Source organism: Heptranchias perlo, chromosome 7 (assembly GCF_035084215.1).
Source record: "Heptranchias perlo isolate sHepPer1 chromosome 7, sHepPer1.hap1, whole genome shotgun sequence".
Lineage (NCBI taxonomy): Eukaryota > Metazoa > Chordata > Chondrichthyes > Hexanchiformes > Hexanchidae > Heptranchias > Heptranchias perlo.
In genome coordinates this window covers 8,120,667-8,687,177 of record NC_090331.1, presented here as the reverse complement: position 1 = coordinate 8,687,177, position 566,511 = coordinate 8,120,667, and the positions used below count along the sequence as shown (strand labels likewise).

At 45.9% G+C, this 566,511-nt stretch overlaps 3 protein-coding genes across 7 annotated transcripts; all 3 read right to left on the bottom strand.

Moving 5' to 3' along the window:
- Positions 1-7,997: 7,997 nt before the first annotated feature.
- LOC137323504 (indian hedgehog protein-like) lies at positions 7,998-62,226 on the bottom strand. The gene is made up of 3 exons (XM_067987031.1): positions 61,851-62,226; positions 19,440-19,701; positions 7,998-13,020 (listed from the first exon to the last, which is right to left on the bottom strand). Exons 1-3 carry the CDS (start codon positions 62,154-62,156, stop codon positions 12,347-12,349), a joined length of 1,242 nt encoding a protein of 413 aa, XP_067843132.1. The 5' UTR covers positions 62,157-62,226; the 3' UTR covers positions 7,998-12,346.
- A 37,044-nt stretch (positions 62,227-99,270) lies between these two features.
- nhej1 (nonhomologous end-joining factor 1) lies at positions 99,271-360,919 on the bottom strand. The gene is made up of 8 exons (XM_067987030.1): positions 360,859-360,919; positions 352,847-353,110; positions 339,290-339,502; positions 323,618-323,756; positions 303,429-303,487; positions 109,875-109,989; positions 105,289-105,407; positions 99,271-101,427 (listed from the first exon to the last, which is right to left on the bottom strand). The coding sequence occupies exons 2-8, from the start codon at positions 353,030-353,032 to the stop codon at positions 101,332-101,334; spliced, it is 927 nt and encodes a 308-aa protein (XP_067843131.1). The 5' UTR covers positions 353,033-353,110; positions 360,859-360,919; the 3' UTR covers positions 99,271-101,331.
- A 10,249-nt stretch (positions 360,920-371,168) lies between these two features.
- cfap65 (cilia and flagella associated protein 65) lies at positions 371,169-527,247 on the bottom strand. Of its 5 annotated transcripts, none has more exons than XM_067987025.1 (35): positions 527,166-527,247; positions 513,877-513,954; positions 510,806-510,993; positions 507,030-507,132; positions 502,574-502,740; positions 499,274-499,470; positions 498,299-498,444; positions 493,522-493,744; positions 490,145-490,410; positions 487,018-487,254; positions 483,649-484,008; positions 481,365-481,502; positions 476,359-476,604; positions 474,006-474,230; positions 469,625-469,783; positions 467,493-467,658; positions 465,961-466,089; positions 459,855-460,077; positions 458,738-458,866; positions 450,716-450,892; positions 448,577-448,643; positions 442,457-442,567; positions 441,022-441,213; positions 435,400-435,558; positions 431,987-432,130; positions 427,632-427,748; positions 422,953-423,090; positions 415,879-415,953; positions 405,040-405,233; positions 403,305-403,457; positions 399,807-400,166; positions 395,968-396,102; positions 391,233-391,304; positions 375,940-375,990; positions 371,169-371,692 (listed from the first exon to the last, which is right to left on the bottom strand). In XM_067987025.1, the coding sequence occupies exons 2-35, from the start codon at positions 513,943-513,945 to the stop codon at positions 371,527-371,529; spliced, it is 5,682 nt and encodes a 1,893-aa protein (XP_067843126.1). In that variant the 5' UTR covers positions 513,946-513,954; positions 527,166-527,247; the 3' UTR covers positions 371,169-371,526. The 5 variants fall into 5 exon arrangements, with proteins under 5 accessions (XP_067843126.1, XP_067843127.1, XP_067843128.1 ...); XM_067987028.1 differs by lacking the exon at positions 375,940-375,990 and adding an exon at positions 389,677-389,770 and having other exon boundaries at positions 371,603-371,692; XM_067987026.1 differs by lacking the exon at positions 375,940-375,990.
- Between the last annotated feature and the right edge of the window lie 39,264 nt (positions 527,248-566,511).

Sequence of the window (566,511 nt, the reverse complement as noted above, 5' to 3'; positions counted from 1 at the left end):
GGGGTGAGAGTCGCAGGGGCGGGGGGGGGGGGGGGAGGGGGGGGGTTGTGCGGTGGCGAAGGAGGAAGATGGGAAGGGGGCGTGTGGGGAGAGGGTCTGACCTATAAACCTGCTCGTCGAGCAAGCCCCCAATTTACGCGGGAGGCTGCGGTTTAGTAAAACGTGTCTCGGTGTCTCAAAGAATAAAGAAACTCTGGAAGGTTTTCACATCACCGGTTCGTAGTTTCAAGAATTCCTTGGGGGGGTGGGGGGGCGGAGGGATTTAGTAATTTATTTTTGCTGACAGTTTATCTGCCCCCATCCTTCCACCCCCACCCCATGGTGCTGACTCTTACCAGGGATCTTGCTTAACCGAGTGAGCCCAGAATACTGAATGTGGACAGATGTCAGACCCTGGTTGGCATCACAGCCCGACCTGATCTCCAACCTCGCGTCCGCCTGCCTGCACTTTGCCGCAGGAACTGTTGGATAGCAATCAGGACCGATCATTTCTCCCCCTCCCTGGAGAAACTTCTTTACCCAGAGAGTGGTGAGAATGTGGAACTCGCTGCCCACAAGGAGTAGTTGAGGCGAATAGCAGAGATGCATTTAAGGGGAAGCTGGATAAACACATCAAGGAGAAAGGAATAGAAGGATATGCTGATAGGGTGAGATGAAGTAGGGAGGGAGGAGGCTCGTGTGGAGCATAAACACCGGCCGAGTGGCCTGTTTCTGTGCTATACATCGCGTTACATCGAGTCTACAGCACTGAAACAGGCCATTCGGCCCAACTGGTCCATGCCGGCGTTTATGCCCCACACGCACAATGTTAGGACTGGTAACGGTATAGGGCTGAATCCCTGATTGGGAGGGAACAGGTGGGGTCCCAACGAGGAAGCGGTGCCCACAGTGGGGGCTCCGGTCGGGAAATCACTGACCCTCCGCCCTCATCCCACCTCCCCACCCCCCCCCCAACCAAATTCCATTTAAATGGGTGGAAACTCAGGGTCCACGGATTCCCAACTCGAAGCTCGCTGTGGGTCTCACTCCTCGCCGAAATCGGGGAATTGGCCCTTTTAACTCTGTTGCAGTCCCACCAACATGTGCGCACAATGCAGTTCGTTTTAGGGGGTGGGGGGGGGGGGGGTTAATGGATGTATTAAAGAGGGTCCGTGGGGTGAGCTGTCTGAGTGACTGGGAGTGCGTGCCGGGGATTCAGGCGTGCTGCTGATTACCGACCCATGAGCTTTTCTCGCTGCGGGGAGCTCTATGCCTGAAATGCTAACTTTATGACACAAGGGGCTGGCGGGGGGGGGGTGGGGGGGGGCAACACCAGAGACTAAACCCATGTGACCTTCATCACGTGATGTCACGAGCAAGTGATGAGATTTGCAACATGAACGAAAGAACAACTTGCATTTATATTAGCGTCTTTCATGACCTCAGGCCTCCCAATGCGCCTTGCAGCCAATGAAGTATTTTTGAAGTGCAGTCACTGTTGTAATGTAGGAAACGCAGCAGCCAATTTGCGCACAGCAAGGTCCCACAAACAGCAATGTGATAATGAGCAGATAATCTGTTTTTTAAGGGATAAATATTGGCCAGAACACAGGGAAGAACTCCCCTACTCTTCTACCATTAGTGGCCATGGGATCTTTTATGTCCACCTGAGCAGGCAGATAGAGCCTCAATTTAAGAGCATCTCATCCGAAAGACGGCACCTCCAACAGTGCAGCACTCCCTCAGTACTGCACTGGGAGTGGTCAGCCTGGATTATGTGCTCAAGTCTCTGGAGTGGGTCTTGAACCCACGACTTTCTGACATCAGAGGTGAGAGTGCGACCCACTGAGCCACAGCTGATAATTTGAAGCCGAGCTCCATGGAAAAAAATACAGCCACTGTTAAGGGGGCCAATCTTGAAGCAAACTGTTCCCTAAATTTACTGGGCTGCCAGCGAACTGCACACCACAGCGAGACACCATGGTACTTGTTTCAATGCAGATTTCGCCGTCCGGTCATGTCTTTTGGTGGGAGTCTTCTCCATAAATATCCTGGAACATAATCTGGTCAGCAAAGGCCCAGCTTAACGGCAGCTGTAAATCATCGATACTGCAGCAAGCAGGCTCCCAATGCTGCCTTTGGTAACACATTAACAAAACAACAAATTGCATTTATATAGAGCAATTAACATAGTAAAACTTCCCAAGGCGCTTCACAGGACCGATCATCAAACAAAATTTGACACCGAGCCACATAAGGAGATATTGGGACAGCCGACCAAAAGCTCGGTCAAAGAGGTAGGTTTTAAGGAGCGTCTTAAAGGAGGAGAGAGAGGTAGCGAGTCCGAAAGGCTTAGGGAGGGAATTCCAGAGCTTAGGGCCCAGGCCGCTGAAGGCACGGCCGCCAATGGTGGAGCGATTAAAATAGGGGTTGCGCAAGAGGCCAGAACTGGAGGAGCGCAGAGATCTCGGAGGTTTGTAGGGTTGGAGGAGGTTACAGAGATAGGGAGGGGCGAGGTCATGGAGGGATTTGAAACCAACAATGAGAATTTTAAAATCGAGGCGTTGCTGGACCCGGAGCCAATGTAGGTCAGCGAGCACAAGGGTGATGGGTGAACGGGACTTGGTGTGAGTCAGGAGACGGGCAGCAGAGTTTTGGATGAGCTCAAGTTTACAGAGAATGGAAGATAGAAGGCCAGCCGGCCAGGAGATTGTTGGAATAGTCGAGTCTAGAGGTAAAAAAGGCATGGATAAGGGTTTCACAGCAGATGGGCTGAGGCAGGGGCGGAGACGGGTGATGTTAAGGAGGGGGAAGTAGGTGGTCTCGGTGATGGAGAGGATGTGTAGTCGGAAGCTCATCTCGAGGTCAAATAGGACGCCAAGGTTGTGAACGGTCTGCTTCAGTCTCAGACAGTGGCCAGGGAGAGGGATGGAGTCGGTGGCGAGGGAACGGAGTTTGTGGCGGGGACCGAAGACAGTGGCTTCAGTCTTCCCAATATTTAGTTGGAGGAAATATCTGCTCATCCAATACTGGATGTCGGACAAGCAGCGTGACAAATCAGAGACGGTGGAGGGGTCGAGGGAGGTGGTGGTGAGGTAGAGCTGGGTGTCGTCAGTGTACGTGTGGCACCTGACGTGTTTTCGGATGACGTCACCGAGGGGCAGCGTGTAGATGAGAAATAGGAGGGGGCCAAGGATAGGATAGGGTGGAAATAGGATAGGGGGCCAACTGAGGTGGTGAGGTGAGATGGTGGGTTTACCCAGAATGAGTACGGTTTAAAGTTAAATAATGTTAAATGGACCCCCGGCCCCCACCCCACTCCTCCTCCGATAAGGCACTAAATTACAACAGCTCTCCCCGCGGGATAGGGAGAAGGAAAGAAACAGGCAGAATTCCCTCACTCCAAACATCGGGCAGTGGCTGTCGATGTGTGTGGACATCTGGTGAGGGGCAGCAGCAGGTTTGCCTGTGATGCCCTTGCACACTTAAATGTGAAACAGCTGGATGGTAGTCACCGTCTAGACTCAATCTTGAGTGGGGTGGGGGGGCCTACCTGCCCCCCCCCACCCCGTGGAACTGAGCTGCAGCAGCAGAAGTCGGCATAATCGGGGAGGAGGGGAGAACATTAAGGAGAGAGGGAGTGGGGGAATAATTAAAACAGCCCCATCACCACAAGAGGGGATATCTGAAAGAAAGAAAGACTTGCATTTATATAGCGGTTTTCACGACCTCAGGATGCCTCAAAGTGCTTTAAAACCAGTGAAGTACTTTTTGAAGTGCAGTCACTGTTGTAATGTCACACTGCTTGTCTGACATTCAGTACTGGATGAGCAGAAATTTCCTCCAATTAAACATTGGGAAGACCGAAGCCGTTGTTTTCAGTCCCCGCCACAAACTCCGTTCCCTCGCCACCGACTCCATCCCTCTCCCTGGCCACTGTCTGAGGCCGAACCAGACCGTTCACAACCTGGGCGTCCTATTTGACCCTGAGATGAGCTTCCAACCACATATCTGCTCCATCACCAAGACCACCTACTTCCCCCTCCGTAACATCACCCGTCTCCGCCCCTGCCTCAGCTCATCTGCTGCTGAAACCCTCATCCATGCCTTTGTTACCTCCAGACTCGACTATTTCAATGCTCTCCTGACCGGCCTCCCATCTTGCACCCTCCATAAACTTGAGCTTATCCAAAAACTCTGCTGCCCGTATCCTAACTCACACCAAGTCCCGTTCACCCATCACCCCCTGTGCTCGCTGACCTACATTGGCTCCCGGTCCGGCAATGCCTCGATTTTAAAATTCTCATCCTTGTTTTCAAATCCCTCCATGGCCTCGCCCCTCCCTATCTCTCTAACCTTCTCCAGCCCTACAACCTTCCGCGATCTCTGCGTGCCCCCAATTCTGACCTCGCCCCTCCCTATTTCACCGCTCCACCATTGGCGACCGTGCCTTCACCCACCTCTTTGACCAAGCTTTTAGTCACCTGTCCGAATATCTTTATGTGGTCTGGTGTCAATTTTTGAACGATTGCGCTCCTGTGAAGCGCCTTGGGATGTTTTACTGTGTCAAAGGCGCAGTATAAATGCACGTTGTCGTTGTCTGATTAAGGAGCAAGGTTCTCTGTGTGGGGGAGGGAAGGCCGTGAGATCTACCAGTGCTTCCAGTGCATTGATGGAGACAGCCCAGTGATGAATGGCAGCTGGCACCACTGGGAGACACTGGTACAGTAATTGGCATTTCCAACCCACTGTGCCATGGTGCTTTGACCAAGATCTTGCCTGTCTCTTATCACCCATCCCCAGTAGCCCTGAGAAGGTGGCGGTGGGCCTTCCTTGAACCGCTGCAGTCCTTCTTAAAATCATAGAAACTTACAGCACAGAAGGAGGCCATTCGGCCCATTGTGCCTGTGCCGGTTCTTTGAGACAGCTATCCAATGAGTCCCAAGTCCACCCCCACCCCCCTCCCGCCCTGTTCTTTCCCCATAGCCCTGCAAATTTTTCCTTTTGCAAGTTACTATTGAGTCTGCTTCCACCGCCCTTCCAGGCAGCGCATTCCATATCGTAACAACGGGCTGCATAAAAAAAATTCTCATCTCCTCTCTGGTTCAATTGCCAATTATCTTAAGTCTGTGTCCTTTGGTTACCGACCCTCCTGCCAGTGGAAAACGGTTGTGGTGATGGTACTCCCGCAATGGAGTTAAACGCGGACCATTGCAGGATATTGACACAGCGACGATGAAGGATCGGCCGATATATGTCCAAGTCAGGATAGTGCGTGACTTGGGAGGCAATGGCGTTGCCATGGCATTGCTGCCCTTGTCCTTCTTGGTGGTAGATATTGCGGGGGAGGGAGGTGCTGTTGAAGTAACCTTACTGAGTTGCTGCTGTGCATTCTCTAAATCATGTTGAGTAGATTCAAGACTGAGATCGATGGATATTTGGACATTAGGGGAACCAAGGGGTATGGAGATCGGGCGGGAAAGTGGAGTTGAGGTCGAAGATCAGCCATTATCTTATTAAATGGCGGGGCATGCTCGAGGGGTCTTATGGCCCACTCCTGCTCCCATATCTTATGTTCTTATGTACACAGCAGCCGCAGTGCATCGGTGATGGGACAGGTTAGATATTAAGTTCAAATGATATCTCGGGTGGTGGGTGCGTGCAGGGCAGGGGAGGGGGGAGAGGAAGCTGGGCACAAGGGCTAGCAAAGGCGACACCACTTTGCAACAGTGAGAAAGAGGGAGTCGCCCATGAGAGAAGCTGCGGTTCACCAGCTGCATTCACAGAGGCCCAGGGCAGTCAGTCACTTGCTTACATTTTGAGCAACAACATTGCCTTTAACGTAGAAAAGGCCCTTCACAGAGGCGTAAGGAATAAAATGGTGAGCCTAAGGAAGAGATGTTAGGTGAGGAGACCAAGGGTATGATGTTGGGGGTTGGGCGGGGGGGGGAAAGAGAAACTTCAAAATAAATGTAACAGGGGTTTGAGCCCCTTTGATGGTGTGGTACTGACCTACATACACCAGGAGGGGCCTGGGTTTGCTTCTGGTCTTCTCTGGTGGTGGGGGTGGGGTTGAGGGGGTCCAATAAGTGCCTCCAGTGACCCCCGGGGTAGGGAGGAGAATAATCAGTTACGTCTCCCCCTCCTGTCGTCCGTCCATTGACTCAGCTGTGATGCCCCCACCGGTTCAATGTCTTGGCAACTCTCACTGCCCGGTGACGCCCAAAAAGAATTAACCAATTTGCCGAGCTATTGGAAGCAAGCAGGAGTCACCATCTTCCGGACAGGAGGGGGGAGAAAGTTAGGAACTTTCACCATATAGTTTTACAAATTGCACATTATCAACGTGGGTTATTTGGCCAAGTTACGTTGAAGAAATAAATACAATGCAATAATTGTGAATGGGTGAAGCAAGCTTTGCTCCAGGGAGTGGTCAGAGCACAAAGGTGTATGAAAACATTAGACTGTAGGAACAAGAACAGGCCAGGGAGGGCCACTGAAGTACAAATAAAGAACTTGCATTTATATAGTGCCTTTCACAAGTTCAGGACGTCCCAAAGCTCTTTACAGTCAATGAAGTGCTTTTTTTGAAGTGTAGTTGTTGTGATGTAGCAAACACGGCAGCCAATTTGCGCACAGCAAGATCCCACAAAATAATGACCAGATCATCTGTTTTCCTTAATGACATTGGTTGAGGGATAAATATTGGCCCAGGACACGGGGGAGAACTCCCCTGCTCTTCTTCCAAATAGTCCCATGGGATCTTTTACGTCCACCTCATACGGGGCCTCAGTTTAACATCTCATCCTAAAGACGGCACCTCCGACAGTGCTGCACTCCCTTAGTAATTGGCAACTGGGAGTATCAGCCTGGATTTTGTGCTCAAGTCTCTGGAGTGGGGACTTACAATCAGGTGAGCCTTGAGCCTACCTGCTCTTGTGCACGGATCGCTCTAGGCCGCCGACTCTCAGCCTTGAGAAGAGGTGAATCAGAGGAGGCCTTCTGGAGGTGTCTAAAATACTAAGATAAGTCTGGAGAACTATTTTAAGTTATAGCACAAAAGTAAGAATCAAGGGGACTACCTGATAAAAGGCAAGTTCAGGAGTTCCTGGGCTAGAGGAGCAAAGGGATCTTGGAGTACAGATACACAACTCACTAAAAGTAGCAAAAAAAGTTAATAAGGTCATAAACAAGGAAGCCAATCACTGGGGTTCATTTCTAGAGGGATAGAATTGAAAAGCAGGGAAGTTATGTTAAACTTGTATAGAACCTTGGTTAGACCACATTAGAAATGTGAACAGTTCTAGTCTCCATATTATAAAAAGGATATAGAGGCACTGGAGAAGGTGCAAAAGAAGATTCACAAGGATGATACCAGAACTGAGATGATATATTTATCAGGAAAGGCTGAACAGGCTGGGGCTCTTTTTTCTAAAAAAGAGAAGGCTGAGGGGTGACCTGATAGAGGCCTTTAAGAGAGCCCAAAACTAGAGGCCATAAATATAAGATAGTCACCAATAAATCCAATAAGGAATTCAGGAGAAACTTCTTCACCCAGGGAGTGGTTAGAATGTGGAACTCGCTACCACAAGGAGTGGTTGAGGCGAATAATATAAATACATTTAAGGGGAAGCTAGATAATCACGAGGGACAAAGGAATAGAAGGATATGCTGATAGGGTTAGATGAAGTAGGGTGGGAGGAGGCTCGTGTGGAGCATAAACACCGGCATAGACCAGTTGGGCCGAATGGCCTGTTTCTGTGCTGTAAATTCTATGTAATTCTAAGTAAAGACTGATGTCGGGAAACTCTTCTTTACAAAGTGCGATCTGTACCTGGAATAGTCTGATGATTAGGATAGTGGAGGCGACAAGACTGGAATCATTAAAGGGACAGTTGGATGCTGCGATGGGGACACCATAGGCTACCAATGAAGTCTAGGCCGAATGGCCTCCACCAAAAATCATCTGTTTCTTACCTTTGTGAAAGTTTTAAATTCAGAGCACAAGACAGGGCCTGTCACTGATCAGGTATTAATTTTAATTAATTAAATAGAAAAAAAAAGTACACTTGCAAGATTAGGGTAAGTCACAGGAGATTCCAGAATGACATCGGAGGTTAAGATAAAAATATCTCTGTTCTCGAAAATCTTTTAAATTAAAACTTTACAGACTGATAGCATTTCTATATATAATATAATAAAATTCATATCGACAGCCAACTTTTACAATTCTATATTACAATTCACAAGTACAAAAATAAATCTTATGAGTAACACACAAGGGCTGTTGTGTAAATTTACACACTGAATACAACCATTGCAATCGAGGGAAATATACATATATATTCTTTCTAAAATCAAATAAAATCACAGAATTTTTTGGGGGGAATAGATTAGCTTTAGCATGGAGAGGGGTATATCTGTAAATAGAGACTTTTAATCTAACCAAAATATATATATATATATTTAGATTTAATTTTCTAAAGGTGCCTGAGGCACACACTGCTGTGCCGGGGGAGGGGCCGAGGTGCAGTGGTATTTGGAGGGAGGGGGGGGCCAGTCCCGCGTTCAGTCCCGCGCTCAGTCGCACTTCCAGTCGCGCGTTCAGTCACGCGTTGAGTCCCGCGTTCAGTCACGCATTCGATCCCACGTTCAGTCCCGCGTGCCGCCAATGCGCTGATTTTGCCCGTGGGGGGCGGGCGATAAGCAGACCGAGGGGTCTCCGCGGGGAGGGGATGGGAGGGCGCATCCTCCTTTGGACACTGTCAGGTGCTACTTCTCGTAGCTGGCTCAGAGTGGCACTGGCAGAGGACAGAGGAAGGACGTTGCATGGCCAACAACAAGCGAGAAACAAAACGAAAATGGCGAGATTCCCCTTTTGCCTAACCTTCCCCAATCAGCGTGGCAATTCAGAGTACTTGTGCTGGTTACACAGGGACAAACCGTCCGCTGAATTGCCCCATGACCCTCGATGTTACAAAGGAAGATACCTGTCCCCCTTCCCGATGCCTCTGCATCACCTCCTATTGCTCTGTTTTATGCTGGTTACAGGCAGCCATTGTTCATGTAGAGCTGTTCCTCCTGTGACATCATGACGTTCCTCCCAATGACATCATTAATCTGCCCACAATCCACTGCACCACCATTCATGATGTCACAGGAGGAGAGATCCCGCACAAAATGGCTACTTCCAGGCGAATTCGTTCTGAAGCGTGACACAGAAATCAATTTGCATTTATATAGCGCCTTTTCAGTCCATTCCAAAGCATGTTGTAACCAATGCATTGATTTTGCAGCGTAGTCACTGTCGTTATATAGGCAAACGTAGCAGTCAATTTGTGCAAGGGCCCACAGATAGCAAGTTGTTTTTGGTGTGGTGTTGGTTGAGGGAAGAATATTAGCCAGCTCACTGGGACTCCCTGCTTTGTTTTTTTTAAATAATGCCAAGAGGATCTTTTACGCCCACCTGAATGGGAAGACGGGGCCTCGGTTTAACACTTGATTCAAAAGACGGCACCTCCGACAGTGCAGCACTCCCTCAGTATGGCATGGAAGTGTCAGCCTGGATTATGTCAGGGAGTGGGGAGTGAACTTACAACCTTCTGACTCAGAGTGCGACCACTGAGCTAAGGGTACAGGTATCTCCCTTAGGGTTGTGAGGCAACCATCCTTTTAAGAAATCTGTACAGTGTTAGAATCATCACTGTGTATCAGGCCCAGGGAAACATATTCTGACTTCATCAACCATTTAGAAGTGAATGAGATTGTGGCAGAGCCTGGCGTTTGTGTGTGGAATAAATGGAAGAACATTTAAATACTTATCAGGGCAACAAAATACCTCACTGAACACAGCCAGCAAAATATTTAGAAGGTCACTCTGCCGTATAAAGAAAATTCAGTGAGCAACCTGTTGTACGCCATGAATGGACGTGCAATGGAATCCTGTAAGGGTCAGTATCGTAGCAGAATTGGACGTATCAGAGGGTCAGGCGCTGAACATTCTCATTATAATCAATAACTTTTGTTTTTAACATTTGATATTTCATTGTGCTTTTTTTTTCTGGCCTGGAAAAATTGGGTGTTGACCTTCCCATGATCCATGGGTTTCCCAGCATGCCTGAGGTTTCTGGAGGATGGTTTATAAAACCCTGAAGGAAAGAGAGACTGTTGCATTTAAATGGGGCCTTGTCTCATCCTCCAGACGTCCCAGCCAATGGAATTAAAGTAGTAAACAGCCCGAGGCCTTTCGACAAAGGAGATAGAACATGGACAGCGAGTATGAGGGGTAGAGAAGAGTTTGGGGGAGGGGGGTTTCGAAAAGGCTTTTGAAGGTGGGGAGCGAGGTCACAAGGTTAGCGGGGCTTAGGGATAGCGTTCTAGAGTGGTGCCAAAGATGGCTGATTCTAACTAGACTTTATCCAGCCCAGGTTTAGCCATTCACCCGACTGAAGTGTAAAACTCTGAAGGGACCAAACCAATTCCCATTCCTGTAGAATTCCTGATCTGGGTTTTCCAATTCAGAAGCCTGAAGCGAGACTGGAGATTTATTTCCTCCTTCCCCCCACCCCCAATAGGACGGCAAACACGTGGAACAGGCCACGGAAAAGTAGCTCATCCTGGGCCAATTGTTGCTGTTGAGAAAGGAAATGGACCAGAAAGTGTTTAGAAGGGATGTGAGGGGATATATGTTTGATTCAGCGGGGGAGCTAGGAAGAGGTTATAAGAACATAAGAACATAAGAAATAGGAGCAGGAGTAGGCCAATCGGCCCTTCGAGCCTGCTCCGCCATTTAATAAGATCATGGCTGATCTGATCCTAACCTCAAATCTAAATTCATGTCCAATTTCCTGCCCGCTCCCCGTAACTAAGATGTTGGGTGGGGGAAGGCAGTCCATAATTGAGATAATTGAGATAATCGTGCACAGAATGGGAGGGAAGAGGCTCAATTGAAGAAAGGACCTTTTTCTTCCTTGAAGCTTTTCTTAATGTCTACTGTCAGCCTTTAGTAGGGTCGCCAACCTTTCAGGATTGTCCAGGAGTCTCCAGGAATTGAAGATTAATCTCCAGGACACCGCTGCGAGCAAAAAAAAAAACCAGGAGAAAAATCACAGGGGCATTAAAAAAAATTGCATTTTGTTTCATTTTCTCTGAACACTTCTGTTTATTACTTATTGGAGATAGTAGGGGGGGGTGGGGAGTGGGAAGGCTGTTTGACTGGGGGGCGGGGTGATTGGAAGCAGGAGGTCGTGTGATGAAACCTCCAGGAATGCGTCCAAACAGAGTTGGCGACTCCCCAGCCTTCAGATAGAGGATCAGCCATGATCATACCGAATGGCGGAGCAGGCTCGAAGGGCCGAATGGCCGACTGCTCCTATTTTCTATGTTTCTACGTCACCCTGCAGAGGTTTTGCCAGGAATGTCCAGAAAGCTGTAAAATGTAAACCAGGCACCAAGATTCTGATTTCTCGTTTTCTATCCTTCACATTTACTTCAGCATTCGATGGTGTGGAGACACTGGTTATAGTCAGATTTTAAATGAATTTGAATCAGCAGCAAAAGCAAACAAGAGAAATCAAGCTGTGAACCTCTACCCAGCCTCCATTTGGAGGTGATAACCCGACTAAAGGCTTCTCCCTGCAACAGCAGTTTTTTTTTCTGATATACATACATCTATTATATTAATAATCTTACATCTTACGCACACCTGCTGTCAATCTTTTCTCCCCATTATAAATTCCTATGTCCACATTTATTGGCGAAACTGCCTGTAGCGTCACCACTGGCTGGAGGGTTGCAATTGCAGCGTGACGTGTCTCCAGAGGCAGCTCCCCTTTCTAAATTAGGACGTAGCGCCTTATAACAGAAATACAAAAAAAAAACACGAGCGCAGAATGCGTTGCTTCAAAACGGAGACTGAGATTACGTCTGCACATCCCCGTCCGATTATATCCCGCTTATTTAACCCCGCTTCGCCTAAAGATGACACTTTAAGTCTTGACTCCTTCTAATTTTCAATACAAAAAGGAACGGGCCAGTGTAATTAGTCAGGGGTGCGAGAACACGCAAGAATCTGCTTTTTGGCAGATTCCAACTTTGGAAAAGTCCCGCGTCCTCCCCGTTTTTAACGGAGGGCCAACAGGGCTCCGTGTCTGACTCCACAGAGAAGTGACGTCTCCGATCCTTTAGCCTTCGTCCCTTTGCGCCGATTGGTGTCCTCGGGGCCTGTAGAAGCAGAGGGCGCACAACCGCGCGGCTGCGTGATCCACCCGGTCACGCCGCCCACGCTCATACGCACCCGGAGATCTGTGCGTGCCCACGGTCGCTCTCAGTAAAGACCTCAGTTTCCCCCCCTTCCCGACTGCCCGCGTCAGCCCTGTGCCACTCCCCACGGGTGGAAATACTCGGGGTTGAGGAGGAGCCTGCCCAGTCGGTACAGGAGCCAGGAGTACCAGTGAATCCCCTCTTGGCGCGCTGGCGGGCTCCCTCCGTGCCCGCCGCAGATCGAGGTCAGCCTGTAGCAGAGCCGGAAGGGGGCGAAGGCCAGCTGCGCCAGGCTGTGCCCCTCTATCGCCGCGAAGCAGGAGGCCAGCACTCCGTTCACCACCAGCGTGCCGTGCTGGGTTAAGGGGGCGTAGGCTCCCGCCTCCGTCTGCAGAGAGACTCCGGTCACCCGCGCGGGCCGCTGGCCTGAACTGCCCGCTGCGTACACGTACTGTCCAACTCTCACGTTGCTGGCGAAGGTGGGCCTGAACTGCCCAAAGTCCGAGGTGAAGTTGTCTGCCACAAACACCAGGTGGGCAGCGGTCAGGAGCAGCCTCCGAGGCGGATCCAGGGTCTCGAGCACCTGGAATATCTTGACCCTGCCGGGGTCCTGGTCCAGGAATGTCATGAAGACGCTGAAGGTGATGTCCCCCTCGTTGTCCACAGTCTGTACTCGGTCACCGGGCTGGAGGTCAGACACCCTCTTCCTCCTCCCGTCTTCCATCAGCACACTGGCGTTGCCAGGGAAACAGCCGCCCGTCTTTGCTGCCATGGAATGATCTGGAAAAAGGACGCATCAGACGGTAAACCGTTGGGAAAAATAAACACAGGGCGCCGTCTTGTGCTGGAAGGAATTCCTGCTTCAAGTGTGAGAAAGACAGAGTCACAGAAATGGCAGAGAAAGGAGAGACGGAAAGACTAAAAAAAAGAGACCGGAAGACTAAATAAGAGATAGGAGAGACAGAGAAGCAGAGAAAAAGAAAGAAAGTGAGAGACAGAGTGTGACAGAAAGAAACTGCAGGAGAGACAGAGAAAGGGAAAGTACATAGGAGAAATCATAGAATTGTACAGCACAGAAGGAGGCTATTCGGCCCATTGTGCCTGTGCTGGCTCTTTGAAAGAACTATCCAATTAGCCCCACTTCCCCCACTCTTTCCCCATCGACCTGCAAATTTTTCCCCTTTAAGTATTTATCCAATTTCCTTTTGAAAGTTACTATTGAATCTGCTTCCACCGCCCTTTCAGGCAGCGCATTCCAGATCACAACAACTCACTGTGTAAAAAAATGTTTCCTCATCTCCCCTCTGGTTCTTTTGCTAATTATCTTAAATCTGTGTCCTCTGGTTACCGACCCTCCTGCCAGTGGAAACATTTTCTCCTTATCTACTCTATCAAAACTGCTCATAATTTTGAACACCTCTATTAAATCTCCCCTTAACCTTCTCTGCTCTAAGGACAATCCCAGCTTCTCCAGTCTCTCCACATAACTGTAGTCTTTCAACCCTGGTATCATTCTAGTAAATCTCCTCTGCTCTCTCTCCAAGGCCTTGACATCCTTCCTAAAGTGTGGTGCCCAGAATTAGACACAATACTCCGGCTGAGGCCTAACCAGTGTTTTATAAAGGTTTAGCACAACTTCCTTACTTTTGTACTTAATGCCTCTATTTATAAAGCCAAGGATCCCAAATGATTATCAGCCTTCTCAATTTGTCCTGCCACTGTCAAAGATTTGTGTGAGATAGAAGAGAGTGAGAGAATGAAAGAGAGTCAGATGGAGAAAGGATGAGTATGTGAGAGATAGTCCATCAGAGATAGAGACACTGTCTCCCTCTCTCTCTTTCTCCCTTCTTTTCAGCATCTGTCAATCTCTCGCTCTCCTTTCCCTCATTATCCTTGTAACTCTCGCTCTTGTGTCTCTCGTCTCACCCTCTTTGTCTCTCTCCCTTTCCTCCTCTGTCACTCTCTCCTTTTATTCACTGTCTTTCTCTCTCTTCCTTTCCCTCACTATCTCTGCCTCTCTTGCTCTCGCTGTCTTTATTTCCATCACTCCACTTTCTTCACTGTTCCTCTCTCTCTATATCCCCTTTCCCTCACTGTCTCTTTCTGTCTCTCTCTCTTGTTCAGTCTCTGTTTCAGTCTCTCCCCCTTTTCCTCACTGTTTCTGTCTCTCTTTCCCTCACTGTCTGTCTCTGTCTTTCCCTCACTGTTTCTTTCTCTCTCTTTCCTTCGCTGTCTCTCTCTCTTTCCCGCATTGTCTCCGTCTCTCTCTTTCCCTCGCTGTCTCTGTCTCTCTCTTTCCCTCGCTGTCTCTGTCTCTCTTTCCCTCGCTTTCTCTGTCTCTCTCTTTCCCTCGCTGTCTCCGTCTCTCTCTTTCCCTCACTGTCTGTGTCTCTCTTTCCCTCACTGTTTCTTTCTCTCCCTTTCCCTCACTGTCTGTCTCTCTTTCCCTCACTGTCAGTCTCTCTCTTTCCCTCGCTGTCTGTCTCTCTGTTTCCCTCACTGTCTCTGTCTCTCTTTCCCTCACTGTCTGTGTCTCTCTTTCCCTCGCTGTCTCTGTCTCTCTCTTTCCCTCGCTGTCTCTGTCTCTCTCTTTCCCTCGCTGTCTGTCTCTCTCTTTCCCTCGCTGTCTCTGTCTCTCTCTTTCCCTCGCTGTCTCTGTCTCTCTCTTTCCCTCGCTGTCTGTCTCTCTCTTTCCCTCACTGTCTCTGTCTCTCTCTTTCCTTCATTGTCTCTGTCTCTCTCTTTCCCTCACTGTTTCTTTCTCTTCCTTTCCCTCGCTGTCTGTCTCTCTCTTTCCCTCACTGTTTCTGTCTCTCTCTTTCCCTCGCTGTCTCTGTCTCTCTCTTTCCCTCACTGTTTCTTTCTCTCCCTTTCCCTCGTTGTCTCTCTCTCATTGTTTTTTTCTCTGTCTGTCCCTCAGTGTTTCCGCGTCAGCCTCTCCCTCTAACCCTCACTGTCTCTGACTCAGTTCCTTTCTGTTCGTCATCTCTCTCTCTTTCTATTTCACATTTACTTTATTTATTAATTTAAATAGGATCAGAACCAAATCAAAGTTTGCCCGGTGAATAATTCCCAGATATTCTGTTTGTTCAAGTTAAGAGCAAACAGCGAAACCATGACGACAGATACGTGCCAGGCGATTCTACTGCCACTCCCAGGCACAATCCCAACACATTTTCCACTGAAGCCAGCCACCCATCATCTGCCTCCAGCTAAATAGCCCAGGACAACATGCAGTGCAACATGCTAGGCAACATACAGGGCAACATCAATCAGATGTACCCCATTATAGAGACTAGCAGCCCCTGCGTATATTATAGAGAATAGCAGCCCCTGTGTATATCATAGAGAATAGCAGCCCCTGTGTATATCATAGAGAATAGCAGCCCCTGTGTATATTATGCAGAATAGCAGCTCCTGTGTATATTATAGGGAATAGCAGCCCCTGTGTATATTATACAGAATAGCAGCTCCTGTGTATATTATAAGGAACAGCAGCCCCTTTGTATATTATAGGGAATAGTAGCTCCTATGTATATTATACAGAATAGCAGCTCCTGTGTATATTATAGGGAATAGCAGCCCCTGTGTATATTATAGGGACTAGCAGCCCCTGTGTATATCGTAGGGAATAGCAGCTCCTATGTATATTATAGGGAATAGCAGCCCCTGTGTATATTATAGGGACTAGCAGCCCCTGTGTATATCGTAGGGAATAGCAGCCCCTGTGTATATTATAGGGACTAGCAGCCCCTGTGTATATCGTAGGGAATAGCAGCCCCTGTGTATATTATAGGGAATAGCAGCCCCTGTGCATATTATACAGAATAGCAGACTCTGTGTATATTATGCAGAATAGCAGCTCCTGTGTATATTATAGGGAATAGCAGCCCCTTTGTATATTATAGGGAACAGCAGCTCCTGTGTATATTATAGGGAATAGCAGCCCCTGTGTATATTATACAGAATAGCAGCTCCTGTGTATATTATAAGGAACAGCAGCCCCTTTGTATATTATAGGGAATAGTAGCTCCTATGTATATTATAGAGAATAGCAGCCCCTGTGTCTATCATAGGGACTAGCAGCCCCTGTGTATATCGTAGGGACCAGCAGCCCCTGTGTATATCATAGGGACCAGCAGCCCCTGTGTATATCGTAGGGAATAGCAGCCCCTGTGTATATTATAGGGAATAGCAGCCCCTGTGTATATCGTAGGGAATAGCAGCCCCTGTGTAGCATTAAACGCTAACGGCTTAGTAGAATATCGTTCCAGTTAATGATCAATTGTTGAACGTTGATATTCAGGAATGAAATCACGCTCTTTAAATCAATAACATAGTTTTCCTACGCTGCAATTTATCATTCTTAGGTTCGAGTCCCAAATTTCCTCCATTCACCCCTCCCAGCCTTGCCTTAGTTGCTCGGACGGCCCCCCGCTCTGACTGGGGCTGAGAGGAGTGTCTAGTGACCTACTCTCCCTGGCTTATGGCGGTGCTGCGAGGCGCATAAGAGGGACTTGGTAATGACACCCACTAAGACTTCCCTCTGCGACACAGGTAAGTTTAGAGAAATTCAAGCACACAATAGAAAGGAATTATTGAATTAACCAGGCCAGGAATGTACATTTACAGAAGTGTACGGCAGAAATTGAAGTTGCATGTGAGGCCTTGGGATTTAGATCCAATATAAGGCTCAACGGAATGAGTTTGCCTCTGCCCATCTGCCCCATCAGAGTTGCTTATCTGATACCGCGTCAGATTTATCACATAAAATTACATAGAATGTACAGCACAAAAACAGGCCATTCGGCCCAACTGCTCCATGCCGGTCTTTATGCTCCACACGAGCCTCCTCCCACCCCTCTTCATCTCACCCTATCAGCGTATCCTTCTATTCCTTTCTCCCTCATCTGTTTATCTAGTTTATCTTTTTTGCACCTTCTCCAATGCTTCTATATCCTTTGATACTCCAAGTGTGGTCTAACCAAGGCTCTATACAAGGTTAACATAACTTCTCTGCTTTTCAATTCTATCCCTCGAGAAATGAACCCCAGTGCTTGGTTTGTTTTTTTAAGACCTTATTAACCTGCTACGTTTGTGTATCTGTACCCCCAGATCCCTCTGCTCCTCTACCCCATTTAGACTCTTATTTTCCAAGCAGTATGTGGCCTCTTTATTCCTCCTACCAAAATGCACCACCTCACACTTATTCATTTTGGTGGGAAGAATAGAAAAACAGAATATTTTTTAAATGGTGAGAAACTATTAAGTGTTGGTCTTCAGAGAGATTTGGATGTCCTTGTCCACGAAACACAGAAAGTTAACATGCAGGTACAGCAAGCAATTAGGAAGGCAAATGGTACGTTGGCCTTTATTGCAAGGGGGTTGGAGTACAAGAGTAAGGAAGTCTTGCTACAATTGTACAGGGCTTTGATGAGACCTCACCTTGAGCACTGTGTAGCTTTGGTCTCCTTACCTAAGGAAGGATATACTTGCCTTGGAGGCAGTGCAACAAAGGTTCACTAGATTGATTCCTGGGATGAGAGGGTTGTCCTATGAGGAGAGATTGAGAAGAGTGGTCCTATATTCTCTGGAGTTTAGAAGAATGAGAAGTGATCTCATTGAAATGTATAAAATTCTTAGAGGGCTTGACAGGGTAGATGTGGAGAGGCTGTTTTCCCTAGCTGGAGAGTCTAGAACTAGGGGGCATAGTCTCAAGGGGTGGGCGATTTAGGACTGAGACGAGGAGGAATTTCTTCACTCAGAGGGTTGTGGATCTTTGGAATTCTCTGCCCCAGAGGGTTGTGGATGCTCAGTCGTTGAGTATATTCAAGACTGAGATAGATAGATTTTTGGACTCTAAGGGAATCAAGGGATAGGGGGATCGGGCGGGAAAGTGGAGTTGAGGTAGAAGATCAGCCATGATCTTATTGAATGGCGGAGCAGGCTCGAGGGGTCGTATGACCTACTCCTGCTCCGATTTCTTATATTCTTATGTTATCTATATCCATCTCACACTTATCTATACCCAGCACAGGACACAGGAAGAGAAGGGAAAAGAGGAGTAATATCTTCCTCGGCCTGCCTTCCCTCACCTGATGGTGGCTGATGCAGGCTGGCATTGGTGGAGTCTTGGCTGCCGCTGGCCTACCCAGTTTGAAAGAACTTACATTTATATAGTGCCTTTCATGACCTCAGGATTTCCCAAAGTGCTTCACAGCCAATGAAGTACTTTTGCAATGTAATCACTGTTGTAGCAGCCAATTTGCGCACAGCAAGCTCCCAAAAAACAGCAATGTGATAACGGCCAGATAATATTTTTTTTTTGTTAGCGATGTTGGCTGAGGACACCAAGAAGAACTCCCCTGTTCTTCTTCAAAATAGTGCCGTGGGATCTTTTACGTCCACCCAAGAGGGCAGACGGGGCCTCGGTTTAACGTCTCATCCGAAAGACCGCCACCCCCCCCCACCACCGTCTCCAATATTCTTGTAACTAATAAACGAAAGAAAATGAAAAGAAACGCACACATGGTTTATTTTCAGGCCCCTATGATTTCTCTCCCGAGAGTGTTCCAGGAGTTTAATCTTTAACTTTGGGAGGGTTGGATGCCCTGTTCTCCCACTTTCTCGCCACAACTTCAGCGGAGAAATCAACGGCAACCCTGGGGACATGAGGCAAACGGCCATTCGTAGCTGTTTACGCCGTTTTACCAGGGAGTTGCACCGAGCTTCCTCGGCAAGAGATCGGGGAAAACGCCCGCCAACATTCCATGGGCATAAATGTATCTCGTCCACTTGCCTGCTGCCTTAGGGGTTATAATGAGTGAAGTGTTCAGGTGTATTTGGATGAAAGTATTCAATATTTATCTCTCAGCCAACATCACTAAAAACAGATGATCTGGTCATTTATCACACTGCTGTTTGTGGGATCTTGCTGTGCGCAAATTGGCTGCCGCGTTTCCTACATTACAACAGTGACTGCACTTCAAAAGTACTTGATTGGCCGTAAAGCGCTTTGGGACGTCCTGAGGTGGTGAATAAATTCAAGTTCTTTCTTTATATGGAGTTGGAGAGATGGGAGGGCAGTTACCAGGCTGGTTTGACTGCTGTATGAAGGATTCTGACCATGGGAGAAATTATCAGCTATGATAGTTAGAAGCCTGGCGCAATAAATATTGAATTGCTGTAAACTCCTTTACCTGATTTGACTGAGCAGTGGATATGAGCCTTGGACTCGTAATAGACCCAGTCAAATCCTGCTTCCACTGCCAGGCGAGCCAGCATTCCGTACTTGGAGCGATCGCGGTCTGAGGTGGTGATATCCACAGCTCGTCCCTCGTAGTGCAAGGATTCCACAGAGTGGTGCCCATCCTCATCCCAGCCTTCCGTCACTCTCAGTCTCACTCCCGGCCACTGGTTCATGACGGAGATGGCCAGAGCGTTCAGCTTATCTTTACAGCGCTGGAAAAGGAAGAAAGGAAGTTATTGGGTGGGGCCCACTGTCCAACACTTCCCCCCACCCCCCCATTCTATGAAGGCTGCTCATTGGGGAGTTGGTCATTGTTTCGGGGTCAGAATGAGCTCATCATAGACATATACACGTCTCAGTGACATCATCATGGGCATATACACATCACAGTGACATCATCATGGTCCTATACACATCACAGTGACATCATCATGGACATATACATGTCACAGAGATATCATCTCAGACATATACACATCAAAGTGGCATCATCTCAGACATATACACGTCACAGTGACATCATCTCAGACATATACACGTCACAGTGACATCATCATGGACATATACACATCATACTGACATCATCAGAGACATGCAGCATGCGTCACAGTGACATCATCCGAGACACGCAGCACACATTACAGTGACATCATCAAGAGACATGCAGCATACATCACAGTGACATCATCTGAGACAGGCAACACATGTCACAGTGACATCATCAGGGACCCACAGCACATCACAGTCACATCATCGGGAACACGCAGCACATCACAGTGACATCATCAGGGATACGTGGCACATCACAGTGACATCATCAGGGAACACGCAGCACATCACAGTGACATCATCAGGGATACGCGGCACATCACAGTGACATCATCAGAGACACATAGCACATCACAGTGACATCATCTAAGGCACACAGCACGTCACAGTGATATCATCAGAGACATGCAACATGTCACAGTGATGTCATCAGAGACACGCAACACGTCACAGTGATGTCATCAGAGACACGCGGCACGTCACAGTGACAAGTTCAGGGACACACAGCACGTAACGGTGACCTCATCAGAGACACATAACAAACGCCACAGTGACATCATCAGAGACACATACCACATCACAGTGACATCATCAGAGACACGCAGCACATCACAATGACATCATCAGGGACACGCAGCACATCACAGTGACATTATCAGTGACACACAGCACACGTCACAGTGACATCATCAGATACACACAGCACACGTCACAGTGACATGCAGGGTCTGTTATTCTCCATAATATACACAGGGCCTGCTAGTCCCTATATTATACACAGGGGCTGCTATTCCTTATAATATACACAGGGGCTGCAGTTCCTATTAGATATACAGGCCTAGGAATTCATTGAAGCCACACCCGTTTTACTGGATTAAGCATCCAATATTCTACACAGCATGTGCACTGCCCGCCATATTGGTAAAAGCTTCAGTGTAGGTGTCCAGGACCTGCGCCTGAAACAGGCGATAGGCCTTTTGCATGTGGAAATAGTGGGCCTCACACCTTCCTGAAATTCTGCAGCCCTTAATGAAGCTGGCGCCAGATCTGCTGTGTTTAGAATAACCATGTCCTTAAAGGGAAGGAATTCCATAGCTTGGGGCCTAGGCTGCTGAAGGCATGGCTACCAATACTGGGGTAAAGGGAGTGAGGTCTGCACAAAGGTTAGAGTCAAAGGAACAGAGTTTGGGATGGTTGAAGGTTACTGGGAATGCCAGCTTAGAATTTGTGCTCAAGTCTCTGGAGTGTAGACTTGAACCCACAACCGTCTGACCGAGGCCAGAGTGATACCGCACTGAACCACTCAGTCCCCGCAATGTTTAACGGAAGGAAATTGCGGCTCATCCAAGACGGGACGTGCACCGGAGACACTCAGTGTCTCGGGGCTGAATCGTGAAGAATGGTGTTTGGACATGGCAGTCGCCAGGAGGGGTGGCAGGTGATTCACACCTACGCAAGTGGTAATCACTCCAGTGATGGGATTTTCCAGATGCGGTCACATTATACCTAGAGAGCTGCGATTAAACAAAGCAGGAAAGGAGCTCTTCAGTTGTCGTAATCATCGATAGCGTGCCTTGGGACCCACCTGCCAAATGGTGCATTTAATTGAGCAGTAATGAACAATTCCCAGATATGAGTGCATACCTTTTGAGTTTACCATTGCTAATAGGTTACCAGAGCAGTTACATTTTGAACAGCAAATATGTGTTCATGGATCTCAGCGCTGCACTTAGCCAATTAGACCCATCCCACCTGAATACCGACAATCTAATTCATATTATTTTCTGCAAAGATTGCTCTGATAGCTCTTGTTCTCACAGATTAGCAGATCAAAAAAAAGGGGCCGCAGAGCATAAGAGCTTGGCCCGCAGGTCATATTTGAAGTCAGCTGCTCCGGGGAGCCAGCTGATGGCTGTTACGCTAAGATTTGATAGCTGTGTTTACGCTGGTAGTGCTGTACATTGGGTGTGGAAGTCCTGGTACAATTGCAGTCCAGTTTGGCTGTTTTGCCTCAAGGAGTTCGCCAAGTCGCTGAGTCATCCCATGTCAACGGCAATTTAACAAGTGGAGCTAAAGCAATGCCCCCGAAACGAAGGCACTTTACACATTGAAACAATCCAGTCCAGAATCATAGAATCATAGAAATTTACGGCACAGAAGGAGGCCATCGTGTGTGTGCCAGCTGATAAAGAGCTACCCAGCCTAATCCCACTTTCCAGCTCTTGGTCCGTAGCCCTGTAGGTTACGGCACTTCAAGTGCACATCCAAGTACTTATTAAATGTGATGAGGGTTTCTGCCTCTACCACCCTTTCAGGCAGTGAGTTCCAGACCCCCATCACCCTCTGGGTGAAAATATTTTTCCTCAGCTCCCCTCTAATCCTTCTACCAATTACTTTAAATCTATTCCCCCTGGTTATTGACCCCTCTGCTAAGTGAATTAGGTCCTTCCTATCCACTCTATCTGGGCCCCTCATAATTTTATACACCTCAATTAAATCTCCCCTCAGCCTCCTCTGTTCCAAAGTAAACAACCCCAGCCTCTCCAATCTTTCCACATAGCTAAAATTCTCCAGTCCTGGCAACATCCTCGTAAATCTCCTCTGTACCCTCTCTAGTGCAATCACATCTTTCCTGTAATGTGGTGACCAGAACTGTACGCAGTACTCAAGCTGTGGCCTAACCAATGTTTTATACAGTTCCAGCATAACCTCCTTGCTCTTATATTGTATGCCTCGGCTAATAAAGGAAAGTATCCCGTATGCCTTCTTAACCACCTTATCTACCTCTCCTGCTACCTTCAGGAATCCAGACATGCACTCCAAGGTCCCTCTCTTCCTCTACACCTCTCAGTATCCTCCCATTTATTGTATATTCCCTTGCCTTGTTTGCCCTCCCCACTTCTCTGGATTGAATTCCATTTGCCACTGTTCTGCCCACCTGACCAATCCATTGATATCTTCCTCACTATCTACCACACAGACAATTTTTGTATCATCTGCAAACTTCTTAATCATGCCCCCTACATTTAAGTCTAAATCATTGATATATACCACCAAAAGGCAATCCAAGGAAAACTAAATACACTGAAGGATTGGAGGTTGAGCGATAATAAACGGAAGGATTACAGATGAAAATGTGAACATAATTAAGGATGGAAAGAACGACTCACATTTATATAGTGCCTTTTATGACCTCAGGACGTCTCAAAGTGCTTTACAGCCAATTATGTACTTTTTGAAGTGTAGTCACTGTTGTAATGTAGGAAATGCAACAGCTAATTTGCACATAGCGAGCTCCCACAAAAAGCAATGAGATAATGACCAGATAATCGGCTTTAATGATACTGGTTGACTGATAAACATTAGGCACGACATCGTGGAGAACTCCCCTACTCTTGTTTGAAATAGTGCCATAAAATCTTTTACAACTACCTGAGAGGGCCTCAGTCTCATCCGAAAGACGGCATCTCCAACAGTGCAGCACTCCCTCAGTATTGCACTGGGAATGTCAGCCCACATCTTGTGCTCGAGTCACAGGAGTGCGACTATGAACCCACAACCTTCTAACTTCAGAGGTGAGAGTGCAGCTCACTGAGCCACAGCTGACATGTAGGGATAGACACATGCAAGGATCAGAGATGGAGAGATAGATAAATGCCAGGAAGTATTTCTTTTCACAGAGGTCGCTTGAGTTGGTTAAGATCGTGCTGTTGCCTCTGGAGGGCAGTGGATCAGGATTAAATAGTGAATGTGGGAGGATTAGTAGCTAGCCTGAGGTTTTGCTTAGTGACCTTGCTCATTGAGTCCAGCCAATGATAGGCGTAGATTCTATGTAGTCTGTGGATGGAGCGGACTTGATGGGCAGAATGGCCATCTCCCGTTCCATGTTTTATATATGTTAATAAAATGGACCAGAGTGCACAAAAGAATGCAGTCACTCACAAGCGCACACCTAGAAGTGATAGGATGAACAGCGCCCTTGGTTTTTCACTGCCCTTATCTTGATAATGTGATAATGAAGTTGGATAAGGAATTAAAACATTGACAATAACTTTGTAGACTTTCCTCAACTTGGCAAGCTCCCTTGAACACCTGTGTCTGCTATCACTTAAATTCCGCATAGCACAGATATAATAGGCATTGTAAAAAAGTTCCTTGACATAATGTGTTTCTACAAAACTTTAACCAATATGGACTGAGACACTGACACCTTTTTAAAGTCATTAGCCTCGTGCTTACTACTTGAAACCTGAATCATCTCGCTCCAGTTTTATTATTACTGCCTTGTTGTTTTATATATGATGTGGAGATGCCGGTGATGGACTGGGGTTGACAATTGTAAACAATTTTACAACACCAAGTTATAGTCCAGCAATTTTATTTTAAATTCACAAGCTTTCGGAGATTTTCTCCTTCCTCAGGCAAATGTTTTGCCTGAGGAAAAAACATTTGCCTGAGGAAGGAGAAAATCTCCGAAAGCTTGTGAATTTAAAATAAAATTGCTGGACTATAACTTGGTGTTGTAAAATTGTTTACAATAGTTTTATATATGATCACACCTCGGTCAGCCAACCCCTCTTTATTATAGATCTGCCTGCGACGCCTCAGAGGGTGAGTTCCTGCACAGAAGGGAGGAAAGATGGAACTGGCCAACTCACCTGGGAAAGGTATTGTGAGGGGCCGGGAGGAGGGAGGGTGTCAAACCACTTTGAAGTTTAACAATAATGGCTGTCAGTCTATATTGTGTGAAAGAAATCAATGGGGGAATGTGCAAGAACAACCATTATGGTGGGTAGCTTTCTCTCGACCTTCCCTACTGCAATAATAACTTGCATTTATATAACGCCTTTAATGTAGTAAGAAGTCCCAAGGTGCTTCACAGCAGTGATTATCAAACAAAATTTGACACCGAGCCACATAAAGAGATATTAGGACAGGTGACCAAAAGCTTGGTCAAAGAGGTTTTAAGGAGTGTCTTAAAGGAGGAGAGAGAGGTGGAGAGGCAGAAAGGTTTAGGGAAGGAATTCCAGAGATTAGGGCCGAGGCAGCTGAAAACACGGCCGCCAATGGTGGAGCGATGGAAATCGGGGATGTGCAAGAGGCCAGAATTGGAGGAGCGCAGAGATCTCGGAGGGTTGTAGGGCTGGAGGAGGTTATAGAATTACGTGTAACTCAGTGCATTACAAAACACGGGAAAGAACTTGTGTCTCACCACTCCCTGGCACCCCTTAGCCTCACCTTTAAGCAGAACCACCTCTCTAACCTCCAATTTCTCCTTCCCTCTTTCCATCACAACCTTTCTTGTCCCTCTCTGTTTTCTCAGGATTATTATGGTCACTGCCTTGAACTTTTCTCTATTGTTCATCCTAAACTTTTAAAATATATATATCTATATATATAGAGAGAGAGAGAAAGAGAGAGAGAGAGAGAGCAAGAATTGGGAGAACTCCCTGTTCTTCTTCTATATGCTCACCTGAACAAGTAGATAACAAGGCAATTCAGAGGAGCGTTATCAAACAAAATTTGACACCGAGCCATATAAGGAGGTATTAGGACAGGTGATCAAAAGCTTGGTCAAAGAGGTAGGTTTTAAGGAGGGTCTTAAAGGAAGAGAGAGAGTTGGAGAGGCGGAGAGGTTTAGCAGGAGTGTTCCTTTACTCCTGCAATCTATAGAGTTTTAAAACACAAGCAGTGGAAACACGGTCTCCTGATTTATAACCTCTCACTCTCACCGACACCATCTTTCTTGCCCTACTCTTTTCCATCATGGTGATGACCTGCACTATGGACCTTAACTCTTCACAGAGCTTTCTCAATTTTAAAAAAACACCTGCGCTTTCCACACTCTCATTCTTTGGCCTCAACTGATAGACGTTATCTTCTATGATCTGTGGCCACTGGTATCTGGAGTAAGATCGGCTGAGTGAAGCATTGAATGTACTATGCCATCTGCTATCTGATGGCTATTACCAGCAAGTCAAAGCAATATATGGCTCCCAACCCAGCAACCCCAAAGAACATTTAATGATTTTTTTTGTTACCAAGGGATTTTAGCACTTGTAGGAGGGAGAGGAGGAATGAACTACATTCCTATTCCAAACACTAGATGCCAATACCAGTCCTCCCTGCTCATGTATGCCACATCCCGCTGCAGTGTAACTCCCTCAACCCCAATAATGTGTCTTACTATTAGCCTCAGAGTGGCACCCCCTTCTCGCACCAGTGTGACATTTTTCCAACTTCCCGAACCAGGAACGCTGTATCATCACTCAATGAGACTGCGAGTTAGTGTCAAGTTATGAGCAGTTTTGTACTCTTGCACATTGTCCCCTAGCAACTGGTTTGAGACTGCCCAAACTCATTTCATATAGGTCCCTTGAGGCCAACATACAGATCAGACCATTCTGCCATCAGTCTGGGCTGGATTTAAACAAAAATGCCTCTTCCTGCAGTTACCAGGTTTCGTGACTTAGTTACTATGACGATAGCTAAAAAAAAAATCAGTGACTCGAAGCAGCTTAATAAAAAGAAAGAGCTTGCATTTATATAGTGCCTTTCACGACCTCAGGATGTCCCAAAGCGCTTCACAGCCAATGAAGTACTTTTTGAAGTGCAGTCACTATTGTAATGTAGGGGAACACGGCAGACAATTTGCACACAGCAAGATCCCACAAACAGCAATGTGATAATGACCAGATAATGTTTTTTCAGTAATGTTGGTTGAGGGATAAATATTGGCCAGGTCACCGGGGAGAACCCCCCTACAGGACATAACAGGGCATCTCCTGTGGCCACGTTTAACCCATCCTTGTGTCCTTGGAATGAGGTGAGACCTTGGGCGTGCGGCTAACTGGGAACTGAAAATCTCGCACTCAGCGTTTGCCCAATGCTGACAGCTCCGCATCCAACAATACCCTCAAGTCTCCCTCTCCACCACCGCCTTGCACTTAAATACATACGCAATGTTACAGAAGCCAAAGGAAGCTGGCCAGGATTTAAAAAGCCCATTACCGCTTGCAACATCCACTGCAAGACTTGCCCTGATCTGTAATTTGCTGTCCTTATAAAATATGCATAATGTTATAAATATTTGATTTGAAAAGTACAAAATGTTTTCTGCCCGATGACTTCATGTTGCATTTCTGGAACAGGACGAGTTCCAGAGGACGAGAGTCACTCGTCAACCTAGAAATTTGTGGGCGCAACATTAGCAGGAATACTCAACATGTCCAAGTGACATTCTTTTGCTTCCTGTTCTAACGAAGGTATTGCTCCATTAACACAGCGGACGAAGCAATGTCGCACATATGCATTAGGTGTTAATTTTGTACATGGTTTAGTTTTAGGCTCAGCTGTACCTACGGCCACGTTGCCCGGGTAACAGATCATGGGCTTGCCGGCCCGGAGCTGCTCCCGCTTCGTCAACGTTACTACACCGCGAGCGCAGCAGAATACCCCATTTTACCGCCTAAACTGGTCTCCCCCACCACCCCCCACCAACTTCCGGCATCTAGTGCTTGGAATAGGAATGTAGTTCATTCCTCCTCTCCCCCCGCTACAAGTACTAAAATCCCTTGGTAACAAAATTTCATTAAATATTCCTTGGGGTTGCTGGGTTGGGAGCCATATATTGCATTTGACTTGCTAGTAAAAGCCATCAGATAGCAAATGGCATTGTACGTTCAATGCTTCACTCAGCCGATCTTATTCCAGATACCAGTGGCCACGGATCACTGAAGACGACGTCTTATCATTTGGGAAGAGATGTAAAATGGTCTGCCTACTGGCCATCGCCTCTCTCACACTATGGTGCAAAGTCGAGATCTGTCTCACTATCTCTTAGATTCGGTGCACCGGGTACCGTGAGTGGGTAACAGAGAATAGCAAGTATGCAGCACACGATTTTCCGCCTATCAAAATCAAAGGACAGAAAATCAGGTGCAGCCCACTCTTCCAATTTTCCGATACGCGATCGTGACGGGTGAAACTAGAGATGGGCAATAAATGTAGCCCTGCCAGCGTCCCCCGCAACCCGAGAACAAATAAGAAAACACATCACCATAGCCAAGGACTTGGAGCATTCGGTCTTATGTGTCTTCTCTCTCTATCACTTACATACCGTGTCTAGGGTTGCCAACTCTGATCGAATGTATTCCTGGAGGTTTCATCACATGACGTCCTGCCTCTAACTGCCCCGCCTCCCCACACTCCCGCCATTGGTCGCCCAACATGTCCATCCTCGTGGCGCACCGCCTTCCCACGGCCAATTGGAAAGCAAACAGACTCTTCGTCACCCGACTAGATGATTCTTGACTGTCAGTCAAACAGCCCTTTCTCCCATCTCCAATAATAAACAGAAATGTTGAAAGAAAATGAAAAAAACCACAATTTTTAAAAAATTCCCCGATGATTTTTCTCCCGGGTTTTGCTCGCAGTGCTGTCCTGGAGATTAATCTTCAGTTCCTGGAGACTCCAGGGCAATCCTGGAGGGGTTGGCAACCTTAACTGTGTCTCTCTCTATCGATCTGGGTTTTTTTTGCACACCCTCCCCTCTTCTCTGTCCGTAAATAAACAGTCCTCTAGAAAATAATATTTCTGTCAAAACTCCCTTATCAAAAGCTCCAAAGTTCATGCTGTGTCTTGTTTTTGAAGTTTTCGCATGAAAATCTCGTCATTACTGTTCCTTTCCCATTGTTCCTCAGGCTTCCCAACATTATGTGCAGGGACCAGTACTGATGCATGTCGGGAGCTTTCCCGGTGCTCAGACTGCAGCATGCTGGGAATTGTAGGCACTGGTGCTTGCTGGGAGAAGTGTTGACTCTTCAGCTTGTCACAGTGACAGATCCAGGAAGGCTAAGATCTCAAGCCTCAGAATCTCAGAGAGGCATCGGCTTCCGATGAGAAACAATAAACGCTTTTTAAAGAGAGGTTGATATCGTATATTAAAAAAAAGTTTACCTGGTTCATTGCTGTTTGTGGGACCTTGCTCTGCGCAAATTGGCTGCCGCGTTTCCTACCTTACAACGGTGACTACACTTCAAAAGTACTTCAAGTACTTCAGACGTATGGGAACAACACCACCTGCACGTTCCCCTCCAAGTCACACACCATCCTGGCTTGGAAATATATCGCCGTTCCCTCATCGTCGCTGGGTCAAAATCCTGGAACTCCCTTCCTAACAGCACTGTGGGAGAACCTTCACCACACGGACTGCAGCGGTTCAAGAAGGCGGCTCACCACCACCTTCTCAAGGGCAATTAGGGATGGGCAATAAATGCTGGCCTCGCCAGTGACGCCCACATCCCACGAATGAATAAAAGAAAATTGGCTGTAAAGAGCTTTGGGACGTCCAGAGGTCGTGAAAGGTGCTATATAAATGCATGACTTTCTATTCTTTCTTAATTCTTTTCTTGTAAATGTTGTATTTTTTATGTCTAAATTATATTACAACCATTTTTCTTCCAGTAGCACTCTTAGCAACATTGGACAGCAGGATCAATAGGTGTGCCTGTTAGTCCTTCGTGTCACAACATTGCTAAGACATTAATAACGGCCGATATCTATTTCCCTTATTTGCATATAGGAACATAGGAACAGGAGTAGGCCATTCAGCCCCTCGTGCCTGCTCCGCCATTTGATAAGATCATGGCTGATCTGTGATCTAACTCCATATACCTGCTTTTAGCCCATATCCCTTAATACCTTTGGTTGCCAAAAAGCTATCTATCTCAGATTTAAATTTTGCAATTGAGCTAGTATCAATTGCCGTTTGCGGAAGAGAGTTCCAAACTTCTACCACCCTTTGTGTGTAGAAATGTTTTCTAATCTCATTCCTATAAACAACTTGGAAATATATCACCGTTCCTTCATCGTCACTGGGTCAAAATCCTGGAACTCCCTTCCTAACAGCACTGTGGGAGAACCTTCACCACACGGACTGCCGCGCTTCAAGAAGGCGGCTCACCACCACCTTCTCAAGGGCAATTAGGGATGGGCAATAAATGCCGGCCTCGCCAGCGACGCCCACATCCCATAAACAAATAAAAAAAATATTATTATGATACATTATTGTGTCAGCCATGGCTCAGTGGGTAGCACTCTCGCCTCTGAGTCAGGAACGAGCTGCCAGAGGCAGTAGTAGAGGCGGGTACAATTTTGTCTTTTAAAAAGCATTTGGACAGTTACATGGGTAAGATGGGTATAGAGGGATATGGGCCAAGTGCAGGAAATTGGGACTAGCTTAGTGGTATAAACTGGGCGACATGGACATGTTGGGCCGAAGGGCCTGTTTCCATGTTGTAACTTCTATGATTCTATGATTCTATGATTGTGAGTTCAAGCCCCAGACTTGAGCCATATAATCCTGGCTGACATTCAAGTGCAGTACTGAAGTGCCGTCTTTCAGAGTGAGACATTAAACTGAGGCCCCGTCTGCCCTCTCAGGTGGATGTAAAAAATCCCCAGAGCACTATTTCAAAGAAGATCTGGGAAGGTGTCCTGGGCCAATATTTTTCCCTCAACCAACGTCACTAAAAAACAGATTATCTGGTTGTTATCAGAAGTTTCACGATGAATGGGATATTCAGTTTGCTGCTGTGAAATGTGATGAGAAGTCACTTTGCCTTTTGTGCACAAAGTCGTTTGTTTGCTGAGAATAAGGTGGATAATTTGAAGAAAGATTTCAAACATTCGCATGCTGAATTTGACAGAAAATTCCCAATCGGTTGGCACAAAAAAAAGTGCATGAAATTTCTCGACCGAAATCAACACTCAATCAGCAGGAGAAAAAAAACGGTCTGAAACAATTTCCCTCATCTTTGAAACTTGTAATTTTGTCCAGTTACATAACTGCTTGGATTCCAGTATGGAAAAAGGGACCGTTTTCTGATGGGGAGCTGGTGAAAGAGATTATGGTGATGGGTGTGGATACTTCTATTGGAGAACTATGAGCTGAAAATCAGAAACGATATAGTATCGAATTTACAGCACAGAAACAGGCCATTCGGCCCAATTAGTCTATGCCGGATTTTGTGCTCCACACGAGCCTCCTCCCACTCTACTCCATCACACCCTATCAGCATATCCTTCTATTAATTTCTCCCTCGTGGACTTATCTAGCTTCCCCTTAAATGCATCTACGCTATCCTGGAGAAAAATCGAGAGCTGCAATCGAGTCGTCAGAAAGTTTGTTGTCATTTGCTGGATCTGTCTGGTGGCATCGAATCGCGGCTGAAAGCTGAGCTGAAAGGCTCTCTTGTATTTTCACTTGCACTGGAACGAGTCCTGCAACATTCGCGGCAATGCCCAGTTAGCGCTCTGGGTACGATTTGTTAAGCGAGGCCTTGAGCTGAGGGGACGAGCTGTTGGCGTTTACGGGACTGAAAGGCCACACACGTGAGGTTCTGACATTTTGGCTGCCGCCAAACTTGCCGTCGACAGGGCTGGTGCTGAACCGGGACGATCCGGTCTCGGTCACCGAAACTCTGGCTTCCTTACACTGCTGAAAAGACGTCCGAGTGAGATCGGGAGCACACCTCAATCGCTTGATCTCCCCTCACGGTGTAATTTGCCAAGACGGTCTTTGCGTCGTACGTTTGAAACTGTTGTAAACATCGTCAATTTTATCCGATCCAATGCGCTGAACCGTCGGCAGTCTGTCGAGCTGATGCAACGGGAACGATGACCCTTGTTCACAAGTCATGGACTTAGCGAAGTGGCCCTGGCTGAGCCGGCGGAACAGGCTCGAGGGGCTGAATGTCCCACTCCTGTGTTCCTAGGTTGGGAAAGGTTTGCCAAACTGCTGCAACCGACCAGAGACTTTCTTGATGCAGAAATGCAAACTGGACCATTTTTTTTTCGCCAATCGAGAGCAAAGTTTGGAAGTGCGACTTGTCCTGGCTCGCTGATATCGACAGTCACCTGAATTAACTGAATGTGACACTTCGGGGAAAAGGGAAGTTGGCTTGCGACCTCATTCGCTACGTGACGGAATTTCAGGCCAAGCTGGAACTGTTCATTCGGCAAATAGGAACATAGGACTAGCAGTAGGCCATTCAGCCCCTCGAGCCTATTCCGCCAGTCAATTAAATCATGGCTGATCTGTATCTCAACTCCATTTACCTGCCTTGGTTCTGTAACCCCTAATACCCTTACCCAACATAAATCTATCGATCTCAGTTTTGAAATTATCAATTGACTCCCCGCCTCAACAGCTTTTTGGGGGGGAGAGTTCCAGATTTCCACATCCTGAACAGTCTTGCTCTAATTTTAAGGTTACGCCCCCTTGTTCTGGACTCTCCCACCAGAGGAAATAGTTTCTCTCTATCTACCCGATTGAATCCTTTAATCATCTTAAACACCTCAATTAGATCACCCCTTAATCTTCTATACTCGAGGGAATACAAGCCTAGTCTATGCAACCTGTCCTCATAATTTAATCCTTTTAGCCCCGGTATCATTCTGGTGAATCTCCACTGCACCCCCTCCAAGGCCAATATATCCGTCCTGAGGTGCAATGCCCAGGTCTGAATGCAGTCCCCAGACGGAGTCTGACCAGACCTTTAGATGGAAGAGCAAGACTTAACTCATGCCCCAAATTTATAGCGATATGTGGTTGAGCCTGATTTTGAGAGCGGTTACAATGCCGCCTGGCTTTGAAACTTGCTGGAAACATTCAAGAAGAGATTTGCCGGTCTTGTATGGTTTCAGTCCGGCCTTTCAGTTCATTCCACTTTAACATCGGGGGGAACTCACGGAAACTAGTTGGACCTGCTCCGTGCGGACAGACGTGGACTGGGGATGGATCCGCTGACGCTGCAAAGCCGAAACCGACTCTGTGCTGAGAATGGGGCAAAAAGCCCTGATTGAGGACCTAGATCCAGTCTCGAGAAGTTGCTGTCGAAAAGCTGCGTTTCATGTTCGGCCCAACTTGGTCGCGCGAGTCAGCATCCCTCAGCAATCCCTCCGATGAGATCAAAGTCCTGCTCGCGACAGCGGGACAAAAATCCAGAAGCTGCACCGAGATGTTTGGTGTCTGATAAACACATGGCCAGAATTCCAAACTTTGGTGAAAGAGAAAGACTGCAAAGTGTGGCACTGAATGGTGGTCGGTGTTTGTTAAGTAAATATACACGTGTGAAGTACATTTACCTGGATTGTGTGTGAGGCATTTTCTACCAAAATTAGTGCAAGTGGCTAAAATGGTGTCACTGTAGCCACGCCTGTGGCTAGTCAGCGATTTCTAATGGATAACACTGAAGTAGACTTTGCTCGCTGACCCACATTGGCTCTCGGTCCGGCAATGCCTCGATTTTAAAATTATCATCCTTGTGTTCAAATCCCCCCCATGGCCTCGCCCCCTCCCTATCTCTGTAACCTCCTCCAGCCCTACAACCCTCCTAGATCTGTGCACTCCTCCAATTCTGGCCTTTTGCCCATCCTCGATTTCCATCGCTCCATCATTGGCGGCCGTGCCTTCAGCCGCCTAGGCCCTAAGTTTTGGAATTCCCTCCCTAAATCTCTCTCCTCCTTTCAGTCGCTCCTTAAAACCTACCTCTTTGACCAAGCTTTTGATCATCTGTCCTAATATCTCCTTATGTGGCTTGGTGTCAAATTTTGTCCGATTACACTCCTGTGAAGTGCTTTGGGATGTTATACTACGTTAAAGGTGCTGTATAAATGCAAGTTGTTGTTATTTTTTGCAGACACGACCCTCAAAGACTTGTCCTTGTGATCTCCTTAGTCTCTGCCTTTAAAGGAGCTCTAATTGCAAGGTTATGTCCCCTTGTTACATGCAAAATGTTCTGTCTTTACAGGTCTGACTGGCCTACTGTATGTTTCCAGCATTTTCTGTTCTTATTTCAAGTTTCCAGCATTTGCAAGTTTTTCTTGCTCTCTCTTTTTAATCTCCTGTATTACCCCATGCAGCTGCGAAACTATAAAAATTACATACATTTAGAAAGGGCCCACATGCAGGGGAATAACTACTGAAAAGCTCATGAGAACGAGAGATTCAATATTCTGAGAAAAAAGGTGAGCTCGTTCTCAGCTTTAATACATCGGTGCGCTAGACAAGTTCAGAACACAACTTCCTCCAGTGTTACCTTCCTGCTCTTCCTGTCTCCTTATCCCTTTATTTTATCACCTGCCAGTGCCCTTCCTTCTCCACCCAGCAGACAGGATGCTTTGGTACTGAAGGAATGGCACACAACATTTTGGCCGTCAATGGCACTCCGAAATGAAACGGCCTGATTTCTGAAGCCTTACTGCATCAGACACCCACTGTGGTTCAGTGGTAGCACTCTTGTCTCTGAGTATATTAAAGGTTGTGGGTTTAAGTCTCACTCCAGGAGTTGTAAACTATAATCCAGTACAATATTGAGGGAGTGCTGTGTTGTCTTTCAGAGGAGATGTTAAACCAAGGCCTCAGATCCTATGGCACTATCTTGAAGAAGAGCAAGGATATTCTCCCTGGTGTCCTGGCTAATATTTATCCCTCAATCACTAAAACAGATTATCTGGTCATTTATCCCATTGCTGTTTGTAGGACCTTGCTGTGTGCAAATCGGCTGCCGTGTTTCCTACATTACAACAGTGACCACACTTCAAAAGTACTTATATTGGCTGTAAAGCGCTTTGGGAAGTTGTGAAAGGCGCTATATAAATGCAAGTTCTTTCTTTTCTCTTGCCAGCTGCAAAGGAGCCTTCACTGAATACTCAACCTGCAGGGCCAGATTCCCTCCCTTGTAGCTATGGTGATCACGAATATCCAGCCTCCAACAAGCCTAGACTAGGAATAGGTGCACCAGTTAAAGTAAACGCAGAGAGTATAGAGATTGAGGGTCCTGGTTTTGAGGATCATTTCCTTCGGGCCACTTATGAGAATATAAAATGCTGACCTCGCCATGGAAATCTTTAAGATGGGTCTGTAATTGTCCCACATGGGATTGTTGTCAACGTTTTTTTTTATTCGTTCATGGGATGTGGGCGTCGCTGGCAAGGTCAGCATTTATTGCCCATCCCTAATTGCCCTTGAGAAGGTGGTGGTGAGCCGCCTTCTTGAACCGCTGCAGTCCGTGTGGTGAAGGTTCTCCCACAGTGCTGTTAGGAAGGGAGTTCCAGGATTTTGACCCAGCGACGATGAAGGAATGGCGATATATTTCCAAGTCGGGATGGTGTGTGACTTGGAGGGGAACGTGCAGGTGGTGTTGTTCCCATGTGCCTGCTGCCCTTGTCCTTCTAGGTGGTAGAGGTCGCGGGTTTGGGAGGTGCTGTCAAAGAAGCCTTGGTGAGTTGCTGCAGTGCATCTTGTGGATGGTACACACTGCAGCCACAGTGCGCCGGTGGTGAAGGGAGTGAATGTTTAGGGTGGTGGTTGGGGTGCCAATCAAGCGGGCTGCTTTGTCCTGGATGGTGTCGAGCTTCTTGAGTGTTGTTGGAGCTGCACTCATCCAGGCAAGTGGACAGTATTCCATCACACTCCTGACTTGTGCCTTGTAGATGGTGGAAAGGCTTTGGTGAGTCAGGAGGCGAGTCACTTGCCACAGAATACCCAGCCTCTGACCTGCTCTTGTAGCCACAGTATTTATGTGGCTGGTCCAGTTAAGTTTCTGGTCAATGGTGACCCCCAGGATGTTGATAGTGGGGGATTCAGCGATGGTAATGCCGTTGAATGTCATGGGGAGGTGGTTAAACTCTCTCTTGTTGGAGATGGTAATTGCCTGGCACTTGTCTGACATGAATGTTACTTGCCACTTATCAGCCCAAGCTTGGATGTTGTCCAGGTCTTGCTGCATGCGGGCACGGACTGCTTCATTGTCTGAGGGTTTGCGAATGGAACTGAACACTGTGCAGTCATCAGCGAACATCCCCATTTCTGACCTTAAGATGGAGGGAAGGTCATTCATGAAGCAGCTGAAGATGGTTGGGCCGAGGACACTGCCCTGAGGAACTCCTGCAACAATGTCCCGGGGCGGAGATGATTGGCCTCCAACAACTAGAGTTTTCCCTCTGATTCCCATTGACTTCAATCTTTATGTCAGCCATTTATTTATTGAATCTCCCCCAACAAAGACCAACCACACTTGACTGACAGTCATAGTATCATATTAGGTCCAGCACAGAAGGTGGCCATTCGTCCCATTGTGTCTGTGCCAGCTCTTTGAAAGAGCTATACAATTAGTCTCATTCTCCTGCTTTTTCCCCTAGCCCTGTAAATTTTTTCCCTTCAAGTATTAATCTAATTCCCTTTTGAAAGCTATTATTGAATCTGCTTCCACCATTCTTTCGGGCGGTGCATTCCAGATCACAACAACTCGCCGCGTGAAAAAATGTTTCCTCAGGTTGCCTCTGGTTCTTTTGCCGATCACCTTAAATCTGTGTCCTCTGGTTATCGACCCTTCTACCACTGGAAACAGTTTTTCCTTATTTACTCTGTCAAAACTGTTCATGATTTTGAACACCTCTATCAAATCTCCCTCTATTCTAAGGAGAACAACCCCATCTTCTTCAGTTTCTCCACATAACTGAAGTCTCTCATTCTTGGTACCAGGCTAGTAAATCTCTTCTGCACCCTCTCTAAGACCTTGACATCCTTCCTAAAGTGTGGTGGCCAGAATACTCTAACTGAGGCCTAACCAGGCCTAACTGTGTACAGTTTTGGTCTCCTTATCTAAGGAAGGATATACTTGCCTTAGAGGGGATGCAACGAAGGTTCACTAGAAGGTTCGTGGCATGAGAGGGTTGTCCTATGAGGAGAGGTTGAGTAGAATGGGCCTATACCCTCTGGAGTTTAGAAGAATGAGAGGTGATCTCATTGGAACAGGTAAGATTCTGAGGGGGCTTGACAGGGTAGATGCTGAGAGGTTGTTTCCCTTGGCTGGAGAGTCTAGAACTAGGAGGCATAGTCTCAGGATAACGGGTTTGTCATTTGAGATGAGGAGGAATTTTTTCACTTAGATGGTTGTGAATCTTTGGAATTCTCTACCCAGAGGGTCCTGATGAATTGAGTGACTCAGTCAGTTCTTGACGTGATGGTTGGTTTGAGTTTCCCATCTGCAAATCCTCCCCTTCTAATTCCCTGCTCAGTTGAATATGTTCAAGGCTGAGATCGATAGATTTTTGGACTCTGGGGGAATCAAGGGATACGGGGATCAGGCGGGAAAGTGGAGTTGAGGTCAGCCATGATCTTATTGAATGTTGGAGCAGGCTCGAGGAGCCGTATGGCCTACTCCTGCTCCTATTTCTTATGTTCTTTGTAAAGGTTGAGATTGGAATGCGGAACTTTCTGTTCGAGTGTCTGGTTCTCTATAGACCACAGCTATGCATACTCCACAGCCCTGTTCAGAAACACTTGCCTTTCTCTTCCAATCTTACACAGGCAACCATCTGCCCCAAGACCTAAGACAGCTTCCCGCCCTGAGACCTGTCCCAATGCCACTATGATCTACCTGAGAGAGACAGAGAGGTGGGGCAAAGGTGATTTTCATGCCGAATCTCCTTCCTTCCTCACAGGAAGATACTCAATATCCAGTTGGCACCTTCTCGTCCTCTTGGAAATGTCAGCCAGAGATTGTCATGTAGGGAATCACACACAAAGGCATCCCTGTATCCTGACTGCGTTCAAACCAAGATTGATCAAATCATCTTCTGCTCACTGTCCCCTTGATCTCGAAGCTCTGGGGCTCCACCACCTCTTCTCTTCCTCCTCCTACCAGCCTTTTTTAAAGTCAAGCTTAGTGTCAGCTAAATACGACTCCTCGATTTATCTCACTCTTTCTACTCCTCTTTTCAACCCTGGTCTTATAACGCTGGGGCCCAAGTACAACAGCAAGAACTTGCACGTACAGAGTGCATTTAATGTAGTAGAACGTCCCAGGGCGCTTCATCTGAAGGGGAGGGGGGTGGAATTCGGACACTGAAGGGGGACTTGGAGCGACTGAATGCATGGTGGAAGAGGTCGGTTTTGAGAAAGGTTTTGAAGGTGACGAGAGATGTGGTAAGGCAGAGTGGTTTAGGGAGAGGATTCTCGGGGTGTCAGCTTCCCTTCCCTGAAGGAGATCAGTGAACCAGTTGGGCTGTTACAATTCAGAAACGTTCAGAAGAATGAGAGGTGATCTTATCGAAACGTATAAAATTATTAGAGAGCTTGACAGGGTAGATGCTGAGAGGCTGTTTCCCCTGGCTGGAGAGTCATAGTCTCAAGATAAGGGGTCGGACATTTAGGACCGAGATGAGGAAACATTTCTTCATTCAGAGGGCTGTGAATCCTTGGAATTCTCCACCCCAGAGGGCCGTGGATCATAGAATCATAGAAATTTACGGCAAACAAGGAGGCCATTTGGCCCATCGTGTCTGTGCCGGCCGAAAAAGAACTACCATGACTAATCCCACTTTCCAGCACTTGGTGCTGAGCCTTGTAGGTTACGGCACTTCAAGTGCATATCCAAGTACTTTTTAAATGAGTCGAGGGTTTCTGCCTCTACCACCCTTTCAGGCAGTGAGTTCCAAACCCCCACCACCCTCTGGATGAAAATATTTCTCCTCAGCTCCCCCCTAATCCTTCTTAGTCATTGAGTATATTCAAGACTGAGATTGATAGATTCTTGGACTCTAAGGGAATCAAGGGATATGGGGATCGGCCAGGAAAGTGGAGCTGAGGTTGAAGATCAGCCATGATCTGATTGAATGGCGGAGCAGGCTCGAGGGGCAGTATGGCCTACTCCTGCTCCTATTTCTTATGTTCTTGGTTATTTCTCTGGTGCCAGCTCACATAGTACCAGATTCACTGGATTTCATAATATTCCATGGTGAGCTTTGAACCACAACCTCTGGGTTACTAGTCCAGCTGGGCCTCTCCCCACCCTCCCTCCCTCCCCTATAGTGCCATTTCCCTCTCCGAACTAAAATATTCATTTGGGAACTTGGGATGCAGAGATGCCCATTTCAGACTCAACCTGCCCGTTGGTTTATTAATAAACGTGTGAAGAGTTTGAAAGGAGAAACCTTATCTCAGGTGGACTTTAATCAAAGAGTTTCTGCTTGAAACTCTGTACGACAGCCCATAGCCAATGAGAGCAGTGAGTACTCACTCCACATCTCAGCAGCATGGAATATTTTTTTTAATCCTCCCAATTGTATCCCTCCCTCTTCCCTCCACCCAGGGTTTCTAACCCTCCAGGATTGTCCTGGAGTCTCCAAGAATTAAAGATTAATCTTCAAGACACCGCTGCGAGCAAAACCTGGGAGAAAAATCATCGGGGCATTAAAAAAAAATTGTGCTTTCTTTTCCCATTTTCGTTAAACACTTCTACAAATTAATTATAACATTATACCAAAAGATGTGATTGCACCAGAGAGGGTACAGAGAAGATTTACGAGGATGTTTCCAGGGACTGGAGAATTTTAGCTATGTGGAAAGATTGGATAGGTTGGGGTTGTTTTCTTTGGAACAGAGGAGGCGAGGGGAGATTTAATTGAGGTGTATAAAATTACGAGGAGCCTGGATATAGTGGATAGGAAGGACCTATTTCCCTTAGCAGAGGGGCCAGTGATTGTTAGAAGGATTAGAGGGGAGCTGAGGATAAGTTTTTTCACCCAGAGGGTGGTGGTGGTCTGGAACTCACTGCCTGAAAGGGCGGTAGAGGCAGAAACCCTCAACTCATTTAAAAAGTTCTTGGACGTGCACTTGAAGTGCCTCAACCAATAAGGCTACGGACCAAGTGTTGGAAGGTGGGATTAAGCTGGATAGCTCTTTTTCGGCCGGCACAGACACAATGGGCCGAATGGCCTCCTTCTGTGCCCTGTGCCGTAACTTTCTATGATTCTATGATTTTCTAATATTGGAGATGGGAGAAAAGGCTATTTGACCAGGCAGGGCAATTGGAGGCGGGAGGTCATGTGATGAAATCTCTAGGAATACGTCCAACTAGAGTTGGCAATCTTAGATGACACATGGTCAGACTTCTCGTGGTTATATGAAAACACGATTAGATGTCACATGGCCATATCTCATGTGGTCAGAATGTCGTGTGATCTAATCTCCAGGAATGCCTCCAACACCTTCATGCGGCAACTAGGGATGGGTAATAGATACAACCTTGTCAGTGCCAAAAAAACACTACATACAACTGATTTATTTGTACTTCTTTCAATTTAGTACACTGTATTCGCTGCTCACGATGCGGTCTCCTCTACAATGGGGAGACCAAATGCAGATTGGGTGATCGCTTTGCCGAACACCTCCGCTCAGTCCGCAAGCGTGACCCTGAGCTCCCGGTCACTTGCCATTTTAATTCCCCTTCCCACTCCTACTCTGACCTCTCTGTCCTCGTCCTCTTACATTGTTCCAATGAAGCTCAATGGAAGCTCGAGGAACAGCACCTCATATTTCGATTAGGCACTTTACAACCTTCCGGACTCAACATTGATTTCAATAACCTCAGACCATAATCACTGCTCTTACTTTCTCAGACAGCAGGTGTTGGTAATGGTTCTGCTGTTGCCATTTACAGCTCCTCTAGACCCATCTTTTGTTTCGTTGCTTGTCCCATTACCACCCTCCTGGCCTTGCACCATCATCCCCTTTGTCATTTAATCACTCCTGCCCTCCACCCTATCACAGACCTTCCCATTTTGTTCCTTCCTCCTCTCCCGTCCCCTCCCCTTTCCCTTGTTCTGTAAAAATCTTCACCTCTTCCTGCTCTGACGAGAGGTCATCGACTTAAGACGTTAACTCCGTTTCTCTCTCTCCACAGATGCTGCCTGGCCTGCCGAGGATTTCCAGCGCTTTCTGTTTTTATTACATTACAATTGTGGACAGCTACAAAGATGCTGCCGTGGCCATGAAAGGGTTAACAAGGTTGTAAGCCCATCCCCCCCCCTCCCCCTGCCCCCGATCATCACAATAAAACTCTTTCTGATTAGGAGTGTAAAGAATTCCTTGATGGTGTTGATGATAGCGATGCAATTTACAGCTGGCCTTTGATGTCGGGGCTGGCACTAACCCAGTTAAGGGAGAGACTGATAAGGCCTGAGCACGGCTAATTCGCCACTTGTACTTTAGCCAGGTCTGACGTGGAGCGCATTCCGACCACGTTAATTGAGGAACAAAATCCAATTAAGGTCAAAGCTTCTCATCCAAGCTCTTTCAAGGTGAGCAATGGACGGCCTATGCTACTGAAGCTTGTGTGTACTCTTCCAGCGCATGTACTCGGAACATAGGAACACAAGGAGGCCATTCAGCCCCTCAGGCCTGCTCCACCTTTCAATTAGATCATGGATGATCTGTGACCTCGGTCCGTATCCCTTGATACCCTTACCCAACAAAAATCTATCGCTCTCAGCCTTGAGAGGCTCCAACTGTTCCCCAGCATCCACCGCCTTTTAGGGGCAGAGAATTTCAGATTTCCACCACCCTTTGTGCGAAAAAGTGCTTCCTGATTTCGCTCCTGAATGGCCCAGCTCTAATTTTAAGATTATGTCCCCTCGTTCTTGATTTCCCCCACCAGAGGAAATTGTTTCTCTGTATCTACCCTATTGAATCCCTTTGTCATTTTAAACACCTTGATCAGATCACCCCTCAATCTTCTATAGTCAAGGGAATACAAGCCAAGTCTATGCAACCTGTCCTCATAATTTAGCCCTCTAATCCCCGGTATCATTCTGGTGAATCTGCGCTGCACCCCCTCCAAGGCCAATATGAGGTGCGATGTCCAGAACTGAATGCATGTACTGTAATGCGATGTGTGTACTTGTGCCAGGCAAATACTACTGCAAGTATACTCTATCTACCACCTACCGTACACACAAAAAATATATGATCCAAGTGCCAATTTCCATATATAAAATCTTACAATAAATATGCTTAATGCCTTAAATACAGGATTGTATTTTCCAACTGGGGCAGTTCCCCTACGAATGTTTAACATATTCATACGCACAAGTAGGATTCACTTGCCAATGTCAAAAAAAAGCACACAGAGGAATTTAGTATGAGCCATTCATAACCGGGCCAACACCAGGCAGAAAATAGACTCAATAGATAGAAAATAGCTCTAAAACTACCAGCAGATCCAGAGAAATGACAGTTTGCCTGGGCTGGACAGTTTGCCAAGTTTATAACAACAACAACTTGCATTTATACGGCACCTTTGACGTAGTAAAACGCCCCAAGGCGCTTCACAGGAGTGATTATCGTACAAAAACTTGACACTGAGCCACATAAGGAGACAGTAGGACAGGTGACCTAAAGCTTGGTCACAGAGGTATGTTTTAAGGAACGTCCTAAAGGAGGAGAGAGAGGTTGAAAGGCTCTACACTGATGTTACAGTAGTGGCAGGAGAATATTTCTGGAGCGATATTAACTCTACATTACAAACATGAACATTTGTAACACAATATCAATACTTCAATTCTGCTCGACTGTTCCTTCTCCTGCCCCCCCCCTCCCCATCCTCTGCTCTTTTCTATTCCCTCTTTGGCGTATTTATATTTTATTCCCTTTTAACTGAATCTACACTCGCCTTAGCTTATTACCTTACAAAAGAATTGTATTTTTCAAACTCTTTAATTGCCTCTCTACTTCCATTGATCATTTTGGTGGTGGGTGCAACTTTTAAAAAAAAAAGTAGGGTTTGATTGGCTAAAATCAGTCTTCAAAGATGACCTGATAGAGGTCTTTAAGATTATGAAAGGATTTGATAGGGTAGACGTGGAGAAAATGTTTCCACCTGCAGGGGAGGCCAGAACTTGGGGCCATAAATATAAGACAGTCACTAATAAATCCAATAGGGAATTCAGGAGAGACTTCTTTACCCAGAGAGTGGTTGGAATGTGGAACTCGTTACCACAAGGAGTGGTTGAGGTGAATAGCACAGATGCATTTAAGGGGAAGCTCGATATACACATGAGGGAGAAAGGAATAGAAGGATATGCTGATAGGGTTAGTAAGGAGGGAGGAGGCTCGTGTGCATCATCAACACGGGAATGGACCTGTTGGGCCGAATGGCCTGTTTCTCTGCTGTAAATTCTATATAATTGTATGTAAAGGCTTGTTTTCTACCCATTCAAAAGCCAGAGCATGGTCACATCACCCAGTTCAATCTCTGACGTGTTGTTGCGCATTGAAACAGGAAAGTGACTGTCAGTCAATGATGATACTAATGGGCAATCCACGGAGGAACAACATGCCTGGATTAGTAAATGGGCCTATGGCACCCGAATGGTTAACACCCTTCTTGCGAATGTCTCCTTGGGGCGGCAGCACTGTCTCCAAGTCTAGTCGCTTGCACGTTAAATGCATGTCTTTGCTGAAATGATCTGGGGTTGTTTTTTGTTTAGGCTGAGGTCTCGGAATCGACGATTAAACGAAACAGTAGCTCAAAGGTTTATCTAAATGGGTTATTTTTAGTCGCAGTTCATGGAAATCCTAACACGAGCGCTATGTTTCTTGGCAAGCACTTACTGGGATTCGGGAGCACCAGGGCTCAAAGCGGATTAAGATACACCTCTTTCATTGAGCAGGTGCCTACTGCAGTGGTGTGCTCTTACAGATAGATGCTTGAACAATCCTTTTCTGGCTTCTTCCTTTGTTGCAACTTTACATGACTTTCTCTTTCATCACTGCAACTATGGGCATTACTCCGCTTTGCTTTCCTCTCGTGTTCCTTCTATTTGCCACATTACAAGTGTTAGCTGTGGCTCAGTGGTAGCACCCTCGTCTCTGAGTCAGATAGGATGTGGGTTCATAGTCCCACTCTAGATACTTCAGCACAAAATCTAGACTGATGCTCCGGTGCAGTACTGAGGGAGTGCTGCACTGTCAGAGGTGCCGTCTTTCAGGTGAGACATTAAACCCAGGCCCTGTCTGCCCTCTCAGGTGGATGTAAAAGATCCCATGGCACTATTCAAGGAAGAGTAGGGGAGTTCTCCTTGGTGTCCTGACCAATATTTGTCCCTCAACCAACATCACTAAAAAGAGATGATTTAGTCTTTTATCTAATTGCTGTTTGTGGGACCTTGCTGTGCGCAAATTGGCTGCTGCGTTTCCTACATTCCAACAGTGACTGTACTTAATTGGATGTAAAGTATTTTGGGATGTCCTGCGGTCACGAAAGAATCATAGAATCATAGATTGGTTACAGCACAGACGGCGGCCATTCGGTCCATCGAGCCCTCTTTACGAGAGTAATCCAGTTGGTCCCATTCCCCCACTCTTTCCCCGTAGCCCTGCAAATCATTTCCCTTCAAGTATTTATCCAATTCCCTTTTGAAAGCCTCGATTGAATCTGCTTCCACCGCCCTTTCAGGCAGCGCATTCCAGATCATAACAACTCGCTGCGTAAAAAAGTTTTTTCTCACGTCCCTTTGGTTCTTTTGCCAATCACCTTAAATCTGTGTCATCTGGTTCTTGACCCTTCCGCCAATGGGAACAGTTTCTCTTTATTTACTTTATCTAAACCCTTCATGATTTTGAACACTTCTTTCAAATCCCCTCTTAACCTTTTCCGCTGGAAGGAGAACAACCCCAGCTTCTCCAGTCTATCCACGTAACTGAAGTCCCTCATCCCTGGAACCATTCTAGTAAATCTTTTCTGCACCCTCTCTAAGACCTTCACATCCTTCCTAAAGTGCGGTGCCCAGAACTGGACACAATACTCCAGCTGTGGCCGAACCAGTGTTTTATAAAGGCTCAGCATAACTTCCTTGCTTTTGTACTCTATGCTTCTATTTATAAAACCCAGGATCCCGTATGATTTTTTAACCGCTTTCTCAATCTGTCCTGCCACCTTCAGTGATTTGTGCGCGTATATCCCCAGGTCTCTCTGTTCCTGCACCCCCTTTAGAATTGTACCATTTATTTTATATTGCACCTCGTCGTTTTTCCTACCAAAATGAATCACTTTGCACTTCTCTGCGTTAAATTTCATCTGCCACGTGTCCGCCCACTCCACCAGCCTGTCTAGATCCTCTTGAAGTCTAACACTATCCTCCTCACTGTTTACTACACTCCAGTCTGAAAATCAACTGCTCACCACTACTCTCTGTTTCCTGACACTTAGCCAATTTCGTATCCATGCTGTCACTGCCCCATTTATTCCATGGGCTTCAATTTTGATGACAAGCCTATTATGCGGCACTTTATCAAACGGCTTTTGAAAGTCCATCTACACCACATCAACTGCATTGCCCTCATCGACCCTCTCTGTTACCTCATCAAAAAACTCAATCAAGTTAGTTAAACACGATTTGCCTTTAACAAATTCGTGCTGACTTTCCTTTATTAATCCACACTTGTGCAAGTGACTATTAATTCTGTCCTGGGTTATCGTTTCTAAAAGTTTCCCCACCACCGAGGTTAAGCTGACTGGCCTGTAGTTGCCGGGTTTATCCTTTTGAACAAGGGTGTAACATTTGCAATATTCTCTCCTTAATCTCTTCTCACCACTTCTCTCAATTCCCTCTCACCGTGCCCCTCAATCCCCTCTCACCGTGCCCCTCAATCCCCTCTCACCGTGCCCCTCAATCCCCTCTCACCGTGCCCCTCAATCCCCTCTCACTGTGCCCCTCAATCCCCTCTCACCGTGCCCCTCAATCCCCTCTCACCGTGCCCCTCAATCGCCTCTTACCGTGCCCCTCAATCCCCTCTCACACCGCCCCTCAATCCCCTCTCACCACGCCCCTCAATCTCCTCTCACACCGCCCCTCAATCCCCTTCCACCATGCCCCTCAATCCCCTCTCACCGTGCCCCTCAATCCCCTCTCACCGTGTCCCTCAATCCCCTCTCACCGTGCCCCTCAATCCCCTCTCACCGGCCCCTCAATCCCCTCTCACCGGTCCCTCAATCCCCTCACACCGTGCCCCTCAATCCCCTCCCACCGTGCCCCTCAATCCCCTCTCACCGTGCCCCTCAATGCCCTCTCACCGTGCCCCTCAATCCCCTCTCACCGTGCCCCTCAATCCCTACTTTCTGCGGAAACATGTCTGATGATCTCCTGAACATATTCACATTCTCCACTTCAATTACCAGGTTGCCTATTTATTCCCCACATCTATTACCTGTTGGGTGAAAAGATTCTGCCCAACCTTGCTCCCAACTTCCACATTTTTTAACTTGTATCCCGTTCTATTTGAACCCTTTACCACAAGGGTCAATTTGCCTCAATCAATTCTGTCAAATCCCATTGCAATCTTCACTTGCTGTGGTATTCATGGCAATTAGCCTAGTCTCTGACTTATACGTGTCAGGGATGTCACAAACCTCACCGAGGGCAGTGGGTCCCGAGTGTGCTGACAGAGTAAAAGGCCTCTGAGTGATACAACAGCTCACGCAGATGCAGCTGGACAGAGACTCCCTTCATTCAAAAACATATAAGCACTGTGAACTTTAGCCGAGACTTTCAATTCTTTCTGCTCTGATGGTATGTATTTGCTCCCTCTGTTTCCTGTCGGCTTTGTCTACCTACGTCACACAGCTACCCAACGAGCTCTCTGCCAGCGTCACTCTACCGGTTCGTGGTGTAGTACCATTCACTCTTACTGAGGAGTTGGCACAAATTGGCTGCTGCGTTTCGTAAAGAAAGAAAGACTTGCCTTCATATAGCGCCTTTCACAACCTCAGGACGTCCCAAAGTGCTTTACAGCCAATCAAGTCATTTTTGAAGTGCAGTCACTGTTGTAATGTAGGGGATCACAACTTCAAAAAAGTACTTAATTGGCTGTAAAGCACTTTGGGAAGTCCTGAGGTCGTGAAAGGCACTTTATGAAGGCAAGTTCTTTCTTTTTTGGACATACTTACACGGACTAATGGATATCTTACAGTGAGATACAAGCCTCTGTTCTGCACCACATCTTTAATCTAATTTCGCAGTGCTGAGTGACTATCAGCTGTCATGTAATAAACAGCATGTAAATATTATCATTCGAATAGTAATATGTGCACAGAGATACTGGGGCAGAAACCTGAGGTTACATTGAAAAATTTCAGATTATTCATACCAGACTGCCCTCAGTGTCGCACCGTGACGTACAATATATAAACCATCAGAACCGGTCAATTAGATTCCAGCCTGTAACTCACTCCCAGGTATCCATTATTCTATATATAAGCCGTCCGAACCCCTCGATTAGATTCCAGCCTGTAACTCACTCCCGGGTATCCGAAAACTCTATTTTTCAGGCATATAGTTATCACTCCTTTGAGCAGTAATATTTCTTTCACTCATGTACTCCTGTCATTCTGCTGTCTCTCGTAAAAACTCTGCTAATCACACCTGACGTTTTGATCAGTCTAAAGTATCTCAAGGCACCGTATCTCTGTAAATCCATTATTAGAATTGCTAAACTAAACTTTATATATGTGTCAACTACTCCCTCACCAGAGCTGTATCTTGTCAGTTGTTTGAATCCTCTTTTCTACCCCTCTTTTGATGCTGGCTCTCCTCCAACTTGTGCAAAAAAGATTTACAAGGACGATACCAGAACTGAGAGGTTCAAGTTATTCGGAAAGACTGAACAGGCTGGAGCTCTTTTCTCTAGAAAAGAGAAGACTGAGGGTTGACCTGATAGAGGTCTTTAAAATTATGAAGGGGTTCAATAGGGTAGACGTAGAGAAAGTGTTTCCACTTGTGGGGGGAGTTCAAAACTAGGGGCCATAAATATAAGATAGTCACTAACAAATCTGATAGGGGATTCAGGAGAAACTTCTTTACCCAGAAAGTGGTGAGAATGTGGAACTCGCTACCATAAGGAATTGTTGAGGCGAATAGCATAGATGCATTTAAGGGGAAGCTAGATAAACACATGGGGGAGAAAGGAATAGAAGGATATGCTGACTGGATTGTATCTGTGCTGTAAAATTCTATGTAATTTTAATCTCCACGATCTTGGTAAAGAATCTCCCTCTATTACACCACTCTATCTGCCAGCGCTGACAGATCTACCACTTGGCGTGGTAGCGGAGGGCTGCCTGCAACCATTGATGGGTATGGGAATGTAGTGGTTATGTTACTGAATTGGTAATCCAGAGTGCCTGGACTAATAATCCAGTCCATGAACATGAGTGCAAATCCCACCATGAGCAGTTTGAGAATTTGAATTCAGTTTTAAAAAATGTGGAAATAGAAAGCAGCCACTGGTAAAAGTGAACATGAAGCTGTCAGATTGTAAACTGGTTCACTAATGTCCCCTGGGGAAGGAGACCTGCCGTCTTTACCCAGTCTGGGCCTATGCTTGATTCCAGTCCTACTCCAACGTGGTTGACTCTTCACTGCCCTCTGAAAAGGCCTAGCGTGCTACTCACTTGTACCAAACCGCGACTCAGGGGCAACTAGGGATGGGCAATAAATGCCGGCCTTGCCAGCGACGCCCACATTCTGAGAATAAATTTTAAAATTACTTAGAACTGTACTCTTGCATAACTCAGTACGACGGATTTTTGTTGGGTAAGATAGAAAGAAAGACTTGCATTTATATAGCGTCTTTCACGACCTCATGACATTCCAAAGCGCACTGTTGTAATGTAGGAAAGTGCAGTCATCGTTGTAATGTAGGTAGGGATATCGAGGTGATATGGAACAGAGAAGGGGAAAAGGAGTTGAGGTGTGGATCAGCCATGAACTAATTGAATGGTGGAACAAACTCGAGGGGCTGAATGGCCTACTCCCGTTCCTACGTTCCAATGCATAGGAATGCTCATTGTGCTGTGTAAGATTACTTTGTTCAACATTTTTACTGAGGCATGAACACCTCCGTTCAAATACTGAGTACGGTAGTTTCAAACCAACATGTTAAGCACTTGCACACTAAAACCACACAGCATAATTCTATATTTTTTTTGTTAATGACATTGCTGTAGATTTTATAATACAACAAGGGCGGGGAAATTATAATTGGAGTATTCCCATCTCAGGATTTAGATCCCTGTTAAGCAACCATGTTTTACTTTTGAGACATTGCCTGAACTCCTCAACTTAATTGTTGAGTTGGAGGAATCATAGAATCATAGAATAATACAGCACAGAAGGAGGCCATTCGGCCCATCATGCCTGTGCTGGAGCTTTGAAAGAGCTATCAAATTAGTCCCTTCCTCCCCCCACTCTTTCCCCATAGCACTGCAAGTTTTTCCCTTCAGGTATTTATCCAATTCCCTTTTGAAAGTTATTATTAAATCTGCTTCCACCGCCCTTTCAGGCAGTGCATTCCAGATCATAATGAATCGCTGTGTAAAAAAATTTCTCCTCATCTCATCTCTGGTTCTTTTGCCAATTACTTTAAATCTGTGTCCTTTGGCTACTGACCCGTCTGCCACTGGAAACAGTTTCTCCTTATTTACTCTATCAAAACCGTTCATAATTTTGAACACCTCTATTAAATCTCCCCTCAACCTTCTCTGGTTTAAGGAGAACAACCCCAGCTTCTCCAGTCTCTCCACATAACTGAAGTCCCTCATCCCTGGTACCATTCCAGTAAATCTCTTCTGCACCCTCTCCAAGGCCTTGACGTCCTTCCTGAAATGTGGTACCCAGAATTGGACACAACACTCCAGCCGAGGCCTAACCAGTGTTTTATAAAGATTTAGCATAACTTCCTTGCAATTGCAAAAAGAGCACAGCCAAAGAGTGAGAGCCTAACCCTAACCCTAACCCTAATGCAGTTGGCAGCACTTCTCTGGTCTAAGGAGGAAGCGGATGTTCTCACACTGATAATTCCATTAAAAGCTCCTACACCTTAAATAGAGCCCTTTCACCTGCTGTATGGAGGCTGGGAGAGCTCCATCTCCTAACAATGTCTTTTGATTTTTTTTTTTCCCCACTGGATGGTGGGCGAAGGAATAAGGGGACGGAGATGAAGTGCAGCTTGGCTGATATCCTGCAGTCAGGGAAGGTTATGATTGGAGGTCCAGAAACACAGGTCTGCTGTGGACCAACGGTGAAAGGAAGACTGGTCCCCAGGTTGCATCATGGTCACCACTGCTATAAGATGTCCTGGTAATTTGCTACCAATTAACACTAAAGAAAGAAGGAACTTGCATTTATATCGCAACTTCAGGACTTCCCAAAGTGCTTTACATCAAATTAAGTACTTTTGAAGTGTAGTCACTGCTATAACATAGGAAACGCGGCAGCCTCCTTGCGCACAGCAAGATCCCACAAACACCAATGAAATAAATGACCAAATCATCTGTTTTAGGGACAAATATTGGCCAGGATGCTGGGGAGAACTCCCCTGCTCTTCTTCGAGAAACACCATGGGATCATCGACCACCACCTGAGAGTGCAGACAGGGCTTCAGTGTGTAACAACTCATCCGAAAGATGGCACCTGTGACAGTGCAGCATTCCTTCGGTATAACACTAAAACATCAGCTCAGATCATGTGCTTAAGATTCCGAAGCAGGACTTAAACCCACGACCTGTCTAACTCAGAGAGGAGAGTGCTACCCATTGAGCCAAAGCTGACACTCAATTACAATGTCAAATGAACAGATGATATTTAGCATCATCCAATTTTTTTGTAACCATTTACCTATGTCATAGCATCCCTGGCATCGCCTCATTATATAATGGATGTGGGAAGCTGTACATCACAAAAACAATCTATATACCGTATTTTATAAACAATAATAAATATCTGGCAGTGAGTTTAGGACAGTAATTGAATCTTGAAGGTTCCGCTGATGTTTAAAAGCCGGTCGAGCTTAGCTTTTGCGGTACATGAGATCATTGGAAGTCCCGATCGAATTACTAGCTTGCAGCTTCTGCCAAACATCTTCTGTTCTATATATAAGTTCTCACAGAAAGCTTCTCATCAACACAACATCCTCTCGCACTTCCTTCAACCTTTTCTTCTCTGTAAACATCTCGGGATTTCGAATAACGTCGGAGAGAAGCAGATAACCAACCCCCACCAACCCCCCCACACACTCCCCCCATATGTGGGGGTGAGGGGGCCTCGTCTAACCCCTCTGTCACACACTTCTGGACAGGATACAAGAAAACGGCTTGTTGCCTGACAAGTGATCCTTCTCTCACCTCTAGCCTGTAATCTTCTCTCTGCATTATGACCTTTCTTTTCTCTCTTGATCTTAATCGGAATTGATTGTAACGCGAACTTCCCTCTCTTATTCGTGCCTGAGCTCCAAATGCACGATCCAACACATGCTTCCTCCCCCCTGCGTCCTCGATGTGTTGGAATCAAGACTCGTTGCACAGTCTGCTACTCTTAACTCACTCTTTCTCACAATCTCGACACTGTGGAACACTTTATCTCCTAGAGTCTACAAGGGCTTTTAAACCCCAAGCCTGATCTCATCTTTGCACTATTTCTTGATTTATATTGTCCTCTTCCTTTCAACCTTGGTGGTGTCCTGCACTATGAACCTTGACCCTTCACCTAGAGAACTGCATCGGTCTGTGTCCCAACACCAGGATCTGGTGCACGAGCCACTTACATTAGACCCCAATCATTGTAACGCTAATCTGGAGTAATTGATGAGCACTAATTTACAAGTCCCTACTTTCACAGTATGTTTGGATAACAACAACGTGCATTTATATAGCGCATTTAGTGTAGTAAAACGTCCCAAAGCGCTTCACAGGAGTGTAATCAGCCAACAAGAAGTAGATCGGTGACCAAAAGTTTGGTCAAAGTTTAAAGGAGGGTCTTAAAGATGAGAGAGAGGTAGAGAAGCGGAAAGGTTTAGGGAGGGAATTCCAGAGCTCAGGGCCTGAACACATGGTCGCCAATGGTGAATGAAGGAAGTGGGGGATGGGGCCAGAGTTAGAGGAACACAGAGATCTCGGAGGGTTGTAGGGCTGGAGGAGGTTACAGAGATAGGGATGGGGCGAGGCCATGGAGGGATTTGAACACAAGGATGAGAATTCTAAAATGGAGCCGTTCAAAGCCAGTGATAGTCACTAACTATTTGACAAGGGCTCACAATGTCTTTGTCGAGGGCCAATCTCACTTACCACAGTGGAATTTTTAGCCATGCCAGATGGAGACCAGGCAGTTCCCCACGGGCAGAGAAAGAAAATAAAACTACTGGACCAATGGTTATATTAAGAGGTTCTATTTCAATAAGGCCTTTTAATATCCCTCCCTAAATCTCTCCACCTCTCTCTCCTCCTGTAAGACGCTCCTTAAAACCTACCTTTTTGACCGAGCTTTTGGTCACCTCGGTGTCAAGTTTTGTTTGATAACGGTCCTGTGAAGTGCTTTGGGATGTTTTACTATGTTAAAGGCGCTGTATCAATGCAAGTTGTCGTTGTTATGGAATCACGGGTAACCCTGCCTCGTAATAGCATCCTCATGCTTTCTTCTGCTGGAGATCCAGTCAACAGAGTGGGGACATAATTGAATCCTGCCTTAGTTAACTTCCCATAGCTGGGAGGGGGTGAGTGAAGACTCAGCGGAACAAATGCAGAAAATCTACTGAAGCTCACATGAGAATGGGAGGTGGTCTGCAAGTAGACCCAGATGAATCATGAGTTAGTACTGTTATAATGCATTGATTTGACTTCTTGGTGGAATTGGAGTGCATTAAAGAGAAACAGCCTGGCACCCCGTATCCATGGAGACCTTGTCCTCCATAGTTGCTGCAATGCCACCTCAGTAGGAAATGAGGTCTTTCAATGACTCTGAGTCAGAAGGTCATTTGTTCAAGTCCCACTCCAGAGACTTGAGCGCATAATCTAGGCTGACACTCGCAGTGTAGTACTGAGGGAGTGCTGCACTGTCGGAGGTGCTGTCTTTCGGATGATACATTAAACTTGGCTCCGTCTGCCCTCTCAGGTGGATGTAAAAGATCCTATGGTTCTATTTCTATGAAGTGCAGGGGAGTTCTCCCTGGTGTCCTGGCCAATATTTGTCCCTCAACCAACATCATCTAAAAAACAGATTATTTGGTCATAATCATATTGCTGTTTGGGGGACCTTGCTGTACATAAATTGGTTGCCCTGTTTCCTACATTACAACAGTGAATACACTTCAAAAGTACGTAATTGACTGTAAAGCGCTTTGGAGCGTCCTGAGGTTATGAAATGTGCTTTATCAATGCAAGTCTTTGCTTTCCTCTCTTTCTTTCCAATGGCTCGGCCTCCAACTCCGAGGAGATTGTGACAGCCCAGATTGAGGCTCCCTCCACTTTCTCTTCATTTGAGGAATGCATCTGAGTTCCGCTTAAAGGTGGCTCATAAATTTGATTTGCCAGAACTACGCACGTGCAATCACCATTCTACCACTATGTGGCATGCCCCACGTTGGAAGCTCTGCCCCATACTCACCATCTTTTTTTAAAAGAAATAGATTGCCCAGGTCCAACTAATGGATAATCTTATAACTCTGCAAAACATTAAGGTCACATGAAAGATGGAGTCTCACCAACCCAGGCCCTTTTAAAGAGCGAGTTCTGCCATCAGAGCCCCCTTTAAAGAGGGAGCCTCAACATCGTGATCGCTTTTAAAGAGGGAGTACCTCCTTCAGAATCTCTTCATAGAGGGAGTCTCACCATCAGACTTTTCACCATCAGAACCCCCTTTTCAAGAGGGAGTCACGCTAATGAGACCCCTGTTAGAGAGGAAGTTTCATTATAAAGGCCCCATTTAAAGAGTGAGTCATACTATCAGAATGATGTCAGGAAGCACTTCTTCGCACAAAGGGTAGTGGAAATCTGGAACTCTCTCCCCCAAAAAGTTGGGGGTCAATTGAAAATTTCAAAACTGAGATTGGTAGATTTTGGTTAGCCAAGGGTATTAAGGGTTACGGAACCAATGCGGGTAGATGGAGTTAAGATACAGATCGGCCATGGTCTAACTGAACGGCGGAACAGGCTCGAGGGGCCTACTCCTGTTCCTATGCTCCTATGACCCATATCAAAACGTCAGATAGTTAACGAGGACTCTAGTCAGCGAGAGTTATAACTTCCCCTACAGGAGTTCTGTCTCCATTAGGGAAATCATTGGATCTGAAGCCTCCACAGCAACTCTCTCACATCAGGGAGTTGACCCTGAATCAGCACAAAGCTTTTTTTCAGTTCTCGTTGCATGTTAATCATTTTTGCGATACCAATCAATAATGTCTCCACTCGGCCAATAGTACCAGCGTGCACTCGCCTCACCCCATTCGCTAACATGGTGGATGGAATGTCTTATAAAGCTCTTCCTTGGCTCAATCAGTGTCCCACAGGCATACAGACCTGAAAGACCACCAGGTTCGAATCCCGGGCCTGTGCCTGAGTTACATGATCTCAGCCAGAGCAATAGCAGGGGCTACAGTTGGTCTCAGTGCCTCTGCTTCTGATTGCTATCCAGTGACTCCTGCTAGAGAGTATGGGGGAGGGGTGAAATTAGATTTGGACGGTGGCGCAAAACAGGCAGTCGACAGCCCGGCAATGAAAACGGAAATCGGGCGGGGTGTAAAACGGGCCGCCGATTCGTAATCGCCCGTCCTGCGCTACTGCCCCAGACCAATGTCACCCCCTACCTGCGTCCGTGGTCGCTGGTTGGGAACAGCATCAAACTGTGATGCCCCTCACAGTAGAACTGCCCCCAATTCAGCAACCATATGGTCAGCATAGTGCCACACTCGTCGGGAATTAGGGGCTGAGAAGCGATGCTGGGGCAGAGTCAAACTGGCCTCTTCAAAGTCGAGGCAGCTTCGCTCTGCACATAGCCAAGCCTGGAATCATCCTAGTCCCCAATACCAATACCACTAAGGTTAATGTGCACAGAATTAATTGGACAAACTGGCCGGAAGGAGTTACAGAGCCTGACAGTATAAAAGAGCACGCATTAACCCACACACTCAATTCGTTCATCTCACTCACACTTTCAAGCACATTAACTTTTCATCGCCAATTTCCCCCCAATGATATAACCAATTTACAGTGGCGTAGGCAGGATTTGTTTCATCGGCTGGTTATGAGTTTGCCAGACCAAACAAAACTACTTCCAACAGTCTATTTTACAGATAGGAATTTCAAAATAAGGTTCAAATAGAAGCATTATTACTTCCATTAATCTAACAATTCAAATAAAGTGTGTGAAAAGAAAAAAACAGTCTTGTCGGGCGAAATCTCTACATCACGGGAGTCCAAGTGCCGGTTATGTTTTTTTAATTCATTCTGGTGACACAGGCGTCACTAGCAAGACCAGGATTTCTTGCCCATCCCTAGTTGCCCCTCGAGAAGGCGGTGGTGGGCTTTCTTCTTGAACCGCTGCAGTCCGTGTGGTGAAGGTACTCCCATAATGTTGTTAGGCAGAGAGTGCCAGGATTTTGACCCAGCGACCATGAACCCCCAGGATGGTGATGGTGGGGGATTCAACAATGGTAATGTCATTGAATGTCAAAAGGAGGTGGTTAGACTCTCTCTTGTTGGAGATGGTCATTGCCTGGCACTTGTCCGGCGCGAATGTTACTTGCCACTTATCAGCCCAAGCCTGGATGTTGTCCAGGTCTTGCTGCATGCAAGACCTGGACAACATCCTTGGACCTCGGACTGCTTCATGATCTGGGGAATTGCGACTGGAGCTGAACACTGTACAATCATCAGCAGACAGCCATGTGTCGCTAGTCTATCAATAACTTCACTGCATAATCCGTTTAGAACTTTTAGAAGCGCAAGACCAAATAATCAGTTTTAACTGGTCGGATTGAGGAACTAAGTAACTCTGGAGGAACATTGGTTGTTTCTGTGTTCTATCAAGTGATCAACGTCATGTTCTCTCTCAAAAGAAGGAGTGGCTCAATAAATAAAATCATAGAAATTGTGAGGGCTGTTTGAACACCCTGAACACCCTTCCTCCCTATTGCACTGCCCATTTAAGCAAAAAATATTGCAACAAAAATCAGCAGGAAAAGAAGAATGTTAAAGATAATTTTTTGTAACTTTGTTTTTTTTTAAAGGAAGGTCCTTTCTAAGACTTGCATAAACAGGGAATTTTTCTGCACTGCTGTCATGCAACACGTCAACAAGTGACTTGAGAAAAATGTTTCCTTGTATATCGCCCCTTCCATTTCTAAAGCTCAAGGTCCACCTCCAGCATAGAATGATATGGCACAGAAGGAGGCCATTCAGCCCACTGTGCCTGTGCCGGCTCTTTTAAAGAGCTATCCAATTAGTCCCATTCCCCCTGCTCTTTCCCCATAGCCCTGCAATTTTTTCCTTTCCAAGTATTTATCCAATTCCCTTTTGAAAGTTACTATTGAATCTACTTCCACCGCCCTTTCAGGCAGTGCATTACAGATCATCACAACTCACTGTGCAAAAATATTTCTCCTCATCTCCCCTCTGGTTCTTTTGCCAATTATCTTAAATCTGTGTCCTCTCTGGTTATGACCCTCCTGCCGCTGGAAACAGTTTCTCCTTATTTACTCTATCAAAACCCTTCATGATTTTGAACATTATTAAACCTCCCCTTAACCTTCTCTGCTCTACTTATCTTCTTAAAATCTTACAATTGTTACAATCCTACTTAAAGCTATATGATCCTAAGTTCTGATAGAAATCGTTTCCACATTTATTTGCTTAAAAGTTATCAGTTACAAAGAAAAGTATCCCCAATAAATAATACATGGAACTATTGAAGTTTACAGCACAGAAGGAGGCCATTCAGCCCATCATCCCTGTACCAACGCTTTGCTAGAGCATCCAAAGCTAACCCCACTGCCCCACTCTCTTCCCATAGCCCTGTATCAATCCAAAATTAATCCACTGTCCCACTGTCTCCCTATAGCCCTGTACCTTTCTCTGCTTCAAACATTTATCCAGTTTTCCCTTAAAGATACAATGGTCTCTGCCTCAATCATTTCCTGTAGTAAAGCATCACTTGCTCCAACAACCTAACTGCCCTCCTCACTCTCTTAGTGATGATTTTAAATTGATGACCCCTTGTCACTGACTCCTCAACCAAAGGAAACAGTCGTTTCTTATTCACTGTATCAAAACCCTTCATAACTTTAAAAAACGCAAATAATTCTCCTCTTACTCCAGTGCGAATTGATCCAGTATGTCATCTCTCCTCATAACTATAGTTTCCTATCCCTGGTATCATGCTGATGAATCTATTCTGTACACTTTCTATGACTCTAGTGTCTTTTCTATAATGGGGTGCTCAAAACTGCACATGGCACTCTAACCGTGGCCTAACAATTACCCTGTATAAGTTTATCATTATCTCTACTCGAGTTCACTTGCACCTAGGTGTCAGCCGGGGCTCAGTGGGAGCACATCTTGCCTCCTGTGTCAGAAGGTTGTGGGTTCAAGTCATACTCCAGAACATTAGCACAGTATTGAGGGAGTGTTGTACTGTCGAAGGTGTTATCTCTCAGATAGACACTAAATCAAGGCTTTGAGTGAACGCAAAAGCTTGGTCAAAGAGGTAGGTTTTAAGGAGGGTCTTAAAGGAAGAGTAGTCGGAGAGGTTTAGGGAGGGAATTCCAGAGCTTTAGGACCTAGACGGCTGAAGGCGCGGCCGCTGATAATATTGCACAGTTTTTTCCCGGTGTCCTGGCAAATATTTATCCCTCAACATCACTAAAAAAAACAGATTATCTGGACATTATCACATTGCTGTTTGCGGGCCCTTGCTGTGCACAAATTGGCTGCCACATTTCCAACATTACAACAGTGAATACACTTAAAAAAGTACTTCATTGGCTGTAAAGCGCATTGGGACGTCGTTACATAGTGTTACATAAATGCAAGTTCTTTCTATAAAACAAATGATTGTGGGTTATTTCTTCCCCTTCAATTTTCTCCCCATCTCTCTTGAAGGTGCTAGCTCATGTTGGGGTACAGCACACACTTACCACCACCCCCTTCCAGGTCATTCTGAATGTGTGAGCCCAGACAATGAGTATCAGCAGGCTACGTCACTGCGGAAGGCATCATAGCCAAGGCTACTTCTGTCCTCAGCCGCTGAACACATCCACACTTCTCAGTAGGGTCATTGGATAGCAATGAGGAGGAACCCTGACTGATTTTATTCCCAGTGTGGCCCACTTTTGCCACTTTGGCTGAGATCAGCAAATCCAGCACAGACCCAGTGATCAAACCTGGGACCTTGCTGGTCTGTATGGCTTAATTCTACACTGGGCAATGTATGTACCAACTGAACCATTGGGAAGTGCGTGTGTAATGCATTGTTCATCCTCCCATCATTCACCATGTCTGTTCTGATTTGCACTGCAATTCACAAATGACAAACCAGCACATGTTTAAACAGTCAAATCTGCACAGGTCAGAAATGGTAATGAAGACATAGCTTAGCCCCAATGTCAAATGTGACTCCGTTGGTAGCACTCTTCCCTCTTGAGTCAGATAGTCATGGGTTCAAGTCCCACTCCAGAGACTTGTACACATAATCCAAGCTGATACTCCCAGTGCAGTACTGAGGGTGTGCTACACTGTCAGAGGTGCTGTCTCTTGGATGAGACATTAAACTGTGGTCCTATCTGCCCTGTCAGGTGGATGTAAAAGATCCCACAGCATTATTTCAAAGAAGAGTAGGGGAGTTCTCCCCAGTGTCCTGGCCAATATTTATCCCTCAACCAACATAACTAAAACAGATTATCTGATCATTCTCACGTTGCTGTTTGTGGGACCTTGCTGTACGCAAATTGGCTACTGTGTTTCCTACATCACAACAGTGACTACACTTCAAAAAGTACTTTATTGGCTGTAAAGTGCTTTGGGGCGTCACGAAAGGCGTGATATAAATGTAAATTCTTTCTTTTAAGTTTTTATGTCTCCATTGATAAAAAAGAAATGAGAGCAGAGCCAGCAGGCACTAAATCACCGACGCCACGATAGACAACAGCATCTCTTAATGTTTTCTGCTGATAGAAGGGAGGAGGAATAAGCGCTATAAAAATAAACAAACATTATAGAGTCATAATCAAGTTTTAAAACAAACCAATGATTTACACCAGGCTGAGGTCCTAGCATAGACAGCTCCATCATGCTCACCACCATTTACGTTGCCTCAGACGTTCCAGCCTGCAAATTATACTGTGCAATATTATCAGCGGCCGTGCCTTCAGCCGTCTAGGTCCTAAGCTCTGGAATTCCCTCCCTAAACCTCTCCGCCTCTCTACTTCTCTCTTCCTTTAAGACCCTCCTTAAAACCTACCTCTTTGACCAAGCTTTTGGTCACCTGTCCTAATAACTCCTGCTTTGGCTCGGTGTCAAATTTTTGTCTGATTTACGCTCCTGTGAAGCGCCTTGGGATGTTTTACTACGTTAAAGGTGCTGTTGTTGTTGTTATCGTACAGACGCTTAATGCACTTGCATTGAATTCCACCGTCTGAGAATTCAATGAAGCTGTTAACCCATTAAAATTAAACCACTTGGCACCTCCACTAAAATAGTCGACAGACAAATTTGATGGAAACCCATTCGATGTTTGTATGATAATGTTTCCAGGTTGATACATTCTCCAGTCCAGTACTTTGCAATACTTTCGTTTTTGGGGGGGTAGGTTTCTGGAAGCAGGGAAGGGGGAAGAAGAGGCATTCCTTTTGTTAGGTACAAAAAGCTACAGAAATGGTGGGGGCTGACGTTACGCCTACTCCCTCCACCACCGGCGCACAGTGGCTGCAGTGTGTACCATCTACAGGATGCACTGCAGCAACTCGCCTAGGCTTCTTCGACAGCACCTCCCAAACCCGCGACCTCCACCACCTAGAAGGACAAGGGCAGCAAGTTCTCCTCCAAGTCACACACCGTCCCGACTTGGACATATATCGGCCGTTCCTTCATGGTCGCTGGGTCAAAATCCTGGAACTCTCTGCCTAACAGCACTGTGGGAGAACCTTCACCACATGGACTTCAGCGGTTCAAGAAGAAAGCCAACCGCCATCTTCTCAAGAGCAACTTGGAATGGGCAATAAATGCCGGCCATGCCAGAAATGTCCGTATCCTGAAAATTAATTTTTAAAAACTAGTGGGTGTCCCTTGGAGTTGCTCAGGATGAGCTGGAGGATACAATGTTTTATAACAAGAGTGCTATAGTATATGATACAGAATGTAATGTATAATAGAACGAGTATTCAGAAATGTAACTGAAATCTTGAACTAACTGAGCAATATTGTGTGAAATCTGAGCCAATAATGATTTTCTGTGAAGGACAATGTTTTGCAAGGCACACACTAGGAACAGAACTTTTATACATATGAAACACACACACAGACATACAACCAGACACAATACTAACACACGTCTACACAAACACACTCACACTGACACAAACACACACACCTACATACACATCTACACAAACACATCCACATACAACGCAAACACACACACCAGACACAACACAAACATACACATTTATACAAATGCAAACCCACATTTATGCAAACGCAGACACAGACACATTCATTTTCATGTCAGTTCTGGCTATATCTTTAAAAACACAGATCGAGAACTCCAGGCTTTTCCTGCCGCTTTAAGTTGTGATGCTCCGATAAAGAGAGACCCTCACCCCACCCGCCCCCACCTTGATCCGAGCTCTAAATTTAAACGCTTAACCCTGAACTCCGGGCCGATTCTCTAACAACAGCTCCTGGTTCACTGTACAAAGGTTATTGTCAGTTTATCACAGAGAGGAGTGGAAATAGACCCTGCCCTTAAAAACAGCGCACAGACCCGACGTTTCCGTTTCATTTCAGGGAAAATAAAAAAAAAGACAGCGCGTTCTTGTTTTGGAATAACCCAATGCACGCTTAAACAAATTTCCTGTGATATAAATAACATTTTTTCTTTTTAAAAAAAATACACACCGCTTTGGAGTGGAAATATTGAATGATTGGGATCATTTTTTGGAGGCTGGTTCAGACGCCTCTGAGAGAAATTGCATGACTTTTAAAAGATTATATATATATAGAGAGAGAGAGAGGAATGATATTTCTCTCTCCCTTAATCGCGGTGCAAACTCCGATGTTCAACTGAAGCATGTTTGAGCTTTCTTTCTCTCTAACTGATCTGTAAAGGTTCACCTGGTTCAGGGAGATTTGCAGAGCAAAGTGCAAGCGGTGTTTGCAAGGAGCTGGGTAAACAGAGGAGCCGAAACAGTGTCCCCCCGAGGAGAATTGATTAGTGTTTTAAAATATAGTTTTTTTTAAAAGTCACTTTAAAAAACAACTTCTTCACCCAGAGAGTGGTAAGAATGTGGAACTCGCTACCACATGGAGTGGTTGAGGTGAATAGCATTTAAAGGGAAACTAGACAAGTACAGGAGGGAGAAAGGAATAGGAGGATATGAGCTGATAGGGTGAGATGAAGAGGGGAGGGAAGAGGCTCCTGTGGAGCATAAACACCGGCATGGACCTGTTGGGCCGAATGGCCTGTTTCTGTGCTGTGAAATTCTGTCATTCTGTGTAAAAAGAGGAAGGAATAATGCAACTTTTTTTTTTACCCAAGGAGGGACACCACGAGTCAGGCAATTGTCAAACACCTCCCCATTGCCCTTTAAAAAAAAAATTCTAAGTTGATGTTTCCCTTTCAGGCACGGGATTTTAAGGTAATTTGCAAAAGAACCAGAGGGGAGATGAGATTTTTTTTTTTAAAAATCAGCCAGTTATTATGATCTGGAACGCGCTGCCTGAAAGGAAGCAGATTCAATCGTAACTTTCAAAAGGGAATTGGATAAATACTTGAAGGGGAAAAAAATTTTCAGGGCTATGGGGGAAAGAGGGACTAATTGGATAGCACTTTCAAAGAGCCAGCACAGGCACGATGGGCCGAACGGCCTCCTTCTGTGCTGTATCATTCTGGGATGCAGTCCCCCCTGAGATGTTTTCTCTCTTACCTGAGTCATGAGCCTGTCCGCACCCGATTTCTCCTCGTCTTTGAATATGATGTCGGGGTTGTAATTCGGGATCAGGTCCTTGAACCGCGACGCGTTCCGGTTGATCTTGCTCTCCGACTTGCCGCTGGCTCCCAGCGTCTTCTCGGCCACATTGGGGATGAACTGCTTGTAGGAGAGCGGGGTGAGCTTTCGGTTGTGCCTCCTCCTGCTGCCGTAGCCTCTCCCCGGCCCGCAACCCATCGCCGCCGGGCAGAGGAGCAGAGCGCAGCCAGTCCCCACCACCATCAGTAGCCGCCAGAGTCTCATCGTACGCGGACCCCCACGGGGGTCACTTTCGGATCAGGGAGAACTGAAAGGCTCCCAGCTGCGACCCCCCCCCCTCCCCTGACCCAGGGGGTATCTGTTAACACCCCCACCTCCACCGCCCCCCCCCACCCCCCTCCCTACCCTCCCACCCCAACCCCTCCAAGAGAAGCGATCAGCCTCGGCTTCCGGGGTCGCCAAAGCTCCCCATCCAGTGCGCAAAAAAAAAAGCTCTCCGCGTCCCCGGGAGCGCACCGAGAGAGGAGCCCCCTCCTCGACCGGCTTCAAACGCCTGCGATTCCGATCCCCCAGCCCGAGATCACAGCTCCAGGCGCCACCGAGTCCCTTCCAGTCGGTGCATGGAGGCGCCAAAGTCCCACAGGGGGGAGATCCCGATGGGGCAAGAGGAGCGAGGTGGGACAGTATGTCCTGCCTTGTGAGAGAGAGAGAGGAATAGAGAGGTAGGGATAAAGAGTAAAGAGATAGAGAGGCAGGGATAGAGAGAGAGAGGGGGGGGGATAGAGAGATTTAAGGATAGGGAGAGGCAGAGGTAGAGAGGGATAGAGAGAGGCAGGAATAGAGGTGAAGAAGGATAGAGAGAGGTAGGAATAGAGAGATAGAGATATGCAGGGATAGAGAGATTTAGGGATAGAGCGAGGCAGGGGTAGAGAGGTACAGAATGATAGAGAGAGGCAGGGATAGAGAGGTACAGAGGGATATATACAGCGAGGCAGGGATAGAGAGGTACAGAGAGGCAGGGATAGAGAGGTACAGAGAATTCAGGACCAGACCCCGAAAGAGAGATCAGAGACACAGGGAGATGCACAGATAGAGCCAGAAACAAGGCAGATGCGAGAGCTGCAGCACGGACACCGGTCAGTGAGATTCGCTGATGGGAAATACACCAGACAGAAACTGGCAGATACAACCGGTGAGAAATAAAGACAGCAACTGGCCGGATACAGAAAGAAACTGAGGTGAAACGATCAGACAGGAGGGAGCAGAGAGAGAACAATTTACAGGTGAGAAAGTGACAGAAACTGCTTGAAATAGAAAAAAAAAACACACGAGAGAGAGAAATACAGGCAGCAAAGACAACTAGAAAGTGAGAAATGACAAATGCACAGACAGAAACTGGGAAATATACAGAGAGAGCGAGGGAGAGATAAGTAGTGGGAAAGACAACTTGAAAACGAGAGGAGGAGAAAGCGGTGGAAATCGAGCAGGACAGCCGGAGATGAGGAGACACGCCAGGGATCAGAGGCAAGCCACGGGGCAGGCGGCGATCGGCAGGAGATATGAGCCGCCTGTCCCCCAGGACAAGGCGGAGAGAAGCAGCAGCAGGAGCGGGATCTCCGACGTGAGCCTCTTGAATGTCTCCGGCGCTCAGAGCCCGTGCAAACCAAGCTCCCTGAGATCCGGCTCCGCCGAGACCGCACCCTCTTCTCCAACCGCGCCCCTGACCACTCGCTCACCCACTCCCACTCTCCCCCCCCCCCCCCTTCTCCTTCCCCTTCCCCTCCCTCCCCGCCCTGGCACAGAGGGAGGGTGGGCTTTACCCTCAGCCCCCATCCCGCAGCAGACGTCCAGATCCCCCTCCCCTCCTCCTCCTCCCCTCTACCCCACCTCTCCTCTCCCCTCCCCTTCCAACTAAAGTCACACCTGCCCCTCTCCTGCCTCCGTGTCCCGGCTCCACACTCCCCTGGACCAGCGGTGTGTGTCACAGGTAGTAAGAAGCCTGCCGGTCTCTGGCCCCTTGCAATATCCACCCTTTAATCCCAAACCTCCCAATTGTTTCAACTAGTTTTGGGGATTAATTGCAGCAGTTCGACCCTCGGCAGCTCGTCCTCCTCCTATCCCCCCCAACTCCCCCACCCACCCAAACACTGAGGGAATCCACTCCACTGCTGTCTGTTCCCCTGCGACCCCCCCCCCCCCCCCCCCACCACCAACTTAGGTCTCTGACCCTTTTCCTCACTGATCCGTCAGTGTCAACATCAATTTTCTGTTGGAATATGTACAGACTTGGAGTCAAATGGGCTGCACTGTCACCCCTCAACTGGAGACTGCCTGTCCAGTACTGGACTGTCAGACACTGTCCCTCAGTCTGGAGATTGTCAGACACTGCCCCTCAGTCTGGAGACTGTCAGACACTGCCCCTCAGTCTGGAGACTGTCAGACACTGGCCCTCAATCTGGAGACTGTAAGGCACTGGCCCTCAGTCTGGAGACTGTAAGGCACTGGTCCTCAGTCTGGAGACTGTAAGGCACTGTCCCTCAGTCTGGAGACTGTAAGGCACTGGCCCTCAGTCTGGAGACTGTAAGGCACTGGTCCTCAGTCTGGAGACTGTAAGGCACTGTCCCTCAGTCTGGAGACTGTAAGGCACTGTCCCTCAATCTGGAGACTGTAAGGCACTGGCCCTCAGTTTGGAGACTGTAAGGCACTGTCCCTCAATCTGGAGACTGTAAGGCACTGGCCCTCATTCTGGAGACTTTAAGGCACTGGCCCTCAGTCTGGAGACTGTAAGGCACTGGCCCTCAGTCTGGAGACCTTCCAGCACTGGACTATCAGACACTACCCCTCAGTCTGGAGACTGTGCAGTACTGGATTGTCAGACACTGCCCCTCAGTTTGGAAACTCTCTTTCTAGTACTAGGCTGTCAGACATTGTCCTCTCAGTCTGGAGACTGTCAGACGCTGCCCCTCTGTCTAGAGACCAGGATTCTCTGGGATGGTTAATGAATCACCCAAGTTAGGAAGTATTAGGTCCCAACTCTATACACTCTACTCCTCTTAATTCATTTCTTTTCAGCACTAAGTTCCCACTTTGCTGAGTTATTTACTTTGATGAATTCAAATGCTTCTCTAATTCATTATTTTTTAGTGCAAGGACTTTGAATTATCAGGAGTAGACTGCACAGCAGATAGGGCTTACAAAGGGGTAGGATCCATCCCAGATTTAGGCACTGCCTCTTCGAGGTAGTCCGGCCAGTGCACTGTAAAACCCTTAGCATAACCTGTGTAGTCTTGCAGTCATCGTTCTGGCTAAATATTCCAATATTCTAACAGATTTTTTATGACACATTGAGATTTACTGTTACTATTGTGTTAATCCGGGTCTTTTATATTGGTTGCAGAGCTCTCTGATTGCCTGGGTATTGGGACACAACATTAAAGATCGACTGCAGTCTATGAAGGTGCTAATTTCACCCCGATAGTTCTTTCTAAAATCATAGAATCGTGCAGCACAGAAGGAGGCCATTCGGCCCATCGTGCCTGTGCCGGCTCTTTGAAAGAGCTATCCAATTAGTCCCACTCTCCCTGCTCTTTCCCCAGAGCCCTGCAAATTTTTCCTTTTCAAGTATTTATCCAATTCCCTTTTGAAAGTTATTATTGAATCTGCTTCCACCGCCCTTTCAGGCAGTGCATTCCAGATCATAACAACTCACTGCATAAAAAAAGTTCTCATCTCTCTTCTGGTTCTTTTGCCAATTACCTTAAATCTGTGTCCTTTGGTTACCGACCCAGTGGAAACAGTTTCTTCTTATTTACTCTATCAAAACCCCTCATAATTTTGAACACCTTTAATGAATCTCCCCTTAACCTTCTCTGCTCTAAGGAGAACAACCCCAGCTTCTCCAGTCTCTCCACATAACTGAAGTCTCTCATTCCTGATACTGTTCTAGTAAATCTCCTCTGCACCCTCTCTAAGGCCTTGGCGTCCCTCCTAAAGTGTGGTGCCCAGAACTGAACACAATACTCCTCCTGAGGCCTAAGCAGTGATTTATAAAGGTTTAGCATAACTTCCTTGCTTTTGTACTCTATGCCTCTATTTATAAAGCCAAGGATCCAGTGTGCCTTTTTAACAGCGTTATCAGCTTGTCCTGCCAACTTCAAAGATTTGTGTATGTGCACCCCCAGATCTCTCTGTTCCTGCATCCCCTTTAAAATCGTACATGTCATCTCACTGGACTAATCTGAGTATTGCACTGTATCCTATTATGTCTTTCTCCCTTTTTTTCTATCCTGCGGGTGTGGGCTCATGAGGGCGTCTATATCTGGCGCAGGTGGCCGCTCTTCAAGTGAAAGCCTAAATAATCAGTGTGGGCGGATCCTTGTCAGTGAAGCAGATTTCATCCGGTCCTCACCCAATGCCGATGCGCTGAGACGTTCCACCAGGGATTACTGATCAGGTGCTGGGACTCTGGCTGATGACGTTTCCCTTTACCTCTCTAGCCCAGGGACACTGAGGCCAATTGTAGATGCTCACACCACTGCGCAGGCTGAGATCAGTTAATCGAGTAGCTGTGGAGCCCAGGACCTTCCTGGTATGTATGGCTCAGCATCACATCGCCAAGTGCACTACCCCAAAGGGCCACCAGGCAGCCCCTCAATATATATGTATTCAAAGGGGATTGTAATCATTAATTGGATGAGAGGTGAGACAAGAGGACCCAGTCCTACAACCCTCCGAGATCTCTGTAACCTCCTCCAGCCCAAAACCCTCCGAGATCTCTGTAACCTCCTCCAGCCCAAAACCCTCCGAGATCTCTGTAACCTCCTCCAGCCCAAAACCCTCCGAGATCTCTGTAACCTCCTCCAGCCCAAAACCCTCCGAGATCTCTGTAACCTCCTCCAGCCCAAAACCCTCCGAGATCTCTGTAACCTCCTCCAGCCCAAAACCCTCCGAGATCTCTGTAACCTCCTCCAGCCCAAAACCCTCTGAGATCTCTGTAACCTCCTCCAGCCCAAAACCCTCCGAGATCTCTGTAACCTCCTCCAGCCCTACAACCCTCTGAGATCCCTGCGCTCCTCCAATTCAGACCTCTTGCGCATCCCCGATTTCCTTCGCCCCACTGTTGGCGGCCGTGCCTTTAGCCTTTAGGTCTAGGCGCTAAGCTCTGGAATTCCCTCTCTAAACCTCTCCGCCTCTCTCTCTCTCTCTCTCTTTTAAAACGCTCCTTAAAACCTACCTCTTTGACCAAGCTTTTGGTCACCTGTCCCAATATCTCTTCATGCGGCTCGGTGTCAAATTTTTGTATGATAATCGCTCCTATGAAGCGCCTTTACTGTGTTAAAGGTGCCATGTAAATGCAAGTAGTTGTTGTTGAGGATTCTTCAAAAGCATCCCTCTGTGGGAACCACAGCCCTCCCCCAGTATATATGTGTGTGCATGTGTGTGTGTGTGTGGCTGTAGTCTTTACACTGCCCCTCTTCAACATCTATACTTGAGTTCACAAAGCTAAAATTCTGATTTAAAGTCTTCAAACAGGTGCTCCATACCGTATGGAGCCCACCAACGATTAAGAAAACGCTTTGGGTATAAACAAACGGAGAGTAATTCCCAGAGTGTTGTTTAGTTTTAAGGGGAGGAGGACACATATATACGATGTCTAATCTTGCACGTCCTCTCCCTGGAGAGCTGCAGTGCTTGATTTTCTTTTTCACACTCACTCCATCAGTTCCACCGACCTCCTGGACACACGCACACACACACACTTAACAGGCAAATATCAAACAGCATCGATGGGCAACTTGGCCCAGTTAACAGCATTCAACCCACTGGCTCAGGTGGTTATGGGTCCAGGCCAGGACTTGAGCAGGTAAATTAGGCAGACGATTCACTGTCGGGTAAACCGAAGGCCTCGTCTGCCTGTTCAGGGGGATGCTACAGATCCCATGCCACTTCTCGAAGAGCAGGGAGCTCTCCTGATGTCCTGGCCAATATTCATCCCTCACTCTAATACCACAAAAAGCAGATATTTTTTAAAATGTATTCGTTCTCGGGATGTGGCATCGCTGGCAAGGCCGGCATTTATTGCCCACCCCTAGTTGCCCTTGAGAAGGTGGCAGTGGGCCTTCTCCTTGAACCACTGGTACAACTGAATAGTTTGCTAGGCCACTTTGGAGTCTGGAGACTGGAGCCAAATATAGGCCAGACTGGGTAAGGACGGCAGGTTTCATTCCCTAAAGAACATTAGTGAACCAGTTGGGTTTTTACAACAATCCATGGTCACTTTTACTGATACCAATTTTTTTTAAAACTGAACTCAAACTGCTATGGTGGGATTTGAACTCATATTTTCTAGATTATTAGTCCAGGCCTCTAGTACAACCAGCCCCATAACATAACCGCTACACTACCGTCTTAATTAGTCATTTAACTCATGGCAATCAGTGGGATCTTGCTGGCGCAGAATGGCTTGCTGCCTTTGTCTTCCTGATCCATATATCTGAGTGAGACAATGAAACCAATTGGGAAAGTCTACCTCAGCACGATGGCCAGTGCAGTGAGATTCTGTTTGGACCCCGCCCCCGCCCCCGACAGACCCCCTGAAGAGAGGAAGACGTTGGTGCTCCCAGAGCCAGTGACACCCACCCTTCTGCTGCCTTCTCACCGCACAGCTCGGAGCAACATCCTGGGCACACTGCTGCTCTTCAAGACCCTGTAAACAGGAACAGCAAACATGGATTCAACTCGATCTGACTTAAAGCTGGGACGGTTTGTAAAGAGGGGGGGGGGGGGGGGGAAATCACAGCCCCATAATCCCCCCACATCATAGGGAGAGAGAGAACTCCTCAGTCCCACACTCTGCACATTACATCGGCACTGTCCCATCTCTGCATCTTCAACAAGCAAACAGATCAGATTGGAGGGAAAGAATGAGGCTGGATTCAGCAGATTATTGGGGTAAAACCTTCTCTTACATTAGAAGTGGAATTATAACAGTATGAACACTTAATTGGACCCAGATACATTCTCTCTGGGGTTGTGTCTCCCATTTCTATCTGTCACTTTCTATTAATTCTCTCCGTTTCAATCCTTTAATTTCCTTTTTGTCTCTAACTATTTTTTTTTTACAATCGCCTTTTCATTCTCAGCTCTTTCCTCCCGCCCCCGCCTGTTCCTCTCTTTTTAATTTGTCTCGCTAATTTTTCTTTCTATCTGTCCCGTCTTCTGTTCCGACCTCGTCCCTTCCTCTGTTGTCGCTGGCCCTGTCCTTCAGAAGCCGTCCAGCCTTGTGTCTTTCTATCAACCGATGGGAGTTTTTCACAGTGTGAGATAGTGCCGCAGCAGTTAACCTTTGCCATCTATCCCATAAAATGCGTGGGGAGAGCAGCACAGCGAGGCTCCAATCCAAAAAAAAACCATCGCTACAGTATAAAGCATGGCAAAGAACTCTCAGGTGCTGGACGAAGTCGGCCCCTTATTGTAAGAGTGCCTTAGTGTGTGAAAAGAACTTGCATTTATATAACACCTTGCACAACCTCAGGATGTCCCAAAATGCTTTACAGCCAATGGAGTACTTTTGAAGTGTAGTCACTGTTGTGATGTAGGGAAATGCGGCAGCCAATTTGCGCACAGCAAGATCCCACAAACAGAAATGTGTTAAAAAAGACCAGATAATCTATTCTTTTTTAACAATGTTGGTTGAGGGATAAATATTGGTCAGGACACCGGGGAGAATTCCCCCTGCTCTTCTTCGAAATAGTGCTGTGGGATCTCTTACATCCACCTGAGAGGACAGACAGGGCCTCGGTTTAGCGTCTCATCAGAATCAAGATATCCATTTGTAATCTGTACCAGTGGGAAACCATCGACCTGAAACATTAACTCTTGTTTCTCTCTCCACTGAGCTGCTGAGTGCTTCCAGCATTTTTTGGTTTTGTTTCAGATTTCCAGCATCTGCAGTATTTTTGCCTGTGAGAAACCAATAGTGGTGACAAGGAGGCTTCACATTATCCTGGTTAAATTCACGTCTCCTGCATCCCTTTTTCCAACAGATTTGAATCTTTCCCAAAAGGATGTTTTTTTGAAAAAGTCCAAATTGTGCGTTAGATTCCCATTACATCTGAAACCCAAAGCTCTTTGCCCAATCACCAAGAGTTTTCTGTTTTTTAAGGAGTCGGGGGGGGGGGAAGGGTTGCAATCGCACAGTGTGATCGGAACATTCCAGAACGCAGCGAGATGTTATGATCTGGAATGCACTACCTGAAAGAGTGGTGGAAGTAGATTCAATAGTAACTTTCAAAAGGGAAATTGGATATATACTTGAAAAGGAAAAATTTTGCAGGGCTATGAGGAAAGAGCAGGGGGAGTGGGACTAATTGGATAGCTCTTTCGAAGAGCCGGCACAGGCATGATGGGCCGAATGGTCTCCTTCTGTGCTGTATGACTCTATGAACCATTAGAATCTGGGAATGGCCCGTTGTCTAACTGAATGCGCCACATCAGCGTAAACCCATTGGATGGGATCGTGCAATACGATCCCCGAAGAAACCAGTTAAAAATCCAGGAATTCCAGGATCTAATCAGACTTTATCCGGAGGATGAACAAGACAGAGTTACCGTGAGGCAGTTCAAAGTGGAGAGCTCGATGGTTGAAGTACCTGAGTTTTAAAATGGTTCTATCAATAGCAACAGTAATTCATAATGTTTTCAACTCTGCACTTCTGGTCCAAATGTGGCAGATTATAATGTTGTATTTTGGTGTGTTTTACAGACATCAAGATGCAAAGTACAATGTCACAGGCTCTGCCCCATTTGATTTATCATTTGTATTACATTGGCACATACAGTAAATGTTTAAAGTGATAACATACCTTGTAACTGGTACCTGCAGTTTACACTCGTCGTTAAGAATTAGATCTGTGTAAAATCCCTATAAACCAACACCAGTGTCAGACGTGTGTGCTGTGGGCTCGGTGGGTAGACCCTCTCACCTCTGAGTTAGAAGGTTGTGGGTTCTAGTCCCACTCCAGAGACTTAAGCACAAAATCTATGCTGACACTCTCAGTGCAAGTACTGTGCTGTCTTTTGGATGAGATGTTAAACTGAGGCCCCGTCTGCCCTCTTAGGTGGATGTAAAAGATCCCCTGCCACTATTCGAAGAAGAGCAGCAGAGTTCTCCCCCAGTATCATTTATCACTAAAACAGATTATCATTTATATCAATGCTGTTTGTGGGACCTTGCTGTGGGCAAATTGGCTGTTGTGTTTCCTTCATTACAACAGTGACTACATTTCAAAAAGTACCGCATTGGCTGTAAAGCACTTTGGGATGTCCTGAGGTTGTGAATGACGCTATGTAAATGAAAGTCTTTCTTAGTCGTTCCCAGCTCCTTCATAAGTGAGATGAGGAAAGAGCATCTGTTTTCTTCGGGGGAGCTGTTAGAAACAATACTACCTTAATTTCTGTCTTGAATAAACATTTATGCAAAAAAAACCCAGAATCAATCAATGCAAACCAGTGACTCTGGTCATAAATTATCCTCATCCTTGTTAAATTCGTTATACTAGAGTGTGTCAGTAGGTGGCACTAAATCTTTCCCCAGGTCAAACACATGCTTAAAGGTCCTTTTAAAAACAGAGAGAGGTGTTGGGAATGGGACTCCCTGCAGTGACCTGCTCTCTCCTATTAAAGGACAAACTCTAGGCTTTAAATAACTTTTATTTAATGCACAGAACACCCCAGTATAAGTTAGGTGTGTAATTTCACTGAGCTAACTGCAGTTATATGCATCCAAAATAAATAAAATAAATCTTCTGGGTCAGTGCGGTTAACAAGGGCGAGCTGCAGGCTCCAAGCAGCTTGCATTTAATACACACACAAAAAAAAAAATCTCAGCCACTATTTAGTGTTCAGCAACTATATCATTTTGTCCAAGCACGAAAGGGCAGAGCTGGGTCACAGTGCAGGGTCCGGCATAGCCAAGCCTCTGACGCCTTTCGTTGCTGCTCATTATCCCCAACCCCTTGGTCCACCACTCCAATACTGGAGGAAGTCTCGACATTTCTGGTCTTGCTTATAGGCCTTGGCTCAGTGGGCAGCACTCTCACTGCCAAGTCCTAGAGGGTTTGTGGGTTTGAGCCCCACTCCAAAGACTTGAGTGTGTAATCCAGGCTGGTGCTTCAGTGCAGTACTGAGGGAACGCTGCAGTGTCGTTCGGATGAGACGTTAAACCAAGGCCCTGTCTGCCCTGGATGTTAAAGGTTCCACGGAACTATTTGAAGAAGAGCAGGGGAGTTCTTCTCCTCCTCCCCACCCAGTGTCCTAGCAGAGAGCACAAGAAGCATGGTAATATATGCAAGGGTGGTGTCTGTGACTGCATCCCAAGGACTCAGAGGCAGGAGGCTGATTTTTCCCTTCCTAGCCCGCCCAGGGGTACCCACCTCTATTTTGGCTGCGAGCAGGTAACACAGCACAGAAAAGAGACCCAGTCTTGGGGCTCCCTGATCAGCTAGGGACAATATCACACCACATGGTGTAGTAGTCCATTGAGTCATTGACAAAAAGCCATTCTAATGAAATCTGGATATGTACGTACTTGATTTCACAGGTGATTCAGTCAGAGTAGCTATTTTTTCATGATTCTCACCAGTCCAAGTACCCAACATCCACTTTGCAGATGGCTCCACTCTTAGTTCTTCACCCATGGAAGGTTCTTGACCTCTCCATGTCCTTTGACCTCACGTGGAACTCCCACACCCGCTTCAATGCTCCTCCAAGAAGCTCTGCTTCCTTGTTTTAGTCAAACATGTCGTTTCCCCTCGACAACTCTTAAATTCTCAATAAATGTCAAGCCCATCTAAGACTTGAGTAGTGCCTGTATCTGAGCAGGTTCTTCGAGCACCTCTCACACTCCTGGGGAGGATACAAGAAAAGCTTGTCGTCTGATATGCAATTTTTCTCTCCTAATTGCAACCCCATTTCTGTATTTTATCAATACCACTAAGGGCATTGTTCATGCCTAAGCTCCAAGTGCATCATCCTACATACTCATCCTCCTCCGTGCATCCTCAGTGTCAAGACCAAGGCTCTTCACACTTTCTCCTGCTCTAACTCATTCTATCCCAAGACCTCAAAATTGTGGAAGTCCTTATCTAGGAAGATAGGAACAGCAGTAGGCCATTCAGCCCCTCGGGCCCTGTTCCACCATTCAGATAAATCATGGCTGATCTGTACCTCAACCCCATTTACCCACCTTTGCTCCATATCCCTCGATACTCTGGGCTTTATCAATAGAGGCATAGAGTACAAAAGCAAAGGAGTTTTGCTAAATCTTCATAAAACACTGGTTAGGCCTCAGCTGGAGTATTGTGTTCAATTCTGGGCACCACACTTTGAAAGGATGTCAAGGCCTTAAAAAAGGAGATTTACTAGAATGGTACCAGGGATGAGAGACTTCAGTTATGCGGAGAGACTGGAGAAGCTGGGATTGTTCTCCTTAGAACAGAGAAGGTTAAGGGGAGATTTGATAGAGGTGTTCAAAATCATGAACGGTTTTGATAGAGTAAATAAGGAGAAACTGTTTCCAGTGGCAGAAGGTTTGTTAACCAGAGGACACAGATATAAGGTGATCGGCAAAAGAGCCAGAGACGACATGAAGAAAAATATTTTTACACAACGAGTTGTAATGATCTGGAATGCACTACCTGACAGGGTGGTGGAAGCAGATTCAATAGGGAATTAGATAAATATGTGAAGGGGAAAGATTTACAGGCATATAGGGAAAGAGCAGGGGAATGGGACTAATTGGATAGCTCCTTCAAAGAGCAGGCACAGGCATGATGGGCCGAATGGCCTCCTCCTGTGCTGTACCTACAATGATACTATGATACCCCTTACCCAACAAAAATCTATCGATCTCAGTCTTGAGACCCCCAGCATCCATAGCCTTTTTGGGGAAGAGAGTTCCAGATTTCCACTACCCTTTGTGTGTTTTCTGATTTCTCTCCTGAATGGCTTGGCTCTAATCTTAAGATTACGCCTCCTTTTGTTCTGGATTCCCGTAAATCAATCCAACTACAACCTTTTAAATCCCAAGTTTGGCTACTTCCTGGTTTCCTTCTCTTTTAATCTTTTCCCCTCTTGCTGGTGTCGCGCACTTGGATCTTCAACTAGGTTTCTCGACAAATAAAAAAGCACAGTTACATCTGTCGTCAGCCTTGGCTCAGTGGGTAGCACTCTCGCCTTCTGAGTTAGAAGGTTATGGGTTCCAAGCCCCACTCCAGAGACTTGAGCACTAATCCAGGCCGACACTCCCAGTGCCAGTACTGAGGGAGTGCTGCACTGCTGGAGGTGCCGTCTTTCGGATGAGGCATTGAATTGAGGCCCTCTCAGGTGGAAGTAAAAGATTTTATAGCAGTATTTCGAAGAAGAGCTGGGGAGTTATTTATGGTGTCCTGGGCCAATATATATCCCTCAACCAACATCACTAAAAGCAGATTATCTGGTCATTATCATACTGCTTGTGGGACCTTGCTGTGAGCATATTGGTTGCCGTGTTTTCTACATTACAGTGACTACACTTTAAAAGTACCTCATTGGCTGAGAAACAATTTGGGACGTCCTGAGGTTGTGTGAGGTGCTGTATAAATGCAAGTTCTTTTACCAATAGCCAAAGGCTGCTATTGGCCCACCACATGCAGTGCACAGCTGTTACCATGTAGGTAAGGACCATCGGCCTACCAACTATTATTCGGACTTCGATGACCATGAGTTATTCAGAGGTCACCAAAGTGAACAGCCTTAATTAACAACTTGCATTTATATCATGGGACAGGTAGCAGAATGGATAGCAAGTAGCCTACAAATCAGAAAACAGAGAGTAGGGGGTTAAGGGTAGCTACTGAGACTGGCAAAACGTGGGAAGTGGTGTTCCACAGGAATTGGTGCTGGGACCGCTGCTGTTCACAATTTACATTAACGATTGGATTCAGGAATCAGAAGTAAAATTTCAAAATTTGCGGACAACACCAAATTGTGGGGTGTAGTTAATACAAAGGAAGGATGTGTCAAAATGCAAGAAGGCATTAATAAACTTGCAGAATGGGCAGGTAATTGGCAAATGAATTTCAATATAGATAAGTGTGAGGCAGTGCATTTTGGTAGGAAGAATAAGGAGGCCACACACTGCTTGGATAATAAGAGTCCAAATGGGATAGAGGAGCAAAGGGATCTGGGGGTACAGATACACAAATCACTAAAAGTGGCAACGCAGGTCAATAAGGCCATAAAAAAGGCAAATCAAGCACTGGGGTTCATTTCTAAAGGGATAGAATTGAAAAGCAAAGAAGTTATGCTGAACTTGTATAGAACCTTGGTTAGACCACACTTGGAGTACTGAGCACAATTCCGGTCTCCATATTATAGAAAGGATATAGAGGCGGTGGAGAGGGTGCAAAAAAGATTCACAAGGATGACACCAGAACTGAGAGGATATCCTTATCAGGATAGGCTGATTGGCTGGGGCTCTTTTCTCCAGAAAAGAGAAGGCTGAGGGGGTGACCTGATAGAGGTCTTTAAGATTATGAAAGGGTTTGATCGGGTAGACATAGAGAAAATGTTTCCACTTGTGGGGGACTCTAAAACTATAGGTCATCAATATGAGATAGTCACTAATTAATCCAATAGGGAATTCAGGAGAAACTTCTTGACTCAGAGAGTGGTTAGAATGCGGAACCCACTACCACATGGAGTAGTTGAGGTAAATAGCATAGATGCATTTAAGGGGTATCTAGGTAAGCACGTGAGGGAGAAAGGAATAGAAGGGTATCCTGATAGGGTTAGATGAAATAGGGCAGGAGCAGGCTTGTGTGGAGCATAAACGTCGACATAGACCAGTTGAGCCGAATGGACTGTTTCTGTGCTGTAGTTTCGACGTAACTCGATGTAGCATTCTTCATGTTAAAGGATGACCCTAAGTGTTTAACATCTCACACTCGTAAACTAAGCACAGACTGCAATGAATGTAGTAAAACCTCATTATCAAGTGCTTACAGTGCCTAGGCTATTATTTCTTCTGAGCATGGGGCTTATTAACAGTGTCAGCCGTGGTTTAGTGGGCAGCACTCTCGCCTCTGAGTCAGTAAGTTGTGGGTTCCAGTCCCACTCCAGGGACTTTCAGCACATAATCTAGGCTGACACGTAACTGCAATGATGGGGGAACGCTGCACTGTCGGAGGTGCCGTCTGTCGGATGAGACGTTAAACCGAGGCCCCGTCTGCCCTCTCGGGTTGTCATAAAAGATCCCAAGGCACGATCTCGAAGAAGAGCAGGGGACTTCTCCCCGGTGGTCTGGCCAATATTCATTCCTCAACCAACATCACTAAAAAGAACAGATCATCTGGTCATTATTGCAAGGGGATTTGAGTACAGGAGCAAGGATGTCTTACTGCAGTTATACAGGTCCTTGGTGAGACCACACCTGGAGTATTGTGTGCAGTTTTGGTCTCCTTACCTAAGAAAGGATATACTTGCCATAGAGGGAATGCAGCGAAGGTTCACCAGACTGATTCCTGGGATGGCGGGACTGTCGTATGAGGAGAGATTGGGTCGACTCAGCCTGTATTCACTCGAGTTTAGAAGAATGAGAGGGGATCTTATTGAAACGTATAAAATTCTGACAGGGCTAGACAGACTGGATGCAGGGAGGATGTTTCCCCTGGCTGGGGGATCCAGAATGAGGGGTCACAGTCTCAGAATACAGGGTAGGACATTTAGGACTGAGATGAGGAGAAATTTCTTCACTCAGAGGGTGGTGAACCTGTGGAATTCTCTACCACAGAAGGCTGTGGAGGCCAAGTCACTGAATATATTTAAGAAGGAGCTAGATAGATTTCTAGACACAAAAGGCATCAAGGGTTATGGGGAGAGAGCGGGAATATGGTATTGAGATAGAGGATCAGCCATGATCATATTGAATGGCGGAGCAGGCTCGAAGGGCCGAATGGCCTATTCCTGCTTCTATTTTCTATGTTTCTATGATCTCATTGCTCTTTGTGGGACTTTGCTGAGTGCAAATTGACTGCTGTGTTTCCTAATTAACAACAGTGATTACACTGCAAAAGTACCTCATTGGCTGCAAAGCGCTTTGGGACGTCCTGAGATCATGGAAGGCGCTATATAAATGCAAGTTCTTTCCTTTCCTTCTTTCCAATGACTCAGCCCTCAACTCCGAGGAGATTGTAACAGCCCAGATTGAGGCTCCCTCCAATTTCCCTTCATCTGAGCAACGCATCTGACTCCACAAAAAATTTTCACTGTCCTTCTGTTTAATTTTTTCAACGTGCTGTCTTTTTTTTTTCCAAATGGGGCATTTTTCTTTTTGATTTAATCTCTTTGCATTACAGCTGAATCTGCCTCAACCATCCTACGACATAATAACTATCGCCTCACGAGGAATGCATGAAGCATCACTTAGACTGGGGCTTCTTTTACTGTCAAAAGCTGCGTGTGAGCAGGTTTCACCCTGCTGCCGTCTCTCTCTTCTATAAATGTAAGGAATCTTACAACACCAGGTTATAGTCCAACAGTTTTATTTGAAAATCACAAGCTTTCGGAGCTTACCTCCTTCGTCAGATGACGAAGGAGGTAAGCTCCGAAAGCTTGTGATTTTCAAATAAAACTGTTGGACTATAACCTGGTGTTGTAAGATTCCTTACATTTGTCCACCCCAGTCCATCACCGGCATCTCCACATCATCTCTCTTCTACAGTCAACACATTTTTTTAAATGACAAGGTGAAAAAGTCAATTAAAAACTCTAAAAATAATAAAAGAAAGAACAAACTCGCATTTATACAGCACCTTTCACGACCTCAGGTCGGCCCAAAACGCTTTACAGCCAATGAAGTACTTTTGAAGCGTAGTCACTGTCGTAATGTAGGAAACGCGGCAGACGATTTGCGCACAGCAAGCTCCCACAAACAGCAATGACCAGATGATCTGTTTTTAGTGATACTGATAGGGGTAAATATTGCCCAGGATATTGGGGAGAACTCCCCTGCTCTTCTTCAAAGTAGTGCCATGGGATCTTTTACGTCCACCTGAGAGAGCAGACGGGGCTTCAGTTTAATGTCTGATCCGAAAGATGGGGAAGCGGGAATTCCCAGCCGCTGTGAGTCTCTGCCGCCACCCCCTCTGACATGGGGCGTGGGACCAAGTTTTGGGTGAATGGAGGTTCTGCCCCAGAAGTGACCCACCAGCATATCTAGACCCCGGCATATTTCTCGAACCTTCCGCTGAACTCCCATTGGAGTTACAGCGGGAATTCGCCAGGAAGCCCGTGGATTTCCGGATCCTGAGTCGTCAAGAACGAATGAGAATTCCTGCTGTCTTTCCGATTGGTTGCTGCTAAGTGCATGCCCAGTAATACTGAGTAGTTAGCTCCAGCCAATCAGATAATGGGAACTAAAATCAAAACAGGAGGCGATACATTAATGATGCTGACACTGCAGCCCGTCTGAAAGGGGCAAAGGTGAACTTTCTCACCCAGACTGCAGCTCTTGATTCAATACGCACTGCACTGCAAGGTATGTGCTTCTACTAAGACAGACCCTCTCTGACCCTTTTTGTTTCTTTACTCTCGAAACAGAGTAATGGTAAACAGTTGTTTTTCAGATTGGAGGGAGATATACAGTGGTGTTCCCCAGGGGTCGGTGCTAGGACCACTGCTTTTTTTGATATATGTAAAGAATCTTACAACACCAGGTTATAGTCCAACAATTTTATTTGAAAATCACAAGCTTTCGGAGGCTTTCTCCTTCGTCAGGTGAATGTGGAAATCCTCGAACCTTTCGCATTTATATTCAGAGAACAATACCTGGTGATTACAGATAATCTTTCCAACTGCCCGTTGTCAAGGCAATCAAAGTGTTCAGACAGAGAGGTGTTACCTACAGGACCACCGAATATACAAACGGCCAGAACACAAAACAGAGGGAGAGAGGGAGAAACATCTGAAAGGAAGAGAAAGACAGAAAATGACCCGTTGTATTAAAAACAGACAACTTTTATTCGCTGGTGGGGTTACGTGTAGCGTGACATGAACCCAAGATCCCGGTTGAGGCCGTCCTCATGGGTACGGAACTTGGCTATCAATTTCTGCTCGATGATTTTGCGTTGTCGTGTGTCTCGAAGGCCGCCTTGGGGAACGCTTACCCGAAGGTCGGTGGCTGAATGTCCTTGACTGCTGAAGTGTTCCCCGACTGGGAGGGAACCCTCTTGTCTGGCGGTTGTTGCGCGGTGTCCGTTCATCCGTTGTCGCAGCGTCTGCATGGTCTCGCCAAAGTACCATGCTCCGGGGCATCCTTTCCTGCAACGTATGAGGTAGACAACGTTGGCCGAGTCACAGGAGTATATATATTAATGACTTGGACTTGGGTGCACAGGGCACAATTTCAAAATTTGCAGATGACACAAAATTTGGAAGTGTAGTGAACTGTGAGGAGGATAGTGATAGACTTCGAGGGGATATAGACAGGCTTTTTTTTTATTCGTTCATGGGATGTGGGCGTTGCTGGCGAGGCTGGCATTTATTGCCCATCCCTAATTGCCCTTGAGAAGGTGGTGGTGAGCCGCCTTCTTGAACCACTGCAGTCCGTGTGGTGAAGGTTCTCCCACAGTGCTGTTAGGAAGGGAGTTCCAGGATTTTGACCCAGCAACGATGAAGGAACGGCAATATATTTCCAAGTCGGGATGGCGTGTGACTTGGAGGGGAACGTGCAGGTGGTGTTGTTCCCATGTGCCTGCTGCTCTTGTCCTTCTAGGTGGTAGAGGTCGCAGGTTTGGGAGGTGCTGTCGAAGAAGCCTTAGCGAGTTGCTGCAGTGCAGCCTGTGGATGGTACACACTGCAGCCACAGTGCGCCGGTGGTGAAGGGAGTGAATGTTTAGGGTGGTGGATGCGGTGCCAATCAAGTGGGCTGCTTTGTCCTGGATGGTGTCGAGCTTCTTGAGTGTTATTGGTGCTGCAGTCATCCAGGCAAGTGGAGAGTATTCCATCACACTCCTGACTTGTGCTTTGCAGATGGTGGAAAGGCTTTGGGGAGTCAGGAGGTGAGTCACTCGCCACAGAATACCCAGCCTTTGACCTGCTTTTGTAGCCACAGTATTTATATGGCTGGTCCAGTTAAGTTTCTGGTCAATGGTGACCCCCAGGATGTTGATGGTGGGGGATTCAGCGATGGTAATGCCATTGAATGTCAAGGGGAGGTGGTTAGACTCTCTCTTGTTGGAGATGGTCATTGCCTGGCACTTGTGTTATGCGAATGTTACTTGTCACTTATCAGCCCAAGCCTGGATGTTGTCCAAGTCTTGCTGCATGTGGGCACGGACTGCCCCATTATCTGAGGGGTTGTGAATGGAACTGAACACTGTGCAATCATCAGTGAACATCCCCATTTCTGACCTTATGATGGAGGGAAGGTCATTGATTAAGCAGCTGACGATGGTTGGGCCAAGGACACTGCCCTGAGGAACTTCTGCAGCAATGCCCTGGGGCTGAGATGATTGGCCTCCAACAACCACTACCATCTTCCTTTGTGCTAGGTATGACTCCAGCCACTGGAGAGTTTTCCCCCTCATTCCCATTGACTTCAATTTTACTAGGGCTCCTTGGTGCCACACTCGGTCAAATGCTGCCTTGATGTCAAGGGCAGTCACTCTCACCTCACCTCTGGAATTCAGCTCTTTTGTCCATGTTTGGACCAAGGCTGTAATGAGGTCTGGAGCTGAGTGGTCCTGGTGGAACCCAAACTGAGCATCGGTGAGCAGGTTATCGGTGAGTAAGTGCCGCTTGATAGCACTGTCGACGACACCTTCCATCACTTTGCTGATGATTGAGAGTAGACTGATGGGGCGGTAATTGGCCGGATTGGATTTGTCCTGCTTTTTGTGGACAGGACATACCTGGGCAATTTTCCACATTGTCGGGTAGATGCCAATGTTGTAGCTGTACTGGAACAGCTTGGCTAGAGGCACAGCTAGTTCTGGAGCACAAGACTTCAGCACTACAGCCGGGATGTTGTCGGGGCCCATAGCCTTTGCTGTATCCAGTGCACTCAGCCGTTTCTTGATATCACGTGGAGTGAATCGAATTGGCTGAAGACTGGCTTCTGTGATGGTGGGGATATCGGGAGGAGGCCGAGATGGATCATCCACTTGGCACTTCTGGCTGAAGATGGTCGCAAACGCTTCGGCCTTGTCTTTTGCACTCACGTGTTGGACTCCGCCATCATAGAGAATGGGGATGTTTGCAGAGCCTCCTCCTCCCGTTAGTTGTTTAATTGTCCACCACCATTCACGACTGGATGTGGCAGGACTGCAGAACTTTGATCTGATCCGTTGGTAGTGGAATCGCTTAGCTCTGTTTATGGCATGTTGCTTCCGCTGTTTAGCATGCAAGTAGTCCTGAGATGTAGCTTCACCAGGTTGGCACCTCATTTTTAGGTACGCCTGGTGCTGCTCCTGGCATGCTCTTCTACACTCCTCATTGAACCAGGGTTGATCCCTTGGCTTGTTGGTAATGGTAGAGTGAGGAATATGCTGGGCCATGAGGTTACAGATTGTGCTGGAATACAATTCTGCTGCTGCTGATGGCCCACAGCGCCTCATGGATGCCCAGTTTTGAGCTGCTAGATTGGTTCTGAATCTATCCCATTTAGCACGGTGGTAGTGCCACACAACATGTTGGATGGTGTCCTCAGTGCGAAGATGGGACTTCGTCTCCATGAGGACAGTGCGGTGGTCATTCCTACCAATACATAGACAGGCTGGTGGCATGGGCAGACACATGGCCAATGAAATTTAACACAGAGAAGTGCGAAGTGTTACATTTTGGCAGGAAGAATGAGGCGAGGCAATATAAACAAAATGGTACAATTCTAAAGGGGGTGCAGGAACAGAGAGACCTTCGGGTATATGTGCACAAATCTTTGAAGGTGGCAGGACAGATTGAGAAAGCGGTTAAAAAAGCACATGTGATCCTGGGCTTTATTAATAGAGATATAGAGTACAAAAGCAAGGAAGTTATGCTGAACGTTTGTAAAACACTAGTTTGGCCACAACTGGAGTATTGTGTCCAATTTTGGGCACCGTACTTTAGGAAGCATGTGAAGGCCTTAGAGAGGGTGCAGAAAAGATTTACTTGAATCCCAGGGATGAGGGACTTCAGTTACATGGATAGACTGGAGAAGCTGGGGTTGTTTTCCTTGGAACAATGGCGGTTGAGAAGAGATTTGATAGCAGTGTTCAAAATCATGAAGGGTTTAGATAAAGTAAATAAAGAGAAACTGTTCCCATTGGCGGAAGGGTCGAGAACCAGAGGACACAAATTGAAGGTGATTGGCAAAAGAACCAAAAGCGACATGAAAAAAATCTTTTTTACGCAGCGAGTTATTATGATCTGGAATGCGCTGCCTGAAAGGGTGGTGGAAGCAGATTCAATCATGGCTTTCAAAAGGGAATTGGATAAATACTTGAAGGCAAAAATTTGCAGGGATATGGGGAAAGAGCGGGGGAATGGGACTAACTGGATTGCTCTTACAAAGAGCTGGCACGGGCTCGATGGGCCGAATGGCCTCCTTCTGTACTGTAACCATTCTATGATTCTATGACTGGCAATAAAGTACTTTTGAAGTGTAGTCACTGTTGTAATGTAGGGAAACGCGGCAGCCAATTTATACACTGCAAGGTCCCACAAACAGCAATGAGATAATGACCAGATCATCTGTTTTTTTAGTGATGTTGGTTGAGGGATAAATATTGGCCCAGGACACCATAAATAATTCCCCAGTTCTTCTTTGAAATTGTACCATGGGATCTTTTGCGTGCACCTGAGAGGGCAAATGGTGTCTCAGTTTAACGTCTCATCCGAAAGACGGCACCTCCGACAGGGCAACACTCCCTCAGTACTGGCACTGGAGCGACAGCCTGGATTATGTGCTCTGGACTGGGACTGGAGTGGAAATACTTAAGAAACATTGAAAAAACATTACCTTTACACTCCGGTGAGCAGGAGACCAGAGCTCTGCTTGGTATCCAGTGGGATACTCGTGTCTGACGGGAGTAGCCCCCGCCATCGCATCTATCCGATTGGGGGGTTGTGAGCCAGGCTAACGACCTGGCCATGTAAAAAAAAAAGGGACTTTGTTACAGAATTGGGTTGCTTCAACTGCCGTTAGGCACGGAACGGAAGAGGAAGAAGTTTCACCTTTCATGCGTCAAGTTCAAGTCCACTCCCTATAATTCCCAGCACCAAGCAATGTGTTCTCAATGCTAAGGATGGCTGTCGGCAAGTGAGACAACTGAACTCCAGTCCCAGGCTGGGAGTCCATGCTGCTCCAAGATGTACGCAATGTCTGCATTCCACTGCCAATACCCCAACCTAATCATTGCACACCACTACAGCATTTCTCTGTGACAGTGAACACAAACAGAATGTTGTGACGTCTTAAACAAGGCACATTGGTTAGCTATTGATAAAACACAGCACACAGACAGAGGTCCTGTAGTGACTTAACATTTCCAGGACTCACGCAACCAACGGACACAATAATTTTGTAGCTTAAAAAAAAAATGGTGTTATCTAGTTAGTTCCACTTGTTTAAATATTGCATCAGACTCTTGCCTCAGACCTGTGTGGTATCCTCCATTACTCTGAAATATGTTTTTTTAAATTAAAAGCATTTTTACTATTATTAACGGACATTGGATATCGCTCCACCGTAGGCGGCCGTGCCTCCAGCTGTCTAGGCCCTAAGCTCTGGAATTCCCTCCCTAAAGCTCTCCGCTTCTCTCTCTCCTTCTTTAAGACGCTCCTCCAAACCTACCTCTTTGACCGAGCTTTTGGTCACCTGTCCTAATATCTCCTCATGTGGCTCGGTGTCAAATTTTGTGTGAGGCGCCTTGGGACGTTTTACTACGCGAAAGGTGCTGTATAAATGCAAGTTGTTGTTGACAGGAGCTGGGAGCAGCGCTGCAGGAAGAACCTGGGAGCAGTTCTTTGAGCCAGCATGAGCCGACAGGGAATGGGAAAGAAAAGCGGGAGAAGAAGGAAGTGCACCAACTTGAACTGGGGGTGGAGTGGGGGAGGGGGGGGAAGAGTGGAAGAAAGGTACTAGTTCAACTGGGTTGGAGAAGCAGCAATGCCAGTGTGACCTGGGCGGGTCGGAAAAGCAAGTGTCTCTGTGTAAGGATAGGGAGTTGGATGGGGTACAGTGTCTCTGTGAACTGGGTCTGGATGGGGGAAGGTAGAGTGCCTTGAGAACTGGGGTGGTGAAGGGGAGGTAATCTTTGAGTAAATGACTGTCTGATTGGTCTTATTTTAAAATAAATTAAAAATCTATTTGTTGTGAAGTGCTTGGGTTAACCAATCATTTGTAACGTTAAAATTCACATTTCTTCCGGGGGAGCTTGTCTCTGGACACCTCCTTTCCCCCTTAGAAACGAGCCACCAATTTGGCCTTCAATATTTAGATTTCAAACTTCCAAGTGAAACAATGCCGTGTATACTGGCTGTTTAAAGGATGTAACTATTTCTTTTCACATACCAAGGCTGGTCTTGAATTGTCAGCTTTTTTGGCAACTGTGTCGGTTTTCTTGAAGGTGTCAGTCAGTTTTCTAGCTTGACAATTGTGTCCCATTAAAGCAGAGAGCCTACAGTTTAGATTTAACCTTTTATTGGATGGGTTTCTTATTTATGCATTCGTTCTGTGGGTAGTGGGCGACACGGGAAAGGCCGGCAAATTATTGCCCGTCCCTAGTTGCCTGGGAAAGAGGTGATGGGCCTTCTTCTTCAGTAGTAATTGTTTGAACAAGTGAGTGATTTACTCGGCCACTTCAGGGGAAAAAAAATAAAGAACTTGCATTTGTATAGCACCTTTCACAACGTCAGGACGTCCTAAAGTGATTTACAGCCAATGAAGTACTGTTTTGAAGCGTAGTCACTGTTGTAATGTAGGGACAGCATCCAGTCAACCACATAGTGTGGGACTGGAGTCACATGGAGACCAGGCCAGGAAGGGGAGTGCATGTTCCCTTATCCAAAGGACGTTAGTGAACCAGCTGGGTTTTAACAAAAGTCCGATAGCTTCATGGTCACTTTTACTTACGCCAGCTTTTAAAAAAAAAACTGAATTCAAATCCTCAAATTGCCATGGTGGGATTTGAACTTACGTTAGAATCATACAGCACAGAAGGAGGCCATTCAGCCCATCGTGCCTGTGCCGGCTCTTTGGAAGAGCTATCCAATTAGTCCCACTCCCCCCTGCTCTTTCCCCATAGCCCTGCAAATCTTTCCTTTTTGAGCCAGCACGGGCTCAATGGGCCGAATGGGCTCCTTCTATGCTGTAATCATTCTATGATATGTATTTATCTAATTCTCTTTTGAAAGTTACTATTGAATCTGCTTCCACCGCCCTTTCAAGGCAGTGCGTTCCAGATCACAACAATTCACTGCGTTAAAAAAGTCTCCTCATCTCGCCTCTGGTTCTTATGCCAATTATCTCAAATCTGTGTCCCCTGGTTACCAACCCTTCTGCCAGTGGAAACAGTTTCTCCTTATTTACTCTTTCAAAAACTCCTCATTTCTATACAGAGCCTTGGTTAGACCGCACTTGGAGTACTGTGTTCGGTTCTGGGCACCGGATCAGATTTACTAGAATGATACCTGGACTCCAAGGGTTAAATTACGAGGAGAGATTACACAAACTAGGGATGTATTCCCTGGAATTTAGAAGATTACGAGGTGATCTGATCGAAGTTTTCAAGATATTAAGGGGAACTGATAGGATAGACAGAGAGAAACTATTTCCACTGGTCGGGGCGTCTAGAACTAGGGGACGTAGTCCAAAAATTGGAGCCAGGACTTTCAGGAGTGAAGCTAGGAAACACTTCAAATCGCAAAGGGTGGTAGAAGTTTGGAACTCTCTTCTGAAAATGGCAGTTGATGCTAGCTCAATTGTTAATTTAAAATCTGAGACTGATTGATTTTTGTTAACTAAAGGTATTAAGGGATATGGGGCTAAGGTGGGTATATGGAGTTAGGTCACAGATCAAGGGGCTAAATGACCTACTCCTGTTCCTATGTTCCTCTGGATTATTGGTCCAACAACATAACTCCTACACTACGATTAGTGCTGGCAGCTCGCCTGCTCTATTTATAAGAGGCACGTCCACGAAAATTGATCATGCCTCCCGCCAGCTTTATCCCATCTACCTAATACAAAAACGATCCCACTGAACTAGTTTCACAACTTATCATGGTGGGATTTGAATTCTGGGCTGCTAGGCCAGTGCCATAACCACTAAGTTACCGTGCCCATCTATGTGTTTTTGGTCCATCTAATTGGCCTGGGCATTAAAATTTGAATCAATAACCAGGTGTTACATAGAATGTGCTGCGCAAAAACAGGCCATTCGGCCCAACTGATCTATACCAGTGTCTATGCTCCACATGAGTCTCCTCCCACCCTTCTTCATGTAACCCTATCAGCATTCTATTCCTGTCTCCCTAATGTGTTTATCTAGCCTCACCTTCAATGCAACTATGCTATCCGCCTCAACTACTTCTTGTGGCAGTGAGTTTCACATTCTAACCATTCTTCGGGTAAAGAAGTTTCTCCTGAATTCCCTATTGGATTTATTAGTGACTGTCATATTTATGACCCCTGGTTCTGGTCTCCCCCACAAGTGGAAACATCTTCTCTACGTCTACCCTATCAAATCCTTTCATAATCTTAAAGACCTCGATCAGGTCACCCCTCAGGCTTCTCTTTTCTAGAAAAAAAGAGCCCCAGCCTGTTCATCCTTTCCTGGTAGTTATAACCTCTCAGTTCTGGTAAGGGTGCGTTGGCCAGGTTAAGGCTCATCAGGGTATGATGGCAGATCTGATCCTTTCTTATTAGTCATTTATCATTTTGTGATTTTTTTTTTATTGCTTATCACAGATGAGGATAACAGGACGATAATACTTCATCCTTGCACACGCAGTGCCACTATCGAGGGCTCTCCCAGGACAGGCCTAGCACAGGTTAGATGCCTTGTTCCAACAGTCTCCCCCAGCACAAGCTCAGAAGAGCATCCCTATGGTGCCAGTTCCATTTCCCACACCAATCACCCTTATGGGCTTCTTCAAGAAAGAATGTGGAACTCGCTACCACAAGGATTAGTTGAGGCATTTAAGGGGAAGATAGATAGGTACATGAGGGAGAAAGGAATAGGAGGTTATGCTGATAGGGTGAGATGAAGTAGAGAGGGAGGAGGCTCGTGTGGAGCATAAACACCAGCATTGACCAGTCAGGACGAATGGCCTGTTTCTGTGCTGTACATTCTATGTAATGTAATGCCAAATTATGGGTAGTTTTGTACTGTGGACTTGAGCTCACTGGGAGCCGGGTTGAGATTGCTCTAAACTCATTTCATATAACAACCTTACGGTTGGCAGGGAGATTTTCATCCCATCAATTGTGCCAGATAAGGCATGTCATATCAAGTCCAGAGTGAAAATAGTCCTAACAAGCCTGCTCCATCCAGAGTCCATGCGTGTTTATTTTCTCATGGACATCCCCACCACCTCCCCCAACAATTGACTCCTCATTCTAAGGAACAAGTCTAAGAAGCTCCAACACAGGATCAGGCCATTGGGCTCAGCCAGTCCGTGTGGGTATTTACCCTCCAAACGAGCACTAAGAGAGGTGAAAGAGCAGTTTTGAAGTCCCTTATCCTCTTTCTTTGCGCTATGTAATAATAAAAGGCCATTTGGCCCATTATGCTCTCCTACCAAGGATTGTGCCCCTCACATTTAAGGAAAAAAAATCTCCATAAACATTCCATGACCTTTAAAGATTATCAATCTGAAATCTAGAATACTTATCTGTCCTCACATCTCTGCCATTCAACTTTGATCTTCTGCTTTCCACATACGTCCCACTGAGTGTTTGATCATCTCAATCCACGCCTATCCCAAAACGGGGAATCGCTGTGCACGAGATGTGAGGAAGTTGCATACAATTTACATCTGTATAGCATCCGTGGTGCAGGAAACATCCCAACGTGCTTCACAGAGGGACATAAATAAATAAATAATAGGGATAAAGGGAAGGACGTTGGGAGAGGGATGACCGGACATTTGGTATCAGATGGGTTTTGAGAATGTTTTTAAAGATGACAAGAGAAATAGAGAAAGAACTTGCATTTATATAACAGCCTTCCACAACCTCAGGATGTCCCAAAGTGATTTAAAGCCAATGAAGTATTTTTGAAGTGTAGTCACTGTTGTAATTTAGGAAATGTGGCAGCCAATTTGCACACAGCAAGGTCCCACAAACAGCAATGTGATTATGACCAGATAATCTGTTTCTAGTGATGTTGGATGAGGGATAAATATTGGCCCAGGACACCGGGGAGAACTCCGCTGCACTTCCTTGAAACATGCCATTGGATCTTTTACGTCCACCTAAGAGGGCAGACGGGCCTCAGATTAACATCTCATCCGAAAGACAGCACCTCCGACAGTGCAGCACGCTTTCAGTGTTGTACTGGAGTGTCAGCCTAGATTTTATATTCATGTCTCTTGGAGTTGGATTTGAACCCACAACCTTCTGAGCCAGAAGCAAGAGTGCTGCCCACTGAGCCACAGCTGATCACTTGAGAGGAGAGGCTTAGGGAATTCTAGAGAGTAGGGCTGAAGTTGAAGGCACTGCCACCATTGGTGGGTCAATGGGGAAGGGGGTGCGCATAACAGGCCAGAATCACAGGACCAAAGAGTGTAGGAGGGAATACAAGGCTGGAGGAGGTTGCAGATGTAGAACGGGATTTGAGGAGAGCACGAGGATTTATGATTCAACACAGGGGCTGATGGGTGATTTAGTGCAGGACAGGATACGGACAGCTGAGTTTTGGACTGGTCAGAGTTCATGGAAGGTGGAGGATGGGAGGCTGGCAAGGAGAAGTTGGGCTTAGAAGTGACAAAAATGTAGATAAGTGTTTTAGCAGCAGTGGGGCTGCGGTGGATGTTACTGAGGTGGAAACAAAAGAGCGGGGGAATGGGACTAACTGGATTGCTCTTACAAAGACCCGGCACGGGCTCGATGGGCCGAATGGCCTCCTTCCGTGCTGTAACGATTCTATGATTCTATAAATGGTCTTGGTGATGGATAGGATGTGGGTTGAACAAAATGCCATGGTCTTGTGTGGCTCAGCCTGACAGATGGGCCTGGGGTTTGACAACGGGGTCGTAAACAATGGGGGTGAATTCCCTCAGGGCTGCTCCCGCTCTGTCGCTGTAACTTTCGGCTCTGGTCTTCACGGTGTCCAGCTGGAGGAAATGTTGCCTCATTCATGACTTGATGTTGGGACGGCAGTGATGACAGCTCAGAGGTGGTCATGGGGTCACGGGAAGTGGTGGAAAAGGAAGAGCTGGGTGTCATGAGCATACAGACAGAAGCTGACTCCGTGCCTTAGGATGATGTTACTGAGGGGGAACCAGGTGGACGAGGAAGAGGAGGGGGGACAAAGGAGAGACAATTGGAGGATTGACTTTGCGGTAAGAGAAGGCATTGCTGATGATGCGCTGGCTGCATTCAGGCGGGTGGGAACGGAACCGCATGAGGGAAATGCCACAGATTTTGGACAATGGAGGAGAGGCAATGGGGGAGGCCGGCAAGATTTACTGAATCAAAAGTTGAGGAGAGGCTGAGGAGGACAGCAACAATAACTTCCATTTATACAGCGCCTTTAACGTAGTAAAACGTCCCAAGGCGCTTCACAGGAGTGTAATCACACAAAATTGACACTGAGCCACACAAGGAGATATTAGGACAGGTGACCAAAAGCTTGGTCAAAGAGGTAGGTTTTAAGGAGCGTCTTAAAGGAGGTAGAAAGGCGGAGAGGTTTAGGGAGGGAATTCCAGAGCTTAGGGCCGAGACAGCTGAAGGCACGGCCGCCAATGGTGGGGCGAAGGAAATCGGGGATGCGCAAGAGGCCAGAATTGGAGGAGCGCAGAGATCTCGGAGGGTTGTAGGGCTGGAGGAGGTTACAGAGATAGGGAGGGGGCGAGGCCGTGGAGGGATTTGAAAACAAGGATGAGAATTTGAAATTCGAGGCGTTGCCGGACCGGGAGCCAATGTAGGTCAGCGAGCACAAAGGGTGATGGGTGAACGTGACTTGGCACGAGTTAAGATACGGATAGCAGAGTTTTGGATGAGCTCAAGTTTAAGGAGGACAAGGAGGAATAAGGCACTAAGGTCACATCGCAGATGGACACCATTAGTAACTTTGGCCATCACAGTGTCAGTACCGCAAGGCGGAAGCTGGAGCTAAACGGTTTTACACAGGAAGAGATAGGTATGAAGCTGGGAGACGATGAAGTATAAAGCTATGCGACTTGGTGGGAAGGACTGTGAGAGAAAGGTCAACTGCATTCATTAAGCATCAGGAAGACTCGGTACAGTATCCTGGATCCAATTCCATTGCTTTTGTCAGACCCCCATTTAACAGTTGCCTGTAAATCACCTCAGTTCGTAGGATGCACCCTCATATATTTGGAACGTATTAAAAGAAGCAAGATAGGGTGGCTTGTTCACCAGATTTTACTGTACTTGGGGTAATTTAAAGGTTGAAAAAGTACAGTATCATTTCACTGTAGGCCTTTGATGCAATGCTTTTTATGGCTACATCCCTAATACAGAAGCCATATACAACAAGCTCTCTTGACATTTTTTTTGCATGAAAAGGCAGTGTTATGTAGAGGCTCCACAGCTTCGAATTTCTTATGAAAAGGTTACTGTTTTTTTCATTCAGTCATTAAGTCGTCTGCTTCGATTTTACTTTCACACAGTGAGTGGGGAGGAAGGCTGGAGACGGAATTTTTCTTAATTCTGTCTCTTTCCAACCGTCACCCCACGACTCTCTTCCCTCACCTGGAGGCGGAGCTGTGGTTCCTTACTCGAGATGTCATTGGTCGCGTGTGAATCTAGACACGGAGGGGGTGAAATTCATCTCGGGCAATGGCGCAGAACGAGCGATGGCGCGTTGGACGCCCGTTTTACACCCTGCCCGATTTCCTTTCCCGTTGACTTGCCAGGCGGAGTGTTAAACCAACTGCCGATGTGCTATTGCCCATTTTGCGCTACTCCCCATGACATAGGGATATGAAGGCGGCCATTCAGCCCCTCGAGCATGTTCCGCCATTCAATTAGAGCATGGCTGATCTGTATCTTAACTCCACCTACCAGCCTTGGTTCCATAAACCTTATTACCCTTGCCTAAAAAAAAATCTATTAATCTCAGTTTTGAAATTTTCAATTGACCCCCGGCCTCAACAACTTTTTGGGGGAGAGAGTTCCAGATTTCCACTCCCCTTTGTGTGAAGAAGTGCTTCCTGACATCACCCCTGAACGGCCTAGCTCTAATTTTAAGGTTATGCCCCCTTGCTCTGGACTCCCCCCACCAGAGGAAATAGTTTCTCTCTATCGACCCTATCAATTCCTTTAATCATCTTAAACACCTTATTTAGATCACCCCTTAATCTTCTATACTCGAGGGAATACAAGCCCAGTGTCTGCAACCTATCCTCGTAATTTAACCCGTTTAGCCCCGGTATCATTCTGATGACAAATTTTGCCCTCCCCACCCCGTGAGTGCCAGCTGAACAGTTGACTGTGCGGGGGCATTGCAATACGAGGCCAATGCTATTCTCAGCAGATGTCACAGATATGACCTTTAGCAATGGGGAAGGGGTCATTGTAGGCAGGAGAGGGAACCTTGGATGACTTTTCCCTTCTCCCCCTCCTCCCCCCCTCCCCCCCCCCTCCCCCCCCCCTCCCCCCCCCCTCCCCCCTCCCCCTCTCCCTCTCCTCTCCCCCCCCCACTCCCCCCTCCCCCAAACCCAAACCCAAATAATTATGGCACCCATATTACAGGCCCATCTGAGATCAGTTAACTTAGCATGAATGGGGGAGGGGGTCAAACTGGGGATTTTTGCAGCATCATTACAAACCCCCCCCAAGTGCTTCACAGCCAAAAAATTACTTTTGAAGTGAATGTTAAGTAGGTAAATGCTGCAGCCAATTTGGACATAGCAATTTGCACACAGTAATGAGATAAATGGCCAATTAATCTGTTTTGGCAATTGAGGAATAATCACCGTGCAACACAGTGGGAGAAGTCCACAGCTCTTCTTTAAATAGTGCCATGGGATCTTTTACACCCACCTGAGCAGGAGGACGGGGCCTTAAGTTCAACATCTCAACCGGAAGGTAGCACTTCTAGCGATGCAGCACTCCCTCAGTGCTGCGCCCAGATTAAGTACTCAAGTCCTGGACTGAGTCTAGAACCCACGACCTTCCAACTTGGAGATGAGAGTGCTACATACTGAGCCAAGCTGACACTTTCACTTGGCGCATTTCACCTGTGCGGAAATAGTTTTCTCTCCCTCAGTGTGAACTCAGTGACGTTCACATAAAAATAAATTATCTTGAGGGTTCTGAACAGGCTAAAGCCCACATGTTTCTGTGACAACATGACCCAAATCCACCTAACCGGTGTGCTCTCTTAACCCTTGACCTCGGAGACGGGAGGGTTACCAAATTTTTTTTTAAAGAAAGATAGATTTCAGGTCAAAATCTAGTTGAACTTAAATGAATGTTAAATGTCCATGAAGGGATTAGAAACTGGATTGAAATCTCATTTTCCAAAGGTGAAGAGTGGGGACAATTAACCAGTGGCCCCTGGTGTTGCATCAATAGTCCTTGAAGTAATGATTTTGTTTCTTTATCATGCGACTCACTGATTAGAATACATGAATGGAAAGGATTTTCTTTAACATTTTTTGCTGCAGAGCGAAGTCTCATTACATCGGAATAAGTAGTCCCCTTTGGCTGTTACTGAGTCTCCAAAAGTTCTGAGACTTATCACAATCTCGTGAAAAGTTACTGATAAGTTTAGAGATAGCAATCTTCCTTTTGAACCGTGGTTTGTATTGGATGAGGCCAGTGATACTGCAGTCTACTCTCGGCTCCAGTGAGGTGTGTGTGTGTGTGTGTGTGCGTGCGTGCGTGTGTGCGTGCGTGCGTGCGTGCCAGATTCTCCTACCTCTTTTCTCCTCTTCTCTTGTGTATCCTCACCTTAGTAGGGTGCAGCTCCAAAAGCATCTCCATGGGCCAACCTGATCTACACTCCATTCATGCACTGTTGGAAAAGACTCCACCTCCCCTATCCCCACCTTGCTCTGATGACCTGGCCAAAACTCGGGCCTCTGGAGGAAAAGTCTGAGAGCCGACGACGGGTCAAGTCATTGCGTTGCCAAGTCTAACTCAGGCCTTCCAATTCAGTGGCCAACAGTCCAGATATTGTTCCTCTAAAATACAAAGATGACAGTTTTGTTACTATCAGTTAGAAAGGAAGAACTTCCATTTATATAGCGTCTTTAACAACCTCAGGATGTCCCAAAGCGCTTCACAGCACTGAGGTACTTTTGAAGCGTGGGAACTGTTGTAATGTAGGGAGACCCGGCAGCCAAATTGCACACAGCAAGCTCCCGCAAACAGCAATGAGCTAACGACCAGATAATCTGTTTGAGTGATAAATATTGGTCAGGACACAGGGGAGAATGCCCCTGCTTTTCTTCGAAATAGTGCCATGGGATCTTTTACATCCACCTGAGACGGCAGACAGGGCCTCAGTTTAACGTCTCATCTGAAAGACAGCACAACACTCCCTCAGTACTGCACTGGGAGTGTCAGCCTAGATTTTCTGCTCAAGTCTCTGGAGTGGGCTTAGAACCCACAACCTTCTGACCCAGAGGTGACAGTGATACCCACTGAACCACGACCGACACCACCAGTTAGCCATAGCCAGGCTGACCATTGACACCACATTGCCTTACCTTCAAGCTCTTCCCTTTGCCAGCTGCCCTAGCTGTGTGCCTGTTCTAACCCTTCCATTCAGGGCACACAGTCGCAACTGCTCAGCTTTGGCCTTCCATACTTTTCCAGTTGGAGCCCATTCCATCACCTTGTAAGGTCACTGATCTTCAGCCACATACACGCTGCCCATTTCAGCCTCTTCACTCTATCATGCTCTGTTAATGTGCATAAGCTGCTCCTCAGTACTTCAGTGTTAATCATTTTGTCCTCTCAGCTGACCTTTGGCATTGTCCTCTGCTTGCTCTGTGCTTTTGCCAAGGTCCAGCACTGTTAACTGGACACTTGGTTCATACACCCTCCATTTCACATCTCATTAATATAAAATGCTGAATTGTAAAACAGAAGTATTTAGCATCCCCACCTGTGATGTCTTGGGCAAATTGTCGAACTCAAACAGAGGGATAGTGTCAGAGGTCACCAGAGAACATTTCTCCATTTGCAAAATGCTTTGCAAAGGAACAGGCCATTCAGCCCCTCGAACCTGCTCTGCCATTCCATTTGGGTTCCGCCAGGGACCACTCGGCTCCAGACCTCATTACAGCCTTGGTCCAAACATGGACAAAAGAGCTGAATTCCAGAGATGAGGTGACAGTGACTGCCCTTGACATCAAGGCGGCATTTGTCCAAGTGTGGCACCAAGGAGCTCTAGTAAAATTGAAGTCAATGGGAATCAAGGGGAAAACTCTCCAGTGGCTGGAGTCATACCTAGCACAAAGGAAGATGCTAGTGGTTGTTGAAGGCCAATCATCTCAGCCCCAGGGCATTGCTGCAGGAGTTCCTCAAAACAGTGTCCTAGGCCCAACCATCTTCAGCTGCTTGATCAATGACCTTCCCTCCATCATAAGGTCAGAAATGGGGATGTTCGCTGATGATTGCACAGTGTTCAGCTCCATTCGCAACTCCTCAAATAATGAAGCAGTCTGAGCCCGCATGCAGCAAGACCTGGACAACATCCAGGCTTGGGCTGATAAGTGGCAAGTAACATTCGCGCCAGACAAGTGCCAGGCAATTACCATCTCCAACAAGAGAGAGTCTAACCACCTCCCCTTGACATTCAACGGCATTACCATCACCGAATCCCACAGCATCAACATCCTGGGGGTCACCATTGACCAGAAACTTAACTGGACCAGCCATATGAATGCTGTGGCTACAAGAGCAGGTCAGAGGCTGGGTATTCTGTGGCGAGTGACTCACCTCCTGTCTCTCCAAAGCCTTTCCACCATCTACAAGGCACAAGTCAGGAGAGTGATGGAATACTCTCCACTTGCCTGGATGGGTGCAGCTCCAACAACACTCAAGAAGCTCGACACCATCCAGGACAAAGCAGCCCGCTTGATTGGCATCCCATCCACCACCCTAAACATTCACTTCCTTCACCCCCAGCGCACCGTGGCTGCAGTGTGTACCATCCACAGGATGCACTGCAGCAACTCACCAAGGCTTCTTTGACAGCACCTCCCAAACCCGCGACCTCTACCACCTAGAAGGACAAGAGCAGCAGGTACATTGGAACACCACCACCTGCACGTTCCCCTCCAAGTCACACACCATCCCGATTTGGAAATATATCGCCGTTCCTTCATCGTCGCTGGATCAAAATCCTGGAACTCCCTTCCTAACAGCACTGTGGGAGAACCTCCACCACACGGACTGCAGCGGTTCAAGAAGGCAGCTCACCACCACCTTCTCAAGGGCAATTAAGGATGGGCAATAAATGCCGGCCTCGCCAGAAATGCCCACATCCCATGAACGCATAAAAAAAAATATCATGTCTGATCTGTAGCTAAACTTCATTTACCCGCCTTGGCTCCATATCCCTTGATACCTTTACCCAACAAAAATCTATCGATCTCTGACTTGAAAGCTCCAATTGACCCCCAGCATCCACAGCCTTTTTGGGGGGGAGAGTTTCAGATTCCTACTACCCTTATATGAAAAAATGCTTCCTGATTTCCCTCCTAAATGGCCTAGCTCTAATTTTAAAGATTATGCCCTCTCGTTCTATGTATCTACTCTATCGAATCTTTTCAACATCTTAAACACCTCGATCAGATCACCCCTCAATCTTCTATACTCAAGGGAATACAAGCCAAGTTTATGCATCTTATCCTCATAATTTAACCCTCTAAGTCCCGGTATCATTCTGGTGAATCTGCGCTGTATCGCCTCCAAGGCCAATATATCCTTCCTGAGGTGCGGTGCCTAAAACTGACTCCAGATGGGGTCTGACCAAGGCTCGATACCTTGTCAACTGTGTCAATCGTGGCTCAGTGGTAGCATTCTCGCCTCTGAATCAGAAGGTTGTGGGTTCAAGCCCCCCTCCAGAAATTTAAGCACATAATCTAAGCTGACACTTCAGTGCAGTACTGTTGGATGAGATGCTAAATTTGAGGCCCATGTCTACCCTCTCGTGTGGATGTAAAAGATGCCATGACGCTATTTCGAAGAAGAGCTGGGAACGCTGTATGCAAATTGGCTGCTACAATTCCTATATTACAACAGTGACTACACTTCAAAAATACCTTACTGGCTGTGAAGTGTTTTGGGACGTCCTGAGGTCATGAAAGGTGTGTTATAAATGCAAGTTCTTTCTTTTCTTTCTGTTCAAGGCTCTATATTTTCTTTGCAGAAACTATAGCTTATTTTTGTTGCCTTATTTCCCCCTCCCGCCAAAAAGCGCTGACTCTTCTTTGGATACAATTCCACAGGTGCCAGCAGGCCTCCGCTACCTTGCCCGAGTGGACATTCTTCGTGCCTGCAGGCCTTAAGAGTAAGGCCGGGGATTTCCTCGGAGCTGCTACAGCTCCTCCGTGGGAACAATTGCCGGACTTGCGACGGAAACGCCCGGTTCACATGTGCAATCGGGGTCTCCGCCACGCTGCCAGGGGAGTTATGGCAGCGAAGCGGGAGCAACTCAGAGGAAACTCCCGGTCTAACTTTCCGACCGGGGAGGGGGTGACAGAAAGAGAGAGAGAGAGAGAGAGATGGGGAGAGAAGCACAGGTGAGCCTGATCCTATCTTGCACCACATTCACCTCCGCACTTTCCAGCAGGGATCGACTTGGGTACTGATCAGGAGTGGGAATTCTGACTGACTTTTATTCATCTCTCCTCCTTCTTCCAAGTCCATGACACTGGAACAAACTCAAGTGTTCCCGCCACTGACCTAAGCACAGACATTGAAGGCGAGACCGTCAGAATCTACATGGCCCGGTACCATACTGTATAAAGCCATTGGGAAGAGTCCAAAACTAACATGATAACACAGCTCATCTGTTAGAACAGAAATAACAGGCTGCTGCATTCATAGAAATGAAAGAGTCCCTGGAGGGCTAGGTGGAACAGCGTGTTAATACCTCTGGGACTGAATCCAATTTAGACAACATGGAGTGGGGATGTCCATCTCCTCCCTTTAACAGCTGAAGCGTCCTCTGCCTCCTCAGCGCGGATGGTCTCCAATTCCCAGTGGAACCCCCCCTTGCTTCTCGCAGTAATTGGTACTAATTGGGCAAACGCCTGTCGGATAAACCACAGAGATTATAGCAAGCTGTTGTGGTAGGGGTGGGTGGGTGATCTGCTGAGCTGTGACGCCGGGAGGCCAGACAGAGAGGCGACTCTGACCTGCGACTTCAGGTGCTCTTATTACAAAAAAACAAGTGGCACCCTGCCCTGTTCTCCTGCCACTGGCTGTGCCAGGAAATGAGGCCCCCACCACCCTCCCCACCCCCCAAGCTTACCTTGTTTTGACAGCTCTTGTCCATGGGTTCTGTGAGCACGGCCAGATTTGCCTGCTCACCTTCGGCTGGGTGCCTGATGGACAACAATACCGGGGTGGAGGAGGAGGGAAATGTAAAATTTTTGGGTGGGGGGGGGTGTGGGGGAAAGAGAACATAGCGTTCCGAAGTTGATATGTGATCACTCCCCTCGAATTCGGAAGCGCAAAGTTAAAGCGCCAAAAGGCTTTCTTTTTGGCACGGGCAAACGGAAAGTTAAAAATAAATAAACACACGTACCTAAACAAAAGGGACCAGCGTTTTCAGAAGTAACAGAAATATTCAAACAACTTTATTTTAGATATTCGGGTTTTTAAAAAGTAAAGGAAACACTTGTTTTAATAAAAGAAATACGGTAGAAGTACTTAAACAGCGCTGCAACAGCAGGATCTTTTCGGGCTGCGACAGTCTCTAAAATGGGAATCCGACATCGTTGCTAGGCAAAGGAGGAGAGCCTGGAAGATTCACAAGTTCCATCTTGATAACAGACACGTGCCAGCTTAAAGAGGTGAGGAAAAAGGAGGAGTGGGGGGGGGGGAAATCCCGGTAAAATATAGAGACAGTTGTGCACGGAGTGGTAGTTAATTCATTTTAAAAGCAAAATGGAATGAGTTCGAACTTCACGCAAGCTTTTTTTGAAGCCACAATCAGCATCCAGTATGTTTTTTTTTAAAAGTATAAAATCAGCCCTGTGCAAAATAAACCAAAACCGGCTGCTTGCCAAATTTATACCATCTGTTGTCCTCAATTTGGCAATCTTGCAGACCCTTTAATTAATTAGACAAAGTAGTTACTATTGCTGGTACACTGGTAATTTGCAACTATTTAATTTTACATTGGAGTAATGACTGCTGAACCTATAAATTTTGTCGTCTAACCGGATCAGAAATAAAGAAAGGAGGAGGAGGTGGGGGGGTGGAATTTGCTAATGCAAAAATAGTGATTATGGGGCTATGAAATTAAAAGGGGCCTGCAACTTCCGAACCAGGAGTTTAAGAAGTAACATTATTTTTTAAAAAAACAATTACAAAATCCTCACATCAGGGCACAATTCTAAAAGGGGTAAAGGAACGGAGAGATCTGGGGGTATATTTACACATATTGTTGAAGGTGGCAGGGCAGGTTGAGAAAGTGGTTAAAAAAGCATATGGGATCCTGGGCTTTAGAAATAGAGGCATAGAGTACAAAAGTATGGAAGTCATGATGAACCTTTATAAAATACTGGTCCGGCCACAACTGGAGTATTGTGTCCAATTCTGGGCTCCGCACTTTAGAAAAGATGTGAAGGCCTTAGAGAGGGTGCAGAGGAGATTTACGAGAATGATTCCAGGAATGAGGGACTTTAGTTACGTGGATAGACTGGAGAAGCTGGGGTTGATCTCCTTGGAACAGAGATGGTTGCGAGGAGATTTGATAGAGGTATTCAAAATCATGAAGGGTCGACAAATGTAAGGAATCTTACAACACCAGGTTATAGTCCAACTGTTTTATTTAAAAATCACAAGCTATCGGAGGCTTTCTCCTTCGTCAGGTGAGCGAGTTAACACTCGCTCACCTGACGAAGGAGAAAGCCTCCGAAAGCTTGTGATTTTTAAATAAAACAGTTGGACTATAACCTGGTGTTGTAAGATTCCTTACATTTGTCAACCCGTCCATCACCGGCATCTCCACATCATGAAGGGTCTAGACAGAGTAGATAGAGAGAAACTGTTTGCATTGGCGGAAGAGTCAAGAACCAGAGGGTACAGATTTAAGGAGATTGGCAAAAGAACCAAAGGTGATATGAGGAAAAACTTTTTTACACAGCGAGTGGTTGGGATCTGGAATGCACGGCCTGAGGGGGAGGTGGAGGCAGATTCAATCATGGCCTTCAAAAGGGAACTGGGTAAGTATGTGAAAGGAAAAAAGTTGCAGGGCTACCTGGATAGGGCAGGGGAGTGGGACTAGCTGGATTGTTCTTGCACGGACTTGATGGGCCGAATGGCCTCCTTCCATGATAGAACCTTTCTATAATTCTGTGATTAATATGCCTGACAAGTTCTTGAAGTACCTTCTGTTGCTTAACAGTATATCTGGTCACCACTCCCTGACCAAAGTTGTATGTCGCTGATATGAAAAAAAATTCTTAAAAAAGTAATAAAAGGTTCTATAGCCGACACTTTTAAAAAAAAATAAAAGTAACTTTACATTGTTACAGTGCATCTGGGGAAGGGATGAAACAACACTGTTGGGGGGGGGGGGGGAAGAGAAAGAAAGAGACACACAGCTGGGAACAGGAGGGAGGAGGCGAGAGAGGGAGAGAAACAAAAGGAATACAAAAGCAAGGAGCAAGAGAAAGAGATTGAAACGGTGAAGGGTGCGAGAGAGACAGAGAAATGAAGAAGAAGGAAAGAAATGATGAAGGGAAAGAGACATAAATAAAAGGTAGAGCGAGAAGTAAGGAAAAAACAGTAACGAAAGACATGAGAGAAATGAGACATAAACAAGAAAGAGACTGAGATGAAAGACTGATGGAAATGAGATTAGAGAAATGAATGAGAGGATGAGGAGAGAGAGAAATAAACGATAAATGAGAGACCAAAATGGGAGAGTGAAATTACAGATAAATAATAAACAGAAAAATAAGAGAAAGGAATGAGAATGAGGCAGAGAAAGGAATGAAGGAGAAATAAGAATGAGAAAGGGAAGGAGAAAGAGAAAGGAATAACGGAGGGAAATAGAATGAGAAAGAGAAATGAGAAAGAAAGAAAAAGTGATGGAGAGGAATGAGGGAGAGGGACAGAGAACTGAAAGACAAGCAAAAATAAAGCCAAAGGAGGGATAGAGACAGACACAAGACAGACAGGTACTCAGACAGATTCTGTTTGATATCATGGAAAAGGTTACTGCTAACAAAATTACAGGTTAATTAATTACTTGCATTTAGTTCACACCCTGAAGGGCTGGGAAACTGCAGGGGAATGTTCAGTGACCTGCTTTCTGGGTCATTTTTGCTGGGGTTTCATCTTGAGCACAACCTTGAAGAAGAAAACTGAGCCAGTCAGCAGGTCTGCCTCAGTCATATAGCACAGGGACACAGAAACATAATCGGCATCCAATTCCCTACCCCTCAACCCCTCCTCTAAGTAGCCTACATTGTTTTATCATTCTGCTATCACACATTTTAAGGTTGATTCCTGCTTCTGTGTTGATATTATTTCAATAAGTTAAAAATAAAATCATCTGTCGACTTTGTGCTCGTTAGAAACGATCGCCAGGGCAACCATCGTCATGCAAGCGATCCCTTCAGTTGACGGAACGGAGTCGTGCAACCCCGCAGTCTGGTAAACTCTACACAGAGCTTGGCTCCTCCTCCACTTAAAGGGACGCTGCTGTGGATCTCTCGCAGGGGCTCAGCTCTTGGAGCAGCAGAGTGCGGGACTGCTCCAGGGCATCGGTTTAAGATGCCATTACGTCGGGAACCTCGGAGAGTTCCATGAAGTACATGCTGCAGCGTGAACTGTCGTAATTCTTTCATCCTTTTAACAGTGGATTTTAAATAAACTTTGATGTAAAGAGGTAAGAAACTTTTTGGTGCCATGACACATACGATGATGCTACTGAACCACCGATCAGGCCACTGTGTGCATCTACTTATACAATGGGGGTGGGTGGGGAACAGTGCCTCTCTTTGCTTAAAAACATTATCGGTTTTAAAATCAACTAAAAATTCCTCTGCCTTTCTTTTTCTTCTGCTTCACGGTGCAATGATCTGAATTGCCGGGAGCTGCTGAAGTGCGAAGCCTATGGAGTGCCTAGAAGAAAGAAAGTACTTGCATTTATATAGCATCTTTCAAGACCTCAGGACATCCCAAAGTGCTTTACAGCCAAACATAATGGGGGAGAGAAAAGATTAACAACAAGCCTATAATTATTATATTTTCGTGATGTTATTTCATTATTTTCTCCTCTTCGTCGCCCAGTGCCATTGTGGGCAGGCAATCCCATCTCAGACCTTTATTGGCGGCACTCCACGAACGTGCAGTCCATGAGGAGCAGTTCTGGGGTGAGTCTTGTTCCCTGTCTGGAAGCAAAGGGCCTTCTCTCCACAATGCTCCAATGACAGCAGGGCTGAGATAGGGAACTTACCACGCGGCAAATGGCAGGTACAGATCCTTGTCCTCCCACCCCTGCTCGATGGCACAGCTTTTGTCGGAGACTGACCTATTGTGCTAGCACAATCCGCTGAAATTAAAGAAAGATCTCGCATTTTATAGCGCCTTTCACCACCACGGGATGTCCCAAAGCGTTTCACAGACAATTAAATACTTTTTTTTTTGAAGTGTAGTTACTGTTGTAATGTAGGAAGTGCGACAGCCAAATTGCGCACAGCAAGGTTCCACGAATAGCAATGAGATCATGACCAGATAATCTGTTTTAAGTGACGTTGATTGAAGAATAATTATTGGCCACGACACCCATGGAGAACTCCTCATGTTCTTCGGAACCTTTTACGTCCCCCAGAAAGGGCAGATGGTGCCTCGGTTTAGCGTCTCATTCAAAAGACGGCACCTCTGACAGTGCAGCACTTCCTCAGTACTGCACTGAGAGTGTCAGCCTGGATTTTGTGCTCAAGTCTCTGGAGTGGGGCTTGAAAGTAAACCTACATACAGCAGTGCAAAAACAGTCAGGGGGCCATGTGACGGAGTACAATGTGGACACTACACTGAATCTCATCTTAAAGGGAAAGTGCAACCCAGCAGCATAGCATGTTGCTACACCATCATATATGCACTATTGTTCTGAAACATAGATACACAAATTACCATGAAGACAATGTTCCGCACAAGCTGAGAGGTTTGGGGAATTTCTTTTCTTCGTAGAGGGCGTTAGGACATGGAATGTCCTACCAGAAGCAATGGAGAAAGCAGAATCCATTATAGAATCATAGAAAGTTACGGCACAGAAGGAGGCCATTCGGCCCATCGTGTCCTTGCCGGCCGAAAAAGAGCTATCCAGCTTAATCCCACTTTCCAGCACTTGGTCCGTAGCCCTGTAGGTTACGGCACTTCAAGTGCACATCGAAGTACTTTTTAAATGAGTTGAAGGTTTCTGCCTCTACCACCCTTTCAGGCAGTGAGTTCCAGACCCCCAACACCCTCTGGGTGAAAAAATTTCTCGTCAGCTCCCCTCTAATCCTTCGACCAATTACTTTAATCTATGCGTTTGATGTAGTCTACATGGATTTTAGCAAGGCTTTTGATAAGGTCCCACATGGTCCCTCTGCTAAGGGAAATAGGTCCTCCCTATCCACTCTATCTCGTCCTGTCATGATTTTATATACCTCAATTAAATCTCCCCTCATCCTCCTTTGTTCCAAGGAAAACAACCCCAGCCTATCCAATCTTTCCTCATAGCTAAAATTCTCCAGCCGTGACAACATCCTCGTAAATCTCCTCTGTACCCTCTCTAGTGCAATCACATTTTTCCTGTAACGTGGTGACCAGAACTGTACGCCGAACTCATGCTGTGGCCTAACCAATGTTTTATACAGTTCTAGCATAACCTCCCTGCTCTTATATTCTATGCCTTGGCTAATAAAGGAAAGTATCCCGTATGCCTTTTTAACCACCTTATCTACCTGTCCTGCTACCTTCAGGGATCTGTAGACATGCACTCCAAGGTCCCTCTGTTCCTCTACACCTCTCAGTATCCTCCCATTTATTGTGTATTCCCTTGCCTTGTTTGCCCTCCCCAAATGCATTACTTCACACTTCTCTGGGTGGAATTCCATTTGTCACTTTTCTGCCCACCTGACCAGTCCATTGATATCTTCCTGCAGTCTACAGCTTTCTTCCTCTCTATCAACCACACGGCCAAGTTTTGTATCATCTGCAAACTTCTTAATCAAGTCCCCCACATTCAAGTCCAAATCATTAATATATACCACAAAAAGCAAGGTACCTAGTACTGAGCCTTGCGGGACCCCACTGTAAACAGCCTTCCAGTCGCAAAAACACCCGTCAACCATTACCCTTTGCTTCCTGCCATTGAGCCAATTTTGGATCCAACTAGCCATTTTCCCTTGGATCCCATGGGCTTTTACTTTTTTGACCAGTCTACCATGTGGGACCTTATCAAAAGCCTTGCTAAAATCCATGTAGACTACATCAAACGCATTACCCTCATCAACCCTCCTTGTTACCTGCTCAAAAAATTCAATCAAGTTAGTCAGACACGACCGTCCCTTAACAAATTCATACTGACTGTCCTTGATTAACCCGTGCCTTTCCAAATGACGATTGTGCTGTCCCTCAGAATCAATTCCAATAATTTGCTCACCACCGAGGTTAGACTGATTGGCCTATAATTACTTGGTCTATCTCTTTCTCCCTTTTTAAACAACAGTACAACGTTAGCAGTCCATTAATCCTCCGGCACCACACGTGAAGCCAGGGAGGATTGGAAAATGATGGTCAGAGCCTCCGCTATTTCCTCCCTTGCTTCTTTTAACAGCCTGGGATACATTTAATCCGGGCCTGGCGATTTATCTACTTTCAAAGATGCTAATCCCTTAATACTTTCTCTCTCACTATGTTTATCCCATCCAATATTTCACACTCCTCCTCCTCAACTACAATCTCTGCACTGTTCCCCTCTTTTGTGAAGACAGACGCAAAGTATTCATTAAGAACCATACCCACATCGGTTACCCTTTTGGTCTCTAATAGGCCCTACTCTTTCCTTAGTTATCCTCTTACTCTTTATGTATTTATAAAACATTTTTGGGTTTTCCTTAATTTTACTTGCCAGTATTTTTTCATGCCCTCCCTTTGCTTTCCTAATTTCCTTTTTAATTTCACCTCTGCACTTTCTATACTCCTCTAGGCTTTCTGCAATATTGAGCTCTTGGTGTCTGACATAAGCTTCCCTTTTTTGCCTTATCTTACTCTGTATTCTCCTTGTCATCCAGGGGGCTCTAGATTTGGCAGTCCCACCCTTTTCCTTTGTGAGAACATGTTTACTCTGAACCCCTTGAATCTCCCCCTTGAATGGCTCCTACTGCTTTGACACTTTGATTTACCTTCAAGTAGCTGTTTCCTTCAATAGCTTTTAAAAGGGAAGCCGATAAATATTTGAAAAACAAAATTTAAAAGGATGTGAGGAAAGGCCAAAGGAATCCGACAGGCTCAGGCACAATGGGCCGAATGGCCTGCTCCTGTGCTGTAAAATTCTATGAGGGGCCTGATTGGATCGGCCAATCTCATTTTCATTCCAAATCTTTTCCCTATTTAGTGATATTCAAACAGGAGAAGGCCATTCGACCCTTTTTTGGTTGATCTCAACCCATTATCCTACCAAATCCCTCAACCCTCTTCTTTCTCCACAAATTTACTGTGCTGCCTGTTGCATCAATTGAACCCCTTTTACCGCAGGGTGAAATTGGCTAGAAGTGTTAATTATTAAATTCCATTATTTCTTGCTTGATCTGAATTTATCAGTTGTTGGGTCTCAAGTCCCCCAGTACTGGGACCATTCCTGTGAATCCTCTTCAAAGCGCCAACGTAAAGGTAGGTTGCCCAAAACTGCACATAACGTGCTTCGCCATTGGTTACATTAAGTTAACCTCGTCCCAAAGGATAAATAACCAGCTAGTCCCAAAGATATTCACCTACCTGTTTTTTAACATCTGAGTTCTCTGCAGGAGTTGGTGTGACCTCTTCTTTTGTTTCAGCTGAAGCTACATTGTGCACTTCCTCGAGTCCAGGCTGAGGATTTCTACTGTCCCCTTCTCCTGAAAATACCAAAATATGGTGCATTGGGATGGGGTTCAGAAAAGCATTTGGCAACCTCGAGAGCAAGGCATAGCCAGCTGCTCATCCCTTGAGGAAAATAAACCACTGAATAAAGCACAACTGTCACATCTCAACTTTGTGTATGTGTCTTAGTGTCAGCGACAGAGGATAAGGATATGAGATTGACACACTTTCTGATCAGTAGTCCCAATTTTCTAAATTGAAGACGACGTTGGTAATTGTGACTTTGTGCGATGGTGCTAGTGAATCGGCAGCCTGTTTTACATCTCTCCCGATTCTGACTTCAATAGTAATAAAACTCGGGAGAAAAAATTTTCTTTTACAAATAAAAATTCACTATCGCCCGTTTTACATCATTGCACAAAGCCAAAATGACATGCTATGTGTCTTGAAACCATGTACAGCTAAGCCTTCGTTCAGTTCAAACACCCCAACTCAAAGGGGCCAGTATGGTGGAATACTAACATATGGTGTTGCACACAACTTGGGTTCATATCTGCCATTCCCCCATTCTGCTGTTTTCTCCATCACAGCTACACTGCTATGGGGAAAGCAGTTACTCCCCCCCCACGGAGAGGAAATGGGGAAAAAAAGAGGGGGATAATAAATCTCAGGCTCTTGGAAGCCTGACAGCAACAAGGTTAGTTAATGGGGTTGTATTCTCTAGAGTTTCAAAGGTTAAGGGGTGATCTGATCGAAGTTTGTAAGATATTAAGGGGAACGGATAGGGTGGATAGAGAGAAACTATTTCCGCTGGTTGGGGATTTTAGGAGTAGGGGGCACAGTCTAAAAATTAGAGCCAGACCTTTCAGGAGCGAGATTAGAAAACATTTCTACACACAAAGGGTGGTAGAAGTTTGGAACTCTCTTCCGCAAACAGCAATTGATACTAGCTCAATTGCTAAATTTAAATCTGAGATTGATAGCTTTTTGGCAATCAAAGGTATTAAGGAATATGGGCCAAAGGCAGGTATATGGAGCTAGATCACAGATCAGCCATGATCTTATCAAATGGCGGAGCAGGCACGAGGGGCTGAATGGCCTACTCCTGTTCCTATGTTCCTATGTCATCCGAATTTAAGAGATTGCCATATATCCATTAATTTTACAATGTATATTGCATAGATCTTGGGTGGAGGAGTTTGTTCCAGGTTAGATTCTTTGGCCTCTGATGGGTATCAGTACATGCTATCCAGCAGCACCCTCGAGAGCCAATTTTCCTGTGTTGTGGTGTTGGCAGGGAGCCTCACCCGTCGGGAGCTCGTATTTTTACTTCTTTACCTGGAGAGTGGTGAGAATGTGGGACTCTCTACCAAAAGGAGTAGTTAAGGCGACTAGCATCGATGCACTTAAGGGGAAGCTAGATAAGCACATGAGGAAGAAAGGAATAGAAGGTTGTGCTGATAGGTTTAGATGAAGAGGGGAGGGAGAAGGCTCACGTGGAGCATAAATGCCGGCATAGAGCAGTTGGGCCGAATGGCCTGTTTCTGTGCTGTAAATTCTATGTAATCCTATGCACCGGATGTTTGGGGGCACATGCTATGTGCAATGTTCTATTACTGTAAATGGTCAGAAAATCGTGGCACATGGCTGAATTTCCAATGCGTTCTGCTGGTGGGCAAGGTTCCGCACCGGTAGAAAATTACCCTTCATGTCTCATTAATTCATGACAGTAATCACACAGATCTTATATTGTGACAACACTGTTGTAAAAGGACACCAAAACAGTCTCAAAACACACACACATACTCCAACTACCGTGTGCGTTAAATCTACAAATGATCCACCACAATACTTTTATATTCCACGCATATTATTTGGTTCTACTGATATACATCCAGGAATCCTTAATCCAAACGGAACTATGTGACGTGTTTTGCTTACAGTAACAAGGCTGTTAACCATTATGCAATATAAAGTGTGATTTATTAAGGAGAGGCTAATTGCCGGCTGTCACCATATCATTATCTCACTCTCCAAGGACAACAGGTATCGATGAGGCTCGCCTCTGATCAAAATACAGAAACTCTGAAGTTTACTTTCCTCTTTAGTCAACTGGGACTCGAGCACGGGGCCAGCTTCCGCATGTACGCCGACGTCACCCAATTCTTCCTCGCCATCACTGCAAGCCTGGTGCTCTACTATCTCACTGGCTGCCCGACATCTAATCTTGAATGAGTGGTAACTTGTCACAGTTTACTGTTAGTAAAACTGAAACCGTCCTTGTTCTGCTCTTGGCAGCACCTACGTGCCTCCGACTCCATCAACCTCCCCGAGTGTTTGCTCTGGCTGAGCCTAGGAATGTTCAGCCTCGGCGTTCCCTCTGACTGCGAGCTGGGCTTCTTATGCCGCATCTACTCCATTGCTAAGACCGCCCCCTTTCATCTTCCGAACAATACCCCTTACGGCCCTAACTCACCCCTTTCGTTACTGAGCTCTGATTCCTGGCTTCATCATCACAAGAACTGATTAAGCAAATACCTTTCTCACTTACCTCCCCCAGTTTTCTTAATGGGCTCTAATTCACAATTCTCTACAATTGTCTTCCTCTATTCTCTCACCCTTTTGATTCCTATATATTCCATTTACACTTAGAAGTGACTTCAATAGAAAGCATGCCATCCAGAGTACTTCTGTAATTTAAATGAATGAAAGGGAGGGAAAGGGATGGAAAGAGAGAGAGAAAGTAAAAGAGGGAGGGAGGGAAAGGAAGGAAGGGAGGGAAAGGAAGTCAGTGAGGGAAAGAAGGAAGGAAAGAAGGAAGGAAACTAACTTGCATTTATAACGGTGGCTTTCAAATCAGGATGTCGCAAAGCACCACAACCAGTCAATTTTGAAGTGTAGTTACCATTGTTATGTAGGAAAAAGTTGCAGCCAATTTGCACACAAGGTCCCACAAACAGCAATAAGATGAATGGCCAGCTAATCTGTTTTCATAAAGCTAGTTGAGGGATAAACACTGGCTAGGACACTGGGAAAACTCCATGCTCTTCTTCGAATAGTCTCGTGGGATCTTTTAGGTCCACAGTCCAAGTATCTTCAGTTGCTTCATCAATGACCTTCTCTGCGTCATAAGGCCAGGAGTGAAACTGTTAGTTGACGATTCTACAGTGTTCATATTCATTCACAACTCCTCTGATCATGAGCAGCCCATGCCAGCCTATAGTGGGACCCGGCTTGGACTGACCAGTGGTAGGTAACATGGGCGCCACATAAGCGTGACCATCTCCAAAATGGAAAGAGGCCCAGCCATCTCCCCCAGGCCTTCAATGGCTCCCATTTTTGCTAATAATCTCTGGTGTGGCACCTTATCAAATGTCTTCTGGAAGTCCATACAGACAACATCCGTAGACCTCCACCCTTATCCACCATGCTTGTGACCCCATCAAAAAATTCAACTGGATTAGTCAGACATAACCTACTCTTCACCAATTCATACTGACTCTCTTCGATCCAATTATGTGCTCAAATCTTGTAGTGGGGCGAGAGTGCCCACACTTCAAGTTGACACTCAGGCGAGAGAACCTAAAGGACTCTGGAGGCACAGAACACCACCTTGTGGGTTTTGGTTTGCTTTCAGGGAAGCTAATCATTGCAGCCAGCAAACCGAAATGACCACATGAGGTTTTAACATTGCTGCAGACACATTTTGGTAACATTGTAATTTCAAACAACTAGAATCATTGTTGCCCAGTTGCCATTGGGATGAAAAGGGATAAATCTGAAGGAGCAGCAGCTAATGCAGATTGCAGAAACACTTCAAGGAGAAGTAGTATGTCATGATGCCACATAAGGCCTCAAAATGTCTCCTTCCAGATCTCCTCAAACTAGCAGTTCTGATCTATGCAAATCCCTCCATGGCCTCGCTCCTCTCTACCTCTGTAGCCTCCTCCAACTGTACAACCCTCCGAGATCTCTGCATTCCTCCAACTCTGGCCTCTTGTCCATCCCCCATTCCCTTCACCTTGCTTCCATCATTGGCGGCCGTGCCTTCATCTGCCTGGGCCCTAAGCTCTGGAATTCCCTCCCTAAACCTCTCCACCCTTCTACCTTTCTCTCCGCCTTTAAGGTGCTCCTTAAAACCTACCTCTTTGACCAAGCTGTTGGTCACCCGTCCTAATGTCTCCTTCTTTGGTTCGATGTCAATATTTGTCTGACTACACTCCTGTGAAGAGCCTTGGGAGGTTTTATTACGTTAAAAGTGCTATATAAATGCAAGTTGTTGTTGTAGTAAGAGACAACTGAGAGTCATCAGTAACAGTATAAATATTGCTCTTTATAACAATTAGTATGAGGTGGGGGGGGTGAAGAAACTCAGTATAATTCACCTTCGCTTTAACTGTCCACATTTGCCAGTCCCACTCAACTGACACATAAGAACAAATCACTAGTACAATCAATGGTCATTACTTGAATCACACAATACACACATAGCATGCACCTACCTGAGTCATGTTTTCTTTTCCGATTTGCCTTGGCTGCTGTTATTGTGGTGTAGAGACGTTGGAGCTCAGTGTTAAACACTCTTCCGTCTTGCATGTTAATAACCTCAGGCAGACTCTGCAACAAAAGAGGTCACAAAGTGACATATTAGAGTGTAGTGTCATTCCAATGCACACTCAGTCCAAACAGCCGAGCTCACCAGGCCCAGCTACAATTGGTGCGCATTGTTACGTGGCAGCCAATTTGCACACAGCAAGGCCCCACAAATAGCAGTGAGATTAAATGACCAGATAATCTGCTTTTAGTGATATCGGTTGAAGGATAAATATTGGCCAGGAACCGGGGACAACTCCCCTGCTCTTCTTCGAAATAGTGCCATAGGATCTTTTACGTCCACCTGAGAAGGCAGACGGGGCCTCAGTTTAATGTCTCATCCGAAAGACGGCACCTCCGACAGTGCAGCACTCCCTCAGCACTGCACCAGAATGTGGGCCTACATTTTGTACTCACGTCTCTAGAGTGAGACTTGAACCCACGACCTTCTGACTCAGAGGTGAGAGTGCCACCCACTGAGGTTGTGGGTTCAAGTCCCACTCCAGAGACTTGACGACAAAATCTTAGCTGACACTTCAGTGCAGCACTGAGGGAGCGTCGTTCGGATACGTCGTTAAATCTTGGCTCAGTTTGCTCTCTCAGGATGAGGAAGAGGCTACAAAGGCTCAAGTGCAGCGTATGAAGGCACGGGTCCAGAAAGGTCATTGTGACACCCCCACCCCCGCCGACCAACCCACCCCAGCCCCCTCCCACCCGCTAGGGCTGGTCCCAAAAATATCATACAACACTCTATCTCTTAGACCCTTCAATTGTTTTTTTTGACTCAAAAAGATATCCAGCTCTCTCTTGAATTTGTCGAGGATAGCATGCCGGAAATCCCAAGAAAACTAATATTGAATCGGGGACAGGGACTCAATAAAATTAACATAAGTAAAGCAACAGTAACGAAGAAAATAATATCACTAAAGAGTGACAAATCCCCAGGACCAGATGGTTTCCATCCCAGGGTTTTAAAGGAAGTAGGTGAGCACATTACAGATGCCCTAACTATAATCTTTCAAAGTTCTCTAGATTCAGGAACTGTCCCTCTAGATTGCAAAATTGCACATGTCACTCTGCTTTTTAAGAAAGGAGAGAGAGGGAAACCGGGGAATTATAGACCAGTTAGCCTAACATCTGTTGTGGGGAAAAAGATGGAGTCTATAATTAAAGATAGGGTGACTGAACACCTCGAGAATTTTCAGTTAATCAGAGAGAGCCAGCATGGGTTTGTGAAAGGTAGGTCATGCCTAACAAACCTGATTGAATTTTTTGAAGAGGTGACTAAAGTAGTGGACAGGGGAATGTCAATGGATGTTATTTATATGGACTTCCAGAAGGCATTTGATAAGGTCCCACATAAGAGACTGTTAGCTAAGATAGAAGCCCATGGAATCGAGGGAAAAGTACGGACTTGGTTAAGAAATTGGCTGAGCGAAAGGCGACAGAGAGTAGGGATAATGGGTAAGTATTCACATTGGCAGGATGTGACTAGTGGAGTCCTGCAGGGATCTGTCTTGGGGCCTCAATTATTCACAATATTTATTAATAACTTAGATGAAGGCATAGAAAGTCTCATGTCTAAGTTTGCCAATAACACAAAGATTGGTGGCATTGTAAGCAGTGTAGATGAAAACATAAAATTACAAAGCGATATTGATAGATTAGGTGAATGGGCAAAACTGTGGCAAATGGAATTCAATGCAGACAAATGTGAGGTCATCCACTTTGGATCAAAAAAGGATAGAACAGGGTACTTTCTAAATGGTAAAAAGTTAAAAACAGTGGATGTCCAAAGGGACTTAGGGGTTCAGGTACACAGATCATTGAAGTGTCATGAACAGGTGCAGAAAATAATCAATAAGGCTAATGGAATGCTGGCCTTTATATCTAGAGGACTCGAGTACAAGGGGGCAGAAGTTATGCTGCAGCTATACAAAACCCTGGTTAGACCGCACCTGGAGTACTGTGAGCAGTTCTGGGCACCGCACCTTCGGAAGGACATACTGGCCTTGGAGGGAGTGCAGCGTAGGTTTACTAGAATGATACCCGGACTTCAAGGGTTAAGTTACGAGGAGAGATTACACAAATTGGGGTTGTATTCTCTAGAGTTTAGAAGGTTAAGGGGTGATCTGATCGAAGTTTATAAGATATTAAGGGGAACAGATAGGGTGGATAGAGAGAAACTATTTCCGCTGGTTGGGGATTCTAGGAGTAGGGGGCACAGTCTAAAAATTAGAGCCAGACCTTTCAGGAGTGAGATTAGAAAACATTTCTGCACACAAAGGGTGGTAGAAGTTTGGAACTCTCTTCTGCAAACGGCAATTGATACTAGCTCAATTGCTAACATTAAATGTGAGATAGATAGTTTTTTGGCAACCAAAGGTATTAAGGGATATGGGCCAAAGGCAGGTATATGGAGCTAGATCACAGATCAGCCATGATCTTATCAACTGGTGGAGCTGAATGGCCTACTCCTGTTCCTATTATACACCAACTCAGCCGGCGCGGACACGATGGGCCGAATGGCCTCCTTCTGTGCTGTGAATTTTCTATGATTCTATACATCCAGCGTCTCCCTGCACAGTTTGCTCCACGACATTCACCAGCCACTGCACGCAATAGTTAAATCTCTAACAAAAGCAAAATACTGCGGATGCTGGAAATCTGAAATAAACAGTGTTTCCAGCATTTTCTGTTCATATTTCAGATTTCCAGCATCCGCAGTATTTTGCTTTTGTTAGAGATTTAACTATTGCGCGCAGTGGCTGGTGAATGTCGTGGAGCAGAACTTCTTCAAGGTGGGGCATTCCAGGAAGAGGAGCGGCCGTGAGTTAAACACTGAAACAAAAACAAAATACTGCGGATGCTGGAAATCTGAAATATGAACAGAAAATGCTGGAAACACTGTTTATTTCAGATTTCCAGCATCCGCAGTATTTTGCTTTTGTTTCAGTGTTTAACTCACTGCCGTTCCTCTTCCAGGAATGCCCCACCTTGAAGAAGTTCTGCTCTTCTCTCTGATGAGATTTCTATTTTGTCTCTTTTACTTTGTTAAATCCCCAACTTCTTCCAGTTCTGATGAAAGGTCATCGACCTGAAATGTTAACTCTGTTTCTCTCTCCACAGATGCTGCCTGACTTCGCTGAGTGTTTCCAGCATTTTCTGTTTTTATTATAGTTAAATCTACAAACTGTCGAACTTTCCTCTTCTCAGCCAGACTCATAAATATATAAATATAGAGAGAGAAAGGAAGACGGAGGAAGGGGGTTGGACACTAGCATGGAGAAAGGGATTAAGCTACTGATGACATATCTTATGCTACCGAGGTCCCCTCTGCCTGTTCGAGTGGATGGAAAAGATCCCACAACACTATTTGAAGATAAGCAGGTGAGTTAAGCTGGTGCCCGGGTCAACATTTATCCCTCAACCAACACAGATTATCTGGTCACTGACCTCAAATGTTGATTGTGGGATCTTGCTGTGCACAAATTGGCCGCCGCGTTTCACTACATTTAAACAGTGACTATTCCTCAAAAATAATTAATTGGCTGTGAAGCGCTTTGGGATGTTCTGAGGTTGTAAAAGGCTTTGTATAAATGCAAGTCTGTTCCTTGTCCATTCATTTCTTTGAACGTCACGTGTCTCTGGGCTGGAATGAGTTAACTTATCTCCAGCTCTATCGCAGCAACCCAGGTGCACAGTAAAAAAAAAAAAATAATCAATACAATCCTCGGTAAACAGCAGGATTTTCTTTGCAGATAAGGTGGCAAAGGTTCACCTTAATTAGCTCTAATGCTCACTCTCACACCCTGAGCGCAAGGAGCAAAGTGTAGGAGATAGCACGGACATTTTATATACTCAGCAGTCCCCTTATAGAACACATGCACAGCTAACCATTTCATTGCTAGGCCTGCAGGACAGAGTCTGGGTACAGCTCCATTTGCCCAGCAGAAGGTCCTACATTTGGGGAAAGATGCAATTAAGTTTAAGAGGAAGGTGATTTCCAGACCTGGGAATGCTGGCATTCATCCATTGATAACAGATACCGTAGTGCGATATCAGTGAAATGATTTCACCTTGAGGTTCTGGTGATGGTTATAAAATGCTTGAGCTTCATTCTCACGATGCCATCTGAACCCCTCGATAAAATTCCAGCCTGTAACTCACTCCCGGGCAATGATTATTCTACATATAAACCATCTGAACCCCTCGATTAGATTCCAGCTTGTAACTCACTCTTGTGTATCCATTATTCTACATATAAACCGTCCGAACCCCTCGATTAGATTTGAGCCTGTAACTCACTCCCAAGTATCCACTATTCTATATATAAACCACCCGAACCCCTCGTTTAGATTCCAGCCTGTAACTCACTCCCAGGTATCCATTATTCTATATGAATCTCTCAGAGGTCAGCAGAGGCTGTATTTTTTAAATGTTGTTGGTCCCAGGAGATAGATCGAGACGACGAAGTGAAGGCTGTCTCTTATATGTGCTTCTGTCCTGCACAGTTATTTTGTGGCATGTCTTGACTCCCAAGGGTCTCAAGAAGTTGTGAATTGACAACTTGGCATGCAAAATTCGTCACCTAAAAAGTGAACTTCATACTGGATGTGCATAATGCAAAAACTGTCCATCCCTATATACCCTTCCTCCTCTTTGCATCCTCAGTGCATTAAAAATCCAGATTCACTGCATTAGATCATTCTTTCCCAGGATCTCAAAACCATGGAACTCCTCAACTCCCACAATCTGTCCTTTCTCCTACAATCTACAGATTTTTAGATTCAAGTTTGACACCTTGCACACCTATATTGAAGATTTGGGGGGAGTGGAGAGGGGGAAGAGCGAAGGCATTACAGATCCAAATGGGTCATCGTGCCCCATATTTCGGATGAGAAGTTAAACCGAGGCCCCATCTGCCCTCTCAGGTGGACATAAAAGATCCCATGGCCACTATTTCGAAAAAGAGCAGGGGAGTGTCCTGGCCAATATTTATCCCTCAACCAACACCTAATTATCTGGTCATTTTCACATTGCTATTTGTGGGATCTCGCTGTGCGGCCACATTTCCTACATTACAACAGTGACTACACTTCAAAAAAAGTACTTCATTGGCTAAAAAGGGCTTTGGAACGTCCTGAGGTCTATACATAATCTTATGTACAGACTGCCTTGGAGTGTCACCAACAGAAGTAATGGCTGTCAATGGACTGCTTAGCAGTGCGCTGTAATTCAAAGCACTCAGATGTTAACTGGGGTGTGTCGCTGTGCTCAGCAGCTTGTCGTTACTGTGCGGTTTGTGCAGCAATCATGTATGCGTGGCTTGGTTCATGTAATGTGCCCCCGGGTAACTTTATCAGCAGGGACATCAGGAAATTCCACTCCCTCCTCCCCATGGCAGTCAGGTGTGCTTCATCGGGTTTTGCGCAGTGAAGTTTATCGTAGGGGTGGGAGAGATGGTTGTCACTTGACTCCGTGCTCAACCCACTGGACTATCAGATGGAGAGACGTACTTCGAAAAAAGGAAAACCATACTCTCTCCTAGAGGTACGGACTCTTGCTGGGATAGGGGGTCCCCGCGGTTACCTCACTCAAGTGACCAATCTTCATGTGTGAATCGGGACAAATGTAAGGATTTGCACAACACCAGGTTATGGTCCAACAGTTTTATTTTAAATCACAAGCTTTCGGAGCTTTCCTCCTTCGTCAGGTGACTCAGCTGACGAAGGAGGTAAGCTCCGAAAGCTTGTGATTTAAAATAAAACTGTTGGACTATAACCTGATGTTGTGCAAGTCCTTACATTTGTCCACCCCAGTCCATCACCGGCATCTCCACATCATGAATCGGGACAGTGAGCGTTGGGAGGACGTTCTGCCATGGAAGATATCAATGCCAAGCTTGATCTTGCCCTCACCATCAACATCAGATGTGCGCTAACCCACAGGGGGAGGGAGGGTCACTGTATAATGATGAGGAACTGAAACTCTGACTAATTTTTTCCCCTCCTTAAATAAAAAAGACTCAGGACCTCACAAAGCGCATCACAGCCAATGAAGTAAAGAAAGAAAGAATTTGCATTTATAAAACCCCTTTCACGACTTCAGGACATCCCAAAGCGTTTTACAGCCAATGGAATACTTTTGAAGTGTAGTCACTGTTGTAATGTAGGAAATCATCCAGAAGCACTGAGGCCAGTTCTAGCCCCAAGCTCTGATCAGCTAATTTGGCATAGACTGTGACTGAATGTGGGATCTTTCCAGTCTGCACGGCTCAGTATTGCATTGTTGGGTGCTCTCCACATTCAATGGAATGTGTTAATTATTTAGTAATCCTGACAGCAGTAAGAGTCAAAGAGATCAGGTTCACTTAGGGCCCAGTGGGTATGCCCAAAAGCCTGTTGTTGCTGTAAGATGCACAGCCCAGAAGGTCCTAGGTTTGTTTCCCCAGTTTGTGCTTGTTTCACTGATCTCTGGTAAGGTGAGGAACTCTCGTCCTACAATTGACCTCTCTGTCCACTTCGCCCGGGACAGTAAGAAAAAAAAAATCAGCCAGGAGCTTCCTACTCCTGATTGCTACGCACTGACTCTTGCTAGAAGCTGCAGTTCTGGGGACAGTAACAGGCTCAATTGTGATGCCCTCCATGGTCAGACAGCCTGCTGGCACCCACTGTCTAGGCTCGCACAACAAGAGGGCGGCCGGTGCCTGCGTAACTGTTCTTCCCAGTAAGAATAAGAGCCTTCTGAAGAGGAAGACATTTGTGATACTTTTTTTAAAAAAGGAACTCAAACAGATTAGCTAACATGAAACTAGAGACTAACTTGTATAACACACCGTCAATGAATGCCGCCCGCTTTGAGACAATTAACTCCCGACAGCCACAATCTGACCTTGGACCCTCCTGTGATTTATAGCGAGGTTCTACGTCTATCCACTAATCCAGGGAAGGATGATTTCTGAAAGCGCATCACAGATCAACCTCCCATCACACGCCATGGGTCAGATCAAAATAATAAACCCAATGGCCCCAACTTCACAGCTGATAAGAACTGCTGACACCCGCTATATACTGTAATGTACCCTGAGCAGAGACTTTTCCAGTCAAAGTAGAAATTTGTTCGTAATAATCCAGCAGGGATAACTAGGGCAAGTAACTGACAACAACAACTTGCATTTATACAGCACCTTTAACTTAGTAAAATGTCTCAAAGTGCTTCACAGGAGCGGTTATCAAACAAAATTTGACACCGAGCCACATAAGGAGGTACCAGGACAGGTAACCAAAAGCTTGGTCAAAGAGGTAGGTTTTAAGGAGCATCTTAAAGGAGGAGAGAGAGGTAGAGAAGCGGAGAGGTTTAGGGAGGGAATTCCAGAGTTTAGGGTCTAGATGGCTGAAGGCAGTGCAGCAAATGGTGGAGTGATGGAAATCGGGGATACGCAAAAGGCCAGAATTGGAGAAGCGCAGAGATCTCGGAGGGTTGTAGGGCTGGAGGAGGTTACAGAGATAGGGAGGGGCGAGGCCACGGAGGGATTTGAAAACAAGGATGAGAATTTTAAAATCAAGGCTTTGCCGGACCGGGAGCCAATGTAGGTCAGCGAGCACAGGGGATGATGGATGAACGGGACTTGGTATGAGCCAGGATACGGGCAGCAGAGTTTTGGATGAGCTCAAGTTTATGGAGGGTGCAAGGTGGGAGGCCGGCCAGGAGAGCATTGGAATAGTCGAGACTAGTCTCGAGGTAACAAATGCCAAAAACAGACCACGGCACAAATGCCAAAATTGATAGGCGTTGGCACGCAGAATTGAGAAACGCCCGCTGACAGGTTCGGGAAATTCCACCATCTCTGAGAAGGAGCGTCAGACTGACTGCTTGGTCAGTAACTCCTTATTTACCAAAAGACTCACTTCTGAAAGGGCCCATGATAATTCAGCAAACAAGTGGTGAAATTTTCTCTTTTGAGCGACACAGTTTTCCGTAAAAGCACGCATTGAAAATGCCAATTTCTGGATCGCATTCACTCCGAGGCTGGGAAGAGTAAATGTCTGTCTTCAGTTCAGGGGGTTTCTAAACTAGCTAGGTATAAGAGGCCGCTCGCTCTTCACTGCATTACAAACTGGAAGATAGATACTCAAGTCTTGTAGGAATACAGTTGGTCAATAAAACAAAATTGCCTTTGAAGGCTGGGGGTCAATGGGTTTAAAAGGTGTACACATAGCTTGATGGATGGAGATGTAACTTCTGTGGTGTTGCACTGATTGTGAATTGGAAAGAATAGAAAGACTCGCATTGATACACCATCTTTCATAATCTCAGGATGTCCCAAAGCGCTTTACAGCCAATGAAGTATTTTTGAAGTGCAGTCACTGTTGTGATATAGGAAACATGGCTGACAATTTGCGCACAGCAAGTTCCCACAAACAGCAATGAGATAATGACCAGATAAACCTCAATTTAACGTCTCATCTGAAAGACGGCACCCCTGACAATGCAGCACTCCCTAGTACTGCACTGGAGTGTCAGCCTAGATTTAGATTTCACATCTCTGGAGTGGGATTTGAACCCACAACCATCTAACTCAGAGGTGAGAATGCTACCCACTGAGCCACGGCTGATGCAGAGATCTGCATTCCATGATGATCCTGCAATTGATGAATCGATTGTTATTGTCCTGGCCAGTATTTATCCCTCAACCAACATCACTAAAAACAGATTATCTGCTCATTATCTCATTAATGTTTGTGGGATCTTGCTGTGTGCAAGTTGGCTGCCGCGTTTCCTACATTATAACAGCGACTACACTTCAAAAGTACCTCGCTGGTTGTAAAGCGCTTTGGGACGTCATGAAAGGTGCTATAGAAATGCAAATTCTTTGTTTTCTTTCTTTTAGCCCTGACATCATAATATTGGGGAAAAGCACACTTATTGGTTTGATAGTTAATTCAAAACCGATGGGAGATGTAATCCTCATGAGTTGTGTTTAAACTTCAAAGCAAGGACATCCTTATAATCTAAGAGCTCTTGTTGAGAACTCTTATTACGCTGAACCTTATTCTGTGCAGGTGTCAACAGAGGCTTGTACCACATAATCTTTCGTACTTTACCATTAAAGATTGCTTCCTAGAATTTGCTGAGGGGAGTTGCAAGAATTTTGGACTCTACCTACTTAAATAGTTGACCCTGTTTGTATATAGTGTAAATTTGACTATTGTGTTCTATATTTTCGTGCCTGTATTTATTATTTTATCTGTAAATAAATCTGGACAGTAGTTTTAGCCTGGAAGCTGCGATTTGGTGATGTGGCCTGTTTCCACCCATTGAAGTGACAGGTGAACATGGTGGGCATCTAACATATTCGGGGTTAATTATAAAACTTGGGCTGCTCAAATTCACACGTTGCAGAGATTAAAACATAGGTTTCAATTCATTAGAGATTCAGTCTGCTTATAGGCACTGTAGTTTGGATGTAAAGAAGAGAAGGGTGTTGGGAAATAGCCCGAACTATAACAGAGGGCAGTCCAGTTACCAGTTGCTGTGAACCGTCTGCCATCCATTTCATGATGTGATCACACCATGCCTAATTAAGCTGCTCCGATGATGCATACATCTAGCCAATGTAATGCTTTTTCCCTTCCAATTCAATGTCCCTGTCAACAACTAATCAGGTTAAATATCGGGGGTTAGAGGGTTAAGTATTGAGGACAGGATGAATACACTTGGCTTCTATTCCCTTGAGTTTAGAAGATTGAGGGGTGATCTGATCTAGGTGTTTAAAATGATAAAAGGATTTGATAAGGTAGATAAGGAGAAACCATTTCCTCTGGTGGGGGAATCAAGAACAAGGGTTTGTAATCTTAAAATTAGAGCTAGGCCGTTCAAGTGCGAAATCAGGAAGCACTTTTTCACACAAAGGGTGGTGGAAATTTGGAACTTGTTCCCCAAAAGGCTGTGGATGCTGGGACAATTGGAGCTTTCAAGACTGAGCTCGACAGATTTTTGTTCGGTCAGTGTATCGAGGGATATGGAGCAAAGGCAGGTCAACAGGAGTTGAGGTGCAGATCAGCCATGATCTAATTGAATGGCAGCGCAGGCTCAAGGGGCTGAATGGCCTACTCCTGTTCCTATGTTCCTTCCGATTAGGAATGGGACCCTTGCACCAGTAATCATGCGACAGGCAGTGTTTGAAGATGGATGACAGCAGCAGCATCGACAGGAACAGGAATACATTTGTTCCTGGGATGTGTGTGACACTCGCAAGGGCAGTATTTATTGCCATGCTCTGTGGGAGTCAACAACATAGTGTGGAGCTGGAGTGACAATGAGACCAGACCAGGGAGGGGAGCCAGGATCCCTGCTCTTGACCATTACCCAGTGACTGCTGCTGGACACTGGGGGTGAGAACAGGATCGGGCTTGGCTCTGATGCCTCTCCTCCCAATTGTAATAGCCTTCTGACACTCAATGTCTGGACTCACGTAGAAAGGATGGTCACGTGGGCTAGCAGGGGAATGCCTTTGGCTTAGTGGTTAACATTGCCGCCTCTGAGTTAGAAGGTACAGGGTTTGATCCCAGCTCCAGACTGTCACGGCAAGGAGAGCTCCGGATTGACATGCAGTGGAATATTAGTACCCGGCGTGTGTGGATAACTCCATCCCCCCCCCCCCACCTCATCATATGGGTTGCTGGAACCCATAAAACCCTTCCACCGTTTATGACTAATCATCCTATTGGCTGGTATAAAGATGGTTATGGCCATGGAAGGAGCGTTCACATCGCAGACTGTTAACGAGCCTGCGAATCCTCCCACTACTTCACACTATTCTTCAAGGGAAGAGTGCGAAGATACGAAAACAACTTGGGCTACTGGTGCCTGTGGAAGAATATGCCCGGGGACAGTAGAGGAGAATCGTATCTGAAAATTCGGATAGATGCTGGATAGTTTGTTTTTGAGAGAGAAAAGTGATTGAGGGATATAGTATGGGAATATATTTTTTGAATTTAGGGAATGGCCTGATTGATTGCAATGTTCTCCGACTGCCCTTTACATTACTAGCTTCCTAAACCCAGCGTTAAACACTGCCTTCTGGAGATAAGGGAAGAAAATCAGAAGAGTAAAAAAGTAGTGGAACGGTACAAGAGGCAGACCTACTGTATGGAGTGTCCTTATCTGTGCTTGTGGCAAGCTGGGGACGTCACTCCATCTCAGGACAATCACAAGGCTCTATGCACTTTAATGTAGTGTCATTTTAAAGGGGAGGTACATCTTATGTAATAGCAGTAACACAAGCGGCCGGCAATCTGCCAAATTAAATGCATTAATTTTATCACTTGATGAACTCCCAGTGATTAAGTCCCAATCAATGCTTCAGTGTGCACATTGTGTATCTGTGAGGTGGAGCTATTCTTGCCCGATGTGATGCGCAGCCAGAATAAACTGAAAGGAAATGGTATGAAACTGCCTCTTCTATTCTACTCCCTGGGGAGGCAGAGGAAGGTATAATTGGCCTCAATTGCCAGTGAATGCTGCCGGAATAGTACATGCGTGCCAATATTGGCTGAGGAAAGGATCAGGTTCAGCTGTGAGGCCCTTGCAGTCGAATAGCCCACCAGTCAATTACTGCCTTGCCTTGCCGCAAGAGCAGCAGCCACCTAGGGGGGGGAAGTTACTGGATGTGCTACAATGGTGCCCTGTCAAGGAGTGTGCACTTTCACAGGGGGAATAGAGAGGGGGGAAGAAATTTGGGGAGGGTCTACCAGAAGGTGACCACAGCATGAACGATGGCCTGTCAAAGTCTTACCTGCTGACGTCACCTCGTCATCTTGATTGATGACCCAGACAAAAATTATTCACTCTTTTTGAGGTGAGTGGGGTTGAACTTCTGTACTTACCAACAGCAACTTGCATTTATACAGCGCCTTTAACTTAGTAAAACGTCCCAAGGCGCTTCACAGGAGCGATTATCAAACAAGATTTGACACCAAGCCATATAAGGCGATATTAGGAAAGCTTCGTCAAGGAGGTAGGTTTTCAGGAACATCTTAAAGGAGGAGAGAGAGGTGGAGAGGTTTGGGGGGGGGGAATTACAGAGTTTAGGGTCTAGGCAGCCGAAGGCACAGCCACCAATGGTGGGGCGAGGGGCGAGGCCAGGGAGGGATTTGAAAAGGATGAGAATTTTAAAATGTTAACTTAAGTTAACTATACCAATGGTAGGCATTGAGGCACTTTCCAATCACTACGCAGTTAATGCCCCACAATCTCCTCTTAAAGGGCAGGCTAAATCTATTTTTTTCTCATTCTCTTGAGCTCAATTCTTCTCTTCCTCCATTAATCATCACAAAAAAACTTAACAGAACACTGCTGCTTTATTACACACTGTATGTGTAACAGATGATCAAAACCTGAAGGGTTAAACTGGAATCTCCTGGTTGGTAAATACGCCACTTCACATGGCACTGATCCATACCGGCCAGGGAGGCCTCAAACTCGATCCCTGGTCTAAGCTGAATTTGAGGCATTAGATGTACTGCAATTAGCCTAAATGCACTTGGGCTGGGGGGACAATAAAACGGGGTTCCCTCCCTGATTGATATCCAATAATCTCTGCTTGAAAGTGTACGCGCGTTGCAGGCAGGTGGTGACAGGACCATGCTTGGCTGCGATGGCTCCCAATTGTTGAAAAGCCTGCCGACAGTCACTCTCTAAGCTCACACACGAAGAATGGCCGTGTGAATGAAGTACTACAGGCCCTAAACACCATATCCCTGCTAGAAGTCAATGCGAAAATGAAGAGAAGGGGAAAAAATAGCATAAAGGAGCAACATATTTTTTAAACTACAGATTTAAAGAGATAGAAAAGAAGGCTGGAAAATGTATCTTGTTTTTTAAAAAAAATGCACACAAAACAAGACAGCCAGAAAATTGGAGAAACAAGTCTCTCTGGGGCACTGAGTAATGGAGAGATTTTTAGGCCTGTTTGCAGCAGGTAAAAGTACTAAAGAGTGCTCCTTTATCACCAAGATTAAGGCCTTAGAGGAGAAGCAGAAGAGATTTACTAGAATGGTACCAGGAATGAGGGACTTCAGTTACGTGGAGAGACTGGAGAAGCTGCTGTTCTCCAGTCTCCAGAGCAGAAAAGCTCAGGAGGAGATTTAATAGAGGTGTTCAAAATCATGGTGGGTTTTGATGAAGTAAATAAGGAGAAACTGTTTCCATTGGCAGGAGGGTCAGTAACCAGAGGACACAGATTTAAGCTAATTGGCAAAATAGCCAGGGGGGAGATGAGGAGAATTTTTTTTTACTCAACGAGTTGTTATGATCTGGAATGCGCTGCCTGAAAGGACGATAGAAGCAAATTCAATAGAAACTTTCAAAAGGGAATTGGATAAATACTTGAAGAGGAAAAATGTGCAGGGCTATTGGGGAAGAGCAGGGGTGTGGGACTAATTGGATTGCTTTTCCAAAGAGCTGGCACAGGCACATAGGCCGAATGGCCTCCTTCTGTGCTGTATCATTTTATGATTCTATAATGGTGAAAGTGAAGGAGACAAACCATACGGCAGACACATTCTGGATTGCTCTTTAGTAAGGGGAATCCTTAGAACAAAGAAGGGGAGATTTGATCGAGGTGTTCAAAATCATGAAGGGTTTTGGTAGAGTAAATAAGCAGAAACTGTTTTCAGTGACAGAAGGGTCGGTAACCAGAGGACTCAGATTTAAGGTGACTGACAAAAGAACCAGAGGCGACATGAGGAAACATTTTTCGATGCAGCAAGTTGTAATGATCTGGAATGCACTGCCTAGAAAGGTGGTGGAAACAGATTAAATAGTAACTTTCAAAAGGGAATTAGATAAAAACTTGAAGGGAAAAAATTTACAGGGCTATGGGGAAGGAGCGGGGGAGTGGGACTAATTGGATAACTCTCTCAATGAGCTGGCACTGGCACGATGGGTTGAATGGCCTCCTATGCTATATCTACTATGATAACAAGGAGACATGATTGTAGAATTCGAGCTAAGCCAGTTAAAAGCGAATCCTGGAAAGAATTCTTCATGCAAAGAGAAAGCCATAGAAGGAAAATTAAAAGGGAGACGGATACTTACCTGGGATGGAAGGGTGACGGGTACTTACCTGGGATGGAAAGGTGACGGGTACTTATCTGGGATGGAAGGGTATTAAGGAATACGGGGTAAAGGCAGCTGGTTAAAAAGGCACAGCTGCATTGACTAACAAAAATGCAGGAGCAGACCCGATGAGACGAATGTTTCCACGTTGAGTGCTTTCTTTTTCTCTCCGTGAGAAGGTCAGGAGGAGTCTCTTTCTGATACTCGGAGGGGAGAGGGGGATAAGTTCAAGTTCACAGAGATCACAGAATGGAATAGCAATGAGACGCGGCAGAATCGTTTCACAGCCCGTCGCTCCCAGGAGACTATTTCTGAACCTCGAAGGGAAAAAGGTCAAGAAACATGACCCTGGCAATTACTGGCACATCAGCTTGAGTTTTACATTGGGGAAATGTTCAAGTTGATCACCAATTAAATCATCCGGGCACTTTTAAACAAGAGCGGGGACAATGATTACCATAGAACGCCAGGGAGAAACTTCAGAGCTTTAAAGCTTCACCTGTCGTTCTTTCCCCACCGCGCACACATAGGAGAGTGAGTGGATTGGGTTGGGATCATGACAGTGTGGATTATCCATGGTCTGTGGAAGAAGCAGGGTAAGTGAGATTATTTCATTTTATACTATTGGTCCCTCGTTGCCATAGAACCATATACGTTTATAGCACTGGAGGAGGCCATTCGGCCCATCGTGTCTGCTCTTTGCTAGAGCAGTCCCACAACTAATCCCATTGCCCAGCGTTCTCTCCCTGTATCTCTGAATCATCTTCTGCTTCAAATATTTATTCAATTTTCCCTTGAAAGATGCAATGGTCTCTGTCTCAGCCACTCCTTGTGACAAAGCATTCCATGCTCCAACAAACCCTCTGCATTAAAAAAAAATCTCCTAATTTCTTTGCTCACTCTCTTAGCGGCAAATTTTAAATTGATGACTCCTTGTCACTGACTCCCCAACTGGAGGAAATAGTCTTTCCCTCAAAAAACATCTCAAAATATTTCACATACAATGAGTTACTTTGAAGTGCGGGGACTGTAGCAGCCATTTTGTGCACGGTCAGGTCACACAAACAACCAATGAATCTGTTTTTGGTGAAGGGAGAATGTTGACTGAGCACTCCATGCTCAAATAACATTTTCTTCAAATAGATCCTTAATATTCACACGAACCAAAGCGACAGACGGGGCTGGACTTTAATGCCTCATCCCAAGGGGGCTGCGGAGGCTCAGTCATTGAGCAAAACAGAGATCGATAGATTTCTAGATATTAAAGGCATCAAGGGATATGGGGATAGTGCAGGAAAATGGCGTTGAGGTAGAAGATCAGCCTTGATCTTGTTGAATGGCGGAGCAGGCTCGAGGGGCTGGATGGCCTACTCCTGCTCCTATTTCTTATGTTCTTATGTTCAAGGATGTCACCTCTGACAATGCAGCACTCCACCCCATTACTGCACTGAAGCGGCCCAATTGAGGTGTTTAAGATGATGAAAGGATTTCCTCTGGTGGGAGAGTCCAGAACAAGGGGGCATAACCTTAAAATTAAAGCTCGGCTGTTCAGGGGGTGATGTCAGGAAGCAGTTCTTCATACAAAGGGTAGTGGAAATCTGAAACATTCTCCCCCAATGAGGCTGAGGGTCAATTGAAAATTTCAAAACTGAGATCGATAGAATTTTGTTGGGTGAGGGGCATTAAGGGTTACAGAACCAAGGCAGGTAGATGGAGTTGAGATACAGATCAGCCATGATCTGATTGAACGGCGGAATAGGCTCGAGGGGCTGAGTGGCCTACCCCTGTTCCTATGTATCAGACTAAGTTTTGTGCTCAAGTCTCTGGAGTGGGGCTTGAGCCCACGACCTTCTGACTCAGAGCTGAGAGCGTTACTAACTGTGCCAACTGCCTCTCTATCTTAAATTAATACAAAAAATATCATTTATGTGGAATTTTCAAAAGCCGCTAATCCATAACACATTTAGAAAGTATAACTCGTTGATTTCTGTGTTGGAAAACTAACTTTTGATATATAATATTGGAAGTGCCTTGGCTTACATTTGTTGGAAAATAGACTTTTCTGATGGATAAGTTGGAACAAAGGAAGTTGACATGCCTCCTGGCACTGTCTGTGATCATGATGGTCCAAATTTCCACTGTGGAGGTCAATACCAGGAATGAGCACTTCACCCACTTTATACCACCACCAATCAAACTCCTGGGCTGCTGTCAATTAAACAGACAACAAAGAGCTATTCCAACAATGTGGTGAGACAGGGGCTGATGCTGCTACAGCTTTCATGTCAGCCGTGGCTCACTGGTAGCACTCTCGCTTATGAGTCAGAAAGTTGTGGGTTCAAGTCACGCTCCAGAGAATTGAGCACAGAATCTAGGCCGACACACCCAGTGCCAGTACTGAGGGAGTGCTGCACTGTCGGAGGTGCCGTCTTTCGGATGAGATGGTAAACCAAGGCCCCGTCTGCCCTCTCAGGTGGAAGTTGAAGATCCCACGGCGTTGTTTCGAGGAGGAGCAGGGTGAGTTCTCCCCGGTGTCCTGGCCAATATTTATCCCTCAACCAACACCTAAAACAGGTGATCTGGTCGTTATTGGTTGTGGGATCTTGCTGTGCGCAAATTGGCTGCCGCGTTTCCTACATTACAACACTTCACAAGTACTTCATTGGTTGTGAAGCGCTTTGGGACGTCCCGAGGCCATGAAAGTCCTTTCTTTCCGATCTTGTCTGTAACACTTAGGAGGGATGGGTAAAGAGCTATCGTACGGACCTGAGCTGGATGCTTGCCACAAAAGGCAGAGGGGAAAAAGGTACGGGTGAGGCAACCTGGGCTATTCCCTCACAAGTTCATATAAATTAGCATTGGCGAGGCCTGGAGAACATACGAAACAGGAGCAGGAGCACCTTTACGGCCCCTTGAGCCTGCTTTGGAATTCAATGAGATCATGACTGATCTTCTACCTCAACTCCACTTTCCCGCCCTATCCCCATATCACCTGATTCCCCTCGAGTCCAAAAATCTATCGCTCTCAGTCTTGAATATACTCAATGACTCAGCATCAACAGCCCTCTGGGGTAGAGAATTCCAAAGATTCACAACCCTCTGAATGAAGAAATTTTTCCTCATCTCGGTCCTAAATTGACGACCCCTTATCTTGAGACTATGACCCCTAGTTCTAGACTCTCCAGCCTCTTACCATCTACCCTGTCAAGCTCTCTAAGAATTTTATAGGTTTCAATGAGATCACCTCTCATTCTTCTGAATTCCAGAGAATATAGGCCCATTCTACTCAACCTCTCCTCATAGGACAACCCTCTCATTTCAGGAATCAACCCCCTCCAAGGCAAGTATATCCTTCCTTAGATAAGAAGTTCAAAACTGAACACAGTACAGAGACAGTTGTGGAGTACCATAGAAAAGATATAGCACAGAAGGGGGCCATTCGGCCCATCATGTCCGCGCCGGCTCGAAGAACAACCAGCTGCCCATTCTGATCCCACCTTCCAGCACCTGGTCCGTAGCCCTGCAGCTTACAGCACTTTAGGTGCAGGTCCAGATACTTTTTAAAAGAGTTGAGGGTCCCTGCCTCTACCACCAATTCGGGCAGCGAATTCCGTACATCCACCACCCTCTGGGTAAAAAAGTTTTTCCTCATGTTCCCTCTAATCCTTCCGCCAATCAGCTTAAATCTATGTCCTCTAGTTCTTGAACTCTCCGCTAGGGGAATCAGGTACTTCCTGTCTACTCTATCTGGGCCCCTCATAATTTTGTACACCTCAATCAATTTTGCTTGCTGTAAGCGTTGGACGGTTTAAAAGGGAAATGCTGCGGCCACCAAGTAGAGGGGATCTCCCACTATTCTCATCCAAGGTCCATATACTTGCACTTTGCGGCGGGAGGACTGCACAGGCCTGGCAACGACCTCATTGCGTCTGGCAGCTGAGATACCATCCGCTGCAAGTTTGAGAGGACCACAGAGGAATAATTGGCATTGGGTGGGGTGGGGGGAGGGGGGAGCGAAATAAATGGGCATCTGGAGATGAGGAACATCCTCAGAGGGAGTGTATATATTTTTGCTTTTATTTCTACAGGACACCTGTAGAACAGCAGCAAGTCATTCCGATTTGCAGCCTGCATATTTATTGGTTTGGGGGGGGTGTATTGAGAAACAGTAAAGTGAAGATGGGGAAGAGAGAAAAAAAACACCCAAAAAATAAAAATGTGGTTCACTATCCTTTAAAAGATGTTGGAAGTGGACAGTGCCAGGGAAACAGGGCAGTGAGAGGGTTAAAGGACTGGAAATTGGCGTCACAGTGTATACATGACCAGTCACCTGGAATGTGGAGTATGTTTCTCGATCAGAGCTGTCTGCTTCCACTAGGGATGCCACGTTCTTGTGACACCAGGTTACACGATGCCTTGGTGCATTCCGGGGCTAACGCAACCGCTCGTCACACGAGCCAGTGGGAAAAGGGGGCTGATCCCGAGATCACGTTGTACATCCCACTTAAGGGTCATCCGAAGTACCACGGAAGGGTCAAAGTGCATGTGAGAAATTGTCGCGGTCCTGTTAATCGCACGCGCATGTGTGCAATGTGTCGCCAAAGTGATGAGGTGGTTCTGAGAAATGTGGTTAGGTGCTCTATGTAAATGCTAGTCTTCCATTCCTTCCTAGGAATAGAATCAAGAATCAAGGCTGAAATCTTTAAGAAACTGCAATCAATTAGAGAGAAAGAACTTGAATTTATAGAACGTCTTTCACGATCTCAGGATGTCCCAAAGCCGACAGGGTATTTCTGAAGTGTAGTCACTGCTGTAATGTAGGATTATTAATAAGAGCTTAACAAAGCATTTCCTCCGCAATCAAATGTTTAAGTAAATTACTGACACTGTGATACCAGGGTCTCTGCCTTAGCCCTACCAAAATGGGCAGGGGTTGAGGACGGGGAGAGAAGAGGGACGTAAGTGAAGTATTCTTCTACGGGAAGGGAGGGACAACAAAGAGGGTGCATGACCCTTCCCGCCTCCTTTTAGTTGAAGAAAAACTTGCATTTATATAGCGTCTTTCATGACCTCAGGACGTCCGAAAGCACTTTACAATGAAGTACTTTTCAAGTGCAGTCACTGTTGTAAGGTAAGAAACGCAGCAGCCAATTTGTGCACAGCAAGGTCCCACAAGCAGCAATGTGATAATGACCAGATAATCTGTTTTAGTGATGTTGGTTGAGGGATAAATATTGACCCAGGGTGCCGGGGAGAATTCCCCTGCTCTTCTTCAAAATAGTGCCTTGAGATCATTTACCTGGGAGGGCAGACGGGGCCTCAGTTTAACGTCTCCTCTGAAAGACGGCACATCAGACAGTGCAGAGCTCCTTCAGTACTGCACTGGGAGTGTCAGCCTGGATTTTGTGCTCAAGTCTCTGGAGTGGGACTTGAACCCACAACCACAGTGCTGAGCCATGGCTGACAAGGTATGCAGTGGCACTGACAAAGCCTGGGAGCTGATCTTCTTCTTCCTGTTCTCTTAACCAAGAAAGCGGTGCATGATGTAGCGATGCCAGAAGGGAAAAGGTGGAAAATGTAAATTGCAAGGTATGGAATTGCTGAGTTAGCTGATCTCAGGTACAGCCTGAAGCCCTAGTCTTAATGTCTCTGCACTAGGGAGGAGGAAATCATAGAAAGTTCCTGCTCCTGATCGCTAGCCAGTATCCTCTGTTGTATCCTTCTTAATAATAGTCCCACTTTTATTATAAGTGTAGTTGCATCCTTTTTTAAAGCTTGCGTAGATGGGATCGGGCTCAGTTGTGATCATAGACTCTTGCCCCAGTTGAATAGCAACTTGACACTCACTATTAGGGCTCATGTGGGAATAATGGATGCTTAGACACAATACTAGATGGCAAGCGACACTCATAGAACTGTAACCCACTGAGGAGTCAATGGGTTTGATTTTGGTCTTTACTGCTGGGCTGTTAAGCATCCCCCCCGGGCAGGGAGTGGAAAGGAAAATCTGACCAGATTGATTGCTTGCCCCTTGCAGAACCCGCTGGATTTTTAGTTCCTTAATTTCAACGGAAAGAAAAGCAGGCGGGTTCTGTTATGGACGCACAACATGCCAGGTGTTCTATTCTGTGCTCCCCACCGGTGGTGAAGACCAAAGTTCATCCTATTGCCTTCAGAAGAGGAAAAGGGAGGGGAGAAAATAGAAGGACTGAATTCAGTATTACAGAACTACTACATAAAGTATAAGAGATAGATGACTTGCTGGCAAAAAGAGAGACGTACATTTACACAGTGCTTTGCCCAGTCTCTCAGGACATTCCAAAGCACCTTATGTACAATGAATGACTTTGAAGTGCAGTCACTGCTGATACGTAGGTGAACGCAACAGGCATTTTGTGCACAGCAAGGTCCCACAAAAGCAATGAGCTGAATTACCAGTTGTTCCATCTTGGGTGATGTGTTGAGGGAACAATGTTGGCCAGGATGGGAGAAGTCTTTGCTCTTCTTCTTGACTTATATAAAGGAGATTAACAGCATACTACGTGATTGGGACCATTCAAGGAATCAAAGTTGGATTCTAATATTATATATAAATATATATATATACATAAAATATTAGACTCCATCTATTTAATGGTCCCAATCATTTACGGTGCTGTTAAATCTCCCTTACATAAATCATCTGTCATGGTTGCACCTTGGCATTACCAGCCAAATGCTATATTGCTCATTCTTCCCAATTATGAATAATGTAAACGGCAAAAGGAGGCATGGACATGGCAGAATCCATTAGGTGCCCCCATACAAACTGTTTATCACAATTGTTTATCATCTGTTGCTAAACCAATTTTGCATCCGATGAGCTAATTTGCCATTAATTCCACGAGCAGTAGTCTCCTTTAAATACCTCACATACAGACCTTCATCAAATGGCCTCTGAAAATCCAAGTAGATAATAAGCACTGGATAGCCCTCATCTGCAAATTCAGTTTTGCCCTCAGAGAATTCCAGTGGATTTCTGAGGCATGACCCACTGCTTCTAAAACCATGCCGACTCCTTCTTATGGCCTCTATGCTCTTTAGATGAACCCTGTTAGGGTCCATAAAATGCTCCCGAGCGTTTCTCCACGATTAACGTCAAACTAACTAGTCTATAATTCCACAATTAATGTCTCATTCTTTTTTTCAATATTGTGATTACATTAGGTGCAGTCCCCTCCTCAGGCACAGCTCTTAAAGAACTCCTAAGGAAATTACAGGGTGCCTTTTATTTGGTTTATGTATCTTTTGGTCCTGAACCCCTCAATTAGATTCCAGTCTAACTTACTCCCAGGTATCCATTATTCTATATATAAACCACATGAACTCCTGGAATAGATTCCAGCCTGTAACTCACTCCCAGGTATTTGTTATTCTATATATAGACACAATATACTTCACAGAATTACTGTTGTTCTCAGCAATATCCACAGCAGTGAAAATAAAATGAATACAAAACAAGTGGAAATATCACTCGCTGCTGCACACATCATAGAGCCGTGTCACCCTGATCCGACCAACATCAGAATCTAAAGAATACCAGCAGGACAGTACCTGGAGCCTCATCACCGTGGAAATCACCAACTGCGTTGCTCTTACAATGGAAACCACCAACTGCGTTGCTCTTACAATGGAAATCACCAACTGCGTTGCTCTTACAATGGAAATCACCAACTGCGTTGCTCTTACAATGGAAATCACCAATTGCCTTCCTCTTACAATGGAAATCACCAATTGCATTTCTCTTACAATGGAAATCACCAACTGCGTTGCTCTTACAATGGAAATCACCAATTGCATTGCTCTGAAAATGGAAATCACCAATTGCGTTGCTCTTACAATGGAAATCACCAACTGTGTTACTCTTACAATAGAAATCACCAATTGCGTTGCTCTTACAATGGAAATCACCAACTGCGTTCCTTACAATGGAAATCACAACTGTGTTACTCTTACAATGGAAATCACCAACTGCGTTCCTTACAATGGAAATCACCAATTGCGTTGCTCTTACAATGGAAATCACCAACTGCGTTCCTTACAATGGAAATCACAACTGTGTTACTCTTACAATGGAAATCACCAACTGCGTTCCTTACAATGGAAATCACCAACTGCATTGCTCTTACAATGGAAATCACCAACTGCGTTCCTTACAATGGAAATCACAACTGTGTTACTCTTACAATGGAAATCACCAACTGCGTTGCTCTTACAATGGAAATCACCAACTGCATTGCTCTTACAATGGAAATCACCAACTGCGTTCCTTACAATGGAAATCACCAACTGCATTGCTCTTACAATGGAAATCACCAACTGCGTTGCTCTTACAATGGAAATCACCAACTGTGTTGCTCTAAAAATGGAAATCACAACTGCATTGCTCTTACAATGGAAATCACCAACTGTGTTGCTCTAAAAATGGAAATCACAACTGCATTGCTCTTACAATGGAAATCACCAACTGCGTTCCTTACAATGGAAATCACCAACTGCATTGCTCTTACAATGGAAATCACCAACTGTGTTGCTCTAAAAATGGAAATCACCAATTGCGTTGCTCTTACAATGGAAATCACCAATTGCGTTGCCCTTACAATGGAAATCACCAATTGCGTTCCTCTTACAATGGAAATCACCAATTGTGTTCCTCTTACAATGGAAATCACCAATTGTGTTCCTCTTACAATGGAAATCACCAATTGCGTTGTTCTTAAAACTGAAATCACCAATTGCTCTTAAAATGATTAACATTTCATTTTTGAAGCATTTAAAAATCATTTTACATGACCCGTTTCCTGATTTATGTAGATATAATGGACAGCAAATAGCAGCCCACAGGGGTTCGTTACCTCAATCATTCACGCACGAGAAGCACCTGGCAATTCAAAGTGCGGCCGACGCGCTCATCAGTTATACTTGTGGAACACTTGTAGGCCCTCAGAGGGCAAGGATGAGGGAGATTGATGGCATTCAGAGGGTTCTCAACCAATTAGGCGGATAGGGCAAGGCGTGGCAGATGGAGTTCAATGCAGATAAAAGTAAACGATAGGTGCACACAAAAAAAAGGATCCAATTTTAAGATAGGCCAGTGGAAATTGTTCTGGGGTTCAACATGTCTCTCCTCGACAGGTGGCACCATTAAAATGTCAGGGAAGGGCAGTTCATCCAAACTAGTTTCAAACAAAGCAGATTCTGAAAGAAGCGATTCAAATATAAACTCCAATCGAAGCAGTACGGTCAACAACTTGTATTTATATAGTGCGTATCATGCGAAAATGCATCCCAAGATACTTCGTAGAGGAGTGAGGGAACAAGTTGGGGGAAATACACTATGAAGGGATGTCCATTAGCAAAGGTAGGAAATGAAGAAGATTTGCTTATTGATTACAAAAGAAAGAATTTGCATTTGTATAGCACCTTTCACATCCTCGGGACGTCCCAAAGTGCTTCACAGCCAATGAAGTACTTTTTGCAGTGTAGTCACTGTTGTAATGTAGGAAACACGGCAGCTAATTTGCACACAGCAAGGACCCACAAACAGCAATGTGATAATGACCAGATCATCTGTTTTTTTAGTGATGTTAGTTGAAGGACAAATATTGGCCAGGGTATCGAGGAGAACTCCACTGCTCTTGGAAATAGTGCCGTGAAATCTTTTACGATTACTGATCACTCACTGAAATTATTCAGCCAATTCAGAGCTGTTATCAACGAGGCTGATCATAAGGCTGAATGCATCTCAAGGGCATTTCACTACAAGTCAAAACAAGCTGATAACGAAATCGCATTTTGCATACTGCTTGCAATTTTGTTGGTACCCTACCTTCAAAAGGACATAGCTGCTCAGAGAAAAGAGCTTGAATGATTCAAGGGTTTAGGGTCCAGGGTTATGAACAGAGCTTCCAAAGAACTGATTTTCTTTTTAACTGGACAAAAGAAAACCAAGAGGGAACAAGTAGTGATCAAAATTCAGTTAGATTTAGCATAGTTATTGAAAAGGACAGAGATAGAACAGGAGTAAAAGTTCTAAATTGGGGAAAGGCCAATTTCACAAAACTGAGAAGTGATTTAGCAAGAGTGGACCGGAAACAGGTACTTGAAGGTAAATCAGTGTCAGAGCAGTGGGAGGCATTCAAGGGGGAGATTCAAGGGGTTCAGAGTAAACATGTTCCCACAAAGAAAAAGGGTGGGACTGCCAAATCTAGAGCCCCCTGAATGACAAGGAGCACACAGGGTAAGATAAGGCAAAAAAGGGAAGCTCATGTCAGACACCAAGAGCCCAATACTGCAGAAAGCCTAGAGGAGTATAGAAAGTGCAGAGGTGAAATTAAAAAAGAAATTAGGAAAGCAAAGCGAGGGCATGAAAAAATACTGGCAAGTAAAATTAAGGAAAACCCAAAAATGTTTTATAAATATATAAAGAGCAAGAGGATAACTAAGGAAAGAGTAGGGCCTAAAATCCTGGAACTCCCGACCTAACAGCACTGTGGGAGAACCTTCACCAAACGGACTGCAGCGGTTCAAGAAGGCGGCTCACCACCATCTTCTCAAGGGCAATTAGGGATGGGCAATAAATGCTGGCCTTGCCAGCGACGCCCACATCCCATGAACGAATAAAAAAAAAGTTAGAGACCAGAGAGGTAACCTATGCTTGGAGGTGGAAGATGTGGGTATGGTTCTTAATGAATACTCTGTGTCTGTCTTCACAAATGAGGGGGATGATGCAGAGATTGTAGTTAAGGAGGAGGAGTGTGAAATACTGAATGGGATAAACATAGTGAGAGAGAAAGTATTAATCAAGGACAGTCAGCATGGATTTGTTAAGGGAAGGTCGTGTCTGACTAACTTGATTGAATTTTTTGAGCAGGTAACAAGGAGGGTCGATGAGGGTAATGCGTTTGATGTAGTCTACATGGATTTCAGCAAGGCTTTTGACAAGGTCCCACATGGCAGACTGGTCAAAAAAGTAAAAGCCCATGGGATCCAAGGGAAAGTAGCAAGTTGGATCCAAAATTGGCTCAGTGGCAGGAAGCAAAGGGTAATGGTTGATGGGTGTTTTTGAGAGTGGAAGGCTGTTTCCAGCGGGGTCCCGCAAGGCTCAGTACTAGGTCCCTTGCTTTTTGCGGTACATATTAATAATTTGGACTTGAATGTGGAGGGCTTGATCAAGAGTTTGCAGATGATACAAAAACTGGCCGTATGGTTGATTGTGAGGAGGAAAGTTGTAGACTGCAGGAAGATATCAATGGACAGGTCAGGTGGACAGAAAAGTAACAAATGGAATTCAATCCAGAGAAATGTGAAGTAATGCATTTGGGGAGGGCAAACAAGGCAAGGGAATGCACAATAAATGGGAGGATACTGAGAGGTGTAGAGGAACAAAGGAACCTTGGTGTGCATGTCCACAGATCCCTGAAGGTAGCAAGACAGGTAGATAAGGTGGTTGAAAAGGCATACGGGATACTTTGTTTTATTAGTCGAGGCACAGGATATAAGGGCAGGGAGGTTATGTTAGAACTGTATAAAACATTGGTTAGGCCACAGCTTGAGTACTGCGTACAGTTCTGGTCACCATATTACAGGAAAAATGTGATTGCACTAGAAAGGGTACAGAGGAGATTTACGAGGATGTTGCCAGAGCTGGAGAATTTTAGCTATTAGAAAAGATTGGATAGGCTGGGGTTGTTTTCTTTGGAACAAAGGAGGCTGAGGGGAGATTTAATTGAGGTATATAAAATTATGACCAGGGGGCATAGATTTATGGTGCAGACACGATGGGCCGAATGGCCTCCTTCTGCCGTAATTTTCTATAATTTTATGAACACCTGGTTTTTAAAAACGCTGAGAGGAAAGGATTATACAGATGCAAGCGGGCTACTTCACTTGCACCCTGAGTGCAGAACTTGAGGACATGAGTATAACATTAAAATGTCCAAGAGAAGACTTGAGATTAGAAAGGAATTTCCTTCTAGTGGAAAGATGGTTTAACAATGACACACTTATACCATGAAGGGGATTTGTTGCTTTGTGTTATGACTGGTTATTCCAGCTAGCATTTCCAGATAGCACTGGAAAATATCATTGTAAATTATTAGTGCTCTTTTCGAAATAACACTAAATGCCAACTTGTTGCCCCTTTGGTCATTCTTGTTTACGTGCATTCTCACTTTGGCAGATTATAATGAACTAGAAAGAACAGCAGATTCTGATCACATCAGCATGCAAAGTGCTTCCAAATGTGTTGAGTCAGGAGAGTAGGAACTGTTCAGTTTTGTGATAAATCCCATCAGTACTAATCCCACCTTGTATTGCTTTTGAACCGTCAGCTAGGAATTCCTTTATTGATTAAAAACTTTTCAAGAGCTGAGAAGCTTGTGGAATGCGTTTCTCAGCTAGAGGCTACTCCGCACGTTGGGGCAGGGGACAACAAAGACCAATTTGAGCCCAAATGGGGTAGAGGTGCTAAGGGATCTGGGGGTACAGATACACAAATTACTAAAAGTAGCGACGCACATTAATAAGGCCATAAAAATGCAAACCAAGCACTGGGGTTCATTTCTAGAAGGACAGAATTGAAAAGCAGAGAAGTTATGTTAAACCTGTATGGAACATTGGTTAGACTACACTTGGAGTACAGTGCACAGTTCTGGTCTCCATATTATATAGAAGCACCTGAGATTTACAAGTTTGATACCAGAACTGAGAGGTTATAACTATCAGGAAAGATTGAAGAGGTTGGGGCTCTTTTCTCCAGAAAAGAGAAGGCTGAGGGGCGACCTGATAGAGGTCTTTTAAGATTATGAAAGGGCTTGATGGGGTAAATGAGGAGAAGATGTTTCCACTTGTGGGGGAGACCAAAATTAGGGATCCACAAATATAAGATAGTCACTAATAAATCCAATAGGGATTCAGGATAAACTTCTTTACCCAGAGTGGATCACTTTGGGACCAGTGATCATAATTCCATTAGTTTTAAGATAGCTAAGAGAATGATAGGTCTGGCCCAAAAGTTAAAATTCTAAATTGGGGAAAGGCCAATTTTGATGGTATTAGACAGGAACTTTCAGAAGTTGATTAGGAGAGTCTGTTGGCAGGCAAAGGGACGTCTGGTAATGGGAGGCTTTCAAAAGTGTGTTAACCAGGGTTCAGGGTAAGCACATTCCTTATAAAGTGAAGGGCAAGGCTATAGAAGTCGGGAACCTTGGATGACTCGGGAGATTGAGGCCCTAGTCAAAAAGAAGAAGGAGGCATATGACATGCATAGGCAGCTGGGATCAAGTGGATCCCTTGAAGAGTATAGAGATTGCCGGAGTAGAGTTAAGAGAGAAATCAGGAGGGCAAAAAGGGGACATGAGATTGCTTTGGCAGATAAGGCAAAGGAGAATCCAAAGAGCTTCTACAAATACATAAAGGGCAAAAGAGTAGGGCCTCTTAAGGATCAACAAGGTCATCTATGTGCGGAACCACAAGAGATGGGTGAGATCCTGAATGAATATTTCACATCGGTATTTACGGTTGAGAAAGGCATGGATGTTAGGGAACTTGGGGAAATAAATAGTGATGTCTTGAGGAGTGTACATATTACAGAGAGGGAGGTGCTGGAAGTCTTAACGCGCATCAAGGTAGATAAATCTCCGGGACCTGATGAAATGTATCCCAGGACGTTATGGGAGGTTAGGGAGGAAATTGCGGGTCCCCTAGCAGAGATATTTCAATCATCGACAGCTACAGGTGAGGTGCCTGAAGATTGGAGGGTAGCAAACGATGTGCCTTTGTTTAAGAAGGGTGGCAGGGAAAAGCCTGGGAACTACAGACCGGTGAGCCTGACATCTGTGGTGGGTATGTTGTTAGAGGGTATTCTGAGGGACAGGATCTACAGGCATTTGGAGAGGCAGGGACTAATTAGGAACAGTCAGCATGGTTTTGTGAGAGGAAAATCATGTCTCACGAATTTGATTGAGTTTTTTGAAGGGGTAACCAAGAAGATAGATGAGGGCTGTGCAGTAGACGTGGTCTACATGGACTTTAGCAAAGCCTTTGACAAGGTACCGCATGGTAGGTTGTTACATAAGGTTAAATCTCACGGGATCCAAGGTGAGGTAGCCAATTGGATACAAAATTGGATTGACGACAGAAGACAGAGGGTGGTTGTAGAGGGTTGTTTTTCAAACTGGAGGCCTGTGACCAGCGGTGTGCCTCAGGGATCGGTGCTGGGTCCGCTGTTATTTGTCATTTATATTAATGATTTGGATGAGAATTTAGGAGGCATGGTTAGTAAGTTTGCAGATGACACCAAGATTTGTGGCATTGTGGACAGTGAAGAATGTTATCCAGGATTGCAACGGGATCTTGATAAATTAGGCCAGTGGGCTGATGAATGGCAGATGGAGTTTAATTTAAATAAATGTGAGGTGATGCATTTTGGTAGATCGAATCGGGCCAGGACCTACTCCGTTAATGGTAGGGCATTGGGGAGAGTTATAGAACAAAGAGATCTAGGAGTACAGGTTCATAGCTCCTTGAAAGTGGAGTCACAGGTGGATAGGGTGGTGAAGAAGGCATTCAGCATGCTTGGTTTCATTGGTCAGAACATTGAATACAGGAGTTGGGATGGCTTGTTGAAGTTGTACAAGACATTAGTAAGGCCACACTTGGAGTACTGTGTACAGTTCTGGTTACCCTATTATAGAAAGGATATTATTAAACTAGAAAGAGTGCAGAAAAGATTTACTAGGATGCTACCGGGACTTGATGGTTTGACTTATAGGGAGAGGTTGGATAGACTGAGACTTTTTTCCCTGGAGAGTAGGAGGTTTAGGGGTGATCTTATCGAAGTCTATAAAATAATGAGGGGCATAGATAAGGTAGATAGTCAAAATCTTTTCCCAAAGGTAGGGGAGTCTATAACGAGGGGGCATAGATTTAAGGTGAGAGGGGAGAGATACAAAAGGGTCCAGAGGGGCAATTTTTTCACTCAAAGGGTGGTGAGTGTCTGGAACGAGCTGCCAGAGGCAGTAGTAGAGACAGGTACAATTTTGTCTTTTAAAAAGCATTTGGACAGTTACAAGGGTAAGATGGGTATAGAGGGATATGGGCCAAGTGCAGGCAATTGGGACTAGCTTAGTGGTATAAACTGGGCGACATGGACATGTTGGGCCGAAGGGCCTGTTTCCATGTTGTAAACTTCTGTGATTCTATTCTATTCTATAATGTGGAACTCGCTACCACATGGAGTGGTTGAGGTGAATTAGTATAGATACATTTAAGGGGAAGCTAGATAAATGCACGAGGGGGACAGGAATAGAAGGATATGCTGATAGGGTTAGATGGAGAGGGGTGGGAGGAGGCTCGTGTGGAACATAAATACGGGCATGGATCAATTGGACCGAATGGCCTGTTTCTGTCCTGTAAATTCTATGTAAGTATTCTGGAGGGAGAGGACTCCTCTTGTCTATGAACTCTAATTTTCTTCACTTGGATCTGTGCCAGGATACAAGAGAGGCAATGGCATGTGTTCACCAAATGTAAAAACTCGGCAACTTGGTGGCCCTGTTTCAGACTGTAATCCAGCAAGACTACCTGCGAGTTTGACCACGTAGGGCCATTGCAGCAGAGACCACAAGTCCTACGGCCTCTTCATAACACCGAGGTCTAGATCCCAACTGCACTGCTGTGTGGAGGTAAAATGGGGACCAATGATGTTCTCTGCAGCCCCCCCTGTCGTGGGCTTTCTGGGGGAGGCGGGCGATCAATAAAAGTCTTTCCACAGACATGTTAATAATAAGAGGATAGTCAACGTAAGGACAGGACTGCAAATAAATGAAGGAGACAAACTTGTAGTGGAGGCTGACGGACTGTCAGAGATACTAAATAAGTACTTTGCAGCAGTTGTCACAGAGGAATTGTACACTGAAATTGTAGAACCACCAGAGGTGGTGTGGAGCTGTTAGTGGGGGTTATTATTCAAAGAGCGATGGGGTTGAATAATTACACAGCACAGAAATAGGCCATTCGGCCCAACTGCTCTGGCCGTTTTTTGTGCTCCACACGAGCCTCCTCCCTCCCTACCCTTTAACTCACCCTATCAGCATATCCTTCTATTCCTTTCTCCCTCATGTACTTACCTAGTTTCCCTTTAAAGGCATCTATGCTATTCCCCTCAACTACTCCATGTGGTAGCAAGTTGCACATCCTCACCACTCTCTGGGTAAAGAAGTTTCTCCTGAGTTCTTTATTGGACTCATCAGCGACTATCTTATATTTATGACCCTCGTTCTGGTCTCCCCCACAAGCGGAAACATCTTCTTTTCGTAGGCTAGGCAAATCGCCAGGATCTGGTTGTTCACATCTGAGGGCATAAAATAGTGGAGGCTTTGACTATAATTTTCTGAAATTTTGTAGAGATGTGTGATTCGTTTCTGTAAAAAGACACTTTTAGATGAGAAAGGGATTCCATTAAATAAACTTTGTTCTTAAAACAGTTTGTAATCAATAAATAAAAAGATTTTCCAGTAATTCCTGTTCCCTCTGGTTCTGAAGCCAGGAAACGTAGTCTTACTTCATTGGTTAATACAGTCCTTGGCATGGCATGAACTTGGGAGAACCAGGGGCAGTCAGCATGGTTTTCCAAAGGGCGGGTTTTGCTTGACTAACCTTATAGAATTCTTTGAAGAAATAAGAGAGACGATAGATAAAGGAGATGCAGTGGATGTGGGTTAGATGTATTTTCAAAAACATTTGATTCAGTACCACATAAAAGATTTATGACAGAGATAATGACAAATGGAATTAAAGGGAATATGACCACAAGATGGTTAGACGGCAGGAAGCAAAAGGTCAGGGTAAAAGGAAGCTTCTTGGACTGGGATGCAGTGGTGAGCCGTGATGCACAGGGATCTAAGTTGAGGCCATTCTTATTAACTATTTACAGAAATGATCTGGACGTAGAAATTGAGAGGGAATGATATCGAAATTTAATCTTGATGTCAAATTGAGTGGCATGGCAAATGCGACAAAGACTGTGAAACATTGCAGGAGGACGTAGCCAGGATGGACAGATAGGTGGCAAATGCAGTCAAGTGCGAAGTAATACATTTTGGAAGTAAGAATAGGGAAAGGGAATGCTCCTTTCTAAAAGTAGCAGGGGAGCAGAGGGATCTTGATGTGCAGGTACGCAGGCTATTAAAGGTGGAACTGTAAGTAGATAAAGCCATTGAGAAAAAGCATCCTTGGCTTTGCATCTAAAGGCATAGAACACAAAAGCAAGGAGATAACAATGAGCTTGCAGAAGATCTTAATTAGGCTGCTGTTGAAATGTTGTGTATCGTTTTGGGCAACCCATTATATGAAGGATATAAAAGCAATGGAAAGATTCACTGGCACGTTATCAGGGATAGGGGTTATAGTTATGGAGAGAGATTGAGAAGTTGGGTCTCTTTCAGAAGTACGACTTGAGGAGGGCCAGACAGGAGATTCAGAACAACAACAACTACTTGCATTTATATAGCGCCTTTAACGTAGTAAAACGTCCCAAGGCACCGAGCCACGTAAGGAGATATTAGGACAAGTGACCGAAAGCTTGGTCAAAGGGGTAGGTTTTAAGGAGCGTCTTAAAGGAAGAGAGACATGTAAAGAGGCGGTGAATTTTAGGGAGGGGATTCCAGAGCTTAGGGTCTAGGCAGCTGAAGGCACAGCCACCAATGGTGGAGCGATTAAAATCGGGGATGCGCAAGAGGCCAGAATTGGAGGAGCGCAGAGATCTTGGAGGATCGTAGGGCTGGAGGAGGTTACAGAGATAGGGAGGGACGAGACCCTGGAGTGGTTTGGAATCAAGGATGAGAATTTTAAAATCAAGGCGTTGCTGGACCGGAAGCCAATGTAGGTCAGCGAGCAGAGGAGGTGATGGGTGAACGGGACTTGGTGAGAGTTAGGATACAGGCAGCAGAGTTTTAGGTGAGCTCATGTTTACGGAGGGTGGAAGATGGGAGGCCAGACAGGAGAACATTGGAATAGTCAAGTCTAGAGGTAACAAAAGCATGGATGAGAATTTCAGCAGAAGATGAGCTGAGGCAGTGGCAGAGATGGGCAATGTTATGGACATGGAAATAGGTGGCCATGGTGATGGAGCGGACATGGGGTCGGAAACTCACCTTAGGGTCAAACAGGATGCCAAAGTTGCGAATGGTCTGGTTCAGCCTCAGACAGTGGCTAGGGAGAGGGATGGAGTCGGTGATCGGGAAACGGAGTTTGTGGCGGGGAGCGAAGACAACGGCTTCAGTCTTCCCAATATTTAGTTGAAGAAAATTTCTGCTCATCCGATACTGGATATCGGACAAACAGCACAACAAATCAGAGGCACTGGAGGGGTCAAGTGGGGTTGTATTCTCTAGAGTTTAGAAGTTTTGGGGTGATCTGATCGAAGATATTAAGGGGAATAGATAGGGTGGATAGAGAGAAACTATTTCCGCTGGTTGGGGATTCTAGGAGTAGGGGGCACAGTCTAAAAAGTAGAGCCAGACATTTCAAGAGTGAGATTAGAAAACATTTCTACACACAAAGGGTGGTAGAAGTTTGGAACTCTCTTCTGCAAATGGCAATTGATGCTAGCTCAATTGCTAAATTTAAATGTGAGATAGATAGCTTTTTGGCAACCAAAGGTATTAAGGGATATGGGCCAAAGGCAGGTATATGAAGTTAGATCACAGATCAGCCATGATCTTATCAAATGGCGGAGCAGGCTCGAGGGGCTGAATGGCCTACTCCTATTCCTATATTCCTATTTTCCTAGGAGATGGTGTGGCGATTCAGAGAAGGAAAGATGACCAGTGGAACCACATTCAGGGCGGGAGAGGAAATCAGCAACAAAAGAAAAAGGAAGACCTGCATTTATGTAGTGCCTCAGGACATCCCAAAGCGTTATACAGCCATTGAAGTACAGTCACTGTTGTAACGTAGGAAACGCAGCAGCCAATTTGCGCACAGCAAGGTCCCACACACAGCAATGTGATAATGACCAGATAATCTGTCCCAATGATGTTGGGTGAGGGATAAATATTGGCCAGAACTCCCCTGCTCTTATTTGAAATAGTGCCATGGGATCTTTCTCGTCCACCCGAGAGGGCAGATGGGGCCTCGGTTTGATATCTCATCGTAAAGATGGCATCTCCAACCGTGCAGCACTCCCTCAGTACTGCACTGGGAGTGTCGGCCTGGAGCAGGCTGGAGGGGCCGATTGGCCTACTCCTGCTCCTATTTCTTATGTTCCTATGTGCTCAAGTCTCTGGAGCGGGGCTTGAACCCACAACCTTCTGACTCAGAGGCCAGAGTGCTATCCACTGAGCCACGGCTGACACCAATGTCACATGACCTGTGAGGCGCCTTTCAGCGAGTCCTCCATCCTCGGCTGGTTCCTTCAGCAGATCAGCCTCCTGTTTTCAGAGGCCAGGTGGGAGGTTAGTCTGAGAAACAGCGCAGGGGTTTGTCAGGAGGGTGCGGGCAGGCCACTCAGTGGCTTGCTACTGCACAGCGGAGCTAACAAAGCAGGGTTAAACCAACATAAACAGGGAAGCATTTCTGCAGCGGAGACCTGTACGTGACATCATGAATAATGTGAGGAATAATTGATTTTTAACGGTAATTAATCAATCACGAGTTTTGTTTGCCTATAGAGAGGAATGTCATGTGAATTCCTGCCTGTGGATCCCTCCTTCTTAAATGACCTTTAAAAGACTTCAAGTGCTTGGACAAGCTGGGCGTAGGGAGCAAAAACCTGTCCCTGTTCATGTGGTCATGTTTATCAAGCAGCCTCTTCTGACAGTCCAAATACCACAGTACCTGCTCAAGCCAGGGTGGAGAATGCAAAGGCCTTATCCTTCATACCACAGTCACTCAGGGGTGACCAGAGCTGCAGGAGGAGGATTTAAAGGCGTGCGTCTCTTTTGTACCATTCACGTATCAGACCTGGGACGAGTTCAAACATCTTTTGAACGCACTGACAGACAATGCAGTCCCTGCTGGGAAGAATGTGCTCTTTGATTATGCTGCTGTCCGCTGACAAAAGCTGCATCTATCCAGCATCTGTCCCTCACCCCAACCAGGGATGGAAACCAAAAGATTGCTCTAAATTGTGTAGCTAGAACTAAGCTTGATTTCTCTCCCTATTCACTCACTCCAGTCATACGCCATATCCCCTCAACTAAAGGGTGGGCAAATGACCCTATCCAAACTCTGAAATTGGCCCCCAAAAGATCTGGAGAGCCCCCGAGCGGAAAAGAAGGGGCAAAATAATGGTGGAGCATTTTCTTTCTTTATTATTATTGATAAATTTAGGTGAAGGACCAGAGCCCAGGGTGCACACCACCAAGATTAAAGACAGTAGGAGGGAAAGGAAGCAAGTTTTGCCAAACTTTTAAATCACTGGTTAGGATTCAGCTGGATCAATTCCGGGCACCACACTTTAGGAAGGATGTCAAGGCCTTAAGAGAGGGTGCAGAGGAGATTTACTAGAATGGTTCCAGGAATGAGAGACTTCAGAAATGTGGAGCTGATCCAGTACAGCTACAACATTGGCATCTAGCCGACAATGTGGAAAAGGTCAGAAATGGGATTGTTCGCTGACGATTGCACAGTGTTCAGTTCCATTCGCAACCCCTCAGATAATGAAGCAGTCCGTGCCCGCATGCAGCAAGACCTGGACAACATCCAGGCTTGGGCTGATAAGTGGCAAGTAACATTCACGCCAGACAAGTGCCAGGCAATGACCATCTCCAACAAGAGAGAGCCTAACCACCTCTCCTTGACATTCAACGGCATTACCATTGCCAAATCCCCCACCAGCAACATCCTGGGGGTCACCATTGACCAGAAATTTAACTGGACCAACCACATAACTACTGTAGCTACAACAGCAGGTCAGAGACTGGGTATTCTGCGGTATGTCCTGTCCACAAAAAGCAGGACAAATCCAATCCGGCCAATTACCGTCCCATCAGTCTACTCTCAATCATCAGCAGAGTGATAGAAGGTGTCGTCGGTAGTGCTATCAAGCGGCACTTACTCACCAATAACCCGCTCACCGATGCTCAGTTTGAGTTCCGCCAGGACCACTCGGCTCCAGACCACATTACAGCCTTGGTCCAAACATGGACAAAAGAGCTGAATTCCAGAGGTGAGGTGAGAGTGACTGTCCTTGATATCAAGGTAGCATTTGACTGAGTGTGGCATCAATGAATCCTAGTAAAATTGAAGTCAATCAGAATCAGGGTGAAAACTCTCCAGTGGCTGGAGTCATACCTAGCACAAAGGAAGATGGTAGTGGTTGTTGGAGACCAACCATCTCAGCCCCAGGACATCGCTGCAAGAGTTCCTCAGAACAGTGTCCTAGGCCCAACCATCTTCAGCTGCTTCAACAATGACCTTCCCTCCATCATAAGGTCAGAAATGGGGATGTTCGCTGATGATTGCACAGTGTTCAGTTCCATTCACAACCCCTCAGATAATGAAGCAGTCCGTGCCCGCATGCAGCAAGACCTGGACAACATCCAGGCTTGGGCTGATAAGTGGCAAGTAACATTCGCGCCAGACAAGTGCCAGGCAATGACCATCTCCAACAAGAGAGAGCCTAACCACCTCTCCTTGACATTCAACGGCATTACCATTGCCAAATCCCCCACCAGCAACATCCTGGGGGTCACCATTGACCAGAAATTTAACTGGACCAACCACATAACTACTGTAGCTACAACAGCAGGTCAGAGACTGGGTATTCTGCGGTATGTCCTGTCCACAAAAAGCAGGACAAATCCAATCCGGCCAATTACCGTCCCATCAGTCTACTCTCAATCATCAGCAGAGTGATAGAAGGTGTCGTCGGTAGTGCTATCAAGCGGCACTTACTCACCAATAACCCGCTCACCGATGCTCAGTTTGAGTTCCGCCAGGACCACTCGGCTCCAGACCACATTACAGCCTTGGTCCAAACATGGACAAAAGAGCTGAATTCCAGAGGTGAGGTGAGAGTGACTGTCCTTGATATCAAGGTAGCATTTGACTGAGTGTGGCATCAATGAATCCTAGTAAAATTGAAGTCAATCAGAATCAGGGTGAAAACTCTCCAGTGGCTGGAGTCATACCTAGCACAAAGGAAGATGGTAGTGGTTGTTGGAGACCAACCATCTCAGCCCCAGGACATCGCTGCAAGAGTTCCTCAGAACAGTGTCCTAGGCCCAACCATCTTCAGCTGCTTCAACAATGACCTTCCCTCCATCATAAGGTCAGAAATGGGGATGTTCGCTGATGATTGCACAGTGTTCAGTTCCATTCACAACCCCTCAGATAATGAAGCAGTCCGTGCCCGCATGCAGCAAGACCTGGACAACATCCAGGCTTGGGCTGATAAGTGGCAAGTAACATTCGCGCCAGACAAGTGCCAGGCAATGACCATCTCCAACAAGAGAGAGCCTAACCACCTCTCCTTGACATTCAACGGGCATTACCATTGCCAAATCCCCCACCAGCATCATCCTGGGGGTCACCATTGACCAGAAATTTAACTGGACCAACCACATAACTACTGTAGCTACAACAGCAGGTCAGAGACTGGGTATTCTGCGGCGAGTGACTCACCTCCTGACTCCCCAGAGCCTTTCCATCATCTACAAGGCACAAGTCAGGAGTGTGATGGAATACTCTCCACTTGCCTGGATGAGTGCAGCTCCAACAACACTCGAGAAGCTCGACACCATCCAGGACAAAACAGTCTGCTTGATTGGCACCCCATCCACTACCTTAAACAGTCACTCCTTCCACCACTGGCGCATCATGGCTGCAGTGTGTACCATCCACAAGATGCACTGCAGCAACTCACCAAAGCTTCTTCGGCAGCACCTCCCAAACCTGCGACCTCTACCACCTAGAAGGACAAGGGCAGCAGGCCCATGGGAATAACACCACCTGCACGTTCCTCTCCAAGTTACACATCATCCTGTTTTGGAAATATATCGCCGTTCCTTCATCGTCGCTGGGTCAAAATCCTAGAACTCCCTTCCTAACAGCACTGTGGGAGAACCTTCACCACACGGACTGCAGCGGTTCAAGAAGGTGGCTCACCACCACCTTCTCAAGGGCAATTAGGGATGGGCAATAAATGCTGGCCTTGCCGGTGATGCCCACATCCCATGAATGTATTAAAAAAAAGGCTGGAGAAGCTGGGGTTGTTCTCCTTCGAGCAGAGAAGGTGAAAGGGAGATTTAATAGAGGTATTGAAAATTGTGACGGCATTTGATAGAGTAAATAAGGAGAAACTGTTTCCACTGGCAGGAGGGTCGGTAACCAGAGAACACAGATTTAAAATAATTGACAAAAAAAGGCGGGAGATGAGGAGAATTTTTTTTACGCAGCGAGTTGTTATGATCCAGAATGCACTGCCTGAAAGGGTGATGGAAGCAGATTCAATTGTAACTTTCAAAAGAAAATCGGATAATTACTTGAAAAGGAAAAATTTACAGGGCTATGGGGAAACAGCAGGGAGTGGGACTAATTGGATAGCTCTTTCAAAGAGCCGGCACAGGCACGATGGGTCGAATGGCCTTCTTCTGTGCTGTATGATTCTATGATAATATGGGATAAATCTAGAAAAAGTGGTTAAGTAACACCAATCTTGGGTTTTAAAAGCTTGTAGATCATAAGAAGGGAACACTGAGAGAGGTATGGAGTCCCACAGTCTTTAGTTAGAGTAGGATATTGTGTGATCTGTTTTGATTTCAATATGATGAGGATGATATTGTGGGATGTTTTTGGAGCTCGTGAGAATGAGAGGAGAGTTCAGAGGACGATATTGATATGTGGCTAACTGGGAATCCAGATGTGGCTAATTGCGTTTCTGATTGGAAATTAAAAAATGAGTGACAGATACCTTCGTTGGGCCTGTGATCTCAATACTCATATTCACTTGGCATTAGCATGTAGAAACATAGGAAACATTGAAAACAGGAGCAGGAGTAGGCCATTCAGCCCTTCGGGCCTGCTCCGCCATTCAAAATGATCATGGCTGATCGTCTAACTCAGTACCCTGTTCCCGCTTGTTTCCCCATATCCCTTTAGGATTAAGAAATATATCTATCTCCTTCTTGAATACATCTAATGACTTGGCCTCCACTGCCTTCTGTGGTAGAGAATTCCACAGGTTCACCACCCTCTGAGTGAAGAAATTTCTCCTCATCTCGGTTCTAAATGGCATACCCCGTATCCTGAGACTCTGACCCCTGGTTCTGGACTCCCCAGCCATCGGGAACATCCTCCCTGCATCTAGTCTGTAGTCCTGTTAGAATTTTATATGTTTTGATGAGATCACCTCTCATTCTTCTACACACTAGTGAATATAGGCCTAGTCAACCCAATCTCTCCTCATACATCAGTCCTGCCATCCCAGGAATCAGTTTGGTAAACCTTCGTTGCACTCCATCCATGGCAAGGACATCCTTCCTCAGATAAGGAGACCAAAACTGCACACAATACTCCAGATGTGGTCTCACCAAGGCCCTGTATAACTGCAGTAAGACATCCCTGCTCCTGTACTCAAGTCCTCTTGCAATGAAGGCCAACATACCATTCGCCTTCCTAACTGCATGCTGCACCTGAATGCTTGCTTTCAGCGATTGATGTACAAGAACACCCAGGTCTCGTTGCACCTCCCCTTTTCCCAATCTATCACCATTCAGATAATAATCTGCCTTTCTGTTTTTACAGCCAAAGTGGATAACCTCACATTCATCCATGTTATACTGCATCTGCCATGTTCTTGCCCACTCACCCAGCTTGGCTAAATCACATTGGAGCCTCTTTGCATCCTCCTCACAGCTCACATTCCACCCCAGCTTTGTGTCATCTGCAAACTTGGAAATGTTACATTTAGTTCCCTCATCCAAATCACTGATATATATTGTGAATAGCTGGGGCCCAATCACTGATCCCTGCGGTACCCCACTAGTCACTGCCTGTCACCTGGAAAAAGACCCGTTTATTCCTACTCTCTGTTTCCTGTCTATCAACCAATTCTCAATCCATGCCTGTATATTCCCCCCAATCCCATCTGCTTTAATTTTGCACACTAACCTCTTGTGTGGGACCTTATCAAAAGCCTTGTGAAAATCCAAATACACCACATCCACTGGTTCTCCCCTATCTATTCTACTAGTTACATCCTCAAAAAACTCCACCAAATTTGTTAAGCATGATTTCCCTTTCATAAACTCATGCTGACTTTGTTCAATCCCGTTAATGCCCTCCAAGTGTTCTGTTATCACATCTTTTATAATAGACTCTAGCATTTTCCCCACTACTGTTTGGCTAACTGGTCTGTAATTCCCTGATTTTTCTCTCGCTCCTTTTTTAAATAGTGGGGTTACATTTGCCACCCTCCAATCTGTAGGAACTGTTCCAGAGTCTATACAATTTTGGAAGATGATCACCAATGCATCCACTATCTCCAGGGCCACTTCCTTTAGTACTCTGGGATGTAGATTATCAGGCCCTGGGGATTTGTCAGCCTTTAGCCCCATTAATTTCCCTAGCATTTTTTTACTAATACTGGTTTCCTTCAGTTCCTCCCTCTCACTCGACCCTTGGTTCCCTAACATTTCTGGCAGGTTATTTGTGTCCTCCATTGTAAAGACAGAACAAAAGTATTTGTTTAATTGTTCTGCCATTTCTTTGTTCCCCATTGTAATTTCCCCCATTTCTGACTGTAGGGACCTACATTTGTCTTCACTAATCTTTTTCTCATATTTATAGAAGCTTTTACAGTCAGTTTTTATGTTCCCTGCTAGTTTACTCTCATACTCTATTTTTCCCCTCTTAATCAATCTCTTTGTCCTCCTTTGCTGAATTCGGAACTGCTCCCAATCCTCTGGCTTGCTGCTTTTTCTGGCAATTTTATATGCCTCCTCTTTGGATCTAATGCTATCCCTAATTTCTTTTGTAAACCATGGTTGAGCCACCTTTCCTGTTTTATTTTTGCCCCAGACAGGAATGAATAATTGTTGTAATTCCTGCACACATTCTTTAAATATTAACCATTGCCTATCCACCGTCATCCCTTTTAGTAAAGTTCCCCAATCTATCATAGCCAACTCGCACCTCATACTTTCATAATTTCCTTTATTTAGATTCAGGACCCTAGTTTCGGATTCAACTACTTCACTCTCCATCTTAATGAGTAATTCTATCATGTTATGGTCACTCTTCCCTAAGGGACCCCGCACAAGATTGTTAATTAATCCTTTCTCATTGCACAATACCCAGTCTAGGATCGCATGTTCTCGAGTTGGTCCCTCAACGTATTGGTCTAGAAAACCATCATGTACACACTCCAGGAATTCCTCCCCCACAGTATTATTGCTAATTTGTGAACTTTAACCTTTTTGTTGGTAAAAATGGTAAGAGGAAAAGCAGAGCGCGAGAGTGTTTTTCCTTTATATCCTTGATTACTGATGTTTGTTGAGTAAATACACACATGAAGTGCATTTACCTGTAATTATAACCAGTTAATCTGTTTCTGGTGGTGTTGGGCAAGGGATCAATGTGGGTCCTTACATTGAGAGAACTTATTGCTCTTGTTTGAACAACAACAACAACTTGTATTTATACAGCGCCTTTAACATAGAAAAATGTCCTAAGGCACTTCACAGAGGAATAAACAGACAAAAGCAAGTCAAAGAAGGAGGCATTAGCAGGGGGAATGTAAACCTGGTCAAACAGGTGTGTTTTAAGGTGGGGCTTAAAGAAGAATGAGATGAAGCGACAGAGGGGTTTCAGGAGTGGATCCCAGAGTGTGGGGCCTCGGCTGTTAGGGACGGTGGCTAATGTTGGGTTGAAGGGAGGGAGGGATGCACAGGAAGCCAGATTCGGAGGGACCCAAACTTCTGGGGGGAATGGGGGGTTGTAGAACTGGAGGAGGTGGTGAGGTCATGAAAGGAATTAAACATAAGGATGAGAATTTTAAATTGGAGGTGTTGGGGGACCAGGTGAGTCAGCAAGAACAAGGATGATGGGTGAGTGGGACTTGGTGCGGGATAGGGTATGGGCAGCAGAGTTTTGGTTGTGCTGAAGTTTACAGAGCTTGGAGGAATAGTGCCATGGGATCTTTTGGGTTAGTTTGTTAGTTTGTCACTACCTGGAAGACAATAACAGACTAATCTTTGCCATGAGGAAAATCTCTAGCTTGTCAAGGTAGCAATCGATATCATGACAACCTTTTTTGCATAACTAACTATTCATATCTTTTATAAGTTGGACAATATCCAAAGATAGTTTCATAAAAAAGACTTGCATTTATATAGCGCCTTTCACAACCTCAGGACGTCCCAAAGCGCTTTACAGCCAATGAAGTCCTTTTGAAGTGTAGTCACTGATGTAATGTAGGAAATGCGGCAGCCAATTTGTGCACAGCAAGCTCCCACAAACAGCAATGTAATAATGACCAGATAATGTGTTTTTTTAAAATGACGTTGGATGAGGGATAAACACTGGCCAGCACATCATAAGAACTCCTCAGCTCTTCTTCAAAATAGTGGCTTGGGATCTTTTACTTCTGCCTGAGAGGGCAGACAGGGCCTCAGTTTAACATCATACATTCAAAACGTTCTCTCCCCATGGGGTGAAAATGACACCCTATACCGTATAACAAATCAGTTACAAATTACTAACTACTGTGTGACAGTAATTTAACCTTTACCCTCATAAATTCCGACATCCCAACCTGTCCTCATTTATCTTATACAACAACAACTTGCATTTATATAGCGCCTATAACGTAGTAAAATGTACCAAGGCATTTCACAGGAGCATCATCAGATATAATGTGACATCCAGCCATGTAAGGAGATATTAGGACAGGAGGTCAAAAACTTGATCATAGAGGAAGGTTTTAAGGAACGTCTTAAAGAAGGAGAGAATTGGAGAGGGAATTCCAATGGTGGAGCGAAGGAAATCTGGGATTCTGACCTCTGGGAAAGAGGTCAGAATTGGAACAACAGAGATCTTGCAGCAGTACGGATTTCAGCTTTCGGAATACAGCATAGAGACTTTCAGAACTTTAAAAACATTACGTACTTTAGGAACAGTAACAAGAAATTTTTAAATATATTTTTAGTGCAGTCAATTATTGATATAACATGCATAGAATCCATTATCGTCACATCGCTTAAAGAAATCGGACTCCTTAAATGGTGCTGGCGGCAGAATCAGTAATGCTGCAAATCTACCAGTCCGGCAATAAAAAAACAAAGCAAAAAAGGACAAAAAAAAAGGGAAAAACCCACTGACAGACATCAGCAAGCAGAGAGGAAAGAGTGAGGAAGCAAGCAAGCAGGGAGAAAGTGAGCAAAAAGTGAGGGAGCGAATAAGCGGGGAGAAAGCAAAGAGGTTGCGAGGAAAGCAAGCAGAGGGGAGAGAACAAACAAGCAGTGGAAGCGAGCAGAGAGAGAGAGAGAGAGAGAAAAGGAATGAAGCAAAGAGCCAGAGAATGCGGAGAAAATAAAAGCAGAGCCCTAGGGGTGGAGGTTGGGCGGAGAGGGGTAAGAAGCAGGTGACAAAAAAGCAGCAAGAATTAAAGTGATAGTTTGACCACGTAACAGATTTTCCCCGTGTGAAGGTAAGTGACAGTATACCGAGAAAAGTATAGAAACAGCGTCAATCGGGTACAGGAAGATTAACTAGGAAAAATGAAGATGATTAAATATAAAATGCACAGGGTAAGTGAGGATGGACTGTAAAGCTGCTACAGCTATTCCAACAAGAAGAACCTATAAAAGAATGAATGTACGGTACACTGGGTTTAAAGCGTCTCATGATCAGCATGGCCGCCCCCATCAGATGGTGTGGTTTGGCATGCACTTTGACCAGGAACACATTATTCTCTTCACAATAACAACATCAACTTGCATTTATATAGCGCCTTTAACGTAGTAAAAACATTCCAAGGCACTTCACAAGAGTGATTATCAGACAAAAATTTGACGCCCAGCCACATAAAGAGATATTGGGACAGGTGACCAAAAGCTTGCTCTGAGATATAGGTTTCAAGCAGCGTCTTGAAGGAGGAGAGAGAGGCGGAGAGATTTAGGGCCTGGGCAGCTGAAGGCATGGCCGCCAATGGCGGAGCGATGAAAAGCGGGGATGAGCAAGAGGCCAAAATTGGAGGATAACAGAGATTGCGAAGGGTTGTGGGGCTGAAGGAGGTTAGAGAGATAGGGAGGGGCGAGGGATTTGAAAACAAGGATGAGAATTTTAAAACCACGAGATATAAAACTACCCCAGACTTCACAAGACTGCGGTGGCAAACTCTGGACCCTACACAAATTTACAAGAAAGGATGTACACTGTCCCTATCAAGTTGGAAGTGAGTAATGGGCCGCAACACAATCTCAGGCTTTAAGATGTCTACACGAGCTTTTCTCATTCCACTTCCTGGGTTAGGGCAATGGCGCTCATAATATTGCCTCGGGTAATTTGCGGACTTCCTCATCACGCCCAGTCCATGCCAGACTTGCTGCTCCTTGTGCCTCTGAGATGTTGGCTGAACTGGGATTCAATACTGTACCCCTCTCACGTGTTCCCTCTGACATGTGGTGTCAGCCTTGGCTCAGTGGGTAGCACTCTGGCCTCTGAGTCAGAAGGTTGTGGGTTCAAGTTCCACTCGAGACTTGAGCACATAATCCAGGCTGACACTCCAATGCAGCACCGAGGGAGTGCTACACTGTCGTCTTTCGGATGAGATGTTAAACCGAGGCCCTGTCTGCCCTTTCAGGTGTATGTAAAAGATCGCATGGTACTATTTCGAAGAAGAGCAGGGGAGTTCTCCCCAGTGTCCTGGCCAATATTTAGCCCTCAACCAACATCACTAAAACAGACTATCTGGTCATTATCTCATTTGTGGGAGCTTGCTGTGCACAAATTGGCTGCCACATATCTTACATGACAACAGTGACTATACTTTAAAAGTACTTCATGGGCTGTGATCTTTGGAATTCTCTACCCTGGAGGGCTGTAGATGCTCAGTCGTTGAGTATATTCAAGGCTGAGATCGATAGATTTTTGGACTCTAAGGGAATCAAGGGATATGGGGATTGCGCAGGAAAGTGGAGTTGAGGTCGAAGATCAGCCATGATCTCATTGAATGGTGGAGCAGGTTCGATAGGCCGTATGGCCCACTACTGCTCCTATTTCTTATGTTCTTAGATAAAGCGCTTTGGGACGTCCTGAGGTCGTGAAAGACACTATATAAATGTAAGTCATTCTTTATACGAGTTGTACCACACACAAACCCAGCTGTTCATATATGCGTAGTGAGCTAAAATACATATACTTCTTAAATTTAAAAAATGTTTTATACCCTTCTGTTTTCACAAAAGGTTAAAGGGTTTTGATAGAGTAAATAAGGAGAAACTGGTAGAGGTCTTCAAGATTATGAAGGGTTATGATAAGGTAAACAGTGATGAATTGTTCCTACTGGTCAGCAAGATGGTAACAGGAGGGCACAAATTTTAGATAAAGAATTAGAAGGGATGTCCAGAACAATTTCTTTACACAGAGGAACTGAAATTCTTTAATCTGAAATTCTCTGCCACAAACCATAGTGAGGTAGTGTTAGCATATAATCATACAGAACAGAAGGAGGCCATTCGGCCCATCATGCCTGTGTGGGCTTTTGAAAGAGCTATCAAATTAGTCCCACTCCCCCTGCTTTTTCCCCAAAGCCCTGCAAATTATTTCCCCTTCAAGTATTTATCTAATTCCCTTTTGAAAGTTATTATTGAATCTGCTTCCAACATCCTTTCAGGCAGCGCATTCCAGATCATAACAACTCGCTGCGTAAAAAAAATTCTCCTTATGTCGCTTCTGGCTTTTTTGCCAATTGCCTTAAATCTGTGTCCTCTGGTTACCGACCCTCCTGCCAGTGGAAACAGTTTCTCCTTATTTACTATATCAAAACCCTTCATGATTTTGAACACCTCTATCAAATTTCCTCTTAACCTTCTTTGCTCTAAGGAAAACAGTCCCAGCTTCTCTAGCCTCTCCACATTAACTGAAGTCCCTCATCCCTGGTACCATTCTGGCAAATCTCCTCTGCACCCTCTCCAAAGCCTTGGGAGTTCATAAATTCTTTTGAATGGGCATTAGTTGCTAGAAAAAGAGGAATGTTGAAGGGGATGGGGAGCAAGCAGGTCATTGAATTTTTTTAAAAATCCCCATTCTCGGGAGGCGGGCGAAAAAAACAAGCTCGGTCTCAGATCCGGCCCACAGTTGACGGGAAAAGGTTCAGAGGCTGCACAGCGTACACGGGGGACAGGCACTTGAGTTTAGAGCACGTTGAAATATCAGCAACGAGGAGATCAGAATTTCTAAAGTTTGAATGTCATCTCGGCAAGACATAACATCGATCGTCCACTTTTTGTTGTACACAGCGCCCCAAGTCGCAGCGAGTACTCCGGTACTGGGCCATGACAGATCAGCAAGTGCCTGGTTCAATCCCCCCCCCCCCCCCCCCCCCCCCGGTCAGTGCTGAATCCGTGGACCTCAGCTGCGGTGCTACAGTTGACCCAAGTATCCCTGAACTATGAAAAAGTGGAAATAACAGTCAGACTTCCCGTTCCTGGCCCCTGCCGGTAAGTATGACTGTGTGGCCGTCAGGTGAGGACTGGATCGCACTTGATTTGTGGTTCCCCAGTATGTTTGAATATGAAGAAAGGAAGAACTTGCATTTATATAGCGCCTTTCATGACCTCAGGGCGTCCCAAAGTGCTTTACAGCCAATGAGGTGCTTTTGAAGTGTAGTCACTGTTGTAATGTAGGAAACGTGGCAGCCAATTTGCACACAGCAAGGTCCCACAAACACCAATGAGACAAATGACCAGTTAATCTGTTTTTTTAAGCCATGTTGGTTGAGAGATAAATATTGGCCAGGACACCAGGGAGAACTCCGCTGCTCTTGTTCAAAATAGTGCAGTGGGATCTTTTACGGCCACCTGAGAGGGCAGACGTGGCCTCAGTTTAAGGTTTCAAGACGGCATCTTCAACAGTGCGGCACTCCCTCAGTACTGCACTGGGAGTTGTCAGCCTAGATTATGTGTTCAAATCTCTGGAGTGGGACTTGAACCCACAACTTTCTGACTCAAGAGGCGAGAGTGCTACTATCTGAGGCGAGAGGACTAACAACTGAGCCACGAATGCCCTGCTTCCACTCAATACCCAGGCTCATGGAAGAATGGCTACTGGAAAGAGGTAATGGGCTGCTGTCCCCCGACGTACCATCATCTCATCAAAAGTCAGCGTTTTCAGCAGGGAAAAAGTGCAGAAAAAAATAATGGTAGGAAAGTGCTACTGTGGGCCAGACAGGGTTAATTTTTCCCTGGCCTTCGCTCTCAGTAAGTGGAGACTACATGACAAACTCAGACTGAAACAGTGTATGCGACAAATGCACAGACAGAGACCAGGAGGCTAATCCCTTCCCTTCAGGGCTGGCGGGGTGGTGGGGGGGGGGGGGGGGGCCTCGCTCACAGATCTGATGCTGATGGATTTCTCCAGACGCACGGACCTCGGTGCTGGACTCACTGGGGTAAAATGAATAGCGAGCAGGTGGAAGAGTGCGCACAAATGAAACAAAAGCACTGCACGGGCCTGCGCCCTTCTGAACGTTAACCCCATCCCCGTTCAGGAGCGTCTCAGAACTGGCTTCATGCCAACTCTCCTCCTCTCCCACCTCCCACTCCCCCCTGCTCGTCCCACTCGAAGGGGTTGTTCAATGGCTCTGTCTAATTCAATCCCAAGGGTTAAATTATGAGGCCAGGTTGCATACACTGGGCATGTATTCCCCTTGAGTATAGAAGATTGAGGGGTGATCTAATTGAGGTGTTTAAGATGATTAAAGGATTTGATAGGGTAGACGGAGAGAAACTATTTCCTCTGGTCGGTGGAATCCAGAACAAGGGGGTATAACCTTAAAATTAGAGCTCGGCCTTTCAGGGGTGATGTCAGGAAACACTTCTTCACACAAAGGGGAGTGGAAATCTGGAACTCTCTCCCCCAAAAAGGTGTTGAGGCTGAGGGTCAATTGAAAATTTCAGAACGGAGATGGATAGGTTTTTGTTGAGTAAGGGTATTAAGGGTTACAGAACCAAGGCGGGCAAATGGAGTTAAGATGTGATCTAATTGAATGGTGATACAGGCTCGGGGGGCTGAATGGCCTTCTCCTGTCCCTATGCTCGCCACATCACCTTGCTCATCCCTCCCATCAGGAGATTTGACTGGCATTCTCCACTCCCCAATGCCTTCAACATGGTGCGTTCTCCACCTCTCGCTGGCATGATTGGATGCCCACATCGTCTAACTTGGAGGGTTCATTCCTCCCCCATCCACCATCTTTCTGGGAGATTGTATCGTCACCACAATCGTCCCCCTCACAACTCTGCAATCTGCCTCCTTGCCAATTAAAAAAGAACTTGCATTTATATAGCGCCTTTCACGACCTCAGGATGTCCTAAAGCACTTTAGAAGCAATGAAGTACTTTTTGAAGTGTAGTCACTGTTGTAATGTAGGAAACACGGCAACCAATTTGCACACAGCAAGGTCCCACAAACAGCAATGCAGTAATGACCAGATAATGTTTTTTTAAAGTGATGTTGGTTGAGGGATAAATATTGGCCAGGACACCGGGGAGAACTCCCTTGTTCTAGTTCCAGTAGTGCCATGGGATCTTTAACATCCACCTGAGAGGGCAGACGGGACCTCGGTTTGACATTTCATCGGAAAGACGGCACCTCCGACAGTGCAGCACTCCCTCAGTACTGCAATGGGAGCGTCAGCTTACATTTTGTGCTCAAGTCTCTGGAGGGGGACTTGAGCTCACCACATAATGACTCAGAGGCAAGAGTGCTACACACTGAGCCACAGCTGACACCCAAGGAAGATGATATGGAAGGTGCCAAATATTATCCCCTGGTTATAGTTTAATCCAGGTCAGTGCTGATTTCTGATTCTGGTAAGTACAATTCTGAAGTTTCAGGCCACTTAAACAATTTTTTTTTTTGATGGGGGTGACAGATGAGGTAACACAGCTGAGTTTAACCCTGCTCTCAATCAACACGCACATGTAGGTCACTGGATAGTTCTCAGGAATGGGAACTCCATCTCAGTTTCGCACTCTCCAACCCAGGGCAGTGACATTATCCCAGCTGAGGAGCCAGGATATTAGAAAAACCTGGAATGAGTCCACTCCCTTCGCAGTCCACACAGGAGTGTCTCAGTCACAGACTCCCACTCCCCACCTCCATCCACTCACCTGCTCAGGATCTCTGGTACCTTGGCCAACATTAATCCATTAACCAATACCACCAAGGTTAACTAGTAATTTAGTCCATTGCTGTTTGTGGGATCTTGCTGTGTGTAAATTGGCTTTTGTGCTTGCCTACAAAACAACAGTGACTACATTTCAAAAGTAATTCCTTGGGCTGTGAAATGCTTTGGGATGTCTTCAGGACATGAAATTTGCTATATAAATGAAAGTTCTCCCTTGCTTCTCTGTACTTTCTTCCCAATTCCCAAGTGAATCACAGATCAGTTTGGGTATAGTAGTGTAGCATTTATGGTGCTGCACCAGCAGCCCAGAGGTCGTCAGTTCAAATCCCATTGTGGCAAGTTAAGAAACTGAATTTAGAAAATCTGGTAATTTGTGGGCTGGCACCAGAAAATGGCCATAAAAGTTGCCAGATTGTTGTAAAAATCCAACTGGCTCACTAAAGCCCTTCAGAGAAGGGAACTTGCCACCTCTATCTACATGACTCTTTCTGACCTCTGAAGTGGCCAAGGCAGTCGCTCGGTTGCTAACACAATTGTTTCAAGAAGGCAGGCCACCATCACCTTCTCCAGGCAATCAGGGATGGGCAAAAATACAGCCTTGCCCACGTCTTGTTAACAAATAAATTTTATAAAATGATAACTCAGCATAGGCCAGCAATTGGACCTGTGACCTTCCTGACAGGGATATCTCAACAGTGCATTGACCAGCGGAGCCATCAGAGAGCTGCTCCAACCACATTTTAAGAAAACCAATATGCGGAAGCTCTCCAAGTTGGATTTGGTTTTCACACTTCTTGTGCCAGTACCTTCCAATTCCCAGGTCAGCCATTAGGAACATAGGAACAGGAGTAGGCCATTCATCCACTCGAGCCCTTTCCGCCATTCAATTAGATCAGGGATGATCTGTATCTTAACTCCTTCTACTCACCTTGGTTCTGTAAACCTTGCCTAACAAAAATCTATCAATCTCAGTTTTGACATTTTCAAGTGACCCTCAGCCTCAACAGCTTTTTGGCGGAAGAGAGTTCCAGATTTCAACTCATCCCTTCCCATGTGCAACTGAACAACCCCTTTGAGCCGGACGAGCAGGCCGGGGTAGGGGAGGGGGGGGATGGAGAAAGGAGGCAAGAGGCAATTAGTGTGGATGAATGACAAATGGTAGGTAGCTTTGTTCATTGAGAACCGTGATGAGGTCGTTACAACTCATTTCACTCAGGACTCCAGGGAGAACCAAGCTAGCCAGACTGACTAGGTGTCTGGCTGTCTAGGTAAAAGGAAAGTGTTCTAGCCCAAAATGACACCCGGTCCTATCAACTGAAGCTTAATGTGTGCTCACCGACCTACAATGGCTCCCGGTTCCGGAACGCCTCCATTTTAAAATTCTCATCCTTGTTTTCAAATCCTTCCCTGGCCTCGCTCCTCCCTATCTCTGTAACCTCCTCCAGCCCTACAACCCTCAGAGATCTCTTCGCTCCTCCAATTCTTGCCTCTTGTGCATTCCCGATTTTAATCACTTCATCATTGGCGGCCGTGCCTTCAGCTGCCTAGGCCCTAAGCTCTGGAGTTCCCTCCATAAACCTCTCCACCTTTCTATCTCTCTCTCTCCTCCTTTAAGACGCTCCTTAAAACCTACTTCTTTGACCAAGCTTTTGGTCACCTGTCCTAATATCTCCTTATGTGGCTCGGTGTCAAATTTTGTTTGATAATCGCTCCTCTGAAGCGCCTTGCGACGTTTTACTACGTTAAAGGTGTTATATAAGTGCAAGTTGTTGTTATTGTTAAGTCACAGCCAACTATTTGTCCAACGCTGTCTTTAGCAGCACATTACAGTGATGGTGTTTAAATATCCTTTTCCCATTAACAAGGGAGTCATAAACAATGTCTTATCTTAAGAGGTCTTAACGCATCCAATTGTGTGGGAGTGACAGTAGGAAAGCCTCAGAAAAAGTACTGACCCTGTGCACGTGCTGAGTCAGCTAATTGTAACACTCTTTTACGTGAGTGAGTGGCACTGACTGCAGACACGGTATTCTGTAATACAAAGCAGATGGATTCTGGACACCCCATTAATGACCCAGAAGTTGTCCTCAGGCTTTCACTTAAACCTAAAGCTGCAGACCTAGATTTACATAAGATCATAAGAAATAGGAGCAGGAGTAGGCCAATCGGCCCCTCGAGCCTGCTCCGCCATTCAATAAGATCATGGCTGATCTGATCCTAACCTCAAATCTAAATTCATGTCCAATTTCCTGCCCTCTCCCCGTAACCCCTAATTCCCTTTACTTCTAGGAAACTGTCTATTTCTGTTTTAAATTTATTTAATGATGTAGCTTCCACAGCTTCCTGGGGCAGCAAATTCCACAGACCTACTACCCTCTGAGTGAAGAAGTTTCTCCTCATCTCAGTTTTGAAAGAGCAGCCCCTTATTCTAAGATTATGCCCCCTAGTTCTAGTTTCACCCATCCTTGGGAACATCCTTACCGCATCCACCCGATCAAGCCCCTTCACAATCTTATATGTTTCAATAAGATCGCCTCTCATTCTTCTGAACTCCAATGAGTAGAGTCCCAATCTACTCAACCTCTCCTCATATGTCCACCCCCTCATCCCCGGGATTAACCGAGTGAACCTTCTTTGTACTGCCTCGAGAGCAAGTATGTCTTTTCTTAAGTATGGAGACCAAAACTGTATGCAGTATTCCAGGTGCGGTCTCACCAATACCTTATATAACTGCAGCAATACGTCCCTGTTTTTATATTCTATCCCCCTAGCAATAAAAGCCAACATTCCGTTGGCCTTCTTGATCACCTGCTGCACCTGCAAACTAACTTTTTGATTTTCTTGCAGTAGGACCCCCAGATCCCCTTGTACTGCAGTACTTTCCAGTTACTTGCCATTAAGATAATAACTTGCTCTCCGATTTTTCCTGCCAAAGTGCATAACCTCACACAATTTCCCACCTCCTCAACTCTTCTTTTACTGGTGGGAGTTGCTGGTCTCTGGCGAGGCTTAACAGCACCAGGAAGAGTAAATGGGCAGCAAATGGACAGCAAATGGATGTTGGGCGCCTGTCTCTACCTGATTGCTACTCTCCCGGGACCCATCCAGACAAGGTATAAGTGGGCTTTTAGTCTAGGTGGTGATGGGGGTGCCACAATTGGTATCCAGGATGAGAGGTGGGAAACTGGCCAAGATTTCTGCTCCTGATCAGTGTCGAGTGACCCTCCCACCCTCCCACGCACGCGAGGGCATCGGGTGAGGGCAAGGCCAGGCTCAGCTGTGATTGACCTTGCTCCCTCTCACTGCCTCAGCCCACTCGTGACGAATGGCCACTTAAGCTAACAACAGTCTGTCACAAGAGGAAAGAGAACGGGGGATAATAACTTAGAATCACAGAACCTCACAGCACAGAAGACCATTTGGCCTATCGTGCCTGTGCCAGAACCTCCCAATAGAAATTTTATTTTCCACCGCACGACGATGAAAATTGATGTCTTTTTGAGCCAATAACTTGCAATTCACAAAAAGCAAAAAAAAACACACATACACTGTCAAAAAATACTGTGAAAATAAAAACATGTTCCCAATTATACAGAAAATTGTTACCAGGTTAATATTTTTTTTATATAATGCAAAGACTTTCCTTCGTCGAGCTGAATGACGGGTCGAGAGACTACACAACGTTAAATTTATATTTTTAAACAAGCTGACTTGACTGTGGTGGCCAGCGCACTCCTGAGCACAGGATCCACCCTTAGTCAAACAGGCACTGTGTAAAGACGATACCAGAACCTGAATGGAGGCCATTTTTCCGATGATTGACCAGACCAGAATAACATTGATGCGATCAATGAAAGAAAGGGAGAGGGGAAAAATGAAAACCCTCCCATTTCAGCAGTAAAGAGCCAGCCGCAGACTGCACTGGGGTTGGGGTTGGTCTGCTGTGGACACGTGGAAGACTGCTGGATGGGACGTGAGAGAGAGAGGGAGAGAGAGAGAGAGAGACAGCACAACAGAAAGAGAGAGAAAGTGCACTTGAAGTGCCATAACCTACAGGGCTACGGACCAAGTGCTGAAAATTGGATTAAGCTGGATAGCTCTTTTTTGGCCAGCACGGACATGATGGGCCGAATGGCCTCCTCCTGTGCCGTAAAATTCTATGAAACCAAATGAAAGGATTGTTAACACCAGGCTTATTTAGTTTATCTGTATCAATACACTTTTGATGGATCCACCCTTAGTCCTACTTCATCTGACCTTATGCTTTGCCTCACTATCTCTTCTCAGCTCACTCAATCTCCTGCATTGCTAAAGAAAGACTTTGCATTTATATAGCGCCTTTCATGACCTCGGGACGTCCCAAAGCGTTTTACAGCCAATGATGTAATTCTGAACTGTACTCACTGTTGTGTGCAAATTGGCTGCCGTGTTTCCTGCATTAGAACAGTGACTACGCTTCAAAAGTACTTCAGTGGTTATGGTGATCTTTGGGATGTCCTGAGACCTTGAAAGGTGCGATATAAATACAAGTTCTTTCTCAGGATCTCAAAACTGTGGAGCTCTCTACCTCCCTCAGTCATCCCTTCTTCTCACAATCTACAGACTTTTAATATGCAAGCTTGATGGTACCTTATCACTAGTTTTCCTAGTATTGCTGTTTGTGGGTCCTTGCTGTGAGCAAATTGGCTGCCGTGTTTCCTACACTCACAACGGTGACTACACTTTAAAAATACTTCACTGGCTGAAAAGCGTTTTGGGACGTCCTGAGGTTGTGAAAGGCGCTACATAAATGCAAGTCTTTCTTTCTTAATTTATCACCTCATGAAGTTGCTTCTGCTACAACCACAATCAATACTCCACCTAGTGTTATATAGCTCAAAATGCTGTCTCGAGACACAACACAAGTTAAGTAGGACAAAAATCCCTAATTGTACCGTTGCGTGTTTTTCACAGTTCGAAAGGGCATAGTATGAATGTACATTCTCACCACCATCATGACAAGTTACTGAAATAGTAAAGCCTTGGCTCATGCGTAGCACTCTCTCTCGCCTCTGAGTCAGAAGGTTGTGGGTTCAATCCCACTCCAGAGACTTGAGCACATAATCCAGGCTGACACTCCTAGTGAAGTACTGAGGGAGTGCTGCACTGTCAGAGGTGCCGTCTTTTGGATGAGACGTTAAACCAAGGCTCTGTCTGCTCTCTCAGATGGACGTAAGTGATCCCATGGCACTATTTGAAGAAGAGCTGGGGTGGTTAACTAGTGCTGTGGGGGAAGGTTTAAACTAATTTGGCAGGGTGAGGGACACCAGAACGTAGGAGCAGAGAGGAGAGACAAGGTGCGTAGAAAACTAGGAGGGACAAAGAGCAACAGAACAAAGAATAGAGTAGAAAGTGCAGGAATTAAATGGAGGAAAAAAGCAAAGCCGACTAGCACGGTGTTGGAATGCATGTGTGTTAACGCGAGGAGTGTTACAAATAAGATTGACGAGCTACAGGCACAAGTTGTCACATGGGGTTATGATAAGTGACTATAACGGAGTCCTGGCTTAAACATGGGCAGGAATGGGAACTAAACATTCCTGGTTACAATGTATCCAGGAAGGATAGGGAAGGAAAAAAGAAAGGAGGGGAGGTGGCAGTATTGATCAAGGATAATATGACAGTACCATAGAGGGACGATATACTAGAGGGTTCAAAGGTTGAATCTATTGGTTAGAGTTATTAAAACAGAAAAGGAGCTGTTAAATTGCTGGGTGTTTACTACAGACCCCCAAATGGTGAGAAGGAGATGGATGAGCAAATCTATAGACAAATTTCAGAGAAATGTAGTAATAATAGTAGGGAATTTTACTCACCCTAATATAGACTGGGTAAAAAACAGAGTAAAGGGCAAAGAGGGTGAAGAATTCGTAAAATGTGCACAGGAGAACTTTCTTAATCAGTATGTTTCTAGACCAACGAGGAAGGAAGCAGTGCTGGATTTAGTTCTGGGGAATGAAGTAGGGCAAGTGGAGTGTGTTTCAGTGGGAGAACATCTGGGTAATAGTGATCATAATATAATTAGGTTTAAAGTAGCTACAAGAAGGGACAAAGAAAAATCAACGGTGAAAATACCCAACTGGATGAGAGCCAATTTCAGTGATTTGAGAAGGGATCTAGCACAGGTGGACGGGAAACAAAGACTGGCCAAGAAAACAGTAAATGAGCAATGGCAGGCCTTCAAGGTGCAGATAGTTCGGGTACAAACCCAGCATATTCCCATAAGGAGGAAAGACAGGGCACCCAAAGTTAGGGCTCCCTGGATGAGAAAGGAAACAGAGGTTAAAATAAAACAGAACAAGGTTTATGACAAATGTCAGGTACAGAATACAACAGAAAACCAGGCAGAATAAAGAAAGTGCAGGGTGAAATTGAAGAAGGATACAAGAAGGATAAAAGGGAACCCAAAAATCTTTAATAAACATATAAAAAGTATAAGGAGAGTTAAAGAAATGGTGGGGCCAATTAGGGATTAAAAAAAGGAAATTTTCTTGTGGAGGCAGAGGGCATGATTGAGGTACTGAATGAGGATTTTACATCTGTCTTCACAAAAGAGGATGAACTTAATGTTGCAGTAGAGGAGGGGGGAGTAGAGATATTGAATAGGATAAAAATAGATAGAAAGGAGGTGCTAAATAGGTTGGCATCACTCAAAATTAACGAGTCACCCGGTCCAGGTGGGAAGCATCCTAGGTTGCTGAGGGAAGCAAGGGTGGAGATAACAGAAGCTCTGACCACAATCTTTCAATCCTCCTTGTATATGGGAGTGGTGCCAGAGGACTGGAGGATTGCAAATGTTATACCCCGATCAAAAAAGGGGAGAGGGATAAATCTGGTAACTACAGGCCAGTCAGTCTAACGTCAGTGGTGGGAAAATTATGAGAGAACATTGTCGAGGACAAAATTAATTCTCAACTGGAGAAGCATGGGTTAATAAGGGACAGCCAGCATGGATTTGTTGAAGGCAAATTGTGACTGACTAACCTGAGTGAGTTCTTTGATGAAGTAACAGAGAGGGTTGATGAAGGTGGTGTAGATGTTGTATAAATGGACTTTAAAAAGGCACTTGATAAAGTACCACATAACAGATTTACTTTGAAAATAGAAACACATGAGATTAAAGGGACAGTGGTAACTTGGGTACGTAATTGGTTAAGGGACAGGAGGCAGAGAGTAGTGGTGAACGGATGTTTTTCTGACTGGAGAGAAGTTTGCAGTGGGGTCCCCCAGAGGTCGGTATGAGGACCATTGCTTCTCTTGTTGTATATAAGTGACCTGGACTTCGGTATAGGGAGTACAATTTTGAAGTTTGCGGATGATACAAAACTTGGAAATGCAGTAAATAGTGAGGAGGATAGTAGCAGACTTCAAGAGCACTTAGACAGACTGGTGAAACGGACAGACACATGGCAAATGCAATTTAATGCGGATAAGTGTGAAGTGATGCACTTTGGAAGGAACAACATGGAGAGGCAATATAATCTAAATGGTACTATTTTCAGGGGGGTGGAAGAGCAGGAGGACCTGGGGTGCATATTCTCAAATCTTTGAAGGTGTTTGGGCAAGTTGATAAGGCGGTTAAGACAGTGTATGAGATACTTGGCTTTGTAAAAGGGGTATTGAATATAAAAAAACAAGGAAGTCATGTTAAACCTTTACAAATCACTGGTTGGGCCTCAGCAGGAGCATTGTATACAATTCTGGGCACCACACTTTAGGAAGGATGTCAAGGCCTTGGAGAGGTCACAGAGGTGGTATACCAGGATGATTCCAGGGATGAGCGACTTTAGTTATGTGGAGAGATTGGAGAAGCTGGAATTGTTCTCCTTAGAGGTTAAGGGGAGACCTAACAGAGGTATTCAAAATTATGAGGGTTTTTTATAGAGTATGTAAGGAGAAACCTTTTCCTCTGGCAAGTGGGTCGGTAGCCTAAGGTCAAAGATTTAAAATAATTGGCAAATGAACTAGAGGGGAATTAAGGAGAAATTTTGTTCACGCAGAGGGTTGTTAAGATCTGAAAAGCACTACCTGAAAGAGCGATGGAAGGAAATTCCATAGGAACTTTCAAAAGGCAATTGGACATGTACTTGAGGAGGACTAATTTGCAGGGTTATGGGGAAAAAGCTGGGATGTGGGACTAAATTGGACAGCTCTTTCAAAGAGCCAGCACAGGCACAGCGGGCTGAATGGCCTCCTTCAGTGCTGTAAGCTTCTATGATTCTACGATTCTATGCTAGATTGTTGGATCTTGCTGTGCACAAAATTGCTACCATGTCTGCCCAATGTAACAACAGCTACTGAGCAATGTGATAAGGCATTATGCAAATGCAGGTCTTTCTGTTTACATTTGTGTCATCTGCAAATTTTGAAATTGTGCCCTGTACACCTAAGTCCAAGTCATTAATATATATCAAGAAAAGCAGAGGTCCCAGCACTGACGTCTGGGGAACACCACTGTAAACCTCCCTCCAGTCTGAAAAACAACCGTTCACCACTACTCTCAGTTTCCTGTCATTTAGCCAATTCTGTATCCATGTTGCTACTGCCCCCTTTATTCCATGGGCCGCAATCTTGATGATAAGCCTACCGTGCGGCACTTTATCAAACAGCTTTTGAAAGTCCATATACACCACATCAACTGCATTGCCCTCATCTAACCTCTCTGTTACCTCATCAAAAAACTCTATCAGGTTAGTTAAACACGATTTGCCTTTAACAAATCTGTGCTGGCTTTCCCTAATCAATCCACACTCGTCCAAGTGACTGTTAATTCTGTCCCGGATTATCGTTTCTAAAAGTTTCCCCACCACCAAGGTTAAACTGACCGGCCTGTAGTTACTGGGTTTATCCTTAAACCCTTTTTTTGAAAAAGGGTGTAACATTTGCAATTCTCCAGTCCTCTGGCACCATCCCCATATCTATGGATGCTTGGAAGATTATGGCCAGTACCTCCCCAATTTCCACCCTTACTTCCCTCAGCAACCTAGGATGCATCCCATCCGGACCGGGTGATTTATCTACTTTAAGTACAGCTAGCCTTTCCAGTACCTCTTCTTTATCAATTTTTAGCCCATCCAGTATCTCAACTACATCTTCCTTTGAGACTCAGACTCTGACAGCATCTTCTTCCTTGGTAAAGACAGATGCAAAGTACACATTTAGTACCTCAGCCATGCCCTCTGCTTCCATATGTAGATCTCCTTTGTGGTCCCTAATACGCCCCACCCCTCCTCTCACTACCCGTTACATGCCTGTAGAAGACTTTTGCATTCCCTTTTATGTTGGCCGCCAGTCTATTCTCATACTCTCTCTTTGCCCCCCTAATTTCCTTTTTCACTTCCCTTTAGCTGTACTTATAAAGTGTACACTTCAAAAGTACTTCATTGGCTGTAAGGCACTTTGGGATGCCCTGAGTTCGTGAAAGGCGCTATATAAATGCAAGTCTTTGTTTCTTGAAGAGATGGAAAGAAGGTGGAAAGTGAAAGAATAGCTGAAGGGTAGGAAAAGCTTTCCCATTGCAACAGTGTAATTTGAAAACCGAAAATAAGGTTGCAATATTGAGAGAGAGAACCCAAACCGTAAAAAGTATATGATGGGAATTGTCATTTAAATTTAGAAACAAGAAAAACAAGATGACTACTAGTGACGTAGGATCACCGCAGGCAAATGTAGGAACATGGGAACAGAAGGCCATTTAGTCCCTCATGCCTATTCCACCATTCAATTAGATCTGGACCACAATTCCATTTATCCATCTTTGCTCCATATCCTTTGCTACCCTTACCAAACAAAAATCTATCGATCGCAGTCTTGAGATCCCCAGCATCTACAGCCCTTTTGAGAGAGAGAGTTCCAGATTTCCACTACCCTTTGTGTGAAAAGGTGCTTCTTGATTTCACTCCTGAATGGCCTCGCTCTAATTTTAAGGTTATGCCCTCTTGTTCTAGTTTTCCCACCAGAGGAAATAGTTTATCTGTATCTACCCTATTGAATCCTTTTATAATTACAAACACCTCAATTAGATCATCCCTCAATCTTCTAAACTCAAGGGAATACAAGCCAAGTTTATGCAACCTGTCCTCATAATTTAAACCTTCAAATCTCGTTTTCATCTTTAAGTACCTCCATGGCCTCACCCCACCCTATCTGTGCAACCTTCTCCAGCCCTGTATCTCCGCACCCAAACAGTAATGTACCTCTGACTGGGGTCTTCTGTGCAATTCACCTCCCTTTGACCCATCATTAGTGGCAAAGCCTTCAGCTGCCCATATCCTGCTCTCGAGAATTCTCTCCCTAAACCCTTCCAACTCCCTCTCCCCCTCTCAAAAACCTCCTCAAAACCCAACTGACAGTGTCAGCCGTTGCTCAGTTGGTAGCACTCTCGCCTCTGAGTCATAAGGGTTCAAGCCCCACTCCAGAGACTTGAGCACAAAATCCAGGCTGACACTCCCAGTGCAGTACTAAGAGAGTGCTGCACTTTCGGAGGTGCCGTCTTTAAGATGAGATGTTAAATCGAGGCTCCGTCTGCCCTCTCAGGTGGACGTAAAAGATTCCACGACACTAGTTCGAAGAAGAGCAGCAGAGTTCTCCCCAGTGGCCTGGGCCAATATTTATCCTTCAACCGACATCAATGAAACAGATTATCTGGGCATTACCACATTGATGTTTGCGGGATCTTGCTGTGAGCAAATTGGCTGCCATGTTTCTTACATTACAACAGTGACTACACCTCAAAAAATACTTCATAAGTTGTAAAGTGCTTTGGGATGTCCTGAGGATGTGAAAGGCCCGATATAAATGCAAATCGTTCATTTCTAAGTCTCTGAACAAGCCTTCAATCAACCTTGCTGATCTCTCCAGTTCTCTGTGCGCCCTTTTCTGAAGCACCTAGTGATATTTCTTTTAAGTTAAAGACGGTGTGTTGTCGTTTAGATTTATTCGCAAAGCTCAGCTAGGATCAGAGGTTGTTCACACTGCAATGCCACTTCACCTCACACCAGTATCGCTGATAATGCAGCAACTGGATGAGACGTTAAAACGAGGCTCTGACTGCCCCCTCAGGTGGACGTAAAAGATCCCACAGCCACTATTTTGAAGAAGAGCAGGGGAGTTCTCGCCGATGTCCTGGTTAATATTTATCCCTCAACCAACATCACTGGAAAACAGGTTATCCGCTCATTATCACATTGCTGTCTGTGGGACCTTGCTGTGTGCAAATTGGCTGCTGTGTTTCCTGCGTTACAACAGTGGCTACACTTCAAAAAGTACTTCATTGGCTGTAAAGCGCTTTGGGGCGTCCTGAGGTCATGAAAGGTGCAAAGCTTTCTTCTTTCTTTCACTGGCCGCTGTTCAAAGCTGTAAAGGTTTAAAAAACATTTACATTCTGCTAACTGGAAGGCTCCTGTTCGGAATGAGTTCAGCAGTCTCCATGCAGCTTCTAGTGGACATAAGCCTACAACACAAAATACGCCTGATTTGGCACCAGATTAGCAAACTCACTCAGAGCAGCCACAAGATGGCTGTTGTGAGAAGTGTCCGAGTTGAGGTGGAGGCAAATTGTTGGGGTAGAGGGAAATTTAATCTGGCACATTAGAGGGAGTTGTACTCTGCAGCTAACCACGTTACACCTGGCCTGGGAGCACTTAATGCTGACACTGGGAGCCCCAAAAATACCAGGGGCTAGAGAGGCAGTTTTGTGATGCTATTCATGGTCATTTTCTGCTGCTAGCCCCTCAAATTATCAGATTTATTGAATTTAATTCCACAACTTGCCATGGCTGGATTTGAACGCGCAACCTCTGGATTACTAATCTGGTACCACAGCCACCGGGCTACCCCCCACCCACTTCTGCCCCCTCGAAAAAGTCCACAGAATTCCCAGCTCTGGGTGCCCAAAATGGAAAGTGCCCTGTTGCCTAGCACCACTTTGCTGAGCGCACATTTTACAAAAATATAAGTTTTGCACTGCTTCTGAAATGCACCGAGACCGTGTTCAGAGGTGGGAGGCTTTCAACCCATCAGCCTTGGCTGGATTCGGGTCCAGATCGCAGAGGTGAAAGGGCAGTGGCCATCATCAAATTAAGCCATAAATCCCCAGAGCAGTTTATAACCATTGCCTGAGTCTGGAGAGTTTATAGTCTTGAAATCATGTCTTGGTATCAGTTATTGATTATAACACATAGGGCTTTATTTGGGGAATTATTTCTTTTCATTCCCATTTTGAGGTTGATTTTAACCAGTCATAGTCGTCAATCCAGTACGGCTTTGACACCCAATGGAACAGATGTTTTACAGGTTCGCATCAATCCAAGATTGGTACTGAAACTGGCTGACAAGTCATTGAGAGATAATAATGAGATAGTATTGCATTTATACGGCACCCATCGAGTCCCTCAGAAACGTCTCAAAACACTTCACACACAATGAATTACTTTTGAAATGCAGTCAGTGTTGTTATGTAGGCAAATTCAACAGCCATTTTGTGCACAGTAACATCCCAGAAAAAGGCAATGCAATGTTTGACCACAGTTAACGCGCTTTTGGTAGTACTGGTTGAGCGAAGAATGATGGCCAGGACAATGGGAGAACTATTTCTATGTATCTCCTGTCCTTTGATTAGTACCACAAAATCTTTAACATCCACATGAACAGGCAAACGGGGGTCACAGTTTAACGTCTCCTCCAAAGGGCAGTGCCTACAACAATGTAGCACTCCCTCAGTACTGCACTGCGGGGTCAGGCTAGATTATGAGCATGAGCCTTGGAATCGGTGGCAGCTTGGCTCAGTTGGTGACACTCACCTTTAAGTCAGAGGATTCAAGCCCCACTACACAACTTGAGCACAGAACCTACCCTACATAACAACAGTGACTGCACTTCAGAAGTAAACTACTGATTGCAAAACACTTTGGGACATCCTGAAGACTTGAAACACTCCACCATTACTAACAAGCCAGGGGATCAACCCTGGTTCAATGAGGAGTGTAGAAGAGCATGCCAGGAGCAGCACCAGGCGTACCGAAAAATGAGGTGCCAACCTGGTGAAGCTACAACTCAGGACTACATGCATGCTAAACAGCAGAAGCAACATGCTATAGACAGAGCTAAGCACAACCAACGGATCAGATCAAAGCTCTGCAGTCCTGCCACATCCAGTTGTGAATAGTGGTGGACAATTAAACAACAAACGGGAGGAGGAAGCTCTGTAAACATCCCCATCCTCAATGATGGCGGAGTCCAGTACGTGAGTGCAAAAGACAAGGCTGAAGCGTTTGCAACCATCTTCAGCCAGAAGTGCCGAGTGGATGATCCATCTCGGCCTCCTCCAGATATCCCCACCATCACAGAAGCCAGTCTTCAGCCAATTCGATTCACTCCACGTGATATCAAGAAACGGCTGAGTGCACTGGATACAGCAAAGGCTATGGGCCCCGACAACATCCCGGCTGAAGTACTGAAGACTTGTGCTCCAGAACTAGCTGCGCCTCTAGCCAAGCTGTTCCAGTACAGCTACAACACTGGCATCCACCCGACAATGTGGAAAATTGCCCAGGTATGTCCTGTCCACGAAATGGAGGACAAATCCAATCTGGCCATTACCGCCCCATCAGTCTACTCTCAATCATCAGCAAAGTGTAAACACCAGGTTATAGTCCAACAGTTTTATTTGAAAATCACAAGCTTTCGGAGCTTTCGTCCTTCGTCACGTGTGTGAAGGTTTCCATCAAAGCACCGCATATATAGTCACAGAACAATGCCTGGTGATTACAGATAATCTTTCCAACTGCCCGTTATCACACCTCTGCATGGATGGTGTTCAGACAGGGGAACATTACACCTAAGACCACTGAATACGCAAGCGGTCAGATTACAAAGACAGAGAGAGTGAGAGAGAGTGAGAGAGAGAGAGAGAGAGAGAGAGAGAGAGAGAGAGAGAGAGCGACAGACAAAGAATGGCCAGTTGTAGTAAAAACAGATAACTTATTTTTCCCCCCCTGGTGGGGTTACGTGTAGCGTGACATGAACCCAAGATTCCGGTTGAGGCCGTCCTCATGGGTGCGGAACTTGGCTATCAATTTCTGCTCGATTTTGCGTTGTCGTGTGTCTCGAAGGCCGCCTTGGAGAACGCTTACCCGAAGATCGGTGGCTGAATGTCCTTGACTGCTGAAGTGTTCCCCGACTGGGAGGGAACCCTCCTGTCTGGCAATTGTTGCGCCGTGTCCGTTCATCCGTTGTCGCAGTGTCTGCATGGTCTCGCCAATGTACCATGCTCCGGGGCATCCTTTCCTGCAACGTATGAGGTAGACAACGTTGGCCGAGTCACAGGAGTATGAACCATGTACCTGGTGGGGTGGTGTCCTCTCGTGTGATGGTGGTATCTGTGTCGATGATCTGGCATGTCTTGCAGAGGTTGCCGTGGCAGGGTTGTGTGGTGTCGTGGACGCTGTTCTCCTGAGAGCTGGGTAATTTGCTGCGAACAATGGTCTGTTTGAGGTTGGGTGGCTGTTTGAAGGCGAGTAGTGGAGGCGTGGGGATGGCCTTAGCGAGGTGTTCGTCGTCATCGATGACATGTTGAAGGCTGCAGAGAACATGGCATAGTTTCTCCGCTCCGGGGAAGTACTGGACGATGAAGGGTACTCTGTTGGTTGTGTCCCGTGCTTGTCTTCTGAGGAGGTCGATGCGATTTTTCGCTGTGGCCCGTCGGAACTGTCGATCGACGAGTCGAGCGTCATATCCCGTTCTTACGAGGGTGTCTTTCAGCGTCTGTAGGTGTCCATCGCGTTCCTCCTCGTCAGAGCAGATCCTGTGTATTCGCAGGGCCTGTCCATGGGGGATGGCCTCTTTGACGTGGTTAGGGTGGAAGCTGGAAAAGTGGAGCATCGTGAGGTTGTCTGTAATCACCAGGCATTGTTCTTTGACTATATATGCGGTGCTTTGATGGAAACCTTCACACACCTGACGAAGGACGAAAGCTCCGAAAGCTTGTGATTTTCAAATAAAACTGTTGGACTATAACCTGGTGTTGTAAGATTCCTTACATTTGTCCACCCCAGTCCATCACCGGCATCTCCACATCATCAGCAAAGTGATGAAAGGTGTTGTCGGCAGTGCTATCAAGCGGCACTTACTCACCAATAACCTGCTCACCGATGCTCAGTTTTGAGTTCTGCCAGGACCACTCGGCTCCAGACCTCATTACAGCCTTGGTCCAAACATGGTCAAAAGAGCTGAATTTCAGAGGTGAGGTGAGAGTGACTGCCTTTGACATCAAGACAGCATTTGACCGAGTGTGGCACCAAGGAGCCCTACTAAAATTGAAGACAATAGGAATCAGGGGGAAAACTCTCCAGTGGCTGGAGTCATACCTAGCACAAAGGAATATGGTAGTGGTTGTTGGAGGCCAAACATCTCAGCCCCAGGACATCGCTGCAGGAGTTCCTCAGGGCAGTGTCCTAGGCCCAACCATCAATCACCTTCCCTCCATTCATAAGGTCAGAAATGGGGATGTTCGCTGATGATTGCACAGTGTTCAGTTCCATTCGCAACCCCTCAAATAATGAAGCAGTCTGAGCCCACATGCAGCAAGACCTGGACAACATCCAGGCTTGGATTGAGAACTGGCAAGTAACATTTGTGCCAGACAAGTGCCAGGCAATGACCATCTCCAACAAGAGAGAGTCTAACCACCTCCCCTTGACATTCAAAGGCATTACCATCGCCGAATCCCCCAACATCAACATCCTGGGGGTCACCATTGACCAGAAACTTAACTGGACCAGCCATATAAATACTGTGGCTGGGTATTCTGCAGCGAGTGACTCACCTCCTGACTCACCAAAGCCTTTCCACCATCTACAAGGCACAAGTCAGGAGTGTGATGGAATACTCTCCACTTGCCTGGATGAGTGCAGCTCCAACAACACTCAAGAAGCTCGACACCATCCAGGACAAAGCAGCCCACTTGACTGGCACCCCATCCACCACCCTAAACATTCACTCCCTTCACCACCGGCGCACAGTGGCTGCAGTGTGTATCATCCACAGGATGACCTGCAGCAACTCACCAAGGCTTCTCCGACAGCACCTCCCAAACCCGCGACCTCTACCACCTAGAAGGACAAGAGCAGCAGGCACATGGGAACAACACCACCTGCACGTTCCCCTCCAAGTCACACACCATCCCGACTAGGAAATATATCGCCGTTCCTTCATTGTCGCTGGGTCAAAATCCTGGAACTCCCTTCCTAACAGTACTGTGGGAGAACCTTCACCACACGGACTGCAGCGGTTCAAGAAGGCGGCTCACCACCACCTTCTCAAGGGCAATTAGGGATGGGCAATAAATGCTGGCCTCGCCAGCGACGCCCACATCCCATGAACGAATAAAAAAAAAAGATAAAAACAAGTTATTTCTTTCTCGGGCTCCAACTCTGATTCAGAGGGAAAATTTCCAAGCAAATGAAAATTCTGTGAAGTTTCTCACTGATCCCCGAAAGTAGTCCAACAGAAACTCCAGGTCATCAACAACCTGCATTATTCAATGCTGACTACTTTGCATTCAACAGATGTTAGCCTCGAAAATCTGCAGGCCGTTCTGGTGCAATCCCGGCCTAAGTTTATTGGGTGTGCAGTGATAGGCCCGCTGCCAGTTTCCTGTGGGTCCTCCGTCTGCCCCAAGTGCGGTGCCCTACATCAAAGGAGGACGCGGACAAAGCAGGGAGTCGCCTCTGCTCTGGCCTGGGGTCTGCCAGTTGCCCGGTACGCCGATGGATGTGAAGCAAAATAGCGTGCCAGCTATCTGGGTGAATCAGCCCCTTGTGGGTGATGCGCAAAGTCCAAAGTTACTTCATGCTGGTGGCACCAGCACAGCACCAATGGTTGACCAGTGCCGCTCCTCAACCCTCACCGCCCCCCCGCCCGCGGTGTGCCCATAGTGACCAGTTCTATTTGAATGAGAGAACCTCCCCCTGACCCAGATACTTCGCTGGGGGGAGCAGTGGAGGTTCCTAGTGGGCGGATCTCAGCACGTATTCCCGGATCGAGGGCCCACAGATCTTCAGGGCTAATAGTCCTATAGTCCCAACAGAGTTATGGCATTTTGCAGAGTATTAGATCATCTATATCTGTACTTTCCTACTTCCGATCTCATTGTTAAGTAGGCAATTATCCAACTCTCACTTCAATCTTCAATTGCACTCCTTAAAGGTGCCCTGTTCTGTGTCAAGAGTAAACTATTACCAATATTGGCGGCCTTGCATTAACTTAACTTAACTTAGCTGTTCCCATCATTACAACCACATTCTTTTAGGCCGAGATTTTAAGCTAACATCTTGATTTTTCCATGTCCTCATTAAAATTTCCACAAACCATACACCCTCCCAGGTCAAGGAGCTGGATTTGGAGGCCTCTTTGCTCAATGATTCCCCACAAAGAAAGCAAATTTAGCTGGGGCAGAAGAAGGGGTGTGGGCATCGCTGGCAAGGTTGGGATTTATTGCCTGTCGCTAGTTGCCCTTGAGATGGTGGTGATCTACTGGTCTCGGCATATTTGAGTTAGAGCGGGGGAAAATCATGATCACCCTCCCGTTTGTCGCCCAGCTGGAAAGTGCGCACAGGCGGCCGAGGTTAGCATTGAGCTCAGCTGTGACACTCGTGTAGTGGAATAGCTGCAGGTACTCGTCAGCTAGGCCCAGACATAAGGAATGTCCACTGGGGTCAATCACCAGAAGGTGGTTGCCACCCACTGAGCTGCCTTGTTCACCCAGCAGAAGTCAGCATCCTCAGGAACTGAGGGGAGAAACTAGGAAAATATAAATGGAACGCACAACCTGAGACCTCCTTCCCTGCTTTCTTATGAGACGCACCCAGCCACCTCCAAACTGCCGGCTGGATAGCAGCAATGATGGTGGTCTAGCAGCCCGTCATCCACCTCTCCTCTTGTTGGGTCTGGTGCTTTGTTGTTATTATTCATTCTCAGGTTATAGGCGTCGCTGGCAAGGCCGGCATTTATTGCCCAACCCTAATTGCCCTTGAGAAAGTGGTGGTGAGCCGCCTTCTTGAACCGCTGCAGTCCGTGTGCGGTGAAGGTTCTCCCGCAGTGCTGTTAGGTAGGGAGTTCCAGGATTTTAACGCAGCGACGATGAAGGAACGGCGACATACATCCAAGATGAAGGGTAGTCGACCCGCAACGTTAACTCTGTTTCTCTCTCCACAGATGCTGCCTGACTTGCTGAGTATTTCCAGCATTTTCTGTTCTTATTTCAGATTTCCAGCAGCCGCAGTATTTTGCTTTTGATTTATGTCCAAATCAGGATGGTGGAAGGGAACGTGCAGGTGGTGTTGTTCCCATCCACCTGCTGCCCTTGTCCTTCCAGGTGGTGGAGGTCACGGGTTTGGGAGGTGCTGTCGAAGGTGGTGGTAGGTGGTGGAGAGGCCTTGGGGAGTCAGGAGATGAGTCACTCACAGCAGAATACCCAGCCTGGCATGGCAATAGCAAGGAGTGTGGAAAAAACTAAACAAAAGAACTCTTAGAAACAACTGTCATAAAAGGGATGAGTTCAAACATGTCCAACATGATCTCATAGTACAATGTGGTTTAAAAAAATGATTTTACATTATCTTCCAATTTATGAATTGTTTATAAATTGAGGAACAAGCCTAACCAGCTGATTTATAACCAATAATTAAATAGCACAATACAGGTCACTGCAGTCCTTGTAACACAGACTGCAATTTACATCATTGTTATTATTCAAAGATTGTTAAATCTCAACCTTTTACGAGAAATCTTGCAATTGACATTCAGTTTTGTTTTGTAAGTGCTATCGTGGACACAATCCAGGTTATTTATCCAAACAAACACTTCCCTCGGACATCCCACCCCCACTCCCCCACACACCCTGACGTCAAGGACGTGAAAGGAAGTCGATCTACATGGGCTCATCTGCCATTGTCTCCCCACGTTGAAAATGGAAACGCATCTTATAATCTCTTGTCGAAAAAAAACGGAGACTAAAAGAAAGAATGGAATTTATACCTTATCCCATCTCTCAGCATGTCCCAAAGTGCTTCACATGCAACAAATTACTTTCAAGTGTAGTCACTGTTGTTGTGTAAGTGAATGGTGCAGTCCCTATTGTTCTGTAGGTGAATGGTGAAGTCACTATTGTTCTGTACGTGAATGGTGCAGTCATTGTTGTTCTGTAGGTGAATGGTGCAGTCATTGTTGTTCAGTAGGTGAATGGTGCAGTCATTGTTGTTCAGTCGGTGAATGGTGCAGTCATTGTTGTTCTGTAGGTGAATGGTGCAGACACTGTTGTTCTGTAGGTGAATGGTGCAGTCACAGTTATTTGTAGGTGAAAGCAGCAGTCATTTTGCACACATCAAGATTCCACAAACAGAAATGTGATGAATAACGAGTTAATCTGTTTTTAGTGATATTGTTCACATCGTTCACCTGACGAAGGAGGAAGCCTCCGAAAGCTTGTGAATTTAAAATAAAATTGCTGGACTATAACTTGGTGTTGTAAAATTGTTTACAATTTAGTGATATTGGTTGAGGGAAAGGATGCTGTCCGCGGGGCACCAGGAGATCTCCCTGCTCCTCTTGAATAGTGCCATGGGATCTTTGACATCCAACTAGCAGGCAGTTTAACTTTGCATCCCAAGGATGGCACCTCTAGCAGTGCAGCACTCCCTACATACTGCAATGAAGTCTAGATTCTGTCCTCAAGTCCTGGAGTGGGATTTGAACCGTACCATCTTACACTTGTCGAAGGTGTAGAGGAGATTTACTAGAATGGTACCAGGGATGAGGGACTTCAGTTATGTGGAGAGACTGGAGAAGCTGGGACTGTTCACCTTAGAGTAGAGAAGGTTAAGGGGAAATTTAATGGAGGTGTTCAAAATTATGTAGGTTTTGATAAGAGTAAATAAAGAGAAACTGTTTCCAGTGGTAGGAGGATCAATAACCAGAGGACATAGATTGAAGATAATTGACAAAAGAACCAGAGGGGAAATGAGAATATTTTTTTGGCAGCGACTTGTGGACTGCGCTGCCTGAAAGGGTGATGGAAGCAGATTCAACGGTAACTTTCAAAAGCGAATTAGATATATATTTGAAAAGGAAGAAAATTGCAGGACTATGGGAAAAGAGCAGGGGGAGTGGGAGTAATTGGATAGCTCTTTCAAAGGGCCGGCAAAGGCATGACGGGCCGAATGGCCTCCTTCTGAGCTGTATGACTCAGAAGCTAGAGTGCTACCAACTGGGCCAAGTGGAGACTCGTAAAATCTCTGTCCCCTCCCCTTTTGCCGGTACCCCGGAACCAGGCATCAACCGAGAATTAGGAGATGCTTGTGCAGACAATCTATTCTTGTACTACTGAACTGCCTCTCTTAGCCAGCTATCAGGAGATGTATGAGAGAGACCCTTTTGATTTCCTCCTACTCCCCATGAGGACTTGCTTGGGAACCCTTCGCTCACCGCTTCTGCACTTTAAAAGCCATTAAACAGCTCCATCAGTAATTTCTGGGCTATAGCATTATATTTGTAGTACAATGTAGGTTATATTTATGAATGACAGCAGGTCCATTTTACAGAACAATGGGGTGGAGTTCCCGCTCATTATATCAGAGCAACCTAGGTGGAATTGGCTGAACCAGCGTAAAAGATCGGGGAATTTTAAACGTAAGTGAGTTATGCCCAAAAGCACTTACGTTCCTGTTTTCTACGATCTTTTACGCTGGTTCAAGATTCAATTTGTCCGAATCAGGCCACACCCCCAGGTCGAAATTGCGAGATTCCTCCGATTCCGTTGGTTGGGGAAGGCTCTTCAAATTGGGCTCATTTTCTGAGGTGCACAGGCACTTGTGGGCACGTTTCAAAAGTTTTTTCATGTCAAAATATATTTAATTTACTAAGAAACTGACTAGCATACACCAATGAAACTATTAAATGGCTCAGTATAGTTTCTTTTAAGTCATTTTCAGTGATTTTAAATCAGATTACTCACAGGTGAAGGACTGGACAACCTTATTAAAAATACTTATTTTTGGTGGTAAACCCATGTTCAGCTGTATTAATAAAGCTGAACCAGGTCACCACTCTTAAACACATCAAGGAACACTTTTTAATGGAAAGTAAAAAAAAAAGCAAACGATTACGTTCTATTACGCCGCCCGATTGCGCTGGTTCATGGAAGATTTTACGTTTGTGATTATGCAAATGGATTTTAGCGGAAACTTGAACCCAAAGCGGAAACTCCACGATTTTGTAGTCCAATTGGAATCAGAAGGTGAACTTAGACCGCATGCATTCGAACCTTTACGGAGATTGAACCTGAATAATATGCTGGCAACAAAATAATAAAGATATTTAGAGTGGCCTCATTTTAAAGTTTTTTCTCATCTTAAAGTATCACTTCTCTCAACCATTCACCGTTCTTTGACCCAGAGGCGCAGGTGATCAGCCCAGGTTAACGTAAGAGAAACCCAAGACAATGTAGCATTCCTGTAGCACTGCACAGTAGTGTCAACCTAGATTCTAAGAGGTCTCTGCCTCATCCATTTAATCTCCTGAGGGAATATTCTACTTATCAAGCCTCCTGATCCACAAAGGCAATCAGAAAAACTTGAGATGTTTAATTGATTCTCATATTTCTGCTATTCAACTCTGCACTGTTGCTCTCCAAAGTATGGGGCCAAGACGGCTCAAAAGGGGGCCAGAGTCAGAAGAGCAAAAGGTGCGCGTTGGCATATAGAGCCGACGAAAATTATAGTGTCAGCCGTGGCCCAGTGAGTAGCACTCTCACCCCCTGCGTCAGAAGGTCGTGGGTTCATGTCCCACTCCAGAGACTTGAGCACAAAACCTTGGCTGGCACTCTGAGGGAGTGCTGCACTGTCGGAGGTTGAGACATTAAACTGAGGCCTCAGGTGGACGTAAACTAAACTAAAAATCTCTGCTCCCGTAGCAGAGCAGTGGAAGAATCATTAACACTCCATGGAGTACTTGAGTTAAGTCCTACTCCAGTATCATCACTGTTCTTGCCAAAGTCCACTGGCTTCTTGTCTCTCAAAGCACTGAATTCAAAATCCCTGCCCTCATCTGTGAGGCTTTCCCTACCTCTAGAAAAAAAGAACGTGCATTTCTTTAGCGCCTTTCACGACCATAGGATGTCCCAAAGTGCTTTTCAGCCTATGAAGCATTATTGACTTGTAGTCACTGTTGTAATGTAGGAAACGCAGCAGCTAATTTGCACACAGCAAGGTCCCACAAACAGCAATGAGATAATGATCACATAATCTGTTGTAGTGATGTTGGTTGATAGATAAATATTGGGGATAACTCCCTTGCTCGTCTTCGAAATAGTGCCATGGGATCTTTTACGTCCACGTGAGAGGACAGATGGGGCCTCAGTTTAATGTCTCAACCTCCGACAGTGCAGCACTCCCTCAGAGTGCCAGCCAAGATTTTGTGCTCAAGTCTCTGGAGTGGGACATGAACCCACGACCTTCTGACGCAGGGGGTGAGAGTGCTACTCACTGGGCCACGGCTGACACTATAATTTTCGTCGGCTCCATATGCCAACGCGCACCTTTTGCTCTTCTGACTCTGGCCCCCCTTTGAGCCGTCTTGGCCCCATACTTTGGAATGCTCTCCTTAAACCCTTCCGCCTTGCGACCTCTCTCCCCTCCTTCAAGCCTCCTCCAAACTTTGGTCACCTATCACAGATGGGTACACTAACCTCAGATAAACTTCAACGAGGTGCCAGAGGCCATAATGTTCCCCCATAAGGTTCCCCCATCATGCCCTCGATGTATCCAGAGAGAACCTCTCTGGATACATCGAGGGCATCCTGAAACCCATCGTACAGGGAACCCCCAGCTTCTGTCGCGACACTACAGACTTCCTACAAAAACTCAGTACCCACGGACCAGTTGAACCAGGAACACTTCTCACCACGATGGACGTCTCGGCACTATACACCAGTATCCCCCACGATGACGGCATCGCTGCGACAGCATCAATACTCAACACCAACAACAGCCAATCTCCGGAAGCCATCCTACAACTCATCCGCTTCATCCTGGATCACAATGTCTTCACCTTCGATAACCAGTTCTTTACCCAAACACACGGAACAGCCATGGGGACCAAATTCGCACCCCAATACGCCAACATTTTCATGCACAAGTTCGAGCAGGACTTCTTCACTGCACAAGACCTCCAACCAACACTATACACCAGATACATCGACGACATTTTCTTTCTATGGACCCACGGCAAGGAATCACTAAAGAGACTACACGATAACATCAACAAGTTCCATCCCACCATCAAGCTCACCATGGACTACTCCTCAGAATCAGTTTCTTTCTTGGACACACGAATCTCCATCAAAGACGGGCACCTCAGCACCTCACTCTACCGCAAGCCCACGGACAACCTCACGATGCTCCACTTTTCCAGCTTCCACCCTAACCACGTCAAAGAGGCCATCCCCTATGGACAGGCCCTGCGAATACACAGGGTCTGCTCAGACGAGGAGGAACGCGATGGACACCTACAGACGCTGAAAGACGCCCTAGTAAGAACGGGATATGACGCTCGACTCATCGATCGACAGTTCCGACGGGCCACAGCAAAAAATCGCATAGACCTCCTCAGGAGACTAACACGGGACGCAACCAACAGAGTACCCTTTGTCGTCCAGTACTTCCCCGGAGCGGAGAAACTACGCCATGTTCTCCGCAGCCTTCAACATGTCATCAATGAGGACAAACACCTCGCTATGGCCATCCCCACACCTCCACTACTCGCCTTTAAACAGCCACCCAACCTCAAACAGACCATCGTTCGCAGCAAACTACCTAGCTTTCAAGAGAACAGCGTCCACGACGCCACACAACCCTGCCACGGTAACCTCTGCAAGACATGCCAGATCATCGACACAGATACCACCATCACACGAGAGGACACCACCCACCAGGTGCATGGTTCATACTCCTGTGACTCGGCCAACGTTGTCTACCTCATACGTTGCAGGAAAGGATGCCCCAGAGCATGGTACATTGGCGAGACCATGCAGACGCTGCGACAACGGATGAACGGACACCGCGCAACAATCGCCAAACAGGAGGGTTCCCTCCCAGTCGGGGAACACTTCAGCAGTCATGGACTTTCATCCACCGACCTTCGGGTAAGCGTACTCCAAGGCGGCCTTCGAGACACACGACAACGCAAAATCGTCGAGCAGAAATTGATAGCCAAGTTCCGCACCCATGAGGACGGCCTCAACCGGGATCTTGGGTTCATGTCACGCTACACGTTACCCCACCAGCGAACAAATGTTATCTGTTTTTAATATAATGGGTCATTTGCTGGCTCTCTCTGCCTTCCGGATGTTTCTGCCTCTCTCTGTTTTTTTTCTCTGTTTTTTTTCCCTGTTTGTTTTTTTGTTGAATGTGTATTCGGGGGTTCTGCAGGTGACACCTCTCTGTCTGAACACGGTGATTGCCTTGGCAACGGGCAGTTGCAGGGGCAGTCTGTAAACACCATGTATTGTTCTATATGTATAAATGCGTAGGCTTCAAGGAGCTCTTGAAACATTTGCCTGAGGAAGGAGGAAATCTCCGAAAGCTTGTGAATTTAAAATAAAATTGCTGGACTATAACTTGGTGTTGTAAAATTGTTTACAAAAGGCACAGGAGAGCATTACGCCACTAAAAGCACTTCCACCACAGCAGAGCAACAGGTCTGCGCATCGCCCCGTTCCCAGCTGAATAAACCACATAAACCAAGGCAACTAAGAACGGGCAATAAATGCGGCCTTGCCAATGTCACCCACATAGTCAGACTGCCCTTCATGTTCAACCAACAAGCACCACCCGCTATGCTGGAATGCCGGTTCCAATCCCCTCAATTGCCCAATTATTACCTCAGTAACTGACAGGAAATGTATAGGGTGTCAGTTAGCGGCTCACTGAGTAGCACTCTCGTCTCTGAGTCAGGAGGTTGTGGGTTCATGTCCACTTGAGAAACACAAGCACATAACCCAGGCCGACATTCCAGTGCAGTACTGAGGCAGCGCTTCACTGTCAGACGTGCCGTCCTTCGGATGAGACGTTAAACCGAGGCCCCATCAGCCCTCTTGGTTGGATGTAAAAGATCCCATGGCACTATTTCGAAGAACAGTAGGGGAGTTCTCCCTGTTGTCCTGGCCGATATTTATCCCTCAACCAACACCACTAAAAACAAATTATCTGGTCATTATCCCATTGCTGTTTGTGGGAGCTTGCTGTGCGCAAATTGGCTGGGACGGCCTGAGGTCGTGAAAGGTGCTATATAAATGCAAATTCTTTCTTTCTTCTTTCTTCATAGACCTATCATCAAATAGGATACTTATGCAAACCCACAACCAAACAACATGTAACAGACCAGAAATTCCTGGGTTTGATTTCCAGACTGAGGTTAGTTAGCTATTCACAGCCAAGGTGGCAGTAAGGTCATTACTACTGACCTCAGCACCCTTAATCTGCGTAGATAAGAGGTGGTGAGTTGGGAGGCCATCCAAGCTTTGAGCTGCTGATCGAACACCCTGCTGGAAAGTGCACGTGAATTTTGATTGAAGCCCGCATGGGGCTCAGCTGTGAAGTCCCCTGGGTCGAATGACATGTCAAAATCCACTGTCTAGGCAATACAATAGTGCCTACACTTCGAATTTACCTGACGAAGGAGGAAGCCTCCGAAAGCTTGTAGATTTCAAATAAAAATTGTTGGACTATAACTTGGTGTTGTAAAATTGTTTACACTTCGAAAGTATTTCATTGGCTTTGCGACGACCTGAGGTTGTGAAAGATGTTATATAAATGCAAGTTCTTTCTTTGGACTCGCATATGAAGAAAGCATGTGGAACCATATCTCCACAGGAGTGAAATCCTTCAACAATAACAACAATTTGCATTATATAGTGCCATTAACATAGTAAAACGTCCCAAGGCACTTCACAGGAGAGTTACCAAACAAAATTTGACACCGAGCCACATAAGGAGTATTAGAACAGGTGACCAAAAGTTTGGTCAAAGAGGTAGGTTTTAAGGAGCGTCTTAAAGCAGCCGAGAGAGGCGGAGAGGTTCAGGGAGAGAATTCCAGAGCTTAAGACCTAGGCGGCTGAAGGCACGGCCGCCAATAGTGGAGCGATAAAAAATCAGGGGTGCGCAAGCGGCTAGAATTGGAGGAGCGCAGAGATCTCGGAGGGTTGTAGGGCTGGAGGAGGTTACAGAGATAGGGAGGGTCAAGGCCATGGATGGATTTGAAAACAAGAGAAAGACAAGAAACCAAAAGAACAAACTTGCATTTATATAGTGCCTTTCACGTCTTCGGGACAACCAAAGCGTTTCACAGCCAATTAATTACTTTGGAAGTGCAGTTACTGTTGCTATGTGGGCAAAACATGGTAGCCAATTTACAAGAGGTGAATGACCAGTTACATGAACAAGAAGGAATAAATCTGACAAGAGACATTTGTTATTCAATGCCATAGCTAATAGATACCCAATTATTTGGTCACTCTAGTAGTTGATTAAATATTGCATTCGATAACATCTGTACATAACAGTTAATGCCACACAAACGTCTGGAAAGTTGCACCCACAATTCAGACTTCGATTAAACAAAAAGAAAGGAGCAATAGTATTGTTGAGAATGTTCATTGATTGGGGGAGTTACGAATAATTAAACAATGCACCTTTCACAGTAAACAACTTTTCTGATCAAAGTACAAAAGCCAAACCTTGTTTTGAAAAAAAAATGAATCACTTATCACAGTAGTTGGGCCAGTTGCTGATAAGATAACTAAGATCAAAGGGAACTGCAGTTCTACCAGTTGTCTGCCACCTCACCCTACCCCCTCACACTCATTTGAGATGAGTCGATAAATCACTCGCTATTACTTGGAATTACATAGAATTTACACCATAAAAACAGGCCATTCGGCCCAACTGGTCTATGCTCCACACAAGCCTCCTTCCACCCTTCTTCATCTAACTCTATCAACATAACCATCTACTTCTTTCTCTCTCATGTGTTTATCTAGCTTCCCCTTAAATGCATTTATGTTATTTGCCTCAACCACTCCAGTGGTAGAGAGCTCGACATTCTAATCAAACTCCAGGTAAAGAAGTTTCTCCTGAATTCCTTATTAGACTTTTATGGACTATCTTATATTTATGGCCCTAAGTTCTGGTCTCCCCCACAAGTGGAAACATCTTCTCTACCTCTACCCTATCAAAACCTTTCATAATCTTAAGGTCTATCAGGTCACCCCTTAGCCTTTGCTTTTCCAGAGAAAAGAGCCCCAGCCTGTTCAGTCTTTCCTGATAGTTATAACTTCTCAGTTCTGGTATCATCTTTGAATATTTTTTGCACCTTCTCCAGTGCCTCCATATCCTTTTTCTAATATAGAGACCAGAACTATTCACAGTACTCCGAGTGTGGTCTAACCAAGGTTCTACACAAGTTTAACATAACGTCTCTGCTTTTCAATTCTGTCCCCCTAGAAATTAATCCAAGTGCTTGGTTTGCCTTTTTTTAAAAAAAAAATGGCCTTGTTAACCTGCATTGCTACTTTTCAGTAATGTGTGTATCTGTACCCCCAGATCCCTTTGCTCCTCTACCCCATTGATCTCTGTTGTCCCCGGCCCCATCGTGCGGAGCAGCCATTAATCAAGACTAGTGTGAGGTCGTGTTGACTTTGTCTCAGGGTATAGAGAGGGAACTGCGGAGAGGAACTTCCCGAATCAAGCGCTTTCCTCCACAGATTTTCAGCGACTCTCCCTGTCGCGTGGCAACAGAATCCTGTGTCCACAATTACATCACCATATTTGATGGAAAAACAAAAGTAGCTAATCATTTATCTCCCCTCCCTTTTCCTTCAATAATGAAAGATTCTTTTTTCTCCTCTAGGTCAGGTGTGCAGCTGGGAGGGTGAGTCGCCACCAATAATGGATTTCGAAATCTCTTTGGAGTTCCGGGATCAGCGTTTGGAATGGGGAAGAATGTTGATCAGCATTCCTGTGATCATTGATAAGCTTCTTAAATATGTAACTGGTTGGCCCTCTTCCAGCTCCGAGACCTGACAGTGCATCTTCTCTATGCTGACTGCCCCTAGGCAGGAGAAGTGACTTTCTTTTCCCTGTCAACTAGTTGGGGGAATGAGAGAGTCCTTTACAACCCCCTTCGCCATCCCCAGTTCAAAGTGAATTTTAAAGCAGTGGTTTTTGACATTGGAAAATTGGTTTCAAAATCTATTATAGAGAGGTAGAGTGATGCTGGTCTCGTTCCAATGGTTGGTGAGAACTCCAAGTGAAGTTGGGGATGAGGAATCTTTACAGCCACATTGGTACAGAGCTTTGCTGCTGAGTTATCAGAGACTTGAGCACATAATCTGGGCTGGCACTTCAATGTAATACTGAGGGAATGTTGCACTGTCAGAGGCGCTGCCTTTCAAATTAGATGTTAAACCAAGGTCCTGCCTGCTCTCCCAGGTGAACGTAAAGGATCCCATGGGACTATTTCGAAGAAGAGCAGGGGTGTACGTCCTGGCCAATATTAATCCTTCAACCAACATGTAAAAGAAATGATCTGGTCATTCACCTCGTTACTGTTTGTAGGGCCTTGCTGTGCACAGATTGGCTGCCACATTTCCCTATATTACAACTTAGGAACATAGGAACAGGAGAAGGCCATTCAGCCCCTCGTGCCTGCTCCGCCATTTGATAAGATCATGGCTGATCTGTGATCTATCTCCACATACCTGCCTTTGGCCCATATCCCTTAATTCCTTTGGTTGCCAAAAAGCTGTCTATCTCAGATTTAAACTTCAAAAAGAAAAGTACTTAATTGACTGTAAAGCACTTTGGGATATCCTGAGGTTGTGAAAGGCACAATAGAAATGCAAGTTCTTTCTTTTCTTTATCAGAAATTTTTGTTTCCATTAATCTGAGTTGGAGCATTTCAGAAATACAATGCCCTGTGGCACAGTTTACCGGTGGATGTGGCAAGTATGGTCACGCCACAGTCCTTCAAGAAGGGACTCAGCAAAATCCTGAGGGAGGACGACATTGAGGTGTGTGAATTAATTAAGTTCACCTTGTGGATGAAATTGGGCAAGGGTTATTTTTTCACCTCCCCCAGCAGTTCACATAATTGGTGGTTGGGGAGGGCATTGCATGAGGATGCCCCATCTAGTGGATAGCGTGAGCATTAATGGGTCTGACACATTTTCACCTACCCGTCTCATCTGTTTGTAGTTTGTTATTTGTAAGAGGGGTGCAACTTTTCAGTTCTTGAAATAAAGGGACAAAGAAGCAGCGTCGGTAGCAGAAGATCATCAGAAATACTGTCGAGTGAAATCTCAGCTGCAGATTTCACAGGCGTCAGTATCAAATGTGCACATGGATAGTTTGTAATGTATGCTGGAGAGAGGCAACAGCAACAACTTGCATTTATATAGCGCCTTTAACGTAGTAAAATGTCCCAAGGCGCTTCACGGGAGCGTTACCAGACATAGGAACATAGGACATAATTTGACACTGAGCAACATCAGGAGGTATTAGGACGGGTGACCAAAAGCTTGGTCAAAGAGGTGGGTTTTCAGGAGCGTCTAAAAGAAGGAGAGAGAGGTGGAGAGGTTTAGGGAGGGAAGTCCAGAGCTTCAGTCCTCCCTATCGCTGTAACCTCCTCCAGCCCTACAACCCTCCGAGATCTCTGCGCTCCTAAAAATTCTGATCTCTTGCACATCCCCGATTTTCGTCGCTCCACCGTTGGCGGCCGTGCCTTCAGCTGCCTCCACTCGCAACCTTCAAAGCTGCACTCGCACCAGCCCTATCTACCCAACGGTGTCAACTGCACATCAATCTGTCCCAGCGGGTGTCCAAATACTCAAATCGTGTAGCGTGACCTAACAACTAGTTTCTAAAATCATAACTTAGGTTGGCAGAACAGTGAGATATGGTAACATGGACACTGCATTTTCAGTTATACGTTCTAGGTAATCATAGAAAAAAAAAACAACAGACGACTTGGGCCTTCAAACTGTGATATCAGCACTTAAGGCAGGTTCTGAACTCAACGTTACCGACTCTATTCATTTGTCCATGTGGTACTGAATGAGGCGATACCAGGCTGGAAGACAGAGGTGCTTGTAACATCATTAAAGAATGGGGTAGGCTCCCCCCCCCCGCACCATTCCGAGCGTGGTCGTCAGGGCGTGCCAGCCAGCGGAGTGCTTGTGCGAGCGGGAGCCCCAGTCCAGATGACATAGAATGTTCAGCACAGAAGCAGGCCATTCGGCCCAACAGGTCCATGCTCCACACGAGCCTCCTCCTCTTCATCTCACCCTATCAGCATATCCTTCAATTCCTTTCCCCCTCATGAACCTATCTGGCTTCCCCTTAAACCAATCCATGCTATTCGCCTCAACTACTCCCTGTGGTGAGGAGTTCCGCATTCTAACCACTCTCTGGGTAAAGAGGTTTCTTCTGAAGCCGCCACAATATCCGGCGACCTAGCTTGCCTCTGGCCCAGAAGGTAGGTAGGTCCGTGGGGGAAGAGGGTCCAATTTTTGGGGCGGGGTGGGAGGGGGGGAAAGAGAGTAGCATCGGCTCAGGCTTGTTTTGTGGAGCCCTGCTGCTCCCAGTCCTACAAAAATACAGTTATATGCAACTTTGTTTTTGACTGGACTGGACTGCCTCATCTTACTCTTCTGCCAACTTAAATTATGATTTTACAAATTAGCACTACTCCACCTCACAAACATAGGAACAGGAGCAGGCCATTCAGCCCCTCGAGCCTGATCCACCGTTCAATTAGATCATGGCTGATCTGTATCTTAACTCCGTTTACCCGTATTGGTTCCTTAACCCCCAAAATCTAAGATTTGATTATTTGGAGATAAGCTGGAGCAGACTGATGTTTAACTTAACACTTTTGGGTCAACAGGGCTGGTGTGAATGTAGTATTAAAATTTGTATATTAAAAAGAGCCTACCCCACTTAAGCGGGTGCTCTGGTCGCCCAGTGATGGGACCCCGGGGGGGGGGGGAAATTGCGGCAGCCACGACACTGGGAATGGGGCGCTAGGTCATTCCCCACCATTTTCAGGATGTACAGCCCCGTTTCCGGGGGGGGGGGGGGGGGAGCGCCTCAAAATCTCCCCCAAAAGGCTCCATGTTATTCTTTATGCCACAGGCAAGTGGGTGGGAGGCAGCAATTTTATTCCATTCTTGGTAAGCAGTGGGTTCTCGTACCCGAATCGTGTAGTCTAAACTGAAGTGATGCTTGGTTTTATTTCATTGCTCAATAAAGGAGAAGAGGAGACCTGGTATATATTTTTCACGAGATATCATATTCTGCATATATCATATCAAACCTTGTACAGATTATAGACAATGTAGGACCTGTGTATATTATAGAGAATAGCAGCCCCTGTACATATATTATAAAGAATAGCAGACCCTATGTGTATTATAGGATATAGCAGACAGTATATATTATAGGATATAGCAGACTGTGAATATATTACAGAGACTAGCAGACCTTGTATATATATTATAGGATACAGCAGACTATAGATATAGAGATCCTGTCCACTGTACAGTACCGACAGAAAATCATCAAAGCAACTGGTGAGATGAACGAGGTATGAAAGCACAGAATTAAAGTTATGCTGTAGGACCAGTTAGCCACTCTCCTCTTTACCCTTGGTGATCAATCACCTGAGATGGGAGCCTCTTCACTGGATATGAAGGTTATCTGTATGTTTATTGACAGACGGAACCAGAACACAATAGCAAGGAGAGGAAATAACTTGGAAAAATCAGTGCGCCATTCACAGAGTCACGAACCGCTTCAGTGTGAAGGTGACACACTTGATACAACAGAAGGTAGGAAGCAGAATTTTAACTGTTGAGCATCTGAGAGATCCCTGTGGGTCCAAAGCAACCTCGTCCCTTCTTAAATATAATTAGCGCCACCTTCCGTTATTAAAGTTGCTAAAATCAGTTCAATGTACTGCATGAAACAAATCATCTTTACTCACTGAACCATCACAAGCTTGAGGGAAATGACTTGGTTGAATTTGAGTCTGCTAAACATGATAAGAACATAAGAAATAGGAGCAGGAGTAGGCCATACAGCCCCTCGAGCCTGCTCCGCCATTCAACAAGATCATGGCTGATCTTCGACCTCAACTCCACTTCCCAACCCCCCGATCCCCATATCCCTTGATTCCCATAGAGTCCAAAAATCTATCAATCTCAATCTCAATCTTGAATATGCTCAACGACACAGCATCCACAGCCCTCTGGGGTAGAGAATTCCAAAGATTCACAACCCTCTGAGTGAAGAAATTCCTCCTCATCTCAGTCCTAAATGGCCGACCCCTTATCCAGAGACTATGCCCCCTAGTTCTAGACGCTCCAGCCATGGGAACAACTGCTCAGCATCTATCAGCACGATGCGGTATTAGCCCAGAAGTTGCTGTAGCTGGTCAACAAATGGCACCCGCCATTAGTTAGACTTGCCCTTGCCCGTTTAATCTCCATGATATTTTGCGCTGCAAGTTGCTGGGAGATGGAGAAGAGGAGACCTCTACAGGGCATCTGGGACTTGAGTGAACAGGGCAAGCAACTGTGTATCTCCATAATCAATCAGATTGAAGAATTGAGAAATTTACAGCACAAGGACTGAGAAGGAAGTGTAAGTTTGAGTGGGTGAATTCAATGCCAAAACAGATACAGAAAAAAATAATACAGAGAGGGAAAGAAAGATTGGATTGAGAGAGAGAGAAAAAGAGAGACAGAAAGAACATTTAAAAAAAAATTTTGATTTTGATTTAAAAAAGATCAACAACGATTAAAAGCTGAAGGAGTGAGACTCCACACTTGTAATGGTTAATTTTCAGTGCCAGAGCGATTGTTTAGCAGTAATTAACATTTATCACGTCATTAAAACGGTACTTAGACTGAAATGGACAAGCCCTAACATTCTGTGGCGAGTTTAGATCTTATCTACCACACAAATACAGCAACTTCACGCCGTTCAATGCATTTCAATGGTGAGTCAGACAGGGAGATGCCCTATTCGCAAAGAAAATAGCAGAGCGGCGCATTTCGGACATCAACTTCTGGATTTCCGCGTTTATAACTGTGCATCTGCTTCGCCTGAAGTCGCTGTGTGATTTGCGCATTAATTACAATGAGTGGCGTTAGCCTTACTGTTATTTTGACAGCTAATTCTGCGCCAGTATGTCACTTTAGAAGGGTCATCTGCAACGTTACTATGTCATTTGCATCAGCAATCACGTCCATCGCAAAAAATGGAATCATTTTTCAAAAGAACATGTTAAGAAATTAACATTGCCTAAGGCGCTGAAAGTTCTCCAAAACTCTCCACCAACTCGCCCCCTCCACCCCTTCATAAATTTTCTCACCTCATCTCACTACTAGAAAAAGTCTTGAACCACAATCTCTGGTCTCTTGGCCTGCCATTTTGTGTGGGATGGACCGGGGAGGGCGGGTGGGGGATTCCCATAAGGACCAATTTTTTTGGGTTGAAACGAGCAGGTTGGTCAATGCGATCATATGTCCTTCCACTTGCTGTTTAAATTGGTCAATGGTGGTAGTGGTTTGAGTGGGCGGGCAGGCCGACCGAACTAACGCATTGAACAGTATTCCACCGTGCAAATAATGTTCCTCCATTTTCTATTTTATCACAATTGGATGGCACCCTTGCTTCCATTCCAAAATAACATAATTTACCAAACTGTATATGTACATTGCTGACCTTAAAAGTTATTAGACACATGGTGGAAGAGGCTTTCTCTGGCAAAGTGTGTTGCTTGCTTTCAGGACATTAGCGACTTGTTCTCTTATCAACACAAGGTTAAATCAAAATTAGAACTGCACGTGTGCAATAGATTGCTCAAACTTGCATTAAACCGTTCTTTCCCTGTGTTGAAATAAAGTGTGACATGCAATCTTATCAGAGTATAAATATTAGTAAGTTGCATTTGTAGGGTGCCTTTAGGAACATAGGGATTGCTAGGCAAAAAAAGACCAAGGTTCATCTAGTTCACCTTCTAGCATCTGGGTAGTCGCCTCTCAACCTTCTCATTTCCAGTGAAAACTTGCCTAATTTACATAACTGCTCCTCATAATCCAATCCCTCCATTCCGTCAATCATTCTGGTTGCTCTCCTCTGTAAACTTTCAATGTCCTTTTTGTACTGTGGTGACCAGAACTGTACACGGTACTCTGAGTGAGGCAGGAACAATGATTTATAAAGTGGCAGGATTACCTCACTATTTTGGCTCAATATTGACTTTTTAATATAAACTTGCATTTATATAGCGCCTTTAATGTAGTAAAACGTCCTAAGGCACTTCACAGCACCGTTATCAGACAAAATTTGACACCAAGCCACATAAGGAGATATTAGGACAGGTGACTCAAAAGCTTGATCAAAGATAGTGGGTTTTAAGGTCGTCTTAAAGGAGGAGAGAGAGGCGGAGATGTGAAGAGGTTTAGGGAGGGAATTCTAGAGCCTATGGCCTAAACAGCTGAAAACACGGTCGCAAATTGTTTAGATTAATTATTTTCAAATTAGCCTTTGTCACGAGGTAGCCTTTTCTGAAGTTCTCACTAAATCCAGTAGGTCTGGGCACAGTAAGTGAAAACCTATCCAAAATTTACAGTACAGAAACAGGCAATTTGGCCCAACTAATCTATGCCGGTGTTTATGCTCCACATGAGCCTAGTCCCACCCTTCTTCATCTAACCCTATCAACATAACAGTCTATTCCTTTCCCTCTCATGTGCTTATCTAGCTTCCCCTTAAGTGCATCTATGCTAGTCGCCTCAACTACTCCTTGCAGTAGCGAGTTCCACAATCTCACCACTCTCTGGGTAAAGATGTTACTCCTGAGTTCCTTATTGGATTTATTAGCGACTATCTTATATTTATGATCCCTAGTTTTGTTCTCCCCCCACAAGTGGCAACATCTTCTCTACGTCTACCCTATTAAACCCATTCATAATTTTTAAAAGGCCTCTATTAGGTCACCCCTCAGCCTTCTTGTTTCTAGAGAAAAGAGCCCCCAGTCTTTCCTGATAGTTATAACTTCTCAGTTCTGGTTATCATCCTTGTAAACCTAAGTAGAAATTCACTTAAAAAAAAAGTTTGGTACAAATAAATAGACAGAACAAACTGCTGCTGGTGTGACCGTCATATTCAGTTATGATGAAAGATCCACACCTGAAATGACGACCTGCCTATTCTCTTTACAGATGTTGACAGCCCGGCTGTGTACTTGCAGTGCCACTCAGGCATTTAATTTGTAGGGTTTTTTTCTTCTTTAAAGTGAGGTATCAATCACAGGTCCACCAGATTGGATTGGGGAGGGGGTTCCTTGGACACGTCAAGCATGGTATTCAGCAGAGCAGAGAAAGAGATTACACTAAAGCCTCGGGACTAGATATTTCACGCATGTCAGAGGTACCAGATTAACCTCTCGGCCTTTGGCGACTGGATAGTTCCAGTGTCGCCTTACTGAAGTGATCCGCACATAACGGGGGTTCCGTCCGCCCAATGAATCAAAGCTGGTGACTCAAAGCCGGTGTTGGCAGAAATTACCCGCGGAACAGAAAGACGGAGAGACAGCAAAAAAAAAAGGCAGAAAGAAAAGAGAAAAAAAAAGCAAAAGAGAAAGAGACAGAGAGAAAACAAAAAGAGAGAGAGAGAAAAAGAGTGAGCGAGCGAGAGATATAACAAGAGAAGAGTTCAGCCTGCGGTGACAGTAAGCGCAGCACAAAGAACGTGACCCTTTCTCTGCAAGGCTAGGGACAAGGAACCAGGAGGATAAGGTTACCAAGTGACATTGGCACCTGCTCTCCATAAAACATCTTACATCATTGACATGAGATCCAGGGATAGAGTGGAAATCCTGAACGGTATAAACACAAATTAAACCTGAACAAGCTCTAAAACCCTCACTGAACTCCATCTCACCCCTTTCCAGACCCTTCTCCTGTGTCTCTCTGCTTCTTTGCTCCAGTGGGCCTCCCTTTGTGCACCTCCCCGATAGCTGTGGATCCTTGCTGGGTCACAGTTCCACAGATTGTGGGAGCCCTTGGATTCCACACCCGAACATCATGTGCGAGTTTAGACAGCGGACGCTGGTAGGCAAAGACTATTGAGTCGGCCCTCAACCGACATCACACACATGCACTCCCCTACTGGCGTGCAAGGACAGCAAGTTCGAGTGGGAAACGTTGGCTGATCCCACCCCATCTCTAATCCAGAAATTCTGAGGCTAATTCAATATAGAGCCTTGGTCAGACTCCATCTGGAGTACTGAGTTCAGTTCTGGCATGGCACCTCAGGAAGGATATACTGGCCTTGGAGGGGGTACAGCGCAGATTCACCAGAATGATACCGGGGCTTAGAGGGTTAAATTATGAGGTCAGATTGCATAAACTTGGCTTGTATTCTCTTGAGTATGGAAGATTGAAGGGTGATCTGATCGAGGTGGTTAAAATGTTAAAAGGATTCAATAGGGTAGATACAGAGAAACTATTTCCTCTGGTGGGGGAAATCAAAAACCATAATCTTAAAGTTAGAGCTAGGCCATTTAGGAGGCAAATCAGGAAGCAGTTTTTCACACAAAGGATAGTGAAAATATGCAACTTTCTCCTCTAAAAGGCTGTGGATGCTGGGGGACAATTGGAGCTTTCATGGCTGAGATTGATAGATTTTTGTTAGGTGTGAGTATCAAGGGATATGGTGTAAAGGCAAGTAAATAGAGCTAAGATACTGATCAGACATAATCTAATTGAATGGCGGAACAGGCTCAAGGGGCTGAATGGCCTACTCCTGTTCCTACGTTCGTAATCGTAGCATCTGAACTTGGATGAGATCGGCCACCTCAGCAGCCTGGGGATCAAACCCTGGACGTTATTGCTGCATCTGTGTCACATATTTATGACATTCCCTGGAAGAGAGAGACAGACTGGAGTGGGTAGCGTGGCGGGTTTCTGTGCCCCTTCCCAATGGCCCTTTATAACCAGTCAGAAGAAAGGGCACAAGGGGCAACTCCTGGATAACTTTCCCCTCTGAACTCCTCTCTCTCCCTTGGGGTGGGGAGGGGAACAAGCCCTGGCTTCCATTCAGGCTCCTCTCTCCCCAACCAAAAGTACAGTGGTGGAGATCGGCATACTGTTGCTCATTTTCTGACCTGTCAAGATCTCAATGATCCTGCCAGCAGGTTAATATTGCGCTGGATGACTAGGGCCGTGTGTAGGCCATTCAGCTCCTCGAGCCTGTTCCGTCATTCAATTAGATCGTGGCTGATCAGTATCTTAACTCCATCTGCCCGCCTTGGTTCCGTAACCCTTGATACCCTTGCCTAACAAAAACCTACAAATCTGCGTTTTGAAATTTTCAATTGACCCCCTAGCCTCAACAGCTTTTTGGGGGAGAATTTTCCAGATTTCCACCACCCTTTGTGCGAAGAAGTTCTTCCTGACATCACCCCTGAACGGCCTAGCTCTAAATTTACGGTTATGCCTCCTTGTTCTGGACTCCTCCCACTAGAGGAAATAGTTTCTCTCCATCTACCCTATCAAAACCTTTAATCATCTTAAACACCTTAATTAGATCACCCTTTAATCTTCTATACTTGAGGGAATACAAGCCCAGTCTATGCAACCTGTCCTCGTAATTTAACCCTTTCAGCCCCAGTTTTGCTAACCATATACCGCCGCTGAACCAGAAAGTGCAGGAAACGCACAACAGATCTGAGTTCTGACTGAAGGGCTTCCGCCCGAAACGTTAACCTAACTTTTCTGATTTCAGATGCTGTCGTTATGGCTGAGACCCTTCATCTGAACTCAAACTTGCTGTGTATTTCCAGCACTCTTTAGTTTCAATTTCAGATTTCTGACATTTAACACGGTTTCTGTTCCCCTTCCTTTTGCTCAATGCCTCTGAGGGAGTCCAGTCTCTAAAAATTTAAACAATCAAATAAATAAAGTGAATCAAAATTTGGGTCATGTGGAAGTGAGAAAGCTCTGGTAAGACTTGGCGAAGAGGTCATATGTCAACAGGGTTAAACCAGAAACTTTTGGGAATCACCAACGAGCAAAATTTTCTGTGAGTTACACTGGAGATGATATGTCCTCTGCAGTCCACCAACAATACTTTTCAAGGATTTTTTTAAACGCCAATATCCAATAAAGAAAGACTTACATTTATATAACGCCTTTCACAACCTCAGGATGTCCCAAAGCATTTTACAGCCGACAAAGTACTTTTGAAGTGTAGTCACATGTTGTAAAGTAGGAAACGTGGTAGCCAATTTGCACACAGCAAGGACCCACAAACAGCAAAGAGATAATCTGTATTTAGTGATGTTGGTTGAAAGATAAATATTGGCAAGGCACTGGGGAGAACGCCTCTCGTCCAATTAAGAGGGCAGATGGGGCCCATGGTTTAACGTCTCATCCGAGAAATGGCACCTCCGATAGTGCAGTGCTCCTTTAGGGATATACTGGGAGCGTCAGCCTGGAATATGGGCTCAAGTCTCTGGAGTGGGACTTGAACCCACAACCTTCTGACTCAGAGGCAAGAGTGCTACCCACTGAGCCACAGCTGACACCTACAATGGATGAAACATGATAATCGTGCTTCCATTTAGCAAAGATGACTTGCTGCTCAAGGACAAATGTGAAACATGCACCAGATGCACAAAGTCTATAATACTGCAGTATGGGTTACGGAGCACATGATTATTACCTTATTGGTTGTGCTGTACGATATTACGTATTGATATAGAGGAGTGTTATGACCCGATGAATCTGGGTATCCAACTGGAGTACTGTGTCCAGGTCTGGGCACCGTACTTTTGGAGATGAGGAGAGGTTGCAGAAGAGATTTACTAGAATGATTCCAGGGATGAGGGACCTCAGTTACGCGGATGGACTGGAGAAGCTGGGGTTGTTCTCCTTAGAGCAGAGAACTGTGAGAGGAGATTTGATAGAGGTATTCAAAATCATGAAAGATCTAGACTGAGTAGATAGAGAGAAACTGTTCCCATTGGCGGAAGGATCAAGAGCCAGAGGACAGAGATTTAAGGTGATTGGCAAAAGAACCAAAGGCGACATGAGGAAAAACTTTTTTACACAGTGATTGGTTATGATCTAGAATGCCCTGCCCGAGGGGATGGTGGAGGCAGATTCAATCGTAGCTTTCAAAAGGGAACTGGATAAGTACTTGATGGGAAAAAATTTGCAGGGACAGGGCAGGGGAGTGGGACTAGCTGGATTGCTCTTGCAGATGGGCCAAATGGCCTCCTTCTGTGCTGTAACCATTCTATGATTCTATGAATCGTTTTGTTTCCGTCAGGTGACACTCTTAAAACCTTAATTCGGTGTCACACGGTGACAGTGGCAAGGAACATTGGCACAGTACAACCTCCAGTGGAAAAGCTCACAGAGGAGAACACTGGATATTGTTGTAGGGCTGTCAGAAGGATAAGATCGGACCGGTCCCAAAATCTGCCAGTGACTGCTCCCCAATCACTCCGCAGTGCCTCCTGCTGGAAGGGCGTGTGTGGACATTAGGCGAGATCAGGGTCGGGTTAGCTGTGAGGCCAGCCCCTCCACAATATACTAGCCCAACGAAACGGTTTAGCCACTTTTCTTCACACAAAGGGTAGTGGAAATCTGGAAAACTCTCCCACTAAAAGCTGTTGAGGCTGGGGGTCAGTTGAAAATTTCAAAACTGAGATTGATAGATTTTTGTTGGGCAAGGGTATTAAGGGTTATGGAACCAAGGCGGGTAAATGGAGTTAAGATACAGATCTGCCATGATCTAATTGAACGGCGGAACAGGCTCAAGTGGCTGAATGGCTTACACCTGTTCCTATGTTTTAAAAAAAAAAGCAGTGCGCAGAGGAATTTCGGTATTCGGGCGCACTGAAAAGATGGGGTGCCTGTGGAAAATGTACCCCGGTCTGAGTCCGCGCCCTCAGGATAGGAGGGGGACGTTACGGGAGAAACAAACGGAATACATTTCAGGAGAGCAGCAGCGAGTTTCACATTCCCACGATGTTGAGGAGTGGGGTTGCTGGCAGGGTAAGCTCTACAAGTGATTCATGTTAAGTTGTAAACTTCTGTGATACATCCACTGTAATCAGCTCTAATTAAACACACACGTACAATGTAATTAAAAAGAAACACAAGAGGAAAAAGAGTCAGACCCGCAATTAAGCGTGAATCAGAGATGGAAGGCAAGCTGCCACCACAAGGCAAAATATCAGAAGAATGTGACAACACTACGATGACTGACGACATAGTTTAAACCCAACAACCTGGTTGCCATGTGATGAAGACTCCACAGTCAGTCCTATGACAGGAGGGCATTCTCACTCTAACTATCGCCCGACGGCAGGTTTGCAAAGAGTCTCTGCCACCCTAACAGCAGCACTTCAACACGTGGTAGTACTCCTCACCTCCGAGTCTAGACGGTTGTGGGTTCCAGCCCCGCTTGAGCGCAGAAATCTAGGCTGACACTCCACTGCAGTTCTGAGGGAGTGCTGCACTGTCGGAGGTGCGGTCTTTCGGATGAGACATTAAACCGAGGCCCCTCTCTGCCCTCTCAGGTGGATGTAAAAGATCCCATGGTATTAATTTGAAGACGAGCAAGGGAGTTCTCCCCGGTGTCCTGGTTGATATTTATCCCTCAACCAACATCACTAAAACAGACTTTCCGGTCATTATCACATTATCGTTTGTGGGACCTTGCAGTGCACAAATTGGCTGCTGAGTTTCCTACATTACGACAGTGACTACACTTCAAAAAATACTTCATTGGCTGTAAAGCACTTTGGGACGTTCTGAAGTCGTGACAGGCGCTATATAAATGCAAGTCTTCAGGACAGAAAAAAGGGCAAAAATATAAAGGGACGCGATAGCAAATCGGGCTAGGTCCCTGTAAGGCTTTCAATTCTAGCCCGGAGTGCTGGAGAGAGCCAGCATTTGAAGGCAAGATACCTGTAAAGGCCGGGAGAGGAAGAATCCAGACTCACATTAGAGGGGCTTCTCTACAGAATTATGAACGGGTTAGTAGTGAGTAATCAGGCTGTAACCTAATTGCGGGGTTCAGCTGACATCACAAAACCACAAGAGTGAAGTCTGAGTGCTCTACGGACATTATCTGAACCTGAAGATTAAATTAAAGCCTTTTACTTGGTCTCTATCCTCTATTATTTTTATATGCTGAAGTATGAAAAGCTGTAATTTAATCGAGGGGAATGGGGGGGGGTTGGGGAGTTAGATGATGTCCATAAAACATACAAGCTTCGTTCTTGTGGCTTATGACGTCATGTGAACTCTGTGATCCAATTGCAGCCTGATCACTTGCATTTTGCCATCTATAATTTTTTTTAATGTATAATATAAACCATGGATGGCCTCAACTCATAATGACTACAGTGCTCCTGACAGTTAGACATATGGAGCAAACTTTCATCCCGATGGCTCAGTTGGTAAGTGCAGCATCCAGTGCATTAGTGAACCACATAGATGAGGAGTGGATGCAGTGGCCACTTAGCTAGAGATGGGGAGAATCTACCAGGGTCCCAGGTCCTGTTCACTAACAACAACAACTTTCATTTATATAGCGCCTTTAACCTTGTAAAACGTCCCAAGGCGCTTCACAGGAGTGTTACCAGACAGAAATTGACATTGAGCCACATAAAGAGATATTAGGACAGGCGACCATTAGCTTGGTCAAAGAGGTAGGTTTTAAGGAGCATCTTACAGGAGGAGAGAGAGGTAGAAAGGCGGAGAGGTTTAGGGAGGGAATTCCAGAGCTTTGGACCTAGGCAGCTGAAGGTACGGCCGCCAAAGCTGGGGCGATGAAAATCGGGGATGCGCACGAGGTCCTAATTGGAGGAGCGCAGCCATCTCGGAGGGTTGTAGGGCTGGAGGAGGTAACAGAGATAGGGAGGGGCAAGGCCATGGAGGGATTTGAAAACAAGGATGCAAATCTTAAAATCGAGGTGTTGCCGGACCGGGAGTCAGTGTAGGTCACAGGGGGTGATGGATGAACGTCAGGTGGGGACAGGATCGAATTAACGTTGATATCCCCATAATCGAATATCCTGCTGCGATTCACTATCTAGACTTACAAATGAAGAATGACTACAGCCAGGACAACAGACAGCGGCCAGTGCACATGGCTTACTGGAGTAAAGCACATTAATTGCAAGACTCACCGTTACATTAACCAACTGGTTTGATAGTCAACGCAAGCTCCGTTCCACTCTCCAACCGTTCAGCTCCACTCTAATTTTTAACAGTACCAGTGATTGGAGCAGATCAGTCAGTCACTGCACCAACTGCTGGTTTCCTTCATCATTAGGAACATAGGAACAGGAGTAGGTCATTCAGCCCCTCGAGCCTGTTACATCGAAACTACAGCACAGAAACAGGAAATTCAGCCCAATTGGTCGATGCTGGTGTTTATGCTCCACAAGAGCCTCCTCCCTCTTCATCTAACCCCATCAGCATAACCTTCTACTCCTTTCTCCCTCATGTGCTTATCCAGCTTCCCCTTAAATGCATCTACGCTATTTGCCTCAACTACTCCTTGTTCCACATTCTCACCACTTTTGGGTAAAGAAGTTGCTCCTGAATTTCCTATTGGATTTATTAGCGACTATTTTATATTTATGACCTCTTGTTTTGAACATCCCCACAAGTGGAAACATCTTCTCTATGTCTATGCTATCAAACCCTTTCATTATCTTAAAGACCTCTATCAGGTCACCCCTCAGCCTTCTCTTTTCTAGAGAAAAGAGCCCCAGCCTGTTCAGCCTTTTCTTTTAAATATATCCTCTCAGTTCTGGTATCATCCTTGTGAATCTTTTTTGCACCCTCTCCTATATCCTTTCTATAATATGGAGACTGGAACTATTCACAGTACTCCGTGTGGTCTAACTAAGGTTCTATACAAGTTTAACATAACTTCTCTGCTTTTCAATTCTATCCCCCTAGAAGTGAACCCCAGTGTTTGATTTGCCTTTTCTATGGTCTTATGAACCTGCATCGCTACTTTTGGTGATTTGTGTATCCGCCATTCAATTAGATCATGGCTGATCTGCAGCTCAATTCCATTTACCCGCCTTTGCTCCATAACTCTTGACTAACAAAAATCCATCAATCTCAGTTTTGAAATTTTCAACTGACTCAACAGTTTTTGGAGGAAGAGAGTTCCAGATTTCCACTACTCTTTGTGTGAAGAAGTGCTTCCCGACATCACCTCTGAAAGGCCTCGCTCTAATTTTAAGGTCATGCCCCCCTTGTTCTGGGCTTCCCCACCAGAGGAAATAGTTTCTCTCTATCCACCCTATCAAATCCTCTAATCATCTTAAACACCTCAATTAGATGACCCCTTAATCTTCTATACTCAAGGGGAATACCAGCCTAGTGTATGCAACCTGTCCTCATAATTTATCCTTTTTAGGGTTCCACTGGCAGGAGGGTTGATATCCAGATGATTAGGCGGATGAAGAGAAGTGGGGCACCAGCATTTTAGAAAAACATGCCTGATTGAAATGAAAGTGCTGCTGAATGGGGAAAGTGAGTGGAGAAAGGGTTTAACCAACATCAAGACTCAGGTGGTGTCCATGGTAACTCCAAAGCTTTGGTACTCAAGGGTTGGGTCAAATGAAGCCCTACTGTATGGTCGCTGCTCATCAGAACTTCCTCATTGGGTCCAAATACCCCATCCAACACATTCTTCCTCTTCCTCATATCCTGACTTTGTTGAAATCGAGGGCTGCTCCTTCTCCTGCTCTAACTCATACTTTCCCAAAACCTCAAAACTATAGAACTCCTTACATCACCCTTCTTCCTATAACCGTACTCCTATAGGCAAGGAAGTTATGCTAAACCTTTATATGTTACTGGTTAGGCCTCAGCTGGAGTATTGTGTCTAATTCTGGGCACCACACTTTAGGAAGGATGTCGAGGCCTTGGAGCGGGTGCAGAGGAGATTTACTGGAATGGTTCCAGGGATGAGGGACTTCAGTTATGTGGAGAGACTGGAGAAGCTTGGATTGTTCTCCTTAGAGCAGAGAAGGTTAAGAGGAGACTTAATAGAGGTGTTCACAAATTATGAGGGGTTTTGACAGAACAGATAGGGAGAAACCGTTTCCACTGGCAGGAGGATCAAAGAACCAGGGTTGGGAAGGGGGAGATGAGGAGAATTTTTTTATGTAGCAAGTTGTTATGCGCTGCCTGAAAGGGCGGTGGAAGCAGATTCAATAGTAACTTTCGAAAGGGAATTGGATAAATACGAAAAGGAAAAAACTTGCAGGGCTAATGGGGAAAGAGCAGGGGAAGGAGATGACTAATTTTTTAGCTCTTTCAAAGAGCCGGCACAGATATGATGGGGCCGAATGGCCTCCTTCCGTGCTGTAAGAATCTATGATTCTAACCTGCGAGCTTTTTAATACTCAAGCTTGGCTTAGTGTCATCCGATTACAACTCCTCGATTTGGTTTGTCTGCTTCCTTACTCCTTTCAGTCTTGGTGGTGATTTGCCTATAGGGTCTCTCGATAGTAAAAAAAAAAGCTCTCTGGTGCCAACACTGCGGACTTCCTTTGTTGAGTTTCAGAGTGCAGCAATTTTTTAGTGGTTCCTTGCAACACATGAGAGCTTTGGAATAGTCAAGTCTGGAGGTAACAAAATGAAGGAAGGCAGACTGATATAAGTACTGCAGATTGGTTTTGAGGTAAGGAACTGGGGAAAGGTTCAAATGCAGGATCCTCGTAAGTGCCGGAAGTACTCCTTTAAATCAGAAAACATAAAACTCTTCCTACAGATTTTGTACATCTGTTTTTCTATCACAGAACAGCTGTAATGATGATTTAAATATTTTAATTATAAAGCAGGATTATAGAGTTACAGTCAAGCTGCACATCAACAAACTATTATTACAAAGTGCTCACTATAATAAACTTTTTCCCAGCTTAAATTTTTTTTTTAAAAAAGGGGAGAAATAATGCAGGGTCATGACAAAGTTATATTTCACGCTGTATAGACCATACCTCACAGTTTAATTTAGACTTCTCCAATTTGCAGGTGAATTTCAATCCCGTTTCACGATCCCGATTTTGAAGTGCCAGGCAACGACCATCTCCAACAAGAGAGAGTCTAACCACCTTCCCTTGACATTCAACGGCATTACCATCGCCGAATCCCCCACCATCAACATCCTGGGGGTCACCATTGACCAGAAACTTAATTGGACCAACGACATAAATACTGTGGCTACAAGAGCAGGTCAGAGGCTGGGTATTCTGTGGCGAGTAACTCACCTCCTGACTCCCCAAAGCCTTTCCACCATCTACAAGGCACAAGTCAGGAGTGTGATGGAATACTTTCCACCTGGATGAGTGCATCTCCAACAACACTCAAGAAGCTCAACACCGTCCAGGACAAAGCAGCCCGCTTAATTGGCACCCCATCCACCACCCTAAACATTCACTCCCTTCACCACCAGCGCACAGTGGCTGCAGTATGTACCATCCACAGAATGCACTGCAGCAACTCGCCAAGGCTTCTTCGACAACACCTCCCAAACCTGCGACCTCTACCACCTAGAAGGACAAGGGCAGCATGTTTCCCTCCAAGTCACACACCACCCTGACTTGGAAATATATCGTCGTTCCTTCATCGTTGCCGGGTCAAAATCCTAGACCTCCCTACCTGACAGCACTGTGGGAGAACCTTCACCACACGGACTGCAGCGGTTCAAGAAGGCGGATCAACACCACCTTCTCAAGTGCAATTAGGGATGGGCAATAAATGCTGGCCTCGCCAGAGACGCCTACATCCCATGAACAAATTTTTAAAAATGGGCATTCCCAAATGTGTTCCACATGTAAAACGGGGTTTCCCCAAGACTTCTCTTGGGAGTTGATGGATCAAACTAAACAGTAAGATGTCTCAAAGCAGTCTACACACAGTGAATCGCTTTGAATTGCAGTCATTTGTTTTATGCTGGCAAGCTCAGTCGCCACTATGGGCACAGCGAGATCCCACAAACAACAGCGAGATAAACGGCCGGTTAAAGTGGTTTTTGGTGATGTCAGTTGAGGGAGGAATGTTGGCCTGGACACCAGCAGGACTCCCTGCTCTTCAAATTGTGCTGGAAGATCTTTGTCGTCCACCATAACCAACAGAACAGGAATCCGAAGGTTGGCACCTCTGACAATGCAGCACCTCCCTCGGTACAGCACTAAAGTGTCAGCCTACATTATGTGCTCAAGTCCTGGAATCAAAAATAACTTCAACTTGCACTTATATAGCACCTTTAACATAAAAAAAAGTCCCAAGGCGCTTCGCAGGAGCGTAATCAGACAAAACTGACACCGAGTCAAAGAAGGCCATAACAGGACAGGTGACCAAAAGTTTGGTCAAAGAGATAGGTTTTAAGGAGCGTCTTAAAGTAGGAGAGAGAGGCGGAGAGGTTTAGGGCACAGCTTAGGGCCGAGACAGCTGAAGGCACGGCCGCCAACAGTGGGGCGAAGGAAGTGGGGGAATGTACAAGTCACGAGGATTGGAGGAATACAGAGCTTTCGAAGGTTTGTAGGACTCACAGAAATAGGAAGGGTGAGACCATGGAAGAATTTGAACATGAGGATGACAATTTTAATATTGAGGCATCGGTGGACCGGGAGTCAGTGGTGGTCAGGAAGCACAGGGGTAATGGGTGAAAGGGAGTGAACTGAAAAGGAAAATTTGCAGAGCGGAGGAGTGGGAATAATTGGATAGTTCAAAGATGGGCCGAATGGTCTCCTTCTGTGCTGTGCAGAAGTGGGCCTTCTGCCCCACTTCCGACGAAGTTACAGTGGCAGGAGGTCTGAGGAAATTCAGGACAAGTGTCCATTCACTGTGATCTTTAGGGCCTGTGTCCCTAATTTTCATGTTTTGGCGGTTTAAAGACAGGATACAGATACAAAGCACCATAAAGCTACACCACACATTGAGTTACCAATCTTAGCCATGACCAGCAAGGAGATGGAGGCAGCAAGGAGAGTTCAAATGCTTCTCAAGGGAGAAGGAATTTTAATTTAGCAGGAAAGTCAATGTGGGACACTCTGGTGCTGTTCCCAACAAGGAGTCACCTGTGGCTCAGTGGGTAGCACTCTCGCCTCTGAGTCAGAAGCTTGTGGGTTCAAGTCCCACTCCAGAGACTTGAGCCCATAATCTAGACTGACACTCCAGTACAGTACATAGGAACAGGAGTAAGCCATTCAGCCCCTCGAGCCTGTTCCACCATTCAACGAGATCATGACTGATCTGTATTCCAGCTCCATATCCCTTAATGCCCTTGGCTAGCATCTACTGCTTTTGTGCAAGAGAGCTCCACACTTCCACCCACCCTTTGCATGAAGAAGTGTTTTCTTACTTTTCTCGTGAATGGCCTGGCTCTGATTTTAAGGTTATGTCCCTTTGTCCTAGACTCACCTACCAGCAGAAAAAGTTTACTCGATCTACCCTGTCAATTCCTTTCAAAATCCTAAAAAGCTCAATCAAATCACCCCTTAATCTACGGTATTTCAGGGAATACAAGCCTAGTTTATGTAATCTCTCCTCATAATCTAACCCTCGGAGCCCTGGTAACATTCTGGTGAATCTGCGCTGCACTCCTTCCAAGGCCAATATATCCTTTCTAAGGTGCGGTGCCCAGAACTGTACACAGTGCTCCAGATGTGGTCCAACCAGGGCTTTGTACAGCTGTAGCAAAACTTCCTCTCCTTTATATTCTAGCTCTCGTTATAAAGGCTAACATTCCGTTAGCCTTTCTGATTATTTTTTGTACTTGACTACTATATTTTAGTGATCTGTGTACATGGACCTCTAAATCTTTTTGGACCTCCACTGTTCCGAGCTTTTCACCGTTTAAAAAATACTCGGATTGATCCTTTTTTAGTCCAAAATGGATGACCTCACACTTACCTGCATTGAAATCAATCTGCCACAGTTTTGCCCACTCACTTAATCTATCAATGTCTCTTTGTAATTTTATGCTCCCGTCTACACTACTTAATATGCCACCAATCTTTGTGTCATCGGAAAACTTGGATATACGGCTCTCTATTGTGTTATTCAAGTCATTAATAAATAGAGTGAATAGTTGAGGCCCCAGCACAGACCCTTGTGGGATACCACTGGTCACTTCCTTCCAATTTGAGTACATACTCATTATCCCTACTTTCCGTCTTCTACCGCCTAACCAATCTCTTAACCAGGTCAATAATTTGCCTTCAATTCCATGAGCTTTAATTTTAGCTAACAGTCTCTTATGTGGAGCCTTATCGAATGCCTTCTGGAGGTCCATATAAACTACATCCATAGACATTCCCCTCTCTACCAGTTTAGTTACTTCCTCAAAAAATTCAATTAGGTTCGTTAGACATGACCTACCCTTTACAAAATCCATGTTGGCTCTCCCTAATCAGCTCAAATTTCCCTAAGTGCTCAGTCACTCTGTCTTTAATTAGAGATTCCAGTAATTTCCCTACAACAGAAGTTAGACTAACAGGTCTATAATTTCCTGGTTTATCTCTCTCACCCTTCTTAAATAACGGAGCTTTATTTGCAATTTTCCAATCCAAAGGGACAATTCCTGAATCGCGAGAGCTTTGGAAGATGATGGCTAAAGCAGCTGCAATTTCCTCACCTACTTCCTTTAAAACCTTGGGGCGGAGACCATCAGGTCCTGGGGATTTGTCAGTCTTTAGTGCCATTATTTTTTCTAATACTGTTATCTTGCTTATGGTAACTTTAGAAAGTTCCAGTCCTTGATTCATTGTTAGTTTCCCTGGAATGTCAGGTATATTATCCTCTTCCCCTACTGTGAAGACTGACACAAAGTAATTATTCAACATCTATTGAGGGAGTGCCGTACTGTTGGAGGTGCCGACTTTCGGGCAAGACGTTAAACTGAAGCCCCGTCCACCGCCTCTCAGGTGGGCCTAAAAGATCCCATGATATTATTTCAAAGAAGAGCAGGGTTGTTCTCCTCGGTGTCCTGGACAATATTTATCCCTCAATCAACATCACTAAAAACAGATTATCATGCAATCACACAATCCCAGGGCAGGTACAGCACGATTTAGATACAGAGTAGAATCATAGAATGGTACAGCACATAAGGCCCATCGTGCCTGTGCCAGCTCTTTGAAAGAGCTATCAAATTAGTCACACTCCCTGCTTTTTCCCCATAGCCCGGCAAATGTTTCCACTTCAATAATCTCATTGCATCAGGTCAAACATGGGCAAGGAAACTTCCTGCTGATTACCACCTTCCGCCCTCCCACAGCTGACGAATCAGTCCTCCTCCATGTTGAACACCACTTAGAGGAAGTACTGAGGGTAGCAAGGGCACAGAATGTACTCTGGGTGGGGGACTTCAATGACCATCACCAAGAGTGGCTCGGTAGCACCACTACTGCTGGCAGAGTCCTGAAGGGCACAGCTGCCAGACTGGGCCTGCGGCAGGTGGTGAGCGAACCAACACGAGGGAAAAACTTACTTGACCTCGTCCTCATCAATCTACCTGTCGCAGATGCATCTGTCCATGACAGTATTGGTAGGAGTGACCACCACACAGTCCTCGTGGAGACGAGGTCCCGTCTTCGCACTGAGGACGCCATCCAACGTGTTGTGTGGCACCACCACCATGCTAAATGGGATAGATTCAGAACAGATCTAGCAGCTCAAAACTGGGCATCAATGAGGTGCTGTGGGCCATCAGCAGCAGCAGAATTGTATTCCAACACAATCTGTAACCTCATGGCCTGGCATATTCCTCACTCTACCATTACCAAAAGCCAGGGGATCAAACCTGGTTCAAAAAGGAGTGTAGAAGAGCATGCCAGGACCAGCACCAGGTGTACCGAAAAATGAGGTGCCAACCTGGTGAAGCTACAACTCAGGACTACATGCATGCTAAACAGCGGAAGCAACATGCTATAGACAGAGCTAAGCGATTCCACAACCAACGGATCAGATCAAAGCTCTGCAGTCCTGCCACATCCAGTCGTGAATGGTGGTGGACAATTAAACAACTAACGGGAGGAGGAGGCTCTGTAAACATCCCCATCCTCAATGATGGCGGAGTCCAGCACGTGAGTGCAAAAGACAAGGCTGAAGCGTTTGCAACCATCTTCAGCCAGAAGTGCCGAGTGGATGATCCATCTCGGCCTCCTCCCGATATCCCCACCATCACAGAAGCCAGTCTTCAGCCAATTCGATTCACTCCACGTGATATCAAGAAACGGCTGAGTGCACTGGATACAGCAAAGGCTATGGGCCCCGACAACATCCCAGCTGTAGTGCTGAAGACTTGTGCTCCAGAACTAGCTGCGCCTCTAGCCAAGCTTTCCAGTACAGCTACAACACTGGCATCTACCCGACAATGTGGAAAATTGCCCAGGTATGTCCTGTCCACAAAAAGCAGGACAAATCCAATCCGGCCAATTACCGCCCCATCAGTCTACTCTCAATCATCAGCCAAGTGATGGAAGGTGTCGTCGACAGTGCTATCAAGCGGCACTTACTCACCAATAACCTGCTCACCGATGCTCGGTTTGGGTTCCGCCAGGACCACTCGGCTCCAGACCTCATTACAGCCTTGGTCCAAACATGGACAAAAGAGCTGAATTCCAGAGGTGAGGTGAAAGTGACTGCCCTTGACATCAAGGCAGCACTTGACCGAGTGTGGCACCAAGGAGCCCTAGTAAAATGGGAATCAGGGGGAAAACTCTCCAGTGGCTGGAGTCATACCTAGCACAAAGGAAGATGCTAGTGATTGTTGGAGGCCAATCATCTCAACCCCAGGACATTGCTGCAGGAGTTCCTCAGGGCAGTGTCCTAGGCCCAACCATCTTCATCTGCTTCATCAATGACCTTCCCTCCGTCATAAGGTCAGAAATGGGGATGTTCGCTGATGATTGCACAGTGTTCGGTTCCATTCGCAACCCCTCAAATAATGAAGCAGTCCGAGCCCGCATGCAGCATGACCTGGACAACATCCAGGCTTGGGCTGATAAGTGGCAAGTAACATACGCGCCAGACAAGTGCCAGGCAATGACCATCTCCAACAAGAGAGAGTCTAACCACCTCCCCATGACATTCAACTGCATTACCATCGCCGAATCACCCACCATCAACATCCTGGGGGTCACCATTGACCAGAAACTTAACTGGACCAGCCATATAAATACTGTGGCTACAAGAGCAGGTCAGAGGCTGGGTATTCTGCGGCGAGTGACTCACCTCCTGACTCACCAAAGCCTTTCCACCATCTACAAGGCACAAGTCAGGAGTGTGATGGAATACTCTTCACTTGCCTGGATGAGTGCAGCTCCAACAACACTCAAGAAGCTCGACACCATCCAGGACAAAGCAGTCCGCTTGATTGGCACCCCATCCACCACCCTAAACATTCACTCCCTTCACCACCGACGCACAGTGGATGCAGTGTGTACCATCCACAGGATGCACTGCAGCAACTCGCCAAGGCTTCTTCCGCAGCACCTCCCAAATCCATGACCTCTACCACCTAGAAGGACAAGAGCAGCAGGCACATGGGAACAACACCACCTGCACGTTTCCTTCCAAATTACACACCATCCTGACTTGGAAATATATCGCCGTTCCTTCATCGTCGCTGGGTCAAAATCCTGGAACTCCCTTCCTAACAACATTGTGGGAGAACCTTCACCACACGGACTGCAGCAGTTTAAGAAGGCGGCTCACCACCACCTTCTCAAGGGCAATTAGGGATGGGCAATAAATGCTGGCCTCGCCAGCGACGCCCACATCCCATGAACGAATTAAAAAAAAGTATTTATCCAATTCCCTTTTGAAAGTTATTATTGAATCAGCTTCCACCAGCCTTTCAGGCAGCGCATTCCAGATCATAACAACTCGCTACATAAACATTTTTCTCCTCTTGTTGGTTCTGGTTCTTTTGCCAATTACCTTAAATCTGTGTCCTCTGGTTATCAACCCTTCTGCCACTGGAAACAGTTTGTCCTTAATTACTCTATCAAAATCCTTCATGATTTTGAACACCTCTATTAAATCTGCCCTTAATTAACCTTCTCTGCTCTAAGGGGAACAACCCGAGATTCTCTAGTCTTTCCGTGTAACTGAAGTCTTTCATCCCTTGTACCATTCTAGTAAATCTACTCTCCAAAACCTTGACATGTTTCCTAAAAGTGTAGTGCCCAGAATTGGACATAATACTCCAGATGGGGCCTAACCAGTGTTTTATAATTCCATGCTTTTGTATTCTATCTCTCTATTTATAAAGCCAAGGATCCCGTATGACTTTTTCACAGCCTTCTCAATTGTCCTGCCACCTCCAAAGACTTGTGTACGTACACCCCCAGGTCTCTCTATTCCTGCACCCTTTTTAAAATTGTACCATTTAGTTTATATTGCCTCGCCTCATTTCGCCTATGAATCATTTCACACTTCGCTGCGTTAAATTTCATCTGCCATGTGTCTGCCCATTTCACCAGTCTATGTGCTCCTGAAGTCTGTTACTATCCTCCTCACTGTTTACTACATTTCCGAGTTTCGTGTCATCTGCAAACTTTGAAATGATGCCCTCTATACCCAAGTCCAGGTCATGAATATATATCAAAAAGAGCAGTGGTCCCAACATCGACCCCTGGGGGACAGCCCTGCACCCTTCCCTCCAGTCTGAAAAACAACTGTTCACCACTACTCTCTGCTTTTTGTCCCTATGCCAATTTTGTATCCACACAGCAACTGCCCCTTTAATCCCACGGGCTTCAATTTTGCTAACAAATCTATTATGTGGTACTTTATCAAATGTCTTTTGAATGTCCACATACACAACATCAACCACACTACCCTCATCAACCCTCTCCATTACTTCATCAAAGAACTCAATCAAGTTAGTCAAACACGATTTGTCTTTAACAAATCCATGCTGACTTTCATTTATTAGCCCATACTTTTCCAAGTGCCAATTAATTTTGTCCCGGATTAATGTCTCTAAAAGCTTTGCCATCACCGACATTAGGTTGACTGGCCTGTAATTGTCGGGTTTATCCCTCTCTCCTTTTTTGAACAGGGGTGTAACATTTGCAATCCTCCAGTCCTCTGGCACCATCGCCATATCTAAGGAGGATTGGAAGATTGTGGCCAGAGCCTCCGCTATCTCCACCCGTACTTCCCTCAGTAACCTAGGATACATCCCATCTGGACCAGGTGACTTTTCTACTTTGAGTATTGCCAATCTTTTAATCACCTCCTCTTTATCTATTTTTAGCCTATCCAATTTCTCTACTACCTCCTCTTTCACTGTGACATTGGCAGCATCCACTTCTTTATCTGGTCATTATCCCATTGCTGTTTGTGGGACCTTGCTGTGCATGTACTGGCTGCTGCGTTTCCATCCATTAAAACAGTAACTAAACTTCACAACTACTTCACTGGCTGTAAAGTGCTTTGGGACGTCCTGAGGTCATGAAAGGCGCTATATAAATGCAAAAAGTCTTTCTTTCTTTCTAAGTGTCTCAAGCATAGCAAGGCCAGGGGCTTGCCAAAAGGCTGCCAGCCTCATAGGTGACAGGTAGTGCATGTTAGACCAGTATAACTTAAAACAATAATAAAAATAATTGAGGGCAGGAACAGAAACCAACAGCTACAAAATAGCAGGGGATTGGGGTGGGGGGGTTGCGGGTGAGCTAGTGGGTTGTGTTTGGTTGGAACATTTTCCTTTCATCTCTGGGACCTGGGTTTCAATTCAGCGTGGGCTGACACCCCCCCGCCCCACACTCTGCTGACCATATGGATCCTATGTGAAATGAGTTTGGTCGGTCTCAACCCAGTTCCCTGTGGACGAGTGAATAGCGCAAAACCTGTCTCTAGTTGGGCACTAATTAGCATTAAAGACTGGATAGGCTGGGGCTCTTTTCTCTAGAAAAGAGAAGACTGAGGGATGACCTGACAGAGGTCTTTAAAATTAGGAAGGGGTTCGATACAATAGACTTAAAGAAGATTGTGGATGGGACCAAATCTAGGGGGCCATAAATATAAGATAGTCACTAATAAATCCAATAGGGAATTCAGGAGAAACTTCTTTACTCAGAGTGGTTAAAAGGCGGAACTTGCTACCACATGGAGTCATTGAGGTGAATAGCATGGATGCATTCAAGGGGAATCAAGATGAGTACATGAGGGAGAAAGGAATAGAAGGATATGCTGATAGGGAGAGATGAAGTAGAGAGGGAGGAGGCTTATGTGGAGCATAAACACCGGCATCGACCAGTTGGGCTGAATGGCCAGTTTCTGTGCTGTAAATTCTATGTATTTCTATGTAAAAACTGCCAATCTCGCTCAGAGGTGCTGCAAGGATATCGATCAGCCATGAGCTAATTAAATGGCGGGAACAGGCTCAACGGGCTGAATAGCCTACTCCTGTTCCTGTGTCGGCTGGCATGGGAAATGACAAAATGTTACACTCTTCTGACAGTGGGATCAAGGTATCGCAAATTGGCTGCCACATTTCCCCCTTGACAACAGTGACAGCACTTCAAAAGTGCTTCATTGGCTGTAAGGCGCTTTGGGACGTCCTGAGGTCATGAAAGGTGCTGTATAAATGCAAGTTTATTATTTTATGTTGTTCAGGCAAAGCAGAGGCAGCTTTAGTCTGCTGTCCTACACTTGACCTGCAAGTGCTTGACGTTGACACTGGGAGGCAAGTGTTTGTTTCCTCATCACTTAACTTAATGTCTGCCGACCAATGCATGTGGCTTTTCCGTTGCAATTGCATGGTGTACAGAATAGCTGCTGCACACATTACGACTGTTAAGAGACAGAAATTTGCCTCAGCGGAAAACAGAAGAAAGCCCGATTTTGTTTTCTTGGGCAAATTAACGACCCAAATAATTACATCGCGGCTTCGTGCCGGGAGTTATCTCCACCGCCTCTGATTTGTCACGCTGCGGAGAACAACTTTGTCAGTACTGCATGAGCAGAAATTTCCTCCAATTAAATGTTGGGAAGACCGAAGCTGTTGTCTTCAGTCCCCATCACAAACTCCATTCCCTAGCCTCCCATCCCTCTCCCTGGCCATTGTCTGAGGCTGAACCAGACTGTTCGCAACGTTGGCAGCTGATTTGACCCTGAGCTGAGCTTTCGACCTCATGTCCTCTCCATCACCAAGACCGCCTACTTCCACCTCCGTAAAATCACCCATCTCCACCCAACTGCTGCTGAAACCCTCTATCCATGCCTTTGTTACCTCTACACTTGTCTATTCCAATGCTCTCCTGGCTGGCCTCCCATCTTCCAACCTCCGTAAACTTGAGCTCATCCAAAACTCTGGATTCTCAACCTTGCGTTCAAATCCCTCCATGGCTTTACTACATTAAAGGCGCTACATTACTGTTGTGCACGCCAGCATCCGATTTTCTGACACAGTATCTGAGAATTTCGATGGGCTGTTAACTACCGAGGGAATGTGTGTGTGTGTATGTGTGTGTGTGTGTGTGTGAGAGATGACGAGGTAAATTTCAAACCCTGAAACTTTTAGGTCAGGGTTGGGGAGGGGTTGGAGGGAGGAAGGAGCAGTAATGGCACACGGTTTAAGTACAGTACAGGATCACTGAGCCATGAGAGAAAAAAACCCAGCCTGGCAACAGCACAAGGTGAACAGCAAGCACAGGGCTGCCCATTCACACTCTATTAGATTGCAAACCTGCTGCTGCTGCTCAAGATACAAAGACACGTTTGTTTCACTGATACCCCCCTTCCAATGGGGAATAGCAGGTAATCTGCCGTCAGCTACGCTTTTAAAATGAATATTCAAGAGTGGAATTAAGCTCATGTACGTCTTAATTTTTTTTTGGTGGTGGTGGGTGGGGGGGGGGGGGGTGGCGGGGGGCACGATCAAAGAGGTGGGAAGAAAATTAGTTTGATTCATTGACTCATCGAGACAGACCCGAGGTCAGGTGAGCATCTTGGCACTTTTACTGCATAAACTCCTGAGAGTCGGGATTTATCAGTGATGTTCTTATTTCAACGCTGTTATAATTGTGGCTCGGTGGGATTTTCCAGTGGCCTGGTTTCAGCAGGGCGGGGAACACCTTTTTTTTTTCCTTTTCGCTCTTTGGAGTGTGTGAAGTCAGTCTTTGGCCTGTGCGGAGTACAGAAGGTTTCACAAATTGCCCAGTGCTTATGTAACACGACACAAGTCAGCTGTTTTCCTAAAGCATTCCTGTTACTACTGCTCTAACCTCGCAGTCTCCCCCCCGTCCCCCACCTCAGAACTAGAGAGGGATCCAACGAGTATAAAAATAACCTCGAAGCCACCTCAACCGTACATTGTGTAATATACGTTCCGACTCTCACACCCCAATCGAATTAAATAAAATCAGGTAACTAAATGGGTCAGGGCGGATATTTAGGATCACTGAGGTACTGGTGGAAGGAAGCATACGTGGGCCCTCTCCTGTCATTTCTGTGGCTCAAATTAATGCTTGGTGTTTAGTACAGACCATACTGCACCCTAGCAACAGGGTGGGATGCCGTGTCAAAGGGCAGCAGGTTGCAGGTCGGAGCTCGAGAGTTCTTCTCCCCACCCCTGCCTGCTCCCTCCCCACAGATATGTATGCATTTGGGCAGTCACAATATTGTTTTTTTTTAAATTAAAATAAATGAATAAACTTAGGTAAAGGGCCAAAGCTCATAATACAGGCCATGACCTTAGATCGAGGAGAGTATCAGTGAAGACAAGTTGCTCAGAATTAGTGACTGGTGATGCCGACCGTGGGTTCAAATAAAGAAAAGGCATCAGGACGCCCCAAAGTGCTTCACAGCCACAAAGAGCAATGTGACAATGACCAGATAATCTGCTTTTTTTTTTAAAAGTGATGTCAGTTGAGGGATAAATATTGTCCAGAACATCGGGGAGAATTCCCCTGCTCTACTTTGAAATGGGAACTTTTACGTCCGCCTGAGAGGGCAGAAGGGGCCTCGGTTTAAAGTCTCATCCGAAAGACGGCACCTCCGATAGTGCGGCACTCCCTCAGTACTGCACTGAAACGTTAGCCTAGATTTTGTGCTCAAGTCTTTGGAGTGGGACTTGAACATTGAATACAGAAATACACAGAAGTCACAACACGGAAACAGGCCATTTGGCCCAACTGGTCCTTGTTGGCGTTTATTCTCCACGCAAACAAATACACCTAAGCATATTTACCCACCCTGTTTCCAAAGCTCTTCATCCAGTTTTCCTTCATCCACCTCTCCAATCTAATCTTGGATGTTGATATAGCTTCTGCCTCAACCACTAACCTGGAAGTGAATTCTACAGCCTCACAACTCTGTGTAAAGGCGTTTCTCCTGACCACTGTTCTAAGTCTCTTTCATTTAATCTTGTATCTACGGCTCCTCATTCTTGAACCCTCAACTACTGGACACAGTCTGCTTCTATCAACCCTGTCCCATCCTTTCATCATCTTACACACTTCGCCCCGTAATCTGTGTTGTTCTAACAAAGAAAGCTCCAATTTTTCTTCATATTTGCATTTCCTCATACTAGGCAGCCTCCTACTGAATCTAAAGCCTCAATATCCTTCCTATAGTGTGGAGCCCTCCTTTAGCTGATGAATCAGTACTCCTCCATGTTGAGCACGACTTGGAGGAAGCACTGAGGGTAGCAAGGGCACAGAATGTACTCAGGGTGGGGGACATCAATGTCCATCACCAAGAGTGGCTCGGTAGCATCACTACTGACCGAGCTGGCTGAGTCCTGAAGGGCATGGCTGCCAGACTGGGCCTGCGGCAGGTGGTGAGAGAACCAACAAGAGAGAAAAACCTACTTGACCTCATCCTTACCAATCTACCGATTGCAGATGCATCTGTTCAGTATTGGTAGGAGTGACCACTGCACAGTCCTTGTGGAGACGAAGTCTCATCTTCACAATGAAGACAACGTCCATCGTGTTGTGTGGCACTACCACTGTGCTAAATGAGATAGATTCAGAACAGATCTAGCATCTCAACACTGGACATCCATGAGGCGCTGTGGGCCATCAGCAACAGCAGAAGAATTGTATTCCAACACAATCTGTAAACCTCACGGCCCGGCATATTCCTCACTATACCATCATCATCTAGCCAGGGGATCAACCCTGGTTCAATGAGGAGTGTAGAGGAGCATGCCAGGAGCAGCACCAGGTGTACCTAAAAATGAGGTGCCAACCTGGTGAGGCTACAACACAGGACTACATGCATGCTAAACAGCAGAAGCAGCATGCTATAGACAGAGCTAAGCTACCCCTCAACCAACAGATCAGATGAAAGCTCTACAGTCATGCCACATCCAGTCATGAATGGTGGTGGACAACTAAACAACTAACTGGAGGAGGAGGCTCCGTGAACATCCCCATCCTCAATGATGGCGGAGCCCAGCACGTGAATGCAAAAAACAAGCCTGAAGCGTTTGCAACCATCTTAAGCCAGAAGTGGATGAGCCATCTCGACCTCCTCCCGAAATCCCCACCATCACAGAAGCCAGTCTTCAGCCAATTCAATTCACTCCATGTGATATCAAGAAACGGCTGAGTGCACTGGATACAGCAAAGGCTATTGGCCCCGACAACATCCCGGCTGTAATGCTGAAGACTTGTGCTCCAGGATTAGCCGTGCCTCTAGCCAAGCCGTTCCAGTACAGCTACTACACTGGCATCTACACGACAATGTGGAAAATTGCCCAGGTATGTCCTGTCCACAAAAAATAGGACATATCCAATCCGGCCAATTATCGCCCCAATGTCTACTCTCAATCATCAGCAAAGTGATGGAAGGTGTCGTCGACAGTGCTATCAAGCGGCACTTACTCACCAATAACCTGTTTATTGGTGCTCAGTTTGGGTTCCGCCAGGACCACTCGGCTCCAGATCTCATTACAGCCTTGGTCCAAACATGAACAAAAGAGCTGAATTCCTGAGGTGAGATGAGAGTGACTGCCCTTGATATCAAGGCAGCATTTGACTGAATATGGCACCAAGGAGCCCTAGTAAAATTGAAGTCAATGGGAATCAGGGGGAAAACTCTCCAGTGGCTGGAGTCATACCGAGCACAAAGGAAGATGGCAGTGGTTGTTGGAGGCCAATCATCTCAGCACCAGGGCATTGCTGCAGGAGTTCCTCAGGGCAGTATCCTAGGCCCAACTATCTTCAGCTGCTTCATCAATGACCTTCCCTCCATCATAAGGTCAGAAGTGGGGATGGTCGCTGATGATTGCACAGTGTTCAGTTCCATTCGCAACCCCTCAGATAATGAAGCAGTCATGCAGCAAGACCTGGACAACATCCAAGCTTCAAGCTTGGGCTGATAAGTGGCAAGTAACATTCAGGCCACACAAGTGCCAGGCATTTACCATCTCCAACAAGAGAGAGTCTAACTACCTCCTCTTGACATTCAATGGCATTACCATCGCCGAATCCCCCACCATCAACATCCTGAGGCGGGGCCGGGGGGGGGGGGGCACGATTGGCCAGAAACCTAACTGGACCAGCCATATAAATACTGTGGCTACAAGAGCAGGTCAGAGGCTGGATATTCTGCGGCGAGTGACTCACCCCCTGACTCACCAAAGCCTTTCCACCATCTACATTGCACAATTCAGGAGTGTGATGGAATATTCTCCAATTGCCTGGATGAGTGCAGCTCCAACAAAACTCAAGAAGCTCGACACCATCCAGGACAAAGCAGCCCGCTTGACTGGCACTCCATCCACCACCTTAAACATTCACTCCCTCCAACACCAACGCACTGTGGCTGCAGTGTGTACCATCCACAGGATGCACTGCAGCAACTCGCCAAGGCTTCTTCAACAGCACCTCCCAAACCCGTGATCTCTACCACCTAGAACGACAAGGGCTGCAAGCACGTTGGAACACCACCACCTGCACATTCCACTCCAAGTCACACACCATCCTGACTTGGAAATACATTACTGTTTCTTCATCGTTGCTGGGTCAAAATCCTGGAACTCCCTACCTAACAGCACTGTGGGAGTACCTTCACCACATGGACTGCAACAGTTCAGGAAGGCAGCTCACCACCACCTTCTCAAGGGCAATTAGGGATGGGCAATAAAAGCTGGTCTTGCCAGCAACGCCCACATCCCATGAATGAATTTTTAAAAAAAGCTCAGAACTGCACACGCACTCTAACTCAGGTCTTACTAAGGCTTTAAGTAGGTTCATCACTATCTCTTGGCTTTTACATTCTTGTAAAACGTAGAATTCCATTAGCTTTTTGTAGGGCCATATCAACCATTAAAGGTGCTGCCTTTAATGTTCTGTGAACCTGAATCCCCAAATCCCTCTGCTCTTGCACAGCATCGAGCTTACTTCCATTCAGAGTACACTGAAACCTGTAAATTACGGACACCTGAGGGACTGGCATCAGCTGTCCTTTCTTTGCAGGTGTCCTTTTTTTCAAAACGGTCATTATATGTACTGTGAAAATTTTCAGTAGAATGGGGAGTTCTTTACCCAGCGCCAGAGAAACCACTCTATCCCTGGGATAGAGCCGTGCAAGCATTCAATCCCAGGGACAGAGCCGTGCAAGCATTCAATCCCAGAGATAGAGCCGTGCAAGCATTCAATCCCAGAGATACAGTCGTGCAAACATTCAATCCCAGAGATACAGTCGTGCAAGCATTCAATCCCAGAGATAGAGCCGCGCAAGCATTCAATCCCTGGGACAGAGCCGTGTAAACATTCAATCCCAGAGATAGAGCCGTGTAAACATTCAATCCCAGAGATACAGCCGTGCAAACATTCAATCCCTGGAACAGAGCCGTGCAAGCATTCAATCCCAGAGATAGAGCCGTGTAAACATTCAATCCCAGAGATACAGTCGTGCAAACATTCAATCCCTGGGACAGAGCCGTGCAAGCATTCAATCCCAGAGATAGAGCCGTGCAAACATTCAATCCCAGAGATACAGCCGTGCAAACATTCAATCCCAGAGATAGAGCCGTGCAAGCATTCAATCCCAGAGATAGAGCCGTGCAAGCATTCTATCCCAGAGATAGAGCCAGGTAAACATTCAATCCCAGGGATAGAGCCACGTAAACATTCAATCCCAGGGACAGAGCCGTGCAAACATTCTATCCCAGGGATAGAGCCAGGTAAACATTCAATCCCAGGGATAGAGCCGTTTCTCTGCCACTATGCACGCTGTGCAAAGAGTCCCCATTCCACAAAAAGCCGCTTCTTTCACAAAGCTCGCTGCCACCTCGCGCTATACCTCACGAGAATTTGAACATAAGAAGTAGGGGCAGGAGTAGGCCATCCGGCCGCTCGAGCCTGCTCCGCCATTCAACAAGATCATGGCTGATCTTCTACCTCAATGCCATTTTCCTGCACTATCCCCATATCCCTTGATGCCGTTTATTATCGAGAAATCTATAAACCTCTGTTTTGAATGTACTCAATGACTGAGCCTCCACAGCCCTCTGGGGTAGAGAATTCCAAAGATTCACCACCCTCAGAGTGAAGAAATTTCTCCTCATCTCAGTCTTAAATGGCCACCCCCTTATTCTGAGACTGTGACCTTTGGTTCTAGACTCCCCAGCCAAGGGGAAATATCCTCCCTGCATCTACCCTGTCAAGCCCTGTAAGAATTTTGTATGTTTCAATGAGATCACCTCTCATTCTTCTAAACTCTAGAGAATACAGGCCTAGTCTACTCAATCTCTCTTCATACAACAATCCCACCATCCCAGGGATCAGTCTGGTGAACCTTCGTTGCACTCCCTCTATGGCAAGTATATCCTTTCTTAGGTACAATACTCCAGGTGCGGTCTCAGCAAGGCCCTATATAATTGCAGTAAGACATCTTTACTCCTGCACTCAAATCCTCTTGTGATAAAGGCCAACATACCATTTGCCTTCCTAACTGCTTGCTGCACCTGCATGTTAGCTTTCAGTGACTCACGTACAAGGACACCCAGGTTCAGAGTTCAGAAGAATGAGAGGCGATCTTATTGAAACATATAAGATTGTGAAGGGGCTTAATCGAGTTGATGCGGTAAGGATGTTCCCAAGGATGGGTGAAACTAGAACTAGGGGGCATAATCTTAGAATAAGGGGCTGCTCTTTCAAAACTGAGATGAGGAGAAACTTCTTCACTCAGAGGGTAGTAGGTCTGTGGAATTTGCTGCCCCAGAAAGCTGTGGAAGCTACATCATTAAATAAATTTAAAACAGAAATAGACAGTTTCCTAGAAGTAAAGGGAATTAGGGGTTACGGGGAGCGGGCAGGAAATTGGACATGAATTTAGATTTGAGGTTAGGATCAGATCAGCCATGATCTTATTGAATGGCGGAGCAGGCTCGAGGGGCCGATTGGCCTACTCCTGCTCCTATTTCTTATGTCCCTTTGAACATCAACATTTCCCAACCTCTCACCATTTAAAAAATACTCTGCATTTCTGTTTTTCCGACCAAAGTGGATAACTTCACATTTTTCCACATTATAATCCATCTGCCATGTTCTTGGGTGCAGAAAGGAAGCAAGCTGCAAGGGGATCCCGACTCAGTGAAAGTTCCAGAAACAGCAGCCTTGTGACAGGCTGTGTCCCATGTTTTAAGTTGTAAAAGGGCTTGGTGCATTGAAGACTGATGATAGTTCGTAATTTGCGAGTGTCCGTGGTTTCAGAGTGCCTCTTGTATATTTTACCACGTAAGTTATGTGGGTCTCGCAACAAGTGTCTGTTTTTTGCAGGCATCCGTTTTTTGGAATTTCCGTTGATACAGGTTTCACTGTACGCTGTTATTTTTAACCAAAATTCATCACCACACACTTACTGACATTGAATTCCATCTGCCACTATTTAGCCTATTCCCCCATCGTATCAATATCCCCTTGCAGCTTCCTTTGGTTTTCTAAGGAATTAACTGTACCTCCTATTTTGGTATCATCTGCAAATGTCCGTCTTAGGCCGATGTCCAAATTATTGATATAAACAGTGAACAGAAGTGGCCCCTGAACAGAACCCTGTGGGACACTACGACCCACTTCCAACCACTTTGAAAAACTGCCCTTAACTCCTACTCTCTATTTTCTCCCTTCTAACCATTTTCAATCCAGTTTGCTATCCTTCCCTAATTCCATACCCCTTAGTCTTCTCTAGTAATCTCCGGTGTGGTACTTTGCCAAATGCTTTCCTAAAGTCCATGTACACTGCATCCACTGCATTTCCCCCATCTACCACGTCTGATAGCGCCTCAAAAAAATCTGAAAGGTTTGTCAAGCACAATCGTCCCTTTTGAAATCCGTGCTGGCTACTTCTAACTATTTTCTCTTTATTTAGATATGTGGCAATTTCATCCTTAATTAAAGACTCTAAAATTTTTCCTACCACAGATGTTAAACTAACTAGCCTGTAATTACCTGGATTAGCTGTGTCTCCTTTTTTTAATAATGGGTACTACATTGGCCACTCTCCAGTCCTCCGACACACATCTACATTCAGTAGAGCCCTGAAACATAATTTCCAGGGCCTCAGCAATTTTCTCCCTCAAGATCCTAGGATGTATCCCTTCGGGCCTTGACGCTTTGTCCAACTAACTCATCCAAAATTTTCCTTTCATCCATCATAATATCACTCATCTCGTTCTCAACCTTCTTTAGGATTCCCATCCTCTCTGATAACCCCCTCTTTGGTAAAGACCAATGCAAGGGTACTTATTAAATACTTGCACCATTTTTTGATCATCATTCATAAATTGACAATCCATACCTCTCAGGGACTCCACCTTGCTTTTAACAATTGTCTTTTCACTGATACACTTGTAAAATACTTTACTGCTTTTTTTGATGTATTTTGACATGTATTTCCTCATGCTCTCAGCTTTCCTAATTCCGTTCTTAACCACTTTTCTTATGTATCTCATATTCTCCTTCAGTTTTCTTCATCATTATTATTCGTGTCTTTCTCATAGACCCTCTTCAATTTTAATTGCTTTCTAACCTCTTTATTTATCAACGGCATCCTAAAACTACAAGTAGTTTCCTTCTTGTTTAGTTAGAAAATCTTCCCCAGATATAGAAGAAAGACGTGCATTTATATAGCACCTTTCATGGCCTCCCAAAGTGCTTTACAGCCAATGAAGCACCTTTGAAATGTAGTCACTGTTGTAATGTAGGAAATGCGGCAGCCAATTTGCACACAAACTGCATCGCCCAGATAATCTGTTTTAGTGATGTTGGTTGAGGAATAAATATTGGCCCAGGACACCGGGGAGAACTCCCCTGCTCTTCTTCAAAATAGTGCCATGGGATCTTTTACATCCACCTGAAGAGGGAGATGGGGCCTCAGTTTAACATCTTTCCAAAAGATGGAGTGCCAGCCTGGAGTATGTGCTCAATTAATACGCTTGTCAGCAAAACTGAAGTCCATGGAATAAAAGTGGCAGTGGCAGCACGGATACAGAATTGGCTAAGTGACAGGAAAGAGACAGTAGTGGTGAACGGCTGTTTTTCGGATTGGAGGAAGGTGTGGGAGGAAGGGGAACAGTGGTGTTCCCCCAATTTCAAAATTTGCAGATGACACAAAACTTGGAAGTGTTGTAAACAGTAAGGAGGACAGTGATAAACTTCAAGAGGACATAGACATGCTGGTGGAATGGGCAGACACATGGCAGATGAAATTTAATGCAGAGAAGTGCGAAGTGATACATTTTGGTAGGAAGAATGAGGAAAGGCAATATAAATTAAATGGCACAATTCTAAAGGGGGCCCAGGAACAGAGAGACTTGGGGGTATATGTGCACAAATCTTTGAAGGTGGCAGGACAGGTTGAGAAAGCAGTGAAAAAAGCATACGGGATCTGGGCTTTACAAATAGAGGCATAGAGTACAAATTCAAGGAAGTTATGTCGAACCTTTATAAAATACTGGATCGCCCACAACCGGAGCATTGTGTCCAATTCTGGGCACCGCACTTTAGGAAGGATGTGAAGGCCTTAGAGAGGGTGAAGAAAAGATTTACTAGAATGGTTCCAGGGATGAGGGACTTCAGTTACGTGGATAGACTGGAGAAGCTGGGCTTGTTCTACTTAGAACAGAGAAGGTTTTGATAGCAGTGGTCAAAATCATGAAAGGTTTAGATAAAATAAATAAAGAGAAACTGTTCCCATTGGCAGAAGGGTCAAGAACCAGAGGACACAGATTTAAGGTGAGTGGCAAAAGAACCAAAGGCGACACGAGGAAAATCTTTTTTACGCAGCGAGTGGTTATGATCTGGAATGCGCTGCCTGAAAGGATGGTGGAAGCAGATTCAATCGTGGCTTTCAAAAAGAAATTGGATAAATACTTGAAGGGAAAAAAATTTGCAGGGCTACGGGGAAAGAGCGGGGGAATGGGACTAACTGGATTGCTCTTACAAAGAGCCCGCATGGGCTCGATGGGCTGAATGGCCTCCTTCTGTGCTGTAACCACCTTATGATTCTAAGATTCTGGAGTGATACTTGAACCCACAACCTTCTGCCTCAGAGGCGAGAGTGCTACCAACTGAGCCAAGGCTGACATAGGAGAAGTATTCAAGTTCTGGGTAGACACTGGCTTTATAAAGAGCTGAGAGTTGGTGAAGGGCACAAAATATCTGCTTCAAGGCAGCTGTGTGAGTGGAGATGATGTGGCAGCTCCATTTGAGATCAGCGGTGGAGTACAGCAACCAAAGAGAAGAGAGCATGGTATCCATTGAACTGGGCGTATAGAGAAATGAAGACACTGTGCCTTTGAAGAGCTGAAATATTTTCATTGGCCCAATGAAGGGCATGGAGGAGATCAAAATGTAGAAATTTGTCGTGAGCACTGAGGGTGGAATGGAGGTCGTGAGGGCTGAGGGTGGAATGGAGGTCGTGAGGGCTGAGGGTGGAATGGAGGTCGTGAGGACTGAGGGTGGAATGGAGGTCGTGAGGGCTGAGGGTGGAATGGAGGTCGTGAGGACTGAGGGTGGAGTGGAGGTTGTGAGGACTGAGGGTGAAATGGAGGCCGTGAGGACTGAGGGTGGAATGGAGGTCGTGAGCACTGAGGGTGGAATGGAGGTCGTGAGGGCTGAGGGTGGAATGGAGGTCGTGAGGACTGAGGGTGGAATGGAGGTCGTGAGCACTGAGGGTGGAATGGAGGTCGTGAGGACTGAGGGTGGAATGGAGGTCGTGAGGACTGAGGGTGGAATGGAGGTCGTAAGCACTGAGGGTGGAATGGAGGTCGTGAGCGCTGAGGGTGGAATGGAGGTCGTGAGGGCTGAGGGTGGAGTGGAGGTCGTGAGGACTGAGAGTGGAATGGAGGTCGTGAGGACTGAGGGTGGAGTGGAGGTTGTGAGCACTCAGAGTGTGCAATCTGATGGGTTGATGGTTGTAGAATGGAACCATGAGCAAGAGAATGGACAGGGCTGGATGATGCGTGCAAAGCATTCACATGGAAATGGAACAGAATGGGAGAAAGGATGGAGCCCTGGCGAATCCCTGAATGAATAGAGTTAGAAGACAAGGCATCAACTACAACAAGGAAAAAGAAATTTGAGAGGAAACTAGACAACCATAAACATAGCTTTGGTGGAAAGCCATATGATAGTTGCTTATTTAGAAGTACACACTGTCAGATCCTATCAAACAAACTAGAGATGTCCAAGGCAATGACAAATGAATCATAAATGGAAATCCAGAGAAGCATTAAATAGGCTAGATCGTCACCAGTGGAATTGCCATGCTAAAACAGGTACTGAGGATCACAGATTAAGTTAGAACTTTCAGGTAAATGGATGATTTGAGAAGTAATAGCACCTCCCATAACTTTGTAAAGTACAGCTGGTCTGGTGGTTGGAAGAACAAGAGGGATCATCTTAAAGGAAGAAAAACTTACATTTATATAGCGCCATTCATGATCTCAGACTGTCCCAAATCGCTTTACAGCCAATGAATTACTTTTTGAAATGTAGTCACTGTTATAATGTAGGAAACGTGGCAGCCAGTTTGCACACAGCACGGTCCTTACAAACAACAATGTGATAATGACCAGATATTCTGCTTTAATGATGTTGGTTAAGGGATAAATATTGGCCCAAGACTTAGGGGTCGGACAAGTCCCCAAAATGCAACAAACCTCCCCCCACCCCCAGCACGTCAGCAGCACCCACCAGAACGGCCCACAAAACATGTCCATGTTTTAAGGCAATTGGCAAAAGAACCAGAGGTGAGATAAGGGGAATTTTTTTTTTACGCAGCGAGTTATTATGACCTGGAATGCGCTGACTGAAAGGGCGGTAGCAGCAGATTCAACAGTAACTTTCAAAAGGGAATTGGATAAATACTTGAAGGGGAGAAAATTTCAGGACTATGGGGAAAGAGCAGGTGGTAGGTGGGATTAATTGGATAGCTCTTTCAAAGAGCCAACACAAGAATGATGGGCCAAATGGCCTACTCCTGTGCTGTAAGAATCTATGATTCTATGACTGCTTGGATTTTTTACTATGATTTCCATGGTTTTTGACATTCTTACTGTGACCAATCCATGATTTGTCCCAAAGTTTTGCCATGGGAAAAACTACAGCCCCAGTGATACACGTATCAGTAGTTAAGAAAAATATTCAGAGAGTACGTTTTACTCCTTAGAAAAACAACAGAGCCTTTCTGTAATTTCTAATCTTGGGAGTGCTGGAATATAAGCGACAGAGATTGCGGGGGGAAAGCAAAGCCTTTCGCCAAAGAGCCAGCTCCGACTAGAGAACTCTAATCACTGGGCAGCCTTTGGATCTACAGTGTTTACAAGTGAGAAAGGGAGAGAGCACAACAGTGTGAAATAAAGAGCAAGAGGGTTGTGGGAGATATGAGAAGAGAGCGAAAAACGGTACAAGCAAGTGAGAGTGCATGCGAGTACGAAACAGGCAGACAGCAAGAGCAAGTGAGAAACAGGGAGAAAGCATAAGAGTACAGAATGGAAAGGAAGGCCATGTGTAAAGCTAGAATTTAAATGACCAACTGAGAAACAGCACAAGCAAGTGAAATACTGAATGAAATAGAGACAAGAGCATGCAGAACATAGTTATTGAGCAACAGACAGGCAGAGGGGGGAAAAAAAGAGAAGGCAAGAATGCTAGCAATCATAGAAAGGTTACAGCACGGAAGGAGGCCATTCAGCCCATCGAGTCACGCCAGCTCTATGCAAGAGCAATCCAACTAGTCTCACTGTCTTGCCCTATCCCCGTAGCCCTGCAATTTTTTTCCTTTCAAGTACTTATCCAGTTCCCTTTTGAAAGCCATGATTGAATCTGCCTCCACCACCCCCTCAGGCAGTGCATTCCAGATCCTAAAAGTTTTTCTCATGTCAGCCTTTGGTTCTTTTGCCAATCACCTTAAATCTATGTCCTCTGGTTCTTGACCCTTCCGCCAATGGGAACAGTTTCTCTCTATCTACTCTGTCTAGACCCTTCATAATTTTGAATACGTCTATCAAATCTCCTCGCAACCGTCTCTGTTCCACAAAACTAAAGTCCCTCATCCCTAGAATCATTCTCGTAAATCTCTTCTGCACTCTCTCCAAGGCCTTCACATCTTTCCTAAAGCGCGATGCCCAGAACTGGACACAATACTCCAGTTGTGGCCGAACCAGTGTTTTATAAAAGTTCATCATGACCTCCATACTTTTGTACTCTATGCCTCTATTTATAAAGCCCAGGATCCCGTATGCTTTTTTAACCGCTTTTTCAACCTGCCCTGCCATCTTCAACGATTAATGCACATATACCCCCAGGTCTCTCTGTTCCTGTACCCCTTTTAGAGTTGTGCCCTCTAGTTTATATTGCCTCTCCTCGTTTTTCCTACCGAAATGTATCACTTTGCATTTTTGTGCTAAATTTCAACTGCCACCAGCCTGTCTATATCCTCTTGACGTCTATCACTATCCTCCTCACTGTTTACTACCCTTCCAAGTTTTCTGTCATCTGAAAATTTTGAAATTGTGCCCTGTGCACCCAAGTCTAAGTCATTAATATATATCAAGAAAAGCAGTGGTCCCAGCACTGACCCCTGGGAAACACCATTGTACACCAACCTCCAGTCCAAAAACAACCGTTCCTGTCATTTAGCCAGTTCTGTATCCATGTTGCTACTGCCCCCTCTGTCCTATGGGCTGCAATTTTGATGATAAGCCTACCGTGCGGCACTTTATCAAATACCTTTTGAAAGTCCATACACACCACATCAACTGCATTGCCCTCATCTAACCTCTCTGTTACCACATCAAAAAACTCTATCATGTTAGTTAAACACGATTTGCCTTTAACAAATCCATTGCTGGCTTTCCCTAATCAATCCACACTCGTCCAAGTGATTGTTAATTGTGTCTCGGATTATCGTTTCTAAAAGTTTCCTCACCACTGAGGTTAAACTAACTGGCTTATAGTTACTGGGTTTATCCTTACACCCTTTTTTGAACAAGGGTATAACATTTGCAATTCTCCAGTCCTCTGGCCCCACCCCTGTATCTAAAGATGTTTGGAAGATTATGGCCAGTACCTCCGCAATTTCCACCCTTACTTCCCTCAGCAACCTAGGGTGCATCCCATCTGGACCGGGTGACTTATCTACTTTAAGTACTGCTAGTCTTTCAAGTATCTCTTCTTTATCAATTTTTAGCCCATCCAGTATCCCAACTATATCTTCCTTTACTGAGACCCTGGCAGCATCTTCTTCCTTGGTAAAGACAGATGCAAAGTACTCATTTAGTACCTCGGCCACCCCCTCTGTCTCCATGAGTAGATCTCCTTTATGGTCCCTAATATGTCTCACCCCTCCTCTCACTACCCGTTTACTGTTTACATGCCCGTAGAAGTCTTTTGAATTCCCTTTTATGTTGGCCGCCAGTCTATTCTCATTCTCTCTCTTTGCCCCTCTTATTTCCTTTTTCACTTCCCCTCTTAACTTTCTATATTCTGCCTGGTTCTCACTTGTGCTATCAACCTGACATCTGTCATACTCCCCTTTTTTCCATTTCATCTAACTCTCTCTCTTTTGTCATCCAGGCAGCTCTGGATTTAGTTGACCTACGTTTCTGCCTCATGGGAATGTACCTAGGCTGTACCCGAACTATCTCCTCCTCAAAGGCCATCCACTGTACAATTACAATTTTGCCTGCCAATCTTTGATTCCAATTTACCCGGGCCAGATCTGTTCTCAACCCATTGAAATTGGCCCTCCTCCAATTGAGTATTTTTACTTTAGAGTGGTCCATGTCCTTTTCCATAGCTAATCCAAACCTAATGATACTATAATCGCTGTTCCCTAAATGCTCCCCCACTGACACTTGCTCCACTTGGCCCACCTCATTCCCTGGAACCAAGTCCCACAATGCCTCCTTCCTCATTGGGCCAGAAACGTACTGGTTAAGAAAGTTATCCTGAACACATTTCAAAAATTCCTCCCCCTCTTCGCCCCTTATATTATTATTGTTATCCCTGTCTATATTAGGATAGTTGAATTCCCCAGTTATCACTACTCTATATCTTTTGCACCTCTCTGTAATTTCCCTGCAAATTTGCTCCTCTGTATCCTTCCCACTAGTTGGTGGCCTATAGAATACACCCAGTAGTGTAATGGCACCTCTTTTATTTCTTAACTCTAACCACATACATTCTGACCTTGACTCCTCCAGGACATCCTATCTCTCCAGTGCTGCAATATTCTCCTTAATCAATACTGCTGTCTGCCCTCCTTTCTTTCCTTCCCTATCTTTCCTGAACACCTTGTATCCAGGAATATTTAGTACCCAATCCTGCCCTTTTTGGAGCCAGGTCTCCGTTATCGCCACGACATCATATTCCCATGTGGCTGTTTGCGCCTGCAGCTCTCCAACCTTGTTTACGATGCTTTGTGCATTTCCACACATGCACTGCAAACCAGTCTTAGACTTTCTTGTACTCTCTCTTAGTCTGATCCCACGTAATGCTGTACTATTACTGGCTCTAGTGCTATCTTTCTCCCCCGATCCTTTGTGCCCCTTATTTCTCCTTTCCATTGCTACATCCTGGTGCCCACCCCCCTGCCAAACTAGTTTAAACCACACCCCCCTCCCCACAGCACTAACGAACCTCCCCGCGAGGACATTGGTCCCAGCTCCGTTGAGGTGCAATCCATCCGGCCTGTACAGGTCCACCTTCCCCAGAACTGGTCCCAATGCCCCAGGAATCTAAAGCCCTCCCTCCTGCACCATCTCTCCAGCCACGCATTCATCTGCTCTATCCTCCTATTTCTATTCTCTCTAGCTCGTGGCACTGGAGATTGCTACCTTTGAGGTCCTGCTTCTTAATCTCTTTCCTAATTTCTTAAAATCTGCCTGCAGGACCTAATCCCTCTTTCTACCTATGTCGTTGGTACCAATATGGACCACAATCTCTGGCTGTTCACCCTCCCCCCCCGCCCCGCCCCACCAGAATGTTCCGGAGCTGCTCAGTGACATCCTTGAACCTGGCACCAGGGAAGCAACATACCATCCTGGAATCACGTCTACGGCCACAGAAACGCCTGTCTGCTCCCCTAACTATGGAATCCCCGATCACTATTGCTCTCCTGACCTTTCTCCTCCCCCCTCGTAGAGCTGAGCCATCCGCGGTGCTGTGGACTTGGCTCTGGCTGCACTCCCCAGAGGAACCCTCTCCCTCACCAATATTCAGAAATGAATACTGGTTAGAGAGTGAGATGCCCTCAGGGGACTCCTGCACTACCTGCCTGGTTCTCCTTGTCTGTCTGGCGGTCACCCAGTCCCTCTCTGCCTGCACTCTCTTAAGCTGTGGGGTGACCACCTCCTGAAACGTGCTATCCACGTAGCTCTCAGCCTCGCAGATGCACTACAGTGACACCAGCTGCTGCTCAAGCTCCGAAACCCGGAGCTCGAGCTCCTCCAGCTGACGACACTTCCTGCATCTGTGGTTGTCCAGGACACGGGAAGCATCCTGGAGTTCCCACATGGCACAGGCCGTGCATTCGACAGGTGTGAGCTGCCCTGCCATGCCTCGATTTATTAGAGTGTTTGCTAAACTTAACAAAAATAAATTGAAAAAGAGAGAAGCACTTAAAGAGCAGGCCGTTTGATCAGTTTGCTAATAAAGCATATTATGCTTTAATGTAGAACTGAAAATGCTTATAAATAAATGAGGCTCCTCACCATTATTAAATTATGAAAACTTTAACGATCTGATGTTAAAAAAAAAACATCATGTGTCCTTGGCTGATGCTAAGCTAGAAAGGACATACTTAGCCAGCTAAAGACAAGTCCAGCAGCCCCTGCTGCAAGCCATACCCTTCATTACCACAGCACTGCCTCAAATCATTGCTAGAAAGCATGAAAGTGAGAGCAACATTAGCAGGAAGTATTCTGCAAACCTGACTGCTGACTCCCCATTTCTCATTTGCTCATGCTCTTTTTTTCTCTCAATTGCTTTCTAGCTCTTACTCTCTTCCTTGCTTGTTCTCTTTCCTCTTTTGCTCTCTCCTCTACCTTCTATGTTCTCTTGCTCCCTGTTTCATAATCTCAGTCTTTCACGTGCTCGTTCTCTTTCTCTCTCTTCTACCTTCTATGAACTCTTGCTCTGTTTTATAATGTCATGTTCTGTCCCTTGCTTGTTCTTTTTTCCTCTCTCTCTCCTCAAACACCAAGGAGTTTAATGAAATCACCAGGAGGGGTGTAAAATGTGAACCTTTACACAAACGTACAAATGTTTGTGATTGTCTACTTACAACAACAATAATTTGCATTCATATAGCGCCTTTAAAGTAGTAAAACGTCCCAAGATGCTTCACAGGAGCGTCATCAAACAACAATTGACACCGAGCCAAAAAAGGAGAAATCAGGACGGGTGACTGAAAGGTTGGTCAAAGAGGCAGGTTTTAAGTAGGGCCTTAAAGAAGGAGAGAGAGAGGTGGAGGGGTTTAGGGAGGGAATTCCAGAGCTAAGGGCCTAAATGGCTGAAGGCACGACCTCCAATGGTGGGGTGAAGTAAGTGAGGGATGCACAAGAAGCCAGAATTGGAGGAGCGCAGAGTGCTTGGAGGGTTGTAGGGCTGGAGGGGCTTACAGAGATAGGGAGGGGCGAGGCCATGGAGGGATATGAATGAGGACAGAGAGTGTGTGTGGCAGATTACAGGAAAGAAATAATCAGCAAAATGCTTGATCTGAATCATACTGTGTCAAATTTTAAGAGAGCAAAAAAAAATAGAATGAATGCAAGAACTGTTACGAGAAGACAATTGGGCTGATATTCCTGGAGCTCAAAGAAATTAGTTCAATGCGTGGACAGCGCACTGGAATAGCGCCATGTCGGATGGCACTGCTCTGCGCTCCAATTTCCTCTCGGGGCTAATTTGCACAACGTGAGCATCAGATGGGCTAAGGGCTATTGTTGGGCAGAGTCACCCAGGGCACAGGAAATTGAAGCTCTGCTGCAGGCCTTCTGAGTGGAGCATCTTGGGGCCTTTGCAAGAGTCTGTGGAAGGGAACGGAGAAGGCCCGAGCTTGACTGTGGGAGCCGACATTTTGCAGGAAACTATCCTGGAGTGCTGCTGAGAAAGCGGCAGTGCAAGGGAGCAAGATTTAGTGGCAGCAGTCAAAAAAAAACCACCATGCAATCCGTCAGTAAAGAGGCTGGTGACATGAGGGTACCCTCTTTAGATGACGAGGCCATTGAACAGCTATTGCAGGACGTAGAGCACAGGAGGGATGTCCTACTTCCCTGCCGTGGAAGGAAAGTCATGGCACAGAGGGTATGGCAAGAGGTGGCTGAAGCCATTAACACCAGCTGCACCGTGCCAAGATCACGAGGGCAATGCCACAGTTTTGTGACCTCACCAGGAGGAAGTAAGTGTGGTCCTTTACACAGAGTTAAACATGTGGCAACTGCCCAGTGTTTCCTAGCACTCAATGTAATGAGCTAGTTAAAACTAGCACCATGAAAGGATGGGACAGGCTCCTGCACAATATGGACTGATGCACTAGTTACAAGTCACACTCCACACAAGCATCTGCAAGGATCTAATGCATGAATGAAAAGAATTCATCCTCATCAAAAACAGAGGTTTCCTACATTACAGCAGTGACTACACTTCAAAAGTACTTCATTGGCTGTGAAGCATTTTGAGACATCCTGAGGTCATGAAAGACGCTGTATGAATGCAAGTTGTTTCTTTTTCTTTTGATAAACCACTAGATCATTTTGGTGAGTTTCCCATTTATCCAAACGAGGGATGTCAAAGCAGAGAATGGAACAATTTTCCATAGAGAATAAAGGTCTCCTTACAACAGTCTAGTAACATAGCTTAGCCTCAATCTCTGTTATACTTCATCAGTACAACATTTCCAGTCCCACAGCAGCCATCCCAGTGTCTTCTCTCACATGGGTAGCACTCTTGCTTCTGAGTCAGAAGATTGTGGGTTCAAGTTCCACTCCAGAGACTTGAGCACAAACTATAGGCTGACACTCCCTGTGCCAGTGCTGAGGGAGCGCTGCACTATCGGAGGTGCCGTCTTTCGGATAAGAAGTTAAACTGAGGCCCCATCTGCCCTCTCAGGTGGACGTAAAAGATCCCACGGCCCCGATTTCTGGTCATTATCTCATTACTGTTTGTGAGACTTTGCTCTGCGCAAATTGGCTGCCGCGTTTCCTACATTACAACAGTGACTACACTTCCTGGTTCCTGATGCTCCCTGTCCCACACTATCTCCCGGTCAAGAAGACTTGCTCCCAGGCTTCTGCTGAAGCCCTTACTTGGCACCATTCCTCCTCCCACCAGATGGCAAGGAGGAATAATGCCCTATCGAGTGGGCAGCACAGCTTTCCCACAGTGCTGCCCACCTTCTTGCCATGAAAAGCCTGGGAAGAACAACCAAACCCACAACAAATCCAGTTTCTGCCGTATTAAAAGATACTAAAATCGGAGAGTCCATAAATTCTGACTGGTAAATATTCCAAATTATGGGAATTATGGAACTAGCGAGGATTTCTGTGCTCATTCTTTGAAAAAAAATCAGCAACACACGCATTTTTGGGGCTGAAATATTACCACAGACCACAAGATTAGTGACAAACAAAAATGCAGGAGTCAATGTTTAGCAAATTTAAACTGGGGAGCGGGCAGGAAACAAAGACGAGCATTTTTTTTAAATTTCCCATAGCTTCTGGGATTCATTGCTGAGTTCACAGAGGTCACCAAACTGTTCAAAACAGCAATCAGTGGTAACAACAAGGGTGACAGAGAAGGAATTCTAAACACATGTCTGAGAAAGTGAAAGCAGGAATCGAGGCACAGAACTCAGCCGAGAGGGAAAAAAAAGGACTTGCATTTCTATAGAGACTTTTGTGAGATCAGGATGTCCCAAAGCGCTTTACAGAAGTACTTTTGAAGTGTAGTCACTGTTATAATGTAGGGAAACGCGGACAGCCAATTTAGGAGCATCAAGCTCCCACAAACAGCAATGTGATAATGACCAGATAATTTGTTTTAGTGATGTTGGTTGAGGGATAAATATTGGCCCAGGACACCGGGGGAGAGCTCCCCTGCTCTTCTTCGAAATAATGCCGTGGGATCGTTTACGTCCACCTGAGAGCGCAGAAGGGGGCCTCGGTTTAACGTCTCATCCGAAATACGACAGCTCCGACAGTGCATCGCTCCCTCAGCACGGCACCAAAGTGTCAGCCGAGATTATGTGCTCAGATCTCTGGAGAGGGGCTTGAACCCACGACCTTCTGACTCGGAGGCGAGAGTGCTACCCACTGAGCCAACGCTGACATCTCAGGATACAAAGATAGAGTACTGCGGAGGGGAGGATTGAAAGAAGAAGGATAAGTGCAGGTGGGCGAGAGTATGAAGCTTGGTTACAGCCCGATTTTTCTTTTTTTTAAAAAAAACACAATATGTAAAAAAAAAAGTCTTTACTCATCAAAAAATTGAACCTAATTCGCTCGGTTGTGCAGTGCGCAAGTGTCAGGCAGCCCATCTTACGCATGCCGTAACAAGCGGCAGATGAACATTTCCAATCTCCCATACAATCCTCTGCACTCAAGGGTGACTCAAAAAGCCTGATTCAAAAATACACTTCAAGCAAAATTAAAATAAAGACGACCAAAACGAAACCCCGTCATTAACACAGCTTCACGCAGGGATTATTGCTCCACTGCAAACAAAGTAGGATCACTCGCAAGGGCTAAAATTACGACGGAAATAAGACACGAAACTGGTCTGCGGTGGTCTTTTTTTTTTGATCTTGGCCACACCCTCTGCAGCCTAATAGTCCGATGACATCTACTGGAGCACCGATCAGCAGCACCAGTGAAGGACCCTTTCTGTTTCTCTTTGCTGCTGTATTACTGAAATGGCTGTGAATGTCAGTAATTAACAGGCACAAGTGACCACAAGGATTGCAGTCTCCCTGAGGGATGTCTAAACATTTTGGCCATGGTCAGGTCTGCTGATTCTCGTCAGCCTCCAGCAGTCATTATATATATTGAATGCAAGCACGGATGTCTTTTTTGAACCAAAATTGGTTGTGTGAGTTTTGCTCCCTTCTCCCCCCTCCCTTTCTGCAGCAGAAGTCCAAATTAGGCACAAACCGTTCCGTGAAGGTTTATGGGAGGGAACAGGTCATCTGCATTGAAATGGGCAAGATCAACAACAGCACCTTGCATTTATATAAGGCCTTTAATGTAGTAAAAACATCCCAAGGCACCTCACAGGCGTGTAAATCAGACAAGAAATTGACACCAAGCCAAAGGCGGAGATAATAGGCAGGTGACCAAAAGCTTGGTCAAAGAGGTAGGTTTATAAGAGCGTCTTAAGGGAGGAGAAAGAGGTGAAGAGGTTTAGGGAGGCAATTCCAGAGCTTAGGATTTAGACGGCTGAAGCAAGAACCATTTGGTTTGCCTGCTACATATTCCTTAACACAGGTTAAACAGCTTATAGGGTGGTCTCACCTTCACTAACAGGCGTGGGCAAGTAGTGTCAACATTTGGATATGTGCAGTGCTCACCAGAGGGTAGATGAAACCATTCTATAAGGCTTAAGAGCATAAGAAGGCCCAGAGTGAGAAAAGGCTACTTCAGCCCAAGAAACCCACTCCACCCAGAGTATAGGTTCCTTCCACTCAACAAATACGGATCCAGCTCCTTTTTAAAAGGTGCCCGTCATGTTTTTATGCTAGATATTTTCTTGAATACATTATCACCCTCACTGCTGTAAGCAGGCTTCGTGATCCTTATGATCCAAAGTGCACCCTTTTCTGTCCAATATCTAGGCAACCAATAGTGAAACCCAGAGATCATAACTTGCTCGCTACACCAGCGACTGTAATGCATCACGTGCTGCCATGTGACTCTCCTCCCTTGGCTAGCGGACTGAATATGCCTTTGACCAGACTGCGACTCTAGCTAATGAACCAACAGGTTGTTTTACTTACAGAAGACAGACGAATGAACAGTAGGCAGGAGAACATGGTGAAATGTTCAATTCTCTACTCTCCTTGATACATAAAATAACAAATATGTCACCCGCTTCTAAAAAGAAGCACTAAATCATAGACTCACTTCTTACCCTGTAGAAGAGGCTACTGTTCGAAAGCTAGCTCAGCTATTCTGCTGGCTGGCCAAACCCTTATAAAACAGAGGCCTCAGCCTGCGGAACTCAAATACTGACTGTAGACTGGCGCGATATAATTCTGTAATAGGAATCTCGGCCACCATTGAACAGGTGTACAGTCAATTAATGACCTTTCTCAAAAGCCATCAATCAAACCCAAAACACTAGACTGGGATCAGATTTGTTGATCTCTATAAAGGTGGCACGGGATCACCTTTGTGCTGAAACAACAGGCAGTATATGACCGCATCTCATCGTTCTGTTAGTCGTTGCACCTTCACCCCTGTGCTCGCTGACCTACATTGGCTCCCGGTCCAGCAATGCCTCGATTTTAAAATTCTCATCCTTGTTTTCAAATCCTTCCATGGCCTCGCCCCTCCCTATCTCTCTAACCTCCTCCAGCCTTATAACCCTCCAAGATCGCTGCGCTCCTCCAATTCCGGCCTCTTGTGCATCCCCGATTTTAATCGCTCCACCATTGGCGGCCGTGCCTTCAGCTGCCTGGACCCTAAGCTCTGGAATTCCCTCCCTAAACCTCTCCACCTCTCTCGTTCTCCTTTAAGACGCTCCATAAAACCTACCTCTTTGACCAAGCTTTTGGTCACCTGTCCTAATATCTCCTTTTGTAGTGCGGTGTTTAAATTTTGTTTGATAATCGGTCCTGTGAAGTGCCTTGGGATGTTTTACTACAATAAAGGCACTGCATAAATGCAAATTGTTGTTGTTGTTAGATCTAACAGCCAATCACAATATTGAATGGATAGTCAGTCTTTTGATAATAGCAAAGAAGTATGTGACTGAATGTAATCACCCCTGGTCAATTTGACAATAAAAACTTTCGACAACCCACTGTTTGCATCCAGAAACTTGGGCCTCGTGGAATCATCTCCAGTTGATATAAGATGACGGCTTTTCTGCTGAAAAATACTTTGTGTATCTTGGGTCTGAACCCCATACATGCAGTTTCTAGCAATACAAAACACAAGTAAAAAATTTAGCAGGCAAAAAGTGTATTTTTGTCACAGTACCAATTTACACTGCATCATCTACTTGTTCACATATTGACTATTTTCATCTAACCTTCCAGAGCAGTTTCATATTTGCAAAGTATTATGGGGAAGAAGTATTGCCATTTAAGTGCAAGATTAGGCTCACACAAGGATGAGGCACAATAAGCATTGGTTAACAACATCTGATATAGTCATGGGGAAAGGAAGAATGAAAGAACGAAAGAACGAAAGAAAGAGCAAAAGGACTTTTAACAGCACCTTTCACGACTCAGGACGTCCCAAAGTGTTTTACAGCCAATGAATAACTTTTGAAGTGTAGTCACTGTTGTAATGTAGGAAACGCGGCAGCCAATTTGCACACAGCAAGGTCCCACAAACAGCAATGTGATAATGACCAGATAAACTGTTTTAGTGATGTTAGTTGAGGTTAAATATTTGCCAGGATACCAGGTAGAACTCCCCTACTCTTCTTCGAAATAGTGCCATGGTACCTTTTACGTTCACCTGGGGGGGGCGGGGGGCGCGAACAGGGCCTCGGTTTAATGTCTCTTCTGAAAGATCCACCAGCAGAAGGCACTGCAATTCCTGTTGCTTCTGCACTCTTAGTGAATAGGTTATAAAGTGACATCAGCACTGGCCTGCGAACAGGTCGCCTGACTACACTCTCAGCTTGGCAACGTTTCAAGAGATCTTGAAATGGAGCTGAAGTCAACATCAACGTCATAGACCAACCCAAAACCACCATCCTCCCCAGTTCCCACGGTTCAATAGTGGAATCCACAGCCCTTCACAACCACAGCAAAGTAGGAGATGTGATGGGATGAGCAACTGACAGCCTGCGACAGATCTCGGAGGAATTCTGGAGATAAAGCACAAGAGCGCAGCTATCATCAGAAATTAGTGGAATTATCAAATAATCCATGGGAATTTATGCTGGTGCACCTCTAATGTAAGTCCTTCTGATTCTCCTCTGTCTTTACAGATGTACTGTCTTCAAATACTGGCTCCTTCCCTCACTGTTCCATCCCATTACCCTTGACTGGTTTCGAAGCCTGGCCCTGCAGCGTTCAAACTCACTTTGTTATTCAGACTCTTTTCTTTCCTCCCCATCTCTTCTGAGGACACTGACTTGTATTGGAGTACAGTTCCATAGGCATCACAGCGAAGCCAGTACCTGTCCACATTTATGGGGGTGTGGCCACTGGACAGTGATCAAGAACTGGAACTCTGGCTGATTTTCCCATCTCTACCACCTCTATTGTGTGGCCTCAGTTGAGATCAAGTGACTGAGCACAATCTTGGGGATCAAAGCTTGGACCTTCCTGGTCTATACGGCTCAGCAACAGACTTGTCTTAACTAGCTGAGCCATTGAGAGAAGTCAAGGCTTGGCTTTTTTTGATATTCAGTAATTGATGGACTACGCATCTCCCAATCTCTGCATGTCGGTGTCATTTAACTGGTCTGTAAAACAAACCCAAGACGCTGCCTGTGCCTATAGTTCTAGACCCTGTAATCATTCAAGAAATACATACTGTGAGAGTCTGGACTACTGAGTCAGTGAAATGGTTAGCGGAAAGCCTGGAGGATGACAAGGATGATTGCCAGTCTGGTTGATAGAGTCAGGATGAGTACACTGGTTGGATTGGGCTGATTCTTTTAAGGGGGCTCTTTGATGTGCCTGTTTTTTTTCTTTTCAGTTATTTCCTACAACTAACATTTGGGTCATTTCCACTTCAATACAGTAGCCAGGCTTTGCTGTGTGCATTTTTTATGTTCAAAGGAGAAAATGACTGTACACAGCAGGCAGTGCGCTGGAAGGTGCAGCTCCCAAGTCTTTTCCCCGGCTGATTGGATCAGTCAGCGAGCGTCTCCGATGACTCAACAGAGAATGCCCTTAGCAGTCAGGTGTTTGGAAAGTCAGAATGAAGTGCATAGACGTCAGAACTCGGGCCGGTCCTGTGCTAATAACAATTACAGATTCCTAACATTTATCCCTCAACCAACATCACTAAAACAGATGATCTGGTCATTTGTCACATTGCTATTTGTGGGATCTTGCTGTGCGCAAATTGGCTGTACACGTTTTCCTACATTGCAACAGTGACTACACTTCAAAAAGTACTTCATTGGCTGTAAAGCGCTATGGGACGTCTTGAGGTCGTGAAAGGCGCTATATAAATGCAAGTTCTTTATTTCTTTTTAAACCCCACTGTGTGAACAGAGGTGCTACCGTCAGACAAACAACTGTCTGCCATGTTACCAACCTGAAACGTTGGCTCTCAGGCTTGGGCTTGTTCTCCTTGCAGCGTGGAGCGGTTTTTTTTGTGAGACTTAAAGAATGGACACATTGAATCAGCATTATGGCACCGTGCATTGGAATACACAGTGCGCCTATGAGTTGCCATACGGTGAGTTAACTGCAAGATCCCTGACATTGTGGGGAAGTTTCAATCAGGCACTTTCCCACAAGGAAGGCAAATTGAAGGGGCCATCTTCTCTCCCCCATCCACCTGCTATTTGCTCCTTTTCTCTTCCAATTGCACCTTCTCGTGGCACATATCATTCCTGGCCAAACTCCTCCCAGCCTCCGCCAATGCCAGTCTGTACCTAGAGGTCACAACTCCAGTGCAGTACTGAGGGAGTGCTGCACTGTCGGAGGTGCCGTCTTTCGGATGAGACGTTAAACCGAGGCCCCGTCTGCCCTCTCAGGTAGATGTAAAAGGACCCACGGCACAATTTCGAAGGACAGCAGGGGGAGTTCTCCCCAGTATCCTGGGGCCAATATTTATCCCTCAACCAACATCACTAAAACAGATTATCTGGTCATTGTCACATTGATGTTTGTGGGATCTTGCTGCGCGCAAATTGGCTGCTGCGTTTCCCTACATTACAACAGTGACTACACTTCAAAAAGTACCCTATTGGTTGTAAACGCTTTGGGACATCCTGAGGTCATGAAAGACGCGGTACAAATGTGAGTCTTTCTTTCTAGCATTAGGAAGAGGAATTAAGACAACAGCTCCTCCTCAACATTCCCTCAGTCCCTGCAGAAAAATGCCTGGACTTTGGTTTGTTGTAACAAGGCTAGGATCTGCAGGTCAGTAAGTAGAGGATCCTGGCTCCAAAGCCACATCATTCCATTCAGTGATGCCACACGCAGCTGCTCCAAATACTACGCTCTAATGTACCACCCCCCTTCACGGAGGTCTTAAAGTATCAACAGTCGCTCTTGTGGACTGGCGGGTGTGTTGTTTATTTGCGACTCTTAGCATACATGGAACAAAACGAACTTTCCCAGAAGCCATAGAAACAAAAGTTTGCATAGCAAGCTGCCCCTGGCCATTTTTTGGGAAGTTTGGCTGCTTGAAAACTCCCCCAAGGGGATACCCCTTTAAGAGTGCAGCAGACAGACATATGGTTGCCAGTCTGAATATTGCATCTGTTTCAGTGGTGAGTTAAGGACTGTGAACATAAGACAAGCCAAGAACAGAAAGGCTTGTATTTATATGATGTCTTATTGCGTCTCTCAGAAAGGTTTCAAAGAACTTCACATAAAACGAATGACTTTGAAGTGCAGTGAATGGTGTTATGTGGGCCAACATGGCAGCGATTTTCTCCACAGTAAAATCCCACAGAGAGCCACGAGACGAAATATCTGGTGTTGGCCAAGGGCGAAATATTGGCTAGGACTCCGAGAGAATTCTCTGCTCTCCTGAACCGGTTCCATGGGATCTTTCACCTCCACCTGAACCATCGAACCAGAAGATGGGGCCTCGGTTTAATGTCTCGCCGAAGGATGGTGCATCTGACAATGCAGCACTCCTTTTCGCCTAGATTATATGCTGATCTCGTTGAGTGGGGCTTGATCCCACAACCTACCGACTCAGAGTATCACCAACTTAGCCAAGCTGGCAAACATGAGTAAGGCGGCCATTTAACCACCAAAGCCTCTCCATCTCGTGCTCTAACTGTCCCAGCAGCCAACTGTGTTCTCAAAGCCCTTGAAGTCTGCGTCTCTACTTCCCTGCTCGGCAGATTAAGCCTCTGCGTGAAGGCGTTCTTTCCGGTATCTAATCAAGGTTTATTTTCCCTAGATTATCCTCCTGACCTAAAGTCCCACTCCCTGCGCAGTACTGAGGGAGTGCTGCACTATGGGAAGGTGCTGTCTTCTGGATGAGACGTTAAACCCAGGCCCCGTCTGCTCTCTTAGGGGAACGTAAAAGATCTCATGGCACTATTTCGAAGAGCAGGGGCGATGTCACTTGGCCAATATTTATCCCTCAATCAATATCACTAAAACAGATTATCTGCTGTTTATGGGAGCTTGCTGTGCGCAAATTGGCTGCCGCATTTCCTACATTATAACAGTGAGTGCACTTCAAAAGTACTTAATTGGCTGTAAAGCATTTTGGGACATCCTGAGGTCGTGAAAGGCACTGTATAAATACAAGTATTTCTTTCTTTTCTTTCTTTCACTACCCTGTCTCACTTTTAAATAAGATTCAGAATTTACCTGATCTTTGTCATTTAATTATTCGATCTACTTCCAGTCCGCTCACAGGGTATTTAGGGAAAATGTGTAAACCTAGAAAGTGTGATAACACTTTTTTTTGTTGCTCATATACAATTACACCAACCCCCCACTAATCTTGCATAATCTGTGTACCTCACCACAAACCATGTGCTCTATATTTACCTTCCCTTGGTCCACCCTGTATTGTAACGCTGGTTAATTCATGGTCATTGTCCTCCACCCATGTCTGTCTGTAATGTCCCGCTGGTTTCTGTGGCTTGCTCTCGGTTAATGGTATTAAAACAATGACCATTTACCAGTGGAGTCTTTGCAATTAACTTTACAAGGAGGCAATGCTGGGAGTCTATGAAGAATTTGATGGCGAAGGTGAGGAGCGGGGTGGGGGGGGGGGTAAGAAAAAGGGTTATCCCATCTTCAAGAAACCACATCTAGTGCCCGGAAGGGGGAAAAAAAAGTCTTCCCACTTCAGGAGACCACACGCAGTGCTCGGAGCAATTTATAACAAAGGCTACCCACGGTATGATGCTCAAGTTATCTGCTGTGGGTTGCACTAAACTTCAATTTGCTTTTGAAATTGGGTAAGAGATTTGCTTCCAGTCAGAGGTAAAGGAAGGTCCATCCTTTATAACTCTGACCAACTGGCAGGGCAAACTCTTGAAGTTCCTTTTTTAAAAAAAAATTCATTCTTGGGATGTGGGTGACGTTGACATGGCTACACTTATTGCCCATCCTCAGTTACACTGAGAAGGTGGTGGTGGGCCTTCTCCTTGAACCGCTGCAGTCCTGGTGCTGGTGATGCTCCTATACTGGTTTTAGGTAGGGAACTTGCAGGATCTTGACCTAGCGCGGATGAAGGAATGGCAGTATTATGTCTCAATCTGGATGGTGTGTGACTTGGAGAACTTGCAGGCGATGGTATTCCCATGATCTTACTGCTGTTGTCCTTCTTGCTGGTAGAGATTGCAGAGCTGGAAGATGCTGTCAAAGGAAACTAGTGAGTTGCTGCAGTGCATCCTGTACATAGTCCATAATGCAGGTATGGTATGCCTGTGGTGGAGGGGATAGACATTAAGTCCAGTTGCAGGAGTGCCGATTGAGCAAACTGCTTTGTCTTGGGTGGTGTTGAGCTTCTTGAGTGTGTTGTGGCTGCACCCATCCAAGTGAGGGCTGAGCATTCCATCACACTCCTGACTTGAGCCTTGTAGATGGTGGACAAGCTTTGAAGGATTAGCAGGTGAGCCTCTCATTGCAGAGCCCCCAGTCTCTGCCTTGGTCTTGGTCTTGTAGCCACATTGTTGATAATGTTTGGTTCAGTTAAGCTTCTGGCCAATGGTGACTCCCAGGATGTTTACGATGGTTGACACAGTGATGGTGGTGCCGTTGAAGGTCAGGAGAAGGTGGTTGGCCTTTCCTTGCTAGAATTTTACCTGCCACTTGTCAGCCCAAGCCTGGATGTTGTCCAAATCCTGCTGTAGGCTGGCAATGACTGCTTCATTATTAGAGGACTTGTGAATGGAGCTGAACACTGTAAAATTGTGTGCGAAACAACCCTTGTGATGAAGGGAAGGTCACTGATGAAGAGGCTGAAGATGGTTGGGTTGAGGATGCTTCCCTGAGGATATCCTCGGGCTGAAAGGACTGGCCTCAGACAACCATGACCAGCTTTCTTTGTGTCACCTATGGAATCCAGCCACAAATTCAAGTTGTGCCTGGCCCAAGACTACTTGACGGGGCAGTGTAGAGGGTGCTTTACTCTGTATCTAATCCGTGTTTACCTGACCTGGGAGTGCTTTATGGAGCAGTGCCATTAGAACTTTATCCTGCATTTAGCTTGTGTTGTATCTGACCTGGCAGTGTTTGATGGGGCACTGCACTGGGTGCTTCATTCTGCATACAACCTGACCTGAGAGTACAAGTTTCTGAAACTGGGCACCCAAGAGGGAAAAAGCCTTGCATTCCCCATCACAAACGTCCCTCACTTTCGAAACCACAGAAAATTCAGCAAAAAAATGTGGGTAAGTAACGTCAATGGTTGACTTACCACCCCCCCCACCCCACAAGGGAGATACCTTTTCCTGAAGTTCTTGTGTCTGAGCAGTCTTGGTCACAAGGCTCCTCTGGCCATCACTATAAGCTGAATGACGTTAGTCCATTTTCACTTCTTATCTTCTAACTTGTCCTTCCTCCCGAAGTACTGAATGAGATCAGGACCTCAGTGCATGGCGGGGAGTGGGGGAGGGAGGGGGCGGGGGGGGGGGGGGGGAAATCAGCTGCTGCTGCGAACTAGCAAACTGCCCGCCGTGCCTGTTTTTTTTTATTCGTTCATGGGATGTGGGCATCACTGGCGAGGCCGGCATTTATTGCCCATCCCTAATTGCCCTTGAGAAGGTGGTGGTGAGCCGCCTTCTTCAACCGCTGCAGTCCGTGTGGTGACGGTTCTCCCACAGTGCTGTTAGGTAGGGAGTTCCAGGATTTTGACCCAGCGACAATGAAGGAACGGCGATATATTTCCAAGTCGGGATGGTGTGTGACTTGGAGGGGAACGTGCAGGTGGTGTTGTTCCCATGTGCCTGCTGCTCTTGTCCTTCTAGGTGGTAGAGGTCGCGGGTTGGGGTGGTGCTGTCGAAGACACCATTGTGTGGTGCTGCAGTAAATCCTGTGGATGGTACACACTGCAGCCACTGTGCGCCGGTGGTGAAGGGAGTGAATGTTTAGGGTGGTGGATGGGGTGCCAATCAAGCGGGCCGCTTTGTCCTGGATGGTGTCGAGCTTCTTGAGTGTTGTTGGAGCTGCACTCATCCAGGCAAGTGGAGAGTATTCCATCACACTCCTGACTTGTGCCTTGTAGATGGTGGAAAGGCTTTGGTGAGTCAAGAGGTGAGTCACTCGCCGCAGAGTACCCAGCCTCTGACCTGCTCTTGTAGCCACAGTATTTATATGACTGGTCCAGTTAAGTTTAAGGTACAAACCCCTTTTACATGAGCTGGCAAGGGTGTGCCTGCACTTCAGGCGGGGGGAAATCAGCCCATATGCCAGTTTGGTTCAGTGGTAGCACTCTCAGTCAGAAGGATGTGGGTTCAATCCCCACTTCAGGACTTGAGTACATAATCTAAGCTGACACTCCAGCGCAGTACTGAGGCAGTGATGCATTGTCTGGAGTTGATGTCTTTTGGGTGAGACGTTAAACTGAGGTCTCATCTGCCTGTTCAGGTCGATGTAAAAAAATCCCACGGCCACTATTTGAGGAACAGCAGGGAGTTCTCCCCTGTTTCCCAGTGAACATTCCTCCCTCAAGCAAAGCCACTGAAACAGATTAGCTGGCTGTTGATCTCATTGCTGTTTGTGGGCTCTTGCAGTGGACAACTTTGGTCTACCATGTTTGCCTACACAGCAACAGTAACTACAGTTCAAGAGTAATTCTTTGTGAAGGGGTTTGGGATGATTATACGCTGTGATAAACGCGTTAACTAAATACAAGTTCTTTCTTTCGTATTACAAACTCTAACTGAATGAATAGAGCAAAAATATTACTACCAACGGCCTGGTCAAAGGTCACTTACCCATCATATAAGATGGGTAAATGCCAAGAGCGAATCTCATGGTGGAAAAATGGGATGTGGGAATGTATCCTTTCCCTACATTACAACAGTAGCTACATTGTTAAACCGGTTGGCCCCGTCTATCCTCTCAGGTGAACGTAAAAGATCTCACGGCCACTATTCAGAGAAGAGCTGGGGAGTTCTCCTCGGTGTCCTGGCCAATATTTATCCCTCAACCAAAAACAGATTATCTGATCATTATCACATTGCTGTTTGTGGGAGCTTGCTGTGCGCAAATTGGCTGCCGCGTTGCCTACATTACATCAACGACTACACTTCAAAAGTACTTCATTGGCTGTAAAGCACTTTGGGACATCCTAAGGTTGTGAAAGGAGCTATATAAATGTAAGTTCTTCCTTTCTTTGTAAAAAATATGCCACAATAGGGAAAGGTGCATTTATATAGCACCTTTAAGGTGGCGAAACATAACAAGGTGCTTGACAGTTGATGGGCCTATACTCTCTGGAGTTTAGAAGACTGAGAGGTGATCTCATTGAAACATATAAGATTCTGAGAGGGCTTGACAGGGTAGCTGCTGAGAGGCTGTTTCCCCTGGATGGAGAGTCTAGAACGATGGGGCGTAGTTTCAGGATAAGGGGTTGGCCATTTCGGACTGAGATGAGGAGAAATTTCTTCACCCAGAGGGTTGTGAATCTTTGGATTTCTCTACTCCGGAGGGCTGAGTGTGCTCAGTCGTTGAGTAGATTCAAGGCTGAGATCGATAGATTTTTGGACTCCAAGGGAATCAAGGGATACGGGGATCGGGCGGGAAAGTGGAGTTCAGGTCGAAGATCATGAGGAAAAACCTTTTTACACAACAAGTGGTTAGGATCTGGAATGCACTGCCCGAAGGGGTGGTGGAGGCAGATTCAATCATGGCCTTCAAAAGGGAACTGGATAAGTACTTGAAAGGAAAATATCTGCAGGGCTACGGGGAAAGGGCGGGGGAGTGGGACTAGCTGGATTGCTCTTGCACAGAGCCGGCACGGACTTGATGGGCCGAATGGCCACCTTCTGTGCTGTAACCTTTCTACGATTCTATGATTCTTATTGAATGGCGGAGCAGGCTCCAGGGGCCATATGGCCTACTCCCACACTTGTGCTCCCCCACACACGAAGGATGCTGATGGACAATACTCAACGGCAGCAGCTCATTTACTAAACAAGTAATACTTTTCATTGCCAAAACAACTGATGTGGAATATGATTCAGGCCTTTAAAATGCAGAGAGGGAGAGACATCGGAGGTGTAGCCGGGCTATTTAATTTGGACTAGGAGTGCAAAATTAAATGATACAAGAACAAAATTAACCAGCATCAAGCAAAACTAGACATTAGAAATTCCACCCCTCTCGCCAAGTCTTGCACGTTGGTAGAAAAGGCTCCTACCAAAAGCTTTGTCCATTAACTGTTCAAAAAGAAAACTCAGATAATTATCTGGTTAAGAGCAGGATTGAAGGTTGTGGGGATAAGTATAGACAGAGATGATCAATTATTCTATGGAACAAGATCATTCCTGTGGTGCTGGGCCCTGGAGACATCAACGGTGGAATGGAAATGGCCAGGGCTAGCAGACATTCTGGGGTTTTATCCCAATTACCCTTGTCGATCAGGGAGCATTGAAATTTGAAATGAACTTTCTCTCAGTGGGGTGGGGGGGGGGGATTAAATAAATGGAACAGGATCCACAAGAGGATAAATTGCACATGGTCTCCAGAAGGATTGGGCTTGATGGGCTGAATGGCCTTTTCTCGTGACGGGAATCAATGCGTACGTTTCGAACCCCTTGCTGGTGATTTCCGCACAATCCGAAATAATGAGAGAAATGTCAGAAAGCGGGCGTGATTATTTTCCTCTCAGCAATTGCTCGCTGCTCTTACACTGCTTTTTTTTTTCAACTCTCGAATGCATCTGATGCATCGCACCAAGTCCCCTTCACTGATCATGCCTGTGATCGCTGGCCTACATTGACTCCTGATCCAGCAGCGCCTCAAATTTAAAATCCTCATCTTTTTGCTCAAATCCCTCCGTGGCCTTGCCCCTCCCTATCGCTATAACCTCCTCCAGCCCTACATGCCTCCGAGATCTCTGCGCTCCTCCAATTCCAGCCTCTTAGGCAACCCTGATTTTAATCGCTCCACCATTGGCGGTCGTGCCTTCAGCTGTCTCGGCCCTAAGCTCTGGAAATCCCCCCCAAACCTCTCTGCCTCTCTCTCCTCCTTTATAAGGACTTGCACAACACCAGGTTACAGTCCAACAGTTTTATTTTAAATCACAAGCTTTCGGAGCTTACCTCCTTTGTCAGGTGAGTGAAGGGTTCTAAAAACGCATAGCATATATAGTCAGAGAACAATGCCTGGTGATTACAGATAATCTTTCCAACTGCCCCCTATCACATCTCGGCTGGGAGACGATCACAGCAATCAAAGGTGTCGTTGGTGTTCAGACAGGTTAGCCACGGAAAACATTACATCCCAGTATACTGAATACACAATGGGTCAGATTACAAAGACAGAGAGAGAAAGAGACCCGAAAGGCAGAGAGAGAGAGAGAGAGAGAGAATGTCCAGTTGTATTAAAAACAGATAACTTTTTTTCGCTGGTGGGGTTACGTGTAGCGTGACATGAACCCAAGATCTCGGTTGAGGCCGTCCTCATGGGTGCGGAACTTGGCTATCAATTTCTGCTCGACGATTTTGCATTGTCGTGTATCTCGAAGGCCGCCTTGGAGAACGCTTACCTGAAGATCGGAGGCAGAATGTCCTTGACAGCTGAAGTGTTCCCCGACTGGGAGGGAACCCTCCTGTCTGGCGATTGTTGTGCGGTGTCCGTTCATCCGTTGTCGCAGTGTCTGCATGGTCTCGCTACATGTAACCCCACCAGCGAAAAAAAGTTATCTGTTTTTAATACAACTGGACATTCTCTCTCTCTCTCTCTGCCTTTCGGGTCTCTTTCTCTCTCTGTCTTTGTAATCTGATGTGGAGATGCCGGTGATGGACTGGGGTTGACAATTGTTTACAATTTGTAATCTGACCCATTGTGTATTCAGTATACTGGGATGTAATGTTTTCCGTGGCTAACCTTTCTGAACACCAACGACACCTTTGATTGCTTTGATCGTCTACCAGCTGAGATGTGATAGGGGGCAGTTGGAAAGATTATCTGTAATCACCAGGCATTGTTCTCTGACTATATATGCTATGCGTTTTTAGAACCCTTCACTCACCTGACGAAGGAGGTAAGCTCCGAAAGCTTGTGATTTAAAATAAAACTGTTGGACTGTAACCTGATTTTTTGCAAGTCCTTACATTTGTCCACCCCAGTCCATCACCGGCATCTCCACATCACTCCTCCTTTATGACGCTCCTTAAAGCCTACCTCATTGACCAAGCTTTTGGTCACCTCTCCGGATATCACCTTATGTGGCTCGGTATCAAATATTTGTCTGATAATCGCTCCGGGACGTTTTACTACGAGGAGATGACCTTGTCCGGAACATGTCCATACCACTCTGTAACCGGGCATTAGATGGACAAGCTCTCCCTTCCTCTGAGGCTAAGCCCACCCAGCCTATTCTCTCCCCACAACCCCCCCACCACCCCCCACCCCACCATGGAGGGAGTTGTAGGCTTGTATTCTTGAACTGTCCTGCACCATCACCTTAAATGGAGGGACGGGAATACAGACAGAAAAAGAAGCATTCTCCAATATTATTGCTTCGTTTCTGCAGGTTTCTTAGCTAACTGCATGAGGTCATTATTTGACGTCTGTCCAGTAGGTTGTGGGTCTGTAACTTCCCATCTGTGGCAGTCGTGGTTCGGGTTATTGATTTTAATCTGGCCCTGGAGATTAATCTTACACTATTAGCCTCTTAGCCGTTTCTCAACATTAGAGCTCAACACTCCAGCTAACACACAGTCGCTGTCAGGACATCAAAGCGAGACGTCTCAGCCTTGTTAATGATTCATTGCGCACACACACACAAAAAATATATAAACAGAATTTTTACTGGGACATTACACGGGTGAATATGGGGGCAAGTTGTGCAACGAGAGCTGGTGGCAAATTAAATGGGAAACCTCGTTAGCCCAGGTTTAAATACTAAGGAACATTAAGGTTTTGAAGGAGGATGCTGCAGTTCGAGGATGGGTTTATAGATATATTAGGAGATGGGTCGCTTGCCCAATTGACATTCTTTATTTCTCCATGTCAGTGGTGTGCTACACAAGGCAGCGGAGACCAGAGTCACAGTGGTGGGGTCAAGTGGTATAGCCACGGACACTTAACATTAGACACAGATGTTAATGTTCGAATTGACTGCCGATGTTCCTAATTGTCACGCGTTGTGCGTAGAACATGAAGGCGTGTGCTTTTACATTACAACAGTGACTACACTTCAAACGTACTTCATTGGCTGTGAAACACTTTGGGACATCCCGAGGTCACGAGAGGCGGTTATATAAATGCAAGTTCCTTCTTTTTATATTTCAAGGGGTCAGGTGTCAGCGGCAAATCACTTGCGCTTCGCACCGTGGATCCCAGGGAAGGTAACCGAGAAAAGCGTCGAAACCAGTCAGGCGCGCTTGCTGATAGCACAGCAAGCCGACGGGCTGAGAGGCGGACGACACCCGCCGCCTTTGTGAGTGGTGCGAGGAGAGGGCGTTTCGTCTTGCGGCGCAGTGAAGAACCACTAAACCGTGTCCTCTCAGCTGACAGCTGGATTATGCACGCGCTTTAAAAAAAAAGTTCGTAAACAGACTGCTGTCGAAACCTCCGCGCTCTGAGTCAGCTGCGGGGGGGGGGTGGGGCTCGCTTTTTTTTCTTCTGGGAACTGCGTCTAAAAAAGCCGAAGTGCACCGGAGACGAAAACAAATTAAACGTAGGAGCACAGGAAGAGGAGTAGGCCATTCGGCCCCTCGAGCCTGTTCCGCCATCAAATGGATCATGGCTGATCTGCACCTTAACTCCATTTACCCGCCTTGGTTCCGTAACCCTTAATACCCTTTGCCTAACAAAAATCTATCAATCTCAGTTTTGAAATTTTCAATTGACCTCCCCAGCCTCAACAGCTTTTTGGGAGAGGGAGTTCCAAAATTCCACTGCCCTTTATGTGAAGGAGTGCTTCCTGACATCACCCCTTAATTTTAAGGTCATGCCCCCTTGTTCTGGACTCCCCCACCAGAGGAAATAGTTTCTCTCTACCTACCCTATCAAATCCTTTAATCAGAAGAGTTGAAAAAACTTGCATTTATATAACACCTTTCACAACCTCAGGACATTCCAAGGCGCTTTACAGCCAATAAAGTACTTTTTGAAGTGTAGTCACTGTTGAGGTGTAGGAAATGCAATTTGCAAACAGCAAGGTCCCATGAACAGCAATGTGATAATGACCAGATAATCTGTTTTAGTGATGTTAGTTGATGGATAAATATCAGCCAGGACACTGGGGAGAACTCTGCTCTTCTTTGAAATAGCGGCCACGGGATCTTTTACCTCCACCCGAGAGGGCAGACAGAGCCTCGGTTTAACGTCTCATTTGAAAGACGGCACCTCTGATAGTGCAACACTCCCTCACTACTGGCACTGGAGTGCCTGCCTAGATTTTGTGCTCAAGTCTCGGGAGGGACTTTGGACCCGTGACCCTTCTGACTCGGAAGCGAAAGTGCAGCCCACTGAGCCGTGGCTGACACCGTTAAATACCTCTATCAGATCAGGTCAGCAGCAACCCGCTCAACAACAGCTGCGCAAAAATAGTTTCCGCATCGCCGGTCATACTGCAATGCTCGCCTCTGCTCACCAAAAAAAAGTAGTTTCTCAAAAAAAGACGTTTCACCTTGATGACCCCGATCCTTTAAATATACAGATGGATAATTACAGCCAGTCCCCCTGTTCCCCCCCCCAACCCACGTGTGTGTGTGTGTGTGTGTGTGTGTGTGTGTTTTTTAATGTAACACAGTTTTTTGGAAAATTATTTTGTTATCTGTGGAGAGGCAGAATTTTTTTTTTGGAAAGTGAAAGGGAGAGGGAGTGGTGGAAGGGCCTTTTAGAATAATAAATACCATTTTTTTTTTAAAAAGGAAACCTAGGTCTAAATTGGGCTTTCACTGCCAGCAGTATGAATACCTGGCCAAATGACGTCACGAGGCCATTAATCAGAGGCTGGAGTTGCTGCGTGTACAGGGTCCGTGCACACAAACCTGCCCTGTTTTTTTCTTCTTCTTCTTCTTCTTCTTCTCTTTGCGCAACGTTAAACTGTGCCACAGTTTACCCGCTGTAAAAACTGAAATAGAGGATTAAGTTGACACAGTGGGTGTGCGTCGGTCTGACAGCCACTGGCACCAGTGAGTCACCAAACACACACCCACCCCTCTCAGATAAACGCTCCCATTTAGACCAAAAAGAAACAAGACTCCGCAAATAGCTGCTCGTTAAGTTATAATTAAATATAACGCAAATATTGACTTTAGGAGGGGTCGAACACAATCTGATATTTACCGATTTATATATATATATATATATATATATATATATATAAAAAACCCCGACAGGCCGCAGCTCACAATAAACTTACAAAACAGCAGAGGCAGACGAATTAAAAGCATTCTGCTCCAGCACCCCCCCCCGCCCCCCCGCCCCCACCAAACTCAACCTCTGCCCCGTTCTCACACAATAAGGGAATTATATGTAAAGTTCAGGCAAAGGATGCATCGGGGACCTTGAGCATGCAGATTTCTTCACATCATCACAAAACTCCTTTTGTTCTGGGACGGGTGTTAGATTCATAGATAGAAAGAAAGAACGATGGGATAAAGAAGCATGGTTTGAATTTTCCCTGATTTCTGACTGCAGAATCAAAGTTAAAGAATCTGCTCTTTTTTTAAAAAAAAATTAATTTAAAAGCAGAATTTGAAAAATAATTTTAAAAAAAAAGTCAGGAATGGCGGAGGAAAAGAAATTAATAATATAATAAATTGAAGTTGTCTTAAAAGGGCATCGTCTTAAATCACTGGGGAGGGACTGAAGGCAGAACGGACACACATCACGTTCTATCACTTTGACAATACACGCTAATATCACCAGGCGTGACACAATTAAGTACTTTGATGATACTGCCGTGTTCGGCAAGCACTGGAAAACACCAATCACTCAGTGTCCGTTTAAAGCTGGAGACTACATAGTACTTACCGTGAGATCACTATAAAGAAAAACAGACACTTTAAATGTAAAACTCAAGGCTGACTCGCCTTTTTCCAGCAGGGGTCACTGGACTGCGATCAGAACAAAAACTTGCATTTATATAGCGCCTTTAACGAATTAAAACATCCCAAGGCGCTTCACAGGAACGTTATCAAACAAAATTGACACCAAGCCACATAAGGAGATATCAGGACAGGTGACCAAAAGCTTGGTCAAAGAGGTAGGTTTTAAGGAGCGTCTTAAAGGAGGAAAGAGAGGTGGAGAGGTTTATGGAGGGAATTCCAGAACTTAGGACCCAGACAATTGAAGGCACCGCCGCCAATGGTGGGGCGAAGGAAATCGGGGATGTGCAAGAGGCAAGAATTGGAGGAGCGCAGAGATCTCGGAGGATTCTAGGGCTGGAGGAGGTTACAGAGATAGGGAGGGGCGAGGCCATGGAGAGATTTGGACACAAGGAGGAGGCTTTTACTTTGAAGTTTTGCCGGACCGGGAGCCAACATTAATCAAGCTCCTGCCCAGCTTCCTCACAGGACAACTTGGGCTTTCAAGTATCCACAAGCTGAAAAAACTGACTCACACTGGACACCAGTAACCCTCTTCGAACTTCGTCAAAATGGCGATACTCCATGTGTGAGCCAAGCCTTGAGCACAAAATAAAGCTGACTCCAGTGCAGGACTGAGGCAGTGCTGCACTGTCAGAGGTGCCTTCTTTCGGTTGAGACGTTAAACCGAGGCCCCGTCGGCCCTCTCAAGCAGAAGTAAAAGATCTACGGCACTATTTCAAAGAAGAGCAGGGGAGTTCTCCCCAGTGTCCTGGGTCAATATTTATCCCTCAACCAACATCACTAGAAAACAGATTATCTGGTCATTTATCATATTGCTGGTTGTGGGACCTTGCTGTGTGCAAATTGGCTGCCACGTTTCCTACATGACAACAGCGACTACACTTCAAAAAGTACTTCACTGGCTGTAAAGCAAAATGGAACGTCCTGAGGTCAAGGCGCTATATAAATACAAGTTCTTTCTTTCAAAGACAGTGAGTGTCAGCAGGGTGTTTAACTGTTGGGGGCATCAAAGCCAAATATCATCCTGCCCTGATCCAATGTCCACAAATACATACGTTCCAGGGTGTCGTCACTAGTTAGCCATCAGTAGTGGGAAACCTGATCGGTTCCCTTACTCCAATATAACATTTTGGGTACAGTACACGAGCAATTTGAGACACAACATGTGGTAAGTGTAGCAGGCTTGGGAGGAAAAAGATAATTTTGGACCTATGGTTCCCAAAGCTCTCCACAACTGGGGTTTTCTTCACATCATATTCCAGCTGTCAGCCGTGGCTCATTGGGCAGCACTCTCGCCTCTGAGTCAAAAGGTTGTGGGTTCGAGTCCCAATCCAGAAACTTGAGCACAAAGTCTAGACTGAACCTTCAATACAGTACTGAGGGAGTCGGAGGTGTTGTCTTTTGCATGAGACATTAAACAGAGGTCCCGTCTGCCCTCTCAGATGGACATAAAAGATCCCATGGCACTATTTCTGAGCAGGGGAGTTCTCGCCGGTGTTCTGGCCAATATTTATCCCTCAATCAACATCACTAAAAAAAAAATGATCTGGTCATTATCACATTGCTGTTTGTGGGATCTTGCTGTGTGCAAATCAGCTGCCGCGTTTCCTACATTACAACTGTGACTACACTTCAAAAAAAGTACTTCATTGGCTGTAAAGCGCTTTGGGGCATCCTGAGCTCGTGAAAGGTGCTATATAAATTCAAGTATTTCTTTCAAGTCTTTTTGGCTGTGTCTATTGTAGACTAATTGATAGAGATTGATTACTATGATTAGTCAACAACTCCATTATCGTTGTACCATACGACTACCAGGACGGTAGAAGGCAAACTAGATGGTCCTTATTCTATTATCATCTAGCAATTCCTATGTTCCTAACATCCCGGGGGCTCTTGAGGTTAATTGTTTATCACTACCCCAAGCTGACTCTTCACCAAGGGACTTACTGGTCTGTATGGCTCAATACCAAAGTCAGCTCTGAGCTCCCCAAATGGCTCACCAAGTTTATATAATGAGTTGCTGAGCCAAATAGAACAGGAAGGTTCTGGGTTTGGTTTCCCTGTGGCATGAAATGGGGATGTCCAACACACATTGAGAACGTGGAACTCGCTATCACATGGAGTGCTTGAAGCGAATAAACATAAATGCATTTAAGGGGAAGCTCGATAAGTACACGAGGGAGAAAGGAATAGAAGGTACATGCTGACAGTGTGAGATGAAGTAAGATGGGAGGAAGCTCGTGTGGAGCATAAACACCGGCATCGACCTGTTGGGCCGAATGGCCTGTTTTTGCACTGTAAAATTCTATGTAATTCTATGTTACGTCCCGTGGGCCAAATCCAGCCCGTGAACACCTTTCATCTGACCCTTGCTTGTTCTCATATTAAGCACACAAAGCCAACTTCATTGGGAGCCAAAAATAACAGTAGTTGAAACGAGCTTTGTGCACTTAAACTGAGAAGACGCAAGCACCAGACAAACAGCTCAGCTGCAGCCCTTTAAATTCCTGGGTCTGTAGGACTAGGTAAGGTTGGTCCCTGAATGGCTGATTTACACGACTCAGGGAGCAGCCTCTTGTAACAATGAGCTCTCTAGCCCAGGAGTTTTGAAGAGCTGAGGGTGAAGCTTCCCAGTTTTCAAGCTGCGGGAGAGAACGGTGGAGGAGAAAAGGGAAGGATGGAGATGAGGCACGTGGGGAAAGAGAAAGGCGGGGGGGGGCGGGAATATGTGAAGAAAGAGGAGGATGGGGTGAAGAAATATGGGGTGACGACGTGGGGAAAGATAGGGGCCTGGTGAGGACCTAGAGATAGAGGAGAAGGGGGAAAGGAGGAAGGTGGGGGGGGGGGGGGGGGGAAGGAGGAGGACCGGAGGAAAAGAAGAGGAGGACGGAGGAAGAGAGGGAGAGATGGATGGGGTGTGAGGCCAGTGGAAAGAGCGAGTGGGATTGAAATCTGTGTGTATGGAGGCTTGAAATTCTTGTGCACAAGTTCATGCTTTTTTGTGTATGATGGTCTCACTTGCTCTGTGCATGGGGGTCTGGCTTTTGTATGTTTTGGGAGACTGCCATTTTGTGTGACTGCCATTTTGTGTGTGGGATGGGTAGGGGGGAAATCTTGATTTTTGTGTGTGGGCGGTGCTGCTTTTTTGTGTATGTCTTGCATTTTTGTGTGTGGGTTTTTGAATTTTCAGTGTATTGGGTTTTGCATTTCTGCATACAGCCCACCACTGGTTTTGACATGAGTATCTGGTCTCCAGCTCCAAACCCACCAAACAAAGCCAAACAGCACAACAACTTGTATTTATATAGCTCCTTTAGAGGAGAAAAACATCCCAAGGTGCTTCACGGAGAAGAAAGAAGCGGGCGGCAAACCTTTGAGAAAGAGTCAGGAGAGGAGGCCCAGGGCTTGGTTGAAGAGATTAAGTATTGAGAAGGCTTTTGAAGGCAGAGAGAGAGGCACAGAGGTTTAGGGAGGGAGTTCCAGAGACAGCTGAAGACCCTACTACTGAGGATGGAGCAGAGGGAAGGGATGCACAAGAGTTTACGAATGATGTAGCCAAGGACAAGCAAGTGGACAAGTGGGGGAGGATGGAGTGCAAGGGTGAAATCTTGGGGCACAGCCAAGGTGAACCTGCAGGAGCAGAAGGAAAAACCATTGAAGGAACATGCCAGCTATGTGTGGAAAGAGCGGGGCCCCACAGAGACGGCCATCAGCTCAAGAGGTGCTTGAGAAGTTCTGTCACGCATGTACCGGTCTGTGTTTAAATTCAGTTTGCTTCTGCTGTCGTGCACAATGATTCCCAAGCAGTTCCCCCAGTAATGTTTAATGGAGGTGTTCAAAATTATGAGGGCTTTTGATAGAATAGATGGGGAGAAACTGTTTCCACTGGCAGGAGGGTCAGTAACCCGAGGACACAGATTTAAGATAATTGGCAAAAAAGCCAGGGGGGAGATGAGGAGAATTGTTTTTACGCAGTGAGTTGTTATGATCTGGAATGCACTGCCTGAAAGGGTGGTGGAAGCATATTTAATATTAACTTTCAAAAGGGAATTGGACATATACTTGAAAAAGGAAAAATTTGCAGGGCTATGGGGAAAGAGCAGGGGGAGTGGAACTAATTGGATAGCTCTTTATAGACTAATTGGATAGACTGAGGCGGTCCCAAAGGTGGAGCAGGGTCCCATAGGTTGAGCAGGATGGAACGGTTGACAATTTCGAATGCAGCAGAAAATTCAAGGAGGGCAAGGAGGAATAGCGCACTACGGAGAGGAGTGGAGAAAATTGGCGGGAAAAAAAATAAATCACATCTTATTTGGGCAGCCTACACTGTGGTAATATAATTGCAGTAGCTGAGCTTCAAATGGGAAGTTGTCTGGTTAAACAGGGAGCAAACAGTTCACAGAGTACAGACAAGGGTAACAGAAATTATAGTGCAGTAAAGAAAAGGTGCAGGGTCGTTTATATTAAAAAAAAAACTCATACCTTATCTGAACTTTTAATGATGGAAGGGTATTTTTACAGAGAGCGATTTCCTGGCACTCAGTTTGAAAAGGAAACCATGTTTATTGGAGTGACACAATTAAGCAAATAAACACAACACACACTGCTACTCTGGTATCAGTGTCTGCCATCCACTGTACTGGGCGCTGTATGAGAAATGCTCCTGAGCATTGTTTCAAATAGAGTTTTACAGTCACATGATCTATACTGCGATCCTGGGACCGGCACTGCACGATGATCAGTGCCAGAAGAGAAATGTGTCTAAACGAGGGAATCTGGCCGTCGGGAGCCCCTCATAAAGATGGGAGTGAAGAGCACAGCAAAGGATTGGGCTACGTCTAGCTACTCTCAGCACTGGGCCCTTGAGATAACATCACCCTTTAAGCAACAAGTGATGGTGAGCATCATTGGGGGAAGTGACCAAGAAAAACTGTGCTTACAACAAAGAATCTTATGGCACAGAAGGAGGCCATTCGGCCCATTGTGCCTGTGCCGGCTCTATGAAAGAGCTATCCAATTAGTTCCACTCCCCCTGCTCTTTCCCCATAGCCCTGCAAATTTTTCCTTTTTCAAGTATATATCCAATTCCCTTTTGAAAGTTAATATTAAATCTGCTTCCACCACCCTTTCAGGCAGTAAAAAAAATTCTCCTCATCTCCCCCCTGGATTTTTTGCCAATTATCTTAAATCCATGTCCTCTGGTTACTGACCCTCCTGCCAGTGGAAACAGTTTCTCCCCATCTATTCTATCAAAAGCCCTCATAATTTTGAACACCTCCATTAAACATTACTGGGGGAACTGCTTGGGAATCATTGTGCACGACAGCAGAGGCAAACTGAATTTAAACACAGACCGGTACATGCGTGACAGAACTTCTCAAGCACCTCTTGAGCTGATGGCTGTCTCTGTCCCGAGGTAATACACCTCCCTCATTCTGTCCAACACTGCAACTCCTCCAAGCACCCCAACATTTAGCATCTAGCAACCTATGTATTGTTAAAAATCTTGTGTATGTACACACTTCCTGTCGATCATGCTTTTATGTCAACATTCAACATTGAAACTGTCTATGTAAACATTTAGAATGGAAATCCTGTAGGTAAACACTTGCCTGTGACAATGTAGTTGCGGGTTCTGGCCAGTAAGGGGTGCTGCGGAGTAAGTTTGTGAACTCTCTTCCCCCAACTCCCCGGCCATCTTGTCTTTAGCAAAAAAAAAAGCTATATTCATCAATTGACTGTGCCCAGTGTCACAAACAATTTACTAGCTGAAATTAAAATAGACAGAATAAACCAAAAAAAACCAAGTGTGTTAGTTAACGTTTTTTTAAAAAAAACGGGTCCCCACAGTGAGACTGCCTCTTAAAACCTTGTGCTTTATTTAAAGCCAAGCTTCATATTTTACCATTTAATATGAAGATGTATCACTTGCAAAAATATTTTAGTGCACTACAATTGTGGGATCTAAATTTTTTTTAAAAAGCAAGCTGCGCGCGTGCAATGTCACCCCAAGTTCTCACCTCAATGGTACAGTATGATTCATGGGCATTGAGTGCTTTGGAATATCCCCCTGCCAGCTTCGACCCAACCTGCACCATTCTAGCAGTCTTAGCATCCATTGGTATTTCCTGATTTCACTATCCCACCAACCCAACGCCCTCCCAAAAAGATTCGACGTTTCCAGATTTTGTTCTCTCGTCCATTCTGTTGATGAACTTGGAAATCTGCTGCCAATTGCGATCCTTGGTTCAGGCACAGTTTCACAACCTGTTCGACCCTGCAGCAGCTATGATTGGCTTATCTGTTTTCTTTACTTTTTAAAAAAAAATCTTTTCCTTGGTCAAAATATGTCAATTGGCAACAAATCCGTGAAAAGTTATTATAGGGTAACTCAGAACTTCATAACTGTCTCTTTGTTGTTGCAGTTTCAATGTCAATCTAATCCTTTTTCCAATTCCTATTAACCATGAGAAGAAAAGGATATTTGGAAAGAGGAAGGGACATTGGTCCTGACAAGATCAGCCCCACCAACCCAACCCACCTTCTCCTCCTCAATCTCTTCTCTTTCCAGGAAAACATCTATTGAAAGGAGCTACTGAAAAAAAAAATTAACAACTGGCACAAAGGCCCCTAAAAACTTCAGTGACTACTGAGCTGGTGTTCTAGGAATCTCAAGCCTGTTCCGCCATTCAATTACATCATGGCTGATCTGTATCTTAACTCCATCTACCCGCCTTGGTTCTGTAACCCTTAATACCCTTGTAAGGAATCTTACAACACTAGGTTATAGTCCAACAGTTTAATTTGAAAATCACAAGCTTTCGGAGGCTTTCTCCTTCGTCACACTCACCTGACGAAGGAGAAAGCCTCCGAAAGCTTGTGATTTTCAAATAAAACTGTTGGACTATAACCTGGTGTTGTAAGATTCCTTACATTTGTACACCCCAGTCCATCACCGGCATCTCCACATCATGACCTTAATACCCTTACCTAGCAAAAATCGATCAATCTCAGTTTTGAAATTTTCAATTGACCCCCAGCCTCAACAGCTTTTTGGGGGACAGAGTTCCAGATTTCCACTCCCCTTTGTGTGAAGAAGTGCTTCCTGACATCACCCCTGAACGGCCTAGCTCTAATTTTAAGATTACGCCCCCTTGTTCTGGACTCCCCCCACCAGAGGAAATAGTTTCTCTCTATCTACCCTATCAACTCCTTTAGTCATCTGAAATATCTCAATTACATCACCTCTTAATCTTCTATACTCAAGGGAATACAAGCCTAATCTATGTAACCTGCCCTCATAAATTAGCCCCAGCATCATTCTGGTGAATCTTCACCCAGTAGAAATAGTCGTTTCTCCAGGGTTTCTGCTGAAGGAGGGAGATTGGAAGGTACCCCCACGATAATGTTACCCCATTGTTTCTGCCCTCCCTGTTGTTTCTTTTCTTCCCTCATTTTTCATTCAACATTTTTTCCATTTCCTTTCAACTCCATCTCTCCCCCTAGCCTCGATGATCCACTATCCAACTTGGGAGTTAGGCCCCACATTACTATATTAAAAGAAATTGGTCTCTATGGTTGGCTCATGAACTTATACCAAAGGTTAAGTTTCTAGCCAATCAGAAGAAGAAATTATTGATATTTGACCTGATCATGTCATCAAAGTTACCGGGTCAAAGGTCTGACACCAACCTGCCAAACCAAGATGCGCCCCATGAGGTAACTTGCTAGTGGTTCAGCCACTGTGCAGTGTTGCTGAAGTAACCTCTTGTCCCATTACTCTGCAGCTCAATACAAAGGTATTAAGGTACACTGCGCTATCAGAATGCAACTTAAAGGCTGTACCCATTCTTATTTTTGGGGGGAGGAGTGAGAAGGGACAGAATATTCGAGCATACAATAGTAACTTTCCAAAAGGGAATTGAATATATAATTAAAAAGGAAAAAAACTGCAGTGCTATGGGGCATAGAATACAAAAGCAAGGAAGTTATGTTGAACCTTTATAAAACACTGGTTCGGCCACAACTGGAGTATTGTGTCCAATTCTGGGCACCGCGCTTTAGGAAAACTGTGAAGGCCTTAGAGAGGGTGAAGAAAAGATTTACTAGAATGGTTCCAGGGATGAGGGACTTCAGTTAAGTGGATAGACCGGAGAAGCTGGGGTTGTTTTCCTTAGAGCAGAGAAGGTTAAGGGGAGATTTGAAAGAAGTGTTCAAAATCATGAGGGGTTTAGATAAAGTAAATAAAGAGAAACTGTTCCCATTGGTGGAAGGGTCGAGAACCAGAGGACACAAATTTAAGGTGATTGGCAAAAGAACCAAAGGCAACATGAGGAAAAACTTTTTTACGCAGCGAATAGTTATGATCTGCAATGCGCTGCCTGAAAGGGCGGTGGAAGCAGATTCAATCGTGGCTTTCAAAAAGGAATTGGATAAATACTTGAAGGGAAAAAAATTTGCAGGGCTATGGGCAAAGAGCGGGGGAATGGGACTAACTGGATAGCTCTTACAAAGAGCCAGCATGGGCTCGATGAGCCGAATGGCCTCCTTCTGTGCTGTAATCATTCTATGATTCCATGGGGAAAGAGCAGGGGAGTGGGGTCAATTGGTAGCTCTTTCAGACGGCCGGCAAGATGGGCCGAATGGTCTCCTTTTGTGCTGTATGATTCTATGATCATTTCTGGCACATTGATATGACATGCAAGTACAGCGACGATGCACTGAGGTGATTTATATCATGGGTTTGAGAAAAGTAGCCGGGTTTGCCAAATGCTTGGGGTGGTGTCCCTTTAAGAACATCCTTCACCTTGTGTTAGCGGTCCGCTGTGGCGCAGCACGAGTATCAGAACTCAGGTGGCCTGTCGTCGGAGAGCCGTGTATCTGCACAATTGTTTCTGTTTCGACATTCCTTCAGAGAGAGAGAAAAAAAAAATAAAACCTTGAACCACAAGCGTCGTTTTTCCAGCTAATCTGTGAAACTGGTCGCGCTGCGATTGCATGGCTAGACACAACAATGAAGAGAACAGGCTGCAAATCTGTGTACTTGGAGTGCTGCCATCTTGACAGAGTGCTACTGTGTAACAGGCAAAACAAACCTCGTTTCCCCTCTCTAATTTGCTTCCACCCCCTTCCCGCTTGTGGAAGTGGGTGGGGAGGGGGGGGGAAAGAGGGTTTTTGCAGAGGCGGCCGTCGCCCTCGACCTGGGGTACTTTACCCAAGCGGCCGCCGTGAGTTTTAACGACGAGTGCTGGCAGGTTAAACGGTCGCGAAGAACGTTACATCCCCTGTCCTTTCCCGACACGTAAAGTGAACTGGGTGGTGATCAGCAGTTGGAAGCCAACCCGATGTCCCATTCTCTTCTCCGAGGGGCACTGTAAGCATAACGAGCTGCTGCTCCACCTCAGCACAGAGCAGGGAGCAAACCCGGGACTTTGCCCGTCTGCGTGGCTCAGAAGGTTAAACTTGGGGAGTTTTCTGGCTGGTCTGGTTCAGCTCAGCTCAGCTCAGCTCAGCTCCACACCATCCGGGCGCATTACGCGCTGAGCCATTTGTAGTTGAGTTTGGAATTAACGTACAATGGAGTCAAAACGAAAAAGTTTACCGTCGTCTTAAATGCAGCAACAACAACTTGCATTTATATAGCACCTTTAACCAGTAAAATGTCCCAAGGGACTTCACAGGAGCGATTATCAAACAAAATTTGACTCCGAGCCAGATAAAGGAGACATTAGGACAGGTGACCAAAAGTTTGGTCAAAGAGGTAGGTTTCAAGGAGCATCTTAAAAGGAGAACAGAAAGGTAGAGAGGCAGGGCGGTTTAGGGAGGGAATTTCAGGACTTAGGGCCTACATAGCTGAAGGCCGCCAATGGTGGAGCGATGGAAATAGGGGATGTGCAAGAGGCCAGAATTGGAGGAGTGCAGAGATCTCGGAGGGTTGTAGGAGGTTACAGAGGCCATAGAGGGATTTGAACACAAGGATGAGAATTTTAAAATCGAGGCGTTGCCGGACCGGGAGCACAGGGGTGATGGGTGAACGGGAATTGGTGCGAGTTAGGATACAGGCAGCAGAGTTTTGGATGAGCTGAAGTTTACGGAAGGCGGAAGGGTGGGAGGCCGGAAGATGGGAGGAGAGCATTGGAATAGTCCAGCCTGGAGGTAAGAAAGGCATGGATGAGGGTTTCAGCAGCAGGTGGGCTGAGGCGGAGGCGCAGGCGGGCGATGTTGCAGAGGTGCAAGTAGGCAGTCATGGTGGCTCCATCACTGGCGGGCAGCATTTGTGAGCATAACTGCGTAGCCCTCACTGGTGGCGGGGTGGGGTGGGGTGGAGGCTGGGGCAGTGGGGGAGAAACAAGACAACAAAAGGGTCTTTAGAAACGGATGATAATAACATCATGGTAAAATAACAGAAGCTGGCTTCAACCTTAATCAGCCCTTGTAAGCTTATCGGGTTCTATTGTACTGCTGTGTTGCAGCAAAGCCTGTGTAATACACTGACACATTGTCCGAAGCTCTGATAGCTGGAATGGAGGCAGAATAGGCCAAATTTTCCCACTCCATCTGACAGTCATCACAAACACAATAAGCAAGGGGAAGAATATATATTATTATTATTATTATTATATATACCCTCCTTAAGATCTGCCTCCCAGTGTGGCCGGAAACAGAAATATCTTATAAAACGTAGAATTCAGGAAGCTCTTAAAATCACATAATTCTAATTGGAAGGGTGAGGAGAAGGGCAAGCTGTGTTTGTCAGGGTTATCTGATGATAACAAGCTCTCGCCCTGAAAGCACACGACTTCCAGCAATGCAAGGCCGCTTCCTTTGTTTTTTAAGGACAGGGGAAAAAAAATATAGCACAACGTATCCCTGCCTGTTTTCTGAGTTTACACGTGTCCCTATAACTTAACGGGACGGGCGGGGGTTTGGAATGCAACAAAATAACACCCAAACTATATATTAAATTAAGATTACTGGGAAAAACGGCCCAATAGCTCAGGACAGAGCAGTACCAGGGGCACGCAAGGTCAGCCCGAGTCTCGGCCCTAGACTGACCACACAGAGCACATCAAATGAGGGGTCGCAGGCTACTTTAAAGAAGAAAGAATGAACTTGCATTTATATAGCGCCTTTCACGACCATAGGGCGTCCCAAAGGGCTTTACAGCTAATTGAGTACTTTTTGAAGTGTGGTCACTGCTGTAATGTAGGAAACAGGGCAGCCAATTTGCGCACAGCAAGGTCCCACAATCAGCAATGTGATAATGACCAGTTAATCTGTTTTTTTAATGATATTGATTGAAGGATAAATATTGGCCAGGATACCGGGGAGAACTTGCCTGCTCTTTCTCGAATAGTGCCTTGGGAACTTTAACATCAACTAGAGGGCAAACGGGGCCTCGGTTTAACGTCTCATCTGAAAAACGTCAGCTCCGACAGTGCAGCACTCCCTCAGTACTGCACTGGGAGTGTCAGCCTGGATTATGTGCTCAAGTCTCTAGATAAATGCAAGTCTTTCTTTCTTTATTGCCTCTGCTTCTTTCCCTCAACAAGGTGTGAGAGGACTCGGTGGTAATTACAATCTATCGGCCAAACCAAGTGATTCGGCAGTGTGCAACATACCGTGCAAACTTCTACAACGCAAAAAAAAAATTTGCGTCCTGCTTACTGTAATTTTGCCTGTAGAGCCCATGGGGGAAGGTGCTGAAAATGATGGTGTCTGAACGATCCATTAAACTTTGAGAAGGCAATTTTTAGGAGAATGCACACAGGTAAGACAAGAATGGGACAAGCCAGGGTGCAGCGGTGGTTAAATGGAACAGGCTTAAAAGCATCATTCAGAGAAAGAAAGAACTTGCATTTATATAGTACCTTTCATGACATCAGGACATTCTAAAGCGCTTTACAACCGATTATGTACTTTGTGAAGTGTAGTCACTGTTGTAATGTGGGAGACGTGGAAGCCAATCTTGTGCACGGCAAGGTCCCACAAACAGCAATGAGATAACGATCAAATAATCTGGTTTTTTTTTTAGGTGTTGGTTACGTCCACCTTGGAAGGCAGATGGGGCCTTCGGTTTAAAGTCTCATCCGAAAGACGGCACCTCCGACAGTGCAGCACTCCCTCAGTACTGCACTGGAAGTGTCAGCCTAGATTTTGTGCTCATGTCTCTGGAGTGGGTCTTGAACCAATATTTATCCCTCAAACAACATCATTAAAATAACATTGTCTTGTCATCTCATTGCTGCTTGTGGGAGCTTCCTGTGCGCAAATTGGCTGCCGCATTTCATACGTTGCATCAGTGACGACACTTCAAAAGTACTTCATTGGCTGTAAAGCACTTTGGGACATCCTGAGGTTGTGAAAGGTGCTATAAAAATGCAAGTTCTTTCTTCCTTTGTTTACTCTTAAGTTGTCTGCAATAGGGGATAGTAAAGGTGAATATAGGGGAAAAACCCAGTCTAAAAGGTTGCTAAAGGAGCTGCACCAGCATAGAAATGTAGAATTGCTAAGGGAATCAAAGCAAATCTATATATTAACATATAAAACATCTTATATCTGCGTTACCTTCCAGTCATCTTTTTTTGATAATAAAGTCCTAAGTCCTCATTAATAATGGAAACTGCCTTTGTAAACATGTCACAGTGTAACATAAAGGCCCTGCAGCGTCACTGTTGGTGGGACGTTCACGTGGCAGTTACCATTATAAATGGAAGTACAAGGACAGAATGTATGACTTCAAAATGGGGACTGAATTAAGATTGCACATCCTGGTCCAATAAACTGCACCCCCCCACCCCAAACCCCCAACACACACCCTTTAACCCTGCTTCACCTTAAGTCTTGACCCCGTTTTCAATACCACAAGAGATTATCTAATTATTTTTTTTTTAAGAATATAAGAACAGGAGTAGGCCATTCAGCCCCTCAAGCCTGTTCTACCATTCAATTAGATCATGGCTAATCTGTATCTTAACTCCATCTACTCACCTCGGTTCTGTAACCCTTAATACCCTTACCCAACAAAAATCCATCAAATCTCTGTTTTGAAATTTGCCATGATGTGGAGATGCCGGTGATGGACTGGGGTGGACAAATATAAGGAGTCTTACAATACCAGGTTATAGTCCAACAGTTTTATTTGAAATCACAAGCTTTCGGAGGCTTCCCCCTTCATCAGGTGATGAAGGAGGAAGCCTCCGAAAGCTTGTGATTTCAAATAAAACTGTTGGACTATAACCTGGTATTGTAAAACTCCTTACATTTGAAATTTGCAATTGACCCCCCAGCCTCAACAGCTTTTTGGGGGAGAGGGTTCCAGATTTCCACCACCCTGTGTGTGAAGAAGTGCTTCCTGACATCACCCCTGAACGGCCTGGCTCTAATTTTAAGGTTATGCCCCCTTGTTCTGGACTCCCCCCGACCAGAGGAAATAGTTTCTCTCTATCGACCCTATCAACTCCTTTAATCATCTTAAACACCTCAATTGGATCACCCCTTAATCTTCTATACTCAAGGAAATACAAGCCTAGTCTGTGCAACCTGCCCTCATAATTTAACCCTTTTAGCCTCGGTATCGTTCTGGTGAATCTGCGCTGCACCCCCTCCAAGACCAATATATCCTTCCTGAGGTGCGGTGCCCAGAACTGAACGCGGTACTCCAGACGGGGTCCAACCAGAGCTTTGTACAGCTGTAACATAACTTCCACCCCTTTATATTGCAGTCCCCTTGAGATAAAGGCCAACATTCCAATAGGCTTTTTAACTATTTGTTTTGTACCTGTCCACCAGCAACCCAGGGATCTCCAGTTCAAATCCCACAATGGCAAGTTGTAAAATGGAATGAAGCAGTCTGGTCACTTTGTGGACTTGGACCAGAAAGTGACCATGAAAGCTGCTGGATGGTCATAAAAAAAAAACGGTTCACTAATATCCTTCAGGGAAGAGAACCTGCTACCCAACCTGGTCTGACCAACATGGAATTCCAGTCCCTCAACCTACGAGGTTGCCTCTTAATGCCCTCAGGGCAACTAGGGATGGGCAATAAATAACACCTTGCCAGTGTCACCACAAAAAGGCTGACGACGAACCCTGATAGAACTTCCAATACTGGACCCACCACCTCAAAGCCGAGTCTGTTCTCACTGAGACACTGGTGACCAATTTGGAGAAAAGGATTAACTTTATACATAATCTAAAGAGCCTCAATTTCAGTTCTACTAGGCTGCCACCATCTGACCCGGAAACATGCCAGCCAATGTCCTGCTGAAATTTCTTCTCCGGTGGGAAACACTGTGCCTTGGAGAGGAATTAGGCCTGTTGGAAGGAACTGAACTTCCAGAGGTGTCCAAACATAACAGGCACCATTAAAACTTGCGGTTGTTCTTAGATTTTCTCAAAAGTTGACAAGAAATCTGAAGCCCCGAGACTGTTGCCCTTGGGAAACCCTGAAAGATCACTCCAGTTAGGTTACCGTCTATGCTAGGACAGATGTGCAAGTCCTGCAGCCACGGGTGCAACCACAGAAAGACAACCTGGCTGCAGAAGGGAGGCAAAAAAAGAGAATATCTTGTGCTTGTGAAACCTCAGCAATTTCCTGTGTTGTGGGCCAATCCCCACGTGGAAGTGTGCATCCTTGAGGTCTATCACATCTCCTGGGCAGACTGCCCGAGTAATTTTGAGGCAGAGCAACCATTTTGAAGGCCTTCAGGAGACGTCTGCTGAGTAGGCAAAGATCCAGGACGGGATGGAATTTCCCACGATTTTTTTCTTTGGAGACTGCAAAAGCAATTGGAACAAGATCTTTTTCTATTTGGTCCTGTCTGCCCTGGAACGTCCCTTTATGACACCAGACTGAAATTCCAGCTGCCAAATTGTCTCCAAATGCACGACGTCTTGGTAGACTGGAACAAGCGATCCTCCTGTACTTGGGGAATCCCAACCCAAAGTGTAGATGGCAGTCCCCATCTTATGCTCCCACTCCATATGGTTTCACTAACTCAACCCTCTACCATTGGATTACTAACCACCTGGATTGGAGGAGAGGCACGATGGAAGGTCCCTGGTGCGCAAAGACGGTCCCGGTGCGAACAGAGAGACCAATGAAAACCGTACACTGCACCATACACTGCTTAGAGAACAAGCAGCAAAACTGCTTGTTCCATGGCCCAATTCGAAGAAGAGCAGGGGAGTTCTCCCCGGTGTCATGGTCCAACTTTTATCCCTCAACCAATACCTAAAAAAAAATTACCTGGTCATTATCACATCGCTGTTTGTGGGAGCTTGCTGTGTGCAAATTCATTGCTGCGTTTCCTACATTACAAGGGAGAATACACTATCATTGGCTGAAAAGCAATATGGGACGTCCCGAGGCCGTGAAAGGCACTATATAAATGCAAGTCTTTCTTTGTTACACAGGCCAGCTCAGTGGCCCAGTGTTGGAGGGTCAAAGCATCGCCCAAGAGAGGGGCAGAGCACAGACTCGTGCCAGCAGAACTTGACACTGGAATGTTCTGATCACACCTGTGTGGCACCGTTAGGAGCGGGCCAGCAGGAGCCAGCTGCCTCTCCGCACGAAGAAGAAAATAAAATGATCTGCAACAGGGTAAACCGGGCTGAGGTCATGGGCCCCCAAGTATCTGCCAATATATAGCAGGACTCACAAGAGCATATGGGGAGGGGGCTGCAGGTCCATTTGCTCCATCTGGGGCAGGGGAGGTGCGAAGCAAGTGGGTACGGTAGTGATTATGTTATTGGACTAGTAATCCAGAGAACATGAATTCAAATCCCACCGTGGCATCAGGTACTAGTAAAAGTGACCATGAAGCTGTCGGATTCTCAGAAAAACCTAATTGGTTTACTGATGTCCTTACCCGGTCTGGCCTCTCCGTGACTCCAGTCCCACACCAACGTGGTTGACTCTTAACGGCCCTCTGAAGTGGCCACCACCACCTTCTCAGGCCAACTAGGGACGGGCAATAAATGCCGGCCTAGCCAGTGACGCCCACATCCCGAGAATGAATTTTTAAAAAAAATCTCAGGGCGGCAAAACAAAATACAAATAACGTCCACTGTGATTTTTACGCATTCATTTCTGCTCCTTGCATTAGTTCTCGGCTGGGCTCAATGTTCCGTATCGAGACACAACGACCTTCACACTCAGAGACTGATCTTTGTCACATCCTTTAATGCGCACTTATCAAGCAACGATTATCAGTTGATTTCCGGGAAATTCAACGACCTGCACATACTACGCTTGTTGCGAATGCAATCCAATCTGAGGAGTGAACAGTATCAGAAAAACGTTGATCCGCAGTCATGGTGATCTACGTTAAGGGGCCAACACCTTGATGAAAAAGGGCGTTTGGCAAACTTTATTTTGGGGAGAGGAGCTGTGTGCCACATTCATCGCGATGACGCCAGACTCAAGTCATGCAGGCTCGGCCTGATGCGACAGAGATGAGGAACTTCAGTTATGTGGACAGACTGGAGAAGCTGGGACTGTTCTCCACAGAACAGGGAATGATAAGGGGAGATCTGATCGAGGTGTTCAAAATTACAAAGGGTTTTGATAGAGTAAATAGGGAGAAACTGTTTCCACTGGCTGGAGGGTAACCCGAGGACACAGATTTAAGGTAATTGGCAAAAAAGAACTAGTGGGGGGAGATGAGAAGAGTATTTTTTTAATGCAGTGAGTTGTAATGACCTGGCAGTGGAAGCAGATTCAATAGTAACTTTCAAAAGGGAACTGGATAAATACTTGAAGGGGTAAAATTGGGAAAGAGCGGGGTTGGGGGGGGGGGGGGGGGGGGAGTGGGACTAATTCGATAGCTCTTCCAAAGAGCCAGCACAGATACGATGGGCCGAATGGCCTCCTTCTGTGCTGTATCATTCTATAATTCATGTCTCTGGGCCCTCCATTTGTAAACAAACTGGAACAAGGTCTGAAGGTCTGGTTCAGTCGGTAAATGCACCGTGGTGTGGTACTGAGCTGCCCAGACCAGGAAGGGGACCCCCATTCCTATCCCTCCTTTGCCTGCGTTGAGCTTGGTGGCAAAAGGGTCTTTATGTCTGCGCTAGGGAAGGGGAAAAGGGAAACCTCAGCTGGTGCTCCCTCTAGTGGCACCTGCTGGAAAGTACAAGCAGATTTTGGGTGAAGGTGGGGTCAGGTTCGGCACCGATGCACTCTGTGGTTGAATAGCTGGCCAACAGTCTAGGCCCACACAGCCACGTGAGTATGGTACTGAAAGGCAGACAGGTCTGCGTTTAAACGGGTCTCTCACAAATACGTGAAAGCACTGCACATGCAGTGAATTACTTTTAAAGTGCAGAAACTGCTGTGTAGACAAATTAAGGAGGGTGGGCTACTGCCAGAAACAGGGCCACCACCCCTTTCCGTGCCCTTAGAAGAGGAGGGGAGAAAACAGTACAGCATAATATTCTCAGCTGTTTCAATAAAAGCTGCAGGGAAGGAGTGCTTTTAGGTACTGGGTTAAAAAGAGGTTAAACTCGAGACCAAATAAAGAACATACAGGTAGCTGAACACGTGCTTCTCACCGTCTGCACAGAAGCAGCGTGCTGGAATTGCAAGTTGCCGCCTCGCCATCGCCTGCCCGCGCCCCCCCCCCCCCCCCCAAATCATCCACAATCCAAAGCCAACCTCCGACTTCCAGTCTGGTCTGCGTAGGAAATCATAAGAGAAGATTTATGTCGCAATTAGAGTTGGGTTCATGAGAGACTGTTTCCTCACAGCAGTCATTAAGCAGCTAAATTTAAACACAACCTTGGGTTGCTGTGCAAAATAAGTGACAGGAGCTGCCTGCCCCCTTGCGTACATGCATGCGTATACACACACCACACGTGCGCACACACACACACACACACACACCACACGCGCACGCACACATGCACCATGACCCTCTACTGCTGCTGGGGATGTTCCTGCTCAGAGTTCGAACCAGCACAGACTTTCCAAGTTTATTTTCAGAGAGCTATAAATAAAGCTACTGGGTTTGGGTGCTCGGTGCCCAGTCTCCATTCTTAAAATGATTTTTTTATTTTTGGATGCAGTATAATTTCTCATAATTGTTTGACCGTGCTTCACGAGTCCTCCCTCCCAATGTCCGTGTCGTCGTTTATTGTTGTGTCAGCTGCTCCCAGGACATTTGCCAAGGCGCTATTTTATTCCCCCTTAGTCTTTTCTTTTTCCTCCTCTCCCAGTTTCTCCCGTTCTCTCCTCCGCTGCACGCATTGATTCCTTGCTGAGGTCAAGTTCATGGTTGTAGGCTGCCCTGCGATATCTCCCCCAAAGGTCATTATTCACCTGTGAGCATAGGTAGTGAGCGTTGGTAACGGAGGGGTACCACAGCTGAGCCTAATCCTGTCTCCACCCAGTGTCCACACACACTCTCTTCCCCAGTAGGAGGTCGCTGGATCAGAGACTGATTTCTTAGTCCATGGTCAGCTAGGCCAACCGCAGTGCACCTACAGTGTCAGCCATGGCTCAGTGGGCAGCACTCTTGCCTCTGAGTCAGAAGGTCATGGATTCAAGTCGCACTCCAGAGACTTGAGCACAAAATCCAGGCTGACACTCCCAGTGCCAGTACTGAGGGAGTGCTGCATTGTCGGAGGTGCCGCCTATAGGGTGAGATGTTAAACCGAGGCCCTGACTGCCCTCTCAGGCGGATGTAAAAGATCCCACGGCACGATCCCAGAAGAGCAGGGGAGTGTGCCCTGGCTGAAATTTATTGTTTAACACTAAAAAACAGATTATCTGGTCTGCCCTCTCAGGTTGATGTAAAAGATCTCATGGCATTATTTCGAAGGAGAGCAGGCAAGATCTCCCGTGTGTCCTGGCCAACATTTATTCCTCAACCAACGTCACTAAAACAGATTTTTTGGTCGTTCTCTCATTGCTGTTTGTGGGATCTTGCTGTGCGCATATTGTCTGCCGCTTTTCCTACAACAGCGACTACACTTCAAAAGTACGTCATTGGCTGTAAAGCGCTTTGGGATGGCCCGAAGTCATGAAAGGTGCTATATAAATGCAAGTCTTTTTATTTAATTTACCGTTAGCTCCATCTAACCTACTTAATCTTGAGGGAAAGTTCTGAATAAATACTTTCTCATCCCCAGAAGTAATCAAGTGAAGCTCCAGAGTATTCATCCACCCCACTATTCAATCCTGCCAGTCTGTCCTCCACAGACAGCATTCCTCCCCTATGAGTCTCATGTCCCATGCAGTATTTGCTCAGCCAGGTGTCTACCTATGCTTATAACCTCCAATTCCATTCCCAGCTACTTAACTGCTTCCAAAAAAAAAATACAAGAGCTGACTACTTGGCTTGACGCAGAGAAGATGTTTCCACTTGTGGGGGAGACCAAAACTAGGGGCCATAAATATAAGATAGTCACTAATAAATCCTATAGGGAATTCAGGAGAAACTTCTTTACTCACAAAGTGATGAGAATGTGGAACTCGCTGCCCACAAGGAGTAGTTGAGGCAAATAGCACAGATGCATTTAAAGGGGAAGCTGGATAAGTACATGAGGGAGAAAGGAATAGAAGGATATTCTGATAGGGTGAGATGAAGTAAATAGAGGGGACGAGGCTCGTGTGGAGCATAAACACCATTTGAGCCGAATGGCTTGTTTCTGTGCTGTAAATTGTATGTAATTTTATGTAACTTCGACTGCTTTTGCTGGAAGTTTCAAGCAGTATCAAAGGCTGCGGTGTGGTTTTCGTACTTTGACATTAAATTCCAGATAAGTTAACTGATTAAAAAAATTCATTCCAGGGGCATACAACAGCATCATTGGGTTCCTCTCTTTATAGGGGACTTGGCCGTGCACTTCACCAGGTATCCCCTTTAACCAGCACTTTGCGGAGATTATTTCTGAATGATTTTGTTTAAACAGCGAGTGTTGTTGACACCATCCGGCAGGACTGTCTGGGTGGAGTTACTGAGCCCGAATGTGGGCTGGAGGGGAACGGACATCACCAGAGGTGCGGTCAGCAACTCTGGACAGTGGCGTCCACCAATTCAACTCAAGCTGGTCTCTCTCAGTGTTTCCGTAGACGGCAGCCCGGTGACGTCATCAGGACTCACTGTCAATAAACAAAAATATTTTCAAAAATACAGATAGAAATAGACAGGGGGGGGGAAAAAAAACCAAAAAGAGGATGTTTAAATTAATCATAATCCATTCTGGGGTATTTTTTTTTAAATGATGATGTGACTCTCTCAAGGTAAACTCACTGAAAGAGATCCTGATGGTGACCCTTTTAGTAAGTTAGAAATTTAATCTAAAGGAAACTTACATAAATAAATAAATAAAATCTGAAAATGCTGGAAATACACAGCAGGTCAATCAGCGTCTGTTAATGTTTCAGGAATAGCAACACAGGAAGAATTACACAGAATTTACAGCACAGAAACAGGCCATTCGGCCCAACAGGTCCATGCCGGTGTTTATGCTCCACATGAGCCTCCTCCCTCCCTACTTCACCTAACCCTATCAGTATATCCTCTACTCCTTTCTCGCTCATGTGTTTATAAGAACATACATAAGAAATAAGAGCAGGGGTAGGCCATACGGCCCCTTGAGCTTGTTCCGCCATTCAATACTTAGATCATGGCTGCTCTGTATCTCAACGCCATTTACCTGCCTTAGCTCCATATCCCTTGATACCCTTTACCCGACAAAAATCTATCGATCTCAAGTGCTGAAAATTTCAATTGATGCTGAATATCACAGTGCCAATTCCAGCATTTGCAGTAACTCTCTATTTTTTAAAATCTAAAGACCTGTATATTTATGCAGCAATTTATCAGGTGCCTCAGAAACATTCTGAATTGCTTCACGTACAATGAATCACCGTGAAGTAGCAGCCACGACTGTGAACAGAAAGACCCCCAGAAACAGCAGTGAGATTAATGGCCAATGAATCTGTTTCTGGTGGTGTTGGTTAAGGGAGGAATCTGACCAGAACACCGGGAAAATGTCCCGCTCTTTGAATTAATGTCATGGGATCTTTAACGCTCACCTGAGTAGGCAGAGAGGTCCAAGGTTGAACATCTCATCTAAATCTCAACAATAAACATAAATATAAGATAGTCACCAATCAATCCAATAAGGAATTCAGGAGAAATTTCTTTACCGAGAGAGCAGTGGGAATGTGAAACTCGCCATCACGAGGAGTAGTTGAGGCGAAAAGTGTAGATGCATTTAAGGGGAAGCTAGATAAACACATGAGGGAGAAAGGAATAGAAGTTTATGCTGATAGAGTGAGATGAAGTAGGGGTGGGAAGAGGCTCGTGTAGAGCATAAACACCGACATAGATCTGTTGGGCCGAACGGCCTGTTCCTGTGTTGTAAATTCTATGTAAAAAAAAAACAAACGGCATTTATAAAGCGCCTTTAACACCGTAAACCATCCCAAGGCGCTTTACAGGACCGTAATCGGACAAAATTTTACATCTAGTCACAAAAGGAGATATTAGGACAGGTGACCAAATGCTTGGCCAAAGAGGTAGGTTTTGAGGAGCGTCTTAAAGGCTGATAATTGTAAACAATTTTACAACACCAAGTTATAGTCCAGCAATTTTATTTTAAATTCACAAGCTTTCGGAGACTTCCTCCTTCCTCATTTTACCTGAGGAAGGAGGAAGTCTCCGAAAGCTTGTGAATTTAAAATAAAATTGCTGGACTATAACTTGGTGTTGTAAAATTGTTTACAATTGTCAACCCCAGTCCATCACCGGCATCTCCACACCTTAAAGGCTGATGTGTGAGCTCCGATTTTGTGCTAGAATGGGTTTAAACCCAGAGTTGAGTCCTGGCTACTGAGCTAAGCTGACATATAGGGCTCAATTTTGAAATGGTGGCGGGTTGGCAGTTGGGGGGTGCGGGGGGGGGGAGGGGGGCAGTGAAGGTGCGCGTGGCAAACCCAAATTTTAAAAAAACTTACCTTTTCCGATGCGATGTGATTGATGGTGATTAAAGTTCTTTCCGGGTTTCGCGCCCGGCAGCCCCTGATTGACAGGGCTGGCTGCCGACAGGAGCTGCAATGCCGAGGGGAGGGGGGAAAGAGAGAGAGAGACAGAGAGAGAAAGAGAGAGAGACAGACATCACCCGGTGCTGGAACGGAAGATCGGGGGGGGGGGGGTGGGGGGGTTGGTGGAGAGGGGAATGGAAGATCAGGCAGTTGGGGGAGCCAAAGGGAGGGACATCGGGGCCAAAGGGAGGACATCGGGGCCAAAGGGAGGGACATCGAGGAAGGAGACATCGGACATCAGAGCAAGGTGGAAAGGTAGGTTTATTTTGTTTTTTTTAAACTTTGTGCAATGTTATTTACTTTATTTTTGCCTAATCCGGCCCTTCACACCTGGTTTCACCAGGCGTGAATTGGAAGCCTTGGGAAAGCCGCCCAGGTAAGTTTAAGATCATTCTAACTACCTAATATGTCAGAAGTAAAGTACCTTAAGTGCCTCAATGAGGTACACTTGGTTCTTGAACTACCAATTAAAGCCGGCGGGACTTCCGCATCCAGGAAGCGCGCGCGCACACACACGTGCGTCTGTGGAAAACTCAGAAGTCGGCAGGATGGAGCCGGCTTCAGAACCCGCCGGGGGTTTTTGCCATTTTCGCAGCCCCCCCTACGCCCTCAACACACCCACAATTTAATTTTAAAATTGAGCCCATAGTGTTAACTACAATTAAAAAGAAATCAGTTTTACATAGAGGATTAAAAAAGAAAGTTATTGGGGACTGGGTGGGGGAGAAGGTTCGCACATTGATTTTTCAACTCCAGGATGGGAGTGCGAATTAAGTCCGGACTGAATGAATGATAACAGCTGCGAGGGTCCCACGTGGAACATGTCTGGGTAACTTCAACCCAGTTTCTAGTGGGCATGAGTTCATAGCTTGTCCCAAATTGGCACCAAATGGGTAGGGGGCAGTCTTCTGAGATTGGGATCGAGGCACATTGGTTTGGCAGCATAGAGGGAGCTTTACGGTGAATGGATCCACACGGTGGGAGCACTTTATGAGGTAAAGTGGGCAGAATGTTTCACCCTCTCCATTGACATCCCCTCAACTCAGTGAGCACAGAAGATTATCAAAAAAATTCAGAAGGATAAAATCTTTTCACCTGAGCTAATAGTACAGTATTACTGAATTCAGTCAGATTTTTATTTTTATCATTGTCCTTCCAACACAGCCCCACCCAAACCTATAATATATATATGTCTATACACACACATATAAAAAATAAGGAGTTGGTTTCTGACTTCGCACCCCCACTGAGGAGCTTTGCCCGTCGGGAGTGCATATCGGAAATTTGGGTGAGCGCTGCGCACAATTATCCAACCATTGGTGTTCGGAAAATTCTGTGCACCACGTGCCTGAATTTCAATAGGTGCTCCCGCTGAGACTCCCCACTGGGAGTGCAAAGTCAGAAAGTGATGCCCATGCACTTTACTTTGCGCATCTTGTGCTTAAGGTGAGGGATGATACTGTTGGAGAATGAGATACCTCCATTTCTGGCACCCAGTGTCTGGTATAGCACTAAGGTTCTATTTCCTCGTGATGCCTTTCCTAGACTTCTAGATTTCATCCTAACTTTGGGGGGTGGGGGAAGGAATTCAAAATGCCTTCTCCGTTTTCTCTCTGGTTGCTCTGAGGCTGGAGGTTGCACGAGGGTGTATTGTAACTCTGCTCTTAACTTCCTGACCTCACCTGGTCTGGGCTTGGTACTTCCCCCAAGGCCGTGCATATTAGATTCATCACTCAGTGGAGTACTGGGGGGGTGGGGGGTGGTGTGATCGAGCTCGAGCCCCATAAGATAGAGGCCCATTGACACGTGTCGCTGCCAACTCCACGCTGAAATGTTTTTTCCCTTCCAAGCTTTTTTGGAAGCTTCGCAAGATGGTTTACACAGACAGGTCTGGGTGTGGGCAGGGGTGGGGGGGGTGGGTTGGTGGGAGAAAGAGAGGGGAACGCATTTAAACTCGTGTGAATATTACCCAAGTAAATAAACGTTTGTTTATTTACTTGTGTCTCAACAGAGTTTCCCTCAGCTGTATATTTATACTTTATCAAAAATAGCATTTGTTGGTGGACCTGCTGCGAGAAAAAACATTCCATTATCTAATTGGAGAGTTCCCTCTACTCTGCCCAAACAATGTACCACTGCTCCAACCTCAGAACCCGTACAGCACCCACGCGACATTTCACATACCATGACTGTCCTACAGCCTGTCTTAGTAAGATTGCCCGTTTAGTGCCAGGTTAGGTGAATTAGTGTCTAACCCTGTAAATGACGGGATTGGTGAACATGGCTTGAACGCACAATTCTAATCAGATAACGGAATGTTTTTCTTGCCCCCCAACAAGCTCGGGGAAACTCTGGTGAGTCAATGCAATAAACAAATGGAATACCTCACAAGTACCCATTTCTTCATGCGTGGGATCAGGCAGTGAGTGGGCTATTTTCCATGCAAAGCAGAGTCCAATCCTACCCTCACCCTACAGCTACATGCATAAGCTTTCCTATCAGAGGGAGGGGGGGGAACTCTGACTGATGCCCCCCCACCCCACCCCCAACAGTCCAGGGCCACATAGCCCGACTGCAATATTCTCACAATGCTCAGATCAGATATCTAAAATAGGAAGGAAGAAAAGAAGAGCGAGCGAGAGAGCGAGAGAAAAAAAGAGGAAGAATAAGAACGAGAGAGAGGTAAAGAGAAAGAGAAAGCTCTTGCGTTTATTTAGCACCTTTCACAACCTCAGGATGTCCCAAAGCACTTTACAGCCAATGGAATACTTTTGAAGTGTCGTCAATGTTGTAATATAGGAAACGCAACAACCAATTTGCGCACAGCAAGGTCCCACAAACAGCAATGAGATAATGACCAAATAATTTGTTTTATTGATTTTGATTGAGGGATAAATATTAGCCAGGAAATCAAGAACTGAGCCTTGGGGTGGGTCTGAATGGTCTGAATGGCAGTGTACTACACCACGCAGTGCACTTACTCACAAAGCCAACATGGCACCCCAACATCGGTTCTTCTAACCTTGTCAGAACCTTAGGTTAAAGGTCAAGGCCAACAATATGTAGTGATTATTTATTGAGCAGTTGGGGCTGGCTGAACTGCAAGCAACATTAAACCCAATTCAGCGAAAGCTGGTTCACTTTAAGGCCAGTGGTAGGGTTTCCAACATCAGATACACAGCAGAAGAAACCGCTGTAATCAGGGAAACCATCCAGTTCCAAGTGGAGTTGTGGGGTATTGAAGAGGAAGGGAAGCTGCTGCCGGGGCAGGTGGAGAATTTCACTTCGCTGCTTTGTGATCTGAAACCAAACCAATCTGAAGCAGCCAACTAGGGCAATCACAACCGGCACATTCTTTTTTAAAAATACTCAATTTGGTGCCAAGCATGGGCAGAGCTGTCCAGTATAGCAGCAATGAATTAACTGGCATCCCACAGGGCAGGCTGGTACAGCAAACGTTAACCACCCAGCCGTACAAACAGCCAGCTTGTAATGTAAGAGCAAATTGCCTTTGAATAGAAAGAGCCAGTCCGCACAGGGTAGCCAAATTAATTGGCAGGACACAGGCTAGTGTAGTAAGGGTGAAGCATCTGGCAGGATACGGAGTTGGCAGTGTATATCAGGGGTGAATCAAATGATAGTATACAAAGCAGGCTAATATAGTAAGGATGAAGTGTCTGGCAGTGAAGAGAGCAGGCTACTATAGTAGGGATGAAGTGCTTATTAGTCTGCAGAGAAGAGGTAGGAATGTTGGCCAGGACAATTGGGGGGGGGGGGGGAGGGTGAGGAGAAGGGGGGGAAGGGGAGGGAAGCACTTTGCCCCCATCTTCATAAAGTACCATAGGATCTAAAACTCCCACTAAACAGGTGGATGCTGTATCCAAAGGATATATTCCAGCCAAGTGCAAGACTCAATGTGGATGGATGGGAAAGGAAAGGTGAATGCGTTGCCCCGTTCTTTAGATTCAGCTCATCTACATTTGTCCACTCCCACTCTTATGCAATACTGTACTTGGAAGAATGTATTTTTTTTAATTGCCAGGATTCAGCCCGCTTGTCAGCCTTGGCTCAATGGGTAACACTCTCGCCTTTGAATCAGAAGGTTGTGGGTTCAAGTCCCACTCCAGAGACTGGAGGACATAATCTAGGCCGGCTCTTCTGTGCAGTACTGAGGGAGTGCTGTATTGTTGGAGATGTCATCTTTCGGATGAGACGCTAAACCGTGGCCCCGTCTGCCTTCTCAGGTGGATGTAAAAGATCCCCCAGCACTATTTCGAAGGAGAGCAGGGTACTTGAATCATAGAATCTCTCAACACAGAAGGAGGCCATTGGGCCTTTGAAAGAGCTATCCGATTCGTCCACTCCCCCGGCTCTTTCTCCCTAGCCCTGCAATTTTCTCCCCTTCATGTATTTATCCAATTCCCTTTTAAAAGTTACTATTGAATCTGCTTCCGCCACCCTTTCAGGCAGTGCATTCCAGATCATAATAACCTGTTGCGTAAAAAAAACTTTCTCCTCATCTCACCTCTGGATCATTTGCCAAGTATCTTAAATCTGTGTCCTCTGGTTACCGACCCATCTGCCAGTAGAAAGTTTCTCCTTATTTACTCTATCAAAACCCTTCATGATTTTGAACACCTCTATTAAATCTCCACTTTACCTTCTCTATTCTGAGGAGAACAAACCCAGCTTCTCCAGTCTCTCCACGTAACTGAAGTCCCTCATTCCTGGTATAATTCTAATAAATCTCCTCTGCTCTCTTCCTAAAGTGTGGTGCCCAGAATTGGTCACAATACTCCAGCTGAGGCCTAAGCAGCGAGTTCTCCTCGGTGTCGAGGCCAATATTTATCCCTCAACCAACACCTAAAACAGATGATTTGGTCATTATCACATTGCTGTTTGTGGGAACTTGCTGTGCGCAAATTGCCTGCCGCGTTTCCTACATTACAATAGTGAGCGCACTTCGAAAAGCACTTTAGTGGCTGTAAAGCGCTTTGGGACATCCTGAGGTCCTTTAGTTTCCAAATATCTAGCGAAAAATGTCTGTCCTCTGTCCACACCGTAGACCTTCATTTGAACCCGAGCCATCCTGACGTGAAGCAACAGCCCCCTCACCCACCCACCACTACCCCCCACCCCCACCGGCAGGCAATCCCAATCAGGGAAACTGTACCAGGTTGAAATTCGGAAACCAGGGAGGGCCCGAGGGCAAAGAGTTCACCCCTCGGTGACCTGGGGTTGCCAACTCTGGTTGGACGTATTCCTGGATGTTTCATCACATAACCTCCTGCTTCCAACTGCCCCGCCATCCGCACCCACTCACGCTTCTGCCATTGGTCGCCCAACACGTCAGTTCTCACGATGCCCGCCTTCCCACACCAATCAGAAAACAAAAATACTCTTCATTACCCAACTGGATGATTCTTGACTGTCAGTCAAACAAAGTTCCTCCCCATCTCAGATATTTTTATAATTAATTAAGAGAAGTATTCAAAGAAAAATGAAAAAAAAAAACACAATTTATTTTTAATGCCTCGTTAATATTTCTCCTTGGGTTTTTTGCTCACAGCAGTGTCCTGTAGATTAATCTTCAATTCCTGGAGACTCCAGGCCAATCCTGGAGGGTTGGCAACCCCTCGGTGACCCCTACCGACAGCAGATGCAGCTGGCACGAACAGGGCTGATAGTGTTATAGAAACAGGGTTTCTAATGTAACTGTACCGCCCAGTCTGTGCCTTCACCTCTAGACGTTTACAAACATTTATTTTGTATATTACTCATTATACCGTCTGACTACTACTGGACAAGACATGCCAGCTAAATTTTCATTTATTACTCACTATTACAGTAAGCCTCTCCTCTTCAGCTGACTGAGAGGAAGAGTCCCAGTCATTTGTCTAAATTTACATCATTCCCGACAGGATTTACTTTCCCAACTAAGGAAATCAATGGGAGCTTCCAAGGTTCTATTACACCAAAGTCATGATGGCTTTTAATAGAGTAAATAAGGAGAAACTGTTTCCACTGGCAGGAGAACACAGATTTAAGGTAATTGGCAAAAGAACCAGAGGGGAGATGAGGAGAATATGTTTTATGCAGCGAGTAGTTATCATCTGGAATGCACTGCCTGAAAGGAAGCAGATTCAGTAGTAACTTTCAAAAGGGAATTGGATATATATTTGAAAAGGAAAAACATTTGCAGGGCTATGGGGAAAGAGCAAGGGAGTGAGACCAATTGGATAGCTCTTTCAAAGTGCCGGCACAGGCTCGAGGGGCCGAATGGCCTCCTTCTGTGCAGTACGATTCTATGATCCTATACTGAGTAGCACCCCCGGTATGGCAGTGTGTAACTTGAAACCTTTTATTAAATAAAAAGGGGACAAGATACAGGATTTCTATTCAACTTTACTCCAGTGTTTATGGTTGAGTTCCTTGGACACGGCTGATCGGACAGTAGAGGCTCTGGCAGTCACGCTGGTGCTGTTGTTTACTATGTAGAGGAGACAGTTTTTGCAGGAGACGTCTAAATAAAGATGCTCTATCATCACTGACACATGATGGTTTGAGGAGAAGAGCAGTGACTCAGTAACAGGTCTTTGGAGTGCATGTGGTTTTCCCGAGTTATTTATTCATTCCAAAACGGAGTCTGAAAAATTTTGCTTTTCACGACAGCCCCCCCCCACCTTTATGGAAAACTTGGCAGCGAGAGGGATAGATTTTTGTCAGGCAAGGGTATTAAAGGTTACGGAACCAAGGCGGGTAAATGGAGTTACGATGCAGATCAGCCATGATCTAATTGAACGGCGGAACAGGCCCGACAGGCTGAATGGCCTCCTCCTGTTCCTACGTTCCCTATATTCCAGAGCGCTGCGGAGTTCGGACGCACCGCAGAGCGAGGTGGTGAGTGATGGGACACAGGCTCCTGCTGGCCTCAGGATAGATTCGGCAGTCCCAGCGAGGGATTGCATTGCGTTCGAGGAGAGTGTGGGATGGGGAGGGGGGGTTTAACAGTGCAGTGGTCCCAAATCTTCAACCCACGCTACCCCCCACCCACCCAGAATTCTACATCTACCCTTCCATTCCACTTGGCCCCTTACTCATCTCAGCAAGTGAGCACACAGGAATCTTTCGAGATCGACTATAGGCTGACATGTGTAGGGATGTGGAGCAGGCGTTCCAGTTATCCCTGTTGGGAAAAAGTGTGAGCATCAGGCAACAGGTTACGATTGGGCTCAGCTGTGATGTCCACACAGTCGAATAGCCTGCCAGCACACACTATCTATGCTTAAACATACATAATGGCTACTTGGGTGAGAGTTGCCATGTCCTTTGGCAGCATCCCGCAGGAGAGGATGGGGAGGAGGGGAATGATAATCATTTTAAGTTCACTATACAGAGATTTTGAAATCCAGCTCTCTATTGGTCTGAGTCTCCGAGTCTTCATTATGATGATCCATATGCGCCCACCTCAACTCATACTGATTCCTACCGCCACCAACTTGCATTTATATGGTGCCTTTAACGTAGTAAAACGCACCAAGGCGCTTCACAGGAGCGTAATCAGACAAAATTTGACACCAAGCCAGATAAGGAGGTATTAGGGCAGGTGACCAAAAGCTTGGGCAAAGAGGTAGGTTTGAAGGAGCGTCTTAAGGAAGAGAGAGAGATAGAGAGGCTGAGAGGTTTAGGGACGCTATCCAGAGCTTAGGGCCTACGCTGTCGAAGGCACGGCCACCAACAGTGGAGCAATGGAAATTGGGGATGCGCAAGAGGCCAGAATTGGAGGAGCGCAGAGATCTCGGAGGGTTGTGGGGCTGGACGAGGTTACAGAGATAGGGAGGGGCGAGGCCATGGAGGGATTTGAACACAAGGATTTGAACACCAGTCTCAAAGCAAGCAGCAACATTGGCATAATCAACTCTGGGCATCTTTGTCACTCCTGGGTACGCTCAAATCCTCGACAGGGAGTGTGGAGAATGGGCACACTGGCATGCAGGCTGCATTCAAGAATGAAGGGCAAGTCCAGATGTTAAATCATGACGTTGGGACTGGCTCCCAGGGCAACCCTTCAACTTCATCCCAGTCTGCTGATGCATACTGGTCCTTTCACACATGTTCAATGCCAGGTGGAATCTTAAACTAAACCTGTTCATATGCTGCAAACACCACGGGAATACAAAAGCGGGGCAACGGTATAGATTGACAGCTAGAAATTATTAAGATCGCAAATGCAAATCTCTAGGGAATTATTAATTTATTTTTAAACTGAGCGGAAGCCTGGCTTTAAATAAACTCAGGAACTTTTTAATTTTGGAACAGAATGTTCAGGGGGGAGGGGGGTAGTCGAGAGAGTTGGAGAACAAGGAGACAGGAAGTTTCTTTCGAGAAGCAAAAACATAAATAATAAAAATAATTCCACCTTGAGTATCGAAATCTCTTCCCCCGCCCCAGCCACGAACTTGAGGCACGAAATGGTGTCTCGAGCTGCAGCTTTCACATATTTGATTTGCAGGTGTGTAGAGCTGATTCCTTCTATCAGGGTAACAGACCAGACACTGGTCTGTAAAATACCACACTGTCTTGTTGGTGCTGCTCCTATTCCCCACCAAGGGTCTGAAATGCCAACTTATGAAATATTATAAACCTGGAAATTACCCTAGGTAATATCATTATACAACAATATTGCACGTGACATTTTTGCACAATTGCGCAGTGTAATATTATTGCACAATTGCACAGTGTAATATTATTGCACAATTGTGCAGTGTAATATTATTGCACAATTGCGCAGTGTAATATTATTGTACAATTATGCTATGCCATATTATTGTATAATTACACCATGCGATATTACTATACTATTACACTGTGCGGTATTATTGTACTGTTACACTGTGCTGATATTATCGTACAGTTACGCTGTGCGATATTAATATACGGTTACACTGTATGATATTATTGTACGGTTACACTGATATGGTACTATTACACTGCAATATAACTGTACAATTACACTGCTGATATTGTACGGTTACACTGTGTGTTATTATATTATGCTGTGCGATATATTTGTACAATTATACTGTGCTGATATTATTGTACAATCACACTGCTGATATTGTACAATTATACTGTGCTGATATTATTTCACAATTACACTGTGTTGATATTATTGTACTATTATACACTATGATGATATTATACTATTACACTGTGCAATATTATTGTATGGTTATACTGTGCGATATTATTGTACGGTTACACTGTGCAATATATTTGTATGGTTATACTGTGCAATATCATTGTACAGTTACACTGTGCAAGGTAATTGTTTTTTCAACAAAAAAAGTTTTAAGCACAAGCAAACAGCCTGGTTGTGTTTCCGTTGGTTCGTTTACACAAAATGCCAGTGCGCTGCATGTAAACAGTCGAGAATGTATCTCATCGTGAATCAGTGCTGCTCACACTAACCGGAGTTAAAGGTTAGTTTTGGCCAAGTCCAGAGCCAAAATAGTGGATGGAAAAGGGGCAATGCCATAATTGGTTACCTAATGTCAATGTCTGGGCAGCCAGCAAGGGAAATCCAGGCCGCCTTCGCATTCCTCGTAGGCCGAGGGCACCCAGCTTTTAATTAGACCCAAGTACAGTGAGTGGGTAAGTGCACAGTGCTGTAAACTTAAATATCGTGCCCAGTCGCAAATGTGCTTTTTCCCTCCAGACTGTGCATTACAGGATTGAGTGTGTTTCTAACAATAGCAGGTCGGCTGTACAACTTGTTCCAATTTAACTTAAAAAAATACACACAATTTGAAATAGTTCCTCACTTCTCTACCACGCAAAGATGCTGCAAAGGGATATTGACAGATTAAGTGAGTGGACGAGAAGGTGGCACTTGGAGTATAATGTAGGGAAATGTGGAATTATCCACTTTGGTAGGAAGAATAGTAAAGCAGATTATTTTTTTTAAAAGGTGAGATACTAAGAAATGTTGGTAGTCGGAGGGGTTTGGGTGTTCTTGTACATGAATCATAGAAAGTTAACATGCAGGTGTAGCAAGCAATTAGGAAGGCAAATGGCGTGTTAGCCTTTATTGCAAGGGGGTTGGAGAATAAGAGTAAGAAGGTCTTGCTGCAATTATATAGGGCTCTGGTGAAACCACATCTGGAGTACAGTGTGCAGTTTTGGTCTCCTTACCTAAGGAAGGATATACTCGCCTTAGAGGGGGTGCAACGGAGGTTCACTAAATTGATTCCTGGGAAGAGAGGGTTGTCCTATGAGGAGAGGTTGAGTACAATGGGCCTATAGTATCTGGAGTTTAGAATAATGAGAAGTGATCTCATTGAAACATATAAAATTCTTAGAGGGGTTGACAAGGTAGATGCTGAAAGGCTGTTTCCCCTGGCTGGAGAGTCTAGAACTAGGGGTCATAGTCGCAGGATATGGGGTCGGCCATTTAGGACCGAGATGAAGAAAAATTTCTTCACTCAGAGGGTTGTGAATCTTTGGGATTCTCTACCCCTGAGGGCTGTGGATGCTGAGTCATTGAGTATATTCAAGGCTGAGATTGATGAATATTTGGATACTAAGGGAATCAGGGATATGGGGATAGGGCAAGAAAGTGGACTTGCGGTAGAAGATCAGCCATGATCTTATTGAACGGCGGGGCAGGCTCGAGGGGTCTACTCCTGCTCCTATTACTTATATTCTCACGGTTCTTATGTTACTGGCGAAGTAGCTTTAAAAAGACAGGAGATCAAAAATAGGACTCTGCAAAATGTGACTAAGGGTTGTCGTGCCGGTATTACATTCCCACATTTGGAAATTTTAAAAATCTTTCAGAATGTCGTTAAAACCCAGCTGGTTCGCACTAATGTCCTTTAGGGAAGGAAATCTCCTGTCCTTACCCTGTCTGGCCCTATATGTGACTTCAGTGCCGCACCAACATGGTCGACTCTTAGCTGTCCTCTGAAAGTTTCCGAGCAAGGCACTCGGTCGTATCAAACCGCTGGGAGCACCTTCACCACACGGGACTGCAGCGGTTCAAGGCGGCGGCCAACCACCACCATCTCAAAGGCAAATTGAGACGGGCAATAAATGCTGGCCTTGCCAGCGATGCCCACGTTCCGAGAATTTTTTTTTTAAAAAAGTGCAGCACAAGCTGTCCCCACACTGTACAGGATGATTTCGGTATGTCTCATAGATCTGTGATCTGAAAGCTTTGAGCATCTTACTATCTGGGAAAAGGCTGCGTCGCACCAGTTGCTGCACCTCCTTCGCCATGAAGGATCACAAAGCGATTTTTTTTTTCCCCTTCAATTTTGGATTATATATAAACTAACCAGTACACATGGTTGATACCAGAGCTAAGAGGTTATACTCTACACTACTTACTATGCCACCAATCTTTGTGTCATCGGCAAACTTGAAAATATGGCTCTCCATTGTGTTATGTAAGTCATTAATATAGTGAATAGTTGAGGCCCCAGCACAAACCCTTGTGGGACACCACTAGTCACTTCCTTCCAATTTGAGTCCACAGCCATTATCCCTACTCTCTGACTTCTACCGCCTAACCAGGTCAATAATTTTCCTTCAATTCCATGAGCTTTAATTTTAGCGAACAGTCTCTTATGTGGAACCTTATCGAATGCCTTCTGGAAGTCCATGTAAACTACATCCATAGACATTCCCTTGTCTACTACTTTAGTTACTTCCTCTAAAAATTCAATTAGGTTCGTTAGGCATGACCTACCCTTTACAAATCCATGTTGGCTCTCTCTCGAATCAGTTCAAATTTCTCCAAGTGCTCAGTCACACAGTCCTCAATTATAGATTCCAATAACATCCCCACACAACAGATGTTAGACTAACAGGTCTATAATTTCCTGGTTTATCTCTCTCACCCTTCTTAAATAATGGAGCTACATTTGCAATTTTCCAATTCAAAGGGATAATTCCTGAATCGAGAGAGATTTGGAAGATTATGGCTAAACCATCTGCAATTTCCTCACCTACTTCCTTTAAAACCCTGGAATGGAGACCATAGGATATGGTAGCATAGTGGTTATGTTACTGGACTAGTAATCCAGAGTCATGAGTTCAAATCCTGCCACGGCAGCTGGGGACTTAAATTCAATTAATTAAATAAAATCTGGAATAAAAAGCTAGTATCAGTAATGGTAGCCACGAAACTACCAGATTGTCGTAAAAACCCATCTGGTTCACTAATGCCCTTTAGGGAAGGAAACCTGCCGTCCTTACCCGGTCTGGCCTATATGTGATTCCAGATCTACAGCAACGTGGTTGATTCATAATCGCCCTCTGAACTGGCCTAGCAAGCCACTCAGTTGTACAACCTTGCTACGCATGGACTGCAGCGGTTCAAGAAGGTGGCTCACCACCACCTTCTCGAGGGCAATTAGGGATGGGCAATAAATGTTGACCTTGCCAGCGACACCCACATCCCATGAACAAATAAAAAAAAACCATCAGGTCCTGGGGATTTGTCAGTCTTTAGTGCCATTATCTTTTCTAATACTGTTTCATTGCTTACGTTAACTTTAGTGAGTTCCAGTCCTTGATTCATTATTAGTTTCCCTGGAATATCAGGTATATTATCCTATTCCTTTACTGTGAAGACTGACACAAAGTAATTATTCAACAAGTCTGCCATTTCCTTATTTTCATTTGCAATATTGCATATGTTTTTAAAGGGCCCACATTACCTATGACTACCCTTTTGTTTCTAATATAATTGTAAAAACTTTTTGTGTTAATCTTGATATCTCTAGCAAGTTTCTTTTCATATTCCCTTTTTTCAGCTCTTACTATCTTTTATGTCTTCCTTTGCTGTTCTTTAGATCTCTCCCAGTCCCCTGGATCTACACTATTCTTTGCATTTTTGCATGCTCTTTCCTTTAGTTTTATGTTATTTCTCAACTCTTTTGTCCACCATGGCTGTTTGATTTGGTAAGTAGAGCTCTTGCCCCTTAGGGGTATCTACTGGTCCTATACTAAGCTAAATTCTTTTTTGAACACCTCCCACTGTTCATCTGTAGTTTTTCCGATAACAGATAGAAATAGATTGGGGGGGGGGGGCGGGGTGGAGAAGAACAAACCAAAAAGAGGATGTTTAAATTAATCATAATCCATTCTGGCATTTTTTTTAAAAATGATGTTGTGACTCTCAAGATAAACTCACAAAGAGATCCTGATGGTGACCCTTTTAGTAAGTTAGAAATTTAATCTAAAGGAAACTTACATAAATAAATAAAATCTGAAAATGCTGATAATACACAGCAGGTCAATCAGCGTCTGTTAATGTTTCGGGAACAGCAACACAGGAAGAATTACATAGAATGTACAGCACAGAAACAGGCCATTCGGCCCAACAGGTCCATGCCCGTATTTGTGCTCCACACGAGCTTCCTCCCATGCTTCTTCATCTAACCCCATCAACATATCCTTCTATTCCTGTCTCCCTCATGTACTTATCTAGCTTCCCTTAAATGCATCTACGCTAATTCGATCATATTATGATCACTGTTAGTTCATAATCCAACAGTAAGGGAACATTTATCTAAGACTGACTCATTACTAAATCTAGTACGGCCTGCCCTCTTGTTGGTTCTAGAACATATTGCTCCAGAAAACTATCTTGAATGCACGCAAACAATTCACTACATTTCTGACTTGTGCTATTCTGCTCTTCTCAATCTATATGAAAATTAAAGTCTCCCATTAAAACAACTCTGCTTTTACCTGTGCCATAACTTTCTATGGTTCTATGCTAAAAGCCTCTGTAATCTCTGAATTAATACATTTCTGCCACTTCATTGCTGCTATCAGGAAGCCTGTAGACAACTCCCATTACAGTTTTAAGCCTCTCTTATTCCTCAGTTCTAACCATAGAGTCTTCGCTGATTGCCTTCCCTTACCGATATCCTCTCTTATTAATGTAATAATAGTATCTTTAATCAATCCTCTTCTTCCAGTTTCCCTTTCCTTTCTAAAGACCTTATAACCTGGAATATTTAACTCCCAATCATGACCAGCTTGCAGCCATGTCTCAGTAACAGCCACCATGTCATACCCTCCAAGCTGTATTTGAGCTTCTAATTCACTCAATTTATTTCTTATACTCTGTGCATTAGTATATAAAACTCTTATTTGGGCAAGAGACCCTAACCTGTCCTTCTGCACTGATGCTGTCTTACTCACAATGTTTAACTTAACATGTTTCTTATTTGTCACTCCTGCTGTTATTTTAGTATTCCCTTCATCTGGAGTATCTAGATCACTGTTTGTGGCCTGAACTCTGCTCTTATCCTTTTTTAAAAATCTTTAAACTATCATTTTTACTGTTGTTTCTGACTGAGCCCCCCCACCACCCAGAACCCCCCACCCTCATTTATTAGTTTAAAGTCCTTTTTACCACCCTATTTATCCTTTCCACTAGGACCTTGGTCCCAGCCTGGTTCAGGTGCAGCCAGCCCCAACAGTACAGCTCCCTCCTGTCCGAGCACTGGTGCCGATGTCCCATGAAATGGAACCCCTTCTCCCCACATTACTCCTTTAGCCACACATTCACCTTCCTGATCTGTCTGTCCCTCTGCCAATTAGCACGTGGCTCGGGTAATAATCCTGAGATTACCACCCTTGAGGTCCTGCTTTTCAATTTAGCTCCTAATTCCTGATACTCCCTCAGCAGGACCTTTCTTCCCTGTTATAGGTCCCGACGTGGACCACAACAACGGGATCTTCCCCCTCCCTTTCCAAATTCCTTTCCAGCCCCATCGCGATATCGCTGCCACTATCCTGGAGAGACCAGAGAGAGAAAATCGGGGAGAGCAGAAAGAAAACTTGGAGGGGTAAAGTAAGACCAGTAAAGGAAAGAGTGACTGAGCACTTAGAGAAATTTATTGAATTGATGGGTGTTACTTCACTATCTAACCTGTCAGGAAAAGGGGTGAAAATTCAATTAAAATACATTGGGGAGAGAAAGAGATCTCTCTGAAATGAGCTGCGCGCAGAAAGCCCTTTCACTGCAGGCTGTAGAAAGTGCTCTGGAATCTCTCCAACCCAGCTGGTATCGAGACCCTTGAATCATTTCCAGCTTATCCCCCTGGGGGAAAGCGAAAAACAATGAGTCTCGGCGGCAGCCCCTCTGCATGCTGACGTCAGAGAGTTTATGCTAACAAACCCAATCCCAAAACTTCCGCGCCCGGACCCCGAACGCCTCGATCGGCCAGCATTCTTAACCCCGTTGTTTATTTGTCTTCCTATTCAGCGGTGCTTGTTTTAATGGTACATCCTCCAGTCACAGCCCGAGCTGACCTTTGACCCTCCCTGTCCTGTTTGTTGAAACCCTGCTTCTGTAAACCAATAATAAAAAAAAAATTTTTTTTACGGGTCAACCAAATGCAGCAAAAAAACAACCACCGGAGGACAGAGATACAAATAATTATTCCTCAGACATCCTGAAAAGCCAGTCACGTTGCTGTGCTATCAGTTTTATTGCAGGGTTTTTGGGGGTTTTTTTTGGCGTAAATATTAAACCAGTATTTCATGCAGCCGCCTCACATCTCCAACCCTCTCAGGGTGGATGGAGAGAAACTATTTCCTCTGGTGGTGGGGTGAGGAGAGCCCAGAACAAGGACACATCACCTTAAAATTAGAGCGAGGCCGTTCAGGGGTGATGTCAGGAAGCACTTCTTCACACAAAGGGGAGTGGAAATCTGGAACTCTCTCCCCCCAAAAAGCTGTTGCGGCCGAGGGTCAATTGAAAATTTCAAAACTGAGATCAATAAATTTTTTTGTTAGCCGAGGGTATTAAGTAAGGAATCTTACAACACCGGACAAATGTAAGATTCCTTACATTTGTCCACCCCAGTCCATCACCGGCATCTCCACATCGAGGGTATTAAGGGTTACGGTGTCAAGGCAGGTAGATGGAGTTAAGATACAGGTCAGCCATGATCTAACTGAATGGCGGAGCAGGCTGGAGGGGCTGAATGGCCTCCTCCTGTTTCTATGTTCCTGTCACCCACACTCTTTACGGGGGTGGGGGGGGTAACATTTTACTCCATCCAGCTTACTTCTTAATAGTGAGAAGTAAAATTTGACTCCAAACAGAAAATACTAAATAACAAAATGACATGCAAAAACAGGAACAATAAAAATTCAGTAAGATAATAAATATGGGCCAGGAGGAAATGGCTTGTCCTGTGTCTCTGTATTCTCACCAGCGAGCAAATAATTGTGTCCTCTGTGGGCTGAGATGTTAAACCGAGGCCCCACCTCCCCTCTAAGGCGGACGTAAAAGATCCCACGGCCATATCTGGAAGGAGAGCAGGTGAGTTCTGCCCGGTATCCTGGGCCAATATTTATCCCTCAAACAACATCACTAGAAACAGATTATCCAGTCATTATCACACTGCTGTTTGTGGGACCTTGCTGGGTGCAAATTGGCTGCTGCGTTTCCTACTTTATAACAGAGGCTACATTTCAAAAGTACTTCATTGACTGTAAAGCCCTTTGGGACATCCTGAGGTCGTGAAAGGCGCAAAAGAAATATAAGTCTTTCTTTCTTTTTCTTTTCTCTCTTCTTCAATCCTATTTCCCCGGGCCATTTAATAATTTTTCCTCAACTGTTTAAACATTATGGTGTCTTAGCCCAGATTGCAACATATGCTGCCTGATGTGCCATTATTTTGCCCTCTTATCCAGTAATTCTGTTCTGTTTATCAATATTCTGCCAGCCTATCCAGTAATCCTATGCAATGTGCCAGTATATTGACGGTCTATCCAGTAATTCTGAGACAAAGAAAGAGTTGCATTTATATAGCACCTTTCAAGAACTCAGTGACCCACCTCTGTGAATCCTTAACAATTGTGTGCTTTTAACTGTTAAGGGTGCAGAGTCATACTGGCCTACCAAATTGGCAGTCGCCTGGCAAGGCAAGGGTTAAGAACGAGGCACTAATTCAGGAGGAGGCCGAGTCAATGTTAATCACAGGATTAAGATGTGCAATTAGAAGCTAATATATTTTTCCTGGCGCAAGGTGAAGCTTAGTGGGAGAAGGAACAATGAAACCATAACAAACAACATAACCACCGAGCTCGTCACCAGCATCGGATTAAAGGCTGCACTGCTTTTTAAGAGATTTATTTACTTCTGCTCCTGTCGATTTTCTCGCCTCCTCTCCTCGCGAGAGAGTGGACCTACGGGCAGCAGGAAACCCTTCTATACCTCGCCCAGGAGGACATCGTCCATGGTCAAGGCTCAACAGCAAGTTCTGGCAGGCTATTCGACAAGGGCAGGGGGGGGACGTGGTCGTAGCCGCGCCCAGTCCGTTCCGCACCCCACCTCCTGCAGGAGCGCCTGGACAGTAATCACGAAAGAGAGAAAGAACTTACGTTTATATAGCGCCGTTCACCACCTCAGGACATCCCAAAGCGTTTACAGCCAATGAAATACTTTTGAAGTGTAGTCACTGTTGTAATGCAGGAAGCGCGGCAGCCAATTTGCGCACAGCAAGATCCCACAAACACCAATGAGATTATGACAAGGTAACCTTTTTTTTATTGATGTTGGCTGAGGGATAAAGGTTGGCCAGGACACTGGGGGGAACTTCCCTTCTCTTCTTCGAATAGTGCCGTGGGATATTTTACATCCACCTGTGAGCACAGACAGGGCCTCGGTTTAGCATCTCATCCGAAAGACGGCACCTCCGACAGTGCAGCACCGGCACTGGGAGTAAAACAGGAGGAGAGAAGCAGAGGTAAGTCAGGTGGGGGCGGATAGCGTTTTCAAAACCTGTGGAGCGTGGGAGGTAAGGAATTCCAGAGTTCTGAGGTCCCGGTGAAGAATGGGTTAGAGTGGGAGATGGATCTTGACCTCAACACAGGAAAAGTGGTACCCACAACGACCGATTTCCTCCCCTCACCCCCCATAACACAGCCAACTGAAGAGACGGTTTCTCTTCGGCCTGCAATGCTGCTCTTCAGTCAAGTATTAGGAGAAGCCCAGAGTCATTTGGTCACTCTTGATCTCCACTTGGCTCCTTCCCCTCGCACTCCTTTCCTGCAATGCTACAATGGAGAAGACTAGTCACCCAAAGCTCTGCTGCCCGTATACTAACTCGCACCAAGTCCCGTTCACCCATTACCCTTGTGTTCGCTGACCTACATTGGCTGCCGGTCCGGAAACGCCTCGATTTTAAAATTCTCATCCTTGTTTTCAAATCGTCTCCGTGGCCTCGCCCCCTCCCCATCTCTGTAACCTCCTCCAGCCCTACAACCCTCCGAGATCTCTGCGCTCCTCCAAATCTGGCGTCTTGCGCATCCCCGATTTTAATCGCTCCACCATTAGCGGCCGTGCCTTCAGCTGTATAGGCCCCGAGCTCTGGAATTCCCTCCCTGAACCTCTCTGCCTCTCTCTCCTCCTTTATGACGCTCCTTAAAACCTACCACTGTGACCAAGTTTTTGTTCACCTGATGCGCTGTGGAACGCTTTTAAAGGCGCTATATAAATGCAAGTTGCTGTTGTTGTAGCCATTGGGGAAATGCTGCCGTGAACCTGCAATGTACTTACCGCACAGCACAGCTCTTACCCCCTGGAGTAGGGTATCATGAATGCACTTACAAAATCACCACGCCCAGTATAGCAGCCATATTAGCACATTTTGGAGATAATATCGCACTCACATTTTTATCAAACTATGAAAATAAAAAGCCAAACTGTTAATGCTGGGAATCTGAAGTAATAACAGAAAATGCAATAATAGGGTACAGTAGCGTAGTGGTTATGTTACTGGACTAATAATCCAGAGGACGTGAGTTCAAATCCCACGGTGAGAATTTGAATTCTGTTTAAAACAATGAGGAAATGAAAAGCCGGTATCAGTAAAAGTGACCATGAAGCTGTTAGATTGTCGTAAAAACCTAACTGGTTCACTAATGTTACTTTAGTTCAAGTCTCACCCCAGAGACTTGAGCTCATAATCTAGGCTGGACACTCCCAGTGCAGTACTGAGGGAGTGCTGCACTGTCGGAGGTGCCATCTTTCGGATGAGATGTTAAACCGAGGCCCCGTCTGCCCTATCGGGTGGACCTAAAAGATCGCACGGTACTATTTCGACGAAGAGCAGGGGAGTTTTCCCTAGGCCAATATTTATCCATCAACCAACATCACTAAAAAAACATTATCTGGTCATTATCACATTGCTGTTTGTGGAACCTTGCTGTGCACAAATCGGCTGCCAGATTTCCTACATTACAACAGTGACTACACTTCAAAAGAGTACTTAAATGGCTGTAAAGAACTTTGAGACGCCCTGAGGTCATGAAAGGCGCTGTATAAATGCAAGTCTTTCTTTCTTTGGGAATTGTAAACAATTTTACAACACCAAGTTATAGTCCAGCAATTTTATTTTAAATTCACAAGCTTTCGGAGATTTTCTCCTTCCTCAGGCAAATGCCTGAGGAAGGAGAAAATCTCCGAAAGCTTGTGAATTTAAAATAAAATTGCTGGACTATAACTTGGTGTTGTAAAATTGTTTACAATTGTCAACCCCAGTCCATCACCGGCATCTCCACATCATTTCTTTGGGAAGGAAACCTGCTGTCCTTACCTGGTATGGCCTCCAGTGACTCCAGTCCCACACCGACGTGGTTGACTCTTAACTGCCCTCTGAAGTGGCCTAGCAAACCACTCAACTGTATCAAAATCACTACCAGCAGGTTCAAGAAGGCAGCACACCATCACCACCACCACCATCTCAGGACAACGAGGCATGGGCAATAAATGCCGGCCTTGCCAGGAACGCTGAGATCCAAAGAACGAATTTTAAAAATTTTTAAAAAGATTAATTGTGAAAGACAAAGCCAGGTTAAACAACAACAATTTGCATTTATATAGCACCTTTAATGGAGTAAAACATCCCAAGGTGCTTCACAGGAGCGTTACCAAACAAAATTTGACACTGAGCCACACAAGGAGTTATCAGGGCATGGGGATGTAAGTTTTAAGGAGCATCTTAAAGGAGGAGAGAGGGGTAGGGAGGTTTAGGGAGGGAATTCCAGAGCTCAGGGCCTAGGCAGCAGAAGGCACGGACGCCAATGGTGGAGCGCTGAAAATCGGGGATGCGCAAGAGGTCAGAATTGGAGGAACGCCGAGGTCTCGGAGGGTTGTAGGGCTGGAGGAGGTCACAGCGATATGGGTAAACCATGGGTTGAACCCTTCATCGCACCTCACGAACAGGGGGAAGTCATTTGATGCGGTTTGACTGTTACAGGTTCTGGGTCCGCACTGCATATTCTTCCGTTTCAGTATCACGGCGTCTCCCGTAAGCAGATCCCATGTCCGCCATTAGCAGGAGTTTACTTTAACGGCCCGAAATCTAGCTGTACACTAGCGTTACCCAGGGACAGGAAGAATGACGCTCCTCGTTGTGGGGACCCTGTTATCGCATATCTCACCCACTTTCCAGGAGAAAGACTCTCCTGAGTCAAAGCCAATTGCAAACCGAGAGCCGGGTCAACCCGGGTTGATTTTACATGTAATGTGTGAACAAACAGAATTCAATTTTCTGTGGAATTTAATGTAATCCCTATTGCTCCTCGTAACATCAAAAAATAATAAATTATACAAACGTGGCTTAACTCTTACAAAATTAATATGCGTTGAGCTGACGGACTCTAACCTCAGGAAAAGCGACCTCTCCCTCTGTCACTCTTTCCACTCCAAACTTCAGCGGACTGCCCCAGACCCCACTCGACAGGAAGCCAGAGACATGACCTCTGACCTCCTCCCCGCCCCCCCCCCCCCCCCCCCCAAGTCTCCGTTTCAGGGATTTAAAAAAAATTATTTTCGGGAGGTCTGCGTCGGTGGTAAGGCCGGCATTTATTGCCCTGAGAAGGTGGTGATGGGCCTTCTTCTTGAACCCACTGTGTAGCAGTTTGATGCAACTGAGTGGATAGTTAGGCCACTTCAGAAGGCAGTAAAGAGTCAACCACTTTGGTGCGGGACTGGAGTTACGTATAGGCCCAGACCCGGTAAAAACGACAGGTTTCCTTCCCTAAGGTGGTTCAAGTATTCTCGCCTCTGAGTCTTTGTCGGTTCAAGTCCCCACTCTTGAGCACATAGTCCAGGCTGACACTCCATTACAGCACTGAGGGGGTGCTGCACTGTCGGAGGTGCCGTCTTTCGGATGAGACATTACACCGAGGCCCCGTCTGCCCTCGGCTGGAAGTAAAATGATCCCATGGCACTTTGTGAAAAGAGCAGAGGAGTTCTCCCCGGTGTCCTGGCCAATATTTATCCCTCAATCAACATCACTAAAAGAAATGATCTGGTGATTATCTCATTGGTGTTTGTGGGATCTTGCTGTGCGCAAATTGGCTGCTGCATTTCCTACATTACAACAGTGACTACACTTAAAAAAAAAGAGTACTTAATTGGCTGTAAAGTACTTTGGGGCGTCCCGAGGTCATGAATGGCGCTATATAAATGCAAATTCTTTCTTTCTTTCTAAAGGACATCAGGAAATCAGTTGGGTTTTTACGACAGCTTCACGATTACTTTCACTGGTATCAGCTTTTTATTTCCAGAATTTTTAACTGAATTCAAATTCTGGTGGGATTTGAACGCACAGTCTCTGGATTATTAGTCCAGACCTCTGGATTACTAGTCCAGTAACATAACCACTGCGCTACCATACCCAGTAGAACTGCCAATCGAACCTACATACTGGCCCTCCTGGATATGGGCCCCCTGGCATCTCCCTCCCTCCCTCTAGTCTCGTATGAATGATGTAGTTCCAAAGTTATACAATCTATCAAGTGAACTCCATTGTCTCAAACCGATATGGTTTTGTGCCAGCCACCTCATCCAGTCCAAGCTACTGGGTTAAATATACATTCCCAGTCGTATAAAGCTCTGGTTAGACCCCCACCTGGAGACTGCGTCCAGTTCTGGGCACCGCACCTCAGGAAGGATATTTTGGCCTTGGAGGGGGTGCAGCGCAGATTCACCAGAATGATACTGGGGCTAAAAGGATTAAATTATGAGGACAGGTTGCATAGACTGGGCTTGTATTCCCTTGAGTAGAGAAGATTAAGGGGTGATCTAATTGAGGTGTTTAAGATGATTAAAGGAATTGATAGGGTCGATAGAGAGAAACTATTTCCTCTGGTGGGGGGAGTTCAGAACAAGGGGGCATAACCTTAAAATAAGAGCTAGGCCGTTCGGGAAGCACTTCTTCACACAAAGGGGAGTGGAAATCTGGAACTCTCTCCCCCAAAAAGCTGTTGAGGCTGGGGGTCAATTGAAAATTTCAAAACTTTAATTGATAGATTTTTGTCAGGTCAGGGTATTAAGGGATAGGGAATCAAGGCAGGTAGATGGAGTTAAGATGCAGATCAGATCTAACTGAATGGTGCAACTGGCTCTAGGAGCTGAATAGCCTACTCCTCTTCCTAAGTTCCTAACTTGGGTGTTGTGCAGGTTTAACCCCTTGTGCACTAAATTTAACTTAATAGCACCGGCTTAACAGAAATTAAGTCAAAATTCCTCCACGGTCAAATACTCAAAACATGACGGTGACAAACCATGAATTATCACGTGTGGCACATTTGCTTCCCAAGTATCCGAAATTTGCATTAAAAGTCCCGCAGGCAACAGAAACGCCAGCTTCTGGGGAGGGGCAATATGAGTGAGAACAAATTGTTTGCTGCAACAAATCCCAATCACGGTTGAATTGCTAACCTGTCCCTTTTCTTTCAGGTGCCGTCAGAGCTGCTTTGCACCTCCAGCATTCACTTTTTATTTTAAATGTACGAACTGATAAGAAAAATAAAAGTATCATCAGGTTGTCTATGCTCACCTTATCCGTTAGACGGAGTAATCTCGTGCACAATTCTACCCAGCCACTTTGGGGGGGGGGGGGGCGCAATAATCAGTCAGGGTGTCTAATAACACCACTGAGTTAGCCAATAAGTTGCACTGTGTCAGCCAATGCGTTCGAGGTAGGGCAGGACTTACGGCAGACTCACAGCAGTCTATTTTATAGCAAGCAAAGTCTAAACAGCGCACTACAGCAAACAGTCTACAGAGTCTATTTAAAAAGAGTCTCTACGAACTACAGCAAACAGAACTCATGATGAAACTACAGCAACTTCTCCCGATAAAAGCAGGGTTATTTCTTCAGCAAAGTGCAGTGAGTGGAGGATAGTTACATAATACAAATCATGTGCATAAAATCAATCCGAGTCACTTACAGCAGTGCGATCTCCAGGCGCGATTCACGAGGGAATTACCCAATCATCTCCATTCTGATGGGTATAGTGGTGTCACTATATGCAGCCATAATCGGTAGTAATTTCAAGGAAAAACTCTGGGAAATTCCCCCTCCGAATCGCTACAGCAATCAACCTCTAGGGGATCAGGAGCATCATTAGGTATACTTAAACCAAACTCTCTTGCCCTCTTCACCCACCTGCCCCAATTTCCTTAAGAGCATAGGACCAGAAAGGGCCATCTCCATCCACTGCGCCAGTCCGAAAGGTCACAGGCTTTCTATCCCCACTTGAAAGCCGATATTCACTGACCACCTTCATGCAGAGAGTGATCTACACGTGGTGGGGCGGGGGAGGTGGAGTAGAGAAGCCAGCAGTAATTTGGGAACCGGTTGGATGAAGCAGTGAGGGGGCAGTGAGGGATGGATGGGCCAAATGGCCCTCCTCGTCCATGATGATCTTGTGGACAGCCCTATCTGTCAAAAATGTACCCATCGCCCTCCGCCTCCACGCCTTCCCTGGTAATTATTCCGCACCGTTACCCCTCTCGGCATGAAGTTATATGCGAACTGTGTATCTCACCTTTCCTTACCCAAACTTGAGCAGATTCCCCTCTCCTTGTAAATACTGAACATACGAACTGGAGGAGGCCAATCAGCCCCTCGGCCTGCTCCCCCATTCAATTAGATCACGGCTGATCTGTATCTTAACTCCATTGACCAGTCTTGGTTCCATATCCATTAATACCCTTGCCTAACAAAAATCTATCAATCTCAGTTTTGACATTTTCAATTGACCTCCAGCATCCACAGCAATTAATGGGGGGGGGGGGAAAGAGAGTTCCAGATTTCCACTACCCTTTGTGTGAAGAAGTGCTTCCTCACATCACCCCTGAACGGCCTGGCTCTAATTTTAAGGCTACGCCCCCGTGTTCTGGACCCCCCTCCCCACCAGAGGAAATAGTTTCTCTCTATCCGCCCTGTTGAATCCTGCAGAATCCAGTTTATCGGCTACCCTCTTTATTTTGTGATATCACGAGTTAACAGAATGGTCCACCTTTACAAATCAAGTCTCAATGAGAGGCTCTTCTTTTTGAAAATTAAAATGATTTTTCGTGTGCAATGTTTTTCATCTAAAGTGGAAGTCTCAATGACATCAGTGGGGGAGGAAGAGGAGGAACTAACTGGGAGGAGTTATAAAGCACAGGTTGTGTGTGAGGGAGCAAAATTATCACATACATGCACTCCTCCCAGTTAGTTTCCATGATGACTTCATTAGCTCTCACTTTTAAACAAAAATATTGAATTTACATTTTTTTTAAAAAAGATCAATGAAAATTAAACCCCTCCCCCCCCCCCCAAAAAAATAACCACATGGTAATACTTGGTAAACTTTACAGTGAAACTAGTGAAGCAAGCACTTCACATAATCAAACTTACAGCATATCACATAATCTGGGACCTAGGAAGCATCGAAAGGATTGGACAGAAAAAGAAGCGTACTTTTGATCTGCCGCCACTAGAGGCTGGAAGTTGAGTTACTTACTATATTTAAAGGCACTGGTGCCCTCTGATGGCAGTAAGTAAGTAACAAAGTCCATATCTTTTGCAGAACTTTTGGAATTTGTAAATAAATTGGTTTGCACAATTTGAGGGGAGAGAAAAAAAAACGGAAAAGCAAATGATGAATTTAGCAAAAATTAAAAACTGGAATCTTCTGCCTATTGGAGGCTTTCTGTTGGCCGTCTTTCGGATGAGACGTTAAACCGGGGTCCCATCTGCCCTCTCACGTGGATATAAAAGATCCCACGGCACTGTTTCAAAAGGAGAGCAGGGGAGTTCTCCCCGTTGTCCTGGGCGGTATTTTTCCCTCAACCAATATCACTAAAACAGATTATCCGGTCATTAACTCATTGCTGTTTGTGGGATCTTGCTGTGCGCAAATTGGCTGCCACGTTTCTTACATTACAACAGTGACTACACACTTCAAAAAGTACTTCATTGGCTGTAAAGCGCTTTGGGATGTCCTGAGGCCGAAGGACGTTATATAAACAAATTCTTTATTTTTCTTTCTATTCCATTCTCTGCTTTATCCCAGTTTATTGCTTTCCTGTTTCAGGAATTCCTGTACGTAGGAACACCAAAGGCAGATGCAGGTGTCTGTCTACTGGTCGCAGTGTAACAGCAGCAAGCATGGAGGGCAGCTTAGTTACATGGCCGTGGGTAGCGGCAGCAACGCACGGTACCAGGCTGGCAGGGAAAAGGGCTCACACCCCCCGTATTTCACTACAAGGTATGTGCCTGCTCGCAAGCTTTCAATCTCAGGTCATCTGGGTTCGACAGCCAGCGGAGATCTGACGCTGGCCCCGCTGTTCAAAATTAAAAGTACGAGTCACCCTTGACGCTGGTCTCATGCAGCCGCTGGGGATAGGTACAGAGGGGACCAAGCACAGAGTGAGCACAGCGGTACAAGGTCAGAACAGAAGAGGAAGGTCCTTTACCCCATCTTACCTCATCCAAGAACCTGCAGACCCCTCATCACTGCATTGTAATGATTCTTAAATCAATCCGGGTTTTCGCCTCCAGTAAAGGTATCCAGAAATCCATTCCACGCTCTAAATCGACCCGTGCGTGAGGAACAACTTCCTGACATCACTCTCGCCTCTGAGTCAGGAGGTTGTGCGTTCAAGCCCCACTCCAAAGACTTGAACACATAATCCAGCCTGACACTCGCAGTGCCAGTACCGAGCGAGCGCTGCGCTGTCCGAGGCGCCACCTTTCAGATGAGGCGTTAAACCCCCGAGGCTCTGTCTGATCGTCTGGTCGTTATCTCATTGCTGTTTGTGGGACCTTGCTGTGCGCAAATTGGCTGCCGCTTTTCCTACATTACAACAGTACTTCGTTGACTGTTAAGCGCTTTGGGATGTCCTGAGGTCATGAAAGGCGCTATGTAAATGCATGTTCTATCTTTATCAGTCCTAAATTTGTCTTTAGCCAGTTTGAAGCCCGTGTCCCCTAGTCTTCCATTCACAACGATAATTATGGATGAGGGAACCCGCTCAGTCCATCCAGCTCAGACTTTCACTTCCGCTGTTCAAGGTTCAAAGAACCTTTTACAGCATATGGGAAAAATAACTGTACTTTTAGACTTGTCTAGACTAATTGTTGAGCAGGGAGTAAGATTTGAAGTGTTTTTCTGGCACTAGTTTATACCCACTATGCTGCCAATCTCACAGTGCTGTCCATGTTCTGGTCAACTTCAAATCAGTTTGAGCAGGCTGAGCCCAGTTTCTAGCAGGCAAGGTCCCACTGCACAAAACTTCCTCTAATTGGGCAATCTCACTCAGAGAGACTGCACGATATTTGCGAATGGCAAAATATCACACTGGGGCAGTAACCTGATTCTTTCCAGCTTAGGGTTGAGGTGCATTATTGGTAAGCTTTACTCTAACTGTGCTTTATCTCAACTCAGAGTAATTGAGGAGACAGTGTAGAGGGAACTTTAGTTTGTATCTAACCCATGCTATACCTGCCCTGGGAGTGTTTGATGGGACAGTGTAGAAGAAGCTTTACTCTGTATCTAACCCGTGTTGTACCTGTCCTGGGAGTGTTTGATGGGACAGTGTAGAGGGAACTTTAGTCTGTATCTAACCCGTGCTATACCTGCCCTGGGAGTGTTTGATGGGACAGTGTAGAGGGAGCTTTACTCTGTATCTAACCCGTGTTGTACCTGCTCTGGGAGTGTTTGATGGGACAGTGTAGAGGGAGCTTTACTCTGTATCTAACCTGTCCTGTGCCTGCCCTGGAACTCTTTGATGCTGACACCGGAAGCCTGAGATGGAAATTGCCGTTCTTAGCTAACATCGCCTCTCACCTGGAGAAGCAGAAAACTGACCAAAAAAAACAGTACAAATACATTCAGTACACAACAAAAGACATCAGGGAAACAAACACATCATCACTACCATCACCAAGGAGATAAGACTAGCGGTGTTACCATTCAATCCCATATTTCAATGTGTGTGCCAGCCCTCTGAAGGATACTACGCACACACAGATTTCATGCAGCTCTGTATGGCTTCACCTCAACAGCACTTCTCTGTAATTACCGCCCCACACACCAGGCACAAAGCACAGCCGGAGGACGAGACTGACCATTCTTTGTGGTTTGTGGTTGTGTGCCCGAGTGTTGTTCTTTGAACAAAAAACTGCTTAATTTGTAAGAGGTGGTGCACTATGGTAAGAGGAATAAGGAGGTCATCTACTCCTCAGAAAGTAAGAGCCTAAATGGGAGCTAGGGGTACAGGTTCACATATCATTAAAAGCAGCAACACAAACAAAGCACTGGGGTTCATTTCTAGAGGGATAAAATTCAAAAGAAGAGAAGTTATATTAAACCTACAAAGAACCCAATTGGAGTACTGTGTGCAATTCTGGTCTCCATATTACAGAAAGTGTATAGAAGCACTGGAGAAGGTGCAAAAAAAGATTTACAAGGTTGATACCAGAACTGAGAGGTTACAACTATCAGGAAAGATTGAACAGGCTGGGGCTCCTTTATCCGGAAAATAGAAGACTGAGGGGTGACCTGATAGAGGTCTTTAAGATTATGAAGGGGTTTGATAGGGTAGACGTAGAGAAGATGTTTCCACTTGTGAGAGAGTGTCCAAAACTAGAGGTCTTAAATATAAGATAGTCACTAATAAATCCAATAAGGAATTCAAGAGAAACTTCTTTACCCAGAGAGTGGTTAGAATGTGGAACTTGCTACCACAAGGAGTAGTTGAGGCGAATAGTGCAGATGCATTTAAGGGGAAACTAGATAAATTCATGAGGGAGAAAGGAATAGAAGGATATGCTGATAGGGTGAGATGAAGTTTGGTGGGAGGAGGCTCGCGTGGAGCATAAACACTGGCAAAGGCCAGTTGGGCCGAATGGCCTATTTCTGTGCTGAAAAATTCTATGTAACTCTATGTAATTTAGGGAAGGTTTTTAACAGCATATGGAAGCCACACGAGGGCATCACCGGATTAAGACAGTGGATCTCAAGTTGCCCCAGATGCCTGAGTGAGTTTATGCAACAAGTGACCAATCCCCACACACAGACCAGGAAAATCCCCACTGTCCGGTCATGAGACTCTTAAGCGGCTATTGCTCATCGTCCTCAACGCCACGCTGTCGTCGGAGGGAAGAGCAGCGAGCTGCCGCGTCGTGAGACGTACCGCCCCGCAACACAAGAAGTCCCAGCGGACTTGCACCAAATAATCATCCCCCCCTTCTCCTCCTCTCTGCTCAACTTCCCCACAGAGATCGATCCATTCGCCCTTACCTCTGCGAGAAACCTTTCCTTAAACTCCTCTGCGTTGAAAATGTCCGTTTCCAGGCGATCTAGGAATACAACACACGAGGCAGAGAATAATTAGGTGAGGAGTGGCTCAGCGGGTAGCACTCTCGCCTCTGAGTCAAAAGGTCATGGGTTCAAGTCCCACTCCAGAGACTTAGGAACATAGGAACAGGTGTAGGCCCCTCGTGTCTGCTCCGCCATTTGATAAGATCATGGCTGATCTGTGATCTAACTCCATATACCTGCCTTTGGCCCACATCCCTTAATACCCTATCTATCTCGGATTTAAATTTAACAATTGAGTTAGTATCAATTGCCGTTTGCAGAAGAGAGTTCCAAACTTCTACCACCCTTTGTGTGTAGAAATGTTTTCTAATCTCGCTCCTGAAAGGTCTGGCTCTAATTTTTAGACTGTGCCTACTCCTAGAATCCCCAACCAGCGGAAATAGTTTCTCTCTATCCACCCTATCTGTTCCCCTTAATATCTTATAAACTTCGATCAGATCACCCCTTAACCTTCGAAACTCCAGAGAATACAACCCCAATTTGTGTAATCTCTCCTCGTAACTTAACCCTTGAAGTCCGGGTATCATTCTAGTAAACCTACGCTGCACTCCCTCCAAGGCCAATATGTCCTTCCGAAGGTGCGGTGCCCAGAACTGCTCACAGTACTCCAGGTGCGGTCTAACCAGGGTTTTGTATAGCTGCAGCATAACTTCTGCCCCCTTGTACTCGAGTCCTCTAGATATAAAGGCCAGCATTCCATTAGCCTTCTTGATTATTTTCTGCACCTGTTCATGACACTTCAATGATCTACGTACCTGAACCCCGAGGTCCCTTTGGACATCCACTGTTTTTAAACTTTTTACCATTTAGAAAGTACCCGGTTCTATCCTTTTCTGATTCAAAGTGGATGACCTCACATTTGCCTACATTGAATTCCATTTGCCACAGTTTTGCCCATTCACCTAATCTATCAATATCAATATCAATAAAGCCGGGCCATCAACTCTAGGGAGCTGTTGACTTGAGCACACAATCCCAGGCTGACACTTTAGCACAGCACTGTCAGAGGTGCAGTCTTTCGGACGTTAAAAACTGAGGCCTCGTCTGCCCTCTCAGGTGGATGTAAAACATCCCATGGCACTATTTCGAAGAAGAGCAGGGGAGTTCTCCCCATCGTCCTGGCCAATATTTTTCCCTCAACCGACATCACCAAAAAACAGATTATCTGGTCATTATCAAATTGCTGTTTGTGGACCCTTGCTGTGCACAAACTGGTCGCTACATTACAACAGTGACTACACTTCAAAAGTACTTAATTGGCTGTAAAGTGCTGTGGGACATACTTAGATCGTGTAAGTTGATATATAAATGCAAGTTTTTCTTGCTTTAAGATTAGAAATCTTCCCTTGAAAACTGCCCTGCGGCGTCTCTGCTGTTCCGGTTTAACTGAAAACACGTGGAACAAGATTTAAGACATCCAGGGCAACTCACCAGGGCAGCGACAATACAAACCACCAATGGTGGAAATCTGAGATACAAACAGAAGATGCTGGAAATACAAAGCCGGGCCATCAACTCTAGGGAGCCGTTGATGAACAAGCAACAGGCTTGGTTCGTTGATGAGACCTGGAGGGATCCAGCTGTCATGGGAGGGATGGGATGGGGCGGGGCGGCTGGGATTCTTTCCACTTGACTCCAGATAACCCTGCACACAACAGTGTCTTAATGGGTAGAGTATTCCTGGCTGGACAAGCAACAGAAAGCTCATTAATATTTCATGCTGGAGTCTGCCAGTTAAACTCCAGCATTATCCCAGCATCCTAAGCTTCGACTCCCTTTGAACAGGGCAGCTCTCCTTGATGTCCTGACCAATATTTATCCTTCAACCAACATCATTAAAAACGGATGATCTGGTCATTTATCTCATCGCTGTGTGCGGGACCTTGTTGCGTTTTCCTTCACTACAACAGTGACGATATTTCAAAAGTACCTAATTAGCTGCGAAGCGCTTTGGAGCGTCCTGAGGTAGTGAAAGGCTATATAAATGCAACTGCTTTCTTTCCTGCCAACGTCTCTGGACTTAAGCAACTGGGATGTGTCCCGATTAATTAACGCTGTGTACCTCATCAAAGGAACAATAGGGATATTCAGTTACGTGGAGAGACTAGAGAAGCTGGGGTTGTTCTCCTTAGAGCAAAGAGGCTTAAAGGGGGATTTAACAGAGGTGTTCAAAATTCTGAAGGGTTTTGATAGAGTGAATAGGGAGAAAATGTTTCCACTGGCAGGAAGGTAGGTAACCAGAGGACACAAATTTAAGGTAATTGGCAATAGAAACAGAGGCGTGATGAGGATTAAAAATGTTTACGCAGCAAATTATGATGCTCTGGAATGAGCTGCCCAAAAGGGCGGTGGAAGCAGATTCAATAGTAACTTTCAAAGGGAATTGTATAAATACTTGAAGGGGAAAAATTTGCAGGGCTATAGGGAAAGGGCAGGGGAGTGGGACTAACTTGGATAGCTCTTTCAAAGAGCCAGCATAGGCACAATGGGCCAAATGGCCTCCTACTGTCCTGTATCATTCTATGATTCTATAGGAGTAGACCATTCAGTCCCTCGAGCCTGCTGTGCCATTTAATTAGATCATGGCTGATCTGCACATCAACTCCATTTTCCCGCCTTTGCTCCATATCCGCCGACGTCCTTATCTAACAGAAATCTATATATCTCGGTCTTGAAAGTTCCAATTGTCCCAACATCTACAAGCCTTTTGGAGGAGAAAATTCCACATCAGGCAAAGAGAAACTCTGCCTGTGTGGATCTCTCAGCAATTTATTTGGGAGATTCTCAAGATGGGGGATGGGTTTCTGTGCCTGCCAGACTCATGCTTGACATCCTCCTACCCTACACACAAAAAAAAACAGATCTTGGGTTTACTGAGTGGAGGAGAGATACTGGGCTCGAATTTAGCAGGCCTGCGGGTTCCCAGCAGGTGGTCCTCCGGGAGCGTCGAAAACGCGGACGGCGAAATTAGTGGGTTGCCCACGCGATCGTAGCAGGCAACCCACTAATAGGAATCAATTACCTGCTCCTCCAGGGTCCACGGCGCTGGCCTGCGCGTCGGTCGGGCTGCGCATGCGCAGTGCGATCTGTCAGCTGGAGGCTCTCTAGTTAAAGGGGCAGTCCTCCACTGACAGATGCTGCAACCAATGGAACAAATTGCAGCATGGAGCAGCCCAGGGGGAAGGCTGCTCCCAGTTTAATGATGCCTCACCCCAGGTATCATCAGATGGGGTGAGGAGGAGGGGGAGGACACAGATCTTCCCCCGGCGGGCGGGAGGAAGCGGCCTGCCTCTGCCACCAAGGCCTGGCTCGAGGTGGCAGAGGGGGTCACCTGCGCCACCAACATATCGCCCACCTGCACACAGTGCAGGAGGCGCTGCAATGACCGCAGTAGGTCAACCGCAGTGAGAACACGAAGTCTTTCCCCTACACTCCGTCTGCCACAACACTGCCCCCACCCCAAATCTCCTTCGGCACCGCCAACACTATTCTGTCACATCACACCCTTCATACCCACTCACACCCCATCCTCATCTTACCTCCACCTACTCACCTCGCCAGTACTCATCCTGCCACTAACACGCAACCCAATCCTCATACAATCTCATGGCTCCATCCCATACTCACCCTCTCGTGCATCTCCCTCACGGCCAGCCTCACTCAACCTACCACCACCTGTGCTGCAGCCACAGGGCATGCATCACATATGTGCAGTAGGCAGCCTAAGGCAAACGTCTCGTCAGCATGAAGGGGGTGCACAAGGGTGTCTGAGGGTTTGTCATGGGTGTTACCCATATTGAATTTCAGAGCAACAAACAGCACACATTATATTGACACCACCACTGCCATGTCTCCGCGAATCCTGTCCGTTGTGTCCAATAATGCCCGCTCCTGGGTATCACTATGAGGACCCACCACTGATGCCACCCATCGTGTTACTGCAGAGTAGGTGCAGGTGTATTTGCAGGGCTCGTCCGCGCAAACGACTGAGAGACATCGGCGGTGTAGCCGGCTGCACCCTGGAAGGATGCGGAGGAGAAGGTGTGGAGGGCAGTGGTGACTTTGCCAGCGACAGGTAAGCAGTTGGTGCTGGGGCCAGCCAGGAGCAGCTCGGCATGAAAGAGGCTGCAGATCTCCACGACTACATGGAGCGAATCTGCGCCTCCCTGTGCACTGCTGCTCGGAGAGGTCCGGGGAGCTGCGCCTCGGTCTGTGGACCCTGTGGCGAGGGTAGTGCCCTCTGCGACGCGTCTCTCTCTGCGGTAGCCCTCCCTCCTGCTGTGCAGGTGGGCGTGCAACAACACCGTGTTGGGGGGATCCACGTCCCTGCGGCGGACGGCGTGGACTGCGAGGCTGCTGGTGCTGGTCATGCTCTTCGTCCTCCGAGGGTCTCCACACACCACCCATCTGGCAGGTGTTGGTCTGAGGGGTTGTGCAGGGTAGGTGTGTGGTTCCTCGGACTGGGGCTGCGGTTTCGTGTCGGTCTGTCCTCTGGCTTGGCGGGGGGTGGTGGAGGGCAGGGGTTGCCCTATGTGACGCGGTGGCCTCCTGCGTGGGTGAGGGCTCTCCCCCGTGGAGCGCACCTTGGCACCTGCCACAGGCTGCTGGCTGCAACACGCCTGGTTGGAGGGAGTCTGTTTCCCCCAGTGTGGGAAACTCACTGCCTTGAACCTAAAATCCCACACTTCCTCTTTTGACAGCTGCTTCAGCTCATTAACTGACCACAACGAGCAAGTTAAGTATTCTCAAGTGGAACCCTGCTGGCTTTAATTGCCTGCGGGATTCCCACCAGCGGGGCTTGTGCGCGCAGCCCCGCACGTCAGCGCGGTACCCGGAAGTGGCCGGGATTTCGTCGCGATCCGGTAACGTGACCGGAGATCGGGATTTTCGGGGCCACCCCGCTGGGAACCCGCCGGAAACACGCTCCTAAAATTGAGCCCACTGTATCTGAATGGGAAGGGTAAGTAAAAAGAAAAAAATAACGGATCTCTGAAGGTGGCAGGACAAGTTGAGAAGGCTGTTAAAAAAAAACATACGGCAACCTTGGCTTTATAAATAGAATCATAGAATCTTGCAGCACAGAAGGCGGCCAATAGGCCCGTCGTGCCTGTGCCAGCTCGTTGAAAGTCCCACAACCCAGCTTTATCCCCCCCATGACCATGAAAATTAGTCCTCTTCAAGTACATGTCCAATTGCCTTTTGAAAGTTCCTATGGAATCTGCTTCCACCACTCTTCCAGGTAGTGCGTTCCAGATCTTAACAACCCTCTGCGTGAAAAGATTTCTCCTCATTTCCCCTCTAGTTCTTTTGCCAATTATTTTAAATCTATGACCTCTGGTTACTGACCCACTTGCCAGAGTAAACAGTTTCTCCTTACTTGATCTATCAAAACCCCTCGTGATTTTGAACACCTCTATTAAGGCCTCCCCTTAACCTTCTCTGCTCTAAGGAGAACAATCCCAGCTTCTCCAGTCTCTCCACATAACTGAAATCCCTCAATCCCTGGGATCATTCTGGTAAACCTCCTCCGTACCCTCTCCAAGGCCATGACGTCGTTCGTAAAGTGCGGTGTCCAGAACTGTACACAATACTCCAGCAGAGGCCCAACCTAGTGATTTGTAACGGTTTAGCACGACTGAAAACCTATACCAGAGGCATAGAGTACAAAAGCAAGGAAGATATGCTAAAGCGAGGAAGGGGGTGGGGGAAGAGGGGGGGGGGGGTCTCCCAGACCCGGGACAGATTGACAAATTGGGCTGCAGTGCACCAACTCGCAGCCTGCACACGTGGCGTCACTGCGAAGAAAACGTCACGCATGCATTTCCGGTACTCAATTCCCAAACAAAGTTCATCGAGCACACTTTCTTTCCATGAGGCCACTGCTCCTTTTCGGAAGGAGTGGGGGGAAGGGGGGGGGGGGGGGGGGGGAAGGGCAGGACAATCAGTGATATCGTCACACTACCGATTCGATCTCTGCATTACAATTTGTCTCTTTTATATAAAAGAGACAAGCACTTTAAAACCACGTCGGAGGGAAACTTTGATCAGAACCAGACGCAACATCTTTGATGATCCAAATGAGCCGCACTTCTTAAATCCTGACAGCAACTGGATTTTTTTTTTAAAAATGAATACTGAAACGCCCCTCTCCCTCCCAAATCCTCCCTGCCTCTCTTCCGCGATCTTCTCCGGGCCCAGGTGGCCCTGGAGAGGGGGCGCGCGGTGTCCAGCAGACACTCGATTCCTTCTGCATCAAGTGTAGAGTGGCTTAGAGACAGATAATAGTTTGCTTTTGTTGGGACTCTGTTGCCTATTTTGGCTTCTTTTAGTTTGATTGGACCATACGTTCTTTCATATATTAGTGGTGCCCTAAATGAGGCCACTTTTTGTGGTGATTCTTGTTTGGTGACCTTGGGGGCAGCCTTATTGGTCCATCAAAAAATAAAGGCCCTTTCATCCAACAACATTTCTTTATGAGCTACAATAACGGAGGTATCTGTCCAGTGAGGTGGTGCTGAGTGTTACCACACTGGAGTTCAGTGTTACAGAGCATGTACTGGCAGAGCATGAACATTTATAGATGTGCCCTTACTTCAGAGTCAGTGTAGGCAGTCCCTTAAACAATTAGTTCACAACACCGTCAATGGGCAACTGCTTAGATCCAGGCTTCACAAATCAGGCAGGTCAGCAAGGCAGGGTTTGTAATCTAGCAGGAGCCGCTGAACGTGAAGTTGTTTTGAAGGTGTCAGCCGTGGCTCAGTGGGTAGCACTCTCGCCTCCGAGTCAGAAGGTTGCGGGTTCGAGTCCCACTCCAGAGACTTGAGCACAAAATCCAGGCTGACGCTCCCAGTGCCTGTATTGAGGGGGTGCAGCACTGTCGGAAGTGCCGTCCTCTCGAATGAGACGTTAAACCAAGGCCCCGTCCGCCCTCTCATGTGGATATAAAGATCCCGCAGCCACTACCTCAAAGAAGAGTGGGGGAGTTCTCCCTGGTGTCCTGGCCAATATTTATCCCTCGACCAACATCGCTTAAAAAACAGGTTATCTGTTCATTATCACGTTGCTGTTTGTGGGAGCTTGCCGTGTGTAAACTGGCTGCTGCATTTCCTATGTTACAGCAGTGACTACACTTCAAAAGTACTTCATTGGCTGTAAAGCCCTTTGGGGCGTCCTGATGTTGTGAAAGGCACTATATAAATGCAAGTCCTTTCTTTTCTTTCCAGCAGGAGTCACTGGAGAGCAAGCAAGAGCAGAGATCATGGATAGTTTCCCCCTTGACCCCTTCCCACCCCATCCTAGTTGAGATCAGCTAACTCAGGAAAGGCCCGAGATCAAACCCAGAACCCTCCCTGGTCTGCACAGCTCAGTGCCACAATTTCCCGCAAATCTACTGACTCAACCATTTGGAGGATAGGAGGCACCAAAGGGGAAAATCCATACAACATAAACAGCAGTGTTTCATGGTTACATAAAGCCCACCCCCACAATCTAGTTCAAAGACCAAGGGAAGAAGAAGAAGAAGGAAAAAAAAAATCAAAACCATTTTTCTAATTTTTTCTGCAACCCAAACAGTAAAGTCACACAGACTCCGTGAACCTAATCCCCAGGTTTCTTGTGTGGGTCTTGGATCATATTCTGATTAAAATTCCACATGATTGACACAAAGATCAACATTATACAGCACACACTACTACAAGCTGCACCAACATGCACCAAGAATCCCTCACTGTAAACAGCCAGCTGCTCCAAGATCAACAGTTCCTCGGTAAATTTCTTTTGATTGTCGTTGCCCGTTTGACACACAACATCTAAAGCTCGGTAAACCTGATCCCAGGATATTTTTTTTTTTTTTTTTACGTGCGCGCATGCTTTTTTGGGGGAATAAAAACTCTCATATAAAATTCAATCCGTCTGACAGAAAGATCAACACATCCCACGCAAAGCACCATAGTTTAAAAAGAAACGATATTACTTCTGCTGCTCTCAAACAAATATTTTTCCTGTAAATACGAAGGATTCTCCAATCAACCACTTCCAATTCGAAACGTGCTAAAATAACGCATTTGTTTTACGTTGGGGGGGGAGAGGGGAATTGTTACACACCCAGGCGGCGCCCGCACACATCGCCCGCGTGCAACGCCCACGGCATTGCTCACAGCGAGTTGGAGGATACACCGTTTTGTGACATTGGGGCTGGTTGCAAAACGTGACGGGTAAAGCGTTACAGGAAGTTGGCACAACACTTACAGGAAGTACGCACTGTGCGCAAGACCAATATCTCGATTACAGTGTCTCGCGTACAGCGCGCTCTTCCTGCGAGTGTCGAACTAACTTCCTGCCACTGGTACCGACGCTAGCGGGAGCGGGAGGGAATATTTTTTTTTAATATATAAATTTTAAAATTCCCAGTCGCTCGTGCCTGTGGTACTAGGCCTCATCAAGCGTCCAATAGCTCTCCTGGGCCTAAATCTCATCGAGACTCCCACGCGCTACCTCTGGTCCCTGTTTACAGTGGAATCTCCATTCTCCTGACTTAGGGTTGCCAACTCTGGCTGGGGGTATTCCTGGAGGCTTCATCACACGACCTCCCACCTCGAACCAACCCGCCTCCACACTCCCACCATTACTCCATCCCGCAGGCGCACTGCCAATTGGAAAGGGAACACATTCTTTGTTACTCGACTGGATTAATCTTGACTGTCAGTGAAACAGCCTTTACCCCCTCCCCCCCACCATCTCCAATATTTTTACATCTAATAAATGAGAATCTTCAAAGAAAATGAAAAAAAAAAATTATTTTGTTTAATGATACTGTGATTTTTCTCCCGGGCTTTGCTTGCAGCAGTGTCCCGGAAATTAACCTTCAATTCCTGGATTCTCCAGGACAATCCTGGAGGGTTGGCAACCCGATACTGACTCCAGTTATCCACCAGAATTTCAGTAGGGCAAAACCTACCTAATGTGTCCAGTCATTGGTACTGTACCTGCCTTCATCCCATGTCGTATGTGTAAGATCAATTATCTTAGGATCTGCTTCATCCACTGGGGAGGTCCCTCCACCACGGTTGGCAATGGAAATTCTACTGTATATAATCTTTGGATGATACTATTGGTTGGCTCGACCCTGCCTCAGGTGTCAGCCCTGGCTCAGTGGGCAGCACTCTTGCCTCTGAGTCAGAAGGTTGTGGGTTTAAATCCCATTCTAGAGACTTGAGCACATAATCTAGGCAGGGCAATACTGAGAGAGTGCTACACAGTCAGAGGTGCTGTCTTCTGGATGAGATGTTAAACCGAGGCCCCCGTCTGTCCTCTCAGGTGGACGTAAAAGATCCCATGGCACTATTTCAAAGATGGAGCAGGGGAGTTCTCCCTGGTGTCCTGTCCAATATTTATTCCTCAACAAACATCACTAAAACAGATGATCTGGTCATGATCAATGGTAGGGCGTTGGGGAGAGTTATAGAACAAAGAGATCTAGGAGTACAGGTTCATAGCTCCTTGAAAGTGGAGTCACAGGTGGATAGGGTGGTGAAGAAGGCATTCAGCATGCTTGGTTTCATTGGTCAGAACAATGAATACAGGAGTTGGGATGTCTTGTTGAAGTTGTACAAGACATTAGTAAGGCCACACTTGGAATACTGTGTACAGTTCTGGTCACCCTATTATAGAAAGGATATTATTAAACTAGAAAGAGTGCAGAAAAGATTTACTAGGATGCTACCGGGACTTGATGGTTTGACTTATAGGGAGAGGTTGGATAGACAGACTTTTTTCCCTGGAGAGTAGGAGATTTAGGGGTGATCTTATAGAAGTCTATAAAATAATGAAGGGCATAGATAAGGTAGATAGTCAAAATCTTTTCCCAAAGGTAGGGGAGTCTATAACAAGGGGGCATAGATTTAAGGTGAGAGGGGAGAGATACAAAAGGGTCCAGAGGGGCAATTTTTTCACTCAAAGGGTGGTGAGTGTCTGGAACGAGCTGCCAGAGGCAGTAGTAGAGGCGGGTACAATTTTGTCTTCCCGCCCTGGCAACATTACTTTTGGAGTCCCCCAAGGATCTACCCTTGGCCCTCTCATGTTCCTCATCAATATGCTGCCCCTTGCGACATCATCCGAAGACAATGCTCAGCTCCACCTCTCAACCACTGCTCATTCGACATCCAGTCCTGGATACGTCACAATTTCCTCCAGTTAAACATTGGGAAGACCAAAGAAATAGTCTTCAGCCACTGAGTCCATCCCCTCCCCGTCCACTGTCTCAGAATGAACCAGCCCGTTTGCAACCTCGGCGTCGTATCTAACCCCGTGCTGAGCTTCTGGCCCCGTATCCTCTCTATCACAGAGACTTCCATCTCCAAAATATCACCCGCCTCCTCCTCTGCTTCAGCCCATCTGCTGCTGAAACCCTCATCCGTGCCTTTGTTACCTCCAGACTCGACTATTCCAACGCTCTCCTGGCTGAGTCTCCATCCTCCATAAACTTCAGCTCATCCAAAACTCTGCTGTCCGTATTCTAACTAGCACCAAGTCCCGCTCACCCATTACTCTTGTGCTCTCTGACCTACATTGGCTCCCAGTACCCCCCATACCTCAGATATAAAATTCCCAACCTTGTGTTTAAATCCCTTGATAGCCTCGTCCCACCCTATCTCTGTATACTCCTCGAGCCCTACAATCCTCCAAGATCTCTGCATTCTTCCAACTCTGGCTTCTTGTGCAAGTCCCCCAGACATCCTCCCACCCCCCCCCCCCCACCCACATCTCCCCCTATCATTGGCGGCAGTGCCTTAAGCCACCTAGGCCCTACCCTGTGGAATTCCCTCCCTAAACGTCTCCGTCTCTCTACCTCTCTCACCTCCTTTAAGACCCTCCTTAAAACCCACCTCTTTGACCAAGCTTTTTGCCGCCTGTCCTAACATCTCCTACTTTTACTCGGTGTCAACTGTTGTCCGATTAGGCTGCTGCGAAGCGTCTTGGGACATTTCTTTACGATAAAGGCACTTATATAAATGCAAGTTGTTGTTGTTGCTGTTATTGTTGTATTATTCCATAATTAAAGTACACGTGCTTTATGGAGGGTGTTGAGTGATACAACAAGTTTGAGACCGCAGAGTTACGTGAAACTGGCAGCGTAACCTGGGTCTGAAAGAGGTATAAACTGGGTATAGTTTTATTTTACCTCGCATACTGTCAAACACACACACAAGTCAGTAGCATCTCCCCAGGCAGTCTCGATGGATTAGGGGATACAGGAGCTGGTGTCATCCTGCCATGTGGAACCCCCTTCCTCAGATAGCAATTCTATAGCAGTCTGATGCTCGTGGAGCAGCAGGCAATATTCAGCAAGACTGTAACCGTGGGCAGATCATACCTGCAAAGACTTCCACCTCCATAACATCGCCCGCCATCACCCGAGCCTCACTCCATCCGCAGCTGAAACCCTCGTCCATATCTCTGTCACCGCCAGACTCGACTATTCCGACGCTCTCCTGGCTGGTCTCCCCTCCACCATGAACTTCAGCTCATCCAAAACTATGATGTCCGTATCCTATCCCGCACCAATCTCACCCGTGCCCCTTGTTCTCACTGACCTACATTAACACAGCCGTGGCTCAGCGGGTAGCACTCTCGCCTCCGCATCAGTAGGTTGCGGGTTCAAGCCCCACTCCAGAGACGAGCTCAAAATTCAGGCTGACACTCCAATGCAGTACTGAGGGAGAGCTGCACTGTCGGAGACGCCGTCTTTCGGACGAGACGCTAAACAGGGCCCCCCCCATCTGCCCTCTCAGGTGGACGTAAAAGACACAACGCCAGCATTCCAAGACGAGCAAGGGAGTTCTCACCGATGTCCTAGCCAATATTTATTCCTCAACCAACATCACTAAAAACAGATGATCTGGTCATTATCACAATGCTTTTTGTGGGGACCTTGCTGCGCGCAAATTAGCTGCCGTGTTTCCGACATTACAAACAGTAATGACGCTTAAAAAAGGACTCTATTGACTGTAAAGCAGTTTGGGGCATCCTGAGGTCATGAAAGGCGCTATATAAATGCAGGTTCTTTCTTTTTCTACATGGTAACCATAGCGTAAGCGGGATATAATATCCAGGGTGCCAGAAGAAATAAGAACAGACCACAGGCGAATCATACCCCAGCAAAGAGTTAGCACTTTGATGGGAGGAGAGATGAAGGGAGAAAAAGAGAGGGGGGGGAAGGGGGGAAGGGGGGAAAAAGGGAGAACCAGAAAGCAATATTCCCTAGTGTGCACCAAACTTCGTGGTCTCACAGCAAAGAAAAAGTTCCCACCAGGCTCATTTTCTAGACTAATCCAATGTCCGGTGAGACACAGCCAGTTTGATCACAATCCAGTCACAAACTTACCGAGGTCACGAGTCAGTTTTTTTTTAAAAAAAGGGTGCAGTCTCCAGTTCTCCTCACGTCAAGCTGAACAAAGAGGTCCGATGAGAAAAATCACTCGGCATTTAAACAAAAATACAGACGCAGATTTAAAACCAACAGAAAAGAAGGAAAAACAAATAAAGGGATGTGAAACTTAATCAGAACTGTAACGGTTTGATACATTTTTTTTTTAAAAAAGGGGGTTACTGACACAGAGATTCCCTCCTTTATAGGAACTTTACACCGTGAAACTATACTGACCCTTCCGGAACAATCTGTGTTTAAAAAAAAAAATTGGCTTCTTTTGGAAACTTATGGAAATAAAGAGATGAGAGGAGAAACCCACGAATTCCGAAATCAAACCATAAGATGCAGGGCGAGTCTGTCGGCATTCGGAGGAGAAATTTCCGCTGCAGGGTTATACCCGAATCAGCAAACGTATTGCCTCACAGGGAGCGTGGTCAGTAGCTGGTTGAGGTCGTCAGGGACAATTGTTGAAGCCAGGGCCCTGGGCTGCTTTCAGAAATAACTACGATGCCGCGGCTGGAAGAGAGTCGGGATGATATTCCGAGAGGATCGAATCGATCGTCCAAACCTATCTTGCTGATCCCGGGCCTTCAAATTATGGCCCGTTGGCAATGCCCCACTGCCTGATGATTTGATTGGTGCTCGCGAGCTTCAAGGGCACCTCCTCCACGCTTGCGGGTCCCCCGATCTTTAATCGCTCCACCACTGGCGGCCGTGCCTTCAGCTGCCGAGGCCCAAAGCTCTGGAATTCCCTCCCTAAACCTCTCCACCTGCCTCTCCCTCTTTTAAGACGCCCCTTAAAACCTACCTCTTTGACCAAGCTTTTGACCTGCCCTAATATCTCCTTATGTGGCCCGGTGTCATGTTTCGTTTGATAAAAGCTCACGTGAAGTGCCTAGTGACGTTTTACTATGTTAAAGGCGCTATATAAATGCGAGTTGTTGTTGAACTTGGAGACCTGGTAGATTGGAACAGGCTGATTAACCTGTAGTGTAGTGGCTGTGGTGCTGGAGTGGTAACCCGGAGGTCATGAGTTCAAATCCCACCACCATGGCACTTTGTGAAATTGAACTGAATTTAATACATCTGGTAATCAGAAAAATGACCATAAAAGCTGCTGGATTGTTGTAAAAACCCAATTCATTGCTCACTTCGGAGAAGGGAATCTGCCACTTCTATCTGATCGTGCCCATGTAACTCTAGACCTACAGTACATGGTTGACGCATAATGCCCTCTGAAGTCTAAATTTTCCTCTCCTCTTCCTCCCAAGTTGCAAATGCCCCATCCCACAAGCACTCGCTCCTCCCTGGATCCTCTAAGGGAATCAAGTGATATGGGGATAGGGCAGGAAAGTGGAGGTCAGCCATGATCTTATTGAGTGACGGAGCAGGCTCAAGGGGCCATATGGCCTACTCCTGCTCCTATTTCTCATGTTCTCACTGTGTTGACATCAGGACTCATCGCACTGCTCAAATTCACTCTGTGCCAGGACCTCAAATCTGCGGAACTCTTCACCTCCCTCGGTCTTCTCTTCCTCCTACAATCCGGAGACTTTTAAAAACCCAAACTTGGTGTCAACTAATCACTGCTCTATCCTCTCGCTCGTTCTTTTCAACCTTGGTTTATCAGGTTTTTAAAAAAAAGGATGGCGAGTCAGCCTCCTCCCAGGCCCCTCCTGATGCTACACTATTGCCAGCCACTGGGTGACACATAAGAGCAGTCTGCAATGACCTTCCATTAAAATTTCCTTGACTCCCTCATCACGCTTCTTGGGGAATGTCAACTCCTCGTTTTGACCCTTCCTGGACCGCAAGACAGAGACATGGAATTCAGTGCGCTGGGAAACACAGTCATAACCCATGTTCTACTACACCTAGACACAGAGTGCTGCAGGCCATTCCCTCAGACAAGTCTGCCTGATATCACTGAGCTTTGATGAATCTCTAAAGGTGAGGGGGTCAGCACTGAGGGACTGAACATTTTCTTCCCACCTTGGGTCAGCCAGTGTCGGCGTTGAGCCAATCGCAGGTTATGCACAGAGTAATATTCGCTCGACACTGCCCCAACAGCATGTCTTGACAGCATGTCAACCGGCAACTTACGTTTATATAGCGCCTTTAACGTAGTAAAATTTCCCAAGGTGCTTCACGGGAGCGACTGTCAAACAAAATTTAATCACCGAGCCACATAAGGAGATATTAGGACAGGTGACCAAAACCTTGATCAAAGACGTAGGGTTTAAGGAGCATCTTAAAAGGAGGAGAGGGAGGTGGAGAGGCGGAGAGGTTTTGGGGGGGGGGGGCGAGGAGGAGAGGGGGGGCGGAATTCCAGAGCTTAGAGCCTAGACAGCTGAAGGCACGGCCACCAATGGTGGAGCAAAAAAAAAATCGGGGATGCGCAAGAGGCCAGAATTGGAGGAGCGGGGAGATCTCGCAGGGTTGTAGGGCTGGAGGAGGTTACAGAGATCGGGAGGGGCGAGGCCATGGAGGGATTTGAAAACAAGGATGAGAATTTTTAAATTCTCGGAACAACAGTCCCCATGGCAACATTTACCTATTGTAAATGGTCCAATTTTAAAGGGGGAGCAGGAACAGAGAGACCTGGGGGTGTACGTGAACAAGTCTTTGAAGGTGGCAGGATAAGTTGAGAAGGCTGTTAAAAAGGCATATGGGATTCTTGGCTTTAATCATAGAGGGACAGAATTGAAAAGCAGAGCTGTTATGTTAAACCTGTAAAGAACCTTGGTTAGACCACACTTGGTGTACTGTGAGCAGTTCTGGTCTTCATATTATAAAAAGGATTTGGAGGCAGTGGAGAAGATTTACTAGGATGATACCAGAACTGAGAGATTATACCTATCAGGAAAGGTTGAGCAGGGTTCTCTAGAAAAGAGAAGGCTGAGGGGTGACCTGATAGAGGCCTTTAAGATTATGAAAGGGTTTGATAGGACAGATGTAGAGACGTTTCCACTTGCGGGGGAGACCAGAACTAGGGCCCATAAATAAAAGATAGTCACTAATAAACCTAATATGGAATTCAGGAGAAACTTCTTTACCCAGAGAGTGGTTAGAATGTGGAACTTGCTACCACAAGGAGTAGTTGAGGCGAATAACAGACACATTTAAGGGGAAGCTAGATAAACACACGAGGGAGAAAGGAATAGAAGGATATGCTGACAGGGTGAGATGAAGAAGGGTGATGGTGGTGTGGAGTATAAACAACTGCATGGTCCTGTTGGGCCGAATGGCCTGTTTCTGTGCTGTACGTTCTATGTAATTCTATGTAAATAGAGACAGAGTACAAATGCAAGGAAGTTACGCTAAACCTTTGTAAAATACTGGTTAGGCCCCAGCTGGAGTATTGTGTTCAATTCTCGGCACCGCACTTTAGGAAGGATGTCAAGGCCTTAGAGAGGGTGCAGAGGAGATTTACTGGAATGGTAAAGACTTCAGTTACGTGGAGAGACTACAGAAACTGGGGTTGTTCTCGTTAGAGCAGAGAAGGTTAAGAGGAGATTTAAAAGAGCTGTTCAAAATCATGAAGGATTTTGGTAGAGTAAATAAGGAGAAACTGTTTCCACTGGCAGAAGGGTCAGTAACCAGGAGACACAGATTTAAGGTAATTGACAGAAGATCCAGGCGACATGAGGAAAACATTTCTTATGCAGCAAGATGTTAGGATCTGGAATGCACAGCCTGAAAGGGCGGTGGAAGCAGATTCAATAATAACTTTCAAAAGGGAATTGGATAAATACTTGAAGGGGAAACATTTGTGGGGAAAGAGCAGGGGAGTGGGGCTAATTGGATAGCTCCTTCAAAGAGCCTCCTTCAGTGCTGTATCATTCTATGATTGCACCAGTGCAATATCTTTCATTATCACACCGACCATTCTGTGGCCTCTCCGAGAGAGACTGCCAATTTATTGCCAGTGAAGAATGCCGGGCTAATTCGGTGCGACTGACCCTGCCGACTGGGATATGGGTTGAGATTTAACCAAACTCACCTCCCTCACATCTGTCCGAGAGACTTTCATCCTATTAATTTATAAATCATAGAATCTTACAGCACAGAAAGAGGCCATTCGGCTCATTGTGCCTGTGCCAACTCTTTGAAAGAGCTATCCAATTAGTCCCACTCCCTTGCTCTTTCCCCATAGCCTTAAAAATTTTCCTTTTCAAGTATTTATCCAATTCCCTCGTGTAAGTTACTGCTGAATCTGTTTCCACCTACTTTCAGGCAGTGCATTCCAGATCATAAAAACTATCTGCATAAAATCATTTCTCCTCATCTCCCCCCTGGTTCTTTTGCCAATTATCTTAAATCCGTGTCCTCTGGTTACCGACCCTCCTGCCAGTGGAAACAGTTTCTCTTTATTTACTCTTATCAAAAACCCTTCGTAAATTTTGAACACCTCTATTAAATTTCTCAGACCAGGTATAAAAATTCATCATTTGCGCGGATCCTTCATGCTGAATAAACAGCATCATCCTTGGGTTGCGGCAATGGCTGTGTTTAGTCAGTTTTGTGTTATGTCTTCGCAAAAATTCAATTAAGAAAACACCACTTGAAGACTTGGCTAAACTGCTGATATGTCAACACTGAGTCATCAGATGCCAGGAATATTTGACCCAGTTTCTAACCACAGAGACACTGTTGCATGTGGGTTATGAGGGTGGAGAATGCCCACTCAAGAGGTCTCGGTACTCAACAACAACCTGCATTTATATAGCACCTTTAACGTAGTAAAACGTCCCAAGGCGCTTCACAGGAGAAATTATCAAACAAAATTTGACACTGAGCCACACAAGGTCAAAAAGCCACACAAGGTCAAAAAGCTTGGTCAGAGAGGTAGGTTGAAGAAGCATCTTAAAAGAAGAGAGAGAGGTAGAGAGGTTTAGGGAGGTGATTCCAGAGGTTAGGGCCCAGGCAGCTGAAGGCACGGCCGCCAATGGTGGAGCGAAGAAAATCGGAGATGCGCAAGAGGCCAGAATTGGAGGAGCACAGAGATCTCGGAGAGCTGTAGGGCTGGAGGAGGTTACAGAGATAGGGAGGGACGAGGTCGTAGAGGGATTTGAAAACAAAGATGAGAATTTTTTAATGTTAAAAACAACCCAGAACTGTACGGCTGATTTTTTTAAAAAAATATACAAGGTTGGGTACACAGCAGCACTCGGTCATAAACGGGATAGCCAGGTAGTGAAGGATAGAATATTAAAACCTGGTCTTCAGCTGCATCCAAGCCTGTACTCAGAGATCCCCCTTACTCATCACGGGTCATTTCTACTGAAGGGATGAGCAGCTATGGATCTGCTTCCTTTGTGACGACACTATCACTGCCATCATAACAGCATTTGGGCAATTCTCCTACACTCGAGCACCATAGATAATTAGCCTTAATCTGTGAGGAAACTCTTGGTGACATCCTGGTCTATACGCCTTGGTCCCTCACCCCAGTTTCTATGGCACTTGCTTAGGATTTTGAGACAATACATTGAGGGACCAATGCACTGAGGGACCAATGCATTGAGGGACCAATGCAATGAAAGCAGATTAAGTTTGCCTCCCCAAACCTTTTTATTCTTGCCACACAGCAATTTATAAAAGATTCCACCGTGGCACATTGCAGATGATTACAGTAAACATTTAAGGGTGAGGCAGCGACTCTGCATTATACATTAGGAGACCATGCCAGGATGTTACATTAGTCTAAGGAATATTGATGCATTCGAAAAGCGGCAGAGAGTGCAGGAAAGGATAAACTATTTTGGTCAGGAATGAATTAGTTCTTCCTTTAAAAATCATCGCTCTAAGTGCTAAAAGCAACGGAGGAATACCAGCCTGTCCCCCCCAGCCCAATTTTCTCTTCTCTCTTACTGGATGTGCTGACTCATGCTGGGCTCTGCCAGCGCTCTAGTACCAAGTCATTTCTCTTTCATAAGACTTGCGTTTCTTTAGCGCCTTTCACGACCTCAGGACGTCCCAAAGTGCTTTACAACCAATGAAGTACTTTTGAAATGTAAATCACTGTTGTAATGTAGAAAACATGGCAGCCAATTTACACACAGCAAGCTCCCACAAATAGCAATGAGATAATGACTGGATAATCTGTTTTTTTAAGTGATGTTGGTTGAGGGGTAAATATTAGCCAGGACACCAAGGAGAACTCCCACGCTCTTCTTCGAAATAGTGCCTTGGGATCTTTTACATCCACCTGAGGGGCCAGGCAGGGCCTTGGTTTAACATCTCATCCGAAAGACAGCACCTCCGACGGTGCAGTACTGGCACTGGGAGTGTCTGCCTGGATTGTGTGCTCAAGTCTCTGGAGCGGGACTTGAACCCACGACCTTCTGGCTCAGAGGCTAGAGTGCTACCCACTGAGCCACGGCTGACACAAAATGCCGGAGCCAAAGCAGCGAGTATCAAGATGCTATTCAAGCACGGGGGTGGGGGTCACAGCTATCCTATCCTCAGCTGACATCCACTCGCACTACCAGCACAGCCCACTTGTTGGCAAACAAGAGCCAACTGTGCTCCCTGCTGTAGCCCACTGAAGCCAACCGTACCACCTCTGCTGCTGCCCTGTCTGAGGTCAGCTAACTCTGCACAGCCCGGAGATCAATCCCGGCAATTTCCTATTCTGCACGGCTGTGGGAAACGAGGATAACGGAGGGAGCCGGTCCGCAGCGACGGTACCTGGGATGGAACAAGTTTAACGAGTCAACTTGATTGCCAGCTTGGCTCAGTGATAGCACTCTGGTCTCTTAAGTCAGAAGGTCATGGGTTCAAGCCTCACTCTCGATCTGGAGCACATCTAGGCAGACCCTTCAATGCGCAGTACAAAGCGCGTACTGCATCATTGGATGTGCCTTCTTTTGGATGAGACATTAAACTGAGGCCCCATCTGCCCGTTTGGGTGGGTTTTAAAGATCCCATGGTACTATTTGAAGAAGAACAGGAGAGCATTCCCAATATCCCAGTCAACATTTATCCCCCCAACCAACACTACCAAAAGGAAATTAACAGGTCACTTATCACATTGCTGATTGCTGTGCGTAAATTGGCTGCTTTGGGACGTCCCGATGCAAATTTCTAATGGGGCCCGACATCCTCTTCTCTTCTCATGCCTGTCATGAGTGTTAGCCATGGCTCAGTGGGCAGCACTCTTGCCTTTGAGTCAGAAGGTCGTGGGTTGAAGTCCCACTCCAGGAACTCGAGCGCAAAATCTAAGCCAACACTGCAGTGCAACACTGAGGGAGTGCTGCACTGTCGGGAGTGCCGTCTCTCGGATGAGACGTTAAAACGAGGCCCCGTCTGCCCTCTCGGGTAAAAGATCCCATGGCCACTATTTCGAAGAGGAGCAGGGGAGTTTTCCCCAGGTGCCCAGGGCCAATATTTATCCCTCAACCAACATCACTAAAAACAGATGATCTGGTCATTTATCGCATTGCTGTTTGTGGGACCTTGCTGTGCGCAAATTGGCTGCCGCGTTTCTTAAATTACAACAGTGACTACACTTCAAAAGTATTTCACTGGCTGTAAAGCGCTTTGGGACGTCCAGAAGTCACGAAAGGCATTATATAAAAGCAAGTTCTTTTTTTCTTTCTGACTCTCCGACTCTAACTTTATTTATTCAGTGTGTGAAATGCAGACGTTTTGTTACTGATTAGCACGAAATCCTCACCTCTACTAAGCGTGGCACCGTTTTCCTTATAGTCGAGAATCTCTGCGTCTTTCCTCTCCAAGAGCAGCATCAGGTCCCGAGTCTGTCTGTGCAGGGCCTGCATCATATTCAGCAACGGGCAGGTCATGTGATGAGACACCTACGGATGACAAGAGATTGGTTACGTCACCTAACGTTATGCGTGTTACAAGTTATCTGGCACCTAGTAGCCCAACGTGGTGTAACGATGCTCGTGCTGAACATAAGAACATAAGAAATAGGAGCAGGAGTAGGCCATACGGCACCTCGAGCCTGCTCCGCCATTCAATAAGATCATGGCTGTCATTTGGCCTCAACTCCACTTTCCTGCAAGATCCCCGTATCCCTTGATTCCTCAAGTCCAAAAATCTATCTATCTCAGTCTTGAACATACCAATGACTCAGCATCCACAGCCCTCTGAGGTAGAGAATTCCAAAGATTCACAACCCTCTGAGTGAAGAAATGCCTCCTCATCTCAGTCTTAAATGGCTGACCCTTTATCCTGAGACTATGCCCCCTAGTTCTAGACTCGCCAGCCAGGGGAAACAACCTCGCAGCATCTACCCCATCAAGCCCTCTCAGAATCCTATATGTTTCAATGAGATCACCTCTCATTCTTCTAAACTCCAGAGAGTTTAGGCCCATTCTACTTAATCTCTCCTCATAGGACAACCCTCTCATCCCAGGAATTAATCTAGTCAACCTTCGTTGCACCGCCTCTAAGGCAAGTATATCTTTCCTTAGATAAGGAGACCAAAACTGTACTTAGTACTACAGGTGTGGTCTCACCAAAGCCCTGTACAATTGTAGTAACACTTGCTTACTCTTGTACTCCAACACCCTTGCAATAAACGCCAACATGCCATTTGCCTTCGTAATTGCTTGTTGTACCTGCATGCTAACTTTCTGTGTTTCTTGTACGAGGACACCGAGATCTCTCTGAACACCAACATTTAATAGTTTCTCACCATTTAAAAAATATTCTGTTTTTCTATTCTTCCCACCAGTGAATAACCTCACATTTCCCCAAATTATACTCCATCTGCCACCTTCTTGCCCACTCACTTAACCTGTCTATATCCCTTTTCAGACTCTTTATCTCCTCCTCACAGCTTACGTTCCCACGTACCTTTGTATAGTCAGCAAACTTGGATACATTACACTCGGTCCCTTCATCTAAGTCATTAAAATACATTGTAAATAGCTGAGGCCCAAGCACTGATCCTTGTGGCACTCCACTAGTTACAGCCTGCTAATCTGAAAATGACCAGTTTATCCCTACTCTCTGTTTTCTGTCCGTTAACCAATCCTCTATCCATGCTAATATATTAGCCCCAACCCCATGAGCCCCTACCTTGTGTAACAACCATTTATGTACGGCACCCTGCTAGTTATACCCTCAAAGAACTCTAATAAATTTGTCAAACGTGATTTCCCTTTCATAAAATCATGCTGACTCTGCCTAATCATATTTTGATTTTCTAAGTGCCCTGTTACCACTTCCTTAATAATGGATTCCAGCATTTTCCCAACGACTGGTGTCAGGCTAACTAACCTGTAGTTCCCTGTTTTCTCTCTGCCTCCTTTCTAGAAGAGCAGTGTTACATTTGCTATCTCCCAATCTGCTGGGACCGTTCTTGAATCGAGGGAATTTTGGAAGATCAAGCCAATGCGTCCACTATCTCTGCAGCCACCTCTTTTAGAACCCTTGGATGTAGGCCATCAGGTCCAGGGGATTTGTTGGCTTTTAGTCCCATTAGTTTGTCTCCAGTGATATTAATTGTTTTAAGTTCCTCACTCTCATTTGCCCCTTGGTTCCCCACTGTTTTTCGTTTCCTATTGTGTCTTCTACAGACAGATACAAAATATCGGTTTAACATCTCTGCCATTTCCTTATTCCCCATCTACAGCTACAGGTGAGGTGCCTGAAGATTGGAGGGTAGCAAATGTTGTGCCTTTGTTCAAGAAGGGCGGCAGGGAAAAGCCTGGGAACTACAGACCGGTGAGCCTGACATCTGTAGTGGGTAAGTTGTTAGAGGGTATTCTGAGAGACAGGATCTACAGGCATTTGGAGAGGCAGGGACTGATTAGGAACAGTCAGCATGGTTTTGTGAGTGGAAAATCATGTCTCACGAATTTGATTGAGTTTTTTGAAGGGGTAACCAAGAAGATAGATGAGGGCTGTGCAGTAGACGTGGTCGACATGGACTTTAGCAAAGCCTTTGACAAGGTACCGCATGGTAGGTTGTTACATAAGGTTAAATCTCACGGGATCCAAGGTGAGGTAGCCAATTGGATACAAAATTGGATTGACGACAGAAGACAGAGGGTGGTTGTAGAGGATTGTTTTTCAAACTGGAGGCCCGTGACCAGCGGTGTGCCTCAGGGATCGGTGCTGGGTCCGCTGTTATTTGTTAATTATATTAATGATTTGGATGAGAATTTAGGAGGCATGGTTAGTAAGTTTGCAGATGACACCAAGATTGGTGGCATTGTGGACAGTGAAGAAGGTTATCTAGGATTGCAACGGGATTTTGATAAATTGGGCCAGTGGGCCGATGAATGGCAGATGGAGTTTAATTTAGATAAATGTGAGGTGATGCATTTTGGTAGATCGAATCGGGCCAGGACCTACTCCGTTAATGGTAGGGCGTTGGGGAGAGTTATAGAACAAAGAGATCTAGGAGTACAGGTTCATAGCTCCTTGAAAGTGGAGTCACAAGTGGATAGGGTGGTGAAGAAGGCATTCAGCATGCTTGGTTTCATTGGTCAGAACATTGAATACAGGAGTTGGGATGTCTTGTTGAAGTTGTACAAGACATTAGTAAGGCCACACTTGGAATACTGTGTACAGTTCTGGTCACCCTATTATAGAAAGGATATTATTAAACTAGAAAGAGTGCAGAAAAGATTTACTAGGATGCTACCGGGACTTATAGGGAGAGGTTGGATAGACTGAGACTTTTTTCCCTGGAGAGTAGGAGGTTTAGGGGTGATCTTACAGAAGTCTATAAAATAATGAGGGGCATAGATAAGGTGGATAGTCAAAATCTTTTCCCAAAGGTGGGGGAGTCTATAACGAGGGGACATAGGTTTAAGGTGAGAGGGGAGAGATACAAAAGGGTCCAGAGGGGCAATTTTTTCACTCAAAGGGTGGTGAGTGTCTGGAACGAGCTGCCAGAGGCAGTAGTAGAGGCGGGTACAATTTTGTCTTTTAAAAAGCATTTGGACAGTTACATGGGTAAGATGGGTATAGAGGGATATGGGCCAAGTGCAGGCAATTGGGACTAGCTTAGTGGTATAAACTGGGCGACATGGACATGTTGGGCCGAAGGGCCTGTTTCCATGTTGTAAACTTCTATGATTCTATGATTCTAATTTCTCCTGTCCCAGCCTCTAAGGGACCAACGTTTACTTTTGCTACTCTCTTCTTTTTTACATACTTGTAGAAGCTCTTACAATCTGTTTTTATATTTCTCGCTAGTTTACTCTCATATTCTATTTTCTCCCTTATCAATTTTCTGGTCATCCTTTGCTGGTTTCTAAAACTCTCCCAATCCTCAGGCTTACTACTATTCTTCGCAATATTATACGCCTCTTCTTTTAATCTAACACTATCCTTAACTTGTTTAGTTAGCCACGGATGGCTCGCTTTTCCCGTGGAGTTTTTATTTCTCAATGGAATGTATATTCATTAAGAATTCTGAAATATTTCTTTAAATGTCTGCCACTGCTTTTCTACCGTCATATCTTTTAATCTAATTTCCCAATCTACCTTAGCCAACTCGCCCCTCATACATATGTAATTGGCTTCATTTAAGTTTAAGACTCTACTTTCAGGCTTAAGTATGTCACTCTCAAACTCAATGTGAAATTCTATCATATTATGATCACTCTTCCACAGAGGATCCTTTACTATGAGATTACTAATTAACCCGATCACATTACACAATACAAGACCTAAAATAGTCTATTCCCTGGTTGGTTCCATGATGTATTGCTGGTGAAGAACGGTTCAAAGCTACCTGTACATCCTGCCTGTTGCTCATTAATACGGATATGGAGCCACAGAATCTTAAGAGCATAAAGAGAGGCCATTCGCCCCATCGGGCCAGTTCTGGCCCTCTGAAAGAGCTGTCCACTTTTCCCAGGTAACCTTTTTAAGCTTTTCTTTCTCAAATATTTATCCGCTTCCCTTTTAAAAGCTGTTACGAATTCTGCTTCAAGTAGGGCATTTTATTTTTTTTAATTCATTTTTGCCATGTGGCCGTCGCTAGCGAGGCCGGCGTTTATTGCCCATCCCTCGTTGCCCCTCGAGAAGGTGGTGGCGAGCCGCATTCTTGAACCGCTGCGGTCCGTGTGGTGACGGTTCTCCCACAGTGCTGTTAGGGAGGGAGTTCCAGGATTTTGACCCAGCGACGATGAAGGAACGGCCGATATATTTCCGTTCTAACAACCATCCTAACCTCACCCTTCATTCTTTTGGTGATGGACTGTTATACGCTGGAGTGTTTGAAATGGCGGTTCTTTATCACGAAGGGTGACGAACACAATCTCCAGAACACATCGTTGTGTCCTCTCCTCTCCCTGCATCAGTTCAGCTGATGAAACACACTGGCTCGTGTCGAAATGAGCCGCACAGTCCAGAACGGTTGTAGGTTCCGTCTTTGGACTGTGCTGACCTCAACTAGGGGGGAGGGTATGGTTGCTGTACTTGGCCTCAGTGCTACTGAGATAGAACGGGTGTCAGGGGTTGGGGGGGTGGAGGGGGAAGGGGAGGGAATTGGCTGGCGAGGCTGTTCTTGTTGGGATGAATCGACTCCTGCTGGAAACTGTTCCTGTGTGGAGGTCCAGCGAGGACAAGTCCGGCTGTGATGTTTCCCATGGTCGAATAGCCTACTGATGATTCACCAGAGGGCAGCTGGTGCCTGTGCTGATTGCATCCCAGCACAGATCGGTGTCTTCAAAAGGATGTGAAGGGAGGAGGAGGAGAAGAAGAGAAAATATCGCTCAGTCAGTCTTGTTGGTGCAGTATAATCCGTGCCAGCGCATGAGAGAGAGTCAGAACTTTCCAAAGAACTGAGGAGAACCGGAATCATCTTCAGACATTGTAACATGAAATCATCCACAAACACGCTCTTCAAAAATATACAAATATGTAGTGAGGTGCAGCCTCACCACACACGGCCTGCCGATCAGTACCAGAAGGAAGAATTGAGAGGTTTTCTGCAGCAAATAACTTGAGGTTTATAAAAGCGTCTCAGAATCAAACCACGTGAAGTTTCACATTTTTCAGTGTTTGGTCACTTCAGTCAAGGGCTCGTCGAAAGCCAACATTGGCTGCGATCTTTGTGTTAGATGTGGTGAGGTACCCCCCCCGGCCCACAAAGCTGCAGGAGTGACCACACGAGTGTGGGCTCAAAAAACAACCAGCACGCCTCTGCTCACGGACGTCGCCAAAGGTTAATGCTTTACCATCGATCACCCGTCAATGTTGGCTAACGGCGTCAGCCGTGGCTCAGTGAGCAGCACTCTCGCCTCTGAACCAGGAGGTCGTGGGTTCGAGTCCCCACTCCAGAGAAACGAGCACGTAATCTAGGGCTGACACTCCCAGTGCCAGTACTGAGGAAGTACTGCACTGTCAGAGGTGCTGTCTTTCGGATGAGACGTTAATCCGAGGCCCCGTCTGCCCTCTCAGGTGGACATAAAGGATCCTATGGCGGTATTTTGAAGAGCAGGGGAGTTCTCCCCAGTGTCCTGTCCAATATTTATCCCTCAACCAACACCACTAAAAAACAGATCATCTGGTCATTGTCTCATTGCAAATTGGCTGCCGCATTTCTTAACATTGCAACAGTGACTACACTTCTAAAGTGCTTCGGGACGTCCTGAGGTCATGAAAGGCACTGTAGAAATGCAAGTCTTTCTTTTTTTTCCTAAAGCAGTAACTGGTAAACAGCAATATTGTCCCACAAGTCAACTGAAGTTATCAGGGAGATTTCATTGTCTCTGGTAGAGCGATGGATTCAGTTCCTTTGGGTGCCATTTAATTCTGTTATCCACCAGTTTGCTTTTAAAAAACGTTCCCGTGTTTTCCCGGGATGTGGCCGACGCTGGCAAGGCTGCATTTCTTGCTCATCCCAAGTTGCCCTACGACGTTGAGCCTTCCGCTTTTGGATTGTTATTTTTTTTTAAAAAAGAACAACTGGGCCAGCTCGGCAGCCATTAACAGTCAACGAAGTGGCCTCTTGCGCCTCCACGATTTTCGTCGCTCCACCATTGGCGGCCGTGCCTTTAGCTGATCGGCCCTAAGCTCTGGCATTCCTTCCCTAAACCTCTCCGCCTCTCTCTCCTCCTTCAAAGCGCTCCTTAAAACCCACCTCTTTGACCAAGCTTTTGGTCACCTGTCCTAATATCTCCTTATGTGGCTCAGTGTCAAATTTTGTTTGAAAATCGTTCCTGTGAAGCACCTTGGGGCGTTTTACTACATTAAAGGCGCTATATAAATGCAAGTTGTTGTTATTTGTAGTGTGGGTACTAGATTCGGGAGTAAGCCAGAGCAGATAGGGAGAGTGGCAGGTTCCCTTGCCAGGACTAGTTGGGTTTTTAACGACAAACCAAACAACATTCATGTCAGCCCATAAATTACCAAATTTATTGAATTCACTTTCATAACTTGCCATGGTGAGATTTGAACTCACGACCTCTGGACCGCTAATCCATACCATACTGCAATACCGTGCCCATATTAAAATAGCACGCAAAGGATTTTCAGGTGAATGATCTAGCAAGCATGCTACCACACAAGCAATTAGACTTCCAAGGGGGGGGACACCAATGCATAATTCCCTCCAGTCTGAAAAACAACCATTCACCACTACTCTCTGCTTTCTGTCCCTTAGCCAATTTCGTATCTACGCAGCCGCTGTCCCTTTAATCCCATGTGCTTCAGTTTTGCTAACAAGTCTATTATGTGGTACTTTATCAAACGCCTTTTGAAAATCCGTATACACATCAACCCCCTACCCTCATCAACCCTCTCAGTTACTTCATCAAAGAACTCAATTAAGTTAGTCAAACACGATTTTCCTTTAACAAATCTATGCTGGCTTTCATTTATTAACCCATATTTTTCCAAGTGCCAATTAATTTTGTCCCGGATTAATGTCTCTAAAATTTCCCCATCACCGACTTCAGGCTGACTGGCCTGTAATTGCCGGGTTTATCCCTCTCCCTTTTTCTGAACAGCGGTGTAACATTTGCAATCCTCCAGTTATTCCTTATCATAAAGTTGGCGTCGTTCCTCGAACCTGGACTGCCTAAATACTTTAGCAGAGAGAGGAAAAAAAAAACTTTATTCTTCGGACGAGAGAAAGGAAAAGGGAAAAAAAAATAACCGAGTGCATTGCGCTCCCGTCCCCATATCTAAGGAGTATTGGAAGATTGTGGCCAGAGCCTCCGCAATTTCCACCCTCAGCAACCTAGGATGCATCCCATCCGGACCAGGTAACTTTTCTACTTTGAGCGCTGCCAACCTTTTTAATCTATTTTTATCCTATCCAATATTGCTACAACTTCCTCCTTTGCTGTGACAGAGGCAGCTTCCTCTTCTCCTAAGTATTCAGTTAGTAATGGTACAGGTTTAGGATCGAGATGGTGGGAGGGAGAGGGGAGGTGATGTTGCATCACATTCCCGACGCTTTTCGGGAAGCATCTTTATTTACCCAATAAAGATTGGGTAAATCTTTACCGACCATCTTTACTTACCTTAACTCTGGCATGGGAGGGCCACCTGCGAGTGGTAACCAGGGGCCTAGGAACAGGAGGAGGCCATTCGACCCCTCGAGCCTGTTCCGCCATTCAACGAGATCATGGCTGATCTGCGACCTAACTCCATATCCCTAAATACCATTGGTTAACAAAAAAAAAATCTATCAATCTCAGATTTAAAATTAACAACTGAGCTAGCATCAACTCGTTACGTTACATTGAAAAATCACAGTCCAATGGTGTCGTCGGTGCCTCAACCCCGGCAGCAGATCCACGGCGGGAGTCGAGGAGAGGCCAAGGTAAGTTAAAAAAATTACTTTTCTGTGGGATTCCCCGTGGGCCAGGAGGAGCATTAGAACCCACCCCCCCAACCCCGTCCCCCTGGCCCCTGCAAGGAGGCCTCCCCTTTCCCTCCCACCCTCGGCCGCCCAAGCCTATTCTCAAGTTTCCTGGGGTCCACGGACTCCTAACCTGATTTTTGCTCCTGCCCACCACCCCTGACACGAGAGAAAGGGTTGGGGGAAAGAGAGAGAGAGAGAGAGAGAGAGAGAGAAAAAGAGAGAGAGAAAAAGAGAGAGAGGGAAAAAAAGAGAAAAAAAGAGAAAGAGAGAAAGAGAGAGAGAGAAAGAGAGAGAGAGAGAGAGAGAGAGGGAAAAAAAAGGGAGAAAGAAGAGGGAGAGAAAGAAGAGAGGGAGTGAGAGAGAGAATTCACGACCTGAAGACATCCCAAAGCGCTTTACAGCCAATTAAGTACTTTTAAAGTGTAGTCACTGTTGAAATGTGGGGAACGTGGCAGCCTATTTGCGCACAGCAAGGTCCCACAAACAGCAATATGATAATTGACCAGATAATCTGTTTTTTTGTGATGTTGGTTGAGGGATAAATATTGGCCCGGGACACCGGGGAGAACTCCCCTGCTCTTCTTTGAAATAGTGGCCGTGGGATCTTTTACATCCACCCGAGAGGGCGGACGGAGCCTCGGGTTGAACGTCTCATCCGAAAGACGGCACCTCCGACAGTGCAGCACTCCCTCAGTACTGGCAACTGGGAGTGTCAGCCTGGACTTTGTGCTCAGATCTCTGGAGGGGGACTTGAACCCACGACCTTCTGACTCAGAGTCGAGAGCGATATCCACTGAGTCACAGCTGACACTTTAGACTCCATTTCTAGATACCATCACTGCAGAGAGATCAGTGACTTGGCAGTCAACTGTACCATAGTAAGAGGTGGATGTATTTTTCCCCATATCATCCCAAGGTGAAGATGGATGGTAACGTACTGTCAGATTCCCCCTGCAGCTAAACCTGTTAGAACAAATCAATGACTAGTCCATTTATGCTAATTGTGGAAACCTCACCTTGTTCTAATTCTGGGTTCAAACAGGACTATTATTAACGCTCTGTTAAAAAGAAACACATTCTGTAATTGCCTTTCAGTGTTTTATCCCATTTATACATGTGGTTATTAAAAAGTGAGAGTGTCACCATCAGAAAAAGCCTTATAAAAACATACACAATCCCACTGGATTAGCTCACGTCCTGTTTGTTTTTCCATGACGGTTCCTAAATTCCCCCCAACCCCCTCCCCAATATATCTGCTTAAAGAGGGATACTGATGACATCACTGGGGGAAAGTGCATGGGTGGAGCCAGCGAGTCTATCAGGAGGGAGACAAATTAAAATTGGTAGGACTAATAAATGAATTTATGTTAGTATGGGCTAATAAATGAAAGTCAGCTTGGATTTGTTGAAGGAAAATCGAGTTTGACTAACATGATTGAGTTCTTTGATGTAGTAACGGAGAGGGTTGATGAAGGTAGTGCAGTTGATGTTGTGTATATGGACTTTCAAAAGGCATTTGATAAAGTACCACATAATAGACTTGTTACCAAAATTGAAGCCCACGGGATTAAAGGGGCAGTGGTAGCATGGATACAAAATTGGCTAAGGGACAGAAAGCAGAGAGTAGTGGTGAACAATTGTTTTTAGACTGGAGGGAAGTATACAGTGGTGCTCCCCAAGGGTCGGTGTGTTGGGACCACTGCTCTTTTTGATATATATTAATGATCTGGACTTGAGTATACAGGGAATAATTTTAAAGTTTGCAGATGACACAAAACTCGGAAATGTAGCAAACAATATGGAGGATGGTAACAGACTTCAGGAGAACATGGGCAGACTGGGTGAAATGGGCAGAACACATAGCAGATGAAATTTAATGCAGAGAAGTGTGAAGCGATACATTTTGGTAGGAAGAATGAGGAGAGACAATATAAACTAAAAGGTACAATTTTAAAGGGAGTGCAGGAACAGAGAGGGTGTATGTACACAAATCTTTGAAGGTGGCAGGACAAGTTGAGAAGGCTGTTAAAAAAGCATATGGGATCCTGGGCTTTATTAATAGAGGCATAGAGTACAAAAGCAAGGAAGTTGTGCGACATCTTTATAAAACACTGGTTAGGCCTCAGCTGGAGTATTGTGTTCAATTCTGGGCACCACACTTTAGGAAGGATGTCAAGGCCTTGGAGAGGGTGCAGAGGAGATTTACCAGAATGGTACCAGGGATGAGGGACTTCAGTTAATGTGGAGAGACTGGAGAAGCTGGGGTTGTTCTCCTTAGAGCAGAGGGGAAATTTGATAGAGGTGTTCAAAATCATGAACGGTTTTGAGGTCCTGGAGAAGAATGAGGTGGAGGAGGAGAGCGTCTCTTCGATTCCAACAGCCTGCATTTATACAGCGCCTTTAACGTCGTAAAACGTCCCAAGGCATTTCACAGGAGCGATTATCAAGACAAAATTTGGCACCGAGCCACATAATAAGATATTAGGACAGGTGACCAAAAGCTTGGTCAAAAAGGTAGGTTTTAAGGAGGTCTTAAAGGAGGAGAGGTAGAGAGGGAAGACGTTTAGGGAGGGAATTCCAGAGCTTCGAGCCTAGGCAGCTGAAGGCACGGCCACCGATGGTGGGGCGACGAAAATCGGGGATGCACAAGAGGCCGGAATTGGAGGGGGTGCAGAGATCTCAAAGGAACAGGAGTAGGCCATTCAGCCCCTCGTGCCTGCTCCGCCATTTGATAAGATCATGGCTGATCTGTGATCTAACTCCATATACCTGCCTTTGGCCCATATCCCTTAATACCTTTGGTTGCCAAAAAGCTATCTATCTCAGATTTAAATTTAGCAATTGAGCTAGTATCAATTGCCATTTGCGGAAGAGAGTTCCAAACTTCTACCACCCTTTGTGTGTAGAAATGTTTTCTAATCTCGCTCCTGAAAGGTCTGGCTCTAATTTTTAGACTGTGCCCCCTACTCCTAGAATCCCCAACCAGCGGAAATAGTTTCTCTCTATCCACCCTATCTGTTCCCCTTAAAATCTTATAAACTTCGATCAGATCACTCCTTAACCTTCGAAACTCCAGAGAATACAACCCCAATTTGTGTAATCTCTCCTCGTAACTTAACCCTTGAAGTCCGGCTATCATTCTAGTAAACCTACGCTGCACTCCCTCCAAGGCCAATATGTCCTTCCGAAGGTGCGGTGCCCAGAACTGCTCACAGTACTCCACATGCGGTCTAACCAGGGTTTTGTATAGCTGCAGCATAACTTCTGCCCCCTTGTACTCCAGTCCTCTGGATATAAAGGCCAGCATTCCATTAGCCTTATTGATTGTTTTCTGCACCTGTTCATGACACTTCATCTCGGAGGGTTGTTGGGCCGGAGGAGGTTACAGAGATAGGGAGATGCAATGAAGATGCAGGAAGGAGGGGGAAGAGCGTGTCAGATGAGGTATTTGTAGTTTACAAATAAATAAATTGCACAACAGCAAACAAGATACCTTTAACGTTAAAAAGAACGAATGAACTCGCATTTATGTAGCGTCTTTCACTACTTGAGGACATCCCAAAGCCCTTTACACTCAATTATGTGCTTTATTTTGAAGTGTAGCCACTGTTGTAAATTAGGAATCGCGGCAGACAATCTGCACACAGCAAGTGCCCACAAACAGCAATGTGATAATGACAATGTGAAAATTTATGATTTTTTAAGTGATGTCGGTTTAGAGATAAATATTGTCCAGGACACCGGGGAGAACTCCCCTGCTCTTCTTCGAAATAGTGGCCGTGGGATCTTTTAATTCCACCTGAGAGGGCAGACGGGGCCCTCGGTTTAACAGCACCTCCCACAGTGTAGTGCTCCCTCAGTACTGCGCTGGAGTGTCAGCTTAGGCAATGTAGAAAGACGTTCTACTGCACTTCAATGGGTGGGGGGAAACGATAGTGGGATCAAACACTGAAAGACCAGGCATTTTAAGCTCCAGAACTGTTTAGAGCGGGGAAGAGGGAGGAGAAGAGGTCTCAGCCTCAGAAATTTCCACACACAGACACTGTTCAAACAGCTGAGATGAGAGCAACAAATATTTTCTTTTTTAAAAAAAAGGTACTTAAATGAATCTGGCGCCTGGATTTAATTAAACTACGACACTGGGTTTGTGAAAAATGAAAGAAATCTACATTTCTGAATGAGGAGGGAGAAAAAAAAAAAATCACAAGCTACATAATTAAAACGAGCGCCCGACGGGGCAAAGCAGCTATTATCTCTCAGGGCAGGAGACACCAAAAGCGGCAGAGGGTAGACGAGTTGCACAGCAGCCTTGAACGATGGCTGAGTTTGAGAGAGCTGCCGCCAAATCCTGCTCCACCACCAGTTCAAACCTCTTCCCTCCCCTCTTCCCCCACCCCCCCACCCCGCCTCAGCCGCCCGCCTGATCGGGCTGGTTCAGACGGGTCCCCTTCAGAGGCTTTGGTCCCAGTTCCACGGCTTCTTGGCAGCTGCAGGATCCTTGGCAGGGAGAGAGTTGTGAACCTGTAGCCTTTTGTGGGAAGAGTTTTCCAGATTTACACTACCCTTTGTGCGAAGAAGTGCTTCCTGACATCACCCCTGAACGGCCGAGCTCTAATTTTAAGGTTATGCCCCCTTGTTCTCGACTCCCCCAACTGGAGGAAATAGTTTCTCTCTATCTACCCTATCGAATCCTTAATCATCTTAAGCCTCAATTAGGTCACCCCTTAATCTTCTATACTCGAGGGAATACAAGCCTAGTCTATACAACCTGCCCTCATAATTTAACCCTTTTAGCCCCAGTATCATTCTGGTGAATCTGCGCTGCCCCCCCTCCAAGGCCAATATATCCTTCCTGAGGTGCGGTGCCCAGAACTGAACAGAGTCTCCAGTTGGGGTCTGACCAGAGCTTTATATAAACTGTAACATAACTTCCACCTCTTTGTATTCCAGCCCCCTCGAGATAAAGGCCAACATTCCTTTACCACACGGACTGCGGCGGTTCAAGAAGGCGGTTCACCACCACCTTCTCAAGGGGCAATTAGGGATGGGCAATAAATGCCGGCCTCGCCAGCGACGCCCACATCTCATGAACGTATTAAAAAAAAATTCCATTAGCCTTTTTAGTCGCTTTGCTATGTGGGGTAGGGGGTCCTCTAATACTTGCAAATTTCCTGGGGGTTGGGGGGGGGGGGGGGGGGATCCTAACTTGCAACGGCCAGTGTTGACTACCCAAAGGGAACCAGCACTATCGTTGCATCAGATTTTTTTTTTTCATTGGTTTACGGCAACGGGAATAACATTTTTTAATGTATTTGTTGGCGCACGAGCATAAGTGCAGAATGCAGAATTCAAGACACCAGTCTAGATCTTCTGAACGGTATTCTTTTAAAATAAATGGGTCGCTGCCAGCATTTTAAAATACGGCTGCATACAGCGACACCGCTCACTATGCCCGGCCAGAATGGAGACGATTGGGTAATGCCCCGTCAATCACGCCTGGAGACCGTAAATGACTGGGATTGATTTTACGCACATAATGTGTATTTTTTTTTTATTATTCGTTCATGGGATGTGGGCGTCGCTGGCGAGGCCGGCATTTAATATGTAACTATCCTCCACTCACTGCATTTCGCTGGAGAAATAACCCTGCTTTTATCAGGAGACTTTCCTGTAGTTTCGGGCATGAGTTCCGTTTGCTGAAGTTCGTAGAGACTCCGTTTAAATAGACTCCGCTGAGTAAATAGACTGTTTGCTGCAGCGCGCTGTTTAAATAGACTCTGTTTGCCGAGTAAATGGATTTTGTTTGCTGTAAAATAGACTGTTTGCTGTGAGTCCTGCCGTAAGTCCCGCCTCGCCGCCAACTCATTGGCTGACACGGTGGGGTCAATATTCACTCCGCTAAAATAGCGCCAACCCTAAAACCTGGACCACCGGGATCGGGGATTAGGAATCTAACCCTACGCTCCGGTTTGAAAATCTGTGCAATCGAATACATGAAACTTACAGCAAAGAAACAGGCCATTCGGCCCAACTGGTCTGTGCCGGTGTGTTTACGTTCCACACAATGCCTCCTCCCACCTTTACTTCATCTCCCCCTGAACTCAACTGTGAAGTAGTGCAAAAACAAAAAAGGATAAATTAGATAGATAAATAAGCTTCACATAACAGATGATTCTGTCTGTTTTGGGACTTCAGGGGGGGCATTGGTCCAGTATTCAGTTCACCTCAGTCTCAAAACACCGTCAATGTCGAAAGTGGTGTTGTTCTACCCCCTAGTGGTGAATGGTGGCACAGCAGCTTATGTTCGTGCTTTATTTCTTGCTGTCAGAAAGGCCAGGGACAGACAGAGAATTGCATTTATATAGAGCCTTCATCACATCTCTCAGAACTCCGCAAACGGCTTCAAACGCAATGAATTAGTTGCAGATAGCCACACTATTATTATTTCCCTTCCTTTTCCAAAGATATATAACCTGTTTCGACGTCTCATTTAAGAACGTACACCATCTTTAGAACGAGACAGCCACGCTGCACAATCCTACAAACAGCAGTGAGGTGAAGGTTATTTGGGAGTGTTGGTTGAAGGAGGAATGAATGTTGGCCAGGACACCGGGAGAACTCCCTGCCCTTCAGATACTGCCGGGGGGCCGTTAATGTCAACCCGAAATGAGTTTCTTATGTATATTTGTTCAATAGTAACATCAAAACAGGTTATAAAACAGCGGTTACAGAATATTTGGGGGAAAAAAAGGGAATAATTTTTTTTTAAAATGTAAACATAGTTTTACAAAAACATTTTAAGTTGTCGATTTAACCGTTTCAATCCTTTGATTTTACCTTTTTATTTCTCTTTTAATATTTCTGTAACCTGTTTTGATGTCTCATTTAAAAACATACACCGTTGTTAGAGCGAGTGATTTGGCACTGACTTCCATCACAAACCCCTCAAACTTCTATATCACCTGTACTGTGACCGGCTGCCCGAGTGACACAATGCTGAATTAAAAAGTCCCAGACTCTGTACCTGAGCCAAGGTGTCTGCCTTGACTCAGGTACAGAGAAACTATTTCCTCTGGTGGGGGATTCCAGAACAAGGGGGCACAATCTTAAAATAGAGCCAGGCCATTTAGGTGGGAAATCAGGAAGCACTTTTTCCACACAAAGGTTAGTGGAAATCTGGAACTCCCTCTCCTCTCCTCTCAGCAAAAGGCTGTGGATGCTGGGGGTCAATTGGAGCTTTTAAGACTGAGATCGATAGATTTTTGTTGGGTGAGGGTATCAAGGGATATGGAGTAAAGGTGGGTAAATGGAGTTGAGGTCCAGATCAGCCTTGATCTGATTGAATGGCGGGACAGGCTGGAAGGGCTGAACGGCCGCCTCCATCATTCAAATCCAGGTCCCTGAGGCGACAGGAGCGCGTCCTAACCCGTTTGCGTTTCCCACTCCCCCCCCCACCCCGGCCCAATCAGCCTGGCACAGATATCCCCCTCCAGTGCGGTAAGAGCAGCAGTGGCACCGGCTGTGCGCGGGCGACGTACGTACCATGCTCAGGGGGGCCTCGGTGCAGCGGAACGCCCAGTAGAAAGGGACCCCGGATAACTCGCTCCTCAGGCTGACTTTGAGCAGATCCCGAGCTCGCTCGCACGAGAGGCCGGGGAGCGGTTCGTGGACGCTGCCGCCCAGCAGGGGATCCATCGCTTCGCGCAGGCGCCGGCAGAACGCAGACACCGGGGCCTTCAGACGCTTGTTCAGTTCCTGCAAAGACAGAATTACATTCAGGACGATCTGCCAGGGTGATAAGCGAGCGAAAAGTGTCAGCCACAGAACCAGAGAAAGAAAGACTTGCAGAAAGCGTTTCACAGCCAATTAAGTACTTTTTTTTTAAAGTACGGTCGCTGTTGTAAACGTAGGAACCATGGCAGCCAACCACGGTCTCACAAAACAGCAATGCGATAATCATAGTATCATAATAGGTACAGCAGAGGAGAAGGCCATTCGGTCCATCGTGCCTGTGCCGGCTCTTTGAAAGAGCTACCCAATTAGTCCCACTCCGCCTCTCTTTCCCCCATGGCTCTGCAAATTTTTACCTTTCAAGTATTTATCCAATTCCCTTTTGAAAGTTATTATTGAATCTGCTTCCACCGCCCTTTCAGGCAGAGCATTCCAGGTCATTACAACTCGCTGAGTTAAAAAAAAAAGTTTCCTCATGTAGCCTCTGTCACTTTTGCCGATCACCTTAAATGTGTCCTCCCGACCCTTCTGCCACTGGAAACAGTCTCTCCTTATTTACTTTATCAAAACCCTTCATGATTTTGAACACCTCTATTAAATCTCCTCTTAACCTTCTGTGCTCTAAGGAGAACAATCCCAGCTTCTCCAGTCTCTCCACATAACTGAAATCCCTCATCCCTGGTACCATTCTAGTAAATCTCCTCTGCACCCTCTCCAAGGCCTTGACATCCTTCCTGAAGTGCAGTGCCCAGAATTGAACACAATACTCCAGGTGAGGCCTAACCAGTGTTTTATAAAGGTTTAGCACAACTTTCTTGCTTTTTTGTACTGCCACCTTCAAAGGTTTGTCTACATATACCCCCAGGTGTCTCTGTTCCTGCACCCCCCTACAAAATTGTACCATTTAGTTTATATTGCCTCTCCTCATTCTTCCTACCAAAATGCATCACTTCACACTTTTCTGCGTTAAATTTAATCTGCCATGTGTCTGCTCATTTCACCAGTCTTTGTCCTCCCGTAATCTGTTACAATCCCCCACATTGTTTACTACATTTTCCAGTTTTGTGTCACCTGCAAACTTTGAAACTTTACCCTCTATTCCCAAGTCCAGGTCATTAGTATATATCAAAAAGAGCAGTGGTCCTAATACTGACCCCTGGGGAACACCACTGTGGACTTCTGCTTTCTGTCCCTGAGCCAATTCTGTATCCACGCTGCCACTGTCCCTTTAATCCCATGGGCTTTAATTGTGCTAACAAGTCTATTGTGTAGTACTTTATCAAACGCCTTTTGAAAGTCCATATACACAATATCAACTGCACTACCCTCATCAACCCTCTCCATTACTTCATTAAAGAACTCAATCAAGTTAGTCAAACACGATTTGCCTTTAACAGATCGTGCTGACTTTCATTTATTAACCCATACTTTTCCAAGAGGCAATTAATTTGTCCTGGACTATTGTCTCTAAAGGTTTTCCCACCACCTATGTTAGGCTGACTGGCCTGTAATTGTCGGGTTTATCCCTCTCCCCTTTTTTGAACAGGGGTGTAACACTTGCAATCCTCCAGTCCTCCGACACCGTCCCCATATCTAAGGAGGATTGGAAGATTGTGGCCAGAGCCTCCGCAATTTCCACCCTTACTTCCCTCAGTAACCTAGGATGCAACCCATCCGGACTGAGTGACTTTTCTACTTTGAGTACTGCCAATCTTTTAAGTACCTTCTCTTTATCTATTTTTATCCCATCCAATATCACTACTACCTCCTCCTTTACTGCGACATTGGCAGCATCCTCTTCTCTAATGAAGACCGATGTGAAATATTCATTTACTACCTCAGTCGTGCCCTCTGCCTCCACAAGATGTTCTTTTACGTCCCTAATCGGCCCCACCTTTCCTTTGACTACTCTTTTACTATTTATATGTTTATAAAAGACCTTTGGGCTCCCTTTTATGTTAGCCGCTAATCCACTCATATTCTCTCTTTGCCCCTCCTATTCCCTTTTTTAAATCTCCTCTGTACTTTCTGTTTTCAGCCTGGTTCGCTACTATATTATGAAGCTTGCATTCCTCATAAGCCTCATTTTTTTGTTTCATTTTAATATCTACATCTTTGGTCATCCAGGGAGCTCTGGTTTTGGATGCCCTTCCTTTCCCCATCATAGGAATGTGTCTACTCTGTACCCGAACCATCTCCTCCTTGAAGGCCTCCCATTGTTCTATTACTGTTTTGCCACCAATTTTTGATTCCAATCCACCTGGGCAAGATCCCTTTTTAAACTCACTGAAATTTGCCCTCCTCCAGTTAAGTATTTTTACATTTGATTATTCCTTGTCTTTTTCCGTAACTATTCTAAACCTGATATTATGATCACTGTTCCCCAAATGCTCCCCCACTGAAACCTGCCCCACTTCATTGCCCAGAACTAGATCCACATAGTTGGGCTGGAAATACATTGTTCCAGAAAGTTCTCGAACACATTTTAGGAATTCCTCCGCCTCTTTGCTCTTCACACTGCTACTGTCCAGTCTATATTTGGATAATTGAAGTCCCCCATTATCACTACTCTATAGTTCTTGCAACTTTCTGTAATTTGCCTGCAAATTTTCACCTCTATCTCCTTCCCACTATTTGGTGGCCTACAGTATAAGAACATAAGAAATAGGAGCAGGAGTAGGCCAATCGGCCCCTCGAGCCTGCTCCACCATTCAATAAGATCATGGCTGATCTGATCCTAACCTCAAATTTAAATTCATGTCCAATTTCCTGCCTGCTCCCCGTAACCCCTAATTCCCTTTACTTCGAGGAAACTGTCGATTTCTGTTTTAAATTTATTTAATGATGTAGCTTCCACAGCTTCCTGGGGCAGCAAATTCCACAGACCTACTACCCTCTGAGTGAAGAAGTTTCTCCTCATCTCAGTTTCGAAAGAGCAGCCCCTTATTCTAAGATTATGCCCTCCAGTTCTAGTTTCACCCATCCTTGGGAACATCCTTACCGCATCCACCCGATCAAGCCCCTTCACAATCTTATATGTTTCAATAAGATCGCCTCTCATTCTTCTGAACTCCAATGAGTAGAGTCCCAATCTACTCAGCCTCTCCTCATATGTCCGCCCCCTCATCCCCGGGATTAACCGAGTGAACCTTCTTTGTACTGCCTCGAGAGCAAGTATGTCTTTTCTTAAGTATGGACACCAAAACTGTATGCAGTATTCCAGGTGCGGTCTCACCAATACCTTATATAACTGCAGCAATACCTCCCTGTTTTTATATTCTATCCCCCGAGCAATAAAAGCCAACATTCCGTTGGCCTTCTTGATCACCTGCTGCACCTGCATGCTAACTTTTTGATTTTCTTGCAGTAGGACCCCCAGATCCCCTTGTACTGCAGTACTTTCCAGTTTCTCGCCATTAAGATAATAACTTGCTCTCTGATTTTTCCTGCCAAAGTGCATAACCTCACATTTTCCAATATTGTATTGCATCTGCCAAATCTCCGCCCACTCACCCAGCCTGTCTATATTCCCCCTGTAGGTTTTTTATGTCCTCCTCACTCTCCACTTTCCCTCCCATCTTTGTATCATCTGCAAACTTTGATACGTTACACTCGGTCCCCTCCTCCAAATCGTTAATATAGATTGTAAAGAGCTGGGGGCCCAGCACCAACCCCTGCGGAACACCACTGCCTACTGGTTGCCAGTCCGAGAATGAACCATTTATCCCAACTCTCTGCTTCCTGTTAGATAACCAATCCTCCACCCATGCCAGAATATTACCCCCAATCCAGTGATTCTTTATCTTGAGTAATAATCTTTTATGTGGCACCTTGTCGAATGCCTTCTGGAAGTCTAAATACACTATGTCCACTGGTTCCCCTTTATCCACCCTGTACGTTATGTCCTCAAAGAACTCAAGCAAATTTGTCAGACATGACTTCCCCTTCGTAAAGCCATGCTGACTTTGTCCTATAAAATGATGTTTATCCAAATGTTCTGCTACTGTCTCCTTAAGAATAGACTCCAAAATATTACCCACCACAGATGTTAGGCTAACTGGTCTATAATTTCCAGCCTTCTGCCTACTACCCTTTTTAAATAAGGGTGTTTCATTAGCAGTTTTCCAATATGCCGGGACCTTTGCCGAGTCCAGAGAATTTCGGAAAATTATTACCAAAGCATCCACAATCCCTACTGCCACTTCCCTCAAGACCCTAGGATGTAAGCCATCAGGTCCAGGGGATTTATCCGCCTTGAGTCCCATTATTTTACTGAGTACCAATTCCTTAGTGATTTTAATCGTATTTAGCTCCTCCCCCCGTAGAGTCCCCTGTTTGTCCAGTGTTGGGATATTCTTCGTGTCCTCTACCGTAAAGACTGAAACAAAATATTTGTTCAGCATTTTTGCCATCTCCATGTTTCCCACCATTAATTTCCCGGTCTCATCCTCTAAGGGACCTACGTTTGCCTTAGCCACCCTTTTTCTTTTTATATAACTGTAGAAACTCTTGCTATCTGTTTTTATATTTTTGGCTAATTTATTTTCATAATCTATCTTCCCTTTCTTAATCAATCCTTTCGTTACTTTTTGCTGTCTTTTGAAGACTTCCCAATCTCCTATCCTCCCACTAAGTTTGGCTACCTTACATGTCCTTGTTTTTGGTCGGATACTGTCCTTAATTTCTTAACTTAGCCACGGATGGCTGTCATTTCTTTTACACCCTTTTTTCCTCAGTGGAATATATTTTTTTTGAAAGTTGTAAAATAACTCCTTAAATGAACACCACTGCTCATGTACCGTCTTACCCTTTAATCTATTTTCCCAGTCCATTTTAATCAATTCCGCTCTCATACCATCATAATCTCCTTTATTCAAACTCAGTACGCTTGTTTGAGAGCCAACCTTCTCACCCTCTAATTGGATATGGAATGTAACCATGTTATGGTCACTCATTCCAAGGGGATCCTTAACTAGGACATTATTAATTAATCCTGGCTCATTACACAGGACCAGGTCCAAGGTTGCCCGCCCCCTTGTAGGATCAGTTACATACTGCTCAAGAAATCCATCCCTAATACACTCAATAAACTCTTCCTCAAGGCTGCCCTGCCCAATTTGATTTGTCCAGTTAATATGATAGTTAAAATCCCCCATAATTATAGCTGTTCCCTTATTACATGCCCCGACTATTTCCTGATTAATACTTCTTCCAGCAGAGTTGCAACTATTAGGAGGCCTATATACTACGCCCACGAGTGTTTTTTGCCCCTTATTATTCCTTATCTCTACCCAAACTGTTTCATTATCCTGATCCTTTGTCCCAATATAATTTCTCTGTATTACAGTGATTCCTTCCTTTATTAACATAGCCACCCCACCTCCCCTTCCTTCCTGCCTGTCCTTCCTGATTGTTAAATACCCTGGCATATTTAATTCCCAGTCGTTGTCACCCTGCAGCCATGTTTCTGTAATGGCCACAAGATCATACCCATACGTAGTTATTTGTGCCGTTAACTCGTCCATTTTGTTATGAATGCTACGTGCATTCAGATAAAGAACTTTCAAATATGTTTTGTGACACTTCGTTCCTGCTTTTTCCTTTTTTAACACTTTACCTTTTACTCCATACCTTCTGTCCCTTCCTGACACGCTTTAGTATACACCCTGTAGTGAAATAGCTCCTATATTGTTCCTTAATTCTAAACAAATAGATTCTGTCTTTGACCCCTCAACTGCATCATCCCTTTCTAGTGCTATAATAGTTTATTTGATCAATACTGCCACCCCCCCACTTTCTTTCCTGAATACCTTGTAGCAGGAATATTAAGTACCCAAATCCTCCCCTTCTTTGAGCTAAGTCTCTGTTATTGTCTCTGTATCATAATCCCATGTGTCAACTTGAGCCTGCAGCTCACCAACCTTATTTACCACACTACATGCATTTACGCACATGCACGCTAAACTCATCTTAGATTGCCTCTCATTTGCTCCCTGTCTGATCCCCTCCTATTTAAAAACATAAGAAATTGGAGCAGGAGTAGGCCATACGGCCCCTCGAGCCTGCTCCGCCATTCAATCAGATCATGGCTGATCTTCGACCTCAACTCCACTTTCCCACCCGATCCCCATATCCCTTGATTCCCCTAGAGTCCAAAAATCTATCGATCTCAGCCTCAATGAAATCCAAAGATTCACAATCATCTGAGTGAAGAAATTTCTCATCTCAGTCCTAAATGGCCGACCCCTTATCCTGCGACTATGCCCCCCAGTTCTAGACTCTCCAGCCAGGGGAACAGTCTCTCAGCATCTACCCTGTCAAGCCCCCTGAGAATCTTATACGTTTCAATGAGATCAGATCTCATTCTTCCAAACCCCAGAGAGTATAGGCCCATTCTACTCAATCTCTCATCGGTCAATCTCTCATCTCAGGAATCAATCTAGTGAACCTTCGTTGTACCGCCTCTAAAGGTAAACATATCCTTCCTTAGGTAAGGAGACCAAAACTGTACACAGTACTCCAGGTGCGGTCTCACCAAAGCCCTGTACAATTGTAGCCATGATGTGGAGATGCCGGTGATGGACTGGGGTGGACAAATGTAAGGAATCTTACGACACCAGGTTATAGTCCAACAAATCTATTTTAAAATCACAAGCTTTCGGAGATTATCCCCTTCGTCACCTGACGAAGGGGATAATCTCCGAAAGCTTGTGATTTTAAAATAAATTTGTTGGACTATAACCTGGTGTTGTAAGATTCCTTACATTTGTACAATTGTAGTAAGACTTCCTTACTCTTGTACTCCAACCCCCTTGCAATAAAGGCCAACATACCATTTGCCTTCCTTTTTGCTTGCTGTGCCTGCATGTTAACTTTCTGTGTTTTGTGTACAAGGACACCCAAATCCCTCTGAACACCAGCATTTAATCGTTTCTCACCATTTAAAAAATATTCTTTACTCAAGTGCTACTGGTCCCTCCCAGTCCTCTGTGCACCTTATTTCTCCTCTCTAACGTTTCATCCTGGTGCCCAGATAACCTGTTTTTTTTAAAGTGATGCGGCTTGAGCGGTAAATGTTGGCCCAGGACACCGGGGAGGACGCCCCTGCTCCTTCTCGAATAGTGGCCATGGGATCTTTTACATCCACCCGAGGGGGAGTTCGGTTTGACGTCTCATCTGAAAGACGGCACCTCCGACATTGCAGCACTCCCTCAGCACTGCACCGGAAGTGTCAGCCGGGAATACGTGCGCGAGCCTCTGGAGCGGGGCTTGAACCCGCGACCTTCTGACTCAGGAGGTGAGAGGGTGCTACCCACTGAGCCACGTCTGTAAGGCGCTTTGGGACGTTCTGAGGTCATTAAAAGGAGTTATATAAGTGCAAATTCTTTCTTTCTTTGTCCACGCTGCCTGAATGACTCTTCAACGACCTCTGAAGTGGTTTGGCAAGCCACGCATTCGCTTAGGAATGGGCAATAAAAGCAACCTCGTCAGTCTCACCACATCCCAAGAATAAATATTTAACAACATTTTTTTTTTTGAAACCAGTCTGCAGACAGGTTGCGGGGTGGAAGGGAGAGGGACGCTGGTAGACGGGGAACGTCCAAGCCACACATCCACCAGATACATCCACACACAAAGAGGAGAATCCAGCCCTGGATGATGAAAGCGAAAATATTCCATTTTCCCAGCGCTGAGCTCCCTCACCTTGCTGCGCACAACACTCAGCAAAACATTCTGGGATCCACTATACGAGTAATTTGAGACGTGACGTGTGGTGAGTGTAACAGGCTCGGGGGGCGGAACAGGTGACTTTGGACCTCTGGTTCCCAAAGCTCTCCCCCACTGGGGGTTTTCCTTGCCTCATGTCTGGGTCTGCTGCAGACTCATTGGTAGAGATTAATTGCTATCAAGCTCTGATCAGACCATATTTAGAGAACTGCATTCAGTTCTGGGCACCGCAACTCAGGAAGGATATACTGGCCTTGGAGGGGTTGCAGCATAGATTCACCAGAATGATACTGGGGCTAAAAGGGTTAAATTATGAGGACAGGTTGCATAGACTAGGCTTGTATTCCCTCAGGTACAGAAGATTAAGGGGTGATCTAATTGAGGCGTTTACGATTAAAGGGTTCGATAGGGTAGATAGAAACTATTTTCTCCGATGGGGGGAATCCAGAACAAGGGGGCATAACCTTAAAATTAGAGCTAGGCTGTTCAGGGGTGATGTCAGGAAGCACTTCTTCACACAAAGGGGAGTGGAAATCTGGAACTCTCTTCCCCCAAAAAGCTGTTGAGGCTGGGGGTCAATTGAAAATTTCAAAACTGAGATTTGTAGATTTTTGTTAAGCAACGGACAAAAAAGATCTACACACGGAGGCAGAGGGCATGACTGAGGTGCCCTCATCTGTCTTTACCAAGGAAGAAGATGCTGCCAAAGGCACAGTAAAAGGAGGAGGTAGTTGAGATACTGGATGGGTTAAAAATTGATAAAGAGGAGCTATTAGAAAGGCTGGCTGTACTCAAAGTAGACAAGTCACCCGGTCTGGATGGGATCCATCCCAGGTTGCAGAGGGAAGTAAGGGTGGAAATTGCGGAGGTACTGGCCATAATCTTCCAAACATTGAGGGGAGAGAGAGGGAAACCGGGGAATTATAGACCAGTTAGCCTAACATCTGTTGTGGGGAAAATGCTGGAGTCTATAATTAAGGGTAGGGTGACTGAACACCTCGAGAATTTTCAGTTAATCAGAGAGAGCCAGCATGGATTTGTGAAAGGTAGGTCGTGCCTGACAAACCTGATTGAATTTTTTGAAGAGGTGACTAAAGTAGTGGACAGGGGAATGTCAATGGATGTTATTTATATGGACTTCCAGAAGGCATTTGATAAGGTCCCACATAAGAGACTGTTAGCTAAGATAGAAGCCCATGGAATCGGGGGAAAAGTACGGACTTGGCTAGGAAGTTAGCTGAGCGAAAGATGACAGAGAGTAGGGATAATGGGAAGGTACTCACATTGGCAGGATGTGATTAGTGGAGTCCTGCAGGAATCTGTCTTGGGGCCTCAATTATTCACAATATTTATTAACGACTTAGATGAAGGCATAGAAAGTCTCATGTCTAAGTTTGCCGATGACACAAAGATTGGTGGCATTGTAAGCAGTGTGGACGAAAACATAAAATTACAAAGCGATATTGATAGATTAGGTGAATGGGCAAAACTGTGGCAAATGGAATTCAATGTAGACAAATGTGAGGTCATCCACTTTGGATCAAAAAAGGATAGAACAGGGTACTTTCTAAATGGTAAAAAGTTAAAAACAGTGGGTGTCCAAAGGGACTTAGGGGTTTAGGTACATAGATCATTGAAGTGTCATGAACAGGTACAGAAAATAATCAAGAAGGCAAATGGAATGCTGGCCTTTATATCTAGAGGACTGGAGTACAAGGGGGCAGAAGTTATGCTGCAGCTATACAAAACCCTGGTTAGACCGCACCTGGAGTACTGTGAGCAGTTCTGGGCACCGCACCTTTGGAGGGAGTGCAGCGTAGGTTTACTCGAATGATACCCGGACTTCAAGGGTTAAGTTACGAGGAGAGATTACACAAATTGGGGTTGTATTCTCTAGAGTTTCAAAGGTTAAGGGGTGATCTGATCAAAGTTTATAAGATATTAAGGGGAACAGATAGGGTGGATAGAGAGAAACTATATCCACTGGTTGGGGATTCTAGGAGTAGGGGGCACAGTCTAAAAATTAGAGCCAGACCTTTCAGGAGTGAGATTAGAAAACATTTCTACACACAAAGGGTTGTAGAAGTTTGGAACTCTCTTCCGCAAACGGCAATTGATACTAGCTCAATTGCTAAATTTAAATCTGAGATAGATAGCTTTTTGGCAACCAAAGGTATTAAGGGATATGGGCCAAAGGCAGGTATATGGAGCTAGATCACAGATCAGCCATGATCTTATCAAATGGCGGAGCAGGCACGAGGGGCTGAATGGCCTACTCCTATTCCTATGTTCCTATCCTTAGATACAGGCGGTGGTGCCGGAGGATTAGAGAATTGAAAATGTTACACCCTTGTTCAAAAAAGGATGCAAGGATAAACCCAGCAACTACAAGCCAGTCAGTTTAACCTCGGGGGTGGGAAAACTTTTAGAAACGATAATCTGGGACAAAGTTAATAGTCACTTGGACAAATGTGGATTAATTAAAGAACGCCAGCACGGATTTGTTAAAGGCAAATCATGTTTAACTAACTTGATTGAGTTTTTTGATGAGGTAACAGAGAGGGTAGATGAGGGCAATGTGGATGATGTGGTGTATACGGACTTCTGAAAGGTGTTTGATAAAGTGACGAATAGGCTTGTCAAAGTTGAAGCCCATGGAATAAAAGGGGCAGTGGCAGCAGAAATTGGCGAAGTGACAGGAAACAGAGAGTAGTGGTGAACGGTTGTTTTTCGGACTGGAGGGAGGTACACAGTGGTGTTCCCCAGGGGTTGGTACTAGGACCACTGCTTTTCTTAATATATATTAATGACTTGGACTTGGGTGCACAGGGCACAATTTCAAAATCTGCAGATGATACAAGTGTAGTGAACAGTGAGGAGGATAGTGATAGACTTCAAGAGGACATAGACATGCTGGTGGAATGGGCGGACACGTGGCAGATGAAATTTAACGCAGAAAAGTGCAAAGTGATACATTCTGGTAGGAAGAACGATGAGAGGCAATATAAACTAAAGGGTACAATTCTAAAAGGGGTGCAGGAGCAGAGGTCTGGGGGTGTATGTGCACAAATCTTTGAAGGTGGCATGGCAGGTTGAGAAAGTGGTTAAAAAAGCATATGGGATCCTGGGCTTTATAAATAGAGGCATAGAGTACAAAAGCAAGGAAATTATGATAAACCTTTATAAAACACTGGTTTGGCCACAACTGGAGTATGGTGTCCAGTTCTGGGAACCGCACTTTTGGAAGGACGTGAAGGCCTTAGAGAGGGTGCAGAACAGATTTACTGGAATGATTCCAGGGATGAAGGACTTCAGTTACGTGGATAGACTGGAGAAGCTGGGGTTGTTCACCTTAGAGCAGAGAAGATTAAGGGGACATTTGATAGAGGTGTTCAAAATCATGAAGGGCCTAGACAGAGTAGATAGAGAGAAACTGTTCCCATTGGCGGAAGGGTCAAGAAGCAGAGTACATAGATTTAAGGTGATTGGTAAAAGAACCAAAGGCGACATGAGGAAAAACGCTTTTACACAGCGAATGGTTGTGATCTGGAATGCACTGCCCGAGGGGGTGGTGGAAGCAGATTCAATCATGGCCTTCAAAAGGGAACTGGATAAATACTTGAAGGGAAAAAATTTGCAGGGCTGGACACAATACTCCAGTTGTGGCCAAACCAGTGTTTTATAAAGGTTCATCATGACTCCCTTGCTTTTACACTTTATATGTCTCTATTTAAAAGGCCCAGGATCCAGTCTGCTTTTTTAACCACTTTCTCAACCTGTCCTGCCACCTTCAATGATTTGTACACATTTACCCCCAGATCTCTCTGTTCCTGTACCCCTTTTAGAATTGTGCCTTCTAGTTTATATTGCCTCTCCTCGTTCTTCCAACCGAAATGCATCACCTCACATTTTTCTGCGTTAAATTTCATCTGCCATGTGTCCGCCTATGCCACCAGCCTGTCTATATCCTTTTGAAGTCTATCACTATGCTCCTCACTGTTCACTACCATTCCAAGTTTCCTGTCATCTACAAATATTGAAATTGTGCCCTGTACACCCAAGTCCAAGGCATTAATATATATCAAGAAAAGCAGTGGTCCCAGCACCTCCCTCTAGTCTAAAAAACAACTGTTCACCACTACTCTGTTTCTTGTACCTTAGTCAATTCTGAATCCATGTTGCTACTGCCCCCTGTATTCCATGGGCCACAATCTTAATGATAAGCCTACCATGCAGTACTTTATCAAATGACTTTTGAAAGTCCATATACACCACATCAATTACATTGCCCTCATCTACCCTCTCCGTTATCTCATCAAAAAACTCTATCAGGTTAGTTAAACACAATTTGCCTGTAACAAGGCCGTGCTGACTTTCCCTAATCAATCCACACTCGTCCAAGTGACTGCTAATTCTGTCCCGGATTATCGTTTCTAAATGTTTCCCCACCACGAGGTTAAACTGACTGGCCTGTAGTTGCTGGGTTTATCCTTACACCCTTTTTTGAACAAGGGTGCAACATTTGCAATTCTCCAGTCCTCTGGCACCACCCCCGTATCTAAGGATGTTTGGAAGATTATGGCCAGTACGTCCGCAATTTCCACCCTTCCTTCCCTCAGCAATCTAGGATGCATCCCATCCGGACCAGGTGACCTATCTACTTTAAGTACAGCTAGCCTTTCTAGTACCTCGTCTTTATCAATTTTTAGCCCATCCAGTATCTCAACTATATCTGTATGCAAACTTCAAAATTATTCCCTGTATATCCAAGTCCAGGTCATTAATATATATCAAAAATAGCAGTGGTCCCAATACCAACCCCTGGGGAACACCAGTGTAAACTTCCCTCCGGTCTGAAAAACAACCGTTCACCAGTATTCTCTGCTTTCCGTGCCCTAGCCAATTTTATATCCACGCTGCCACTGTCCATTTAATCCCAAAGGCTTTAATTTTGCTTACAAGTCTATTATGTGGTACCACATCAAATATGGTGTAGGATATTTGTTTTACTCTATTATATCGTATATTCTATTGTATAAAATTCTTAGAGGGCTTGACAGGGTAGATGCTGTGAGGCTGTTTCCCGTACCTGGAGAGTCTAGAACTAGGGATCATAGCCTCCGGATAAGGGGGTGGTCATTTAGGACCGAGGTGAGGAAATTTTCTTCACCTAGAGGGTTGTGAATCATTGGAATTCTCTACCCCAGAGGGCTGTGGATGGTCAGTCATTGAGTATATTCAAGACTGAGGTCGGTAGATTTTCGGACACTAAGGGAATCAAGGGATATGGGGATCGGGCGGGAAAGTGGAGTTGAGGTAAAAGATCAGCCGTGATCTTATCGAATGGCGGAGCAGGCTCGATGGGCCGAATGGCTTCCTTCTGTACTGTATGATTCTAAGGGTATTAAGGGATCCGGAACCAAGGCAGGTAAATGGAGTTAAGATGCAGATCAGACATGATCTAAGTGAATGGTGGAACAGGCTCGAGGGGCTGAATGGCCTCATCCTGTTCCTATGATTAGTCAACAGCTCCATTATCGTTGTATCAAGCACCAGGATGCTGGAAGGTGATCTAGATGGACCTGGGTCTTTTTACGTCTCGCTATGACCATGTTCCTAACATTGCACTAGAAGACGTACCTGGGCCCTTTGTTTGAGATCATCTGGGTTCATCTCCTCACACCAGACGGAGTCGAGATCCGAGAGCATCAGCCTATAGGCGGTGTCGCTGAACGAGGCCTTCAGCAGGAAGGAAGAGTCACCGATGCGCACGGAGATCCATGGCTGGACGAGGAGGTCATCAGCCAAACTCTCTAACTCCGCCATTCGTCGGGAGGCTCCGGGGTTAGCGCTGCAGGCAATGTTCTCTGGGAAACGTCAGCTCCTGCTTTAGCCTCGGAAATCCTGAAATGAGGGGGGGGAAAAAATTAGGACCGGGAAAAGTCCATTGGGCCCAACAAGCACATTCTCTTCTCCGAGATCAACCCCACTGCTTCACCGCATCCCTCAATCCCATCTCTCTGCAGAAACAAACTAGTCGCCTCTTGAACGCATGTACAATGCGCACTTGGAACAGCATTCCCTGGTACTCTTGGATGATATAAATCTTACCTGTCAGCCTTGGCTCAGTGGTAGCACTCTCGCCTCTCAGTCATAATGTTGAGGATCTTACAACACCGGGTTACAGTCCAACAGTTTTATTTGAAAATCACAAGCTTTCGGAGCTTACCTCCTTCGTCAGGTGAGTGACGTCACTCACCTGACGAAGGAGGTAAGCTCCGAAAGCTTGTGATTTTCAAATAAAACTGTTGGACTATAACCCGGTGTTGTAAGATCCTCCACATTTGTCCACCCCAGTCCATCACCGGCATCTCCACATCTTAATGTTGAGGGTTCAAATGCCCCCCTCCCTTCACCCCACCATTACCTCTAGGCCATAAGCTCCGGAATTCCCTCCCTAAATCTCTCCGCCTCTCTATCCTCCTTTAGGATGCTCCTTAAAACCTACCTCTTTGTCACCTGTCCTAATATCTCTTTATGTGGCCCGGTGTCAATCTCTTGTCTGATTACGCTCCTGAGAAGTGCTTTGGGACATTTCATTACATTAGAGGCGCTATATAAATGCAAGTGATCAAGCACTTTTCCTGACAACACACCCCAGCCTATGATCACCCTGCTCTCACTATCGAATCAAAGCACATTGAGCAGCGAGTTGTTATGATCTGGAATCCACTTCCTGAAAGGGCGGTGGAAGCAGATTCAATAGTAACTTTCAAAAGGGAATTGGATAAATACTTGAAGGGGAGAAAACCTGCAGGGAGTGGGGGGGGGGGGGGGGGGGGGAGTGGGGCTAATTTGATAGTTCTTTCACCGAATGGCCTCCTTCGGTGCTGCATGATTCTATGTGAGCGCTGGATTGGGCCCAGCTTCCATGCCCTCTGGGGAAAGTGTGGGTGAGAGGGTGAGAGCAGATTAAACTGCCTGCCAGCACTCGCACACAAAGACTGGCCACTCGGGCAGGTGCGAGCTGCAGGCGCCCTCCGACCTGTAGACCAGCAAGAGTCACAACAGTCAGGAGAGAAAAAAGGCATTCGCCCCCCACGTCCCCCACCCCACCCACGCCCCCCACCACCTCACCCACGCCCCCCACCACCTCACCCACGCCCCCCACCACCTCACCCACGCCCCCCACCACCTCACCCACGCCCCCCACCACCGATGTTGAGGCTAACTGTTTCTCTAAACTCTCTTGCAGGTCACCGTGGTAAAACTGAGAGTGGACAATACCCAGCATCCCTCACAGTCCCACTCCTTCCCTCCATAACACTTTTTTTTGTTTAAAATGATGGAAATATCAACACAGAGCTAAGAAGGTGGTGAAACTGGTCCTTGGCAGTACAGCAATAGTGAACCGGCAGTCAGTTTTCACACTGACCCATTTTCTTCTCATAAAATTACATAGAATTTACAGCACAAAAACAGGCCATTCGGCCCGACAGGTCCGTGCTGGTGTTTATGCTCCACATGTGCCTCCACCCACCCCTCTTCATCTCACTCTTATCAGTATAGCCTTCTATTCCTTTCTCCCTCATGTGTTTATCTAGCTTCCCCTTAGAAGAGGAGATCAAAAAAGATATAAAGTCATTTAAGATAGAAAGGGGGAAGATAATTGATAAACTAATCAAATTTAGAGAGGATAAAACCCCTGGTCCAGATCGATTGCATCCACACATATTAGAAGTAGTTCAGGAAGAGGGCAGACAGCTTATGTGATTCTTATATTTAAAAAGGGAGATAGAACAAGTCCAGGGAACTATAGACCGGTTAGCTTAACGTTGGTGGTAGGAAGGATAATGGAATCTTTACTCAAGCTGTAATAGAAAAAAAATCTAGAAAATGAAAATATAATAAAGAATAGTCAGCACGGATTTCAAAAGGGAAGATCATGCTTGACCAACCTTATTGAATTCTTTGAAGAAGTAACAGAAAGAGTAGACACGGGTAATGGAAAAGTAACATATTTGGATTTTCAAAAGGCCTTCGATAAGATACCGCATTGTAGATTCATGACTAAGGTCAGAGCATGTGGAGTCAGGGGACAAGTAGCAGAATGGGTAGCAAGCTGGCTACAAAACAGAAAACAGAGAGTAGGGGTTAAAGGTAGTTACTCAGACTGGCAAAAGGTGGGAAGTGGTGTTCCACAAGGATCGGTGCTGGGACCACTGTTGTTCACCATTTACATAAACAATTTGGACTCGGGAATCAGAAGTACAATTTCAAAATTTGCAGATGACACAAATTTGGGGGGGGTGTAGTTAATAGAAAGGAAGAATGTGTTAAGATGCAAGAAGACATTAATAAACTTGCAAAATGACTGTGTAATTGGCAAATTAATTTCAATATAGTTAAGTGTGAGGTGGCACATTTTGGTAGGACGAATAAGGAGGCCACATACTGTTTGGATAATAAGAGTCCAATGGGGTAGAGGAGCAGAGAGATGTGGGGGTAGAGATACACAAACCACTAAAAGTAGCGACGCAGGTTAATAAGGCCATAAAAAAAAAAGCAAACCAAACACTGGGGTTCATTTCTAAAGGGATAGAATTGAAAAGCAGAGAAGTTATGTTAAACTTGTATAGAACCTTGGTTAGACCACACTTGTGAACAGTTCTGGTCTCCATATTCTAGAAAGGATATGGTGGCACTGGAGAAGGTGCAAAAAAGATTCATGAGGATGATACCAGAACTGAGAAGATTTACTTATCAGGAAAGACTAAAGAGGCTGGGGCTCTTTTCTCCAGAAAAGAGAAGGCTGAGGGGTGACCTGATAGAGGTCTTTAAGATAATGAAAGGGTAGACAGGGAAAATGTTGCCACTTGTGGGCGAGTCCAAAACTAGAGGTCGTCAATATAAGATAGTTACTGATAAATCCAATAGGGAATTCAGGAGAAACTTCTTTACTCAGAGAGTGGTGAGAATGTGGAACTCGCTCCTACAAGGAGTAGTTGAGGCGAATAGAATAGATGCATTTAAGGGGAAGCCGGATGAGCACATGAGGGAGAAAGGAATAGAAGGATAGGCTGATAGGGTTAGATGAAGTAGGGAGAGAGAAGGCTCGTGTGGAGCATAAACACTGGCACAGACCAGTTGGGCCGAATGGCCTGTTTCTGTGCAGTGGACTCGATGTGACGCAATGAAAATGTATCTATGCTAGTCGCCTGAACTACCCCTTGTGGTAGCACATTCTCACCACTCTCTGGGTAAAGAAGTTTCTCCTGGATTCCCTATTGGATTTATTAGTGACTATTTTATATTTATGACCCCTAGTTTTGGGGAAATAGCATCTCTATGTCTACCCTATTGGACCCCTTCATAATTTTAAAGACCTCTATTTGGTCACCCCACTCAGATTTGATTAAGTCAATGGAAAAGAGAATCGGACGGGGTGTTAAACGAGCTGCCAGTTCTAAAGAGGGTTCTAAAAGAGGCGCCTGCAGAGATAATGGATGCATTGGTTATGATTTTCCAAAATTCCCTAGATTCCAGAACGATCTCAGCGGATTGGAAGGTAGCAAATGTTACCCCGCTATTCAAGAAAGGAGGCAGAAAGAAAACAGGGAACTACAGGCCAGTTAGCCTGACATCAGTCGTCGGGAAAATGCTGGAATCCATTATTAAGGAAGTGGTAACAGGGCACTTAGAAAATCAAAATATGATTAGGCAGAGTCAACATGGTTTTATGAAAGGGAAATCATGTTTGACGAACGTTTTAGAGTTTCTTGAGGATGTAACTAGCAGGGTAGATAAAAGGAAGCCAGTGGATGTAGTATATTTGGATTTTCAAAAGGCATTCGATAAGATGCCACACAAAAGGTTGTTGCACAAGGTAAGGGCTCATGGGGTTGGGGTTAACATATTAGCTTGGATAGAGGATTGACTAACGGACAGAAAACAAAGAGTAGGGATAAACGGGTCATTTTCAGGCTGGCAGGCTGTAACTAGTGGGGTAATACAAGGATCATTGCTCGGGGCCTCAGCTATTAACAATCTACATTAATGACTTAGATGAAGGGACCGAGTGTAACGTATCCAAGTTTGCTGACGATACAAAGTTAAGTGGGAAAGTAAGCTGTGAGGAGGACACAAAGAGTCTGCAAAGGGATATAGACAGGTTAATTGAGTGGGCAAGAAGGTGGCAGATGGAGTGTAATGTGGGGAAATGTGAGGTTATTCACTTTGGTAGGAGGAACAGAAAAACAGAATATTTTTTAAATGGTGAGAAACTATTAAATGTTGGTGTTCAGAGAAACTTGGGTGTCCTCGTCCAAGAAACACAGAAAGTTAGTCTGCAGGTACAGCAAGCAATTAGAAAGGCAAATGGCATGTTGGCGTTTATTGCAAGGGGGTTGGAGTATAAGAGTAAGGAAATCTTACTGCAATTGTACAGGGCTTTGGTGAGACCACACCTGGAGTACTGCGTACAGTTTTGGTCTCCTTATCTAAGGAAGGATATACTTGCCTCAGAGGCGGTGCAACGAAGGTTGACTAGATTAATTCCTGGGATGAGAGGGTTGTCCTATGAGGAGAGATTGTGTAGAATGGGCCGATACTCTCTGGAGTTAAGAGGAATGAGAGGTGATCTAATTGAAACATAAATGATTCTGAGGAGGCTTGACAAGGTAAAGGCTGAGAGGTTGTTTCCCCTAGCTGGAGAGTCTAGAACTAGAGGGCACAGTCGCAGGATAAGGAGTCAGCTATTTAAGACCGAGATGAGGAGGAATTTCTTCACTCAGAGGGTTGGAATTCTCTACCCCAGAGGGCTGTGGATGCTGAGTCATTGAGTATATTCAAGGCTGAGATCGATAGATTTTTGGACTCCAGGGGAATCAAGGGATATGGGGATCGGGCTGGAAAGTGGAGTTGAGATTGAAGATCAGCCATGATCTGACTGAATGGCGGAGCAGGCTCGAGGGGCCGTATGGCCTACTCCTGCTCCTGTTTCTTATGTTCTTATAAATCGCTATCGCCCGTTTTTGCAAAACTGGAAAAGGCCAATTTGACCCCCCGTATCTGATCTTCATTTTCAACAGATACACTGACCAGTCCAAAGGGCAGAGTGAGTGGCAGCTGGTTGGGGCAGCACATTGAGAGGTTGGATGATGACCTGAGTTTTGATATTTGCTGTGATGCCAATGACAGAATATCTAACGAAACAAAGCTGTAGAGAGCGGGCGAGGTCCTGGGTTCAATCCCTGGGCTCTTGCTGATCTCAGCCGGGGCCACATCGACTGTCCAGACTCACATGTGGGCCTGGGACCCAGGCAACTCTAGCTGCCGGTGAGAGTCAGAAGCTTCAGAAGAGCAGGGGGGAGGTGGGGTAAGTTGAAACCCACGACCTAGAAGGACAAGGGCAGCAAGTGAATGGGAACACCATTATCTCCAAGGTCCCCACCCACCCGAGACACACACCATCCAGACTCTTGGAAATATATCGGTCGTTCCTTCATTGTTGCTGGGTCAAAATCCTGGAACTCACTACCTAACAGCACTGTGGGAGCACTTTCAACACACGGACTGCAGTAGTTCAAGAAGATGTCTCACCATCACCTTCTCAAGGGTAAAGAGGAGGGACTAGAAAGGCTGGCTGTACTAAAAGTAGATGTCACCTGGTCCAGATGGGATACATCCTAGGTTGCTGAGGGAAGTAAGGGTGGAAATTGCAGAGGTACTGGCCGTAATCTACCAATCCCCCTTCGATATGGGGGTGGTGCCAGAGGACTGGAGAATTGCAAATGTTATACCCTTGTTCAAAATAGGGTGTAAGGATAAACCCAGCAACTACAGGCCAGTCAGTTTAACCTCGGTGGTGGGGAAGCTTTTAGAAACGATAATCTGGGACAAAATTAATAGTCACTTGGACAAGTGTGGATTAATAAAGGAAAGCCAGCACGGATTTGTTAAAGGCAAATCATGTTCAATTAACTTGATTGAGTTTTTTGATGAGGTAACAAAGAGGGTTGATGAAAGCAATGCAGTTGATGTTGTGTATATGGACTTTCAAAAGGCATTTGATAAAGTGCCACATAATAGGCTTGTCAGCAAAACTGAAGCCCAGTGGCAGCATGGATATGAAATTGGCTAAGTGACAGGAAACAGAGAGTAGTGGTGAACGGTTGTTTTTTGGACTGGAGGAAGGTGTACAGTGATGTTCCCCAGAGGTCGGTACGAGGACCACAGCTTTTTTTGATATGTATTAATGACTTGGTGTACAGGGCACAATTTCAAAATTTGCACATGACGCAAAACTTGGAAATGTAGTAAACAGTGAGGAGGATAGTGATAGACTTCAAGAGAACATAGACAGGATGGTGCAATGGACGGACGCATGGCAGATGAAATTTAACGCAGAGAAGTACAAAGTGATACTTTTTGGCAGGAAGAACGAGGAGAGGCAATATAAATTAAATGGTGCAATTCTAAAGGGGGTGCAGGAACTGAGAGGCCTGAGGGTATTTGCACACAAATCTTTGAGGGTAGCAGGGCAGGTTGAGAAAGCGATTAAAAAAGCATACTGGATCCCAGGCTTTATAAATAGATGCATGGAGTAAAAAAGCAAGGAAGTTATGTTGAACCTTTATAAAACACTGGTTCGGCCACAACTGGAGCACTGTGTCCAATTCAGGGCACCGCACTTTAGGAAGGAGGTGAAGGCCTTAGAGAGGTGTTTGTGGGACCTTGCTTTGGGACGTCCTGAGGACGTGAAGAAGAACAACTTGCGTTTCTATCATGACTTCAGGACGCCCCAAAGTGCTTTACAGCCAATGAAGTACTTTTTGAATTGCAGTCACTGTCGTAATTTAGGGAAATGCAGCAGCCAAATTTGTGGTCAGCAAGATCCCACAAACAGCAATGTGATAAATGACCAAATAGTCTGCTTTCCTTTTTAAGATGTGGAGATGCCGGTGATGGACTGGGGTTGACAATTGTAAACAATTTTACAACACCAAGTTATAGTCCAGCAATTTTATTTTAAATTCACAAGCTTTCGGAGGCTTCCTCCTTCCTCAGGTGAACGTTGTTGGAAATGAAATCCTCGAAATGAAATCGCATTTATAATTCACAGAACAATGCTTGGTGATTACAGACAGTTTTTTCAACTGCCCCTTTTTAAGAGTGACGTTGGTTGAGGGATAAATATGAAAGGCGCTAAACAAATGCCAGTTCGCTCTTGGGAGAGGTAGCAGCCAACACTGAGGTCAAATATTCACAGGAAAATAAACATATAATAATAATAATAATAATAATTGTGTAAATATATCACAAGCTATTTTATATTGATTATGAACACCTAGTTGCAGGGAGTAAAATAAACTGATCCACCCAGTCAGCCTTTGTTTATTATCCTATAAAACGAGAAATTGTGAATGTTGTGGGAAAAATTGATCTAAATAATAACAATAATAATAAAAGATGTTGTTTTTAAAGGGGATTGTTGACACTGAGGGACCCAGACAGTCTCCAGCTGGAGACACCAAGTGTGGGAAAGGGGGAGGGGGGAGGAGTAAACACAGGCCAGGCCCCACTGGGAAATTAAACTAAAGATTCGACGTTTTAAAATTGTAAAAATGTTTTTTAAAAGAACAAAAACAAACCTCAGCTCCACTCACTCACTTCCTGTTGCTGCTGCTGCTGCTGGTCCGTCCGCAATCTCCGTCCTCCCGACAACACGTGACTCGTCTCAATCGTTCCGCTGAGCTCAAGCTCAGCTCTTGGGCCATGAAAGGGGGGAAGTGGGTGGAGGTTATTCCTGAAAAATGTTGATTACATCTGAATTCTGATGAGAAAATCACTAAACATATCCGTTTTCATTTGAGTTCTTCCACTTCCTTTCACATTTTTTCATGTATTTAAGATGTTTTTCAAAGGACAAATCATTTTGCTTTAAAAGAACAAAAAAACTCCAACCCTTTTCTGTCTCACTCCTTAAATTCCGTTCCCTTCTCGTTTATTTAAGTCGTTTTCAAGAGATAAATCTTTTGTTTTTTTAAAAAAAAATCAACCCTTTCTCCTTTTCCAACCCTTCACTGTAAAATAAATAAAATATTTCGAGATTTGTCTTTACATTGCTTTTAATTCAAAACGTATTCCTATTAATTATAGGTTTCAAATTAGAATCGTAGAAAATAGAATCAAAAATGTATTTTAAAACGTTTTTTCAAAAAACGTACAAAAGTGTCCTTATGGCTGATCTAAATACTGATTCTTTGGGGGGTTCCTAAGGTTTGTTATTCAATCCCGAATCTGCCAATAGGATCCCTGCCCTCCCGTGTCTGGATAAATCCCTTTTTTAATCTTTATTTTAACATTTCATTCCTTGTCCGCCTTGAATCAAACACAGAATAGGTGCAGACTACATAAGCATCAGAGAAAGGCTGAGGAGGAGAGTGAAAAATCAAGTGTGAGAGCAGGAAGGGAAGAGAATAGAAAAGGAAAAACAATTAACTTACAGCCCCAAGTCACAGAATCATTCCCGTTTGCCCTACTCTGATAATAATGCCGGTACGGACACGATGGGCCGAATGGCCTCCTTCTGTGCCGTAACTGTCTATGATGTACTTTTGAAGGTTGGGACGTTTGTCTAGGTGAAAGGCGCTATATAAATGTAAGTTGTTGTTGTTGTTGCCTGCAGCATTTTGAGTTTTAGAAATAGGAGCATAGAGGACAAGATTTACTAAAAGGGTGGTATGTGGAACAGATTACTGGCACAGGTGGTGGAACAAGCAACCATGATGGGTTTTAAGAAAGAACTAGGCCGGTTCTTGTCAACACATGAGATTCAGGGATATTAGAAATGCAGCAAGGGAATACTGCGGATACGTGGGCTAGACGGGCCGACGGTCTTCTCCTGCCTGATACCGTTACTATGTAAATTTGTACAAGGCAATGGTTAGAGTTAGAGTACTGTGTGCCAGCTTTCGGTGATATTAATGCCGGTACGGACACGATGGGCCGAATGGCCTCCTTCTGTGCAGTAACTTTCTATGATTCTATGCCACCCATGACAATGAGTTTAACCTTTCTATGATTCTATGCCACCCATGACAATGAGTTTAACCTTTCGGGGAACCCGTGAGATGAGGTGCTCTAGATCTTCATAGAATTCATTTTTGGCTTCGTCGGAGTTTGTCATGATTGGTGTACAGGTACTAATAATGGTGGCATACCTCTTACAAGACAACTAGAGTTGCAAAACTATCGGGCGGTCACTGACTCCTTTTGGAAGACTTTCAAGTTTAGATATCATGTTGGATTTCACAGCAAAGCCAACCACACCTTCTTTACATTGCTCTTTGGAGTGCCCTTTCCAGAAGGTGTATCCTGCACCAAACTCTTTCAGCTGACCTTCTTCGGCTAAACGGGTTTTTGCTGAGAGCAACTATGTCGATATTATACCGGCGTAGTTCACTACCGGTCAGCACACTTCTCCTTTCAGGTCTATTTGTTGACTCAGTGTCCTGGAATGTTCTCATATTCCAAGCTGCTATATTTAAGTTGGTTCTCTTGTTGCTTATGCGGGATTCCCGTCTGTGGCAGTAAACTGACCAGGAGTTAGTGAAGTAGGAATTGTTTAGAGCGTTTTTTCTAGTCCCTTCCTATGCTACAGAGGTGAGCAGGCCATTGTATCCTGATTAAAAAGGGCAATGGTTCAAAGCAGCATGAAAATCCAATGTGGTGAATTCCCAGATCCAGGCCAAAAAAATATTAGGAGACAGATTATCTGTATCATTCTAATGCTCTCTCGAGTTATCACGTCAATTGTTATCCGATTCGTCGGGCACTGGCACCAGTACTGGGGAAAGAGAGAGCTGTTCCATTGGGACGGACTACACCTGAACCATGCTGGGACCAGAGTTCTAGCGAATCAAATAACTAGGGAGGTAGATAGGGCTTTAAACTAAATAAGGTTGGGGAGGGTCCCGGTGGAGAGAAATCAAGAATGCCAAAGAGAAAAGACAAAGAAGCAGTGCAGGAAAGTGATTGGGGTAAGGATAACCAGATTGTGTCAGGAAGGGACAGAGCGTACAAACAAAAGAGTGCACGAACAAATAGGGTCCGGGTAAGAAAAAATGGTAATGAGACAAATAGGGCCATAGCACAAAAAAATGTTAAGGGGGTCAATTTTAGGATGGCCGAGCGGGTGCATTCGTGGCAGGGGGTTCCTAAAATTGGGGAATCCTGTAGCAGGTCCGGAGCCCGGCTCCAACCCGCCCACTTCCGGGTTCCCCAATGACTCGACTCGGTGCGCGCGCAGCCCCCGCATGTGGGACTCCCATCGGCAATTAAAGCTGGCGGGATGACAGTTTAGATAGTTAGGGAGGTACTTGATGTCGTTGACAGACCTCATTGGGAAGAGATTTTAGCACGGATGCGATTTTGGACTCTCCTCAGTGTGTTTCCCGTGCTGTGGGAAACACTCCCTGTTGTTGCAGATGTGTTTCAGTCAGCAGCCATTGGGAGATGCAGAGGATTCATTGCAGCAGGGCACTCTGTCACCTCAGACAAAGTTTTGCCTGCCACACCGTTGTCGCCACACTCAAAATTATTACATCATACCCTAAACTCTGCTGTCAAAACACATTTACCTACTTTGCGGACCCCTTCACACTCACCCCGTCAGGATGGGGGGTGGAGGGGGGGGTTCCATAGCTGCATTCATCCTTCTATTGGAGGACGAGCAACATCACCAGCCTCGCCAGGCACGCTGTCCACCTCCGCCACGTGGAGCTACACAACACAGTGCTGCGCAACAGGCACCTACACAAAGTAATCGTGCAACTACACATACACCCACTGTAGGGTGACCCAATGGGTGGCATCAAGGGTGTTCATGGAGAACCTCATGAAAGGTCATTATTGCACAGGGTCAAGAATGGCCAAAACATGGCAGTAGTGGTGACAATATAATATGTAATGTGAGTTGATCAGAAATCAAATATAAGTAAAAACCATGACAAATCCTCAAACACCCTTGTGCATCCCCTTCATGCTAACAACACGTTTGCCTTACGCTTCCCACTACACATACGTGATGCATGCCCTGTGGCTGCAGCACCGGTAGTGGCAGGTTGAGTGAGGCTGACCGTGAAAGAGATGCATGAGAGGGTGAGTATGAGACAGAGACATGAGATTGAGGATTGGGTTGAGTGGTAATGGTGGGATGAGTACTGGGCAGGTGAGGAAGTGCAGGTAAGATGAGGATGAGGGTTCAGTGACGTGACGGAGTAGTGTTGGCAGTGCAGAAGGAGATGTGGGGTGGGAGCGGTGATGTGGCAGATGGAGTGTAGGGGAATGAATAAGTGTACTCACTTTGGCTGACCTGGTTAGGTCATTGAAGCGCCTCCTGCACTGTATGCAGGTGCGTGATATGTTGGTGGTGCTGGTGACCTCCTCTGCTACCTCGAGCCAGGCCTTCGTGGTGGCAGAGGCAGGCCACTTCCTCCCATCCGCCGGGTGAAAGATCTCCATCCTCCTCATCCTCACCCCATCCAGTAAGACCTGGAGTGAGGCATCATTAAACCTGGGAGCAGCCTTCCCCCTGGGCTGCTCCATGCTGTAATTTTTCCTATTTTCTACAGCATCAGTCATTGGAGGACTGCCCCTTTAAATAGGGCTCCTCCAGCTGACAGCCTATGATGGGGGTGCGCAGTCCGCCCGCTGCGCAGCTTTCCAGCGCGAAACCCGGAAGCCAAGGTAAGTGGTTTCAATTTACTTACGATCGCATGCCAAACCCACCAATTTCACTGGTTGGGTTACCCACGCAGCCAATTGACCCCCCCGCTGTCAACCCACCTCCCTCCTAATATCGGGCCCAAGATGTCTAAAAATGTTAAAAAGACAAATCTAAAGGCACTATATCTGAATGCACAAAGCATTCGTAATAAGGTAGACAAATTAACAGTGCAAATAGATGTAAACGGATATGATATAATAGCAATTACAGAGACATGGCTGTCGGGTGACCAAGGCTGGGAGCTGAATATCTAAGGCTATTCGATATTTAGGCAGGACAGGCAAAAAGGGAAAGGTGGTGGGGTGGTGTTGTTAGTAAAGGATGAAATCAGAGCAATAGTGAGAAAGGATATTGGCTCAGAAACTCAAGATGTAGAATCAGTTTGGGTGGAGTTAAGAAGCACCCAAGGGGCAGAAAACACTGGTGGGAGTTGTCTATTGGCCTCTAAACAGTAGTGGTAATGTAGGGGATGGGATCAAACAGGAAATTAGAGATGCATTTAACAAGGGTACTACAGTAATCATGGGTGACTTTAGGGAAGAGTGACCACAATATGATAGAATTCTTCATTAAGATGGAAAGTGAAGTCGTCCAATCCGAAACTAGGGTCCTAAATCTAAACAAAGGAAACTACGAAGGTATGAGGAGTGAGTTGGCTATGATAGATTGGGAAGCTTCATTAAAAGGCATGACGGTGGATAGGCAATGGCTAACATTTAAGGAACTAATGCATGAATTGCAACAATTATACATTCCTTTCTGGTGCAAAAACACAGAAGGAAAAGTGGCCCAAACATGGCTACAAAAGAAATTAACGATACTATTAGATCCAAAGAGGAGTCACATAAAGTTGCCAGAAAAATTAGCAAGCCTGAGGATTGGAAACAGTTTAGAATTCAGCAAAAAAGGACCAAGAGGTTGATTAAGAGGGGAAAAATAGAGTATGAGAGTAAACTTGCAAGGAATATAAAAATGGACTATAAAAACTTCTACAAGTATGTAAAAATAAAAAGATTAGTGAAGACAAATGTAGGTCACTTACAGTCAGAGATGGGAGAATTTATAATGGGGAACAAGGAAATGGCAGAGCAATTAAACAAATACTTTGGTTCTGTCTTCACGGAAGAGGACACAAATAACTTCCCAGAAATGCTAGGGAACCAAGGGACTAGTGAGAAGGAGGAATTAAAGGAAATTAGTATTAGTAAAAAAATAGTGCTGGAGAAATTAATGGGACTGAAAGCCGATAAATCCCCAGGGCCTGATAATCTGCAATCCAGAGTACTAAAAGAGGTAGCCATGGAAATAGTGGATGCATTAGTTGTCATCTTCCAAAATTCTATAGATTATGGAACAGTTCCTGCAGATTGGAGGGTGGCAAATGTAACCCCACTATTTAAAAAAGGAGGGAGAGAGAAACAGGGAACTACAGACTGGTTAGCCTAACATCAGTAGTAAGGAAAATGCTAGAGTCTGTTATAAAGCATGTGATAATAGGACAATTAGAAAATATCAACGGGATTAGACAAAGTCAATATGGATTTATGAAAGGGAAATCATGTTTGACAAACCTACTGGAGTTTTTTGAGGATGTAACTGGTTGAATAGATAAGGGAGAAACAGTGGATGTGGTTTATTTGGATTTTCAGAAGGCCTTTGCTACAGTCCCACACATGAGGTTAGTGTGCAAAATTAAAGCACATGGGATTGGGAGTAATATACTGGCATGGATTGAAAATTGGTTGACAGACAGGAAATAGAGAGTAGGAATAAATGGGTCTTTTTCGGGTGGCAGGCAGTGACTAGTGGGGTACCGCAGGGATCAGTGCTTGGGCCCCAGCTATTCACAATATATATCAATGATTTGGATGAGGGAACGAAATGTAATATTTCCAAGTTTGCTGACGACACAAAACTAAGTGGGATCGTGAGTTGTGAGGAGGATGCAAAGAGGCTTCAAGGTGATTTAGACAAGTTGAGTGAGTGGGCAAATACATGGCAGATGCAGTATAATGTGGATAAATGTGAAGTTATCCACTTCGAAAGGAAAAACAGAAAGGCAGAGTATTATTTAAATGGTGATAGATTGGGAAATGTTGATGTACAAAGGGACCTGGGTGTCCTTGTACACCAGCCACTGAAAGCAAACATGCAGGTGCAGCAAGCAGTTGGGAAGGCAAATGGTATGTTGGCCTTCATTGCAAGAGGATTTGAGTACAGGAGGAAGGATGTCTTACTGCAGTTATACAGGGCCTTGGCGAGACCACACCTGGAGTATTGTGTGCAGTAGAGGGAGTGCAGCGAAGGTTCACCAGACTGATTCCTGGGATGGCAGGACTGTCGTATGAGGAGAGATTGGGTCGACTCGGCCTGTATTCACTCGAGTTTAGAAGAATGAGAGGGGATCTCATTGAAACATATAAAATTCTGACAGGGCTAGACAGACTGGATGCAGGGAGGATGTTTCCCCTGGCTTGGGAGTCCAGAACAAGGGGTCACAGTCTCAGGATAGGGGGTAGGACGTTTAGGACTGAGATGAGAAGAAATTTCTTCACTCAGAGGGTGGTGAACCTGCGGAATTCTCTACCACAGAAGGCTGTGGAGGCCAAGTCACTGAATATATTTAAGAAGGAGCTGGATAGATTTCTGGACACAGAAGGCATCAAGGGGTATGGGGAGAGAGCAGGACTATGGTATTGAGATAGAGGATCAGCCATGATCATATTGAATGGCGGAGCAGGCACGATGGGCCGAATGGCCTCCTCCTGCTCCTATTTTTGATGTTTCTATATTACATTGACAAACCCTAGTCAGCTTCTGTAGCTTTGAGAATATAGTACACTGGCATTTGGGGAATCATAACAATTTTTATATTGTGTAAAGAATGGAGAAAAAGGAATTGAGGAGCAGGAAAATGGCAGTGAGGTTTACTCATGTACCCAATGTGACTGCGAGGGTGGATGAGTTATATACTCCCACGGCTCACTTGAGCTGCATGTTGGGAGGTGTTTTCAAATCCCTCCATGGCTTTGCCCTTCTCAATCTCTGTGAACTCCTCCTCCTGCCCACAACTCTCCAAAATCCCTGCACTCCTCTTGCACATCCCCGATTTCCATTGCCCCACAATTGGCAGCCGTGCTTTCAGCTGCCTAGGCTCTAAGCTCTGGAATTCCCTCCCTAAACCTCCCTGTCTCTCCCTCCTCCTTTAAGACGCTCCTTAAAACCTACCTCTTTGACCAAGCTTTTGGGCACCTGTCCTGATATCTCTATGTGGCGCGGTGTCAAATTTTGTTTGATAATCTCTCCTGTGAAGCGCCTTGGAACGTTTTACTATGTTAAAGGTGCTATAAATGCAAGTTGTTGTCGTGCGCTTGAAGAGAGCTGTGACAGCTGTATTAACACAGTGTTCTGGCTGATAACCATTGAATCCAACATTAGAAATTTAGTCAGTAACACAGGTCCTGGTTGTGATGAGTTATTGAGCATGAGAGTTTAAGGGAGCTGGGTTAACATCATTATAGAAACTGGCAGTAACGCAATGTGCTGGCTGAAAAGAGTAATCTAGCTTGAATTAAAATTAGAGACATTCGTTGACCTTGGAATGCTTTGTGGATTGTGTGATTTCAACTGTAAGCGTTAGTTCAATTGATATTGACAACAATCGTCATCGACAAGTCTTTTCTCTCTGGAACGCACTGCCTGAAAGGTCGGTGGAAGCAGATTCAGTCGTAACTTTCAAAAGGGGAATTGGATAAATACTTGAAAAGGAAAAATTTGCAAGGCTATGAGGAAAGAGCAGGGAGGAAGCGAGACTAGTTGGATAGCTCTTTCAAAGAGCTGGCACAAGCACGCTGGGCCGAATGGCCTCCTTCTGTGATGTGAGATTCTGTGCATACTGACCACCGTGACTCAAGTCGTGTTGAAACATGGAGAAACCTGGATGAAGGGCCAAGACCCTCAGTTCAGGACACCACCAAGGTTGAAAGGAATGGAAGTGAAGCTGAGGTAAGCAAGGAAGTGGTGGTTAGGTGACACCAAGCTCGGGTTTCTATAGCTGAAAATTGTTGGAAGGTAGGACTGAGGGATTAAAGGGGCTCCCCAAATTTGGGGCTCTGGGAAAGATTGCAATGAGTTTTGATTTTAACACTGTGAGGATGCAGGGAGGAGGACGAGCAGGTATGGTGGTGTATTTGGAGCTTAGACAAGAACAAGAGAAAGAAGTTCAAAGGAGCAATGACAATTGTAGTATTCGTAAAACAGAGAGAGATTGGGAGAGAGATGGAGAGAAAAAAAGACTTGCATTTATATAGCACCGTTCACAACATCGGGATGTCCTAAAGTGCTTTACAGCCAATCAAGTACTTTTGAAATATAGTCACTGTTGTAATCATAGAATCATAGAAATTTACGGCACAGAAGGAGGCCATTTGGCCCATCGTGTCCGTGCAGCCGAAAAAGAGCCATCCAGCCTAATCCCATTTTCCAGCTCTTGGTCCGTAGCCTTCTAGGTTACGGCACTTCAAGTGCACATCCAAGTACTTTTTAAATGCGCTGAGGGTTTCTGCCTCTACCACCCTTTCAGGCAGTGAGTTCCAGACCCCCACCACCCTCTGGGTGAAAAAAATTCTCCTCAACTCCCCTCTAATCCTTCTACCAATTCCTTTAAATCAATGCCCCATGGTTATTGACCTGTTAAGGGAAATAGGTCCTTCCTGTCCACTCTATCTAGGCCCCTCATAATTTTATACACCTCAATTAAATCTCCCCTCAGCCTCCTCTGTTCCAAAGGAAACAACCCCAGCCTCTCCAATCTTTCCTCATAGCTAAAATTCTCCAGTCCTGGCAAAATCTGCATAAATCTCCTCTGTGCCCTCTCTAGTGCAATCACATCTTTCCTGTAATGTGATGACCAGAACTGAACGCGGTACCCTAGCTGTGGCCTAACTAGTGTTTTATACAGTTCTAGCATAACCTCCCTGCTCTTATATTCTATGCCTCGGCTAATAAAGGAAAGTATCCCATATGCCTTCTTAACCACCTTATCTACCTGTCCTGCTACCTGCAGGGATTTGTGGACATGCACTCCAAGGTCCCTCTGTTCCTCTATACTTTTCAGTATCCTACCATTTATTGTGTATACCCTTGCCTTGTTTGCCCTCCCAAATGCATTACCTCACTTTTCCAGATTGAATTCCATTTGCCACTTTTCTGCCCACCTGACCAGTCCATTGATATCTTCCTGCAGTCTACAGCTTTCTTCCTCACTATCAAACACACGGCCAACTTTTGTATCATCTGCAAACTTCTTAATCATGCTTAATCCCTGAAGAACCCCACCGGAAACAGCCTTCCAGTCACAAAAACACCAGTCGACCATTACCCTTTGCTTCCTGCCACTAAGCCAATTTTCGATCCAACTTGCCATTTTCCCTTGGGTTTTTACTTTTCTGAACAGTCTGCCATGTGGGACCTTGTCAAAAGCCTTGCTAAAATCCATGTAGACTACATCAAACACACTACCCACACCGACTCTCCTTGTTGCCTCCTCAAAAGAGTCAATCAAGTTAGTCAGATACGACCTTCCCTTAACAAGGTAGGAAACGTGGCAGACAATTTGCACACAGCAAGCTCCCAAAAACAATGAGATAAATGACCAAGTAATCTGTTTTTTAGGCGTTGGTTGAGGGATAAATATTGACCAGGACACCAGGGAGAACTCCTCTGCTCTTCTTCGAAATTCGAAATTTACATCCACCCGAGAGGGCAGACTGGGCATCGGTTTAACGTCTCATCCAAAAGACGGCACCTCCGACAGTGCAGCACTCCCTCAGTACTTCACTGGGAGTGTCAGCCTGGATTTTGTGCTCAAGTCTCTAGAGCTTTGAACCCACAGCCTTCTGACTCGGAGGCAAGAGTGCGACCCATTGAGCCACAGCTGAAACCAAGGCAGTGAAGGCGGGAGGTGGGGGGGTGCAGAGCGAGGGACTCGGGCTTTATGGAAATTCGTTGAGAAAACAAGCGTTGGTATAAAATGCATCAGGAGAAGATGACATTGTAAAAACTGCACAATGTTTTCTACCAGGGGACCACGACAAAGCTTCCTTAGATTAAAATAGTTCAAGGCATAGATAGAATCAGAAAAAACAAAAAGGAATTTAAATGTAATCACTTTTAATTGTTTTACTTATATAATAAAAGGCGCTGTTGTGACATCCTCTTTAATAGCAAATATTGGGATGTTCAGCAAAATCTAGTCGTTTAAATCCATCCTTTTCACTGAGCCGCAGTCAACCCAAAATATGCAACGCTGCAGCCAGGCTAATTTTTTCAACTCTGTAAATATTTTTGCTAACTCTGTTAAATAACAAGTATAATTTCTTATAAGTTCCAGGGTTGTCCCTTTTTTTTTATGTTCTCTCCGGCTCGGATTGTTGATGTGTCTCTCCGTTTTACCCAAGGGCTTTGCCCGATTCCTGTTGAAGGGAGTTAGCACGTCTCAGGGGGTGGGTGGGGGCTTTCAGTCGAACTGTTAGACAGTGCGGTTGCTGAAGCCGCTAATGGCCAGTGTGTTCTGGGGTTTGTGGATAACGTCGGGATTCAGCCAGCTCCTCCTTGGGAGCCTGTCCAGAGATACTAATGTCAGATTCGTGACTGGAAGCGATGCCGGCCTCTTGATTTCAGATAAATCTGAAACTCTGGTGAGAAGCAAAAGGGGAAAAGAAAAAAAAAATTACATGAAAAAATTGACAGTAAAGAAAGAGAATTGGTTTGTTTTCATCCCGTCCCCGCTCTTTCTCATTTGATCCCCTGAATTTCTTTTTAATCTACAGGTGGGGGCCAAGACTTTTCCCACCCCCCCCCCAGTCCGTTGGTTGGGCAATGCCCAGTCCAAGGGAAACATCTGGATCCGGGGCCCTTTGAACCATTTTCTGTGCACTGCATGAGACTTCGAGGTGTGAGGTAGCGCCTGCATCGACCAGACAGTAATTCAGCTTCCTGCCGGCCGCAGAGGTCTTTCGCTTCTGGCCAGTTCAATGACCACTGTCAATAGTCACTCACTTCGTAGAATTTTACAGCGCGGATGGAGGCCATTCATCCCATCGTTCTTGTGCCGGCTCTTTGAGAGAGCTATCCAATTAGTCCCACTCCCCCTGCTCTTTCCCCACAGCCCTGCGATTTTATCTCCTTCATGTATTTATCCAACTCCCTTTTGAAAGTTTTCCACCACCCTTTCAGCCAGTGCATTCCAGATCATAACAACTCGCTGCATTAAAAAAAAATTCTCCTCATCTCACCAATGGCTCTTTTGCCAATTATCTTAAATTTGTGTCTTCTGGTTACTGACCCTCCTGCAAGTGGAAACAGTTTCTCCTTATTTATCCTATCAAAACTACTCGTAATTTTGAACGCTTCCATTAAATCGCCTCTTAATCGTCTCTGCTCGAAGGAGAACAATCCCAGCTTCTCCTGTTCTGTCTACATAATTGAAGTCCCTCATCCCTGATGCCATTCTAGAAAATCTCCTCTGCACCTTCTCCAACGCCTCGACATCCTTCCTAAACTACCACTGAACATTAAAACTTACATCTTTGAAGGTGGCAGGACAAGATGATAAAGCTGTTAAAAATGCATTAGGGATCCTTGGCTTTATAAATAAATGCATTGAGTACAAAAGCAAGGAAGTTATGCTAACCCTTTATAAATCACTGGTTAGACCCCAAGCTGGAGTATTGTGTCCAATTCTGGGCATCACACATTGGGAAAGATGTCGAGGCCTTGGAGAGGGTGCAGAGGAGATTTACTAGAATCGTACCAGGGATGAGGGACTTCAGTTAGTGGAGAGACTGGAGAAGTTGGGATTGTTCTCCTTAGAACAGAGAAGGTTAAGGGGAAATTTAATAGAGGTGTTCAATATTATGAGGGGTTTTGATAGAGTAGCTAGGGAGAAACTGTTTCCACTGGCAGGAGGGTCAGTAACCAGAGGACACAGATTTAAAGTAATTGGAAAGAAAGCCGGGGCAGGGAGATGAGGAGAAATGTTTTTACGCAGCGAGTTGTTATGATCTGGAATGCACTGCCTGAAAGGGCGGTGGAAGCAGATTCAATAGTAACTTTCAAAAGGGAACTGGACATATGCATTAAAAGGAAAAAATTGCAGGGCTATGGGGAAAGAGCTGGGGAGCGGGACTAATTGGATAGCTCTTTCAAAGAGCCAGCACAGGCAATGATGAGCCTTGTGGCCTCCTTCTGTGCTGTATGATTCGACTCTATGATTGGCATGGATGGTTGACCGGCAAGAGGTGAAGGAGCTCTGTGGACAGGACAAAAGTTGACTGTTGTAAATGACTTTTGAACAGAGCTTCCTTCAAGAGCATTCAATGAGAAAAGCTGGAACAATATGAATCCGAATAAAATAGAATTGGTGAACATCTGCGCAAAATTAAAAGTATATATGAGAGTTATTGTACGATATAGCATTTCCCAGTCACCGCAATCAGCCAGATGTAGCACAATGCTCTTTTGCAGTCCTGTAATTTGTTAAGAGAAGAAAATGTGGTTTCATTCTGGTATGGCTTTTTACTTGTAGCTTGAAAGGGGCACAACTGTTGGGTAAGATCCTTGCTAATTATGGCCTGCCGGTCGCTGACCTTGGTAAGGTTGATGACTGAGGTGAGGGGGACTTGGCTGAATATAAGGCACGAGGGGCTGAATGGCCTACTCCTGTTCCCATGTTCCCATAACTGGCCACTCCTGGTCTAGATCATACATTAGATTCAGGTGAAGGAGACTCTCATGGTGTCATTCTCCCAGAATGCCAAGTCCACAAGCTCCCCATGACAGTACTTGGCTGGTTTCTCTAATGAGGCTTCAGGTGAGCTCAAATGAAATATTAAGTCTTTTTTTTGTTGTTGACATTTTCCCCTCTTCTCGCTTCAGTTTGACTTGCTCACCCAGACCCATCATTTGAAGCAAGACTTAATTTTGGTTTAAAAAATGCAACTTGTTTTAATGTATCTCCACCCCTTGAAAAGTAAACACGGCTCTAAAAGTTTAAATGGGTTTGCGATCTCTCTCACTTTTTCCAGATCTATGTCTCCTACCTTTTCCCCGCTGTTGACAGTTCTGCCCGCCCTCGCTGAGAAGATCTCCTCCCAGGCCTCCACCAATACTAGGACTGACCCGGAGTCTCCAGATATTAAAGACTAATCTCCAGGGCACTACTGCGAGCAAAACCCGGGAGAAGAATCATAGAGGCATTAAAAAAAATTGGGCCAGAAATTGCTCCCGAAATAACAGTGAGCTCAACAGCACTCTCCGTTTTTAGTGGCGGATTGAAGGAGCACGTTCCTGCGTTCGCACGTGCACAGTGAAACGTGGAAATCGTGAACTTGCTCCTACTGGTTCGCCGGCGATATGACAGCTTTGAATTAAAGGGCCATCGCACACTGCAATCATTGAAAAAGCGCCAACTTGCTCATCTGCCCAGCTGGAAAAGTGGGGGCGGGGCGGTTAGAGGCATGAGGTCATGTGATGACACCTCTCGGAATATGTCCAACCAGAGTTGGCCACCCTATACCAGTACTGGTGTGTAGCCTCAGTGACTCTCCCTGTGGAAATTACCTGATTTCCACTCTGTGACTCCTGCTGATAACATGAGCACAAATATCCATCACGCCAACCACTGCCACATAGTACACTGGAGAGCGGGAATACAACGCCCTCAACGGCTCAACAAATTTATCCAGTGAATAGCTGAACTGTGGAGTCTCGAGCGGTCTCAGGTTTGATCATTAGTCCGAGCTGCGTTAGCCATCTCAGCCAGGGTAGTGGTAGGGTGGCTATGGTAGGCCTCAGCACCCTTGGGTTAAGGAGGGGTGAAAAATTGGCCAATGTTCCTGGTCCTGATCTTGACCAGTCCAGCATCAATTGGATCCAGAGTAAAGTTTCCTCTCCACTGCCCTATCAATGTGCCTCAGCTCCAACCCCAGAAGAGCGCCCCCTACTGCACAAAGATAACATTTCTCCAGTTCTGCTCCGAGTTATTCGCGTATCCCTTCTGAGTGAGGTTGTCCGTATCGGTGATAACCCGTTGCCAAATTAAAAGGCCGTTCTGCGCTATGTAACTGAGCCTGAGCCCACGACAACGAGACTGCTCTACTACGGGAACCAAAAGCAGCAGAGCTGAAATGTCCACCCTGTCGGTCTGAGCTTAGACTTCAGGATCTGAATTTGTACTAAGAGCAATGCACTAACCCACTATCCTTTCCTTGTGCCCCTTCACAACCATCTAATATGAGATTTGTAGTGAAACTATTTTTAATTACAGCACTACGAACATACAGTAAAGTGTATTGTATTGGCAGTGGAAACCCTTTGGGCCCCGATTCACACATGCATTTTTATTTCTACATACCAACACCCGATAGCACTAACTTTTGGGATGAGTAAAACCCCGTGCGATTCAGTAAGTTAGCGAGCTCGCTGGGTTTGCGAATGTTAAGATTGGCACCATTTTGTTGAGGTTTCGCTGCTGCCGTCACCATAGCTCTCCCACTTATCGCAGTGCCTTCAATAAGACTACGAGGTTTTTTTTTTAAAACAGTCTCTTCCCTGAGAAGTGTCCCATGGGAGTTTTTGTTGGTATTTCCAGTACAAGAGCTGGGAAATCTGGCATTGTTTGCTATTCTGATGCTGGGTGCTCAAGGGCTGTATCTTTCGGGAACTTGCACACATGTCCTGGCAGCATTGTATGGTTAAGAGACCCGTGGGATTAGAGTGGGTAGCTCCAGTTGAAAAGCTAGTACAGGCGTGATGGGCCAAATGGCCTCCTCCTGCACTGTAATTTCCGTAATTCTATGAAATATCGGTTGCACAAATAATATACATCTTACAGGAGATTGGAACGCTATTGATAAGTTACTTGTGAAGTAACTTCACTTACGTGGAGTTGCTGCGGTCCAATTCGTTGATACTCTCTGAAATCTCTTGTGTACTAAATTCAGAGAAAGCTAAAGATTACTGTCAAATTTAATTAAAAGATATCAGGTTATTCCTCAGATAGCCTATTGTAAGACTAAGACATAGAGCTCAAGTCTGACCCAGTTTTGATCTTCGGTCTAGCTTCGCTCTACCTGGTGCAGCAGTTGATGGAGAACCCCAATTAACCTCAATGCCCCTGGGCTAAAAAAAAAAATGGGAGAATAAAAATCTTGCCAGGATTCCCAGTGAAGGGTTTTTTGGGACTTTACCTGGATTAATTACCTGCTAAAGGAGTGGAGTTTGGTTGAAAGAACTGGTAAAACTGACTGTTCAAGAGGGCATGCAGGAAAGGTTGACCAAACTCGAAAAGTGTTACGCAGACTGGAAGGCTACGGATAAAGAGACCTTGAGAGACTGTGGGAAACCATCGTAAACACTAGCCGCTGCTTGTAAGCATCAGCTAGTGTAACCATGGGATAGAGTGAATGAAAGATTACTGAGAGGGGTTATGATTGTCAGCAAGAATGGTACAAGAGACGGTCCACGTGACCGACCAGGGGTCAGTGCACAAGTCAGATCAGAAGAACATGATGCAGGAAGTCGGTGGATTATTAGTCTCTTGCCACGCAGGATGTCGACGGAGAATTAACCTTTCAGTGTTCACGAAGCAGAAGAATCGGCCATTCTGAGTTTCGAATTGAAGTGGAAAATTTCATCAACTTTGCTTCCAATTTCCACCCTTCCATCGCCTTCAAAATGGTCCATCTCCGACACTTCCCTTCCCTTCCTCGACTTCTCTATCTCCATTTCCGGGGATAGGCTGTCAACCAATATTTACTATAAGCCCACCGACTCCCGCAGCTACCTTGATTACACTTCCTCCCACCCCGCTTCCTGTAAGGATTCTATTCCATTCCCCCAGCTTCTCCATCACATCTGTTTCGACGATGCCACCATCCACATCTGTGCTTCCGATGGTTCTTCCTTTTTCCTCAAACGAGGATTCCCCTCCACTGCAGTTGACAGGGCCCTGAACTGTGTCCGTCCTCTTTCCCGCACATCTGCCCTAACCTCTTCCCCTCCCGCCCAGAACCACGATAGGGTCCCCCTTGTCCTCACCTTCCACCCCACCAGCCTCCACATTCAACAGGTGATCCTCCACCATTTCCGCCACCTCCAGTGCAATGCCACCACCAAACACATCTTCCCCTGCCCTTTCAGCATTCCAAAGGGACTGTTCTCTCTGCGACAGCCTGGTACACTTTTCCATCATCCCCAACACCCGCTCCCCTTCCCACAGCACCTTCCATGCGAGCTCAGGAGATGCAACACTTGCCCCTTCACCTCCTCCCTTCCAACCGCCCTGGGTCCCAAACGCACCTTCCAGGTAAAACAACGATTAACTTGTACTTCTTTCAAGTTAGTATACCGTATTCGCTGCTCACGATGCAGTCTCCTCTACATTGGGAAGACCAGGTAGTAGAATGGGTCTATACTCTCTGGTGTTTAGAAGAATGAGAGGTGATCTCATTGAAACATATAAGATGATGAGGGGGCTTGACAGGGTAAATGCTGAGAGGTTGTTTCCCATAGCTGGAGAGTCTAGAACAAGGGGGTATAGTCGCAGGATAAGGGGTTGGCCGTTTAAGACTGAGATGAGAAGGAATTTCTTCACTCAGAGGGTTGTGAATCTTTGGAATTCTCTACCCCAGAGGGCTGTGGATGCTGAGTCGTTGAATATATTCAAGGCTGAGATAGAGAGATTTCTGGACCCTAGGGGAATCAAGGGATATAGGGATCAGGCAGGAAAGTGGAGTTGAGGTCGAAGATCATCCATGATCTTATTGAATGGCGGAGCAGGCTCGAGGGGCCATGTGGCCTGCTCCTATTTCTTATATTCTCTTGTTCCTAAACGCAGATTGGGTGATCGCTTTGCTGAACACCTCTGCTCAGTCCGCAAGCGTGACCCTGAGCTTCCAGTCGCTTGCCATTTTAATTCTCCGTCCCACTGCCACTCTGACCTGGACCTCCAACACTGTTCCATTGCAGCTCAACGGAAGCTCGGGGAACAGCACCTCATCTTTCGGTGAGGCACTTTACAACCTTCTGGACTCAACAATGATTTCAATAACTTCAGATCACAACCACTGTTCCCATTTTATCAGACAGCAGGTGCTGGTAATGGTTCTGCTGCTGCCATTTACACCTCCTCTAGACCCATCTTTTCTTTCACTTGTTCTATTTCCACCCACCTTGCAATCTATCATCATCTCTTTTGTCATTCAATCATTTCTGCCCTCCACCCTGTCAAAACCTTCTCTTTTGTTCTTCCCTCCCCTCCACTTCCTCTCCCGCTTTGCCAGGCTCTGTACTTGCTTAAAAACTGTTAAATCTTTAACTTCTTCAAGTTCTGACGAAAGGTCATCGACCTGAAACGTTAACTCTGTTTCTTTCTCCATAGATGCTGCCTGACTTGCTGAGTATTTCCAGCCTTTTCTGTTTTATTTACTATTGATTTAAAGGTTGGATGCAGCACTATCTGTAAACCTGTACTGTTTCAATGTTAATAAAACCATTAGTTCGAATAGGTTTAAAAGTCTTGGTTGATCTCACCACTGATTACCCCAAAAAAGTTAATAAGAACGTAAGAAATAGCAACAGGAGCAGGCCATAAGGCCTCTCGAGCCTGCTCCGCCATTCAATAAGGTCATGACTGATCTTCTACCTCAACTCCACTTTCCCGCCTTATCCCCTTGTCCCATGATTCCCTAAGTGTCCAAAAATCTATCCATCTCAGTCTTGAATATACTCAACGACTCAGCATCCACAGCCCTCTGGGGTAGAGAATTCCAATGAATCACAACCCTCAGTGAAGAAATTCCTCCTCATCCCAGTCCTAAATGAACGACCCCTTGTCTTGAGACCATGACCCCGAGTTCGAGACTCTCCAGCTAGGCGAAACAGCCTCTCAGCATCTACTCAGTCAAGCCCTCGAAGAATTTTATATGATAGATATACGATATAATAGAGTAAAACAAATATCCTGCACCATATTTGATATGGTACCATGTAATAGACTTGTAAGCAAAATTAAAGTCCATGGGATTAAATGGACAGTGGCAGCGTGGATACAAAATTGGCGAAGGGACAGAAAGCAGAGAATACTGGTGAACGGTTGTTTTTCAGACTGGAGGGAAGTTTACAGTGGTGTTCCTCAAGGGTCGGCATTAGGACCACTGATCTTTTTGATATATATTAACAATGTGGACTTGGGTATACAGGGAATAATTTCAAAGTTTGCAGATGACACAATGCAGTAAAAAATGTGGAGGATAGTAACAAACTTCATAGAAACATAGAAAATAGGAGCAAGAGGAGGCCATTTGGCCCTTCAGGCCTGCTCCACCATTCAAAATGATCATGGCTGATCGTCGAACTCAGTACCCTGTTCCCGCTTTTTCCCCATATCCCTTGATCCCTTTAGCATTAAGAAATATATCTATCTCCTTCTTGAATACATCTAATGGCTTGGCCTCCACTGCCTTCTGTGGTAGAGAATTCCACAGGTTCACCACCCTCTGTGTGAAGAAATTTCTCCTCATCTCGGTTCTAAATGGCATACCCCGTATCCTGAGACTGTGATCCCTGGTTCTGGACTCCCCAGCCATCAGGAACATCCTCCCTGCATCTAGTCTGTCTAGTCCTGTTAGGATTTTATATGTTTCGATGAGATCACCTCTCATTCTTCTAAACTCCAATAAATATAGGCCTAGTCGACTCAATCTCTCCTCATACGTCAGTCCTGCCATCCCAGGAATCAGTCGAGTAAACCTTTGTTGCACTCCCTCCATGGCAAGGACATCCTTCCTCAGATAAGGAGACCAAAACTGCACACAATACTCCAGATGTGGTCTCACCAAGGCCCTGTATAACTGCAGTAAGACATCCCTGCTCCTGTACTCAAATCCTCTTGCAATGAAGGCCAACATACCATCCGCCTTCCTAACTGCTTGATGCACCTGAATGCTCACTTTCAGCGACTGGTGTACAAGGACATCCAGGTCTCGTTGCACCTCCCCTTTTCCCAATCTATCACCATTCAGATAATAATCCGTCTTTCTGTTTTTACAACCAAAGTGGATAACCTCACATTTATCCACGTTATACTGCATCTGCCATGTTCTTGCCCACTCACCCAACTTGTCTAAATCACATTGGAGCCTCTTTGCATCCTCTTCACAGCTCACATTCCACCCCAGCTTTGTGTCGTCTGCAAACTTGGAAATGTCACATTTAGTTCCCTCATCCAAATCATTGATATACATTATGACTAGCTGGGCCCAACCACTGATCCCTGCAGTACCCCACTAGTCACTGCTGCCACCTGGAAAAAGACCCGTTTATTCCTACTCTCTGTTTCCTGTCTGTCAACCAGTTCTCAATCCATGCCAGTATATTCCCCCCAATCCCATGTGCTTTAATTTTGCACACTAACCTCTTGTGTGGGACCTTATCAAAAGCGTTCTGAAAATCCAAATACACCACATCCACTATTTCTACCCTATCTATTCTACTAGTTACATCCTCAAAAAACTCCAGTAGATTTGTTCAGCATGATTTCCCTTTCATAAACCCATGCTGACTTTGTCCAATCCTGTTAATGCCCTGCAAGTGTTCCATTATCACATCTTTTATAATAGACTCTCGCATTTTCCCCACTGCTGATGTTAGGCTAACTGGTCTGTAATTCCCTGTCTTTTCTCTCCCTCCTTTTTTAAATAGGGGGGTTACATTTGCCACCCTCCAATCTGTAGGAACTGTTCCAGAGTCTGTAGAATTTTGGAAGATGATCACCAATGCATCCACTATTTCCAGGGCCACTTCCTTTAGTACTCTGGGATGTAGATTATCAGGCCCTGGGGATTTGTCAGCCTTTAGCCCCATTAATTTCCCTAGCACTATTTTTTTTACTAATACTGGTTTCCTTTAGTTCCTCCCTCTCAGTAGACCCTTGGTTCCCTAACATTTCTGGCAGGTTATTTGTGTCCTCCTTTGTGAAGACAGAAGCAAAGTATGTGTTTAATTGTTCTGCCATTTCCTTGTTCCCCATTATAATTTCCCCCATTTCTGACTGTAAGGGACCTACATTTGTCTTCACTATTCTTTTTCTCTTGACATATTTATAGAAGCTTTTACAGTCAGTTTTTATGTTCCCTGCTAGTTTACTCTCATACTCTATTTTTCCCCTCTTAATCAATCTCTTTGTCCTCCTCTGCTGAATTCCGAACTGCTCCCAATCCTCAGGCTTGCCGCTTTTTCTGGAAATTTTATGTCTCCTCTTTGGATCTAATACTATCCCTAATTTCTTTTGTAAGCCACGGTTGAGCCGCCTTTCCTGTTTTATTTTTGTGCCGGACAGGAATGAATAATTGTTGTAATTCCTGCACACGTTCTTTAAATATTAGCCATTGCCTATCCACCGTCATCCCTTTTAGTAAAGTTCCCCAATCTATCATAGCCAACTCGCACCTCATACTTTCGTAATTTCCTTTATTTAGATTCAGGACCCTGATTCAACTACTTCACTCTCCATCTTAATGAGGAATTCTAACATGTTATGGTCGCTCTTCCCTACCCGCACAAGGAGGGCATAGGCAGACTGGGGAAATAGGCAGACACATGGCAGAGTGGTTAGGATCTGGAATGCACTGCACGAGGGGGTGGTGGAGGCAGATTCAATCATGGCCTTCAAAAGGAAACTTGAAAGGAAAAAAATTGCAGTTCCCGTAGCCTTGCAAATTTTTTCCTTTCAAGTTCCCTTTTGAAGGGAGTGGGACTAGCTGGGTTGCTCTTGCATAGAGCCGGCGTGGACTCGATGGGCCGAATAGCCTCCTTCCGTGCTGTAACCTTTCTATGATTCCATGATTCTATGAGATGAAATTTAACGAAGTGATACATTTTGGTAGGAAGAATGAGGAGAGGTAATATAAACTAAATGGTACAATTTTAAAGGGGGTACAGGAATAGAGAGACCTGGGGGTGTATGCACACAAATCTTTGAATGTGGCAGGACAAGTTGAGAAGGCTGTTGAAAAAGCATGTGGGATGCTGGGCTTTATTAATGGAGGCATAGAGTACAAAAGCAAGTAAGTTATGGTAAACCTCTATAAAATACTGGTTAGATCTCAGCTGGAGTATTGTGTTCAATTCTGGCCACCACACTTTCGGAAGGGCGTCAGGGCCTTAGAGAGGGTGCAGAAGAGATTCCGGTACCGGGAATGAGGGACTTCAGTTATGTGGAGAGACTGGAGAAGCTGGGATTGTTCTCCTTAGAACAGAGAGGGTTAAGGGCAGATTTGTTAGAGGTGTTCAAAATCATGAACCATGCTTGAAAGTGTGAAAACAGGCTCAGATTGGAAAAACAGCAACCGGCCCATTTATATTATGCTCCTCACCAGGGAAATGTCCAAGAATGTTTTACAGATCAGGGAACGAAATGGGCACCGAGCGGGAGGAATACGGAAGAGGTGGAAATGGGGCAGGGTAAAAAAAAAATGGATTTTAAAAGCAGGTAGGGAGTGGAGGAGATAGAGGGCGTAGATTTGGGGAGGAAGGAGATCAGTTGGAAAGATTTTGGGCGGAAGGATTTTGGGAGGCAAGAGGAAAGCCGGAGGGATTTTAGAGAGGGAGGGGCAAGGCATTGAAAGTGAGGCTGTCAATGGTGGGGTAAATAAGTTTCCTACTGACTTTCACTGCCTTAGCCAGTGCACCTAGGGACTGCAGGACTGCCTGTGCCCATGAACAATATCCCAGCAGGGGTCCACACCCCTTCAGGGGAGAAAATTGGGAATATTGTTTTTAAAATACCAGATTTTTAAAATATTTAACATGGAAATTGATGCTAACTATTAGTTAATGAAATGTATGTAATGTGCTCTAGTCTTTTGATGAGATTGCGTTGAGGGAGATTGCCTTTACAGGTCTTTGCTCACACTATTCTGAAAGACCCTTTCAGTTCAGTTACAATATGGCACACACTTCAATAACCGTACTTACAGCAGACATCGCAGCAAAGCAAATGCGTCTGTGACCCCCCCCCTGGTCATAGGTCACCGTAGAAATCACTGTCCGAATGTGGCCCACACGTTTAAGACTACCTCACCCACAATGCCACTTTAAATTCCCGCTGTCTATGTTGGAACGGTTCCAGCTGGAATTAGTGGGCATCTTGCTGATATTATACACCATTTCGTGGTGTCTCCCAGACTATCAGGCTTTCGTGAGGCTGTCTCCCTCACTACCTAGTTACAGAGGATGAGATCCCACTCCTACACACCCAACTGCTCCTGCTACCCAAAAACTGTACCGGTTGCTGACTGAGGCGCTCACCATAGAAGGCAACATTTCAGGAAACTTCTGGGACATATCTGCAAGGTCAAACCTCCCTTAAATTGTCTTGACAACATAGACAACTTACTTTGTTGAGATAGGCTGAACTATCAATGAAGGTGAGTATTTATTAAAACTCAGTGGTATCAAAACTTCTTAAACACAGGCCAGTAAGAATGTTCCCTGGGATTACTAGCTTCACAGGAACAGAAGTAGGCCATTCAACCCCTCGAGAATGTTCTGCCATTCAATAAGATGATGGATGACCTGAATCCTAACTCCATCATCCACCCACTTTGGCTCTCGATCCTTTAATACCCTGGTCGAGCAAAACTATCCATCTCAGATTTAAAATTATTAATTGAGCTAGCAGCTACTGCTTTTTGTGCGAAAGAGCTCCACACTTCTACCAACCTTTCTGTGAAGAAGTGTTTCCTAACTTCTCTCCTGAATGGCCTGGCTCTGATTTTTAAGGTTATGTCCCCATGTCCTAGACTCCCCCACCAATAGAAAATGATTCCCTCTATCTACCCCATCAATTCCTTTCAAAATCCTAAAAACGTCAATCAAAATACCCCATAACCTTCTATATTCCAGGGAATACAAGCCTAGTTTATGTAATCCCTCCTCATAATCTAACCCTTGGAGCCCTGGTAACATTCTGGTGAATCTGCGCTGCACTCCTTCCAAGGCCAATATATCCTTTCTAAGGTGCGGTGCCCAGAACTGTACACAGTACTCCAGATGTGGTCTAACCAGGGCTTTGTATAACTATAGCAAAACTTCCTCCCCTTTATATTCTAGCTCTCGTTATAAAGGCTAACATTCCATTAGCTTTTTTGAAATTTTTTTGTACCTCACTGCTACATTTTAGAGATCTGTGTACATGGACCCCTAAAACTCTTTGGACCTCCACTGTTCTCAGCTTTTCATCATTTAAAAAATACTCGGATCTGTCCTTTTTGAACCAAAATGGATGACCTGGCACTTAGCTGCATTGAAATCCATCTGCCATAGTTTTGGCCACTCACTTAATCTATCAATGTCTCTTTGTAATTTTATGCTCCCATCTGCACTACCTACTATGCCACCAATCTTTGCGTCATCAACAAACTTGAATATATGGCTCTCTATTGTGTTATCTAAGTCATTAATAAATAGAGTGAATAGCCGAGGCACCAGATCAGGCCCTTGTGGGACACCACTAGTCACTTCCTTCCAATTCGAGTCCATACCCATTATCCCTACTCTCTGTCTTCTACCGCCTAACCAATCTCCTAACCAGGTCAATAATTTGCCTTCAATTCCATGAGCTTTAATTTTAGCTAACAGTCTCTTATGTGGAACTTCATCGAATGCTTTCTGGAAGTCCATATAAACTATATCCATAGACATTCCCCTGTCTACTACTTTAGTCACTTCCTCAAAAAATTCAATTAGGTTTGTTAGACATGACCTGTTACAAATCCATGTTGGCTCTCTCTAATCAGCTCTAAGTGCTTAGTCACACTGTCCTCAATTATATATTCCAGTAATTTCCCCACAACAGAAGTTAGATTAACAGGTCTATAATTTCCTGGTTTCTTTCTCTTACCTTTCTTAAATAATGGAGTTATATTTGCAATTTTCCAATCTAAAGGGACAATTCCTGAATCAAGAGACTTTGAAAGATTATGGCTAAAGCATCTGCAATTTCCTCACCTACTTCCATTAAAACCCTGTGGTGGAAATCATCAGGTCCTGGGGATTTGTCAGTCTTTAGTGCCATTATTTTTCCAACACTGTTTTCTTGCTTACGTTAAATTTAATGAGTTCCAGTCCTTGATTCATTATTAGTTTCCCTGGAATGTCAGGTATATTATAAGAAATAGGAGCAGGAGTAGGCCATATGGCCCCTCAAGCCTGCTCTACCATTCAATAAGACCATGGCTGATCTTTGACCTCAACTCCACTTTCCCGTCCGATCCCCATATCCCTTGATTCCCCTAGAGTTCAAAAATCTATCGATCTCAGCCTTGAATATACTCAACGATTGAGCATTCACTGCCCTCTGGGGTAGAGAATTCCAAAGATTCACAACCCTCTGAGTGAAGAAATTTCTCCTCATCTCAGTCTTAAATGGTCGACCCCTTATCCTGTGACTATGCCCCTTAGTTCTGGACTCTCCAGCCAGGGGAAACAACCTCTCAGCATCTACCCTGTCAAGCCCCCTCAGAATCTTATATGTTTCAATGAGATCACCTCACATTCTTCCTAACGCCAGAGAGTATAGGCCCATTCTACTTAATTTCTCCTCATAGGACAATCCTCTCATCCCAGGAATCAATCTAGAGAACCTTTGTTGCACCGCCTCTAAGGCAAGTATATCTTTCCTTAGATAAGACCAAAACGGTACACATTTGTACAATTGTAGTAAGACTTCCTTACTCTTATACTCCAACCCCCTTGCAATAAACACCAACATGCCATTTGCCTTCCTAATTTCTTGTTGTACCTGCATGCCAACTTTTTGTATTTCTTGTACGAGGACACCCAGATCTCTCTGAACACTAACATTTACAAGTTTCTCACTATTTAAAAAATATTCTGTTTTTCTATTCTTCCCACCAAAGTGAATAACTTCACATTTTCCCACATTATACTCCATCAGCCATCCTCATGCCCACTCACTTAACCTGTCTATATCCCTTTGCAGACTCTGTGTCCTCCTCACAGCTTACTTTCCCACCTTGCTCTGTATCGTCAGCAAACTTGGATACATTACACTCGGTCCCTTCGTCAAAGTCATTAATATAGATTGTAAATAGCTGAGGCCCAAGCACCGATCCTTGCGGCACCCCACTAGTTACAGCCTGCCAACCTGAAAATGACCCGTTTATCCCTTCTCTCTGTTTCCTGTCTGTTAACCAATCCTCTATCCATGCTAATATATTACCCCCAATCCCATGAGCCCTTTCCTTGTGTAACAACCTTTTATGTGGCACCTTATCGAATGCCTTTTGAAAATTCAAATATACTACATCTACTGGTTCCCCTTTATCTACCCTGCTAGTTACATCCTCAAAAAACTCTAATAAATTTGTCAAACGCGATTTCCCTTTCATAGAACCATGTTGACTCTGCCTAATCATATTATGATTTTCTAAGTGCCCTGTTACCATTTCCTTATTAATGGATTCCAGCATTTTTCTGACTACCGATGTCAGGCTAACTGGCCTGTTGCTCCCTGTTTTCTCTCTCCCTCCCTTCTTGAATAGTGGGGTAATGTTTGCTACCTTCCAATCCATGGGGACCATTCTAGAATCTAGGAAATTTTGGAAGATCATAACCAATGCATCCACTATCTCTGCAGCCACCTCTTTTAGAACCCTAGGATGTAAGCCATCAGGTCCAGGGGATTTGTCAGCTTTTAGTCCCATTAGTTTGTCCAGTACTTTTTCTCTAGTGATATTAATTGTTTTGAGTTAGGAACATAGGAACAGGAGTAGGCCATTCAGCCCCTTGTGCCTGCTCCGCCATTTGATAAGATCATGGCTGATCTGTGATCTAACTCCATATACCCGCCTTTGGCCCATATCCCTTAATACCTTTGGTTGCCAAAAAGCTATCTATCTCAGATTTAAATTTAGCAATTGAGCTAGTATCAATCGCCGTTTGCGGAAGACAGTTCCAAACTTCTACCACCCTTTGTGTGTAGAAATGTTTTCTAATCTTGCTCCTTTACTCCTTGGTTCTCCACTATTTCTGGTGTGCTTTTTGTGTCTTCTACGGTGAAGACAGATACAAAATATTTGTTTAACGTATCTGCCGTTTCCTAATTTCCCCATTATAATTTCTCCTGTCTCAGCCTCTAAGGGACCAACGTTTACTTTTGCTACTCTCATCCTTCTTACATACTTGTAGAAGCTCTTACCCGTTTTTATATTACTTGCTATTTTACTTTTATATTCTATTTTCTCCCCTTTTTATCAAGTTTTTGGTCATCCTTTGCTGGTTTCTAAAACTTCCAATCCTCAGGCTTACTACTCTCCTTAGCAACATTATAGGCCTCTTCTTTTAATCGAATACTATCCCTAACTTCTTTAGTTAGCCACAGATGAATCGCTTTTCCCGTGGAGTTTTTATTTCTCAATAGAATGTATACGTATAGAGAATATTGAAATATTTCTTTAAATATTTGCCATTGCTTATCTACTGTCATACCCATCAATCTAATTTCCCAATCTACCTCACCCCTCATACCTATATAAGAACATAAGAAATAGGAGCAGGAGTAGGCCATATGGTCCCTCGAGCCTGCTCTGCCATTCAATCGATCATGGTTGATCTTCGACCTGAACTCCACTTTCCTGCCCGATTCCCCTAGAGTTCAAAAATCTATCCATCTCAGCCTTGAACATATTCAACGACTCAGCATCCACAGCCCTCTGGGGTAGAGAATTCCAAAGATTCACAACCCTGTGTGAAGAAATTCTTCCTCATCTCAGTCTTAAATGGCCGACCCCTTATCCTGAGACTATGCCCCCTATTTCTAGATTCTCCAGCCATGGGAAACAACCTCTCAGCATCATCCCCGTCAAGCCCCCTCAGAATCTTGTATGTTTCAATGAGATCACCTCTCATTCTTCTAAACTCCAGACAGTATATGCCCATTTTACTCAATAATTAAATTTAAGACTCTAGTTTCTGACTTAAGTATGTCGCTTTCAAACTCAGTGTGAAATTCTATCATATTATGATCACTCTTCCCAGAGGGTCCTTTATTGTGCGATTACTAATTAACCCTGTCTCATTACGCAATACAAGATCTAAAATAGCCTATTCCCTGGTTGGTTCCATTAAATATTGTTCTAGGACATCCTCTTCCTCCATATTATCCACATTATCCTCTTCCTTTACTGTGAAGACTGACACAAAGTAATTATTCAACAAGTCTGCCATTTCCTTATTTTCATTTGCAATATTACCCGCGTATGTTTTTAAAGGGCCCACATTACCCTTGACTACCCTTTTTCCAATATAATTGTAAAAACTTTTTGCGTTCATCTTGATATCCCTCACAAGTTTCTTTTCATATTCCCGTTTTGCAGCTCTTACTATCGTTTTTTTGTCTTCCTTTGTTGTTCTTTATATCTCTCCCAGTCCCCTGGATCTACACCATTCTTTGCACTTTTGTATGCTCTTTCCTTTAGTTTTATGTTATCTCTCACCTCTTTAGTCGACCCTGGTGTTTTTTATTTGGTAAGTAGAGCTCTTGCCCCTTAGGGGTATCTACTGGTCCTGTATTAAACTAAATTCTTTTTTGAACACCTACCAATGTTTATCTGTTTTGACCAGTTTGCTGTCATCAGTCTCTGTCTCATCCCATTAAAGTTAGCCTTACCAAAATCTACAATCTTAGTAACTGTGTTAAGTTTCTCCTTTACAAATCTAACATTGAATTCGATCATATTATGATCAATGTTAGTTAATAATCTAACAGTAAGGGAACATTTATCTAAGTCTGGCTCATTACTCATCACTAAATGTAGTACGACTTGCCCTCTTCAGGTTCATTTAAGAAAGCATTTTTGTTTCTACCTGCACCAGACTCCAAAGTCAGCTTGTCCCGGTTGGTCTAACTCTTGCCTCTGTAGGGAAAGTGCCCTGTAAACTGCTTGAATTGTGTTCTCAAAATATGACCACACAATATAGAATTAGTAATTAAGCTGGATACTGAGAGATGGCTGGGAAAACGATCCTAAGATATTTGATTAAACAGGACATTCCTTGCCACGATAAGACCGCTAACATTGAGGACTGAGCCAAGGAGGACTAGTTTGTTAGTGGAACATAAATATGTAATGCCCTATCTGCTCCTGTGTAGAATCCTTTGGTAAAAGAAGATTGGAAGTTAGTGGAGTAAAAAGTAGTCCTTGGTATGCCTATGTATCCTTGCCTCATTAACTTGGACATCTTCCAGAGTCTTTACCTGGCTGTAGAAGTGATTGACACTAAAAGAGGCGAACCCTTCGGACACACGTGTCACTCAGATTGGTCAATTGAATGAAATGGGGCTTTTCTTTGAATTCAGGGTATATAAAGAGGGTGCTTGGCACACTTCTCATCAGATTCTCTTCCTCTTCGTAAGGTGTTGTTTCTCTTTGTAGAAGATTTTCTTTGTCCTCTTCTGTATGATATTTACCCAACAGGTGTGAAAGGGCACTTTCACAAGCACAAAGTATATTCAGGATAGAGAGTAAGAGGTTATAAAAGTTATATTGTACGGCTACACAGCCAGTCAGAGGCAGAGATAAGTGTGTCACTTAACTGTACAAGTGTCTGAAATCAAGGAAGGTGAGAGTTAAGCCACATAGAAGATACCGTCATTTGTGCTTAAAGTGGATTCAGCCGGAACAGAGGATCTGCGTGGAATAAATACAAAGGGGGTCATCAACTTGACGTTCCAGCAGTTAACACCGCCATCCCAGGGGAGGAAAAAAAAAATCAACTCGGCCACGCCACTCACAAGGACATGGTCGTATAAGTTCTGGAAACATTGCTAACCACCAACACATAGATCCTAATCTATCCAATAGACTGGCTGTCTTTGCTGTTAACTTGTCAGCTGTCTAAGGGTTTTAATCCGAGATTAATCTCACTAATTTGTATCAGTCGCAGACACTGATCTCAACTATAATCTAATAATCAGCGATCTAGTTAATGCTGAATTACAGTGATACAATGAATTGCCTTTACATCCTCTGTTATGCTTTTCGTTAAGGAATTGTGTCCATTAATTATTTGTTATTCAAACTGCTAGCTGACCCTGTCTATAACTATTTAAATCTATTAATTGTCTGTATACCCAATGTTTGAATTTAAGAAGTGATAGTCGTGGTTTTGAAGTCAATAAATAATTGTTAGTGTTCGACTTGTTGTCTGACTTCTTCTTTGGCGATTTGGTGAGAAAGGATTAATTTGTTCACTCAGTAGCTCGTGAGTATCCTAATTGGGGGTTGGCAAAGTGAACTCACATTCAATACGAACTGGGTGATGCCAGTCAGTTCAGCGAGCCGACTTAAGACATCGCTCACACCTAGACCCAAGCTGGACGGTAAAACCCAGACGGCTCCTTAGTGAGGAATGAAGTGAGGGCGGTTACGGATTCGTCTGGTTCCTTGACATATATATTTGTCAAGGTACCAACCCCAAGTGTTTTTACATTTATTGGAGGCTCGTGGCCGGGTTTCGAATTCCACCACCCCCTCCGTCCCCCAGATTTTCGGGGGGGCAATATTAGGCTGGGATTAAACTCTTAAAAGGTACAATTTAATCAATGCCTTATAAACTAACTAAGCATAACAGAGTGAATTGAATTCTTGCTGGAAAATCAACGCGTGAAGCACTTGAGGAATTTTGAGTTGCGTTTGCTGAATAAACGACGTGTTAACGGAGTCGGAAGCTGCGGATGACAGTAAAGGGTTAATCATCGTTAGCAGTCTGTGGAGCTGCCGGAGAGAATGGGGGTGGGGCAGGGGCCTAGCTGCAGCACGAGCAGTTTATTGAGTCAAAAGGTAATTCCTAAAGCGGAAGTGGGAATTAAAGCAGACCCAATAACAATGCTGTCATGAAAGAACCAAATGCTACACCATCCCTGGCAGCATTGTACGGCTAATGCCTGAGACTCGTGGGATTACAGTGGGTAGCTCCAATTAAAGAGCTTGCATCGGCACCGGCGTGATGGGCCAAATGGCCTCCTCCTTCTGCGCTGCAACTTCTGTGATTCTATGAATTATGGGTTGTGCAAACAATGTACATCTTGTTGAATGCCATAAATAAGTTATAAATAATGCTATAAATAACTTGTGAAGCAACATCACTTACTTGGGAAGGCTGTGGTCCAACTCGATCTTACTCAGTGTAATATCTTGGATACTAAGAGGCTCCATAGTACTTCTAAATTCAGAGAAAGCTAGAGATTACTGTCAAAATTTCATTAATAACATATCAGGTTATTCCTCAGACGGCCTATTATGCGATTAAGACTTGGAGCTCAAGTCTGACCCGGGTTTGATCCCCGGTCTATGCTGAGCTCCACCTGGTGCAACAGTTGGAGAACTCCAACTGACCTCATTGTTGGGAGGTTTGTGGGAGGCGGAGGAGCTCTGGAGGCGAGGCATTGATGGAGAGGCCGCCATTGATGTTTCCTACTGACATTTGGGGTGGTGGGGGATTGCTGGGGGGGGGGGGGGCCCAGGGATGTTGGTGGAAAAGCAACTGAGCTGCCCTGGCCGTTAAAAGTCAGGCAGCAGGAGGCTGCCGCCAGGGACCCTGGGGAACGGTCCCCGGCACTGGTTTAAGTGCCCCGGGTGGGAGGGGGGGGGGGGGGAAGCCCTGGGACAGAGGGAAGTCCACGGTTTCCCTTGTAGGGGTCCGGAGGAGTACTCCTGCTCACCTCACTGGGGCTCGTCTGGCTCTGGCCTGCTGTTCCCGGCAGGTTCTGCCACCGCTGCTGCCTCTGCTCAGGCCTCAGGTTAAAATGACGTCATCAGAGTGCAATCTCCATATTTGAAGAGGACCACTTGCCTCCTGCCAATTAAAATTGCAATCTGCCAGATCGAGGTGGGGAAGGAGCCCCCCTCCTCGCTCCATTTTGACTGGTTTGCGCCAGACAGAGGGGAGTGAAAAAAATCGACCCCTGGATGTCTTAACTAAAGCATAAAGGTACCGCAGGGCCGCCTGTACCTGCGAACATGTACCCCGGGAAGGGTCCACACCCCTTCAAGGGGGGCGGGTGGGAGAAAATTGGGAATATTGTTTTTAAAATATCAGATTATTTGTTACATTTAACGTGGAAATTGATGCTAACTATTAGTTAATGAAATGTATGTAATGTGCTAGACTTTTAATGAGATTACGTTGAGGGAGATCGCCTTTACAGGTCTTTGTTCACACTATTCTGAAAGACCCTTTCAGTTCAGTTATAGGAACTTCAATAACGGTACTTACGGGAGACATTGCAGCAAAGCAACTGAGTCTCTGTGACTCTGGGTCATAGGTCACCGTAGAAATCACCGTCCAAATTCCGGCCTGTGAACCATGTGGCCCACAAGCTTATGACTACCTCGTCCACAATGCCACTTTAAATTCCCATTGGTTACGTACGAATGGTTCCAGTTGTAATTAGTGGGCATGTTGCTGATATTTGACCGCTCTTTGTGCTGTTCTCCTGGACAATTAGGCTTTCTGAGTCTGTCTCCATCATTTCTCAGTTACAGAGGATGAGATCCACGCTCCTACACACTCAAAATGTGGAGCAGCTATTCGCAGCAAAGCCAAACCTCCCTTAAGTTGACTTGACAACATATTTCAACCTACCTCTACGTAGGAAGTTGTCTATCAAGATGAATATTCATTAAAGCTCAATTGCTCGTGTTGAACGATCTCTGGGATTACCAACTTCAGTGAAATATCAGTGCAGAGAAACTGTGCAACGTGAATATGGAAAAAACATTTTTGCTTCGACCTGAACCAGACTCCAAGACCCTGATTTTAAAGGATGGGGAGAGGAACGGTACGCTCTAGCCTCGAAGTGGGTGGTGAACCCGGGGAGTCCGGGGACGTGGAGGCCCGGCCGATCTTAACGGTCGGGCCTCATTGCCATAAACCTTCGTTCCCGCGGACCCACTCAAACCGGCCCAGATCCACTACCTGGCCGGCGGGCGGGAGCAGGAATTCGATGGCAAGCGGCAAGGGATCGCATTCGCCTGCTCAAAAAGAGCAGGTTAAGATCAGGACACGGCGGGAAGGCAGTGGAGGAGCTAAGTGACTGCTCCTCATTTTAACTGCCCCCCCCCCAACCCGGCCAGGTGGGTTGGGGGTGGGGGTGGTGGGGGGAGATAAAATCAGGCCCTAAAAGTTAACTTGTCTCAGTTGCTGCATCTGAGTCAGAAGCTCGTGGGGTCAAGCACTACTTAGGGATTCCAGCACATCATCGAGGTCGACACTTCAGAAGGTGAGATGTTGAACCGAGGCTCCGTCCACCTTTTCGGGTTGATATTAACAACCCCATGCTATTGTTTGAAGAAGAGCTGGGAGATCTCCCTCAACCAACACCACTAAAAATAGATTCGCCGGTCATTCGTCTCATTGCCGCTCGTAGGATCTTGGTGTGTACAAATGGCTGTCACGTCTCACTTGCACAACAAAGTAATTCAATGTAAGTGCAAGTGCTTTAGGACATTTCTGGGCGATGTATTAAGGGGCTACATAAAAGCAAGGTCTTTCTTTCCTGTCCCTGCCGTAAAACACTCGCGCACTCACCCCCGTCTCTCATTCCCTTCGATATATAATTGCACAAAATTCATTTTTAATTTTAAGCAAATTCTCTCGTGAACTGGAATGCATCTATGCAGTGACCTCCGAGCTAGCACTTCGTTAATGACATTCAATTTTTTGCACTGTTATTGTTTGCATGGCCCAGGCTGTTCTGTGATAAGTAACTAAATGTGGAGATGCCGGTGATGGACTGGGTTTGACAAATGTAAAGAATCTTACAACACCAGGTTATAGTCCAACAATTTTATTTGAAAATCACAAGCTTTCGGAGATTATCTCCTTCGTCAGGTGAGCGTGGGACTCCTTGAACGTTTCGCATTTATAGTCGGAGAACAATACCTGGTGAATACGGGCAGTTGGAAAGATTATCTGTAATCACCAGGTATTGTTCTCTGACTATAAATGCGAAACGTTCAAGGAGTCCCACGCTCACCTGACGAAGAAGATAATCTCCGAAAACTTGTGATTTTCAAATAAAATTGTTGGACTATAACCTGGTGTTGTAAGATTCTTTACAAGTAACTAAATGGCTGACCAAGACAAGAAGCTTGAACACCCCTCATCTTATTGCCTCTTCCAGGGGTAACATTGTTGACTGGGAGCTCTGTCCGTCAAATATTGACCCAGTTGCATTTATAAGGTGATGATTAGTTAACAACTCCACTATTGTTGTGACTACCAGAATGGTATGAAGCGAACTAGATGGACCTTGATGTGGAGATGCCGGTGATGGACTGGGGTTGACAATTGTAAACAATTTTACAACACCAAGTTATAGTCCAGCAATTCCACATCGTTCACCTGAGGAAGGAGGTAGCCTCCGAAAGATGGACCTTGGTCTTTATTCATCTAGTAATTCCGTGACCTGGAAATTCAATGATGATGCGCCTATTTTTCAGGCGCAAAATGGGCCCCTAAGCATCCAATACGGCGGACCGGGCAGGCAAGCTCATTGTGTGCCACCCGCCATATTAGTGAAGGCAGAGATAGAGGCGTCCAGTGACCGCACCTAAAACTGGCGTTAGACCCTCTGCATATGCAAATAGCAGGCCTAAGGCCTGTTTGAGACCACCTTTGTAAAATTAGGCTGCCCTGAACTGTGCCAGGCTGGCTGTGTTCAGGAAAATGTGGTCTACATGCGACCTAACCAACGGTCCTTAAAAGGGGCTGCTGCAGGCTGCAACCAAAAAGGTAAGTTTAAAAAAAATTACTTATCTGAACGTGGAGCTGGGAGGTGCAGGATTGCTTCTCCGAACCCCACGTTAAAACCACGGGCCACTGCCGGACACTGCTCACGCTCCCCCTCCCGATTCCCTCCCTCCCTCTCCTGATCATTGCCCACCTCCCTCTCCCGATTCCCCCCTCCCTAGCCCGATCACACACCACCCCCCGCCTCCTGATTGCTGCCCCCATCCCTATCCTGATCGCTGCCCTCCTCCCCGATCATTTCCCTCCATCTCCTGGTCACCCCCTCCCTCTCCCCCTCGCTTCCCCCTCTCCCGCTCGGTCCCCTCCCTCCCTCCCTCCCTCCCGATCGCTTCCCCCACCCTCTCCCAGCACCTACCTGAGGGCCGCTGCCAGTGTCTGTAGTTCGCCGGCCTCACCTAACCCTTGCCGAGATCAGCACTCAGCAGGGCTTGAACCTGGGACCTGGCACAGAAACTGGCCATTCGGCCCAACTGGTTTATGCTCCACACGAGCCTCCTCCCACCCTACTTCATCTCACCCTATAACCTTCTATTCCTTTCTCCCTCATGTGTTTATCTAGCTACCCCTTAAATGCATCTATGCTATTCGCCCCAACTACTCCTTGTGGTAGCGAGTTCCACATTCTAACTACTCTCGGGGTAAAGAAGTTTCTCCTGAATTCCCTATTGGATTTATTAGTGACTATCTTATATTTATGGCCACTAGTTTTGGACTCTCCCACAAGTGGAAACATCTGCTCTATGTCTACTCTCTCAAACCCCTTCATAATTTTGAAGTCACCCCTCAGCCTTCTCTTTTCTAGAGTACTCACCAAGGCTTCTTTGACAGCATCTCCCAAACCCACGACCTTCACCACCTAGGGTACTATACCATGCAGTGTATTTAACAAATCAACCATCAGAGGAGCTCAACGAACAAGGACTTCCTATTGGCTTTTGTCAACGGTGTGCTGGTAAAATACACCAAACGTGCAACATGGACATAACGGAGGCTTGTGGTGCAAGCGGACGTGTTCGCGGCAAGCCATCTCTCTGTGGCTACTCCCACCTTCCGAACTTTGTCTGAGCTTTACCTGGACATCGTAGGAGGCAGGGCGATCACCCTGGGCCGAGCTGTGAGGACCACCTCTCCCCGGCTGGCTTCAATCACTATGTTCTGCAGCGTGTTTTCCAGAATCGACTCCAAGAGGTCGCAGAACTCCGGGAATCTGGAAACAGACCGGGATGGGGGGGGGGCGGGGTGAGGAGAGAGTTTACCTAAGGCCCCAGATATGCATGCAAGCTAGCACCGATGAACCAATTCTACCAGCTGCTACTAATAAGATTACAGTGAGAATGAAACTACACCAATCAGAAATGCGCGTCGGTCAGTATCTGAAAGAGAATTCTAGGTTAATGCTTAAGCCCATCCACTACCTCAAACATCCACTCCCTCCACCGTCGGCGCACAGTGGCTGGAGTGTGTACTATCCACAGGATGCACAGTTTAAAAAGAAACCTTGGACATTTGACTGATTGAAGGTGGTTAGGAAACTGCTGGCATTAGGAATTTCCAGCCATCTATCACATTAGAACATGAAGGCACAATGAGGACAACTAGTTTAATCTGCAACAGCAGTGTCACACAGCGTTACAAAAACACACAAAAACATAAAAAGTACAAGAAATACAGACCGTTAAGCTCCTTAAAAGTGATTAGTTGAGTTCAGCTGGTCCTAGGCAACTCGCCAAGGCTTCTTCGACAGCATCTCCCAAACCCACAACCTCCACCACCCAGAAGGACAAGGGCAGCAGGCGCGGAGGAACACTGCCACCTCCAAGTTCCCCTTCAAGTCACACACCATCCCGACTTGGTCGTTCCTTCGTTGTCGCTGGGTCAAAATCCTGTAACTCCCTCCCTAACAGCTCTGTGGGAGAACCTTCACCACACGGACTGCAGCGGTTCAAGAAGGCGGCTCACCATCACCTTCACGAGGGGCAATTAGGGATTGGCGATAAATGCCGGTCTTGCCAGCGACACCCACATCCCGAGAATGAATTTAAAAAAGAACTTAGTACGTCTGTACTTATCACCTCTACCTGTTGTTCTCCCCCCACCTCTTTCTAAAATTGTCATCCTTGTTTTCAAATCCCTCCATGGTCTTGCCCCATCCCTATCTCTGTAATCTCCTCCAGGCCTACAACCCTCTGAGATCTCTGCGCTTTGCCAATTCTATCCGTTTGCGCATCCACAGTTTTAAATCGCTCCAACATTGGCGGCCGTGCCTTCAGCCGTCTAGGCCCTAAGCTCTGGAATTCCCTCCCTAAACCTCTCCACCTCTCTTTCCTCCTTAAAACCTATCTCTTTGACCAAGCTTTTGGTCACCTGCATAATATCTCCTGATGTGACTCCGTGTAAAATTTGTCTGATTTCGCTCCTGCGAAGCGCTTTGGGACATTTTATTGTGAAGCGCCTTGGGACATTTTACTACGTTAAAGGTGCTATATAAATGCAAATTGTTGTTGTGTCAGTCAGTCCTGTACAAGGGTTCCCCAGTACTTATGAAGCATTTTATTCTAAACATGAATCTTTCTTTGCGGTGATTGCTCACTGATGGACAGGTTGGAGAGTTAAGGGTTAGTAATCGAACTAACCTGCATAACAATAAATGGTCATGGAATCAACAGACTTTCTAAGGGAGAAGAGAAGATGGATTATACGGCCTATTTCAAAAGTCTGATAACAATCTACAACGGATGTCTGCAAAGAGACAGGGCGAGAAATTGGGCCGTGTAGCGCCCGTTGTTTCAGCGCTACGCGGCCTCCCGAAGTGCCAAGATGGCGTCTTGGCTGCGCACACATGTTTCCAGCGTGACGTGCGCCGGACACCATCTTGGTATAGGTATTAGCGCATGCGCAAATACCGAACACCAGCAACATGTAAAGTAAGGAGAAAATGGATACAATCAGCGTGCAACGCTGAGTTAAAGTGATAGACACCATTTTGGGACTTAATGCTCAACTCAACACACAGTCTTAACCCTGACCATCTGAACGTATCTTGGAGTGCCTGGAAGACCCCCGCCAGTGCTATTTAAACAGACCATGCAGGATTTACAGGCTAGTGGCTGGATTATTGCTTCCGGCTGCTGATGCATTTGTAAATGTTTTTGGAGGTCTCCTAGACTTGAATACTAGGATGTGGGGACATAGCCTAATATTTAGAGCCAGGACGTGCAGGAGTGAAGTTAGGAAGCGCTTCTTCACGCAAAGGGTGGAAGAAGTTTGGAACGCTATTCTGCAAACGGCAGCTGATGCTAGCTCAATTGTGAATTCTAAATCTGAGATGGATAGATTTCTCTGAACCAAGGATATTAAGGGATATGGGGCTAAGGCAGGTATATGGAGTTAGGTCACAGGTCCACCATGATCTCATTGAATGGCGGAACAGGCTTGAGGGGCTAAATGCCACTGCCACTTGCTGCCCCTGTTATGCGTCACCTTGTTCTGCAAGAAAGCGGGACGTGTGTCTGAGTGATGTGCCTGTCATGGTTGAATAGCTGCCAGTGTGTGTGGCCTGTGAGTTGTGGGCGGGCGGCTTGCAACAGTGGTAATGTGTAAGGGTGAGAAGAAGCATCTGATTGGAAGAGTTGAGTATTGATGGAAAGAGTTTGTTGGTATGTGGGTGATGGGGGTGTAGTGCGTGGAGCAGTGGATGCGGCTAGTGGTGCAGTTGGTAGGGGACACCACTTGACCTCACTCACCTGGACTGCTTTTGTCAAAGCATTGAACTTATTCCTGCACTGCATCCATGTTCGTGGTACTGTGCGCCTGGCATTGACTTTGTCCTCCGCTGCCTCCCACTGCCTTTTGGGCATATGTCTGGAGGGCATCTTGCCCCCCCGCCCCCGTGGATATAGGATGTCCCTCCTCCTGTCCACCTCTTGCACCAAGGCCTCTAGTGCGTCAGCAGAGGGCCTTGGTGCGCGCTCTCTCGCAGGCCTGGTACAAACTCAGATTGGCAGATTGGTGAGGTCTAGCATGCAGATTGAAGGATGTGGGATTTAGTAGTGCGCAACCTTTATTCAATGTTCTAACATAAGTCATCCGATTGTAAACATAGGGACGGGGCCTGCATCTGTGTTTTACGTGAGCGATGTCTGATCTCTGTTCGGACTTTGTGCAGACAGCTGACTGTTATTTTTAGCAAATAACAGGTACCGGCCACCTTTAAGAGACATCCTCCCTTTCAGAGATTGGGGCTCCCCCTGCTAGTGGAAAGTGTGCAATTACTTGAATCATCGTGTAAGGCTTACTTTTCAATGCTGCTAGAAGCTCAGTCAGGCCGGATAAAGTTCTCGTCCTGCCTGCGCAGGGTCCATCAGGCGCGGGTTAATAGCGGATCGAGCTACCCGTGCCCAATAATAGGCCTTTTGCAATTATTCCCCCATAATGTTTGGATGACATCGACCATGAGTGATTAAGGTATAACTTTAGGGACTAGTGTAATAAACATAGGTAGAGGGATCAATTAACCATGGTATAGAGCAGATGTTAAGTAGATAAACTGTTCCTGAAAGGTTCTGAGAACAGTTTGTCAGGAAGTTTTGCTTACGGAATGTATTCAACTAAGACTGTTTATGTAATAAGTTGTTCTTGAAAGAATCCAAGGACTGATCAATCATGAAGTCTTATCTGTGAAATATACCTTTGAAGTAGGCAAACTGAGGTGTATAAGGGTGAATCTTTCCAGAGTTAGTTGGGAGGGACTGGAAAGAGAGAGGGACCCGAAGCTACTCATATATTCGGTATAGATTGATCACCTGTACTGTATATGAATAAAGTCTGTTCCGCATACTCCACTGTCAAGTTTCTTGTACTTACTCTAAGTGTGTTGTGGTGAACCTCAGAAGAAAGGAGGTCAACACTCACCTTCTCAGGCGCCGCCTCTGCGCGAGCTGCTCTTCCATGCGGACGGCACTTAGCAACTCTTTCCTTTCCTCTGTCAGCCATTCATCATCTATTTCAGTATCGGCCAGGTTTGGGCTCTGATTGACGTCTGCACTCGCTGTCACAGTCGAGCTCACCTCTCCTTCGGCCTCTTTCGGTTCGGCATTGCCCGGTTGCTGGCCCTGACCAGCGTCTGCGCTCAATGCCTCAGCAACCGCAGGCATGCTGCTCTTCATGGCCAATTCTTCGCCTTCCTCGCTCCAGAACTGTGCAAAGTAAGGGATGGGCTCAGCAGTTCCTTCAACCAGCACACGGTGAAAGTGGATGTCTTCCTGCAGACACCTTGGATAAACAAAAGACAAAAAAAAAAGAGCCAACAGGTTTTATTTAGCCCTTAACGTGCTGCGAAACACAACAGCAATGATAAACTGGTGCTTTGTTGGTTGATGTTTCGAGTCTCGAGATTTATCGGCCCAGAATCCTGCTGCCAAAAATAACGGCGAGTTTAATGGTGCGTCTAGCAACTTGTCACGAGGAAGAGATACCCCGTAAATTGTGAATTGCCACAAGTTGCTGGACGATTTGCGCCGCTCCACATTAGCCTCTCGAAAACAGCAGCTCACCCTCAACCTCTCCGTGAGTTTCATGAAATTGCTGCATTTGCGCATTAATTGCGCATCAAACTCGTCACAGAAAGTTAGGGCTGGTACTTAACGGTGTAAGTACCTTTTTAATGAGGAGATTTATGTTCTTGCAATGCCAATCAACCTCTCCAGCCCAGAAAGGGAACAATTTAAACTGCTGAGTCTCATTCCTGCAGGTTGTAAATTGTTAGAATCATCGAATGGTTACAGCACGAAAGGAGGCCATTCAGCCCTTTGAGTCTGTGCCAGCTCTATGCAAGAGCAATCCAGCTAGTCCCACTCCACCGCCTTATCCCCATAGCCCTGCAAATTTTTTTCCTTCCAAGTACTTATCCAGTTCCCTTTTGAAGGCCATGATTGAATCTGCCTCCACCACTTCCTCGGGCAGTGCATTCCAGATCCTAACCACTCGCTGTGTAAAAAAGTTTTTCCTCATGTCACCTTTGGTTCTTTTGCCAATCACCTTAAATCTGTGTCCTCTGGTTCTTGACCCTTCCACCAATGGGAACAGTTTCTCTCTATCTACTCGGTCTAGACCCTTCATGATTTTGAATACCTCTATCAAATCTCCTCGCAACCGTCTCTGTTCCAAGGAGAACAACCCCAGCTTCTCCAGTCTATCCACGTAACTAAAGTCCCTCATCCCTGGAATCATTCTAGTAAACCTTTTCTGCACCCTCTCTAAGGCCTTCACATCTTTCCTAAGGTTTTTTTTTTATATAGAGGTTTTTAAAATTGAAAAATTTTTAGTCTTTTTTTCTTACTTTTCCTTCCTGACTCTTTTTTTTCTCTCTCTCTTAATCCAATCTTTCTTTCCCTCTCTTTATTTATCTTTCTGCACGTGATTTGTCTCTAATTCACCCTATTTCCTTCTCCGTAGTTCCTATGTTTCTTTCGGAATCCTTAAATCTCATTAAGGAGATAGACTGTTGGTCCCGTTGTTCACCCAGGTCCCAGATGCCCTGTTGCCTCCCCTCCCCCCGTCGTCAGCTCGCACTCCCAAGGCAAGACATTTTCGAGAAGAAGGGCGAGGGTAAAAGTCTAACTGATGGGGCACACCGTGAGATGCCCCACTCCAGCAGATTCTGGACCAGAGTAAAACTCCCTCTACACTACCTGAACAAAGCGGCCGTTTGTACATTCGGTGGTCCTGTAGGTAACAACTCTCTGCCTGAACACTTTGATTGCCTTGACAACGGGCAGTTGGAATGATTATCTGTAATCACCAGGTATTGTTCTCTGAATATGAATGCGAAAGGTTCAAGGATTTCCTGACATTCACCTGACGAAGGAGGAAGCCTCCGAAAGCTTGTGATTTTCAAATAAAATTGTTGGACTATAACTTGGTGTTGTAAGATTGTTTACATTTGTCAACCCCAGTCCATCACCGGCATCTCCACATCATAAACAAAGGGGCTCAATCCCCAACCTCAGAAAGACGCCCTCTATTGCACCAGTGTGTCATTTCCATTACCCTGTTACTGCCTGTCCCTAAGGAGACTGCCGACTTGTGCCGAGCCATGGGATTTTGCCCCACTCCAGCAAAATCTGGGAACAATGTTTCTTTTTCTCACCAATTTTCTCCTGAAGACTTTGAATCTTTGCTGGGTTACAATTCTACAGGTGCGCTCGCTCTGGTAACCTTGCCCCGAAGTAGCAGTTATGTATTTGTGAGCTTTGACAGTGACTATCGGCAGGCTATTTGACCACAGTGGGAGTCACAGCCTGATTCTGCCCTCAGCCAACCTTTACACAAACGCACACACGCTCACTCACTTCCGGCAAGGGTTCTTGGATGGTGATCAGGATGGAGAACTCTGGTCCATATTTCTTCTCCCCAACCCAGGGACGCTAAGGCTAATTATAGTGCCCTCAACGCACACTCTGGCTGGAGATCCAACATGGGACCATCTAGGCTTATCTAAATAAACTCACGAGGGTAGATCTTGACTTTGTGCCACAGTGTAAAACGGGTGATAGCGAGTCGGCAGCCCGTTTTACATCTGTCACGATTTTTAATTCCATAGGGAGATAAGGAGAATTTTTTTTTTACGCAGCGAGTTGTTATGATCTGGAATGCACTGCCTAGTGGTAGAAGTAGGTTCAATAGTAAATTTCAAAAGGGAATTGGATTTTGAAGTTGAATACTTGAAGGGGAAAAATGTTCAGGGCTATGGGGAAAGGGCAGGGGGAGTGCGACAAATTGGATAGCTCTTTCAAAGAGTTGGCACAGGCACGATGGCCTCCTTCTGTGCTGTATGATTCTGTGCGTATCAAACACTGTGAGCCAGTGACTCAAATTGTGTTGAAACATTTTTGTTTGATGGAGAAACCTAGGTGAAGGGCCAAGACTCTCGGTTCAGGACATCACCAAGGTTGAAAGGAGTGGAAGAGAAGCTGAGGTAAGGAAATAGTGATTAAGTTACACCAAGCTTGGGTTTTCATCGCTCCACCATTGGCGGCCATGTCGTCAGCTGCCTCGGCCCCAAGCTCTGGAATTCCCTCCCTAAACCTCTCCGCCTCTCTCCTCCTTTAAGACACTCCTTAAAACCTATCTCTTTGACCAAGCTTTTGGTCACCTGTCCTAATATCGCCTTGTGGGTTCGCTGTCAAATTTTGTTTGATAATCGTACCTGTGAAGCTCCTTGGGACGTTTTACTATGTTAAAGGTGCTACACAAATGCAAGCTGTTGTTGGTTTCTATAACTGAAAATTGTTGGAAGGAAGGATTGAGGGAGGAAAAGGGCTGAATGGTCTCCTTCTGTGCTGTATGATTCTATGAACATAAATGGAAACCCAGCCCCAAAGCCCAAGTGATAAAAAGGTCAACAATTACCTCAGAATTGTTGTCAGGATGTCGGTTACAAGTCTCATGTCTTCTTTTGAGGCTAAATAGAGTGGATTGGTACCAGTGTCCTCCCACTTGTCCCATGGTCTCCCACTGCTTCCAGGTTGCGAGCTAGCCGAGAGCGGTTCTGAAATAAGGTTTCTGCCAATCAAGAATGCAGTGGAACATCACTTGTTATTACTGGAAAAATAGAATCCATCGTCTACAGCATTTATTCAGCGATCCTGTGCTCATGGCGGGAAAACCTCAATCAATGGGAGCACGGATCGGACAATCAGCGCTGTGGTGTTGTAGCTACGGGTTGCCAACTCTGGTTGGACATATTCCGGGAGATCTCATCACCTGACCTTCCACCTTCAACCACCCCCCCCCAGCCACCCCCCACCCCACTCCCCCCACCCCCCCATCCCACCCCCCCCACCACCCCCCCCATCCCATCCCCCCCACCACCCCCCCCATCCCATCCCCCCCCATCCAACCCCCCCCATCCCATCCCCCCCCATCCAACCCCCCCCACCACCCCCCCCATCCCATCCCCCCCCATCCATTCCCTACCCCCACCCACCCCCCTACCCCCACCCATCCCATCTACCACCACCCATCCCCACCCACCCCCCTACCCCTACCCCCACCCATCCCCACCCATCCCCCCCCTACCCCCACCCATCCCCACCCATCCCCCTACCCCCACCCATCCCCACCCATCCCCCTACCCCCACCCATCCCCACCCATCCCCCTACCCCCACCCATCCCCACCCACCCCCCATCCCCCCCATCCCCCACCCACCCCCCTACCCCCACCCCCCACCCACAGGTAGGTAAAGAGACATCAGTACTGAGACACAGGTAGGTAAAGGGAGATCAGGACTGAGATACAGGTAGGTAAAGAGAGACCAGGTCTGAGATACAGGTAGGTAAAGAGATATCAGTACTGAGATACAGGTAGGTAAAGAGACATCAGTACTGAGATACAGGTAGGTAAAGAGACATCAGTACTGAGATACAGGTAGGTAAAGAGAGATCAGGACTGAGATACAGATAGATAAAGAGAGATCAGGACTGAAATCAGGTAGGTGAGAGGTTTCTCTTGAGGTCAGAGTAGATAGTGAGGCCAAGAATGTTGACAGATGAAGGAGTAAAGATGGAAATCCTGTAGACATTGCCTTTAATCTGGTGTCTTGGAGTAGTGCTGATCAGGCTTGTGTTCTAGTACTGTATGTCAGTGAAGGAAATACTGACATTTTATTTCCGTCAGTAATAAATGACAGAAATAAACTTCATATTGTATTGCCATGCATATAGGATTACCAGCCATCCAGGATTGACCTGGAGTCATCAGGAATTGAAGATTAATCTCCAAGGCACTGCTGCGAGCAAAACCTGGGAGAAAAATCATTGGGCATTAAAAAAATGGTGTTTTTTATCCTCCATTTTCTTTGAATACTTTTGCTTAGTAGTTATAAAATTTTTGGAGATGGGAGAAAGGGCTGTTTGACTGAAAGTCAAGAATCGTCCAATCGGGTAACGAAGAGTCTGCTCGCTTTCCAAATGGCCATGGGAAGGCAGGACGTCACGAGGATGGACGTGTTGGGCGACCAATGGGGGGAGCGGGGCGGTTGGAGGCAGGAGGTCATATGATGAAACCTCCAGGAATAAGTCCAACCAGACTGGCGACCCTACCTGCGCAAGGGTGTCCTATGGCTATCCTCAGACGCTCCCTACCTCATGATGTAGTGCTTAGGAACCTCAGTTGCAAAGTTCTTGTGATATTCTTCCATGGAATGAGATCTGGCTGTGACTCCCAGGTGCAGCAGGAATGGTTTGGCAGGACTCGGTCTCTGCCATATTTCGGGCGGTGGCTTTCCTATGTGAAGACCTTCCCATGTTTCCGTGGGTTCCTTGATTGGAGGGAGGGTCTGTGCAGAGACAAACATACCATGAGCATGTCTGACTATATTGTTTCACTTTTAAATGTTTGGCAAATCTTGGTGCCCATTGAGGATACAAGATTGCTTTCCCAATTTTTTTTTAAAGCCAGAGGACTGGAGAATTGCAAATGTTACACCCTTGTTCAAAAAAGGGTGCAAGGATAAACCCAGCGACTACAGGCCAGTCAGTTTAACCTCGCTAGTGGGGAAACTTTTAGAAACGATACTCCGGGACAAAATTAACAGTCACTTGGACAAGTGTGGAGTAATTAAGGAAAGCCAGCAATGGATTTGTTAAAGGCTAACTTGATTGAGTTTTTGGATGAGGTAACAAAGAAGATCGATGAGGATAATGCGGTTGATGTGGTGTACATGGACTTCCAAAAGGCGTTTGAAAAAGTGCCACAAAATAGGCTTGTCATCAAAGTTGAAGCCCATAGAATAAAGAGGGCACTGGCAGCATGGATATCAAATTGGCTAAGTAATAGGAAACAGAGAGTAGTGGTGAACAGTTGTTTTTCAGACTGGAGGGAGGTATAGAGTGTTGTTTCCCATGGGATTGGTACTAGGACCATTGCTTTTTTTGATATGTGTTAATGACTTGGACTTGGGTGTACAGGGCACAACTTCAAAACTTGCAGATGACACAAACTTGGAAGGGTAGTGAACAGTGAGGAAGTTAGTAATAGACTTCAAGAGGACGTAGACAGGCTGAAGGAATGGGTGGACACATGGCAGATAAAACTTAACTCAGAAAAATGTGAAGTGATACATTTCGGTAGGAAGAATGAGGAGAGGCAATATAAACTAGAGGGCACAACTCTAAAAGGGGTACAGGAACAAAGCGATCTGGGGTACATGTGCACAAATCATGGAAGAAATCAGGGCAGGTTGAGAAAGCAGTTAAGAAAGCATACAGGATCCTGAGCTTTATAAATAGAGGCATAGAGTACAAAAGCAAGGAAGTTATGTTGAACCTTTATAAAACACTGGTTCGGCCACAACTGGAGCTTGGGTCCAGTTCTGGGCACCGCACTTTAGGAAAGGTGTGAAGGCCTTAGAGAGGGTGCAGAAGAGATTTACTAGAATAATTCCAGGAATGAGGGACTTCAGTTACAGGCACAGACTGGAGAAACTGTGGTTGTTCTCTTTACAGCAGAGAAGGTTGAGAGGAGATTTGAAAGAGGTATTCAAAATCATGAAGGGTCTGGACTGAGTAGATAGAGAGAAACTGTTCCCATTGGCGGAGGGGTCAAGAACCAGGGGACATAGATTTAAGGTGATTGGTAAAAGAACCAAAGGTGACGTAAGAAAAAACTTTTTTACACAGCGAGTGGTTAGGATCTGGAATGCACTGCCTGAGGGGGTGGTGGAGGCAGATTCAATCATGGCTTTCGAAAGGGAATTGGATAAATACTTGAAGGGAAATAATATGCAAGGCTATGAAGATAGGGCGAGGTTGTAGGACTAGTTGGATTGCTCTTGCAGAGAGCTGGCACGGTCTCGACAGGCCGAATGGCCCCCTTCCGTGCTGTAATCATTCTATGATTCTAAGCACTCCCAGTAACTTGTAATATGGAATAGACACAGAGGGCTCGATTTTAAAAGGGCGACGGGCAACATATCCCACACTTGGGTCCAGTGCAGGAAGCATTTCAATGACCTAACTAGGTCAGCAAAAGTGAGTACACTTACTGATTCTCCTGCATTCCGTGTCGCACATTATCCCACCCCTCCCACGTCATTCTGCACTGACAAGACTACTCCATCACTTCACTCCTCACACCCACTTAAGCCTCATCCTCAACTTACCTCCCCATTGTGACCCCACCACTACCACTCACCCCAATCGTGATCCAATGTGTGTGATGTCTCTGTCTCATATTCACCCTCTGATGCACCTCTTTCATGGTCAGCCTCACCCAAAGCAATGAATTCATCGGCTCACCACTTCACCATCACTCACTCACACGTCTGCACTTTCTCCCCTTCTAGGAAAAGAGAGCAGAAAATGCACACGTGAGGGTGAGGACTGGAGGGGGGCCACAACAAATAGTGGTCCTCACAGAGGCGGAGGAGGCGGCCCTGGAGATCAGCCACACCGTCGAGTGCCTGACTGTCGGGGACCTCGAGACTGGCACCCCACAAATGTCTGGTGACACAACTTTTAACATTCATCACACAAAACATGAATTGATGTTAACAATGATTGGTATGTTGAACACCTCAGTATGCTCATTGCAACATGACACATCTGAAATGATGCTTAATATCGCCTTCTGTTCTCTTCCAGGCCCTTCAACGACCGCAGTGACGGGACAGGGCGATTCCTCGGAAGAGTTCCTGGCCTCTGAGGGCGCACCGTCACATCTTAGTGAGTCATCCACCAGCGCAAATATTCACACCTCGGTGGGTCCTAGTAGTCAGTTAGTTGGATTGGCACCTGGTGAGTCACCACACACAAGTGAGCACGGGCAGACACTGGTGGCAGGGGCAGCTGTGGAGATTGCGCATCAGTGGGAGCACTCCTCTCCAGGCTCTGCTCAGCTGGATACAGATGCTGAACCCCGAGAGCCATCCTTTAAAAGGAGAATGATCGAGGGACAGCAGCACATTTGCGAAGTATTGGAACAGCTGCCACGCACACTCTCCACAATAGTGCTGAGGATGGAGGACTCCAACTTCTGAACTGGTGGAATCTCTGAGATAGTGTCACAGGGACTTGAGGAACTGTCTGAGACAGCGTCGCAGGTAACTGTGGAAATGTCCAAGATAGTGTCGCAGGTAAGTGCCAGAATGTCTGTGATGGAGAGGAGGCTAGCCTCCATTGAGCTTCAAGCACGGCTCACAAATGAGTCCATTCAGGCCCTGACAACAGCTGTTCGGACACATGGTGAACAACATTCTGCCATCTTAAATAGGCAGACAGAAACTTTACAACTGGGCTTCCAAGGCATCATATACATGTCCTCCAAACTGTTCTCCAGCGGGGTGGGAGGAGTGATGGAGGCCTGGTCCAGGAGAGGGATGATGGTGAAAGGGGACATGGAAGTGGGGATGTCACTCAAAGCGCCTCCATGTCTCACCCGTCGCCCCCCTCTCAACCAGTATCCGCAATGCTGCCTCCTCTCCAGGTGGCCAAGTCTGCCCCTGCACAGGTGCAGGTGGAGCAGTCTTTGGAGGGGCCCTCACGGGCTCCAAAACCCAGAGGGCGTAGGCCGAAAGCATCTAAGCAGTCCGGCCATCGACATGAGCAACCTGCCATTACCTCTGCTGCAGCCACAGGGGTGCACCACATGGAAGTGGAAGGAAGGGAAAGGCAAAGGATTTGTGATCACAAATGGGATGCACAAGGGTGTCTGACAGACTGTCATGTTTTTCATTTATATTTGGTTTTTGTTGAAGTCACATTAAATGTTATCACTCTCAACACGACTGCCACATCTTGCCCATTCTTAACTGTCTTTTGTGATAGCGCCCTTTCATGTGCTTCATCATGAACGACTGCACTTGATGCCACCCAGTGAGTCACTTTACAGTGGGTGTATATGTAGTCACGGGTGGCTCTGCTGCACAGGGGGGGAGGAAGAAGAGTGGCAGGGCTATAGTGATAGGGGATTCAATTGTAAGGGGAACAGATAGGCGTTTCTGTGGCCATAAACGTGACTCCGGGATGGTATGTTGCCTCCCTGGTTCTAGGGTCAAGGATGTCATGGAACGGCTGCAGGGCATTCTGGAGGGGGAGGGTGAACAGCCAGTCGTCGTGGTCCATATCGGTACAAACGACATAGGTAAAAAAAGGGACGAGGTCCTGCAAGGTGAATTCAAGGAGTTAGGAGATAAATTAAAAAGCAGGACCTTAAAGGTAGTGATCTCAGGATTACTACCAGTGCCACGTGCTAGTGAGTATAGGAACAGGAGAATAGACAGGATGAATGCGTGGCTGCAGGGATGGTGTAGGAGGGAGGGATTCAGATTCCTGGGACATTGGGACCGGTTCTGGGGAAGGTGGGACCTGTACAAGCGAGACGAGTTACACCCGAGCAGGACTGGGACCAATGTCCTCGCGGGGGTGTTTGCTAGTGCTGTTGGGGAAGGTTTAAACTAGAGTGGCAGGGGGATGGGAACCTTTGCGGGGAGTCAGAAGGGAGTAAAGTTGAGAGCAGCAAGAGAGGGGAAGACCCAGGGAAAATTTACAATACAAATAGTACAAACAGTTGTTCAAGAACAAGTGAAAGGGAAAAGCGTCGAGCAGCAGAAAGAAAGTGTACTTTAGACACTACAGATAAAGTGAAAACTAGAAGGCGTAAGGCGATTAACCCAGCATCAAAGCTGAAGGTCAGGCTAGGATGTGTGGCCCAACTAAGAGTTCTATATACAAATGCACGGAGTATAAGGAATAAATTAAATGAACTACAGGTTCAAATTCAAATTGGAGGTTATGACATGATAGCTATTACTGAGACATGGCTGCAGGATGGTCAGGGTTGGGAACTAAATATACCGGGTTATAAGGTCTACAGGAGAGATAGGGAAAATGGAAGAGGGGGAGGAGTAGCCTTAGTGATTAGAGATGAAATCAATTCAATGATAAAGGAGGATATAACGAGAGGTAAGCAGCCAACAGAGACCTTATGGGTTGAATTGTGAAATAGGAAAGGATCTAAGACTATAGTGGGAGTTGTGTATAGGACTCATGGCAGCAGCTCTGAAGTGCTAGATTGTATAAATGCAGAGATTATACAAGTGTGTAACAAAGGCATAGTGGTCTTAATGGGGGACTTTAACCTTCAAATAGATTGGGGAAAGCAGACTAGCAACGGTCAGAAAGGTAGTGCATTTCTTGAGTGTGTCCGGGATAGTTTTCCACAGCAGTATGTCCTGGAGGCAACAAGGGGGCAAGCCATACTAGATTTAGTAATGAGTAATGAACCAGATTTAGTTAACAGCTTAACTGTGCGTGAACATCTATCCAATAGCGATCATAACATGATCGAGTTCAATGTAGTGTTTGAAAGGGAAAAAAGTGAATCAGCTGCTAAGATTCTAGACTTGGGTAAGGCCGACTTCAATGGGATGAGACAGAGACTGTCCACAGTAGAGTGGGCAAATCTGTTAATGGGTAAAACGACTGATGATCAGTGGGAAATGTTTAAAGAAACATTTAACGAGATACAGAACCGGTTTATACCCCTGAGGGGCAAGAACTCTACTTGCCAAAAAAAACAGCCATGGACAACTAAAGAGGTAAGGGACAGTATAAGACATAAGGAAAGGGCATACAAAAAGCCAAAAAATGGCACAGATCCTGGCAAATGGGAAAGATACAAAGATCAACAAAGGTCACAAAATAGATAATTGTAAACAATTTTACAACACCAAGTTATAGTCCAGCAATTTTATTTTAAATTCACAAGCTTTCGGAGATTTTCTCCTTCCTCAGGCAAATGTTTCAAGATCTCCTTGAAGCCTACGCATTTATACATATTGAACAATAATAAATGGTGTTTACAGACTGCCCCTGCAACTGCCCGTTGCCAAGGCAATCACCGTGTTCAGACAGAGAGGTGTTACCTGCAGAACCTCCGAATACACATTCAATAAAAAAACAAACAGGGAAAAAAAAACAGAGAAAAAAAAAACACAGAGAGAGGCAGAAACATCCGGAAGGCAGAGAGAGCCAGCAAATGACCCATTATATTAAAAACAGATAACATTTGTTCGCTGGTGGGGTAACGTGTAGCGTGACATGAACCCAAGATCCCGGTTGAGGCCGTCCTCATGGGTGCGGAACTTGGCTATCAATTTCTGCTCGACGATTTTGCGTTGTCGTGTGTCTCGAAGGCCGCCTTGGAGTACGCTTACCCGAAGGTCGGTGGATGAATGTCCATGACTGCTGAAGTGTTCCCCGACTGGGAGGGAACCCTCCTGTTTGGCGATTGTTGCGCGGTGTCCGTTCATCCGTTGTCGCAGCGGATGAACGGACACCGCGCAACAATCGCCAAACAGGAGGGTTCCCTCCCAGTCGGGGAACACTTCAGCAGTCATGGACATTCATCCACCGACCTTCGGGTAAGCGTACTCCAAGGCGGCCTTCGAGACACACGACAACGCAAAATCGTCGAGCAGAAATTGATAGCCAAGTTCCGCACCCATGAGGACGGCCTCAACCGGGATCTTGGGTTCATGTCACGCTACACGTTACCCCATCAGCGAACAAATGTTATCTGTTTTTAATATAATGGGTCATTTGCTGGCTCTCTCTGCCTTCCGGATGTTTCTGCCTCTCTCTGTGTTTTTTTTTCTCTGTTTTTTTTTCCCTGTTTGTTTTTTTATTGAATGTGTATTCGGAGGTTCTGCAGGTAACACCTCTCTGTCTGAACACGGTGATTGCCTTGGCAACGGGCAGTTGCAGGGGCAGTCTGTAAACACCATTTATTATTGTTCAATATGTATAAATGCGTAGGCTTCAAGGAGATCTTGAAACATTTGCCTGAGGAAGGAGAAAATCTCCGAAAGCTTGTGAATTTAAAATAAAATTGCTGGACTATAACTTGGTGTTGTAAAATTGTTTACAATTGTCAACCCCAGTCCATCACCGGCATCTCCACATCACAAAATAGATAGTAAAAGCTACAAAAAGAGAGTATGAAAAGAAACTTGCAAGGGATATCAAAACCAATTCGAAGAACTTTTATAGTTATATCAGGAAAAATAGGTTGGCCCCTTAAAAACTGAAAGTGGGGATATTGTCATTGACAATGGGGAAATGGCAGACATGTTGAATAATTACTTTGCATCAGTATTTACAGTAGAAAAAGAGGATAGCATGCCGGAAATCCCAAGAAAACTTATATTGAATCGGGGACAGGGACTCTATAAAATTAACATAAGTAAAGCAACAGTAATGAAGAAAATAAGAGCACTAAAGAGTGACAAATCCCCAGAACCAGATGGTTTCCATCCCAGGGTTTTAAAGGAAGTAGGTGAGCAGATTGCAGATGCCCTAACTATAATCTTTCAAAGTTCTCTAGATTCATGAACTGTCCCTCTAGATTGGAAAATTGCACATGTCACTCCACTGTTTAAGAAAGGAGAGAGAGGGAAACCGGGGAATTATAGACCAGTTAGCCTAACATCTGTTGTGGGGAAAATACTGGAGTCTATAATTAAGGGTAGGGTGACTGAACACCTCGAGAATTTTCAGTTAATCAGGGAGAGCCAGCATGGATTTGTGAAAGGTAAGTTGTGCCTGACAAACCTGATTGAATTTTTTGAAGAGATGACTAAAGTAGTGGACAGGGGAATGTCAATGGATGTTATTTATATGGACTTCCAGAAGGCATTTGATAAGGTCCCACATAAGAGACTGTTAGCTAAGTTAGAAGCCCATGGAATCGAGGGAAAAGTACGGACTTGGTTAGGAAATTGGCTGAGCAAAAGGCGACAGAGTAGGGATAATGGGTAAGTATTCACATTGGCAGGATGTGACTAGTGGAGTCCCGCAGGGATCTGTCTTGGGGCCTCAATTATTCACAATATTTATTAACGACTTAGATGAAGGCATAGAAAGTCTCATATCTAAGTTTGCCGATGGCACAAAGATTGGTGGCATTGTAAGCAGTGTAGACGAAAACATAAAATTACAAAGGGATATTGATAGATTAGGTGAATGGGCAAAACTGTGGCAGATGGAATTCAATGTCGACAAATGTGAGGTCATCCACTTTGGATCAAAAAAGGATAGAACAGGGTACTTTCTAAATGGTAAAAAGTTAAAAGCAGTGGATGTCCAAAGGGACTTAGGGGTTCAGGTACATAGATCATTGAAGTGTCATGAACAGGTGCAGAAAATAATCAAGAAGGCTAATGGAATGCTGGCCTTTATATCTAGAGGACTGGAGTACAAGGGGGCAGAAGTTATGCTGCAGCTATACAAAACCCTGGTTAGACTGCACCTGGAGTACTGTGAGCAGTTCTGGGCACCGCACCTTCGAAAGGACATATTGGCCTTGGAGGGAGTGCAGCGTAGGTTTACTAGAATGATACCCGGACTTCAAGGGTTAAGTTACGAGGAGAGATTACACAAATTGGGGTTGTATTCTCTAGAGTTTCGAAGGTTATGGGGTGATCTGATCGAAGTGTATAAGATATTAAGGGGAACAGATAGGGTGGATAGAGAGAAACTATTTCCGCTGGTTGGGGATTTTAGGAGTAGGGGGCACAGTCTAAAAATTAGAGCCAGACCTTTCAGGAGCGAGATTAGAAAACATTTCTACACACAAAGGGTGGTAGAAGTTTGGAACTCTCTTCCGCAAACGGCAATTGATACTAGCTCAATTGCTAATTTTAAATCTGAGATAGATAGCTTTTTGGCAACCAAAGGTATTAAGGGATATGGGCCAAAGGCAGGTATATGGAGCTAGATCACAGATCAGCCATGATCTTATCAAATGGCGGAGCAGGCACGAGGGGCTGAATGGCCTACTCCTGTTCCTATGTTCCCAAGTTTTGTACAGGGGTGGGGGGGGGTACAATATTGGCACTGCTCTTTCCAGGTGGTATCAGGCCTGGACTCTTCTCACTTTCTGATCTTACGAGAACATTTCACATATGAGTGACTCCCTGGCCTCACGAGCAGCCAGATGAGCTGTTGCTCTGCCCATGGGTTCGTCCTCCTCCTCCTCAATGTGAATGGCAGATGTGGATGGTGGATGAGGGCATGGCTCCCCCAGAATGATCAAGGCACCGAAATCGCATCTTCAGCAGTCCTATTGAATGTTCAATTATAGACCTGGCTGTCGTTATATCGGCGCTGTTGCTTGCTGATGGCGTTCCTCAGAGGTGTCAGGGGGTATCCCTTGTCCCCGAGGAGCCAGCCCTTAAGGGTGTTCGGTGCATGGAAGAAGCCTGGGATGTTGGATTTCCTCTGAATGAACGTATCGTGGCAGCTGCCAGGGAATCTGGCGTACACGTGAAGAAATCTTTTGCGGTGGTCACAAACGAGCTGAGCATTGATGGAGTGATACCCTTTCTGTCGATGAACAGTTCTGGCTCGTGTGGAGGTGCTCGGATTGCTATATTCGTGCAATCGATTGCACCCTATACATGTGGGAAGCCAGCCACAGAGTGCAATCCCACTACCTTCTCTGTCTGGCTGAGGTCATCCATGGGGAAGTTGACGTATTGCAAGGCCCTGTGAAACAAACCGTCGGTGATCTGCCTTATGCACTTGTGTGCAGACAACTGAGAGACCCTGGCAATGTCACCGGTGGCACCCTGGAATGGTCCGGAGGCGAAGAAGTTGAGGGCAGTGGTCACTTTAACAGTGATGGGTAATGAGATGCTGCCAGGCCCAGCCGGGAGCAACTCGGCATGAAGGAGGCTGCAGATGTTTGCGAGCACCTGGCGACTCACTCTCAGCCTCAGTATGGACTTTTCCTCAGAGAGGTCCAGGAAGCTGAGCCTTGGTCTGTAGACCCTGTGGCGAGGGTAGTGCCTCCTGCGACGTCGCTCCCTCTGTTGTTGCCCTCTGTGCTCTTGTGCAGGTGCCTGTGGGGCAGCACTGTGTTGTAGAGCTCCAATTGGCGGAAGTGCACGCCATGCCTGGCGAGGATGGTGATGTTGCTCGTCCTCGGATGTAGCGGTGAATGCAGCCATCGCACCTCCCGTCCTGATGGTGTCAGTTTGAGGGGGTCCGAAAAGTTGGTAAATATGTGTAAACGGAACAATTCTGAGTGCAAACCAAGAATTTTCAGTCTAAACACAAAGATCTCCCAGCCAAAAGTTTGTCTGAGAGAACTGAGTGGCTTGATGCAATAACTCACCTTTTATCCCCACCAGTCAAACAGGGCTTTGAATGGCCAAATGGCTGCCGGCTGAAACATGGCTCATTCCCCAAGGCGTGTTTCACACAGCACGGGAAACACACTGAGGCAGCGTTGAAATCGCTTGCCTTCACTCTTAATTAGATTTATGTACATTTCAAGTACTTGAATTACTGCTTTAAATATCGTCCCGCCGGCTTTAATTGTGGGTGTGACTTCCGGGTTCGGGAACGGCGCGTGCACCCAGGTGACTCTGGGTCGTGCGCATTCTTAGCGTGTTGGAGTTGGGATTTCTGCCCGATCCTACAAATCCTGGTTTTCTTCGCACGCCCCCAACGCCCCCGCACTTTCGTTTTAAAATCGAGCCCAGAATAAAACTCCCTCTACACTGCCCGAACCCATTTCACAAAAGGCCCTTAGGCAGAAGAGACGGTCATCGCATCAGTCTGGGCTAGATTCAATTCCAGGTGCCAGAGTTGGGAGAATATTCTAACCGATTACAGTCTACTTCTGATAAGTCGCTTTTTACACAAAAAATAAATAAATTATCCAATATTTTGAATGCAGTAATGTCAACAACACAGCAAAGTGCTAAAAAACTGAATTGTTAGATTGAATTAAGTGACTTGAATTAAGAGCTTTTCACTCAGTCAACTCAACAATATCTAATCGCATTACACTGAACTTTACTATATTAGCTCTTCTTTTCCTCATCCATGATTTTTGTTATCCATCTTTCCTCTTTCACATACCTCTTTACTTTAATCTCCACTAGCCCTGGCATGTCCTCAGTCCTTATTTCTCACCTTGTACTTCATAATCTTAGCGCTTGTGTCCCTGTGTATCTTCCTAGGACAAGTTCCTTCAGAATCTTTGCAACACTTTCAGAGAGAAAGGAATGAAGCCGAGTTGGTACATTTAGAAAACACTGTAATCAAACTTACTATTGTTCTAAATCATTATAGCAATCAGGAACACCAGTGTAAAAGGCACATTCAACAAGTAAAGAAAGGAAAGAAATACTTGCATTTATATTGCATCTTTCACAACCTCAGGACCTCCCAAAGTGCTTGACAGTCATTAACTACTTTTTTGAAGTGTAGTCATTGTTGTAATGTAGGAAACGCGGCAGCCGATTTGCGCACAGCAAGATCCCACAACAGCAATGTGATAATGACCAGATCATCTTTTTTTAGTGGTGTTGGTTGAGGGATAAATATTGGCCCAGGACACCGGGGAGAACCCCCTGCTCTTCTCCGAAAAGTGCCATTAGATCTTTTACGTCCACCTGAGGACAGACGGGGCCTCGGTTTAATATCTCATCCAAAAGACGGCACCTCCTACAGTGCAGCACTCCCTCAGTACAGCATTGAAGTGGTGACCTAGATTTTGTACTCAAGTCTCTGAGCGGGACTTGAACCCACAACCTTCTGACTCTGAGACAAGTGTGCTACCCCCTGAGCCGCGACTGACGCGTGAGCATATCAAGTGCGTCTTTGCAAAAAAGATCCCATCAACATGTCATATATTGGGGATGACTCATAAAAATGTTGTGATTGCTAACTTCCCCCCCCCCGACAATGACTTAAAAGGTAAATGCACAGCCCGGTGTGGCACTAAACCACACTGACCAGGAAGGTCCCAAGTTTCAACCCCTGTCTGTGCTAAGTTGATTGATCTCAGTTACAATAGTGGTAAGGGCGCTACCATTTGCCTCAGCTCCCCTGGGTTGCGAAGGATGAAAGTCAGCCAGGGTTCCTACTCCTGTCACCATTAACACCATCGGGAGCCCGGAGTCCAGAGCGAGTGTGGACCTGCGAGAGACCGGGGGCGGAGCATCGGAGCAGGTAAAAAGAGAGGCCCAGGAGGCGAGGAAAAAAACCTAAAGTGACGTCAGCATAAGGGACTGAATTGACTGGTGAGTAGCTGGTGAGTGTTTTTTTAAAACTCTTTAGTTTATTTCTGTTAAGTTTAGTTAATAATCTAATAAATAGAGACATGGCAGCTCAGACCCGTCGAACGCATGGCCTGTGCCACGTGGGAACTCCAGGCCGCCTCCCTTGTTCTGGACAACCACAGGTGCAGGAGTTGTCGCCAGCTGGAGGAGGTCAAGCTCCGGATTTCCATGAGGCATTCATGAGGCTGAAAGCTCCGTGGATAGCACGTTTCAGAAGGTGGTCACCCCACAGCTTAAGAGGCTGCAGGCAGAGTGGGACTGGGTGACCACCAGACAGCCAAGAAAGAGCAGGCAGGTAGTGCAGGAGTCCCCTGAGTGCATCTCACTCTCTAACCACTGCTGAGGGACAGGGGTCCCCTGGGGAGTGCAGTCAGAGCCAAGTCCTCAGCACCATGGGTGGCTCAGCTGTACGGGGGTTGGGGGGGGGGGGCGGGGGAGTGGGGGGAGGGAGGAGAAAGTTCAGGAAAGCAATAGTGATAGGGCATTCAATAGTTAGGGGAACAGACAGGCGTTTCTGCGGCCGCAGACGTGATTCCAGGATGGTATGTTGCCTCCCTGGTGCCAGGGTCAAGGATGTCACTGTGCGGCTGCAGAACGTTTTGGCGGGGGTTGGGGGGGGGGGGGGATGGCAGTGGGAGGACGGCAGTGGGAGGACGGAGGAAGGTGAACAGCCAGAGGTCGGGGTCCATATCGGTACCAATGACATGGGTAGAAAGAGAGATGAGGTCCTACAGGCAGATTTTAAGGAGCAAGGAAAGAAATTAATAAGCAGGACCTAAAAGGTAGTAATCTCCGGATTATTCCGGGTGCCACACGTTAGTGAGTTTAGAAATAGGAGGGTAGTGTAGATGCATGTGTGGCTGGAGAGATGGTGCAGGAGGGCTTTAGATTCCTGGGGCATTGGGACCGGTTCTGGGGGAGGTGGGACCTGTACAAGCCGGATGGGTTGCACCTCAACAGGGCCGGGACCAATATCCTCGCGGGAAGGTTTGCTAGCGCTGTTGGGGAAGGATTAAACTGGCTTGGCAGGGAGATGGGAACCTGAGCATAGATTCAGAAGGGAGAGAAGCAGAGCTGGAAATGGAAGGCAGAAAATTAGTAAGTGAGTTTGGAAGGCAGAGAAAACAAAGGTTAGAAACTAGACAACAAAGGAGTTTGGCAGTGCTTAATGGTATATACCTCAATGAGAGGAGTATAGTGAATAAGACAGATGAGCTGAGGACACAGATAGACACGTGGAAGTATAATATCTCAGCTATTACTGAAACATGGCTTAAACTGGGGCAGGAATGGCAGCTCAATGTTCCTGGTTACAGGGTTTTGAGATGAAATAGAGAGGGGGATAAAAAAGGAGGGGGGGTGGCAATATTGGTTAAAGAAACAAAATTACAGCTGTGAGGAGGGATGATATGTTAGAAGGATCATCAAATGAGGCCATATGGGTTGAGCTAAAGAACAAAAATGGGGCAGTCACACTGCTGGGAATGTACTATAGACCCCTAAACAGTCAGAAGGAGATAGAAGAGCAAATATGTAGGCAAATTTTTGAGAAGTGCAAAAACAATAGGGCAGTAATAGTAGGGGATTTTAACTACCCTAATATTAACTGGGATACAATCAGTGCAAAAGGTATAGAGGGCGCAGAATTCTTAAATTGCATTCAGGAGAACTTTTTTTAGCCAGTAAGTAGCAAGCCCAACAAGAGGGGGGGCCGTTCTGGATTTAGTTTTAGGGAATGAAGCTAGACAGGTGGAAAGGAGTAGCAGCGGGAGAGCATTTTGGTGGTAGTGATCATAATTCAGTTAGATTTACCATAGTTATGGAAAAGGACAAAGATGGAACAGGAGTCAAAGTCCTAAATTAGGGAAAGGCCAATTTTACTAAGCTGAGAAGTGATTTAGCAAAAGTGGACCGGAAACTGCTCCTTCAAGGTAAATCAGTGTCAGAGCAGTGGGAGGCATTCAAGGGGGAGATAGTGAGGGTTAAGAGTAAATATGTTCCCACAAAGAAAAAGGGTGGGACTGCCAAATCTGGAGCCCCCAGGATGACAAGGAGCATACAAGGTAAGATAAGGCAAAAAAGAACTCAATACTGCAGAAAGCCTAGAGGAGTATAGAAAGTGCAGGGGTGAAATTAAAAAGGAAATTAGGAAAGCAAAGAGAGAGCATGAAAAAATACTGGCAAGTAAAATTCAGGAAAACCCAAAATTGTTTTATAAATACATAAAGAGCTAGAGGATAACTAAGGAAAGAGTAGGGCATATTAGAGACCAAAAAAGTGACCTATGTGTGGAGGCGGAAGATGTGGGTATGGTTCTTAATGAATACTTTGCGTCTGTCTTCACAAAAGAGGGGGACGATGCAGAGATTGTAGTTAAGGAGGAGGAGTGTGAAATGTTGGATGGGATAAACATAGTGAGAGAGGAAGTATTAAGAGGTTTAGCATCTTTGAAAGTAGGTAAATCGCCAGGCCCGGATGAAACGTATCCCAGGCTGTTAAAAGAAGCAAGGGAGGAAATAACGGAGGCTCTGACCATCATTTTCCGATCCTCCCTGGCTACAGGCGTGGTGCCGGAGGATTGGAGGACTGCTAATGTTGTACCATTGTTTAAAAAGGGAGAAAAGGATAGACCGAGTAATTACAGGCCGGTCAGTCTAACCTCGGTGGTGGGCAAATTATTGGAATCATTTCTGAGGGACAGTATTAATCGTCATTTAGAAAGGCACTGGTTAATCAAGGACAGTCAGCATGGATTTGTTAAGGGAAGGTCTTGTCTGACTAACTTGATTGAATTTTTTGAGGAGGGAACAAGGAGGTTCGATGAGGGAAGTGCGTTTGATGTAGTCTACATGGATTTTAGCAAGGCTTTTGACAAGGTCCCACACGGCAGACTGGTCAAAAAAGTAAAAGCCCATGGGATCCAAGGGAAAGTGGCAAGTTGGATCTAAAATTGGTTCAGTGGCAGGAAGCAAAGGGTAATGGTCGACAGGTGTTTTTGTGACTGGAGGACTGTTTCCTGTGATTATCCGCAGGGCTCAGTATTAGGTTCCTTGCTTTTTGTGGTATATATTAATGATTTAGACTTAAATGTAGGGGGCACGATTAAGAAGTTTGCAGATGATACAAAAATTGGCCGTGTGGTTGTTAGTGAGGAGGAAAGCTGTAGACCGCAGGAAGATATCAATGGGCTGGTCAAGTGGGCAGTAAAGTGGCAAATGGAATTCAATCCGGAGAAGTGTGAGGTAACGCATCTGGGGAGGTCAATAAAGGCAAGGGAGTACACAATAAATGGGAGGATACTGAGAGGTGTAGAGGAAGAGAGGGACCTTGGAGTGCATGTCCACAGATCCCTGAAAGTAGCAGGACAGGTAGATAAGGTGGTTAAGAAGGCAAACGGGATACTTTCCTTTATTAGCCAAGGCACAGAATATAACAGCAGGGAGGATATGCTAGAACTGTATAAAACACTAGTTAGGCCACAGCTAGAGTACTATGTACAGTTCTGGTCATCACATTACAGGAAAGATGTGATTGCACTAGAGAGGGTGCAGAGGAGATTTACGAGGATGTTGCCAGGACTGGAAAATTTTAGCTATGAGGAAATATTGGATAGGCTGTGGTTGTTTTCTTTGGAAGAGGAGGCTGAGGGGTGATTTAATTGAGGTGTATAAAATATGAGGGGCCTAGATAGAGTGGACAGGAAAGAACCTATTTCCCTTAGCAGAGAGGTCAATAACCAGGGGGCATAGATTTAAAGTAATTGGTAGAAGGAGTAGAGGGGAGCTGAGGAAAAAAATTTTCACCCAGAGAGTGGTAGGGGTCTGGAACTCGCTACCTGACAGGTTGGTAGAGGCAGGAATCCTCATCACATTGAAAAGGTACTTGGATATGCACTTGAAGTGCCGTAACCTACAAGGCTACGGACCAAGTGCTGGAAAGTGGGATTAGGCTGGGTAGCTCTATTTCGACCAGCACAGACACGATTTGCCGAATGGCCTCCTTCAGTGCCGTAAATTTTCTATGTTCCTATGTAATAGTACAAGTGTGTGGACATCAGGTCAGGACGTGATTTAAGGTGATTGGCAAAAGAACCAAAGGTGACATGAGGAAAAACTTTTTTTTACACAGTGAGTGGTTAGGATCTGGAATGCACCGCCCGAGGGGGTGGTGGAGGCAGATTCAATCATGGCCTTCAAAAGGGAACTGGATAAGTACTTGAAAGGAAAGAAATTGCAAGGCTATGGGGAAAGGACGGGGGAGTGGGATATGCTGGATTGCTCTTGCATAGAGCCGGCGCGGACTCGATGGGCTGAATGGCCTCCTTCCGTGCTGTAACCTTTCTGTGATTCTACGATTCTATGACAGGATCGAGCTCAGCTGTGATGCCTCACCAGGGTGGAAGAGCCTGCCAATACTCACTGCTCTGGGCTCTCTTGGGAGAGGGGGGAAAGTGAGGGAAGATGTGCCCATGGAACTAGCTTCAGGAGAGGGCAGGGGGAAGAAAAGGAGTAAAAGGAAAACAACAGCACTTAAAATGTGTTCCAACGTTCTTGCACCTCAGGCAGCTACATAACCCTCACCGGTTCGATCACAGGCGACACAATCAAAAGTAAGAAAACTAGCCCCGCAATCATCACAAAAGGTGTTTCTCAAAGTAATTTTGTGAAATAATCATGAGGGAAGGTTCCCTCTGATTGCTACTCCTAGTGAAAGAAAGAACTTTCATTTATATAGCTCTTGATCACATCCTGGGGATGTTCCAAAGTCTTCAATGAATTACTTTTTAAGTGCAGCCACCATTGCTATGTATGGGAACATGGCAATCAATCTGCGCATAGCAAGGTCCCACAAACAGCAATGAAAGGAATGACCAGTTAACCTCTTTTTTCAAAAAAAAAAAGTGGTGTAGGTTGCGGGAGGTAATGTTGGCCACGACACTGCTCTTCTTTGAATAGTGCCCTGGGGATTTTTGTTTTACCTCCACTGGAATTGGCAGATGGGGCCTCGGTTTAACATCTCCACTGAAAGAGTGGACCTCTGACAATGCAGCACTCCCTCATTACTGCACAGAAAAATGAGTTTAGACTATATGTCCAAGTCCCGAAGTGGGATTTAAACCTACAAACCTCTGCCTCAGTCCTAGAAACTGAGCCATGGTCATGCTTAAAATTGTAAATAAAATGCTTATGATTTCACCAGAAGCATCAAACATCTCTCTATTTCTGCTGTGCAGAGGTTATGCACTCTTAATTTTTCTCCCTGTAGTTGTTAAGTGCCACACCTCTGCCACTAAGACGGAAGGTGTGTAGCCTGACTCTGGACCTTCGCTAATACCCTTTCGTCAGAGTCAGATTAAGAATTCTTGGGGCCCTCATTCAGGGCCCCTCCACACCCACCTCCCGATCCATTAAAACACAAACGCAAGGGCTAGTGTCAGTTTTTATATTGCAATGATACTGTCTTGCCCCCTTCTGACAGTATTTTCAAATGCTAGAAGATTTTGATGCAGCAGTTGCATATAGTTTTTCTGTATTGTGGTGAGTTTTACCAGGGGCGTTATATTTGGCTTAGGCTCCTGGGCACAGGAACCATAGGCCCGTGCGTTAATCCGCCCCCCAGCTTGTCAACAGAAACCCAGTGATGACATCTCCTGCATAGTTTCCCTAACCATGCAGGGAGACGCCACAATCTCTGCCTACCACCTTGATCTGACTGAACCAGGTGGGGAGAACTGAGCAGACTCGGAGAATCAAGGGCTGCATCTTCCCGTCTCACGGGGCTGCGCATTCACGCCCGAGTGAGCAACGGGCAGCACAGAGCACCAGCTCCTGACAAGTCATCTATCAATCTGATCGATCAATGTAGCTCTCTGTCGAGCCCAGTCCCCACACCCTGCCCCCAGTTTGACGTTAGCTGCAGTTACCTGTTTTTGGAGAGTCGAGTGTTGGTGGTCTTGCAGGTTCTGATCTGTGATAGTGAATTCGACTCGCTGGCGTTCCTTCTCTCTCTCCCAGTCCTGGAGTTCCTTCTGGTACAGTGTTACCTGCCGTTTGGAGTAAACCTACCAGAGGGATCAAGACAGATGATGATCAGACAGATTTACAACGTTTTGCAGTTCTGTGCATAGGAACAGGAGTAAGCCTTTCAGCCCCTCGAGCCTGTTCGGCCGTTCAATTAAATCATGGCTGATGTGTATCTTAACTCCATTTACCCGCCTTGGTTCCGTAACCCTTAATACTATCTATCTGCCTAATACAAATCTATCAATCTCGGTTTTGAAGTGTTCAATTGACCCTCAGCCTCAACAGCTTTTTGGGGGAAGAGAGTTCCAGATTTCCACTACCTTTGTGCGAAGAAGTGCTTCCTGACATCATCCCCTCTGAACCGCCTAGCTCTAATTTTAAGGTTTGACCCTTGGTTTGAAATCCCCCAACAGAGGAAATAGATTTTCTCTATCTACTCTATCAAATCCTTTAATCATCTTAAACATACAAACCCACAATAATGTAATCAAAAATGCACAACTTGGGTCTTTTCTGGAAATGTCCAGATTGGATGCAAAATTGTTTTTTTAAAAAGTGAATTTTATGCTTATCAAAGTGGAGGGAACATTTCGCGCATCCAGTGTCAACATCAAGCACTCCCAGGCCACACATGAAAGGCTGAATAGGCTGGGGATATTTTCTCTAGAAAAGAGAAGGCTGAGGAATGACCTGATAGAGGTATTTAAGATAATGAAAAGGTTTGATAGGTAGACGTAGAGAAAATGTTTCCACTTGTGGAAACGAGAGGTCAAAAATATAAGATAGTCATGAGAGAGGAATATAACAAGAGAGGAATCACTGCTGGATCTAGTAATGGGAAATGAACCGGTGCAGATAAGAGAAGTATGCAAAGGGGAACATCTAGGCAATAGCGATCATAACATAATAAGGTTTAAAATAATGATTAAGAAAGACACAAGTAAGACAAAGACCGAAGTAATAGCTTGGAAAAAAGCTAATCTTGAAGGGATGAGAATGGAACTAGGAAACATAAACTGGAAAAAAAAATTGACAGACAAAGTGATAGAACAGCAGTGAGAAATATTTAAAACGGTGATCAATAGTGTTCATCAGAAATATATTCCTCTAAAAACCAAGAACAAACTAGCCAGTAATGAAACACCATGGGTGAATAAAGAGATAAGAGTAAAATTGAAACTAAAGAAAAAGGCATACTCTAAGTACATAGACAATAAAGGAGAGGATGACAAAGGGGAATACAAAGAAGGTAGGAAAGAAGTCAAAAAAACAATTAGGAACAGTGAAATGGCAAAAATATTAAATAATTACTTTGCCTCAGTACTTACCAAGAAGACTAACAAGGTGGGCACGACTATAGAAGAAGAGATCAAAAAAGATATAAAGACATTTAAGATAGAAAGGGGGGAAGATAATTGATAAACTAATCAAACTTATACCCCGGGTCCGGATGGATTGTATCCGCGCATATTAAAAGAAGTTAGGGAAGAGGTACAGAGGCACTATTACTTGTATATAAAAATTTATTAAAAAAGGGAAAAGTGCCAGAGGACTGGCGGACAGATAATGTGATTCCTATATTTAAAAAAGGAACTAGAACAAGTCCAGGGAAATATAGACCAATTAGCTTAACGTCGGTGGTAGGAAAAATAATGGAATCTTTATATCTAGAAAACAAAAATATAATGAAGAATAGTCAGCACGGATTTCAAAAGGGAAAGTCATGCTTGACCAACCTTATTGAATTATTTGAAGAAGTAACAAAAAGAGTAGACATGGGTAACGCAGTAGATGTAATATATTTTCAGAAGGCCTTCGATAAGGTACCGTGTTGTAGACTCATGACTAAGTTCAGAGGATGTGGAGTCAAGGGATAGGTAGCAGAATGGATAGCAAGCTGGCTACAAAACAGAAAATAGACAGTAGGGGTTAAGAGTAGCTACTCAGACTGACAAAAGGCGGGAAGTGGTGTTCCACAGGGATCGGTGCTGGGACCACTGTTGCTCACAATTTCCATTAATGATTTGGACTCGGGAATGGGAAATACAATTTCAAAATTTGCGGACGACACAAAATTAGAGGTTGAAGTTAATACAAAGGAAGAATGCATCAAAATGCAAGAAGACATTAATAAACTTGCAGAATGGACGTGTAATTGGCAAATGATTTTCAATATTGATAAATGTGAGGTATTACATTTTGGTAGCAAGACTAAAGGGGCCACATACTGCTTAGATACTAAGAGTTTAAATGGGGTAGAGGAACAGAGGGATCTGGTTGCAGAGATACACAAATCACTAAAAGTAGCAATGCAGGTTAATAAGGTCATAAAAAGGCAAACCAAGCACTGGGATGCATTTCTAGAGGGATAGAATTGAAAAGCAGAAAAGTTATGTTAAACTTTTATAGAACCTTGTTTAGACCACACTTGGAGTACTGTGAACAATTCTGGTCTCCATATTATAGAAAGGATATAGTGGCAGTGGAGAAGGTGCAAAAAAGATTTACTAGGATGATACCAGGAAAGATTGAGCAGGCTGGGGCTCTTTTCTCTAGAAAAGAGAAGGCTGAGGGGTGACCTGATAGAGGTCTTTGAGATAATGAAGGGGTTTGATAGGGTAGACGTAGAGAAAATGTTTCCACTTGTGGGGGTGTCCAAAACTGAGGTCATCAATATGAGATAGTCACTAATAGCCACCCAGAGAGTGGTTAAATTGTGGAACTCGCTACCACAGGGAGTAGTTGAGGCAAATAGCATAGATGCATTTAAGGGGAAGCTAGATAAGCACATGAGGGAGAAAGGAATAGAAGGATATGGTGATAGGGTTAGATGAAGTAGGGTGGGAGGAGGCTCATGTGGAGCATAAACGCCAGCAAAGACCAGTTGGGCCAAATGGCCTGTTTCTGTGTTGTAGACTCGATGTAACATAGGGCAGTTAGATTCAGCATAAAGCTTCCTCTACTCTGTCCAATAATGTGCCTGAATTCAGAAATGTGCCTCATTGCACCATAGAATCACAGAATCATAAATTCTCACAGCACAGAAGTATTTGGCCCAACATGCTTGTGCCAGTTCGTTGAAAGAGCTATCCAATTAGTCACACTCCCCTGCTCTTTCCCCATAGCGCTGCAAATTTCTCCTTTTCAAGTATATACAATGGCCAATTTCCCTTTTGAAAGTTACTACTGAATCTGCTTCCACCGCCCTTTCAGGCAGTGCATTCCAGATCATAACAACTCGCTGCATAAAAAAGTTTCTCCTCATTGCCCCTATTTTGCCAATTACCTTAAGTCTGTCTCCTCTGGTTACCGACTCTCCTGCCAGTTGAAACAGTTTCTCCCTATCTACTCTATTAATCCTTCATAATTTTGAACACCCCGACTAAATCTCCCCTTAACCTTCTCTGCTCTAAGAACAACCCCAGCTTCCCCAGTCTCTCCATATAACTGAAGCCCCTCATCCCTGGTGTCATTCTAGTAAATCTCCTCTGCACCCTCTCTAAGGCCTTGGCATCCTTCCTAAAGTGTGGTGCCCAGAATTGGACATAATACTCCAGCTGAGGCCTGACTGGTGATTTATAAAGGTTTAGCGTAACCTCCTTGTTTTTATACTCTCTGCCTCTCTTTATAAAGCCAAGGATCCTGTATGCTTTTTTTTAAAAACAGCTTTACCAACTTGTCCTTCAAAGATCTGTGCATGTGAACCCCCCAGGTCTCTCTGTTCCTGCACCTCCTTTATAATTGTACCAATTTGTTTATATTGCCTCTCCTCATTCTACCTCCCACGTGGAACATTTATTTCCTCCGCCAGTCTGTCTGAGCGAGATTGCCAATTTGGAAGCAGATTAGGGCTCACATACTCCAACTACAGCGTTGAGACTGCACAAACTCATTTCACATTAGACTCTTGAAGGCAAGAGATAGGTCTGAGAGGTGTTGTGGAGCTGTGAGATCCTGGAAAACCATGTTACTGGCTGGGTACTCTGCATGGAGCACTTTCTAACCCGTAAAAGAAAGATCGACTTGCATTTCTATGGCATCTTTCATGACTTCGGGACTGCCCAAAGCGCTTTACAGCAAATTAACTATTTATTTGCGCACAGCAAGGTCTCACAAATAGCAATGTGATGATGACCAGATAATGTTATTTTTTTTTAAATGTCATTGGTTGAGGAATAAATATTGGACACCGAGGAGAACTCCCCTGCTCTTCTTCAAAATAGCGCCGTGGGAACTTTTACATCCACCCGAGGGGGCAGACGGGGCTTTGCTATAACTTGTCGTCCGAGAGACGGCACCTCCGACATTGAAGTATCAGCCTAGATTTTGTTCTCAAGTACCTGGGGTGGGGCTTGAACTCAGAGACGAGAGAGCTACCAACTGAAAGAGCAACCTTTTCAGGAGCTAAAGCTGGGCAGTTTCAGAGGGAAAAAGGGGGTGAGGCCACAGCTGTACCTGCCTCAGTGGTTCACGTCATAACAACTCACATCTCTATAGCATTCCCCATGTCTCAGTGGTGCCTAAGGCCGTAGTTTCTAGTCAGTTCAAACCTTTTTATGCGAAAGTTAAAAGAAATTACCTCACATATTAGATCCAGGTCATAGAAGCAAGGATTTTTATGCGATCTCAGTGTGACAATACAATGTGTGCTGTCCCCAGGAGGAAGCACTCCAGAGACTGGAGTAACACTCAATACCTATAAAAAGAACAGCGACAAATTAGCAAGACCCGAGCCGCCATTTATAGAGCTAAATTGAAGAAAAAATTTCGGCCAAGAGACTGAGGAAAGCAGATGGTTTCAAGTCACACCACACTATTATGTCATAACAACTCACATCTCTATAGCATTCCTCGTGCACAGAAAGATGTCTCAAAGTGCTTTACAGGTTATGGGCAAAAAAAGAGTGAAAGAGGGGAATGGGGAAAAGCATGGTCGAAGAGAAGGGGCCTTTAAAAGCAGGGAAAAAAGTGACAAACTTTCATCCCCATGTTCAAATCCCTCCATGGCCTTGCCTCTCCCTATCTCTGTAACGTCCACCAGCCCTACAACACTCCGAGATCGCTGCCCTCCTCCAATTCTGGCCTCTTGCGCATCCCCGATTTCCATCGCCCCACCATTGGCGGCCATGCCTTCACCTGCCTAGGCCCTAAGCTCTGCAATTCCCTCCCTAAACCTCTCCATCTCTCTCCTCCTTTAAAGACGCTCCTTAAAACCGACCTCTTTGACCAAGCTTTTGGTCACCTGTCCTAATATCTCCTGATGTGGCTCAGTGTCAAATCTTGTCTGATTACGCTCCTGTGAAGCATCTTGGGACGTTTTATTACATTAAAGGTGCTGTATAAATGAAAGTTGTTGTTGAGGAGGGGAGTTCCACAGAGAGGGGACACGCATGGCTGCATGTGATCATTGAGGAAAAGACAGGCAAGGCCACGGAGGGATTTGGAGGCAAGGGCAAAGATCTTAAAAGTACATTCGCTGAGGCACAGTGGAGCTTGGCAAGGAGAGGAGTGAAGACAGTGCAGGCCCTTGTGCTGGTGACGGCATCAGTTACAGCATTCTGAACGAGTTAAGGAGTATGGTCTCTTGAAATTACAAAGACGTTAGAAGTGATAAGCCTTTTGGCAGCGAAGGATAAGAGGTGGGTCAGAGGCCGGTGCTGTTTCAGAGGTGGAAAAGGCAATCTTCTTAACGGACTGGTTGTGGTGGAGGAAGCTGAATTTGGGGTCACTAAAGGTTCCGCACCTCTAACATTAGCCTGAGGCTGTAGCCAGGAAGATGGATTGGCAGTGGGGGGGGGGGGGGGGGGGAGGGCGGGAAGAAATGACCAATTTAGCAGCGTGCTGTCCTGCACCCGAACAGCGGCCGAAATACATCTTCATCATATTGACTCGGGGGATATTCAGGCACCCTTCCGCACTGAAATTGGTCAAAAAGCAAGCGGAGATTACGACGCGCAAGCTCCTACTAGTTTTTCGGGCTCTACTGCAGCCTAACCAGCAGTTATTAAAGGGATGCCGCCGAAGACATTCCTCCCCCCACTTATCTTAATGTGGAGTCAGGAGCTGCAGGAGTGCTCCACGGCAATACTGCGGGCAGCTGTCAGCCCATGCTGACCCCCCTCCAGTTACCCTTCCCTCCTCCTCCCCCCCGGGACCTATCCAAGGGCGTCTGCCGAATGTCCAAGCCTGATGATCAGCTTGACCGAGGAGCTGCATTGGAAAGTCTGATTGAAGCCTGCAGCTCACTTGTTTCGTGGTAATGAGGCCCAAGAACCAATTTCGGGCGAGTGTTGCAGCCACGCCATCTGTTTCGTGCCCATAGTCGGGCGCGAACCAATTTTCCCCTTGTGGTGTCAAGCCACATAGAAGTTCAGGGAAGCCAAAAGGCAGTGAACCATTGAGGTTTACAGCACACGAGGCCATTCGGCCCATCGTGCCTTTGCCAAGGCAATCCAAAACTAATCCCACTGCCCTGCACCTTCCTCTGCTTCAAATATCCATCCAATTTTCTCTTAAAAGGTGCAATGGTCCCTGCCTCAACTACTCCCTGTGGTATGCTCCAATACTCCATGCTCCAATAACAGCTGCATAAAGAAATTTCTCCTAACCTCTCTCCTCCTTCTCTTGGTGACAATTTAAAATTGATGACCCCTCAACCTGACTCCTCAACAAGGGGAAAGAGTCTTTCCCGATTCATTCTACCAAAACCCTTCTGTCACATTTCAGGAGTTTTGATCATTTTTACACAGAAAGGATTTTTACAAAAGGTTACTTCAAATATTGCTTGTTTAAAAACGAAGTGAATAAAAATGGGTCTGAGACGATAGGTGGTTAAGATGCTAATGAGCTAGTCTGAATGTTGTATCCTCTGTAAATAATAAGCAATTCAGTGGCTTGTCTCTGTAATTGATAAACACGCTTCCCAAACCCGTGACCTACACCACCTAGGTGGGCAAGGACAGCAGGTCCATGGGAACACCATCACCTCCAAATCACACACCATCCCGACTTGGAAATATATCGCCGTTCCTTCATCATCGCTAGGTCAAAATCCTGGAATTCCCTACCGAACAGCATCGTGGGAGCACCTTCACCACACGAACTGCAGCGGTTCAAGAAGGAGGCTCATCACCACCTTCTCAAGGGGCAACTAGGGATGGACAGTAAAAGACGGCCTTGCTAGCAACGCCCACGTACTGACAATCAGCATATCCTTCTATTTCTTTCTCCCTAGGTACTTATAGTTCCCCATAAATACATCTATGTTATTCGCCTCAACTACTCCATGTGGTACCAAGTTCCACATTCTAACCACTCTCTGGATAAAGAAGTTTCTCCTGAATTTTTAATTGGATTTATTGGTAACTATCTTATATTTATGGCCCCTAGTTTTGGATTCCCCCACAAGTGGAAACATCTTCTCTACCCTATCAAACCCCATCATAATTTTAAAGACCTCTATTAGGTCCAGAGAAAAAGGCTCCAGCCTATTCAGTCTATCCTGATGGTTATAACATCATTACTTCTTTACTCTTGAACTCCACACTCCTATTTATAAAACCCAAAACACTGTTGGCCTTTTCTATGGCTTTATCTACCTGCACTCTCAATTTCAGGGAATGGTGTATTTGAATCTCTGTTCATCCACACCCAGTGTCTTTCCATTGACTGAATATTCCTATTCCTTGCTTTTCCTCCCAAAATCTCACATTTATCGACCATAAAAATGCATCTCCCACCTTTATTAAACTGCCTCAAGATGCTTCATGCAATGAGTTACTTTTGAAGGAGTGACTATAGTTATGTAGGCAATCTCGGCAGTCAACCTGGACCGGCAATTGCGCAAACTGCAATGACGCGAAAGGCCAACTTGTCTGATTTTGGAGGTGTTGGTTTTAGGAAGGATTGTTGGGCAGTATGCCTGGAGAACTTACCGCTCTTTTTATTCATAAAATCCACTCAAAGAGAGATAGGACCTCAGTTTACCATCTCATTTGGAGGACGGCATCTCTAACTGTGCAGCACTCGCTCAGTATTGCACAGCCTAGTATGTGTGTTCAGATCTTGGTGTGGTTGCGGGGGGGGGTTAATAATTACATAGAATTTACAGCACAGAAACAGGCCATTCGGCCCAACTGGTCTACGCTGGCATTTATGCTCCACATTTAGATCCATTTCTGTATAAAGTGTTCTGCCAGTTCAGCAGGTGCAAATTTCACTTTGAATAATTATATGTAACGACTGGAAGCCAGATGAGGTCCAAAATGTTGTCCTTTGCCTCAAAAGTACTTGTACAAGGCAAACCTACCACGTGGATGAGTGTACAAGGCTAGATGTAGTAACCTTGCAGCATCTCCATATACAATGTATGCATTATTGCACCAAGCATATTAAAGTAGCTGTGAGTTCTCGTCCAAAAGTTAAAATAAAATATTCCAAACAGCAGCCATAAAAACAAAAACATGAACCATGACAATTTAGGGGTTCACTGGGACCTACGCGCCAAGACCAAGTGAAAGCCACCTGTGCCCATTGCTTTAAGCCAGTCCACTATATTATCGGAGACAAACATTTCTACATCACTTCAAGTAAGTTCCCAATTAAAATTCACCAGCTGTGGGCTGTCTCATACCATTTAGAACAAAAACCTGCATCTGTCACATTTCAGCTGTGACAGGCTAGGTAATAAAATAAATAATATTAAAAATAGCACACAGAAAAACTTCTGCCGTAAGCTGGTATCCAGAAATTTGGTACAAAATCTTTTGAAGCAGCCAATTAACAAAACATCAGTTCTCAGGCAGGAAAAGTTCAATTGTTTTTTTTTGTATTTATTAATTAAATTTAATAAAGACAAAGACAATATAAGAAATCTGGTCCCCACTGTTTTCATTTAACGGTCGTATGCTCTGGAGAAGTTGGCAGATCTCTTACCTCGCTGATGTGCACTGATGTAGAGTGCCAGCTGTATAAGATGACTTCTGTCTCAGAGATGTTGTACAGAAAGATGATCCGACTACATTTTGTGAACACAGGAACATTTCCAAAAGAAATCCGCTCCTCTGACATAAACATTAGCTGCAGCAAAAGAAATAAAATCCCAGGATTTTAGAAATTTCTCATGCTCACATACGGTCCTGTAACTCTCCACTATCTCGCCCAGTGACCACTCTTTATAATTATATCAAACATGGCTGCATATGTACACCATTAATCCCGGCCAGAATGGAGATGATTGGGTAATTCCTCCGTCACACACTGCTGTAAGTGGCTGGGATTGATTTTATGCACAAGTTCTGTTTGCTGCAGTTTGTAGAGACGCTTTTTAAATAGACTCTGTAAATAAACTTTGTTTGCTTTGCTATTTACTTTGTTTGCTGTAAAATAAACTGTTTGCTGTTAATTTTCTACATCCACCTGAGGGGGCAGGTCGGGCCTCGGTTTAACATCTCATCTGAACGACGGCACCTCTGACAGTGCAGCACTCTCTCAATGCTGCACTGAAGTGCCAGCCTGGATTTTGTGCGCATGTCTCTAAAGTGGGCCTTGAACCCACAACCTTCTGACTCAGAGACGAGAATGCTACCTACTGAGCCATGGCTGGCACAATTAACACTGGTTTAAATTCTGACTGCAGTACGAGGCTAGGCAGTTTTACTATTAAAATCTTATCCTTTGCAGAACTATCATACACAACTCCTGGCCAATATTTATCCCTCAACCAACATCATTAAAACAGATTATCTGGTCATTAATTACATTGCTGTTTGTGGGTCCTTGCTGTGCGCAAATTGGCTGCCGCGTTTCCAACATTACAACAGTGACTACACTTCAAAAGTACTTCATTGGCTGTAAATCTCTTTGGGACGTCCTGAGGTTGTCAGAATCAGTTTATACCCCTGAGGGGCAAGAACTCTACTTGCCAAAAAAAACAGCCGTGGACAACTAAAGAGGTAAGGGACAGTATAAGACATAAGGAAAGGGCATACAAAAAGGCAAAAAATGGCACAGATCCTGGCGAATGGGAAAGATACAAAGATCAACAAAGGGTCACAAAACAGATAGTAAGAGCTACAAAAACAGAGTATGAAAAGAAACTCACAAGGGATATCAAAACCAATACAAAGAACTTTTATAGTTATATTAGGAAAAAGAGAGTGGTCAGGAGCAGTGTTGGCCCCTTAAAAACTGAAAGTGGGGATATTGTCATTGACAATGGGGAAATGGCGGACATGTTGAACAATTACTTTGCGTCAGTATTTACAGTAGAAAAAGAGGACAGCATGCCGGAAAGTCCAAGAAAACTTATATTGAATCGGGGACAGGGACTCGATAAAATTAACATAAGTAAAGCAACAGTAATGAAGAAAATAATAGCACTAAAGAGTGACAAATCCCCACGACCAGATGGTTTCCATCCCAGGGTTTTAAAGGAAGTAGGTGAGCACATTGCGGATGCCCTAACTATAATCTTTCAAAGTTCTCTAGATTCAGGAACTGTCCCTCTGGATTGGAAAATTGCACATGTCACTCCACTGTTTAAGAAAGGAGAGAGAGGGAAACCAGGGAATTATAGACCAGTTAGCCTAACATCTGTTGTGGGGAAAATGCTGGAGTCTATAATTAAGGATAGGCTGACTGAACACCTCGAGAATTTTCAGTTAATCAGAGAGAGCCAGCATGGATTTGTGAAAGGTAGGTCGTGCCTGACAAACCTGATTGAATTTTTTGAAGAGGTGACTAAAGGAGTGGACAGGGGAATGTCAATGGATGTTATTTATATGGACTTCCAGAAGGCATTTGATAAGGTCCCGCATAAGAGACTGTTAGCTAAGATAGAAGCCCATGGAATCGAGGGAAAAGTACGGACTTGGTTAGGAAGTTGGCTGAGCGAAAGGCAACAGAGAGTAGAGATAATGGGTAGGTACTCACATTGGCAGGATGTGACTAGTGGAGTCCCGCAGGGATCTGTCTTGGGGCCTCAATTATTCACAATATTTATTAACGACTTAGATGAAGGCATAGAAAGTCTCATATCTAAGTTTGTGATGACACAAAGATTGGTGGCATTGTAAGCAGTGTGGATGAAATGGGCAAAACTGTGGCAAATGGAATTCAATGTAGACAAATGTGAGGTCATCCACTTTGGATCAAAAAAGGATAGAACAGGGTACTTTCTAAATGGTAAAAAGTTAAAAAACAGTGGATGTCCAAAGGGACTTAGGGGTTCAGGTACATAGATCATTGAAGTGTCATGAACAGGTGCAGAAAATAATCAAGGCGGCAAATGGAATGTTGGCCTTTATATCTAGAGGACTAGAGTACAAGGGGGCAGAAGTTATGAAACAGCTATACAAAACCCTGGTTAGACTGCACCTGGAGTACTGTGAGCAGTTCTGGGCACCGCACCTGCGGAAGGACATATTGGCCTTGGAGGGATTGCAGCGTAGGTTTACTAGAATGATACCCGGACTTCAAGGGTTAAGTTATGAGGAGAGATTACACAAATTGGGGTTGTATTCTCTAGAGTTTCAAAGGATAAGGGGTGATCTGATCGAAGTTTATAAGATATTAAGGGGAACAGATAGGGTGGATAGAGAGAAACTATTTCCGCTGGTTGGGGATTTTAGGAGTAGGGGGCACAGTCTAAAAATTAGAGCCAGACCTTTCAGGAGTGAGATTAGAAAACATTTCTGCACACAAAGGGCTGTAGAAGTTTGGAACTCCCTTCCGCAAACGGCAATTGATACTAGCTCAATTGCTAAATTTAAATCTGAGATAGATAGCTTTTTGGCAACCAAAGGTATTAAGGGATATGGGGCAAAGGCAGGTATATGGAGTTAGATCACAGATCAGCCATGATCTTATCAAATGGTGGAGCAGGCACGAGGGGCTGAATGGCCTACTCCTGTTCCTATGTCAGGGCGCTATATAAATCCTTTCTTATCCCAGTTGTAATTATTGGTTAACAGCTTTGGATTTTAAAGCAACTTTTATTTCTTTTTAACAGCGCAAATGCACAATTTCATAAAACTCATGAGGAGGTTGAGGGTGAGCTCCGGTTTTTGTGAGGCTAACAGCGGAGAGGTGCAAATCATCCAGCAATTTGTGTCGATTCGCAATTCATGCTGTATCGCTTCCTTGTCACAAATTGCTGGGGTTTTCAATGCACTAATAACGGCATGCGCCATTAAACGCACTGTTATTTTCCCAGCAAATTCTGGGGCATTGTTTTTATTGGTCTCGTAAACAACAGGAACAGATCTGTGCGACGTAAGGGTGGGGGTTAAAAGGCCCTCAAAATAAAGAGCTGAACTTTCCAATCTAATAATCAATCCAACTCTCACCTGCCCAAGGACTGATGCTCGTTGTACAGCTGGGGCTCCAAAGTATGAAGACGGCTCATTGAAAGACGCACAGCTGCCCAGGACACGCTTGTCGAACCCAATACCTGTGAAGGTTACCAAGGCAGAGTCGCCTCCAAGGATGTGGATGGGGATGTCCACCTTTAGGAAAGACAGCAAGCAGAAATCCAATCAACTGGAAGACATGCTAAAGAAAGGGAGGAGAATGTTGGGTGGGGGGGCGGTGGTGGATGAACAACAATGTCAGAGAGAGTCATAATAGGCAACGGGTGATTGACATTCCATTCAAATACCACATAATACAGGACACATACAACGGGTCAGCCAGCAACTGAAAGCGAAAGACAGGTTGATGTTCAGGGTGTAATTCTATGTAATTCTGTGTCGCCCTTCATCAAAACTTGGCTCTGATGAAGGGTTCCCCCTCATTTTGATATTGACTGACGTGCTGTTATTTCCAGCATTTGTTTTTTTATTTCAGATTTCCAGCATTTCTGGTTGTCTTTTTATCATCACATTATGGATTGCCAGCATGATACAATAGGGTTCATGTTATGAATGTGCGCTTCTGGTGTGGAGCCTCACTCACCTGGAGCACATGTTGGGCATATGCCTGAACACTTGAAATGTCCTCCCGGAGGAAAAGGCCGTATGCCCGGGGTGCATATTTGTAAAGTTAGCCCCAATATCTTTAAACTTTCAACATACAGCACTGAAGGAGGCCATTCGGCTCATCATGCCTGTGCCGGCCCTTTGAAAGAGCTATCCAATTTGTCGCACTCCCCTGCTCTTTCCCCATAGCCCTGCAAATTTTTCCCTTTTAAGTATTTATCCAGTTTCCTTTTGAAAGTTACTATTGTCTCACCTTCCACCACCCCTTCAGGCAGTGCATTCCAGGTCATTACAACTCGCTGCGTAATTTTTTTTTCCTCATGTCGCCTCTGGTTCTTTTGCCAATTACCTTAAATCTGTGCCCTCTGGTGACCGACCCTCCTGCCAGTGGAAACAGTTTCTCCTTATTTAGTCTATCAAAACGCTTCATGATTTTGAACGCCTCGATCAAATCTCTCCTTAACCTTCTCTGCTCGAAGAAAAACAATCCCAGCTTCTCTAGTCTCTCCACATAACTGAAGTCCCTCATCCCTGGTACCAGGTATCTCGCTCTCACCAATCTAACTGTCGCAGATGCGTCGGTCCATGACTGTATTGGTAGGAGTGACCACCGCACAGCCCTTGTGGAGACGAAATCCTGCCTTCACACTGAGGACCCATCCAATGTGTTGTATGGCACTATTACCGTGCTAAATGGGATAGATTCAGAACAGATCGAGCAGCTCAAAACTGGGCATCCATGAGGCGCTGTGGGCCATCAGCAGCAGCAGAATTGTATTCCAGCACAATCTGTAACATCATGGCCCAGCATATTCCTCATTCTACCATTACCAACAAGCCAGAGGATCAACCCTAATTCATCGAGGAGCAGAGAAGAGCATGCCAGGAGCAGCACCAGGCGTACCTAAAAATGAGGTGCCAACCTGGTGAAGCTACAACACAGGACTTCATGCATGTTAAATAGCGGAAGCAGCATGCTATAGGCAGAGCTAAGCGATTCCACAACCAACGGATCAGATCAAAGCTCTGCAGTCCTGCCACATCCAGTCGTGAACGATGGTGGAGAATTAAACAACTAACGGGAGGAGGAGGCTCCGTGAACATCCCCATCTTCAATGATGGCAGAGTCCAGCACGTGAATGCAAAACACAAGGCTGAAGTGTTTGCAACCATCTTCAGCCAGAAGTGCTGAGTGGATGATCCATCTCAGCCTCCTCCCGATAGCCCCACCATTACAGAAGCCAGTCTTCAGCCAATTCGATTCACTCCACGTGCTATCAAGAAACGGCTGAGTGCACTGGTTACAACAAAGGCTATAGGCCCCAACATCCTGACTGTAGTGCTGAAGACTTGTGCTCCAGAACTAGCCGCGCCTCTAGCCAAACTGTTCCAGTACAGCTACAACACTGGCATCTACCCAACAATGTGGAAAATTGCCCAGGTATGTCCTGTCCACAAAAAGCAGGACAAATCCAATCTGGCCAATTACCGCCCCATCAGTCTACTCTCAATCATCAGTAAAGCGATGGAAGGTGTCGTAGACAGCGCTATCAAGCGGCACTTACTCACCGATGCTCAGTTTGGGTTCCGCCAGGACCACTCGGCTCCAGATCTCATTACAGCCTTGGTCCAAACATGGACAAAAGAGCTGAATTCCAGAGGTGAGGTGAGAGTGACTGCCCTTGACATCAAGGCAGCATTTGACCGAGTATGGCACCAAGGAGCCCTAATAAAATTGAAGTCAATGGGAATCAGGGGGAAAATTCTCCAGTGGCTGGAGTCATACCTGGCACAAAGGAAAATGGTAGTAGTTGTTGGAGGCCAACCATCTCAGTCCCAGGACATTGCTGCAGGAGTTCCTCAGGGCAGTGTCCTTGGCCCAACCATCTTCAGCTGCTTCATCAATGACCTTCCCTCCGTCATAAGGTCAGAAATGGGGATGTTCGCTGATGATTGCAGAGTGTTCAGTTCCATTCGCAACCTCTCAGATAATGAAGCAGTCCGTGCCCACATGCAGCAAGACCTGAACAACATCCAGGCTTGAGCTGATAAGTGGCAAGTAACATTCGCACCAGACAAGTGGCAGGCAATGACTATCTCCAACAAGAGAGAGTCTAACCACCTCCCCTTGATATTCAACGGCATTACCATCGCCAAATCAACATCCTGGGGGTCACCATTGACCAGAAACTTAACTGGACCAGCCATATAAATACTGTGGCGACAAGAGCAGGTCAGAGGCTGGGTATTCTGCGGCGAGTGACTCACCTCCTGACTCCCCAAAGCCTTTCCACCATCTACAAGGCACAAGTCAGGAGTGTGATGGAATACTCTCCACTTGCCTGGATGAGTGCAGCTCCAACAACACTCAAGAAGCTCGACACCACCCAGGACAAAGCAGCCCGCTTGATTGGCACCCCATCCACCACCCTAAACATGCACTCCCTTCACCACCGGTGCACTATGGCTGCAGTGTGTACCATCCACAGGATGCACTGCAGCAACTCGCCAAGGCTTCTTTGACAGCACCTCCCAAACCCGCGACCTCTACCACCTAGAAGGACAAGGGTAGCAGGCACATGGGAACAACACCACCTGCACGTTTCCCTCCAAGTCACACACCATCCCGACTTGGAAATATATCGCCGTTCCTTCATCGTCGCTGGGTCAAAATCCTGGAACTCCCTTCCTAACAGCACTGTGGGAGAACCTTCACCACACGGACTGCAGAGGTTCAAGAAGGCGGCTCACCACCAGCTTCTCAAGGGCAATTAGGGATGGGCAATAAATGTTGGCCTCGCCAGCGATGCCCACATCCCATGAATGAATTAAAAAAATAATAATCCAGTCATTATCTCATTGCTGTTTGTGGGACCTTGCTGTGCACAAATTGGTGCCATATTTCCCTACAGTACAACAGTGACTACACTTCAAAAAGTACTTCATTTGGCTGTAAGGCGGTTTGGGACATCCTAAGGTTGTGAAAGGCGCTAAACAAATGCAAGGTTTTTCTTTTATCTTTGTTGTATATATATGGGGGGTTTAACCATTCTCATCATTATTTTGGTCCCTGGTGTAATGGGGCTCCTAAAACTGTACGTGGTGCTCTAACTGTGGCCTAACCAATGTTTTGTATAAATTCATCATTACTTCTTTACTCCTTGTATTTATAAAACCCCAAATTCTTTTGGCCTTTTTATGGCTTTATCTACCTGCACTCAAATATTCAAGGAATTAGGTATTTGATCCTCTGTTCATCCATGCCCTTAGCTATCTTTTCATGAAGTGAATACTCCAATTCTTTGCATTTTTTTCTACCAAAATGTATTATCCTGGCACTTATTCACATTAAATTACATCTGCTCATTCTACTGACCCATCTCTGTCTTCCCGAAGTCTTATAAGGTCCCCCTCACTGTTTGCTAAACCTCCCACTTGTGTGTCGTCAGCAAATTTGAAGATTGCTCTCCCTATCAACACTTTTTATAATTTTAAGAAGTTCTGTTATATTTTCCCTTTGCCTTCTTTTCTCCAGTGGAAGCAATCCCAGTATCTCATGTCCCTTGGGAAAACAATGAGCACCAAATTTAACCCGGTGGGAACAGGCCGGGTTCAGGTCAGACACCAGTTTGACCCCATGCCTGATTTAACGCTCCATTGACTTCCCGTTCCCACCAGGAGGCGTAGGTTAAAATCGGGGCCTTAAGTTTCTCATCCCTGGTATCACCCGGTCATCTCTGCCATCGTCCTAAAATAATTTTAATTTCAGTTTCAACTTTCTCGCTGGTCTGAAGTTTTAGTCTTATTTTATTTATTGTCTCCAGGGAAAAATAAAATTAGCACTAGTTAAAATCCAGTCTTTTTCTTTCCAAAATATTAGTCATATTTTTGGTTTTAGTCTGCAGAGGAGGGGGGTGGTGCTGAGAATGTAATCAAAAATCTAAGAGTAGATTTTACAAACTCGTGCTGCCAGTGGAGAGCCTCTCACATCGGGAGCACGTATTAGGAATTCAGACACAAGGTCAGCACCTTTCACAGGAGGGGGGGGGGCGCACTGACCTACGCGCCCTACTTCCTGACCTGTGCTCCCAGTGTGCACACTCTACGCCTGGAATGCGAGTTTGCAAAATCTTTGCTCCTCATGTTTTCCAGTAATTTGATTTCTAAATTTATGGGGTTTTTTTTAAATGCCATAATAGTTATTTCACTTCCCACACAACTCACAAACGGACAAGAAATGTTAAGAAATAATAAACTGGAAATTGGACAACTGAGACTTTATTCCTCCGTTTAATTCCCAACGTTGGTGCCAAAGGTTTAAACCAGTGTTGTTTTACTCATAGGAATAATTTTAATTTTAATTCTGTTCGTGTTGTTTTTTCATCTGAAATTTATAGTTTTAGTTTTCATAAGCAATTTAGACTTAATTTTAATTCGATGACAAAAATATAATTCTACTCCATGACTATACTTTCTTCCTCATTTTAGTTGACGAAAACAAAACCGATTTCAGCTTTGTTTCATCAATATAAGCTACAATCACGTCAAGTACTTCATTTATCTCTAAGAATCAGCAGAAGAGACAGTGGCAAGGGGACAACATTCCACAGGGTCAGCCTTGGCTCAGTGAGTACCCTCGCCTCTGAGTCAGAAGGTTGTGGGTTCAAGTCCCACTCCAGAGACTTGCACACGTAATCCAGGCCGACACTCCCAGTGCAGTACTGAGGGAGTGCTACACTGTCAGAGGTGCCGACTTTTGGATAAGACGTTAAACCGAGGCCCCGTCTGCCCTTTCAGGTGGACGTAGAAGATCCCATGGCACTATTTTGAAGAAGAGCTGGGGATCTTGCTGTGCGCAAATTAGCTACCGGGTTTCCTACATTACAAAACTTCAAAGTATTTCATTGGCTGTAAAGCGTTTTGGGATGTCCCGAGGTCATGAAAGGCACTATATAAATACAAGACTCTTTTTTTCTCTGGGTAGTTACTTACCGAATAGGATCGAGCCTCGAGTGGCGAGAAAATCCACTCAATGTAAGCAGTCATCCCCGATTGGATCTCTCCACGTGGATTCAGGCACTGAAAGATGGGATGGTCGTTATTCTGTTCCTGAACGGTTTTCACAGAATCCAGCTGGATGTCGTAAATCACTCGCACCGAGCCGCCATTGTACAGCTCGTAAATCTGTGTTGAGTGAGAGATACGAGGAAAGGGATGAACACACAGTGCCGTAGCAATTGTTTGCAACCGAGTGGCCTGCTAGACTACTTCAGAGGGCACTAGAGTTGCCAACTCTGGTTGACGTCCCACCTCCCACTGCCTCACCCCTACGCTCCCACCATTGGTCTACCCGACACGTCCATCCTCATGGCATACCGTCTTCCCACGGCCAATTGGAAACCAAACAGACTCTTCATGACTCAACTGGGTGATTCTTGACTGTCAAACAGCCTTTTTGACCCTGCTGTCCCTAACTCCTATATTTTTATAACCAACAAAGTGTTCAAAGAAAATGAAAAAAAAAACCCACACACAAATTTTCTTAATGCTCCTATGATGTTTCTCCCTGGGTTTTGCTCACAGCAGTGTCATGGAGATTAACCTTCAATTCCTGGAGACTCCAGGGCAATCCTGGAGGGTTGGCAACCCTGGAGGGCACCAAGAGTAAATTCCCACAGAGTCACATGTAGGCCAGATTGGGTAGGGTTGGCAGGCTCTTTTCCCTGAAGGACGTTCGTGGTCCAGTTGGGTTTTTAAACCACAATCCGGAAGCTTTGATGGTTATTTTGTCTGGTGCTAGCCCACTGAGTTACCAGATTTATTGAATTCACTTTCACAACTCGCCACGGTGGGATTTGAACTCGTTGACTTACGGGTTGTTAGCCCAGTACCGGAACCTCTAGCTCATCGTCGCTGGGTCACGATTGAGAGTAGGAATCCCTGGGTTGAATGCTCTTCTCCCTTCCCAAGACTGGGGACACCGAAGTCAGTTGCTGTCATTGTTACCCCAAGCTGAGATCCGCTAACGCAACACAGCCTGGAAATCAAATCCAGGGCCTTCTTGGTCTAAATGACACCATTTCATAGCATATATTAATAGAGCCCTTAGAAGGGTGTGGGTGAGTCCCAGAGGAAGCAGCTTTGAAATGAGCAAAGAGCTGTGATAAAAGTTAAATGATATTATTTAAAAAAATAAAAATCAGGTACATTTTCAACACTACACCAAGTTTAATTATTGTTTTTTTTTGCAGGGATATACAAATTAATGTAATCTAATATAAACAAAATATTAAATAACCAATTTCATAAACTGGACTCGTGTATAGTACGAATGTGAAATGTGCACTTACTCACACTGGACAACAATAAGTGAATTCAACTGCTGGATGCTGCAAGAAGACCGTGGTACCTTGAGGGTTGCACTCACCTGTTTGGGTGGGATGGAATTGTCGATACAAACGGGTGCAAACCTGTGCTGGGTGACGAGGAAGTGAATGTAGCAACGGTCTTTTGGCACGGTGATACCGATGAAATTTAACTGGAAGGACACACAAAATTTTTTTTTTTAAAAACATACAATCATTTGAATTGCTGCAAGGATGGCCACTTTTATTGGTTTGAGTTGAAGCCCCGAAAGAATTGAGCTGGAGATGAAGGATGCACCAGTAAACAGGCATTTCCGCCAATGGACACAGCCAATGAAAAGCTGGGTAAATAACAGCGCAAAGGCAGTCTCCATGGATTAACTCAGATAAGAGAAACTACTGCACAAAGGAGACAGTGGGGTGAATTTTCAACTTTGGCGCACAGGGTGGTGAGAATGTAAAACCCAGAGAGCGGTGAGAATGCGGAACCCAGAGAGCGGTGAGAATGCGGAACCCAGAGAGTGGTGAGAATGTAAAGTCCAGAGAGTGGTGAGAATGTAAAGTCCAGAGAGCGGTGAGAATGTAAAGTCCAGAGAGCGGTGAGAATGTAAAGTCCAGAGAGCGGTGAGAATGCGGAACCCAGAGAGCGGTGAGAATGTAAAGTCCAGAGAGTGGTGAGAATGTAAAGTCCAGAGAGCGGTGAGAATGCGGAACCCAGAGAGCAGTGAGAATGTAAAGTCCAGAGAGTGGTGAGAATGTAAAATCCAGAGAGTGGTGAGAATGTAAAATCCAGAGAGTGGTGAGAATGTAAAATCCAGAGAGTGGTGAGAATGTAAAGTCCAGAGAGTGGTGAGAATGTAAAGTCCAGAGAGTGGTGAGAATGTAAAATCCAGAGAGTGGTGAGAATGTGGAACTCGCTACCACAGGGAGAAGTTGAGGTGAACAGCATAGATGCATTTAAGGGGAAGCTAAATAAACACATGAGGGAGAAAGGAATAGAAGGTTACGCTGATAGAATTAAATGAAGTAGGGAGGGAGGAGGCTCTTGTGGAGCATAAACTCCGGCATAGACCAGTTGGGTCGAATGGCCTGATCTGTAAATTCTATGTAATTCTATGTTACAAGTTATTAAAGTGGTTGCTGGATCTCTGTACCACCTCCCGACACTGCAATCGTCCTGTCATCTATGTATCAAATCAGCTCCAACTGGTAGCGCTCTTACTCCCTCCACCCCTCCCCCTGGGTCATAAAAAAGGTCTGGGTTCGAGACCCACATCAGAGTATTAGTTTATAATCTAAACCTTGTCAGCCATGGCTCAGTGGGTAGCACTCTTGGCTGACTCAGAAGGCCATGGGATCAAGTCCCATTCCAGATACTTCAACACGAAATCTAGGCTGACACTCCAGTGCGGTATTGAGGGACTGCTGCACTGTCGGAGATGTCGTCTTTTGGATGAGATGTTAAACTGCCATCTCGGGTGAATGTAAAAGATCCCATAGAACTACTTCAAAGAAGAGCAGGGGAGTTCTCCCCAGTGTCCTGGCCAATATTTATTCCTTAACCAACACTAAAAATAGATGATCTGGTCATTTATCTCATTGCTGTTTGTGGGACTTTGCCGTGTGCAAATTGGCTGCTGTGTTTCCCAAATTACAACAGTGACTACAGTTCAAATTGACTGTGAAGCGCTTTGGGACGTCCAGAGATCATGAAAGGCGCGATATAAATGCAAGTCTTTTTCTTTCTTTACCGAGTCAAGACCACAACATGTGGGTCCCGTCTGCTTGTTCAGGTGAACATTAAAAGGTCCCGGTGCACTATTCAAAGAAGAACAGGCGTTTTCTTGGAACCATTAGCCAATATTCCTCTTAGAGCAAATACCACCAAATAAAATAACAGAAACTGGCCGTGGGATGTTGTTGGCACGGAATGACTGTCGCGTTACAAACAAAACACTGGATCCCAAAACCGATTCACTGTGCGAAGTGTTCTGAGACATTTTGACGATTGAATCCCATTCTGTATAATGTGAGTATTTAGCTTTTATAAAGAAAAAAAGAACTTTCAATTATATAGTGCATCTTACGACCTCAGAACGTTCCAAAGCGCCTTACAGCCAATTGTATACTTTTGAAATGTGGTCACTGTTGTAATGTAGGGAACGTGGCAGCCAATTTGCAAACAGCAATACCACAAACAGCAATGTGATAATGACCAGATAATTTGTTTTTTTAGTGATGTTGGTTGAGGGATAAGTATTGGCCAGGAGACTGGGGAGAACTCCCCTGCCCTTCTTTGAAATAGTGCCATAGTATATTTTATGTCCACCTGAGAGAGCAGGCAGCACCTCGGTTTAATGTCTCATCCGAAAGATGGCACCTCCGATAGCGCTGGCACTGGGAGTGTCAGCCTGGCTTATGTGCTCAGGTCTCTGGAGCGGGGAGTTGAACCTTCTGACTCAAAGGCAAAAGTGCTACCCACCGAGCTAAGGCTCACATCCTGGATCAACACGTGGGACTGACTTCCAGAAAGAGTAATGGAGGCAAAAAGCCTGCAAGAAACAATTGGATACTACAATGGGGGATGTTGGGATCTCCCTGGATGGATGAATTAAGGTGGGCCAAACGGCTACCCTCATCCGTAATTATTTTATAAACTTGTGGTCTCCGGCCACCGGTTTCGACAGCGCAGGTCTCATGCAGCCAGCACCAATGCTGACATTTTAAGCTTGGCGGTGCCGAAGACTGCTCTTTTTACCAGGTCTTTCTGGAGCCAGTAAAGTGATGATTGGCGGCAGGAGCGTGTTCCAGCAGTGACGTCATAATGCAGCATTACAACGTCACCACGCGTGCCCGCTCCAATTTTCTGTGCACTGAACGTTCTGACACAACATCACGACAACCCCCACTTGCATTTATATAGCGCCTTTAATGTAGTAAAACGTCCCAAGGCACTTCGCAGGAGCATTATCAGACAAAAATTTGACACCGGGTCACGTAAGGAGATATTGGGACAGGTGACCAAAAGCTTGGTCAAAGAGGTATGTTTTAAGGAGTGTCTTAAAGGAGGAGAGAGAGATGGAGCTCTTGGCGGGCTGGAGGAGGTTACAGAGATAGGGAGGACTAAGGCCATGGAGGGATTTGAACATTAGGAGGAGAATTTTAAAATCGAGGCGTTGCCAGATCGGGAGCCAACGTAGGTCAGCGAGCACAGGGGTGATGGGTGAACGGGACTTGCTGCGAGTTAGGATACAGGCAGCAGAATTTTGGATGAGCTCAAGTTTACGGAGCAATAGTTTGCACCTGTGCACTGGCCAAAATGTCATGGCCGTTTGCCCATGCCCAGAAACCCAAGTCCCACATTGCAGCTGGTTGAGTGGCCGCACTACCCACAACAAAATACAAGAGAGGGGCATAGTTAGATTGCTCTCCCAAGACCCCAGGCTCTAACATAAAAACGGCTTTTGTTTGTTTGTTTCTTTCTTTCTCCTGACTGCAAAACTCCAGGCATGGCAGTGGAGAGGGGAAGGTTTGTCTGTAGTGTCAGGGGTCAGCATGGGTTATTTTTGGATCCTGTCTGATACATTGTAAGTTATACATTAATTGTCAAGGATCCTGTCCGATACCTTGTAAGCTATATGTCAATGGTATAGAGATTGTGTCCGATACGTTGTCAGTTATATATTAATGGTGTAAGGACCCTGTCCGATACATTGTAAGTTATATATTAACTGTCTAGGTATACTGTCCGATACCTTGTAAGTTATATATTAAGTGTCAAGGATATTGTCCAATACCTTGTAAGTTATATATCAATGGTATAGAGATTGTACCGATACATTGTCAGTTATATATTAATGGTCTAGGGACCCTGTCCGATACATTGCAAGTTATATATTAACTGTCTAGGTATACTGTCCGATACCTTGTAAGTTATATATTAACTGTCTAGGTATACTGTCCGATACCTTGTAAGTTATATATTAACTGTCAAGGGTTTTGTCTGATACCTTGTAGGTTTTATGTCAATGGTATAGAGATTGTGTCCGATACCTTGTAAGTTATATATTAATTGTCTAGGTATACTGTCCGATACCTTGTAAATTATATATCAAATGTCAAGGATATTGTCCGATACCTTGTAAGTTATGTTAATGGCGTAGGGATCGTGTCCATTACCTTGTAAGTTATATATTAATTGTCTAGAAATCCTGAGTTATATAATTAATGGTCGAAGGGGTTTTTTTTTGCATTCTCCATCGAGTAGTTATTAGGTTAAAGAAAACCAAAGCTGAGTCCACTGGCAGTAATTTTATGGAGCACACTCCATGGGAATTTCCCAGACCGTTGTTATTCCGGTGCACCTGCTCCAGAGTTTGCTCAAGGAAATAGCAGTGCACAGACTTTGGCAGAAATGTCCCACTAAAATGTTTTTTTAAATGAAACCCACTTTAAGATAAATATTGATCAACCCTTACTGTATTACACGTGGTCATTCCTGAGCTGCATAATAACCTGTATTGGGTACAAACTTAGAACAGTTACCATCTGGTGAGGTTGCTTCCATTTGTCTTTTTTGCAACACAATCATACTTTATCAGAAAAAGAAAGAAATTGCAACTACATCGCGCCTTTCATGACCTCAGGATGTCCCAAAGTGCTTTACAGCCAATGAAGAACTTTTGAAGTGTAGTCACTGTTGTAATGTAGGAAACACAACAGCCAATTTGCGCACAGCAAGGTCCCACAAACAGCAATGAGATAATTAACCAGATCATCTGTTTTAATGATGTTGGTTAAGGGATAAATTTTAGCCAGGACATAGTACTGTATTCCAGTACTGGAATAGGAAAACTCTTTACAAACCAGCAAAAGTGAATCAGCTAGCGAAAGGAAAGAGAAACACGAGCCTCCTTGGCATAAATGAAGCAAACTGGTCTGGAGCAAATAAGATTAAAATCAAGGGAACGACAATATTGCACTCAGCCCAATAATATTCCAAGACAAGTCGTTGCCCGACTTTTGACAGAAGCTACAGAGAAAGCAATGGCAGAATGCGCATCCCTCACCCTGAAACTCCAGTCTTACCATGTGAAGATGTAAAGATATTATGTGCTTTGAGAAGGCAGTCAAGAGAAATTACAAAACATCGTGAATAATCTTCTAAAACATGGTATAACATTGGTCATTGGTGACGTGAACACAAAGCTTGGGAGTCAAAGCCTATCCAGGATTGAACATATAAACTGGCTGCAGTTTTGGGCGTGATGAAGCAGGCTGTTGCTCATTGACTAAGAAATATGATCTTGAGTGGTCAATATTGACCTCAATCCCTGGCTCCTGTCATTGTAACACACTCAGTCATTTCCATAACTGTTGTGGGACAATTGTTTATCCCCATTGCGCTCATTAGTGGGCAGTATTAGCATCCTATTTGACCCAGAGATGAGCTTCCGACCGCATACCCACTCCATCACCAAGACCGCCTACTTCCACCTCCGTAACCCTCATCCATGCCTTTGTTACCTCCAGACTCCACTATTCCAGTGCTCTCCTGGCTGGCCTCCCACCTTCCACCCTCCGTCAACTTGAGCTCATTGAAAACTCTGCTGCCCGTATCCTAACTCACACCAAGTCCTGATCACACATCTCCCCTGCGCTCGCTGGGTCCCGGTCTGGGAACACCTCGATTTTAAAATTCTCATCCTTGTTTTTAAATCCCTCCATGGCTTCGCCCCTCCCTATGTCTGTTTCCTCCTCCAGCCCTCAGAGGTCTCTGCGCTCCTCTAATTCTGGCATTTTGCACATCCCTGGTTTTAATTGCTCCACCGTTGACAGCCGTGCCTTCAGCTGCCTAGGCCCTAAGCTCTGGAATTCTCTCCCTAAACCTCTCTCCTCCTTTAAGACGTTCTTTGACCAAGCTTTTGGTCACCTGTCCTAATATCTCGTTATGTGGCTCGGTGTCAAATTTTGTTTGATAACGCTCCTCTGAAGTGCCTAGGGACGTTTTACTACGCTAAAGGCGCTATATGAACGCAATTTGTTGTTGTTGTTGTTGTTGTTGTTGAATTTGTAGAATATTGCCCCAAATCTGGTCTCCTTTGAAAACTCTTCCAATTAAAGCGATTATCTCATTCAACGTGAAACAAATCACTTCGTGGGTAACACAAACTGACCCTTACCAGAATTTCGCGGCCGTGGGAAAGTTTCAGCAGAACAGGGATCCGATCGGTGCCTGTAAATTCATGCCTGAGAAGAGGGGGGAATAATTAAAATATAAAATTCGATTCAATTGTACACATAAGGCTCAGCCCTCTCAGTAAATGGCTTCAATTTGCTGCCCCAAATTTATCATAAAAAGAGAACAGTTAATAAGTGAGTGTTATGACATCTAAAAGAATTATAAATAAGTAGTAAAAATAAAATTAAAAACCAAAGCAACCAATGTGGATGAGAAAATTCGAACCTGTCCTTCAAGGTGAGAATACAAGTGAGAACTACAATGGGGGTTACTGCCGGAATCCATTTTATTTTGTGACAGCTGGGTGAAAGACAAGGAGGACTTGCATTTATATAGCACCTTTCACAACCTCAGGGTGTCCCAAAGCGCTTTATAGAATCATAGAAAGGTTACGGCACAGAAGGAGGCCATTCGGCCCATCGAGTCCATGCCGGCTCTATGCAAGAGCAACCCAGCTAGTCCCACTCCCCCACCCTATTCCCGTAGCCCTGCAAATTTTTTCCTTTCAAGTGTTTATCCAGTTCCCTTTTGAAGGCCATGATTGAATCTGCCTCCACCACCCCCTCCGGCAGAGCATTCCAGATCTTAACCACTCACTGTGTAAAAAAAGTTTTTCCTCATGTCACCTTTGGTTCTTTTGCCAATCACCTTCAAAAGCCAATTACTTTTACAACCAATTATATACTTTTGAAGTGTAGTCACTGTTGTAATGTCGGAAACGCGGCAGCCAATTTGTGCACAACAAGGTCCCACAAACGGTTATAAGATAGATGATCAGATTGGTTGAGGGATAAATTGGTCTGGACACCAGGGAGAACTCCCCTGCTCTTCTTCAAAATAGCGCCATGGAATCTTTTACGCTCACCTGAGAGGGCAGTCGGGGCTTCGATCCGAAACACGGCACCTCCGACAGTGCAGCACTCCCTCAGTACTGCACTGAAGCGTCAGCCTACATTTTGTGCTCAAGTCTCTGGAGTGGGACTTGAACCCATAACCTTCTGACTCAGAGGCGAGAGTACGACCACTGAGCCACGGCTGACATCTAACTAGGGTATCTGACATGCACAGAAACCCATCGCTGTGCTGAAGTGTCTCCAAACCCAGCCTGAGATGTTCACGTAAGTAGGTTTATTTTTGCCTGATATAAGGTACAGACCCATTCCACTTACCCAACTTCAGAGAGCTTAGGTAAAGGCTGGCAACTGTCAAGGTTTAAGGATCCCCAAGTGGGATATTGCTAAAGATACCACTTTATTTTACTTGGTTGATACTGTGCAGACTACCTGCGCAGAGCATTGGTAATCTTCCTGCTGCTTAGCTGGTCAGGGCCACCCTACCCATTGGACGCTGGGTTAACTGGAACTGAGTGAGAAGAAAACTAGCAATCTGAGACAGATCTACCTGCGTCAGATCCTATTTGTGAGCCAGGCCGGCTGGTCAATCGTCAATGCTGCTCTGGAGTAGCATAGACCTGCTTGAATTGGGCATTGGGTTACCAAGTTTACCACAGAGGACTGACTGAGAGGCAAAAAGATGCCGATCACCTCCCCCTCTTAAAGGATAGACATTAATTGGCCATGCTAGAATACAGGTAACAAAGGAATCAAGAATTAACTGCATAGTCATGGCTTTCACAGGCTATTATCCATAAGCAGTTATATGCACTAGATAATATCCTAAATGAGCTGACTACTAAACAGATTTTGATCATTATCACATTGCAGCGTGTGGGCTCTTGCTGTGTGCAAATTTGGTTGCCGCGTTTCCAACATTACAACAGTGAATACACTTCAAAAAGTACTTCAATGGTTGTAAAGGGCTTTGGGACGTCCACGGCTGACGCCTAAATGATATTTATGAATTACAGGACATCCATGTAAACTTCAGTAATTTAGAGGGCTTGAGCTTCTTAAAGAATATTATTTTCACCCAAGAGTTAATTTGGAGCAAAATATCCTGGAAACTGCATAAACCTGATGTATCCATTGCTGAAGATTGGAAGTACTCGTGCAGATTCATGACTGTAATGTTTGCGCTGCGTGGTTCTCCACACCATCTCTACCCTCACTAGCGGACTTACCTGTAAGTGAGTTGAATGGTTTCTCGCTCTCCTGGAAACAGGCATCCAGATTTTGGTTCCACGGTGAAAAGCCGATTGTCCTGGATCCGCATCTCGTGCAGTTCAGTGGGGTTGAATTCTCCGGTCTCTGCCCAGTATTCCAGGTCCAGCTGTTGGTCCACTGGAAACAGGAAGGCCCTTGGTAAAGGTAACAGCAACAAATCAAAGAACAAAAGTCATTGAACTCCAGGCTGTAAGTTCAGCATAGAAAGACTTAACCCAATTCTAACCCAATTTAGATAAATGTGAGGTGATGCATTTTGGTAGATCAAATCGGGCCAGGACCTATTCCGTTAATGGTAGGGCGTTGGGGAGAGTTATAGAACAAAGAGATTTAGGAGTACAGGTTCATAGCTCCTTGAAAGTGGAGTCACAGGTGGATAGGGTGGTGAAGAAGGCATTTGACATGCTTGGTTTCATTGGTCAGAACATTGAATACAGGAGTTGGGATGTCTTGTTGAAGTTGTACAAGACATTAGTAAGGCCACACTTGGAGTACTGTGTACAGTTCTGGTCACCCTATTATAGAAAGGATATTATTAAACTAGAAAGAGTGCAGAAAAGATTTACTAGGATGCTACCGGGACTTGATGGTTTGACTTATAGGGAGAGGTTAGATAGACTGGGACTTTTTTCCCTGGAGAGTAGGAGGTTAAGGGGTGATCTTATAGAAGTCTATAAAATAATGAGGGGCATAGATAAGGTAGATAGTCAAAATCTTTTCCCAAAGGTAGGGGAGTCTATAACGAGGGGACATAGATTTAAGGTGAGAGGGGAGAGATACAAAAGGGTCCAGAGGGGCAATTTTTTCACTCAAAGGGTGGTGAGTGTCTGGAACGAGCTGCCAGAGGCAGTAGTAGAGGCGGGTACAATTTTGTCTTTTAAAAAGCATTTGGACAGTTACATGGGTAAGATGGGTATAGAGGGATATGGGCCAAGTGCAGGCAATTGGGACTAGCTTAGTGGTATAAACTGGGCGACATGGACATGTTGGGCCGAAGGGCCTGTTTCCATGTTGTAACTTCTATGAAAAAATTATGCTCTTGTTTTCCACTGTCGTCCTCATAAAAAAGAATCATACAGCACAGAAGTGGGCCATTCCCACTGTACCCTGTGCCGGCTCTTTGAAAGAGCTATCCAATTAATCCCATTCCCCCTGCTCTTTCTCCATAGCCCTGCAAATTTTTCCTTTTATATCCAATTTTTCTGTCCAATTCCTTTTTGAAAGTTACGATTGAATCTGCTTCCACCACGATTTCAAACAGTGCATTCTAGATCATAACAACATCCAACAACACTCAAGAAGCTCGACACCATCCAGGACAAAGCAGCCCGCTTGATTGGCACGCCATCCATCACCCTAAACATTCACTCCCTTCACCACCGGCGCACAGTGGCTGCAGTGTGTACCATCCACAGGATGCAATGCAGCAACTTGCCAAGGCTTCTTCGACAGCACCTCCCAAACCCGCGACCTCTACCACCTCGAAGGACAAGAGCAGCAGGCACATGGGAACAACACCACCTGCACGTTCCCCTCCAAGACACACACCATCCCGACTTGGAAATATATCGCCGTTCCTTCATCGTCGCTGGGTCAAAATCCTGGAACTCCCTTCCTAACAGCACTGTGGGAGAACCTTCACCACACGGACTGCAGCGGTTCAAGAAGGCGGCTCACCACCACCTTCTCAAGGGCAATTAAGGATGGGCAATAAATGCCGGCCTCGCCAGTGACGCCCACATCCCATGAACAAATAAAAAAAAACTTGTTGCGTAAAAAAATGTCTCCTCTTCTCTCCTCTGCTGCTTTTGCCAATTATCTTAAATCTGTGTCCACTGATTACCGACCCACCTGCCAGTGAAAACAGTTTCTCCCTATTGACTCTATCAAAACCCTTCAAATTTTGAACACCTCTATTAAATCTCCCCTCAATCTTCTCTTTTCTCTGCTCTAAGAAGAACAATCCCAGCTTCTCTAGTCTCTCCACATAACTGAAGTCCCTCATCCCTGGTACCATTCTAGTAAATCTCCTCTGCACCCTCTCCAATGCCTTGACATCCTTCTTAAAGTGTGGTGCCCAGAATTGGACACAATACTCCAACCGAGGCCTAACCGGTGATTTATAACAGTTTAGCATAACTTCCTTGCTTTTGTACTCTATGCCTCTATTTATATAGCCAAAATACTCTTTTACTTATTCTTTTTCGATCAGCCGGCAATTTTTGCCCTCAATGTATCCTATTTTTAAAAATTCATTTAAGTTCACATTCTCTGTATATCACACTGATTCTTTCACAGATCTCCTCATTTATGCACCTCAATCTGCTGAGGTCCCCAAGCAGAATTACAATTGCCATAAAAACACCCCACCAAAGTTGCAGTGGTTCCCATGTATTTACGAACATGCAAAAAAAAGACAGGAAAAGACCATCTACTCCATCCAGCCTGTCCCATCCAGATATGGTGCAGCCTATGTGCACCATCAATTCGACTCCTGCAGTCTCCCGAGAGAGGTAAAAACAAAAAAAAAAGAGAAAACCTTTGATTGTTTTCAGCAGAAATAACCTAAAAAGTTTCAGAAGATTGCAGAAACTGCTCTAGAATCAAGAATTTTACAGCCTCCATCAGCTCTTTCAAAGAACTATCCAATTAATTCCATTCCCCTGCACTTTCCCCATAGCCCTACAAATTTTTGCTTTTAAGTATATTTTAGTACATATTCAATTCCCTATTGAAAGTTACATTGAATCTGCCTGCACCACCCATTCAAGCAGTGCATTCCAGATCATCATAACTCGCTGTGTAAAAAGATTTCTCCTCATCATCCCCTGGTTCTTTTGTCAATTATTTTAAATCTGTGCCCTCGAACCTTCTGCCAGTGGATGCAGTTTCTCCCTATCTACTCTATCACGCCCGCACGAAGCAAAACCTGGACAAAATCCAGGCTTGCGCTGATAAGTGGCAAGTAACATTTGCGCCAGACAAGTGTTAGGCAATGACCATCTCCAACAAGGGAGAATCTAACCACCTCCGCTTGACATTCAAAGGCATTACCATCGCCGAATTCAATCAACATCCTGGGGGTCACCATTGATCAGAAACTTAACTAAACATGCCACATAAATACTGTGGCTACAAGAGAAGATCAGAGGCTGGGTATTCTGCGGCAAGTGACTCCTCAAAGCCTTTCCACCATCCACAAAGCACAAGTCGGGAGTGTGATGGAATACTCTCCACTTGCCTGTATGGCAGCAGCTCCAACAACACTCAAGAAGCTCGACACCATCCAGGACAAAGCAGCCCGCTTGATTGGCACCCCATCCACCACCCTAAACATTCACTTCCTCCACCACTGGCTCACCATGGCTGCAATGTGTACCATCTAGATGATGCACTGAAGCAACTCACCAAGGCTTCTTCGACAGCACCTCCCAAACCCACGACCTCTACCACCTAGAAGGACAAGGGCAGCAGGTGCATGGGAACACCACGACCTGCACGTTCCCCTCCAAGTCACACACCATCCCGACTTGGAAATATACCGCTGTTCCTTCATCGTTGCTGGGTCAAAATCCTGGAACTCCCTACCTAAAAACACTGTGGGAGAACCTTCACCACACGGACTGCAATGGTTCAAGAAGGCGGCTCACCACCACCTTTTCACGGGCAATTAGGGATGGACGATAAATGCTGGCCTCGCCAGCATCGCCACATGAATGAATTTTTTTTAAAAAATCATAATTTTCAAAATCCTTCATAATTTTGATCACCTAACTAATTACAAATAACTATCACCTTACCCTCCATAAACTTGAAATGTTTCTCTACTCTCAAGGAATTCGTCCAGCTCCCTATAGAAGGCCTGTAGTGAGAATTCATACTGACCGCACAACCTGGCAGTCTGTCCCAGAGGTCAATGACTCTCTGCGAAAAGAAATGCTGCCTGGCCTCTAACCTAAATGTTTTGAGTATTTTGTACTGATGGCCGCGAGCCCTCCCCTCCCTATCTAGCAAAATATATAATAAAAACAAGCATGAAGTTGCAATATGTACATGTATAATCTCACACTCCAGATTTGACTGAAACTTTCCAATGTTTAGTATTGATAGCTCACTGTGCATTTTTTTTGTACAATCATAGAATTACATAGAATGAACAGCATAGAAACTGGCCAATCAGCACAACTGGTCTATGTCGGCATTTATGCTCCACACGAGCCTCCTCCCTCCCTACTTCATCTCACCCCTATCAGCATATCCTTCTATTCCTTGCTCCCTCATGAACTTATGTAGCTTCCCTTGAAATGCATCTATGCTATTTGCCTCAACTACTCCTTGCGTAGCAAGTTCCACATTCTCACCACTCTCTGGGTAAAGAAGTTTCTTCTGAATTCCCTATTGGATTTATTAGTGACTATTTTATATTTATGACCCCTAGTTCTGGTCTCCCCCGCAAGTGGAAACATCTTCTCTACGTCTACCCTATCAAGCCCTTTCATAATCGTAAAGACCTCTATCAGGTCTTTACGATACAAAACTGGCTTAGTGGCAGAAGGCAGAGGGTGATGGTCGAAGGTTGTTTTTGTGACTGGAAGCCTGTGGCCAGTGGGGTACCACAGGGATCGGTGCTGGGTCCCTTGCTGTTTGTGGTCTACATTAATGACTTGGATATGAATGTAAAAGGTATGATCAGTAAGTTTGCTGATACAAAGATTGGTAGGGTGGTAAATAGTGAGGAGGATAGCCTCAGTTTGCAGGACGATATAGATGGGTTGGTCAGATGGGCGGAACAGTGGCAAATGGAATTTAACCCGGAAAAGTGCGAGGTGATGCACTTTGGAGGGACTAACAAGGCAAGGGAATACACAATGAATGGGAGGACCCTAGGCAAGACAGAGGGTCAGAGGGATCTTGGTGTGCAAGTTCACAGATCCCTGAAGGCGGCGGAACAGGTAGATAAGGTGGTAAAGAAGGCATATGGGATACTTGCCTTTATTAGCCGAGGCATAGAATATAAGAGCAAGGAGGTTATGATGGAGCTGTATAAAACACTGGTTAGGCCACAGCTGGAGTACTGTGTGCAGTTCTGGTCGCCACACTACAGGAAGGATGTGATCGCTTTGGAGAGGGTGCAGAGGAGATTCACCAGGATGTTACCAGGGCTGGAGCGCTTCAGCTATGAAGAGAGACTGGGAAGATTGGGTTTGTTTTCCTTGGAGCAGAGGAGGCTGAGGGGGGACATGATTGAGGTGTACAAAATTATGAGGGGCACAGATAGGATGGATACTAAGGAGCTTTTTCCCTTCGTTGAGGGTTCTATAACAAGGGGACATAGATTCAAGGTAAAAGGCGGGAGGTTTAGAGGGGATTTGAGAAAGAACTTTTTCACCCAGAGGGTGGTTGGAGTCTGGAACTCACTGCCTGAAAGGGTTGTGGAGGCAGGAACCCTCACAACATTCAAGAAGCATTTGGATGAGCACTTGAAATGCCATAGCATACAAGGCTACGGACCAAATGCTGGAATATGGGATTAGAGTAGACAGGGCTGATGGCCGGCGCGGACACGATGGGCCGAAGGGCCTCTATCTGTGCTGTATGACTCTATGACACCCCATAGTCTTCTCTTTTCTAGAGAAAAGAGTCCCAGCCTGTTCAGCCTTTCCTGATAGGTAGTACCTCTCAGTTCTGGTATCATCCTAGTAAATCTTATTTGCACCTTCTCCAGTACCTCTATAACCTTTTTATAATATGGAGACCAGAACTATTCACAGATTTAAGTCATTGAGAATTTTTCCCCCATAAATGTGTGTTTTTTTATTTAAAAACTCCTCTTAGTTTGAACTTATTTTCTCCCCCTTTTTCACCAGAGTCTCTTGTTACCGTGTGCCAACTGCGAACAAAGTGGCAGATGGGGCACAACCTCTTTCAGTTAACGCCACATTCAGCGAGTCACCAAGAGACACGGGTGCCCCACAGGGGTACCACTGAGACCAGGAACTCTAACATGCCACCCCTAAAAATTATTCATTTAATTCCTAAACCATCACAGGAAATAAAGAACAACATTGTCAGTGATGTCACCATTTGGATGAGACGTTAAAAGGCCCCGAGGCCACCTCTGCCTGCTTTTAACATAAGAACATAAGAAATAGGAGCAGGAGTAGGCCATACGGCCCCTCCGGCCTGCTCCGCCATTCAATGAGATCATGGCTGATCGTCGACCTCAACTCCACTTTCCCGCCTGATCCCCATTTCCCTTGATTCCCCCAGAGTCCAAAAATCTATCGATCTCAGCCATGAATATACTCAGCAACTGATATTTCAGTGCCCTCTGGGGTAAAGAATTCCAAAGATTCATAACCCTGAGTCTTAAATGTCCGACCCCTTATCCTGAGACTATGTCCCCTGGTTCTAGACTCTCCAGCCAGGGGAAACAGCATCTCAGCATCTACCCTGTCAAGCCCCCTCAGAATCTTATACGTTTCAATGAGATCACCTCTCACTCTTCTAAACTTCAGAGAGTATAGATCTTGCGGCACGGTTTGAAGAACAGTGGAGGAGTTTTGCCGGTGTCCTGGCCAACATTCCTCCCTCAACCAACACGGCTAAAGTCTCATTAACCGGCCATTTGACCTCACCCTCCTGTGGGGCCGTGCAGAGTTTTTTTTAAAAATTCGTTCATGGGATGTGGGCATCCCTGGCAAGGCCGGCATTTATTGCCCATCCCTAATTGCCCTCGAGAAGGTGGTGGTGAGCCGCCTTCGTGAACCGCTGCAGTCCGTGTGGTGAAGGTTCTCCCACAGTGCTGTTAGGAAGGGAGTTCCAGGATTTTGACCCAGCGACGATGAAGGAATGGCGATATATTTCCAAGTCGGGATGGTGTGTGACTTGGAGGGGAACATGCAGGTGGTAGTGTTCCCATGTGCCTGCTGCTCTTGTCCTTCTAGGTGGTAGAGGTCGCAGGTTTGGGAGGTGCTGTTGAAGAAGTCTTGGCAAGTTGCTGCAGTGCATCCTGTGGATGGTACACACTGCAGCCACTGTGTGCCGGTGGTGAAGGGAGTGAATGTTTAGGGTGGTGGATGGGGTGCCAATCAAGTGGGCTGCTTTGTCCTGGATGGTGTTGAGCTTCTTGAGTGTTGTTGGAGCTGCACACATCCAGGCAAGTGGAGAGTATTCCATCACACTCCTAACTTGTGCCTTGTAGATGGTGGAAAGGCTTTGGTGAGTCAGGAGGTGAGTCACTCGTCGCAGAATACCCAGCCTCTGACCTGCTCTTGTAGCCACAGTATTTATATGGCTGGTCCAGTTAAGTTTCTGGTCAGTGGTGACCCCCAGGATGTTGATGGTGGGGGATTCGGCGATGGTAATGTTGTTGAATGTCGAGGGGAGGTGGTTAGACTCTCTCTTGTTGGAGATGGTCATTGCCTGGTACTTGTCTGGCGCGAATGTTACTTGCCACTTATGAGCCCAAGCCTGGATGTTGTCCAGGTCTTGCTGCATGCGGGCTCGGACTGCTTCATTATCTGAGGGGTTGCGAATGGAACTGAACACTATGCAATCATCAGCGAACATCCCTATTTCTGACCTTATGATGGAGGGAAGGTCATTGATGAAGCAGCTGAAGATGGTTGGGCCTAGGACACTGCCTTGTGCAAAATGGCTGTAGTATTCGCCTCCACAACAAGAGACAACAGTTCTAAAAAGTGATTTGTTGTTTGCGAAGTGCTATGGGACGTCTTGAGGGCATATCAAAGTGCTACATAAAAGTAAGCTTTTTCTTTCCTTACCATTTGGAGTACATATTCCTCGAGATTCCCTCTCCTTTCAGTGACATTAAACCTACATATTTTCTAAATCCTGCTTTCCTGTGACTGTAACTGCAACTGCAACTGGAAATTAGCACGTTACATTTTTTTTGTTCTGAAATTCGATTACACATGTTCAGCTTCACCTCCCTCCCTATTGGGTGTGGTACCTACCAGTTGACGGGCATCATCTCCCTGTTCTCCATCATTAGCAGAACAATGGACGGATCTGAGCATATGGGCGCTGCTCCAAAGTTGAAGTCCACCATCACCGGGGTGGACACAGACGGGCAGCGGTGTGTGCTACAAGGAAAACAGAAAACACCATATGGGCCAAATCTTCCTGGAAAAATAACGGCGAGTTCACGACAGGCATATCGACCAGCAAGTTCAGGGGATTAAGAGCTACGCCGTGAGTTGCCAATCTCCAGAATTTGCTGGCCGGTTTACGCCGCTCTGACATTTGCTTCACACATAAGGGATTTCATCCTTAGCCTCCCCGTTATTTATTAGAACTTGCCAGATTTGCACATTAATTGACTGTTAAACTCACTGCAGAAAGTTAGGGCTCATAACTAACAGCGCAAGTATCCTTTTAACGATGCAATAATTGTTAATGCAATACCAGCCCAGAAAGGGAAAAATTTCAACCGCTGAATCTCTTTTATGCATGTAGTAAATTCCACTTAGACATTTAAAAATAATTTAGTTTTTATTCTTGCTTTTCCTCTGTGTCTCTTTTTCTCTCTCTCCTAATTGAATCTTTCCCCTCTTTATTTCTCTTTCTGTGCATTATTTGACTCAAATTCACCCTCCTTCGCCGTCATTCCTCTGTTTCTTTCTCAATCCTTAAATCTCATTGGTTAAGTAGATAAACTGTTGGTCCCGTCGTTCACCGAGGTCCCAGATGCCCTGTTGCTAATGATCTTAAATCTGTGCCCTCTGGTTACCAACCCTTCTGCCAGTGGTAGCAGTTTCTCCTTATTTACTCTAACAAAATCCCTCATAATTTTGAACACCGCTATTAAATCTCCCCTTAACCTTCCCTGCTCTAAGAAGAACAACCCCAGCTTCTCCAGTCTCTCCAGATATCTGAAGTTCCTCATCCCTAGTAAATCTCCTCTGCACCCTCACCAAGACCTTGACATCCTGTGAAGTAATTCATTTTTGACAACCAACATTAGAACGTAGGAACAAGAACCCATCCAACTCGACCTACCACTTGGGTCCTCTTTCAAGCCTTGTCTGCCAAGCTTGGTTGTTCTTCATATATTTGGTGCATGTTTCTCACCTGTGTCTGGTTGGCACCCGGTAGATCAGCTCGCCCTCTGTGGGATCGCGCTGCAGGTACTCGTTTAGCGTGTCCAGCGAGAACAGTCGCCAAAGCTGCTGCTTGCTGATGCCGCTTATGCTCCCCAGGCAACGAGCATCCGAGACGAATATCATTGGATACACTCCGTCTACTGTCACGCAGCATAAAGGCGTTTCTTCCTCACTCACGTCAGGCTCCAGCACTGAAAGCATTACCCAAACGCACAACAATTAAGATGATTTGAACTATACAGTAGACAAGCTCTCACCTCAAAGTCTAGGACTTCAGAGCTGTGGCTCAGTGCGTAGTACTCTCGCCTCGGAGTCAGGAGGTCGTGGGTTGAAGACCCACTCCAGAAACTTGAGGACCTAATCCAGGCTGACACTCCCAGTGCAGTACTGAGGAAATGCTGCACTGTAGGAGGTGCCGTCTTTCAGATGAAATGTTAATCCGAGGCCCTTGTCTGCCCTCTCAGGTGGACGTAAAAGATCCCACGGCACGATTCGTAGAAGAGCAGTGGAGTGCCCTGGGCCAATATTTATTCTTCAACCAACATGACTAAAAAAGCAGATTATCTGGTTTGTGGGACCTTGCTGTGCGCAAATTGACTGCCACGTTTCCTACATCACAGTGGCTGCACTTCAAAAGTACTTTGTTGACTGTAATGCACTTTGGATGTCCTGAGGTTGTGAAATGCGCTATATAAATGCAAGTTCTTTCTTTTTCTTTTATTTAACAGCTGAAAAGAAAGCCAGTGTTGAGCTTCCTGCTCTGGTCCAGGATGATTTGATACAGAATAAATCTACCCCCTACACTGCCCCAACAGCATGCCTCAACCCCAATTTCAGAACAGCAGTGTCAGCGTAACGTAATCTAGGCAGGCACGCCAGTGGGTAGGCAGGGAGTGCTGAATTGTAAGAGGCACCATTCTCCAAGAAGCAGTTAAAATGAGGTCTGTCTGCCTGATCGAGTGGTTCAGATGAACCTAACAGACTCCCATGGACTATTTTAATGCATTGCTGTTTGTGGGACATTACTGATACAGAATAGCAGCCAGTGACTGGTTCCTAGTTGGTATGGGCCTACCACTTAATCTGGTTCCCAGTGAAGCATTTTGATGTTATGAAATGTATATAATTTCAGGTATTATCATTTGTGGCTCAGTGAGTACCACTCTCGCCTCTGAGTCAGACGATTGTGGGTTCAAGTCCCGCGCTAGAGATTTGAGCATAAAATCTAGACTGATACTCCAGTGCAGTCCTGAGGGAGTGCTGCACTGTCAGAGGTGCTATCTTTACGATGAGATGTTAAGCCAAGGCCCCGTCTGCCCTCTCAGATGGATGTAAAGTGTCTACGGCACTATTTGAAGAAGAGCAGGGGAGTGCTCCCAAGTGTCCTGGCCAATATCTATCCCTCAGCCAACACCACTAAAAGTGGTGTTGCAAAGTGATACATTTTGGTAGGAAGAACGAGGAGAGGCAATATAAACTAGAGGGCACAACTCTAAAAGGGGTATAGGAACAGAGAGATCTGGGGGCATACATGCACAAATTGTTGAAGGTGTCAGGGCAGCTTGAGAAAGTGGTTAAAAAAGCATATGGGATCCTGGGCTTTATAAACAGTCCATCACCGGCATCTCCACATCATGACTACCATCGACACCACAAACTGCCGGCTCACAGTGGAAAGGATATCCAAGAAGATCGCGCATTTAGACACAGACATCAAGTTTTTACAGAGCTGCAAGAAAGCAGACAAGATCCCGAAAGGACTCCAGATCACGAACCCACTCAAGTCCACATACAACTCGGATTACGCTGAGAGACTCTGCCGCCGTACCTCTCGCACACTCCGCAACCATCTCATACACCAACTCTACAGCAGACGCCACAACCTCGAAACCAAGATAGAGTCCATACTCTCAACCTGTACTCAGGACACAGCAGACCAGCTACGTTATACCGCCAAACAGACGAGGCAACGGAACTACGCTGCCTACATGAAAACCAAGAGCAGGAAGCTTGAGAAACTCGGCATCACCACCAGCAACGACCAAGCTTCCCCTGGTACCACGGTTGCAACCACAGGGAAGTCTATTGTCAATTTATCCGACCACACCCTTCAACCAGACGAAATCGAAGTTCTCAGCCGAGGGCTCAATTTCTGCCCCACTACCAAAATGGACCCCACTAGTCTCGCGGCGGACACAGAGGAATTCATCAGGAGAATGAGGCTCCGGGAATTCTACCACAAACCCCAAGATTTCAGCAGCGAACCCAATGAGACAATGAGGAAAGAGTCAAACTGGACTCCTCCGGAGGGTCGCTGCCCTCAGCTGGACATGTATGCTCAAGCTGTCAGGAAATGCGTCAATGCCAGATTCATCAGCTGCACTCAGAAGACAGTCCAGAATGTCACCCGAGCACAACGCAACGCCATCAACGCTCTCAAGACCAACCGCAACATCGTCATCAAACCAGCGGACAAAGGAGGAGCCATAGTCATACAGAACAGAACAGACTATTGCAAAGAAGCATACCGACAACTGGACAACCAGGAACACTACAGACGGTTACCCGCAGATCCGACCAAAGAACACACCCACCAGCTCAACAAACTGATCAAGACCTTCGATCCAGACCTTCAAAGCATCCTACGCATTCTCATCCCACGTAATCCCCGCGTGGGAGACTTCTACTGCCTCCCAAAGATACACAAAGCCAACACACCCGGACGTCCCATCGTATCAGGCAACGGAACCCTGTGTGAGAACCTCTCTGGATACATCGAGGGCATCCTGAAACCCATCGTACAGGGAACCCCCAGCTTCTGTCGTGACACTACAGACTTCCTACAAAAACTCAGTACCCACGGACCAGTTGAACCAGGAACACTTCTCACCACGATGGACGTCTCGGCACTATACACCAGTATCCCCCACGATGACGGCATCGCTGCGACAGCATCAATACTCAACACCAACAACAGCCAATCTCCGGAAGCCATCCTACAACTCATCCGCTTCATCCTGGATCACAATGTCTTCACCTTCGATAACCAGTTCTTTACCCAAACACACGGAACAGCCATGGGGACCAAATTCGCACCCCAATACGCCAACATTTTCATGCACAAGTTCGAGCAGGACTTCTTCACTGCACAAGACCTCCAACCAACACTATACACCAGATACATCGACGACATTTTCTTTCTATGGACCCACGGCAAGGAATCACTAAAGAGACTACACGATAACATCAACAAGTTCCATCCCACCATCAAGCTCACCATGGACTACTCCTCAGAATCAGTTTCTTTCTTGGACACACGAATCTCCATCAAAGACGGGCACCTCAGCACCTCACTCTACCGCAAGCCCACGGACAACCTCACGATGCTCCACTTCTCCAGCTTCCACCCTAACCACGTCAAAGAGGCCATCCCCTATGGACAGGCCCTGCGAATACACAGGGTCTGCTCAGACGAGGAGGAACGCGATGGACACCTACAGACGCTGAAAGACGCCCTAGTAAGAACGGGATATGACGCTCGACTCATCGATCGACAGTTCCGACGGGCCACAGCAAAAAATCGCATAGACCTCCTCAGGAGACTAACACGGGACGCAACCAACAGAGTACCCTTTGTCGTCCAGTACTTCCCCGGAGCGGAGAAACTACGCCATGTTCTTCGCAGCCTTCAACATGTCATCAATGAGGACAAACACCTCGCTATGGCCATCCCCACACCTCCACTACTCGCCTTTAAACAGCCACCCAACCTCAAACAGACCATCGTTCGCAGCAAACTACCTAGCTTTCAAGAGAACAGCGTCCACGACGCCACACAACCCTGCCACGGTAACCTCTGCAAGACATGCCAGATCATCGACACAGATACCACCATCACACGAGATGACACCACCCACCAGGTGCATGGTTCATACTCCTGTGACTCGGCCAACGTTGTCTACCTCATACGTTGCAGGAAAGGATGCCCCAGAGCATGGTACATTGGCGAGACCATGCAGACGCTGCGACAACGGATGAACGGACACCGCGCAACAATCGCCAAACAGGAGGGTTCCCTCCCAGTCGGGGAACACTTCAGCAGTCATGGACATTCATCCACCGACCTTCGGGTAAGCGTACTCCAAGGCGGCCTTCGAGACACACGACAACGCAAAATCGTCGAGCAGAAATTGATAGCCAAGTTCCGCACCCATGAGGACGGCCTCAACCGGGATCTTGGGTTCATGTCACGCTACACGTTACCCCACCAGCGAACAAATGTTATCTGTTTTTAATATAATGGGTCATTTGCTGGCTCTCTCTGCCTTCCGGATGTTTCTGCCTCTCTCTGTGTTTTTTTTTCTCTGTTTTTTTTCCCTGTTTGTTTTTTTGTTGAATGTGTATTCGGGGGTTCTGCAGGTGACACCTCTCTGTCTGAACACGGTGATTGCCTTGGCAACGGGCAGTTGCAGGGGCAGTCTGTAAACACCATGTATTGTTCAATATGTATAAATGCGTAGGCTTCAAGGAGCTCTTGAAACATTTGCCTGAGGAAGGAGAAAATCTCCGAAAGCTTGTGAATTTAAAATAAAATTGCTGGACTATAACTTGGTGTTGTAAAATTGTTTACAATTTATAAATAGAGGCATAGAGTACAAAAGCAAGGAAATAATGTTGAATCTTTATAGAACACTGGTTCGGCCACAACTGGAGTATTGTGTCCAGTTCTGGGCACCGCACTTCAGGAAATATGTGAAAGCCTTAGAGGGGGTGCAGAAGACATTTACTAGAATGATTCCAGGGATGAGGGACTTTAGTTACGTGAATAGACTGGAGAAGCTGGGGTTGTTCTCCTTGGAACAGAGAAGGTTGAGAGGAGATTTGATAGAGGTATTCAAAATCATGAAGGGTCTAGAACCAGAGGACATAGATTTAAGGTGATTGGCAAAAGAACCAAAGGTGACATGAGGAAAAACTTTTTTACACAGTGAGTGGTTAGGATCTGGAATGCACTGCCCGAGGGGGTGGTGGAGGCAGATTCAATCATGGCCTTCGAAAGGGAACTGGATAAATACTTGAAAGGAAAAAAAATTGCAGGACTACGGGGATAGGACGGGGGAGTGGGACTAGCTGGATCGCTCTTGCATAGAGCCAGCGCGGACTCAATGGGCTGAATGACCTCCTTCTGTACTGTAACCTTTCCATGATTCTATGATGCTAAAAGAAACTATCTGGTCATTATCTCATTGCTGTTTGTGGGACTTTGCTGTGCGCAAATTGACTGCTGCGTTTCCTACATTACAACAGTGACGACACTTCAAAAGTATTTTACTGGCTGTAAAGCGCTTTGGCACGTCCTAAAATCACGAAAAGCGCTATATAAATTGAACTCTTTTTTTTCTTTTCTTACTGCTATTTTTCTATTTCACACATCAGCCATCCTAGATGCCTCTCATTAAGGTTTGCCAATTATTGCCAAATTAGGGGCAATTTTGTGCTGTAAGCCTGTACCACTACCTCCACCACCTAGAAGGACAAGGGCAGCAGGCACATGGGAACAACACAACCTGCACGTTCCCCTCCAAGTCACACACCATCCCAACTTGGAAATATATCGCCGTTCCTTCATCGTCGCTGGGTCAAAATCCTAGAACTCCCTTCCTAACAGCACTGTGGGAGAACCTTCACCACACGGACTGCAGCGGTTCAAGAAGGCGGCTCACCACCACCTTCTCAAGGGCAATTAGGGATGAGCAATAAATGCTGGCCTTGCCAGCGACGCCCACATCCCATGAACGAATAAAAAAAACCTACTAGGAACAGGAATATGGGGATCAGGCGGGAAAGTGGAGTTGAGGTCAAAGATCTGCCATGATCTCATTGAATGGCAGAAGCAGGCACAAGGGGCTATATGGCCTACTCCTAATTCTTATGTTCTTAAATGCATTTCACATGTGAATCTTACAGCCTAAAGACAGAATAAACTTTTATCCTTTCAGTCGGGATCGGATTTGGACCCAGGTCCCTGAGGTGAAAGGCCAATATCGAATCTACACATATAGAATAGTACCCACCTTTAGCAGAGAGAATCTTGGACCTAATTGTCCAGGAGTAACGAAGCCTTCGAACTGGCCGGACGATGAACCGGAAAAAGATTCTTGACCGTGCTGGTATTGTGCCGTGGTGGTATTCCAATTCAAAAGCTAAGGAAACATGCATTTCCAATATAAAAAAATTAGAACATACATGCACAACTGTAGATATCATAGATGTGTCTCAGTACAGCTAAACTGAGTATGACATAGGAACAGGAGTAGGCCATTCAGCCCCTCAAGCCTGTTCAATTAGATCATGGCTGATCTGTATCTTAACTCCATTTACCAACCTTGATTCTGTAACCCTTAATACCCTTGCCTAACAAAAATTTATCGATCTTAGTTTTGAAATTTTCAATTGACCCCCAGCCTCAACAGCTTTTTGGGGGCAGAGAGTTCCAGATTTCCACTACCCTTTGTGAAGAAGGGTAGTGGAAATCTGGATATCACCTCTGAACGGCCTAGCTTTAATTTTAAGGCTACGCCACCTTTTTCTAGACTCCCCCACCAGGGGAAATAGTATCTCTCTATCTACCCTATCAACTCCTTTAATCGTCTTAAACACCTAATTAGATCACATAAGGGAAGTGTAGCAGGCTCGGGAGGAACAGGTGATTTTGGACCTATGGTTCCCAAAGTTCTCCACCACTGGGTGTTTTCCTCACCTCATGTCCGGGTTTGTTGCAGACTAATTGATAGAGATTGATTGCTGTGATTAGTCAACAACTCTATTATTGTTGTGTCATGCGATGGTAGAAGGTGAACTAGACAGACCGTGGTCTTTTATCGTCTACCAATTCCTATACCATATAGAGTAGAGTGAATCTTTCCGTAATTTGTCATTCAAAGTAACCCAATGTGATACGAGGTGCTACATCACATGCCATACCTGCTGTGCCAGGATCTACACCCAAGACTTATTAAAAATGCCAATTCCTGCTTAATATGGTGGCACCTTGCAGGTACGTCATCCAGTATAACAGACCTCCAGGAGTTCTGCTTTTGAACTGACATAGTTGAGAATATCGTCCCATTTTTCTGGGAGGTATTTTACATGGAAAGATTCCCTCCTCCAACTGTGCAACACTGCGGATTAAAGCCAACTTTTTGTGTTCTAGTCTATCTCAATCCAGCCCCAGTCCCCAAGGCCATATCCCTGCCTAGGTACTTTCAGTTTTGCTACTACTTTTCTTTTGCTGCTACCATGGTCATTGCCTATCTTAACTTTCTTGCTTCACCGAAGTGCCAAATACACCATCGTATACACACTCCTCCCCACTGTATTGAAATCCTGACTCATCATACTGTCTTTTACTCTTAATTCATTCTTGCCCAGGACCTCTAAACTCCTTACCTCCCTCAATCTCCCTTTCCTCCTACTATCGAGACATTTAGAACCAAAGTGTGGAGTCATATAAATTTGTCTATAGCAAAATGCTTCATTGTAACCTTTCTGAGGCCTGTTTTTCCCATAGGTTACAATGACTAATATCTCATATCTCGCCACTTACCCATCGGATCTTTCACAACCTCATCAGGGTCACATAGTCCAGTGATGTCCTGTTTGACACTGAGGGCAAAGTTTAAAGAGCACTGCTCATTATTCAGCAGTACGAGGTCACCTGACTCAGTATTGCCAATGAGGATGTCTCCCAGGTGTATATGTTCTTTCTCAGCCTAAAGGAGATGTTTAACAGAGGGGCAACCATTACTGATATAACTTGCAACAGCAGCACACATCATCAACTCATCTATCTATCATTAAAAATGCCCTAGTAGGGTTTACAGGAAATATTATTACTGGGGAATGGATGAAGTCGTAATTACACCCCACCCATACACACATTAAAAAGCACTAAGAATATGGGCTACATATTTTAATAATCTAAGGTGAGGAAGGGTGAGTACAGGATGATAAGAGATACAAGTTGTATCTCAAGGTGGGTGGTTTTATGTATTTGGCCATCAACTCTTAAGAATTGTCTTAGAGGGAGCCCAGAAGGTGCAGTGAGTTAGCATGCTGTCCTTTCACTTTTAGGATGAAGCCCAGATTGATAAAAGCTCCCTCTCTCTGGTGGCTGTAAGAGTCCTAATGAAATGAGTTTGGACATACTTGGGAATCTCATTCAGAGACCAAAATCGTGGTTAGTGTGCAAACTGGAAATTCACACTGGTGGAGCAGAGACAGCTCTTCTGAAGTTGAGATCGAGGCACATTGTTGGTACAGAGTTAAAGGGAGCTTTACTACATATCTAGAGGTGTTTATAATCTTTGCTTTCTGCCCTCTGGTACATGTGCTTCTAAGGCGGCTGAGAGGTGACCTGATAGAAGTCTTTAAAATTATGAAAGGGTTTGATAGGGTTTACATAGAAAAGATGTGTTAGCGTAAAATTTGGGCTGTTGGGTTAAAGGCAAAGATGAAGTGACTATTGTGTGCATGGCTGCGGTCATTACCCTAAAACCACACTGAAATGCGCTTTGTGCAGACCAGACTAACCTTAATTAAAAGCTTAAACATAACACTTGACTACTAACAAAATGGACACTACTAAACAAAATGGATTCTGTGACTGTGGGAAAGACAGTTAAAGTGCTGAGTTTGTATATTCCGAAAACTGACTTACAGTCTGGGAATACAAAAGACATTTCACAACGAGCTGATAAAAACTACAGAACCAGACTGAATAGACAAAGACCATACTGTCTTAAGGTGATAACAGTTGTTTTAATGTGATTGGAGGTCTGTGGTTGCTGTGCGGGCTTAATTGGCTAATGTATACACTAATAAAGACTAATGATGTAATAGCTGCTGAAAATCTGTATTTCAAAGGTATAAAAAAGCATGACAACCATTTTGAAGTTGAGAAGAGTAGCTGCGTACACTGCGGAGTGTCCAGTTCTTCTCCCAAAGTACTTTGTCCAATAAACTGCACGTTGAATCTTTAAGTCTGACTCCGAGTAGTGATTTTCCCACAACAGATGTTTCCACTTGTGGGGGTGTCCAAAACTAGGGGTTATCAATACAAGATAGTCACTAATAAGTCCAATAAAGAACTCAGAAGAAACTTCTTTACTCAGAGAGTGGTGAGAATGTGGAACTCGCTACCACATGGAATGGTTGAGGCGAAAAGCATAGGTGCTTCTAAGGGGAAGCTCGATAAGCACATGAGGGAGAAAGGAATGGAAGGATATGCTGATAGAGTGAGATGAGATAGAGTGGGAGGAGGCTCGTGTGGAGCATAAACACTGATGAATGGCCTGTTTCTGTGCTGTAAATTCTGTGTAATTCTACATAAACTGGGTACATAGGTGACAGTAAATTCAGGTAATGCCAACGGTTGCTGGTGTAACACTAGGAGAAAGTAATATAAATATGCAATGCTACATGTGGGTTCAATGTTGGGTCAGTGTGTGTGACCTGTTACTGGCCAGATTGCTGTAAGAAGTTGCTTGCCTTGACTCATGAAGAATGGTCTCTTGTACAAGATACCACAGGGCCATCAGTACCGACAGAACTGCAGCCCCAACAAGAATCAGGGCAGCAAAGGAGAAAATGAAGGCGGGAGGGTTGGCTACCATTACAACAACAGAAAAAGAAAAAATGCACACGAACAGGACTTATTTCTCTCTCCTGTGGTCTCACCATAATTCTGCCCTTTGATCCCTCACCGATTACCCTGAGGATGAGGCGGATTTTCTTTCCTTGCTCTGTGCAGTGTGGACCTTTCACTCCCCACACGTAAATGTGGGGTTTCAGAACGTACTTCTGTTGTTCTTGCGGGTAGAAAGACCAAGTTTGTGCCTGCAAAGAGCCCACAGCACGTGACTGATTAATCCACAATAAATACACAACACACAGGATACTGAGGAGTCTGTAATGAAGCAGCAGCACATCAAAGGTCTCAGTGAAGCTCAAGCAGTTGATCAGCATTATCTAAGAACTGAGGTAGTCCGAAAACTTAAAGGTGCAGAGAAGGTCAACCACATTCGCCTACATAACAGCAGTCATTGTGTAAAACTTTGAGACATTAAATGCAATAAATTGCTGTACAAATGCATGTTTTATTATAACCTATGAGTTCTGTTGAAGGGTCTTACTTGAAAAACTCCCCTGCCTTTCTTCTTTCAGATGCTTATGGACCTATTGTGCATTTCTACCGTTTTCCAATTAGTCTGTTGTAGACTAATTGATTGCTGTGATTAGTCCACAACTCCCACTATCATTGTATCATGTGACTACCAGGATGGTAGAAGCTCCTTGGTCTTTTATTGTCTAGCAATTCCTATGTTCCTGTTGCATTTTATCTCAACTCTTACATGTGCCACTTGCCAGAGATAAGCACTAGAGGTAATATATGCATGGAACTCTGCGTTCCTCCAATTCTGGTCTCTAGCGCATCTCCAATTTCCTTCGTCCCACCATTGCTGGCCATGCCCACAGCTGTCTCATTCTTGTTTTCAAATCCCTCCATGGCCTCACACCTTCCTATCTCTGTAACTTCCTCCAGCCCTACAACGCCAACCACCACCCCCCCACCCCGAGATCTCTGCACTCCTCCAATTCTGGCTTCTTGCGCATCCCCAATTACCTTCGCTCCACCATTGGCGGCCATTCCTTCAGCTGCCTAGGCCCCAAACTCTGGAATTCCCTCCATAAACCTCTCCGCCTCTCTCTCCTCCTTTAAGGCCTCCTTAAAACCTATTTCTTTAACCAAGCCTTTGGTCACCTGTCCTAACGTCTCCTTATGTGGCTCGGTGTCGTATTTTGTTTGGTAATGCTCCCGTGAAGCGCCTTGGGGCATTTTACTACATTAAAGGCGCTATATAAATGCAAGCTGTTGTTGCTGGAAGGACTAACCAATCATAAACATTGGCAGTTCAGCGATATGTCCTGCAACTGTGGGCACCTGTGACTGATTCATGATGCAGTAACAATTCTGCCGAGTGCTATTCCTAGCGCACTGGTTAACTGCTTAAAATAGTGCACACAGGAATTTCACACGACCATGTTAACCAGTGCACTAAAAATTGCACTCAGGGAAATTTCAACTCCATTAGGCTTTTATTGCACGGAAGTTCATTTGGAACTAACGTACCCCTGCATAAGGCAGTCACTCCTCAAAAGGTTCAGGTAAAACTGGCAGAGCAAAGGCTAAACTGGAAGGAAAATCTACATCAGGAATGCCCAGACTTTTTGTCTTCGTAGGCCAAATTGTGGCCTTGAGGGTCACATTTAAATCCATGTTCTCAACAACCTGCATGTATGTCCAATAGCTGACACTAACATATATCGTAGTTCTGATTTAGAATTTATCCACCAATGAGGCAACAGGGCTAACACCCGCCTTTTCAAACCTGCAGACCCACAGAGTTCAAACCAGTAAATAAGAATTGTAAATGCAAATAGATTGTAATTGCTAGGGCTATGCGTGCTGGATTGCTAAGGGGTCACAGGCCAGATGTGGCCCACAGATCATAGTTTGGGCACCCAGTCAATGGGGACCAAAGTGCTTCCTGCCATGTTTCAGGATTTTTTGACCATCTTTCCACAGAAAAGATTTACTTTTAAGTGTTGGGAATTTAAAGCAAAGTGTATTCACACAAGTTTGGAAAAAAAAGCACCTGGACGAAAGATGGTTAATATGTTAATTGAAGTTGTTTTCCCCAAAGACTAATCAATAAGCAATTCATCAGCCTGCCTCGGCAATCGTTAAGTCACACCCACTGTACTGGGAAGTCTCTGATCCCTTCCAGCTATGAGAAAGGGGGTGTTCATTATTTTGTATTATCGCGCAAAGCTAAGTTGTACTGATTGAAATAAGTGAACCCGATCATAACCGTTATTCACTCGCTGTGAAGTAAAGCAGCTTAAGATTTCACATTTGGCCTAGTCTTACCAAGTGTTTTGTCGATCTTCCTTCTACGAGATTGAATAAGCACATCACAAGAGGTTATCATAATTATGCCTTGGGTTATGCTAGCATAAAGCTAGACACTGAGTAGTACAGGCACACCCTTAAACATAAGACACTCAGATCGCTTACGGGAGCAACAAGCAGTGCTGTATCTGTGAAGGTATCTGAGGCAAGACTGTAAACTTGTAATAATCCCATAAAATCAATTTGAAGAAATGTATTTATCAGGAAAAAAAGGTCCACATTTTAACAATAATTTAAATTTCTTATCCTAATGCTGACCTGCCATGTCCGTTCACTTTAGCGACACTAGTAGTGAGTCCATTCGTTGCCATGATGGAGGCCACAACTTTGAACCAGCCTGGGAGCAGATCCAGAGCTGCTCGACCCTTGGAACCATGGGTGGAATGACCTCATGATTTTGTCTACGATTCACCTTTGCACTAAAATATCTTGACCAGTAGGATATGGCCCTGTAAATGAATGGGTGTGGGGGAGGGGGGCAATCTAAAGGGAACCTTGCCCTTTTGGCCATTCTTGCTGTGGGAGCCTGGAAGTAGGCATTGGTAAGCTATTCGGTCACGATGGGCATCACAGGCAAGTTAGACCCTGTCCTCATCTTGTAAGAAAACGGTTAAATCTTAACTTTTGCATGTTAAGTAAGTTTCTGTTAGAAGCACAGTTTAACTTAAAAGGAATTCCAGTCAGGGAGCTTTAGCTGATAACACAGAACAAGCAGGGACAGTCGATTCAGCAAGGCAACAAACTTTGTTTGCTTCAGCCTTGAAAAGGCACCTGCCACAGATCTGGAAAATTATTGAGTGTGAGTCACGTTATGGGGAGTGATTCTTGTTAAAACTGAAATCCAGTTAATTGGATGAGGTAATACTTTGAAACATGCAGATTATCACGTAGCCAGAGTGAAAGAAAGGTATAAAAAAAGGGGTGTTACAATAGGTACTTCAGAATCCGACGAGGCTTGGCCAGCCGATCCCCTCGAGCTCGAAACCTATAAAGCGGTGAATTCGCCAGTTCCTTGTACCGTGAGTGTAACCCTAAGCACATGTTTAATTATTATTAATAATAGGTATCAATATATATGAGTGACAACTTGCATTTATATAGCATCTTTAATGTAGTAAAACGTCCCAAGGTGCTTGACAGGAGCATTATCAAACAAGATTTGACACTGAGCCACATAACGAGATATTAGGATAGGCGATCGGTCATAGAGGTAGATTTTAAGGAACGTCTTAAAGGAGGAGAGAGAGGTGGACAGGATTAGGAAGGGAATTCCAGAGCTTAGGGCCGAGGCAGCTGAAGGCACGGCTGCCAATGGTGGAGCAATTAAAATCGTGGATGCGTAAGAAGCCAGAATTGGAGGAGTGCAGAGATCTCGGAGAGTTGTAGGGTTAGTGCAGGTTACAGAGATTGGGGTGGTGGGGGGGCCATGGAGGGATTTGGAAACAAGGATGTGAATTTTAAAATCGAGGCGTTGCCGGTCTGGGTGCCAATGTAGGTCAGCGAACACAGGGGGTGATGGGTGAACGAGACTTGGGGCGAGTTAGGAGATGGGCAGCAAAGTTTTAGATGAGCTCAATTTTGTGGTGGGTGGAAGATGGACCAGGAGAGCATTGGGATAGTCGAGTCTGGAGGCAACAAAGGCATGGATGAGGGTTTCAGCAGCAGATGAGCTGAGGCAGGGGCGGAGAGGGGCAATGGTTATCATTGTATGCTTAATGCCTGTGAAAGCCAATAAATGCCTTTGAACTCAATCATCTTGTGGAATAAGTTATAAATTATAAGTAAGACCATCCATTCCCTAACAGCCCATGCACCCACACGTTCCAGTGAGAGTCAATGGGTAGCAATCGAGAGCGGAAAACCTGACCCATTTCTCCCCTCCCCTTAGCCCAGAGGTACCGTGGCCAATTGGAGCACCACTAATCGCTACCTTAACAGAGGACAGATAAGTTAGCGCAGGCTGGGGGAAATGAAAGATGCGATGTTCCAGTCTGTGTAGGTCAGTACCTCGGCACACATTGCATTTACTTACTCAGCAACTTTTTATTTGTTTGTTTAAACAGCAGAAATAAATCTGGAACTCACCAGAGATTCGTTGGCCTGGATGATCCCAAAGGTTGGTTCGACAGACAGGACCTGGGAATCAGTTGCTGATACCTTCCACTGAAAGTACAGCGGCATCAGCGTCACGTTCTTAATGATGTAGGATCGTTCCGATAAGGTGCCTATGCACGTCGGCTTAAAGTAAAGGTACCCATTTCCATCCAGCCTCATTAGCGGCTTTTCTACAGCGGAGAATAACCTCAAGTCCTAAAAAGCCAAGACAAAAAAAAGTAAGGAGGGTATCATGTTCCTCTCTTGCATTTCATTCTACCTTCTCATTTAAAGCAGCTGACACCACAGACGCAGCCAAACAAAGGTCCTTTTTAACTGCAGTCACAAGTGTTGGCTTGGCCCAGTGATAGCATTTTAGCCTCTGCTTCGAAAGGTGGTGCATTCAAGCCCTACTCCAGAGACTTGAGCACACAATCTAACCTGAAACTTCATGCACTGCTGAGGGACTGCTGTATTGTCAGAGATGCCATTGTCTTTTGGATGAGGCTTTAATTCGAAGGAAGGCAATGAGCCGACAAGCCCTTTTACACCGCAAGAAATGCTTCTGGTCGAATAGGTTGTGTAATGTTTTGGGGCTCCCGATGCTGTGGAACTCGCTCGATCTGCACTGTGGATTAAGTTACCAGGAAAGGACATTGAAGTAGACAGTGTAAATAGCTCCAAGAGAGAAATGGAGGAGATAGTTATAAAATGGGGTGGCTCTATCAAAAATGCACAAGCATGTGGGTCTAATCGCCTTTTTCTGTTGAAAATTTTAATATTCTTGTCCACTTAGCCCAGGCAAGGAATGTAGAATCTGGAGCCATCAGGAGTGATGCCAGCCTCAGGAACAGAGGCTTATTTCAGTCAGCTTGGCTAAGTTGGTAGACCTGTTGCCACTGGGTCAGGTGGTTATGGGTTCAAGTCCCACTGCTGGCTTAAGCAAATGAACCAGGCTGACATCCCAATGCTGCACCGTCATAGTTAGAGGTCGGTCTGCTGCTTCGGATGGATGCTAAAGATGCCATGGCACTATTTGAGGAGTAGTAGAGTGTTGCCCTGGCCAACATCCCTCCCTCAACCAGATTAACTGGCCATTCATCTCATTGTTGTTTTTGGGATCTTGCTATGCACAGAATGATTTTTGCCTACAGGTCACTGCACTTCAAAGTAACTCTGTGTGTGAAACGCTTTGACGTTGTGGTAATGTACATAAGAAAATGACAGGCAGAAAAAGACCAGCTGCTCCATCAACCACTTGCATTTATATAGCGCCTTTAATGTAGTAAAACATCCCAAAACGTTACAGGAGCGTAATCAGGCAAAATTTGACACCGAGCCACATAAGGAAGTATTAGGACATGTGACCAAAAGCTTGGTCAAAGAGGTAGGTTTTAAGGAACGTCTTATAGGCGTAGAGATAGAGAGGTGGAGAGGTTTAGGGAGGGAATTGCAGAACTTAAGGCCTAGGCAGCTGAGGGCACGGCCGCCAGTGGTGGAGCGATGAAAATCGGAGATGCGCAAGAGGTAAGAATTGGAGGAGTGCAGAGATCTCGGAGAGTTGTCGGGCTGGAGGAGGTTACAGAGATAGGGAGGGGCGAAGCTAAGGAGGGATTTGAACACAAGGATGAGAATTTTAAAAATGAAGGCGTTCCCGGACTGGGAGCCAATGTAGGTCAGCGAGCACAGTGGGTGACGGGAGAACTGGACTTGGTGCGAGTCAGGATATGGGCAGCAGGGTTTTGGATAAGCTCAAGTTTATGGAGGGTGGAAGCCTGGCCCACACTCATGACGCCTGGAGCACCATGACCAGACCCTTCCTAACTGCCCCCCCCCCCCCCACCACACCCCCCCGATCAGCTATGTAATCTCCTGGGAGAGGCAAAACAACCCAGAAAATCCCTGGGCCAATAAGGGAAAAAAATATATGGATAATTCCTCTCCGATCTCCTTAGGCGATCGAAACCAGTTCCAGGAGATCACATTGACCATGCGTACGTTAACTGTAAATCCACTTACCGTCGATATGATGCGATCTCTGCCCCGGTCAGGAATCGGTCCAGCTCCCTCTTGAAGGTGAGCAGAGAGTCAGCACCCACCACACCAGGCGGCAACGCATTCCTGAGACTCACTGCTCTCCGGGGAAAGGAGAGCCGCCCAACATCCAGTCTATTCTTACTTTTGCGTAGTTTAAACGCATGTCCCCTTGGTCCTCCCCAAATTCTCAAACTGAAATAATCTGTCACTAGGTGCGCAATCCAGCCCTTTCCATTATTTTAATATACATAATATTTCCATGTGCAAGTAATTTTTTTTTAAATCTAACAATATTTCTTGTCGGTACCTGATTGTACTTCTCTGAGGCATTCAGACATAGCAGTACTGTGTGTTTGCTGAGGCTCTCTATCCGGGGGGTTGCTCTCAGTGTCAATATCTGATGAGCCTGCGGGTGCACGAAACCTATGGTGGGTTTGATTCTGATGGCTGAATCATGCTGCGAATCCAGGGAAAAGGTGATGAGCATGTTTCCTGTATTCTTCAGCAGCAGGGTCCTGTAGGTCGTTCCTTTCTCAATCACCGCTGGCAACACCTGCAAGAAGCAAATTAAAAATGGATCAGAAATCACAAGCACATTAAAAAGACAGCAACAAAGTAGTCGATCAATAGTACTGCACATTTATGCGGTACCTTTCACATCACTTAAGCACCCCAAGATCGGGTATGGCAGTCGAGTGGTAATGGTACTGGTACATGAGTTCAAATCCAACCACGGCAGTTTGAGAATTTTGAATTCAGTTTTTTAATAATCTGTAAATATCAGTAAAAGTGACCATGAAGCTGTCGAATTGTTGTAAAAACCCAACTGGTTCATTAATGTCCTTTAAGGAAGGAAGCCTGCCGTCCTTAACTGTTCTGGGCCTATATGTGACTCCAATCCCACACCAACGTGGTTTGCCTAACTGTTCTCTGAAGTGGTCTAGCGAGTCACTCAGTTGTATCAAACTGCGGTTCAAGAAGAAGGCCCACCACCACCTTCTCAGGGCAACTAGGGATGGGCCATAAATGCTGGCAATGCCAGCGATGCCCACATCCCAAGAATAAATTTTTGTTTAAAGTTGCTTACAGGGAGGCCAATGGACACCAAGCAAGAGTAGGAGAGATATTAGCGGAGGTGACCAAAGGCACAGTCAATAAAGGCACATTCAGAGGGGCCTTTTGAAGGAAGAAGTAGTGAGACAGAGGGATTCACGGAGAAACTTTCAGAGTGCGGGAACGTGATACTATACAAGCATAGGATTATGTTAGGCATCAGGAAGCTTTTCTTTACGCAGAGGTTTGTTGACAAGTTTGGAACAAGTTAACAGCTCTTGTGGTGAGAAATGGATTAGCTGCAAAAGTTCAAAAAGGACGGGTTCCTTGCTGTGACCAATATCACTGCGTACAGAAGGTAGGTGGGATGTTGGGTATGTACCTCACGGTCACTGTGATCTCATGGAACTCGGTTTCATCCCCTTCGGAAGGTGGGAGAGAAATTTCCCAGATTTTTATTCTCCTGAAGTGACTTAGGGTTTTTAAAAAAATCTGTTTTCTCATCTCTCCCAGGAGATTGCATGACTGCAAGTGGGACGATAGCCTAGGAGTCATGGTGCTTAGTTGCATCACAACTGTTTGACCTGTGGTCATTTCCTGTTCATCTTTTATGCATGTTCGTGTGATGGCCGAGCTGGTGCGGTAGCCCGTGAGTGACCACAGGAGCAGCTGGTCCAAGATGTTGAAGACCAATCAGGTTACGTAGTTACATAGGCCCCGATTTTCAAAGAAAATTGCGGGTGCGTTGGGGACGGGGGTGGGGGGGCTGCGAAAATCGGGAAAATCCCAAGTGAGTGAGGAAGCCGACCCCAACCTGCCGACTTCTGGGTTTCCCACGGACGTGCCTGTGTGCATGTGCGCTTCCCGAATGCAGAAGCCCCGCCGGCAATTAAAGCCAGCGGGATGATAGTTAAAGAACCAAATGTACCTCATTGAGGTACTTAAGGTACTTTATTTCTGACATAGTAGATAGTTAAAACGATTTTAAACTTACCTGGGCAGCTTTCCCACGGCTTCAGATTCACGCCTGGTGAAATCAGGTGTGAAGGGCCGGATCAGGCAAAAATAAATGAAATAAAAAACTATTGTACAAAGTTAAAAAAAACAAAATAAACCTACCTTTTCACCCTGCTCCGATGTCCCCCTCTCCGATTGCGTTGGAAAAGGTAAGTTTTTCTTAATTCAGGTTTGCCATGCACATCTTCACCACACCCCCACCCACACCCCCGCTGCCAACCCGCCACCATTTCAAAATTGAGCCCTTAGAGCATACAGCACAGAAACAGTCTATTCAACCCAACCGGTCTGTGCCGGCGTTAATGCTCCACACGAGCCTCATCCCACCCCTCTTCATCTAACCCTATCAGCATATCTTTCTATTCCTTTCTCATGTGCTTATCTAGGTTGAAAGACTTGCTGACATCACAAGCTTTTATGTACTTAATGTTTTCCCACATTACAATGGTGACTACAATTCAGCAGTCAAGTGGCTGTAAAGTGCTTTGGGACGTTCTGAGGTTGTAAAAGGAGGTATATAAATGCAAGTTCTTTCTTTCTTTCCCTGGATCAACCGGGTGATGCAACCTGATTGAAGTCTTCGATTAGCTGAAATCAATTTTTTTTTTCTCCCAGTTCTTGCACAGCTTATTGACCACGTAATTTTCACCAATAAGCAAAAGAGAGCACCAAACAACCCTTCCCTGTTATAGACATTATCGTCACCACTACATCACAAAATCAAACAGTGGCACCAGAGATTGGCTCCTGATCTTATAAAAAGAATAGCACCTGAAATTCCAAGGCCAGGAAACATACGAACAGGAAAAGACCCACTGGTCCATCCAGCCCGTCTCACACAATTGCGATGCCTTGTGCATCACAATGTATATAAGTGGCTACAAGAGGTCAGAGGCTGGACAAAGCAGCCCGTTTGATTGGCACCCCATCCACCACCCTAAACATTCACTCCCTCCCCCACTGGCACACCGTGGCTGCAGCGTGTACCATCTACAAGATGCACTGCAGCAACTCGCCAAGGCTTCTTCGGCAGCACCTCCCAAACCCACAACCTCTATCACCTAGAAGGACAAGGGCAGCAGGTGCATGGGAACACCACCAATCGCACGTTCCCTTCCAAGTCACACACCATCCCGACTTGGAAATATATCGCCGTTCCTTCATCGTTGCTGGGTCAAAATCCTGGAACTCCCTACCTGACAGCACTGTGGGAGAATCTTCACCACACAGACTGCAGCGGTTCAAGGCGGCTCACCACCACCTTCTCAAGGGCAATTAGGGATGGGCAATACATGCTGGCCTTGCCAGCGACGTCCACATCCCATGAATGAATAAAAAAAACCTCCCCGCCCCACCCTGAGCCTTGCGATCTCCTGGGAGAGGCGAAAAACCAGATTAAAAAACCCAGGCCGATTTGGGAAAAATAATCTGGGAAATTCCTCTCCAACCCCACCTTAGGCGGTTGAAACTAATCCAGGAGATCGCCCCGGACCCGATTAATGTTACACGGTACCAATCTCTTGTACGAGGTGATCTCCGCCCCAGCCAGAAACAGTTCCAGCTCTTGCTTGACTGAGCGAATCAGCGTTCACTGCACAAGCCGGCAGCCTGTTCCAGACGTCCACTATTCTCCGGGAAAAGTACCACCTCCACGAGTTCTGGCCTCCTACAGCTTAAATTTGTGACCCCTGGTTCTTGCTATCCTATTTAGTTGGAACAAACAGTCTACTCGAACACAGTCTATTCCCTTCATCATCTTATAAACCTCGATCAGATCACTCCCGAGTCTACGTTTCTCTATGGGAGTTCGGTAACGTGACACAATCCTGGCGGGGGTGGGGGCTGCAATTTGGGGCTGAGCCCAGACCCACTAAGTTTCTGCCCCACCAAGTGTCTGTGCCGGCTCTATGAAAGAACTATCCAATTAGTCCCACTCCCTTGCTCTTTCCCCATAGCCCTGCAAATTTTTCTGTTTCAAGTATTTATCCAATTCCCTTTTGAAAGTTATTATTGAATCTGCTTCCACCGCTCTTTCAGGCAGTGCATTCCAGATCATAACAACTTGCGGCATAAAAAAAATGTCTCCTCATCTTCCCTCTGGTTCTTTTGCCAATTATCTTAAATCTGTGTCCTCTGGTTACCGACCCTCCAGTCAGTGGAAACAGTTTCTCCTCATCTACTCTATCAAACCCCCACTTAATTTTGAACACCTCCATTAAATCTCCCCTTAACCTTCTTTGCTCGAAAGAGAACAATCCCAGATTCTCCAGTCTCTCCACATAGCTGAAGTCCCTCATCCCTGGTACCATTATGGAAAATCTCCTCTGCACCTTCGACAAGGAATAAGCCATAGTTGGTAGTCCCGCAGAATTTCGGACCTATAATTTTTACAATGCAAATGTTTATTTGCTTTTATTAAAAGCACCAGGACTAATAGCAAAGTGAATAATTGTTTGGGAAAATTATTTCCTTCCCTTTGAAATAGATAACACTTGGTCCATACGCTCTCCTGGACTGGTTTCAATCGCCTGAGGGGGTCGGAGAAGAATTTTACATTGAAGATACATCAATTCTACAGCACGGAAACAGGCCTTTCAGCCCAACTGGTCTATGCCGGCGTTTATGCTCCTCACGAGCCTCCTCCCTCCCTTCTTCATCTCACCCTATCAGCATACCCTTCTATTCCTTTCTCCCTCGTGTGCTTCCCCTTAAAAGCGCTTTCCACATTCTTATCACTCTTTGAGTAAAGAAGTTTCTCCTGGATTCCCTATTGGATTTATTAGTGACCATCTTATATTTATGGCCCCTAGTTTTGGATTCCCCCACAAGTGGAAACATTTTCTCCACGTCTACTCTACCAAACCCTGTCATTATCTTAAAGACCTCTATCAGGTCACCTCTCAGGTTTCTTTAACTCTGTTTCTTTCTCCACAGATGCTGCCAGACTTGCTGAGTATTTCCAGCATTATCTGTTTTTATTTAAGGTTTCTATCACTCCTGGGCTCCCAGCTTGTTCATTTTTTGGACAAATGCATCTCCTCACTCCTCTCCTGAAAGCACCAACTTCCGCTGGGTATGGTTCCACGTGAGTACCACCCAGTCCCAATTCTCCCCACCTCCCCCCCACCACCAACCACCAGCAGTGTTCTGAGTTTAAAATGAACAAAACATTGAATTTACAGCATTCACTGACCCTTTGACTGGACTAAACAACACACGGAGATGTATAATCTTTTTACTCACCACTTCAGGGGAGTCGAGGACGTACTTGGGAATAAAATGCTCGTGCCCTGGCTGGAACGTGTGTCCTTGCACATTTACTGTGAGGAACCATGGCGGACAGAACGTGTTGTCGTCTACCATGCGATGATCGCGCATGACCTGCAAATGACACCAACAATTCGAAGATTTAAAAACCCAATCTGTTCAACACATGGCCATTCATTTCATTTGCTGTTTGTGGGGCCTTGCTGGAAGCCAATAACAACACTTTCAAAACAAAGCAACACAGTGTACGTGAAGCACTTTGGGACGTCTTGAGGACATGATAGGACCATTGTTAAGTTATTCAGTTTTACGCTCGACAATCTTCTTGAGTTCAGCCATGGCCATTCCCATAGGCAGACCTCAGAATGTCCCAAAGCACTTTACGGCCAATGAAGTACTTTTGAAGTGTACTCACTGTTGTAATGTAGGAAACGCAGCAGCCAATTTACACACAGCAAGGTCCCACAAATAGCAACGAGATAATGACCAAACATCTGATGATACGGGGGTGGTGCCAGAGGACTGGAGAATTGCAAATGTTATATCCTTGTTCAAAAAATGGTGTAAGGATAAACCCAGCAACTATAGGCCAGTCAGTTTAACCTGTGGTGGGGAAACTTTTAGAAACGATAATCCAGGACAGAATTAACAGTCACTTGAGCGAGTGCGGATTGATTAGGGAAAGCCAGCATGGATTTGTTAAAGGCAAATCGTGTTTAACTAACCTGATATAGAGTTTTTTGATGAGGTAGCAGAGAGAGTAGATGAGGGCAATACAGTTGATGTGGTGTATATGGACTTTCAAAAGGCATTTGATAAAGTGCTGTATGGTAGGCTTATCATCAAGATTGTGGCCCATGGGATAAAAGGGGCAGTAGCAACATGCATACAGAATTGGCTAAGCGACAGGAAACAGAGAGTAGTGGTGAATGGTTGCTTTTCAGACTGGAGGGAGGTGTACAGTGGTGTTCCCCAGGGGTCAGTGCTGGGACCACTGCTTTTCTTGATATATATTAATGCCTTGGACTTGGGTGTACAGGGCACAATTTCAAAATTTGCAGATGACACAAAACTTGGAAGGATAGTAAACAGTGAGAAGGATAGTGATAGACATCAAGAGGATATAGACAGGCTGGTGGTATGGGTGGACACGTGACAGATGAAATTTAATGCAGAAAAATGTGAAGTGATACATTTCGGTAGGAAGAACAAGGAGAGGCAGTATAAACTAGAGGACACAACTCTAAAAGGGGTACAGGAACAGAGAGATGTGGGGGTAAATGTGCACAAATCGTTGAAGGTGGCAAGACAGATTGGGAAAGCGATCCAGAGCTTTATAAATAGAGGCATAGAGTACAAAAGTAAGGAAGTCATGTTGAACCTTTATAAAACACTGGTCCGGCCACAACGGGAGTATTGTGTTCTGGGCACCGCACTTTAGGAAAGAAGTGAAGGCCTTAGAGAGGGTGCAGAAGAGATTTACTACAATGATTCCAGGGATGAGGGACTTTAGCTGCGTGGATGGACTGGAGAAGCTGGGGTTGTTCTCCTTGGAACAGAGACAGTTGCGAGGAGATTTGATAGAGGTATTCAAAATCATGAAGGGTCCAGACAGAGTAGATAGAGAGAAACTGTTCCTATTGGCGGAAGGGTCAAGAACCAGAGGGTATAGATTTAAGGTGATTGGCAAAAGAACCAAAGGTGACATGAGGAAAAACGTTTTTACACAGCAAGTGGTCAGGATCTGGAATGCACTGCCCGAGGGGGTGGTGGAGGCAGATTTAATCGTGGCCTTCAAAAGGGAACTGGATAAGTACTTGAAAGGAAAAAATTTGCAGGGCTACGGTGGGGGAGTGGGACTAGCTGGATTGCTCTTGCATAGAGCCGGTGCGGACTTGATGGGCCGAATGACCTCCTTCCGTGCTGTAACCTTTCTATGATTCTAATCTGTTTTTTAGCGATGTTGGTTGAGGGATAAATAATGGCCAGGACACGGGAGAGAACTCCCCTGCTCCTCTTCAAATAGTGCTGTGGGATGTTTTACGTCCACCTCAATTTAACGTCTCATCCGAAATACAGCACCTCCGACAGTGCAGCACTCCCTCAGCACTGGCACTGGAAGTGTCAGCCTAGTTTATGTGCTCAAGTCTCTGGAGTGGAACTTGAACCCACAACCTTCTGACTCAAGAGGCAAGTGAGTTGCCCACTGAGCCACAGCTGACACCTTACACCACAAGGAATGATTCCTGCACCTACTGACCTTATAATAAGTGAAGCATTCCAGTTCAGCCGCATACAGCATGTTGAACTTAGTGGGTGCAAAGTGGATGCGAAAAGCCATATTTTTCAAGGGGGGGATGTCGATCATCTGAGGCAGCACGGTGAAGAGGCTGCCTGGCGGGTTCACCCAGAGGACCGTGACCTTTCCTTTCGTGTGGTTCATCATGGAGAGGGGCAGAGGCCCGACCTGGTCAAGCGTCAGGCAGTTCCCGAAATCCAGCTCCTTCTCGCTGACCGTGACGTGAGGTGGAAACATGGTGACATCGCTTCTGATGCCATCGTCAAAATATTCGATGATCGAAGGGATATTGGGGAACGATTCTGGTAGCTTCGGACAGACCTGTAGAGAAGGCACAAGGTAAAATACAGAACGAAAAGTAAAAGTGCAAGGCCATCCACTTTGGACCCAAGAAAGATAGATCAGTGTATATTCTAAATGGTGAGAAGCTAGGAACTGTGGAGGAGGGCAGACATTTAGGGGTCCATGTACAGAAATCACGAAAAGCTAGTGGACAGGTACAAAATGTAATTAAAAGGACTAATGGAATGTTGACCTTTATCCCAAAGGGGGCTGGAATACAAAGGGGTTGAAATGATGCACTTTGGGAGGAACAACATGGAGAGGCAGTATAATCTAAATGGTACTATTTTGAGAGGGGTGCAAGAGCAGAGGGACCTGGGGGTACATATTCACAAATATTTGAAGGTGGCAGGGCAAGTTGGTAAGGCGGTTAAGAAAGCGTATGGGATACTTGGCTTTGTAAATAGGGCCATTGAGCACAAAATCAAGGAAGTCATGCTGAACCTTTACAAATCACCGGTTAGGCCTCAGCTGGAGTATCGTGTACAATTCCAACTTAGGAAAGATGTCAAGGCCTTGGAGAGGGTACAGAGGAAGTTTACCAGGATGATGCAGGGATTGAGGGACTTCAGTTATGTGGAGAGTTTGGAGAAGCTGGGGCTGTTCTCCTTAGAGCGGAGAAGGTTAAGGGGAGACCTGATAGATGTATTCAAAATTATGAGGGGTTTTGATGGAGCAAGTAGGGAGAAACTGTTTCCTCCGGCAAGTGGGTCGGTAACCGGCGGTCATAGATTTAAAATAATTGGGAAAAGCAGTAGAGGGGAAACGAGGAGAAATTTTTTCACACAGAGGGTTGTTAAGATCTGGAACGCACTACCTGAAAGGGCGGTGGAAGCAGATTCCATGGGAACGTTCAAAAGGCAATTGGACATGTACTTGAAAAGAACTAATTTGCAGGGTTATGGGGGAAAAGCTGGGGAGTGGATCTAATTGGACAGCTCTTCCAAAGAGCCGGCACAGGCACGATGGGCCTCCTTCTCTGCTGTAAGATTCTATGATTCTAAACTATGTTACAGTTGTATAAAAGCTCTGGTTAGGCCCCATCTGGAGTACTACATTCAGATCTGGGCACCGCGCCTCGGGAAGGATACACTGGCCTTGGAGGGGGTCCAGCGCAGATTCACCAGAACGATACCGGGGTTAAAAGGATTATATTACGAGGACAGGTTGCATGGACTAGCCTTGTTTTCACGTGAGTATCGAAGATTAAGGAGCGATCTAACTGGAGGTGTTTAAGATGATTAAGGATTCGATAGGGTAGATAGAGAGAAACTATTTCCTCTGGTGGGGGTGTCCAGAACATAATCTTAAAATTAGAGTTTGGCCGTTCAAGGGTGATGTCTGTGCTATGTAATTCTACAAAAGTCCTCTCCAACCCCTCATGGCAATCAAGCAAGCTCCTGGAGACGGTGGCGACTGATATCTCTAGTCCCAGTTAACCCACCTATCTTCGATAACACGAGATGTCTTCCACTCTCAGGAATACGCCCGGCACCCTTTTGAAGTCCTGCGGTAACCCCACGCTCACCACATGGGCCAGCAACCCATTCGACAGGTCAATCAGCTAGTTCAGTAAAGACCAGGAACTGAACCCAAGGCCGTCTGGTCTGTACGGCTCAACCACGCGCTGCCTTTACCGCCTGAACCTTTGGAGGGAGGTGGAATCACAATTCTCAGAATCAGTAAGACCATCTTGCAGGGCCATTCAGGAACTTTATCCCCCATCATTGGGAACAGCCTGGGAAAAACAACAGTACAACTCTTCGATATCCTAGACAGCTAGGGTTGGATGTATTCCTGGAGGTTTCATAGAAACATAGAAAATAGGAGCAGGAGGAGGCCATTCGGCCCTTCGAGCCTGCTCCGCCATTCAATATCATCATGGCTGATCCTCTATCTCAATACCATATTCCCGCTCTCTCCCCATAACCCTTGATGCCTTTTGTGTCTAGAAATCTATCTAGCTCCTTCTTAAATATATTCAGTGACTTGACCTCTACAGCCTTCTGTGGTAGAGAATTCCACAGGTTCACCACCCTCTGAGTGAAGAAACTTCTCCTCATCTCAGTCCTAAATGTCCTACACCCGTATCCTGAGATGGTGACCACTCGGTTCTGGACACCCAGCCAGGGGAAACATCCTCCCTGCATCTAGTCTGTCTAGCCCTGTCAGAATTTTATATGTTTCAATGAGATCCCCTCTCATTCTTCTAAACTCGAGTGAGTACAGGCCGAGTTGACCCAATCTCTCCTCATACGACAGTCCTGCCATCCCAGGAATCAGTCTGGTGAGCCTTCGCTGCACTCCCTCTATGGCACTCCTTTCTTAGGTAAGGAGACCAAAACTGCACACAATACTCCAGGGTGTGGTCTCACCAAGGCCCTGTATAACTGCAGTAAGGCATCCTTGCTCCTGTACTCAAATCCTCTTGCAATGAAGGCCAACATACCATTCACCTTCCCAACTGCTTGCTGCACCTGCATCATCATGTTTCATCACATCACCTTCTGCCTCCAACCGGCCTGCCACCCACCCCCCCACCCCAAAACTTCCGCCATTGGTTGCCTGACACATCCATCCTCGCAGTGCATCGCCTTCCCAGGCCAATTGGAAAGCGATCAGACTCTTTCCCACCTTACTGGATGACTCTTGACTGTCAGCCAAACAGCCTCTTATCCTATCTCTAATTTTCTTTTATAACTAATAAACGGAAATGTTCAAAGAAAATAGAAAAAAAAAACACAACACATGCCCCTATGATTTTTCTCCCGTTTTTTTTTTGCTCGCAGCAGTGTCCTGGAGGTTACTCTTTAATTCCAGGTCAATCCTGGAGGGTTGGTGACAATAATATACAGTACGATGGATTACGTGGATCCTCGGGAACGATACTATTGCACTGGGCTGCGAGTTAGTCGCTGAAGAACAGTGAGAGAATAGCAGCGGGGGGGGGGGGGGGGGGGGGCGGGGGAGGGGGGAGGGGGCAGTTACCTCGTTGTAGTCCTGCTCTGTGGCCACGCAACATTTCTCAGGAGTCAGCATCAGGGCGCCATCAGTGTCGAGCTGCAGCTTGCCTTCCTGCAGCATCGTGCGCAATATGTCCGGCGGGTAGAAGGTCAGTCCGCGCGCCATGTTGGTATGGTATAGGTCGATGTGTTTGGGCTTCAGAATCGCTGGCGTGACCTGGCCTGAGTGGCAAGTGCCAATTAAATCCAGAAACAATGGGTCCTGTAGCAAAGATAGCAGAAGTTTTATGGTTAAAATCTTCAACGGTTGCACACAGTATTTTGTGACCTTCAAAACTAGGGGCCTTCAATATAAAAAAAGTCACTAATAAGTCCAAAAAGGAATTCAGGAGAAACTTCTTTACCCAGAGATTGGTTAGAATGTGGAACCCGCTATCACAAGGAGTGGTTGAGGCGAATAGCATAGATGCATTTAAGGGGAAGCTAGATAAACACATGGGGGAGAAAGGAATAGAAGGATACGTTGATAGGGCTAGATGAAGAGGGGTGGGAGGAGGCTGGTGTGGAGCATAAACACTGGCATAGACCTGTCTGGCCAAATGGCCTGTTTCTGAGCTGTAAACTCTATACAGTAATCCACTGGCAAATGGTAAATTTAGAAATAAGAGATGATTTTGATTGATGAAACTGACTTGATGTTACAATGGTGTTTTGGAAAAAAAATAGTTATTAAGCCTTTCAGTTTAAAATGGGTAGAGTGTCTATCATGAAAGGAATTCGCGACAGTGTAGAGCTTTTATTTTTTTCTCTGTTCCCCCCTCTAATTTCCTCCGTGTCTCCTCTTCTGATGGTGCTGATTTTTCTGGCAATACAGTTCTATAATGCCAGTCGTTCCCCAGTATCTCACCCATTTGGCCATTCCGCACGTGCCTCGAGATATCCTGAGATGGTAAAAGGTGCTACATAAATGCAAGTTCGTCCTTTCTTTAGCAGCTTACTTGTTGCATATAATTTATTTGGGAATAAACACCAAATAAAAACATTTGTAACTGCAATTCTCAAAATCCATCAACTCATCTTAAAATTTTTCTGCCTCAAGTTCATGAAGTTTGATGAAGCTGGTGCAGTAGCTGTTGTATAAATGGACTTTCAAAAGACATTTGATAAAGTACCACAAAACAGACCTATTCGGAAAATAGAAGCACATGGGATTAAAGGGACGGTGGAAATTTGGGTACGTAATTGGCTAAGGGATAGGAGGCAGAGAGTTGTGGTGAACGGATGTTTTTCAGGCTGGAGAGAAGTTTGCAGTGGGGTCCCCCAGAGGTCGGTATTAGGACCATTGCTTTTCTTGTTATATGTAAATGACCTTGGGTAAAAGGGAGCATAATTTCAAAATTTTCAGATGATACAAAAATAATGAGGAGGATAGTAGCAGGCTTCAGGAGGACATAGACAAACTGGTGAAACGGGCAGACAGATGACAGATGCAATTTAATGCGGGTAAGTGTGAAGTGATGCACTTTGGGAGGAACAACATGGAGAGGCAATATAATCTAAATGGCACTATTTTGAGGGGTGTGCAAGAGCAGAGGGACCTGGGGGTGCATATTCACAAATCTTTGAAGGTGGCAGGGCAAGTTGATAAGGCGGTTAAGACAGCGTATGAGATACTTGGCTTTGTAAATTGGAGCATTGAATATAAAAAACAAGGAAGTCATGCTCAACCTTTACAAATCACAGGTTGGGCCTCAGCTGAAGTATGGTGTACAATTCTGGGCACCACACTTTAGGAAGGATGTCAAGGCCCTGGAGATGGTACAGAGGAGGCTTACCAGGATGATACGAGGGATGAGAGACTTCAGTTATGTGGAGAGATTGGAAAAGCTGAAATCGTTCTCCTTAGAGCAGAGAAGGTTACTGGGAGATTTAATAGAGGTGTTCAAAATTGTGAGGGGTTTCTATAGAGTAAGTAAGGAGAAACTGTTTCCTTTGGCAAGTGGGTCGGTTACCAGAGGTCATAGATTTAAAATAATTGGGAAAAGCACTAGAGGGGAAATTAGGAGAATTTTTTTCACGCAGAGGGTTGTTGAGGTCTGGAATGCACAATCTGTAAGGGCGGTGGAAGCAGATTCCATGGGAACTTTCAAATGGCAACTGGACACGTACTTGAAGAGGACTCATTTGCAGGGCTATGGAGAAAAAGCTGGGGTGTGGGACTAAATTGGACAGCATAGGCACGATGGGCCAAATGGCTTCCTTCTGTGCTGTGAGATTCTATGATTCTAACCATCAATGGGAGAAAAACAAATTGCTTCTATCAGCCTTCCAAATGATCTGATTATTTCCAACCTCTAGCCTCCAGTCGTCCCTTCCTGTGATCTGATTGGTAAAGTGCTGACAAACTAATACCCAAATTGAAAAGCTGATGGTGCGCAACATATGTGACTACACTAGCGAAGTGTGCAGAGCTGACCTGTGATCCAATCAGTGGCATCTCAATGGCCGTGTGCAATGAGTTTTTTAAAAAAAAATCATTATAGAGTAAACAAGGCGAAGGTCCAAAGTCCATATTACAAGACGCATCCAAGGTTGAAAGAGCAAAAGTGAAGCTATAATGATTAATTCCTACATTACAACAGTGACTACATTCCAAAAGTACTTCGTTGGCAGTAAAGCACTTTGGGACGTCCCGAGGTGGTGAAAGGCACAATATAAATGCAAGTTCTTTCTTTCTTAATGTATTGTAAACAATTTTACAACACCAAGTTATAGTCCAGCAATTTTATTTTAAATTCACAAGCTTTCGGAGATTTCCTCCTTCCTCAGGCAAATGTTTCTTAATGTAGGTCATTAATATGAAGAAGAGTCTGAGTGGGAGAGAAGATAGACTTCTTGGGAGCCCCCGAGTTAATAGAAAAAGAGTCAGGGGATTAGCCATTAATTACACCTCAGAAGTACTTAAGAGCTATAAAGCGCTTTGGGATGTCCTGAGGTCGTGAAAGGCGCTACATAAACGTGAGACGTTTTCTTCTCCTGCTCTAGAGGGTGACCGATATTATGAGTTTTGGCCGTTCAACTAGGTTTCTCAATGCAAAATGACTTTCACAAATGACTTTCCACGTTGTGTGTTACCTTGGATTTCACTGTACCTGATGGTGGATGAGGCAAGCTACCCTTCTGTAGTAGTTTATGGGGTGGGAGGGACGGAATGTCACCATCAGCGTCTCCGTGGACTCCCCTCCCAGGAAGCCGCAGGGCCGGTCGATGACAAACACGCTTTGGCTGCAGTCAATTTCAAATTGGTAAAATGTCGGTACGTCGGACGTGTTACTGATTTCCGTAGGGTAGGTCACCGTCTCGCTGAGGAACACACAACCGAAATTCAGATTCAGGTGTGCGAGTGACACCACCGGGCCTGGAACAAGAGCACAACAACAGCTTGAGTTTCCTTTTAATAACTTTTCTCTCTCCTAATTTTGGTCCCTACTCCCCTCGGAGGCGCATCAGGAACCCTAAAATTTGGCCAAGGTTCCCACTCCTTATTCTTACCCAGTGATCCCTACTGGAAGTGCACATGTAGATACTGGGCAAGAATAGGATTGGGCTGGCTGTGTTTCCCTCCACAGTCGAACAGCCCGACAACACTCTATTTAGAATAGATTGTCACCTAATGCAGCAAATATTGGCTCAGTTTAAGTTTTAGAAAGTGAATTGGGCAGACCTGGAAGGCTCCAGATTTAATTCCATGTCTCTATTCAGGGTTCAGGAACTTCAGTTACGTGGAGAGACCAAAAAAGCTAGGAATGTTCTCCTTAGAGCAGAGAAGGTTAAGGGAAGATTAGAGGGTTTTGATAGAGTGAATAAGGAGAAACTGTTTCCACTGGCAGGAAGGTCGATAACCAGAGGACACAGATAATTGGCAAAAGAACTGGGGGGAGATGAGGAGAATTTTTTTTACACAGCGAGTTGTTATGATCTGGAATGCACTGCCTGAAAAGGGTGGTGGGAACAGATTCAACAATAACTTTCAAAAGGGAATTGGAAATTAAAAATTTGCAGGGCTATGGGAAAAGAGCAGTGAGACGAATTGGAGAGCTCTTTCAAAGAGCCGGCATAGGCACGATGGGCTGAACGGCCTCCTTCTGTGTATGATTCCGTGACATTGAGGCAACTAATCGCCATCCAGAGAACACTGTAATTAGCCTCGATACCCTTGGACTAAGGAGGATATAAATCAGGTTCCTACTCCCGATCCTGATCCAGCGTCCTGTGCTGAAAAAAATGTTATGTGGAGAGAGGATCAGGCTCAGCTCTGATGCCACAACTCCATGGTCGAATAGCCTACTGACCCTAAATGGCCACTGGGGTGATGTACTAAAGTGCTGCTGCACCCATGGAAAAGTACCCCAAAATGAGTCAGCACCGTTAAGGATAAATGAGGCAGGGGTTGGGGGCAATTCGGAAGAAAATATCCATCAACAATGCCAATGGGAATGAATAATAGCCAAATTATTCACTAAAAATTGGGCAGTCATCGTGAATGCACCAATGGAGGATTCTGCTACCACATAATTGGCAAGAGGGTATAATAGAAAGGATAGTGGTTTATCTCTCAGAGAATTACAGGATAGCAACCCAGCTCTAGACATTACAAGCAGCAAGAGCAAAGTTTAAAAAATATAAATATGAACATCTTCAAATCCCGCCATGGCCTCACCCCACTCCATCTCTGCACCCTCTTCTAGCCTTATATCCCCTCCCTTTGATCCTCCCACTCTGGCCTTTTGTGCATTCCCCCCTCTCTTTGCCCCACCAGTGGTGGTGAATCCTTCCTTGGGGGGTGACTTGGGATGTTTTCAATGTTAAAAGTACGATAGAAAGTTGCTGTTATATGCTCACCATTGCAATTCAAGAGGGTTAAATTATAGGGACAGGTTGCACAAATTTGACTTGTATTCCCTTAAGTATAGGAGATTGATGGGTGATCTGATTGAGATTCTCAAAGTGTTAAAAAGATTCGATAGGGTAGATACCGAGAAACTATTCCATCTGCTGGGACAATCAAGAACAAGGGGACATCATCTTAAAATTAGAGCTGGGCCATTCAGGAGTGCAAGCAGGAGGCACGTCCTCACTCAAAGGGTGGTAGAAATTTGGAATTCTCTCCCCCAAAAGACCATGGGTGCTGGGTCAATTGGAGCTTTCAAGAACGAGATCGATAGGCTTTTGTTGGGTAATGGTATCACCAATGGAGAAAAGGTGGGCAACTGGAGGTACTGGAGTGGATAAAGTTAACCCAGGATATTTAGTTCAAATTAAGCCAGGAAATTGGGACCCGAGGGCATACATTTAAACGAATGAAAATTTAACATGGGTAATGGGAAGAATTCATGTCCTGAAAGATTGCTAAATGTTTAGGGTAATCTGCCAGTGGAGAAAAAAAGCCCTTGGAAATTGCTGTTGGTGACATTAGTGGATAAATGGTTCACACATTTGCCTTTTGTGAACCTCCCCTCCCCTCCTCTCCCTTTCCATCATCGGCGGCCAGGCCTTCACTGAGATTCTCTCCCCAACTCCTCGACCTCTCCTACTTTAAGACCCTTCTCTAAAACCCACCTCTTCGACCAAGCTTTTGGTCACCTCGCCTAATAGCTCCTTCTTTTGCTCAAGGTTATGTTTTTTTTGTGTTGATTACGCCTCGTGTTTTCTATGCTAAAGGCATTTTATAAATGTAAGTTGTTTCTGCAAAATGCATAGGCTGAATAATATCCAATACTTTTCAGTGAATTACTCACATGAGTCCACTCTTGGGAACACAGGGACAGGAGGAGGCCATTCAGCTCCTTGCACCTGTTCCGCCATTCAATTAGATCATGGCTGATCTGTATTTTAACTCCATTTACCCGCCTTAGTTCCATATCCCTTAATATCTTTGCCTAACAAAACTCTATTAATCTCAGTTTTGAAATTTTCAATTGACCCCCAGCCTCAACAGTTTTTTGGGAGAGAGGGTTCCAGATTTCCACTCCCCTTTGTGTGAAGAAGTTCTTCCCGACATCACCCCTGAACAGCCTAGCTCTAATTTTAAGGTTATGCCCCCTTGTTCTAGACTCCCCCTACCAGAGGAAATAAGTTTCTCTCTATCTACACTATCAAATCCTTTAATCAACTTAAACACCTAAATTAGATCACCCCTAAATCTTCTACACTCAAGGGAGTACAAGCCCAGTCTATGCAACTTGTCCTCATAAGTTAACCCTTTTAGCCCCAGTATCATTCTGGTGAATCTGCACTGCAGCCCCTCCAAGGCCAATATATCCTTCCTGAGGTGCAGTGCCCAGAACTGAATGCAGTCTCCAGATGGGTCTAATCAGAGCTTTATATAATTGTAGCATAACTTTCACCCCTTTGTACTCCAGCACTCTTAAAGACCAACATACCATTAGCTTTTTTTGTACCTGTCCACCAGCATGTAGTGATTTCTGCATTGCCTCAGCTTGGCTTATCCTGTTGGAACAATTTGTACCTTTGCACGATCCAGTCACCTTCAGCACAGATTTGCTGCCGTTGCCGGGCCGCGTCACATGGAAGTAATCGACGCTCTGAGTGCCGACCGTCTGCGGCGAGAACTTGATGGGGATCTGCAACCTGCTGCTGGCCAGGACAGTGCCCTCCCTGACCTCGCACGTGAATTCGGGCTGAAGCGGTGCAGGATGCTGGAAATGCATGATTCTAAACGAACTGTTCACCTGCCAAGCACAGGGCAAAAAAAAAAAAATTGGCTTCATACATTTTGCATTAAAACATATCGATTTGGACAGCCCACTGACATTTCAACCTCTGGGAACTGGGTTCAAAATCGAACCCAGGCTGATGGGATGGAAGTCTCCCTTCATCTGCTGGCTTTACGAGTCCTACATAAATTCAGTTTGAGCAGTTCCCAGCTCGTCCGTTAAAATGCCCCGAATTAAGCTGGCAGTCTCATTCAGAGAGACATTGGAACATTAGGAACAGGACTCGTGAGGGAAGTCCAAAACTAGGCGTCATGAATGTAAGACAGTCACTAATGAATTCAATAAGGAATTCAGGAGAAACTCCATTACTCAGAGTGGTGAGAATGTGGAACTCGCTACCCCATGGAGTGGTTGAGGTGAATAGCATAGATGCATTTAAGGGGAAGCTAGATAAGCACATGAGGGAGAAAGGAATAGGATATGCTGATAGGGTGAGATGAAGTAAAAAGAAAGATTTGCATTTATATAGCGCTTTTCATGACCTCAGGACATCCCAAAGCGCTTTACAGCCAATGAAATACTTGTGAATTGCAGTCACTGTTGTAATGTAGGAAACGTGGCAGCCAATTTGCCAATAGGGTGGGGGAGGCTCCTGTGGAGCATAAACACCGGCATAGACCAATTGGCCTGTTTGTCGCAAATAAATTCTATGAGTAGGGCATTCAGCCCCTGGTGCTTGCTCCACCATTCAACGAGATCATGGCAGATCTGTAACTCAACTCCATTTACCCACCTTTGCTCCATATCCCTCGATACTCTTGCCCAACATAAATCTATCGATCTACGTCTTGAAAGCTCCAAATGACCCCTAGCATCCACAGCCTTTTCCGCTACCCTTTGTGTGAAGAAGTCCTTCCTGATTTCACTCATGAGTGGCCTGGCTCTAACTTTGAGGTTATGTCCCCTTGTTCTTGACACCCCCATCAGAGGAAATAGTTTCTCCGTATCTACCCTGAATGGCTGGCATTAGAAAGGCATATTGATGCAGCCGAGAGGTGCTATTATGTAGTTGGGACTTAGGCACATTACTGTGGTGGTTTAGACCCAATTCTACACTGTGTTTAAGCTACAACCAGTGCCCGAAATGAAAAGTGTTCCCTAACACTAATCAATCACCTTCAAGAGAACAAAACTTACAAAAAAAGTAGAAAACACACTAATGCATGGACCTATTGAAAACTTGGACGGAAGGATAGAATACTGTGCTATATATATATATATATATATATGTTCTGCCACTGCATCCTCATTCATCGATAAGAAAGAACTTGCATTTATACAGCGCCGTTCACGACCTCAGGACGTCCCAAAACACTTTACAGCCAACGAAGTACGTTTTGAAATGTAGTCACCGTTGTTGTAATGCAGGGAAACACGGCAGGCAATTTGTGCACAGAAGATCCCACAAACAGCAATGTGATAAATGACCAGATAATCTGTTTTAGTGATGTTGCTTGAGGGATAAATATTGGTCAGGACACCAGCGAGAACTCCCCTGCTCTTCTTCGGAATAGTGCCATGGGATCTTTTAAGTCCACTTGAGGGGTCAGACGGGGCCTCGGTTTAGCGCCTCATCTGAAAGACGGCACCTCCAACTGTGCAGTACTCTCTCAGTGCTGGCACTGGAGTGTCAGATGATAATCGAGGCATCACACAAGATGGTAAATCAACATTATCTGTTCGACTTTTGTCAGTAAAGAAGAGTACTGTATGCTTTCAATATATTACATATTGGTCCAGAATTTGCTGTAGCCCGTCACCGAATGGCACCTGCCGTTTAATCTCCATGAGATTTTGCGCTGGAAGTGAGAGATGGAAACGGCACGGCGCCCCCTACAGGGCATCTGGGATCTGGGTGAACAGGACAAACAACTGTGTATCTCCTTAACCAATCAGACTGAAGGACTGTGAACAGTGCAGACTGAACCAGGAAGTGTCAGTTAGAATAGTGAATTCAATGTCAAATCAGATACAGAAAGAGAAATAAAGAGAGGCAAAGAAAGATTTAATTAAGAGAGAGAGAGAGAGAGAGAAAAACAGAGATGGAAAGAAAAAGTTTTTTAAAATGTTTAATTTAATTTTGTTTTCAATCTCCAACCATTAAAACCTGAAGGAATGAGACTCCATACTTGTAATAGTTAATTTTCAGTGCCAGAGAGGTTGTTTGGCAGTAATTAACACTCATCATGCCATTAAAAAGGGTACTTAGACTGAAATAGACAAGCCCTAACTTTCTCTGGCAAGTTCAGTTCGTATATACCATACAAATACAGGAACTTCACGCCGTTCAGTGCATTCGAATGGTGAGTCAGATAGTGAGATGCCGTTTTTGCGACGCTAACGGCTGAGCAGTGCTTCTCGGACAGCAACTTCCAGTTTTTCGCATTTAACTGCGCATCTGCCCCTCGAATGAAGTTGCTGTGCGATTTCCGCATTAATAACGGTGAGCGCCATTGGCCTCACTGTTATTTTGACAGCAAATTCTGGGCCATCACATTAAATTACATAGAATTAATAGAACGCAGGCACTGTAGGCTACTTAACTTTTGATGCAAATTTATTACTTTCGCAATAAGAAATTTCAGAGATTAATTACGTTACACAAATGGAATTTCAACAAGCAGTTTTACAAAAAGTTGCAGTAGCTCCAATATGCCAGATGGTGGCACTGCTGGACTGCTCCAAGCTACTGTTCACCAGCAGCTGCAAGTTGGCGTTCGAGCTCCTAATCTATTGGGTGCTGCAAGAAAAAATTAAGCTCCTCCGGTCATCAATATAGGAGAGTCACCGATAAATCCAATAAGGGAATTCAGGAGAAACTTCTTTACCCAGAGAGCGGTGAGAATGTGGCACTCGCCACCACGAGGAGTGGTTGAGGCGAATAGCACAGATGCATTGAAGAGGAAGCTGGATAAACACAAAGGAATAGAAGGATATGCCGATAGGGTGAGATAAGGTCAGTTGGGAGGAGGCTCATGTGGTGCATGGACCTGTTGGGCCGAATGGCCTGTTTCTGCGCTGTAAATTCTATGTCACTGTAAGGGTTTTCAGTGAATTGAACCTGGGCAATCTCAACCCACTTTGTAGTGGAAGGGCTTTAAAAAAAAAACGGCCCATATTGATAACCTTTACTGACAAAGCATTTAACTTGTGCTACACCTGACCTGGAAGGGCTTGATGTGGTTTGTGGCGAGGGAGCTCCGCTGCTGTCCTGGCCAACATTGCACCCTCAACTAATGCTGCCAAAAAAAAAAAAAAATTAACCAATCATTCGTCCCTGTTGTTCGTGGGATCTTGCCATGCGCAAACTGGCTGCCATGTTTGCCCACATAACAACAGTTACTGCACTTCAAAGTAATTCATTCAATGTGAAGCGCTTTGTCATGCTATATAAATAGATGTCTTTGGTTTTCTTTAACTCTAGTCGGTGCTCTACCTGACCTGGGAGTGCTTGATGAGACACTGTATTGTAATGGAAGCTTTATTCTTCTTCGACATTTCAACATTACAGCAGTGACTACACTTCAAAAGTACTTCAGTGGCTGTAAAGCGTTTTGGGATGTCCTGAGTTGGTGAAAGTTGTTATATAAATGCAAGTCTTTCTTCTTTTTTAATCTAACCCAGTCTGTGCCTGGCCTGGGAGTGCCTAATGGGAGAGAATCATAGAATCTCATCATAGAACACAGGAGGCAATTCGGCTCATTCTGCCTGTGCCGGCTCTTTGAGAGAGCTGTCCAATCAGTCCCACTCCCCCTGCTCTTTCCCCATAGCCCTGCAAATTTTTCCTTTTCAAGTATTTATCCAATTCCCTTTTGAAAGTTACTACTGAATCTGCTTCCACCGCCCTTTCAGGCAGCGCATTCCAGATCATAACAACTCGCTGTGGGAAAAAAAAGCTTTATTTTGCACCTATACCCGACTTGGGAGTGCTTGATAGGATAGTGTCAAAAGGGAGCTTTACGCTATGTCTAACGCATACTGGCCTGAGGGTATTTGAGATTGGCACTGGCTGCACTAAGCGGAAACGCATTCCATTCCCCAGCAGTGGCAACCCTCACCTTCATTAGCACAGAAATTACCAGATATTTAGGATGCCTCCTCCAACTCTGACCTCTTTCCCGTCCCCGATTTTCATCGTTCCACCATTGGCGGCCGTGCTTTCAGCCGCCCAGGCCCTAAGCTCTGGAATTCCCTCCCCGAAGCCTATCCGCCTCCCTCTCTCCTCCTTTAAGACGCTCCTTAAAACCTACCATTCTGGCCAAGCGTTTGGTCACCTGACCTAATATCCTCCTTACGTGGCTCGGTGTCAAATTTTGTCTGATAAGGCTCCTGTGAAGCGCTTTGGGTGGTTTTTACTAAGTTGAAGGCGCTATATAAATGCAAGTCGTTGTTGAAAAACAGCAATCCGGCAACAGCACCAAAGATGGTGGCACGGAATAGTTTGGGTAGACCAAGACCTTGACTCTCGCCTACCAATTTTTCCCCGAGTCTGCCCCGGGAAACACTTACTGTTGAGTGGTTGTGAATTTCCATGTACTTCTCAACCGTGTTGCCAATAGCAACGTGTCCAAAGTGTAGGATGCTCTTCGTGTCCTCCTGCCCGGAGGTCTGGGACGGTTCACCTGACGCGCTCAACAGGAGGTGAGGGAACTTGGCTGTGGAATAGAAGAACGCGATTAGAACACCAGAGACTTGATCACGTAATCCTGACTGACACCGCCAGCGCAGGACTGGGGGGAGCGCTGCACTATCAGAGGTGCCGTTAAACCGAGGCCCCGTCTGCCCTTTCAGGCGGACGTAAAAGATCCCACGGCACGATTCGAAGAAGAGCAGGGGAGTTCTCCCCGGTATCCTGGCCAATATTTGTCCCTCAATCAATATCATTAAACAGATTATCTGATCATTATCACGTTGCTGTTTGTGGGATCTTGCTGTGCGCAAATTGGCAGCCACGTTTCCTACATTACAACAGTGACTACAAATCAAAAGTACTTCATTGGCTGTGAAACGCTTTGGCACATCCTGAGGTCATGAAAGACACTATATAAATCTAAGTTCTTTCTTTGTTTTTTGCTTTAATATTTTTTCTCTCCTAATTTTCATCCCTCTTCCCCCGAAGGTGCTGACTCATGGCACGGGAACCCTAAAATTCAACCAAGGTTCCCACTCCTTATTCCAGTGATCCCTACTGGAAGTGCGCATGTAGATACTGGGGAAGAACAGGGTTGGGCTGGCTGTGTTTCCCTCCACAGTCGAACAGCCTGACAGCACTCACTGTTTGGAATAGATTGTCACCCAATGGCTTTGTTCAAGTTTTAGGAAGTGAATTGGACAGACTTGTAAGGCCCCAGGTTTGATCCCATGTCTATACTCAGGAATCAGCGACGTCCTGAGGTGGTGAAAGGCACGATATAAATGCAGGTTCTTTCTTTATCTCTTCTTTACGACAAACGTGAATATCGCAGAGATAAAGTTAGTTCTCACCTATCGCCTCCAGCTTCATGTATTTCTCGCAGTCATCATCTCCAAACTTGCAGGTGGCGATCACGTCAAACACGTTGGGGGTCTGGGGCTGGAAGGCGATCTTGATCTTGCAATCTCCCCACGGTGGCAGGGTGCCACTAGATGGTATCAAACTGAACGGACTCTGCACTTCCAAATAGAAGGGCGTTGGAAGCTTACTGCAAAGACAGTTACAACGTCAGCATCAACAGCTTGCGTTCATACAGCGCCTTTAACGTAGTGGAACGTCCCAAGTCACTTCACAGGAACGTTATTCAGACGCAATTTGACACCGAGCCACATAAGGAGATATTCACATATCAGGACAGGTGAGTTGGTCAAAGAGGCAGGTTTTAAGGAGCGACTTAAAGGAGGAGAGAGAGAGAGAGAGGGAGGTTGGGGGGACGGAGCGGTTTAGGGAGGGAATTCCGGAGCTTAGAACCTAAGCGGCAAAAGGCACAGCCGCCAGTGGTGGCGCGATGGAAATCAGCAATGTGCAACAGGCCAGAATTGGAGGAGCGCAGAGATCTCGGAGGGTTGTAGGGCTGGAGGAGGTTACAGAGATAGGGGAGGGGGCGAGGCCATGGAGGGATTTGAAAACAAGGATGAGAATTTTAAAATCGAGGCGTTGCCGGACTGGGAGCCAGCGAGGGCAATAGTTCGAAAGCATCCTTGCCTCGATGAGTAAACGTGCCGCCAAGCGTGGCGTTGAGCCAGAGAGGGCCAGGGATTGATCCCCCGCTTTGTGATCAGCTGATCTCTGCTACCAGCAGTTGGGGGACTGCAGCTGGGCTTCAACAACCCTGGCCTAAAGACGGCAAAAAAAAAAAAAAATCAGCCAGGGTTGGTTCCCGTTACTGTGTCAGCTGTGGCTCAGACAGTAGCACTCTCGCCTCTGACTCAGAAGGTCGTGGGTTCAAGTCTCACTCCAGAGGCTTGAGCACAAAATACAGGCTGACTCTCCCAGTGCAACACAGAGGGAGTGCTGCACTGTCGGAGGTACCGTCTTTCAGATGAGACGTTAAACAAAGTTACCCCATTTGCCCTCTCAGGTGGACGTAAAAGATCCCACGGCCACAATTTCGAAGAAGAGCAAGGGAGTGTCCTGACAAATATTTATCCCTTAACCAACATCACTAAAAAACAGATTATCTGATCATTCTCACACTGCTGTTTGTGGGACCTTGCTGTGCGCAAATTGGCTGCAGCGTTTCCTACATTACAACAGTGACTACACTTCAAAAAGTACTTAATTGGCTGTAAAGCACTGTGGGACGTCCTGAGGTCGTGACAGGCGCTATATAAATCCAAGTTATTTCTTCCTTCTTTTGACTAGTAGTGAATGACCTTTCCCCCACCTACCCCCAACACCATTCCCACTTGGACAAATAGCCCGTTGACGCTGACCGTCTGGCCTCGTGGATGGAGAATGGCCACCGGCCAAGATACTCCAGCCTTCAGCGAGAATCAGTGGGCCAGATCTTCCTCTGTTTTTCTTGGGCATGAAATAAAATCGTTTGGGCAAAGCGGGTGGAGGAAAATCGGGCAGGGGAGCTTCACACACTCGCGACTGGGCGATAGGGGTGTGTAATTCTCGCTGCGGACCCTGCGCAGCTGATTAGTTAATGGACCATGCAACGATAAAGGAGAATCCATCACTGCATCTTCAAGAAAGGAAGGGAGAAAAACTGGGAGGCAAAAGAAGAAATAAAAAGAAAACTATTATTTTTAAAAAAATGAACAGCCTGCTCACACTCGCTGAATGAGGCACACCCTTGAAGAACAGAGGATGCAGAGAGCTGTGGATGAACGGGGACTTCAGGAGCAGTGGGTAGAAAAGAGGAGAGAATTGGGGGCAGGCCTGAGGAAGAATCGAAAATCCATTACGATATCCTTTATTGCGTTGGCAGGAATGAAAATGCATTTTCAACACTTCTTTTTAAATTTGTTTCTGTTAGGTCTGTGATGCTGGCAAGGCCGACATTTATTGGACATCCCTAGTTGCCCTGAGAAGGTGATGGGGACTCTCCTTGAACCGCTGTAGCTCTTGTGGCGATTTCTTGGACAGCACATCCCAAACCCTGCGACTTCAAGCACTGAGAAAGACGAGAATAGCAGCATCTTGGGAACACCATCATCTCTCTCTCTCTCTCTCTCTCTCTCTCTATATATATATATATATAGAGAGAGAGAGAGAGAGAGAGAGAGGTGAGTTGCTGCAGTGCATCCTGTAGATCATACATACAGCAGCCACGGTGCATCGGTGGCAGAGGGGGAGGGGGTGGATATTGAGTCCAGTGGCAGACGCATTGCGACCAGGCAAACTGTTCGGTCCTGGGTGGTGTCGAGCTTTATGAGTGTTGTTGCGGCTGCACCCATCCAGATAAGCGGTAAGTATTCCATCACATTCCTGACATCTGCTTAACAACAGGGAGTCGGGGCTGGTCTGGCACTACCCACTTCATTTACTTTAAGGTAGAGCCTAGCCAGACATCCAGACCCGAGCACTTGCCGGCAAAGGTGGCCGATAGCAATCGGGAGCGGGAAACCGGGCTGATTCTTTATCCCCGCTCTCTCACTCATAGACGCCTCGGCTAATTGTAGCAACCACTGCCACCCTGGCTCAGATCAGTTATTAACGCACACCAGGGATCAAGCCCGTGAGCTTCCCAATACTCAACAACAACTTGCATTTATATAGCGCCTTTAACGTAGTAAAATGTCCCAAGGCGCTTCCCAGGAGCATGATCAAGACAATGAAATTGACACTGAGAAGGAGACATTAGGACAGGTGACCAAAAGCTTGGTCAAAGAGGTAGGGTTTAAAGAAGAGAGAGATGCAGTGGTTTAGGGAGGGAATTCCAGAGCTTAGGGCTGAGGCAGCTGAAGGCACGGCCACCGATAATATTGCACAGTAAAGGGGTTTAAGGAAGGAAGCAAAACACATATAAAGTAATTACCAAAGGTCACAGAAATAGGAAGGGCGAGGCCATGGAGGGATTTGAACACGAGGATGAGAACTTTAAAATCGAGGTGCATGTCCACACCATGTGGTGCATTTGGAACTGAACCATTAGGGACGCTCAAGTTTTCATTCTTGACTGTGACTTTTTAATCTAATTTCAAATGGATAATTTTTGCACCTGATGCATTGAACAAAAATTAGGGACATACATTTAAGAATAACAATTCAAGCAACTTGCAGTGCAAAAAGTCAAAAGTTAAATGCCCTAAAGTATCTTTTCGGTAAAACCAAAATATATTGCGATCTTCCTGCCTTACCTATTGTTGTGGACGTGAAACGTGGTCTCTGAGCTTTCGAAGATGGCACAGACTGGCATGCACACCAAATCTGGTATCTGCAGGTCGTGGAGGGGCACAGAAGCACGCAAGAGAATAGAAAACGTCCCGGTTTTCATTTCGAACACAATCCGATCCTCATAGTTCTGCTGCAAGGAGACAAAAAATCAAGACGAAAGTAACTCACTGCGGGGGGGGGGGGGGGGGGGGAAGTCAAACTTTTATCTTCACCGTAAGATCTCAAGAGGGTAAGAACGAGAAAAGGGAAGGAAACCTGCTGTCCTTTCCCGGTCTCCAATGTGGATGACTCTTAACTACCAACAAGCCACTTGGTTGTAACACCACCTTCTCAGGGCGACGAGGGATGGGCGATAAATGCCAGCCTTGCCAGCGATGCCCACATCCAGAGAATCTACAAAAAACACCTCTTACCTATCCAATCATAGCCAGCGCAATCGTTTCCCATTACCTCCAGAGACTCCCTAAGGATCTATCCTTGCCCCCTCCCACCTCCTCTTTCTCATCTACATGCTGTCCCTTGGCAATATCATCCGTTGACATGGGGTCAGCTTCCACTTGTGCAGTGACGACACCCGGTCTATCTCTCCACCACCTCTCCTGAGCCTTCCAATACCTCTGCGTTGTCAGACTGATTGTCCGACATCCAGTCATGGATTACCCACAATTTCCTCCAGTTAAGCACGGGAAAGACCGAACGCTATCATCTCCAACCCCCGCCACAAACTCCGTACCCAATTCCATCCCCCATTCCAGGCCAATGACTAAGACTGGACCAAACTGTTCGCAACCTCGGCATCCTATTCCACCCCAAGCTCAGCTTCTGTTCCTAGACTTGATAAATTGGGCCAGTGGGCCGATGAATGGCAGATGGAGTTTAATTTAGATAAATGTGAGGTGATGCATTTTGGTAGATCGAATCGGGCCAGGACCTACTCCGTTAATGGTAGGGCGTTGGGGAGAGTTATAGAACAAAGAGATCTGGGAGTACAGATTCATAGCTCCTTGAAAGTGGAGTCACAGGTGGATAGGGTGGTGAAGAAGGCATTCAGCATGCTTGGTTTCATTGGTCAGAACATTGAATGCAGGAGTTGGGATGTCTTGTTGAAGTTGTACAGGGCATTGGTGAGGCCACACTTGGAATACTGTGTACAGTTCTGGTCACCCTATTATAGAAAGGATATTATTAAACTAGAAAGAGTGCAGAAAAGATTTACTAGGATGCTACCGGGACTTGATGGTTTGACTTACAGGGAGAGGTTAGACAGACTGGGACTTTTTTCCCTGGAGAGTAGGAGGTTAAGGGGAGATCTTATAGAAGTCTATAAAATAATGAGGGGCATAGATAAGGTCGATAGTCAAAATCTTTTCCCAAAGGTAGGGGAGTCTATAATGAGGGGGCACAGATTTAAGGTGAGAGGGGAGAGATACAAAAGGGTCCAGAGGGGCAATTTTTTCACTCAAAGGGTGGTGAGTGTCTGGAACGAGCTGCCAGAGGCAGTAGTAGAGGCGGGTACAATTTTGTCTTTTAAAAAGCATTTGGACAGTTACATGGGTAAGATGGGTATCGAGGGATATGGGCCAAGTGCAGGCAATTGGGACTAGCTTAGTGGTATAAACTGGGCGACATGGACATGTTGGGCCGAAGGGCCTGTTTCCATGTTGTAACTTCTATGATTCTATGATTCTAGACTCTCTCCATCACAAAGACCACCTACTTCCACATCCGTAACACTGCCTGCCTCCACCTATCAGCTGCTGAAACACTCATCCATGACTATTCTAATGCTCTCCTGACCTGCCTCCCACCCTCCCTCCCTCTTCATTCTCCACACATAGCAGCTCATCAAAATCTCTGCTGTTCTATCCTATCTCATACCAAGTCTCATTTGCCCATCACCTCACTTGATTTCATCCTTTCAGAATACCAATTTTACCGGCCCAGAATTTGCTGTGGCCAGTCAAAGAATGGTGCCCGCCGTTGGTTAGACTGCCCTTGCCCCGTTTGATTTCCGGGAGATCTTGCACTGCAAGTTGCTTGAAATGCGAGATGGAAACAGCGCAGCGTCCCCTTCAGGGCATCTGGGACCTGGAATCATAGAATGGTTATTGCACAGAAGGAGGCCATTCGACCCATCGAGCCCGTGCTGGCTCTTTGTAAGAGCAATCCAGCTAGTCCCATTCCCCTGCTCCTTCCCGGTAGCCCTGCAAATTTTTTCCCTTCAAGTGTTTATCCAATTCCTTTTTGAAAGCCACGATTGAATCTGCTTCCACCGCCCTTTCAGGCAGCCCATTCCAGATCATAACCACTCGCTGCGTAAAACAGTTTTTCCTCATGTCGCCTTTGCTTCTTTTGCTGATCGCCTTAAATCTGTGTCCTTTGATTCTCGATCCTTCCGCCAATGGGAACAGTTTCTCTTCATTTACTTTATCTAAACCCTTCGTGATTTTGAACACTTCTATCAAACCTCCTCTTAACCATCTCCGCTCTAAGGAGAACAACCCCAGCTTCTCCGGTCTATCCACCTAACTGTAAGTCCCTCATCCCTGGAACCATTCTAGTAAATCTTTTCTGCACCCTCTCTAAGGCCTTCACATCCTTCCTAAAGTGCGGTGCCCAGAATTGGACACAAACTCCAATTGTGGCCAAACCAGTATTCTATAAAGATTCAACATAACTTCCTTGCTTTTGTACTCTATGCCTCTATTTTTTTAAAATCTCCAATTAAAAGCTGAAGGAATGAGACTCCACACTTGTAATAGTTAATTTTCAGTGCCAGAGAGGTTGTTTGGCAGTAATTAACACTCATCACGCTGTTAAAAAGGGTTCTTAGACTGAAATAGACAAGCCCTAACTTCCTGTGACGAGTTCAGTTCGTATCCACCGCGCAAGTACAGGAACGTCACGCCGTTCAATGCGTTTGAATGGTGATTGTAAACAATTTTACAACACCAAGTTATAGTCCAGCAATTTTATTTTAAATTCACAAGCTTTCGGAGGCTACCTCCTTCCTCAGGTGAACGATGTGAAAATGAAATCCTCGAGATGAAATCGCATTTATAATTCACAGAACAATGCTTGGTGAGTACAGACAGTTTTTTCAACTGCCCGTTGCCAAGGCCATCAGTGTGCAGACAGACAGGTGTTACCTGCCAGGTCTCACAGAATATACAAATCACCAAAAAAAAACAACAAACAAAAAAAACAGAGATAGAGAGGTAGAAACATAGAAAAGACAGCAACTGACCCGTTATATTAAAAACAGATAACATTTGTTCGCTGGTGGGGTAACGTGTAGCGTGACATGAACCCAAGATCCCGGTTGAGGCCGTCCTCATGGGTGCGGAACTTGGCTATCAATTTCTGTTCTGTGAGACCTGGCAGGTAACACCTGTCTGTCTGCACACTGATTGCCTTGGCAACGGGCAGTTGAAAAAACTGTCTGTACTCACCAAGCATTGTTCTGTGAATTATAAATGTGATTTCATCTCGAGGATTTCATTTTCACATCGTTCACCTGAGGAAGGAGGTAGCCTCCGAAAGCTTGTGAATTTAAAATAAAATTGCTGGACTATAACTTGGTGTTGTAAAATTGTTTACAATTGTCAACCCCAGTCCATCACCGGCATCTCCACATCATGACTACTTTGAATGGTGAGTCAGACAGCGAGATGCCGTCTTCACGAAGCTAACGGCGGAGCAGCGCATCTCGGACAGCAACTTCTGGATTTTCACATTTGACTGTGCATCTGCCCTCACCTGAAGTTGCTATGCGACTTGTGCATAAATAACGATGAGCGCCGTCAGCCTCACTGTTATTTTGACAGCAAATTCTAGGCCAGTATGTCCCCACTACTGCGTGTTACTGTTTTTTTTTATTAAATATGAGTCCAGTGCCCTACCCTTCCTGTCCGCCTGCTCCCCCTGTTGATCACTCTCTGTATAAAAACACCCTGGTGTCTGTCCTAAACACGCTCGTCACAATCCTGAATCTCCGATCCTTCCGCCCTTGCACGCCTTAGTTCCTGGTTTACTCTATCCTGTTACATATCTTCTCCAGTTCAATAAGACGTTGCTCTTTGGGGTTGAAGACCCCCTAGTTTGTTACAGTTCATCCCTGAAGAGCCTCTTTGCCCTTCTCAGCACCTCCTCCAGGGCATGGACATCGCCCTTAAGTCATGGCGACCAGCACTGTACACATGGGTGAAAACATGTCAAGCAACACATGGAAGCACATCACGCTAGTCAGTTTCAGAGTGGCACTGGCAGGAAACCTGGGAGCAGGTCACCTACTTAGCATGGGGTGTGACACATGACGTGGAGAGATCTCGAAGAAGGCACGGGGATATAATGTGACATGAAATTTACCAGGAAAAGAAATAACGTCAACCACTACCAATATTGTTCTTTTTTTTTTACCTTCTCAAGACCACAGAAAGTGACTGGCAGCGAGTATGAGGTCCCTGCACTCAGGAGCACTGGCTGTGGGAACAGCGTAGTGAAGAATTTAGTGGACGGAGAGCTGTGAAATAAAAAGAGGCAGATTTATGAACATGTTTTAAAAGGAACTGGGATGTAATTAAAACATTGAAATGATTGCAGTATTGTGTCCAATTCTGGGCACCACACTTTAGGAAGGATGTCAAGGCCTTGGAGAGGGTGCAGAGGAGATTTACTAGAATGGTTATGTGGGCAGACTAGAGAAGCTGCGATTGTTCTTCTTAGAGCAGAGAAGATTAAGGGGAGAGTTTTTAGAGGTAGAGGAATGCTCTGCCTGAAAGGGCGGTGGAAGCTGATTCGAAAATAACTTTCAAAAGGGAATTGGATAAATACTTGAAGAGGAAAAATTTGTAGGGCTATGGGGAAAGAGCAGGCGAGTGGGACTAATTGGATAGCTCTTTCAAAGAGCAGGCATAGGCTTCTATGCTGTATCATTCTATGCTCTATGATTCTACCTTAAATCTGTGTCCTCTGGTTACCAACCCTTCTGCCAGTGAAAACAGTCTCTCCTTATTTACTCTATTAAAATCCTTTATGATTTTGAATGCCTCTATTAATTCTCCCCTTAACCTTCTCCGCTTTAAGGAGAACAATCCCAGCTTCTCTAATCTTCCATGTAACTAAAGTCTTTCGTCCTTGGTACCATTCTAGTAAATCTCCTCTGCACCCTCTCTAAGGCCCTGATATCCTTCCTAAAGTGTGGTGCCCAGAATTGGACACAATACTCCAGCTGGGGCCTAACCAGTGTTTTAGAAAGATTTAGCATAACTTCCTTGCTTTTGTACTCTATGTCTCTATTTATAAAGCCATGGATCCCGTGTGCCTTTTTAACAGCCTTCTCAACTTGTCCTGCCATCTTCAAAGACTTGTGACCGGATACCCCGAGGTCTCTCTGTTCCTGCACCCCCTTTAAAATTGTACCATTTAGTTTATATTGCCTCTCATCAGTCTTCCTACCAAAATGAATCACGTCACACTTTTCTGCATTAAATTTCATCTGCCATACGTCTGCCCATTTCATCAGTCTGTCTATGTCCTCCTGAAGTCTGTTACTATCCTCCTCACTGTTTATTATATTTCCGAATTATGCCCTGTATACCCAAGTCCAGGTCATTGATATACATCAAAAAGATCTGTGGTCCTAATACTGACCCCTGGGGAACACCACTGTATACTTCCCTCCAGTCTGAAAAACAACCCTTCACCACTACTCTCTGCTTTCTGTCCCCAAGCCAATTTTGTATCCATGCTGTCACTGTCCCTTTAATCCTATGGGCTGTAATTTTGCTAACAAGTCTATTGTGTGGCACTTTATCAAACGCCTTTTGAAAGTCATATACACATCAACCGCATTACCCTCATCAACCGTCTCCGTTACTTCATCAAAGAGCTCAATCAAGTTAGTCAAACACAATTTGCCTTTAACAAATCCGTGCCGGCTTTCATTTACTAACCCATAAGAGCCTGGCAAAAGAGCCAGAGGTGAAATGAGGAGAAACATTTTTGTACAGTGAGTTGTTATGATCTGGAATGCACTCCCTGAAAGAGCGGTGGAAGCAGATTCAATAATAACTTTCAAAAGGGAATTGGATAAATACTTGAAAAGGAAAAATTTGCAGGTCTATGGCGAAAGAGTGGGGGAGTGGGACTATTTGGATAGCTCTTTCAAAGAGCCAGCACATGTACAATGGGCCAAATGGCCTCCTTCTGTGCCGTATGATTCTACGGTTGGTTTAGTGATTTATTTCTCTCCCATGCTCCACCCCATCCCCAACTTCATTTGAACATTCTTCCCTATTTTTCTCCTTGCATCATTCCAGGTCTCTGCCAATGCTGGTCCTGATTTGGTCACTACGGCGGGGGTGGAGGGGGGCATAAGAGAACCTGACCTGGGGTTTTAACCCCCCAATTCCCCCCGCCCGGAAAGCACGTTGCGTCTGACTTCTGCCACACAAGCATCCTTTTCACTCAGACTTGCTAAGCCGCAAATGACGGGAAATACGTCGAATGACTCATTCCCATCAATTGCGCGGACTTATAATTCATTAGTAGGGCTAGTGAAGCAGCACCCCCCTCCCACCCCACCCCCACCCCCCCCCGCAGCCCCCCACCCCCGCAGCCCCCCACCCCCGCAGCCCCCCACCCCCGCACCCCCCCCACCCCCCCCCACCCACACCCCCCCCCAACCACACCCCCCCCCCACCCACACCCCCCCCCCCACCCACACCCCCCCCCCCACCCACACCCCCCCCCACCCACACCCCCCCCCCCACCCACACCCCCCCCACCCCACACCCACAGATCCCTTAAGGTAGCAGGACAGGTAGATAAGGTGGCTAAAAAGGCATATGGGATACTTTCCTTTATTAGCCTAGGCATAGAATATAAGAGCAGACAGGGGCTGAGTGGCCGGGTCCTGCTCCTACTTCTTGTGTTCTTTAGATTTGAGGTTAGGATCAGATCAGCCCAGCCATGATCTTATTGAATGGCGGAGCAGGCTCGAGGGGCCGATTGGCCTACTCCTGCTCCTATTTCTTATGTTCCTATGTAGGTTATGCTAGAACTGTATAAAACATTGGTTAGGCCACAGCTTGAGTACTGCGCTCAGTTTTGGTCACCACATTACAGGAAAGATGTGATTGCACTAGAGAGGGTACAGAGGAGATTTACGAGGATATTGCCAGGGCTGGAGAATTTTAGTTATGAGAAAAAACTTTCTATGATTCTATCCCATTGTTGTTTGTGGGACCCTGCTGTGTGCAAAATGGCTGCCGCGTTTCCTACATTATGCAAGGCTATGGGGAAAGAGAAAGGAAGTTGGATAGCTCTTTCAAAGAGCCGGCACAGCCACGATGGGCCAAATGGCCTCCTTCTGTGCTGTAAGATTCTATGATTATAACAGTGACTACACTTCAAAAGTACTTTATTGGCTGTAAATGGCTCAGTTAGAATCCACAATAGGGTGCATGGTGTTTGGAAGGAGTAGGCTACATCAGGAGTGCCCACAATGCAGTCCATGGGACACATGTAGTCCCCAAGTCCTGACAATCTGGCCCTCAAAACTCTGTCCTGTTTTGAGTCATTTCTTATCCGCTGGTTTGTCCCGTTTGAACTTCATTGGGCTTTCGACTTGGAAAGGGCTGACCCTCGCCCCGTTGCCTCATTAGTGGGTAAATCCCAAATCAGAACGTCAGGATCTGTTACATCAACATCTGAAGATATATGCAAATTAATGGAAATATGGATCTAAATTTTACATGTGACCCTCGAGGCTCAATGGTACAAGCCCACGTGGCCCACAAAGCACAAAAGACGCTCCTGGGCCAGATGGACTAAATGGGCCAGATTTTGCTGAAACAGTAACGGCATCTGAACGACACACGCTGTTATTAATGCGCAAATCAGGCAGCAGCTTGTGGCGAGGAAGAGATACCCCGTGAATTGCGAGTCGCCACAAGTTGCTGGCTGATTTGCACCATTCCGCGGTTAGCTTTGCGAAAACGGCATGTTGCCCTTAACCACCCCGTGATTTTTATGAAGTTGCTGCATTTGCACATTAACCGCCCATTAAACCTGCCACAGAAAGTTAAGTCTGGTAATTAACAGCAAATCTGGCCCATAATTCTTACGATGTTACGTGAAAGCGGTTTTCGGCAGTGCATTAAAGCTCCTGCAAAGCTGTTCCAAAAACTCACCTGTACTTGAATTTTTGAGTTTTAAACTGGACATTCTTCAACGTTATGTGCTTGGTGGATTCTACCCCCAGCTCCCAGTCCAGCCACTCCAGATGCTCCATGACCTCAATGCCGAAAAAGTTTGATTTGATTCGCTTGTTTCTCTTCTTTCTTGAGCTTTCGGTACTGGTCAGACTGTGGACATTCCACTGCAGAGAAGTCAGAGGCAAAGTGTTAGTACCTACAAGATACAGAAACAGTTTGACAACCACAACAGCACAAGCTTAGCGCTATTGACAACCAAAAAAAAAAATCAAATGTTCTACATCCAGTTCAACGTGACACAAGTTCAGGCAGCCAAAACATTGGCATTAAGTTGGCAATCTGCCTACATAAGAACATAAGAAGTAGGAGCAGGAGTAGGCCATACGACCCCTCGAGTCTGCTCCACCATTCAATAAGATCATGGCTAATCTTCTACCTCAACTCCACTTTCCCACCCTATGCCCGTATCCCTTGATTCCCTTAGTGTTCAAATATCCATCGATCTCAGTCTTGAATAGACTCAACGACTGAGCATCCACAGCCCTCTGGGGTAGAGAATTCCAAAGATTTACAGCCCTCTGAGTGAAGAAATTCCTCCTCATCTCGGTCCTAAATGGCTGACCCCTTATCTTGAGACTATGACCCCTAGTTCTAGACTCTCCAGCCAGGGGAGCAGCCTCTCAGCAGCTACCCTATCAAGCCTTCTAAGAATTTTCAATGAGATCACCGCTCAATCTTCTAAACTCCAGAGAATATAGGCCCATTCTACTCAATCTCTCCTCATAGGACAATCCTCTCATCCCAGGAATCAGTCCAGTGAACCTTCTTTGCACCTCCTCTAAGACAAGTATATCCTTCCTTAAGGAAGGAGACCAAAACTGTATACAGTACTCCAGGTGTACTGCAGAGCCAGAGCCCTATATAATTGCAGCAAGACCTCCTTACTCTTATACTCCAACCCCCTTGCAATAAAGGCTAACATACCATTTGCCTTCCTAATTGCTTGCTATACCTACATGTTAACAAGGACACCCAAATCCCTCTGACTACCAACATTTCTTAGTCTCTCACCTTTTAAAAAATATTCTGGTTTTCTATTCTTCCTATCAAATTTCACATTTCCCCACATTATACTCCATTTGCCACCTTCTCGCCCACTCACTTAACCTGTCTATATCCCTTTGCAGCCTCTTTGCGACCTCTTCACAGCTTACTTTCCCACCTAGCTTTGTATCTTCAGCAAACTTGGATACATTACACTCGGTAACCTCATCTAACTCATCTATAATATCGTTCAGCTGCCTAGGCCCTAACCTCTGGAATTCTCTCCCTAAACCTCTTCGCCTCTCTCTCCTCCTTTAAGGTGCTCCTTAAAACCTACCTCTTTGACCAACCCTGTCCTAATATCTCCTTATGTGGCTCGGTGTCAAATTTTGTCTGATTACGCTCCTGTGAAGGGTCTTGGGACGTTTTACTACGTTAAAAGCGCTATATAAATGCAAGTTGTCGTTGATGTGGCAAATGGAAATCATCGCACCTGAAAAGTGAAGGCCTCAGACCAAGGGGGGGGGGGGGGGGGGGGCACGTCACTTGTTGAGTTAGTGCGTTCCCCGCTATCTTGTTCTTTCCAAACACTTGTTCTCCACTATCTTTGCCCCTGAATGTCTGGCCCCACTGTCTCTTTTTCCCAAATGCTTCTCCCCCACTGTCTTTTTTTCTGAAGCCAGTTCTCCACTGTCCTTTTCTTTAAAATAAAAGGCCTCTGCCCCACTATCACTTCTTTTCTCCCCTCCCCTCCCCACCCCCCCCAAAATTCCTGCTTTTGTCCCTCTGTACATGAACCCAAAGTCTAAGAATCCCATTCCACACATCCCAACTCCTCACTACTCCAATCCCCCTAAATAACATAAATAATAACCTTTAACTTCCTCCACCCTTAATTACTCGTTATTCATCTCCCACCACTACTATCCCCAATTGTTAAACTACCCTCAAAGAGAATCAATACTATATGCATTTACAACTCACTTGCTTAACTTAATTGCACCTACACCAATCCCAAATCCAATAACCTGTTCTTGTACAGGCCAACCTAGAAAACGAGCAAAGGCTGACCAATGGATCCAAATAAAAATCTTGACACAGCCCCCAAATGGCTGACAACTCAAGAACAGCCCTAAAGTGTGAAAATTAGTAGTTAGATGGGCTTTGTGCCTCAAAGTGATCGGTTTTACACGACATTCCCTCCTTTGTATTGGAGGTAGGAAAGGGACGAGGGTGCAGAGGGGCCCCAATTGCACTGATTTGCTCTGGGTGTGTCAGTAAACACTTAACTCGTTCACCAGGGTCACCAATATACTGACTGTCCAGTGTCAAATGCTGATGGTTTGTCGCATGTTTGTTCCCACAAGCCATGTCATCTCATCTGCAGTAAGGAATGCCATGAGATCTACTAGTATAAATACAGTTTATACATATTACATGGAACTACATAGAATTTACAGCACAGAAACAGGCCATTCGGCCCAACTGGTCTATGCTGGTGATTACGCTCCACACGAGCCTCCTCACACCCCACTTCATCTACCTTATCAGTGTACCCATCTATTCCTTTCTCCCTCATGTGTTTATCTAGCTTCCCCTTAAATGCATCTATGCTATTCGCCTCAACTACTCCTTGTTGTAGCGAGTTCCACATTCTAACCAATCTCTGGGTAAATAAGTTTCTCCTGAATTCCTTATTGGATTTATTAGCGATTATCTTATATTTATGTTCCCTAGTTTTGAACTCCCCCACAAGTGAAAACATCTTCTCTACGTCTTACCCTATAGAAACACTTCATAATTTTAAAGAACTCTATTAGGTCACCTCTCAGCCTTCTCTTTTCTGGAGAAAAGTGCCCCAGCCTGCTTAATCTTTCCTGATAGTTATAACCTCTCAGTTCTGGTATCAACCTTGTAAATCTTTTTTGCACCTTCATATTATATATATATATATAAAATAAATGATCCATTAATCACACACCGACATTGTATAAAGCACGTACCTTACTACAAGTTTTCATTGTCAGCTCCTGAAAAGGGACAGACTTCACGGGACAAGTGGAGCTCAACATGTTTAAACACTGTCAATGTAAAAAGAAATATAATCAGAGGTGTACATGTTTATAGTGATGTATCAAAGTAATGGGGGTCCGCGGCAGGAGTTGAACAGTATCTCTTTATTTCAATCATCCCCCACGCCAAATTGAGCAATTTCTTTGCTGTATTTGAACAGGGTGAGGAAGGAGGAGCCGGTCGGAGTAGGGTGCGGAGCACCGGTCCGGAGAAAGATATCAAAAGTAGATGGGGGCTGGAGACAGGCTGCTGGAAAAGAAAACAAAAGGGTGTTATTTTGAGCGAGATGGGAACGGTGGATGCAGGCTGGATTGGCAGTGACACGGTAGAGCAGCAAGTACAATTTGAAGGAATTTGAGGTACTTTTGACTTTGGGTGATTGAGTAAAGCGGGCAAGATCGATTTTCGTTTTCACTGATCTCAGTGTTTCCCTACAATACAACAGTGACTGCACGTCAAAAAATACTTCAACAACAACAACTTGCATTTATATAGCGCCTTCAGTGTAGTAAAATGTCCCAGGGCGCTTCACAGGAGCGATTATCAAACTAAATTTGACCTTGAGCCACATAAAGAGATATTAGGACAGGTGACAAAGCGGCAGGTTTTAAGGAGCGTCTTAAACGAAGAAAGAGAGGTCGAGAGGCGGAGAGGTTTAGGGAGGGAATCCCAGAGCTTACAGCCGAGGCAACTGAAGGCACGGCCGCCAATGGTGGAGCGATTAAAAGGCCGGAACTGGAGGAGCGCAGAGATCTCGGAGGGTTGTAGGGCTGGAGGAGGTTACAGAGATAGGGAGGGGCGAGGCCATGGAGGGATTTGAAAACAAGGACGAGAATTTTAAAACTGAGGTGTTGCTGGACCAGGAGCCACTATAGGTCAGTGAGCACAGGGGTGATGGTGAACGGGACTTGGTGCGAGTATTGGATGTGCTCAAATTCACCATTCACCCAAGTGGTAAATACTCCATCACAGTCCTGACTTCAGTCTTATAGATGGTGGAGGGGCTTTGAGAAATCAGGAGGAGAGCTACTCGTGCAAAGTAAACCAGTCTCTGCCCAGCACTCATAGCCATGGTATTACGGCTGGTCCAGTTAAGCTTCTGACCTTGCTCTCTGGAACACACAATTTATTCTACACAAACATTCATAGGAATTGCCAGATGAAAAAAAGAGCACGGTCCATCTAGTTCGCCATCCTGGTAATCGCACGACACAACAATAATGGAGTATTGACTAATCACAGCAATCGATCTCTATCAATTAGTCTACAATTGACCCAGACACGATGAAAGGAAAACCCCAATGGTGGAGAGCTTTGGGAACAGTTCCCTTTTTTTTCTTCTCCTCTTCCCATTCTACTTTTATCTAACTCTCTTCTTGATGCTAGACACAGATTCACGGTCTGACAGTGAACATGGCAGACTGCTTTGTGTCCTCGCTGAATGCCATTCTTGGCCTCAAGGAGGAAGGGGAGAGAGGGGAGACCTGGAGAATTAACTCTCTTATTTTCCCTCCCTCCCTGGATAAACTGATTGCCATTCAAATCAGCCCGTAACCACAGTTGAGATCAGCAAAGTCCTTGCGGCAAAATCACAGGTGGAAATCACGTGCTATCACTTTATTCCAATGTACTCCTGACCGGCCTCCCACCTGGCAACCTGCAAAAACTTGAGCTCGTCCAAAACTCTGCTGCCCGTATCCTAACTCACACCAAGTCCTGTTCACCCATCACCCCTGTGCTCTCTGACCTACATTGGCTCCCGGGTCGGCGACACCTCGATTTTAAAATTCTTATCCTTGTGTTCAAATCCCTCAATGGCCTCGGCCCTCTTTATCTCTGTAACCTCTTCCAGCCCTACAACCCTCCGAGAACTCGGCGCTCCTCCAATTCTGGCATCTTGCGCATCCCCAATTTTCTTCACTCCACCATTGGCGGCCATGCCTTCAGCTGCCTAGGCCCTAAGCTCTGGAATTCCCTCCCTAAACCTCTCCACCTCTCTCCTCCTTTAAGATGCTCCTTAAAACCTACCTCTTTGACCAAGCTTTTGATCATATGTCCTAATACCTCATGCGGCTTGGTATCAAATTTTGTCTGATAACACTCCTGTGAAGCGTCTTAGGACGTTTTACCATGTTAAAGGTGTTATATAAATGCAAGTTGTTGTTGTCGTCATCGCGCACCACACTGTGCAAGAACGCACACTGTGATGTCAGACATAGCCTTCTAGTGTTAACAAGTGGACAACCCTCCTTTTGCTTATGACTTTGGCTCCTTCCAAAGGTCTTTAACTGTTATCATCAGTGTTTATTGGGACAAACTGCTGTCATGAGGTGCCATTTACTGTTCTCCAAATTTGATGGACATAGGAACAGGAGTAGGCCATTCAATCCCTCGAGCTTGTTCCGCCATTCAATTAGATCATGGCTGATCTGTGTCTTAACTCTACCTACCTGCCTTGGTTCCATAACCCAACAAAAATCTATCAATTTCAGTTTTGAAATTTTCAATTGACTCTCAGTCTCAACAGCTTTTTGGGAGAGAGGGCTCCAGATTTCCACTACCCTTTGTGTGAAGAACTGCTTCCTGACATCACCCCTGAACAGCCTAGCTCTAATTTTAAGGTTATGCCCCCTTGTTCTAGACTCTCCTCACCAGAGGAAATAGTTTCTATCCACCCCATCAAATCCTTTAATCATCTTAAACAACTCAATTGGAGCAACCCTTAATCTTCTATAATCAACTTCATTTACCGGCCTTTGCTCCATGTCCCTTAATACCCTTATCTAACAAAAATTTATCAAACTCAGTTTTGAAATTTTCAACTGACCCAGCCTCAACAGCTTTCTGGGGGAGGAGAGTTCCAAATTTCCAGACACAGACCTGAGAACAAAGAGAGAACAGCACCAGGAAACCTGACAATCAGAACAAAGAAGCAAAAAAAATAACTATAATATTAAGTGACCTTTCAGTTAACTGCAATTATAATCGAGATGCTGTTGTCCTTTAAATTGCTTGGCAAGTAAGGCACTCTGCTATTACCAGACTGATGGAATAATATAGTACTGAGCATCAGGTCCAGAATTTATTACAATCTCACAACTCTTACCCTATTCCCCATTTACTTAAGTGGAATTGCTACATATGGTAAATGCAAAACCAATAATTCTGATTAGGTTAAAACATTGCAATCTGCTCATATTATGCTAATGACTTTCTCCCATTGATTAAATAGCAGGTATAAATATTGCTGGGGAGTTAACTTGGCATTTAGAGTTGTGTTATAAACGAAAGGTTTATGACAACTTCACTGAGTATTTACTGGGATATTTGTGCACAAAATAATGACATCACAAGTGACCCTCTGTGAGAGTCCTCCGTATGGGGAATTCTGCAGTGATCTCGCTAAAGCACAATGGAAAGTGTGAAATTTTCCTACTGTTTAACAGTTAAACTGCAAACCTAGCAACACAATTATAGATGTTGTCCTTCCGATCTTAGGTTGTGCTGGAGAAAGCACTTGGGAGGTGTAGAGCAAGGTGAAGCATTGGCCCTTACAGGACTGTCACTGGTGGTGATAGTGGTGGGAGCAATTTGAGGTGATGGATTAAGAGTATTGCATAAGAAGAGCATTGCACACCATTGACTTAAGTTCAGTTGGCTTATGTTCAATTTTTCCTACTGGCGATTTGCTGTCAGCATGCTAAACAGTCTGACTGACAGGAACTGTACAGTGTTGCTGGCTGAGACTATGAAGGTCTGTACCTTTCATTGCAAGCTCTTTCACCTTGTCCAGGACAGAACAGAGGGCACAGACTGGGCTTGAAGGGGGGTAAATTCAAACCTAAACTGTGGAAATAATGGCCCAGAATTTGCTGGGAAAATAACGGCGATTTTAATGGTGCACGCCGTTATTAATATGTAAATCGTCCAGCAATTTGTGGCGAGGGAGAGAGGCCACAAGTTGCCAATTGCCATAAATTGCTGGACGATTTGCGCCGCTCCACCATTAGCCTCGCGAAAACGGCAGCTCGACCTCAACCTCCCCATGAGTTTCAAGAAATTGCTGCATTTGCGCTGTTAAAATGAATTAAATATGAATTGCCGTAGAGCGTTAGGGCTGGCACTTAACGACGAAAGGACCCTATTAATGAGGAGATTTATGTTCCTGCAATGCCACTCAACCTCTCCGGCCCAGAAAGGGAACAACTGAAACTGTAGAGTCTCATTTCTGCAGATTGTAAATTGTTCCTAGAGGTTTTAAAATGTTTACATTTTTTTTCTTACTTTTGTGTCTCTTTTCTCTCTCTCTCTTAATCCAATCTCTTTCTTTCCCTCACTTCATTTCTCTTTCTGTATCTAATTTGACACTAATTCACCCTATTTCCTTCTCCGTCCTTCCTCTGGTTCTTTCTCTATCCTTAAATCTCATGGTTAAGGAGATAGACTGTTGGTCCAGTCGTTCACCCAACGTTCCAGATGCCCCATTGCTCTCACCATACTGAAGGGTGAGGGAAAAAAATCTAACAAATGGGGCAAGCCGTGAGATGCCCCGCTCCAGCAAATTCTGGGCCATAGATTTCTTTCAGAAAATAACATTTTGGGATCCAATATACGAGTAATTTGAGACATGTCATGTGGCATGCTCGGGAGGAACAGGTGTCTTTGGACCTGTGGTTTCCAAAGCTCTCCACCCCTGGGGGTTTTCCTCGCCTCACGTCTGGGTCTGTTGTAGACTAATTGATAGAGATTGATTGCTATGATTAGTCAACAGATCCCATTATCATTGAATCAGCGATTACCAGGATAGTAAAAGGCGAACTAGATGGACCTTGATCTTTTCTCGTCCAGCAATTCCTATGTAACATTACATTTTGCCTGGTTGGCTCATCATTTATAAAGCATCTGCTTGGCTCAGTTGCTAGGATTCTCATCTCTGGGTCAGGAGCCCAGGGGTTCAAGCCCCATATTAGAGTCTGAATTTCTAATCTAGGCTGGCACTCCAGTGCAGCACTGAGGGAGTGCTGTATTGTTGGAGCTCGCGTGGTGGGATGGGATCAGTAATATCAGTTTTCCTTCCCCCTCCCTCACAAGGCATCAGCGTGGCTTTGTGATATTTTGCTTCAGGGATTGGAAGGTTGTGGGTTCAAGCTGCCTACTAGGACTCAAGTTTATAATCTAGGCTGACACTCCCTTGCAGAACTGAGGCAGTGCTGCGTTGTCAGAGATTTTGCCTGTTCCAACGGTTCGAGTGGATGTTAAGGATTCCCCGTCACTGTTCGAAGAAGAGAATTGTCCTGGTCCACCCTCAATCACACCACCAAAAAAAAAAATCACAGATCAACTGGTCATTCATCTCACTGCTGTTTATGGGATGTTGCTGTCACGCCTTCTGGCAAGCATTACCACATTATTGTAAATGCAAGTACTATTACGAAGCAATGCTATGCATGTGGGCTTATAAGAAAGAAAGAGAAAGAGAAGGGAGGGAAGGGGAAAGAAGAGAGAACGAGAGAAAGAAAGGAAGAAAGTAAGAACGATGGAGGGAGAGAAGGAGAAAGAAAAAGAAAGACAGAGAGAAAATGAGAAAGCGAGAGAGAGAACGAACGAACGAGACAACGAACAAACGAGAGAAGGACAGATGGAGGGAGGGAAGGAGAAAGGAAAAGAAAGACAGACAGAGAGAAAGAGAAAGAAAAAGAGAAAATGGGAAAGAGAGAGAGAGAGATCGAGAGAAAGACAGAGGGAGGGAAGGAGAAAGAAAGACAGAGAGACAGAAAGAAAGAGAGCGAAAGAAAGCGAGAGAAAGAAAAGAGAGAGAAAGACAGAGAGAACGAACGACAGAGGGAGGGAAGAAAGAAAGAAAGACAGGCAGAAAGAGAGAGAGAAAAAAGAGAAAGAGGTAGAAAGCGAGAATGAGAGAAAGAGAGAGAGAAAAAGCAAGAGAGAAAGAAAGAAAGAGAGGAAGAGAGAAAGAAAGAGAGAAAGAAAAAGAGGAAGAAATAAATAAAAAGAGAGGCAGAGAAAGAGAGAACGAGAAAGATGGAGGAAGGGAAGGAGAAAGAAAGACATTCAGACAGAGAGAGAAATAAAGAGTAAGAGAGAGAAAGAAAAAGTCAGAAAGAAATAGAAAACGAGAATGAGAAAAAGAGAAAGCAAGAGAGAGAAAGAAAAAGAAATAAAGAAATAAAGAGAGGAAGAAAGAAAGAAAGGGAGAAAGAACGACAGAGGGAGGGAAGGAGAAAGAAAGACAGACAGAGAAAAAAAGAGAAAGAAAAAGATAGAAAGAGATAGAAAACAAGAATGAGAGAAAAAGAGAGAGAGAGAGAAAGCAAGAGAGAAAGAAAGAAAAAGAATGACAGATGGAGGGAAGGAGAAAGAAAAGAGAGGAAGAAAAAGCGAAAGAAAGAGAGAGAGGGAAAGAATGACAGAGGGAAGGAAGGAGAAAAAGGAAAGACAGGCAGAGAGAAAGAGAGAGAAAAAGAGAGAAAGAAAGAAAGAAAAATTGGGAGAATGGGAATAGAAAGATATAGAATTGCATGAGCACATTAGGCTTTATAATTAGAGCAACTAAGTTGTTATTGCTCAGATCCACTCTGCAAACAGCCTCCAAGACATTTTGTATGAAATATTACACGCCTTGGGTTGAAAATCTTGCTAAACAGGATAACAAGGGTAATTCGAGGGATGTTGCGCTGCCCCACAACACTTGCCGTACTTATTCCATTTTGTGAACAGCAAAAACACGATTTATTCATGGAGCAAAGATGCCACACAGCACTCGAATCCAAAAGCTGCTCATCATCTCACCCCTCAAATGTAAAAGGTACAGATAGAGGGAAAAGGAGGAGCAACTAGTAGGAGTGTTACAATTAGCCTCGGCGCCCCTGGGCAAGCGAAGTGCAAAATCACCAGAAACTGCAGATGTCAGGTGACAGCAGGACCAGGGGTGATGGCCATCACAGTCAAATATCCTGTCCAGGCTCATGCATGAAGGAGGGAAACTAGGGTGGAGTCTATGCAACGCTGGCTCCCCTCGTCTCCACAAAAACACTGGTTCCTCTCATCGTCTCCACAAGATCACCGGCTCCCCTCGTCTCCACAAGATCAATGGCTCCCCTCGTCTCCACAAGATCACTGGCTCCCCTCGTCCCAATGCAAAACTTGGTCCCCTCATCTCCGTGCAACACTAGGGAGGCTCTCAATCTCTATGCAACTCTTAGGTGCCCCAATCTCCATGCAACACTGGGGGTTCCCAATCTTCATGCAACATTTTTTTTATTTGTTCATGGGATGTGGGCGTCGCTGGTGAGGCCAGCATTTATTGCGCATCCCTAATTGCCCTTGAGAAGGTGATGGTGAGCCGCCTTCTTGAACCGCTGCAGTCCATGTGGTGAAGGTTCTCCCACAGTGCTGTTAGGTAGGGAGTTCGAGGATTTTGACCCAGCGACGATGAAGGTACGACGATATTTTTCCAAGTCGGGATGGTATGTGACTTGGAGGGGAACGTGCAGGTGGTGTTGTTCCCATGTGCCTGCTGCCCTTATCCTGCTAGTTGGTAGAGGTCACGGGTTTGGGAGGTGCTGTCGAAGAAGCCTTGGCGAGTTGCTGCAGTGCATCCTGTGGATGGTACACATTGCAGCCACAGTGCACCGGTGGTGAAGGGAGTGAATGTTTAGGGTGGTGGATGGGGTGCCAATCAAGCGGGCTGCTTTGTCCTGAACTTGGGGGTTCCCAATCTCCAAGCTCCACTAAGGGGGGCAATCTCTGTGCAACACGGAGTGGGGGGGGGGGGGGGGGAGTGGGGGACAATCTCCAGGCGCCACTGGGGGGTGAGAGGGCAATCTCCATGCAACACTGGGGTGGGGGGGGTGGAGAGGGCGATTTCCATGCAACACTGGCAGGGGGGGGGGTGGAGAGGGCGATTTCCATGCAACATTGGCGGGGGGGGGGGGGGGGGAGAGGGCGATTTCCATGCAACACTGGGGGGATGAGAGGGCAATCTCGATGCAACACTGGGGGGGGCAATCTCCATGCAACACTGGGGGGGGGAAGGGGGTAATCTCCATGCAACACGGGGGAAGGGGGCAATCTGCATGCAACACTGGGGGGGAGGGGGAAATCTCCATGCAACACTGGGGGGGTTGAGAAGGCAATCTGTATGCAACACTGGGGGGGTGAGAGGGGGCAATCTCCATGCAACACTGGGGGGGAGGGGGCAATCTCCATGCAACACTGGGGGGGGGAGGGGGCAATCTCCATGTAACACTGGGGGGATGAGAGGGCAATCTGCATGCAACACTGGGGGGGAGGCAGGGGGCAATCTCCATGCAACACTGGGGGGATGAGAGAGCAATCTGCATGCAACACTGGAGGGCAGGGGGCAATCTCCATGCAACACTGGCGGGGAGGGGTCAATCTCCATGCAACACTGGGGGAGGGGTCAATCTCCATGCAACACTGGGGGGAGGGGGCAATTTCCATGCAACACTGGGGGGGAGGGGGCAATCTCCATGCAACACTGGGGGGGAGGGGGCAATCTCCATGCAACACTGGGGGGGTGGAGGGGCAATCTCCATGCAACACTGGGGGGGTTGAGAAGGCAATCTGCATGCAATACTGGGGGGGTTGTGAGGGCAATCTCCATGCAACACTGGGGGGACAATCTCCATGCAACACTGGGGGGGGCAATCTTGATGCAACACTGGAGGGGAGGGGGCAATCTCCATGCAATACTGGGGGGGTGAGAGGGCAATCTCCATGCAACACTGGGGGGGCAATCTTGATGCAACACTGGGGGGGAGGAGGCATTCTCCATGCAACACTGGGGGGAGGGGGCAATCTCCATGCAACACTGGGGGGAGGGGGCAATCTCCATGCAACACTGTGGGGTGAGAGGGCAATCTCCATGTAACACTGGGAGGGGGCAATCTCCATGCAACACTGGGGGGGAGGGGGCAATCTTCATGCAACACTTGGGGGGTGAGAGGGCAATCTCCATGCAACACTGGGGACGGGCAATCTTCATGCAACACTTGGGGGGGTGAGAGGGCAATCTTCATGCAACACTGGGGGGGGGGGGGTGAGAGGGCAATCTCCATGCAACACTGGGGGGGGGTGAGAGGGCAATCTCCATGCAACACTGGGGGGGGGGTGAGAGGGCAATCTCCATGCAACACTGGGGGGGTGAGAGGGCAATCTCCATGCAACACTGGGGGGGGGGTTAGAGGGCAATCTCCATGCAACACTGGGGGGAGGTGAGAGGGCAATCTCCATGCAACACTGGGGGGGGGGTGAGAGGGCAATCTCCATGCAACACTGGGGGGGGGGGGTGAGAGGGCAATCTCCATGCAACACTGGGGGGGAGGGGGCAATCTCCATGCAACACTGGGGGGGAGGGGGCAATCTCCATGCAACACTGGGGGGGAGGGGGCAATCTCCATGCAACACTGGGGGGTGAGAGGGCAATCTCCATGCAACACTGGGGGGGGGGGCAATCTTGATGCAACACTGGGGGGGAGGGGACAATCTCCATGCAACACTTGGGGGTGAGAGGGCTATCTTGATGCAACACTGGGGGGGGGCAATCTTGATGCAACACTGGGGGGGAGGGGGCATTCTCCATGCAACACTGGGGGGAGGGGGCAATCTCCATGCAACACTGGGGGGTGAGAGGGCAATCTCGATGCAACACTGGGGGGGTGAGAGGGCAATCTCGATGCAACACTGGGGGGGTGAGAGGGCATTCTCCATGTAACACTGGGTGGGGTGCAATCTCCATGCAACACTGGGGACGGGCAATCTTCATGCAACACTTGGGGGGGGTGAGAGGGCAATCTTCATGCAACACTGGGGGGGGGGCAATCTCCATGCAACACTGGGGGGGTGGCGGAGGGGGCAATCTCTATGCAACACTGGGGGGGAGGGGGCAATCTCCATGCAACACTGGGGGGGGGAGGGGGCAATCTTTATGCAACACTCGGGGGGGGGAGGGGGCAATCTTCATGCAACACTGGGGGGGAGGGGGCAATCTCCATGCAACACTGGGGGGGAGGGGGCAATCTCCATGCAACACTGGGGGGTGAGAGGGCAATCTCCATGCAACACTGGGGGGGATGAGAGGGCAATCTCCATGCAACACTGGGGGGGGAGGGGGTAATCTCCATGCAACACGGGGGGAAGGGGGCAATCTGCATGCAACACTGGGGGGGTTGAGAAGGCAATCTCCATGCAACACTGGGGGGGTTGAGAAGGCAATCTGTATGCAACACTGGGTGGGTGAGAGGGGGCAATCTCCATGCAACACTGGGGGGGGAGGGGGCAATCTCCATGTAACACTGGGGGGATGAGAGGGCAATCTGCATGCAACACTGGGGGTGAGGGGGCAATCTCCATGCAACACTGGCGGGGAGGGGTCAATCTCCATGCAACACTGGGGGAGGGGTCAATCTCCATGCAACACTGGGGGAGGGGTCAATCTCCATGCAACACTGGGGGGAGGGGGCAATTTCCAAGCAACACTGGGAGAGGGGGCAATCTCCATGCAACACTGGGGGGGAGGGGGCAATCTCCATGCAACACTGGGGGGGTGGAGGGGCAATCTCGATGCAACACTGGGGGGGTGAGAGGGCAATCTCCATGTAACACTGGGGGGTGAGAGGGCAATCTCCATGTAACACTGGGTGGGGGGCAATCTCCATGCAACACTGGGGGGGGTGGGGGCAATCTTCATGCAACACTTGGGGGGGTGAGAGGGCAATCTCCATGCAACACTGGGGACGGGCAATCTTCATGCAACACTTGGGGGGGGTGAGAGGGCAATCTCCATGCAACACTGGGGGGGGGGTGAGAGGGCAATCTCCATGCAACACTGGGGGGGGCAATCTCCATGCAACACTGGGGGGGCAATCTTGATGCAACACTGGAGGGGAGGGGGCAATCTCCATGCAACACTGGGGGGGGCAATCTTGATGCAACACTGGGGGGGAGGGGGCATTCTCCATGCAACACTGGGGGGGAGGGGGCAATCTCCATGCAACACGGGGGGGGAGGGGGCAATCTCCATGCAACACGGGGGGGTGAGAGGGCAATCTCGATGCAACACTGGGGGGGAGGGGGCAATCTCGATGCAACACTGGGGGGTGAGAGGGCAATCTCCATGTAACACTGGGTGGGGGGCAATCTCCATGCAACACTGGGGGGGAGGGGGCAATCTCCATGCAACACGGGGGGGGAGGGGGCAATCTCCATGCAACACTGGGGGGGGAGGGGGCAATCTCCATGCAACACTGGGGGGTGAGAGGGCAATCTCGATGCAACACTGGGGGGGAGGGGGCAATCTCGATGCAACACTGGGGGGTGAGAGGGCAATCTCCATGCAACACTGGGGACGGGCAATCTTCATGCAACACTGGGGGGGGTGAGAGGGCAATCTCCATGCAACACTGGGGTGCGTGAGAGGGCAATCTCCATGCAACACTGGGGGGGAGGGGGCAATCTCCATGCAACACTGGGGGGGAGGGGGCAATCTCCATGCAACACTGGGGGGGAGGCGGCAATCTCCATTCAACACTGGGGGGGAGGGGGCAATCTCCATGCAACACTGGGGGGTGAGAGGGCAATCTCCATGCAACACTGGGGTGGGTGAGAGGGCAATCTCCATGCAACACTGGGGGGGAGGGGGCAATCTCCATGCAACACTGGGGGGGAGGGGGCAATCTCCATGCAACACTGGGGGGGAGGGGGCAATCTCCATGCAACACTGGGGGGTGAGAGGGCAATCTCCATGCAACACTGGGGGGGGGCAATCTTGATGCAACACTGGGGGGGCAATCTTGATGCAACACTGGGGGGGAGGGGACAATCTCCATGCAACACTTGGGGGGTGAGAGGGCAATCTCCATGCAACACTGGGGGGGGCAATCTTGATGCAACACTGGGGGGGAGGGGGCATTCTCCATGCAACACTGGGGGGGAGGGGGCAATCTCCATGCAACACTGGGGGGGAGGGGACAATCTCCATGCAACACTGGGGGGGGAGGGGGCAATCTCCATGCAACACTGGGGGGGGGGAAGGGGGCAATCTCCATGTAACACTGGGTGGGGTGCAATCTCCATGCAACACTGGGGACGGGCAATCTTCATGCAACACTGGGGGGGTGGCGGAGGGGGCAATCTCTATGCAACACTGGGGGGAGGGGGCAATCTCCATGCAACACTGGGGGGAGGGGGAGGGGGCAATCTTTATGCAACACTGGGTGAGGAAGGGGGCAATCTCCACGCAACACTCGGGGGGGGAGGGGGCAATCTCCATGCAACACTGGGGGGGGGCAATCTTGATGCAACACTGGGGGGGCAATCTTGATGCAACACTGGGGGGGAGGGGACAATCTCCATGCAACACTTGGGGGGTGAGAGGGCAATCTCCATGCAACACTGGGGGGGGCAATCTTGATGCAACACTGGGGGGGAGGGGGCATTCTCCATGCAACACTGGGGGGGAGGGGGCAATCTCGATGCAACACTGGGGGGGGGAGGGGACAATCTCCATGCAACACTGGGGGGGGAGGGGGCAATCTCCATGCAACACTGGGGGGGGTGCAATCTCCATGCAACACTGGGGACGGGCAATCTTCATGCAACACTTGGGGGGGTGAGAGGGCAATCTCCATGCAACACTGGGGGGGGCAATCTTGATGCAACACTGGGGGGGAGGGGGCATTCTCCATGCAACACTGGGGGGGAGGGGGCAATCTCGATGCAACACTGGGGGGGGGAGGGGACAATCTCCATGCAACACTGGGGGGGGAGGGGGCAATCTCCATGCAACACTGGGGGGGTGCAATCTCCATGCAACACTGGGGACGGGCAATCTTCATGCAACACTTGGGGGGGTGAGAGGGCAATCTCCATGCAACACTGGGGGGGTGGGGGAGGGGGCAATCTCTATGCAACACTGGGGGGAGGGGGCAATCTCCATGCAACACTGGGTGAGGAAGGGGGCAAATCTCCACGCAACACTCGGGGGGGGGAGGGGGCAATCTTTATGCAACACTCGGGGGGGGGGGGGGCAATCTCCATGCAACACAGGTGGGGGAGGGGGCAATCTCCATGGAGGGCCTCGTCCTCCTCCCTCCCTCCCTCCCTGTCTGCAGATGTCTCGGGTGCCCGCGGGGCTGGGGTGACAGAGTGAGCCGGGTAACCGAGCCCGGGCGCCTCTCACCTTCTCGGCCGCCTCACCGAACCTTCTCCCGCAGCGTTCCGTCCGCCAGCACAATCTTCCATCGGCCGCGGGGCCGCCCGTCTCCACGGCAACCACAGGCGCCGCGCGCCGTTGCCCCTGGAAACGGACGGCAGCTCGGAGCGGGGGACAGCGGTGCGGCCGCAGCAAAAAGGCGTTTCCCCTGGGGGGGGGGGGGGGTCGAAATGGGACAATGCACGGAGTGTAGAAAGTGTAGTTAGGCTAAAAGATATATGAATATAGACTAACAGATAATATAAAATGAAATAGTAAAAGCTTTTATAAGATGTGTGTTAATGTGTGTACCCTAGAATCATAGAATGGTACAGCACAGAAGGAGGCCCATTCGGCCCATCCTGCCTGTGCCGGCTCTTTGAAAGAGCTATCCAATTAATCCCACTCAGTCCTGCTCTTTCCCCATAGCCCTTCAAGTATTTGTCCAATTCCCTTTTGAAAGTTACTATTGAATCTGCTTCCACCGCCCTTTCAAGCAGTGCATTCCAGATCACAATAACTCGCTACGTAAAAAAAAATTCTCCTCATCTCCCCTCTGGTTCTTTTGCCAATTATCTTAATTCTGTGTCCTCTGGTTACCGACCCTCCTGCCAGTGGAAACAGTTTCTCCTTATTTACTCCATCAGAACCCGTCATGATTTTGAATGCTTCAATTAAATCGCTTCTTAACCTTCTCTCTTCTAAAGAGAACAACCCCAGCTTCTCCAGTCTCTCCACAAAACTGAAGTACCTCATCCCTGGTACCATTCTAGTAAATCTCCTCTGCACCTTCTCCAAGGCCTTGACATCCTTCCCAAAGTGTGGTGCCCAGAATTGGACACAATACTCCAGCAGAGGCCCAACCAGTGATTTATAAAGGATTAGCATAACTTTCTTGCTTTAAACATAGAAACATAGAAACTAGGAGCAGGAGTAGGCCATTCGGCCCTTCAAGTCTGTTCCGCCATTCAATATGATCATGGCTGATCCTCTATCTCAATACCATATTCCCGCTCTCTCCCCATACCCCTTGATGCCTTTTGTGTCTAGAAATCTATCTAGCTCCTTCTTAAATATATTCAGTGACTTGGCCTCCACAGCCTCCTGTGTTGGAGAATTCCACAGGTTCACCACCCTCGAGTGAAGAAATTTCTCCTCATCTCAGTCCTAAATGTCCTACCCCGCATCCTGAGACTGTGACCCCTCATTCTGGACCCCCCAGCCAGGGGAAACATCCTCCCTGCATCCAGTCTGTTAGCCTTCATTGCAAGATGATTTGAGTACAGGAGCAAGGATGTCTTACTGCATTTATACAGGGCCTTGGTGAGACCACACCTGGAATATTGTGTGCAGTTTTGGTCTCCTTACCTAAGAAAGGATATACTTGCCTTGGAGGGAGTGCAATGAAGGTTCACCAGACTGATTTCTGGGATGGCAAGACTGTCGTATGAGGAGAGATTGGGTCGGCTAGGCCTGTATTCACTTGAGTTTAGAAGAATGAGAGGGGATCTCATTGAAACATAAAATTCTGACAAGGCTAGACCTCTCTGAGCAGCAGTGCACACGGAGGCTCAGAGTCACTCGACATGTAGTCGTGGACATCTGCAGCCTCCTTCATGCCGACCTGCTCCCAGCTGGCCCAAGCACCATCTTCTTACCTGTCGCTGTCAAAGTCACCACTGCCCTCAACAACTTCTCCTCCGCATCCTTCCAGGGTGCCACCGGGGACATCGCCGACGTGTCTCAGTCGTCTGCACAAAAGAGCCCTGCAAACACCTACACCCACTCTGCAGTGACACAATGGGTGGCATCAGTTGTGGGTCTTCATTGTGATCCTCAGGAAAGGGCATTATTGCACAAACCAGACAAGATTTGCAAAGACGTGGCAGTAGTGGTGCCAATATAATATGTGATGTGAGTTGGTCAGAAATCAAATATAAGTAAAAACCATGACAAACCCTCAAACACCCTTGTGCATCCCCTTCATGCTCACAACATGTTTGCCTTACGCTGCCTACTGCACATATGTGATGCATGCCCTGTGGCTGCAGCACAGGTAGTGGCAGGTTGAGTGAGGCTGACCGTGAAAGAGATGCATGAGAGGGTGAGTATGAGATAGAGCCATGAGATTGTATGAGGATTGGGTTGAGTGGTAGTGGTGGGATGAGTACTGGTGAGGTGAGTAAGTGCAGGTAAGATGAGGATGAGGTTTGAGTGGGTGTGAGGAGTGATGTGACAGAGTAGCGTTGGCAGTGCAGAAGGAGATGTGGGGTGGGGGCGGTGATGTGGCAGATGGAGTGTAGGGGAATGAGTAAGTGTACTCACTTTGGCTGACCTACTTAGGTAATTGGAGCGCCTCCTGCACTGTATGCAGGTGTGTGATATGATGGTGGTGCAGGTGACCGCCTCTGCCACCTCGAGCCAGGCCTTCTTGGTGGCAGAGGCAGGCCGCTTCCTCCCGCCCGCCGGGGGGAAGATCTCTGTCCTCCTCCTCCTCCTCACCCCATCCAATGATACCTAGAGAGAGGCATCATTAACCTGGGAGCAGCCTTCCCCCTGGGCTGCTCCATGCTGTAATTTTTCCTATTTGTTGCAGCATCTGTCAGTGGAGGACTGCCCCTTTAAATAGAGCTCCTCCAGCTGACAGACCTTACTGCGCATGCGCAGTCCGCCTGGCACGCAGATCAGCAGTGGGGAACCCGGAAGACCAGGTAAGTGGATCCAATTAGGCTGCGATCGCGTGCGGGGCAGACTGATTTCACCGGGCGGGTTACCCACGCGCCCAATCGCCCCCCCCGCCGCGAACCCGCAGCCCTGCTAATATTGAGCCCTATATAAACAAAATGGTACAATTTTAAAGGGGTTGCAGGAACAGAGAGACCTGGAGGTGTATGTATACAAATCTTTGAAAGGTTGGTGGAAGCAGATTCAATAATAACTTTCAGAGGGGAATTGGATAAATATTTGATGAGGGAAAATCTGATGGGGATAGAGCAGAGGAGAGGCTCTAATTGGATAGCTCTTTCAAAGGGCCGACGCAGGCATGATGGGCCGAATGGCCTCCTTCTATGCTGTATTATTCTATGATTCTATGAAAGCGCTTTGGGGTGTCCTGAGGGTGTGGAAGACGCTATGTAAATGAAAGTTCTTTGTTTTCTATTAATCTTCGAGTGCAGAAAAAAAACATCCTATACTGTAAACCTTTACAGCATCATCATTACATAGAATGTACAGCACAGAAACAGGCCATTCGGCCCAACTGGTCCATGCCGGTGTTTATGCTCCACACGAGCCTCCTCCCACCCTACTTCATCTCACCCTATCAGCATATCCTTCTATTTCTTTCTCCCTCATGTGTTTATCTAGCTTCCTCTTAAATGCATCTATGCTATTCACCTCAACTACTCCTTGTGGTAGCGAGTTCCACATTCTCACCACTCTCTGGGTGAAGAAGTTTCTCCTGAATTCTTTATTGGATTATTAGAATCTATCTTATATTTCTGACCTCTAGTTTTGGACTCCCCCACAAGTAGAAACATCTTCTCCACGTCTACCCTATCAAACCCTTTCATTATCTTAAAGGCCTCTATCAGGTCACCCCTCAGTCTTCTCTTTTCTAGAGAAAAGAGCCCCAGCCTGTTCAGTATTTCCTGATAGTTATAACCTCTCAGTTCTGGTATCATCTTTGTGAATCTTTTTTTGCACCTTCTTTTTTGCACCTATATCCTTTTAATAACATGGAGACCAGAACCGTTCACAGTACTCCAAGTGTGGTGTCATGAAACACTACCCTGTGCCCACAGCTCCCAGTGGCAGCTCTTGGAATCAGAGCCGAACCCAGAAGTCCAAATAGAAACAGCCAGGCCTCAGGGAGTCAGGCGCACCTGCAACGAGTTTTGATTCAAACACAATGAGAATGCAAGGAAGATGAATTGCCTCAAAACCATGGGACTCCCCCATTTACCTCCCCCATTTTTCCCCTCCCAGTGGGTAGCACTCTCGCTTCTGAGTCAGAAGGTCACAGGTTCAATCCCACTCCAGAGACTTGAGCGCAAAATCTAGGCTGACAATCCAGTACTGGAGGAGTGCTGCACTGTCGGAGGTGACGTCTTTCGGATGAGATGTTAAACTGATGCTCCGGCTGCCATCCTCCTCCAACGCCTCTCCTCCTTCGCCCAGCTGGGTGGGACTGCGCTCGCCTGGTTCCATTCTTATCCATCCAATCGTAGCCAGAGAATCACCTGCAATGGCTTCTCTTCCCTCTCCCACACCATTACCTCTGGAGTCTCCCAAGGGTAGATACCTGGCCCCCTCCTATTTCTCATCTACATGCTGCCCCTCAGTGACATCATCCGAAAACACAACATCAGGTTCCACATGTACGCCTACAAAACCCAACTCTTCCTCACCACCTCCTCCCTCGAACCCTCCACCGTCTCTCGTTTGTCACACTGCTTGTCTGACATCCAGTCAGCAAAAATTTCCTCCAACTAAATATTGGGACAGCTGAAGCCATTGTCTTCGATCCCCGTTGCAAACTCCATTCCCTAGCCATCGACTCCATCCCTCTCCCTAGCCACTGTCTGAGGCTGAACCAGACCGTACACAACCTTGACCCTGAGATGAGCTTCCGACCACATATCCACTCCATCACCAAGACCGCCTACTTCCACCTCCGTAAGATCCTCCGTCTCTGCCCCTGCCTCAACTCATCTGCTGCTGAAACCCTCATTCATGCCACTGTTACCTCTAGACTTAACTACTCCAATGCTCTCCTGGCCAGCCTCCCATCTTCCACCCTCCATAAGCTTGAGATCATCCAAAATTCTGCTGCCTGTATCCTAACTGGCACCAAGTCCCGTTCACCCATCATCCCTGTGCTCACTGACCTACATTGGCTCTGGGTCCACAACGCCTCGAATTTAAAATTCTCATCCTTGTGTTCCAATCTGTCCATGGCTACCTTTTTGGTATTGTTCGAAGAAGAGCAGGGGAGTTCTCCCTGGTGTCCTGGCCAATATCTATCCCTCAACCAACATCACTAAAACAAATTATTTGGTTATTATCATATTACTGAGAGGATGTTTCCCCTGGTTGGAGAGTCTAGAACTAGGAGACATAGTCTCAGGATAAGAGGTCAGACATTTAGGACTGAGATGAGGAGAAATTTCTTCACTCAGAGGGTTGTGAATATTTGGAATTCTCTTCCCAAGAGGGCTATGCATGCTCAGTCGTTGAGTATATTCAAGTCTGAGATTGATAGATTTTTCGACTCTGGGGGAATCAAGGGATATGGGGATCGGGCGGGAAAGTGGAGTTGAGGTTGAAGATCAGCCATGATCTTATTGAATGGCGGAGCAGGCTTGGGGGGGTCGTAAGGCCTACTCCTGCTTCTATTTCTTATGTTTCTTATTGTGTCTGCGGGACCTTGCTGTGCACAAATTGGCTGCTGCATTTCCTACATTACAACAGTGACGACACTTCAAAAATACCTTATTGGCTGTATAGCATTTGGGACGTCCTGAGGTCATGAATGGCGCTATATAAATGCAAGTTCTTTCTTTTTTCTTTTCCCCTTACAATCTACAGGCTTTTAAGACCCAAGCTGGGCTTCCCCTGGTCACTGATTTACCTCGTCTTGACTCTTATTCATTTCAGCATTAGCGGTGCCTGCGTTATGGGCCTTTAACCAGGCGTCTCAATAAAAGTAAGAATTCATTCCCCTATGCCAGTCATCCTAGTGTCCTGTCTGAGTAATATAATCCATTTAGCGTCACTTGGTGCCTGAACTACAAACTATAAATTATCCTCATCTCACTGCAATGCTCAACATTCATGGAGAAAAGAAAGATATTTAAATGTACAAAGAACTTGCATTTATTTGGCACCTTATCGCATTCTCAGGATGTCCCAAATCAATTTATTTTTGGGAAGTGAAGTTGTTATGCAAGAAATGAAGGAAAGAGCTTGCATTGACATTATGCTTTTCACATCCAGTGAAGTCCTTTTGAAGTGCAGCCAGTGTTGTTATGTAGGGAAACGTGATGGCCCAATTTGCGCACAGCAAGGTCCGACCAAAAACATTGGGTAAAAATCCTTCCTGGAAAAATAACGGTGAGTTCATGATGCACGTCGTTATTAATGCGCAAATCGGCCAGGAACTTCAGGGGATGGAGAGATACGACGTCAGTCACGAATCTCAAGGACTTACTGGTCGATTTACGTCACTCCACCGTTTGCTTCTCAAACGGCATCTCACCCTTAGCCTTCCTGTTATTTTTAAGAACTCGCTGGGTTTGCACATTAATTGTCCATTAAACTGGTCACAGAAAGTTAGGGGTCATAATTATCAGCGTAAGTACCCTTTTAACAACGCGATAATTGTTAATGCAATGCCAATGCACCGCTCCAGCCCAGAAAGGGACCAATTTAATCAATTGAGTCTCATTCCTGCAGGTAGTAAATTGTTGTTAGAGATTTTTAAAATTTTACATTTTAAAATTTTTTTCTTACGTTTCCTTTCTGTCACTTTTTTCTCTATCTCTTAATCCAATCTTTCTTTCCCTCCCTTTATTTCTCTTTCCGTACCTGATTTGACTCCAATTCGACCTCCTTCTCCGTCGCTCTGGCGGAACAGGCTCGAGGAGCCAAATGGCCTACCCCTGTTCCCATGTTCCTATGTTCCTCTGCTTCTTTCTCAATCCTTAAATCTCACTGGTTAAGGAGATAGACTGTTGGTCCCGTCATTCACTGAGGTCCCAGATGGCGGAGCAGGCACGAGGGGCTGAACGGCCTACTCCTGTTCCTATGTTCCTACGTTCCTATGCCTCGTTGTCCCATTGTCAGCTCACACTTCCAGCAAGTTACGGCACAAATTATATTCGAGCTGAAAGGCTGCAGGAAAAAGTCTAACCAATGGCACAGCCACGAGATGCCCCACTCCAGCGAGATTTGGCCCAATGAGATGAATAACTAATTCATTTGTTTTTGGTGATGTTGATTGAGGGGTTATTACTGGCCAGGACACTGGGAGAACCCCCTGCTCTTCTTCAGAATGTGCCGTGGGATCTTTTACATCCATCTGACCAGTTGGACTGGGCCTTGGTTTAACGTCTCATCCGAAAGACGGCACTTCCGACAAAGCAACAATCCCCTCCCGACGCCACTGAAACTCATTGACCTGCGTTGGTTCCCAGTCCGGCAACGCCTCGAGTTTAAAATTCTCACCCTCGCCTTCAAATCCCTCCATGGCCTCGCCCCTCCCTATCTCTGTAACCTCCTCCAGCCCTACAACCCTCCGAGATCTCTGCGTTCCTCCAGTTCTGGCCTCTTGTGCATCCCCGATTTCCTTCGCTCCATCATTGGCGGCCGTGCCTCTCCACCTCTCTCTCCTCCTGTAAGTTGCTCTCTTAAAACCTACCTCTTTGACCAAGCTTTTGGTCGCCTGTCCTGATGTCTCCTTATGAGGCTCGGTGTCAATTTTTATTTGATAATTGCGCCTGTGATTTTACAATGTTAAAGGCGCTATATAAATACAACTTGTTGTTGTTGTTGATGAATTATCAGTCTAGATGATGTGCTCAAGTGCCCTGTGGGGCTTGACCGCAGAGGTGAGAGTGCCGTGTCAGACTTTTAAAAGCTAAGCTTGACATCCCCTGGATGAGTCAGACTGACAAAGCTGCGAACCAAATTGACAGAAGCCAGGGACAGACCTTTCCCTGTTACACTCAGTCCATCAGCCCTACTCTGATAAACTGAGCTCTGTTGGTGTAGCTCAGGTACCTTATTTATCGGGTCTGAAGTACAGCCTCGTGTGACTTCATAGGTTAACAGATAAGAAATACTGTTGAAATTAAAATGTCTCTTACAAAAATGGAAAGCACTGATTTAGGATTACAACGTCTGTGGGGGCTTTTAATTTCCAATTCTGTTCTTTGATTGATCAACAGTTTAAAAAATGGATGTTTATTTGAATCGTAAAATTGGATTGTTTGTGAGCTTTTTAAAATAAATTATTTTTCGCAGTTAACCGAGAAAACCATTGGCTGTTGTTGATGTTTCTTGGATTTGTTTTAAATTTGTTTGTTTATTACACGCATTGCCGTGATTGACTCTCGTCCTGATTCAGCAATTCATGTTCAATATTGCTGCATCTTCACTCGTTCTACTTTTTAATTATTTTGTTCCATTTTCCTTTTTTTTCCCTTGTTAATTGTATGATTTATATCAATTAGTGTTTATTGTATTCAGGCGATGGGTATCAATTGGGGATTCTCTTGTATCCTTTTTATAGGAGAGCTTATCTAGGGTGTGGTGTGTGTGTGAGGGGAATCTCTGTGAATAAAGGCTTGGAAGCAACGAAAGACCAGGCTCGAGTATTCTATCCTGCACCACCAGGCTTTCCAATTAAAACAACCCCCCCCCCAACCCCGCACCCCTCGCCTCGTGCTCTGACTCGCACTGAGCTATGATTCCAATGGGCATCCAGTACATCGATCAGCTGGCCGTTCTCCATCTGTGGGGGTTGACAGGTACAGTGGGCTATTCTGCTACAGGAGCACCACAGTTAAGCCCAATCGGCAGGACAGACCCACCAGAGGTGGCGGTACAGTGATATACAGTCAGGAGGGAGTGGCCCTGAGAGTCCTCAACGTTGACTCCGGACCCCATGAAATCTCATGGCATCAGGTCAAACATGGGCAAGGAAACCTCCTGCTGATAACCACCTACTGCCCTGCCTCAACCGATGAATCAGTCCTCCTCCATGTTGAACACCATTTGGAGGAAGTACTGAGGGTAGCCAGGGCACAGAATGCACTCTGGGTGGGGGACTTCAATGTCCATCACCAAGAGTGGCTCGGTAGCACCACTACTGACCGAGCTGGCCGAGTCCTGAAGGACATAGCTGCCAGACTGGGCCTGCGGCAGGTGGTGAGCGAACCAACACGAGGGAAAAACCTACTTGACCTTGTCCTCACCAAACTACCTGTCGCAGATGCATCGGTCCATGATAGTATTGGTAGGAGTGACCACCACACAGTCCTTATGGAGACATAAGTCCTGTCTTCACACTGATCACACCATCCAACATGTTGTGTGGCACTACCACCGTGCTAAATGGGATAGATTCAGAACAGATCTAGCTGCTCAAAACTGGGCATCCATGAGGCGCTGTGGGCCATCAGCAGCAGCAGAATTGTATTCCAGCACAATCTGTAACCTCGTGGCCCGGCATATTCCTCACTCTACCATTACCAACAAGCCAGGGGATCAATCCTGGTTCAATGAGGAGTGTAGAAGAGCATGCCTGGAGCAGCACCAGGCGTACCTAAAAATGAGGTGCCAACCTGGTGAAGCTACAACTCAGGACTACATGCATGCTAAACAGCGGAAGCAATATGCTATAGACAGAGCTAAGTGATTTCACAACCAATAGATCAGATCAAAGTTCTGCAATCCTGTCACATCCAGTCATGAATGGTTGTGGACAATTAAATAACTAACTGGAGAAGGAGGCTCTGTGGACATCCCCATCCTCAATGATGGCAGAGTCCAGCACATGAGTGCAAAAGACAGGGCTGAAGCGTTTGCAACCATCTTCAGCCAGAAGTGCCGAGTGGATGATCCATCTCGGCCTCCTCCCGATATCCCCACCATCACAGAAGCCAGTCTTCAGCCAATTTGATTCACCCCATGTGATATCAAGAAACGGCTGAGTGCACTGGATACAGCAAAGGCTATGGGCCCTCACAACATCCCAGCTGTAGTGCTGAAGACTTGTGCTCCAGAACTAGCTGCGCCTCTAGCCAAGCTGTTCCAGTACAGCTACAACACTGGCATCTACCCGACAATGTGGAAAATTGCCCAGGTATGTCCTGTCCACAAAAAGCAGGACAAATCCAATCCAACCAATTACCGCCCAATCAGTAAAATCTCAATCATCAGCAAAGTGATGGAAGGTGTCGTCGACAGTGCTATCAAGCGGCACTTACTCACCAATAACCTGCTCACCAATGCTCAGTTTGAGTTCCGCCAGGACCACTTGTCTCCAGACCTCATTACAGCCTTGGCCTAAACATGGAAAAAAGAGCTGAATTCCAGAGGTGAGGTGAGAGTGACTGCCCTTGACATCAAGGCAGCATTTGTCCGAGTGTGGCACCAAGGAGCCCGAGTAAAATTGAAGTCAATGGGAATCAGGGGAAAAAATCTCCAGTGGCTGGAGTCATACACAGCACAAAGAAAGATGGTAGTGGTTGTTGGAGGCCAATCATCTCAGCCCCAGGACATTGCTGCAAGAGTTCCTCGGGGCAGTGTCCTAGGTCCAACCATCTTCAGCTGCTTCATCAATGACCTTCCCTCCGTCATAAGGTCAGAAATGGGGATGTTTGCTGATAATTGCACAGTGTTCAGTTCCATTTGCAACCCCTCAGATAATGAAGCAGTCTGTGCCCGCATGTAGCAAGACCTGGACAACATCCAGGCTTGGGCTGATAAGTGGCAAGTAACATTCGCACCAGACAAGTGCCAGGCAATGACCAACTCCAGCAAGAGAGAGTCTAACCACCTCCCCTTGATATTCAACGGCATTACCATCGCCGAGTCCCCCACCATCAATATCCTGGGGGTCGCCATTGAACAGAAACTTAACTAGGCCAGCCACATAAATACTGTGGCTACAAGAGCAGGTCAGAGGCTGGGCATTCTGCGGTGACTGACTCATCTCCTGACTCCCCAAAGCCTTTCCACCATCTACAAGGCACAAGTCAGGAGTGTGATGGAATACTCTCCATTTGCCTGGATGAGTGCAGCTCCAATAACACTCAAGAAGCTCGACACCATCCAGGACAAAGCAGCCCGCTTGATTGGCACCCCATCCACCACCTTAAACATTTACTTCCTTCACCATCGGCGCACTGTGGCTGCAGTGTGTACCATCCACAGGATGCACTGCAGCAACTCGCCAAGGCTTCTTCAACAGCACCTTCCAAACCCGTGACCTCTACCACCTAGAAGGACAAGGGCAGCAGGCACATGGGAACAACACCACCTGCACGTTCCCCTCCAAGTCACACACCATCCCGACTTGGAAATATATCGCCGTTCCTTTATCGTCACTGGGTCAAAATCCTGGAACTCCCTACCTAACAGGACTGTGGGAGAACCTTCACCACACGGACTGCAGCGGTTCAAGAAGGCGGCTCACCACCACCTTCTCAAGGGCATCTCGGGATGGGCAATAAATGCTGGCCTCGCCAGCGACGCCCACATCCTATGAAGAAATGAAAAAAAACAACAAACTCAACACAACAAACACAACACAACAAAACACAACACAACACAACACAACTCAACATATCAAACACAACCCAATGCAACAGAACTCCATGCCACACAACACAACAAACATAACACAACAAAATACAACACAACACACACAACGCAACACAACACAACAAACATAACAGAATGCAACACAACACACCTCAACACAACAAAACAACACAACAAACACAATAGAACACAACAAACACAATGCAATACAACACAACACAACAAAAAACTACACAACATAACACAACACAACAAAACAGAACACAACAAACACAGCACAAAACACAAAACACGATATACACAACACAACTCAACACAATGCAACACAACACAACAAACACAACATCACACAACACAACAAGCACAACTCAACACACACAACAAACACAACACAACAAACACAATTGAACAAAAAACAACACAACAAACACAACACATGCAACGCAACACAATGCAACGCAACACACACAACACAACACACACAACAGAACAAGCACAACTCAACACACACAACAAACACAACACAACAAACACAATTGAACAAAAAACAACACAACAAACACAACACATGCAACGCAACACAATGCAACGCAACACACACAACACAACACACACAACAGAACAAACACAACACAATACACGCAACAGAACAAACACAACACAACACATACAACAAAACACAAAACACACAACAAATGCAACACAACACAATGCATCTCAACACTATGAACAAATCACAACACAACACAACAAACACAACACAATGCAGCACAACATAACACAACACAACACAATACAACAAACACAACCAACACAACAAACACAACACAACTCAATGCAACACACAACAAACACAACACAATGCATCACAACTCAATGCAACACAACGCAACAAACACAACACAATGCACTGAGCACAACAAACACAACACAATACATGCAACTCACACAACAAACACAACACAACACAACAAACACAACACAACATACACGATACAACACAACAAAAAAACAACACAACAAACACAACACAACACATCACACACAACTCAACACATCACACACAACACAACACACATTACAAAACTCAAAACACACAACAAACATAACACAACACAAAACACACAACACGATATTCACAACACAACAAACACAACACCACACAATGCAATGCACACAACAAACACAACACAACAAAACACAACAAACACAGCTCAACATAACACAACACAACGCAACACACAACAAACACAACATAACAAAACACAACACAACAAACACAACACAATGCAACACAACACAACAAACACAACGCAACACAACTCAACGCAACACAACTCAACACAACACAACTCAACACAACAAACATGATACAACACAACACAACAAAAAACAACACATCAAACACAACACATGCAACGCAACACAACAAACATAACACAATGCAATGCAACACACACAACACAACACACAATAAAACACAAAACACGCAACAAACACAACACGACAAACATAACAAACACAACACAGTGCATCACAACTCAATGCAACACACAACAAACACAACACAATGCATCACAACTCAATGCAACACAACACAACAAACACAACACGCGCACTCAGCACAACAAGCACAACACACACAACAAACACAACACAACAAACACAACACAATGCAACACAACACAACAAACACAACTCAACACAACACAACTCAACACAATGCAATGCACACAACACTGCAAACACAACACAAAAAACATGATACAATACAACACAGCAAAAATCAACACAACAAACACAACACAATGCAGCACAATACAACAAACACAACACAATGCAACCCAACGCAACACACACAACACAACACACACAACACAACAAACATGATACAACACAACACAGCAAAAAACAACACAACAAACACAACACAATGCAGCACAATACAACAAACACAACACAATGCAACGCAATGCAACACACACAACACAACACACACAACACAACAATCACAATACAACACTCACAACAAAACTCAAAACACACAACAAACACAACACAACGCAACGCAACTCAACACAACAGACACAACAAAATGCAACACAACACAGCTCAGTGCAGCTCAACACAACGAACACAACACAACGAACGCAACACGCGCACTCAGCACAACAAGCACAACACACACAACAAACACAACACAACAAACACAACACAATGCAACACAACACAACAAACACAACTCAACACAACACAACTCAACACAATGCAATGCACACAACACTGCAAACACAACACAAAAAACATGATACAATACAACACAGCAAAAATCAACACAACAAACACAACACAATGCAGCACAATACAACAAACACAACACAATGCAACCCAACGCAACACACACAACACAACACACACAACACAACAAACATGATACAACGCAACACAGCAAAAAACAACACAACAAACACAACACAATGCAGCACAATACAACAAACACAACACAATGCAACGCAATGCAACACACACAACACAACACACACAACACAACAATCACAATACAACACTCACAACAAAACTCAAAACACACAACAAACACAACACAACGCAACGCAACTCAACACAACAGACACAACAAAATGCAACACAACACAGCTCAGTGCAGCTCAACACAACGAACACATCACAACACAACACAACGAACGCAACACAGGCACTCAGCACAACAAGCACAACACAACAAACACAACACAACAAAATACAACACAACAAACACATTGCAACACAACACTTGGAGGAAGCATTGAGGGTAGCAAGGGCACAAAATATACTCTGGGTGGGGGACTTCAATGTCCATCACCAAGAGTGGCTCGGTAGCACCACTACTGACCGAGCTGGCCGAGTCCTGAAGGACATAGCTGCCAGACTGGGCCTGCGGCAGGTGGTGAGCGAACCAACACGAGGGAAAAACTTACTTGACTTCGTCCGCACCAATCTACCTGTTGCAAATGCATCTGTCCATGACAGTATTGGTAGGAGTGACCACCGCACAGTCCTCGTGGAGAGGAAGTCCCGTCTCCGCACTGAGGACACCATCCAACGTGTTGTGTGGCACTACCACCGTGCTAAATGGGATAGATTCAGAACAGATCTAGCAGCTCAAAACTGGGCATCCATGAGGCGCTGTGGGCCATCAGCAGCAGCAGAATTGTATTCCAGCTCAATCTGTAACCTCATGGCCCGGCATATTCCTCACTCTACCATTACCAACAAGCCAGGGGATCAACCCTGGTTCAATGAGGAGTGCAGAAGAGCATGCCAGGAGCAGCACCAGGCGTACCAATAAATGAGGTGCCAACTTGGTGAAGCTACAACTCAGGACTACATTCATGTTAAACAGCGGAAGCAACATGCTATAGACAGAGCTAAGCAATTCCACAACCAACGGATCAGATCAAAGCTCTGCAGTCCTGCCACATCCAGTCATGACTGGTTGTGGACAATTAAACAACTAACGGGAGGAGGAGGCTCTGTAGACATCCCCATCCTCAATGATGGCAGAGTCCAGCACGTGAGTGCAAAAGACAAGTCTGAAGCGTTTGCAACCAGCTTCAGCCAGAAGTGCCAAGTGGATGATCCATCTTGGTCTCCTCCCGATATCCCCACTATCACAGAAGCCAGTCTTCAGCCAATTCGATTCACTCCACGTGATATCAAAAAATGGCCGAGTGCACTGGATCCAGCAAAGGCTATGGGCCCCGACAACATCCCAGCTGTAGTGCTGAAGACTTGTGCTCCAGAACTAGCTGCGCCTCTAGCCAAGCTGTTCAAGTAGAGCTACAACACTGGCATCTACCCGACAATGTGGAAAATTGCCCAGGTATGTCCTGTCCACAAAAAGCAGGACAAATCGAATCCGGCCAATTACCGCCCCATCAGTCTACTCTCAATCATCAACAAAGTGATGGAAGGTGTCGTTGACAGTGCTATCAAGCGGCACTTACTCACCAATAACCTGCTCACTGATGCTCAGTTTGGGTTCCGCCAGGACCACTGGGCTCCAGTCCTCATTACAGCCTTGGTCCAAACATGGACAAAAGAGCTGAATTCCAGAAGTGAGGGGAGAGTGACTGCCCTTGACATCAAGGCAGCATTTGACCGAGTGTGGCACCAAGGAGCCCGAGTAAAATTGAAGTCAATGGGAATCAGGGGGAAAACTCTCCACACATCACAACACAACACAACAAACACAACACAGTGCAACTCAACACAACAAACACAACAAAGTGCAACACACCACACAACTCAACACAACACACGCAACACAATGCAGCACAACTCAATTCAACACAACACAACAAACACAACATAACGCACTCAGCACAACAAGCACAACACACACAACAAACACAACACAACACAAAACACACATGATATACACAACACAACAAACACAACATAACACAGCACAACACAACACACACAACAGACACAACAAAACACAACTCAACACAACACACACAACATAACACATACAACACAACAAACACAACAAAACACAAAACACACAACACGACACACACAACACAACAAGCACAACACACACAACAATCACACCAGACAACAAACACAACACAATATACGCAACACACCAAACACATCACAACAAACTCAACACAACAAGCACAATACAACAAACACAACACAAACTAAGCACAACACATACAACAAACACAGTACAACAAACACAATACAATGCAAATTAATGTAATGGAACAAAACAAACATAACACAGCGCAATGCAACAAACACAGCACAACAACCACAACGTAACACAACATAACATAACATGGCATATGAAGACACTCTTTCAGTAATAAATACAGTTGCTGAAAACAACACTGTCTAAAGTCAATACTGTTTAATGTAAAATTGATAAGGAAAAGAAAATGCTTTCCACATAACAACCAGAAAAGAAAGAAACAGTTTTTTCTGTTGCCCCCAAAAACAGTCGAGGATTTTTAATGAAAACCAATTTACAAATTTCTGCATTCCGCCCTTGTGTTTATGGAATGGAGCACATGAGCCCTCAAAGGAAAATAAATTGCTGCTTTGTGCTGGCTACTGTGCTGCAGAGGGCCCATGTACTCCTTCATGCTCCTCCTGGGGCCTGTCCTTCTTGGCAAGCATGTGTCTGCCTCTTTCACAAGACGTTACTGATTGTTATATAGAATTAGATAGAATTTACAGCGCAGAAACAGGCCATTCGGGCCATCCGATCTGTTGGTGTTTATGCTCCACACGAGCCTCCTCCCACCCTGCTTCATCTCACCCTATCAGCATATCCTTCTATTCCTTTCGCCCTCATGTACTTATCTAGCTTCCCCTTAAATGCAGCTCTGCTATGCTATCTCAATAACACAGTGGGCACTGGTAATCAGGAAAATCAGTAAAAACTAAAAATGGAGAACCTTAGCGAAGAGGAAAAAATGAGGCTTTGTTTGCAGAACATTAGGGTCCACTAAAAATGCACAGGCACCCAGACAGGCCTGCACCAAGGATTAATTCCAATGTCGGGTAAAAGAGATTTGTTGAATTCTCCTTCCTTTTAATGAAAAAAAAACCCAATATTTTATTCTTAATGACTCCACTGCTATTTTGTTTGATTTTGTGTGTGTTTATGGTAATCCTTTATTGCAAGTTGCAAGGTCCCATTTCTCTGGTGATAGGAAATTCCATCTCGCACTATTATTTAGCTTGCCTGGTCTGTTGTCCTTTATTTCACCTCGCAGTAAGGTAATTAAACACATTTAACTAATGGTGATTTTAAATCTGCTCACTTATAATCAATAAACTCTAAAAGAGCCTGCTATCATTATCTGATAGCGTAATTCACACACCAAATATTCAATTACCCCATTAACATTCAATATGTATAATTAAATGGGACAGGACTGACAGCACAGCAATGAAGGTAAATAATGAAAGGAGCTGTTTTCTGTAAATGATCTGAATTCATTGTATTGGCTCTAATTGTATCTGCGGCATTGTGTCAGCTCTTTAACTGCATCCCAAAGATTTAAGGTGGGTGGGAGAAGGGTACAAAGTGGGATAAATCTGTGTTTGATGGCATTTGCTGCTGTTTACAGCATGACTCATTCCTCTAAACAGCAGTAAATCAGACGTTGAATTAGGAGATCTGGGAAACTGCCCAGTCCCGAGCGCAGTGGACAATAAATAAACACACAAGATGGTTTGTCTTTTACAGCTACACGGATCCTAAAACAAGCAAAAGAAATTAACTGTAAAATTCATCACTTTAATAGATGCAGTTTTTAAACTTCACCCTGCCATTTTACCAAAAAGTCACTGTTTGATGGTGATATCTATTGGCTGCTGTCTTTCTCTTTCTGTACTGCTATCTATCTATCCATCTATCTATTACTCTCTCTATCTATCTATTGTTCTATCTATCTATCTATTTATCATCTATCATTCATCTATCTATCGATTTATATCTATCTATCTATCCATCATTATCTATCTATCTATCATCTTTCTGTCATCCATCTTTCTATTGATTTATATGTATTTATCTATCTATCACCTATCTATTTATCTATCATTATCTATCTCTATCTATCTATCATCCATCTATCTATCTATTATCTATCTATCTATCTATCTATCTATCTATCTTTCTATCTATCTATCTTTACCTATCTCAATCTATCTATCTATCTATCCATCTACTTTTCTCTCTACTCTTTCTAACTATATCAGCCATATGTCTATTGATGTAAGTACAAATGACAAACCCACCCCAAAGGGAAAATCCATCTGCAAGATGACAGTCTGAGCCTGGCCCATGCCTGTGGACTGTCTACGGCCAGCAGAGTAATAGGACTGGTGACAGTACCAGACGACAGGAATCCAGACTATGAATCAGCAGAGTGGCACATTGCTGTACACTGAAAACACAACCCTTTGCAAAACACTCAACATGACCTCTGTGAAATGCAGACCCACTGGAAGAATTTAAAAAAAATCTTTGCCAACCTGACAAAATCAAAGATACCTTAGAGAAGAACGTGACAACAAGTGGTTGGGTTCCAACGTGTTTTGTCGCATGTTGTGACAGGAGATGGGCTTCATCTGCCATTTCCTACAATGTCTCAGCCATGCGATTGCAAGGGGAAGGGAACGCACAACAATGGAAAGACACTTCCAAACAAGGGGGCTCGGGAATCCCGAGGAAACGCCACACCCCTGGAGCCATTCGTGTACAACTCCCAGTGGTTGGCTATAAACAGAATAGATTGACTCCTGGGAGCAGGTCTGCAACACATCTACTTGGCCAGGGAAGGTGCACGGTGCGAGAAGACGTAGGGGAAGGAGAGCAGCGAAAAAAAAGAAAAGCCATTCCTAAAAAAAAAAGGAAAGCCTCTGTCTGTTGACTGTAAAAGTCAGCAGTACTGCACAGAAGCCTCTTTCAAAGCAAGATAGATAATACCGTGATTATTGACAACACACGCGCAAGGTCAAAAGTGACGATAAACTTTCCAGATACTTTATTGACATCTTAATGTGCCATTAGTCAGCTTTAAGTGAACTTCTGCACTTGAGCCTGTTAAACAGTTAGTAAACCCCAATTATAACCTCATCAAGGATTAGTACCTGAAAATGGCCGTCTGTCAATAACTTGGTTGTCTGGGATCTCCCTCACCCAGAAAAACTTTGATTTAAAAATATTGCCTGGTTGGGTGGATATTGTCCACTTTGTGCCTTGCGCCATTATTCTTGACTCACAAAGTTAAGGTGATGCCCAGAGTAGTATTACATAGAATTACCATAGAATGTGAAGCACAGAAGCAGGCCATTCCGTCCAAATGGCCTATGCCAGTGTTTATGCTCCACGCGAGCCTCCTCCCACCATACATCATGTAACCCCATCAACATATCCTTCTATTCCTTTCTCTCACATGTATTTATCCAGCTTCCTCTTAATGCATCCATGCTATTCGCTCAACTATTCCTTATGGTAGCGAGTTCCACATTCTAACCATTCTCTGGGTAAAGAAATTTCACCTAAATCCTCTATTGGATTTATTAGTGACTATCCTATATTTATGGTCCCGAGTTTTGGTCTCCCCCACAAGTGAAAACATCTTCTCCATGTCTACCCTATCAAATTCTTTCATAATCTTAAAGACCTCTATCAGGTCACCCCTCAGCCATCTCTTATCTAGAGAAAAAGCCCCAGCCAGATCAATCTTTCCTGATAAGTGTAATCTCTCAGTTCTGGTATCATCCTTGTAAATCTTTTTTGCACCTTCTCCGGTGCCTCTATATCCTTTTTTTTATAATATGGAGACCAGAACTGTGCACAGTACTCCAAGTGCGGTCTAACCAAGGTTCTATACAAGTTGAACATAACTTCTCTGCTTTTCAATTCTATCCCTCTGGAAATGAACCCCAGTGCTTTGCTTTTTTAAAGCTTTGTTAACCTGCATCGCTACTTTTAATGATTTGTGTATCTGTACCCCTAGATCCCTTTGCTCCTGTACCCCATTTTCCAAGTAGTATGTGGCCTCCTCAATGTTCCTTAGGATCAGGGAATGGCATTGGGGGAAAATATATGAGCAGTGGGTTTTCAGCTGAACATATCCCACATCCATTGGCCCAAGAGCTGGGTCACCTGGAAGTCTAGATGTCAAATCAATCTTCTCCGCCCCCTGTTCCAAATTGACTGAATATCCATGTCATCACTCTTGGGCTTCACACGCATATTTCTGTCCGTTTTATTTTGTGTCTAAGAGATACCATCAGATTCCATCATGTGTGTCCCCGTCTGCGAGCACCTCGTACATGCAGTTTGACAATTTGTGCTGAATTGCGGGCGGTTTTATTCTGTGGACCTGTGCTCAGCCAGGAACTAAGAATGAACCAGTATAAACCTCATTACAAATAGGATTCTTAGAACTGCACGTGTGTGACAGATGAGAGAAAGAACTGCCATGTAAAGTGGAGCGGTATTGAAACCCAGATGCCAGAGATAAAATGCCACTGTACTAAGCCCTTATACCAAGAATACCCCTTTAAGAAAGAAGGATGACAGTACTTGCATTTATACAATGTTTTACAGTCAATGAAGTGCTTTTGAATTGTAGTCACTGTTGCAATATAGAGAAACGCAACAGCCAATTTGTACACAGCAAGGTCCCACAAACAGCAATGAGATAATGAACAGAAAAATCTGTTTTAGTGATATTGGTTGAGGGATAAATATCGGTCAGGACACCAGGGGAGAACTCCCCTGCTCTTCTTCAAAATAGTGCCATGGGATCTTTTACGTCCACCTGAGAGGGCAGACGGGGTCTCGGTTAAACGTCTCATAAGAAAGACGGCACCACCGACAGTGCAGCACTCCCTCAGAACTGCACTGGGGGTGTCATAGAATCATAGAAAAGTTACAGCACGGAAGGAGGCCATTCGGCCCATCGAGTCCGCACCGGCTCTACGCAAGAGCAATCAAGCCAGTACCCACTCCCCCGTCCTATCCCCGTAGCCCTGCAAATTTTTTCCTTTCGAGTATTTATCCAGTTCCCTTTTGAAAGCCATGATTGAATCTGCCTCCACCACCCCCTCGGGCAGTGCATTCCAGATCATGACCACTCACTGTGTAAAAAAGTTTTTCCTCATGTCATCTTTGGTTCTTTTGCCAATCACCTTAAATCTATGTCCTCTGGTTCTTGATCCTTCCGCCAATGGGAACAGTTTCTCTCTATCTACTCTGTCTAGACTCTTCATGATTTTGAATACCTCTATCAAATCTCCTCGCAACCGTTTCTGCTCCAAGGAGAACAACCCCAGCTTCTCCAGTCTATCCAAGTAACTGAAGTCCCTCATCCCTGGAATCATTCTAGTAAATCTTTTCTGCACCTTTTCTAAGGCCTTCATATCGTTCCTAATGTGCGGGGCCCAGAACTGGACATCATACTCCGGTTGTGATCGAGCCAGTGTTTTATAAAGGTTCATCATTACTTCCATACTTTTGTACTCTATGCCTCTATTTATAAAGCCCAGGATCCCGTGTGATTTTTTAACCACTTTCTCAACCTGCCCTAACACCTGTAACGATTTGTGCACATATACCCCCAGATCTCTCTGTTCCTGTACCCCTTTTAGAATTGTGCCCTGCAGTTTATATTGCCTCTCCTCATTCTTCCTACCGAAATGTAACCCATTTTTGCATTAAATTTCATCTGCCACGAGTCCGCCCATTTCACCAGCTATTCTATATCCTCTTGAAGTCTATCACTATCCTCCTCACTGTTTACTACACTTCCAAGTTTTGAGTATTCTGCAAATTTTGAAATTGTGCCCTGTACATACAAATCCAAGTCATTAATATATATCAAGAAAAGCAGTGGTACCAGTACTGACCCCTGGGGAAGGTGTCGTCGACAGTGCTATCAAGCGGCACTTACTCACCAATAACCTGCTCACCGATGCTCAGTTTGGGTTCCGCCAGGTCCACTCGGCTCCAGACCTCATTACAGCCTTGGTCCAAACATGGACAAAAGAGATGAATTCCAGAGGTGAGGTGAGAGTGACTGCCCTTGACATCAAGGCAGCATTTGACCGAGTGTGGCACCAAGGAGCCCTAATAAAATTGAAGTCGATGGGAATCAGGGGGAAAACACTCCAGTGGCTGGAGTCATACCTAGCTCAAAGGAAGATGGTAGTGGTTGTTGGAGGCCAATCATCTCAGCCCCAGGACATTGCTGCAGGAGTTCCTCAGGGCAGTGTCCTAGGCCCAACCATCTTCAGCTGCTTCATCAATGACCTTCCCTCCATCATAAGGTCAGAAATGGGGATGTTCGCTGATGATTGCACAGTGTTCAGTTCCATTCGCAACCCCTCAAATAATGAAGCAGTCCGAGCCCGCATGCAGCAAGACCTGGACAACATCCAGGCTTGGGCTTATAAGTGGCAAGTAACATTTGTGCCAGACAAGTGCCAGGCAATGACCATCTCCAACAAGAGAGAGTCTAACCACCTCCCCTTGACATTCAACGGCATTATCATCGCCGAATCCCCCACCATCAACATCCTGGGGTCACCATTGACCAGAAACTTAACTGGACCAGCCATATAAATACTATGGCTACAAGAGCAGGTCAGAGGCTGGGTATTCTGTGGCAAGTGACTCACCTCCTGACTCCCCAAAGCCTTTCCACCATCTACAAGGCACAAGTCAGGAGTGTGATGGAATAGTCTCCACTTGCCTGGATGAGTGCAGCTCCAACAACACTCAAGAAGCTCGACATCATCCAGGACAAAGCACAAAGCAGCCCACTTGATTGGCACTCCATCCACCACCTTAAACATTCACTCCCTTCACCACCAGCGCACCGTGGCTGCAGTGTGTACCATCCACAGGATGCACTGCAGCAACTCGCCAAGGCTTCTTCGACAGCAACTCCCAAACCCACGACCTCTACCACCTAGAAGGACAAGAGCAGCAGGTAAATGGAAACAACACCACCTGCATGTTCCCCTCCAAGTCACACACCATCCCGACTTGGAAATACATCGCCGTTCCTTCATCGTCGCTGGGTCAAAATCCTGGAACTCCCTTCCTAACAGCACCGTGGGAGAACCTTCACCACACGGACTGCAGCGGTTCAAGAAGGCGGCTCACCACCAGAGAGAGAGAGAGAGAGAGATGTCAACCGGTGCTGGAACAGAGAGTGGAGGGCGCTGCAGTCCGTGTGGTGAAGGTTCTCCCACAGTGCTGTTAGGAAGGGAGTTCCAGGATTTTGACCCAGCAACGATGAAGGAACGGCAATATATTTCCAAGTCAGGATGGTGTGTGATTTGGAGGGCAACGTACAGGTGGTGTTGTTCCCATGTGCCTGCTGCTTTTGTCCTTCTAGGTTGTAAACAATTTTACAACACCAAGTTATAGTCCAGCAATTTTATTTTAAATTCACAAGCTTTCGGAGGCTTCCTCCTTCCTCAGGTGAACGATGTGGAAATGAAATCCTCGAAATGAAGTCGCATTTATAATTCACAGAACAATGCTTGGTGATTACAGACAGTTTTTTCAACTGCCCGTTGCCAAGGCAATCAGTGTGCAGACAGACAGGTGTTACCTGCCAGGTCTCAGAATATACAAATCACCAAAAAAAACAACAAACAAAAAAAAAACAGAGATAGAGAGGTAGAAACATAGAAAAGACAGCAACTGACCCGTTATATTAAAAACAGATAACATTTGTTCGCTGGTGGGGTAACGTGTAGCGTGACATGAACCCAAGATCCCGGTTGAGGCCGTCCTCATGGGTGCGGAACTTGGCTATCAATTTCTGCTCGACGATTTTGTGTTGTCGTGTGTCTCGAAGGCCGCCTTGGAGTACGCTTACCCGAAGGTCGGTGGCTGAATGTCCTTAACTGCTGAAGTGTTCCCCGACTGGGAGGGAACCCTCCTGTTTGGCGATTGTTGCGCGGTGTCCGTTCATCCGTTGTCGCAGTGTCTGCATGGTCTCGCCAATGTACCATGCTCTGGGGCATCCTTTCCTGCAACGTATGAGGTAGACAACGTTGGCCGAGTCACAGGAGTATGAACCATGCACCTGGTGGGTGGTGTCCTCTCGTGTGATGGTGGTATCTGTGTCGATGATCTGGCATGTCTTGCAGAGGTTACCACGGCAGGGTTGTGTGGTGTCGTGGACGCTGTTCTCTTGAAAGCTAGGTAATTTGCTGCGAACGATGGTCTGTTTGAGGTTGGGTGGCTGTTTAAAGGCGAGTAGTGGAGGTGTGGGGATGGCCATAGCGAGGTGTTTGTCCTCATTGATGACATGTTGAAGGCTGCGGAGAACATGGCGTAGTTTCTCCGCTCCGGGGAAGTACTGGACGACAAAGGGTACTCTGTTGGTTGCGTCCCGTGTTAGTCTCCTGAGGAGGTCTATGCGATTTTTTGCTGTGGCCCGTCGGAACTGTCGATCGATGAGTCGAGCGTCATATCCCGTTCTTACTAGGGCGTCTTTCAGCGTCTGTAGGTGTCCATCGCGTTCCTCCTCGTCTGAGCAGACCCTGTGTATTCGCAGGGCCTGTCCATAGGGGATGGCCTCTTTGACGTGGTTAGGGTGGAAGCTGGAAAAGTGGAGCATCGTGAGGTTGTCCGTGGGCTTGCGGTAGAGTGAGGTGCTGAGGTGCCCGTCTTTGATGGAGATTCGTGTGTCCAAGAAAGAAACTGATTCTGAGGAGTAGTCCATGGTGAGCTTGATGGTGGGATGGAACTTGTTGATGTTATCGTGTAGTCTCTTCAGTGATTCTTCGCCGTGGGTCCATAGAAAGAAAATGTCGTCGATGTATCTGGTGTATAGTGTTGGTTGGAGGTCTTGTGCAGTGAAGAAGTCCTGCTCGAACTTGTGCATGAAAATGTTGGCGTATTGGGGTGCGAATTTGGTCCCCATGGCTGTTCCGTGTGTTTGGGTAAAGAACTGGTTATTGAAGGTGAAGACATTGTGATCCAGGATGAAGCGGATGAGTTGTAGGATGGCGTCCGGAGATTGGCTGTTGTTGGTGTTGAGTATTGATGCTGTCGCAGTGATGCCGTCATCGTGGGGGATACTGGTGTATAGTGCCGAGACGTCCATCGTGGTGAGAAGTGTTCCTGGATCAACTGGTCCGTGGGTACTGAGTTTTTGTAGGAAGTCTGTAGTGTCGCGACAGAAGCTGGGGGTTCCCTGTACGATGGGTTTCAGGATGCCCTCGATGTATCCAGAGAGGTTCTCACACAGGGTTCCGTTGCCTGATATGATAGGACGTCCGGGTGTGTTGGCTTTGTGTATCTTTGGGAGGCAGTAGAAGTCTCCCACGCGGGGAGTATGTGGGATGAGAGTGCGTAGGATGCTTTGAAGGTCTGGATCGAAGGTCTTGATCAGTTTGTTGAGCTGGTGGGTGTGTTCTTTGGTTGGGTCTGCGGGTAACCGTCTGTAGTGTTCCTGGTTGTCCAGTTGTCGGTATGCTTCTTTGCAATAGTCCATTCTGTTCTGTATGACTATGGCTCCTCCTTTGTCCGCTGGTTTGATGACGATGTTGTGGTTGGTCTTGAGAGCGTTGATGGCGTTGCGTTGAGCTCGGGTGACATTCTGGACTGTCTTCTGAGTGCGGCTGATGAATCTGGCATTGACGCATTTCCTGACAGCTTGAGCATACATGTCCAGCTGAGGGCAGCGACCCTCTGGAGGAGTCCAGTTTGACTCTTTCCTCTTCGGTTGCTGTATCGCGGATCCCTCTGTCTGCTGTTCCGGATCGTCGATTGTCTCATTGGGTTCGCTGCTGAAATTTTGTGGTTTGTGGTAGAATTCCCGGAGCCTCATTCTCCTGATGAATTCCTCTGTGTCTGCCGCGAGACTAGTGGGGTCCATTTTGGTGGTGGGGCAGAAATTGAGCCCTCGGCTGAGAACTTCGATTTCGTCTGGTTGAAGGGTGTGGTCGGACAAATTGACGATAGACTTCCCTGTGGTTGCAACCGTGGTACCAGGGGAAGCTTGGTCGATGCTGGTGGTGATGCCGAGTTTCTCAAGCTTCCTGCTCTTGGTTTTCATGTAGGCAGCGTAGTTCCGTTGCCTCGTCTGTTTGGCGGTATATCGTAGCTGGTCTGCTGTGTCCTGAGTACAGGTTGAGAGTATGGACCCTATCTTGGTTTCGAGGTTGTGGCGTCTGCTGTAGAGTTGGTGTATGAGATGGTTGCGGAGTGTGCGAGAGGTACGGCGGCAGAGTCTCTCAGCATAATCCGAGTTGTATGTGGACCTGAGTGGGTTCGTGATCTGGAGTCCTTTCGGGATCTTGTCTGCTTTCTTGCAGCTCTGTAAAAACTTGATGTCTGTGTCTAAATGCGTGATCTTCTTGGATATCCTTTCCACTGTGAGCCGGCAGTTTGTGGTGTCGATGGTAGTCATGATGTGGAGATGCCGGTGATGGACTGGGTGGTCCTTCTAGGTGGTAGAGGTCGCGGGTTTGGGAGGTGCTGTCGAAGAAGCCTTGGCGAGTTGCTGCAGTGCATCCTGTGGATGGTACACACTACAGCCACTGTGCGCCGGTGGTGAAGGAAGTGAATGTTTAGGGTGGTGGATGGGGTGCCAATCAAACGGGCTGCTTTGTCCTGGATGGTGTCGAGCTTCTTGAGTGTTGTTGGAGCTGCACTCATCCAGGCAAGTGGAGAGTATTCCATCACACTCCTGACTTGTGCCTTGTAGATGGTGGAAAGGCTTTGGGGAGTCAGGAGGTGAGTCACTTGCCGCAGAATACCCAGCCTCTGACCTGCTCTTGAAGCCACTGTATTTATGTGGCTGATCCAGTTAAGTTTCTGGTCAATGGTGACCCCAGGATGTTGATGGTGGGGGATTCGGCGATGGTAATGCCGTTGAATGTCAAGGGGAGGTGGTTAGACTCTGTCTTGTTGGAGATGGTCATTGCCTGGCACTTGTCTGGTGTGAATGTTATTTGCCACTTATCAGCCCAAGCCTGGATGTTGTCCAGGGCTTGCTGCATGCGGGAACGCACTGCTTTATTATCTGAGGGGTTGCGAATGGAATTGAACACTGTGCAATCTGACCTTATGATGGAGGGAAGGACATTGATGAAGTAACTGAAGATGGTTGGGCCGAGGACACTGCCTTGAGGAAGAGCAATGTCCTGGGGCTGAGATGATTGGCCTCCAACAACCACTACCATCTTCCTTTGTGCTAGGTATGATTCCAGCCACTGGAGAGTTTTCCCCCTGATTCCCATTGACTTCAATTTTACTAGGGCTCCATGGTGCCACACTCGGTCAAATGCTGCCTTGATGTCAAGAGCAGTCACACTCATCTCACCTCTGGAATTCAGCTCTTTTGTCCATGTTTGGACCAAGGCTGTAATGAGGTCTGGAGCCGAGTGGTCTTGGTGGAACTCAAACTGAGCATCGGTGAGCAGGTTATTGGTGAGTAAGTGCCGCTTGATAGCACTGTCGACGACACCTCCCATCTCTTTGCTGATGATTGAGAGTAGACTGATGGGGCGGTAATTGGCCAGATTGGATTTGTCCTGCTTTTTGTGGACAGGACATACCTGGGCAATTTTCCACATTGTCGGGTAGATGCCAGTGTTGTAGCTGTACTGGAACAGCTTGGGTAGAGGCGCAGCTAGTTCTGGAACACAAGTCTTCAGCATTACAGCCGGGATGTTGTCGGGGCCCATAGCCTTTGCTGTATCCAGTGCACTCAGCCGTTTCTTGATATCAAGTGGAGTGAATCGAATTGGCTGAAGACTGGCTTCTGTGATGGTGAGGATATCGGGAGGAGGCGGAGATGGATCATCTACTCGTCATTTCTGACTGAAGATGGTTGCAAACGCTTCAGCCTTGTCTTTTGCACTCATGTGCTGGACTCTGCCATCATTGAGGATGGGAATGTTTGCAGAGCCTCCTCCTCCCCTTAATTGTCCACCACCATTCACGGCTGGATGTGGCAGGACTGCAGAACTTTGATCTGATCTATTGATTGTGGAATCGCTTTGCTCTGCCTGGAGCATGTTGCTTCCGCTTTTTAGCATGAATGTAGTCCTGTATTGCAGCTTCACCAGGTTGGCATCTCATTTTTAGATGTGCCTGGTGCTGCTCCTTACTTCCCTTGGCAACCTATCTGGACCGGGTGACTTATCTACTTTAAGTACATTTAGCCTTTCTAGTACCTCCTTTTTATCAATTTTTAGCCCATCCATTATCTCAACTACCTCCTCCTTTACTGAGACTCTGGCAGCATCTTCTTCCTTGTTAAAGACAGATGTAAAGTATTAATTTAGTACCTCGGCCATGCCCTCTGCCTCCATGAGTAGATCTCCTTTTTGGTCCCTGATCGGCCCCACCCCTCCTCTTACTACCTGTTTACTGGTTACATGCCTATAGAAGACTTTTGGATTGCCTTTTATGTTTGCCTCCAGTCTATTCTCATATTCTCTCTTTGCCCCTCTTATTTCTTTTTTCACTTCCCCTCTGAACTTTCTATATTCAGCCTGGTTCTCACCTGTGTTATCAACCTGACATCTGTCATACGCCCCTTTTTTCCATTTCATCTTACTCACAATTTGTTTTGTCATCCAGGGAGCTCTGGCTTTACTTGCCCTACCTTTCCCCCTCGTGGGAATGTACCTAGACTGTACCCGAACCAACTCCTCCTTGAAGGCCGGCCATTGTTCAATTACAGTTTTGCCTGCCAATCTTTGATTCCAATTTACCCGGGCCAGATCTGTTCCCATCCCACTGAAATTGGCCCTCCTCCAATTGAGTATTTTTACTTTAGAGTGGTCCATGTCCTTTTCCATAGCTATTCCAAACCTTATGATACTATGATCACTGTTCCCCCACTGACACTTGCTCCACTTGGCCCGCCTCATTCCCCAGAACCAGAACCAGCAATGCCTCCTTCCTCATTGGGCCGGAAACGCACTGGTCAAGAAAGTTCTCCTGAACACATTTCATAAATTCCTCCCCCTCTTTGCCCCTTATATTTTTTCTATCCCAGTCTATATTAGGATATTTGAAGTCCCCCATTATCTCAACTCTATGGCTTTTGCACCTCTCTGTAATTTCCCTGTAAATTTGCTCCTCTGTCTCCTTGTTGGTGGCCTTTGGAATATCCCCAGTCGTGTAAAGGCACCTCTAATGTTTCTTACTTTTAACCAAATAGATTCTGTCCTTAACCCCTTCGGGACATCCGCTCTCTCCAGCACTGCAATATTCTCCTTAATCAATACTGCCACCCCTCTTCCTTTCTTCCCTTCCCTATCTTTCCTGAACACCTTGGGGTCAATTTTGAAACAGTGGCCGGTTGGCAATGTGGGGTGAAGGTGCGTGTGGCAAACCCGAATAAAAAAAACTTACCTTTTCCGACACGATCGCAATGTAATTGACGGCGATTAAAGTTGTTTCCGGGTTTCGCGCCTGGTAACCCCTGATTGACAGGCTGCCTGCCGACAGGAGCTGCAACACTGAGGGTGGGGGGAGCGGGGAGAGAAAAAGAGAGAGAGAGAGAGAGACATGTCAACCGGTGCTGGAACAGAGAGTGGGGGGCGCTGAGGGTCGGGGTGGGGGGCGGTGGCGAGAGGGGATCGGGGGGGTAAAAAGGGAGATCAGGGGGGAGAGGGAGGGATCGGGGTGAGAGGGAGATCGGGGGGAAAAGGGGAAGATCGGGGTGGGTGAGATCGGGGGGGAGGGGGAGATCGGAGAAGGGGACCTTGGGGGCTGAGAGGGACATCGGAGAGGGAGTCATTGAGGGGAGTGGGGGACATCAGAGAGGGGGACATCAGTGGAAAGGTAGATTTATTTTGTTTTTTAACTTTGTGCAATGGTTTTTTATTTAATTTATTTACTTTATTTTTGCCTGATCCGGCCCTGCTTTCACCAGGTGTGAATCGGAAGCCGTGGGAAAGCTGCCCAGGTAAGTTTAAAATCGGTTTAACTATCTACTATGTCAGAAGTACCTTAAGTACCTCAGTGAGGTACATTTGGTTCTTTAACTATCATCCCGCCAGCGGGACTTCCGCATTCGGGAAGCGCGTGTGCACACAGGGTCTGTGGGAAACCCGGAAGTCGGTGGGTTGGGGCCGGCTTCCCCACCCGCTCGGGATTTTCCCGATTTTCGCAGCCTCCCCGCCCCCGACACACCCGCAATTTGATTTGAAAATCGGGACCCTTGTATCCAGGAATATTTAGAACCCAATCCTGCCCTTTTTGGAGCCAGGTCTCCGTTATCGCCACGACATCATATTCCCGTGTGGCTATTTGCGCCTGCAGCTCACCAACCTTGTTTACCACGCTTCATGCGTTTCCACGCACGCACTGTAAACCAATCTTAGACTCGTTCGATGTCTGGTCCCATCTACTACCGTGCTATTTCTTGCTCTAGTGCTAGCTGTCTTTCCCAATCCTTTGTGCCCCTTGTTTCTCCTTTCCAATGCTACATCCTAGTGCCTATCCCCCTGCCAAATTAGTTTAAACCTCCCCCTCCCCCCAAACAACACTAACGAACCTCCCCGCGAGGACATTGGTCCCAGCTCCGTTGAGGTGCAATCCGTCCGGCCTGCTCAGGTCCCATCTCTCCCAGAACTGGTCCCAAAGCCCCGGGAATCTAAAGCCCTCCCTCCTGCACCATCTCTCCAGCCACACATTCATTTGTTCTATCCTCCTATTTCTATACTAACTAGCGCGTGGCACCGGGCGTAATCTGGAGATTACTACTCTTGAGGTCCTGCTTCTTACTCTCTTTCCTAACTCCTTAAAATCTGCCTGTAGAACCTCATCCATCTTTCTACCTATGTCGTTGGCACCAATATGGACCACGACCTCTGGCTGTTGACCCTCCCCCTCCAGAATGTTCTGCAGCCGCTCAGTGACATCCTTGACCCTGGTACCAGAGAGGCAACATACCATCCTGGAATCTCGTCTGCAACCGCAGAAACGCCTGTCTGTTCCCTTAACTATGGAATCCCCGATCACTATTGGTCTCCTGATCTTTCTCCTCCCCCCACCCTGTTCAGCTGAGCCATCCATGGCGCTGTGGACTTGGCTCTGGCTGCACTCCTCAGAGGAACTCTCTCCCTCACAAGTATTCAGAACTGAATACTGGCTAGAGAGTGAGATGCCCTCAGGAGACTCCTGCACTGCCTGCCTGGTCCTCCTTGTCTGTCTGGCAGTCACCCGGTCCCTCTCTGCCTGCACTCTCTTAAGCTGTGGAGTGACCACCTCCTGAAAAGTGCTATCCACGTAGCTTTCATGCCTCGCGGATGCAATGCAGTGACGCCAGCTGCTGCTCAAGCTCCGAAATCCGGCACATGTGGTTGTCCGGAACACGGGAAGCGTCCTGGAGTTCTCTCATGGCACAGGATGTGTATTCGACAGGTCTGAGGTGCCCTGTCATGCCTCGATTTATTAGATTATTAAATAAACTTGAAGACTTAAAAAAAAACTCACCAGAAAAAGAACACTCACCAGCTACTCACCAATCAGCTCCTTCCCTTGTGCTGACGTCGCCTTAGATGTTTTTGTCACCTCTTGCCCTGACACTCGCGCTCCTCCCACTCTCTCTCTCGGGCTCTCCTTTTACACTGCGCTCTCTCTCGGACTCTCCTCCCACTCTCCCTCTCGGGACTCTCCTTTTACACTGCGCTCTCTCTCGGACTCTCCTCCCACTCTCTCTCTCGGGCTCTCCTTTTACACTGCGCTCTCTCTCGGACTCTCCTCCCACTCTCTCTCTCGGGCTCTCCTTTTACACTGCGCTCTCTCTCGGACTCTCCTCCCACTCGCTCTCTCGGGCTCTCCTTTTACACTGCGCTCTCTCTCGGACTCTCCTCCCACTCTCTCTCTCGGACTCTCCTTTTACACTGCGCTCTCTCTCGGACTCTCCTCCCACTCTCTCTCTCGGGACTCTCCTTTTACACTGCGCTCTTTCTCGGACTCTCCTCCCACTCTCCCTCTCGGGACTCTCCTTTTACACTGCGCTCTCTCTCGGACTCTCCTCCCACTCTCCCTCTCGGGACTCTCCTTTTACACTGCGCTCTCTCTCGGACTCTCCTCCCACTCTCCCTCTCGGGACTCTCCTTTTACACTGCGCTCTCTCTCGGACTCTCCTCCCACTCTCCCTCTCGGGACTCTCCTTTTACACTGCGCTCTCTCTCGGACTCTCCTCCCACTCTCTCTCTCGGACTCTCCTTTTACACTGCGCTCTCTCTCGGACTCTCCTCCCACTCTCCCTCTCGGGACTCTCCTTTTACACTGCGCTCTCTCTCGGACTCTCCTCCCACTCTCTCTCTCGGGACTCTCCTTTTACACTGCGCTCTCTCTCGGACTCTCCTCCCACTCTCTCTCTCGGGACTCTCCTTTTACACTGCGCTCTCTCTCGGACTCTCCTCCCACTCTCTCTCTCGGGCTCTCCTTTTACACTGCGCTCTCTCTCGGACTCTCCTCCCACTCTCTCTCTCGGACTCTCCTCCCACTCTCTCTCTCGGACTCTCCTCCCACTCTCTCTCTCGGACTCTCCTCCCACTCTCTCTCTCGAGCTCTCCTTTTACACTGCGCTCTCTCTCGGACTCTCCTCCCACTCTCCCTCTCGGGACTCTCCTTTTACACTGCGCTCTCTCTCGGACTCTCCTCCCACTCTCTCTCTCGGGCTCTCCTTTTACACTGCGCTCTCTCTCGGACTCTCCTCCCACTCTCTCTCTCGGGCTCTCCTTTTACACTGCGCTCTCTCTCGGACTCTCCTCCCACTCTCTCTCTCGGGCTCTCCTTTTACACTGCGCTCTCTCTCGGACTCTCCTCCCACTCTCTCTCTCGGGACTCTCCTTTTACACTGCGCTCTCTCTCGGACTCTCCTCCCACTCTCCCTCTCGGGACTCTCCTTTTACACTGCGCTCTCTCTCGGACTCTCCTCCCACTCTCTCTCGAGCTCTCCTTTTACACTGCGCTCTCTCTCGGACTCTCCTCCCACTCTCTCTCTCGAGCTCTCCTTTTACACTGCGCTCTCTCTCGGACTCTCCTCCCACTCTCTCTCTCGATGTCTCCTTTTACACTGCGCTCTCTCTCGGACTCTCCTCCCACTCTCCCTCTCGGGACTCTCCTTTTACACTGCGCTCTCTCTCGGACTCTCCTCCCACTCTCCCTCTCGGGACTCTCCTTTTACACTGCGCTCTCTCTCGGACTCTCCTCCCACTCTCCCTCTCGGGCTCTCCTTTTACACTGCGCTCTCTCTCGGACTCTCCTCCCACTCTCTCTCTCGGGACTCTCCTTTTACACTGCGCTCTCTCTCGGACTCTCCCCCCACTCTCCCTCTCGGGCTCTCCTTTTACACTGCGCTCTCTCTCGGACTCTCCTCCCACTCTCCCTCTCGGGCTCTCCTTTTACACTGCGCTCTCTCTCGGACTCTCCTCCCACTCTCTCTCTCGGGACTCTCCTTTTACACTGCGCTCTCTCTCGGACTCTACTCCCACTCTCCCTCTCGGGACTCTCCTTTTACACTGCGCTCTCTCTCGGACTCTCCTCCCACTCTCTCTCTCGGGCTCTCCTTTTACACTGCGCTCTCTCTCGGACTCTCCTCCCACTCTCTCTCTCGATGTCTCCTTTTACACTGCGCTCTCTCTCGGACTCTCCTCCCACTCTCTCTCTCGGGCTCTCCTTTTACACTGCGCTCTCTCTCGGACTCTCCTCCCACTCGCCCTCTCGGGACTCTCCTTTTACACTGCGCTCTCTCTCGGACTCTCCTCCCACTCGCCCTCTCGGGACTCTCCTTTTACACTGCGCTCTCTCTCGGACTCTCCTCCCACTCTCCCTCTCGGGCTCTCCTTTTACACTGCGCTCTCTCTCGGACTCTCCTCCCAATCTCTCTCTCGATTTCTCCTTTTACACTGCGCTCTCTCTCGGGCTCTCCTCCCACTCTCCCTCTCGGGACTCTCCTTTTACACTGCGCTCACCACTCGGACTCTCCTCCCACTCTCTCTCTCGGGCTCTCCTTTTACACTGCGCTCTCTCTCGGACTCTCCTCCCACTCGCTCTCTCGGGCTCTCCTTTTACACTGCGCTCTCTCTCGGACTCTCCTCCCACTCTCCCTCTCGGGACTCTCCTTTTACACTGCGCTCTCTCTCGGACTCTCCTCCCACTCTCTCTCTCGGGCTCTCCTTTTACACTGCGCTCTCTCTCGGACTCTCCTCCCACTCTCTCTCTCGATGTCTCCTTTTACACTGCGCTCTCTCTCGGACTCTCCTCCCACTCTCTCTCTCGGGCTCTCCTTTTACACTGCGCTCTCTCTCGGACTCTCCTCCCACTCGCCCTCTCGGGACTCTCCTTTTACACTGCGCTCTCTCTCGGACTCTCCTCCCACTCGCCCTCTCGGGACTCTCCTTTTACACTGCGCTCTCTCTCGGACTCTCCTCCCACTCTCCCTCTCGGGCTCTCCTTTTACACTGCGCTCTCTCTCGGACTCTCCTCCCACTCTCTCTCTCGATTTCTCCTTTTACACTGCGCTCTCTCTCGGGCTCTCCTCCCACTCTCCCTCTCGGGACTCTCCTTTTACACTGCGCTCACCTCTCGGACTCTCCTCCCACTCTCTCTCTCGGGCTCTCCTTTTACACTGCGCTCTCTCTCGGACTCTCCTCCCACTCTCTCTCTCGGGCTCTCCTTTTACACTGCGCTCTCTCTCGGACTCTCCTCCCACTCGCTCTCTCGGGCTCTCCTTTTACACTGCGCTCTCTCTCGGACTCTCCTCCCACTCTCTCTCTCGGGCTCTCCTTTTACACTGCGCTCTCTCTCGGACTCTCCTCCCACTCTCCCTCTCGGGACTCTCCTTTTACACTGCGCTCTCTCTCGGACTCTCCTCCCACTCTCCCTCTCGAGCTCTCCTTTTACACTGCGCTCTCTCTCGGACTCTCCTCCCACTCTCTCTCTCGATGTCTCCTTTTACACTGCGCTCTCTCTCGGACTCTCCTCCCACTCTCCCTCTCGGGACTCTCCTTTTACACTGCGCTCTCTCTCGGACTCTCCTCCCACTCTCCCTCTCGGGACTCTCCTTTTACACTGCGCTCTCTCTCGGACTCTCCTCCCACTCTCCCTCTCGGGACTCTCCTTTTACACTGCGCTCTCTCTCGGACTCTCCTCCCACTCTCTATCTCGATGTCTCCTTTTACACTGCGCTCTCTCTCGGACTCTCCTCCCACTCTCTCTCTCGATGTCTCCTTTTACACTGCGCTCTCTCTCGGACTCTCCTCCCACTCTCCCTCTCGAGCTCTCCTTTTACACTGCGCTCTCTCTCGGACTCTCCTCCCACTCTCCCTCTCGGGACTCTCCTTTTACACTGCGCTCTCTCTCGGACTCTCCTCCCACTCTCTCTCTCGGGCTCTCCTTTTACACTGCGCTCTCTCTCGGACTCTCCTCCCACTCTCCCTCTCGGGACTCTCCTTTTACACTGCGCTCACTTCTCGGATTCTCCTCCCACTCTCTCTCGAGCTCTCCTTTTACACTGCGCTCTCTCTCGGACTCTCCTCCCACTCTCCCTCTCGGGACTCTCCTTTTACACTGCGCTCTCTCTCGGACTCTCCTCCCACTCTCCCTCTCGGGACTCTCCTTTTACACTGCGCTCTCTCTCGGACTCTCCTCCCACTCTCCCTCTCGAGCTCTCCTTTTACACTGGGTTCACCTTTCATAGAATGGAACGGTAGAATGGTTAGAGCACGGAAGGAGGCCATTTGGCCCGTCGAGCCCGTGCCGGCTTTCTGCAAGAGCAATTCAGTTAGCCCCATACCCCCGTCCTTTCCCCGTAGCCTTGCTAATTTTTTCCCCTCAAGTACTTATCCAATTCCCTTTTGAAAGCCATGATTGAATCTGCCTCCACCGCCCCCTCAGGCAGTGCATTCCAGATCCTAACCACTCGCTGTGTGAAAAAGATTTTCCTCATGTCGCGTTTGGTTCTTTTTCCAATCACCTTAAATCTATGTCCTCTGGTTCTTGATCCTTCCACCATTGGGAACAGTTTCACTCTCTGCAGACCCTTCATAATTTTGAATACCTCTAGCAAATCGCCTTGCAACCTTCTCTGGTCTAAAGAGAACAACCCCAGCTTCTCCAGTCTATCCACGCAACCGAAGTCCCTCATCTCCCTCTCAGACTCTCCTCCCATTCTCAGGACTCTCCTTTTACACTGTGCTCACCTCTGAGACTCTCGTCCCACTCTCGGGACTCTCCTTTTACACTGCGCTCACCTCTCGGACTCTGCTCCCACTTGCGGGACTTTCCCCTCGCTCTCGGGACTCTCCTTTTACACTGCGCTCACCTCTCGGACTCTGGATTATGGGCTCAAGTCTCTGGGGGGGGGACATGAACCCACGACCTTCTGACTCAGAGGCGAGAGTTGGTGGCACTCCTTTTAAACAGGTCACATTAATGAGGAGCCCTGGAGATACCTCCAGTCAGGGAGGAGATATTCTCTGTGGATTTTGGTTTAAAAGCACCCTCAGCAGAGTGGGAATGATCTCGTCAAGGAAAGGGAGGCCCAGAGGACCAGACGATGTGCCATCTGCCCAACAGAACAGAAAGTGTAACTGCTGGGTACAGAGTCTTTCATACCTCTCTGTTTCATTGTGTCACTTATATGAACTGGCAATGAAAAAGGCCAGGCTATGTTAAACAAGGAATTAAACAATATTTGTGGCTGAATTATCGCAATTTTAATTTGGAATATATTTTCTAAATGTTCAGCTTCGGGGGGGGCATGGTCTGAAGAAGGATTCCCCCCCCCTCCCCAACACACACACACACACACACACACACACACGGATAGTCTCTCTACCTCTCTCTCCTCCTTTAAGACGCTGCTTAAAACCAACGTCTTGGACCAATCTTTTGGTCACCTGTCCTAATATCTCCTTATGTGGCTCGGTGTCAAATTTTGTCAGATAACTCTCCTGTGAAGTGCTTTGGGATGTTTTACCACGTTAAAGGTGCTGTATAGTGTCAGCTGTGGCTCAGTTGGTAGCACTGTTGCCCCTGAAGTCAGAAGGTTGTGGGTTCATGTCCCACACCAGAGACTTGAGCACAAAATCTAGGCTGACACTCCCAGTGCCAATACTGAGGGGGTGCTGCATTGTTAGAGGTACTGCCTTGTTGGATGAGATGTGAAACTGAGGCCCTGTCTGCCCTCTCAGGTGGATGTAAAAGATCCCATGGTACTATTTCAAAGAAGAGCAGGGGAGTTCTCTCTACTGTCCTAGCTGATATTTATCCAACATCACTAAAACAGATTATCTGGTCATTATCACACTGCTGTTTGTGGGATCTTGCTGTGTGCAAATTGGCTGCTGCATTTCCTACATTACAACAGTGGCTGCACTTGCAAAATATTTCATTGGCTGTAAAGTGCTTTGCAACACCTTGAGATTGTGAAAAGCACTATATAAATGGCAAGTCTTTCTTTCTATATAAATGTAAGTTGTTGTGAACATATCAGTTCACAAAGACCACCTGAGCAATCCCATCACCCTACCCTGCTGATGGCTGGCTGGAATGCTGAGTCGGACGATGGGGAGTAAGTAGTAGCTGATTGGACCAAAAGTGTGGGCTGAGTGTCCATGGCCAACTTTTGGGAATAAGGAGAGGCCATTGAGGTGCAACAAGCCTGTTCCTTTTTGATGGATCAATCCCAGCTTCACACCATAATCTCTCATTCCCTTGCTCCAGGAGGTGCCTCTTGAACCTTGTTGAGCTATTTGTTTCCCTTGAATTCCCTCAAGTATAGAAGACGATGGGATGGTCTAATTGGTGATTAAAGGATTTGATTGGGTCGATAGAGAGAAACTATTTCCTCTGGTGGGGGGAGTCCAGAACAAGGGGGCAGAACCTTAAAATTAGAGCCAGGCCGTTCAGGGGTGATGTCAGGAAGAACTTCTTCACACACAGGGTGGTGGAAATCTGGAACCCTCTCCCCCAGAAAGCTGTCAAGGCTGGGGGTCAATTGAAAATTTCAAAACTGAGATTGATCGATTTTTGTTAGTAAGGGTATTAAGGGATATGGAACCAAGGTGGGTAAATGGAGTTAAAATACAGATTAGCCATGATCTAATTGAATGGTGGAACAGGCTCGAGGGGCTGAATGGCCTCCTCCTCTGTTCATTTCACTACCTTCCCTGATAACTTATTATTCAACTCTACATCAAAAAGTTCCTCTGACTTCCCTTCTTACTCTGAATTTCCTTATTCTTAACATATATCCCTTGGCATTTGACCTCTTCACCAGACCGAACAATTAGCCTCGGTAATTTTTTCAGTTCCCTTTCATAATCTTGAAATCTTCCAATTTGGTCACCTCAAAGTCTCCTCTTTATAAAGAGAATGGCTCCAAAATTGCGCAGGCCTTCCATTGCATGCCAGCCGTAACTCTTGCAGGAGGCCCTGGGAATGTGCTGGGACCCAGATAAATGGGATCCCGGCTTTTGCTGGGACTTTTCGGGGACGGGGGGGGGGGTGGTCCTGGCCCAGGGGGACCTCAATCCATCCCAAACATGGGCCCCCAACATCAGAGGTAGCAGAGCTGGAGGTGGAGACTCCCTACGCTGGGAATACCCGCTTCCCTGACCTCAGTGGGATCCGGCCTAATGTTGGAGGCCAGCGCGCCCAGTAAGTTGAGGTGCACTGATCTCCAGGAGGGCACACATGGGCCCCACCAATAGGATCCACATCAGGTAAACAGCCGGATCCTAGCAGGTTGGGTAATTCTTTTAAAAATACGATTAATGGACCCTTTACGCAACTGTGGCCCAGTGGGTAGCACTCTTGCCTCTGAGCCAAAATGTTGTGGGTTCAAGTCCCACTCCAGAGACTGGAGCACATAATCTAGATTGAGGGAGTGCTGCACTGTCGGAGGTGCCGTCTTTCAGATGAGATGTTAAACCGAAGCCCCGTCTGCCCTCTCAGCTGGACGTGAAAGAAAGCACCTTTTTGAAGAAGAGCAGGGGAGTTCTCCCCGATGTTCTGGCCAATATTTATCCCTCAACCAACGTCACTAAAACAGATTATCTTGTCATTTATTTCATTGCTGATTGTGGGGCCTTGCTGTGTGCAAATTAGCTGCCATGTTTCCTACATTACAACAGTGACTCTACTTCAAAAGTACTTAACTGACTGTAAATATTTTGGGATGGGGGTGGACTGGACAGTCCAGCTGGAGTTTTTGGCTTGTATGAGTTGGCAGTGGCCCAACATGTGCCCATAGAGACACTTTCACCCGCCGGAGCCATGCAAATGAGACACGCTCCCACTCACAAACCCCGTTGGTGTCAGTGGCTGGACGGGCGCAATCCCGGTGTAATTACCAGGATCGCAGTCCATGCAATTTCAGGGCCGACAAGTCCAACTTTCAGCATAATGTCATGTCTTGCTTCCTACAATCATTTTGGTTGCTTGTCTCTGTACCCT

Excerpts from the sequence above, each read along its gene's own strand:
- cfap65 (XM_067987025.1), bottom strand. The coding sequence starts at position 513,945 with ATGTTGAGCTCCACTTGTCCCGTGAAGTCTGTCCCTTTTCAGGAGCTG. Across the intron at positions 481,503-483,648 it reads AATGCTTCACTTATTATAAG|GTCATGCGCGATCATCGCAT; the intron begins GTCAGTAGGTGC and ends TGTCATTTGCAG. Across the intron at positions 432,131-435,399 it reads GAGCATCAGTCCTTGGGCAG|CTAATGTTTATGTCAGAGGA; the intron begins GTGAGAGTTGGA and ends CTTTTGCTGCAG.
- LOC137323504 (XM_067987031.1), bottom strand. The coding sequence starts at position 62,156 with ATGAGACTCTGGCGGCTACTGATGGTGGTGGGGACTGGCTGCGCTCTG. Across the intron at positions 19,702-61,850 it reads CGGACAGGCTCATGACTCAG|CGCTGTAAAGATAAGCTGAA; the intron begins GTAAGAGAGAAA and ends TTCCTTTTCCAG. Across the intron at positions 13,021-19,439 it reads CCACTGCTCAGTCAAATCAG|ATCATTCCATGGCAGCAAAG; the intron begins GTAAAGGAGTTT and ends TCCTTTTTCCAG.
- nhej1 (XM_067987030.1), bottom strand. The coding sequence starts at position 353,032 with ATGGCGGAGTTAGAGAGTTTGGCTGATGACCTCCTCGTCCAGCCATGG. Across the intron at positions 339,503-352,846 it reads ATCTCAAACAAAGGGCCCAG|GAACTGAACAAGCGTCTGAA; the intron begins GTACGTCTTCTA and ends CTGTCTTTGCAG. Across the intron at positions 323,757-339,289 it reads CCGAGGCCCCCCTGAGCATG|GTGTCTCATCACATGACCTG; the intron begins GTACGTACGTCG and ends TGTCATCCGTAG.